Here is a 567,877-nt window from a genome sequence, read left to right on the forward strand (position 1 = left end):
CCTTTTTTCTTCTTGCTTCCCCTCCAGTGAGATCTGGCTTAGGTGATAAAAGCCTTTCTCTATCCGGCATTTTTTCAGCAGGCTGGAGAATGACTTTCTGGAGATAACTTGCCTTAGTCTCAGGTGCCCATACACTAGTTAGCTTTAGACCGGACGCTTGTCCACACAACACATCCCGACTCCCCCATATACATGAATGTGGTTATATGTGTGGGGGAGATGGCCCCATACACAGCACATGGTCGGCTGCTCCAGCAAAAATCCTTGGGTTTGACCTACCTTCCTGTAATATATATGGGGGGCCATTAGTTGGATGTTTGCAGGACCCCTCTTTGTCCGACAGCTTCCCTCCCCCACACATAGCAAGCAGTGTACAGACAAGCTCCCTTCCCGCACATACAGCATATATAGCATATAAAAAAAAAACCTAGAAGTCTGAACTGAAACATAAATTGATGTGCATGCAAAATGTTAATGCATGTTCACACAAGGCCACTAGACAAAGAAAAACCAAAGACAAGCAAAATACCCAAGTAACTAGAAGTAAATGGGTAAATCGCACAGTGCAAAAATAATAAATAATGAAGGGTATTTAGTTAACATAATTTTGATCAAAATAATGTAAAAGCTATCCCGCCACGTCATAGCAACCCTTATGGCACAGTCCTAACTCTAATATTAAAACCTTACCATTTGTCAAGTGACGTACATATGGATAAGGGCAGAGAGACTAACCCCCTAGTAGAAGCATAGACCTGAGGCAGAATAAACATTTCAGCTCAGACAAAGGGTGGCCACACCCTAATATGTACTAAAGCACACTGAACTACAAAGAAAAAACCTAGAAGTCTGAACTGAAACATAAATTGATGTGCATGCAAAATGTAAATGCATGTTCACACAAGGACACTAGACAAAGAAAAACCAAAGGCAAGCAAAATACCCAAGTAACAAGAAGTAAATGGGTAAATCGCAAAGTGCAAAAATAATAAATAATGAAGGGTATTTAGTAGTGAAGAGCGAGCACTAAAATGCTCGGATGCTCAACGCTCGGGCCGAGCTCGCCATGATACTCGGTTGCTCGACCTGAGCCACGAGCCCAATGTTAGTCTATGGGAGACCCGAGCATTTTCGCGGCGGCATCCCCGGCTGTCTTTTAAAAGCCTAACAAGTGCCCAAAACGATAGTGACAGTGCTCAAATGACATGGGGACAGCATGGGGATCGCCCCAGGAAGCATTTCTGACCCCCAGGTCACTTCTGTCAACAACGTGGTCAGAGGTATTAAGCCACTTTTAAGGGCTCACAATAAAACGTTCAAAAACTAAACTGAAACTGCTTTCCTGTGAAATATGTTAAGGAAGTTCCTTTCCAGGGTAAAGACTTGTGTATAAGGAAAAATAAATAACAAAAAAAAAAAAAATACTCCTCCACACCTTGGGCTATGTTCACAAGTAGCATTTTTAATGTGTTTTTGCACTTTTGTATTGCTTCAACCGTGACAAATGCATTCACCGGGAAATGTCATTTTAACATTTTACAACCTTATCTGGCCATGTGCTGTGTGACACATGCATACAGTGCTGAAAAGACATGGGGACAGCATGGGGAAGACCCCTGGAAGCATCTCTGACTCCCCGGTCACTGCCTAAAAGTGTGCCCATCAGAAGTCATCCTTGCAGCATCAGAAGATGCAGACTTGCAACTATCCCCGTGCAAGTTCTTGTCCCAGGGCAGGGTTCAATTGTACCTCCCCCATTCCTTGCAATGCAAGCGCAAATATGCAGCCAACCACCCACCCACCCCCAGGCTGCAATACCATACTGCTTGCTTGCACTTGAAATTGGGCCTTTTAGGCATGTGGAGGCGGAATCTGGCCACCATGTCATGGCAGCGTTGGCGGCCTGGTATCCATACTCAGTCCCCAGCCGCCCGGCGGCGGGGTGTCCACACTCGGTCCCCAACCGCCAGGGGGCGGCCGGGTGTCCATACTCGGTCGCCAGCCACCTGGGGGCAGCCGGGTGTCCATAAACGGTCCCCAGCCGCCCCTATTTCTCCTTGGAACATCCACCCACACACTTTTCTTAGCCTGGCCTGCTTTAGGGCAGCATTGGACGAGCCCACCAGAGAACCAGACTCCTCCGGTGGGCCCTGGCTTCTCCATCAGGGGAGTTGAGAGTGCCAAGGTGAGGACCATGATGATGATACAAGTTAGCATCTGCTTTGTTTTGTTGGAATGCAAGCGCATGTATGTAGTAGCGGCAAGGCCTGAGGTGGTCAGCGTTTTGGCGCATATCCTACCTCCTCCGAGGATTGCTGGATGTTTTCCTGCTACTATCCCAGTTCTATGACTCCCGTTAAAACAAAGCTTCAGGTGATGAATTATGGATGAGGTGGTGGCAAAGGAGAGCAGGAGGAACAGGGACCATTCACATCAATATCAGGCCAGTCAACCACATATGTCTTGTAGGATATGTTTCTGTAACAAAAGGAGCGGTTTGGCTACACAGTTATAGGGCATACAGTGAGTGCAATGCCTACCAAAAATTTCGAGGCACTCCAATGTACCTTGGAAATGACATGGAGGTCAGAGGGCCTTAACTAAACAGTTTTTTCCATTTATAGCAACTGGGTCTCCTGTACACTGTTGGCCTAAACAGTGAATGGAAGGCTTTCCAAAAATTATGAGGAACTGCAATGCCCCTTGAAACAGACGTGGATTACAGCGTACTAAAAACCTTCTACCCACTATTGGGGAGTGGGTCTCCCTTAGTATTCGCCTTTGCATTGAAAAGCAAAAGCTGACTAAAATTAGGAGGAAATGCAATGTCCGTTGGAAGAGTTGTGGAGGTTAGAGGTAATTAAAAACAACATTTCAATGCCCCTAGGAAGAGCTGTGGAGTTCAGAGTGGCTTAAGAAGACTGTTTTAATGTCCCTTTGAAGAGACATGGAGGTCACAGTAGCTTAACAAGATGGTTTTAATGCCCCTCGGAAAAGACGTGGAGGTCCCAGTAGCTTAACCAGACGGTTTGAATGCCCCTCGGAAGAGGGGCTTTTAATGCCCCTTCCAAGAGCCATACAGTACAGCATAGTACAAACATTATTCCCATTATTGGGGAGTGTGTATCCCATAGTCATTGCTTATGTCTTCCAAGCAAAAGCTGCCAAAAATTGGGACGGAGGAACTTGCAATGCCCCTTACAAGAGCCATGCAGTACAGCATATTCCAAACATTATTCCCATTATTGGGGAGTGGGTCTCCCATAGTCTTTGCTTATGCCTTCCAAGCAAAAGCTGCCAAAAATTAGGACGAAGGAGCTTGCAATGCCCCTTACAAGAGCCATGCAGTACAGCATATTACAAACATTATTCCCATTATTGGGGAGTGGGTCTCCCATAGTATTTGCTTATGCCTTCCAAGAAAAAGCTGCCAAAAATTAAGAGGAACTGCAATGCCCGTTCGAAGAGTCGTGGAGGTTAGAGTTAATTAAAAACAACATATCAATGCCCCTTGGAAGAGCAGTGGAGTTCAGAGTGGTTTAACAAGACGCTATTAATGCCCCTCAAAAGAGATGTGGAGGTCCCAGTAGCTTAACAAGACGGTTTTAATACCCCTTGGAAAAGTGGTGGAGGTCCCAGTAGCTTAACAAGACGGTTTTAATACCCCTCGGAAAAGTGGTGGAGGTCACAGTAGCTTAAGAAGACGCTTTTAATGCCCCTCAGAAGAAACGTGGAGATCCCAGTAGCTTAACAAGACGGTTTTAATGCCCCTTGGAAAAGTGGTGGAGGTCGCAGTAGCTTAACAAGACGCTATTAATGCCCCTCAGAAGAGACGTGGAGGTCCCAGCAGCTTAACAAGATGGTTTGAATGCCCCTTGGAAGAGACGTGGAGGTCACAGTAGCTTAACAAGACGCTATTAATGCCCCTCAGAAGAGACGTGGAGGTTCCAGCAGCTTAACATGACGGTTTTAATGCTCCTCAGAAAAGTGGTGGAGGTCCCAGTAGCTTAACAAGACTGTTTGAATGCCCCTTGGAAGAGACGTGGAGGTCCCAGTAGCTTAACTGGCCGGTTTAAATGCCCCTTGGAAAAGTGGTGGAGGTCACAGTAGCTTAACAAAACGCTATTAATGCCCCTCAGAAGAGACGTGGAGGTCTCAGTAGCTTAACAAGACGGTTTTAATGCTCCTCAGAAAAGTGGTGGAGGTCCCAGTAGCTTAACAAGACGGTTTTAATGCCCCTTGGAAAAGTGGTGGAGGTCGCAGTAGCTTAACAAGACGGTTTGAATGCCCCTTGGAAGAGACGTGGAGGTCCCAGTAGCTTAACAAGACGGATTTAATGCTCCTCAGAAAAGTGGTGGAGGTCCCAGTAGCTTAACAAGACGGTTTGAATGCCCCTTGGAAGAGACGTGGAGGTCCCAGTAGCTTAACAAGACGGATTTAATGCTCCTCAGAAAAGTGGTGGAGGTCCCAGTAGCTTAACAAGACGGTTTTAATGCCCCTTGGAAAAGTGGTGGAGGTCGCAGTAGCTTAACAAGACGGTTTGAATGCCCCTTGGAAGAGACGTGGAGGTCCCTGTAGCTTAACAAGACGGTTTGAATGCCCCTTGGAAGAGACGTGGAGGTCCCAGTAGCTTAACAAGACTGTTTTAATGCCCCTCGGAAAAGTGGTGGAGGTCACAGTAGCTTAACAAGACGCTTTTAATGCCCCTCGGAAGAGACGTGGAGTTCCAAGTAGCTTAACAAGACGGTATGAATGCCCCTTGGAAGAGACGTGGAGGTCCCAGTAGCTTAACAAGACGGTTTGAATGCCCCTTGGAAGAGACGTGGAGGTCCCAGTAGCTTAACAAGACAGTTTTAATGCCCCTCGGAAAAGTTGTGGAGGTCACAGTAGCTTAACAAGATGCTTTTAATGCCTCTCAGAAGAGACGTGGAGGTCCCAGTAGCTTAACAAGATGGTTTGAATGCCCCTTGGAAGAGAAGTGGAGGTCCCAGTAGCTTAACAAGACGGTTTTAATGCTTCTCGGAAAAGTGGTGGAGGTCCAAGTAGCTTAAAAAGACGCTTTTACTGCCCCTCGAAAAAGTGGCGGAGGTCGCAGTAGCTTAACAAGACGGTTTGAATGTCCCTTGGTAGAGACGTGGAGGTCCCAGTAGCTTAACAAGACAGTTTGAATGCCCCTTGGAAGAGACGTGGAGGTCCCAGTAGCTTAACAAGACGGTTTTAATGCCCCTCGGAAAAGTGGTGGAGGTCACAGTAGCTTAACAAGTCGCTTTTAATGCCCCTCAGAAGAGAAGTGGAGATCCCAGTAGCTTAACAAGACGGTTTGAATGCCCCTTGGAAGAGACGTGGAGGTCACAGTAGCTTAACAAGACGGTTAGAATGCCCCTTGGAAGAGACGTGGAGGTCACAGTAGCTTAACAAGATGGTTTTAATGCCCCTCGGAAAAGTGGTGGAGGTCCCAGTAGCTTAACAAGACGCTTTGAATGCCCCTTGGAAGAGACGTGGAGGTCCCAGTAGCTTAACAAGACGGATTTAATGCTCCTCAGAAAAGTGGTGGAGGTCCCAGTAGCTTAACAAGACGGTTTGAATGCCCCTTGGAAGAGACGTGGAGGTCCCAGTAGCTTAACAAGACGGATTTAATGCTCCTCAGAAAAGTGGTGGAGGTCCCAGTAGCTTAACAAGACGGTTTTAATGCCCCTTGGAAAAGTGGTGGAGGTCGCAGTAGCTTAACAAGACGGTTTGAATGCCCCTTGGAAGAGACGTGGAGGTCCCTGTAGCTTAACAAGACGGTTTGAATGCCCCTTGGAAGAGACGTGGAGGTCCCAGTAGCTTAACAAGACTGTTTTAATGCCCCTCGGAAAAGTGGTGGAGGTCACAGTAGCTTAACAAGACGCTTTTAATGCCCCTCGGAAGAGACGTGGAGGTCCAAGTAGCTTAACAAGACGGTATGAATGCCCCTTGGAAGAGACGTGGAGGTCCCAGTAGCTTAACAAGACGGTTTGAATGCCCCTTGGAAGAGACGTGGAGGTCCCAGTAGCTTAACAAGACAGTTTTAATGCCCCTCGGAAAAGTTGTGGAGGTCACAGTAGCTTAACAAGATGCTTTTAATGCCTCTCAGAAGAGACGTGGAGGTCCCAGTAGCTTAACAAGATGGTTTGAATGCCCCTTGGAAGAGAAGTGGAGGTCCCAGTAGCTTAACAAGACGGTTTTAATGCTTCTCGGAAAAGTGGTGGAGGTCCAAGTAGCTTAAAAAGACGCTTTTACTGCCCCTCGAAAAAGTGGCGGAGGTCGCAGTAGCTTAACAAGACGGTTTGAATGTCCCTTGGTAGAGACGTGGAGGTCCCAGTAGCTTAACAAGACAGTTTGAATGCCCCTTGGAAGAGACGTGGAGGTCCCAGTAGCTTAACAAGACGGTTTTAATGCCCCTCGGAAAAGTGGTGGAGGTCACAGTAGCTTAACAAGTCGCTTTTAATGCCCCTCAGAAGAGAAGTGGAGATCCCAGTAGCTTAACAAGACGGTTTGAATGCCCCTTGGAAGAGACGTGGAGGTCACAGTAGCTTAACAAGACGGTTAGAATGCCCCTTGGAAGAGACGTGGAGGTCACAGTAGCTTAACAAGATGGTTTTAATGCCCCTCGGAAAAGTGGTGGAGGTCCCAGTAGCTTACCAAGACGCTTTGAATGCCCCTTGGAAGAGACGTGGAGGTCACAGTAGCTTAACAAGATGGTTTTAATGCTCCTCGGAAAAGTGGTGGAGGTCCCAGTAGCTTAACAAGATGCTTTTAATGCCCCTCGGAAAAGTGGAGGTCCCAGTAGCTTAACAAGACGGTTTTAATGCCCCTTGGAAAAGTGGTGGAGGTCGCAGTAGCTTAACAAGACTGTTTGAATGCCCCTTGGAAAAGTGGTGCAGGTCCCAGTAGCTTAACAAGATGGTTTGAATGCCCCTTGGAAGAGACGTGGAGGTACCAGTAGCTTAAAAAGACGGTTTTAATGCCCCTCGGAAAAGTGGTGGAGGTCCCATTAGCTTAACAAGACGCTTTTAATGCCTCTCAGAAGAGACGTGGAGGTCCCAGTAGCTTAACAAGACGGTTTGAATGCTCCTTGGAAGAGACGTGGAGGTCCCAGTAGCTTAACAAGACGGTTTTAATGCTTCTCGGAAAAGTGGTGGAGGTCCCAGTAGCTTAATAAGACGCTTTTAATGCCCCTCGAAAAAGTGGTGGAGGTCGCAGTAGCTTACCAAGACGGTTTGAATGCCCCTTGGAAGAGACGTGGAGGTCCCAGTAGCTTAACAAGACAGTTTGAATGCCCCTTGGAAGAGACGTGGAGGTCCCACTAGCTTAACAAGACGTTTTTAATGCCCCTCGGAAAAGTGGTGGACGTACCAGTAGCTTAATAAGACGCTTTTAATGCCCCTCAGAAAAGTGGTGGAGGTCCCAGTAGCTTAACAAGACGGTTTGAATGCCCCTTGGAAGAGATGTGGAAGTCCCAGTAGATTAACAAGACGGTTTTAATGCTCCTCGGAAAAGTGGTGGAGGTCGCAGTAGCTTAACAAGACGCTTTTAATGCCCCTTACAAGAGCCATACAGTACAGCATTTTAAAAATATTATTCCCATTATTGGGGAGTGGGTCTCCCACAGTCTTTGCTTATGCCTTCCAAGCAAAAGCTGACAAAAATAAGGACGGAGGAACTTTCAATAATGGCAACACGGACCACGGTCACCCTAGTGGTATAGTGGTGGTGGAGGCTGAGGATAAGGAGAAGAACATAAAACAGCCGAAATGAGGAAGCGTATACCCATGTGTGGGTGTGAAGCGGTGCATGTGAATACACCTTCCGAAATAACACAGTGGATTTGACTTTATGTTACTCTGCTGTCATTTGGTGGTGATGAGAAGTCTGGCCCAATCCAGCTACTGTTCATTTTGATAAGGGTCAGCTTGTCAGCATTGTCAGTTGACAGGCGAGTGCGCTTATCAGTTATAATTACCCCAGCAGCACTAAAAACACGCTCTAATAACACGCTAGCGGCAGGGCAGGCCAGGACCTCCAAGGCGTACAGAGCGATTTCATTCCAAGTGTCCAGCTTGGATACCCAATAATTAAAAGGCACAGAGGAATCACGGAGGACGCTGGTACGGTCGGCAAGGTACTCCCTCACCATCTTTTGAAACTTTCCACTGCTTGTGAGAGTACCCCGCGCCTCAGGGCCTGTAAGCTGGGCAGGTCTCAGAAAACTGTCCCAGAATGTTGACAGTGTTCCCCTGCCTCTGCTGGATTGGAGTTGCCTCTCTCTCGCTTGTACGCCTTGGTTGGTCAACGAACTGTGACCTCTGCCGCTAGCGTGTTCAGATGGGAATTTTTTTTTAACAGTTCTGCAGCAAGGGCCTTCTGGTACTGCCCCATTTTCGTAGACCTCTCCACCTCAGGAATAAGAGAGTGAAAGTTCTCCTTGTAGCGGGGGTCTAAAAGTGTCACCAACCAGTAATGACTGTCACCCAACATTTTGACAACGCGAGGGTCACGGTTAAGGCAGAGTAACATAAAGTCAGCCATGCGTGCCAGACTGGTAACGGGCAAGACTTCCGTGTCCTCACCAAGATGACGACTTACCATGCTCTCCTCCTCCTCCTCCTCCCCCCCCCCCCTGTCCTCAGGCCACCCACGCTGAACTGACAGTATGACAGTTGTACAGGTACTACCGTCTACAGCGCATGATACAAGCTCCTGTTCTTCCTCCTCCTCCTCTCCCTCATTGTCCCCCAATGCACGTTGGGATGAGATGAGGCTGGGCTGTGTGTAATCGACCGCTACGGCTTCTTGATCCATTTCATCATACTCTGGCTGCAATGCCTCCTCTTTAATTCTCTGCAGAGAGCATTGCAAAAGAAAGACAAGTGGAATGCTGACGCTAATGATGGCGTCATCGCCACTCACCATCTTGGTGGACTCCTCAAAGTTTGTCAAGATGGTACATACAGTACAGACCAAAAGTTTGGACACACCTTCTCATTTAAAGATTTTTCTGTATTTTCATGACTATGAAAATTGTACATTCACACTGAAGGCATCAAAACTATGAATTAACACATGTGGAATTATATACTTAACAAAAAAGTGTGAAACAACTGAAAATATGTCTTATATTCTAGGTTCTTCAAAGTAGCCACCTTTTGCTTTGATGACTGCTTTGCACTCTTGAGAGACTGCCATAAAGACTGAGAGGAGGGGGCATCTTTGCATGCAGTATGGACAGGGGATTGCCATGCACACACAACAGGTGACACCCGCTGACACTGGTCATGGACCCTGGGGTTCGCCCCACAAAGTCGGGTGCTTTGCTGCCATGTGCTTGATCATGCTGGTGGTGGTCAGGCTGGTAGTTTTGTCACCCCTGCTGATGCTGGCATGGCAGGTGGTACAAATGGCCTTTTTGGGGATATCAGCAGAGTCTTTAAAAAAATTCCAGACTCTGGAAGACCTACAGGTTGTACTGGCAACGTCCCTCGTGTTGGTGTTACGGGGAACTGTTGCCGGCCTTCTGTGTGCGGCCACCACACTGCTTTTTTCTGCCTGTTGGGGTACTCTGCCTCCCTCACCCTGTCTGCTGCTGGCCTCGCTCTGCATGTCCTCCTGCCACATTGGGTCAGTTACTAGATCATCCACCACCTCCTCCTCTTCCACTTGCGCACCACGATCCTCCTCCTCACTTCCTGGCAATTGTGTCTCGTCATCGTCAACCTCTTGTGACAAATTGCCAGCGTTGACTTCCTCTGGCCGTGGCTGTTCAAATATTTGGGCATCTCTACATGGGATCTCCTCTTCCACCACTTCAAGCGGAGCAGGCGAGGGGCACAAATCTGGAAATGGACCAGTGAACAGCTCTTCAGAGTGTCCAAGTGTGGGATCAGTTGCTGTCTGACGACACTCGGCATGGTGGGAGGGAGGAGCATCAGGGTGAGGAGGAGTATGCGGTCGAGACTCATGGCTACTAAGAGTTGACCGTGTGGAAGACAGACCGGAGGTGGTGGTGCCCAGGTAACTGGAAGTATTATCTGCTATCCAATTAATAACCTGTTCACACTGATCTGGTGTTGTTCTGTGCTTCCCTAGTAATTCGGTCAAGAAGTGGGAGCGAGAAGATATGGCTGTTGGTTGTGGCACATTTTCACCTTGGCCACGGCCCCGTCCTCTGCATGCACCATCACCAGAACGTCCACTTCCATGTCCCTTGCCACGCGCCTTGCCCATTGTAAAGTAAGTAAAATAGCTTACACTCGCACCATCAATGGAAAAAGGGTAATAAAGTAGATTAGAACCGTGGAAGAGGAAAACCACAGTTCTATTTCTCTGGCCTACACCCGACTCTTTTAAACAATCTGAACAATCAGGGAGAAACTATTACTGTTTTTCTTTACGGAAAAAATACCAAAAGGTGAATAATAGAGATTTTTTACCGTGGAATGGCAAAACCACAGTTATTGTTTACTGGGGTATACCAGAAAATTTTAAATAGATATATTTGTGTCTGAACAATCAGGAGACAGTACTGTTTTTCTTTACAGCAAAAAATGCAAAAAAGCAGGATAATACAGAGATTTGACCCGTGGAACTGCAAAACCACACTTGTATTTCTCGGGCCTACACCAGACTATTTTCAACAGATATATTTGTGTCTGAACAATCAGGAGACACTACTACTGTTTTTCTTTGCGGCAAAAAATGCCAAAAGCAGGATAATAGAGATTTTTTACCGTGGAACAGCAAAACCACAGTTATAATTTACTGGTGTATACCAGACTATTTTCAACAGATATATTTGTGTCTGAACAATCAGGAGACACTATTAGTTTTTTTTTTACGGTGACACATATTACGATAACTTGCACCCATAGTGCAAAAAAAACAAAAACCCTAAAAAAACACAATGGGTTCAACCGTACTCAAATTGTTAACTAGGAGCAATGATTAGTGTGAATAATATAATATTTTGATTGGAGATGATCCAACCTCTGGTTCCACCACTGATCCTGAGAATGAAGGAATGGGGAACCTATCAGCTTTTATTTTTCCTGCACAGCTGTGCTCCCAACCACCCACAGTGCAAAAAAAAAACCTAAAAAAACAATAGGTATAACCGTACTCAAATTGATAATTGGGAGCAGCGATTAGTGTGAAGGATATAATATTGTGATAGGCGATGTTCCATCCACTGATTCTGAGAAAGAAGGAATGGGGAACCTATCAGCTTTTTTTCCTGCACAGCTGTGCTCCCACCCATTGCGCAAAAATACCCTAAAAAAATGCACGTACTCAAATTGTTAATTGGGAGCAATGATGAGTGTGAAGGGATATAATATCTTGATTGGCGATGGTCCGACCTGTGGTTCCGCCACCGATCCCAAGAATGAAGGAATTGAGAACCTGTAAGCTTTTTTTTTCCTGCACAGCTGTGCTCCCAACCACCCACCCATAGTGCAAAAAATAAAAAAAACAATAGATCCAACTGTACTCAAATTGTTAAATTGGGAATGTGAAAAAAATAATGCATCCACTTCTTTCTAAATTAGGCTGTCAGACCCCCAAGAATGACATCCTAGTAATATGCCATGACTTATACCTCTTTAAATGTATGCAAAGGATAAACCTGGATATCCAGGTATACGTTCTATTGATTGATTTCTATAAGGGCCTATTTACACATGTAAATGTGTATCTGCTACGGACATGAATGATCGGCTGCAGCCCTTCCCCTTGGCCAGTCAATGGATCCGCAAATCACAACAAGTAATTCAAGGAAATGGAAAAGTAACAAAAAAAAATTCTAGTAATATTGCATAGCGTACCGGTGATTGCGCTATTTAACTTGCCATCAGTGATTGACAGCATATAAATGGTTAAACAGCAGTGATTGACGCTTCGCTCTGGCCGCTGCTGTTACAGCAAGATGTCAGCTGTGTAGGATGGGGGCTCTGCTCCTGAGCCCACCCGAAACAGCAATCCAATGGACGGTTTCACACACCACATTATCCAGTGGTGTTTAATTTGCTTTCCTATTTAGGAAACAAAACCGTTTTAATAACGTTTTCCTTCTCTGGTATCTAGGAGCCATTTCAGCTATTTGTAAAGGGAATCTGTCAGCAGGTTTTTCTTGGCTATTCTGAGAGCAGCATGATGGGGTGAGCGCCACACTAGGAGTAGGACCACCGAGCCCAGAGCTATTGCAAGACGTGCAGACAATATATACCAGGTATGAATGAATCCAATACAACATTATTGTTACTTGGGAATTAACCTACTTGGATATAATACATCCCTTGATATGTATATACCAAAAGGTCATTATCTTGGGAATGCCTATATTGGCTTTTATTATTTAGGATTATATCCTTTTACTATGTGACCTAGGATATACTATCAGTATGCATTAGCACAATTGGAGCTACTACTATTTAGCCCTGGTGTCTCTGCAATTCAAATATTTACATTATACCTCCTCACTATTATATGGTATTACTATATATATGTGTGTGTGCTCTTTTCTTTGCCGCCATGTACCCAAATTGTTATAATAAAGGTCTTTTTTAACACATTGACCCCTTGTCGGATGTACTATATATTGGTTGTTGTTGAGAGCAGCATGATGTAGAGACAAAGACCCTGATTCTAGGGACGTCTCACTTACAGGGCTGCTTGTTGTAGTTTTGATAAAAATCACACTTTTATTAGCAGAAGATTATCACTAGAGGACTAGTAAACCTGCAGCCAGGTAGTCCAACCACGCCCCCCACCACTGATTGGCAGTTTAAATACAGTGTACACAGAAAGCTGCCAATCAGAGGTGTGGGTGGGGTTATTATACAGAGCTCAGCATTCAGAGATCTGCATGAGAAAAAAACCCCTGCAATTTTATCAAAATAACACCAAGCAGCCCAGTAAGTGATACATCGTTGGAATCAGGGCCTCGGATTATGCTGCTCTCAAATGGGATAGCAAAAACCTGCTGACATATTCCATTTAAAGGGGCAGCTGCTACTAAATCCAGACATGGTGCAAAATGTAAATTCTGCTGCAGATTTACTGCTGTAGATTTTTAATTCCTAAAAATCCCTGTAGATTCAGAGGATCTCAACCTTTTCAATGCAAATTATTTTCAAGACTTATTCACAGATATTATGAAATATTACAGTAGAAATAAATAAAAAAAAAAGCACAATACCTAAACCCCTTCCTTGGGAAAAATATACGGCAAGTATAAGAAAGACAAAAATTTATTCTGGAGTCATATTGAAGTCTAAATAGAATTGTAACCATACAATGTAAACAGCAGCAAATGTAAGTAGGATCCACTGGATCTATATAAGAGGAACGCTTTCCAAAGCTGATCTTCTGAGCCCACCGCTATGCTGGCTGGACCGGCATTGTGATCGTCAGCACCTGGAATATACGTCACGTTTTACTGCAGCTCATAGAACCAAATGATAAGACGCAGAGCAGTGTGAGGCTTATGACTCGCTATACACAAAATATACGACATGTTTGATGAATGGCATAAAGGAAAGCCGATGCATTCAGATGTCTCTGGGCAACTATATGTTGTGATAGATAAGTTCCTGTCAGGATGAGGGGCAGCATCCTATCTGCTCACTCATCATGACAGGTTTACAACATGTTGAGTCATGGACGTGATCAGTCAGTCAATCAATGACAGATGCACGTTCTTGATTCCGACAGGTAGGTCAGAGATGTCCGTCTCAATCAGTTTACCTTCACCCATCTAGGATGGATGGCTGCTGACATCGTTGGCCATTATGTCCATATGCAATTATTATCCCCTAATTGTGATGTACAGTACAAATTTATATTGTGGTACCGTGTTAGCCAGAAAATTTGATGGAAATAATTTTATGCCCAAAAATGGCAAAAGTATTCTCGGAGTGATACCTTTATTGGCTAACCAGAAAAAAATATATATATATGCAAACTTACAGAGCACACAGGCTCCTTCTTCAGGCAGGATTACAAATGTTATGAATTCATGTGTAATATTGCCTGATTGAAGGAGCCTCTGTGCTCTGAAAGCTTGCATATATATATTTTTTTTCTGGTTAGCCAATAAAGGTATCACTCCGAGAATACTTTTGCCATTTTTGGGCATAAAAGTATTCACATAGAATTATTCACTAATTAAAACAATTTATTTTTGCTAAATAAATGTATACATTTTTTAAAATTTTATTTTATACATTTTCTCAGAGAACCTCTTTAAGAAGGAGATTTCAGAATGGGCTAGAAGACATGTCCAGCTTTGCTTAATTGTCTCACCTTACTGTCCTTGTTGAACTGAGCTCCACTTTGTTCTTGGATGATATTGTAAGGAATGAAGACGTCTAGATGATACAAATCGGGACGTCTGACTATTCTGTCTTCACCCAAGTCCAACAGAAGAGATCTAGCAGAAGACTGTAAAGAGAAGACCAGCGTGGTAACAACGCTTATGTCGCTGAATGCTTCTGTACGGGAAAGAAAGTTGTAACCAACAAGTGCACAAAAATCTAAACTTTTATCTTGATACGTGGCCAACTAGAAGTTACTGTGTAGCTCCACACGTCTCATACATTAAATCTGACACGTGGAGGAACTGCTCACAGAAAATGCTGAAAAATATTTTTTAGGATTCACACTGCATTAAAAGGGGTTGTCCACCACTTTAATACTAATGGAATATCCTTAGGATAAGTCATCAATATTAAAGTGCCAGGCAACCCCTTTAAGTGAGGCATAATGAATGGTACCAGAATTTCACATAATGTAGCCTTCATTAGGCAGAAGGCCCACTCGGTTATATGAAGAAATCTGGGGTCCCCAAAAGCAAACCCCGTAATCACCAGATTCCCGTGTGGTGACTACTTAATCTGCTTTTTGGGAAGACCAGAACTGACCCCTATATTTAACCAAGTGGGTCCCCTTAAGCTACATTATCCTGTCTGATGAAGGCTACATTAGCTGAAACATTCTTAATCTTCATTATGCCTCATTTAACGCAATGTGAATCATGGACATGAGAAAAATCAAATTAAAAAATAAATACATTTAAAGCATTTTCTGTGCGATTCCTCCAAATGTCGCATTAATATAGAAAAAATAAAGAGCGGCGTGTTCTACACTATTGCAACAAGCCTCTTTCATCATTTCTATCATCATTATAACATCATTTATATGCACCAGCACCATGGAATCAATGGCACTATATAATTAAATAATAATAATAATATATACATCTTCCCACCAGCTTGTTTTCCCTCTATCTCCTCTCTGGATCTATGAAGCCAGAACTGTCAAAGAAGAGGTGATGGTGGAGATGGAGGGGAAACAAGCAGGGCGGAAGGCTTATATAAATGACTGGTCCCGCCGTGAAGCACTGGGCGTCTGTGCTTGGTTTGAACAGTCGTTCTCTGCTGACAGAGTCGTTTACAGAGATCTTCTTTCCCATTCCAACAGCTTGCAAACAACCCACCATGGTATGAAAAAAAAAATTATATCATCATCATCCAGTAAATGTGTCACAGCTGCCAGCAATTGGCTACTGTGGACACATCAAAGCTGTGATGATAAAAGTTGGCAGAGGAGGACCGGTAGCACGAGGTTGGCACAGACTTTTAATAAGGGAAGACTTTTGGAAATCACATGAAATGCAAAAAGGTCACAATCCTAGACCACATCTGAGGGTCTCACCACTTTAGGTAAAGAGATTTCAGCCACCAGAAAACTTGGGTGTCCTACAGGAGGTTCCGCCACAATCATGTAATCTGGTTTCACGGGTGAACTGATAAAAAAAGGAAGGCAGCAGTATATTGCAAGGGTACACCATCAATTTATGATCTGTTGGGGTCAATCTCTAATATAATAAAGGGGCACTGATGCTGGTAATGAGGAACAGCCCCTTTCACAGTCATTCCCTGCACATTGGCATCATGGCCTCCACTGTGCAGCGGAACGACAGCATAGATCCAGCAAAGTGAATGGGCTTAGCTGCAGTTCTCCTGCACAGTGAAAATCTGGGTAGCTGCCCCACACCAGCATATTCTTTAAAAAGGGCAGCGGGGTTACTTCCAGGTTGCAGCCCCCTTATTCTTGGAGTCCAAGAAGTTGGATATCCTATATCTTTTGTAAGATGGGATTCTAAAAAAAGTAAATGCATGCATTAAACCTCAAAGTAACCCAAACCTTTCAACTTCTGAGATGAGGGACTTGCTTGGAGTTAGCTGGGAGGGTCTGTAGGAAAAAAATAAAGACCATAAAGGCATAATAGTTAAAACAAAAAAAAAAACAATGTCCACATTGTTCTTGCACCATAACAAGCCATTCTGCAACTTCCCCCATCTGTTGGGTTTAACCCATCACCACGAGGAGTGGCGCTCCCCCATCTGTTGGGTGTAACCCATCACCATGAGGAGTGGCGCTCCCCCATCTGTTGGGTGTAACCCATCACCATGAGGAGTGGCGCTGCCGCTTCTGTTGGGTATAACCCATCACCATGAGGAGTGGCGCTCCCCCATCTGTTGGGTGTAACCTATCACCATGAGGCGTGGCGCTGCCCCATCTGTTGGGTATAACCTATCACCAGGAGGAGTGGCGCTCTTCATACTTTGTGTACCTAGAGGAAATGTGGTATTATAAGACATCCAATCAATTGAATGGCCGACCATGTACTGCATGGATGAGCGAGGAACATCAGAGAAGAAGCCGCCGATGCTCAACAGCAGCCTACTCTGTCGTCTTTTACAGACTGTATGCCATAGACTTGTACCTTAGAGTTGGGACTTACCCCATTATGTTCATTTCCTGAATCATCGGTTTTGATTTGGTTCTGATATTCTGTTCAAAAATGGATCCCAGGAACTTACGATTTTTCGGCATTTTCCACTCTGAAGGGAAACCATAGATGATTAACAGGGTCGGACTGGAACTGAAACTCAGCTCTGGCATGTGAGAGCACGCAGGCCTGCCCGACGCGCGTTAAATTTGAAATATTTTCTTGAATGATTTGGGTATATGTCACAATAAAAATTGCTGCAAACTGCACTTTATCATCGATAGACAAAAACTGACATAATGTAAAATATAAACTTCCCTCCAGGAAAATGTTAATTTCTTTCAACTGGAGGGACGGACATATTTGTAATATAGAGCTCCATGTTCCCAAAAACGCTATGTTTGATAGTACCAGGAAAAGCAGGAAAAGTGAATCCTTGCAGATTTGAAGCAGTTTCATGTCTATTCTTTCAGTATTTTTGCAGCGTTTCTAAAGAACGGGACAAAAAAAATCTTAAAAAAAGGAATATCAAGGGGATTTTCCTGCCGAGCGACAGGTTTTTTGTGCAGAAATGTTCTTCCCTTTCTTTTTTGTTTATATTTTGTGTTATACACTAGTGGCCAAAATTGAGGCAACACCTTAAGTTTTTCACCATCACCAATATTTAATGGAGGTTTTCACTGACCTACTTACTTGTACACACGCCCTCTTCTGCGATATGTATTCTATGTTGGTTTATAGTGACCTGGGTGTGGGTTGTAAGACAGATATTGTGCGATTAAAATGCGGTTTTTATATTTTAAAGCCAGTTTGTCATCAGAAGGTAAGCAATTACATGTTTTCGTTCTCAAAGTGTGTAAGCGGTTTCAAGAGACTGGTTCGATAAAGAATAAACCAGGTAGAGAAAGGAAGAAGGCTACAACTCCTCAGACTGATAGAAGAATTGTTAGAATCGCCCTAAATAACAGGGAATAAACGGCTGTTAACATCAAGGAGCTTGTCAACACCGGAGTGACAGTGTCCGATCGGACGGTTCGACGATGACTGGTAAATGCGGGGTTAAGAGCCAGAATACCAGGTAAAAAGCCATTTTTGAAAACCTCACAGCGTCAGAAACGTCTGCAGGGGCCAAAGAACATTGTAAATGGACCATTGAACAATGGAGAAATGTTATATGGAGCGATGAGACAAGCATATCCATCTTTGGCAGCGACGGTGTCCGCTACGTTCGACGACGACCTGGAGAGGACTGGTTGCCAGAGGGTACAGTACCCACCATGAAGCCTCCTCTGAGTGTTATGGTAGGGGGCTGCGTGTCCAGAGATGCAGGTGGTCGGCTGCAGGTAATTGAAGGAACAGTTAATGCTGAAAAGTACATCAAGGAAGTCCTTCAGCCTAAACTCATTCCTTCGGCACATGATGTATTTGGTGAAGGGACACCGTTTATTTTAAGATGGAGCCCCATGCCATACAGCTAAAAAATGGCTCTCTTGGTTCAAGGACAAAAATGTCCAGCTATTGAATTGGCCAGGAAACAGCCCAGATCTCAATCCTATTGAGAATCTCTGGGCTCGGCTCAAAAGAGCGGTGTCAAAACAGCGGGCTTCACACAAGCAGGAACTCACTGCAGCCATCATCAAATCATGGCTTCATATCATCACACCATCTGATTTACACAAACTGGTAGATAGCATGCCAAGTAGATGCCAGGCAGTCATCAAGGCCGAGGGCTGTCCAACTGAGTATTAACATTTAGTGTTAGATATGAAAACAGGACAAATCAATGGCTTTTCTCCCACAGTCATCTGAGTGACAATAGTGTCCAATTTGTTGACAAATGAACAAATTTCCTGCTAATATTGTGTTTCTATATGAGATTTTATTTCTACTTAAAAACGTTACTGTGAAATCAAAAACATTCATGAAATTAGTATTTGTATTGGCAAAATGCTAAAAATTCATAAATCTTGGGGGTGTTGCCTCAATTTTGGCCACTAGTGTATAGAGTTCCTCAGTATATTTATATGTTGTCCCCCATCACCTTTTTCATCTCTCCTTACAAGTATGCCTTGTATCTTAACTAAAACATGGTAGTAAGTAGCATATGAAACCCTTTTATAATGGGTAGTGTAGAATCGCTGCATATTTCAGGGTTATGCGCTCCTGGGGACTCATTAGTGCTGCCCTCCTCAGGCGAAACCTGGTTGTGACCTTGTATAATATGGGGCTAGCCGGTCTCACCTACCAGTTTGGGTCACAAACCCTTTTTCGTTTGCTTTGATGTTTTACTCATTGTTTATTACGTTTACACCCCAAATCTCTCCTAATCCTGGAGATCAAACCTATGAAAGCAATTTATGAATGATCGTAACACCTCTATGAAGGGTAATTATCACATCCTTCATAAATATACATTTATATGTATAAATACATATGTGGTCAATGCATAGTACTGGCACATGACTTATCACTTTCCAGGACCTTACAAAGCACCAGGAACATTCATAACAAGCGGAGGAGAAGCGATTCTGGCAACTTAATAGGAAAGGATTCTTTACAGTTAGAGCAGTCAGACTGTGGAATGCCAACCACAAGATATAGTAATGGCAGATAGTATAACAGCATTTATAGAAGGGCTGGATACTTTTTTAACAAAACATGACATTGTGGGTTATAAATAATCTAGTAATAGAAAATGTATAACTTTGGAGATAGACCAAGGACATTAAAGTTAAAACTTTTTCAACCTATGTAACTATACAAGTATGCAGAATGCACATTAGGAAAATGCTTGAAATGCAATTCCCTATAATATTATTTTACAAGTAATTTCCTCTTAATTTTCCGCTTTGTAAAGTGCTAGTTATAAGCCCAATCTATGGATCTAAAAAGTGCAAAACACTCCTGAAACACTTGTACGTATGTTCTATAATCTTTATTTCTTATGGTGCCTAAGGGAAGCCGTAATGATAAGACTCCTGCTTGGTAACAAGTGCAGTTATTTGCCTCCATAATGAAAGTGAATTACCAATGATGAAAGGGTTAATACTTGGACCCTGCATCAGTAATAGCCCTTGTAGTAACCATGACAACTATTGTGAGGGCATAAACAAGTGTCATAAAGAAGATTCCATAAAAGAATGCCGTGCTGCCATGATCAGCGCCATTACTGATGATGCGCCTGAGGACCTTGAGCTTGACCACCCCACGTAATGTGCCAATGTTGGTGTAATTTGGAGGTTCTAGCAGGGAAAGGGGTTGTCTTCTTAGACACCCCGGGGGGAAGGGAAGGTAACAGAGGGGGGGTCCCCAAAACAGGATCCCCTTCTGTTACTATGTACAAAGAGCTGCTCTTCTTTGGGAGTTCATGGATGGATCGTTGACTTTAATGGGTGATAAATTGGGAGGGGGAGGGGATACGCATCCTATTAGGGGTTATCCATAATGAGCAACCCCTGTAACCAAGTACCCAACATCTTGAGAGACAGAGCTGGATCTGTAAGGGAGAAGTGGTAGATCCACCTGGGAAATCAGATCAACTAAATTCGTTCCAGCAATAAATGTGGTGACAGATATCGCAGCCAGATCTCTCCCACATCCAGTTTATCACATTAATAGTCTATATTTGTTATGTCGTTCTCTGTAAATATGTAGAAATTCTAAAACTCCGTCATATATCGGCACTAACTCTCTAAGCCCAAGGGAAGGGCAGCCCTCCAGCCATGGTTCCCTAGAGGTTTCCTCCACAGGGGGTTTTCCTCTCCTGAGCGCTGGAGGGTGACTCTTCGTGAGTCGAGGGTTGTGCCATTTTCGGTGTCATGTAAATTTAAATAAAGTTGAGAACGTTTGACACCTAATTGCAATGATTTGTGTATTTATTTTGTATGTGTCTGATTCATTTTGTTTGGGAGTCGGGGTCCATCACACATCACTGAGTCATACGTCTGAACATCTGCCGCCAGAAATTTTGCTCCAGGGGTTGCCCCTGCTCTGGGGAGTTTGATGGAGCAGAGAAGACAAGAATTACAGAACTCATCCTCAGAATAAGGACTTCTATTACAGTACTACAAGCAGCTTCCTCGCCTCATTCACACAGTGAGTATTTTGGGCACTAATTTACATCAGTATTTGTAAGCTGAAAACCAGAGGGGAACAAACACAGTGAAAAATAGTAACTGAAACACTTTCACCTCTTCTGTTTTGGATCCACTCCTGGCGTCTGCTAACAAATACTGATGCAAAATATCGCCATGGAAGTTCCCTAAATTCTTACTGACTGATTTGACTGTTTGAGTAGCAGTCAAGCAACAGAGGTTGCAAGCGTTAAAGGAGTTTTCTGGTATCAAAAACCCCTGTCCCCCTTGCCATTTTTCTCTATCCTGAACCTGTGCTTCCTGCCCTGATCTCAGACTGTCTGACCTAGTCCTTGTCTTCGCTCTCCTGAGTCTGGTACCCTGGTACCTCCGGAATGCTGCTGCAGTCCCGGGAACTGCACTGAAGTGGTACCTGGTGTCTACCGGCGGCCCAGTCTATCCTCACCACCAGAGGTTCTAGTGGAGACCCAGTAGACACCTAGTCACAACCCTCCCGTGGGGCAGTGGGTGCATATCCACCAGGGTTACACCCACATAGCAAATGTGGTACCAATATTCAAGAAGGGGATAACATCTGAGCCTGGAATTTATAGGTTGGTAAGTTTAACTTGTACTGTGGGCAACAACTTTGAGGGTTTTCTAAGAGATACTAACCTGGAGCACCTCAATAAGAATAACCTAAACATATGATTATGAGGGATCTGTCCTGCAAACTAATCTGAAAAGATTCTATGGGGAGGTAAGTTCAGGTTGGACCAGGGAAACTTAGTGGATGTTGTCTATCTGGACTTTTCAAAGGCATTTGATACGGTGCCATACAACAGGTTGGTACATAAAAATGTTCAATATATTATATGGTAAACTTGCTCCACGAAAGAACAAGTCCTTGTGTGGTCGATGGAAAAATCAAGGAAAATATCAGTGATGCGGTCGTTACCTCTTGACAGCTCCATTTCGTACTTGTTCTCTAGTCCCTCCATGGCCACGGTGATAAAAAATTCCCTGAAAAGCTCATTATTCTAATAAAAAAAATATAAAGTAAGGAGCTGACACAAAGGAGAGCAGACAGCTCGTATGTCGGAATAAGCAATTACAGTTACCGTAATTTTCTCAAAGACGGTGCCATTAATCACTATGTCGTACGCCGTGCAGCTGCCTCCACCTGTAGGACAAAGTGCACCAGGACTTAGATACTTTGCGGTGCCGACTCAATCCATTGACCTTAGTAGGGCTGCTATGAATAAGTGGTATAAGTTCTTAAAGGGGAATCCAAGTAGTGGACAATCCCTCTAAGTCCCAAATCTAAACCAAAAAAGTTCAAAAGTCAACAACAAGATGTCAAACTTTATTCCGCAGACTGGAAGTGGACCTACCAGAACCTGTGGAGATGGCACCTTTGACCATTGAGGATTAGTAAGTTGTAATACTTGCTATTTTAACCCCTTTAAGGATATCTCTGGACTATCCCTTTAAAAAGAGAAGCGCTGTATTAAAAAAAACGTACTATTATCAACTTCAACGTGGGGCTCTCCAAGGCTCATGGGGACTCGATAGCCGGAGGGATCATCAGATTCCAGGATGCTGACTAACTCCTCCTCCGTCAGGTCTGGGGCCGCTGGGATCTGGTTCGACTTGCAGATGTTAATAAAGATTTTGGTATTTTTGGATGTGCGAGTTTTAATGCAGAAACCTAACACAGAAACAAAAACAAAAAGTGAACAAAAACACAATAAAATCGGCAAAAGCCAAGCAGCATTTACATGTAATCAACTGCATAAGAAATTATGTGACCCCCCACGTTGGTTGCATCATGTGACCGTTGCAGTCAATAAGACCCCACTGCCCCACTGTGGTATCTGTCACATAATATGCACAAAGTAATCTGGATAATAATCAGAGGATGCCCATCTCACCCGGCTGGGGTCTGATCTCTCTGCGTTCTGGTAAGTTCGGTATTCTGCTCTGTATCTCCTGTTTGGCCTGAAATGAGGCAACAAGTGAGAATCAGTGAGTAACATGAACAGTGTTAGAACCTTGCTCTTAGGTTTTTTCCTTTGCTGGTCACATGACCTTGTTGGCCTATTTAATCCTGCTCCGCCCTTCTGGCTTTGCTGGACTTCATTGTATAACTACTTTCTAGCTAGCCTGTGCTCTGTATCTAACTCTGTTAGTTTGCTTGGTCTTCGGACCTCTATGTTCTATATATTTTGTTTGTTCGTCTGTCTGCTACTATTTCTCTTAGGAGGTGTCCCATTTTCCTCCCAGTCCTTAGTACTTGTAGGGATTCCTTCCCCACATCTATAGGTCTCCGTACAGACTAGCTTAGGACTTTAGCAGGTCTGATCGCAGGATCAGGTTCCCTGTTACATCGTAGGGATTCAGCTGAGTTCTATCGTAGGGACAGATCTCCTCTCTTTCCTTAGCTCTGGTAGCAGAACATAACAGTAAGTCCAGCCTGCAAATTCTCTAAGGAAAGATTTTTCTGTTCCATCATGGTGTCGGTTCAGGATTTGGCTCATCGCCAGCAGGGACTCTCTCTGGAGGTGGCCGAGCTCCGTCAGCACGTGAGTAACTGTCCTGGAGCACATTTCTTGGAGCCTAAGGTATGTTTGCCGGATTTATTTTTTGGTGAACACCGAGAATTTTTTTCATTTAAAAATGCTTGCTTATTGTATTTTCGTTTGAGACCCAAGTCCTCTGGGGATGAATCCCAGCGCATAGGGTTCATAATGTCACTTTTGCGCAAAGAGCCTCAGGAGTGGGCCTTTTCTTTGCAACCTAGTGATAAATGCTTCAGATCAGTGGATAGTTTTTTTTCTGCTTTGGGACTATTATATGATGATCCTGACCGTGTCGCATCAGCTGAGACTGAGTTGAGACGTTTGAAACAGGGATCAGGTAATGTGGAAAAATATTGTACTCATTTCCGTCGTTGGTCTACTCAAACAGGGTGGAACGATTCTGCTCTGAAAAGTCTATTTCTTGCTGGGCTTAATGAAAGGGTTAAAGACCTGCTAATTGCTTATCCTACACCTGAAGATTTGCAACAGGCTATGCAATTAGCTATACGGGTGGATAGGAGACTGCGTGCAAGGGTTAATGAGAGCAAATCCTCTGCTATGTCAGTTTCTGGTTATGAGAATGTGTGTACTAACAGTGGTGAACCGATGGAGATTGGATCGGTGGCACCTCGCTCTCAAGAAAAAGACCGTAGATTTTCTGAAGGCTTGTGTTTCTATTGCGGAAAATCTGGTCATTTGATTAAAGGCTGTGAGCTTCGTATGAAGAAAGAAAAAAAAATGGTCAGTCATGCCCGTATTGCCTGTTTAAATTCCAAGGGTGTATTTTTAGCTGCTTCCACGATTGCTCAGGAAAAATTAATGGAATTTCGGGTGTTTGTTGATTGTGGGTCTACTCTGAATGTAATTGATGGGGGATTCTTGGAAAGACTCAATTTAAAACCCGAACCTTTATCATCCCCCATTGCTGTGGTTTCTGTGGATGGTTCCCCTTTGAAGAATATTACTCTCAAGGTCTGTGAATTTCCTCTCACTATTAATGGTGTTCACCATGAGAAATTGGATTTGGTAGTTTTGAATAACTTACCTTCTCCAGTAATATTGGGATTGCCCTGGTTAAAATTTCACAATCCTGTACTGGATTGGTCTACCAGTGAAATTAAATCCTGGAGCCATAAATGTTATGACAAGTGTTGTAACGGGCGTATTGCAGCTTTGGATAGGGGAGAATTGCCTGTTTCTATTCAGGATTTTTGGAGAGTTTTTTCTGAGAAGGAATCGCAGGTTTTGCCTCCCCATAGAGACTATGATTGTTCTATTGAATTTGTCCCTGGAGCGACTCTTCCTAAAAGTCGTTTATTTAACCTTACTATTCCTGAGAGGAAGGCTTTGGAGGAATACATACAGACAAGTTTGGCCGCCGGTCACATTAGGCCCTCTAAGTCTCCTGTGGCGGTTGGATTTTTTTTTGTAAAAAAAAAGGACGGCGGTTTACGTCCTTGTCTGGATTTTCGTGAGAATAACAAAATTACTGTACGCAATCCTTACCCACTGCCATTGATTCCTGATCTGTTTAACCAGTTAATGGGGGCCAAGTGGTTCTCTAAAATTGACCTTAAGGGGGCATACAATCTGTTGCGCATGAAGGAGGGTGACGAATGGAAGACTGCTTTTAACACTCCTGTGGGTCATTTTGAGAATCTGGTTATGCCTTTTGGTCTTACTAATGCTCCTGCATTTTTCCAGAATCTTATCAATGACATCCTTAGACCTTTGATCGGCAAAAATGTGGTTGTGTATTTGGATGACATTCTGATTTATTCGCGGATCTGGAGTCTCATTGGCGGAGCGTACGTGAGGTATTACAGTTATTAATGGACAATTCGCTTTTTGCTAAGCTGGAGAAATGTGAGTTCGCTGTACAGAGAATTAGTTTTTTGGGTTACATTATCTCCAGCGAAGGTTTTGAGATGGACCCGGTTAAAGTTCAAGCTGTACAGGAATGGCCTAGGCCTATTGGTTTGAAATCGATACAGAGGTTTTTAGGTTTCGCCAATTATTACAGAAAATTCATAAAAATTTTTTCTAGTATTGTCAAACCTCTGACCGATCTCACCAGGAAAGGTGCTGATGCGGTTCAGTGGTCTTCTGAGGCCATTGAAGCTTTTGTGTATCTCAAGGAGAGGTTCACCTCTGCTCCCATCCTTATGCAGCCTGATGTGACTAAGCCGTTTTTGGTTGAGGTTGATGCTTCCTCTGTGGGGGTTGGCGCAGTATTGTCTCAGGATAACGGGGATGGATTACATCCCTGTGCCTTTTTTTCAAAAAATTTTTCGGAGACTGAACTGAATTACGATATTGGTAATCGGGAATTATTGGGTATTAATCTCGCATTTGAACACTGGCGCCACTTCTTGGAAGGTGCGGAATTTCCCGTTCAGGTTCTTACGGATCATAAAAATCTGATATATCTTGATGCTGCCAAGCGCCTGAATGCCCGTCAGGCTAGGTGGGCACTGTTTTTCTTGCGGTTTAATTTCTCAGTTACTTACATCCCTGGTACTAAGAATGTTAAGGCGGATGCCTTGTCTCACAGTTTTTCTCCCATAGTCGGTGCTGAGAAAGAGGAGAACATTTTACAAGAAGGTGTTGTGATAGCTGCTTTGGACTCCGTTTTGGAAGATGAGATTCTTAAAGCACAGGAGAATGCCCCATCTAACACTCCTCATGGGAGGTTGTTTGTGCCTGGGACCTTTAGGAGAGATTTGTTTGTTGAGTGTCACGAATCTCGGTTGGCAGGTCATCCCGGAATCTCTGAGACCAAGAGACTGGTGGGTCGCAGTTTTTGGTGGCCTGGATGGCAGAAGGAAGTCATTAAGTGGGTGCGTCAATGTACTATATGTGCTAGATCTAAGTCCTCACATACTCCTGCTGCGGGGTTGCTTTGTCCTTTGGAGGTTCCCAGTGCTCCTTGGACACATTTGGCTATGGACTTTATAACTGACCTTCCCCCCTCTGAGGGTTTTACTGTCTCTGGGTGGTCGTGGACCGATTTAGCAAGATGTGTCACTTGGTTCCCTTCGTCAAACTGCCCTGCGCTAAAACTCTCGCTAAGGCCTTTGTCAAGGAAATTGTCAGACTTCATGGCGTTCCTACTGACATTGTTTCTGATAGGGGTCCTCAGTTCGTGGCTCGTTTTTGGCGTGCCTTTTGTGACAGGTTGGGAGTTCATTTGTCGTTCTCGTCCGGATATCATCCTGAATCTAATGGCCAGACAGAAAGGAAAAACCAGGATGTTGAGCAGTTCTTGCGTTGTTTTGTGGCAGACAATCAAGAGGGGTGGTCTGAGTTTCTGCCACTTGCTGAATTTGCTCTGAACAATCATACATCTTCTTCTGCTGGTTGTTCGCCTTTTTTTTGTTGTTCTGGGAGACATCCGTCGTTTGGGTCGTTCTCCAAGTTGGGATCTGCCGTGCCTGAGGAGGAGAATTTTTCCGGTGATTTGGAGAGAGTTTGGACGGATGTGCGTGGTAATCTTCAGGAGGCCAACAGAAAATCTAAAGACTACTTTGATAAGAAACGACAGGAGGTTTTGTTCGCTGTTGGTGACATGGTTTGGTTGTCCTCTAGGAATCTGCGGTTGAGGATTCCTTCTAAGAAATTGGGTCCCAAGTTTGTAGGGCCCTTTAAGGTGCTTCAGGTTGTCAACCAATCTGCTGTTAGGTTGGAGGTTCCTACCTCCTGGAGAATTAATCCGGTATTTCATGTCTCTCTGTTAAAAAAAGCTGTTGTGTCGGATGGTGACGCCTCTGCCTCTGTTCCTCCGGTGGTGGAGGACGGGGAATATGAAATTTCTCACATCCTTAACTCTAGACGGTATAGAGGTAGTTTGCAGTATCTTGTGGCCTGGAAAGGTTTCGGACCCGAGGATAACTCTTGGGTGAGGTCAGATGATGTTTCCGCGTCCATACTTATCAGAGCGTTTCACAGGAGATTTCCTGATAAGCCTGGTCCTAGGGGATCCGGAGGATCCTCTTAGAAGGGGGGGTACTGTTAGAACCTTGCTCTTAGGTTTTTTCCTTTGCTGGTCACATGACCTTGTTGGCCTATTTAATCCTGCTCCGCCCTTCTGGCTTTGCTGGACTTCATTGTATAACTACTTTCTAGCTAGCCTGTGCTCTGTATCTAACTCTGTTAGTTTGCTTGGTCTTCGGACCTCTATGTTCTATATATTTTGTTTGTTCGTCTGTCTGCTACTATTTCTGTTAGGAGGTGTCGCATTTTCCTCCCAGTCCTTAGTACTTGTAGGGATTCCTTCCCCACATCTATAGGTCTCCGTACAGACTAGCTTAGGACTTTAGCAGGTCTGATCGCAGGATCAGGTTCCCTGTTACATTGTAGGGATTCAGCTGAGTTCTATTGTAGGGACAGATCTCCTCTCTTTCCTTAGCTCTGGTAGCAGAACATAACAAACAGGATGGTTCTGCAAACTGATTTTTCCTGCACCAAAATAGTACAACTGTGAGGGGTCTAAAGCCAACAATACACATTAGGTAAATGTTGGAGACTGCCGCGCCCCCGGCAGCTGACGGAGGAGACATTCACCCGGTGATTGCTGGCCTCTCCAATTCATCTTTCGTACCTTCATCAGCATCTGTTCATACAGCGCTTCCTCCATGTTTGTGTTAATTTCTGCAGACAGCAGCGACTTGTCAGACGCCATTTTTTCGGTCAAAGACAGAAGCTCAGGGATCTTGTTTTATAAGAGAAAACCTGAAAAATGAAAATATGTATTAATCTTCTCCACAGGCAACGACAGGGGGAGAGTGCGGGAGCCTGACAGCCGACGACAAGAGGGGGTGCGGGAGCCTGACAGCCCTTGACACGAGAGGGTGCGGGAGCCTGGCAGCCCACGACAAGAGGGGGTGCGGGAGCCTGACAGCCCACGACACGAGGGGGTGCGGGAGCCTGACAGCCCACGACACGAGGGGGTGCGGGAGCCTGACAGCCCACGACACGACGGGGGGCGGGAGCCTGACAGCCCTCGACGCGAGGGGGTGCGGGAGCCTGGCAGCCCACGACACGAGGGGGTGCGGGAGCCTGGCAGCCCACGACACAAGAGGGTGCGGGAGCCTGGCAGCCCACGACACGAGGGGGTGCGGGAGCCAGACAGCCCTCGACACGAGGGGATGCGGGAGCCTGGCAGCCCATGACACGAGGGGGTGCGGGAGCCTGACAGCCCATGACACGAGGGGATTCGGGAGCCCGACAGCCCACGACACGAGGGGGTGCGGGAGCCCGACAGCCCACGACACGAGGGGTGCGGGAGCCCCGACAGCCCATGACACAAGGGGGTGCGGGAGCCTGACAGCCCACCACATGAAGGGGTGCGGGAGCCTGACAGCCCACGACACGAGGGGGTGCGGGAGCCTGGCAGCCCACTACACGAGGGGGTGCGGGAGCCTGGCAGCCCACGACACGAGGGGGTGCGGGAGCCTGACAGCCCACGACATGAAGGGGTGCGGGAGCCTGACAGCCCACGACACGAAGGGGTGCGAGACCCTGACAGCCCACGAAACGAGGGGGTGCGAGACCCTGACAGCCCACGAAACGAGGGGGTGCGAGACCCTGACAGCCCACGAAACGAGGGGGTGCGGGAGCCTGGCAGCTCACGACACGAGGGGGTGTGGGAGCCTGACAGCCCACGACATGAGGGGGTGCGAGACCCTGACAATATTGGGAGTGGGATTCTGCACACCTACAGCTAGCTACTTATTGTCCTGAATGTAGTAATCACCTTGGCACATTCCCATCTTCTTACCTGTAGTGCAGACACCAAACACCACTACTCTGACTGCAATCACCCAGCTACAGCGTCACCACGCCTCAGCAGCAGCGGAGCGTCTAGATTGGAGTTGATTTCTTGAGGGGGAGGAGTGATTTCATGGAACCATGACGTCACCAGAAGGGGCGGGGCCTTCTCAGTCCAGTCAGTGGACACTATTCCACCTGCAGCTGCAGCAGTGCGCACATTGTGCCGGGACAGGAGGACTGGTGATGAGGAGCTCGTGTTCAGCGTTGTGCTGTGAGGACTGAGGCGGGGAGAACACAATATTAATTATAATAATTTTTTTTAGGCCGTGTGCCCACTATGCGTTTTTTAAGCGTTTCCGCGGTGGCAATTCCGCTGCAGAAACGCTTAAAAACGCTTGGTAGAAGGTCTGCCATGTTCCCCAATGATAATCCGCATGTGCTTTGCACATGCTGTGTAAATTTCTGCTGCGGAATATCATTGCGGAAAAATCCGCTGCACTACCAATTATTTTGCGGAAGCACGGCGCTTTCGCCGCCATTGACTTGCATTAGAACACATGGAATCCGCATCACTGGATCTGTACATGCAGAATCCATGCGCTTCAATGTGCGGATGGTACCCGGGTTTGGAGAAGAGGAGACTGTCCTCCGGACCCGGGTACCATAGAACCTGTAAAAAAAGAATAAAATAAAAAATAAATATTATACTTACCTTCTGATGGCCCCCGGTGTCTTTATCCGATGCGTCCTGGCTTGCCAGCAGCTCGCGATGGTCTGAAAAGGACCTGCCGTGACGTCATTTAGTCATGTGACGGGTCACGCGACCGCTGACGTCGGCAGGCCATCAGAAGGTAATTATATATTTATTTTTTACCATTCTTTTATGGTCACACTATATAAATCCATGCCGGTTGCATGTATTTATATAGTGTGACCAAGCTGTCAAGCACTTTCCAAGTGATGCTAAAATCGCTTGTCAACCCGCATGCGGAAATGCAAGTGAAGAACGCTTCACATCAGCAAGTCCCAGGCAGGAAAAAAGCATGTACAATCCGCATGTACAATCCACATGCGTTTTTTCTGCCAGGGAGACGCGGAAACGCTCAAAAAAAATCCGGAGCATTTCTGCATCGTGGGCACATAGCCTTACATTAATTGTATGACTCAATATTGAGCACACGTAACCATCTATACACAGCTGCAGGCCGCACGTAGCCATCTATACACAGCAGGAGGCCGCACGTAGCCATCTATACACAGCGGGAGGCCGCACGTAGCCATCTATACACAGCGGGAGGCCGCACGTAGCCATCTATACACAGCGGGAGGCCGCACGTAGCCATCTATACACAGCGGGAGGCCGCACGTAGCCATCTATACACAGCGGGAGGCCGCACGTAGCCATCTATACACAGCGGGAGGCCGCACGTAGCCATCTATACACAGCGGGAGGCCGCACGTAGCCATCTATACACAGCGGGAGGCCGCACGTAGCCATCTATACACAGCGGGAGGCCGCACGTAGCCATCTATACACAGCGGGAGGCCGCACGGCGCCATCTATACACAGCGGGAGGCCACACGGCGCCACCTATACACAGCGGGAGGCCCACAGCGCCCCCCCCAGAGAGAGCAGGAGGCCACACGGCGCAATCTATACACAGCGGGAGGCCGCACAACGCCCCCCCCACAGAGACAGCAGGAGGCGCCATCTATACTCAGCAGGAGGCCGCACGGCGCCCCCGACCCCAAAGACAGCAGGAGGCCGCACGGCGCCATCTATACTCAGCAGGAGGCCGCACGGCGTCACCTATACACAGCGGGAGGCCGCACGGCGCCACCTATACACAGCGGGAGGCCGCACGGCGCCACCTATACACAGCGGGAGGCAGTAGGGCGCCACCTATACACAGCGGGAGGCCGCACGGCGCCACCTATACACAGCGGGAGGCGCCACCTATACACAGCGGGAGGCCGCACGGCGCCACCTATGCACAGCGGGCGGCGCCACCTATACACAGCGGGAGGCCGCACGGCGCCACCTATACACAGCGGGAGGCCCCACGGCGCCACCTATAAACAGCGGAAGGCCGCACGATGCCATCTATACACAGGGGGCCGCACGGCGCCATCTGTACACAGCGGGAGGCTGCACGGCGCCATATATACACAGCGGGAGGCTGCACGGCGCCCCCCCCCAGAGACAGCAGTAGGCCGCACGGCGCCATCTATACACAGCGGGAGGCCGCACGGCGCCCCACCCAGAGACAGCAGGGGGCCGCACGGCGCCATCTATACACAGCGGGAGGCCGCACGGCGCCCCCCCAGAGACAGCAGGAGGCCGCACGGCGCCATCTATACTCAGCAGGAGGCCGCATGCAGTCACGCACACACAAACATATATATACACGCATAAACACATTTGAAACACAAAAATACATATAAACAGACATCACACAATGACATCTGCCTGCACACACACACACATACATATACATACACACACACACACTCACCATCCCCCGACTCGGCTCCAGCTCTTTTCCGGTGCAGCACTGCAGGCCGGGTGCGCACTGCGTGACGTCACAGCTAGGAGACACGGCCGCGCACAGGGCCGTGTCTCCTAGCAGTGACGCGGCCGGGCCAGCACAGGGAAGTTAACTGCTGCAGTGCTGGCCCGGCCGAAGAAGAAGCAGCGGCTGTGTGCCGCTGCTGGGGGAGCGATCCTTGGGCCCCCCCCCCACTGTCTGCCGGTATGTGCCGTGGCGCCGCACATATAATGAGGACAATCTGGCCATAGACACCCCGGAGCCCCGGGCCCCCTGGAGGTTCGGGGCCCCGGGCGGTAGCCCAGATCGTCCTCATTATAATCCGCCTATGCTTATATACATGTAACACTCACTACCCCCTATTCCTGTGTATTGCTGTAATATATAACCTATACTCGTTATCCATCATTATAAATTAAGAAGATTTTCCACTTTATCCGATATATCCACACTCAATCAGTAGATTAGATGTCTGCTGAAGAGGCAATACACATGAACGTCTCCACATCATCCTCCCCGACTGTATCTATATGTGCCCCGTGACCCCCGATCAAGTGTCTCCATCACGTGCTCGCAGCATCACAGGTCACATAGTTTCCTCGTAGCGTTGGTGCGCGTTGTGTATCGCGCCACGCCTCCTCAGCACCCATTGGTTGGTGGAGACATACCTCCATCCTGATTGGCTATAGTTGGCCGTTTAACTCTTAGCTCTTTCCGAATGATGCCACCCCCTGACGAAGACAAGAAGCCGAAACATACATCGGGTGGACGCCAATCAGGAGTGGGATCTGCATCTGTTATAGCATGAGTACAATGCACATGTGGTCACCTTTTTTAAAAACGCTTAAAGTGGATACAAATACATATCTGTCAACAGCACATATGCCCAAGTCAGTGCACTACTCTCTACAGCAGAGGTCCCCAACCGCCGGTCCGCGGACCAGGACCGGGCCGTTGGGGTTTTTCAGCCGGTCCGCAGCGCCGCTGACAGTTGTAGAGGATCAGCAGAGAGAAAGCCAGCACGTGATCAGTAGCCTATAAGAAAAGAGGAGGAGGGACTGGCAGTGAATAGATAATTAGCCATGCGGCCCTACTCCCAGAATGTGCTCAGGCAGGAGCAGGGACAAGCAGGTCATGTGTGTCCAGCGCTCCTTCCCCTCCTGCTAGCTGCGAGTTGGAGGGGGAGGGGCTCTGGATGCTAATGGGCAGCTAGATATGACGTCAGGTGTCCCACCCTTATGACTCCTGTAGCTGTGTTCTGGTGTCGTGCGGCCCAGCAGCAGATTTTCTGGTTAAAGTGAAAAAAGCAAATAACAGTGAAAATTCATAGCAGCAGTGGCTGTGTCCAGTAGCAGCAGTAGTGGTCATCATCATCAGATGGGACCTAGATGGGATCGTCTTGTTGCAGGAAAACAAGCCCAGTGCTCCCACTGATCCAGGGAAACAAGCCTGGTGCTCCCACTCATTCTGAACCTATGGTAAGTTGAATCACATTCTCATTATAAATGTCATAATTATATGATAAGTATGCACTAAGCTCCACCCCTCCATAACCCCACCCACATATGACCAAAGCCCCGCCCCCACCCCCACCGGGCCATTGAAAACTGGTCTTGCTTAAAGCGGGTCCCTGGTGCAAAAAAGTTTGCCGACCACTGCTCTACAGGATTCACACCGACCTCCAAATAATAAGGGACCAGCCCTTGTATATATACATACACAGGTGCATCTCACTAAAATAGAATATCATCAAAAAGTTACTTTATTTCAGTTCTTCAATATAAAAAAAGTGAAACTCGTATAGCCATAATCATCAGCATTAACAGAAATAAACAATAACTGTTTGATTATATTCTAATTTAGTGAGAAACACCTGTATTTGTTCACATATGAGATATATAATTTATGTAGATTTATTCTTTGGAGGCACTTGCACTTTATGTAAAGTTTATGATAATTAAACAATCATATGTACAGATATATCTAGCTAATGATATGTATATATATTTTTATATACTGGATTAATTTGTGGCTTGATTCTCTGTATTATCCCTTTGCTGTTCTAATCATGATCCATTCCCACTGGTGTTAATTGTAATTCCTGTCTCGACGTCCCCTTTGCGTATAGTTTTTAATTCCCCCCTTCTTTTGCATTTCCTCCTCTTCCACCTGGTTATCAATATAATAATTATGTGCATCACCCACATGCCTGGACTCTTCTGGTCGGTGTCTCCTTTCTGCTATACACTAGAGTGGTATACTATGTGCACAGATACATGGAGTGCCATATACTTCTCAGGAGGTGCGCAGCGTCCACCTCCTCACCGCACAGGCCCACAAGCTCCTCTCCGGCAGGAAGAAGATGCATTCAGGCGGCTCCTACCACTGCAGCAGACGGCAGTGCACAAGTATACAGGGTGCAGTGTGGATGTGTCTGCACCACTGGGATGTGGCCGACCTGCATGTATACATATGCCCCTCTGCAGGGGGGACTGGCCCACCGGAGGATCGGGAAAACCCCCGGGTCCCGATGGCCCCGTCCCCTACCCCCCTGGGCCCTGTACAGAGAACAGATGCGCCCCCACCCCCCGGTTCGCAGCACTGCCGATATGATTAGTGATGGGCCCTCTGCCTCCTCTGCGCAGCGCGACACTGCCGGCGCGTGCGCAGGAGGTCAGTCTCAGTGTGATGACGTCATTGCCCTGGGACTGCTTCCTGTGCGCGCTGTGGAGTACGGACCCTGCGTCGCTCCAGGCAGCGGCTGCAGCTCATCTCGACGAGTCAGTATGAAACGGGGAGGGAGGAAGGGATAGGGGGGAGGAAGGGATAGGGGGGAGGGGTGACTGGGAGGACCCCTGGCCGGGGCTGGCAGTAAATACTACTGGGCAATGGGCATGATTATCATCATGCCCATTGCCCAGCATGTCCTGCTGCCAGCCTCTGGTTACTGGTACTGGTACTATGCCCAGCAGCATGTACTATTACCAGGGGCTGGCAGGACATAGTGGGTGGGCCTGATAGTACCAAGGAGGCTGGCAGGACATACTAGGCATGAATCATGCCCAGCATGTCCTGCCAGCCACTGGTGGTACCATCATGCATGCCCATTGCCCAGCCACTGGTGGTGTGGTACTATCATGCTACTACTAACACCAGTGGCTGGCTGGCAGGACATGCCATGTGAGCTTGAATGCTAATACCACAGAGGCTGGCAGTACATACTGGGCAATGGGCATGATAGTACCACCAGTAGACTGACTAGGCGGTCTCCAGGGCTCCGTCTCCCCTTCTTGCTGCTGTTAGGCTGGGTTATCATTGCGTTTATGCTGTGCGTTACAACGCATCCGTTGTAAATCAGCGCAGACGCAATGTACCGTAGACTTGCATAGCAAAAATAGGCATGTGTTTGAAAGTATGCATTATTTGCAACGCACAGGAAAACATGGTCGGCGGCTGGAGGCCAGCTGAGCACTTCTCTGACAACTGTGCTCCAGTGTCATTCTGTGCCTGCTCATCTCTGTCAGCAGGCATATTTGTCTAATGGCAAAGATGTAGCAGAGCTGGAGACAGAAGATCCGTGGATTACGTCAGAGCAAGGGTTTTGTTTTTAATTAAAGATGGAGTCCCTACATGTGTTTTGTGTTTTATTTTTATTAAAAAAAAAATTCTGTGTTGTGTTTTTTTCTGTTTACTGGAAATTCATGGTGGCCATGTCTAGTTTGGCGTGACTCCATGAATTTCAGGCTTAGTTCCAGCTGATAATACAAAGCTGGTATTAACCCCATTATTACCCAGCGTGCCACCCCCCACCAGGGTCATTGGAAGAGCCGGATAAAGTGCCTGGAAATGGTGCTACGATGAATGCGCCAATTCCAGGGGTGGCTGCGGGCTGCCATTTTCAGCGTGGGGGGCCCAGAATGCTTGGGCCTTACCATGCTGAGAATCGCAGCCCCCAGCCCCCCCGATCAAGATATGGCGGGAGCCCACGCATTTTTTTTTTTTAATTATTTTTTTAAATAATTTAAAAAAAACATTGGGCTTTCCTGACTTTTGATCGCCAGTCAAGGTAAAACCAGGCAGATAAAGCAGACAGCTACGGGCTGCCACCTCTATCTGCGCTGAGAATCAAAATTTCTGCAGAGCGCTATGTCATTTTTGTTTTATTATTTATTTATTTTCACACTTCTATATGTGTGACAGTCCCAACAGCTAATCACAGACGCTGACACAGAGAATGGGCGTCTGTGACTGGCTGGGGGCTGGGATTCGCAGCATGGTAAGGCCCATGCGTTCTTGGCCCTCCACGCTGAAAATCGCAGCCCACAGCCACCCCTGAAAATGGCGCATTCATCATGGCACCATTTCCAGGTGCTTTACCCGGCTCTTCCAGCGGCCCTGGTGGTGAGTGGCAACCTGGGTAATAATAGGGTTAGTACCAGGCCATCTTTGCCTTATCAGCTGGTACTAAGCCCGAAATTCATGGTTTCACGCCAAATTAGACATAGCCACCATCAATTTCTAGTAAACAGAAAAAAAAAAGACAGAATTTTTTTTTTTTATTATTAAAAATAAAACACATTTAGGGACTCCATCTTTAATAAAGAAAAATCCTCACTCCCAACGGAATCCATAGGTCTTCTGTCTTCATCTCTCTTAGATCTTTGCCATCAGACAAATATGTCTGCTGACAGATGAGCAGGCACAGAATGACACTGGAGCACTGTTACTGTGTAGTGCAGTGCTATGTTTCTTTTTTTGTCATTTCATGCAGTGTAGAAATCTTGGGAAAAGTGTGGATTGTGCTCTGGAAGTGATCAGTTATAGCTAACTAGGTTATTTTCTGCAGAGATAAGTCCTGTATAGAAGATATGATATATCGGTCTGTAGTTAAAGAACTTCACCTAGAGACATCACTGGTGAGTATGTGTATTACCTATACACACACACACTGACACTATATACAGAGCTCCTGTGCATAATGTCACTGGTGATCACTGTATTACCTGTACACTGACACTATATACAGAGCTCCTGTGTATAATGTCACTAGTGATCCCTGTATTTCCTATACACACACACACTGACACTATATACAGAGCTGTGCATAATGTCACTGGTGATCCCTGTATTACCTGTACACTGACACCATACACAGAGCTCCTGTGTATAATGTCACTGGTGATCACTATATTACCTGTACACTGACACTATATACAGAGCTCCTGTGTATAATGTCACTGGTGATCACTATATTACCTGTACACTGACACTATATACAGAGCTCCTGTGCATAATGTCACTGGTGATCACTATATTACCTGTACACTGACACTATATACAGAGCTCCTATGCATAATGTCACTGGTGATCACTATATTACCTGTACACTGACACTATATACAGAGCTCCTATGCATAATGTCACTGGTGATCACTATATTACCTGTACACTGACACTATATACAGAGCTCCTGTGTATAATGTCACTGGTGATCCCTGTATTTCCTGTACACTGACACTATATACAGAGCTCCTATGTATAATGTCACTGGTGATCACTATATTACCTATACACTATATACAGAGCTCCTGTGTATAATGTCACTGGTGATCACTGTATTACCTATACGCTATATACACAGCTCCTGTGTATAATGTCACTGGTGATCACTGTATTACCTGTACACTGACACTATATACAGAGCTCCTGTGTATAATGTCACTGATGATCACTGTATTACCTCTACACTGACACTATACACAGAGCTCCTGTGTATAATGTCACTGATAATCTCTACATTATCTGTACACTGACTCTATATACAGAGCTTTTTTACATTTTCATTTTCAGTCACTATCTGGTGCCATGATGTGCCATGGTCATGGCGTGGCGGTATTTGTCCCTTGTATGTGGTATTATTCAGACAGTCACTATGTTGTGCTAATATGTGGTCTTATCATGGTGTGGCAGTATATATACCTTGTACTTGGTAGTATTTGATCACTATGGTGGTATGTGTTCTGGTCATGGTGTGGCGGTATTTCTCTCTTCTATATGGTATTATTAGTCTAGGTATAGTGGATTGTTGTCAGTCATTTGTTTTTTCGGATATTAAGAATGGGAACATTCTTTATTTGCAATACATATTAAATACTTGGATGTTTAACCTCTCCCTGTGTTGTGACTACTACACAGCAGCAGAGATTTATTGGTTAATAAAGTTGATTCATTTTGAAAGAGTTTGTGGACTTATGTTATTCCTATATACGGTAACTGCATGGTGCTGGTGGGCCCCAAGATTGATTTTTTCCTGGTGGGCCCCAGGTACTCCAGTCCGGCGCTGGTCCCAGACAGTTACCTCCTCATCTGTCCTGCTGCCGGCTGGGAGTCCTGTACAGTGCAGCATGTAGTGTGATGTGAATGCCACACTATGGAGATGCTGCTCCTACTACTGCCAAGTGAGGATCTCACCTCGCCAGTATGGTGCCCTCAGGAGCTCCCACAGGGCATCACAGGCCTTAGTATGAAGCAATACCACAAGTCTTCTAGTATTGCTTCATACTAAGGCCTGTGATGCCCTGTGAGAGCTCCCTGAGGGCACCATACTGGGGAGGTGAGAGCCTCACCTCATGGGGCCCCATGATCTCTATGTACGATCCCTGACTGGGCCCCATGATCTCTATGTACGATCCCTGACTGGGCCCCATGATCTCTATGTACGCCGCTGACTCGGCCCCATGATCTCTATGTACGCCGCTGACTGGGCCCCATGATCTCTTTGTACGCCGCTGACTGGGCCCCATGATCTCTATGTACACCGCTGACTGGGCCCCATGATCTCTATGTATGCCGCTGACTGGGCCCCATGATCTCTATGTACTCCGCTGACTGGGCCCCATGATCTCTATGTACGCCGCTGAGGGGGTCCATGATCTCTATGTACACCCCTAACCTGATTGGCCCCATGATCTCTATGTACGCCGCTGACTGGGCCCCATGATCTCTATGTACGCCGCTGACTGGGCCCCATGATCTCTATGTACGCCGCTGACTGGGCCCCATGATCTCTATGTACACCCCTAGCCTGATTGGCCCCATGATTTCTGTATACGCCCCTGACTGAGCCACATGATTTCTATGTACGATCCCTGACTGGGCCCCATAATCTCTGATCTCTCATGATGTTTTTTTTTTATTAAAGATGGAGTCCCTAAATGTATTTTGTGTTTTATTTTTACTGTGTAGTGCGGCACTATGTTGCATTTTGTCATTTCATGCAGTGTAGAAATCTTGGGAAAAGTGTGGCTTGTGCTCTCGAAGTGATCAGTTATAGCTAACTATGTTATTTTCTGCAGAGATAAGTCCTGCATAGAAGATGTGATATATCGGTCTGCAGATAAAGAACTTCACCTAGAGACATTACTGGTGAGTATGTGTATTACCTATACACACACACTGACACTATATACAGAGCTCCTGTGCATAATGTCACTGGTGATCACTGTATTACCTGTACACTATATACAGAGCTCCTGTGTATAATATCAATGGTGATCATTGCATTACCTGTACACTGACACTATATACAGCGCTTCTGTGTATAATGTCACTGGTGATGACTGTATAACCTGTACACTATATACAGAGCTCCTGTGCATAATGTCACTGGTGATCACTGTATAACCTGTACACTGACCCAATATACTGAGCTTTTTTACATTTTTATTATTTTAGCATTATTTGTCACTATGTGGTGGCATTATGTGCTTTGGTCATGACATGACGATATTTGTCCCTTCTATGTGGTATTATTCAGTCACTATGTGGTGGTAATATGTGGTCTCATAGTGTGTCAGTATTTATACCTTGTATCTGGTAGCATTTGATCACTATGTGGTGATATTATGTGCTTTGGTCATGGTGTGGCGGTATTTGTGCCTTGTATGTGGCATTATTTGGGCACTATGTGGTGGTAATATGTGATCTGGTCACGGTGTGGTGGTATTTCTGCCTTCTATCTGGTAATATTGGTCTTGGTAGAGTGGATTGTGGTTGGTCATTTGTTTTATCTGATATCAATAAGGGGAAACCTCTTTATTTCCAATAGATATTAAATACTTGGATGTTTAACCCCTCCCTGCCCTGTGACTATTACACAGCAGCAGAGATGCAGTTATGGAGGTTCACCAGAGAAAGCCAGTTGGCATTTGGTGAGATTTTCACCTCTGTATTTATAAGACAAAACCAGGAGTGGGTGAGAAATGCATAAAACATGACCTCGGATTGCTCCACTCCTGGTTTTGTCTTACAAATACTGAGGTAAAAATCTCACCAAATACTCAAAGTGCCACAATCTTCTGACAGTGCGGATTCCACCAATAAATAAGTGATCCCCTTCCCAACCTGTGCATCGCTGATAACTTGTTTTCACCAATAAAAACCCTTTAATGCAAATACAGTAATTGTACATCGCAGTTCTGGTGAGCGCACAGTGATGGGCAGGAGCCGCCAATATAATGGGTATAACGGCTAACAGGTATTTGCAAATAGCTGAAGGGTGGGTGGGCCCGGGTGGGCCTCTGGAGTCAATGTCCCTGGTGGGCCCCAGACACCCCAGTCCGGCTCTGCCCCCGACCCAGCCCGCCCCTGATTTGTCACGCACGGACCCGAAGCGACTGTGCACTGCGATACACACATCCTGTTGAAATTTCTGCTGGCGTTTACAAGCCCCAACCCCCCCTGGGCCCGGTCGCAGTGACTGCCACTGCGACCGCGGACATTACGCCCCTGGCTACGTGAATCATATGTCCCATTTTGGTGCTCCTCACCATTTGCATGGCACAGTCATGCATGCTTCTCTATCACCATAGCATGCTGCAAACAATCAGGATGGCTTCTGCTACATCTCTATATAAAAAGATAGTACATCTGTATTTCTATGATACGTAGAGTGGATGGAAATCATACATCTTGCTAATATTTATTATATTACATTCATCTGATGCTCTGTAGTAACAATGTAAATTAAATTGGCGACTTAGTGCAGTTCTATTACTATTAGTAAATGTGGCACCTTGTGTTCCACAGAATATCTGAATATTACCTGAATATTTAATCTCAGCTAATGTTCATTTATCTCTTAAATATCATTGGTCAGATGCTGATCACATGACCAGTGGTGGTGCATGCATGATGATTCCATATGAAGTGCACTGAGTGACAGTTGGAAGTGACAGTTGGAATTGACCAACAACAGTGGAGGAGATGTCGGCTAACTCTAAGCAAAGCAATAATATGGATATAAAAGAGGAGGAGATTGTGGTGAGCAGAGAAAGAGTGAAGACACGAAGACCTTCCCATGACACATCTGATGATGAGAGGAAGTCTTCAGTCAACAGGACAAAACCACCAGTCCAGAAGAAAGAAGAAGTAGAGGAGAACGTGGTGAGGAGAGAAGGAGCGAAGAGACTAAGACCTTCCCATGACACATCTGATGATGAGAGGAAGTCTTCAGTCAACAGGACAAAACAACCAGTCCAGAAGAAAGAAGAAGTGGAAGAAAAGGAGAAGGTAGAAAGTCAGAAGATGGGAGCCAAGAAGAGAGGAGCCATCTTCATCTTATCAGGGGACAAAAAGGAGAAGAAAAGAAGAAGGATTACATTAGGACAGAAACCCATGGATCTAAAGCAGAAGGCTGAAGAAGCTGAAGGAAGCAGCGGTGTTCGGCCAACCAGCTCCAAAAGCACAGTCTCTGATACCATCAAGAGGAGATTATTATTCCATCAAGTGCTTGGCCGGGGATGCTATGGAACGGTCCTGCTGGCGGAAGATTCATCTACCCGCAAACATTTTGCTGTTAAGATCATCGGCAAAAGAGCCCTGCTTGCTGACGGTGATGAGCGTGTGATGGTGGAGCGACGGGTTTTACAGCTGGCATCTGGGAGCCCCTTCCTTGTCCACGCAGACTTTGCATTCCAGACCAAGGTACAGTATTGATTGCTCGATATTAGGAAATGTCACACGTACCACACACTGCTCTGCCTCATGGACCCCACTGATATCATCTTACATTTCAATATAGCATGTCCCAAGGTAACCGCAGACAATAAGATGAATGTGATGACTATACACATGGGATATTGTGGCCCCTACTGTAATCAATAACATTTATGGCGGGGCTTGGTACATTGGGAATCATTTATTAAAACAGCCTTTTTGCTTATCCCAGCCAATCACAGAACAGCTTTGACTTTTCCAGGTCAGTTAAAACAACCTTAGCTGAGCTCTAATTGGTTAGGATGGGCAACTAGTTTTCTAGTGAGCAGATTTATTAATGAGGCCCAATGTACCCCGCTCTATAAATGATTGAAAATATTAGATGTCATCATAGAGGTCAATGAACTGTAGAAAATCACTTGCCCGGTCCTCATGTTTCTAATTGGGTGACTGGTAATATTTGTATCATTTGCAGCATTAGCTGGGCATTATCTTGTTCGTAGGCATCATCGCCATGTAGTAGTCTCTAGCTCATTTCTTTGACACTGTAGAATTTTACATATTATTATCTTGTATAGACATGGGATTTCACAATAGATTAAATGTATTTGTTATTTTTTGTTACTTCCTGGATGACATTGTATTTTGTGTATACCATGTGGGGGACCCTGTGTACACTATATGTCAGGGCTATTGACTTTTGTGCACTTTATATACAATTTGAAAATGAGTTAATATTTTTGTATACAAGTATTATCTGTATCTTAAAGGTTTTGTTAATTAATGTTGGGACATTTTTATGCACGTGCATCTACTTGTTTTTCATTGCCATGTTTTCTATGTATAAATATACTGGAATAAAGTACAAAATCCACTGTCTTGGAGTGAAATTTCTTCTAACCTCACCAGCTAATGAAAAAGATGGTATCATATTGACCACGGGCGAGGTGGGCCAGAGGGGCACATGCCCTCCAAGCCGGTGGCCAAGCAGCTGCTTCTTTACAGACTGCAGGGCGGCCCTGTATCTTTCATTGTGTACATGTGCCAGCTGGGCATCTGCAGCCCAGAACAGCCGGCACAGGCCACGTTCTTATGCCTGCCGGAGAGAAGCTTCAGCCGCTGAGCAGTACGAGAGGGCAGACATCTTTGATTCTTGTAAGGCCACGACCCCACTATCAGTATTTGGTCAGTATTCGGTCAGTATTTTTTCACAGGAGTTGGAGACAAAACCAGGAGTTGGTGATAAATGCAGAATTGGTGACTTGTTTCTATTATACCTTTTCTCTGATTGTTACTGACCTGGGTTTGGCTCCCACTCCTGAGAAAATATACTGACCAAATACTGATAGTGGGGCCGTGGCCTTAGCCTGAGCTCCGGATAGTGGTCAGGACAGGAGATTTATACTTTTTGTAGAGTGTGGAAGTGGCAGGACGCTGCTCACCTCCTGACAAGTCCAGGGCCAGATCCTGAATGTTATCTATGGTCGCTCTGCTGAGGATCAGAAAGATTTATTGTAGCAGATGGACCCTTCAAGCAGGTTGGGGTCGTGCTGTCAGTGTGAGATCATCGGCTCTCGATCTGTATGAATGTTCAAATCACATCGGACCTGAGATCGAGACACTTCAGACCTTACTATACAGACCCCTGCCCCAGACTGATCCTGCACCAGCTACAGGGCCAGAGCCGGCATAACCACCCATTGCACCAGGGCAAGTGCCAGGGCCCTGGGCAAGAGGGGGGGGGCCCACTCACAGTTGGGGACACTGGAACGCTATTGGGCCTGTGAGTTGGGGGGGCCGGGAAACCCCCCCCCCCCCCGTGTTTTACGGTGTTTGAAATACTCACCTCTCCTCATACCCTGCTGGCCGCAGGTCCAGTCTCCTCTGCGTCTTCTGACTCTGTGACGGTCTCAGTGTTGAAGAGACAGGACCTGTAGCCAGCAGGGTATGAGGAGAGGTGAGTATTTTATTTATTTTTTTATGGATCGAGCCCATTCTCTATGGAGCATTATATGGGACCCATTCTCTATGGAGCATTATATGGGGCCTATTCTCTATGGAGCATTATATGGGGCCCATTCTCTATGGTGCATTATATGGGGCCCATTCTCTATGGAGCATTATATGGGGCCCATTATTCTGTATGGCATATTTCATGACGCCCATTGTTCTGCATGGAGTAATATATGGGGTCAATTATGGTGTAATGAGCATTATATGGGGTTCATTATTCTGTATAGAGCATTATATGGGGCCTATTATTCTGTATGGAACATTATATGGGGTCCATTATTCAGTATGGAGCCCATTCTGTATAGAGGACTATGTGGTGCCCATAATACTGTATGGAGTACTATGTAGTGCCCATAATACTGTATGGAGTACTATGTAGTGCCCATAATACTGTACGGAGGACTATAATGTACAGTCTAAAATGAAAACTTTTGAATCCCCCCATGACACGCCCCATGCACTGTGAGGATTCGCCGGTTTCTGAGCTATTATAGAATTTACAATAGATATCACTCATGTAATGTAAGAAGTACCGAATTTTTCGGACTATAAGATGCACCGGACCATAAGACGCACCTAGGTTTTAAAGGAGGAAAATAAAAACATTTAAGCCAAAAATGTGTTCATGATGCACTTTTAAGGGGGAGGGGGTCTTCTGCTGACACTGGTATAGGGGTAATGTCCCCCAATTCTGACAATATCCCCCATCCTGGTATATATGCCCCCCCCCCTTCCTTTTATACGTGGTCCCCATCCCCATCCTGGTATGCATGGCACCCCTCATCCCTATCCCGGTATGCATGGCACCCCTCATCCCTATCCCGGTATGCATGGCACCCCTCATCCCTATCCCGGAATGCATGGCAACCCTCATCCCTATCCCGGTATGCATGGCACCCCTCATCCCTATCCCGGTATGCATGGCACCCCTCATCCCTATCCCGGTATGCATGGCACCCCTCATCCCTGTCCTGGTATGTATGGCACCTCTAATCCCCATCATGCTGCACATTGCCCCCTCAGCCTTACCCTGGTATGTATGGCCCCCTCAGCCTTACCCTGGTATGTATGGCCCCCTCAGCCTTACCCTGGTATGTATGGCCCCCTCAGCCTTACCCTGGTATGTATGGCCCCTCAGCGTTACCCTGGTATGTATGGCCCCCTCATCCTTATCCTGGTATGCATGGTCCCCCTAATCCTTATCCTGGTATGCATGGTGCCCCTAATCCTTATCCTGGTATGCATGGTCCCCCTAATCCCCATCATGCTGCACATAAAAAAAAACACTGATACTCACCTTTCTTCTTTCCTCCAGCGCTGCGTCCTGTCTGCCCGCACTGATCTCTCCATGTGAGCCGCGCATGATATGACTGCCATGCGTGGCTCACAAGGAGAGATCAGCTGCCAGAAGTCACTGCTCCCCATGCCGGGACTGTGTGCGCGGGGAGCAGTGACTTCACTCTCCTTCATAGCCGGCACACACCGTAGCTAACATTTTGGAGGGAAAAAAGTGCGTCTTATAGTCCGAAAAATAAGGTAAGTGAAATCTTTGGCATTGTACTATATCTATATTTCTCCGCCTTATCTGTGCATCATGAATTGTGGTATGTGTTAAAGGGGCCACTGAGACTCTTTTGAGCCTATGAAAACCTGGAGCCGGCCCTGTACAGGACATCACAGATTATATCTATACTGCCATCTATACAATGTGATGTCTGGTAGTCGGTGCAGGATCAGTCCAGGGCATATATGATCTAATGTCAGTGCACATTAAAGTACACACTGTACATTGCTGACATACTGTGACTACAGACATCAGATCTTATACAGTATATATATTGCTGTATGTATATACATATATATGACTGTAGATACCACCAAAATGGAACAATAGGTGCTTATTGATGCTAAAATAAATATTGCAAAAATTAAAAGACAATTCTACAGAGTATAACATTGGAGGACCCCAAGTCACCAACTCATGAGTATCACATATATAGAGACATTAGTGAATATATATATATATACTAGATGGTGGCCCGATTCAAACGCATCGGGTATTCTAGAATATGAATGCGGTACACCGGGCGCAATCAGCACAGCGGTTTTAAATTTGGCGCCAATATCGCTGATTGGCCGCGACCAATCAGCGAATTGTATTAGTGAGGACCGGGGAGCGGCGCTGCGGGAGATGACCGGCTGCTCGCAGCAGAAGTATCCCGACCGGCGGCGCCGCTCCCCGGTCCTCCCTTCACACTTACCGTCGGGAGATCAGCAGTCCTAGCCGCTGATCTCCCGACGGTAGCCGCATGGAGGTCAGCGGCGCTGCCGGTCATATCCCGGCTGCATCGCCGCTGACCTCCGTGCAGCAGATGAGCCGCTAACGGCCGCCATCCGCGTCGCGGACCAATCAGCGACGCGGGATTTTCTGGACAGACAGACAGACAGGTTGACGGGATAAGACAATTATATATATTAGATATATGCCTATAACATGGTTGCCAAAAAAAAATCCTAATGATTGCACGCATATGTAGCACAATGTGCATGTTAATCTATATAGTTGACAATAACCAAGGGGAAATGTAAGTGTCTTTAGAACTACTAAGAAGATAGCTTCTTACACTCACAAGCCCAAGTGAGTACACATATATAGTATATAATATTAAACTCTGTAAAGAATCTCCTATAAAATAATACATTCAAAATGGAGGAGCAGTAGTTACAAGGCAACTTAAATGTCCAAGTGAGTAAATGTGGGATGTGGTCCTATGTGCACCAATGTACCTTTCGTCCTTGCTTCATCAGGGGCCCCCAAAACATCCATTTTGGATGTTTTATTTTATAGGAGATTCCTTATAGAGCTTAATATTATATACTATATATGTGTACCCACTTGGGCTTGTGAGTCTATTGTGGTATAGCGACAAGCTCGGCTGTATGCGTAGGTAAAACACAAGATACTGTCTCTTTAAATTCTCAGGTTAGTTTATTTAGCAGTCATAAACTACCCTTGAGTCCATAAATAAAAACACAGCCCATTCAGCTAAAGAGACAAAACTAAATGCAAAACTTTCAGAACTTTCAGCAGAGTCCTTATCTCGGCCAAGGTCTGGCCACTCACAATTAGCTACACACAGGTTCATCACAGCATGTGCTAGCTCCTTCCTAGAACAAAGTTTCCCCAGGTACTGAACACACCTGAGTGTCAGGGCTGACTATTTAAAGCCCAGACACTCCCCTGATTGGAAGGATGGTGGATAACGTTCCTCCCTACACTTTCGTTATCCACTGAAAACATTCCCTTGTAAATATCGTTCTATTAACTCTCTCTGCACCTACTTGTGCATGAGAACTTGCATGTTTTCACATCACTGAGTCTAAGAGTCTCAGCGACACATACCTCCCTTCTGACACACTACCAGAGACTTTGTCACACTATGAAGATATCCTTTTAGTAGTTCTTCAGACGCTTACATTTCCCCTTAGTTAATGTCAATTATATAGATTAACATTCACATTGTGCTACGTATCTGTGCAATCACTAGGATTTTTTATTTTTGGCAACCATGTTATAAATATATATATATATATATATATATATATATATATATATATATATACACACACACACACACACACACACACACACTAGCTATTGAACCTGTTCTACGCCCGGGTGGCGAGCATTTTTATTGGTATATGGTCTCCCATGCTGGTATGTGCTGCCCCCCATCCTGGTATTTGTGCTGCCCCCATCCTGTCCCCTCATCCCCAATCCGGGTATGCATGGCACCCCTCACCCCAATCCGGGTATGCATGGCACCCCCTCATCCCAATCCGGTATGCATGGCACCCCATCTCTCATCCTGGTATGTATGGCACTGCTCATTCGCCAATCCTGGTATGTATGGCACTCAATCCCTCTTCCTGATGTGCATGGCACCCCATCCCTCATCTTGGTATTTATGGTGCACCTCATCCCTATCCTGTTATGTATGTTACCCCTCATCCTGGTATGCATGGCAACCCATCCCTCATCCTGGTATGCATGGTACCCCTCATTCCTATTCTTGTATTTATGGTACCCCTCATCTTGGTATACATGGCACCCCTCATCCCAATCCGGGTATGTATGGTACCCCTCATCCCCCAATCCTGGTATGTATGGCCTCCTCATCCCCCATCCTGGTATGCATGGCTCTCTCATCCCCAATCCTGGTATGCATGACTCTCTCATCCCCAATCCTGGTATGTATGGCCTCCTCATCCCCCAATCCTGGTATGCATGGTCCCCTCATCCCCCAATCCTGGTATGCATGGTCCCCTCATCCCCCAATCCTGGTATGCATGGTCCCCTCATCCCCCAATCCTGGTATGCATGGTCCCCTCATCCCTGTCCCGGTATGCATGGCACCCCTCACCCCAATCCGGGTATGCATGGCACCCCCTCATCCCAATCCGGTATGCATGGCACCCCATCTCTCATCCTGGTATGTATGGCACTGCTCATTCGCCAATCCTGGTATGTATGGCACTCAATCCCTCTTCCTGATGTGCATGGCACCCCATCCCTCATCTTGGTATTTATGGTGCACCTCATCCCTATCCTGTTATGTATGTTACCCCTCATCCTGGTATGCATGGCAACCCATCCCTCATCCTGGTATGCATGGTACCCCTCATTCCTATTCTTGTATTTATGGTACCCCTCATCTTGGTATACATGGCACCCCTCATCCCAATCCGGGTATGTATGGTACCCCTCATCCCCCAATCCTGGTATGTATGGCCTCCTCATCCCCCATCCTGGTATGCATGGCTCTCTCATCCCCAATCCTGGTATGCATGACTCTCTCATCCCCAATCCTGGTATGTATGGCCTCCTCATCCCCCAATCCTGGTATGCATGGTCCCCTCATCCCCCAATCCTGGTATGCATGGTCCCCTCATCCCCCAATCCTGGTATGCATGGTACCCCTCATCCCTATTCTGGTATGCATGGAACCCCACTTTCCTATCCTGGTATGCATGGTACCCCTCACCCCCCCAATCCTGGTATGTATGGCACCACTCACCCCCCAATCCTGGTATGTATGGCACCCCTCACCCCCCAATCCTGGTTTTCATGGTTCAGTCACCCCCCAAGTCCTGGTATGTATGGCACCCCTCACCCCCCAATCCTGGTATGTATGGCACCCCTCACCCCCCAATCCTGGTATGTATGGCACCCCTCACCCCCCAATCCTGGTTTTCATGGTTCAGTCACCCCCCAAATCCTGGTATGCATTGTACCCCTCATCCCCCAATCCTGGTATGCATGGTCCCCTCACACCCCTTTCCTGGTATGTATGGTACCCCTCACACCCCTTTCCTGGTATGTATGGTACCCGTCACACCCCATTCCTGGTATGTATGGCACCCCTCATCCCTTTCACGGTGCACACATACAAAAAAATAAACACATACTCACCTTTCTTCCCTGTGCTCCAGTGCTACTGTATCCTGTTCTGCTGGGGGAGCAGTGCGGCGCCAGAGTACGCGCGTGACCATACCGTGCTGTTCAACGCCATTTTACTGAAGACACACTGCAAATATGTCTTCAGTAAAATGGCGCCGGATAGAGTTATGCACATGTGCCGATTCCAACACCTTCACTCCTGCCCTGGTCTCCGGCGAGAAGAGAAACGCCGCTGCAACGCTCCTCCCGGTCAGGTAAGTATGGCGCCGGAGATCGCGGTATGTGTTCAGTGTCTACGCATACCGCAATCTCTGGCGCCATACACTCCTCTTACCTGTAACGTAATAGGTTCTTCTGTCTAGAGCCAGACTGCGCAGGCATGTAGCACTTGCCAAGTCTTTAAAGGCTTCAGACAGAGGGAGACATGTAGCATTATATTATATATACAGTACAGACCAAAAGTTTATTTAAAGATTTTTCTGTATTTTCATGACTCTGAAAATTGTACATTCACACTGAAGGCATCAAAAGTATGAATTAACAAATGTGGAATTATATACTTAACAAAAAAGTGTGAAACAACTGAAAATATGTCTTATATTCTAGGTTCTTCAAAGTAGCCACCTTTTGCTTTGATGACTGCTTTGCACACTCTTGGCATTCTCTTGATGAGCTTCAAGAGGTACAGTAGTCACGGGAAATGGTCTTCTAACAATCTTGAAGGAGTTCCCAGAGATGCTTAGCACTTGTTGGCCCTTTTGCCTTCACTCTGCGGTCCAGCTCACCCCAAACCATCTCGATTGGGTTCAGGTCTGGTGACTGTGGAGGCCAGGTCATCTGGCGTAGCACCCCATCACTCTCCCTCTTGGTCAAATAGCCCTTACACAGCCTGGAGGTGTGTTTGGGGTCATTGTCCTGTTGAAAAATAAATGATGGTCCAACTAAACGCAAACCGGATGGAATAGCATGCCGCTGCAAGATGCTGTGGTAGCCATGCTGGTTCAGTATGCCTTAAATTTTGAATAAATCCCCAACAGTGTCACCAGCAAAGCACCCCCACACCATCACACCTCCTCCTCCATGCTTCACGGTGGGAACCAGGCATGTAGAGTCCATCCGTTCACCTTTTCTGCGTCGCACAAAGTCACAGTGGTTGGAACGAAAGATCTCAAATTTGGACTTATCAGTAGTGTTGAGCGATATCTTCCGATATCAGGAAATATCGTATCGGATTGGATCGGACCGATACCCAAAAAGTATCGGATATCGCCGATTCCGATACCGGAAACCAATGCAAGTCAATGGGACACAAATATCGGAATGAAAATAAACCCTTTCTTTCCTTGTAGGTTAATTCTACATGAAGTAAAACAACTAAGAATAATGTAGAATGTATTATGCGAAAAGCCGGCAATTCATCAGCGGCATACACCTTTACCCGACAATTTACAACAGAAAGAATAGAGCATCACACATAGATTAGATAGATAGAAACATGTCAGTCACATATATATGAAGTACAGTGACAGTGTTGATTACTGTACTTGTCATTTAGTGTTAAAATAAGGATTTATTTAAAAAAAAATTGGCGTGGGGTTCCCCTTAATTTTAGTCTCTAGCGGAGGTTAAGCAGACAGCTGGGGCAGATGTTTGAAGCCTGGGAAGGGGGTAATACCCACGGAGCTTCCCAGGCTACTAATATCAGCCCCCAGCTGAATACCTAGCCTTTACTAGCTATTAAAATGGGGGACCCCCCCAAAAAAATGACGTGGGGTCCCCCCTAATTTAATAGCTAGCAAAGGCTAGGCAGACAGATGGGGGCTGATATTAATAGCCCAGGAAGGGTGCCATGAATATTGGCCCCCTCCCAGGCTAGAAACACCAGCCGTCAGCCGCCCCAGAAATGGCGCATCCATAGGATGCGCCAACTCTGGCACTTAGCCTCGCTCTTTCCACTGCCCTGTAGCGGTGGCAGTGGGGTAATAGGTTTGGGGTTGATGTCAGCTTATAATGCCAGCTGACATCAAGCCCAGGTTAATAATGGAGAGGCGTCTATAAGACACCCCCATTACTAACCCCATAGTCAAAGTTAAAAAAAAAAACACAAACACCCAGAATAAACTCCTTTAATTGAAATAAACACACAATTCTTTATTGTTCTAAATTAAACTCTACTTACCATCACGCCCATTCCAGCTGAAGCCAACGATCTCCTGCAATAAAAGAAAAATAATAAACCAACATCATCCTTACCTTTCCATGGTTCCCACGACAGCTTCAGCTCTGCTACATCGAGATGACAGGCTGGACCGCAGTAGAACGCTGCCATCCAGCCTGTCATCCCGCGGACACTGAGAAGCGCAGGCATACTTGCGCTCCTCAGTGTCTCTCTGTGACGGCATCCAGATGAGCCGAGGTCATGTCCAATGAACTCAGCTCACCTCATGCACGTCACTGACAGCGTGGGAGAATTCTCCTGCACTCAGCGCTTCAGCGTGAGAATTTTCCCACGCTGTCAGTGACGTTCATGAGGTGAGCTGAGTTCATTGGACATGACCTCACCTCATTCACGTCACTGACAGCGTGGGAAAATTCTCACGCTGAAGCGCTGAGTGCAGGAGAATTTTCCCACGCTGTCAGTGACGTGCATGAGGTGAGCCGAGTTCATTGGACATGACCTCGGCTCATCTTTATGCCGTCACAGAGAGACACTGAGGAGCGCAAGCATGCCTGCGCTTCTCAGTGTCCGCGGGATGACAGGCTGGATGGCAGCGTTCTGCTGCGGTCCAGCCTGTCATCTCGATGTAGCAGAGCTGAAGCTGTCGTGGGAACCATGGAAAGGTAAGGATGAGGTTGCTTTATTATTTTTCTTTTATTGCAGGAGATCGTTGGCTTCAGCTGGAATGGGCGTGATGGTAAGTATAGTTTAATTTAGAACAATAAAGAATTGTGTGTTTATTTCAATTAAAGGACTTTTTTCTGGGTGTTGTGTTTTTTTTAAATACTTTACTAGAAATTCATGGTGGTCATGTCTAATATTGGCGTGACCCCATGAATTTCGGGCTTAGGGCCAGCTGATAATGCCAAGCTGGCCCTAACCCCTTTATTACCCAGTGAGCCACCGCACCAGGGCCCTGGATGAGTTGGGTACAGCGCCAGAAGATGGCGCTTCTATGCCCCCCCCCCCCCTGGTGCAAATTGCAGTCCGCAGCCACCCCGGAAAATGGCGCGTTCATAGAAGCTGGATGCTGTACCTGGCTGGCATACAAAAATATGGCAAATAAATAATAACTTAGGGACTGCATCTTTATTAACTCCTCAAATGTCATTTAGTGTTAAAATAAAGGATTTATTTAAAATAAAATTGGCGTGGGGTTCCCCATAATTTTAGGCTCTAGCGGAAGTTAAGCAGACGGCTGGGGCAGATGTTTGAAGCCTGGGAAGTGGGTAATACCCACGGAGCTTCCCAGAATACTAATATCAGCCCCCAGCTGAATACCTAGCCTTTACTAGCTATTAAAATGGGGGACCCCCTATTTAATAGCTAGCAAAGGCTAGGCAGACAGCTGGGGGCTGATATTAATAGCCCAGGAAGGGTGCCATGAATATTGGCCCCCTCCCAGGCTAGAAACACCAACCGTCAGCCGCCCCAGAAATGGCACATCCATAGGATGCGCCAATTCTGGCACTTAGCCTCGCTCTTCCACGCTGCCCTGGTGCGGTGGCAGGGGGTAATAGGGTTGGGGTTCATGTCACCGCCAGCTGCCATGAAGCCCAGGTTAGTAATGATGGGCGTCTATAAGACACCCCCATTACTAACCTACAAAGTGTTAAAAAGAAAAAACACACTACACCCAGAAAAAAATAATTTATTTGAAATAAAACACACAATTTTATTTAATTCTTAGTTTACTAAAAAAAAATAGTTACCTGTCCACGTTCCTGCGCTGATCTCCCATGCACAGCTGTCACATCTGGAGATGGTGACAGCTGTGCATGGCTGCTGTAAGCTCACACTGCCGGGAACACGTCCGCTCCCGGCAGCGGGAGCCACTGACTGAGGTCACCGGAGTGCATTCAGGCAGCGCAGCTTCGGAGACCTCCTTTACGGCAGTGCTGTACCGTGGGAATTTCTCACGATACAGCAGGGCCGTAAAGCAGCTAACCGGAGCAGCGCTGCCTGAACTCCGGCGAACCCGCTTATGCAATGACGGGGCTGCTTTACGGCCCCATCATTCTAGCAGCGGCAGCGGTTCAGAGCGGTCACATTCTATGTGGCTGCTCTGAACTGGAGACACTCGTGGACTACTACGGAGGGGTAAGGATAAGGTTGTGGTTTATTATTTTATATTTTATTACAGGAGATCGCTGGCTTCGGGGAATTAGGTGTCTAGGTGAGTATAGGTGTAGTTTTTTTATTTTTTACTTTATTTTAGGTGCCGATCGGCGGGGACAGGTAATGTATAAACTAATTTATTGTAGGTAACCACTGGCCACCAATGACATGTATTTAACAGTTATTGGGGACACAGTAGGGCAATTTAAATAGCAGGATCAGGCTGATGGGAACTACTGCTCCCATCGAGCTGATCCTGCTGGCACGAGTGGACGGGGAACAGACATAGGCTGATGGGAGTAGTAGTGTCACATCGGCCTATGTCTGCCTGCACGCACACACCCGCAGACATCGCACAGACACCGCACACACCCGCAGACATCGCACAGACACCGCACACACCCGCAGACATCGCACAGACGCCGCACACACTCGCAGACATCGCACAGACACCGCACACACTCGCAGACCTCGCACAGACACCGAAGGCATCGCACAGACACCGCACACACCCGCACACATCGCACAGACACCGCACACACCCGCAGACATCGCAGACACCCGCACACATCGCACAGACACCCCGCACACACTCGCAGACATCGCACAGACACCGCACACACTCGCAGACATCGCACAGACACCGCAGACATCGCACAGACACCGCACACACCCGCAGACATCGCACAGACACCGCACACACCCGCAGACATCGCACAGACACCGCACACACTCGCAGACATCGCACAGACACCGCAGACATCGCACAGACACCGCGCACACCCGCACACATCGCACAGACACCGCACACACCCGCAGACATCGCACAGACACCCCGCACACACTCGCAGACACACGCACAGACACCCACACACACCAATCATGACGGGCTGATCGTCTGGGAGGTGAGGCTGACCTGTGCGACCGTGGGAAAGTTCATGTGAGTTCATGCAATGCAGTCAAGCATGAACTCACATGAACCCTCTGAGGGCAGCGGCTACTTCAAATGAACAGCTGATCAGCATCACCTGATACCTCAGCTGTTCATTTGAAATAACCGGCGGGAAAGCGCAGCACAGAACGGGAAAGCCGGCGGTGAAGTCTTTTCACTGCCGACTTCCCCGCCCGGGTCCTTCGCTCCCCGCTCCTTGGTGCTGCGCTCCCCGCCCGGTCCTAACTTACGATCGGGATGGGAGGTGGCGAGGGGAGCAGAGGATCGGGTGGGAGGCTGCAGGGAAGCAGTATGGGGCTGTGTGATTGTTTAAAAGCCGGCGGCTTTTTACCGCCCGCCGGCTTTTAAACGATCAGGAGAATTCTCCCACGCTGGGATGGCATTCTGATGACAGGCTGGATCTCAGCTGAGCGCTGCCATCCAGCTTGTCGTCCTTCAGAGACACTGCAGAGCGCAGGCATTATGGGAACTTCCGATTCCGGTATTCGATATTGTAACAGTATCGGAATTGAGTATCGGAATTCCGATACCGCGAATATCGGCTGATACCCGATATTACAGTATCGGAATGCTCAACACTAGTGATGAAAAAAAATGTGAACATTTGTAAATAAAAAACCATTGGGTTTGTGCGTCCATTTTCTAAGACCTGCAAATGTTTTATTCTTTTTTTTGTGAGGTGGGGAGATGTTTTGATCACATTTTATTGCCTTTTGTTAGGAAAGTGTGTCGGCCAAAAACACACTTAATTGAATATTTTGATAATAATATAATTATTTTTTTTTATACTTAATAAAGGAAAAGGGTTGATTCAAATTATTATAAGTTTTTATTTGGTTTTATTTTTAACACTTTTTTATATATGTTTACTTTATTTTTTCAGTCCTCTTATGGAATTTAAAGGGTTTTCCCACAAACAAAGTACATTTTAACTAATAGATCTTGGAGTAAAAATAAGTTCTACAATTGGATGTGTTAAAAACATGTTCCTGTGCTGAGATAATCTTATAAATGTGCCCCTGGTTTGTACTGTGTAATGGATGTGTCTGACCTTACAGGGCCATGGTCTGATCATACCACAGCTCCTGGGCAGGGGAGGACACAAAAGAGTATACAGACATTACAACACGGGATCACAGCTGATTCTTTTTGTGAGGTAAAACATTTTGCTGTCTGTTTTTAAGCAATATTTTTCCTGAAAGAAATAATCCTTTGTGATCCTGTCTGTATCCTCTTTTGCTTCCTCCTGCCCAGGAGCTGTGGTATGATCAGACCATTGTCCAGCACGGTCAGACACGGCCATTACACAGTACACAGCAGGGGCACATTTATAAGATTATCTCAGCACAGGAACATTTCTTTTTACACTCATCCTAGTAGTTCTCATAGTCAGCTGCCATGATAACCCATCCGCAGCCAGTGATCAGTGTAACAGCAGCGATCAGAACAATCTCTGATGGCTGCGGTTACAGATGCCGGCTGTGTACAGGCATCTCCCTGTAGAACCGCGAGCAAAACGCCTGTGGGTGGAGGTCACACAGCCCTACCCTGCTCATGCCATACTGCCTCTGGATTTGGCTCATCCCATCTTTATTTCTTCATTATATCCTGATATTTATTCTTATGTTGGCCAATGACTTTTGCACTATGTACATTATTACGGCCATATATTCAAGTTATGTGTCACAAGAATTATATGAGATTTTTCCTATTTGTTATATTAGATGTACTGTTTTTCTCTTTGATGTTATTCTGGTATTTACATATATATATCTGCACATGCACTTTATGTATTTAATATATCGATGGTGTTAATTTACTTGTATTCATGTATTTACTGGATGAAATCCAATATATGTGCATCCTAGGGAGAACCACTATTCAATACATAGGCTGTGTCTCTACACCCCACGTGTGTTTTAATGTATAGTTGTCAATTACATGTTTTTTAACGTATTTTTCATGTCTGATCACTGATTTATCCAAATAAAGAATTTACTCCATTATGTCTGCTGTATTATTTAATCCTTACTGGATTGTTGTAGGTCATTTCATACTTGAATTGTGGTCCAGTGGACCTTAATGATTCTACACATCTATTTTTTTCCTGAATGTGCAGCTATACCCCATTCATTGTCGGTGTTATGTGTACAGGCATCTGCCCAGTATGATGCGGGCTCAGCTCCTGAACCTGCTCCATACATAGAGACCTGACATTGGAGGAGCTATTACATCATATGTCGGCAAACGCTTTTCTGCCTCCTTTATAAGTTAGCAGTGGGAGAGCATGATAAAAAGGCTTACCTACCCCCCGAGACCGACTTTAGCTCTTAGGCCACGGCCCCACTATCAGTATTTGGTCAGTATTCAGTCAGTATTTTTTCTCAGGAGTGGGAGCCAAGACCAGGAGTGGGTGATAAATGCAGAGTTGGTGACTTGTTTCTATTATACCTTTCTTCTGATTGTTCCTCACCTGGTTTTGGCTTTGGGGTGACAGCTAATATTTTAACAATAGTAGGGGTAACATTAGGCCTTATTCAGAAATACTGTCTGTTATTAAAATTGGCTTTGTTATCAATAGTAATAAAACCTCAATTTTTTTATTTTTTTTATTATATTTTTAAAAAGCAGATTTATCAGCCATCACCCCAAGATTCCCCTGATTCTTTAGGTCATGGTGCTCTTTGGATGACAGCTAATATGTCTAGAGTTTACAGTAGGATGCACTGGTCCATGTTTATAGACGTCACAATGATTTAGTAACGTGCGGCATTGTACTCATTACACTGAGCTCTGACTTCTTGGGATGGGTAACAAGGACATTTTTGTGGTAAATGAGGCCCAATATACCCCTTAGGGTATGTGCACACGATGCAGAAATGAAGCAGAAAATTTCTGCATCTCCCTGGCAGAAAAAACGCATGCCGATTGTGCATGCGTTTTTCCTGCAGAATACATGCGGATCCACATGCAGATTGACATGCGTTTCCGCATGCAGATTGACAAGCGCTTTCCAGGCGATTTTAGCATCACTTGGAAAGTGCTTGACAACTAGGTCACACCAGAGGTCCCCAACCGCCGGTCCGCGGACCAGGACCGGGCCGTTGGGGTTTTTCAGCCGGTCCGCGGGGAGAGGGGGCCCCTCCAGCCTCCAGCAGGGCCGCCATCAGGGCATGACTGCCCTGACTCCAGTATGGGGCCCGGCCGGTAGGAGCCCCCTCGGAGCCCCCCTCTTGTGCGTCTCTCTCCTCATGGGGCCCCCGGCCGCATGCTAAGCGCCGGGTCCGGGACATCTTAGCGCTGCGCTGCTGCGGCAGCACCTTCATGATTCCCCTGACTTCCGGTCATGTGACGGCGCCGTCACATGGCCGGAAGTCAGGAGAACCTGGTGTCAGCGATTTGGACGAGCGCCAGGATTCTGCAGGGATCGCATGGGGGTAAGTATAACAAGTTTTATTTTTTTTTAAATACAATTAACTAGGAGTGGGGGGAATGGGAGATGCACATGGGGGGAGGGGAGAGATGAGAGATGCACATGGGGGGAGGGGAGAGATGAGAGATGCACATGGGGAGGGGAGAGATGAGAGATCCACATGGGGGGGAGGGGAGAGATGAGAGATGCACATGGGGGAGGGGAGAGATGAGAGATCCACATGGGGGGAGGGGAGAGATGAGAGATGCACATGGGGGGAGGGGAGAGATGAGAGATGCACATGGGGGGAGGGGAGAGATGAGAGATGCACATGGGGGGAGGGGAGAGATGAGAGATGCACATGGGAGGGAGGGGAGAGATGAGAGATGCACATGGGAGGGAGGGGAGAGATGAGAGATGCACATGGGAGGGAGGGGAGAGATGAGAGATGCACGGGGGGGTGAGAGATGCACGGGGGGGATGAGAGATGCACGGGGGGGATGAGAGATGCACGGGGGGGATGAGAGATGCACGGGGGGTGGATGAGAGATGCACGGGGGGTGGATGAGAGATGCACGGGGGGGTGAGAGATGCACGGGGGGGTGAGAGATGCACGGGGGGGATGAGAGATGCACGGGGGGTGGATGAGAGATGCACGGGGGGTGGATGAGAGATGCACGGGGGGTGGATGAGAGATGCACGGGGGGGTGAGAGATGCACGGGGGGTGGATGAGAGATGCACGGGTGGATGAGAGATGCACGGGGGGGTGAGAGATGCACGGGGGGGATGAGAGATGCACGGGGGGGATGAGAGATGCACGGGAGGGGGATGAGAGATGCACGGAGGGGGATGAGAGATGCACGGAGGGGGATGAGAGATGCACGGGGGTGAGCTGCACATGGGGGGGTGAGAGATGCACATGGGGGGGTTATGTTTACATAACTTTGTTGCCTTATGAAGGGCGGGGGGGGGCCCCCAAAAATTTCTTGCACAGGGGCCCACTACAGTCTGTGTCCGCCCCTGGGATGAAGTAAATGCAGCTGAACAGCAGCTGTCAGGACAGCTGCCCTGTCCTGCTGCAGGGCGTGATGGGGCCTCAGTGATGCGGCTCCTGGCACAGCACATTATGTGGGGCTCCTGGCATAGCTCCTGGCGGGGACCTGGTCTACACTATATGATAAGTATGCACTAAACTCCAAATCCCTCCATTACCCCGCCCCCATATGACCAAAGCCCCGCCCACCCCACCCCCTCCTTGCTGGGCCATGGAAAAATGATCTTGCTTCAAGCCGGTCCCTGGTGCAAAAAAGGTTGGGGACCACTGCACTAAAATACCAACTCCCAGGGCCACCATCAGCAAATGTATAAGTATCAGAATAATGGACCAAAGGGCCTATGACCGCTTACCCTAAATTGTAGTATCCCAAGGACCCTCAGACCGGTGGCTAGGGTGGTTTAGCTTTTTCCCAGGGAAACCACTAATATTAGTATGATTTACAGTATGGGGTAAATTATCACATGAATGTAAGCATCAAATCCATTTAGTAGCCCTTGGACATTGAAGACCATCTCTGAGACCAGCACAGTTGTAATATGTGATATGTCTGTTTACATGTATTTTTCTGTATGTCTTCAAATATGTTTATGTCTGTATGTGTCTTTGTATATGTCTGTATATGTTTGTGTGCGCACATTTCTGCGACCCGTATATGTGCAAGTCTGCATGTGTATACGTGACTCCGTGTGCGTATATGCGTGACTGCATGTGCATGACCGTGTGTGTATGACCATGTGTGCGCATGCCTGCTGGTGTCTGACTGTGTGCATGACCGCGTGAGTGTATGTGACTGCGTGTGTGTGACTGCTTGTGTAAAAGACTGCATGTGTGTACAAGACTACGTGTGTGCGTGACTGAGTGTTGACTGAATGTTTGTGTATTTGCAAGACTGCATGCATATGTGCGTGACTGCGTATGTGTGTGTATGTGCGTAACTGCATGTGTGTGTATGTGCATGACTGCGCGTGTGTGTATGTGTGTGACTGCATGTGTGTATGTGCGTGACTGCGTGTGTGTGTATGTGTGTGACTGCGTATGTGTGTGTATGTGCGTGAGTGCATGTGTGTGTAAGTGCGTGACTGCATGTGTGTGTATGTGTGTGACTGCATGTGTGTATGTGCGTGACTGCGTGTGTGTGTGTATGTGTGTGACTGCGTATGTGTGTGTATGTGCGTGAGTGCATGTGTGTGTAAGTGCGTGACTGCATGTGTGTGTATGTGTGTGACTGCATGTGTGTATGTGCGTGACTGCGTGTGTGTGTATGTGTGTGACTGCGTATGTGTGTGTATGTGCGTGAGTGCATGTGTGTGTATGTGTGTGACTGCGCGTGTGTGTATGTGTGTGACTGCATGTGTGTATGTGCGTGACTGCGTGTGTGTGTATGTGTGTGACTGCGTATGTGTGTGTATGTGCGTGACTGCATGTGTGTGTATGTGCATGACTGCATGTGTGTGTATGTGTGTGACTGCATGTGTGTATGTGCGTGACTGCGTGTGTGTGTATGTGTGTGACTGCGTATGTGTGTGTATGTGCGTGAGTGCATGTGTGTGTATGTGTGTGACTGCGCGTGTGTGTATGTGTGTGACTGCATGTGTGTATGTGCGTGACTGCGTGTGTGTGTATGTGTGTGACTGCGTATGTGTGTGTATGTGCGTGACTGCATGTGTGTGTATGTGTGTGACTGCATGTGTGTATGTGCGTGACTGCATGCGTGTGTATGTGCGTGACTGCATGTGTGTGTATGTGCGTGACTGCATGTGTGTGTATGTGCGTGACTGCATGTGTGTATGTGCGTGACTGCATGCGTGTGTATGTGCGTGACTGCATGTGTGTGTATGTGCGTGACTGCGCGTGTGTGTATGTGTATGACCGTGTGTGTGTTTGTGCATGACTGCCTGTGTTTGTGAGTGAGTGTGTGTGTCTACATGTGCGTGTGGACCAGTGTACAAAAAACTGATGTATATCTGAGGATTAGTAATAACTAGCTAACAAATTTATCCATTTAAAAATTTAAAATGTATTCAATTTAGATTAATAGCAAAGAGCTATGCAGGGGCTCATACTGTATCTAGGAGGCTATGCAGGGGCTCATACTGTATCTAGGAGGCTATGCAGGGGCTCATACTGTATCTAGGAGGCTATGTGGGGTCTCATACTGTATCTAGGAGGCTATGTGGGGTCTCATACTGTATCTAGGAGGCTATGTGGGGTCTCATACTGTATCTAGGAGGCTATGTGGGGTCTCATACTATATCTAGGAGGCTATGCAGGGGCTCATACTGTATCTAGGAGGCTATGTGGGGTCTCATACTATATCTAGGAGGCTATGCAGGGGCTCATACTGTATCTAGGAGGCTATGTGGGGTCTCATACTATATCTAGGAGGCTATGCAGGGGCTCATACTGTATCTAGGAGGCTATGCAGGGGTGTCATACTGTATCTAGGAGGCTATGTGGGGTCTCACACTATATCTAGGAGGCTATGCAGGGGCTCATACTGTATCTAGGAGGCTATGTGGGGTCTCATACTGTATCTAGGAGGCTATGTGGGGTCTCATACTGTATCTAGGAGGCTATGTGGGGTCTCATATTGTATCTTGGGAGCTATGCACGGGGCTCATACTGTATCTAGGAGGCTATGTGGGGTCTCATACTGTATCTAGGAGGCTATGTGGGGTCTCATACTGTATCTTGGGAGCTATGCACGGGGCTCATACTGTATCTAGGAGGCTATGTGGGGTCTCATACTGTATCTAGGAGGCTATGCAGGGGCTCATACTATATCTAGGAGGCTATGCGGGGGCTCATACTGTATCTTGGGAGCTATGCACGGTGCTCATGCTGTATCTAGGATCTAGGAGGCTATGCGGGGTCTCATACTGTATCTTGGGAGCTATGCACGGTGCTCATACTGTATCTAGGAGGCTATGCAGGGGCTCATACTGTATCTAGGAGGCTATGCGGGGGCTCATACTGTATCTTGGGAGCGATGCACGGTGCTCATGCTGTATCTAGGATCTAGGAGGCTATGCGGGGGCTCATACTGTATCTAGGAGGCTATGCGGGGTCTCATACTGTATCTAGGAGGCTATGTGGGGTCTCATACTGTATCTTGGGAGCTATGCACGGGGCTCATACTGTATCTATGGAGCTATGCGGGGGCTCATACTGTATCTACTGTATCTAGGGAGCTATGCGAGGGTTCATACTGTATCTACTGTGTCTAGGGAGCTATGCGAGGGTTCATACTGTATCTACTGTATCTAGGGAGCTATGCGAGGGTTCATACTGTATCTAGAGAGCTATATGGAGGCTCATACTGTATATGGGAGGCTATATGGAGGCTCATACTGTATATAGGAGGCTATATGGAGGCTCATACTGTATCTAAGGCGCTATCTGGGGGCTCACACTGTATATAAGGAGGTATGTGGGGCTCTTACTGTATGTAGGGGGCTATGTGGTGGCTCATACTGTATGTAGGGGGTGATGTGGGAGGGCTCATACTGTATATAGGGGGATGTCAGCATACTTAATTGTGCTCAATATTAAGTTATTATTTATTATTAAATATTATATTATAAAAATAATTATAATTAATATGTTAATATTAATATTGAGCAGAATTAATTTCAGCCTATTGGTTTGGTCTCCACAACAATCATGGTCTCTCATGTGGCCCCTTGGGAAAATTAATCTCCCACCCCTGCTCTATTTTATATAGCGCCATTTTATGTATGGTGCTGTACATAAGGGTAAACTTTGCGCTGCGCGCTGTGTGCACCGCTGTCTTTGTCCATCTACAGATGTGTACAAGCGCACCTATGTGTTACTTTTCTTGGTCATGCCCTCAGCACTCTCTTAAAGGAGTTATTTGAAGAGCCCCACGTGAATGGCGCAGCAGTGCGCATCATCAACCACAGCTCCATTTATCTTTTCACAGTTCCGTTTCTCTGGATCATGGTGGTCCCAGTGGTTAGGTGCGCAGTGATCAGAAAGTCATCCCCTATCCATAAGAAGGGGGATAACTTCCAAACTTGGGATAACCCATTTAAACAGGATTTCAAAATGTATTTTTATTTGCCCATAGGAATGTAGAAAATTATAAACCAATAATGACTCTACCTAACTGTAATACAGCCTCTCCAACAATAGGACCGAGGAAATGGCACTGTGCAGTCTATATGTATACAGAATAATCCAAATACTGAAAATTACACTCCGCATACAGGACAGGAGAAGTGGTACTGTGCAGTCTATATACAGTCTATATACAGTATATACACAGAATAATACAGATACTGAGAATTAAAACCAGTATACAAGACGGGAGAAGTAGTACTGTGCAGTGTATATATATACAGATTAATACAGATACTGAGAATATTGCAGTCAATTTATATACACAGAATAATACAGATACTGAGATTTACATCAGTATACAGGGCAGGAGAAGTGGTACTGTGCAGTGTATATATACAGAATAATAAAGATACTGAGATTTACATCAGTATACAGGACAGGAGAAATGGTACTGTGCAGTCTATATACAGTATATACACAGAATAATACAGATACTGAGAATTAAAACCAGTATACAAGACGGGAGAAGTAGTACTGTGCAGTGTATATATACAGATTAATACAGATACTGAGAATATTGCAGTCAATTTATATACACAGAATAATACAGATACTGAGATTTACAGCAGTATACAGGGCAGGAGAAGTGGTACTGTGCAGTGTATATATACAGAATAATAAAGATACTGAGAATTACACCCAGTATACAGGGCAGGAGAAGTGGTACTGTGCAGTGTATATACAGTCTATATACAGTATATACACAGAATAATACAGATACTGAGATTTACATCAGTATACAGGGCAGGAGAAGTGGTACTGTGCAGTGTATATATACAGAATAATAAAGATACTGAGAATTACACCCAGTATACAGGGCAGGAGAAGTGGTACTGTGCAGTGTAAATATGCAGAATAATACAGATACTGAGACTTAGGCCACAGCCTCACTATCAGTATTTGGTCAGTATTCGGTCAGTATTATTTCCGCAGTATCTGTATTATTCTGTATATACAGTATACACTGCACAGTACCACTTCTGTCTCTATGCTGGTTGCAATTGTCAGTATTTGTATTATTCTGTATATATACAGTACACTGCAAAGTACCACTTCTCATGTCCTATATATACTGTGTGTAAGGCCACGGCCCCACTATCAGTATTTGGTCAGTATTTTTTCTTAGGAATGGGAGCCAAAACCAGGTGAGGAACAATCAGAGAAAAGGTATAATAGAAACAAGTCACCAATTCTGGATTTATCACAAACTCCTGGTTTTGTCTCCAACTCCTGAGAAAAAATACTGACCGAATACTGACCAAATACTGATAGTGGGGCCGTGGCCATAGGGAGAATTATACACAGCGTACATAGCTCCAAAATATATGCTACAAACATCTAAATATAAATATATATATATATATATATACCCACACAAACACTGGGACCATTGTATATACATGTAGTAAATATTATAGTATATATATTATAGTATGAACTATGGAGCTGTGTATATAGTTATTTAGTGTGGTGCTGTGCCTGAGTACATAACTTTTAGTGGGAAGTCCACACCATATACAGAGCTCCACACTATATACTGGGTTATAAAACATGGTATGGAGCTGTGTGTATACTATATAGTGTAGAGATGTGCCTTTTATATAAAATGTGCAGCCCACAATATATGCTATACGCACATATTATATTCACATCACATCTACACTATATATTACACACAGCACCTCACTACATGCTATATACACGGGTCCACACTATATACAGTACTTAATTATGCTGTTTACATCAGATAGTATAATCTGGGGCCGATGCATATACATTACATAGGATACACTGGGGATGATATATATACATTACATAGGATACAATGGGGCCGATGTATATACTTCTGAGGGGATGTGCTGTGGGCGATCTATATACATCACAAAGGATACGCTGGGGCCGATGTATATACATCAGATGGGATATGCTGGGAACGATGTATATACATCACATGGGATACACTGGGGCTGATGTATGTACGGATTATAATGAGGGCAATTTGGGCTACTGCCCGGGGCCCGAGGCTTCAGGGGAACCCATGGCCAGATTGCCCTCATTATAATGTTTTGTGCGAAGGCAGGGGTAGGTTTGGCAGGGGGACCGCACTGTACCTTTTAGACGCCGGCCACATCACAGGGAGGCAGACACGCACCCTGCGCTCTGTGTGCTGCTTCTCCAGGACTGACATCACACAGCAGCACCAGGAGCTTCTTTATCCTGCGGGAGAGGAGCTGGTGGATCAGGTCAGTGAATGGCGGTAAATATGAGGTCTGGAGAGGATGTCTGGAGTGAGGAGCGGGCTGCAGGACGCTGCTCCCCTCCTGATGAGTTTGCATAAGATTCCATAGTGTCAGTTCAGCGGCCGCTCTGATAGGGCTCTGTATAAGTTATTGCAGGACTTTCATCGTTGCTGCAGATCAGGTTACTCAGGGTCATCGGCTCCAGCATCACCAGATCTGCAGGAAAATTCAGAGTCCTGTAATAAATCCCACTGAGCCCCAGCAGAGCGACCACAGACATTGCATAGAGGATCCTGCACTGACTGATCAACCCTGAACCTGCAGGACATCACATACTGTACTGATCCATATATGATATGTGAGGTCCTGTAGGCAGGTGTGATCAGTACAGTGTATATCCCTGTACAAAATGTCACATCCAGTAAACAGATTAGTGTATATTATACTGTGGTACAGACATCAGATGGGATATAACAATGTGTATAGTATAACATCTAATGTCTGTATCACAGTATATTATACTAGCTATTGAACCCGTTTTACACCCGGGTCACAAGCATTTTTAGTGGTACATTTCTGGCGCCATTTTTTTTAAGACACTGTGTCTGCGAATTCTCATAAACAGTATCTTCAATAAAATGGCGCTGGATAGCGTGGTAAGCGCATGCACTGACTCCGGCACCATTTCATTGAAGTAATGTGCTACAAAATTAAAGGGTTCCTTTCATCGGAAATAACGCTATTAACCTGCGTTCAGGTAAACAGCGTTTTTATACTGCCCAGTAGCTGAATGCAGTGGGGAGAAAATGATCTTTATTCTCCTCGCCAGCATTCGGTTTCAGTCATGAGGGCAGTGCCGGTTCTGTCACCACTCTGAGTATACAGAGCGTCCTCTGCAACCGAGCCCCCGGCCCTGACTGACACTGACTCTACATTGAGACCGGCTGTCAGTCAGGGCCAGGATTACAGGGGTTGCTCTGTATACTGAAAGTAAAGACTGAACCGGCGCCGGGCCAGACCCCATTACTAAAACCAAATGCTCCCCCATCCTGGTATATGCTCCCTGCCCATCCTGGTATATGCTCCCTCCCCATCCTTATCCCCCATCCTGGTATATGTTCCCCCATCTTGCCTGCTCTGATGTTCTTCCATCCATACAAAAAAAAAACAACACTCCTACTCGCCTTTTCCCCTCTCGCTTGCAGCGCATCCTCGAACACCGGCAAGGCTGGAGGAGTGTGGCGCCAGAGTTCGCACCTGCGCATGCATGAACCACAACGCCACACTCCTCCAACCTCGCCGGACATCAAGGTATGTGTCCTAATGGCGCCGAAGATGGCAGTATGAAATCAGCGTTTACGCACCCCGTGATCTCCGTCATTACAATCCTTTATCCTCGTCCTCCTCCCTGTCACCTGTAACATCTGATGTGTTCTTCTGTCTCCGGCCAGACTGTGCAGGCGCATTGCGTGCACAGTCTATAGAGGCTTCGGACAGACGGACACATCCCTGATTATATTATAGATAGTCATGTATTCTCATATAGACTCTACAGGGCCGTACCTAGGGGAAGAGGAGGGGCATGTGACCTGGGTACAGCCATCAGGGGGGTGCCTTCGGGCCACCTCATGCGGTGGTCAGAGGTGTCTCCCAGGCAGCTGCAATTTGCCGCCCCCAGAGTGGGAGTCGACCATTCTCTGAGCTTGCTGTGGAACCGACAGTCGATCAGAGAAGGGAGCTATGTGCGGGCTCATACTGTATATAGGGAGCTATGTGCGGGCTCATACTGTATATAGGGAGCTATGTGCGGGCTCATACTGTATATAGGGAGCTATGTGCGGGCTCATACTGTATATAGGGAGCTATGTGCGGGCTCATACTGTATATAGGGAGCTATGTGCGGGCTCATACTTTATATAGGGAGCTATGTGCGGGCTCATACTGTATATAGGGGCTATGTGCGGGCTCATACTGTATATAGGGGCTATGTGCAGACTCATTTTGTATCTAAATAACTATGTAGGGGCTCATACTGTATGTAGGTGGCAGTGTGTGGGCTCATACTGTATGTACAGGGCTATGCGGGGGCTCATACTTTATGTAGGGGGGTGTGTGAAGGCTCATACTATATGTACAGGGCTCTGCGGGGGCTCATACTGTATCTAGGGAGCTATGTGCGGGCTCATACTGTATATAGGGAGCTATGTGCGGGCTCATACTGTATCTAGGCCGCTATGTGCGGGCTCATACTGTATATAGGGAGCTATGTGCGGGCTCATACTGTATATAGGGAGCTATGTGCGGGCTCATATTGTATATAAGGAGCTATGTGCGGGCTCATACTGTATATAGGGGCTATGTGCAGACTCATTTTGTATCTAAATAACTATGTAGGGGCTCATACTGTATGTAGGTGGCAGTGTGTGGGCTCATACTGTATGTACAGGGCTATGTGGGGGCTCATACTGTATGTAGGGGGCTGTGTGGGGGCTCATACTATATGTACAGGGCTCTGCAGGGGCTCATACTGTATCTAGGGAGCTATGCGGGGCTCATACTGTATATAGGAGGCTATGCGGGGGCTCATACTGTATATAGAGGGGCTATGCGGGGGCTCATACTGTATCTAGGGAGCTATGCGGGCGCTCATACTGTATCTAGGGAGCTATGCGGGGGCTCATACTGTATATAGAGGGATGTCAGCATACTTAATTCTGCTCAATATTAAGTCATACAATTAATATAATTTTTTTTATTATTAATATGGAGCAGAATTAATTTCAGCCTATTGGATCGGCCTCCATAACAGTCACGATCTCTCATGTGGCCCCTCCGGAAAATTAATCTGCCACCCTGATCTACTATATATAGTGCTATGTTATGGAAATTTTTTTTCCTCATTCTCTGTCTATAGATGTGATCAGAACATCTGTGTGTTGATCACATGACCAATCACATGATCTATCAAAGGGGATCATGTGACATGTCACGTGATACATCCGGTACCTGGGGGGGGGGGGGGGCACACCTTTTAAACTGCCCGGGGCCCTGGCTACTCTTAATCCACCCCTGTGTATATACATCATATAGAATACTTTGGGGACAATGTATATACATCACATAGGATACGTTGGGGACGATGTATATACATCACATGGGATACACTGGGGCCGATGTATATATAGGTGCATCTCACTAAATTATAATATCATCAAGAAGTTAATTTATTTCAGTTCTTCAATACAAAAAGTGAAACTCATATATTATATAGAGTCATTAATATAATTGTCTTATACCATCTGTCTGTCTGTCTGTCCTTCTGTCCAGGAAATCCCGCGTCACTGATTGGTCCGGCGCGGCCAATCAGCGATGCTGCATTTCAGAAAAAGATGGCGGCCGTTAGCGGCTCATCTGCCGCACGGAGGTCAGCGGCGATGCAGCCGGGAGATGCAGCCGGCTGCTCGCAGCATAAGTCCCCCGACCAGAGGCGCCGCTGACCTCCATGCGGCTACCGTCGGGAGATCAGCGGCTACGGCCGCTTATCTCCCGACGGCAAGTGTGACACCCCCCCTCCCCTCTCCTCTCCTCCCCTCTCCCCTCTCCTCTCCTCCCCTCCCCCCTCCTCTCCCCTCTCCCCCCCTCCCCTCCCCCCGCTTGCTCAGGGCCCCGGCATCCAGCGCCATACTTACCCCTCCCTGTGCCTCCGCAGCAGCTCCTGTGTCTTCCACTGCCGCTCTGTGACGTCTCAGGTCAGAGGGCTCGGTGACGTCTTTACACTGCACTCTCTCCTGAGCAGTCACAGCGCGCAGCGGGAAGATGCCGGCTACGCTGGAGTCCGGAGCAGCAGCTGACAATTGAGGTCAGTATTGGATTTTTTTTTTATTGTATGGGGGCATAGCGCATTAAATGGTGGGGTGGGGGTGTGTGACATCGTGGAGGGGCCATTATAAGCGAGGGGGGGTGTGACATCCTGCATGGGCCACTATGGGGGGGATGTGACATCCTGCATGGGGTATTATATAGGGGGGATGTGACTTCCTGCATGGGGCATTATAAGGGAGGGGGGGATGTGACATCCTGCATGGGGCACTATGGGGGGATGTGACTTCCTCCATGGGGCATTATATAGAGGGGATGTCACTTCCTGCATGGTGCATTATAAAGGAGGGGGGATGTGACTTCCTCCATGGGGCATTATAAGGGGGGTGGTGACATCCTGCATGGGGCATTTATATGGTGGGGGGGAGTGACATCCTGCATGGGGCATTATAAGGGTGGGGGGGATGTGACATCCTGCATGGGGCACTATGGAGGGGATGTGACTTCCTGCATGGGGCATTATATAGGGGGGATGTCACTTCCTGCATGGGGTATTATATAGGGGGGATGTGACTTCCTGCATGGGGCATTCTATAGGAGGGATGTGACTTCCTGCATGGGGCATTATAAGGGAAGGGGGGATGTGACATCCTGCATGGGGCATTATACAGGGGGTGATGTGACATCCTGCATGGGGCATTATAAGGGAGGGGGGATGTGACATCCTGCATGGGGCATTATCCTGCATGGGCCATTATATGGGGGGTGATGTGACATCCTGCATGGGGCATTATAAGGGAGGGGGGATGTGACATCCTGCATGGGGCATTATAAAGGAGGGGGGGATGTGACATCCTGCATGGGGCATTATATGGGGTGGAGTGACATCCTGCATGGGCCATTATAAGGGAGGGGGGGTGACATCCTGCATGGGGCATTATAAGGGAGGGGGCGATGTGACATCCTGCATGGGGCATTATATGGGGGAGGGGGAAGTGACAACCTGCATGGGGCATTATAAGGCAGGTGGATGCTCCCTGGTCCTCACTAACACGGTTCGCTGATTGGTCGCAGCCACCGGCCGCGACCAATCAGATATTTCAGCGTCAAATTTAAACACTGCTCTGTTGATTGCTCGCGGCCGCCCGCGGCGACCAATCTGCGATTGTGGCGCCAAATTTAAACACGGTCTCCGGCCAATTGGCGGCAGATTTAAAATAAGTACGCCACCGTCGGGAGACATATTCTAGAATACCCGATGCGTTAGAATCGGGCCACCATCTAGTATATTATATAGAGTCATTACAAACAGAGTGATCTATTTCACGTGTTTATTTCTCTTAATGATGATGATTATGGCTTACAGCCAATGAAAACACAAAAGCCATTATCTCAGTGAATTAAAATAATTAACAAAAAACACATGCAAAGGCTTCCTAAGCATTTAAAAGGTCCCTTAGTCTGTTTCAGAAGGCTCCACAATCATAGGGAAGACTGCTGACATGACAGATGTCCAGAAGGCAGTCATTGACACACTCCACAAGGTCCCAGAGTTCCAATTTTCATTTGGAAATCAAGGTCCCCGAGTCTGGAGGAAGAGTGGAGAGGTCACAATCCAAGCTGCTTGCGGTCTAGTGTGAAGTCTCCACAATCGGTGATGGTTTGGGGAGCCATGTCATCTGCTGGTGGAGGTCCACTGTGTTTTATCAAGACCAAAGTCAGCGCAGCCGTCTACCAGGACATTTTAGAGCACTTCATGCTTCCCTCTGCCGACAAGCTTTTTGGAGATGGAAATTTCATTCTCCAGCAGGACTTGACACTAGTGTTGAGCGAGTATGTTCTATTAACCCTTTCGCCGACTATGCTCGGGCCGAGCTCCGAGTAGTTACAGCTGCTCGGTGATAAGGTTAAATCGCTCCTGTGTGCATGATTTGCAACTGTTTGACAGCTTTATTACATGTGAGGAATGTCTATTTCTTACACATTCCTCACATGTAATAAAGCAGTCAAACAGTTGCAAATCATGCACACGGGAGCGATTTAACCTCATCACCGAGCAGCTGTAAACACTCGGAGCTCGGCCCGAGCATACTCGGTCAGAACATACTCGCTCAACCCTACTTGGCACCTGTCCACACTGCCAAAAATACCAATACCTGGTTTAAAAACAACAGTATCACTGTGCTTGATTGGCCAGAGAATCTATCGGGTATTGTCAAGAGGAAGATGAGAGACACCAGACCCAACAATGCAGACGAGCTGAAGGCTGCTATCAAAGCAACCTGGGCTTCCATAACACCTCAGCAGGGCCACAGGCTGATCGCCTCCATGCCACATTGCCGCATTGATGCAGTAATTGATGCAAAAGGAGCCCCGACCAAGTATTGAGGGCATTTAAAGAACATACATTTCAGTCGGACAACATTTCGGATTTTAAAAACATTTTTCAAGCTGTTGTTGCTGTAAAGTATTCTAATTTACTGAGATAATGACTTTTGTTCATTGGCTGTAAGCTATAATCATCAACATTAACAGAAATAAACACTTGAAATAGATCACTCTGTCTGTAATGACTCTATATAATATATGAGTTTCACTTTTTGCATTGAAGAACTGAAATAAATTAACTTTTTGATGACATTCTAATTTAGTGAGATGCACCTGTACATCATATAGGATGCTGGGGCTGATCAGTATACATAATATAAGATACACTGGGGCTGATGTACATACGTCATGTAGGATACACTGGTGATGATGTACATACATTACATAGGATATGCTGGAGACTATGTATATACATCATATAGGATACTCTTGTGCCAGTGTATATGCATCATATAGGATACCTTGGGAGCGATGTACATAGATCATATAGGATACGCTGGGGCCGATATATATACATCATATAGAATACACTGGGGCTGTGTCATGGTGTGACTGTGGGATAGCAAGTGTGCTCCTATTCTGACCCTCAGGCTAGGGGTCCCTAGCTATTTCTGTTCCCAGGATTACTCCTGAATGTGGAGATGCCCGAGCCTCGTTCCTTACTATGCTCCTAAGCAGCACTAGTTTGTACAGTGTATGGGGGGAAAACAAAACAAGATAGGACAGAACTGAAGCACAGTCACACAACACGCTCTCAGGGAAATACACAAAGGAATATAAAGTCTAAAACCCGAGAGGCAACAAAGTAATATAAAGACACCTAGGGAAAAAGGAAAGGGTTACCAAACAACGCTTGCAACAACTTTAGCAATAACCACTAAACCAGTATGTGTTCACCTTTCCAGAACAGGATAGAGAAAAACGATACTGGCATTGCCAGCAAAGCACAGCCGGCTTAAATGGAGAAACAGCAGACACGACTGGTTCTCCTCTAGCATGTGATCAAAGGCAGTCAACAACCTCAGCCCAGCAAAGACTAACTTTTGCTCACCTGCCAAGGAGCTGCAGCTCTAAGAGTCGATGCCCTAGTCACCCTGCACTGACCATAGCTATCAATGGAGTTACAAGGAGCAGTATATGAATCTGTGGAATCCACAGACTTGGACGCCGCCATCACAGTTTGTGATGTTAGAGAAAACCTCCTTGTGACATGCTGATGTACAAACATCATATAGGATACACTAGGGCTGATGTATATATAGTACATCTTAAAGGATATACGGGTGCTAATGTAGAGTATATACATCATATAGGATACACTGGGGCTGATGTATATACATCGTATAGGATACACTAGGGCTGATGTATATATATCATATAAGAGATACAGGTGCTAATGTACAGTATATACATCGTATAGGATACACTGGGGCTGATGTATATACATCATATAGGATATACAGGTGCTGATGTATATATATCATATAAGAGATACAGGTGCTAATGTACAGTATATACATTGTATAGGATACACTGAGGCTGATGTATATACATCATATAGGATATACAGGTGCTGATGTACAGTATGTACATCACATAGGATACACTGGGGCTGATGTATACACATCATATACTGTAGGATACACTAGGGCTGATGTACATACATTACATGGCCTCTGCTTGTTAACTCATCCATAGCCTGGAGATGAATCAGTGTAGCATGCAGCCCTCCCAGAGCTTGAAGATGAGCCTGCAGGAAAGTAAGGAGCCGGCGCGCAGAGAGCGGTAGCCCCTTCTACCAAGAACATCCTGATAACACTATCTGGCACTAGGCCTGGCAAAGAGTACGCCACTGCGGTGTACTGAACGCTGTGCGTGTGCGTCGTGCATGGGCGCGCATGGGCGGGTACACACGACATGGACATGAAAAAATATTAAAAGGCCAGCAGCTGCAAAACCACGGCTGATGGCCACAATGTAGGTGAGGGCTGCAGCCCAGTGAGCATGTGCCTGTTGGGCTTGTAGTAGTGGCATGGTTCTAGAGGTCAATATATCTTTGAACATAAGTATGAGATATGCAACCAGTACCATTTTAATGGAAACTCTCGTGTGTATATATATATATATATATATATATATATATATATATATATATATATAGACAGTGTCGGACTGGGGTGTCTGGGGCCCACAGGAGGAATTGATCCTCAGGGCCCACCCTACAGCTATATGTAAATAAAAAATAACTAGGATGTACAATTACGGTAGTTTGCAGTAAAGGGGTTCTTTGGTTAAAACAAGTTATCACCGATCCAAGGGCTCCACGGGATAGGTGATAACTGACTGATCGTTTGGGTCCGAACATTGGAAACCGCACCGATCAGAAGAATGGGGAAGTTTTATCCCTGTCAGGACACTTATTCCCATTTTAAAATGCAGCGGCAGGTGGGACGTCTGACTGCAGCTCCCTTCATTCTCTTTGGGGTTTCCAGAAAAAAAACAAGAACAGTCACTGAGGGAATGAATGGATCAGTGGTCAAGTCGCACATGAGCTCCAGTCTAATGGGGATAAAAGCTCCACATTCTACCAATTTGTGCAGGTCCCAGCATTCAGACCCCCACTAATCAATAACTTATCACTTATCCTGTGGAGAGGTGATTACTTGTTTTCATCGGAGAACCCCTGTAAGTGCATCTTGTTCCAAGTATTTAATAAATCACTAAAGGAAACAAAGTATCTTCTCCTTATTAATATCAGAGAGAACAGATGACTGCCATACACAACACAATCCACTGTACCAACACAAACAGTACCACATACAAGGGAGAAATATTGCCACACAATGACTGGACTACATATTACCACCATATAGTAACCGAATAATACTACATACAAGGGAGAAATATCAGCACACCATGACCAGACCACATATTACCACCACATAGTGACCGAATAATACCACATACAAGGGAGAAATACCACTAAACCATGACCAGACCACATATTACCACCACATAGTGACCGAATAATACTACATACAAGGTAGAAATATCACCACACCTTGACCAGACCAGATATTACCACCCCATAGTGACCGAATATTACTACATACAAGGGAGAAATACCACCATGCCATGACCAGACCAGATATTAACAGCAAATAGCGTCCAAATAATTCCCCATCATTTCTCTCTCCTACCTCCATAATTGCTCTTCCCCATCCCAATCATTGCTCTCCCCCACCTTCTCCAACATTGTCATATCTCCCCCACCTTCTCCATCATTGCCATATCTCCCCCCACCACCTCCATCATCATTGCCATATCTCCCCCCACCACCTCCATCATTGCCATATCTCCCCCCACCTGCTCCGTCATCATTGCCATATCTCCCCCCACCACCTCCATCATTGCCATATCCCCCCACCACCTCCATCATCATTGCCATATCTCCCCCCACCACCTCCATCATTGCCATATCTCCCCCACCTGCTCCGTCATCATTGCCATATCTCCCCCACCTGCTCTGTCATCATTGCCATATCTCCCCCAACCTGCTCCGTCATCATTGCCATATCTCCCCCCACCTACTCCATCATCATTGCCATTTCTCCCCCCACCTGCTCCATCATCATTGCCATATCTCCCCCACCTCCTCTATCACTAATGCCATGTCATATCTCCCCTTACCTCCTCCATCATCATGCCATGCATATCTCCCCCCACCTCCCCCATTGCCATGCCATATATCCCCCACCATGTCATATTTCCCCCCACCTCCTCAATCACCATTGCTCTCCCTCAAAAAACCAAAAACTTATCTCTCAGCGCGCTCCCCCGCAGCACTGTCCTCTGCTTCCTGCCCGGCATCTTTCTCCCTGACAGGCCCATGCTGTATGATGACGTCATCAAGCAGCGCGAGCCTGTGTGAGGGAGGAAACGCCGGGCAGAAAGCAGAGGTGAGGACGGATCCCTGCAGCTACGCTGCCATTTTCCTCCTGTCAGCAGTGGAGCTGGAGGGATCGCTCCTTGCCTGCCGCACAGGATGAGGGCAATCTGCCCATGGGACCAAGAAGCAGGCCAGATTGCCTTCATCAGCCGCACTGCAAGGGCCCCCTTGACCCTCTAGGCCCTTGCAGTGCGGAGCACCGGTGGCCATGTTAACCAGGGGCACCCGTGTGTCCTGCTCGGGGGCCCGCTGAGGACCCGGGCCCACCGGAGAATTCTCCGGTGTCCCGGTGCCCCAGTCCGACCCTGTATATAGACACACTTACACATTGGTGTGTACATACAGTACATGTGCATGTGTGTGAGTATATACAGTATGTGTATATGTGTATAGTGGTGTTGCTTGAAGTTTATAGGCCCTGTAAGGCAGCGCTAGTCATCATGCTGGGGGACACTCGCTGCATCGGGTCAATTAAAGCACACCAGCCACGTTTTCCAGTATTTCACAATCCAGCAGTTTATTACACTTCACTACTGCTTATCACCGAGTCCAACTCAGTGGCTCGCCGACATACACATATAATGTCCAGGAGCCTTTCAAGTGGCAGACAGGCCCACTTGGCTCCAGTTACAGCCATCAGCAAAGTCACTTATATCAGCGTCCATATAATGCAGTGCTTTACCTTTGCCCGGTTTTAGCTGCTTCAGTCAGATTTGTTCTGCCACCACTGTGGCTTTACGGCTTCCCAGATGGGGGTCTCCAGCCCTCGTTCCTTCAAAGGCTACTGGTATGTTTTCTCACCTAACATCCAGCCTCTGCCTTCCAGGACTCTTGCCTTCCAAGCCTCTGGCCCTCCAAGGCTACTGGTATCGCTTACACGTAAGGATCCAGCCTCTGCCTTTCAGGCTTCACTAGGCCTCACTAAGCCTCTCCAGGCTAACGGTGTCCCACACACGGGAACAGCCCTCACGCCTTTCACACCTGTCTCAAATCTACCAGGGTTTATATATCCTCTAGTGCACACACAGGACCTGTGCTGATGTCACAGTCATGTGATCAGACCTTCTGTATGCACAGGACCTGTGCGATGTCACAGTCATGTGATCAGTCACCTCGGGAGGTACATGGTCGGCCAAAACACACCCTGGACCATTACAGTAATGCCGCAAGCCGCTGCATTACAGCCCCAATGAAAAATTTCCAACATGGCCCCCAACCATTACAGATCTTTAATAGTACTGGTGTTCTCTTATGGGCCAAAAGGATATTTTGGCCCCATAGGCTCCAGGGCTAAGTGCGACTGCAACACATGTACCTACTATAGTTATGTCTCTATGTTTGTATCTGGACAATCAGACAGGCATTTACCATGTAGCCTATAGTTATTCTGTCCTATTGTGTAGTAGATGTGTAGGTACTGTAATAATCTGGCAATTCACCTATATCTCTGCTCTGTACAACAGCTGCATTTGCTCCTTGGTCTGGAATACGTGAGCTGCGGGGACTTTTACAGCTACTTACTGATGAAGGGGCAGCTTGACATCCCCAGTGCAAGGTAAAGTTTTATTTTTATGTAATTATACACGAATAGAAATATACAGTATATATAAACAGCAGTTCTGTCATCAGTATTGATTGCTCTTTGATGCCAATATGGATTAGACTAAAGCAATATATTAGTCATCAGAACCTGGACAGAATCCTGACCGTCCACTTTATTACACTATGGATAGGGCAGGATTTCTTGTATTTCTGTAGACAGTCACTAATTTCTTGTCTCTCTGTCAGATTCTATGCCGCTGAACTCGTCTGTGGAATCCAACATCTCCACTCAAAGGGCGTCATCCACAGAGACCTCAAGCCCGAGAACATCTTGGTGGCTGAAACGGGCCATATTAAGATCACAGATTTCGGTCTCTCAATTGACAACATGCATGGAGACCGAACAGCCACTGGATACGCTGGAACTGCCGGTTACATGGCTCCTGAGGTGAGAAGAACAAGGATTTTCTCTTTTTTTCATACTATAATTGTATGTCTGCCTGGATCACACACATAATCCAACAAATGTTCATTACAGTAAATGGGACATTCTGACATTGACATCTGGCATGCCATACACATTAGATAGGCAGCTTGGCTCAGCTGAGTGTACATGCGTTCTGAATGGGAGGGGGGAGTATGACCATGCCAGACACAAAGGATCGGGCACTGAAATTCAGCATTCAGTGTTTGAGCTGAATTGGGATGTCTCCATACACATTAGATGATCTCTCCGGAATCTGTGAGTCCGGCCACAATACATGATCATGCTATATGTTTTGCCAGCATTAGAGACCCAAAGAGTTACAAGTCAGCCAACAAAGGTTCTGGAGCTCAGAAGAGCAGCATGGCTCCTTTCAGTCATTAGTGTGGTAATCATAATATTCAAGTGATGCCACAACCAGAGGAATCATCCACTCTCACTATATTACATAGTCTTACAATTATTATGCTGAGAACTTTGTTACACTGAAGATATGGAACTTTTTGACCAACTCTTTATCTATTTTCTTCTTCTTCATGTAGATTTTGGCTGGGAAGGAGTATAACGCCGGAGTAGACTGGTATTCTTTTGGTGTCATCTTAAAAGAAATGGTTACCGATGAGTGCGCCTACCATCAGACACTCAACGATAAATCCTCCGGCATCAGGAACATCATTAAACAAGTCAGTTGTCTTAACAGTCATTAGTACTATGATGTATACAATGTTATAGTTGTAGAGATGAGCAAACCTTTTGAAATTCAAATTAACCAGCTTGTTCCAATTTTTTCCCAAAAATGTTAAAATCGCAAGTACTCAACATAAATGGGTAAACTTGTGGTAACCGTTCTTTACTGCTGTGCTGTCACATACTATCTGTGCAGTCTTTTACTGTTTTATGTCTTTCTCTCTCAATCTCTACTGCTAAGCTGTGATGTGCTCTCCCTATCCAGATTCACCACAAAATGACTCCTACATTCATTGCTTTGGCTTTCATACAGGCTATGATAGTCCCTCCTGATTGTGCTATAACATGTGATGTGACACCTTAAAGCATTATGGTGAAGCCTGGACGGCTTACATCAGAGGTCCCATAAGTCTTCTCTGGCTGATGTAATTTTTAGTAATACTGTATGAAAATTGGCTGCAATTATTTTAGGTGATTCCTAAGAAGCAAATCACAAATTGTTGAAATTCACCGGGTTCAGCAGATTCACAAAAATTCAACACAAATTCAGTTTGCATCAAGTGGATTTGCTCATCTCTGCATAGTAGTCCTCATTTTCTCTCCAGTTTACATTCATGGATTTTGGTTTTATCTTTATTAGCTCCTTCAGAAAGATCCTGCCAGTCGCTTAGGAGCCAACGGTAACATCAGAAAGCACAGGTTTTTTCAGCGTATCGACTGGGTCTCTGTGGAAGCCCTGAAACTGCCTCCACCATACGTCCCTGTGGTAAGTATATGAGCAGATATGGTTTCTTAGTATTAAAATCTTTGTGTCTATTCTTTTACTAGTTTTCAATCAACACAACTTGTTTTTAACGGAGACTCTGATATAAAGTCATAATTTTAATGTTATAATTCCTTTTTTCCTTTATAGCCATCTGAGCCTCCCCGTCGTCATAAACCATTCCATCTGGAGAAACTAGAAGCAGCAGAGGCCACAGCACCTATATCAACAAAGGACCAGGCATTGTTTGAGGGATTTTCATTTGTCAACTTGGAAACCCTTGAGCAGACCCCAGCTCTATAGTCATCAGAGCGAGCGGCCCACCTGAGCCTCCGGAAGACTGAAAATCAGAAGACTGGACATCACTGGAACAAACGCTGCAAGAATGAAGGTGACCATGGAGACGTCGAGGGACCCCGAATGAAGACACAGAGAATGACGGAGCCAGCAGATCCACCTATGGGCTGGCGGTAAGAATAAGCGCCATAATATCTGCGCTTTATTCCAATCATAGGCATGTGCCAAACATTTTTCACTGACCGGTAATAGGATTTCCTCCTGCTCATTTTAGCTCCAATTTTTGGTGCTGTCTTGGGCAACGATGAAATACTGAGGTGCGTGATGGCCGGCTATTAAGGGGTGGCAGGAGGCCGGATTTTTTTTTTTTTTAACAACATCTTGCACTTGCCTATGATAAATCTACCATTACCGGCAGTTGGATTTCCTCATACTTATGACAGTGTTGTCATAGGAGTGGGGAAAAAGGTGAGAGATGGCCGGCTATTAAGGGGTGGCAGGAGGCCGGATTTTTTTTTTTTTTTTTTAAATAGGGAAAATTTGGCCTATGGAGAACACAAGAGCTTACAGCTAGTGGACCTGCACATCCTCCAGATGTAAGTGTAAAATGAGAGCCGCAGTCTTAAAAAGTACATTTCATTAAGACCCTGAGGATGGCAGAGCCGGCAGATCCACCTATGAGCTGGGGGTAAGAATGGAGGACTATTTCATCAAAGTCCCGTGAAGACACCCATGCCAATGTCATTCCAGTCCATGCCAGGGGTACCCATTCCAGAAGCCATTGAGCCTTCTCATGGAACATCTATATAGTTAAACAAAGCAAAAAAACATGCAAAGCTTTTTAATGCAACTAAAACCTCTTACATTTTTCTTACATCTGTAAATAACAACAGAATGAAGTGGGTTAAAAGTGTATTTTGAATATTCCCATTTTTTAAGGCACCTAAACAGGAAAGGGTTCTTTACAGTCAGAGCAGTGGGACTGTGGAATTCCCTACCACAATAAGCAGTGATGGCAGACACTATAACAGCTTTCAAAAAAGGGGCTGGATGATTTCCTCGATACACATAACATTGAGGGTTACAGTTAAATTAGACAAAATGTTACACCTATAGAAGTACATTTAATACCATAATAGTAATTACATAATTAGTATCATAATTAGGTTTGATCTTTGATCCAGGGTTCCAGGACTGATCGCCTATTTTCGGGGTCAAGAAGGGATTTTTCCCCTGTGACACAAATTGGCTGAAGGTGTCCTGGGGTTTTTGCCTTCTTCTGGATCAACAATGTAGGCATAGGGTAGTATTAGTAGTGATAGGAAAGTTAGAATAATACTGTAATAAGATAGCAGGATGTTAATAATAGTAACGATATCAAATAGTCACATTTATAAAAATAAAAACAAATTAATTAATAACTGCAGTAGTACAATAAGTAGTGTAATATTAAATATATAACTAGTAATAACATAATTAGGTTTGATCCAGGGTTCTAGGACTGATCGCCTTTTCTCGGGGTCAAGAAGGAATTTTTCCCTGTGATGCAAATTGGCTGAATGTGTCCTGGGGTTTTTGCCTTCTTCTGGATCAACAGATTTAGGCATAGGGATTCTGGTAATACCATTATTAGAATCACAAGAGTAATACAAAATATAAAATTAATTTAAAAAATGAAATTATAAATGGGTACATTCTTAATTGTTATAGTGCAGCAATAATAAAAAAGGTAATAATAATATTAATAATAATAATAATAATAATAATAATACATTTGTGAGGCCTAGTGCCAGTTAGTTAGTAAGTTAGTGTAGTGTTAGTGTACGGAGTACAATTGGGGGAGGAAAGTTGAACTTGATAGACCGAGGTCTTTCTTCAACCAATGTTACAATGTTACTAATATCTGCGCTTTATTCCAATCATAGGCATGTGCCAAATATTTTTCACTGACCGGTAATAGGATTTCCTCCTGCTCATTTTAGCTCCAGTTTTTGGTGCTGTCTTGGGCAATGATGAAATACTGAGGTGCGTGATGGCCGGCTATGAAGGGGTGGAGGAGGTTGGATTTTTTTTTTAACAACATCTTGCACTTGCCTATGATAAATCTACCATTACCGGCAGTTGGATTTCCTCATACTTATGACAGTGTTGTCATAGGAGTGGGGAAAAAGGTGCGTGATGGCCGGCTATTAAGGGGTGGCAGGAGGCCGGATTTTTTTTTTTTAACAACATCTTGCACTTGCCTATGATAAATCTACCATTACCGGCAGTTGGATTTCCTCATACTTATGACAGTGTTGTCATAGGAGTGGGGAAAAAGGTGAGAGATGGCCGGCTATTAAGGGGTGGCAGGAGGCCGGATTTTTTTTTTTTTTTTTTAATAGGGAAAATTTGTCCTATGGAGAACACAAGAGCTTACAGCTAGTGGACTTGCACATCCTCCAGATGTAAGTGTAAAATGAGAGCCGCAGTCCTAAAAAGTACATTTTGTTAAGACCCTGAGGATGGCAGAGCCGGCAGATCCACCTATGAGCTGGGGGTAAGAATGGAGGACTATTTCATCAAAGTCCTGTGAAGACACCCATGCCAATGTCATTCCAGTCCATGCCAGGGGTACCCATTCCAGAAGCCATTGAGCCTTCTCATGGAACATCTATATAGTTAAACAAAACAAAAAAACCTGCAAAGCTTTTTAATATAAGAAAAATGTAAGAGTTTTTAGTTGTATCTGTAAATAACAACATAATGAAGTGGGTTAAACGTGTAATTTGAATATTTCCATTTTTTAAGGCACCTAAACAGGAAAGGGTTTTTTACAGTCAGAGCAGTCAGACTGTGGAATGCCGACCACAAGAGGTAGTGATGGCAGACACTATAACAGCTTTCAAAAAAGGGGCTGGACGATTTCCTCGATACACATAACATTGAGGGTTACAGTTAAATTAGACAAAATGTTACACCTATAGTAGTACATGTAGTACGGTAATAGTACGGTAATTACATAATTAGAATCATAATTAGGTTTGATCCAGGGTTCCAGGACTGATCGCCTATTTTCGGGGTCAAGAAGGAATTTTTCCCCGTGACACAAATTGGCTGAAGGTGTCCTGGGGTTTTTGCCTTCTTCTGGATCAACAATGTAGGCATAGGGTAGTATTAGTAGTGATAGGAAAGTTAGAATAATACTGTAATAAGATAGCAGGATGTTAATAATAGTAACAATATCAAATAGTCACATTTATAAAAATAAAAACAAATTAATTAATAACTGCAGTAGTACAATAAGTAGTGTAATATTAAATATATAACTAGTAATAACATAATTAGGTTTGATCCAGGGTTCTAGGACTGATCGCCTTTTCTCGGGGTCAATAAGGAATTTTTCCCCGTGATGCAAATTGGCGTTAGGTGTCCTGGGGTTTTTGCCTTCTTCTGGATCAACAGATTTAGGCATAGGGATTCTAGTAATACCATTATTAGAATCACAAGAGTAATACAAAATATAAAACTAATTAAAAAATTAAATGATAAACGGGTACATTCTTAATTGTTATAGTGCAGCAATGATAAAAATGGTAATAATAATAATAATAATAATAATAATAATACATTTGTGAGGTCTAGTGCCAGTTAGTTAGTAAGTTAGTGTAGTGTTAGTGTACGGAGTACCAGTGGGGGAGGAAAGTTGAACTTGATGGACCGAGGTCTTTCTTCAACCTACGTTACAATGTTACTAATATCTGCTCTTTATTCCAATCATAGGCATGTGCCAAATATTTTTCACTGACCGGTAATAGGATTTCCTCCTGCTCATTTTAGCTCCAATTTTTGGTGCTGTCTTGGGCAATGATGAAATACTGAGGTGCGTGATGGCCGGCTATTAAGGGGTGGAGGAGGTTGGATTTTTTTTTTTAAACAACATCTTGCACTTGCCTATGATAAATCTACCATTACCGGCAGTTGGATTTCCTCATACTTATGACAGTGTTGTCATAGGAGTGGGGAAAAAGGTGAGAGATGGCCGGCTATTAAGGGGTGGCAGGAGGCCGGATTTTTTTTTTTTTTTCTAAATAGGGAAAATTTGTCCTATGGAGAACACAAGAGCTTACAGCTAGTGGACTTGCACATCCTCCAGATGTAAGTGTAAAATGAGAGCCGCAGTCTTAAAAAGTACATTTCATTAAGACCCTGAGGATGACAGAGCGGGCAGATCCACCTATGAGCTGCATGTAAGTATAGGCGCCATAATGTCTGCCCTTATGTTACAGGGTGGTGTTCCGTATATTAATTATTAATGTCAGGCTTGACTATTAATAATCGGTATCCGGCTAATACCTCACCTGTTACTACTCTGATTCCTTTGCTATATGTGATACTAACGGCGACTAACTGAGACGAAACCGTGTATCAATAAAATACATTTATTACACACAAGTCTACAGTTAATATACTACCAATTTCCACAGTACACAATAATATTAACAATAGCACACAATACGGATATACAATTAACCCCACCAATAACCTAATTATACTTCCCACCCACTTGCCTAAAAGCATACAAACATTAATTACAAACCACCCGCCTATCACCCACTATCCCTACAGCAATCAAGGGGTTTATGAGGCTATGTGCCCACGATGCAGAAATGCTGCAGATTTTTTACGCTTCTCCCTGCAGGAAAAACGAATGCGTTTTTTTCATGTGTTTTTCCAGCCAGGTAGAAGCGTTTGTCGAGCGTTTTTTTGCAGCATTTCTGCATGCGGGTTATCAAGCGCTTTTCCAAGCGATTTTAGCATCACTTGGAAAAGTTCTTGACAACTTGGTCCCACTATATAAATCCATGCAACCGGCATGGATTTTATATAGTGTGAACAAGTTAGTTAAAAAAAGAATAAGAATGGTAAAAAATAAAAAAATAATTTCATACTCACCTTCCGATGTCCTCCCGATGTTCTCTCCGATGGGTCTGGTGTCTTAGGCGGCTCGCGGTGGTGTGAAGGACCTGCGGTGACGTCATTGAGTCATGTGACAGGTCACATGACTCAATGACATCATGGCAGGTCCTTCACAACACCGAGACCCATAGAGAAGACCAGACGGAGGGGAGAAAACCCCGGGAGGACATCGGAAGGTAAGTATAATCTTTATTTTTTATTTGAAATTCTTTTTTAACAGGTACTATGGTACCTGGGTCTGGATGAGTCTCCTCTCATCCACACCCGGGTACCATCTGCACATAGAAACGCATAATATCCGTGTATACAAATGTACTGACACGGATATTATGTGTTTCAATGCAAGTCAATGGCAACAATTGATGCGTATTTTTCCGCAATGATAATCCGCAGCGGAAATTTCCGCAGCATGTGCACAGCACATGAGGTTTGTCATTGGGGACCATGGAGCACGTATTATCAAGCGTTTTTTAAGCATTTTCGCTGCAGAAATTCCGCAGCAAAAACGCTTGAAAAACGCATAGTGGTCATGCAGCCTAATAGTGCGATACTTAGCCCAATAGCTGTCGTCAGGCTGATTCTGGGCTGCTTGGCACTTGGTGTGGCTATGAGAAAAGTAGAGGAAAGTGACACAAGGAGAGAGGGCACTTGAGCTGAGTACTTCTAGAGCACAAGGGGACTGAGGGGATGCTGCTGTCAGACAGCAGTCAGAGAGCAGCTGAGGGAGGATGGGACAGAGGAGCTGCACAGAGAGGCTATAGGCTGAGAGGTAGAAAGCTGAGGGGCTGAGGAGGATAGCTGCTGTGAGCAGGGGTGTGGGTAAGGAGAAGAGGTAGGAAGATGAGGGGCTGAGGAGGACAGCTGCAGTGAGCAGGGCTGTGGGCAAGGAGAAGAGGTAGGAAGCTGAGGGGCTGAGGAGGACAGCTGCGGTGAGCTGGGCTGTGGGCAAGTAGAAGAGGTAGGAAGCTGAGGGGCTGAGGAGGACAGCTGCGATGAGCTGGGCAGTGGGCAAAGAGAAGAGGTAGGAAGCTGAGGGGCTGAGGAGGACAGCTGCGGTGAGCAGGGGTGTGGGCAAGGAGAAGAGGTAGGAAGCTGAGGGGCTGAGGAGGACAGCTGCGGTGAGCAGGGCTGTGGGCAAGGAGAAGAGGTCGGAAGCTGAGTGGCTGAGGAGGACAGTTGCGGTGAGCAGGGGTGTGGGCAAGGAGAAGAGGTAGGAAGCTGAGGGGCTGAGGAGGACAGCTGCGGTGAGCAGGGCTGTGGGCAAGAAGAAGAGGTAGGAAGCTGAGGGGCTGAGGAGGACAGCTGCGGTGAGCAGGGCTGTGGGCAAGGGGAAGGGGTAGGAAGCTGAAGGGCTGAGGAGGACAGCTGCGGTGAGCAGGGGTGTGGGCAAGGAGAAGAGGTAGGAAGCTGAGGGGCTGAGGAGAACAGCTACGGTGAGCAGGGCTGTGGGCAAGGAGAAGAGGTAGAAAGCTGAGGGGCTGAGGAAGACAGCTGCGGTGAGCAGGGCTGTGGGCAAGGGGAAGGAGTAGGAAGCTGAGGGGCTGAGGAGGACAGCTGCGGTGAGCAGGGGTGTGGGCAAGGAGAAGAGGTAGGTAGCTGAGGGGCTGAGGAGGACAGCTGCGGTGAGCAGGGGTGTGGGCAAGGAGAAGAGGTAAGAAGCTGAGGGGCTGAGGAGGACAGCTGCGGTGAGCAGGGGTGTGGTCAAGGAGAAGAGGTAGGAAGCTGAGGGGCTGAGGAGGACAGCTACAGTGAGCAGGGCTGTGGGCAAGGAGAAGAGGTAGGAAGCTGAGGGGCTGAGGAAGACAGCTGCGGTGAGCAGGGCTTTGGGCAAGGGGAAGAAGTAGGAAGCTGAGGGGCTGAGGAGGACAGCTGCGGTGAGCAGGGGTGTTGGCAAGGCGAAGAGGTAGGCAGCTGAGGGGCTGAGGAGGACAGCTGCAGTGAGCAGGGGTGTTGGCAAGGCAAAGAGGTAGGAAGCTGAGGGGCTGAGGAGGACAACTGCGGTGACCAGGGCTGTGGGCAAGGAGAAGAGGTAGGAAGCTGAGGGGCTGAGGAGGACAGTTTCTATGAGCAGGGGTGTGGGCAAGTAGAAGAGGTAGGAAGCTGAGGGGCTGAGGAGGACAGCTGCGGTGAGCAGGGCTGTGGGCAAAGAGAAGAGGTAGGAAGCTGAGGGGCTGAGGAGGACAGCTGCGGTGAGCATGGCTGTGGGCAAGGAGAAGAGGTAGGAAGCTGAAGGGCTGAGGAGGACAGTTGCGGTGAGCAGGGGTGTGGGCAAGGAGAAGAGGTAGGAAGCTGAGGGGCTGAGGAGGACAGCTACGGTGAGCAGGGCTGTGGGCAAGGAGAAGAGGTAGGAAGCTGAGGGGCTGAGGAAGACAGCTGCGGTGAGCAGGGCTTTGGGCAAGGGGAAGAAGTAGGAAGCTGAGGGGCTGAGGAGGACAGCTGCGGTGAGCAGGTCTGTGGGCAAGGGGAAGGAATAGGAAGCTGAGGGGCTGAGGAGGACAGCTGCGGTGAGCAGGGCTGTGGGCAAGGAGAAGAGGTAGGAAGCTGAGGGGCTGAGGAGGACAGCTGCGGTGAGCATGGCTTTGGGCAAGGAGAAGAGGTAGGAAGCTGAGGGGCTGAGGAGGACAGTTGCGGTGAGCAGGGGTGTGGGCAAGGAGAAGAGGTAGGAAGCTGAGGGGCTGAGGAGGACAGCTGCGGTGAGCAGGTCTGTGGGCAAGGGGAAGGAATAGGAAGCAGAGGGGCTGAGGAGGACAGCTGCGGTGAGCAGGGCTGTGGGCAAGGAGAAGAGGTAGGAAGCTGAGGGGCTGAGGAGGACAGCTGCGGTGAGCAGGTCTGTGGGCAAGGGGAAGGAATCGGAAGCTGTGGGGCTGAGGAGGACAGCTGCGGTGAGCAGGGGTGTGGGCAAGGAGAAGAGGTAGGTAGCTGAGGGGCTGAGGAGGACAGCTGCGGTGAGCAGGGGTGTGGGCAAGGAGAAGAGGTAGGTAGCTGAGGGGCTGAGGAGGACAGCTGCGGTGAGCAGGGGTGTGGGCAAGGCGAAGAAGTAGGAAGCTGAGGGGCTGAGGAGGACAGCTGCGGTGAGCCGGGGTGTGGGCAAGGAGAAGAGGTAGGAAGCTGAGGGGCTGAGGAGGACAGCTGCTGTGATCAGGGCTGTGGGCAAGGAGAAGAGGTAGGAAGCTGAGGGGCTGAGGAGGACAGCTGCGGTGAGCAGGGCTGTGGGCAGGGAGAAGAGGTAGGAAGCTGAGGGGCTGAGGAGTATATCTGCAGTGAGCAGGGCTGTGGGCAATGGACTTAGTCTAAGGCATGATTAAAGTAGTTTTATAAAAAAAATTTTTTGCTAAAATATGAAAACAGTAAGCTCCTTTTCAGCTCCTGTTTAAAAATGCCAGAGCATATCTCAAAAGTATTAATTAGATACCATAGTACATGAGCTCTTGACTGGCAGTGAAACTGTGAATCCAACATTTTATTATATGGAGGTAACCAATTCTGGTTTTCCAAAGTTAGAAAAAGTTGTTACAGGGGACGGTTCATGGAGTTTTTGCATCTTTTAAAAGGGCTCTCACAAACACTCTTGGCGCTAGCCACTTAGCTTAGCTTTGATGAACCGGGTCCACAGACTCTTCAGCTGGACATCACCACCAGCCCCAGCCTCACTAATATGCTTGGATGCATGCACCACACTTGCGTCAACAGTGCCATCCACAGTGTAAGAGTGGTGACGCCTGATGAAAGAGGTTGCAGTTGGGGCAGTTTCAGACCAGAATGTAACATTTTTATATCAGTGACCTTTGCAGCATTTTGGTTCTCCACTAGTGGAATTACCGGTGCCATACAAATGGCACCTTTAAAAACACAATCCAGGGCAATATACAGAACGGACTGACCCAGGCGTTTTGTTATGAAATGGTTACTGCTGTTCTCCTTCATCAGATTCAAGAGGCAGCAGACCTAGGTGATCACAATTTTTTGATATGTTGAAAGTGTAAACTGTTAGGCTATGTGCCCACGATGCAGAAATGAAGCAGAAAGTTTCTGCAGCATTTCTGCATCTCCCTGCAGAAAAAACGCATGCAGATTGTGCATGCGTTTTTCCTGCAGAATACATGCGGAATACATGCGGATGCACATGCGTACCCACATGCGTTAACGCATGTGTTTCCGCATGCGGACTGACAAGCACTTTCCAGGCGATAGCATCACTTGGAAAGTGCTTGACAACTAGGTCACACTGTATAAATCCATGCAAACGGCATGGATTTATACAGTGTGACCTTAAAAAATAAAAAAAATAAAGCTATACTTACCCCCGATCCCCCGCCGCGTGTGCTGCCGCGCTCGTCCTGGCTTCTTCCGGGTTGCCGGCACATCGCGAGACAGCCTGCGGTCACATGACCGCGACGCCATCTCAGGTCCTGGAAGGAGAAGCGCTGCCGGCATGTAGAGAGAAGCCGCCGGACAGGTGAGTATAAACTTTATTTTTTATTTTATTCTTTTTTTTACAGGTACAATGGTACCCAGGTCTGGATGAGAGCCTTCTCTCCTCCAGAACTCGGTACCATCCGCACATTGAGACGCATGTTATCCGCTTGTACAAATGTACAGACGGGGATATTATGCGTCTCAATGCAAGTCAATGGCTGCGCTTCCGCAAAATTAATGAACATGCTGCGGATTTATTTGCGCTGCAGAAACGCTGCGGAAAAATCCGCAGCATGTGCATTGACATTGCGGAATGCCATTGGGGACCATGGGGTGCGGATTACCATGCGTTTTTGATGCGTTTCCACTGCGGAAATTCCGCAGCATAAACGCATGAAAAACGCATCGTGTGCACGCAGCCTTATACACACCTTCTAAATAAGAACACCATCCCAGCTGTAAAACATCAGGGTGGCAGCATCATGTTGTAGGGTTGTTTTGCTGCAGGAGGGACTGGTGCACTTCACAAAATAAATGGCATCATGAGAAAAGAAGACACAGGCGTGTCTCTGATTAACTCAGATGTTGCCAAAAAAATCAGAATCTTCCAAACACATGACATCATCATATGGGCAATCCAGAATTGTTTAAAGGCATTGTAATCTTAGTATATGTAAACTTTTGACTTTGTAGTAAGTAATAAAAATGCCTTTAAACATTCTCTCTCTCTCATTATTCTGACATTTGGCAAATATTAAAAATTTTGGTAATCCTAATTGATCTAAAACGGGAAACGTTTATTCTGATTTCATGTCAGATATTGAGAAAAACATGCAGATGTGTCTTTTTATATAGTGTACTGTATGGAAACTTCTGGTTTCAACTGTATCTGCAAAGCCAAGTTGTCAATTTATTAGGTCTCTAAGAGACACCCATATCTAGGGACAGTCTCCTTCTACTAAGAAAACACTGATTTGGGTGGTCATATCATTTGACATTGATCATTAGCCAGAGGCACCACAGTCGCCACAGTCTTGGTTAAGCAATCTCATCCATTCATAGAAATCACTGATGCGAATGACAAATATATTGTAATTTGCCTGATCTGACACAAAGTTTTTTTATAGGGGTTTACATCCCAAACCACACTCCTCCACTGCAATTAATGACATAATAAATGTGTTGATGTGTTGCCAATTACCAACTAGTTCCTTTCTACCGACTAGTATCATCTAATGATTATCTTCTTTTTAAATGAGATGAACATAACCTGTGACCTGGAGAACCAAATGCACCCCACAATGCTATTCTGTGTGTCACCCAAAACATCTGGTCACCGATATACAGTGCCTTGAAAAAGTATTCATACCCAGTGAACCTGTGACGCCCAGCTGCGCTTGGTATCACAGATCCTAGAAGAGTGCATTGATGGATTCCTCCACAAGAGGCCCCCATAAACATTCACACATCTCCACCTTCCACCTCAGACCAGCAGGGGGAGCCCGTTAGGGATATAAATAGGGAAGGTGGAGCCATGCAGTTCAGTTCCTCTGGAGAATTCAGCTAGTACACATCTGAATACAGAGTCGAGCTCAGTCAGTCTGTTGAGAGAGTTTCTGCAGTAAGAGAATCCTGAGAGAGGTCAGTCTGCAGTGGAGCACAGTCCAGACTCAGTTGTAGCTCAGAATAGTGAGCTTTAGGTGTGCCGGCACCATAAGATCGGTGAAGCGCGGCAAGCTGCCGTTAGTGTGAGTAGCCTAGTGAGGGCCCGAGTAGGCCGAAGGCGAGTGGAGAGTAGTGTTGAGCCACCCCCGTAGTGTTCGCCGAACTGTTCGTCGAACTGTTCGTCGAACACCTTCGAACACCGTTAAAACCAATGGCAGGCAAACAAAAACACATAGAAAACACCTTCAAAGGTGTCCAAAAGCTGACAAACTGCTCAGAAGACACAACTAACACATGGAAAAGTGACAAGTACATATAGTCATGCGAAAAGAAAAGAGGTGGAGGAGTAAAAGGAGGGGGAGACACAGATATAGGCATGTCATGCCCTTCTAAAATCCAAAAAGTGAGAAGCCGACACGTTCAGTCCGCTCCTGCCCGTGCCACCTCCGCGTCGCCGGGTTTGTGCCAGAGCCGCGGTGAACCCTGACGGCCAGCCCCCCTCTCCCAATACTGGTGCCTGTCCGCTGGTGGGTCGAGCGAGCCCCCCTGTGGTGGAGGCAGCTCTAAGCTTTTTAATTTAAATTGTCTCTCTAATTTGAATGAATACACTTTAAATCCATTTACAAGGATCTATTGGAGGGCAAGTCTCATGCCAGCAGCCGCGTAATTCCAGCTCCAGTAGCGTCCACTAAAGCTGCTGCAGTTAAAAAGCTTTTATAAGGATCGAGCTCGGCTGTCCACCGCAAGGCATCCTACTGCCAGTCCCAGCCCCTATGCCTTGGGGTGCCTCCTGATGCTCTTCACTGAGTATCCCGTGGTCCAGAAGCATTTCCTTTGAAAAAATTAAGTGTCCAAACTACAGGTGGTGTAGCTTGCTTAACAGCCGGGATAATCCGCTGACTAGCAGACACTGCTACTAGGCACAAAGTATTTCCTGGGCTAGATGCAGTTAAAAATTTGTAATTAGATACTCTCGTTGGATGCTGAGAAAGCATTCCATAGAGTCTCCTGGCACGCCATATATGATTCTCTTAAAAAGCTTGGGGCAGGGGTCTAGGGGACCCTTTTATAGCCAAAATCACGGCCCTGTATCGCAGTACGTCACCTAGGCTGAAGATAAATGGAACTGTAGCACCCTGAGGGCTCGGTTGCTACAGAGGTATTGCACCTCACCCAGAGGTGTGATATCTCACTCTCAGGTAAGGATGTAGTGTGGATCAGGACCCGACACCTGCATGCATTACACCACATTGCCGTGGGGCAGGGCGACCAATATGCCTCTGAGATGGGCACGACAGTCCCTGTCCCTGGCTGGAGTGGGGGGAGGGAACACTGAGGAAGGGGAACCCTGTAGTGCAGGAGCAGGGAGGAAGCAGTTCCTAGGTGCATTGAGAAGGGAGTATAAAAGGTGGGCACCATCTTAGTTCAGTGCAGAGAAGTCTGAGCAGAAGTGGCAGGGAGCAGGGGCTCTGCATGAGCTCTGCTCCGGAGGCGGGCCTAGTAACAGAGGCCCAGGCCTGGAAGAGGGAGAAGGAAGGAAGAGGAGCGGAGAAGGCTCCAGGAACGAGGAACGAAGGGATCCCAGGGGTGCGGACGGGCGAGTCGCCACCGCACGCCCGAATCCACCTGCGTGGAGGGGTCAGGCCAAAGGGGGAGACCGGTCCCCGAAACTAGTGGAGGCAGGAAACGACCCTCAGCTAGAAACAGGAGGCTGTGACATTTTATGTGGTGCAGCCCCTCGCTACACCCGCTAGGAAGGCACCACATAGGGTCAGGGAAACTGGCGCCAAGTTTACCAAGAGGAGGCCCGAGGCAGCCGGACAGAAGGGTTGGTAAGAAAGGCCAGACAAAGGACACACAAAGGGGGTCCTGTGAAGCGCTCCAAAGTTATCTGGGAGTTGTCTGAGCCCCTCACCTGGTGAGCACAGTACGACGTGGGCAGCCGTTACCTGCAGACGTGGTCTGGATAATAAGAACTGTGAGTAAAGGCCCTGGACTGCATCACTGACTCCGTGTCGTTACTGCTGCTGCCCTGCACCATCACCCCCATCCTCCGCATACACTGCCCTGAGGCTATACTTCTCCCGTGGGGAGTTATGCTACGCTCTGCTGCACCCACAACACCAGCCTCAGCGGTCTGCCCTGGAGCGGCGGTTCACTCTGACCGCAATCCACGGGTGGCGTAGTCGGACATTTAAACATCAAAACCACATAAATAGTTCCGCCACTGGTTTGACCGCCCTGAGCCACGGAACCGGGTCGCCTCCACGGAGACTACAACCACCAGCATCCACCAAAAAGGGTCCGGCTCCGGGTGTCCCAAGGCCCAGGGGGTGCGTCAGAACATTTTCATCACCTTTCACAATCACCAATGGGACAAGGCAGGGATGTTCTCTGTCCCCTCTCTTATACATCCTAGTGACGGAGCACCTGCTCTCATCAATTCGCCATAACCCCAATATTAGGTGGATTGAGGTGGGAGGCACCGAGTACAAGTGCTCTCTATTTGCTGATGATGTCCTAGTATATATCACTCAATCACATATATCCATCCATGCTGTTATGGCTGAAATAGATCACTTTGTTAAATGGTCACATTTTAAAATCAATGCAGCGAAGTCTGAGGCCCTCGATGTCTCCCTCCCCAAATCCATATAGGATTCCATCCAGTCCAACTTTCCCTTTGCCTGGCCCTCACAGGGTATCAAATACTTAGGAATTCCTATTCATAGAGACCTCTCCCATCTATGTTATCTTAATTTTGGGCCCTTTATTGAACAACTCCATACAGACCACGGTTGGCAAGTTAGAACTGTAAGATTCACTACGTGAACCACTGGTGTTTTGTGGAAAAGCACATGTACACTGTGTTCCAAATTATTATGCAAAAAGTGTTTAGGAGTGATAAGGGAAGAATTTGTTTGTTTGTCAGTTAAACTCATTGATGGTGATGTGTGTCAGGGCTCTTTATATCACTGTAAGCAATTGCAGACACCTGTGCTAATTAGTTTGGCAGGTGTGTCCAATGAAAGGCAAGACTACTTAAGAAGGCTGTCTCACATTATTAAGCAGCCTACATTTTCTGCCAAAATGGGAAAGAAAAAGGATGTGTCGGCTGCTGAGAAGCAACAAATTGTGGAGTGTTTAGGTCAAGGCATGACTACAATCAACATTGTGCGATGATCAGGATGAAGTGTCTTGGCAATCAAGAAGTATGTAGCTGATTCACAGTACACACGTGTGCGTGCTGATAAGGGCAAATTGAGGACTCTTTCCTACAGGCAATTACGTCAGGTTGAAAGAGCAGCGGCAAAAAAGCCTTGTCATAGCAGCAGACAAGTTTTTGAAGCTGCTGGTGCCTCCAACGTCCCCCGAACAACAAGATGCAGGGTCCTTCAGAGGTTTGCAGCTGTGCATACGCCATCCTGTCGACCTCCTCTATCCACTTCACACAAGCAGAAACGGCTCCAGTGGGCCAAACATTACATGAAGACTGATTTCAAAACTGTTTTGTTCACGGATGAGTGCCGTGCAGCGCTCGATGGTCCAGATGGATGGAGTGAAGGATGGCTGGTTGATGGACACCCCACGCAAACACGGCTACAGCGCCAACAAGGAGGAGGTGGAGTAATGTTTTGGGCTGGAATCATGGGGAGAGAGATTGTCGGCCCCTTTAGGATCCCTGAAGGCGCTAAAGATGAACTCCATAATGTATGTGGATTTTCTCAAACAGTACTTCCTGCCATGGTTCAAGAAGAAGAACCGTGTATTTCACAGCAAGATCATTTTTTTGCATGATAATGCACCATCTCATGCTGCACATAAAACATCTGCATCTCTGGCTGATATGGGCATAAAAGGGGACAAACTCATGGTGTGACCCCCATGCTCCCCTGACCTCTACCCCATTCAGAACCTTTGGAGCATCATTAAAAGGAGTGTCTATGATGGCGGGATGGCAGTTCACATCTAAGCAACAGCTCTGGGAGGGTATTCTGTCCTCATGCAAAACAATTGAAGCAGAAACCATCCAAAACCTGACAAATTCAATGGCCGAGAGAGTTCAGAAGCTCCTTTCGAACAAGGGGTCCTATGTGAAAATGTAACATCACCTAGAATAAAGTTTTGAGTTGAAAACTGTTTGATTTCAGTTTCTAACAACCTGCTAATGCTTATAATTTCAAAAATGACCATTTTTTTGGTCTTTATTAAAATGAAAAGGTTGATCGAAAAGTTTGGGGGATCTAAGAGTGTGGCAACCCAGTAGTCATGATTACTTTGAATTCTGACAATATGAGGGTCATGCTGCAGATAGTGCAGCAAGAAGGCACTTATGTGTCTTGCGCATCTCGGAGCCCCAAAATTATTTTCCGGGCTAGATGCAGCTAAAAATTATTATTAATTTTAAATCTGGTGAAGCTTTAGTATAGATGGCCTAATAGGATCAGTGCTGCACACTGCTACAAAGCCCAAATTATTTTCCAGTCAAGATACAGATAAACATGATTAGTAATTTTAAATCTGGTGGAGCTTATTATAGATGGCCTAATAGAATCAGTGCTGCACACTGCTACAAAGCCCAAATTATTTTCCAGCCAAGATACAGATAAACATGATTAGTAATTTGAAAGCTTAAAACGGTTGGTAGGGTGATTTTAACCACTCATCAAGCTTTTACTCTCCCCAGGATGACACAGGGGTAGAAAAGTCGTTTCGGATCCATGATTTGTTCATCTTTATGAACGTGAGTCTGTCTACATTATCAGTGGAGAGCCGCGTGCGCTTATCTGTCAGCACACGACCAGCAGCGCTGAACACACGTTCAGACAGAACGCTGGCTGCGGGGCATGACAAGATCTCCAAGGCGTAAGTGGCTAGCTCCGGCCATTTATCCAGATTGAAAGCCCAAAAAGAGCAAGGGTCCAGTGACACAGTCATGGCTTCAATGTTTACTTGGAGATACTCCTGTACCATCGTCTCTAGGCGTTGACTATGTGTCAGACTTCTTGTCTCCTATGGCCTTGCAAAGGATGGGCTAAAAAATAATTTCTGCAAATTTACTTTTGTACCGAGGATCTAACAGTGTGGCAACCCAGTAGTCAGGATTATTTCTAATTCTCACAATTCGAGAGTCATGTTGCAGGTAGTGCAGCAAGAAGGCACTCATGTGTGTTGCGCATCCAGGAGCACCAAGTCCCTGTTGTGTTGGTGGCGAGGTAACAATCATGCTTCCTTCCTCTGTCCTCTCCCCCCAACCTCGCACAACAGAAATGTGATCAAGGTCTCCCTCATCTGATGAGTCTTCCATCAGTTCGTCCTCCACTTCTTCCTGGGCTCCTGCACCTTCCTCACTAGTTTGGCTGCTACCATGCGCCCTGGTAAAACCATCTCCCCCACCCTCACATGCCTGCCGCCTTGGTGCTGCCGGCCGTCTGGACCTTGCAGATGTTAGCCCTTCCGCATACAACTCCTCCTCTACTTCCTCCACCTCCTCTTGTGCCACCACCTGACTCCGAATTCTGTTTAACATGTGCTCCAGCATGTAAATCACCGGAATAGTCATGCTGATAATGGCATCGTCAGCACTAAACATCTTCGTCGCCATTTCAAAACTGTGCAGAAGGGTGCATAGGTCCCTGATCTGAGACCACTCCTCCAGCGTGATTTGCCCCACCTCTGGATCTCGTTGACCCAGGCTATACGTCAGAACGTATTGCACCAGGGCTTGTCGGTGCTGCCACAGTCGCTGCAACATGTGCAGAGTTGAATTCCACCGGGTAGGCACATCGCATTTTAGCCAGTGAAGTGGCAGGCCCAACGACTTCTGTAGAGATGTAAGTCGCTGAGCTGCGGGATGCGAACGGCGGAAGTGAGCACACAGCGACCGTGCCCTCTGCAGAAGGCCATCTAGTCTGGGATAGTGGGCTAAAAATTGCTGGACAACCAGGTTCAACACGTGAGCCATACAAGGCACGTGTGTGACATTGCCCCGGCGAAGGGCCGCACCCAGGTTTGCAGCATTGTCGCACACGGCCTTCCCTGGTTTCAGGTCCAGTGGAGACAACCATTCATGAAATTGGTTCTACAGAGCTGACCACAACTCCTCAGCTGTGTGACTCACATTTCCCAGACATTTCAATGTAAAAACCGCCTGATGACGTTGAGCCCTACTGCCAGCATAGTAAGGAGGTGTGCAGGATCCCTTCTGCGCAGTTAGAAAGCTTGTGGCATGACCAGACAGGCTTTGGGTGCAGGTGGAAGACCGAGAGGAGGTTGAGGAGGCAGAAGCAGTGGAGGAACTTTGACATAAAGAGGATTGACGCACAACTCGTGGGGACGGCAAGACTTGGACAGCAGCCCCTTGTCCTGCTGTCACCATAGTTACCCAGTGCCCAGTCAGCGACATGTAACGCCCCTGTCCATGCCTACTCGTCCAAGTGTCTGTGGTGAAATGCACCCTGTCACACACAGAGTTTCTCAAAGAAGCGGTGATGTTGTGTGCGACATGCTGGTGGAGCGCAGGCACACCTTTCTTTGAGAAGTAGTGCCGACTGGGCATCTGGTACTGGGGCACTGCGACGGACATAAGGTCTCGAAAATCCTCTGTGTCCACCAGGCGGAAAGGCAGCATTTCTGTAGCCAAGAGCTTGCAGATGGTGAAATTCAACCTCTTAGCTTTCTCATGGCTAGGAGGAAATGGTCTTTTACTTGTCCACATCTGAGGGACCGAGGGCTGGCTATTGTGCTTGGACGGGGTTGATAAGGGTGTCCCCGGCAAACTGCCGGTCTGTGAGGAAGATGCAGGCGGACATGTTAGGTTGCCTTGATCCAAAGGTGGTGCTATCGATGTCGGACAGCGCTCAACACCAGCTGGTGTTACCACCTCCAAAGAAAATGATGACCTGCCAATCACGCTGGCTGTTGCGGGTAAAGAGGTGGCAGGTCTGCGCCCCAAAACAGGTGTGACTGCTGTCCCCCCAGTCACAGAGGATGAAGAGGCCGCGGATGCACAAGATATGGCAGACGGTGGTTGGCCCGGCCGGCTAGGCCGCATTGTAGCACACTGAGCTTCCCACTGCAACTTATGCTTCATGTCCATGTGCCGGTTCATGCATGAAGTACTCAAACTATGTATTTTTTGGCCTCTACTTAGCTTTTGCTGACAAATGTTACAGATAACACGAGTTGGGTCATCTTTATCGATCTGAAAAAATGCCCAGGCTATGCAAGGCTTAGCACCCATGCGACCTGAAGAGCCACCACGACTTGTGGTGAGAGGCAGAGTTGTGTTTGAGGATGCAGTTGTTGACGTGCTTCCAGTACTACGTCTCTGTCCAGGAAGGCGCAACCTGACCTCGTCGTCACTAGCATCTTCCTCCACCTCCTCTGCTGACCTCATCTCTTGGCTGACTGTGGGTTGACAGTAAGTGGGATCTCCAACCTCATCATCATCACCCTGTGCGTTATCACACCCGTCGTCCTCAGAGCCAACCTGTTCCTGCCCTGACAAAAAACTAAAGTTGTCGCTCCAATCAGGTATTTGAGTCTCATCATCGTCTTCCTCATTGTCTCCACCAACAGGAGTTACAGTTTGGGAATGAGGGTCTACATTATGGTCAGAACCTTCTGCGTCTGGTCCTGGATCCGACTCATAAAGATTCTGGGCATCAGTGCAGATCATTTCCTCGTCTGGATTCACAGAAGCGCTGGAGTCGACCTCTGATTCCCAGGCTATAGTATGAGTAAACAGCTCTGCAGACTCAACCATCTGTTCTACCTCATACTCAGACGGGCAGCTGGAGATTTGGGAGCTGTGAGGAAGCAAGTGCGATTGGGGTGACACCTTTGAGGACTGGAGTATTTGTGATGTTGAAGTTGATGTGGAGGAGAGCCCACTTAAAGGAGCACTTGATATCCGTTGAAGCACCTGCTGTTTTTGTGCCTCATCTGGAATTTGTAGCGATTGGCGTGGCCGTAAGAAAGGGATCTTCTCGCATTGTCCGCTAAAAGAAGTAGACATTTTAGTTTGGCTGGAAGATGGTCTTTCTTCTGCAGATGTTACTGTTGCTTTAACACCTACCCCACGGACACAACCTTTTTTCCCCTTCCCAACACGCCTATTCCCCTTTCCACCAGCAGCAGGCCTTTTTCCACTCATTTTGGTGGTTAACTAATTCACAACTCTGGAGTTGTTTGCACAAAAAAACAATGGATGGGAACCGAGCAGAGCTGAGTGGCCAAACTGTGGTATTAGGCCAAAACTATTGGCTGGGTTAGATGCAGAAAAAAATTATATTCAATTTGCAACCTGATGGAGGTCAGTATAGATGGACTAATAGAACAAGTCCCACACACAGCTAGAAGCCCAAATATTTTTTCAGAGGTAGATGCAGAAAATTTTTTTATTCAGTTTGCAACCTGATGGAGGTCTGTATAGATGGATTAATAGAACAAGTCCCACACACAGCTACAAGCCCAATATTTTTTCAGAGGTAGATGCAGAAAAAAATATATTCAGTTTGCAACCTAATGGAGGTCAGTATAGATGGACTAATAGAGAAAGTCCCACACACTGCTAGAAGGCCAAATATTTTTTCAGAGCTAGATGCAGACAAAAAATTATTTTAAATTTGCAACCTGATGGAGGTCAGTATAGGTGGACTAATAGAACAAGTCCCACACACTGCTAGAAGGCCAAATATTTTTTCAGAGCTAGATGCAGAAAAAAATTATATTCAGTTTGCAACCTGATGGAGATCTGTATAGATGGATTAATAGAACAAGTCCCACACACAGCTAGAAGCCCAAATATTTTTTCAGAGGTAGATGCAGATAAAAATTATTTTTAATTTGCAACCTGATGGAGGTCAGTATAGATGGACTAATAGAGAAAGTCCCACACACTGCTAGAAGGCCAAATATTTTTTCAGAGCTAGATGCAGATAAAAATTATTTTTAATTTGCAACCTGATGGAGGTCAGTATAGATGGACTAATAGAGAAAGTCCCACACACTGCTAGAAGGCCAAATATTTTTTCAGAGCTAGATGCAGATAAAAATTATATTCAATTTGCAACCTGATGGAGGTTAGTATAGATGGACTAATAGAACAAGTCCCACACACAGCTAGAAGCCCAAATATTTTTTCAGAGGTACTGTAGATGCAGATAAAAATTATTTTTAATTTGCAACCTGATGGAGGTCAGTATAGATGGACTAATACAACAAGTCCCACACACAGCTAGAAGCCCAATATTTTTTCAGAGGTAGATGCAGAAAAAAATATATTCAGTTTGCAACCTGATGGAGGTCAGTATAGATGGATTAATAGAACAAGTCCCACACACAGCTAGAAGCCCAATATTTTTTCAGAGGTAGATGCAGATAAAAATTATTTTTAATTTGCAACCTGATGGAGGTCAGTATAGATGGACTAATAGAGAAAGTCCCACACACTGCTAGAAGGCCAAATATTTTTTCAGAGCTAGATGCAGATAAAAATTATTTTTAATTTGCAACCTGATGGAGGTCAGTATAGATGGACTAATAGAAAAAGTCCCACACACTGCTAGAAGGCCAAATATTTTTTCAGAGCTAGATGCAGATAAAAATTATATTCAATTTGCAACCTGATGGAGGTCAGTATAGATGGACTAATAGAACAAGTCCCACACACAGCTAGAAGCCCAAATATTTTTTCAGAGGTACTGTAGATGCAGATAAAAATTATTTTTAATTTGCAACCTGATGGAGGTCAGTATAGATGGACTAATACAACAAGTCCCACACACAGCTAGAAGCCCAATATTTTTTCAGAGGTAGATGCAGAAAAAAATATATTCAGTTTGCAACCTGATGGAGGTCAGTATAGATGGAGTAATGGAACAAGTCCCACACACAGCTAGAAGCCCAAATATTTTTTCAGAGGTAGATGCAGATAAAAATTATTTTTAATTTGCAACCTGATGGAGGTCAGTATAGATGGACTAATAGAGAAAGTCCCACACACTGCTAGAAGGCCAAATATTTTTTCAGAGCTAGATGCAGATAAAAATTATATTCAATTTGCAACCTGATGGAGGTCAGTATAGATGGACTAATAGAGAAAGTCCCACACACTGCTAGAAGGCCAAATATTTTTTCAGAGCTAGATGCAGATAAAAATTATATTCAATTTGCAACCTGATGGAGGTCAGTATAGATGGACTAATAGAACAAGTCCCACACACTGCTAGAAGCCCAAATATTTTTTCAGAGGTACTGTAGATGCAGATAAAAATTATTTTTAATTTGCAACCTGATGGAGGTCAGTATAGATGGACTAATACAACAAGTCCCACACACAGCTAGAAGCCCAATATTTTTTCAGAGGTAGATGCAGAAAAAAATATATTCAGTTTGCAACCTGATGGAGGTCTGTATAGATGGATTAATAGAACAAGTCCCACACACAGCTAGAAGCCCAATATTTTTTCAGAGGTAGATGCAGAAAAAAATATATTCAGTTTGCAACCTGATGGAGGTCAGTATAGATGGACTAATACAACAAGTCCCACACACAGCTAGAAGCCCAATATTTTTTCAGAGGTAGATGCAGAAAAAAATATATTCAGTTTGCAACCTGATGGAGGTCTGTATAGATGGATTAATAGAACAAGTCCCACACACAGCTAGAAGCCCAATATTTTTTCAGAGGTAGATGCAGAAAAAAATATATTCAGTTTGCAACCTGATGGAGGTCAGTATAGATGGACTAATACAACAAGTCCCACACACAGCTAGAAGCCCAATATTTTTTCAGAGGTAGATGCAGAAAAAAATATATTCAGTTTGCAACCTGATGGAGTTCTGTATAGATGGATTAATAGAACAAGTCCCACACACAGCTAGAAGCCCAATATTTTTTCAGAGGTAGATGCAGAAAAAAATATATTCAGTTTGCAACCTGTTGGAGGTCAGTATAGATGGACTAATACAACAAGTCCCACACACAGCTAGAAGCCCAATATTTTTTCAGAGCTAGATGCAGAAAAAAATTATATTCAATTTGCAACCTGATGGAGGTCAGTATAGATGGACTAATAGAATGATGCTATGCCCAAAAGATTTTACTTCACTAGGTGCAGTAAAAAAATTGGTATTCTATACACAGGTGGTATATCTTGCAACACAGATAGGCTACTCCACTGACTAACACACTCTGCAATAGGCCAAAAAGGATTAGCTTTGCTAGATTCAGCCAAATGCTGTGAAAAAAACTTGCACAGCACTGGCACAGACCTGCCTGGCAAAAACTGATAGGAACTGATGTAACCTAGTCCTGAAAAGGACTCCAATTACAATTAGTCTTTACTCCCACAATCTATCTATTTAAGAGCACAGACCTGCCTGATAAAAGTCGTAGGAAATGCTGTAACCTAGTGCTTAAAAGGACTGCAATCACAACTATTCCCTACTCCCAAGCTATCTGTAGATTTGTGCGAAAATTGGCTTGAAATTAACAAGGTATAGCGCACACAGCAACAGCGGTGCCGTCTAACATGCAGCTGCAGCAGTTAGAAAATGGTGGCGACGGGGAAAATGGCTTGGTCTTATAGGGCAAGGACATGTGACATACACTGCCAATGACACATGCCCTTGCTTGTGTGAAAAAAAGCACTTCGCTCCGTGTGTGCGCTGCTGATAGGCTGACAGATTGCACCTCCCCACTGTAAATGCGGGAAAGAGAAAAAAAAATGGAGATCTTCATTGTTCCTGCAGAGATCCATCCCCTGCCCCTCCCCCCACCCCGCTGTGCACTCAAACTGCGTATTAACATTAATTTTCATCATTACTGAGAAAAAATCCAGTTATGATTTTGGTGCACGAACAGTTATCGAACATAACCTCGAACAGCCGAATTTTTCTCAAATTGTTCGTGTTCGCCGAACGGCTCGAACACCGCCCAAAACAGCTCGAATTTGAGATTGGCGAACAGTTCGAGTAGAACAACGCTCATCTCTAGTGGAGAGTTAGTACATAGGGGGCAGAGGAGCTTACCTAGCTCACTCCGAATAATTTACCGGACACCGGGTCCGAAGCTTGCCGGGATCTCTACTACCCAGTAAGGTATAACCGGAATCCCTGGAGAACTACAAGTCCCAGGATTGCTAAAGTGCTGATACGTAACAGAGCCAGGAGACTCATAGGCCCCGCAAGCTGAAGAGCGTGTACCCCGAGAAAAGGTCCTACCACAAGGTCAGCCAGCGCAGGGCAGAGACCAAGTTAGGCCTAGCTCCAGGCAGGTCAAAAACTTACTACGCAGAGGCAAGAAACAGTAGGCCCTACACCTGCTCATTGGGGAGGATCCTGATATGCACCCTTCACCCTACAGTGCTCCGGGATGTGCCTGATTTTCCATCAGTAAAAGGTACTGAAGTGACTATCGTGTCCGTCCCCATTCTTGCTCTGACCCGGCTGGGTCTCGCCTGTCCTGCATCCCCCTCTCCGTACGCTGCCCTGAGGCCAAGCTCCACCTGTGGGGAGCTATACCATCGAGCTGCCTTATCACCGGCGTCAGTGGGCTGCCGCAGCACTGGTGATTCTCACCAGAAACCACAGGTGGCGTCACAAACTTTTTAAAATAAACAAATATCCACCCTTTTAAAGAGTGACCCCGGGGTACGGGCCCGGGAGCCGACCACCGCGACATCACCAAGGCGAGGCAAAGGCCCGGGTACCGACTCATCCCCATCCCCTGGGCTAGTCAAACCTTTCCACATTTTTTCATATTTCAACCACAAACTTAAATGTATTTGATTGGGATTATATGTGATATACCAACATAAAATAGCAAGTATTTATGAAGTGTAAAGGAAATGACACATGGTTTTCTAATTATTTTAAAAATATAAATCTGAAAATTGTGATGAACATTTGTGGCGCCCCCAAGGGATGGGGACTCGGCGCCCGGGCCTTGCTGTTAGTTTTGGGGGATGCCGTGGTGGCCGGCTCCTGGGGCCGTACCCTGGGGTCACTCTTAAAAAAAGCAAGGAATTGGGGGAAAGGTGTATGGGAAAAGGGGAAAGTTCGTGACGCCACCTGTGGTGTCTGGTGAGACTCACCAGCGCTGCTACAGTCCTCTGAGGCCGGTGGTCGGGCAGCTTAGTTGGTTCTGCTCCCCACAGGTGAAGCGGGGCCTCAGGGCAGCGTAGGAGAAGGGATGCAGGACAGAGGGGACCCAGCCGGGTCAAAGGAAGAATAGGCACACACACGACAGTTCACTTCAGTACCTTTACTTGTGTTTTCAGGCACGATCCGGGGTACTGTAGGGTGAAGGGTGCATTTCAGGACTCTCCCCAGTGAGCGGGTGTGGGGCCTCCTGTTTCTTGCCTTTTCCTAGTAAGTTTATGACCTGCCTGAAGCTAGGCCTAACTTGGTCTCTGTCTTGCACCTGCTGACCTGGTGGTAGGGCCTTCTGTTGGAGTTCACACTCCCTGGTTTCTTGGGCCTCAGTGACTCCTGACCCTGGTATTACGGTCAGTTTTTGGTATTCCTGGGACATGTAGTTCGCCAGGGATCCCAGTTTCTGCTGGTCCTAGAGATCCTTGCAGACACGGACCCGGTGTCCGGTAAATGCTTGTGGGGTGAGCTGGTTAAGCTCCTCTGCCCCCTATGTAGCTCGCTTACTCCACTTGCCTTCGGCCTGCTCGGGGCCCTCACTAGGCTTCACACTGGCAGTAGGCCTCGCTACTCTTCACCGCTCTTATGGCGTCGGCACGCCTTGGGCTCACTACCTGAGCTCAATGAGTCTGGACTATGCTCCACTGCAGGATGGCTACTGCAGGAGCTCCTCTCAACAGGCTTCCTTCTACAGACTGGATCCTCACAGACTGGAACTAGCTCTGTCCCGGAGGAAACTGTTCTCCAGACTGACTGCCTAGCTCCACCTTCCCTTTTTATATCCCTAATGGCTCCCTCTGGTGGTCTGAGGTGGAAGGTGGAGGTGTGTGTATGCTATGAGGGTCTCTTGTGGAGGAATCTGTTCATGCACCCCTCTAGGATCTGTGGCACCAATGCACAGCAGGGCGCCACATTCCCCCCTAGCAAAGCTCAGTACTCCCGGACTGAAGTACTTTTTATAACAACAATAATAACAATCTTCCCTTTATAGGAGGCACTTGCTTGAACGTTACCTAATAAACATTATAAATAATAAATAGACATATGTACAATAAGCAACCTCAGAATTCAAGTCTCTTTTGGTGAGGTTCCCTGACAGGATGTCCATCTCACAGGGCATAGTATTTGATAGCTTGAGGGACCTGTCCCAAACCCTCAACGTAGGCCCTGGGGTGGCTGCAGGGCATGGCGATCCTGAGTTGGACCTCCGTTAGTGTCACTCCAGACAGGTTTTTCTTCTGAGGTCACATAAAGGGGCACTCCAGGGAGTGCAATTATTTACAAGAATCAGTTTTTGGGCTGCACATACTCCTCAGCCACTAAGTTCTGTATGTACCCTTACGGGTAACTAAAGGCAACAAGGAAAAGTGTCCATTTCACTTAAATTGTCCATTATAAAGCAAAACACAAGTTAAAAAATACATACATGAAAATACACAACATAATACCCCAGGGGCACTATTTACTCTGTCAGAGGTTCCTTCTTTACTCTCTGTATCTGACAGGGGTCTGACCTCGTGTGCTACGTGTCGACCTACGTGGTACTGGGATGCATGAGGCACTAGTATTTGCACTACCTCCCATTCTGTCAGTTCTAAGTGCTGGGGAACTGCAGGGTTGCCTTAACCTCTCTAAGACACTGGCAAGTATACCATTGGCTGGGCCTTCTTGCTCTGCTCCAACCGGGGATTCTTCTTGAGCAGGCTCTTCTGAAACCAGGGGAGGAGTCCTGAGGAGATAATTTGCATATTCCCACTGCATTTTGGGGTAAGTGAAGAGTCTCCGCGAGCTCAAAGAACACTGGATTTTGGCTGTTGGAGCTGAAAAGAGGACATCGGTAAACCAGGGGAGGAGTCCTGAGGAGATAATTTGCATATTCCCACTGCATTTTGGGGTAAGTGAAGAGTCTCCGCGAGCTCAAAGAACACTGGATTTTGGCTGTTGGAGCTGAAAAGAGGACATCGGTAAACCAGGGGAGGAGTCCTGAGGAGATAATTTGCATATTCCCACTGCATTTTGGGGTAAGTGAAGAGTCTCCGCGAGCTCAAAGAACACTGGATTTTGGCTGTTGGAGCTGAAAAGAGGACATCGGTAAACCAGGGGAGGAGTCCTGAGGAGATAATTTGCATATTCCCACTGCATTTTGGGGTAAGTGAAGAGTCTCCGTGAGCTCAAAGAACACTGGATTTTGGCTGTTGGAGCTGAAAAGAGGACATCGGTAAACCGCGCGCCGGTTTTCAGAACATTAACAATAAGAACATGGAAGAGTCCAGGAGCCATTTGGTGAGCTGCATATCCTGCTACATGTTCACAGACTTGCCAGTGGAAAAGCAAAACTTCACATGCCAGAAATGCAAGCTTGTGTCCCTGTTGGAGGAAAAGTTGCGAAATCTAGAAGAGAGGTTAACTACCTTGAAAATCATTAAGGAAGGTGAAGAGTTCTTAGACAGAGCAGAATTATCTCTTCATGATTCAGAAAGAGAAGAAATTCGAACTGCACCTGACGAAACAGAGGAATGGAAGCATGTGACCCACAGAAGCAGGAGGATCGAGAGGCAGTCAGCACCCATACTGCTCAGGAACCAGTACCAGGCTCTCACGCAGGAGAACCATGAAGAAATACAGCAAAATAAGACTTTGCCAGCAATGAATAACCTTGTAAGCCCTCAGAATCCTCCTGGATGGAGAAAGAAGAATGTTGTGAAGAAAAAACGGAGAGTGGTGGTCATGGGGGATTCCCTGTTAAGAGGAACAGAGGCCGCTATCTGCAGACCAGACATAACCTCAAGAGAAATGTGCTGTCTTCCAGGAGCAAAAATTAAAGATGTGTCTGACAGGATATCAAGACTCTTCAGACCTACAGATCACTACCCATTCCTGCTAATACATGTGGGGACAAATGACACCGCAGGAAAAGACCTGGAAACCATCTGCAGTGACTTTGAAGACTTAGGCAAGAAAGTGAAAGAATTGGGAGCGCAGGTGGTCTTCTCATCCATCCTCCCAGTGGATGGCCATGGAACAATGAGGTGGAATAAGATTCTACAGGTGAACAACTGGCTACGTCGATGGTGCCGTCAACAAGGATTTGGATTTCTGGATCACGGAATGAATTACCTATACGATGGACTACTTGCTAGAGATGGGGTGCACCTTACGAAGACTGGAAAACATGTATTTGGAAGTCGCCTTGCTACACTCATCAGAAGAGCTTTAAACTAGAACAATGTGGGAAGGGAAGCAAAAGGCCAGAAAAAGCCATACAGCTGACAAATACTATTGAGATCTCTGCTACTGGAAGTGGAAAAGAAGAACAAAGACAAAAAAATCTAAATAATAAAAATATGGGAGGAAGAGAAACCAATCACAAACTAAAATGTTTTTATACAGATGCACAAAGCATGGGCAACAAACAAGGAGAATTGGAACTACTAATGCAGGAAAAGGAATATGATGTCATTGGAATCACTGAAACTTGGTGGGACGATACACATGATTGGAATAAAAGGCTAAAAGGATACAACTTATTTGCAAGAAACAGACTTGATAAACGAGGAGGAGGTGTTGCATTGTATGTTAGAAAAGCGTATATCTGCACAGAGATTGAAGCTTCAGAGACTGGGAGTTCTGTGGAAACTGTTTGGGTAAGAATACAAGGAGAGAACAACGGAAAGGACACCATTGTAGGCATTTACTACAGGCCACCTGGGCAAGCTGAAGATATGGATGAACTCTTTATGTATCAAATGACCAAGTTCTCCAAAAAATATGACGTAGTGGTCATGGGAGATTTCAACTATCCAGACATTTGTTGGGAATCTCTCTCAAGTAAAACTAACAGGTCAAGCAAATTCTTATCCTCTCTTGCTGACAACTTTATCTTCCAAAAGGTAGGGGAGAAAACAAGGGGATCTGTTACTTTGGATCTAATCCTTATAAACAGGGAGGAAATGGTTGAGGAGGTAAAGGTGGCTGGGACCCTAGGAGGCAGCGATCATGCTATTATAGAATTTTGGATAACTAGAGGAGGAAGACATGTGAAGACTCAAACTTCAAGGTTAGATTTTAGAAAGGCAGATTTTAAGAGACTCAGAAAGAGAATAGGAGGGATCCAATGGCTGGATGTCCTTAAGGACAAAAATGTCCAGGAAGGATGGGAAATTTTTAAAAATGAGATTCTCAAAGCACAATCGTTAACAATCCCGAAAAGTAGGAAGAATGGGAAGCATTTAAGGAAACCAGGATGGATGAACACAGAACTTAAACACATGCTAAAAAGAAAGAAAGAAATGTTTATTAAATGGAAAGAGGGAGGCATATCTAAAGAAGATTATAATGCAGTCTGCAGATCCTGCAGGGCACGTATCAGGTTAGCTAAAGCTGACAATGAATTAAGGCTTGCAAGAGAAGTCAAAAGCAATAAAAAAGGATTTTGGGGGTATGTCAAAAGTAAAAGAAAAGTCAAAGATGCTATAGGATTTTTACAGGATGAAAATGGAGAAATGGTAAGAGAGGATGTTGAGAAGGTCGAACTTTTTAATTCCTATTTTGCATCTGTTTTCTCTCAGAAAGAAAATGTAACATCAACTGATCTTCACTGTCCTTTTAAAGGAATAGAGGAATCCAAGTTATCTGTAAACAGAAAGATTGTGAGGGAATATTTAGCTAACATAAATGAGTTCAAGTCTCCAGGTCCAGATGAATTACACCCCAGAGTACTGAAGGAGATCGTAGAAGAAATTTTAGAACCACTCTCCATAATCTTTGAAAATTCTTGGAGAACAGGAGAAGTCCCAGAAGACTGGAGAAGAGCAAATGTTGTTCCTATCTTCAAAAAGGGGAAGAAGGTGGACCCAGGGAACTATAGGCCGGTGAGTCTGACTTCTATACCAGGAAAGATCTTTGAACAAATTATTAAACAACATGTATGTAAGTACATGGATAAGAATGAAGTGATTAATCAGAGTCAGCATGGGTTTGTAACTAACAAGTCATGTCAGACTAACTTAATTTCCTTCTATGACAGAATCACTGACTGGGTGGATCAGGGAAATGCTGTAGATATGGTATATCTTGACTTCAGCAAAGCATTTGACAAAGTATCTCACACCATCCTTATTGAAAAAATGACCAAGTATGCAATGGACCAGGCAACTGTTAGGTGGATTCATAACTGGCTTAGTGATCGGACTCAAAGGGTGGTTGTAAATGGCTTCACATCCAGCTGGATGAATGTCTCAAGTGGGGTACCACAGGGCTCCGTCCTGGGACCTGTATTGTTCAACATCTTTATCAATGATTTAGATGAAGGAATTGAGGGTAAACTGATTAAATTTGCTGATGACACAAAGCTAGGAGGGATAGCTAATACTAGAGAAGAGAGAGAGGATTCAAAAAGACCTAAATAAACTGGAGCAGTGGGCAGCAACCAACAGAATGGTTTTTAACAGGGAAAAATGCAAAGTACTACATCTGGGCAATAAAAATGAAAAAAGCATATACAGAATGGGAGGAATAGAGCTAAGCAACAGTACATGTGAAAAAGACTTAGGTATACTAATAGATCATAGACTGAACATGAGTCAACAGTGTGATGCAGCAGCAAAAAAGGCAAATACAATTCTGGGATGTATTAACTAGATCACGTGAAGTCATTATCAGTCTTTACTCCTCTTTGGTCAGACCTCATCTGGAATACTGTGTACAGTTTTGGGCACCACATTTTAAAAAAGACATAGACAAACTGGAGCAAGTTCAGAGAAGAGCGACCAGAATGGTGACTGGTCTGCAAACCATGTCCTATGAGGAACGTTTGCAGGATTTGGGAATGTTTAGCTTGCAAAAAAGAAGACTGAGAGGAGACTTAATAGCTGTCTACAAATATGTCAAGGGCTGTCACATTGTAGAAGGATCATCTTTATTCTCATTTGCACAAGGAAAGACTAGAAGCAATGGGATGAAACTAAATGGGAGGAGACACAGATTAGATATTAGAAAAAACTTTTTGACAGTTAGGGTGATTAATGAGTGGAACAGGCTGCCACGAGAGGTGGTGAGTTCCCCTTCAATGGACGTCTTCAAACAGAGGCTGGACAGACATCTGTCTGAGATGATCTAGTGAATCCTGCTTTGAGCAGGGGGTTGGACCAGATGACCCAGGAGGTCCCTTCCAACTCTACCATTCTATGATTCTATGAAGCACTTACAGGCTCTACTTGCTGTGGAGGGTCTTCTGCCTGTTGAAAGAAGTGGATCACAGGTATTATTACTGCTCCTCCTAGTTGAGGCCAATCTGCCGGGAAATCTCCTAAGTCAGTATGGAGTACTGCTTCTTTAGGCTCCTCCAGTACGGTGAGAGGCACTTCTTCTTGGGGCTTTAGCAGGTCTGGACATAACTTCAGATGGTCTCTAGATAGCATTGCAGTCGTTCTTCCTCCGTTCTTAGTAATTAGACAGGTTTTCCTGTTACCAAATCTTGAATTTAACACAGTGTAGGGTTCTCTCTCCCACTGGTCATCAAGTTTGTGGTTTCTCCTTTTTCTTTTTAACACCACTTCTCCTGGTGTGAAGGGTTCTGCGGGCGCACTTTTATTGTAGTTTGCTTCCTGCTTGTCCCTCACATGAGTGAGACTGTCTTCGACACAGGCCTGTACTCTTCTGTACTGCTCCTGTCTTGTCGTGTCCCAGTCCTCAGTGGACATATCTGCTTCTGGTTCCACTACACCTAGCTCCAGGTCCATGGGCAACTTCCTGGGTCTGGCTCGCATGAGATATGCTGGAGTACAATTGGTGGAACTCACAGGTATGTGGTTGTACAGATCTACCAGGTCAAGTAGTACGTCTGGCCACTGATTTCTCTCCTCTAGTGGTAAGGTCTTCAGCAGGTCGATGACGATGTTATTCATCTTTTCACAGAGACCGTTGGTTTGGGGGTGGTACGGTGTGGTCTGGATCTTTTTACACCCGTACAGATGGCAGAACTCCTTGAACAATTCAGCCGCGAAGGCTGGGCCTTGATCCATCAGGACCTGCTCCGGGTTTCCATGGGGCCTGCAGAAGTACGCCTGAAACGTCTTCGCCGCAGTTTCTGCCGTTAGATCCTTGACGGGGGCGACCACCAGGAACCGAGAGTAGTGATCCACCATGGTCAGGGCATAGGAATATCCTGACCTGCTGGGTGACAGCTTGACATGATCCATGGCCACGATCTCCAAAGGTCGAGTTGTCTTGATGGGTTGCAGGGGTGCCTTCTGGCTGCTGTAGTCATTTCTTCTGAGGCTACAGGGTACACAATTCCAGCACCACCTCTCAATGGAACTGCGCATTCCTACCCAATAAAACCAACACTTCAGCAGGGTTTCTAGCTTCTTCCAGCCAAAGTGCCTCTCCTGATCGTGGTAGGCTTCCAACACAATCTGGATATCTGTCTTGGGCACTACAATCTGCCATACCATCTCAAGGGTTTCAGGGTTGACGTACCTCTGGCACAGCTTCTCTCTATAGATGAACAGCCGGTGATGCGCCCCCTGGGCCGTGGGGTACCCGGAGCCTGTAGATGCTGGGGGTTGTAGTCACCGTGGCGGTGACCCGGTTCGTGACCCAGGTGGTCAATCTAAGGGTAGTTTATGTATATCTGTTATGTATAGTCCGACTAAGCCACCTGTGGAATGCGGTTATTGGGAACCGCCACTGCGAAGCAGTCCGCTGAAGCTGGTGGTATGTGCAGCAAGGTGATGTAACTCCCCACAGGAAGAGTGGAGCTTCAGGGCAGCGTGTATTGATGATGGTGGTGGTAGTGCAAGGTATCAGTAATGACAACATGGAGTCTTTGCAGTGCAGTCCCTGGGTCTTTACTGTTGGCAATTATATGGGCCCCAACGGGAGTACCGGCTAGTGATGAGGGCCTGATCAGTCTGGGAACAATCCTAGAGTCCTCCTGGCCAGGTGAAGTTGTAGGCCTGCCGTTCTGACTATACTTTTTGGGCTATCCCGCTTATAGTCGTGTTGTAGCCCACGTCCCTGAGTGTAACGTGCTGCACTCACCCGTATGGCTGGCGACTCGGGCCTTGTGTATTCCTCTCTCCTCTGTGGCGGTAAGGGTCCTTTCGTGTGGCTGAGCCTCCGGGCTTCTGTTGGGCCAGGAAACCTGCAATCTCCTGCCCTGCGGTATCTGCTGCTGGGTATGCAATGCCCACAGCCTCAGACTCCGGCGTCCGGTCCTCTGTGGATACTATCCAGGACGAGCTAACTCCAACTCCAGTCCCTGGCTCTTTACTCCTTCGTGTCCTACTTGACTCCACACACTGAACTCTAGACTCAGACTCCCTAACCCCGCCTCCAGATCCAGTTATAAAGGGCAGGATCCTCCCCAATCTGGTCTGGGGCAGGAGGTGTTGCATGTAATGTGTTCCTGCCCAGGAAACTCCTGCTTTGCTCCCAGACATGGTATTACTACCACTGTGGCAACCAGACCCTCTGGGGTGCCACATTCCCCCCTAGTAAATTTCAATACTCTGGGAATGAGCATATTTTGCAAAAATATAACAGATAACAATAAACAATAGAAATAACAATACATGAACATATTTACAGGCATTACAGTCCTTATAGGTCACGGTATCATCCGTAACCAGGTGTCCATTTCACCCAAACAAGGTACAGTTGTAGAATGGGGGACCTGTCCAAAACAAACCCCAAAGTTGACTTTGGGCGTGGCTGCAAGGCTTAGGCAGTCCAGTTGGACCACAAGTGGGACCACTCCAGACAGATTTTTGTTCCGCGGTCTGTTGCAAGGGGGGCACTTTATAGGTGCAACTATTTACAGGGCAAGTTTTTGGTTACTCACTGTCCATAACCTGAAAGTCTTTGAACCCTGTCGGGTAACTGGAAAAACATAATCAGTACACACATATGAAACATTTCAACATTTGCAATACTACAGTTATGGGTTACATCTAAATCCTCCAGCGAGCAGGGATTTGACCTCTGGTGCTTCTGGTAGATCTACGTAACACACTGTCTATCTGTGTTCTACCTTGGTCCCCTGTATTTACCCCTGGTGTGGTGGGTTCAATGTTCACCACACTACAGGTGTTTGGAGGTGTCTCTGGTAGGTTGGGCAGCTCCGCATGGATCCTTTGGCTTACTGTGGGTACGACAGGTTCGCTACTAGCAGAGGGTAGATTCTCCTGGTCTGCCGATGAGGAATCTTCTGTTTCTGGGGCCAATGGTTCTTCCAACTCTACTGGGACTTCTACAGCTCCCTGAGGGGCTGGTTGGATAAATGTAAGGACTGGCACAACAATGGCATTATTCACTTGCGTCCATGACCGGGAAAATTCTCCGAGTACTGTGCTGACCATTTCTTCCACTTCCTCTGCGGGTTGAGGGATACCTTGGCCTTCTTCAGCATGCTGTAGTTGCTCAGGACATTTCTTCAGGTGGTCTCTGGAAACTGTCGTTTCTCCTCCATCCTTACTTATGAGGTACACCTTGGTGTTATCATGACTTGATGGTAGAATGGTATACGGCTCTTTTTCCCTCTGGTCATCCAATTTATGGAGCTGCCATTTTCTCTTTAGGACTTGCTTTCCAGGTGACAAGGGGGCAGCTGGTGCATGTTGATTGTAAGTCCTCTCTTGCCTTTCTCTTGCTTGGGACAGACTTCTTTCAACACTTTCCTGTACCTTACGGTATTGTAGTTTCCGCTCAGTATCTCAATCCGCATCTGGTGAGGTGTCCTCTGGTGTCAGAACTCCCATATCCAGATCGATGGGCAGCTTACCAGGTCTTGCTCTCATCAGGTAAGCAGGTGTGCAGTTGGTGGAATTCACTGGAATGTGATTGTAGAGATCCACCAGGTCTGGCAACTTTTCTGGCCACAGGCTGCGTTCCTCCAGGGGCAACGTCTTCAGTAGGTCTATCACCACCTGATTCATCTTTTCACACATCTCGTTGGTCTGGGAATGATAAGGCGTTGTACGGATCTTCTTGCAGCCGTACAGGTTGCAGAATTCCTGGAATACTTCTGCTTTGAAGGCCGGACCTTGGTCAGTTAGCACACGTTCTGGGTAACCATGCGGGCGGCAGAAGTGCTGTTGGAAAGCTCTGGCTGCTGTCTGAGCCGTTTGGTCCTTGACTCTCACTACTACCAGGAACCGGGAGTAGTGGTCTACGATGGTGAAAGCGTAGACTTAGCCTGACCTGCTCGGGGATAGCTTCACATGGTCCAGGGCTACCAGTTCGAGTTGCTGCTTGGTGATGATGGGCTGCAGGGGAGCCCTCTGGCTGTCACGGTCTTTTCTTCTCAGGTTGCATGGTCCGCATTCTCGACGCCACCTCTCGACTGCTTTCCTCATGCCAACCCAATAGAACCGTTCACGTAGCATGACTTCCAGCTTCTTCCATCCAAAATGTCCCGCTCCATCGTGGTACGCTTCCAGGACCATAGACGCATCTCGCCTCGGGACTACCACCTGCCAGACCAGCTCAGGTGTCCGGGAGTTGACAGTTCTTCGACACAGCTTCCCTTCATAGATGAACAGCTTGCTCTTTTCTTTCCACAGCTGTTTGGTCTCTTCTGGAGCATCTGAATCAGGGTATGAGTCAGCTTGTGTCGGCAACTCTTTGACTAGGAAAACAGCCGGGTCACTGTCTTGTGTTTCTGCCCATCCATGGTGGGGCAATGGATTGAATGTGGCTTCTCTGTTGGATGAACACCTGTTCTTCACACAATGGGAGCACTGCTTTTTCCCATGGCGGTGGAACGCGGGGATTTCTATCTCATCCAGCTCCTCTGGGTCTTCTCCCTCGTCTGGCAAGTTAGGAATTCTGGACAGCGCATCTGCGTTTGCATTCTTGTGCCCAGCCCGGTACTTGATGGAGAATTCGTAATTAGACAGTCGGACCATCCATCTTTGTTCCAGGGCACCAAGTTTTGCAGTGTCCAGGTGTGTCAGCGGGTTATTATCCGTGTACACAGTGAATTTGGAAGAGGCGAGATAATGTTTGAAGCTCTCAGTCACAGCCCAGACGATGGCAAGAAACTCCAACTTGAAGGAGCTGTAGTTCTCTGGGTTTCTTTCTGTGGGCCGGAGCTTCCTGCTGGCGTAGGCGATCACCCTTTCTCTGCCTTGCTGGATCTGGGACAGCACCGCTCCTAGTCCCACGTTGCTCGCGTCCGTGTGAAGGATGAAGGGTTGGCCATAATCAGGGTAGGCCAGGACCTCGTCTCCTGTTAGGGTCATCTTCAACCTGGTGAAGGACTCATCTTCCAGCTTGCCCCATTTGAATGGTGGTTTCTGGTTCTTGGCCTTCCTGGACTGGCCTATCAGGAGGTCCTGCATGGGTGCCGCCATCTTGATGAAGCCTGGTATAAACCTTCGGTAGTAGCCTACCAACCCGAGGAACTGCCGCACTTCTTTGATGGTGGAAGGTCTCGGCCAGTCCTTGATTACGGTGATCTTATCGGGGTCTGGTGCTACACCGTCAGCGCTTACCACATGTCCTAAGTACTGTACTTTGGGCTTCAGCAGGTGGCATTTAGACGGCTTCACCTTCAGGCCAAAGCCAGCCAGGGCTTCAAACACTTCCGCCAGGTGCTTCAGATGATCCTCATATGTCTTGGAGTATACTATGACATCATCCAGGTACAGCAGGACTGTCTCGAAATTCTTATGCCCTAGACCCCACTCCATCAACCGCTGGAAGGTTCCTGGGGTGTTGCAGAGCCCGAATGGCATGTAGGTGAACTCGCTGAGGCCCATCGGGGTGGTGAATGCGGTCTTCTCCTTATCCGCCTCTGCTACAGGAACCTGCCTATACCCACTAGTAAGATCCAAAGTAGAGAAATAATTAGCAGATTTTAACGCAGCTAGTGACTCCTCTATCCTGGGTAGCGGGTATGCATCTTTATGTGTTATGCGGTTAATTTGCCTCTACTCTACACACATTCTCATTGTGCCATCCTTTTTCTTTACAAGAACTAATGGAGCTGCCCAGGGGCTACAACTGTCTCTTATTACCCCAGCCTCCTTCATCTCTCGCAACATCCCTTTGGCATTTTGGTAGTGTGCTGGCGGTACAGTCCGGTACCTTTCTTTAATGGGTGGATTGTCTCCCGTGGGGATATGGTGTTGAACCCCCTTTACCTGCCCAAAGTCGAGTGGGTGTTTACTGAAGACCCTTTCATACTCTTGCACCACCCGGTATACTCCTTGTTTTTGGTGTTGAGGGGTGGAGTCAGTGCCCACATGCAGCTTCTGACACCAGTCCTCCATCTGTCCCTCGGAACCATTACCCTCTGCCTGGTTGGATGGAGGTAAGGGTTCCACTGTTTTTATAGCATTTTGCTTGACGGTAATTAGCTTGGCTAGGGTGGCATACCGGGGCAAGTGAACTTCTTTTTCCCCAATGTTCAGGATGCGGACTGGCACTCTCCCATGGCGGACATCAACCACTCCCCTGGCTGTCAAAATGGTGGGCCTACTGTCAGAGTAGACGGGCTCTACCAGGGCCTGGTAATCTCTACCCCGGAGACCTATTGCTGCCCGGCACCATATCAGCATTTCACTTCTTGGGGGCATGGCAATAGGGAATGGGTCACTCATCCTGACACTGCCAATTTCACCACCAGACAGTTCTACCTGTTGTCTTTTCATCAGGGCTCTGATCTCTCTTTGTAGAACCCGCTGCTGGCTGGAACTGGCGGTCTCCGCAACCTGCTGTAACAAGACAATTATTTTTGCAAGACAATTTTCAATGACATTAGTGCCTAAGGTTATCATGGGATGACTTTCTCGGCGATCAATGTCGACAATAATCAGTCCTTGTGCTGGCAGTTTGACTTTGCCAACCTTTATGGTCACTTCTTTGTACCCCACCTGAGGTACGGGTAGACCATTGCTAGCATAAATACTCAAATGTTCGTCTGGACGGAGGGTAATGTCCGAATCAGGCCAGAACCATTTGAAAAGAATGTAGGGGATGGTGGTCACCTGGGACCCAGTGTCCAGCAACACGCTCATTGGAAAGCCGTCCAGCACGATAGGTAGGACTGGTCGTCCACCCACATATTTGTCTAGCCAGCTTGATGGGCCTGGTGGTCTTACACCTGGGGGTTGGCCCTCTGCCCCAGATTTTGCTCGTTTAAATGACAGTACCTTGCATAATGTCCTGGCTGGTTGCAGCGACGGGAGATGGGTTGTCTGTCCTGGTCGTAGAGGTCGCTGTTCCTCTCTCTGGATGGTGGAATCCTCTTCTCTCGGCGCCAAGGGACGTCCTCCGGACTGGAAGCCAGCTGGATCTTTCCTTTGGGATACACCTGCAAGGCCTGCACAATTTGGGTTAGCGTAGCTACACTTTTAGTTAACTCTTGGACCTGATGGTGCAGGTCTGTAGACGGGGCATTGTCCAGAGTCTGTGCATCAGCTCCTACAGGCTCAGGGGAAAAGGGTGCCACCTCCTGGTGGTAGGTGATAGCCGGGCGCCGGTGAGCTGTAGCGCCCCCTTGTGCTGGTTCCTGTAGCACCCGGATGGCCCTGTCTTTAAATTGAGCAAAGTCCAAGTCAGGGTTTTGCAGAGCCATTATGCGCAGCTGGGTGCGGTGGACGCTGGACAGTAAACCCTCAATAAAATTGCTCAGTTAACAGCCTGTTTTCATCACGCACACTGTCAGGGTCTACTTGTTTGATGGCCCTCAGTGCCTCCTGCAGGTTTAAAGCATAGTCCCGTACACTGTCCTGTGCCCGTTGTTTGCACCCATAAAACTTCATCTTTATCTCTGCCGTAGTACGGGTGTCAAAAGTGTCCTTTTGGTGGGCCAGTATCTCTTTTACAGTCCCTTTTTCTCTTGCTGACCAGGATTTTACTTCTCTCTGGGCTGCACCAATCAACTGGCCTACGAGGATGCTCACTTTCTGCTCCTCGGACAGGGGGTATACTTTAAATAAACTGCTTAGTCTCTCCTTGAAGTCACTCAGGGTGTGCGACTCTCCTGAGTACTGGGGCAACCACGCCGCCCCCGGTATATATGGCATGGAGAATGGCATTACCGCGGCAGCGGCCGCGCCGGTGGTTGAAGTTCCCTCCATATCGGGCGTCTTCCTACCCCCTAGTGAACCGTGGCCTACCTTCCTTCTCTTTTCTTCCGTAGGCCGCAGTTCCGCAGGCGATGGTCTCTGTCGAGGACCTGGCGTCGCATGCGTCTGACGTCAGCGTTCACTGTGGCTCCTTCCAGGACCTGGCGCTGCGTCCGTGTGTGGGGCAGGGCTTTAGACTTCGTGTGTTTCCAGCGATCACGCCCCTCTTCTTCTCGCGCGGCGACTCGAAAATGGCGGACAATGGCGGGAAAACGGCAACAAATGGCGGGAAATCTTCACCACGGTATTCGACACAGTCTGTGAAGGCGCGCAGTACCCGGTGGTAGTGGGCATGAGATCCTGCCGACTACGCCAAAGTTGACACGCCCCCTGGGCCATGGGGTACCCGGAACCGGGCCTGTAGATGCTGGGGATTGTAGTCACCGTGGCGATGACCCGGTCCGTGACCCAGGTGGTCAATCTAAGGGTAGTTTATCTATATCTGTTATGTATAGTCCGACTACACCACCTGTGGAATGCGGTTATTGGGAACCGCTGCTGTGGAGCAGTCCGCTGAAGCTGGTGGTATGTGCAGCAAGGTGATGTAACTCCCCACAGGAAGAGTGGAGCTTCAGGGCAGCGTGTATGGATGATGGTGGTGGTAGTGCAAGGTATCAGTAATGACAACACGGAGTCTTTGCAGTGCAGTCCCAGGGTCTTTACTGCTGGCAATTATATGGGCCCCAACGGGAGTACCGGCTAGTGATGAGGGCCTGATCAGTCTGGGAAGAATCCTAGAGTCCTCCTGGCCAGGTGAAGTTGTAGGCCTGCGCTCACCCGTATGGCTGGTGACTCGGACCTTGTGTATTCCTCGCTCCTCTGTGGCGGTACGGGTCTTTTCGTGTGGCTGAGCCTCCGGGCTTCTGTCGGGCCAGGAGACCTGCAATCTCCTGCCTTGCAGTATCTGCTGTTGGATATGCAATCCACACAGCCTCAGACTCCGGCGTCCGGTCCTCTGTGGATATACACCAAAGACAACTGCTTAACAGACAAAGCCATACACCAAAGACAACTGCTTAACAGACAGTGCCATACACCAAAGACAACTGCTTAACAGACAAAGCCATACACCAAAGACAACTGCTTAACAGGCAAAGCCATACACCAAAGACAACTGCTTAACAGACAACGCCATACACCAAAGACAACTGCTTAACAGACAATGCCAAACACCAAAGACAACTGCTTAACAGACAGTGCCATAAGCCAAATACAGCTGCTTAACAGACAATACCATACAGCAAAGACAACTGCTTAACAGACAATGCCATACACCAAAGACAACTGCTTAACAGACAATGCCATACACCAAAGACAACTGCTTAACAGACAATTCCATACACCAAAGACAACTGCTTAACAGACAATGCCATACACCAAAGACAACTGCTTAACAGACAATTCCATACACCAAAGACAACTGCTTAACAGACAATGCCATACACCAAAGACAACTGGTTAACAGGCAATGCCATACACCAAAGACAACTGCTTAACAGACAATGCCATACACCAAAGACAACTGCTTAACAGACAATGCCATACACCAAAGACAACTGCTTAACAGGCAATGCCATACACCAAAGACAACTGCTTAACAGGCAATGCCATACACCAAAGACAACTGCTTAACAGGCAATGCCATGCACCAAAGACAACTGCTTAACAGACAATGCCATACACTAAAGACAACTGCTTAACAGACAATGCCATACACCAAAGACAACTGCTTAACAGACAATGCCATATACCAAAGACTACTGCTTAACAGACAATGCCATACACCAAAGACAACTGCTTAACAGGCAATGCCATACACCAAAGACAACTGCTTAACAGGCAATGCCATGCACCAAAGACAACTGCTTAACAGACAATGCCATACACTAAAGACAACTGCTTAACAGACAATGCCATACACCAAAGACAACTGCTTAACAGACAATGCCATACACCAAAGACAACTGCTTAACAGGCAATGCCATACACCAAAGACAACTGCTTAACAGACAATGCCATACAACAAAGACAACTGCTTAACAGACAATGCCATACACCAAAGACAACTGCTTAACAGGCAATGTCATACACCAAAGACAACTGCTTAACAGGCAATGTCATACACCAAAGACAACTGCTTAACAGACAAGGCCATACACCAAAGACAACTGCTTAACAGGCAATGCCATACACCAAAGACAACTGCTTAACAGACAATGCCAAACACCAAAGACAACTGCTTAACAGACACTGCCATAAGTCAAAGACATCTGCTTAACAGACAATGCCATACACCAAAGACATCTGCTTAACAGACAATGCCATACAGCAAAGACTACTGCATAACAGACAATGCCATACACTAAAGACAACTGCTTAACAGGCAATGCCATACACCAAAGACAACTGCTTAACATACAATTCCATACACTAAAGACAACTGCTTAACAGACAATGCCATACACCAAAGACAACTGCTTAACAGGCAATGCCATACACCAAAGAAAACTGCTTAACAGACAATGCCATACACCAAAGAAAACTGCTTAACAGACAATGCCAAACACCAAAGACAACTGCTTAACAGACACTGCCATAAGCCAAAGACAACTGCTTAACAGACAATACCATACAGCAAAGACTACTGCATAACAGACAATGCCATACACTAAAGACAACTGCTTAACAGGCAATGCCATACACCAAAGACAACTGCTTAACAGACAATTCCATACACCAAAGACAACTGCTTAACAGACAATGCCATACACCAAAGACAACTGCTTAACAGGCAATGCCATACACCAAAGACAACTGCTTAACAGGCAATGCCATACACCAAAGACAACTGCTTAACAGACAATGCCATACACCAAAGACAACTGCTTAACAGGCAATGCCATACACCAAAAACAACTGCTTAACAGGCAATGCCATACACCAAAGACAACTGCTTAGCAGACAATTCCATACACCAAAGAAAACTGCTTCACAGACAAAGCCATACACCAAAGACAACTGCTTAACAGGCAATGCCATACACCAAAGACAACTGCTTAACAGACAATGCCATACACTAAAGACAACTGCTTAACAGGCAATGCCATACATCAAAGACAACTGCTTAACAGACAATGCCATACACCAAAGACAACTGCTTAACAGACAATGCCGTACACCAAAGACAACTGCATAAAAGACAACGCCATACACCAAAGACAACTGCTTAACAGACAATGCCATACACCAAAGACAACTGCTTAACAGGCAATGCCATACACCAAAGACAACTGCTTAACAGGCAATGCCATACACCAAAGACTACTGCTTAACAGACAATGCCATACACCAAAGACAACTGTTTAACAGACAATGCCATACACCAAAGACAACTGCTTAACAGACACTGCCATACACCAAAGACAACTGCTTATCAGGCAATGCCATACACCAAAGACAACTGCTTAACAGACAGTGCCATATACCAAAGACAACTGCTTAACAGGCAATGTCATACACCAAAGACAACTGCTTAACAGGCAATGGCATACACCAAAGACAACTGCTTAACAGGCAATGCCATACACCAAAGACAACTGCTTAACAGACAATGCCATACACCAAAGAAAACTGCTTAACAGACAATGCCATACACCAAAGAAAACTGCTTAACAGACAATGCAATACACCAAAGACAACTGCTTAAATGACAAAGCCATACACCAAAGACAACTGCTTAACAGGTAATGCCATACACCAAAGACAACTGTTTAACAGGCAAAGCCATACACCAAAGACAACTGATTAACAGGCAATGCCATACACTAAACACAACTGCTTATCAGGCAACGCAATACACCAAAGACATCTGCTTAACAGACACTACCAGACATGAAACAACTGCTTAACAGGCAATGCCATACACCAAAGACAACTGCTTAACAGTCAATGCCATACACTAAAGACAACTGCTTAACCGACAATGCCATACACCAAAGACAACTGCTAAACAGACAACGCCAAACACCAAAGACAACTGCTTAACAGACAATGCCATACACCAAAGACAACTGCTTAACAGGCAATGCCATACACCAAAGACAATTGCTTATCAGGCAACGCCATATACCAAAGACAACTGCTTAACAGACACTACCAGTCACCAAACAACTGCTTAACAGGCAATGCCATACACCAAAGACAACTGCTTAACAGACACAGCCATACACCAAAGACAACTGCTTAACAGACAATGCCATACACCAAAGACAACTGCATAACAGGCAATGCCATACACCAAAGACTACTGCTTAACAGACAATGCCATACACCAAAGACAACTGCTTAACAGACAATGCCATACACCAAAGACAACTGCTTAACAGACAATGCCATACACCAAAGACAACTGCATAACAGACAATGCCATACTCTAAAGACAACTGCTTAACCGACAATGCCATACACCAAAGACAACTGCTTAATAGACAAAGCCATACACCAAAGACAACTGCTTAACAGACAATGCCATACAGCAAAGACAACTGCTTAACAGGCAATGCCATACACCAAAGACAACTGCTTAACAGGCAATGACATACACCAAAGACAACTGCTTAACAGACAATGCCATACACCAAAGACAACTGCTTAACAGACAATGCCATACACCAAAGACAACTGCTTAACAGACAATGCCATACACCAAAGACAACTGCTTAACAGGCAATGCCATACACCAAAGAAAACTGCTTAACAGGCAAAGGCATACACCAAAGACAACTGCTTAACAGGCAATGCCATACACCAAAGACAACTGCTTAACAGGCAATGCCATACACCAAAGACAACTGCTTAACAGACAATGCCATACACCAGAGAAAAATGCTTAACAGACAATGCCATACACCAAAGAAAACTGCTTAACAGACAATGCAATACACCAAAGACAACTGCTTAACAGACAAAGCCATACACCAAAGACAACTGCTTAACAGGCAATGCCATACACCAAAGACAAATGCTTAACAGGCAATGCCATACACCAAAGACAACTTCTTAACAGGCAATGCCTTACACCAAAGATAACTGCTTAACAGGCAATGCCATACACCAAAGACAACTGCTTAGCAGACAATGCCATACACCAAAGACAACTGCTTAACAGACAACGCCTTACACCAAAGACAACTGCTTATCAGACAATGCCATACACCAAAGACAACTGCTTAACAGGCAATGCTATACACCGAAGACAACTGCTTAACAGGCAATGCCATACACCAAAGACAACTGCTTAACAGGCAATGCCATACAAGAAAGACAACTGCTTAACAGACAATGCCATACACCACAGACAACTGCTTAACAGACAATGCCATACACCAAAGACAACTGCTTAACTGGCAATTCCTTACACCAAAGAGAACTGCTTAACAGACAATGCCATACACCAAAGACAACTGCTTAACAGGCAATGCCATACACCAAAGACAACTGCTTAACAGGCAATGCCATACACCAAAGACAACTGCTTAACAGACAATGCCATACACCAAAGACAACAGCTTAACAGACAAAGCCATACACCAAAGACAACTGCTTAACAGGCAATGCCATACACCAAAGAAAACTGCTTAACAGACAACGCCATACACCAAAGACAACTGCTTAACAGACAATGCCATACACCAAAGACAACTGCTTAACAGACAACTCCATACACCAAAGACAACTGCTTAACAGGCAACACCATACACCAAAGACAGCTGCTTAACAGACAATGCCATACACCAAAGACAACTGCTTAACAGGCAATGCCATACACTAAAGACAACTGCATAACAGACAATGCCATACACCAAACTCAACTGCCTAATAGACACTGCCATACACCAAAGACAACTGCTTAAAAGGCAATGCCATACACCAAAGACAGCTGCTTAACAGACAATGCCATACACCAAAGAAAACTGCTTAACAGACAATGCCATACACCAAAGACAACTGCTTATCAGACAATGCCATACACCAAAGACAACTGCTTAACAAGCAATTCCATACACCAAAGACAACTGCTTAACAGACACTGCCATACACCAAAGACAACTGCTTAACAGGCAATGCCATACACCAAAGACAACTGCTTAACAGACAATGCCATACACCAAAGACAACTGCTTAACAGACAGTGCCATACAAAAAGACAACTGCTTAACAGACAATGCCATACACCAAAGACAACTGCTTAACAGACAATGCCATACACCAAAGACAACTGCTTAACAGGCAATGCCATACACCAAAGACAACTGCTTAACAGACAACGCCATACACCAAAGACAACTGCTTAACAGGCAATGCCATACACCAAAGACAACTGCTTAACAGACAATGCCATACACCAAAGACAACTGCTTAACAGACAATGCCATACACCAAAGACAACTGCATAACAGACAATGCCATACTCTAAAGACAACTGCTTAACAGACAACGCCATACACCAAAGAAAACTGCTTAACCGACAATGCCATACACCAAAGACAACTGCTTAATAGACAATGCCATACAGCAAAGACAACTGCTTAACAGGCAATGCCATACACCAAAGACAACTGCTTAACAGGCAATGACATACACCAAAGACAACTGCTTAACAGACAATGCCATACACCAAAGACAACTGCTTAACAGACACTGCCATACACCAAAGACAACTGCTTAACAGGCAATGCCATACACCAAAGACAACTGCTTAACAGGCAAAGGCATACACCAAAGACAACTGCTTAACAGGCAATGCCATACACCAAAGACAACTGCTTAACAGACAATGCCATACACCAGAGAAAAATGCTTAACAGACAATGCCATACACCAAAGAAAACTGCTTAACAGACAATGCAATACACCAAAGACAACTGCTTAACACACAAAGCCATACACCAAAGACAACTGCTTAACAGACAATGCCATACACCAAAGACAACTGCTTAACAGGCAATGCCATACACCAAAGACAAATGCTTAACAGGCAATGCCATACACCAAAGACAAATGCTTAACAGGCAATGCCATACACCAAAGACAACTTCTTAACAGGCAATGCCTTACACCAAAGATAACTGCTTAACAGGCAATGCCATACACCAAAGACAACTGCTTAACAGACAATGCCATACACCAAAGACAACTGCTTAACAGACAACGCCTTACACCAAAGACAACTGCTTATCAGACAATGCCATACACCAAAGACAACTGCTTAACAGGCAATGCTATACACCGAAGACAACTGCTTAACAGGCAATGCCATACACCAAAGACAACTGCTTAACAGACAATGCCATACAAGAAAGACAACTGCTTAACAGACAATGCCATACACCACAGACAACTGCTTAACAGACAATGCCATACACCAAAGACAACTGCTTAACAGGCAATTCCTTACACCAAAGAGAACTGCTTAACAGACAATGCCATACACCAAAGACAACTGCTTAACAGGCAATGCCATACACCAAAGACAACTGCTTAACAGGCAATGCCATACACCAAAGACAACTGCTTAACAGACAATGCCATACACCAAAGACAACAGCTTAACAGACAAAGCCATACACCAAAGACAACTGCTTAACAGGCAATGCCATACACCAAAGAAAACTGCTTAACAGACAACGCCATACACCAAAGACAACTGCTTAACAGACAATGCCATACACCAAAGACAACTGCTTAACAGACAACTCCATACACCAAAGACAACTGCTTAACAGGCAACACCATACACCAAAGACAGCTGCTTAACAGACAATGCCATACACCAAAGACAACTGCTTAACAGGCAATGCCATACACTAAAGACAATTGCATAACAGACAATGCCATACACCAAACACAACTGCCTAATAGACACTGCCATACACCAAAGACAACTGCTTAAAAGGCAATGCCATACACCAAAGACAGCTGCTTAACAGACAATGCCATACACCAAAGAAAACTGCTTAAAAGACAATGCCATACACCAAAGACAACTGCTTATCAGACAATGAAATACACCGAAGACAACTGCTTAACAATGCCATACACCAAAGACAACTGCTTAACAGGCAATGCCATACACCTAAGACAACTGCTTAACAAGCAAATCCATACACCAAAGACAACTGCTTAACAGACACTGCCATACACCAAAGACAACTGCTTAACGGGCAATGCCATACACCAAAGACAACTGCTTAACAGACAATGCCATACACCAAAGACAACTGCTTAACAGACAGTGCCATACAAAAAGACAACTGCTTAACAGACAATGCCATACACCAAAGACAACTGCTTAACAGACAATGCCATACACCAAAGACAACTGCTTAACAGGCAATGCCATACACCAAAGACAACTGCTTAACAGACAACGCCATACACCAAAGACAACTGCTTAACAGGCAATGCCATACACCAAAGACAACTGCTTAACAGACAATGCCATACACCAAAGACAACTGCTTAACAGACAATGCTATACACCACAGACAACTGCTTAACAAACTATGCCATACACCAGGGGTGGGCAATTAATTTTCCCAAGGGGCCACATGAGAAACTGGCACTGCTTTTGAGGGCCGAACCAGTCGGCTGAACTTAAAGGGGTGGTCCGAAACCAAAGGTGAATTTCATACTAAACATTTATCTAAATAATGTAATTTTCTAATCTCCTTTTTTTATATACTTCAATTGAAAATTCCCTAATATACCCTCTCCAGTCTTACTTCCAGTCTTTTTTTTTTAACCTCCAATGGCATTTTGTTTGGAATACTCACACAGGACGTCATAAGGTGGTAGAAGCTGTGGTCACTTCCGCAGCTTCTGCCCCCTCCATGAAATGAAGTGGCATCAATTATGTCTGTTTCAGAGGTTGGGCTAGTCCCTGCTCTACTGATAATGCATCGGTTATAAATTATGACCTATGGACAGTATGAGCTCCCGGCACTATATTCCTTTGAATGAACAGTGACAGTGCACTCCCTTGCTGGCTCTAAAGAGAAGTGATGAGCCAGCAAGAGAGTGCGCTGTCAGTGGAAATTGTAAGGACACCACGCAGCAAGCAGGGACTAACCCAGACTCCGAAACAGAGGTCACTGATGGTGCTTCGTTTAAATGTGAGGAAAGCAGCATCAGTGATCGCATCCTTTTCCCCTTGATGACGTCCCATGTGAGTATCCCAAAATGCACTGGAATTCTCAACAAAACATCATTGGATGAGAAAAAACAAACAAGAAGTTAGAGTAGAGAGGAAACGGTAGGGAATTTTTAATTGAACTGTACTAGATAAGTGATTGGATTGAATTAAATAGACATTTAGTATGAAATTTACCTTCTGTTTTAGGCCGCCCCTTTAATTCTGCTCAATATTAATTTTATCGCTTTATAAAAAGAAGGTGATTATATGATTACGTTTACACGAGCGATGTCATGATTGTCATCCAGAAAGGCAGACTATTTTTATCATCTGTATTGTGATCCATTTTTATATATCAGAAGTGAATAAAATGTACAAAAACAAATACAGTTTCCTATGATTGTAATCGAAATGTATCTGTAAAAATCAGATGCCATACAGATGATTAGTATGTAATTCAATTTTTTTTTTGCAAACTCTGACTTCAATAAGTGAGTGTTATCCGATACACAGAAGAAACTGGTGTGTGCTGTGATCTTTTTCACACGGATACTTGGTCTGTGTTAGGCCACGGCCCCACTATCAGTATTCAGTCAGTATTTTTTCTCAGGAGTGGGTGATAAATGCAGAACTGGTGACTTGTTTCTATTATATCTTCTATTATTCTCTGATTGTTCCTCACCTGGTTTTGGCTCCCACTCCTGAGAAAAAAATTCTGCCAAATACTGATAGTGGGGCCGTGGACTTAAACTGTAATCTGAATAGCTCAATTGCAAAGCATTGCTACTAGTCCTGTCCGTGTGAAGTCAGGTTTATTTTATTTTTTTCACGAAAAGCACTAGGACCGAAAATACCGTTGTGTGAACACACCCTGATAATACTTGCTACAATAAAGTTTATCATAGCAAGCATTGGCAATTGATCAATCAATACATAAATTGGGAGCATGTGGAAAAAAAAAGTTGTTTGCCCACCCCTGTTCCACATGCATAGATCCACATCACATGTGGGGCAGGAGGTAACAGGCAGGTGGGGGGGATCTTTATTAAAGTCTATGGCTGTGATAAGTCACAGATCACAGCAGGGAGCATTGTGAGGAGCTTAACACTTACCTCACCTGCACAGGACATAGAACACAGCGCAATAACTCAAAAACTCAGTGTAAAGGGTGAGGTAAGGGTTAACCCTCACTCAAAGGTGGAGAGGCAGCAGAGTATGTGGGGTGCAGTTTGGGGAGCACATAGAATATCCCAGGTGAGGAGGGGCACTTCACTGTTGGAGTCATTCACTAGGAATGCAAATGTTCTCTCCGATCAGTCTGAGCTGCCAGGGGAAGACTCAGTAAGCTGCAGATAATTAGCTGCTCTCACTGAGTGTAAACTGCGGTCTGAGAAAGGAGGCAGTGCTGTGCTGTGAACTGATCAGCACAGTAGACACAATGGCAGCTCCTAGCTGTTATTTTACACCATGGGGCTCAACTTAGATGTCACTTGCCCACTATGTGCAGCAGATGGGTGTAGTAGTCCAAGTTTCCCTCTTCTTGAACACTCCTGACCTGAAGACATTACAGTAGCTCTGCTCTGCAAGCAAGGAACTGAGCATCCCCACATCCACCAATGAGAAGATGGCATCCACAGGGGGGCGGAGCTACAATCAGAATGCTGAGTCTGAGTAAGATAATAGCTCAGGCTTTCTCCTGCGTCTGGCTGACTGTGTCAGCGGGCCACACAGAAGCGGTCAAAGGGCCGGATGTGGCCCGCGGGCCGCAGTTTGCCCAGGTCTGCCATACACCAAAGACAACTGCTTAACAGACAATGCCATACACCAAAGACAACTGCTTAACAGACAATGCCATACACCAAAGACAACTGCTTAACAGACAATGCCATACACAAAACACAACTGCTTAACAGACAACGCCGTACACCAAAGACAACTGCTTAACAGGCAATGCCATCCACCAAAGACAACTGCTTAACAGGCAATGCCATACACAAAAGACAACTGCTTAACAGACAATGCCATACACCAAAGACAACTGCTTAACAGACAACGCCTTACACCAAAGAGAACTGCTTAACAGACAATGCCATACACCAAAGACAACTGCTTAACAGGCAATGCCATACACCAAAGAAAACTGCTTAACAGACAATGCCATACACCAAAGACAACTGCTTAACAGACAACGCCTTACACCAAAGAGAACTGCTTAACAGACAATGCCATACACCAAAGACAACTGCTTAACAGGCAATGCCATACACCAAAGACAACTGCTTAACAGACAATGCCATACACCAAAGACAACTGCTTAACAGACAATGCCATACACCAAAGACAACTGCTTAACAGACAATGCCATACACCAAAGACAACTGCTTAACAGACAATGCCATACACCAAAGACAACTGCTTAACAGACAACGCCGTACACCAAAGACAACTGCTTAACAGGCTATGCCATACACCAAAGACAACTGCTTAACAGACAATGCCTTACACCAAAGACAACTGCTTAACAGACACTGCCATACACCAAAGACAACTGCTTAACAGACAACGCCATGCACCAAAGACAACTGCTTAACAGGCAATGCCATACACAAAAGACAACTGCTTAACAGACAATGCCATACACAAAAGACAACTGCTTAACAGACAACGCCGTACACCAAAGACAACTGCTTAACAGGCAATGCCATACACCAAAGACAACTGCTTAACAGGCAATGCCATACACAAAAGACAACTGCTTAACAGACAATGCCATACACCAAAGACAACTGCTTAACAGACAACGCCTTACACCAAAGAGAACTGCTTAACAGACAATGCCATACACCAAAGACAACTGCTTAACAGGCAATGCCATACACCAAAGAAAACTGCTTAACAGACAATGCCATACACCAAAGACAACTGCTTAACAGACAACGCCTTACACCAAAGAGAACTGCTTAACAGACAATGCCATACACCAAAGACAACTGCTTAACAGGCAATGCCATACACCAAAGACAACTGCTTAACAGACAACGCCATGCACCAAAGACAACTGCTTAACAGGCAATGCCATACACAAAAGACAACTGCTTAACAGACAATGCCATACACAAAAGACAACTGCTTAACAGACAACGCCGTACACCAAAGACAACTGCTTAACAGGCAATGCCATACACCAAAGACAACTGCTTAACAGGCAATGCCATACACAAAAGACAACTGCTTAACAGACAATGCAATACACCAAAGACAACTGCTTAACAGACAACGCCTTACACCAAAGAGAACTGCTTAACAGACAATGCCATACACCAAAGACAACTGCTTAACAGGCAATGCCATACACCAAAGAAAACTGCTTAACAGACAATGCCATACACCAAAGACAACTGCTTAACAGACAACGCCTTACACCAAAGAGAACTGCTTAACAGACAATGCCATACACCAAAGACAACTGCTTAACAGGCAATGCCATACACCAAAGACAACTGCTTAACAGACAAAGCCACACAACAAAGACAACTGCTTAACAGGCAATGCCATACACCAAAGAAAACTGCTTAACAGACAACGCCATACACAAAAGACAACTGCTTAACAGACAATGCCATACACCAAATACAACTGCTTAACAGACAACGCCACACACCTAAGACAACTGCTTAACAGGCAACGCCTTACACCAAAGACAACTGCTTAACAGGCAATGCCATACACCAAAGACAACTGCTTAACAGGCAATGCCATACACCAAAGACAACTGCATAATAGACACTGCCATACACCAAAGACAACTGCTTAAAAGGCAATGCCATACACCAAAGACAACTGCTTAACAGACAATGCCATACACCAAAGACAACTGCTTATCAGACCCTGAAATACACCAAAGACAACTGCTTAACAGACAATGCCATACACCAAAGACAACTGCTTAACAGACAATGCCATACACCAAAGACAACTGCTTAACAGGCAATGCCATACACCAAAGACAACTGCTTAACAGACACTGCCATACTCCAAAGACAACTGCTTAACAGGCAATGCCATACACCAAAGACAACTGCTTAACAGACAATGCCATACACCAAAGACAACTGCTTAACAGACAATGCCATACACCAAAGACAACTGCTTAAAAGGCAATGCCATACACCAAAGACAACTGCTTAACAGACACTGCCATACACCAAAGACAACTGCTTAACAGACAATGCCATACACCAAAGACAACTGCTTAACAGGCAATGCCATACACCAAAGACAACTGCTTAACAGACAACGCCATACACCAAAGACAACTGCTTAACTGGCAATGCCATACACCAAAGACAACTGCTTAACAGACAACCCCATACACCAAAGACAACTGCTTAACAGGCAACGCCATACACCAAAGACAACTGCTTAACAGACAATGCCGTACACCAAAGACTACTGCTTAACAGGCAATGCCATACACTAAAGACAACTGCTTAACAGACAATGCCATACACCAAAGAAAACTGCATAACAGACAATGCCATACACCAAAGACAACTGCTTAACAGACAATGCCATACACCAAAGACAACTGCTTAACAGGCAATGCCATACACCAAAGACAACTGATTAACAGGCAATGCCATACACCAAAGACAACTGATTAACAGACACTGCCATACACCAAAGACAACTGCTTAACAGACAATGCCATACACCAAAGACAACTGCTTAACAGACAATGCCATACACCAAAGACAACTGCTTAACAGGCAATGCCATACACCAAAGACAACTGATTAACAGACACTGCCATACACCAAAGACAACTGCTTAACAGACAATGCCATACACCAAAGACAACTGCTTAACAGACAACGCCATACACCAAAGACAACTGCTTAACTGGCAATGCCATACACCAAAGACAACTGCTTAACAGACAACCCCATACACCAAAGACAACTGCTTAACAGGCAACGCCATACACCAAAGACAACTGCTTAACAGGCAATGCCATACACCAAAGACTACTGCTTAACAGGCAATGCCATACACTAAAGACAACTGCTTAACAGGCAATGCCATACACCAAAGAAAACTGCTTAACAGACAATGCCATACACCAAAGACAACTGCCTAATAGACACTGCCATACACCAAAGACAACTGCTTAAAAGGCAATGCCATACACCAAAGACAACTGCTTAACAGACAATGCCATACACCAAAGAAAACTGCTTAACAGACAATGCCATACACCAAAGACAACTTCTTAACAGACACTGCCATACACCAAAGACTACTACTTAACAGACACTGCCATACACCAAAGACAACTGCTTAACAGAGAATGCCATACACCAAAGACAACTGCTTAACAGGCAATGCCATACACCAAAGACAACTGCTTAACAGACACTGCCATACACCAAAGACAACTGCTTAACAGGCAATGCCATACACCAAAGACAGCTGCTTAACAGACAACGCCATACACCAAAGACAACTGCTTAACAGAAAATGCCAAACACCAAAGACAACTGCTTAACAGACACTGCCATACACCAAAGACAACTGCTTAACAGGCAATACCATACACCAAAGACAACTGCTTAACAGACAACGCCATACACCAAAGACAACTGCTTAACAGGCAACGCCATACACCAAAGACAACTGCTTAACAGGCAATGTCATACACCAAAGACAACTGCTTAACAGGCAATGCCATGCACCAAAGACAACTGCTTAACAGGCAATGTCATACACCAAAGACAACTGCTTAACAGGCAATGCCATACACCAAAGACAACTGCTTAACAGACACTACCTGACACCAAAGACTACTGCTTAACAGGCAATGCCATACACCAAAGACAACTGCTTAACAGGCAATGCGATACAACAAACACAACTGCTTAACAAAAAAAGCCATTTACCAAAGACAACTGCTTAACAGGCAATGCCATACACCAAAGACTACTGCTTAACAGACAACACCATACACCAAAGACAAATGCATAACAGGCAATGCCATACACCAAAGACAACTGCTTAACAGGCAATGCCATACACTAAAGACAACTGCTTAACAGACAGTGCCATACACCAAAGACAACTGCTTAACAGACAATGCCATACACCAAAGACAACTGCTTAACAGGCAATGCCATACACCAAAGACAACTGCTTAACAGACAATGCCATACACCAAAGACAACTGCTTAACAGACAATGCCATACACCAAAGACAACTGCTTAACAGACAATGCCATACACCAAAGACAACTGCTTAACAGACAATGCCATACACCAAAGACAACTGCTTAACAGGCAATGCCATACACCAAAGACAACTGTTTAACAGACAATGCCATACACCAAAGGCAACTGCTTAACATGCAATGCCATACACCAAAGACAACTCCTTAACATGCAATGCCATGCACCAAAGACAACTGCTTAACAGACAATGCCATGCACCAAAGGCAACTGATTAACAGACAATGCCATACACCAAAGACAACTGCTTAACAGACAATGCCATACACCAAAGACAACTGCTTAACAGACAATGCCATACACCAAAGACAACTGCTTAACAGGCAATGCCATACACCAAAGACAATTGCTTAACAGACAAAGCCATACACCAAAGACAACTGCTTAACAGACAATGCCATACACCAAAGACAACTGCTTAACAGACACTACCATACACCAAGGACAACTGCTTAACAGACAATGCCATGCACCAAAGACAACTGCTTAACAGACAATGCCATACACCAAAGACAACTGATTAACAGGCAATGCCATACACCAAAGACAACTGCTTAACAGACAATGCCATACACCAAAGACAACTGCTTAACAGGCAATGCCATACACCAAAGACAACTGCTTAACAGACAATGCCATACACCAAAGACAACTGCTTAACAGGCAATGCCATACACCAAAGACAACTGCTTAACAGACAATGCCATGCACCAAAGACAACTGCTTAACAGACAATGCCATACACCAAGGACAACTGCTTAACAGACAATGCCATACACCAAAGACAACTGCTTAACAGGCAATGCCATACACCAAAGACAACAGCTTAACAGACACTGCCATACACTAAAGACAATTGCTTAACAGACAATGCCATACACCAAAGACAACTGCATAACAGACAAAGCCATACACCAAAGACAACTGCTTAACAGGCAATGCCATACACCACAGACAACTGCTTAACGGACAATGCCATACACCAAAGACAACTGCTTAACAGGCAATGCCAAACACCAAAGACAACTGCTTAACAGACAATGCCATACACCAAAGACAACTGCTGAACGGACAATGCCATACACCAAAGACAACTGCTTAACAGGCAATGCCATACACCAATGACAACTGCTTAACACCCAATGCCATACACCAAAGACAACTGCTTTACAGGCAATGCCATACACCAAAGACAACTGCTTAACAGACAATGCCATATACCAAAGACAACTGCTTAACAGATAACGCCATACACCAAAGACAACTGCTTAACAGGCAATGCCATACACCAAAGACAACTGCTTAACAGACAATGCCATACACCAAAGACAACTGCTTAACAGACAATGCCATACACCAAAGACAACTGCTTAACAGGCAATGCCATACACTAAAGATAACTGCTTAACAGACAATGCCATACACCAAAGACAACTGCTTAACAGGTAATGCCACACACCAAAGACAACTGCTTAGCAGGCAATGCCATACACCAAAGACAACTGCTTAACAGACAATGCCATGCACCAAAGACAACTGCATAACAGACAATGCCATACACCAAGGACAACTGCTTAACAGACAATGCCATACACCAAAGACAACTGCTTAAAAGACAATGCCATACACCAAAGACAACTGCTTAACAGAAAATGCCATACACCAAAGACAACTGCTTAACAGGCAATGCCATACACCAAAGACAACTGCTTAACAGGCAATGCCATACAACAAAGACAACTGCTTAACAGACAATGCCATACACCAAAGACAACTGCTTAACAGACAATGCCATACACCAAAGACAACTGCTTAACAGACAATGCCATACACCACAGACAACTGCTTAACAGACAATGCCATACACCACAGACAACTGCTTAACAGACAATGCCATACACCAAAGACAACTGCTTAACAGACAATGCCATACACCACAGACAACTGCTTAACAGACTATGCCATACACCAAAGACAACTGCTTAACAGAAAATGCCATACCCGAAAGACAACTGCTTAACAGACAATGCCATACGCCAAAGACAACTGCTTAACAGACAATGCCATACACCAAAGACAACTGCGTAATAGACACTGCCAAACACCAAAGACAACTGCTTAAAAGGCAATGCCATACACCAAAGTCAACTGCTTATCAGACACTGAAATGCACCAAAGACAACTGCTTAACAGACAATGCCATACACCAAAGACAACTGCTTAACAGACAGTGCCATACACCAAAGACAACTGCTTAACAGGCAATGCCATACACCAAAGACAACTGCTTAACAGATAATGCCATACACTAAGGACAACTGCTTAACAAGCAATGCCATACACCAAAGACAGCTGCTTAACAGACAGTGCCATACACCAAAGACAACTGCTTAACAGACAATGCCATACACCAAAGACAACTGCTTAACAGACAATGCCATACACCAAAGACAACTGCTTAACAGACAGTGCCATACACCAAAGACAACTGCTTAACAGACAATGCCATACACCAAAGACAACTGCTTAACAGGCAATGTCATACACCAAAGACAACTGCTTAACAGACAATGCCATACACCAAAGACTACTACTTAACAGGCAATGCCATACACCAAAGGCAACTGCTTTACAGGCAATGCCATACACCAAATACAACTGCTTAACAGGCAGTTCCATACACTAAAGACAACTTCTTGACAGGCTATGCCATACACCAAAGACAACTGCTTAACAGACAATGCCATACACCAAAGAAAACTGCTTAACAGGCAACACCATAAACCAAAGACAACTGCTTAACAGACACTGCCATACACCAAAGACAACTGCTTAACAGGCAACGCCATACACCAAAGACAACTGCTTAGCAGACAATGCCATGCACCAAAGACAACTGCTTAACAGACAATGCCATACACCAAAGACAACTGCTTAACAGGCAATGCCATACACCAAAGACAAATGCTTAACAGGCAATGCCATACACTAAAGACAACTGCTTAACAGACAATGCCATACACCAAAGACAACTGTGTAACAGACTTTGCCATACACTAAAGACAACTGCTTAAGAGGCAATGCCATACACCAAAGATAACTGCTTAACAGGCAATGCCATACACTAAAGACAACTGCTTAACAGGGAATGCCATACACCAAAGAAAACTGTTTAACAATCAACGCCGTACACCAAAGACCACTGCTTAACATACACTGCCATAGACTAAAGACAAGTTCTTAACAGACAATGCCATACACCAAAGACAACTGCTTAACAGGCAATGCAATACACCAAAGACAACTGCTTAACAGGCAATGCCATACACTAAAGACAACTTCTCAACAGACAGTGCTATACACCAAATACAACTGCTTAACAGACAATGCCATACACCAAATACAACTGCTTAACAGGCAATGCCATACACTAAAGACAACTGCTTGACAGGCAATGCCATACACCAAAGACAACTGCATAACAGACACTGCCATACACCAAAGACAACTGCTTAACAGACAATGCCATACACCAAAGACAACTGCTTAACAGACAATGCCATACACCAAAGAAACTGCTTAACAGGCAACACCATACACCAAAGACAACTGCTAAACAGGCAATGCCATACACCAAAGACAACTGCTTAACAGACAATGCCATACACCAAAGACAACTGCTTAACAGGTAATGCCACACACCAAAGACAACTGCTTAGCAGGCAATGCCATACACCAAAGACAACTGCTTAACAGACAATGCCATACACCAAGGACAACTGCTTAACAGACAATGCCATACACCAAAGACAACTGCTTAAAAGACAATGCCATACACCAAAGACAACTCCTTAAAAGACAATGCCATACACCAAAGACAACTGCTTAACAGACAATGCCATACACCAAAGACAACTGCTTAACAGGCAATGCCATACACCAAAGACAACTGCTTAACAGGCAATGCCATACAACAAAGACAACTGCTTAACAGACAATGCTATACACCACAGACAACTGCTTAACAGACTATGCCATACACCAAAGACAACTGCTTAACAGAAAATGCCATACCCCAAAGACAACTGCTTAACAGACAATGCCATACACCAAAGACAACTGCGTAATAGACACTGCCAAACACCGAAGACAACTGCTTAAAAGGCAATGCCATACACCAAAGTCAACTGCTTATCAGACACTGAAATACACCAAAGACAACTGCTTAACAGACAATGCCATACACCAAAGACAACTGCTTAACAGACAGTGCCATACACCAAAGACAACTGCTTAACAGGCAATGCCATACACCAAAGACAACTGCTTAACAGATAATGCCATACACTAAGGACAACTGCTTAACAAGCAATGCCATACACCAAAGACAGCTGCTTAACAGACAGTGCCATACACCAAAGACAAGTGCTTAACAGACAATGCAATACACCAAAGACAACTGCTTAACAGGCAATGCCATACACCAAAGACAACTGCTTAACAGATAATGCCATACACTAAGGACAACTGCTTAACAAGCAATGCCATACACCAAAGACAGCTGCTTAACAGACAGTGCCATACACCAAAGACAACTGCTTAACAGACAATGCAATACACCAAAGACAACTGCTTAACAGACAATGCCATACACCAAAGACAACTGCTTAACAGACAGTGCCATACACCAAAGACAACTGCTTAACAGACAATGCCATACACCAAAGACAACTGCTTAACAGGCAATGCCATACACCAAAGACAACTGCTTAACAGGCAATGCCATACACCAAAGACAACTGCTTAACAGACAGTGCCATACACCAAAGACAACTGCTTAACAGACAATGCCATACACCAAAGACAACTGCTTAACAGACAATGCAATACACCAAAGACAACTGCTTAACAGACAATGCCATACACCAAAGACAACTGCTTAACAGACAGTGCCATACACCAAACACAACTGCTTAACAGGCAATGCCATACACCAAAGACAACTGCTTAACAGGCAATGCCATACACCAAAGACAACTGCTTAACAGGCAATGCCATACACCAAAGACAACTGCTTAACAGACAGTGCCATACACCAAAGACAACTGCTTAACAGACAATGCCATACACCAAAGACAACTGCTTAACAGACAATGCCATACACCAAAGACTACTACTTAACAGGCAATGCCATACACCAAAGGCAACTGCTTTACAGGCAATGCCATACACCAAATACAACTGCTTAACAGGCAGTTCCATACACTAAAGACAACTTCTTGACAGGCAATGCCATACACCAAAGACAACTGCTTAACAGACAATGCCATACACCAAAGAAAACTGCTTAACAGGCAACACCATAAACCAAAGACAACTGCTTAACAGACACTGCCATACACCAAAGACAACTGCTTAACAGGCAACGCCATACACCAAAGACAACTGCTTAGCAGACAATGCCATACACCAAAGACAACTGCTTAACAGACAATGCCATACACCAAAGACAACTGCTTAACAGGCAATGCCATACACCAAAGACAAATGCTTAACAGGCAATGCCATACACTAAAGACAACTGCTTAACAGATAATGCCATACACCAAAGACAACTGTGTAACAGACTTTGCCATACACTAAAGACAACTGCTTAACAGACAATGCCATACACCAACGACAACTTCTTAACAGGCAATGCCATACACCAAAGACAACTGCTTAACAGTCAATGCCATACACCAAAGACAACTGCTTAACAGGCAATGCCATACACCAAAGACAACTGCTTGACAGGCAATGCCATACACCAAAGACAACTGCTTAACAGACAATGCCATACACCAAAGAAAACTGCTTAACAGGCAACACCATACACCAAAGATAACTGCTTAACAGGCAATGCTATACACCAAAGACAACTGCTTAACAGACAATGCCAAACACCAAAGACAACTGCTTAACAGACACAGCCTTACACCAAAGACAACTGTTTAACAGGCAATATCATACACCAAAGACAACTGGTTAACAGACAATGCCATACACCAAAGACAACTGCTTAACAGACAACGCCTTACACCAAAGACAACTGCTTAACAGGCAATGTCATACACCGAAGACAACTGCTTAACAGGCAATGCAATACACCAAAGACACAACTGCTTAACAGAAAAAGCCATATACCAAAGACAACTGCTTAACAGGCAATGCCATACACCAAAGACAACTGCTTAACAGACAATGCCATACACCAAAGACAACTGCTTAACAGACAATGCCATACACCAAAGACAACTGCTTAACAGACAGTGCCATACACCAAAGACAACTGCTTAACAGACAATGCCATACACCAAAGACAACTGCTTAACAGGCAATGTCATACACCAAAGACAACTGCTTAACAGACAATGCCATACACCAAAGACTACTACTTAACAGGCAATGCCATACACCAAAGGCAACTGCTTTACAGGCAATGCCATACACCAAATACAACTGCTTAACAGGCAGTTCCATACACTAAAGACAACTTCTTGACAGGCTATGCCATACACCAAAGACAACTGCTTAACAGACAATGCCATACACCAAAGAAAACTGCTTAACAGGCAACACCATAAACCAAAGACAACTGCTTAACAGACACTGCCATACACCAAAGACAACTGCTTAACAGGCAACGCCATACACCAAAGACAACTGCTTAGCAGACAATGCCATGCACCAAAGACAACTGCTTAACAGACAATGCCATACACCAAAGACAACTGCTTAACAGGCAATGCCATACACCAAAGACAAATGCTTAACAGGCAATGCCATACACTAAAGACAACTGCTTAACAGACAATGCCATACACCAAAGACAACTGTGTAACAGACTTTGCCATACACTAAAGACAACTGCTTAAGAGGCAATGCCATACACCAAAGATAACTGCTTAACAGGCAATGCCATACACTAAAGACAACTGCTTAACAGGGAATGCCATACACCAAAGAAAACTGTTTAACAATCAACGCCGTACACCAAAGACCACTGCTTAACATACACTGCCATAGACTAAAGACAAGTTCTTAACAGACAATGCCATACACCAAAGACAACTGCTTAACAGGCAATGCAATACACCAAAGACAACTGCTTAACAGGCAATGCCATACACTAAAGACAACTTCTCAACAGACAGTGCTATACACCAAATACAACTGCTTAACAGACAATGCCATACACCAAATACAACTGCTTAACAGGCAATGCCATACACTAAAGACAACTGCTTGACAGGCAATGCCATACACCAAAGACAACTGCATAACAGACACTGCCATACACCAAAGACAACTGCTTAACAGACAATGCCATACACCAAAGACAACTGCTTAACAGACAATGCCATACACCAAAGAAACTGCTTAACAGGCAACACCATACACCAAAGACAACTGCTAAACAGGCAATGCCATACACCAAAGACAACTGCTTAACAGACAATGCCATACACCAAAGACAACTGCTTAACAGGTAATGCCACACACCAAAGACAACTGCTTAGCAGGCAATGCCATACACCAAAGACAACTGCTTAACAGACAATGCCATACACCAAGGACAACTGCTTAACAGACAATGCCATACACCAAAGACAACTGCTTAAAAGACAATGCCATACACCAAAGACAACTCCTTAAAAGACAATGCCATACACCAAAGACAACTGCTTAACAGACAATGCCATACACCAAAGACAACTGCTTAACAGGCAATGCCATACACCAAAGACAACTGCTTAACAGGCAATGCCATACAACAAAGACAACTGCTTAACAGACAATGCTATACACCACAGACAACTGCTTAACAGACTATGCCATACACCAAAGACAACTGCTTAACAGAAAATGCCATACCCCAAAGACAACTGCTTAACAGACAATGCCATACACCAAAGACAACTGCGTAATAGACACTGCCAAACACCGAAGACAACTGCTTAAAAGGCAATGCCATACACCAAAGTCAACTGCTTATCAGACACTGAAATACACCAAAGACAACTGCTTAACAGACAATGCCATACACCAAAGACAACTGCTTAACAGACAGTGCCATACACCAAAGACAACTGCTTAACAGGCAATGCCATACACCAAAGACAACTGCTTAACAGATAATGCCATACACTAAGGACAACTGCTTAACAAGCAATGCCATACACCAAAGACAGCTGCTTAACAGACAGTGCCATACACCAAAGACAAGTGCTTAACAGACAATGCAATACACCAAAGACAACTGCTTAACAGGCAATGCCATACACCAAAGACAACTGCTTAACAGATAATGCCATACACTAAGGACAACTGCTTAACAAGCAATGCCATACACCAAAGACAGCTGCTTAACAGACAGTGCCATACACCAAAGACAACTGCTTAACAGACAATGCAATACACCAAAGACAACTGCTTAACAGACAATGCCATACACCAAAGACAACTGCTTAACAGACAGTGCCATACACCAAAGACAACTGCTTAACAGACAATGCCATACACCAAAGACAACTGCTTAACAGGCAATGCCATACACCAAAGACAACTGCTTAACAGGCAATGCCATACACCAAAGACAACTGCTTAACAGACAGTGCCATACACCAAAGACAACTGCTTAACAGACAATGCCATACACCAAAGACAACTGCTTAACAGACAATGCAATACACCAAAGACAACTGCTTAACAGACAATGCCATACACCAAAGACAACTGCTTAACAGACAGTGCCATACACCAAACACAACTGCTTAACAGGCAATGCCATACACCAAAGACAACTGCTTAACAGGCAATGCCATACACCAAAGACAACTGCTTAACAGGCAATGCCATACACCAAAGACAACTGCTTAACAGACAGTGCCATACACCAAAGACAACTGCTTAACAGACAATGCCATACACCAAAGACAACTGCTTAACAGACAATGCCATACACCAAAGACTACTACTTAACAGGCAATGCCATACACCAAAGGCAACTGCTTTACAGGCAATGCCATACACCAAATACAACTGCTTAACAGGCAGTTCCATACACTAAAGACAACTTCTTGACAGGCAATGCCATACACCAAAGACAACTGCTTAACAGACAATGCCATACACCAAAGAAAACTGCTTAACAGGCAACACCATAAACCAAAGACAACTGCTTAACAGACACTGCCATACACCAAAGACAACTGCTTAACAGGCAACGCCATACACCAAAGACAACTGCTTAGCAGACAATGCCATACACCAAAGACAACTGCTTAACAGACAATGCCATACACCAAAGACAACTGCTTAACAGGCAATGCCATACACCAAAGACAAATGCTTAACAGGCAATGCCATACACTAAAGACAACTGCTTAACAGATAATGCCATACACCAAAGACAACTGTGTAACAGACTTTGCCATACACTAAAGACAACTGCTTAACAGACAATGCCATACACCAACGACAACTTCTTAACAGGCAATGCCATACACCAAAGACAACTGCTTAACAGTCAATGCCATACACCAAAGACAACTGCTTAACAGGCAATGCCATACACCAAAGACAACTGCTTGACAGGCAATGCCATACACCAAAGACAACTGCTTAACAGACAATGCCATACACCAAAGAAAACTGCTTAACAGGCAACACCATACACCAAAGATAACTGCTTAACAGGCAATGCTATACACCAAAGACAACTGCTTAACAGACAATGCCAAACACCAAAGACAACTGCTTAACAGACACAGCCTTACACCAAAGACAACTGTTTAACAGGCAATATCATACACCAAAGACAACTGGTTAACAGACAATGCCATACACCAAAGACAACTGCTTAACAGACAACGCCTTACACCAAAGACAACTGCTTAACAGGCAATGTCATACACCGAAGACAACTGCTTAACAGGCAATGCAATACACCAAAGACACAACTGCTTAACAGAAAAAGCCATATACCAAAGACAACTGCTTAACAGGCAATGCCATACACCAAAGACAACTGCTTAACAGACAACGCCATACACCAAAGACAACTGCTTAACAGACACTGCCATACACCAAAGACAACTGCTTAACAGACAATGCCATACACCAAAGACAACTGCTTAACAGGCAGTGCCATACACTAAAGACAGCTGCTTAACAGACAATGCCATACACCAAAGATAACTGCTTAACAGACAACGCCTTACACCAAAGACAACTGCTTAACAGGCAATGTCATACAGCAAAGCCAACTGCTTAAGAGGCAATGCCATACACCAAAGACAACTGCTTAACAGACAATGCCATACACCAAAGACAACTGCTTAACAGGCAATGCAATACACCAAAGACAACTGCTTAACAGGCAATGCTATACACCAAAGACAACTGCTTAACAGGCAATGCTATACACCGAAGACAACTGCTTAACAGACACTACCAGACACCAAAGACTACTACTTAACAGGCAATGCCATACACCAAAGACAACTGCTTAACAGGCAATGTCATACACCAAAGACAACTGCTTAACAGACAATGCCAAACACCAAAGACAACTGCTTAACAGACAATGCCATACACCAAAGACAACTGCTTAACAGACAACGCCTTACACCAAAGACAACTGTTTAACAGGCATTGTCATACACCGAAGACATCTGCTTAACAGGCAATGCAATACACCAAAGACAACTGCTTAACAGAAAAAGCCATATACCAAAGACAACTGCTTAACAGACACTACCAGACACCAAAGACTACTACTTAACAGGCAATGCCATACACCAAAGGCAACTGCTTTACAGGCAATGCCATACACCAAATACAACTGCTTAACAGGCAGTGCCATACACTAAAGACAACTTCTTGACAGGCTATGCCATACACCAAAGACAACTGCTTAACCGACAATGCCATACACCAAAGAAAACTGCTTAACAGGCAACACCATAAACCAAAGACAACTGCTTAACAGACACTGCCATACACCAAAGACAACTGCTTAACAGGCAACGCCATACACCAAAGACAACTGCTTAGCAGACAATGCCATACACCAAAGACAACTGCTTAACAGACAATGCCATACACCAAAGACAACTGCTTAACAGTGTTAGGATCATTCAGCCATGGAGGGTCCTTGTTGGAGTCGGGGTATCCCCGTAACAAGAAATACACAGACACGTAGTGTATAATCAAGTACTGGGAAGCCCCTGAGCGCGTCTCCCTCTATGGGTGCTGTCCCTTTATTTATAATAATAATCATTTTTTTTTTTTTTTTTTTTTTTTGTCAGACATGCGCAGTAAAATGCCTTTGTTTCACAGGCAGCGAAATGATGATTCATAACAGTGGAATGTTGATAAGAAAGTTTCATAAACAAAAAGTGATAATTAGTAGAAGGTTGCTGAGACAGCTAAAACAAGTTACAATCTAGTTTCTGGGCGTCAGTCCAAATGTCCAGATAAGGGAAGAATAACTTCATCTGTGTCTTACATCGTAGTCTTGCGTGAAGTACAACTCCCATCATCCTCTCAGTCCCCCCTTTGATTCTTCCTTATGGACTTTTGGTAGAAAACCTGGTCCGGGAGTTCTTTTCTTTCATATTCTTGAGTCCGTGTTACAAAGCTTATTTATGCATATTAAAATAATTTTTAATCCTATTTTAAACACTACATATATGACTACTATAATTAGCACAATCTGTAATATACCTTGCAGAATTCCAGCCACCCAACCTCCAATACCCTTAAACCAGTTCTTTGGGTTGAGAAAGGAGAAGGTGTCTGACCACCAGCTATCTTTATTTTGGTCATTGTGTCTGTCATATTCGTCCCACATCTGCATCAACATTGGATACACAAAGAAAGTGCTGAATATTTTATTAGGAATTCCCATTTGGACCACATGTGGCCTACCTGAAGGTCTAGGCGAGTTGTCGGCTGCTCTTTTGTATAGTGTGTGTTTAGGTACTGCTTGCATATCTACCTGCTGATTCTGAACTATAAATGTGGCCGGTGTTAAGCGTCCTAGAGTACATGTACCTTTTATTCCTACTGGGAGCCATTTGTATGCTCCATTTCCACAAATCCAGAAGGTTCCTTCAGGCAGATCCCATATTGCAGAGTGTTGGAGCACCAACCTATGTACCAAATCTAAAAATTTAGATACATTCTGAAGTATACACCAAGGGGGTTTTTGACCTAATGGACTACAGTATCCTGCATCTGGATTTTCACAAGTCGGTGTACCTGGGTCATATGCACTTGACTCATTACATAATATATTACCTGGTATCTTTGAACATGTATCATTGTTTCCATCGGGGAATAATTGTGAATATTTCCAACCATTATTGTGTATGTATTTTTCTACTATATCAGGTTTAAAAGGTTGAGAAGAAGATACTGTGCTACTAAAACTGAGTTGTATATTTTCTGTAGGAATTAACCCTAAGTCTGTTAGTCCCGTCTTATTTCTAGGAACCCATACACCTCCTTTAAACGCTAAATATTGTAAGTTGTTTATTTTTCCGGTCATATTACCTTGCCACCAGGGAAATCCCACCCACCCCACAACTGGGATGGCAACAGTGGTGTTCCATAATCTAGAATTAACGGTTTGGTTATTTGCTAATTTGTCTGAGCAATTAGTCCATGTAAACACTTCCTCAGGGGTCATGGGTACGGCCAGGAAGGGTATGCTCGTGGCTGATATTGGAGAATGCGTACAAATCCAACAGTCTGCTATTTTCTGTCCGCCATCGAGCAACCCGTTTACCAATGTCTCATGATGTTTTATAAATTTATTATCTGTAGGTTTTGGGGAACTTAGTTTATCCCACAGGTCTCCCTGATCTATCGTTATAGCTAACACAAGTACAATCACCACTATTTCTTTTTGCAATGGCTTGCATGTACCCATGCTGATTTTCCTTCCAATTTTACTGCAGTTGGAGTTGTCAATAACACCTGATATGGACCCTCAAATCTGGGTTCTAGCGTTCTTCTGTTATGTCTTTTTACGTAGACTTCGTCTCCTGGTTGCAGCTTGTGCGTTCCCTCAATGGAATCTGGATCTGGAATGGAAGAGAACACTAAAGAGTGTATTTTAGACACATGCTTACATAAATTTTGTACATAAGCAGTTAAGCTTTCAGTTTCTAACATTAAAGTCTGTGGGAAATACAATCCTGTATTGGCAACTCTACCAAACAATATTTCATGGGGGGTGAGTTTGCTCTTTCCCTGGGGGGTGTTTCTGACTGAATACAATGCTATTGGGAGACACTCAGTCCATGGTTTCTGTGTTTCTGCCATGGCTTTCTGTATTTTTAACTTAAGTGTTCCATTCATTCTCTCAACCTTACCAGAACTCTGTGGGTGGTAAGGGGTGTGTAGTTCACTTTTTATACACAACATTTTCATTACATTCTGAAAGATCTCTCCAGTAAAATGTGTACCTCTATCCGACTCGATCACTTCTGGGATACCATAACGGGGTACCAGTTCATGTGCTATTTTTACTGCAGTGACTTTAGCCGTGGCTGTATGAACTGGATAAGCCTCTGGCCACCCCGAAAACATGTCCACACATACCAGTACATACTCATAGTGTCCATGCTTAGGCATCTGGATGTAATCGATCTGAAGTCTCTGGAACGGATATAGTGGTCTTACATGGTGCTTCTGGGGGGTCTTAACAGTCTGTCCTGGATTGTGGGCTAAACAGATTTCACAAGAACCACATTTTGCTCGAGCTACCTGGCCGAACCCTGGGGCTAACCACTTCTGTCTGACCCTCTGTATCATACCGTTTGCAGACACATGTGTAGGTCCGTGGGCTTCACTGACCACAACAGGGTACCACGCTCGGGGGAGACAAAGCTCATCTCCTTTTTTCCATAGTCCTTCTTTTTCTTCTGCCCCCTGTTTCTGCCACTCTTCTTTTTCTTCTCTACTCACCTGTTGGTGGGCTTCTTTGAGCCGTGTAATTAAGTCAAATTCTGATACTGCACTAATAGTGTGGTCAGTTGTCAGAGGTTTTACTGCAGCTCGCTTAGCAGCCTTGTCGGCTCGGTCATTACCCCTAGCTATCTCGGTGTCGAGTCTTACATGTGCAGGTACTTTTATTACTGCTACTTGTTTGGTTGAGGCAGCTGATTCTAGGATTTGTCTAATCATTTGTCCATGTTTTACTGGTTGACCTGAAGCTGTCATGTAACCTCTAGCTCTCCATATACATCCAAAATCATGTACAATACCATATGCATATCAGTAAAAATATTAGCGGTTTTTTCTTTTGCTAACTGTAATGCTCGTATTAGAGCTAATAGTTCAGCTTCCTGGGCTGAACAGCTGGCCTGCATTGGCTCAGCTTCAATAACATCATGATCTGATACAATGGCATAACCTGTGTGAAAGTTACCAGTTTCATCTGCATACCTACTACCATCTATATACATATGTAGGTCTGGATTGTCAAGAGGGGTGTCCTGTACATTAGGTAGCCCTTGTGTTTCTTGTTCTATACACTGTAAGCAATCATGTATTATATTGTCTTGTTCGTGGTATTGTAAAAAATTTTCATCTTCGTCTTCCTGACCTCCTTCCACTCCCCCCTTTGTCTCTAGTGGTAACAGAGTGGCTAAATTTAGAGACAATATGCGGCGAAAAGTGAGGTTTGGTGGCATTAGTAAGGAGCATTGTAATCTAAGATGTCTAGCCATTGAAATGTGTTTTGGCAATACCTGATTCAGTATGCCATGTACATCATGTGTAGTTTGTACTATTAGGGCATGGTCTAGTACTATTTCTGAGGCTTTTTCTACCAAAAGAGAGACAGCTGCTACTACTCTGACACATGATGGTGCAGCTTTGGTAACATTATCTAATTGAGCAGAATAGTATGCGACAGGTCTTTGTTTATTTTCATGTTTCTGTGTTAGTACTCCTGTAGCATGATTAGACATTTCCGCAGCCATTAATTGGAATGGTTTGGCGTAGTCTGGGATTCCCAAGGCCGGGGCTGACATGAGACCTTTCTTGAGGTCTTGAAAGGCTATGAGCGCTGATTCAGTTAACTGAAAAGGCTCGATTTTTAAACAATCATATAGAGGTTGCATAAGCTGACTAGCATGTATAACCCATTGTCTGCAGTGTGATACTATTCCCAAAAATGCTCTTAATGTTTTGTAGTTCTTGGGAGGAACAAGATCTCTAATGATTTTTAGTCTGTCGGCGGTGAGGTGCCGAATACCTTGTGAAATGCAGTGACCTAGAAATACTACCGTAGTCATACAAAGTTGTACTTTTTTCTTGTTAACTTTATAGCCCATGTCTGCTAGAAATATTAACAACCTTATTGTGTTGCTGTTTGCGGACTCTTGAGCAGGGGCACATAACAATAGGTCATCAACATATTGAAGAATTACAACCTCATCCGTAGGTTTGAAATTTTGAAGAACTGATCTCATAGCTTCTGAGTACAAGGTAGGTGAATGTATCATACCCTGTGGTAATCTTGTCCATGCTAATTGTCTATTCTTAAATGTAAATGCAAACAGTTTGTAACAGTCTGGGTGTAATGGTACTGAAAAAAATGCATTTGATAAGTCTATGACAGAAAATACTCGTGCTGTTGCTGGGATCTGTGATAGCAACGTGTGTGGATTTGGCACAACAGGAGTAATAGGTTCCAAAATTTTATTTATCTCTCTTAAATCATGTACCATCCGGTACCTAGCAGCTGACCCCTCAGTAGATTTCTTTTTTACGGGGTACAACGGTGTGTTGGCTGGTGACTTTACTTCTATCAGTACTCCAGTTTTTAGATAATCTTTTATCTGTTCTCCTATGGCGTGTTCTTGTTGGGCACTAATAGGATACTGTCTCAATTGGGGTAGTGTCACACCTGGAACAGGAGTGACTTTTACTGGAGCTATTGGCATTAGTCCTACATCGGTGTCATGTTGTGCCCATAATTTTTCTGGTACCTCAGAAAGATCTAAAATAATTTGGGTAGGGGCAGGATCTTTCTCATCCTCTAAGGCTTGGACTTTTACAATGTTTTCTAGAGACTCTTGGTCATCAGGCACCAAAATTTGGACTCTACCATCCTCCAAAAATTGGATATTCATTTCTGTCTGCTTTAATAGGTCTGTACCTAGAAGACAAGTAGGTGCCCCTTTGACAAAAAGAAATTTAGATAAAAATATTTTAGATCCTATCTTTGTTTCAAGGGGAATACTATATGGGAGTGGCCTGATTCCTCCATCATACCCTTCGGTATAGGTTACATCATCTGATAAACAATCAGCATTTGGTAAGGCGTCTTCATTGAGGACGGAGGAAGTTGCTCCGGTATCTATTAGAAAAGGGCATTGTTTTCCTGCTACTTTTACCTGAATTATTGGGCGCCTTCCAGTCAAAGTGGTTTGCATCACGTCTAGTCACTCGCTTGCTGCAGGAGCAGAAGCCTGTACTGTCTTTTCTTGTGATTCTCTTGGGACATAGGTACCATCTTCTATATCCCTGGCTTTTTTCCTGCATTCTCTAATCCAATGTCCTGGTTTCTTACAGTAGTGACATGGATTAGTTTTCTTATCCAAATTCCCTTTGTCATAGGTCTGATTTGATCTGTTGTTTTTATTGACCAGACTATTATTTGCTGCTACTCTGATGGGTTTGGATGCTGCCTCACGCATATCCATTTCTATCCCTAATAGTTTTTGTCTGACTATCTGGGGATCATCTAGGGTTCTCCAATCAGGAGTTGCAGCCTTGAACTTTTCCCTAAGTTTTGGGTTAAGATTCTCTATAAAAGTTTTTGTCATCAGTCGAATGACTCCTTCATTGGTAAGGTCCATTCCCTCGTCTCTGTAACTGTTTTCTACCGCTAAGTAGTATTCATCTACAGGCTGTCCTGACTTCTGGGAGACAGTTCCTGAAGTCCCTCTCATTCGTTGTTTAGTTCTCATAAACTCCATAAGTCTGATCATAAAATTCTGTCCTGACAGTGCGGTATTTGGATCCTCACCATCTACTGGTTGAGGTCTATGAGGTTCTATAACTGTCATCAATTCCTGATACAACCCTGGTGTCATTTTCATTCTACATAATTCTGTTCCATCTGACCATGTTCCATTATGGGTGTGTATTATCTGCTGTATGTACGTAGCAAATCTTAGTGGGCATTGTATTGGATCTGGTGCATTCTGAAGTAGGGACATTCCCTCAGCGGGGGTCCATGGAAAATATTGTCTAGTCTGATGGTATCTAGTTACTCTACGCGGTGGATTGCCACCATCTTCTTCTCTGTATGGTCGACTGAGGATACGCACTGGTGCCAACATATCATGTGGTCGTGGTGCTCCACATCCTGCACATGTGTCTCTCCAGTCTGGATTCTGGAGTCCACAGTTTGTACATGTCCATCCACCCGGACCCCGAAGATCAGGATACGGTGTGGGTTCTGACCTGGGCTGATATGGTGATGCCAATGGGTTCATTTGTTTACTGTTTTCTGTTTGTACAATGGGACCCTGTCTGACTGGAGTTCTCCATAATCCATTGTCTTTATTAAAAGTCCAATGGTCTGTCTCTGCTGTTTTTGATAGTTCGACCATGGCCTCTACTTGTTCCTGCCATCCTTTGTCTCTTATCACTCCTGCTTTTCTAACCCGAATGTCCTCCCATAGTTTCCTGTTAAACCTGTCATGCCTTGCTACCTGAAAAGTTTTGCAAACTTTCCCTAAATTCTTAGTTGCTTCTACACCACACCTTTCTTTCACGATCGTATAGACATCTTGTTCATCATTTGTGGTCTTAGTCTGTTTGTTGCCCATTTTTCCTGACTATTCATACCTTAGGAGGCTTTTTGGGTTAGATAAAATATATTCTATATTTTACCTTTCCTCGTTACCTATTCTGTCCTAAGGAGCCAGTATCTGAAACGGTTTCTCTGGACCGTTTTGTCTGAAGTGTAGAGTAATTCTAACACACATATATATGGCAACAAGGGCAAGACCAACAATACATAAAATGAACCATACAGTCTCCATTATATATCGTGTCCCTGGAGTATTATCATTACTTCCATGGGCTCATTCTGTCAATCTCTTATCCGTCAAAAAGGAGGACAAAGGTTCGGGAGTTAAGCGTGAGCGAAGGTTTCCCCGAAAGGACACAACCTTATGACTCAGTTAGGCAATCTCCGTAATACTTATGTCATCTACCTTAGTGCGGCTTATGAGGCTATTCCCGACATCCACATCTCTTTCATACCATCCGTTTCATAACCTTCTCTGACCTCTCCTTCGGCAGATCCTACAGTATATACATGAATGACCCGAGCTATAGGTATCCTTCTCTACTAGTTCCTCAATCCCAACACAAGATATGCATGAAATTTACGGACTATCGCAGAGCAGATGTAAGAGAACTAACAGTGTCTCTTACCTGGCCAGGTTTGTCATCTGCTGTTCCGATGTCCCAATCTCAGCGGTTACTCGTGCCGGTCGATGAACTTGAAGGAATACGCAGACCTCGGGTCCCTGTTTCGGGCGCCAGGAATTGTTAGGATCATTCAGCCATGGAGGGTCCTTGTTGGAGTCGGGGTATCCCCGTAACAAGAAATACACAGACACGTAGTGTATAATCAAGTACTGGGAAGCCCCTGAGCGCGTCTCCCTCTATGGGTGCTGTCCCTTTATTTATAATAATAATCATTTTTTTTTTTTTTTTGTCAGACATGCGCAGTAAAATGCCTTTGTTTCACAAGCAGTGAAGTGATGATTCATAACAGTGGAATGTTGATAAGAAAGTTTCATAAACAGAAAAGTGATAATTAGTAGAAGGTTGCTGAGACAGCTAAAACAAGTTACAATCTAGTTTCTGGGCGTCAGTCCAAATGTCCAGATAGGGGAAGAATAACTTCATCTGTGTCTTACATCGTAGTCTTGGGTGTAGAATAACTCCTATCATCCTCTCAGCGGTCTCTGTGAGCTTCTCAGCGACATTCAGCCAGCCAGGTATCCTGCCTGCAGTAGATGGAATGTGGCAATGGAACGCTGGCTGCGCGTGTCATAATAGGCTCTGAGCCTTTATATACCTGTGCACAGCAGCAGCCACCTTCAGTCTGCTGCTGGACAGCCAGCAGCAGCAGCAGCAGGAGAGGTATGTAATCAGGAGCCCTCCTGCTAAGGGTAGACAGCTGCTCGTTCCACCCCACCCCCTGCCTTAATTGGTTCTCCTCCCTTCCAACGGTGTTGAGGCGGGTGGGAACAGCAGGGGGTGAAGGTGCTGTGTTTAAAGAGGTGGAGTTATGCAGATCTAAAACGCGTGGATTGCAGCAGCAGCAAGCCGAAAAGTGCAGGCATGTAAGGGATCTAGAGGTTGACAACATGTCTTCTTAACGGGAGTCCAGGAGCTCATCTCCACAAATGGACTTTTCAGGATCCTTGGGTGGCTCCGTAGTTTGAAACCAATTCTGGTTATCGCTTCTCGGCCTTTTGGCTAAGATCAAGTGTAGTATCTGTTCTTATCAGTTTAATATCTGATACGTCCCCTATCTGGGGACCATATATTAAATGGATTTTTAGAACAGGGAGATGGAAAAAGAGCTTGCTCTGTCCACTCCACGCATTGACCTGGTATTGCAGTATCTCCAGGACCGGTGCACCCCTTCTTTAATGCAGTTTCTAAAATCAGAAAGAATTGAATTCAATGTTTTTTGTTCATTTTGCTTGTTTGTCGGATTTTGGGATGGACTCTTTGGCTTTGCTTTTCTTCTCCTCATTGGATTTTTCATGTTCAAAGTTGCAGAAGCCAGATTACAAGCTCATTTTGGTTCAACTTCAGCAACTGTGCATTGCATTGCCATGTAATGTGATGCAATGCTATATTTCTAGCTCTCCCTTTTTACTTCCTTTTGGATAAACAGACATATTAGGCAAGCATTTTGGAGCTTTCACCTAAATAACTACAGGTGGTGAGATAAGCTGCACAATATAATTGACCTTTCAGTATATTGTTGCACACACACCATCTATTTAGCAAATGCCCTTGTTATCAACAGCAGCCTTTTAAACTCACCTGAGCTAACAGGTATGTGCACTGGTTACTCTGCTGCGCTTAAAATTTCTTTTTTGGTTTGCTACAATGCCTTTTCTGAAACGTTGTCTCCTTCTGCTGGAACACTGACTTCTTTCATTTAATGCCTGCAGACTATAAAAGAGAACCCAACCCAAAAAGTTTGGTTGATTAGTCTGTGGCATTCTGTTAAACTGTTGCTTATGGCGGTCTCTGTGAGCTTCTCAGCGACATTCAGCCAGCCAGGTATCCTGCCTGCAGTAGATGGAATGTGGCAATGGAACGCTGGCTGCGCGTGTCATAATAGGCTCTGAGCCTTTATATACCTGTGCACAGCAGCAGCCACCTTCAGTCTGCTGCTGGACAGCCAGCAGCAGCAGCAGCAGGAGAGGTATGTAATCAGGAGCCCTCCTGCTAAGGGTAGACAGCTGCTCGTTCCACCCCACCCCCCGCCTTAATTGGTTCTCCTCCCTTCCAACGGTGTTGAGGCGGGTGGGAACAGCAGGGGGTGAAGGTGCTGTGTTTAAAGAGGTGGAGTTATGCAGATCTAAAACGCGTGGATTGCAGCAGCAGCAAGCCGAAAAGTGCAGGCATGTAAGGGATCTAGAGGTTGACAACATGTCTTCTTAACGGGAGTCCAGGAGCTCATCTCCACAAATGGACTTTTCAGGATCCTTGGGTGGCTCCGTAGTTTGAAACCAATTCTGGTTATCGCTTCTCGGCCTTTTGGCTAAGATCAAGCGTAGTATCTGTTCTTATAAGAACACAAGAGCTACGATCTACACTTGACGAGAGCGATCGAACTCGGAAGGAGAAGAGCTTCGGAGCCCAGCTGACATCGGAGAAGGAAGGCGGATATCGGTGGGAGGAAGAAGCTCTAAAGAATCCAGAAGAAGACGAAGACTCGGAGAAGAATCGGGCTGTCCTGTGGAATCTTCGAGGAAGAAAATCATCGAGACAAAGACCTTTCGGGGAATTTGTCCAGAACACGACGGGAGAAGAATCTGCATAGCTCCACCCATTCCGGGAAAAGTTCCAGATCCAGCTCCAAGAAGTAACTGCAGGAGGAAAGCCATGGCAAGCGCTGCGAGGAAGGCCGAAAAGAAGAGCCTGGAGCAGGGGACAGCCAGGAGGGCCCAGCCAGGAGCCGATTCTGACCCCAAGGACTCTGCCTCCACGACTGGCCAGCAGAAGGGACCCCAGAAGCCCCGCCACGAAGCTCCAGCCCTGGAGCCATGGATGCGGCAGACGGTGGCCCTGAAGCTGAAGGAAGTGGATGGGAGGGTGCCGGACATGTCCTCGGACGTGTTCTGCCAGAAGATGCTGCTGGATCGAGGCTTCTCCAGGTCGGACACCCTCAGCATCCAGACCTTCTTGACGGGGATCTTCTTCGTCACCTTCGCCACTGTGAACACCTGCAGGAGGTTCTGGGAAATGGTAAGCGCAAAAGGACCAGATAATTCTTTCTCTGCCTTTACAGGTAGCTGCCCTATCCAGAGGGACGAAAGGAGGATCACGGTCTCCATGCGCAACCCGCACACCCCAGGCCAAGACATCTGTACCTTCCTGAGACGCTTCTGTTTGGTTGTGAAGGAACCTTCTCACATCCTGAATGGACTCGGCTTCTGGACAGGTAAGTGGTCGGTGACCGTTAGACTTCACAGGGACCTGGCGTACTCAGACGGACTTCGGCACCTGCCCCCGACATTCTCCCTGGGCAACTCCTACGGCCTCATCTATTACCCGGACATGCCGCGGAACTGCAGGAGATGCGGCAAGAACGGCCACGAGATGAAGGACTGCAAGGAGGATGCCTGCAGGATTTGTCGAGTGACGGGACACAGCTCGAAGGACTGCCCGAAGAAGACGTCCTGCAACCTGTGTGGGCTGGCGGCTCATCTGTACAAGGATTGCCCCAAGCGTGAGAGATCCTGGGCATCGGTGGTTGCGACGACCCCAGCTACGGAGGACAAGGCCCCGATGACCAGGCCTGTGAAGGTCAAGGACGCGACGACCAAGGCCCCAGCGGCCAAGGCCGAGACGACCAAGGCCAAAGCGGTCAAGGAGTCGGTGGCCAAAGCCCCAGCGACGGTCCCAGCAGCTCCGAAGCAGAAGAAAAAGTCAAAGGAGGGTAAGAGTTCTGTCACCCCTCTCTCGATCCCTCCCCCTGCCACCCCCGTCCAATCCCCCCCCACCCCGGCCACCCCTGCTGAGGATTCCACTTCCTCTTCCTCCTTCCCCTACTCCTCAGCAGGTGTCCTTTCCCCTGCCCCGGCAGCCACTCTCCCTCCCCAGACCATGGTAGCGGTGGAATTAACCTTTCCTCCACCCGCCGCTATCTATTCCGAGGAGGATTTTCCCCTTCTTGTCTCCCCAGTTCCAACCCGGCGAAAGAGGAAGGTGGAGGACAGCCCTGCTACTGAATCCTCCAAAAAGAAGATTCTGGATTTCGTAGGCGAAAAGGAGGATACCCTCCCTGAGCCAGAAGAGATGGAGCACATGGTTGAGACCCTGGTGGCCGAGCCAGAAGAGGAGGAACTGGTGGTCGCCGAGATCGAGGCCGCGCTGCTTGACCAGATGGAGGAAGAGGGCCTGCTGGTGATCCCGTCACCAGCAGTCAACACCGACGAGGGACCACCCGACCGGAGTGGTAACTAAGGTGTATTGCCTGCGCTAACTTTTTCTTTTTTCCCTACATGATGGCTAATATTAACTTATTTTCCATTAATGTCAGGAGCATCAAGGACAAGTTCAGACGTCAGACTATTTATGCCTTCCTTACTTCCCAGTTGTGTGATGTTTATATGTTGCAGGAATGTTCCCTTCCCTCCTCTAGGTCCTTCAAACATCTGGCCAGGGAGTGGTCCCACGGTCCATCCTACTGGTCCGGTGGGGGTGACTGCAAGTCTGCGGGGGTCGCAATTCTGATCAGGGGGGGCGCATTCACGCTTGAGTCCGTCCAGGAGCTCATCTGCGGCAGGGCTCTTGTTGTAGATGGCAACTGGGCGGGAGAACCTGTCAGGTTCATCAACGTGTATGCGTCCCCACTGAAGAATGAGCGTTTGGAGCTTTTCCAGACCCTGCGGCTTCAGCTTGCCACCACCAGGACCTTAGTGATGGCCGGGGATTTCAACTGCCCCATCGAGGAGGATGGTCGTAGTTCTGGCACATCTGCCAAGTTGGACATCACGTCCAAGCTGCTCATCGAGATGGTAACCGAGGCCTCTCTTCAGGACGTGGTGGGCTCCATGGGGAGAGGCTCCACGAACTATTCGTGGAGCCGACCCGATGGCTCACTCCGCTCCAGGATTGACTTTGTGTTCACCTCTCGGGCAGTCAGGCAGAGTAGGCACTCGATGGTCTCCTGCTTCTTCTCCGACCACAGAGCCATTCACTTACAAGGTGTCCTCGGCGACGGTTTTCCGTCCGGCCCCGGCTCCTGGAAGCTGAATTGTGCTCTGCTGGCTCAGGATGAAGTCGTGGAGGAGCTGAGAGCAGCCTACGCAATGTGGCAGTCCTACAAGGGTAGCTTCCAAACAGTCTCTGATTGGTGGGAATATGTTAAACTTGAGTTTCGCTGTTTCTTTCAGGCCAAGGGTCGACAACAGGCGTGTGAGAAGAGGAGGGACTTCAGAGGGCTGCAGCGCGAGCTGCGGTCGCTGCAGGACCTTCTTAACTGCGGCTGGGACGTGAGGGAGGAGCTGGAGGAGACCAAGAAGAGCCTGAAAAGGCACTTTGAGGAGGAGTCCAAGCGAATCGTCTTCCGTTCCAAAGTGGAGAATCTGGAGAAGGGTGAGAAATGTAACTCATTCTTTTTCAGGAAACTTCATGCCGGTCACACGCCCCTGAACGAGCTGCGAGACGAGAGCGGAAACATGCGACGTGGGAAGGAGGACGTGATGAGGGTCGTCAGCGACTTCTACAGCGAACTCTACTCCCACAAGACTACCGACCCCGACGCTGCTGATAAGTTCCTGTCAGGTATCACTAACCATCTTGATCCTGCAGGCACGGCAGCCTTGGACAAACCTCTGATGGTGGGCGAATTGCTCTCTGCCGCTAAATCCTTTAGGACCGGCAGGACCCCGGGCAGTGATGGTCTTCCAGCGGAGCTCTATGTAGCGCTGGGAGACCTCATCTGTCCGGACCTGTTGGACCTGTACGAGGAGATGGTGGTGGAGGGTAGAATGCCTCCATCTTTGAGGGAAGGAATGGTCACGATCCTGTACAAGCGGAAGGGAGAGAGGTGCGACCTGAGGAATTGGCGTCCCATCACTCTGCTCAACGTGGACTACAAGATCCTGGCCAAGACGATGGCGACACGACTTAAGACGGTCATCGGACGGATCATCCACCCGGACCAGACCTGCGGCATCCCTGGACGTCGCATCGCAGACAGCCTCGCTCTCGTGCGGGACACGGTCGAGTACATCAAGGTCCGCCGCGCACACGCGGCCCTGGTCTCCTTGGATCAGGAGAAGGCCTTCGACCGGGTTTCCCACGAGATCATGGGCCGAGCTCTGCACCGGTTAGGTTTGGGTAACATGTTTTGTTCGTATGTCCGTCTGATGTATTTTGATATCCACAGCTCGGTGTTGGTGAACGGCTGGAAGACTGACCCCTTCCCTGTCCTCTCTGGGGTCAGACAAGGCTGCCCTCTATCACCTCTTCTTTTTGTTTGTGTTATAGAACTCTTCGCAGAGGCTATCCGGCAGAATGGAGAGATCAGAGGGATCACCGCACCGGGTCCGGGACGACACGAGGTCAAGTGCTCGCTCTACATGGACGACGTCACCGTCTTCTGCGCTGATCGTGGTTCAGTCGACGCCCTCGTCCAGACGTGTGAGAGGTTCGGCCGGGCTTCAGGGGCCAAAGTCAACTGCAGGAAGTCGGAAGCCATGCTCTTCGGGGATTGGCAGCCGGCCTCCTCTGCCCCCTTCCCCTTCAACATTCAACCGGATTTCCTCAAGGTGCTGGGAGTCTGGTTCGGGAAGGAAGGAGCGGCCCTCAAGTCCTGGCAAGAACGCTTGGCCAAGGTGAAGCAACGGATCGGACTCTGGAGCCTCAGACACCTCACTTGTGAGGGTAAGGCACTCGTCCTGCGTAATGAGGTCCTGCCCGTCTTGCAGTACACGGCGCAGGCCTGGCCCCCACACGTCACTGTGTGCAGGGCCATTACCAAGACAGTGTTTCACTTTGTCTGGGGATCCAAGATGGACAGAGTCAGGCGGGCCGTCATGTACAAGGAGCCTTGCAAGGGTGGGAAGGGCGTTCCAGATATCCCCACCCTCCTGCGATCCTCTTTTGTGTGTGATTGTGTCCACCGGACTTTGCAAGTCAAGAATGGCTCCGCGGGCAGGTCCATGTCTCGCTTCTTCCTGCTTCCTCTTTGGAGGCGACTCGGCTGGGACAAGTGGGACAGCTCCTTCCCCTACAACTGGACGACGCCATGGTTCTACGGAGACGTCGTTCGATTTGTGGGGGAGCATCAACTGGAGGGACTCAAGCCCGACTTGTGGAAGCCCAAAACTATCCACAAGCTAATCAGAGCCAAGGATGACGTGGAGAACATCACAGGACTTCACCAGGACACGCTGGAGACTGTGTGGACAAATGTGTCGTCTGACAGGCTGACCAACGGGCACAAGGACTTGTCGTGGATGGCGATTCAGGGCGGACTGCCCGTCCGGTCATTCATGCATGCCCGGAACCTGTGTAAGACCCGGTACTGCCCAAGGTGCCCCTTCGTGGAGGAAACATCTTTGCACACTTTTTGGGACTGCGGATTTGCACAGCGCCTATTGACTGCACTTGAGGACGACCTGAGGAACTCTGTCCCCAGGGCGAGCCTATCGCACCATTCTGTGCTTTACGGACTCTTCCCTGGGGTTCATACCGTCGGAGCCATCCAGGAGGCTTGGCGCCTTATGAACTGCTTCAAGGATGCCGTTTGGGTCGCCAGGAACCGGCTCATCTTGAGGAGGGAGAGGATGTCCATCCAGGACTGCCGCAGGCTGATCCACAGCCTGCTCAGAGACTATTCCATCATGGACGGTCCGGAGGACGAGGACGAGGACTAAACCCCTCCTCCCCCTCTCCCCTTATGTGTCTTGTCTTTCAATAAAGCTTCGGGCCTGTGATTTTCCCCTCCCCATCCCCTTTTTCCCAATCCCCATCCCTTATCACGGTTCGTCGTACTGTATTGATTGACATGCTTTTTCTTTCAGATTGAGTGTTTTGTGTAGCATAGGGGTGTGATGTGTCTAGTTAGTGCGTCGTATCCTCATGCTATGTAAATATGATGTAGAATTCTGTGTGTACTGGGCTGCGGCACTGTACACTGTCTGTTAACTTATTTTTTGTGCTAATAAAAGATATATTCAATCAAAAAATCTGTTCTTATCAGTTTAATATCTGATACGTCCCCTATCTGGGGACCATATATTAAATGGATTTTTAGAACAGGGAGATGGAAAAAGAGCTTGCTCTGTCCACTCCACGCATTGACCTGGTATTGCAGTATCTCCAGGACCGGTGCACCCCTTCTTTAATGCAGTTTCTAAAATCAGAAAGAATTGAATTCAATGTTTTTTGTTCATTTTGCTTGTTTGTCGGATTTTGGGATGGACTCTTTGGCTTTGCTTTTCTTCTCCTCATTGGATTTTTCATGTTCAAAGTTGCAGAAGCCAGATTACAAGCTCATTTTGGTTCAACTTCAGCAACTGTGCATTGCATTGCCATGTAATGTGATGCAATGCTATCTTTCTAGCTCTCCCTTTTTACTTCCTTTTGGATAAACAGACATATTAGGCAAGCATTTTGGAGCTTTCACCTAAATAACTACAGGTGGTGAGATAAGCTGCACAATATAATTGACCTTTCAGTATATTGTTGCACACACACCATCTATTTAGCAAATGCCCTTGTTATCAACAGCAGCCTTTTAAACTCACCTGAGCTAACAGGTATGTGCGCTGGTTACTCTGCTGCGCTTAAAATTTCTTTTTTGGTTTGCTACAATGCCTTTTCTGAAACGTTGTCTCCTTCTGCTGGAACACTGACTTCTTTCATTTAATGCCTGCAGACTATAAAAGAGAACCCAACCCAAAAAGTTTGGTTGATTAGTCTGTGGCATTCTGTTAAACTGTTGCTTATGGCGGTCTCTGTGAGCTTCTCAGCGACATTCAGCCAGCCAGGTATCCTGCCTGCAGTAGATGGAATGTGGCAATGGAACGCTGGCTGCGCGTGTCATAATAGGCTCTGAGCCTTTATATACCTGTGCACAGCAGCAGCCACCTTCAGTCTGCTGCTGGACAGCCAGCAGCAGCAGCAGCAGGAGAGGTATGTAATCAGGAGCCCTCCTGCTAAGGGTAGACAGCTGCTCGTTCCACCCCACCCCCCGCCTTAATTGGTTCTCCTCCCTTCCAACGGTGTTGAGGCGGGTGGGAACAGCAGGGGGTGAAGGTGCTGTGTTTAAAGAGGTGGAGTTATGCAGATCTAAAACGCGTGGATTGCAGCAGCAGCAAGCCGAAAAGTGCAGGCATGTAAGGGATCTAGAGGTTGACAACATGTCTTCTTAACGGGAGTCCAGGAGCTCATCTCCACAAATGGACTTTTCAGGATCCTTGGGTGGCTCCGTAGTTTGAAACCAATTCTGGTTATCGCTTCTCGGCCTTTTGGCTAAGATCAAGTGTAGTATCTGTTCTTATCAGTTTAATATCTGATACGTCCCCTATCTGGGGACCATATATTAAATGGATTTTTAGAACAGGGAGATGGAAAAAGAGCTTGCTCTGTCCACTCCACGCATTGGCCTGGTATTGCAGTATCTCCAGGACCGGTGCACCCCTTCTTTAATGCAGTTTCTAAAATCAGAAAGAATTGAATTCAATGTTTTTTGTTCATTTTGCTTGTTTGTCGGATTTTGGGATGGACTCTTTGGCTTTGCTTTTCTTCTCCTCATTGGAGTTTTCATGTTCAAAGTTGCAGAAGCCAGATTACAAGCTCATTTTGGTTCAACTTCAGCAACTGTGCATTGCATTGCCATGTAATGTGATGCAATGCTATCTTTCTAGCTCTCCCTTTTTACTTCCTTTTGGATAAACAGACATATTAGGCAAGCATTTTGGAGCTTTCACCTAAATAACTACAGGTGGTGAGATAAGCTGCACAATATAATTGACCTTTCAGTATATTGTTGCACACACACCATCTATTTAGCAAATGCCCTTGTTATCAACAGCAGCCTTTTAAACTCACCTGAGCTAACAGGTATGTGCGCTGGTTACTCTGCTGCGCTTAAAATTTCTTTTTTGGTTTGCTACAATGCCTTTTCTGAAACGTTGTCTCCTTCTGCTGGAACACTGACTTCTTTCATTTAATGCCTGCAGACTATAAAAGAGAACCCAACCCAAAAAGTTTGGTTGATTAGTCTGTGGCATTCTGTTAAACTGTTGCTTATGGCGGTCTCTGTGAGCTTCTCAGCGACATTCAGCCAGCCAGGTATCCTGCCTGCAGTAGATGGAATGTGGCAATGGAACGCTGGCTGCGCGTGTCATAATAGGCTCTGAGCCTTTATATACCTGTGCACAGCAGCAGCCACCTTCAGTCTGCTGCTGGACAGCCAGCAGCAGCAGCAGCAGGAGAGGTATGTAATCAGGAGCCCTCCTGCTAAGGGTAGACAGCTGCTCGTTCCACCCCACCCCCCGCCTTAATTGGTTCTCCTCCCTTCCAACGGTGTTGAGGCGGGTGGGAACAGCAGGGGGTGAAGGTGCTGTGTTTAAAGAGGTGGAGTTATGCAGATCTAAAACGCGTGGATTGCAGCAGCAGCAAGCCGAAAAGTGCAGGCATGTAAGGGATCTAGAGGTTGACAACATGTCTTCTTAACGGGAGTCCAGGAGCTCATCTCCACAAATGGACTTTTCAGGATCCTTGGGTGGCTCCGTAGTTTGAAACCAATTCTGGTTATCGCTTCTCGGCCTTTTGGCTAAGATCAAGTGCTTTATTGCAGGAGATTGTGGTTGAAGGGCACTCGGGTACCCCTCTCCTTGGCCTGGCAGGATCGTCCACTTTGGTGGACTTAACCTGCTTGCTGCTATTAGGGAGAGGGCTTAGTCCCAGGGTAACGAGTTGCGATCCCCCAGCTTCCAGGTGTTTTTCGCTGCAAGAACACTGGGAGCGCAGATTGCAAGCGGCTGCAATTTGCAACCTTGTTGCGTTTTTCCATGGAGGTTGACCCTAACCTCGTGCCTCTTTATGCAAGGCTAAAAAACTCTATCCGAGTTCACTTCACGGCGGGTGGCTCGGATATGAGGAAATTAGGGTATGTAGTCCAGGACGTGCTCAGGAACCTTCTTGGCGTACAAAGGAATGAAATTCTCTCCATCCAGGATTATCCCAGAAGAGGTGACTATGACATCACATTCACCGGAGAAGGTATTTTTAGAGATGTACTAGAAAAGTTAAAAAAAGTTGAAAATAGTCCTGTTTTGAAAGGGATACACATTGTTGAGCACGTCCTGGATGAGGTAAGACTGGTTATTGTAAAAATATTTTCGCCCTTTGTTTCTGCTCCAGAAGTAATGTCATTTCTAGCAATTTATTTTAAAAGTGTTAAATGTATTGGGAAGATATTAAACGAATATAACATATGGACATCTAAGTGGAAATTCCTTGTAAAGTGTACAAGAGATCCAAATACACCAGGTGGTATACGGCTCCCCCCTGCCCGTTTCAAAATTGGGCAAACAAATGGGGATTTCTTCTTTTCTGGGATGCCAGTATATTGCAGAAATTGTGGGCGCTATGGTCATTCAAAAGAAAACTGTCATGTATCATGTAGAAATTGTGCTAGTGAAGAACATGAGACAAAAGAATGCCCTAAGGAAAAGAAATGCAGTTTTTGCCAGACTCCAGGTCACTTTTATTTTTCTTGCCCTCACAGATTTCGGGAAGATGAGCAAAAGGGGAAGTCCAAGACGTCCGACCAAGGACCAAAAGATCAGACCACCCCTCAGGAGGAGGAACAACAACCTGGAGCCTCTGGAGACAATAAGGGCGTACCAAATAGTGAAGTGTCTCCAGAGTCTATGACAGGTAAAATACCAAATCCCAAAACCTGGCTGCAGGACCTGCGGGAGTCCAAAAGGAGGGCTGAGAAGGAGCAGAAGGGCACTACTGGTAAGGTCAAAAGGGACCGGCAAAAGGCCGACACAGAAGCCCATGCCCAGTCTGGGTCTCCTAGTGCTGAGGGCGCTGAGTGGATAAAGGTGGGTCCTAAGAAAAAGAAAAAGGGTGGTTCGGAGGAGGCAGCAGGAGGTGAACAGATGGACACTTCTCCAGAAGGGGACGTGGACGCTGGACCCTCAGGGGTTTCGGTCTCCGCTGCTACAGGTGGGGACCGGGATCTTGCTGCCTCTGAAGAGTCAGAGGCTCTGCCTTGTGCGCAACCTCCTCCTATAGGACGACCTTCTACAGGTCAAACAGGGGCGGCGGAACCCCTCGGGGACCCACCTGATGAGGAACCGCATGGCCAGCCAATGGAGACCCAGCGGGTTCTGCCAGCCAGCCCTCCGAGCTATGCCAGTGTAGCGTCGGGTTTATATAAATGTGGTAATCTTTCCTCCTCCACGGAGACTCTCGTGACGATACTATCAGATGAGGAGGGAGGCGCAAGCCCAGTGGTCTGATCAGGTTCATCGGACAGGTAAATCCGTTGCTCTTAGTTACCTAAGTAAAATTTCTACATTTTCTAATGATGGCTGAACTCAAAGGTATTTCCCTCAACGTGAGAGGCATAAAATCTAACACGAGAAGATCTGCTCTTTTTAATTTTTTTACGTGTTTTACTGCATCTGTATTTTTTCTGCAAGAATGTAATATCCCACATGAAATGTCATATCAAAAATATAAAGATGAGTGGAAGTGTGGGCCATCTGTCTGGTCCGGATCGAATGCTGCAGGATCAGCGGGTGTAGCCATACTTTTTAAAGGGAACGTTTTAATTGATTTTATTCAGGAAATTTTACCAGGTCGTATTTTATTAGTGAAAGCTTTTATTGATGGTATTAGATGGCAGTTTTTAAATTTTTATGGATCCCCAGAGAAAAATGAAAGAGCCGAAATGCTTGATCTTTTACCATTATTTATTAATAACTCTGAACCTTTTATCTTAGCAGGGGATTTTAATTGTGTTTTAAAAGGTGAAAACCGGCGCTCCAGCTCTGTAAGCAGGAACTACGATAAAACCTCAGGTATGCTACAAGATATAGTCAAAGATGCTAAATTGATAGACATATATAAAGAGTGTCATAGTGACAGCCCAGAGGACGCCGGTTTCACTTGGAGCAATGCTAATTGTAGCTCTAGGATTGATTTTATTTTTGGTTCAGATAAAACAATACCTGCCAAATGTGAAGTTTTAACTAATATATTTTCAGACCATAAACTTTTATCCTTTACCATAAAAGTAAATGACAACAAAAAATGTGGTAAGAAAAGCTGGAAAATGAACGTATCCCTTTTAACCGACCCGCAGATTTTATCAGATTTTATTGAGTTTTATAGGAAATGTAGAAAAGGGAAAAAAACAAATGAGACTATGAGTGTATGGTGGGATAGAATGAAAGTAAAAATAAAAGACTTTTTTATTAAAAAGAGTATATGTAGAGCCAAAGAAAAATATGAAGAATATAGAATTTTAAATACCCACCTACAAACATTATTTAAGCTCAGAGACAATGGGATAGATGTACAACTTGATATTTCAAACTTAAAAGAAGAGATTTCAAAATGGCTAGAACAAAAAGGAAAAGAGATAATTTTTCGTTCTAGAGTACAACATATAGAAGAAAATGAAAAGTGTTCCAGATATTTTTTTAGGAAAAATAAAAAAGAAAAAGTGATAATTGACCATATAGATGGTGAGAATAATATAAAAAATATGCTGGGTAAAGTTGAGGTTTTTTTTTCTAATCTTTTTAATGGAAAAAATATAGATAATAAATTAATGGATGATTCGCTGCAAGGACTAACAGCTGTTTTAGATCCCGCATCCCACGAGTTTTTATCCCCTTTTGGAACAAGAAGTGTTAAAAACTATTAAAAGTTTTAAAACTGGAAAGGTCCCTGGTCCTGATGGCATCCCAATAGAATTTTATGTATGTTTTTATGATATTTTAAAAGATGATTTGTTTTATTTGTTTACTGAGGTTTTTAATAATAAGGTTTTATTAAATTCCTGGAAGAAAGGTGAAGTCTCCCTCCTATACAAAAAAGGCGATAAATCAAAATTAGAAAACTGGAGACCAATAACACTTTTAAATTGTGACTATAAAATAATGGCTAAAATTTGTGCAAATCGTCTAAAAGAAGTCATCAGCAAAGTTATTCATTCTAATCAAGTGTGTGGGGTGCCGGGGCGCAGTATATGGGACAATCTGAATTTAGTGAAAGACTGTATTGAGGATGTGAAAGACAGAAAGGGGAAAATGGCGATTTTATCTATTGATTTTGAAAAAGCATTTGACCGTGTCTCACACTTTTATCTTTTTAAAGTTTTAGAGAAAATGGGCATACCAGAAGGGTTTTTACTATCGCTTAAAGCATTTTACAAGGATTGTACAAGTAAGATTTTAGTGAATGGTTTTAAGACACAAGAGGTATTTTTACGGTCAGGGGTGAAACAGGGATGCCCTCTGTCCCCCCTACTGTTTATCTGTGCACTGGAACCAATGTTATGTGCAATACGCCAAAATAAACAGATATGCGGTGTCCCTCTGCCTGGAAGCGGTGGTTTGGAGGCCAAGGTTGTAGGCTACATGGATGACGTGGCGGTCTTGTGTACAGATGCACCATCACTTACGGCCACTCTCCATCAAGTGCAATCCTTTTGTCTAGCTTCTGGTTTTAAAATCAATTTTAATAAGTGTAACATTTTAAGTGTTGGGGGGATGATTTTACGTGATGTACCAATTAATGTCTCCGAATCCATTTCCATTTTAGGTATATCATTCACTGAAAATAATGATGGTTATAATAGTTGGGAAACAGTTACACAGAAAGTAAATACGAAAATATGTATGTGGAACATGAGGAGACTTACAATGGAGGGTAAAGTATTGGTTTTAAAGATGGTGATTTTACCTCTTTTATTGTATCTTAGCATGGTTTTCCCCCCGCCTGTTAATGTTTTAAAAAAGATAACCAAAACCTGTTTTACCTTCTTTTGGAACTCAAAAATGGAAAAGCTGAAAAGAGAAATCGTGATGAAATCAAAAGTAAAAGGTGGTAAAGATTTTCCAGATTTTAATAGGTTTCTTTTAATCCATCTGTTCGTTTACTGTTTTAATGCCCTTTTTAAGAATCACTATTGGTCCTTTTTTATGCGTTTTAATACAGGATTTTTTATGAGAAAGTTTGGATGGTATGAAGTTAATATATCTGTGCCCCATGCTTTTAATTTGTCGACGCATTATGAGATTTTAAGGAAAATAGTGTCCGATTTTAATTTAGGGACTAAGAAAATAGAGGAATTAAGAAATAGTAAGAAACTAATTAAAGAAATACGTAAAAGTGAGGAAATATGTAATGTTGACAGATATGATGATGACAAATCTATGTCTATCTGGAAAATGATTAACGTTTTTTATCTTTTTAATGAACAGAGAGATCTGGCTTGGAGTTGCATGCACCGCTGTCTTCCTTGCCGGGCATTCCAATACAGAAGAGGATTTGTGAGGTCTGCCATCTGCCCAAGAACCGGATGCCAAGACGAGGAAACGGTGGAACATCTATTATGGACATGTAATTTTGCAAAGGATTTCTGGAGAAGACTGCTCCCCCTACTGGAAAGGGTGGCAGACCTCAAGGACTTTACATATAAAACTGTGCTATACGGACTTATGGAATGCCCCACAATGGACCAGTACACAATGGCTTGGAAGACAGTGAACTGCGCCAAGTCATCTCTCTGGAAAGCGCGCAACATTGCTATTTTTAAACAAGATGTTTTATCAGTGAATGATGTTTTAAGTTTATGTTTATGTGAAATGTATACTTATTATTTAATTGACAAAAAGAAGAATGTACATATTTCCAAAAAATGGCTTGTTGACCAATGGAACCTAATTATTTAAAATCTTTGTATTTTTTTGTTTTGTAAATTTCATTTGTCTTTTAACGTTTGGTATTTGTTTAATTATGCTTGTAATTTGTTAAAGTTTTAATAAACGGTTTTATCCCTCTGCAGGGGATAGCCAAATTAAAAAAAAAAAATCTGTTCTTATCAGTTTAATATCTGATACGTCCCCTATCTGGGGACCATATATTAAATGGATTTTTAGAACAGGGAGATGGAAAAAGAGCTTGCTCTGTCCACTCCACGCATTGACCTGGTATTGCAGTATCTCCAGGACCGGTGCACCCCTTCTTTAATGCAGTTTCTAAAATCAGAAAGAATTGAATTCAATGTTTTTTGTTCATTTTGCTTGTTTGTCGGATTTTGGGATGGACTCTTTGGCTTTGCTTTTCTTCTCCTCATTGGATTTTTCATGTTCAAAGTTGCAGAAGCCAGATTACAAGCTCATTTTGGTTCAACTTCAGCAACTGTGCATTGCATTGCCATGTAATGTGATGCAATGCTATCTTTCTAGCTCTCCCTTTTTACTTCCTTTTGGATAAACAGACATATTAGGCAAGCATTTTGGAGCTTTCACCTAAATAACTACAGGTGGTGAGATAAGCTGCACAATATAATTGACCTTTCAGTATATTGTTGCACACACACCATCTATTTAGCAAATGCCCTTGTTATCAACAGCAGCCTTTTAAACTCACCTGAGCTAACAGGTATGTGCGCTGGTTACTCTGCTGCGCTTAAAATTTCTTTTTTGGTTTGCTACAATGCCTTTTCTGAAACGTTGTCTCCTTCTGCTGGAACACTGACTTCTTTCATTTAATGCCTGCAGACTATAAAAGAGAACCCAACCCAAAAAGTTTGGTTGATTAGTCTGTGGCATTCTGTTAAACTGTTGCTTATGGCGGTCTCTGTGAGCTTCTCAGCGACATTCAGCCAGCCAGGTATCCTGCCTGCAGTAGATGGAATGTGGCAATGGAACGCTGGCTGCGCGTGTCATAATAGGCTCTGAGCCTTTATATACCTGTGCACAGCAGCAGCCACCTTCAGTCTGCTGCTGGACAGCCAGCAGCAGCAGCAGCAGGAGAGGTATGTAATCAGGAGCCCTCCTGCTAAGGGTAGACAGCTGCTCGTTCCACCCCACCCCCCGCCTTAATTGGTTCTCCTCCCTTCCAACGGTGTTGAGGCGGGTGGGAACAGCAGGGGGTGAAGGTGCTGTGTTTAAAGAGGTGGAGTTATGCAGATCTAAAACGCATGGATTGCAGCAGCAGCAAGCCGAAAAGTGCAGGCATGTAAGGGATCTAGAGGTTGACAACATGTCTTCTTAACGGGAGTCCAGGAGCTCATCTCCACAAATGGACTTTTCAGGATCCTTGGGTGGCTCCGTAGTTTGAAATCAATTCTGGTTATCGCTTCTCGGCCTTTTGGCTAAGATCAAGTGTAGTATCTTTCGAAAAGGCGGTTTTGGATGTTGGCCGCCCTAGTAGATTGATACATTATGCACACTGGGGTTTAGGCGCTTGTTAGTACGCCAGGTGGCTAATATAGTCATATGGTGGAAAGCATGGCCCCCCAGGATCGACGCCATTGGGCCGGGGAAGATCGAAAGCCCGAAGTGTGAAGTGCCCCAGGAGTGGTGACCCTGGGGTGCCTTAACTCACTGGGATTGGGAACCCCACTTGAGTTTATGGCACATTTGCACAAGCACTTCAAATTTTCTTTCTTCGCACACACCCTTATTCCGGGCCTTCTGGCCTTAGGATGGGGAATTTTTCAATTCCCGGTCGAAGGTCCGGGCAGTATTATACTGTGAAACCTTCACTATTTATTTAATTTCTTTGTCACTGTGTGTCCACTTATTCACGTGTGTCACGTCCTACTAGGATTTTGTCGGGATGCGGTTCCCTTACGGGTTCCTCTCTTGGCAGGTCTAGGGGGGGAGTGTGTGGCCATCAGGTTCCGCTCCCCCCTGAACCCCCCTGGCTCTCCTCTTTCGGGAGGAGAGCGTTGTTGGCTCCTCTCTTCCGGGAGGGGAGCACAGTCTTTGGCTCCCAGTGCCTTGCTCGGGTGAGAACTCGGGCAGGTGCTGGGGGTAAGATTGGGTCGCCTCTGGCTTCGGCTGGAGGTGGCTTTTTGTCCCTGTTCCTCGCTGTGGCCTTTTGGCTCGGAGGGACGGGGAATGGTTTGGGGGACCCTTCTCCTTTTGGAGAGGGTTTCAAGAAGACCAGCATCCTAGTGCACTTTTTTTGTGGCACTTGTCACTTTTTTAAGCGCACTCGGGTTTTGTACACGATTTCGGGCTTTCAAAAAAAAAAATCTGTTCTTATCAGTTTAATATCTGATACGTCCCCTATCTGGGGACCATATATTAAATGGATTTTTAGAACAGGGAGATGGAAAAAGAGCTTGCTCTGTCCACTCCACGCATTGACCTGGTATTGCAGTATCTCCAGGACCGGTGCACCCCTTCTTTAATGCAGTTTCTAAAATCAGAAAGAATTGAATTCAATGTTTTTTGTTCATTTTGCTTGTTTGTCGGATTTTGGGATGGACTCTTTGGCTTTGCTTTTCTTCTCCTCATTGGATTTTTCATGTTCAAAGTTGCAGAAGCCAGATTACAAGCTCATTTTGGTTCAACTTCAGCAACTGTGCATTGCATTGCCATGTAATGTGATGCAATGCTATCTTTCTAGCTCTCCCTTTTTACTTCCTTTTGGATAAACAGACATATTAGGCAAGCATTTTGGAGCTTTCACCTAAATAACTACAGGTGGTGAGATAAGCTGCACAATATAATTGACCTTTCAGTATATTGTTGCACACACACCATCTATTTAGCAAATGCCCTTGTTATCAACAGCAGCCTTTTAAACTCACCTGAGCTAACAGGTATGTGCGCTGGTTACTCTGCTGCGCTTAAAATTTCTTTTTTGGTTTGCTACAATGCCTTTTCTGAAACGTTGTCTCCTTCTGCTGGAACACTGACTTCTTTCATTTAATGCCTGCAGACTATAAAAGAGAACCCAACCCAAAAAGTTTGGTTGATTAGTCTGTGGCATTCTGTTAAACTGTTGCTTATGGCGGTCTCTGTGAGCTTCTCAGCGACATTCAGCCAGCCAGGTATCCTGCCTGCAGTAGATGGAATGTGGCAATGGAACGCTGGCTGCGCGTGTCATAATAGGCTCGGAGCCTTTATATACCTGTGCACAGCAGCAGCCACCTTCAGTCTGCTGCTGGACAGCCAGCAGCAGCAGCAGCAGGAGAGGTATGTAATCAGGAGCCCTCCTGCTAAGGGTAGACAGCTGCTCGTTCCACCCCACCCCCCGCCTTAATTGGTTCTCCTCCCTTCCAACGGTGTTGAGGCGGGTGGGAACAGCAGGGGGTGAAGGTGCTGTGTTTAAAGAGGTGGAGTTATGCAGATCTAAAACGCGTGGATTGCAGCAGCAGCAAGCCGAAAAGTGCAGGCATGTAAGGGATCTAGAGGTTGACAACATGTCTTCTTAACGGGAGTCCAGGAGCTCATCTCCACAAATGGACTTTTCAGGATCCTTGGGTGGCTCCGTAGTTTGAAACCAATTCTGGTTATCGCTTCTCGGCCTTTTGGCTAAGATCAAGTGTAGTATCTGTTCTTATCAGTTTAATATCTGATACGTCCCCTATCTGGGGACCATATATTAAATGGATTTTTAGAACAGGGAGATGGAAAAAGAGCTTGCTCTGTCCACTCCACGCATTGACCTGGTATTGCAGTATCTCCAGGACCGGTGCACCCCTTCTTTAATGCAGTTTCTAAAATCAGAAAGAATTGAATTCAATGTTTTTTGTTCATTTTGCTTGTTTGTCGGATTTTGGGATGGACTCTTTGGCTTTGCTTTTCTTCTCCTCATTGGATTTTTCATGTTCAAATTTGCAGAAGCCAGATTACAAGCTCATTTTGGTTCAACTTCAGCAACTGTGCATTGCATTGCCATGTAATGTGATGCAATGCTATCTTTCTAGCTCTCCCTTTTTACTTCCTTTTGGATAAACAGACATATTAGGCAAGCATTTTGGAGCTTTCACCTAAATAACTACAGGTGGTGAGATAAGCTGCACAATATAATTGACCTTTCAGTATATTGTTGCACACACACCATCTATTTAGCAAATGCCCTTGTTATCAACAGCAGCCTTTTAAACTCACCTGAGCTAACAGGTATGTGCGCTGGTTACTCTGCTGCGCTTAAAATTTCTTTTTTGGTTTGCTACAATGCCTTTTCTGAAACGTTGTCTCCTTCTGCTGGAACACTGACTTCTTTCATTTAATGCCTGCAGACTATAAAAGAGAACCCAACCCAAAAAGTTTGGTTGATTAGTCTGTGGCATTCTGTTAAACTGTTGCTTATGGCGGTCTTTGTGAGCTTCTCAGCGACATTCAGCCAGCCAGGTATCCTGCCTGCAGTAGATGGAATGTGGCAATGGAACGCTGGCTGCGCGTGTCATAATAGGCTCTGAGCCTTTATATACCTGTGCACAGCAGCAGCCACCTTCAGTCTGCTGCTGGACAGCCAGCAGCAGCAGCAGCAGGAGAGGTATGTAATCAGGAGCCCTCCTGCTAAGGGTAGACAGCTGCTCGTTCCACCCCACCCCCCGCCTTAATTGGTTCTCCTCCCTTCCAACGGTGTTGAGGCGGGTGGGAACAGCAGGGGGTGAAGGTGCTGTGTTTAAAGAGGTGGAGTTATGCAGATCTAAAACGCGTGGATTGCAGCAGCAGCAAGCCGAAAAGTGCAGGCATGTAAGGGATCTAGAGGTTGACAACATGTTTTCTTAACGGGAGTCCAGGAGCTCATCTCCACAAATGGACTTTTCAGGATCCTTGGGTGGCTCCGTAGTTTGAAACCAATTCTGGTTATCGCTTCTCGGCCTTTTGGCTAAGATCAAGTGTAGTATCTGTTCTTATCAGTTTAATATCTGATACGTCCCCTATCTGGGGACCATATATTAAATGGATTTTTAGAACAGGGAGATGGAAAAAGAGCTTGCTCTGTCCACTCCACGCATTGACCTGGTATTGCAGTATCTCCAGGACCGGTGCACCCCTTCTTTAATGCAGTTTCTAAAATCAGAAAGAATTGAATTCAATGTTTTTTGTTCATTTTGCTTGTTTGTCGGATTTTGGGATGGACTCTTTGGCTTTGCTTTTCTTCTCCTCATTGGATTTTTCATGTTCAAAGTTGCAGAAGCCAGATTACAAGCTCATTTTGGTTCAACTTCAGCAACTGTGCATTGCATTGCCATGTAATGTGATGCAATGCTATCTTTCTAGCTCTCCCTTTTTACTTCCTTTTGGATAAACAGACATATTAGGCAAGCATTTTGGAGCTTTCACCTAAATAACTACAGGTGGTGAGATAAGCTGCACAATATAATTGACCTTTCAGTATATTGTTGCACACACACCATCTATGTAGCAAATGCCCTTGTTAACAACAGCAGCCTTTTAAACTCACCTGAGCTAACAGGTATGTGCGCTGGTTACTCTGCTGTGCTTAAAATTTCTTTTTTGGTTTGCTACAATGCCTTTTCTGAAACGTTGTCTCCTTCTGCTGGAACACTGACTTCTTTCATTTAATGCCTGCAGACTATAAAAGAGAACCCAACCCAAAAAGTTTGGTTGATTAGTCTGTGGCATTCTGTTAAACTGTTGCTTATGGCGGTCTCTGTGAGCTTCTCAGCGACATTCAGCCAGCCAGGTATCCTGCCTGCAGTAGATGGAATGTGGCAATGGAACGCTGGCTGCGCGTGTCATAATAGGCTCTGAGCCTTTATATACCTGTGCACAGCAGCAGCCACCTTCAGTCTGCTGCTGGACAGCCAGCAGCAGCAGCAGCAGGAGAGGTATGTAATCAGGAGCCCTCCTGCTAAGGGTAGACAGCTGCTCGTTCCACCCCACCCCCCGCCTTAATTGGTTCTCCTCCCTTCCAACGGTGTTGAGGCGGGTGGGAACAGCAGGGGGTGAAGGTGCTGTGTTTAAAGAGGTGGAGTTATGCAGATCTAAAACGCGTGGATTGCAGCAGCAGCAAGCCGAAAAGTGCAGGCATGTAAGGGATCTAGAGGTTGACAACATGTCTTCTTAACGGGAGTCCAGGAGCTCATCTCCACAAATGGACTTTTCAGGATCCTTGGGTGGCTCCGTAGTTTGAAACCAATTCTAGTTATCGCTTCTCGGCCTTTTGGCTAAGATCAAGTGTAGTATCTGTTCTTATCAGTTTAATATCTGATACGTCCCCTATCTGGGGACCATATATTAAATGGATTTTTAGAACAGGGAGATGGAAAAAGAGCTTGCTCTGTCCACTCCACGCATTGACCTGGTATTGCAGTATCTCCAGGACCGGTGCACCCCTTCTTTAATGCAGTTTCTAAAATCAGAAAGAATTGAATTCAATGTTTTTTGTTCATTTTGCTTGTTTGTCGGATTTTGGGATGGACTCTTTGGCTTTGCTTTTCTTCTCCTCATTGGATTTTTCATGTTCAAATTTGCAGAAGCCAGATTACAAGCTCATTTTGGTTCAACTTCAGCAACTGTGCATTGCATTGCCATGTAATGTGATGCAATGCTATCTTTCTAGCTCTCCCTTTTTACTTCCTTTTGGATAAACAGACATATTAGGCAAGCATTTTGGAGCTTTCACCTAAATAACTACAAGTGGTGAGATAAGCTGCACAATATAATTGACCTTTCAGTATATTGTTGCACACACACCATCTATTTAGCAAATGCCCTTGTTATCAACAGCAGCCTTTTAAACTCACCTGAGCTAACAGGTATGTGCGCTGGTTACTCTGCTGCGCTTAAAATTTCTTTTTTGGTTTGCTACAATGCCTTTTCTGAAACGTTGTCTCCTTCTGCTGGAACACTGACTTCTTTCATTTAATGCCTGCAGACTATAAAAGAGAACCCAACCCAAAAAGTTTGGTTGATTAGTCTGTGGCATTCTGTTAAACTGTTGCTTATGGCGGTCTTTGTGAGCTTCTCAGCGACATTCAGCCAGCCAGGTATCCTGCCTGCAGTAGATGGAATGTGGCAATGGAACGCTGGCTGCGCGTGTCATAATAGGCTCTGAGCCTTTATATACCTGTGCACAGCAGCAGCCACCTTCAGTCTGCTGCTGGACAGCCAGCAGCAGCAGCAGCAGGAGAGGTATGTAATCAGGAGCCCTCCTGCTAAGGGTAGACAGCTGCTCGTTCCACCCCACCCCCCGCCTTAATTGGTTCTCCTCCCTTCCAACGGTGTTGAGGCGGGTGGGAACAGCAGGGGGTGAAGGTGCTGTGTTTAAAGAGGTGGAGTTATGCAGATCTAAAACGCGTGGATTGCAGCAGCAGCAAGCCGAAAAGTGCAGGCATGTAAGGGATCTAGAGGTTGACAACATGTTTTCTTAACGGGAGTCCAGGAGCTCATCTCCACAAATGGACTTTTCAGGATCCTTGGGTGGCTCCGTAGTTTGAAACCAATTCTGGTTATCGCTTCTCGGCCTTTTGGCTAAGATCAAGTGTAGTATCTGTTCTTATCAGTTTAATATCTGATACGTCCCCTATCTGGGGACCATATATTAAATGGATTTTTAGAACAGGGAGATGGAAAAAGAGCTTGCTCTGTCCACTCCACGCATTGACCTGGTATTGCAGTATCTCCAGGACCGGTGCACCCCTTCTTTAATGCAGTTTCTAAAATCAGAAAGAATTGAATTCAATGTTTTTTGTTCATTTTGCTTGTTTGTCGGATTTTGGGATGGACTCTTTGGCTTTGCTTTTCTTCTCCTCATTGGATTTTTCATGTTCAAAGTTGCAGAAGCCAGATTACAAGCTCATTTTGGTTCAACTTCAGCAACTGTGCATTGCATTGCCATGTAATGTGATGCAATGCTATCTTTCTAGCTCTCCCTTTTTACTTCCTTTTGGATAAACAGACATATTAGGCAAGCATTTTGGAGCTTTCACCTAAATAACTACAGGTGGTGAGATAAGCTGCACAATATAATTGACCTTTCAGTATATTGTTGCACACACACCATCTATGTAGCAAATGCCCTTGTTAACAACAGCAGCCTTTTAAACTCACCTGAGCTAACAGGTATGTGCGCTGGTTACTCTGCTGTGCTTAAAATTTCTTTTTTGGTTTGCTACAATGCCTTTTCTGAAACGTTGTCTCCTTCTGCTGGAACACTGACTTCTTTCATTTAATGCCTGCAGACTATAAAAGAGAACCCAACCCAAAAAGTTTGGTTGATTAGTCTGTGGCATTCTGTTAAACTGTTGCTTATGGCGGTCTCTGTGAGCTTCTCAGCGACATTCAGCCAGCCAGGTATCCTGCCTGCAGTAGATGGAATGTGGCAATGGAACGCTGGCTGCGCGTGTCATAATAGGCTCTGAGCCTTTATATACCTGTGCACAGCAGCAGCCACCTTCAGTCTGCTGCTGGACAGCCAGCAGCAGCAGCAGCAGGAGAGGTATGTAATCAGGAGCCCTCCTGCTAAGGGTAGACAGCTGCTCGTTCCACCCCACCCCCCGCCTTAATTGGTTCTCCTCCCTTCCAACGGTGTTGAGGCGGGTGGGAACAGCAGGGGGTGAAGGTGCTGTGTTTAAAGAGGTGGAGTTATGCAGATCTAAAACGCGTGGATTGCAGCAGCAGCAAGCCGAAAAGTGCAGGCATGTAAGGGATCTAGAGGTTGACAACATGTCTTCTTAACGGGAGTCCAGGAGCTCATCTCCACAAATGGACTTTTCAGGATCCTTGGGTGGCTCCGTAGTTTGAAACCAATTCTAGTTATCGCTTCTCGGCCTTTTGGCTAAGATCAAGTGTAGTATCTGTTCTTATCAGTTTAATATCTGATACGTCCCCTATCTGGGGACCATATATTAAATGGATTTTTAGAACAGGGAGATGGAAAAAGAGCTTGCTCTGTCCACTCCACGCATTGACCTGGTATTGCAGTATCTCCAGGACCGGTGCACCCCTTCTTTAATGCAGTTTCTAAAATCAGAAAGAATTGAATTCAATGTTTTTTGTTCATTTTGCTTGTTTGTCGGATTTTGGGATGGACTCTTTGGCTTTGCTTTTCTTCTCCTCATTGGATTTTTCATGTTCAAAGTTGCAGAAGCCAGATTACAAGCTCATTTTGGTTCAACTTCAGCAACTGTGCATTGCATTGCCATGTAATGTGATGCAATGCTATCTTTCTAGCTCTCCCTTTTTACTTCCTTTTGGATAAACAGACATATTAGGCAAGCATTTTGGAGCTTTCACCTAAATAACTACAGGTGGTGAGATAAGCTGCACAATATAATTGACCATTCAGTATATTGTTGCACACACACCATCTATTTAGCAAATGCCCTTGTTATCAACAGCAGCCTTTTAAACTCACCTGAGCTAACAGGTATGTGCGCTGGTTACTCTGCTGCGCTTAAAATTTCTTTTTTGGTTTGCTACAATGCCTTTTCTGAAACGTTGTCTCCTTCTGCTGGAACACTGACTTCTTTCATTTAATGCCTGCAGACTATAAAAGAGAACCCAACCCAAAAAGTTTGGTTGATTAGTCTGTGGCATTCTGTTAAACTGTTGCTTATGGCGGTCTCTGTGAGCTTCTCAGCGACATTCAGCCAGCCAGGTATCCTGCCTGCAGTAGATGGAATGTGGCAATGGAACGCTGGCTGCGCGTGTCATAATAGGCTCTGAGCCTTTATATACCTGTGCACAGCAGCAGCCACCTTCAGTCTGCTGCTGGACAGCCAGCAGCAGCAGCAGCAGGAGAGGTATGTAATCAGGAGCCCTCCTGCTAAGGGTAGACAGCTGCTCGTTCCACCCCACCCCCCGCCTTAATTGGTTCTCCTCCCTTCCAACGGTGTTGAGGCGGGTGGGAACAGCAGGGGGTGAAGGTGCTGTGTTTAAAGAGGTGGAGTTATGCAGATCTAAAACGCGTGGATTGCAGCAGCAGCAAGCCGAAAAGTGCAGGCATGTAAGGGATCTAGAGGTTGACAACATGTCTTCTTAACGGGAGTCCAGGAGCTCATCTCCACAAATGGACTTTTCAGGATCCTTGGGTGGCTCCGTAGTTTGAAACCAATTCTGGTTATCGCTTCTCGGCCTTTTGGCTAAGATCAAGTGTAGTATCTGTTCTTATCAGTTTAATATCTGATACGTCCCCTATCTGGGGACCATATATTAAATGGATTTTTAGAACAGGGAGATGGAAAAAGAGCTTGCTCTGTCCACTCCACGCATTGACCTGGTATTGCAGTATCTCCAGGACCGGTGCACCCCTTCTTTAATGCAGTTTCTAAAATCAGAAAGAATTGAATTCAATGTTTTTTGTTCATTTTGCTTGTTTGTCGGATTTTGGGATGGACTCTTTGGCTTTGCTTTTCTTCTCCTCATTGGATTTTTCATGTTCAAAGTTGCAGAAGCCAGATTACAAGCTCATTTTGGTTCAACTTCAGCAACTGTGCATTGCATTGCCATGTAATGTGATGCAATGCTATCTTTCTAGCTCTCCCTTTTTACTTCCTTTTGGATAAACAGACATATTAGGCAAGCATTTTGGAGCTTTCACCTAAATAACTACAGGTGGTGAGATAAGCTGCACAATATAATTGACCTTTCAGTATATTGTTGCACACACACCATCTATTTAGCAAATGCCCTTGTTATCAACAGCAGCCTTTTAAACTCACCTGAGCTAACAGGTATGTGCGCTGGTTACTCTGCTGCGCTTAAAATTTCTTTTTTGGTTTGCTACAATGCCTTTTCTGAAACGTTGTCTCCTTCTGCTGGAACACTGACTTCTTTCATTTAATGCCTGCAGACTATAAAAGAGAACCCAACCCAAAAAGTTTGGTTGATTAGTCTGTGGCATTCTGTTAAACTGTTGCTTATGGCGGTCTCTGTGAGCTTCTCAGCGACATTCAGCCAGCCAGGTATCCTGCCTGCAGTAGATGGAATGTGGCAATGGAACGCTGGCTGCGCGTGTCATAATAGGCTCTGAGCCTTTATATACCTGTGCACAGCAGCAGCCACCTTCAGTCTGCTGCTGGACAGCCAGCAGCAGCAGCAGCAGGAGAGGTATGTAATCAGGAGCCCTCCTGCTAAGGGTAGACAGCTGCTCGTTCCACCCCACCCCCCGCCTTAATTGGTTCTCCTCCCTTCCAACGGTGTTGAGGCGGGTGGGAACAGCAGGGGGTGAAGGTGCTGTGTTTAAAGAGGTGGAGTTATGCAGATCTAAAAAGCGTGGATTGCAGCAGCAGCAAGCCGAAAAGTGCAGGCATGTAAGGGATCTAGAGGTTGACAACATGTCTTCTTAACGGGAGTCCAGGAGCTCATCTCCACAAATGGACTTTTCAGGATCCTTGGGTGGCTCCGTAGTTTGAAACCAATTCTGGTTATCGCTTCTCGGCCTTTTGGCTAAGATCAAGTGTAGTATCTGTTCTTATCAGTTTAATATCTGATACGTCCCCTATCTGGGGACCATATATTAAATGGATTTTTAGAACAGGGAGATGGAAAAAGAGCTTGCTCTGTCCACTCCACGCATTGACCTGGTATTGCAGTATCTCCAGGACCGGTGCACCCCTTCTTTAATGCAGTTTCTAAAATCAGAAAGAATTGAATTCAATGTTTTTTGTTCATTTTGCTTGTTTGTCGGATTTTGGGATGGACTCTTTGGCTTTGCTTTTCTTCTCCTCATTGGATTTTTCATGTTCAAAGTTGCAGAAGCCAGATTACAAGCTCATTTTGGTTCAACTTCAGCAACTGTGCATTGCATTGCCATGTAATGTGATGCAATGCTATCTTTCTAGCTCTCCCTTTTTACTTCCTTTTGGATAAACAGACATATTAGGCAAGCATTTTGGAGCTTTCACCTAAATAACTACAGGTGGTGAGATAAGCTGCACAATATAATTGACCTTTCAGTATATTGTTGCACACACACCATCTATTTAGCAAATGCCCTTGTTATCAACAGCAGCCTTTTAAACTCACCTGAGCTAACAGGTATGTGCGCTGGTTACTCTGCTGCGCTTAAAATTTCTTTTTTGGTTTGCTACAATGCCTTTTCTGAAACGTTGTCTCCTTCTGCTGGAACACTGACTTCTTTCATTTAATGCCTGCAGACTATAAAAGAGAACCCAACCCAAAAAGTTTGGTTGATTAGTCTGTGGCATTCTGTTAAACTGTTGCTTATGGCGGTCTCTGTGAGCTTCTCAGCGACATTCAGCCAGCCAGGTATCCTGCCTGCAGTAGATGGAATGTGGCAATGGAACGCTGGCTGCGCGTGTCATAATAGGCTCTGAGCCTTTATATACCTGTGCACAGCAGCAGCCACCTTCAGTCTGCTGCTGGACAGCCAGCAGCAGCAGCAGCAGGAGAGGTATGTAATCAGGAGCCCTCCTGCTAAGGGTAGACAGCTGCTCGTTCCACCCCACCCCCCGCCTTAATTGGTTCTCCTCCCTTCCAACGGTGTTGAGGCGGGTGGGAACAGCAGGGGGTGAAGGTGCTGTGTTTAATGAGGTGGAGTTATGCAGATCTAAAACGCGTGGATTGCAGCAGCAGCAAGCCGAAAAGTGCAGGCATGTAAGGGATCTAGAGGTTGACAACATGTCTTCTTAACGGGAGTCCAGGAGCTCATCTCCACAAATGGACTTTTCAGGATCCTTGGGTGGCTCTGTAGTTTGAAACCAATTCTGGTTATCGCTTCTCGGCCTTTTGGCTAAGATCAAGTGTAGTATCTGTTCTTATCAGTTTAATATCTGATACGTCCCCTATCTGGGGACCATATATTAAATGGATTTTTAGAACAGGGAGATGGAAAAAGAGCTTGCTCTGTCCACTCCACGCATTGACCTGGTATTGCAGTATCTCCAGGACCGGTGCACCCCTTCTTTAATGCAGTTTCTAAAATCAGAAAGAATTGAATTCAATGTTTTTTGTTCATTTTGCTTGTTTGTCGGATTTTGGGATGGACTCTTTGGCTTTGCTTTTCTTCTCCTCATTGGATTTTTCATGTTCAAAGTTGCAGAAGCCAGATTACAAGCTCATTTTGGTTCAACTTCAGCAACTGTGCATTGCATTGCCATGTAATGTGATGCAATGCTATCTTTCTAGCTCTCCCTTTTTACTTCCTTTTGGATAAACAGACATATTAGGCAAGCATTTTGGAGCTTTCACCTAAATAACTACAGGTGGTGAGATAAGCTGCACAATATAATTGACCTTTCAGTATATTGTTGCACACACACCATCTATTTAGCAAATGCCCTTGTTATCAACAGCAGCCTTTTAAACTCACCTGAGCTAACAGGTATGTGCGCTGGTTACTCTGCTGCGCTTAAAATTTCTTTTTTGGTTTGCTACAATGCCTTTTCTGAAACGTTGTCTCCTTCTGCTGGAACACTGACTTCTTTCATTTAATGCCTGCAGACTATAAAAGAGAACCCAACCCAAAAAGTTTGGTTGATTAGTCTGTGGCATTCTGTTAAACTGTTGCTTATGGCGGTCTCTGTGAGCTTCTCAGCGACATTCAGCCAGCCAGGTATCCTGCCTGCAGTAGATGGAATGTGGCAATGGAACGCTGGCTGCGCGTGTCATAATAGGCTCTGAGCCTTTATATACCTGTGCACAGCAGCAGCCACCTTCAGTCTGCTGCTGGACAGCCAGCAGCAGCAGCAGCAGGAGAGGTATGTAATCAGGAGCCCTCCTGCTAAGGGTAGACAGCTGCTCGTTCCACCCCACCCCCCGCCTTAATTGGTTCTCCTCCCTTCCAACGGTGTTGAGGCGGGTGGGAACAGCAGGGGGTGAAGGTGCTGTGTTTAAAGAGGTGGAGTTATGCAGATCTAAAACGCGTGGATTGCAGCAGCAGCAAGCCGAAAAGTGCAGGCATGTAAGGGATCTAGAGGTTGACAACATGTCTTCTTAACGGGAGTCCAGGAGCTCATCTCCACAAATGGACTTTTCAGGATCCTTGGGTGGCTCCGTAGTTTGAAACCAATTCTGGTTATCGCTTCTCGGCCTTTTGGCTAAGATCAAGTGTAGTATCTGTTCTTATCAGTTTAATATCTGATACGTCCCCTATCTGGGGACCATATATTAAATGGATTTTTAGAACAGGGAGATGGAAAAAGAGCTTGCTCTGTCCACTCCACGCATTGACCTGGTATTGCAGTATCTCCAGGACCGGTGCACCCCTTCTTTAATGCAGTTTCTAAAATCAGAAAGAATTGAATTCAATGTTTTTTGTTCATTTTGCTTGTTTGTCGGATTTTGGGATGGACTCTTTGGCTTTGCTTTTCTTCTCCTCATTGGATTTTTCATGTTCAAAGTTGCAGAAGCCAGATTACAAGCTCATTTTGGTTCAACTTCAGCAACTGTGCATTGCATTGCCATGTAATGTGATGCAATGCTATCTTTCTAGCTCTCCCTTTTTACTTCCTTTTGGATAAACAGACATATTAGGCAAGCATTTTGGAGCTTTCACCTAAATAACTACAGGTGGTGAGATAAGCTGCACAATATAATTGACCTTTCAGTATATTGTTGCACACACACCATCTATTTAGCAAATGCCCTTGTTATCAACAGCAGCCTTTTAAACTCACCTGAGCTAACAGGTATGTGCGCTGGTTACTCTGCTGCGCTTAAAATTTCTTTTTTGGTTTGCTACAATGCCTTTTCTGAAACGTTGTCTCCTTCTGCTGGAACACTGACTTCTTTCATTTAATGCCTGCAGACTATAAAAGAGAACCCAACCCAAAAAGTTTGGTTGATTAGTCTGTGGCATTCTGTTAAACTGTTGCTTATGGCGGTCTCTGTGAGCTTCTCAGCGACATTCAGCCAGCCAGGTATCCTGCCTGCAGTAGATGGAATGTGGCAATGGAACGCTGGCTGCGCGTGTCATAATAGGCTCTGAGCCTTTATATACCTGTGCACAGCAGCAGCCACCTTCAGTCTGCTGCTGGACAGCCAGCAGCAGCAGCAGCAGGAGAGGTATGTAATCAGGAGCCCTCCTGCTAAGGGTAGACAGCTGCTCGTTCCACCCCACCCCCCGCCTTAATTGGTTCTCCTCCCTTCCAACGGTGTTGAGGCGGGTGGGAACAGCAGGGGGTGAAGGTGCTGTGTTTAAAGAGGTGGAGTTATGCAGATCTAAAACGCGTGGATTGCAGCAGCAGCAAGCCGAAAAGTGCAGGCATGTAAGGGATCTAGAGGTTGACAACATGTCTTCTTAACGGGAGTCCAGGAGCTCATCTCCACAAATGGACTTTTCAGGATCCTTGGGTGGCTCCGTAGTTTGAAACCAATTCTGGTTATCGCTTCTCGGCCTTTTGGCTAAGATCAAGTGTAGTATCTGTTCTTATCAGTTTAATATCTGATACGTCCCCTATCTGGGGACCATATATTAAATGGATTTTTAGAACAGGGAGATGGAAAAAGAGCTTGCTCTGTCCACTCCACGCATTGACCTGGTATTGCAGTATCTCCAGGACCGGTGCACCCCTTCTTTAATGCAGTTTCTAAAATCAGAAAGAATTGAATTCAATGTTTTTTGTTCATTTTGCTTGTTTGTCGGATTTTGGGATGGACTCTTTGGCTTTGCTTTTCTTCTCCTCATTGGATTTTTCATGTTCAAAGTTGCAGAAGCCAGATTACAAGCTCATTTTGGTTCAACTTCAGCAACTGTGCATTGCATTGCCATGTAATGTGATGCAATGCTATCTTTCTAGCTCTCCCTTTTTACTTCCTTTTGGATAAACAGACATATTAGGCAAGCATTTTGGAGCTTTCACCTAAATAACTACAGGTGGTGAGATAAGCTGCACAATATAATTGACCTTTCAGTATATTGTTGCACACACACCATCTATTTAGCAAATGCCCTTGTTATCAACAGCAGCCTTTTAAACTCACCTGAGCTAACAGGTATGTGCGCTGGTTACTCTGCTGCGCTTAAAATTTCTTTTTTGGTTTGCTACAATGCCTTTTCTGAAACGTTGTCTCCTTCTGCTGGAACACTGACTTCTTTCATTTAATGCCTGCAGACTATAAAAGAGAACCCAACCCAAAAAGTTTGGTTGATTAGTCTGTGGCATTCTGTTAAACTGTTGCTTATGGCGGTCTCTGTGAGCTTCTCAGCGACATTCAGCCAGCCAGGTATCCTGCCTGCAGTAGATGGAATGTGGCAATGGAACGCTGGCTGCGCGTGTCATAATAGGCTCTGAGCCTTTATATACCTGTGCACAGCAGCAGCCACCTTCAGTCTGCTGCTGGACAGCCAGCAGCAGCAGCAGCAGGAGAGGTATGTAATCAGGAGCCCTCCTGCTAAGGGTAGACAGCTGCTCGTTCCACCCCACCCCCCGCCTTAATTGGTTCTCCTCCCTTCCAACGGTGTTGAGGCGGGTGGGAACAGCAGGGGGTGAAGGTGCTGTGTTTAAAGAGGTGGAGTTATGCAGATCTAAAACGCGTGGATTGCAGCAGCAGCAAGCCGAAAAGTGCAGGCATGTAAGGGATCTAGAGGTTGACAACATGTCTTCTTAACGGGAGTCCAGGAGCTCATCTCCACAAATGGACTTTTCAGGATCCTTGGGTGGCTCCGTAGTTTGAAACCAATTCTGGTTATCGCTTCTCGGCCTTTTGGCTAAGATCAAGTGTAGTATCTGTTCTTATCAGTTTAATATCTGATACGTCCCCTATCTGGGGACCATATATTAAATGGATTTTTAGAACAGGGAGATGGGAAAAGAGCTTGCTCTGTCCACTCCACGCATTGACCTGGTATTGCAGTATCTCCAGGACCGGTGCACCCCTTCTTTAATGCAGTTTCTAAAATCAGAAAGAATTGAATTCAATGTTTTTTGTTCATTTTGCTTGTTTGTCGGATTTTGGGATGGACTCTTTGGCTTTGCTTTTCTTCTCCTCATTGGATTTTTCATGTTCAAAGTTGCAGAAGCCAGATTACAAGCTCATTTTGGTTCAACTTCAGCAACTGTGCATTGCATTGCCATGTAATGTGATGCAATGCTATCTTTCTAGCTCTCCCTTTTTACTTCCTTTTGGATAAACAGACATATTAGGCAAGCATTTTGGAGCTTTCACCTAAATAACTACAGGTGGTGAGATAAGCTGCACAATATAATTGACCTTTCAGTATATTTTTGCACACACACCATCTATTTAGCAAATGCCCTTGTTATCAACAGCAGCCTTTTAAACTCACTTGAGCTAACAGGTATGTGCGCTGGTTACTCTGCTGCGCTTAAAATTTCTTTTTTGGTTTGCTACAATGCCTTTTCTGAAACGTTGTCTCCTTCTGCTGGAACACTGACTTCTTTCATTTAATGCCTGCAGACTATAAAAGAGAACCCAACCCAAAAAGTTTGGTTGATTAGTCTGTGGCATTCTGTTAAACTGTTGCTTATGGCGGTCTCTGTGAGCTTCTCAGCGACATTCAGCCAGCCAGGTATCCTGCCTGCAGTAGATGGAATGTGGCAATGGAACGCTGGCTGCGCGTGTCATAATAGGCTCTGAGCCTTTATATACCTGTGCACAGCAGCAGCCACCTTCAGTCTGCTGCTGGACAGCCAGCAGCAGCAGCAGCAGGAGAGGTATGTAATCAGGAGCCCTCCTGCTAAGGGTAGACAGCTGCTCGTTCCACCCCACCCCCCGCCTTAATTGGTTCTCCTCCCTTCCAACGGTGTTGAGGCGGGTGGGAACAGCAGGGGGTGAAGGTGCTGTGTTTAAAGAGGTGGAGTTATGCAGATCTAAAACGCGTGGATTGCAGCAGCAGCAAGCCGAAAAGTGCAGGCATGTAAGGGATCTAGAGGTTGACAACATGTCTTCTTAACGGGAGTCCAGGAGCTCATCTCCACAAATGGACTTTTCAGGATCCTTGGGTGGCTCCGTAGTTTGAAACCAATTCTGGTTATCGCTTCTCGGCCTTTTGGCTAAGATCAAGTGTAGTATCTGTTCTTATCAGTTTAATATCTGATACGTCCCCTATCTGGGGACCATATATTAAATGGATTTTTAGAACAGGGAGATGGAAAAAGAGCTTGCTCTGTCCACTCCACGCATTGACCTGGTATTGCAGTATCTCCAGGACCGGTGCACCCCTTCTTTAATGCAGTTTCTAAAATCAGAAAGAATTGAATTCAATGTTTTTTGTTCATTTTGCTTGTTTGTCGGATTTTGGGATGGACTCTTTGGCTTTGCTTTTCTTCTCCTCATTGGATTTTTCATGTTCAAAGTTGCAGAAGCCAGATTACAAGCTCATTTTGGTTCAACTTCAGCAACTGTGCATTGCATTGCCATGTAATGTGATGCAATGCTATCTTTCTAGCTCTCCCTTTTTACTTCCTTTTGGATAAACAGACATATTAGGCAAGCATTTTGGAGCTTTCACCTAAATAACTACAGGTGGTGAGATAAGCTGCACAATATAATTGACCTTTCAGTATATTGTTGCACACACACCATCTATTTAGCAAATGCCCTTGTTATCAACAGCAGCCTTTTAAACTCACCTGAGCTAACAGGTATGTGCGCTGGTTACTCTGCTGCGCTTAAAATTTCTTTTTTGGTTTGCTACAATGCCTTTTCTGAAACGTTGTCTCCTTCTGCTGGAACACTGACTTCTTTCATTTAATGCCTGCAGACTATAAAAGAGAACCCAACCCAAAAAGTTTGGTTGATTAGTCTGTGGCATTCTGTTAAACTGTTGCTTATGGCGGTCTCTGTGAGCTTCTCAGCGACATTCAGCCAGCCAGGTATCCTGCCTGCAGTAGATGGAATGTGGCAATGGAACGCTGGCTGCGCGTGTCATAATAGGCTCTGAGCCTTTATATACCTGTGCACAGCAGCAGCCACCTTCAGTCTGCTGCTGGACAGCCAGCAGCAGCAGCAGCAGGAGAGGTATGTAATCAGGAGCCCTCCTGCTAAGGGTAGACAGCTGCTCGTTCCACCCCACCCCCCGCCTTAATTGGTTCTCCTCCCTTCCAACGGTGTTGAGGCGGGTGGGAACAGCAGGGGGTGAAGGTGCTGTGTTTAAAGAGGTGGAGTTATGCAGATCTAAAACGCGTGGATTGCAGCAGCAGCAAGCCGAAAAGTGCAGGCATGTAAGGGATCTAGAGGTTGACAACATGTCTTCTTAACGGGAGTCCAGGAGCTCATCTCCACAAATGGACTTTTCAGGATCCTTGGGTGGCTCCGTAGTTTGAAACCAATTCTGGTTATCGCTTCTCGGCCTTTTGGCTAAGATCAAGTGTAGTATCTGTTCTTATCAGTTTAATATCTGATACGTCCCCTATCTGGGGACCATATATTAAATGGATTTTTAGAACAGGGAGATGGAAAAAGAGCTTGCTCTGTCCACTCCACGCATTGACCTGGTATTGCAGTATCTCCAGGACCGGTGCACCCCTTCTTTAATGCAGTTTCTAAAATCAGAAAGAATTGAATTCAATGTTTTTTGTTCATTTTGCTTGTTTGTCGGATTTTGGGATGGACTCTTTGGCTTTGCTTTTCTTCTCCTCATTGGATTTTTCATGTTCAAAGTTGCAGAAGCCAGATTACAAGCTCATTTTGGTTCAACTTCAGCAACTGTGCATTGCATTGCCATGTAATGTGATGCAATGCTATCTTTCTAGCTCTCCCTTTTTACTTCCTTTTGGATAAACAGACATATTAGGCAAGCATTTTGGAGCTTTCACCTAAATAACTACAGGTGGTGAGATAAGCTGCACAATATAATTGACCTTTCAGTATATTGTTGCACACACACCATCTATTTAGCAAATGCCCTTGTTATCAACAGCAGCCTTTTAAACTCACCTGAGCTAACAGGTATGTGCGCTGGTTACTCTGCTGCGCTTAAAATTTCTTTTTTGGTTTGCTACAATGCCTTTTCTGAAACGTTGTCTCCTTCTGCTGGAACACTGACTTCTTTCATTTAATGCCTGCAGACTATAAAAGAGAACCCAACCCAAAAAGTTTGGTTGATTAGTCTGTGGCATTCTGTTAAACTGTTGCTTATGGCGGTCTCTGTGAGCTTCTCAGCGACATTCAGCCAGCCAGGTATCCTGCCTGCAGTAGATGGAATGTGGCAATGGAACGCTGGCTGCGCGTGTCATAATAGGCTCTGAGCCTTTATATACCTGTGCACAGCAACAGCCACCTTCAGTCTGCTGCTGGACAGCCAGCAGCAGCAGCAGCAGGAGAGGTATGTAATCAGGAGCCCTCCTGCTAAGGGTAGACAGCTGCTCGTTCCACCCCACCCACCGCCTTAATTGGTTCTCCTCCCTTCCAACGGTGTTGAGGCGGGTGGGAACAGCAGGGGGTGAAGGTGCTGTGTTTAAAGAGGTGGAGTTATGCAGATCTAAAACGCGTGGATTGCAGCAGCAGCAAGCCGAAAAGTGCAGGCATGTAAGGGATCTAGAGGTTGACAACATGTCTTCTTAACGGGAGTCCAGGAGCTCATCTCCACAAATGGACTTTTCAGGATCCTTGGGTGGCTCCGTAGTTTGAAACCAATTCTGGTTATCGCTTCTCGGCCTTTTGGCTAAGATCAGGTGTAGTATATTTCGAAAAGGCGGTTTTGGATGTTGGCCGCCCTAGTAGATTGATACATTATGCACACTGGGGTTTAGGCGCTTGTTAGTATGCCAGGTGGCTAATATAGTCATCTGGTGGAAAGCATGGCCCCCCAGGATCGACGCCATTGGGCCGGGGAAGATCGAAAGCCCGAAGTGTGAAGTGCCCCAGGAGTGGTGACCCTGGGGTGCCTTAACTCACTGGGATTGGGAACCCCACTTGAGTTTATGGCACATTTGCACAAGCACTTCAAATTTTCTTTCTTCGCACACACCCTTATTCCGGGCCTTCTGGCCTTAGGATGGGGAATTTTTCAATTCCCGGTCGAAGGTCCGGGCAGTATTATACTGTGAAACCTTCACTATTTATTTAATTTCTTTGTCACTGTGTGTCCACTTATTCACGTGTGTCACGTCCTACTAGGACTTTGTCGGGATGCGGTTCCCTTACGGGTTCCTCTCTTGGCAGGTCTAGGGGGGGAGTGTGTGGCCATCAGGTTCCGCTCCCCCCTGAACCCCCCCTGACTCTCCTCTTTTGGGAGGAGAGCTTTGTTGGCTCCCCTCTTCCGGGAGGGGAGCACAGTCTTTGGCTCCCAGTGCCTTGCTCGGGTGAGAACTCGGGCAGGTGCTGGGGGTAAGATTGGGTCGCCTCTGGCTTCGGCTGGAGGTGGCTTTTTGTCCCTGTTCCTCGCTGTGGCCTTTTGGCTCGGAGGGACGGGGAATGGTTTGGGGGACCCTTCTCCTTTTGGAGAGGGTTTCAAGAAGACCAGCATCCTAGTGCACTTTTTTTGTGGCACTTGTCACTTTTTTAAGCGCACTCGGGTTCTGTACACGAATTCGGGCTTTCGATAAAAAAAAAAAATCTGTTCTTATCAGTTTAATATCTGATACGTCCCCTATCTGGGGACCATATATTAAATGGATTTTTAGAACAGGGAGATGGAAAAAGAGCTTGCTCTGTCCACTCCACGCATTGACCTGGTATTGCAGTATCTCCAGGACCGGTGCACCCCTTCTTTAATGCAGTTTCTAAAATCAGAAAGAATTGAATTCAATGTTTTTTGTTCATTTTGCTTGTTTGTCGGATTTTGGGATGGACTCTTTGGCTTTGCTTTTCTTCTCCTCATTGGATTTTTCATGTTCAAAGTTGCAGAAGCCAGATTACAAGCTCATTTTGGTTCAACTTCAGCAACTGTGCATTGCATTGCCATGTAATGTGATGCAATGCTATCTTTCTAGCTCTCCCTTTTTACTTCCTTTTGGATAAACAGACATATTAGGCAAGCATTTTGGAGCTTTCACCTAAATAACTACAGGTGGTGAGATAAGCTGCACAATATAATTGACCTTTCAGTATATTGTTGCACACACACCATCTATTTAGCAAATGCCCTTGTTATCAACAGCAGCCTTTTAAACTCACCTGAGCTAACAGGTATGTGCGCTGGTTACTCTGCTGCGCTTAAAATTTCTTTTTTGGTTTGCTACAATGCCTTTTCTGAAACGTTGTCTCCTTCTGCTGGAACACTGACTTCTTTCATTTAATGCCTGCAGACTATAAAAGAGAACCCAACCCAAAAAGTTTGGTTGATTAGTCTGTGGCATTCTGTTAAACTGTTGCTTATGGCGGTCTCTGTGAGCTTCTCAGCGACATTCAGCCAGCCAGGTATCCTGCCTGCAGTAGATGGAATGTGGCAATGGAACGCTGGCTGCGCGTGTCATAATAGGCTCTGAGCCTTTATATACCTGTGCACAGCAGCAGCCACCTTCAGTCTGCTGCTGGACAGCCAGCAGCAGCAGCAGCAGGAGAGGTATGTAATCAGGAGCCCTCCTGCTAAGGGTAGACAGCTGCTCGTTCCACCCCACCCCCCACCTTAATTGGTTCTCCTCCCTTCCAACGGTGTTGAGGCGGGTGGGAACAGCAGGGGGTGAAGGTGCTGTGTTTAAAGAGGTGGAGTTATGCAGATCTAAAACGCGTGGATTGCAGCAGCAGCAAGCCGAAAAGTGCAGGCATGTAAGGGATCTAGAGGTTGACAACATGTCTTCTTAACGGGAGTCCAGGAGCTCATCTCCACAAATGGACTTTTCAGGATCCTTGGGTGGCTCCGTAGTTTGAAACCAATTCTGGTTATCGCTTCTCGGCCTTTTGGCTAAGATCAAGTGTAGTATCTGTTCTTATCAGTTTAATATCTGATACGTCCCCTATCTGGGGACCATATATTAAATGGATTTTTAGAACAGGGAGATGGAAAAAGAGCTTGCTCTGTCCACTCCACGCATTGACCTGGTATTGCAGTATCTCCAGGACCGGTGCACCCCATCTGTTCTTATCAGTTTAATATCTGATACGTCCCCTATCTGGGGACCATATATTAAATGGATTTTTAGAACAGGGAGATGGAAAAAGAGCTTGCTCTGTCCACTCCACGCACTGACCTGGTATTGCAGTATCTCCAGGACCGGTGCACCCCTTCTTTAATGCAGTTTCTAAAATCAGAAAGAATTGAATTCAATGTTTTTTGTTCATTTTGCTTGTTTGTCGGATTTTGGGATGGACTCTTTGGCTTTGCTTTTCTTCTCCTCATTGGATTTTTCATGTTCAAAGTTGCAGAAGCCAGATTACAAGCTCATTTTGGTTCAACTTCAGCAACTGTGCATTGCATTGCCATGTAATGTGATGCAATGCTATCTTTCTAGCTCTCCCTTTTTACTTCCTTTTGGATAAACAGACATATTAGGCAAGCATTTTGGAGCTTTCACCTAAATAACTACAGGTGGTGAGATAAGCTGCACAATATAATTGACCTTTCAGTATATTGTTGCACACACACCATCTATTTAGCAAATGCCCTTGTTATCAACAGCAGCCTTTTAAACTCACCTGAGCTAACAGGTATGTGCGCTGGTTACTCTGCTGCGCTTAAAATTTCTTTTTTGGTTTGCTACAATGCCTTTTCTGAAACGTTGTCTCCTTCTGCTGGAACACTGACTTCTTTCATTTAATGCCTGCAGACTATAAAAGAGAACCCAACCCAAAAAGTTTGGTTGATTAGTCTGTGGCATTCTGTTAAACTGTTGCTTATGGCGGTCTCTGTGAGCTTCTCAGCGACATTCAGCCAGCCAGGTATCCTGCCTGCAGTAGATGGAATGTGGCAATGGAACGCTGGCTGCGCGTGTCATAATAGGCTCTGAGCCTTTATATACCTGTGCACAGCAGCAGCCACCTTCAGTCTGCTGCTGGACAGCCAGCAGCAGCAGCAGCAGGAGAGGTATGTAATCAGGAGCCCTCCTGCTAAGGGTAGACAGCTGCTCGTTCCACCCCACCCCCCACCTTAATTGGTTCTCCTCCCTTCCAACGGTGTTGAGGCGGGTGGGAACAGCAGGGGGTGAAGGTGCTGTGTTTAAAGAGGTGGAGTTATGCAGATCTAAAACGCGTGGATTGCAGCAGCAGCAAGCCGAAAAGTGCAGGCATGTAAGGGATCTAGAGGTTGACAACATGTCTTCTTAACGGGAGTCCAGGAGCTCATCTCCACAAATGGACTTTTCAGGATCCTTGGGTGGCTCCGTAGTTTGAAACCAATTCTGGTTATCGCTTCTCGGCCTTTTGGCTAAGATCAAGTGTAGTATCTGTTCTTATCAGTTTAATATCTGATACGTCCCCTATCTGGGGACCATATATTAAATGGATTTTTAGAACAGGGAGATGGAAAAAGAGCTTGCTCTGTCCACTCCACGCATTGACCTGGTATTGCAGTATCTCCAGGACCGGTGCACCCCATCTGTTCTTATCAGTTTAATATCTGATACGTCCCCTATCTGGGGACCATATATTAAATGGATTTTTAGAACAGGGAGATGGAAAAAGAGCTTGCTCTGTCCACTCCACGCACTGACCTGGTATTGCAGTATCTCCAGGACCGGTGCACCCCTTCTTTAATGCAGTTTCTAAAATCAGAAAGAATTGAATTCAATGTTTTTTGTTCATTTTGCTTGTTTGTCGGATTTTGGGATGGACTCTTTGGCTTTGCTTTTCTTCTCCTCATTGGATTTTTCATGTTCAAAGTTGCAGAAGCCAGATTACAAGCTCATTTTGGTTCAACTTCAGCAACTGTGCATTGCATTGCCATGTAATGTGATGCAATGCTATCTTTCTAGCTCTCCCTTTTTACTTCCTTTTGGATAAACAGACATATTAGGCAAGCATTTTGGAGCTTTCACCTAAATAACTACAGGTGGTGAGATAAGCTGCACAATATAATTGACCTTTCAGTATATTGTTGCACACACACCATCTATTTAGCAAATGCCCTTGTTATCAACAGCAGCCTTTTAAACTCACCTGAGCTAACAGGTATGTGCGCTGGTTACTCTGCTGCGCTTAAAATTTCTTTTTTGGTTTGCTACAATGCCTTTTCTGAAACGTTGTCTCCTTCTGCTGGAACACTGACTTCTTTCATTTAATGCCTGCAGACTATAAAAGAGAACCCAACCCAAAAAGTTTGGTTGATTAGTCTGTGGCATTCTGTTAAACTGTTGCTTATGGCGGTCTCTGTGAGCTTCTCAGCGACATTCAGCCAGCCAGGTATCCTGCCTGCAGTAGATGGAATGTGGCAATGGAACGCTGGCTGCGCGTGTCATAATAGGCTCTGAGCCTTTATATACCTGTGCACAGCAGCAGCCACCTTCAGTCTGCTGCTGGACAGCCAGCAGCAGCAGCAGCAGGAGAGGTATGTAATCAGGAGCCCTCCTGCTAAGGGTAGACAGCTGCTCGTTCCACCCCACCCCCCGCCTTAATTGGTTCTCCTCCCTTCCAACGGTGTTGAGGCGGGTGGGAACAGCAGGGGGTGAAGGTGCTGTGTTTAAAGAGGTGGAGTTATGCAGATCTAAAACGCGTGGATTGCAGCAGCAGCAAGCCGAAAAGTGCAGGCATGTAAGGGATCTAGAGGTTGACAACATGTCTTCTTAACGGGAGTCCAGGAGCTCATCTCCACAAATGGACTTTTCAGGATCCTTGGGTGGCTCCGTAGTTTGAAACCAATTCTGGTTATCGCTTCTCGGCCTTTTGGCTAAGATCAAGTGTAGTATCTGTTCTTATCAGTTTAATATCTGATACGTCCCCTATCTGGGGACCATATATTAAATGGATTTTTAGAACAGGGAGATGGAAAAAGAGCTTGCTCTGTCCACTCCACGCATTGACCTGGTATTGCAGTATCTCCAGGACCAGTGCACCCCTTCTTTAATGCAGTTTCTAAAATCAGAAAGAATTGAATTCAATGTTTTTTGTTCATTTTGCTTGTTTGTCGGATTTTGGGATGGACTCTTTGGCTTTGCTTTTCTTCTCCTCATTGGATTTTTCATGTTCAAAGTTGCAGAAGCCAGATTACAAGCTCATTTTGGTTCAACTTCAGCAACTGTGCATTGCATTGCCATGTAATGTGATGCAATGCTATCTTTCTAGCTCTCCCTTTTTACTTCCTTTTGGATAAACAGACATATTAGGCAAGCATTTTGGAGCTTTCACCTAAATAACTACAGGTGGTGAGATAAGCTGCACAATATAATTGACCTTTCAGTATATTGTTGCACACACACCATCTATTTAGCAAATGCCCTTGTTATCAACAGCAGCCTTTTAAACTCACCTGAGCTAACAGGTATGTGCGCTGGTTACTCTGCTGCGCTTAAAATTTCTTTTTTGGTTTGCTACAATGCCTTTTCTGAAACGTTGTCTCCTTCTGCTGGAACACTGACTTCTTTCATTTAATGCCTGCAGACTATAAAAGAGAACCCAACCCAAAAAGTTTGGTTGATTAGTCTGTGGCATTCTGTTAAACTGTTGCTTATGGTGGTCTCTGTGAGCTTCTCAGCGACATTCAGCCAGCCAGGTATCCTGCCTGCAGTAGATGGAATGTGGCAATGGAACGCTGGCTGCGCGTGTCATAATAGGCTCTGAGCCTTTATATACCTGTGCACAGCAGCAGCCACCTTCAGTCTGCTGCTGGACAGCCAGCAGCAGCAGCAGCAGGAGAGGTATGTAATCAGGAGCCCTCCTGCTAAGGGTAGACAGCTGCTCGTTCCACCCCACCCCCCGCCTTAATTGGTTCTCCTCCCTTCCAACGGTGTTGAGGCGGGTGGGAACAGCAGGGGGTGAAGGTGCTGTGTTTAAAGAGGTGGAGTTATGCAGATCTAAAAAGCGTGGATTGCAGCAGCAGCAAGCCGAAAAGTGCAGGCATGTAAGGGATCTAGAGGTTGACAACATGTCTTCTTAACGGGAGTCCAGGAGCTCATCTCCACAAATGGACTTTTCAGGATCCTTGGGTGGCTCCGTAGTTTGAAACCAATTCTGGTTATCGCTTCTCGGCCTTTTGGCTAAGATCAAGTGTAGTATCTGTTCTTATCAGTTTAATATCTGATACGTCCCCTATCTGGGGACCATATATTAAATGGATTTTTAGAACAGGGAGATGGAAAAAGAGCTTGCTCTGTCCACTCCACGCATTGACCTGGTATTGCAGTATCTCCAGGACCGGTGCACCCCTTCTTTAATGCAGTTTCTAAAATCAGAAAGAATTGAATTCAATGTTTTTTGTTCATTTTGCTTGTTTGTCGGATTTTGGGATGGACTCTTTGGCTTTGCTTTTCTTCTCCTCATTGGATTTTTCATGTTCAAAGTTGCAGAAGCCAGATTACAAGCTCATTTTGGTTCAACTTCAGCAACTGTGCATTGCATTGCCATGTAATGTGATGCAATGCTATCTTTCTAGCTCTCCCTTTTTACTTCCTTTTGGATAAACAGACATATTAGGCAAGCATTTTGGAGCTTTCACCTAAATAACTACAGGTGGTGAGATAAGCTGCACAATATAATTGACCTTTCAGTATATTGTTGCACACACACCATCTATTTAGCAAATGCCCTTGTTATCAACAGCAGCCTTTTAAACTCACCTGAGCTAACAGGTATGTGCGCTGGTTACTCTGCTGCGCTTAAAATTTCTTTTTTGGTTTGCTACAATGCCTTTTCTGAAACGTTGTCTCCTTCTGCTGGAACACTGACTTCTTTCATTTAATGCCTGCAGACTATAAAAGAGAACCCAACCCAAAAAGTTTGGTTGATTAGTCTGTGGCATTCTGTTAAACTGTTGCTTATGGCGGTCTCTGTGAGCTTCTCAGCGACATTCAGCCAGCCAGGTATCCTGCCTGCAGTAGATGGAATGTGGCAATGGAACGCTGGCTGCGCGTGTCATAATAGGCTCTGAGCCTTTATATACCTGTGCACAGCAGCAGCCACCTTCAGTCTGCTGCTGGACAGCCAGCAGCAGCAGCAGCAGGAGAGGTATGTAATCAGGAGCCCTCCTGCTAAGGGTAGACAGCTGCTCGTTCCACCCCACCCCCCGCCTTAATTGGTTCTCCTCCCTTCCAACGGTGTTGAGGCGGGTGGGAACAGCAGGGGGTGAAGGTGCTGTGTTTAATGAGGTGGAGTTATGCAGATCTAAAACGCGTGGATTGCAGCAGCAGCAAGCCGAAAAGTGCAGGCATGTAAGGGATCTAGAGGTTGACAACATGTCTTCTTAACGGGAGTCCAGGGGCTCATCTCCACAAATGGACTTTTCAGGATCCTTGGGTGGCTCTGTAGTTTGAAACCAATTCTGGTTATCGCTTCTCGGCCTTTTGGCTAAGATCAAGTGTAGTATCTTTCGAAAAGGCGGTTTTGGATGTTGGCCGCCCTAGTAGATTGATACATTATGCACACTGGGGTTTAGGCGCTTGTTAGTACGCCAGGTGGCTAATATAGTCATCTGGTGGAAAGCATGGCCCCCCAGGATCGACGCCATTGGGCCGGGGAAGATCGAAAGCCCGAAGTGTGAAGTGCCCCAGGAGTGGTGACCCTGGGGTGCCTTAACTCACTGGGATTGGGAACCCCACTTGAGTTTATGGCACATTTGCACAAGCACTTCAAATTTTCTTTCTTCGCACACACCCTTATTCCGGGCCTTCTGGCCTTAGGATGGGGAATTTTTCAATTCCCGGTCGAAGGTCCGGGCAGTATTATACTGTGAATCCTTCACTATTTATTTAATTTCTTTGTCACTGTGTGTCCACTTATTCACGTGTGTCACGTCCTACTAGGATTTTGTCGGGATGCGGTTCCCTTACGGGTTCCTCTCTTGGCAGGTCTAGGGGGGGAGTGTGTGGCCATCAGGTTCCGCTCCCCCCTGAACCCCCCTGGCTCTCCTCTTTCAGGAGGAGAGCGTTGTTGGCTCCCCTCTTCCGGGAGGGGAGCACAGTCTTTGGCTCCCAGTGCCTTGCTCGGGTGAGAACTCGGGCAGGTGCTGGGGGTAAGATTGGGTCGCCTCTGGCTCCGGCTGGAGGTGGCTATTTGTCCCTGTTCCTCGCTGTGGCCTTCTGGCTCGGAGAGACGGGGAATGGTTTGGGGGACCCTTCTCCTTTTGGAGAGGGTTTCAAGAAGACCAGCATCCTAGTGCACTTTTTTTGTGGCACTTGTCACTTTTTTTAAGCGCACTCGGGTTTTGTACACGAATTCGGGCTTTCAAAAAATCTGTTCTTATCAGTTTAATATCTGATACGTCCCCTATCTGGGGACCATATATTAAATGGATTTTTAGAACAGGGAGATGGAAAAAGAGCTTGCTCTGTCCACTCCACGCATTGACCTGGTATTGCAGTATCTCCAGGACCGGTGCACCCCTTCTTTAATGCAGTTTCTAAAATCAGAAAGAATTGAATTCAATGTTTTTTGTTCATTTTGCTTGTTTGTCGGATTTTGGGATGGACTCTTTGGCTTTGCTTTTCTTCTCCTCATTGGATTTTTCATGTTCAAAGTTGCAGAAGCCAGATTACAAGCTCATTTTGGTTCAACTTCAGCAACTGTGCATTGCATTGCCATGTAATGTGATGCAATGCTATCTTTCTAGCTCTCCCTTTTTACTTCCTTTTGGATAAACAGACATATTAGGCAAGCATTTTGGAGCTTTCACCTAAATAACTACAGGTGGTGAGATAAGCTGCACAATATAATTGACCTTTCAGTATATTGTTGCACACACACCATCTATTTAGCAAATGCCCTTGTTATCAACAGCAGCCTTTTAAACTCACCTGAGCTAACAGGTATGTGCGCTGGTTACTCTGCTGCGCTTAAAATTTCTTTTTTGGTTTGCTACAATGCCTTTTCTGAAACGTTGTCTCCTTCTGCTGGAACACTGACTTCTTTCATTTAATGCCTGCAGACTATAAAAGAGAACCCAACCCAAAAAGTTTGGTTGATTAGTCTGTGGCATTCTGTTAAACTGTTGCTTATGGCGGTCTCTGTGAGCTTCTCAGCGACATTCAGCCAGCCAGGTATCCTGCCTGCAGTAGATGGAATGTGGCAATGGAACGCTGGCTGCGCGTGTCATAATAGGCTCTGAGCCTTTATATACCTGTGCACAGCAGCAGCCACCTTCAGTCTGCTGCTGGACAGCCAGCAGCAGCAGCAGCAGGAGAGGTATGTAATCAGGAGCCCTCCTGCTAAGGGTAGACAGCTGCTCGTTCCACCCCACCCCCCGCCTTAATTGGTTCTCCTCCCTTCCAACGGTGTTGAGGCGGGTGGGAACAGCAGGGGGTGAAGGTGCTGTGTTTAAAGAGGTGGAGTTATGCAGATCTAAAACGCGTGGATTGCAGCAGCAGCAAGCCGAAAAGTGCAGGCATGTAAGGGATCTAGAGGTTGACAACATGTCTTCTTAACGGGAGTCCAGGAGCTCATCTCCACAAATGGACTTTTCAGGATCCTTGGGTGGCTCCGTAGTTTGAAACCAATTCTGGTTATCGCTTCTCGGCCTTTTGGCTAAGATCAAGTGTAGTATCTGTTCTTATCAGTTTAATATCTGATACGTCCCCTATCTGGGGCCATATATTAAATGGATTTTTAGAACAGGGAGATGGAAAAAGAGCTTGCTCTGTCCACTCCACGCATTGACCTGGTATTGCAGTATCTCCAGGACCGGTGCACCCCTTCTTTAATGCAGTTTCTAAAATCAGAAAGAATTGAATTCAATGTTTTTTGTTCATTTTGCTTGTTTGTCGGATTTTGGGATGGACTCTTTGGCTTTGCTTTTCTTCTCCTCATTGGATTTTTCATGTTCAAAGTTGCAGAAGCCAGATTACAAGCTCATTTTGGTTCAACTTCAGCAACTGTGCATTGCATTGCCATGTAATGTGATGCAATGCTATCTTTCTAGCTCTCCCTTTTTACTTCCTTTTGGATAAACAGACATATTAGGCAAGCATTTTGGAGCTTTCACCTAAATAACTACAGGTGGTGAGATAAGCTGCACAATATAATTGACCTTTCAGTATATTTTTGCACACACACCATCTATTTAGCAAATGCCCTTGTTATCAACAGCAGCCTTTTAAACTCACCTGAGCTAACAGGTATGTGCGCTGGTTACTCTGCTGCGCTTAAAATTTCTTTTTTGGTTTGCTACAATGCCTTTTCTGAAACGTTGTCTCCTTCTGCTGGAACACTGACTTCTTTCATTTAATGCCTGCAGACTATAAAAGAGAACCCAACCCAAAAAGTTTGGTTGATTAGTCTGTGGCATTCTGTTAAACTGTTGCTTATGGCGGTCTCTGTGAGCTTCTCAGCGACATTCAGCCAGCCAGGTATCCTGCCTGCAGTAGATGGAATGTGGCAATGGAACGCTGGCTGCGCGTGTCATAATAGGCTCTGAGCCTTTATATACCTGTGCACAGCAGCAGCCACCTTCAGTCTGCTGCTGGACAGCCAGCAGCAGCAGCAGCAGGAGAGGTATGTAATCAGGAGCCCTCCTGCTAAGGGTAGACAGCTGCTCGTTCCACCCCACCCCCCGCCTTAATTGGTTCTCCTCCCTTCCAACGGTGTTGAGGCGGGTGGGAACAGCAGGGGGTGAAGGTGCTGTGTTTAAAGAGGTGGAGTTATGCAGATCTAAAACGCGTGGATTGCAGCAGCAGCAAGCCGAAAAGTGCAGGCATGTAAGGGATCTAGAGGTTGACAACATGTCTTCTTAACGGGAGTCCAGGAGCTCATCTCCACAAATGGACTTTTCAGGATCCTTGGGTGGCTCCGTAGTTTGAAACCAATTCTGGTTATCGCTTCTCGGCCTTTTGGCTAAGATCAAGTGTAGTATCTGTTCTTATCAGTTTAATATCTGATACGTCCCCTATCTGGGGCCATATATTAAATGGATTTTTAGAACAGGGAGATGGAAAAAGAGCTTGCTCTGTCCACTCCACGCATTGACCTGGTATTGCAGTATCTCCAGGACCGGTGCACCCCTTCTTTAATGCAGTTTCTAAAATCAGAAAGAATTGAATTCAATGTTTTTTGTTCATTTTGCTTGTTTGTCGGATTTTGGGATGGACTCTTTGGCTTTGCTTTTCTTCTCCTCATTGGATTTTTCATGTTCAAAGTTGCAGAAGCCAGATTACAAGCTCATTTTGGTTCAACTTCAGCAACTGTGCATTGCATTGCCATGTAATGTGATGCAATGCTATCTTTCTAGCTCTCCCTTTTTACTTCCTTTTGGATAAACAGACATATTAGGCAAGCATTTTGGAGCTTTCACCTAAATAACTACAGGTGGTGAGATAAGCTGCACAATATAATTGACCTTTCAGTATATTTTTGCACACACACCATCTATTTAGCAAATGCCCTTGTTATCAACAGCAGCCTTTTAAACTCACCTGAGCTAACAGGTATGTGCGCTGGTTACTCTGCTGCGCTTAAAATTTCTTTTTTGGTTTGCTACAATGCCTTTTCTGAAACGTTGTCTCCTTCTGCTGGAACACTGACTTCTTTCATTTAATGCCTGCAGACTATAAAAGAGAACCCAACCCAAAAAGTTTGGTTGATTAGTCTGTGGCATTCTGTTAAACTGTTGCTTATGGCGGTCTCTGTGAGCTTCTCAGCGACATTCAGCCAGCCAGGTATCCTGCCTGCAGTAGATGGAATGTGGCAATGGAACGCTGGCTGCGCGTGTCATAATAGGCTCTGAGCCTTTATATACCTGTGCACAGCAGCAGCCACCTTCAGTCTGCTGCTGGACAGCCAGCAGCAGCAGCAGCAGGAGAGGTATGTAATCAGGAGCCCTCCTGCTAAGGGTAGACAGCTGCTCGTTCCACCCCACCCCCCGCCTTAATTGGTTCTTCTCCCTTCCAACGGTGTTGAGGCGGGTGGGAACAGCAGGGGGTGAAGGTGCTGTGTTTAAAGAGGTGGAGTTATGCAGATCTAAAACGCGTGGATTGCAGCAGCAGCAAGCCGAAAAGTGCAGGCATGTAAGGGATCTAGAGGTTGACAACATGTCTTCTTAACGGGAGTCCAGGAGCTCATCTCCACAAATGGACTTTTCAGGATCCTTGGGTGGCTCCGTAGTTTGAAACCAATTCTGGTTATCGCTTCTCGGCCTTTTGGCTAAGATCAAGTGTAGTATCTTTCGAAAAGGCGGTTTTGGATGTTGGCCGCCCTAGTAGATTGATACATTATGCACACTGGGGTTTAGGCGCTTGTTAGTACGCCAGGTGGCTAATATAGTCATCTGGTGGAAAGCATGGCCCCCCAGGATCGACGCCATTGGGCCGGGAAAGATCGAAAGCCCGAAGTGTGAAGTGCCCCAGGAGTGGTGACCCTGGGGTGCCTTAACTCACTGGGATTGGGAACCCCACTTGAGTTTATGGCACATTTGCACAAGCACTTCAAATTTTCTTTCTTCGCACACACCCTTATTCCGGGCCTTCTGGCCTTAGGATGGGCAATTTTTCAATTCCCGGTCGAAGGTCCGGGCAGTATTATACTGTGAAACCTTCACTATTTATTTAATTTCTTTGTCACTGTGTGTCCACTTATTCACGTGTGTCACGTCCTACTAGGATTTTGTCGGGATGCGGTTCCCTTATGGGTTCCTCTCTTGGCAGGTCTAGGGGGGGAGTGTGTGGCCATCAGGTTCCGCTCCCCCCTGAACCCCCCTGGCTCTCCTCTTTCGGGAGGAGAGCGTTGTTGGCTCCCCTCTTCCGGGAGGGGAGCACAGTCTTTGGCTCCCAGTGCCTTGCTCGGGTGAGAACTCGGGCAGGTGCTGGGGGTAAGATTGGGTCGCCTCTGGCTTCGGCTGGAGGTGGCTTTTTGTCCCTGTTCCTCGCTGTGGCCTTTTGGCTCGGAGGGACGGGGAATGGTTTGGGGGACCCTTCTCCTTTTGGAGAGGGTTTCAAGAAGACCAGCATCCTAGTGCACTTTTTATGTGGCACTTGTCACTTTTTTAAGCGCACTCGGGTTTTGTACACGAATTCGGGCTTTCGAAAAAAAAAAAAAAAAAAAAAATCTGTTCTTATCAGTTTAATATCTGATACGTCCCCTATCTGGGGACCATATATTAAATGGATTTTCAGAACAGGGAGATGGAAAAAGAGCTTGCTCTGTCCACTCCACGCATTGACCTGGTATTGCAGTATCTCCAGGACCGGTGCACCCCTTCTTTAATGCAGTTTCTAAAATCAGAAAGAATTGAATTCAATGTTTTTTGTTCATTTTGCTTGTTTGTCGGATTTTGGGATGGACTCTTTGGCTTTGCTTTTCTTCTCCTCATTGGATTTTTCATGTTCAAAGTTGCAGAAGCCAGATTACAAGCTCATTTTGGTTCAACTTCAGCAACTGTGCATTGCATTGCCATGTAATGTGATGCAATGCTATCTTTCTAGCTCTCCCTTTTTACTTCCTTTTGGATAAACAGACATATTAGGCAAGCATTTTGGAGCTTTCACCTAAATAACTACAGGTGGTGAGATAAGCTGCACAATATAATTGACCTTTCAGTATATTGTTGCACACACACCATCTATTTAGCAAATGCCCTTGTTATCAACAGCAGCCTTTTAAACTCACCTGAGCTAACAGGTATGTGCGCTGGTTACTCTGCTGCGCTTAAAATTTCTTTTTTGGTTTGCTACAATGCCTTTTCTGAAACGTTGTCTCCTTCTGCTGGAACACTGACTTCTTTCATTTAATGCCTGCAGACTATAAAAGAGAACCCAACCCAAAAAGTTTGGTTGATTAGTCTGTGGCATTCTGTTAAACTGTTGCTTATGGCGGTCTCTGTGAGCTTCTCAGCGACATTCAGCCAGCCAGGTATCCTGCCTGCAGTAGATGGAATGTGGCAATGGAACGCTGGCTGCGCGTGTCATAATAAGCTCTGAGCCTTTATATACCTGTGCACAGCAGCAGCCACCTTCAGTCTGCTGCTGGACAGCCAGCAGCAGCAGCAGCAGGAGAGGTATGTAATCAGGAGCCCTCCTGCTAAGGGTAGACAGCTGCTCGTTCCACCCCACCCCCCGCCTTAATTGGTTCTCCTCCCTTCCAACGGTGTTGAGGCGGGTGGGAACAGCAGGGGGTGAAGGTGCTGTGTTTAAAGAGGTGGAGTTATGCAGATCTAAAACGCGTGGATTGCAGCAGCAGCAAGCCGAAAAGTGCAGGCATGTAAGGGATCTAGAGGTTGACAACATGTCTTCTTAACGGGAGTCCAGGAGCTCATCTCCACAAATGGACTTTTCAGGATCCTTGGGTGGCTCCGTAGTTTGAAACCAATTCTGGTTATCGCTTCTCGGCCTTTTGGCTAAGATCAAGTGTAGTATCTGTTCTTTTAAGAACACAAGAGCTACGATCTACACTTGACGAGAGCGATCGAACTAGGAAGGAGAAGAGCTTCGGAGCCCAGCTGACATCAGAGAACGAAGGCGGATATCGGTGGGAGGAAGAAGCTCTAAAGAATCCAGAAGAAGACGAAGACTCGGAGAAGAATCGGGCTGTCCTGTGGAATCTTCGAGGAAGAAAATCATCGAGACAAAGACCTTTCGGGGAATTTGTCCAGAACACGACGGGAGAAGAATCTGCATAGCTCCACCCATTCCGGGAAGAGTTCCAGATCCAGCTCCAAGAAGTAACTGCAGGAGGAAAGCCATGGCAAGCGCTGCGAGGAAGGCCGAAAAGAAGAGCCTGGAGCTGGGGACAGCCAGGAGGGCCCAGCCAGGAGCCGATTCTGACCCCAAGGACTCTGCCTCCACGACTGGCCAGCAGAAGGGACCCCAGAAGCCCCGCCACGAAGCTCCAGCCCTGGAGCCATGGATGCGGCAGACGGTGGCCCTGAAGCTGAAGGAAGTGGATGGGAGGGTGCCGGACATGTCCTCGGACGTGTTCTGCCAGAAGATGCTGCTGGATCGAGGCTTCTCCAGGTCGGACACCCTCAGCATCCAGACCTTCTTGACGGGGATCTTCTTCGTCACCTTCGCCACTGTGAACACCTGCAGGAGGTTCTGGGAAATGGTAAGCGCAAAAGGACCGGATAATTCTTTCTCTGCCTTTACAGGTAGCTGCCCTATCCAGAGGGATGAAAGGAGGATCACGGTCTCCATGCGCAACCCGCACACCCCAGGCCAAGACATCTGTACCTTCCTGAGACGCTTCTGTTTGGTTGTGAAGGAACCCTCTCACATCCTGAATGGACTCGGCTTCTGGACAGGTAAGTGGTCGGTGACCGTTAGACTTCACAGGGACCTGGCGTACTCAGACGGACTTCGGCACCTGCCCCCGACATTCTCCCTGGGCAACTCCTACGGCCTCATCTATTACCCGGACATGCCGCGGAACTGCAGGAGATGCGGCAAGAACGGCCACGAGATGAAGGACTGCAAGGAGGATGCCTGCAGGATTTGTCGAGTGACGGGACACAGCTCGAAGGACTGCCCGAAGAAGACGTCCTGCAACCTGTGTGGGCTGGCGGCTCATCTGTACAAGGATTGCCCCAGGCGTGAGAGATCCTGGGCATCGGTGGTTGCGACGACCCCAGCTACGGAGGACAAGGCCCCGACGACCAGGCCTGTGAAGGTCAAGGACGCGACGACCAAGGCCCCAGCGGCCAAGGCCGAGACGACCAAGGCCAAAGCGGTCAAGGAGTCGGTGGCCAAAGCCCCAGCGACGGTCCCAGCAGCTCCGAAGCAGAAGAAAAAGTCAAAGGAGGGTAAGAGTTCTGTCACCCCTCTCTCGATCCCTCCCCCTGCCACCCCCGTCCAATCCCCCCCCACCCCGGCCACCCCTGCTGAGGATTCCACTTCCTCTTCCTCCTTCCCCTACTCCTCAGCAGGTGTCCTTTCCCCTGCCCCGGCAGCCACTCTCCCTCCCCAGACCATGGTAGCGGTGGAATTAACCTTTCCTCCACCCGCCGCTATCTATTCCGAGGAGGATTTTCCCCTTCTTGTCTCCCCAGTTCCAACCCGGGGAAAGAGGAAGGTGGAGGACAGCCCTGCTACTGAATCCTCCAAAAAGAAGATTCTGGATTTCGTAGGCGAAAAGGAGGATACCCTCCCTGAGCCAGAAGAGATGGAGCACATGGTTGAGACCCTGGTGGCCGAGCCAGAAGAGGAGGAACTGGTGGTCGCCGAGATTGAGGCCGCGCTGCTTGACCAGATGGAGGAAGAGGGCCTGCTGGTGATCCCGTCACCAGCAGTCAACACCGACGAGGGACCACCCGACCGGAGTGGTAACTAAGGTGTATTGCCTGCGCTAACTTTTTCTTTTTTCCCTACATGATGGCTAATATTAACTTATTTTCCATTAATGTCAGGAGCATCAAGGACAAGTTCAGACGTCAGACTATTTATGCCTTCCTTACTTCCCAGTTGTGTGATGTTTATATGTTGCAGGAATGTTCCCTTCCCTCCTCTAGGTCCTTCAAACATCTGGCCAGGGAGTGGTCCCACGGTCCATCCTACTGGTCCGGTGGGGGTGACTGCAAGTCTGCGGGGGTCGCAATTCTGATCAGGGGGGGCGCATTCACGCTTGAGTCCGTCCAGGAGCTCATCTGCGGCAGGGCTCTTGTTGTAGATGGCAACTGGGCGGGAGAACCTGTCAGGTTCATCAACGTGTATGCGTCCCCACTGAAGAATGAGCGTTTGGAGCTTTTCCAGACCCTGCGGCTTCAGCTTGCCACCACCAGGACCTTAGTGATGGCCGGGGATTTCAACTGCCCCATCGAGGAGGACGGTCGTAGTTCTGGCACATCTGCCAAGTTGGACATCACGTCCAAGCTGCTCATCGAGATGGTAACCGAGGCCTCTCTTCAGGACGTGGTGGGCTCCATGGGGAGAGGCTCCACGAACTATTCGTGGAGCCGACCCGATGGCTCACTCCGCTCCAGGATTGACTTTGTGTTCACCTCTCGGGCAGTCAGGCAGAGTAGGCACTCGATGGTCTCCTGCTTCTTCTCCGACCACAGAGCCATTCACTTACAAGGTGTCCTCGGTGACGGTTTTCCGTCCGGCCCCGGCTCCTGGAAGCTGAATTGTGCTCTGCTGGCTCAGGATGAAGTCGTGGAGGAGCTGAGAGCAGCCTACGCAATGTGGCAGTCCTACAAGGGTAGCTTCCAAACAGTCTCTGATTGGTGGGAATATGTTAAACTTGAGTTTCGCTGTTTCTTTCAGGCCAAGGGTCGACAACAGGAGTGTGAGAAGAGGAGGGACTTCAGAGGGCTGCAGCGCGAGCTGCGGTCGCTGCAGGACCTTCTTCACTGCGGCTGGGACATGAGGGAGGAGCTGGAGGAGACCAAGAAGAGCCTGAAAAGGCACTTTGAGGAGGAGTCCAAGCGAATCATCTTCCGTTCCAAAGTGGAGAATCTGGAGAAGGGTGAGAAATGTAACTCATTCTTTTTCAGGAAACTTCATGCCGGTCACACGCCCCTGAACGAGCTGCGAGACGAGAGCGGAAACATGCGACGTGGGAAGGAGGACGTGATGAGGGTCGTCAGCGACTTCTACAGCGAACTCTACTCCCACAAGACTACCGACCCCGACGCTGCTGATAAGTTCCTGTCAGGTATCACTAACCATCTTGATCCTGCAGGCACGACAGCCTTGGACAAACCTCTGATGGTGGGCGAATTGCTCTCTGCCGCTAAATCCTTTAGGACCGGCAGGACCCCGGGCAGTGATGGTCTTCCAGCGGAGCTCTATGTAGCGCTGGGAGACCTCATCTGTCCGGACCTGTTGGACCTGTACGAGGAGATGGTGGTGGAGGGTAGAATGCCTCCATCTTTGAGGGAAGGAATGGTCACGATCCTGTACAAGCGGAAGGGAGAGAGGTGCGACCTGAGGAATTGGCGTCCCATCACTCTTCTCAACGTGGACTACAAGATCCTGGCCAAGACGATGGCGACACGACTTAAGACGGTCATCGGACGGATCATCCACCCGGACCAGACCTGCGGCATCCCTGGACGTCGCATCGCAGACAGCCTCGCTCTCGTGCGGGACACGGTCGAGTACATCAAGGTCCGCCGCGCACACGCGGCCCTGGTCTCCTTGGATCAGGAGAAGGCCTTCGACCGGGTTTCCCACGAGTTCATGGGCCGAGCTCTGCACCGGTTAGGTTTGGGTAACATGTTTTGTTCGTATGTCCGTCTGATGTATTTTGATATCCACAGCTCGGTGTTGGTGAACGGCTGGAAGACTGACCCCTTCCCTGTCCTCTCTGGGGTCAGACAAGGCTGCCCTCTATCACCTCTTCTTTTTGTTTGTGTTATAGAACTCTTCGCAGAGGCTATCCGGCAGAATGGAGAGATCAGAGGGATCACCGCACCGGGTCCGGGACGACACGAGGTCAAGTGCTCGCTCTACATGGACGACGTCACCGTCTTCTGCGCTGATCGTGGTTCAGTCGACGCCCTCGTCCAGACGTGTGAGAGGTTCGGCCGGGCTTCAGGGGCCAAAGTCAACTGCAGGAAGTCGGAAGCCATGCTCTTCGGGGATTGGCAGCCGGCCTCCTCCGCCCCCTTCCCCTTCAACATTCAACCGGATTTCCTCAAGGTGCTGGGAGTCTGGTTCGGGAAGGAAGGAGCGGCCCTCAAGTCCTGGCAAGAACGCTTGGCCAAGGTGAAGCAACGGATCGGACTCTGGAGCCTCAGACACCTCACTTGTGAGGGTAAGGCACTCGTCCTGCGTAATGAGGTCCTGCCCGTCTTGCAGTACACGGCGCAGGCCTGGCCCCCACACGTCACTGTGTGCAGGGCCATTACCAGGACAGTGTTTCACTTTGTCTGGGGATCCAAGATGGACAGAGTCAGGCGGGCCGTCATGTACAAGGAGCCTCGCAAGGGTGGGAAGGGCGTTCCAGATATCCCCACCCTCCTGCGATCCTCTTTTGTGTGTGATTGTGTCCGCCAGACTTTGCAAGTCAAGAATGGCTCCGCGGGCAGGTCCATGTCTCGCTTCTTCCTGCTTCCTCTTTGGAGGCGACTCGGCTGGGACAAGTGGGACAGCTCCTTCCCCTACAACTGGACGACGCCATGGTTCTACGGAGACGTCGTTCGATTTGTGGGGGAGCATCAACTGGAGGGACTCAAGCCCGACTTGTGGAAGCCCAAAACTATCCACAAGCTAATCAGAGCCAAGGATGACGTGTAGAACATCACAGGACTTCACCAGGACACGCTGGAGACTGTGTGGACAAATGTGTCGTCTGACAGGCTGACCAACGGGCACAAGGACTTGTCGTGGATGGCGATTCAGGGCGGACTGCCCGTCCGGTCATTCATGCATGCCCGGAACCTGTGCAAGACCCGGTACTGCCCAAGGTGCCCCTTCGTGGAGGAAACATCTTTGCACACTTTTTGGGACTGCGGATTTGCACAGCGCCTATTGACTGCACTTGAGGACGACCTGAGGAACTCTGTCCCCAGGGCGAGCCTATCGCACCATTCTGTGCTTTACGGACTCTTCCCTGGGGTTCATACCGTCGGAGCCATCCAGGAGGCTTGGCGCCTTATGAACTGCTTCAAGGATGCCGTTTGGGTCGCCAGGAACCGGCTCATCTTGAGGAGGGAGAGGATGTCCATCCAGGACTGCCGCAGGCTGATCCACAGCCTGCTCAGAGACTATTCCATCATGGACGGTCCGGAGGACGAGGACGAGGACTAAACCCCTCCTCCCCCTCTCCCCTTATGTGTCTTGTCTTTCAATAAAGCTTCGGGCCTGTGATTTTCCCCTCCCCATCCCTTATCACGGTTCGTCGTACTGTATTAATTGACATGCTTTTTCTTTCAGATTGAGTGTTTTGTGTAGCATAGGGGTGTGATGTGTCTAGTTAGTGCGTCGTATCCTCATGCTATGTAAATATGATGTAGAATTCTGTGTGTACTGGGCTGCGGCACTGTACACTGTCTGTTAACTTATTTTTTGTGCTAATAAAAGATATATTCAATCAAAAAAATCTGTTCTTATCAGTTTAATATCTGATACGTCCCCTATCTGGGGACCATATATTAAATGGATTTTTAGAACAGGGAGATGGAAAAAGAGCTTGCTCTGTCCACTCCACGCATTGACCTGGTATTGCAGTATCTCCAGGACCGGTGCACCCCTTCTTTAATGCAGTTTCTAAAATCAGAAAGAATTGAATTCAATGTTTTTTGTTCATTTTGCTTGTTTGTCGGATTTTGGGATGGACTCTTTGGCTTTGCTTTTCTTCTCCTCATTGGATTTTTCATGTTCAAAGTTGCAGAAGCCAGATTACAAGCTCATTTTGGTTCAACTTCAGCAACTGTGCATTGCATTGCCATGTAATGTGATGCAATGCTATCTTTCTAGCTCTCCCTTTTTACTTCCTTTTGGATAAACAGACATATTAGGCAAGCATTTTGGAGCTTTCACCTAAATAACTACAGGTGGTGAGATAAGCTGCACAATATAATTGACCTTTCAGTATATTGTTGCACACACACCATCTATTTAGCAAATGCCCTTGTTATCAACAGCAGCCTTTTAAACTCACCTGAGCTAACAGGTATGTGCGCTGGTTACTCTGCTGCGCTTAAAATTTCTTTTTTGGTTTGCTACAATGCCTTTTCTGAAACGTTGTCTCCTTCTGCTGGAACACTGACTTCTTTCATTTAATGCCTGCAGACTATAAAAGAGAACCCAACCCAAAAAGTTTGGTTGATTAGTCTGTGGCATTCTGTTAAACTGTTGCTTATGGCGGTCTCTGTGAGCTTCTCAGCGACATTCAGCCAGCCAGGTATCCTGCCTGCAGTAGATGGAATGTGGCAATGGAACGCTGGCTGCGCGTGTCATAATAGGCTCTGAGCCTTTATATACCTGTGCACAGCAGCAGCCACCTTCAGTCTGCTGCTGGACAGCCAGTAGCAGCAGCAGCAGGAGAGGTATGTAATCAGGAGCCCTCCTGCTAAGGGTAGACAGCTGCTCGTTCCACCCCACCCCCCGCCTTAATTGGTTCTCCTCCCTTCCAACGGTGTTGAGGCGGGTGGGAACAGCAGGGGGTGAAGGTGCTGTGTTTAAAGAGGTGGAGTTATGCAGATCTAAAACGCGTGGATTGCAGCAGCAGCAAGCCGAAAAGTGCAGGCATGTAAGGGATCTAGAGGTTGACAACATGTCTTCTTAACGGGAGTCCAGGAGCTCATCTCCACAAATGGACTTTTCAGGATCCTTGGGTGGCTCCGTAGTTTGAAACCAATTCTGGTTATCGCTTCTCGGCCTTTTGGCTAAGATCAAGTGTAGTATCTGTTCTTATCAGTTTAATATCTGATACGTCCCCTATCTGGGGACCATATATTAAATGGATTTTTAGAACAGGGAGATGGAAAAAGAGCTTGCTCTGTCCACTCCACGCATTGACCTGGTATTGCAGTATCTCCAGGACCGGTGCACCCCTTCTTTAATGCAGTTTCTAAAATCAGAAAGAATTGAATTCAATGTTTTTTGTTCATTTTGCTTGTTTGTCGGATTTTGGGATGGACTCTTTGGCTTTGCTTTTCTTCTCCTCATTGGATTTTTCATGTTCAAAGTTGCAGAAGCCAGATTACAAGCTCATTTTGGTTCAACTTCAGCAACTGTGCATTGCATTGCCATGTAATGTGATGCAATGCTATCTTTCTAGCTCTCCCTTTTTACTTCCTTTTGGATAAACAGACATATTAGGCAAGCATTTTGGAGCTTTCACCTAAATAACTACAGGTGGTGAGATAAGCTGCACAATATAATTGACCTTTCAGTATATTGTTGCACACACACCATCTATTTAGCAAATGCCCTTGTTATCAACAGCAGCCTTTTAAACTCACCTGAGCTAACAGGTATGTGCGCTGGTTACTCTGCTGCGCTTAAAATTTCTTTTTTGGTTTGCTACAATGCCTTTTCTGAAACGTTGTCTCCTTCTGCTGGAACACTGACTTCTTTCATTTAATGCCTGCAGACTATAAAAGAGAACCCAACCCAAAAAGTTTGGTTGATTAGTCTGTGGCATTCTGTTAAACTGTTGCTTATGGCGGTCTCTGTGAGCTTCTCAGCGACATTCAGCCAGCCAGGTATCCTGCCTGCAGTAGATGGAATGTGGCAATGGAACGCTGGCTGCGCGTGTCATAATAGGCTCTGAGCCTTTATATACCTGTGCACAGCAGCAGCCACCTTCAGTCTGCTGCTGGACAGCCAGCAGCAGCAGCAGCAGGAGAGGTATGTAATCAGGAGCCCTCCTGCTAAGGGTAGACAGCTGCTCGTTCCACCCCACCCCCCGCCTTAATTGGTTCTCCTCCCTTCCAACGGTGTTGAGGCGGGTGGGAACAGCAGGGGGTGAAGGTGCTGTGTTTAAAGAGGTGGAGTTATGCAGATCTAAAACGCGTGGATTGCAGCAGCAGCAAGCCGAAAAGTGCAGGCATGTAAGGGATCTAGAGGTTGACAACATGTCTTCTTAACGGGAGTCCAGGAGCTCATCTCCACAAATGGACTTTTCAGGATCCTTGGGTGGCTCCGTAGTTTGAAACCAATTCTGGTTATCGCTTCTCGGCCTTTTGGCTAAGATCAAGTGTAGTATCTTTTGAAAAGGCAGTTTTGTCCTTGGGCTGCCCTAGTAAATTGATGCATATTACACACTGGTTTGGTGCACTTGTTAGTACGCCAGGTGGCTCATAGAGTTATCTGATGGAAAACATGGCCCTCCAGGATCGAAGTCACTAGGCTGGGTAAGTGTGAGGGCTTTGGAGCAATGTGCCCCAGGAGTAGGCGCCCTGGTGGGAGTCCAAGCTTACTGGGACTGGGAACCCCAGAAAGACTTTGCTTCGTAGCACGCCGCACCTTTGCCAATCATACTTTCTGAGCAACCCCCCCTATTCCTGGCCTCCGGGCTAGGAAGGGGAATTTTTATAAAGCCGGTCGGAGGTCCGGTCAGCTTTGGGCTGAGAAACCAACACAGACTCCAGCTCCACTAGGGTGGCAGCCTAGATGGAAGCTGGGAGCACGAAAACGGCTCTTCTCCGGCTTCGGCTAGGGAGAGCATCGGAGATCCCTGACCCTCGCTGTGGCCTTCTGGCTCGGAGGAATGGGGATGGTTTATTGGGGACCCTCTCCTCCGGGAAGGGTCCACATGAATCCTCGCCTCGTGCGCTGTTTTGGTGTGACTTCGGTCACATTTTTCAGTGCCTTGGATGCAGCTTCAATCAAAAAAAATCTGTTCTTATCAGTTTAATATCTGATACGTCCCCTATCTGGGGACCATATATTAAATGGATTTTTAGAACAGGGAGATGGAAAAAGAGCTTGCTCTGTCCACTCCACGCATTGACCTGGTATTGCAGTATCTCCAGGACCGGTGCACCCCTTCTTTAATGCAGTTTCTAAAATCAGAAAGAATTGAATTCAATGTTTTTTGTTCATTTTGCTTGTTTGTCGGATTTTGGGATGGACTCTTTGGCTTTGCTTTTCTTCTCCTCATTGGATTTTTCATGTTCAAAGTTGCAGAAGCCAGATTACAAGCTCATTTTGGTTCAACTTCAGCAACTGTGCATTGCATTGCCATGTAATGTGATGCAATGCTATCTTTCTAGCTCTCCCTTTTTACTTCCTTTTGGATAAACAGACATATTAGGCAAGCATTTTGGAGCTTTCACCTAAATAACTACAGGTGGTGAGATAAGCTGCACAATATAATTGACCTTTCAGTATATTGTTGCACACACACCATCTATTTAGCAAATGCCCTTGTTATCAACAGCAGCCTTTTAAACTCACCTGAGCTAACAGGTATGTGCGCTGGTTACTCTGCTGCGCTTAAAATTTCTTTTTTGGTTTGCTACAATGCCTTTTCTGAAACGTTGTCTCCTTCTGCTGGAACACTGACTTCTTTCATTTAATGCCTGCAGACTATAAAAGAGAACCCAACCCAAAAAGTTTGGTTGATTAGTCTGTGGCATTCTGTTAAACTGTTGCTTATGGCGGTCTCTGTGAGCTTCTCAGCGACATTCAGCCAGCCAGGTATCCTGCCTGCAGTAGATGGAATGTGGCAATGGAACGCTGGCTGCGCGTGTCATAATAGGCTCTGAGCCTTTATATACCTGTGCACAGCAGCAGCCACCTTCAGTCTGCTGCTGGACAGCCAGCAGCAGCAGCAGCAGGAGAGGTATGTAATCAGGAGCCCTCCTGCTAAGGGTAGACAGCTGCTCGTTCCACCCCACCCCCCGCCTTAATTGGTTCTCCTCCCTTCCAACGGTGTTGAGGCGGGTGGGAACAGCAGGGGGTGAAGGTGCTGTGTTTAAAGAGGTGGAGTTATGCAGATCTAAAACGCGTGGATTGCAGCAGCAGCAAGCCGAAAAGTGCAGGCATGTAAGGGATCTAGAGGTTGACAACATGTCTTCTTAACGGGAGTCCAGGAGCTCATCTCCACAAATGGACTTTTCAGGATCCTTGGGTGGCTCTGTAGTTTGAAACCAATTCTGGTTATCGCTTCTCGGCCTTTTGGCTAAGATCAAGTGTAGTATCTGTTCTTATCAGTTTAATATCTGATACGTCCCCTATCTGGGGACCATATATTAAATGGATTTTTAGAACAGGGAGATGGAAAAAGAGCTTGCTCTGTCCACTCCACGCATTGACCTGGTATTGCAGTATCTCCAGGACCGGTGCACCCCTTCTTTAATGCAGTTTCTAAAATCAGAAAGAATTGAATTCAATGTTTTTTGTTCATTTTGCTTGTTTGTCGGATTTTGGGATGGACTCTTTGGCTTTGCTTTTCTTCTCCTCATTGGATTTTTCATGTTCAAAGTTGCAGAAGCCAGATTACAAGCTCATTTTGGTTCAACTTCAGCAACTGTGCATTGCATTGCCATGTAATGTGATGCAATGCTATCTTTCTAGCTCTCCCTTTTTACTTCCTTTTGGATAAACAGACATATTAGGCAAGCATTTTGGAGCTTTCACCTAAATAACTACAGGTGGTGAGATAAGCTGCACAATATAATTGACCTTTCAGTATATTGTTGCACACACACCATCTATTTAGCAAATGCCCTTGTTATCAACAGCAGCCTTTTAAACTCACCTGAGCTAACAGGTATGTGCGCTGGTTACTCTGCTGCGCTTAAAATTTCTATTTTGGTTTGCTACAATGCCTTTTCTGAAACGTTGTCTCCTTCTGCTGGAACACTGACTTCTTTCATTTAATGCCTGCAGACTATAAAAGAGAACCCAACCCAAAAAGTTTGGTTGATTAGTCTGTGGCATTCTGTTAAACTGTTGCTTATGGCGGTCTCTGTGAGCTTCTCAGCGACATTCAGCCAGCCAGGTATCCTGCCTGCAGTAGATGGAATGTGGCAATGGAACGCTGGCTGCGCGTGTCATAATAGGCTCTGAGCCTTTATATACCTGTGCACAGCAGCAGCCACCTTCAGTCTGCTGCTGGACAGCCAGCAGCAGCAGCAGCAGGAGAGGTATGTAATCAGGAGCCCTCCTGCTAAGGGTAGACAGCTGCTCGTTCCACCCCACTCCCCGCCTTAATTGGTTCTCCTCCCTTCCAACGGTGTTGAGGCGGGTGGGAACAGCAGGGGGTGAAGGTGCTGTGTTTAAAGAGGTGGAGTTATGCAGATCTAAAATGCGTGGATTGCAGCAGCAGCAAGCCGAAAAGTGCAGGCATGTAAGGGATCTAGAGGTTGACAACATGTCTTCTTAACGGGAGTCCAGGAGCTCATCTCCACAAATGGACTTTTCAGGATCCTTGGGTGGCTCCGTAGTTTGAAACCAATTCTGGTTATCGCTTCTCGGCCTTTTGGCTAAGATCAAGTGTAGTATCTGTTCTTATCAGTTTAATATCTGATACGTCCCCTATCTGGGGACCATATATTAAATGGATTTTTAGAACAGGGAGATGGAAAAAGAGCTTGCTCTGTCCACTCCATGCATTGACCTGGTATTGCAGTATCTCCAGGACCGGTGCACCCCTTCTTTAATGCAGTTTCTAAAATCAGAAAGAATTGAATTCAATGTTTTTTGTTCATTTTGCTTGTTTGTCGGATTTTGGGATGGACTCTTTGGCTTTGCTTTTCTTCTCCTCATTGGATTTTTCATGTTCAAAGTTGCAGAAGCCAGATTACAAGCTCATTTTGGTTCAACTTCAGCAACTGTGCATTGCATTGCCATGTAATGTGATGCAATGCTATCTTTCTAGCTCTCCCTTTTTACTTCCTTTTGGATAAACAGACATATTAGGCAAGCATTTTGGAGCTTTCACCTAAATAACTACAGGTGGTGAGATAAGCTGCACAATATAATTGACCTTTCAGTATATTGTTGCACACACACCATCTATTTAGCAAATGCCCTTGTTATCAACAGCAGCCTTTTAAACTCACCTGAGCTAACAGGTATGTGCGCTGGTTACTCTGCTGCGCTTAAAATTTCTTTTTTGGTTTGCTACAATGCCTTTTCTGAAACGTTGTCTCCTTCTGCTGGAACACTGACTTCTTTCATTTAATGCCTGCAGACTATAAAAGAGAACCCAACCCAAAAAGTTTGGTTGATTAGTCTGTGGCATTCTGTTAAACTGTTGCTTATGGCGGTCTCTGTGAGCTTCTCAGCGACATTCAGCCAGCCAGGTATCCTGCCTGCAGTAGATGGAATGTGGCAATGGAACGCTGGCTGCGCGTGTCATAATAGGCTCTGAGCCTTTATATACCTGTGCACAGCAGCAGCCACCTTCAGTCTGCTGCTGGACAGCCAGCAGCAGCAGCAGCAGGAGAGGTATGTAATCAGGAGCCCTCCTGCTAAGGGTAGACAGCTGCTCGTTCCACCCCACCCCCCGCCTTAATTGGTTCTCCTCCCTTCCAACGGTGTTGAGGCGGGTGGGAACAGCAGGGGGTGAAGGTGCTGTGTTTAAAGAGGTGGAGTTATGCAGATCTAAAACGCGTGGATTGCAGCAGCAGCAAGCCGAAAAGTGCAGGCATGTAAGGGATCTAGAGGTTGACAACATGTCTTCTTAACGGGAGTCCAGGAGCTCATCTCCACAAATGGACTTTTCAGGATCCTTGGGTGGCTCCGTAGTTTGAAACCAATTCTGGTTATCGCTTCTCGGCCTTTTGGCTAAGATCAAGTGTAGTATCTGTTCTTATCAGTTTAATATCTGATACGTCCCCTATCTGGGGACCATATATTAAATGGATTTTTAGAACAGGGAGATGGAAAAAGAGCTTGCTCTGTCCACTCCACGCATTGACCTGGTATTGCAGTATCTCCAGGACCGGTGCACCCCTTCTTTAATGCAGTTTCTAAAATCAGAAAGAATTGAATTCAATGTTTTTTGTTCATTTTGCTTGTTTGTCGGATTTTGGGATGGACTCTTTGGCTTTGCTTTTCTTCTCCTCATTGGATTTTTCATGTTCAAAGTTGCAGAAGCCAGATTACAAGCTCATTTTGGTTCAACTTCAGCAACTGTGCATTGCATTGCCATGTAATGTGATGCAATGCTATCTTTCTAGCTCTCCCTTTTTACTTCCTTTTGGATAAACAGACATATTAGGCAAGCATTTTGGAGCTTTCACCTAAATAACTACAGGTGGTGAGATAAGCTGCACAATATAATTGACCTTTCAGTATATTGTTGCACACACACCATCTATTTAGCAAATGCCCTTGTTATCAACAGCAGCCTTTTAAACTCACCTGAGCTAACAGGTATGTGCGCTGGTTACTCTGCTGCGCTTAAAATTTCTTTTTTGGTTTGCTACAATGCCTTTTCTGAAACGTTGTCTCCTTCTGCTGGAACACTGACTTCTTTCATTTAATGCCTGCAGACTATAAAAGAGAACCCAACCCAAAAAGTTTGGTTGATTAGTCTGTGGCATTCTGTTAAACTGTTGCTTATGGCGGTCTCTGTGAGCTTCTCAGCGACATTCAGCCAGCCAGGTATCCTGCCTGCAGTAGATGGAATGTGGCAATGGAACGCTGGCTGCGCGTGTCATAATAGGCTCTGAGCCTTTATATACCTGTGCACAGCAGCAGCCACCTTCAGTCTGCTGCTGGACAGCCAGCAGCAGCAGCAGCAGGAGAGGTATGTAATCAGGAGCCCTCCTGCTAAGGGTAGACAGCTGCTCGTTCCACCCCACCCCCCGCCTTAATTGGTTCTCCTCCCTTCCAACGGTGTTGAGGCGGGTGGGAACAGCAGGGGGTGAAGGTGCTGTGTTTAAAGAGGTGGAGTTATGCAGATCTAAAACGCGTGGATTGCAGCAGCAGCAAGCCGAAAAGTGCAGGCATGTAAGGGATCTAGAGGTTGACAACATGTCTTCTTAACGGGAGTCCAGGAGCTCATCTCCACAAATGGACTTTTCAGGATCCTTGGGTGGCTCCGTAGTTTGAAACCAATTCTGGTTATCGCTTCTCGGCCTTTTGGCTCAGATCTGTAATGGGTCTAGTCATTTGGCTCTCTGTGCGTTAACTCTTGGCCCTGTGGCATCGCCATTTTATGGCTTAAGCCACTTGCTGCTATAAGGAGTTGGCCAGTAGACACGACTAGCGATAATGGGACGCATTCGATACGCTGGGCCCGGTGAGGCTCGAGTGAAGTTTGGAATCCAGATTGATGTGGAAGAAGGCAAAGAAGGAATCTTTACCCTCAGCTTCGTGGTGAAGGAGATTTTGTTTGGACTCCTTGAAGTGAAGAAGGAAGAAATCTTGTGCCTCCAGCAATTCAAAAGCAAGTATAATCTTGTATTTACTTCTATGGCTGTTTGCAACAATTTCTATGATTGTTTGAAAAAGAATCTGGACAATCAATATTTGGATGGGCTGACTTTTGTCATCTTGTATTGCTCCAAAGAGGTACCTCTGACTGTTTTCATGTACAACCCACATGTGGACTTGGCTTTGATTTATGCCTTTCTAAATAGGCACTGCTATATTACCAAGGTGGCAGTAAAAGTCATGAATGAGGAGGAACTATGGACCGGTAAATATCGTTTCATGGTCAAGTTCCGGGAAAGTCCTGATGAACCAGGGGGTATACATTATCCTCCATCAAATTTTTCCATTGGGAGTGAGCGGGGTTACCTGTTCTTCCCCAATGCGCCCAGGTTTTGTCGTCATTGTAGGAGGTATGGCCATACTCAGGAAGCATGCGACATCAGACAGATTATTTGCAGGAAGTGCAATGAGGTGGGTCATTCTTCCAATAATTGCAAAAATGAAATAGTCTGAAACCTCTGTGGAGAGAAGGGGCATGCCTTCAGAGACTGTATATTCCATCCTGGTTCATATGCGGGGGCAGCGGGAAGGGGAAGGAGAAGAAATGAATCTCCTGCACCCACAGCTACAACTCCGACTGCTCCAACTCCGACTGCTCCGATATCTACTCTGGCTTTCCTGGATGAGGAGGAGGCTCGGGTTGCTTTTCCAGAACTGGTTCGTGTGAATGTAAGAGGAAATATGGAGCTGGCACCTGAGCCACCGGTGCAGAGGGCCGCGTCTGTGGCTTCAGATGTCAGTGAGTCTGAGACGATAACTGATGATCGTATAGGCATGGAAGTGGCCCCGGTGGAGGATCTGGAGGCTGAAATTCCAGACATGATGGTTACATTGCAGGGGGAAGAGGAGTCTGATCTGACCAGAACACCGCATGTGGCCTGGAGCGATGTCGTTTCTGACCTTGAGGAGGAGGGAGGTCAGGGGGACTTTGACCCCCAGCGGCGGGATTATAGTTCAGATGAAGATGGAGGCGCTTCAGTGAAGAAAAAGAAGAAAACTGAACCATCCTTTTCCCCTTTAAGTGATTGCAGTGTGAGTCCAGCCCGGGTGTACCCTACTGCATCCGATCCCCAAGATGTGTCTTTTTTGGGGGAAGGCACAAACTACGATATCTGCACGTCCAGCGTCCTACCCCCAGAAGGGTTAGGATGATGTACAGGTGGGCATGTTGTCGTGACCTGCCACATCAAATTAATAGATGGGTGCCCAAGTTGCTCTCAGCATCTTGTCGCTAAATGTTCGGCTGATTAAATCTGAGTCGAGAAAAGTGGCAATTTTGGACTACTTGAGCAACTTGGATGCGGACGTATACTGTGTCCAGGAGTGTGGGATCTCCGATCCCTTAAGTGAAAATGCATGGCCTTTAGGTCAAAGTGTGTGGTCTGGTTCTGTATGTAATAAAAATTGTGGGGTAGGTGTTTTGGTGAAGGGTTATAGTGTTAAGATAGAAAGTTACATGGTGGTGGAGGCGGGGAGGTGTGTAATATGTGAGTTAAATTGTAGGGGGTGGAGGGTTAGGGTGGTAAATATGTATGCACCAATAGATAAAGGGGAGAGGCTGGAAATTTTCGAGAAATTATGTTTTTTTTATCTGGCAAAATGCCAATAATTTTTGTTGGAGATTTCAATTGTGTGACGGAGGGGGATAAGATGGATGTTACAGGTAAAAGACTCAAGAGTCTTGTGGCGGATTTTTCCTTACAGGATGCTGCGGAAGTTTTTTTAGGTAATCCACCTCCTGCGACCTATAAGGCCGACAGGGGAGGCATAGAGTCTAGAATAGACCGTATCTTCTTTTCTTCACAAAATGTTATTTGTAGGAATTTCCAGCAGGAAGATGTTCCCTTCTCTGACCATGTGTGTTTGAGGGCACGTCTAGAAGGTAAGATTTCCTTTGTATATGGTGGTGGCGTGTGGAAACTTAATGTGCGTTTGCTGGAAGATAATAGGATCATGTGTGATTTTAGGCGAATGTATGTTAGGTGGAGGGATAAAAAAAGTGATTTCAGGAATGTGCTTGAGTGGTGGGACTGGATGAAGAGTGAGATTGGTTTTTTCTTTAGAAAAAGGGGCAGGAGGAAAGCAGCAATGAATAGAGTAAAATTTAATGATTTAAGCTCTAGACTGGAGTGGCTGAGGAAGTTAAGGATGATTGGAGTGGATGTGGATGTTTTGATGTGTCAAGTGAAAAAAGAGATTAAGAAATATATTGAGGGTAAAGGGAAAGAAATTATTTACCGTTCTAAGATTGAACATTTGGAGAAAAATGAGAAATGCACAAGGTTTTTTTTCAAAAAAGTTTTTGGGAAGAAAGTAGATATGGATGAGGTGGTGAATGGTGATGGGGTGTGTGTGAGTGGGAAGGATGTGATGCAGGAGGTGGTGTTGTTTTATAAGGAGTTGTATGGGGAAAAATGGGTTGATGATAGGATGTTGACTGATGCTTTGGGGTGTTTAGAAGGTTGTTTGGGTGAGGATGAACGTGAAATATTGGATGATGTAATTGTGTTGGATGAAGTTAAAAAAGTGGTGATGTCTGCGAGTAAGAATAAAACACCTGGGAAGGATGGACTGCCCGTGGAGTTATATGTTAAGGAATGGGACACGATGGGAAATGACTTATTGGAGGTGTGCCAGTATATGTTCACGGAGAATATGTTGAGTGAATCTATGAGAGATGGGGTGGTGGTTTTGGTTCATAAGAAAGGTGATAAAAAGGATTTGGGGAATTGGAGGCCAATCACCCTTTTGAATGCAGACTATAAGGTGTTTAGTAAATTGTTGGCTAGCCGGATGCGGGAAGTGATTGGCGGTGTGGTGGATGAAGATCAAGTGTGTGCAGTGCCTGGGAGAAGTATGACTGAAAATTTGGTGTTGTTGCGTGATGTGATTGGGGATTGTATGAGTCGTAAGCAGAAATGTTTGTTGTTTTCGGTTGATTTTGAAAAAGCTTTTGACCGTGTGTCACATAGCTTTATGTTTAAGGTTTTGTCTAAGATGGGTTATTCCAGGAATTTTGTAAACTGTGTTAGGAGTTTGTATTGTAATGTTTCAAGTGAATTTTTGGTGAATGGGTGGTTGAGTGAGAAAGTGAGAATTAAATCAGGAGTGCGTCAGGGGTGCCCTATGTCCCCTTTTTTGTTTATTAGTGTGATTGAAGTGTTGATGTGTATGGTTAGGAAGGATAAGGTTATGAGAGGTGTGATGATTCCTGGGAGTAATGGAAAGGATGTGAGAATTCTAGGTTACATGGATGATGTAGTGATTGTGAGTGGGAATATGGCTGCGATGAGTAGGGCAAGGTTGATATTAAGTTTGTTTTGTAGTGTCTCAGCTTTTAAGGTCAATTGGACTAAGAGTTCCTTTAAATGTTTTGGTGAGAGGAATGTATGGATGAATGGTGTGAGGTGTGAGGATGGTGCAATAAAGGTGCTTGGGATTAAGTTTAATGATGATTTGAAAGGAAATGAGAGTTGGGAAGATTGTGGGGTGAGAGTGGTGCGCAAGTTGAATTTTTGGCGAATGAGAGAATTAACTCTGACTGGGAAAGTTCTGATTATTAAGGCGGTTATTTTGCCTATTTTGTTGTTTGTTGCGAATGTATATCCTGCTGCTTTTAAGAAAATTAGGAAAACTGAGAAATTCATCTTTAATTTTCTTTGGGGAAGTCGCATGGAGAAATTGAAACGGGAATATGTCTATAAGTTATGTGTAAATGGTGGTTTGGATTTTCCAAATATTGATTTCTTTTTAGGGATTAGTTACGTGAAAATGGTGGTGGTGGTTCTAGGGAAAAGTAATAAGTGTGCTTATATGATGAAGTATTCGGCTGGATGGATGCTTTATGGCTTAAAGTGGGTCAAAAGGGATGCTAGAGTGCCTGTTGCTTTTAAGTGTCCTGTATGGTATGGTTGTGTTGAGAAATTTGTAAGGAAGTATGATTTGTTGTCCGTTAACATGAGTGATTTTAGGCAAAAGAAGAAAGTCATTAGGATGGTGCGTGAGCGTGAGGTGGTATGTAATATCAATGGGTTGAGAGGGGAGGAAGTAACCGAGATGTGGAGAAAATTAAGTATAGATGGTGTGACTAACAGACAGAGAGATATCGCTTGGATGATATTGCATGACATTTTGCCTGTTAGAGATGTGCAAAAGAAGAGGGATTTAGTTAAATCTGAGGTATGCCCGAAGGATGGATGTGGTTTGAGAGAGCATGTTAGACATATGGTATGGGATTGTGATTTTGCATATGATGTATGGAAGGGTATAGGGGGACTTTGCAAGGAATTGGTGGGTGTAAAGTATGTTAATTGAAAACTTGCTATGTTTGGGATGGGTGCATGTAGTAGAATTAAGGATAGGATTTTATGGTTGTTGGTGGTGTGTGTAATTGAAAGTTTGTGGGATGCGAGGAATTTGTTAGTTTTTAAAAGGAAGAAAATGTCAGTTAATGAATGTTTGAGATTGATTCTGTCACGTATGTATGTAATATACCTCTGGGATCAGGAACGTGGAAGTATTATAGATGCTGAAGGGATCTGGAAGTTTAAAAAGTGGAGGTTTTTGGTAAAGTTTAATTAGTAGTGTATAATGTACCTGATGATAAGGTTTGGTTTTATTTTTGATTATATACCAAGTGTGATGAAAGGCTAAGTGTCAATGAAAGGCTTTTGTAAGTCAATTTGATTGAGCTTATGCTCCGGCCTATCTGATTTGGTTAAAAAGAAAAAAAAAAAAAAAAGAAAAAAAAAAAAAAAAAAATCTGTTCTTATCAGTTTAATATCTGATACGTCCCCTATCTGGGGACCATATATTAAATGGATTTTTAGAACAGGGAGATGGAAAAAGAGCTTGCTCTGTCCACTCCACGCATTGACCTGGTATTGCAGTATCTCCAGGACCGGTGCACCCCTTCTTTAATGCAGTTTCTAAAATCAGAAAGAATTGAATTCAATGTTTTTTGTTCATTTTGCTTGTTTGTCGGATTTTGGGATGGACTCTTTGGCTTTGCTTTTCTTCTCCTCATTGGATTTTTCATGTTCAAAGTTGCAGAAGCCAGATTACAAGCTCATTTTGGTTCAACTTCAGCAACTGTGCATTGCATTGCCATGTAATGTGATGCAATGCTATCTTTCTAGCTCTCCCTTTTTACTTCCTTTTGGATAAACAGACATATTAGGCAAGCATTTTGGAGCTTTCACCTAAATAACTACAGGTGGTGAGATAAGCTGCACAATATAATTGACCTTTCAGTATATTGTTGCACACACACCATCTATTTAGCAAATGCCCTTGTTATCAACAGCAGCCTTTTAAACTCACCTGAGCTAACAGGTATGTGCGCTGGTTACTCTGCTGCGCTTAAAATTTCTTTTTTGGTTTGCTACAATGCCTTTTCTGAAACGTTGTCTCCTTCTGCTGGAACACTGACTTCTTTCATTTAATGCCTGCAGACTATAAAAGAGAACCCAACCCAAAAAGTTTGGTTGATTAGTCTGTGGCATTCTGTTAAACTGTTGCTTATGGCGGTCTCTGTGAGCTTCTCAGCGACATTCAGCCAGCCAGGTATCCTGCCTGCAGTAGATGGAATGTGGCAATGGAACGCTGGCTGCGCGTGTCATAATAGGCTCTGAGCCTTTATATACCTGTGCACAGCAGCAGCCACCTTCAGTCTGCTGCTGGACAGCCAGCAGCAGCAGCAGCAGGAGAGGTATGTAATCAGGAGCCCTCCTGCTAAGGGTAGACAGCTGCTCGTTCCACCCCACCCCCCGCCTTAATTGGTTCTCCTCCCTTCCAACGGTGTTGAGGCGGGTGGGAACAGCAGGGGGTGAAGGTGCTGTGTTTAAAGAGGTGGAGTTATGCAGATCTAAAACGCGTGGATTGCAGCAGCAGCAAGCCGAAAAGTGCAGGCATGTAAGGGATCTAGAGGTTGACAACATGTCTTCTTAACGGGAGTCCAGGAGCTCATCTCCACAAATGGACTTTTCAGGATCCTTGGGTGGCTCCGTAGTTTGAAACCAATTCTGGTTATCGCTTCTCGGCCTTTTGGCTAAGATCAAGTGTAGTATCTGTTCTTATCAGTTTAATATCTGATACGTCCCCTATCTGGGGACCATATATTAAATGGATTTTTAGAACAGGGAGATGGAAAAAGAGCTTGCTCTGTCCACTCCACGCATTGACCTGGTATTGCAGTATCTCCAGGACCGGTGCACCCCTTCTTTAATGCAGTTTCTAAAATCAGAAAGAATTGAATTCAATGTTTTTTGTTCATTTTGCTTGTTTGTCGGATTTTGGGATGGACTCTTTGGCTTTGCTTTTCTTCTCCTCATTGGATTTTTCATGTTCAAAGTTGCAGAAGCCAGATTACAAGCTCATTTTGGTTCAACTTCAGCAACTGTGCATTGCATTGCCATGTAATGTGATGCAATGCTATCTTTCTAGCTCTCCCTTTTTACTTCCTTTTGGATAAACAGACATATTAGGCAAGCATTTTGGAGCTTTCACCTAAATAACTACAGGTGGTGAGATAAGCTGCACAATATAATTGACCTTTCAGTATATTGTTGCACACACACCATCTATTTAGCAAATGCCCTTGTTATCAACAGCAGCCTTTTAAACTCACCTGAGCTAACAGGTATGTGCGCTGGTTACTCTGCTGCGCTTAAAATTTCTTTTTTGGTTTGCTACAATGCCTTTTCTGAAACGTTGTCTCCTTCTGCTGGAACACTGACTTCTTTCATTTAATGCCTGCAGACTATAAAAGAGAACCCAACCCAAAAAGTTTGGTTGATTAGTCTGTGGCATTCTGTTAAACTGTTGCTTATGGCGGTCTCTGTGAGCTTCTCAGCGACATTCAGCCAGCCAGGTATCCTGCCTGCAGTAGATGGAATGTGGCAATGGAACGCTGGCTGCGCGTGTCATAATAGGCTCTGAGCCTTTATATACCTGTGCACAGCAGCAGCCACCTTCAGTCTGCTGCTGGACAGCCAGCAGCAGCAGCAGCAGCAGGAGAGGTATGTAATCAGGAGCCCTCCTGCTAAGGGTAGACAGCTGCTCGTTCCACCCCACCCCCCGCCTTAATTGGTTCTCCTCCCTTCCAACGGTGTTGAGGCGGGTGGGAACAGCAGGGGGTGAAGGTGCTGTGTTTAAAGAGGTGGAGTTATGCAGATCTAAAACGCGTGGATTGCAGCAGCAGCAAGCCGAAAAGTGCAGGCATGTAAGGGATCTAGAGGTTGACAACATGTCTTCTTAACGGGAGTCCAGGAGCTCATCTCCACAAATGGACTTTTCAGGATCCTTGGGTGGCTCCGTAGTTTGAAACCAATTCTGGTTATCGCTTCTCGGCCTTTTGGCTAAGATCAAGTGTAGTATCTGTTCTTATCAGTTTAATATCTGATACGTCCCCTATCTGGGGACCATATATTAAATGGATTTTTAGAACAGGGAGATGGAAAAAGAGCTTGCTCTGTCCACTCCACGCATTGACCTGGTATTGCAGTATCTCCAGGACCGGTGCACCCCTTCTTTAATGCAGTTTCTAAAATCAGAAAGAATTGAATTCAATGTTTTTTGTTCATTTTGCTTGTTTGTCGGATTTTGGGATGGACTCTTTGGCTTTGCTTTTCTTCTCCTCATTGGATTTTTCATGTTCAAAGTTGCAGAAGCCAGATTACAAGCTCATTTTGGTTCAACTTCAGCAACTGTGCATTGCATTGCCATGTAATGTGATGCAATGCTATCTTTCTAGCTCTCCCTTTTTACTTCCTTTTGGATAAACAGACATATTAGGCAAGCATTTTGGAGCTTTCACCTAAATAACTACAGGTGGTGAGATAAGCTGCACAATATAATTGACCTTTCAGTATATTGTTGCACACACACCATCTATTTAGCAAATGCCCTTGTTATCAACAGCAGCCTTTTAAACTCACCTGAGCTAACAGGTATGTGCGCTGGTTACTCTGCTGCGCTTAAAATTTCTTTTTTGGTTTGCTACAATGCCTTTTCTGAAACGTTGTCTCCTTCTGCTGGAACACTGACTTCTTTCATTTAATGCCTGCAGACTATAAAAGAGAACCCAACCCAAAAAGTTTGGTTGATTAGTCTGTGGCATTCTGTTAAACTGTTGCTTATGGCGGTCTCTGTGAGCTTCTCAGCGACATTCAGCCAGCCAGGTATCCTGCCTGCAGTAGATGGAATGTGGCAATGGAACGCTGGCTGCGCGTGTCATAATAGGCTCTGAGCCTTTATATACCTGTGCACAGCAGCAGCCACCTTCAGTCTGCTGCTGGACAGCCAGCAGCAGCAGCAGCAGCAGGAGAGGTATGTAATCAGGAGCCCTCCTGCTAAGGGTAGACAGCTGCTCGTTCCACCCCACCCCCCGCCTTAATTGGTTCTCCTCCCTTCCAACGGTGTTGAGGCGGGTGGGAACAGCAGGGGGTGAAGGTGCTGTGTTTAAAGAGGTGGAGTTATGCAGATCTAAAACGCGTGGATTGCAGCAGCAGCAAGCCGAAAAGTGCAGGCATGTAAGGGATCTAGAGGTTGACAACATGTCTTCTTAACGGGAGTCCAGGAGCTCATCTCCACAAATGGACTTTTCAGGATCCTTGGGTGGCTCCGTAGTTTGAAACCAATTCTGGTTATCGCTTCTCGGCCTTTTGGCTAAGATCAAGTGTAGTATCTGTTCTTATCAGTTTAATATCTGATACGTCCCCTATCTGGGGACCATATATTAAATGGATTTTTAGAACAGGGAGATGGAAAAAGAGCTTGCTCTGTCCACTCCACGCATTGACCTGGTATTGCAGTATCTCCAGGACCGGTGCACCCCTTCTTTAATGCAGTTTCTAAAATCAGAAAGAATTGAATTCAATGTTTTTTGTTCATTTTGCTTGTTTGTCGGATTTTGGGATGGACTCTTTGGCTTTGCTTTTCTTCTCCTCATTGGATTTTTCATGTTCAAAGTTGCAGAAGCCAGATTACAAGCTCATTTTGGTTCAACTTCAGCAACTGTGCATTGCATTGCCATGTAATGTGATGCAATGCTATCTTTCTAGCTCTCCCTTTTTACTTCCTTTTGGATAAACAGACATATTAGGCAAGCATTTTGGAGCTTTCACCTAAATAACTACAGGTGGTGAGATAAGCTGCACAATATAATTGACCTTTCAGTATATTGTTGCACACACACCATCTATTTAGCAAATGCCCTTGTTATCAACAGCAGCCTTTTAAACTCACCTGAGCTAACAGGTATGTGCGCTGGTTACTCTGCTGCGCTTAAAATTTCTTTTTTGGTTTGCTACAATGCCTTTTCTGAAACGTTGTCTCCTTCTGCTGGAACACTGACTTCTTTCATTTAATGCCTGCAGACTATAAAAGAGAACCCAACCCAAAAAGTTTGGTTGATTAGTCTGTGGCATTCTGTTAAACTGTTGCTTATGGCGGTCTCTGTGAGCTTCTCAGCGACATTCAGCCAGCCAGGTATCCTGCCTGCAGTAGATGGAATGTGGCAATGGAACGCTGGCTGCGCGTGTCATAATAGGCTCTGAGCCTTTATATACCTGTGCACAGCAGCAGCCACCTTCAGTCTGCTGCTGGACAGCCAGCAGCAGCAGCAGCAGGAGAGGTATGTAATCAGGAGCCCTCCTGCTAAGGGTAGACAGCTGCTCGTTCCACCCCACCCCCCGCCTTAATTGGTTCTCCTCCCTTCCAACGGTGTTGAGGCGGGTGGGAACAGCAGGGGGTGAAGGTGCTGTGTTTAAAGAGGTGGAGTTATGCAGATCTAAAACGCGTGGATTGCAGCAGCAGCAAGCCGAAAAGTGCAGGCATGTAAGGGATCAAGAGGTTGACAACATGTCTTCTTAACGGGAGTCCAGGAGCTCATCTCCACAAATGGACTTTTCAGGATCCTTGGGTGGCTCCGTAGTTTGAAACCAATTCTGGTTATCGCTTCTCGGCCTTTTGGCTAAGATCAAGTGTAGTATCTGTTCTTATCAGTTTAATATCTGATACGTCCCCTATCTGGGGACCATATATTAAATGGATTTTTAGAACAGGGAGATGGAAAAAGAGCTTGCTCTGTCCACTCCACGCATTGACCTGGTATTGCAGTATCTCCAGGACCGGTGCACCCCTTCTTTAATGCAGTTTCTAAAATCAGAAAGAATTGAATTCAATGTTTTTTGTTCATTTTGCTTGTTTGTCGGATTTTGGGATGGACTCTTTGGCTTTGCTTTTCTTCTCCTCATTGGATTTTTCATGTTCAAAGTTGCAGAAGCCAGATTACAAGCTCATTTTGGTTCAACTTCAGCAACTGTGCATTGCATTGCCATGTAATGTGATGCAATGCTATCTTTCTAGCTCTCCCTTTTTACTTCCTTTTGGATAAACAGACATATTAGGCAAGCATTTTGGAGCTTTCACCTAAATAACTACAGGTGGTGAGATAAGCTGCACAATATAATTGACCTTTCAGTATATTGTTGCACACACACCATCTATTTAGCAAATGCCCTTGTTATCAACAGCAGCCTTTTAAACTCACCTGAGCTAACAGGTATGTGCGCTGGTTACTCTGCTGCGCTTAAAATTTCTTTTTTGGTTTGCTACAATGCCTTTTCTGAAACGTTGTCTCCTTCTGCTGGAACACTGACTTCTTTCATTTAATGCCTGCAGACTATAAAAGAGAACCCAACCCAAAAAGTTTGGTTGATTAGTCTGTGGCATTCTGTTAAACTGTTGCTTATGGCGGTCTCTGTGAGCTTCTCAGCGACATTCAGCCAGCCAGGTATCCTGCCTGCAGTAGATGGAATGTGGCAATGGAACGCTGGCTGCGCGTGTCATAATAGGCTCTGAGCCTTTATATACCTGTGCACAGCAGCAGCCACCTTCAGTCTGCTGCTGGACAGCCAGCAGCAGCAGCAGCAGGAGAGGTATGTAATCAGGAGCCCTCCTGCTAAGGGTAGACAGCTGCTCGTTCCACCCCACCCCCCGCCTTAATTGGTTCTCCTCCCTTCCAACGGTGTTGAGGCGGGTGGGAACAGCAGGGGGTGAAGGTGCTGTGTTTAAAGAGGTGGAGTTATGCAGATCTAAAACGCGTGGATTGCAGCAGCAGCAAGCCGAAAAGTGCAGGCATGTAAGGGATCTAGAGGTTGACAACATGTCTTCTTAACGGGAGTCCAGGAGCTCATCTCCACAAATGGACTTTTCAGGATCCTTGGGTGGCTCCGTAGTTTGAAACCAATTCTGGTTATCGCTTCTCGGCCTTTTGGCTAAGATCAAGTGTAGTATCTGTTCTTATCAGTTTAATATCTGATACGTCCCCTATCTGGGGACCATATATTAAATGGATTTTTAGAACAGGGAGATGGAAAAAGAGCTTGCTCTGTCCACTCCACGCATTGACCTGGTATTGCAGTATCTCCAGGACCGGTGCACCCCTTCTTTAATGCAGTTTCTAAAATCAGAAAGAATTGAATTCAATGTTTTTTGTTCATTTTGCTTGTTTGTCGGATTTTGGGATGGACTCTTTGGCTTTGCTTTTCTTCTCCTCATTGGATTTTTCATGTTCAAAGTTGCAGAAGCCAGATTACAAGCTCATTTTGGTTCAACTTCAGCAACTGTGCATTGCATTGCCATGTAATGTGATGCAATGCTATCTTTCTAGCTCTCCCTTTTTACTTCCTTTTGGATAAACAGACATATTAGGCAAGCATTTTGGAGCTTTCACCTAAATAACTACAGGTGGTGAGATAAGCTGCACAATTTAATTGAACTTTCAGTATATTGTTGCACACACACCATCTATTTAGCAAATGCCCTTGTTATCAACAGCAGCCTTTTAAACTCACCTGAGCTAACAGGTATGTGCGCTGGTTACTCTGCTGCGCTTAAAATTTCTTTTTTGGTTTGCTACAATGCCTTTTCTGAAACGTTGTCTCCTTCTGCTGGAACACTGACTTCTTTCATTTAATGCCTGCAGACTATAAAAGAGAACCCAACCCAAAAAGTTTGGTTGATTAGTCTGTGGCATTCTGTTAAACTGTTGCTTATGGCGGTCTCTGTGAGCTTCTCAGCGACATTCAGCCAGCCAGGTATCCTGCCTGCAGTAGATGGAATGTGGCAATGGAACGCTGGCTGCGCGTGTCATAATAGGCTCTGAGCCTTTATATACCTGTGCACAGCAGCAGCCACCTTCAGTCTGCTGCTGGACAGCCAGCAGCAGCAGCAGCAGGAGAGGTATGTAATCAGGAGCCCTCCTGCTAAGGGTAGACAGCTGCTCGTTCCACCCCACCCCCCGCCTTAATTGGTTCTCCTCCCTTCCAACGGTGTTGAGGCGGGTGGGAACAGCAGGGGGTGAAGGTGCTGTGTTTAAAGAGGTGGAGTTATGCAGATCTAAAACGCGTGGATTGCAGCAGCAGCAAGCCGAAAAGTGCAGGCATGTAAGGGATCTAGAGGTTGACAACATGTCTTCTTAACGGGAGTCCAGGAGCTCATCTCCACAAATGGACTTTTCAGGATCCTTGGGTGGCTCCGTAGTTTGAAACCAATTCTGGTTATCGCTTCTCGGCCTTTTGGCACGATCTGTAGTGGGTTGTGACATTGGGCTGAAGGTTACTGTGGTGGCAGAACCGATTCTTGGCCTTTGGAGATATCCAGTGCTGCTTTTGGGAATCGGTGCTAAAGCTGCAGTGCCTTTTCTTTACGGAGGACGGTGTGTTGGAGGGAGGACGAACTTCGTGGAGGCTGCGATCCGTGTGTGATATTTTCCTTGGTATCTGGAAAAGAAGAGGAAAATCATGGAGACAAGGAGAAACCCTGGAGGAAGGAAGGAGAATCAAGCAAGCAACCCGAATGATTATTTCTCGGAGGAGCATCCGCTGAAGGACACCATCAGGTTCGTGGTTGCTCCTGACCACCGGCAGGTGAAAGATTCTCAATTTATTTTCAATGTTAATTGTAAGCTCTTGAAGATCGACAAGGAGCATCTTTTTTGCTTTCAATCTTTTTTTTCTCGAGGACTTTATGATGTTACGCTTAATAAAGCCTCGCAGTGTGAAAGTGCCTACGCTCTTTATGAAGTAAATAAAGAGAAGGTAGAGCTGGAGGGGGTGAAAGTAATCCCCTCTTTTCAGTTTTCAATGAAAGTACTGACGATTCATTTGTTTAGTCCATTTATTACAGACTCTGAGGTTGAAAGTTACCTATCAATGTATTGTGACAAAATCATCCCTAAGAGACGCGGGGAAACACAGTTTGGAGTGTGGAACGGGAAACGTGTGTATGTGGTATCATTTAGGAAGAACCCGAATGAGGAGGGGGGCGTGTCCAGACCTCCGCCGCAGGTTTATATCAACCATAGCCGCGGTTATTTATTCTTCCCAGGGATGCCACACTACTGCCGTGTGTGTAAAAAATATGGACATCTGGATGCAGAATGTAACAAGTGTTTTAGTTGCATGGGTACTCCTCACCAGATGGATGAGTGCCCTAAAAATAAGAAAAAGGATGTAGAGGAGATGGACACATCGCCTGAAGAACAGCAACAAGAAGCTAAAGACGATGTGGAAGCAGGCATTGCTGCTGAAGAGGAAAAAGGGGAAGAGGAGAAAGAAAGGAGTGAGAAGGAGGAGACAGAAAGAAAGAGAAAAGAGGAAGAGGAGGGACGGGCAATGAAGGAGAAGAAGAAGGAGGAACGGGTTAAAAAATCACAAGAAGAAGAGGAAAGGAAGTTGGAAGAAAGGAAGAGAAAGAAGGAAGAGGAAAAACAGAAGAGGATAGAGGACATAGAAAAAAGGGCCATGGAGATAAAGAAACAGATGGAAAGGAAAAAGAGAGAAGAGCAGAAGAAAGAAGATAAGAAGAAAGAAGATAAGAATGAAAAGAAGAAGATAGAAGAACAGAAGAAAGAAGATCAGAAGAGAGAAGAGAAGAGTCAAATGTTGCAAGAAATTTCTCCACTAAGTAAAGGGAGTAGTTGTGGAGGGGAAAGTGATATTCCAGAAGTAGTGGAGTCCACTCCTACTAATTCCCTGTCGCAGAGCTTACCTTGCGCGCAGGTACAAATGGACTGCACAGAAAAATCTCTAAAAAGAAGTGTGGATAGAAGTGATAATGAAGGAATACCATGTGGTGGGAAAGTAAAGGCATTAGAAGCAACAAGTCTGCTGGGGAGTGTGTCATCTTCGGATGTATCAGATCTGGAGGTAGACCCATCTTCTCCGGCAGTAGAGAATGAGGGCGGAGGGAAGAGCCCTGCACTAAATGTTAGAAGATGATCCGCTCAATGTCCCTGAATGTTCAGGGGTTTAACGACCTATATAAGAGAACTGCTTTATATGATTTTTTAAATAATGAAAATATTGATTTTATCTTTCTACAAGAATGTAATTTGACAAAAAAAATAAGCTATGAATATTTACAGGGTATATGGAAGGGTAACTTATGCTTTTCTGGTGGGAACGAGTCAAAAAGTGATGGTGTGGGGTTTTTATGCTCTAAAGATTGGGAGATTGTAAATTATGAAGAGATATACCCTGGGAGGATTTTAAGAATTGATGTGCAGAAAAATGGGAAGAAAGTGAGGTGTTTTAATGTGTATGCAAATGCAGAAAAAGCCTTGAGATTACATTTGTTTGAACTGTTGCAGCTGTTTTTACCTGGAGTAGATCCATTAGTTTTAGGTGGGGATTTTAATTGTCATTTAAAAAATGTAAAAGATGGGTCAGCTTCATGTCTTAGAAATATTTTAGCAGCTTTTAATCTTAAAGATACATGGGCATTAGATGGACAAAAAAAGGAGCATGAAGTCACTTGGGTGGGGAGAGGTGTTTCATCCAGAATAGATTATATTTTTATATCTCAAGCCCTAACATGCTCAGGTTTTAAAACGCATTCAACACCTTTTTCAGATCATAAAATAATAGAATGTAGTTTTAAAATAGAATCAGATGTGGATAAAAGACCGTCACACTGGAAATTTAATGTATCCCTACTACAAGACGAGGTGGTTATGGAAGGTTTTAAAAAGCTGTATGAAAAACTGAAGCTAAAAAAAACGTTTTTTAAATCTATTTTTAATTGGTGGGATTTTGTCAAGAAGGAGGTAAAAATATTTTTTATTAAAGAAGGAAAGAAGAAAGCTGCTGCAAAACGTATTTTTTATAATGATCTTAATGCTAAACTGCAATGTTTTTTTCACCTCGAAAATAACGGATGTGATCTGCAGGAGGCGATCCGAACAACAAAAGAAAAGATCCAAAACTGCCTGAAAGAAAAAGGTAAAGAAATTATTTTTAATTCCCGAGTAAAAGTTTTAGACGAGGATGAAAAATGCACAAAATTCTTTTTTAAAAAAATATGTGACAAGAAGGATTATATGAAGGTTTTGGAAGGAGAAACAAGTTTGGAGGGGAAGAAGATGAAAGCAAAAGAATTTTATGATGATTTATTTTCTGTTAAAAACACGGATGTGTCTCTAAAAAAACATTTTTTAGAAGGACTGGAAAAAAATTTTAATGCGGAAGATAAATCTTTTTTAATAGGGAATTTTACTAAAGAGGAAGTTTTTAATACAATTAATACGCTACAAAATAACAAAACGCCGGGAGCAGATGGACTACCTGTTGAATTTTACAAGTGTTTATGGGAGATCATGGGTGAGGATTTTTATGAAGTAATTTTAGAAGCAGAAGCATCTTTTAGTGTCCCAGAGTCGTGGTGGGAGGGTCTTATTGTTTTATTATTTAAGAAAGGAAATAAAGAACTGATTAAAAATTGGAGACCAATAACCCTTTTAAATACGGACTGTAAGGTATATGCAAAGTTACTAGCAAATAGATTAAAAAAGGTAATCGGCTCAGTAATAGAAGTGGATCAGACGTGTGCAGTGCCAAATCGGAGAATCAGCGACTCATTGATTTTAATCAGGGATGTTTTATGGGATGTTTTAGACAGAAAACAAAAGCTTGCTCTAATTACTTTGGATTTTGAAAAAGCGTACGATAGAGTTGCCCATGATTTTTTATTTGCAGTTTTAGAGAAAATGGGATGCCCGGATGTTTTTAGCAAACGTATTAAATCTCTTTACAAATCATGTTTTAGCAAAATATCTATTAATGGTTTTTTATCTGATAATGTAAAAATAAACTGTGGCGTTAAACAGGGGTGTCCCTTATCCCCTATTCTTTTTATTTGTGCAATTGAACCACTTTTAGCAGCTTTTAGGAGAGATAAGGTAATCAATGGTTTTTTTATTCCCGGGAGTTGCAATGAACAAGTTAAAGTGGTGGCATATATGGATGATGTGACGGTTTTAGTTAAAGACACTAGAAGCATGAACAGAGCCATAAGAACAGTGGATTGGTTTGGGGGCGCATCGGGTTTTAAAATTAACATGGAAAAATCTGGTATTTTAACTGTTGGTGATTTTATTGTAGATTCTGAGTGTAAATTAACAAGAATGAATGAAGTAAAAATTTTAGGTATTTATTTCTCAGAGTCAGGTGGTAATGTAAGAAATTGGGAGTCTCTGCTGGAAAGAGTTAAGAAAAAGATTACTTTCTGGCAGTTGAGAGATCTTACCCTGGAAGGAAAAATTTTAATTATTAGACAGGTTTTACTCCCAATGTTTTTATATGTCTCAACAGTTTTTATCCCCCAAAATAATATCATGAAGAGAGTTATTAAGGTATGTTTTAATTTTTTATGGAGATCCAAGATGGAAAGAGTAAAGAGAGAGGAGATATATAAATCAAAGAAAAAAGGTGGGAAAGGTTTTCCGGATATTAGGTCCTTTTTATATGCAAAGTATGTAGCGAACTGTGTATGCACTTTATTAGGACCAGGCTCTAAGCTAAAGTTGTTTTCTATATATAATTTAGGTTTCTATATTAGAAATTATAAATGGTTGGAGATGTCTCTAAATAGGCCTTATAGGTTTTTACCTCCAGGAAATTATATTGTTTTAGAAAAAATTTTAAGAGATTTTAAACTTAAGATGGTCGAAATAAATGTTCTTAAATGCCATAAAAAAATCCTAAAAATCCTGGAAGAGAGAATAGGTATCAGTCCTGTGGAACATTTTTCATTCAAAATTGTGGAAAGAATCTGGATGAATGTAAATTATAGTGTGTTATCTAATGAACACAGGGATTTACTCTGGTGTATAGTAAAAGACTGCCTGCCAACCCGTGAGTTCCAACACAGGCGTGGGTTGGTAAGATCTGAAGTGTGCCCAAGATCCAGGTGTGGGAATAGTGAAACACCCATGCACATCTTCTGGAATTGTAATTTTGCACAGACAATATGGAGGAAAGTGTGCAATATAGTGAGAGCTGTGAGTACTGTTAATTTTTTGGATTTTAACAGAGTATTTTTTGGGATGGGGATAAGAGAGGAGGATTTTAAAATTGTATGGATTATTATTGCATGTGTGAAGGCGGCATTGTGGAAAGCAAGGAACATTTTAGTGTTTAAACATAAGGAAGTAACAGTCGACCAGTGTATTAAATTATGTCTAAGTTATTTGTACATGTATTTCTGGAGGGACAAAATGACGCTTGGCAAGGTGAAAGCAAATGAGAAATGGAAACAATGTAAATGGAATGAACTTACCTTGTAAGATTTGATTTTTTGAAAACCTGTGGAAAAACAAAAAAAGAAGAACAAAAACAAACAAAAAAAAATAGCCAAAACTATATAATTTTTAAAAAAAAAAAAAAAAGAGGGAAAAAATAAATAAATATATATATATAAAAGAAAAAGGAAAATAAAAGATTTGGAGAAGTATTAAAATTGGTAGAATGCACGATGATGGATTTGAGTCTTCTTATCTTTTTGTTGATTCCAAGACTTTGTAATCTGAGTGTAAAAAAAAAAAAAAAAAAAAAAAAAAAAAAAATCTGTTCTTATCAGTTTAATATCTGATACGTCCCCTATCTGGGGACCATATATTAAATGGATTTTTAGAACAGGGAGATGGAAAAAGAGCTTGCTCTGTCCACTCCACGCATTGACCTGGTATTGCAGTATCTCCAGGACCGGTGCACCCCTTCTTTAATGCAGTTTCTAAAATCAGAAAGAATTGAATTCAATGTTTTTTGTTCATTTTGCTTGTTTGTCGGATTTTGGGATGGACTCTTTGGCTTTGCTTTTCTTCTCCTCATTGGATTTTTCATGTTCAAAGTTGCAGAAGCCAGATTACAAGCTCATTTTGGTTCAACTTCAGCAACTGTGCATTGCATTGCCATGTAATGTGATGCAATGCTATCTTTCTAGCTCTCCCTTTTTACTTCCTTTTGGATAAACAGACATATTAGGCAAGCATTTTGGAGCTTTCACCTAAATAACTACAGGTGGTGAGATAAGCTGCACAATATAATTGACCTTTCAGTATATTGTTGCACACACACCATCTATTTAGCAAATGCCCTTGTTATCAACAGCAGCCTTTTAAACTCACCTGAGCTAACAGGTATGTGCGCTGGTTACTCTGCTGCGCTTAAAATTTCTTTTTTGGTTTGCTACAATGCCTTTTCTGAAACGTTGTCTCCTTCTGCTGGAACACTGACTTCTTTCATTTAATGCCTGCAGACTATAAAAGAGAACCCAACCCAAAAAGTTTGGTTGATTAGTCTGTGGCATTCTGTTAAACTGTTGCTTATGGCGGTCTCTGTGAGCTTCTCAGCGACATTCAGCCAGCCAGGTATCCTGCCTGCAGTAGATGGAATGTGGCAATGGAACGCTGGCTGCGCGTGTCATAATAGGCTCTGAGCCTTTATATACCTGTGCACAGCAGCAGCCACCTTCAGTCTGCTGCTGGACAGCCAGCAGCAGCAGCAGCAGCAGGAGAGGTATGTAATCAGGAGCCCTCCTGCTAAGGGTAGACAGCTGCTCGTTCCACCCCACCCCCCGCCTTAATTGGTTCTCCTCCCTTCCAACGGTGTTGAGGCGGGTGGGAACAGCAGGGGGTGAAGGTGCTGTGTTTAAAGAGGTGGAGTTATGCAGATCTAAAATGCGTGGATTGCAGCAGCAGCAAGCCGAAAAGTGCAGGCATGTAAGGGATCTAGAGGTTGACAACATGTCTTCTTAACGGGAGTCCAGGAGCTCATCTCCACAAATGGACTTTTCAGGATCCTTGGGTGGCTCCGTAGTTTGAAACCAATTCTGGTTATCGCTTCTCGGCCTTTTGGCTAAGATCAAGTGTAGTATCTTTCGAAAAGGCGGTTTTGGATGTTGGCCGCCCTAGTAGATTGATACATTATGCACACTGGGGTTTAGGCGCTTGTTAGTACGCCAGGTGGCTAATATAGTCATCTGGTGGAAAGCATGGCCCCCCAGGATCGACGCCATTGGGCCGGGGAAGATCGAAAGCCCGAAGTGTGAAGTGCCCCAGGAGTGGTGACCCTGGGGTGCCTTAACTCACTGGGATTGGGAACCCCACTTGAGTTTATGGCACATTTGCACAAGCACTTCAAATTTTCTTTCTTTGCACACACCCTTATTCCGGGCCTTCTGGCCTTAGGATGGGGAATTTTTCAATTCCCGGTCGAAGGTCCGGGCAGTATTATACTGTGAAACCTTCACTATTTATTTAATTTCTTTGTCACTGTGTGTCCACTTATTCACGTGTGTCACGTCCTACTAGGATTTTGTCGGGATGCGGTTCCCTTACGGGTTCCTCTCTTGGCAGGTCTAGGGGGGGAGTGTGTGGCCATCAGGTTCCGCTCCCCCCTGAACCCCCCTGGCTCTCCTCTTTCGGGAGGAGAGCGTTGTTGGCTCCCCTCTTCCGGGAGGGGAGCACAGTCTTTGGCTCCCAGTGCCTTGCTCGGGTGAGAACTCGGGCAGGTGCTGGGGGTAAGATTGGGTCGCCTCTGGCTTCGGCTGGAGGTGGCTTTTTGTCCCTGTTCCTCGCTGTGGCCTTTTGGCTCGGAGGGACGGGGAATGGTTTGGGGGACCCTTCTCCTTTTGGAGAGGGTTTCAAGAAGACCAGCATCCTAGTGCACTTTTTTTGTGGCACTTGTCACTTTTTTAAGCGCACTCGGGTTTTGTACACGAATTCGGGCTTTCGATAAAAAAAAAAATCTGTTCTTATCAGTTTAATATCTGATACGTCCCCTATCTGGGGACCATATATTAAATGGATTTTTAGAACAGGGAGATGGAAAAAGAGCTTGCTCTGTCCACTCCACGCATTGACCTGGTATTGCAGTATCTCCAGGACCGGTGCACCCCTTCTTTAATGCAGTTTCTAAAATCAGAAAGAATTGAATTCAATGTTTTTTGTTCATTTTGCTTGTTTGTCGGATTTTGGGATGGACTCTTTGGCTTTGCTTTTCTTCTCCTCATTGGATTTTTCATGTTCAAAGTTGCAGAAGCCAGATTACAAGCTCATTTTGGTTCAACTTCAGCAACTGTGCATTGCATTGCCATGTAATGTGATGCAATGCTATCTTTCTAGCTCTCCCTTTTTACTTCCTTTTGGATAAACAGACATATTAGGCAAGCATTTTGGAGCTTTCACCTAAATAACTACAGGTGGTGAGATAAGCTGCACAATATAATTGACCTTTCAGTATATTGTTGCACACACACCATCTATTTAGCAAATGCCCTTGTTATCAACAGCAGCCTTTTAAACTCACCTGAGCTAACAGGTATGTGCGCTGGTTACTCTGCTGCGCTTAAAATTTCTTTTTTGGTTTGCTACAATGCCTTTTCTGAAACGTTGTCTCCTTCTGCTGGAACACTGACTTCTTTCATTTAATGCCTGCAGACTATAAAAGAGAACCCAACCCAAAAAGTTTGGTTGATTAGTCTGTGGCATTCTGTTAAACTGTTGCTTATGGCGGTCTCTGTGAGCTTCTCAGCGACATTCAGCCAGCCAGGTATCCTGCCTGCAGTAGATGGAATGTGGCAATGGAACGCTGGCTGCGCGTGTCATAATAGGCTCTGAGCCTTTATATACCTGTGCACAGCAGCAGCCACCTTCAGTCTGCTGCTGGACAGCCAGCAGCAGCAGCAGCAGGAGAGGTATGTAATCAGGAGCCCTCCTGCTAAGGGTACACAGCTGCTCGTTCCACCCCACCCCCCGCCTTAATTGGTTCTCCTCCCTTCCACCGGTGTTGAGGCGGGTGGGAACAGCAGGGGGTGAAGGTGCTGTGTTTAAAGAGGTGGAGTTATGCAGATCTAAAACGCGTGGATTGCAGCAGCAGCAAGCCGAAAAGTGCAGGCATGTAAGGGATCTAGAGGTTGACAACATGTCTTCTTAACGGGAGTCCAGGAGCTCATCTCCACAAATGGACTTTTCAGGATCCTTGGGTGGCTCCGTAGTTTGAAACCAATTCTGGTTATCGCTTCTCGGCCTTTTGGCTAAGATCAAGTGTAGTATCTGTTCTTATCAGTTTAATATCTGATACGTCCCCTATCTGGGGACCATATATTAAATGGATTTTTAGAACAGGGAGATGGAAAAAGAGCTTGCTCTGTCCACTCCACGCATTGACCTGGTATTGCAGTATCTCCAGGACCGGTGCACCCCTTCTTTAATGCAGTTTCTAAAATCAGAAAGAATTGAATTCAATGTTTTTTGTTCATTTTGCTTGTTTGTCGGATTTTGGGATGGACTCTTTGGCTTTGCTTTTCTTCTCCTCATTGGATTTTTCATGTTCAAAGTTGCAGAAGCCAGATTACAAGCTCATTTTGGTTCAACTTCAGCAACTGTGCATTGCATTGCCATGTAATGTGATGCAATGCTATCTTTCTAGCTCTCCCTTTTTACTTCCTTTTGGATAAACAGACATATTAGGCAAGCATTTTGGAGCTTTCACCTAAATAACTACAGGTGGTGAGATAAGCTGCACAATATAATTGACCTTTCAGTATATTGTTGCACACACACCATCTATTTAGCAAATGCCCTTGTTATCAACAGCAGCCTTTTAAACTCACCTGAGCTAACAGGTATGTGCGCTGGTTACTCTGCTGCGCTTAATATTTCTTTTTTGGTTTGCTACAATGCCTTTTCTGAAACGTTGTCTCCTTCTGCTGGAACACTGACTTCTTTCATTTAATGCCTGCAGACTATAAAAGAGAACCCAACCCAAAAAGTTTGGTTGATTAGTCTGTGGCATTCTGTTAAACTGTTGCTTATGGCGGTCTCTGTGAGCTTCTCAGCGACATTCAGCCAGCCAGGTATCCTGCCTGCAGTAGATGGAATGTGGCAATGGAACGCTGGCTGCGCGTGTCATAATAGGCTCTGAGCCTTTATATACCTGTGCACAGCAGCAGCCACCTTCAGTCTGCTGCTGGACAGCCAGCAGCAGCAGCAGCAGGAGAGGTATGTAATCAGGAGCCCTCCTGCTAAGGGTAGACAGCTGCTCGTTCCACCCCACCCCCCGCCTTAATTGGTTCTCCTCCCTTCCAACGGTGTTGAGGCGGGTGGGAACAGCAGGGGGTGAAGGTGCTGTGTTTAAAGAGGTGGAGTTATGCAGATCTAAAACGCGTGGATTGCAGCAGCAGCAAGCCGAAAAGTGCAGGCATGTAAGGGATCTAGAGGTTGACAACATGTCTTCTTAACGGGAGTCCAGGAGCTCATCTCCACAAATGGACTTTTCAGGATCCTTGGGTGGCTCCGTAGTTTGAAACCAATTCTGGTTATCGCTTCTCGGCCTTTTGGCTAAGATCAAGTGTAGTATCTGTTCTTATCAGTTTAATATCTGATACGTCCCCTATCTGGGGACCATATATTAAATGGATTTTTAGAACAGGGAGATGGAAAAAGAGCTTGCTCTGTCCACTCCACGCATTGACCTGGTATTGCAGTATCTCCAGGACCGGTGCACCCCTTCTTTAATGCAGTTTCTAAAATCAGAAAGAATTGAATTCAATGTTTTTTGTTCATTTTGCTTGTTTGTCGGATTTTGGGATGGACTCTTTGGCTTTGCTTTTCTTCTCCTCATTGGATTTTTCATGTTCAAAGTTGCAGAAGCCAGATTACAAGCTCATTTTGGTTCAACTTCAGCAACTGTGCATTGCATTGCCATGTAATGTGATGCAATGCTATCTTTCTAGCTCTCCCTTTTTACTTCCTTTTGGATAAACAGACATATTAGGCAAGCATTTTGGAGCTTTCACCTAAATAACTACAGGTGGTGAGATAAGCTGCACAATATAATTGACCTTTCAGTATATTGTTGCACACACACCATCTATTTAGCAAATGCCCTTGTTATCAACAGCAGCCTTTTAAACTCACCTGAGCTAACAGGTATGTGCGCTGGTTACTCTGCTGCGCTTAAAATTTCTTTTTTGGTTTGCTACAATGCCTTTTCTGAAACGTTGTCTCCTTCTGCTGGAACACTGACTTCTTTCATTTAATGCCTGCAGACTATAAAAGAGAACCCAACCCAAAAAGTTTGGTTGATTAGTCTGTGGCATTCTGTTAAACTGTTGCTTATGGCGGTCTCTGTGAGCTTCTCAGCGACATTCAGCCAGCCAGGTATCCTGCCTGCAGTAGATGGAATGTGGCAATGGAACGCTGGCTGCGCGTGTCATAATAGGCTCTGAGCCTTTATATACCTGTGCACAGCAGCAGCCACCTTCAGTCTGCTGCTGGACAGCCAGCAGCAGCAGCAGCAGGAGAGGTATGTAATCAGGAGCCCTCCTGCTAAGGGTAGACAGCTGCTCGTTCCACCCCACCCCCCGCCTTAATTGGTTCTCCTCCCTTCCAACGGTGTTGAGGCGGGTGGGAACAGCAGGGGGTGAAGGTGCTGTGTTTAAAGAGGTGGAGTTATGCAGATCTAAAACGCGTGGATTGCAGCAGCAGCAAGCCGAAAAGTGCAGGCATGTAAGGGATCTAGAGGTTGACAACATGTCTTCTTAACGGGAGTCCAGGAGCTCATCTCCACAAATGGACTTTTCAGGATCCTTGGGTGGCTCCGTAGTTTGAAACCAATTCTGGTTATCGCTTCTCGGCCTTTTGGCTAAGATCAAGTGTAGTATCTGTTCTTATCAGTTTAATATCTGATACGTCCCCTATCTGGGGACCATATATTAAATGGATTTTTAGAACAGGGAGATGGAAAAAGAGCTTGCTCTGTCCACTCCACGCATTGACCTGGTATTGCAGTATCTCCAGGACCGGTGCACCCCTTCTTTAATGCAGTTTCTAAAATCAGAAAGAATTGAATTCAATGTTTTTTGTTCATTTTGCTTGTTTGTCGGATTTTGGGATGGACTCTTTGGCTTTGCTTTTCTTCTCCTCATTGGATTTTTCATGTTCAAAGTTGCAGAAGCCAGATTACAAGCTCATTTTGGTTCAACTTCAGCAACTGTGCATTGCATTGCCATGTAATGTGATGCAATGCTATCTTTCTAGCTCTCCCTTTTTACTTCCTTTTGGATAAACAGACATATTAGGCAAGCATTTTGGAGCTTTCACCTAAATAACTACAGGTGGTGAGATAAGCTGCACAATATAATTGACCTTTCAGTATATTGTTGCACACACACCATCTATTTAGCAAATGCCCTTCTTATCAACAGCAGCCTTTTAAACTCACCTGAGCTAACAGGTATGTGCGCTGGTTACTCTGCTGCGCTTAAAATTTCTTTTTTGGTTTGCTACAATGCCTTTTCTGAAACGTTGTCTCCTTCTGCTGGAACACTGACTTCTTTCATTTAATGCCTGCAGACTATAAAAGAGAACCCAACCCAAAAAGTTTGGTTGATTAGTCTGTGGCATTCTGTTAAACTGTTGCTTATGGCGGTCTCTGTGAGCTTCTCAGCGACATTCAGCCAGCCAGGTATCCTGCCTGCAGTAGATGGAATGTGGCAATGGAACGCTGGCTGCGCGTGTCATAATAGGCTCTGAGCCTTTATATACCTGTGCACAGCAGCAGCCACCTTCAGTCTGCTGCTGGACAGCCAGCAGCAGCAGCAGCAGCAGGAGAGGTATGTAATCAGGAGCCCTCCTGCTAAGGGTAGACAGCTGCTCGTTCCACCCCACCCCCCGCCTTAATTGGTTCTCCTCCCTTCCAATGGTGTTGAGGCGGGTGGGAACAGCAGGGGGTGAAGGTGCTGTGTTTAAAGAGGTGGAGTTATGCAGATCTAAAACGCGTGGATTGCAGCAGCAGCAAGCCGAAAAGTGCAGGCATGTAAGGGATCTAGAGGTTGACAACATGTCTTCTTAACGGGAGTCCAGGAGCTCATCTCCACAAATGGACTTTTCAGGATCCTTGGGTGGCTCCGTAGTTTGAAACCAATTCTGGTTATCGCTTCTCGGCCTTTTGGCTAAGATCAAGTGTAGTATCTGTTCTTATCAGTTTAATATCTGATACGTCCCCTATCTGGGGACCATATATTAAATGGATTTTTAGAACAGGGAGATGGAAAAAGAGCTTGCTCTGTCCACTCCACGCATTGACCTGGTATTGCAGTATCTCCAGGACCGGTGCACCCCTTCTTTAATGCAGTTTCTAAAATCAGAAAGAATTGAATTCAATGTTTTTTGTTCATTTTGCTTGTTTGTCGGATTTTGGGATGGACTCTTTGGCTTTGCTTTTCTTCTCCTCATTGGATTTTTCATGTTCAAAGTTGCAGAAGCCAGATTACAAGCTCATTTTGGTTCAACTTCAGCAACTGTGCATTGCATTGCCATGTAATGTGATGCAATGCTATCTTTCTAGCTCTCCCTTTTTACTTCCTTTTGGATAAACAGACATATTAGGCAAGCATTTTGGAGCTTTCACCTAAATAACTACAGGTGGTGAGATAAGCTGCACAATATAATTGACCTTTCAGTATATTGTTGCACACACACCATCTATTTAGCAAATGCCCTTGTTATCAACAGCAGCCTTTTAAACTCACCTGAGCTAACAGGTATGTGCGCTGGTTACTCTGCTGCGCTTAAAATTTCTTTTTTGGTTTGCTACAATGCCTTTTCTGAAACGTTGTCTCCTTCTGCTGGAACACTGACTTCTTTCATTTAATGCCTGCAGACTATAAAAGAGAACCCAACCCAAAAAGTTTGGTTGATTAGTCTGTGGCATTCTGTTAAACTGTTGCTTATGGCGGTCTCTGTGAGCTTCTCAGCGACATTCAGCCAGCCAGGTATCCTGCCTGCAGTAGATGGAATGTGGCAATGGAACGCTGGCTGCGCGTGTCATAATAGGCTCTGAGCCTTTATATACCTGTGCACAGCAGCAGCCACCTTCAGTCTGCTGCTGGACAGCCAGCAGCAGCAGCAGCAGGAGAGGTATGTAATCAGGAGCCCTCCTGCTAAGGGTAGACAGCTGCTCGTTCCACCCCACCCCCCGCCTTAATTGGTTCTCCTCCCTTCCAACGGTGTTGAGGCGGGTGGGAACAGCAGGGGGTGAAGGTGCTGTGTTTAAAGAGGTGGAGTTATGCAGATCTAAAACGCGTGGATTGCAGCAGCAGCAAGCCGAAAAGTGCAGGCATGTAAGGGATCTAGAGGTTGACAACATGTCTTCTTAACGGGAGTCCAGGAGCTCATCTCCACAAATGGACTTTTCAGGATCCTTGGGTGGCTCCGTAGTTTGAAACCAATTCTGGTTATCGCTTCTCGGCCTTTTGGCTAAGATCAAGTGTAGTATCTGTTCTTATCAGTTTAATATCTGATACGTCCCCTATCTGGGGACCATATATTAAATGGATTTTTAGAACAGGGAGATGGAAAAAGAGCTTGCTCTGTCCACTCCACGCATTGACCTGGTATTGCAGTATCTCCAGGACCGGTGCACCCCTTCTTTAATGCAGTTTCTAAAATCAGAAAGAATTGAATTCAATGTTTTTTGTTCATTTTGCTTGTTTGTCGGATTTTGGGATGGACTCTTTGGCTTTGCTTTTCTTCTCCTCATTGGATTTTTCATGTTCAAAGTTGCAGAAGCCAGATTACAAGCTCATTTTGGTTCAACTTCAGCAACTGTGCATTGCATTGCCATGTAATGTGATGCAATGCTATCTTTCTAGCTCTCCCTTTTTACTTCCTTTTGGATAAACAGACATATTAGGCAAGCATTTTGGAGCTTTCACCTAAATAACTACAGGTGGTGAGATAAGCTGCACAATATAATTGACCTTTCAGTATATTGTTGCACACACACCATCTATTTAGCAAATGCCCTTGTTATCAACAGCAGCCTTTTAAACTCACCTGAGCTAACAGGTATGTGCGCTGGTTACTCTGCTGCGCTTAAAATTTCTTTTTTGGTTTGCTACAATGCCTTTTCTGAAACGTTGTCTCCTTCTGCTGGAACACTGACTTCTTTCATTTAATGCCTGCAGACTATAAAAGAGAACCCAACCCAAAAAGTTTGGTTGATTAGTCTGTGGCATTCTGTTAAACTGTTGCTTATGGCGGTCTCTGTGAGCTTCTCAGCGACATTCAGCCAGCCAGGTATCCTGCCTGCAGTAGATGGAATGTGGCAATGGAACGCTGGCTGCGCGTGTCATAATAGGCTCTGAGCCTTTATATACCTGTGCACAGCAGCAGCCACCTTCAGTCTGCTGCTGGACAGCCAGCAGCAGCAGCAGCAGGAGAGGTATGTAATCAGGAGCCCTCCTGCTAAGGGTAGACAGCTGCTCGTTCCACCCCACCCCCCGCCTTAATTGGTTCTCCTCCCTTCCAACGGTGTTGAGGCGGGTGGGAACAGCAGGGGGTGAAGGTGCTGTGTTTAAAGAGGTGGAGTTATGCAGATCTAAAACGCGTGGATTGCAGCAGCATCAAGCCGAAAAGTGCAGGCATGTAAGGGATCTAGAGGTTGACAACATGTGTTCTTAACGGGAGTCCAGGAGCTCATCTCCACAAATGGACTTTTCAGGATCCTTGGGTGGCTCCGTAGTTTGAAACCAATTCTGGTTATCGCTTCTCGGCCTTTTGGCTAAGATCAAGTGTAGTATCTGTTCTTATCAGTTTAATATCTGATACGTCCCCTATCTGGGGACCATATATTAAATGGATTTTTAGAACAGGGAGATGGAAAAAGAGCTTGCTCTGTCCACTCCACGCATTGACCTGGTATTGCAGTATCTCCAGGACCGGTGCACCCCTTCTTTAATGCAGTTTCTAAAATCAGAAAGAATTGAATTCAATGTTTTTTGTTCATTTTGCTTGTTTGTCGGATTTTGGGATGGACTCTTTGGCTTTGCTTTTCTTCTCCTCATTGGATTTTTCATGTTCAAAGTTGCAGAAGCCAGATTACAAGCTCATTTTGGTTCAACTTCAGCAACTGTGCATTGCATTGCCATGTAATGTGATGCAATGCTATCTTTCTAGCTCTCCCTTTTTACTTCCTTTTGGATAAACAGACATATTAGGCAAGCATTTTGGAGCTTTCACCTAAATAACTACAGGTGGTGAGATAAGCTGCACAATATAATTGACCTTTCAGTATATTGTTGCACACACACCAGCTATTTAGCAAATGCCCTTGTTATCAACAGCAGCCTTTTAAACTCACCTGGGATAACAGGTATGTGCGCTGGTTACTCTGCTGCGCTTAAAATTTCTTTTTTGGTTTGCTACAATGCCTTTTCTGAAACGTTGTCTCCTTCTGCTGGAACACTGACTTCTTTCATTTAATGCCTGCAGACTATAAAAGAGAACCCAACCCAAAAAGTTTGGTTGATTAGTCTGTGGCATTCTGTTAAACTGTTGCTTATGGCGGTCTCTGTGAGCTTCTCAGCGACATTCAGCCAGCCAGGTATCCTGCCTGCAGTAGATGGAATGTGGCAATGGAACGCTGGCTGCGCGTGTCATAATAGGCTCTGAGCCTTTATATACCTGTGCACAGCAGCAGCCACCTTCAGTCTGCTGCTGGACAGCCAGCAGCAGCAGCAGCAGGAGAGGTATGTAATCAGGAGCCCTCCTGCTAAGGGTAGACAGCTGCTCGTTCCACCCCACCCCCCGCCTTAATTGGTTCTCCTCCCTTCCAACGGTGTTGAGGCGGGTGGGAACAGCAGGGGGTGAAGGTGCTGTGTTTAAAGAGGTGGAGTTATGCAGATCTAAAACGCGTGGATTGCAGCAGCAGCAAGCCGAAAAGTGCAGGCATGTAAGGGATCTAGAGGTTGACAACATGTCTTCTTAACGGGAGTCCAGGAGCTCATCTCCACAAATGGACTTTTCAGGATCCTTGGGTGGCTCCGTAGTTTGAAACCAATTCTGGTTATCGCTTCTCGGCCTTTTGGCTAAGATCAAGTGTAGTATCTGTTCTTATCAGTTTAATATCTGATACGTCCCCTATCTGGGGACCATATATTAAATGGATTTTTAGAACAGGGAGATGGAAAAAGAGCTTGCTCTGTCCACTCCACGCATTGACCTGGTATTGCAGTATCTCCAGGACCGGTGCACCCCTTCTTTAATGCAGTTTCTAAAATCAGAAAGAATTAAATTCAATGTTTTTTGTTCATTTTGCTTGTTTGTCGGATTTTGGGATGGACTCTTTGGCTTTGCTTTTCTTCTCCTCATTGGATTTTTCATGTTCAAAGTTGCAGAAGCCAGATTACAAGCTCATTTTGGTTCAACTTCAGCAACTGTGCATTGCATTGCCATGTAATGTGATGCAATGCTATCTTTCTAGCTCTCCCTTTTTACTTCCTTTTGGATAAACAGACATATTAGGCAAGCATTTTGGAGATTTCACCTAAATAACTACAGGTGGTGAGATAAGCTGCACAATATAATTGACCTTTCAGTATATTGTTGCACACACACCATCTATTTAGCAAATGCCCTTGTTATCAACAGCAGCCTTTTAAACTCACCTGAGCTAACAGGTATGTGCGCTGGTTACTCTGCTGCGCTTAAAATTTCTTTTTTGGTTTGCTACAATGCCTTTTCTGAAACGTTGTCTCCTTCTGCTGGAACACTGACTTCTTTCATTTAATGCCTGCAGACTATAAAAGAGAACCCAACCCAAAAAGTTTGGTTGATTAGTCTGTGGCATTCTGTTAAACTGTTGCTTATGGCGGTCTCTGTGAGCTTCTCAGCGACATTCAGCCAGCCAGGTATCCTGCCTGCAGTAGATGGAATGTGGCAATGGAACGCTGGCTGCGCGTGTCATAATAGGCTCTGAGCCTTTATATACCTGTGCACAGCAGCAGCCACCTTCAGTCTGCTGCTGGACAGCCAGCAGCAGCAGCAGCAGGAGAGGTATGTAATCAGGAGCCCTCCTGCTAAGGGTAGACAGCTGCTCGTTCCACCCCACCCCCCGCCTTAATTGGCTCTCCTCCCTTCCAACGGTGTTGAGGCGGGTGGGAACAGCAGGGGGTGAAGGTGCTGTGTTTAAAGAGGTGGAGTTATGCAGATCTAAAACGCGTGGATTGCAGCAGCAGCAAGCCGAAAAGTGCAGGCATGTAAGGGATCTAGAGGTTGACAACATGTCTTCTTAACGGGAGTCCAGGAGCTCATCTCCACAAATGGACTTTTCAGGATCCTTGGGTGGCTCCGTAGTTTGAAACCAATTCTGGTTATCGCTTCTCGGCCTTTTGGCTAAGATCAAGTGTAGTATCTGTTCTTATCAGTTTAATATCTGATACGTCCCCTATCTGGGGACCATATATTAAATGGATTTTTAGAACAGGGAGATGGAAAAAGAGCTTGCTCTGTCCACTCCACGCATTGACCTGGTATTGCAGTATCTCCAGGACCGGTGCACCCCTTCTTTAATGCAGTTTCTAAAATCAGAAAGAATTGAATTCAATGTTTTTTGTTCATTTTGCTTGTTTGTCGGATTTTGGGATGGACTCTTTGGCTTTGCTTTTCTTCTCCTCATTGGATTTTTCATGTTCAAAGTTGCAGAAGCCAGATTACAAGCTCATTTTGGTTCAACTTCAGCAACTGTGCATTGCATTGCCATGTAATGTGATGCAATGCTATCTTTCTAGCTCTCCCTTTTTACTTCCTTTTGGATAAACAGACATATTAGGCAAGCATTTTGGAGCTTTCACCTAAATAACTACAGGTGGTGAGATAAGCTGCACAATATAATTGACCTTTCAGTATATTGTTGCACACACACCATCTATTTAGCAAATGCCCTTGTTATCAACAGCAGCCTTTTAAACTCACCTGAGCTAACAGGTATGTGCGCTGGTTACTCTGCTGCGCTTAAAATTTCTTTTTTGGTTTGCTACAATGCCTTTTCTGAAACGTTGTCTCCTTCTGCTGGAACACTGACTTCTTTCATTTAATGCCTGCAGACTATAAAAGAGAACCCAACCCAAAAAGTTTGGTTGATTAGTCTGTGGCATTCTGTTAAACTGTTGCTTATGGCGGTCTCTGTGAGCTTCTCAGCGACATTCAGCCAGCCAGGTATCCTGCCTGCAGTAGATGGAATGTGGCAATGGAACGCTGGCTGCGCGTGTCATAATAGGCTCTGAGCCTTTATATACCTGTGCACAGCAGCAGCCACCTTCAGTCTGCTGCTGGACAGCCAGCAGCAGCAGCAGCAGGAGAGGTATGTAATCAGGAGCCCTCCTGCTAAGGGTAGACAGCTGCTCGTTCCACCCCACCCCCCGCCTTAATTGGTTCTCCTCCCTTCCAACGGTGTTGAGGCGGGTGGGAACAGCAGGGGGTGAAGGTGCTGTGTTTAAAGAGGTGGAGTTATGCAGATCTAAAACGCGTGGATTGCAGCAGCAGCAAGCCGAAAAGTGCAGGCATGTAAGGGATCTAGAGGTTGACAACATGTCTTCTTAACGGGAGTCCAGGAGCTCATCTCCACAAATGGACTTTTCAGGATCCTTGGGTGGCTCCGTAGTTTGAAACCAATTCTGGTTATCGCTTCTCGGCCTTTTGGCTAAGATCAAGTGTAGTATCTGTTCTTATCAGTTTAATATCTGATACGTCCCCTATCTGGGGACCATATATTAAATGGATTTTTAGAACAGGGAGATGGAAAAAGAGCTTGCTCTGTCCACTCCACGCATTGACCTGGTATTGCAGTATCTCCAGGACCGGTGCACCCCTTCTTTAATGCAGTTTCTAAAATCAGAAAGAATTGAATTCAATGTTTTTTGTTCATTTTGCTTGTTTGTCGGATTTTGGGATGGACTCTTTGGCTTTGCTTTTCTTCTCCTCATTGGATTTTTCATGTTCAAAGTTGCAGAAGCCAGATTACAAGCTCATTTTGGTTCAACTTCAGCAACTGTGCATTGCATTGCCATGTAATGTGATGCAATGCTATCTTTCTAGCTCTCCCTTTTTACTTCTTTTTGGATAAACAGACATATTAGGCAAGCATTTTGGAGCTTTCACCTAAATAACTACAGGTGGTGAGATAAGCTGCACAATATAATTGACCTTTCAGTATATTGTTGCACACACACCATCTATTTAGCAAATGCCCTTGTTATCAACAGCAGCCTTTTAAACTCACCTGAGCTAACAGGTATGTGCGCTGGTTACTCTGCTGCGCTTAAAATTTCTTTTTTGGTTTGCTACAATGCCTTTTCTGAAACGTTGTCTCCTTCTGCTGGAACACTGACTTCTTTCATTTAATGCCTGCAGACTATAAAAGAGAACCCAACCCAAAAAGTTTGGTTGATTAGTCTGTGGCATTCTGTTAAACTGTTGCTTATGGCGGTCTCTGTGAGCTTCTCAGCGACATTCAGCCAGCCAGGTATCCTGCCTGCAGTAGATGGAATGTGGCAATGGAACGCTGGCTGCGCGTGTCATAATAGGCTCTGAGCCTTTATATACCTGTGCACAGCAGCAGCCACCTTCAGTCTGCTGCTGGACAGCCAGCAGCAGCAGCAGCAGGAGAGGTATGTAATCAGGAGCCCTCCTGCTAAGGGTAGACAGCTGCTCGTTCCACCCCACCCCCCGCCTTAATTGGTTCTCCTCCCTTCCAACGGTGTTGAGGCGGGTGGGAACAGCAGGGGGTGAAGGTGCTGTGTTTAAAGAGGTGGAGTTATGCAGATCTAAAACGCGTGGATTGCAGCAGCAGCAAGCCGAAAAGTGCAGGCATGTAAGGGATCTAGAGGTTGACAACATGTCTTCTTAACGGGAGTCCAGGAGCTCATCTCCACAAATGGACTTTTCAGGATCCTTGGGTGGCTCCGTAGTTTGAAACCAATTCTGGTTATCGCTTCTCGGCCTTTTGGCTAAGATCAAGTGTAGTATCTGTTCTTATCAGTTTAATATCTGATACGTCCCCTATCTGGGGACCATATATTAAATGGATTTTTAGAACAGGGAGATGGAAAAAGAGCTTGCTCTGTCCACTCCACGCATTGACCTGGTATTGCAGTATCTCCAGGACCGGTGCACCCCTTCTTTAATGCAGTTTCTAAAATCAGAAAGAATTGAATTCAATGTTTTTTGTTCATTTTGCTTGTTTGTCGGATTTTGGGATGGACTCTTTGGCTTTGCTTTTCTTCTCCTCATTGGATTTTTCATGTTCAAAGTTGCAGAAGCCAGATTACAAGCTCATTTTGGTTCAACTTCAGCAACTGTGCATTGCATTGCCATGTAATGTGATGCAATGCTATCTTTCTAGCTCTCCCTTTTTACTTCCTTTTGGATAAACAGACATATTAGGCAAGCATTTTGGAGCTTTCACCTAAATAACTACAGGTGGTGAGATAAGCTGCACAATATAATTGACCTTTCAGTATATTGTTGCACACACACCATCTATTTAGCAAATGCCCTTGTTATCAACAGCAGCCTTTTAAACTCACCTGAGCTAACAGGTATGTGCGCTGGTTACTCTGCTGCGCTTAAAATTTCTTTTTTGGTTTGCTACAATGCCTTTTCTGAAACGTTGTCTCCTTCTGCTGGAACACTGACTTCTTTCATTTAATGCCTGCAGACTATAAAAGAGAACCCAACCCAAAAAGTTTGGTTGATTAGTCTGTGGCATTCTGTTAAACTGTTGCTTATGGCGGTCTCTGTGAGCTTCTCAGCGACATTCAGCCAGCCAGGTATCCTGCCTGCAGTAGATGGAATGTGGCAATGGAACGCTGGCTGCGCGTGTCATAATAGGCTCTGAGCCTTTATATACCTGTGCACAGCAGCAGCCACCTTCAGTCTGCTGCTGGACAGCCAGCAGCAGCAGCAGCAGGAGAGGTATGTAATCAGGAGCCCTCCTGCTAAGGGTAGACAGCTGCTCGTTCCACCCCACCCCCCGCCTTAATTGGTTCTCCTCCCTTCCAACGGTGTTGAGGCGGGTGGGAACAGCAGGGGGTGAAGGTGCTGTGTTTAAAGAGGTGGAGTTATGCAGATCTAAAACGCGTGGATTGCAGCAGCAGCAAGCCGAAAAGTGCAGGCATGTAAGGGATCTAGAGGTTGACAACATGTCTTCTTAACGGGAGTCCAGGAGCTCATCTCCACAAATGGACTTTTCAGGATCCTTGGGTGGCTCCGTAGTTTGAAACCAATTCTGGTTATCGCTTCTCGGCCTTTTGGCTAAGATCAAGTGTAGTATCTGTTCTTATCAGTTTAATATCTGATACGTCCCCTATCTGGGGACCATATATTAAATGGATTTTTAGAACAGGGAGATGGAAAAAGAGCTTGCTCTGTCCACTCCACGCATTGACCTGGTATTGCAGTATCTCCAGGACCGGTGCACCCCTTCTTTAATGCAGTTTCTAAAATCAGAAAGAATTGAATTCAATGTTTTTTGTTCATTTTGCTTGTTTGTCGGATTTTGGGATGGACTCTTTGGCTTTGCTTTTCTTCTCCTCATTGGATTTTTCATGTTCAAAGTTGCAGAAGCCAGATTACAAGCTCATTTTGGTTCAACTTCAGCAACTGTGCATTGCATTGCCATGTAATGTGATGCAATGCTATCTTTCTAGCTCTCCCTTTTTACTTCCTTTTGGATAAACAGACATATTAGGCAAGCATTTTGGAGCTTTCACCTAAATAACTACAGGTGGTGAGATAAGCTGCACAATATAATTGACCTTTCAGTATATTGTTGCACACACACCATCTATTTAGCAAATGCCCTTGTTATCAACAGCAGCCTTTTAAACTCACCTGAGCTAACAGGTATGTGCGCTGGTTACTCTGCTGCGCTTAAAATTTCTTTTTTGGTTTGCTACAATGCCTTTTCTGAAACGTTGTCTCCTTCTGCTGGAACACTGACTTCTTTCATTTAATGCCTGCAGACTATAAAAGAGAACCCAACCCAAAAAGTTTGGTTGATTAGTCTGTGGCATTCTGTTAAACTGTTGCTTATGGCGGTCTCTGTGAGCTTCTCAGCGACATTCAGCCAGCCAGGTATCCTGCCTGCAGTAGATGGAATGTGGCAATGGAACGCTGGCTGCGCGTGTCATAATAGGCTCTGAGCCTTTATATACCTGTGCACAGCAGCAGCCACCTTCAGTCTGCTGCTGGACAGCCAGCAGCAGCAGCAGCAGGAGAGGTATGTAATCAGGAGCCCTCCTGCTAAGGGTAGACAGCTGCTCGTTCCACCCCACCCCCCGCCTTAATTGGTTCTCCTCCCTTCCAACGGTGTTGAGGCGGGTGGGAACAGCAGGGGGTGAAGGTGCTGTGTTTAAAGAGGTGGAGTTATGCAGATCTAAAACGCGTGGATTGCAGCAGCAGCAAGCCGAAAAGTGCAGGCATGTAAGGGATCTAGAGGTTGACAACATGTCTTCTTAACGGGAGTCCAGAAGCTCATCTCCACAAATGGACTTTTCAGGATCCTTGGGTGGCTCCGTAGTTTGAAACCAATTCTGGTTATCGCTTCTCGGCCTTTTGGCTAAGATCAAGTGTAGTATCTGTTCTTATCAGTTTAATATCTGATACGTCCCCTATCTGGGGACCATATATTACATGGATTTTTAGAACAGGGAGATGGAAAAAGAGCTTGCTCTGTCCACTCCACGCATTGACCTGGTATTGCAGTATCTCCAGGACCGGTGCACCCCTTCTTTAATGCAGTTTCTAAAATCAGAAAGAATTGAATTCAATGTTTTTTGTTCATTTTGCTTGTTTGTCGGATTTTGGGATGGACTCTTTGGCTTTGCTTTTCTTCTCCTCATTGGATTTTTCATGTTCAAAGTTGCAGAAGCCAGATTACAAGCTCATTTTGGTTCAACTTCAGCAACTGTGCATTGCATTGCCATGTAATGTGATGCAATGCTATCTTTCTAGCTCTCCCTTTTTACTTCCTTTTGGATAAACAGACATATTAGGCAAGCATTTTGGAGCTTTCACCTAAATAACTACAGGTGGTGAGATAAGCTGCACAATATAATTGACCTTTCAGTATATTGTTGCACACACACCATCTATTTAGCAAATGCCCTTGTTATCAACAGCAGCCTTTTAAACTCACCTGAGCTAACAGGTATGTGCGCTGGTTACTCTGCTGCGCTTAAAATTTCTTTTTTGGTTTGCTACAATGCCTTTTCTGAAACGTTGTCTCCTTCTGCTGGAACACTGACTTCTTTCATTTAATGCCTGCAGACTATAAAAGAGAACCCAACCCAAAAAGTTTGGTTGATTAGTCTGTGGCATTCTGTTAAACTGTTGCTTATGGCGGTCTCTGTGAGCTTCTCAGCGACATTCAGCCAGCCAGGTATCCTGCCTGCAGTAGATGGAATGTGGCAATGGAACGTTGGCTGCGCGTGTCATAATAGGCTCTGAGCCTTTATATACCTGTGCACAGCAGCAGCCACCTTCAGTCTGCTGCTGGACAGCCAGCAGCAGCAGCAGCAGGAGAGGTATGTAATCAGGAGCCCTCCTGCTAAGGGTAGACAGCTGCTCGTTCCACCCCACCCCCCGCCTTAATTGGTTCTCCTCCCTTCCAACGGTGTTGAGGCGGGTGGGAACAGCAGGGGGTGAAGGTGCTGTGTTTAAAGAGGTGGAGTTATGCAGATCTAAAACGCGTGGATTGCAGCAGCAGCAAGCCAAAAAGTGCAGGCATGTAAGGGATCTAGAGGTTGACAACATGTCTTCTTAACGGGAGTCCAGGAGCTCATCTCCACAAATGGACTTTTCAGGATCCTTGGGTGGCTCCGTAGTTTGAAACCAATTCTGGTTATCGCTTCTCGGCCTTTTGGCTAAGATCAAGTGTAGTATCTGTTCTTATCAGTTTAATATCTGATACGTCCCCTATCTGGGGACCATATATTAAATGGATTTTTAGAACAGGGAGATGGAAAAAGAGCTTGCTCTGTCCACTCCACTCATTGACCTGGTATTGCAGTATCTCCAGGACCGGTGCACCCCTTCTTTAATGCAGTTTCTAAAATCAGAAAGAATTGAATTCAATGTTTTTTGTTCATTTTGCTTGTTTGTCGGATTTTGGGATGGACTCTTTGGCTTTGCTTTTCTTCTCCTCATTGGATTTTTCATGTTCAAAGTTGCAGAAGCCAGATTACAAGCTCATTTTGGTTCAACTTCAGCAACTGTGCATTGCATTGCCATGTAATGTGATGCAATGCTATCTTTCTAGCTCTCCCTTTTTACTTCCTTTTGGATAAACAGACATATTAGGCAAGCATTTTGGAGCTTTCACCTAAATAACTACAGGTGGTGAGATAAGCTGCACAATATAATTGACCTTTCAGTATATTGTTGCACACACACCATCTATTTAGCAAATGCCCTTGTTATCAACAGCAGCCTTTTAAACTCACCTGAGCTAACAGGTATGTGCGCTGGTTACTCTGCTGCGCTTAAAATTTCTTTTTTGGTTTGCTACAATGCCTTTTCTGAAACGTTGTCTCCTTCTGCTGGAACACTGACTTCTTTCATTTAATGCCTGCAGACTATAAAAGAGAACCCAACCCAAAAAGTTTGGTTGATTAGTCTGTGGCATTCTGTTAAACTGTTGCTTATGGCGGTCTCTGTGAGCTTCTCAGCGACATTCAGCCAGCCAGGTATCCTGCCTGCAGTAGATGGAATGTGGCAATGGAACGCTGGCTGCGCGTGTCATAATAGGCTCTGAGCCTTTATATACCTGTGCACAGCAGCAGCCACCTTCAGTCTGCTGCTGGACAGCCAGCAGCAGCAGCAGCAGGAGAGGTATGTAATCAGGAGCCCTCCTGCTAAGGGTAGACAGCTGCTCGTTCCACCCCACCCCCCGCCTTAATTGGTTCTCCTCCCTTCCAACGGTGTTGAGGCGGGTGGGAACAGCAGGGGGTGAAGGTGCTGTGTTTAAAGAGGTGGAGTTATGCAGATCTAAAACGCGTGGATTGCAGCAGCAGCAAGCCGAAAAGTGCAGGCATGTAAGGGATCTAGAGGTTGACAACATGTCTTCTTAACGGGAGTCCAGGAGCTCATCTCCACAAATGGACTTTTCAGGATCCTTGGGTGGCTCCGTAGTTTGAAACCAATTCTGGTTATCGCTTCTCGGCCTTTTGGCTAAGATCAAGTGTAGTATCTGTTCTTATCAGTTTAATATCTGATACGTCCCCTATCTGGGGACCATATATTAAATGGATTTTTAGAACAGGGAGATGGAAAAAGAGCTTGCTCTGTCCACTCCACGCATTGACCTGGTATTGCAGTATCTCCAGGACCGGTGCACCCCTTCTTTAATGCAGTTTCTAAAATCAGAAAGAATTGAATTCAATGTTTTTTGTTCATTTTGCTTGTTTGTCGGATTTTGGGATGGACTCTTTGGCTTTGCTTTTCTTCTCCTCATTGGATTTTTCATGTTCAAAGTTGCAGAAGCCAGATTACAAGCTCATTTTGGTTCAACTTCAGCAACTGTGCATTGCATTGCCATGTAATGTGATGCAATGCTATCTTTCTAGCTCTCCCTTTTTACTTCCTTTTGGATAAACAGACATATTAGGCAAGCATTTTGGAGCTTTCACCTAAATAACTACAGGTGGTGAGATAAGCTGCACAATATAATTGACCTTTCAGTATATTGTTGCACACACACCATCTATTTAGCAAATGCCCTTGTTATCAACAGCAGCCTTTTAAACTCACCTGAGCTAACAGGTATGTGCGCTGGTTACTCTGCTGCGCTTAAAATTTCTTTTTTGGTTTGCTACAATGCCTTTTCTGAAACGTTGTCTCCTTCTGCTGGAACACTGACTTCTTTCATTTAATGCCTGCAGACTATAAAAGAGAACCCAACCCAAAAAGTTTGGTTGATTAGTCTGTGGCATTCTGTTAAACTGTTGCTTATGGCGGTCTCTGTGAGCTTCTCAGCGACATTCAGCCAGCCAGGTATCCTGCCTGCAGTAGATGGAATGTGGCAATGGAACGCTGGCTGCGCGTGTCATAATAGGCTCTGAGCCTTTATATACCTGTGCACAGCAGCAGCCACCTTCAGTCTGCTGCTGGACAGCCAGCAGCAGCAGCAGCAGGAGAGGTATGTAATCAGGAGCCCTCCTGCTAAGGGTAGACAGCTGCTCGTTCCACCCCACCCCCCGCCTTAATTGGTTCTCCTCCCTTCCAACGGTGTTGAGGCGGGTGGGAACAGCAGGGGGTGAAGGTGCTGTGTTTAAAGAGGTGGAGTTATGCAGATCTAAAACGCGTGGATTGCAGCAGCAGCAAGCCGAAAAGTGCAGGCATGTAAGGGATCTAGAGGTTGACAACATGTCTTCTTAACGGGAGTCCAGGAGCTCATCTCCACAAATGGACTTTTCAGGATCCTTGGGTGGCTCCGTAGTTTGAAACCAATTCTGGTTATCGCTTCTCGGCCTTTTGGCTAAGATCAAGTGTAGTATCTGTTCTTATCAGTTTAATATCTGATACGTCCCCTATCTGGGGACCATATATTAAATGGATTTTTAGAACAGGGAGATGGAAAAAGAGCTTGCTCTGTCCACTCCACGCATTGACCTGGTATTGCAGTATCTCCAGGACCGGTGCACGCCTTCTTTAATGCAGTTTCTAAAATCAGAAAGAATTGAATTCAATGTTTTTTGTTCATTTTGCTTGTTTGTCGGATTTTGGGATGGACTCTTTGGCTTTGCTTTTCTTCTCCTCATTGGATTTTTCATGTTCAAAGTTGCAGAAGCCAGATTACAAGCTCATTTTGGTTCAACTTCAGCAACTGTGCATTGCATTGCCATGTAATGTGATGCAATGCTATCTTTCTAGCTCTCCCTTTTTACTTCCTTTTGGATAAACAGACATATTAGGCAAGCATTTTGGAGCTTTCACCTAAATAACTACAGGTGGTGAGATAAGCTGCACAATATAATTGACCTTTCAGTATATTGTTGCACACACACCATCTATTTAGCAAATGCCCTTGTTATCAACAGCAGCCTTTTAAACTCACCTGAGCTAACAGGTATGTGCGCTGGTTACTCTGCTGCGCTTAAAATTTCTTTTTTGGTTTGCTACAATGCCTTTTCTGAAACGTTGTCTCCTTCTGCTGGAACACTGACTTCTTTCATTTAATGCCTGCAGACTATAAAAGAGAACCCAACCCAAAAAGTTTGGTTGATTAGTCTGTGGCATTCTGTTAAACTGTTGCTTATGGCGGTCTCTGTGAGCTTCTCAGCGACATTCAGCCAGCCAGGTATCCTGCCTGCAGTAGATGGAATGTGGCAATGGAACGCTGGCTGCGCGTGTCATAATAGGCTCTGAGCCTTTATATACCTGTGCACAGCAGCAGCCACCTTCAGTCTGCTGCTGGACAGCCAGCAGCAGCAGCAGCAGGAGAGGTATGTAATCAGGAGCCCTCCTGCTAAGGGTAGACAGCTGCTCGTTCCACCCCACCCCCCGCCTTAATTGGTTCTCCTCCCTTCCAACGGTGTTGAGGCGGGTGGGAACAGCAGGGGGTGAAGGTGCTGTGTTTAAAGAGGTGGAGTTATGCAGATCTAAAACGCGTGGATTGCAGCAGCAGCAAGCCGAAAAGTGCAGGCATGTAAGGGATCTAGAGGTTGACAACATGTCTTCTTAACGGGAGTCCAGGAGCTCATCTCCACAAATGGACTTTTCAGGATCCTTGGGTGGCTCCGTAGTTTGAAACCAATTCTGGTTATCGCTTCTCGGCCTTTTGGCTAAGATCAAGTGTAGTATCTGTTCTTATCAGTTTAATATCTGATACGTCCCCTATCTGGGGACCATATATTAAATGGATTTTTAGAACAGGGAGATGGAAAAAGAGCTTGCTATGTCCACTCCACGCATTGACCTGGTATTGCAGTATCTCCAGGACCGGTGCACCCCTTCTTTAATGCAGTTTCTAAAATCAGAAAGAATTGAATTCAATGTTTTTTGTTCATTTTGCTTGTTTGTCGGATTTTGGGATGGACTCTTTGGCTTTGCTTTTCTTCTCCTCATTGGATTTTTCATGTTCAAAGTTGCAGAAGCCAGATTACAAGCTCATTTTGGTTCAACTTCAGCAACTGTGCATTGCATTGCCATGTAATGTGATGCAATGCTATCTTTCTAGCTCTCCCTTTTTACTTCCTTTTGGATAAACAGACATATTAGGCAAGCATTTTGGAGCTTTCACCTAAATAACTACAGGTGGTGAGATAAGCTGCACAATATAATTGACCTTTCAGTATATTGTTGCACACACACCATCTATTTAGCAAATGCCCTTGTTATCAACAGCAGCCTTTTAAACTCACCTGAGCTAACAGGTATGTGTGCTGGTTACTCTGCTGCGCTTAAAATTTCTTTTTTGGTTTGCTACAATGCCTTTTCTGAAACGTTGTCTTCTTCTGCTGGAACACTGACTTCTTTCATTTAATGCCTGCAGACTATAAAAGAGAACCCAACCCAAAAAGTTTGGTTGATTAGTCTGTGGCATTCTGTTAAACTGTTGCTTATGGCGGTCTCTGTGAGCTTCTCAGCGACATTCAGCCAGCCAGGTATCCTGCCTGCAGTAGATGGAATGTGGCAATGGAACGCTGGCTGCGCGTGTCATAATAGGCTCTGAGCCTTTATATACCTGTGCACAGCAGCAGCCACCTTCAGTCTGCTGCTGGACAGCCAGCAGCAGCAGCAGCAGGAGAGGTATGTAATCAGGAGCCCTCCTGCTAAGGGTAGACAGCTGCTCGTTCCACCCCACCCCCCGCCTTAATTGGTTCTCCTCCCTTCCAACGGTGTTGAGGCGGGTGGGAACAGCAGGGGGTGAAGGTGCTGTGTTTAAAGAGGTGGAGTTATGCAGATCTAAAACGCGTGGATTGCAGCAGCAGCAAGCCGAAAAGTGCAGGCATGTAAGGGATCTAGAGGTTGACAACATGTCTTCTTAACGGGAGTCCAGGAGCTCATCTCCACAAATGGACTTTTCAGGATCCTTGGGTGGCTCCGTAGTTTGAAACCAATTCTGGTTATCGCTTCTCGGCCTTTTGGCTAAGATCAAGTGCAGTGATCTAGCGGCTGCTGCCTTGGTCTTGGCTGAGAGGTGCTCGGGGTACCCGGCTCCTTGGCCTGGGGGGATCGCTCTGTTTTTCAGCAGGGCTTCACCTCCCTGCTGCTATTAGGGAGTCGGATTAGTCCCCGGGCAACGGGAGGCGATCATCTACCTGGCACTTCGGTGTTGAAGGTTTCTATTGAGAAGAGGAGAACCTGTTTGTGAAGAAGATGTCTGCAGCATCACATGAAGGAGAGGAAGATCATGTGCCTGAATTCGCTAAGGTGCAGAATTCTATTCGTTTGGTTGTTCAGGAGAACTTTCGAGATCAAAAGGATTTTAGGTATGTGATGAGTCAAGTTCTTGTGGATCTTTTTGGTTTGAAGACAGAAGAAGTGTTGGCGATAATGGACTACCCCAGGAGGGGTGTTTATGATATAGTTTTTGTTGACAAAGTTTTTTTTGAAGGATATCTAAGGAAAATGACTGCAAGCCAGGATAAAAGAATGGAGGGGATAAGTGTAATGCCACACTTCCCCGTTAGAGATAAATGGATCATTGTTAAAATGTACTCTCCATTGGTGGACGAAGAGGATGTTCTTACATTTTTGGAGTTTTTTTGCTTGTCAGTAACACCAAAAGGGAAGATTTATAATGAATTTGGTTTTTGGACTTCGAAGTGGAAATTTTTGGTCCGTTTCAAAGAAGATGAGCAGGGGACTGTGTTGCTTCCCCCAGCTAGGTTTAAGTTGGGTAATATAAATGGTGATATTTTTTTCAGTGGTATACCCACTTTTTGTCGAGTTTGTCGTCAATACGGGCATGGAAAGGAAAATTGTTCGGGTGGTGTATGTGGTTTTTGCAAAAAAGGTGATCATGAGTCAAAGGATTGTAAAGATCGGAGGAAGTGCAACTTGTGTCAGGAAGATACGCATGTTTTTAAGAATTGCCCAAAGAGGAAAAGAAATAAAGAGAAGGAGGTAGTGGTTAAAAAGGTTTTGGTAGAGAGAAAGGAGGAAAGTGTAGAAAAGGTGTTGGTGGTAAAGGGAAAAGAAAGCAAACCTGTAGGAGTGCAGAGGGAGATGGAGAAAACAAGAGTAGATTGGGGGGATAGGGTAGAGAGTGAAATGGGAGGTGTAAGTCAGGGAACTGGCCGTGGTAAGGTTAAAAAGCAACAAAAGAGAAAGGAACAGGAAGTGGAGGTGGCAATGGAAGAAAATATAGTTGTTTTTCAACAACCTATGTTTATAAAGAATGCAGAATATTTTAACCGGTTGTACCGTAAGTTGTATGATGAGAAACGTTTGGACTATCTTATAGAGCATGTTAGGAAAGAACTAATAAGAGATAAAAATGTTTTTTGTGTGAAATATAGAATACCAGATGGTGTATCGAAACAAGTTTTTTCAGCATCAAGGGTTGAAGATTTGTCCCTTAAGGTTCTGAGTTGGGTTGGGGTTCATGCTTTTGATAATGGTTACAAGTATTTTACTTGATGTTATTACTGTTGTTAATACAGTTATAATTTAATTTTTATTTTTTTGGTATCCATTCAGGTTCTGAAACATTTCTTTCTTTGTAAGTATTGTTGTATTTTTGTAATTTTTTTTTCTGACATTAAAAGTACCAAAACCTGATGATGATTTAAGTTGGAGTCCACGTCTTGTCTCCCTTTGGGGAGAAGAGGACTGTGGAGTGGACTTTAATTTTAACCTGAATAGGTTTTAAAAAAAAAAAAAAAAAAATCTGTTCTTATCAGTTTAATATCTGATACGTCCCCTATCTGGGGACCATATATTAAATGGATTTTTAGAACAGGGAGATGGAAAAAGAGCTTGCTCTGTCCACTCCACGCATTGACCTGGTATTGCAGTATCTCCAGGACCGGTGCACCCCTTCTTTAATGCAGTTTCTAAAATCAGAAAGAATTGAATTCAATGTTTTTTGTTCATTTTGCTTGTTTGTCGGATTTTGGGATGGACTCTTTGGCTTTGCTTTTCTTCTCCTCATTGGATTTTTCATGTTCAAAGTTGCAGAAGCCAGATTACAAGCTCATTTTGGTTCAACTTCAGCAACTGTGCATTGCATTGCCATGTAATGTGATGCAATGCTATCTTTCTAGCTCTCCCTTTTTACTTCCTTTTGGATAAACAGACATATTAGGCAAGCATTTTGGAGCTTTCACCTAAATAACTACAGGTGGTGAGATAAGCTGCACAATATAATTGACCTTTCAGTATATTGTTGCACACACACCATCTATTTAGCAAATGCCCTTGTTATCAACAGCAGCCTTTTAAACTCACCTGAGCTAACAGGTATGTGCGCTGGTTACTCTGCTGCGCTTAAAATTTCTTTTTTGGTTTGCTACAATGCCTTTTCTGAAACGTTGTCTCCTTCTGCTGGAACACTGACTTCTTTCATTTAATGCCTGCAGACTATAAAAGAGAACCCAACCCAAAAAGTTTGGTTGATTAGTCTGTGGCATTCTGTTAAACTGTTGCTTATGGCGGTCTCTGTGAGCTTCTCAGCGACATTCAGCCAGCCAGGTATCCTGCCTGCAGTAGATGGAATGTGGCAATGGAACGCTGGCTGCGCGTGTCATAATAGGCTCTGAGCCTTTATATACCTGTGCACAGCAGCAGCCACCTTCAGTCTGCTGCTGGACAGCCAGCAGCAGCAGCAGCAGGAGAGGTATGTAATCAGGAGCCCTCCTGCTAAGGGTAGACAGCTGCTCGTTCCACCCCACCCCCCGCCTTAATTGGTTCTCCTCCCTTCCAACGGTGTTGAGGCGGGTGGGAACAGCAGGGGGTGAAGGTGCTGTGTTTAAAGAGGTGGAGTTATGCAGATCTAAAACGCGTGGATTGCAGCAGCAGCAAGCCGAAAAGTGCAGGCATGTAAGGGATCTAGAGGTTGACAACATGTCTTCTTAACGGGAGTCCAGGAGCTCATCTCCACAAATGGACTTTTCAGGATCCTTGGGTGGCTCCGTAGTTTGAAACCAATTCTGGTTATCGCTTCTCGGCCTTTTGGCTAAGATCAAGTGTAGTATCTGTTCTTATCAGTTTAATATCTTATACGTCCCCTATCTGGGGACCATATATTAAATGGATTTTTAGAACAGGGAGATGGAAAAAGAGCTTGCTCTGTCCACTCCACGCATTGACCTGGTATTGCAGTATCTCCAGGACCGGTGCACCCCTTCTTTAATGCAGTTTCTAAAATCAGAAAGAATTGAATTCAATGTTTTTTGTTCATTTTGCTTGTTTGTCGGATTTTGGGATGGACTCTTTGGCTTTGCTTTTCTTCTCCTCATTGGATTTTTCATGTTCAAAGTTGCAGAAGCCAGATTACAAGCTCATTTTGGTTCAACTTCAGCAACTGTGCATTGCATTGCCATGTAATGTGATGCAATGCTATCTTTCTAGCTCTCCCTTTTTACTTCCTTTTGGATAAACAGACATATTAGGCAAGCATTTTGGAGCTTTCACCTAAATAACTACAGGTGATGAGATAAGCTGCACAATATAATTGACCTTTCAGTATATTGTTGCACACACACCATCTATTTAGCAAATGCCCTTGTAATCAACAGCAGCCTTTTAAACTCACCTGAGCTAACAGGTATGTGCGCTGGTTACTCTGCTGCGCTTAAAATTTCTTTTTTGGTTTGCTACAATGCCTTTTCTGAAACGTTGTCTCCTTCTGCTGGAACACTGACTTCTTTCATTTAATGCCTGCAGACTATAAAAGAGAACCCAACCCAAAAAGTTTGGTTGATTAGTCTGTGGCATTCTGTTAAACTGTTGCTTATGGCGGTCTCTGTGAGCTTCTCAGCGACATTCAGCCAGCCAGGTATCCTGCCTGCAGTAGATGGAATGTGGCAATGGAACGCTGGCTGCGCGTGTCATAATAGGCTCTGAGCCTTTATATACCTGTGCACAGCAGCAGCCACCTTCAGTCTGCTGCTGGACAGCCAGCAGCAGCAGCAGCAGGAGAGGTATGTAATCAGGAGCCCTCCTGCTAAGGGTAGACAGCTGCTCGTTCCACCCCACCCCCCGCCTTAATTGGTTCTCCTCCCTTCCAACGGTGTTGAGGCGGGTGGGAACAGCAGGGGGTGAAGGTGCTGTGTTTAAAGAGGTGGAGTTATGCAGATCTAAAACGCGTGGATTGCAGCAGCAGCAAGCCGAAAAGTGCAGGCATGTAAGGGATCTAGAGGTTGACAACATGTCTTCTTAACGGGAGTCCAGGAGCTCATCTCCACAAATGGACTTTTCAGGATCCTTGGGTGGCTCCGTAGTTTGAAACCAATTCTGGTTATCGCTTCTCGGCCTTTTGGCTAAGATCAAGTGCAGTGATCTAGCGGCTGCTGCCTTGGTCTTGGCTGAGAGGTGCTCGGGGTACCCGGCTCCTTGGCCTGGGGGGATCGCTCTGTTTTTCAGCAGGGCTTCACCTCCCTGCTGCTATTAGGGAGTCGGATTAGTCCCCGGGCAACGGGAGGCGATCATCTACCTGGCACTTCGGTGTTGAAGGTTTCTATTGAGAAGAGGAGAACCTGTTTGTGAAGAAGATGTCTGCAGCATCACATGAAGGAGAGGAAGATCATGTGCCTGAATTCGCTAAGGTGCAGAATTCTATTCGTTTGGTTGTTCAGGAGAACTTTCGAGATCAAAAGGATTTTAGGTATGTGATGAGTCAAGTTCTTGTGGATCTTTTTGGTTCGAAGACAGAAGAAGTGTTGGCGATAATGGACTACCCCAGGAGGGGTGTTTATGATATAGTTTTTGTTGACAAAGTTTTTTTTGAAGGATATCTAAGGAAAATGACTGCAAGCCAGGATAAAAGAATGGAGGGGATAAGTGTAATGCCACACTTCCCCGTTAGAGATAAATGGATCATTGTTAAAATGTACTCTCCATTGGTGGACGAAGAGGATGTTCTTACATTTTTGGAGTTTTTTTGTTTGTCAGTAACACCAAAAGGGAAGATTTATAATGAATTTGGTTTTTGGACTTCGAAGTGGAAATTTTTGGTCCGTTTCAAAGAGGATGAGCAGGGGACTGTGTTGCTTCCCCCAGCTAGGTTTAAGTTGGGTAATATAAATGGTGATATTTTTTTCAGTGGTATACCCACTTTTTGTCGAGTTTGTCGTCAATACGGGCATGGAAAGGAAAATTGTTCGGGTGGTGTATGTGGTTTTTGCAAAAAAGGTGATCATGAGTCAAAGGATTGTAAAGATCGGAGGAAGTGCAACTTGTGTCAGGAAGATACGCATGTTTTTAAGAATTGCCCAAAGAGGAAAAGAAATAAAGAGAAGGAGGTAGTGGTTAAAAAGGTTTTGGTAGAGAGAAAGGAGGAAAGTGTAGAAAAGGTGTTGGTGGTAAAGGGAAAAGAAAGCAAACCTGTAGGAGTGCAGAGGGAGATGGAGAAAACAAGAGTAGATTGGGGGGATAGGGTAGAGAGTGAAATGGGAGGTGTAAGTCAGGGAACTGGCCGTGGTAAGGTTAAAAAGCAAGAAAAGAGAAAGGAACAGGAAGTGGAGGTGGCAATGGAAGAAAATATAGTTGTTTTTCAACAACCTATGTTTATAAAGAATGCAGAATATTTTAACCGGTTGTACCGTAAGTTGTATGATGAGAAACGTTTGGACTATCTTATAGAGAATGTTAGGAAAGAACTAATAAGAGATAAAAATGTTTTTTGTGTGAAATATAGAATACCAGATGGTGTATCGAAACAAGTTTTTTCAGCATCAAGTGTTGAAGATTTGTCCCTTAAGGTTCTGAGTTGGGTTGGGGTTCATGCTTTTGATAATGGTTACAAGTATTTTACTTGATGTTATTACTGTTGTTAATACAGTTATAATTTAATTTTTATTTTTTTGGTATCCATTCAGGTTCTGAAACATTTCTTTCTTTGTAAGTATTGTTGTATTTTTGTAATTTTTTTTTCTGACATTAAAAGTACCAAAACCTGATGATGATTTAAGTTGGAGTCCACGTCTTGTCTCCCTTTGGGGAGAAGAGGACTGTGGAGTGGACTTTAATTTTAACCTGAATAGGTTTTAAAAAAAAAAAAAAAAAAATCTGTTCTTATCAGTTTAATATCTGATACGTCCCCTATCTGGGGACCATATATTAAATGGATTTTTAGAACAGGGAGATGGAAAAAGAGCTTGCTCTGTCCACTCCACGCATTGACCTGGTATTGCAGTATCTCCAGGACCGGTGCACCCCTTCTTTAATGCAGTTTCTAAAATCAGAAAGAATTGAATTCAATGTTTTTTGTTCATTTTGCTTGTTTGTCGGATTTTGGGATGGACTCTTTGGCTTTGCTTTTCTTCTCCTCATTGGATTTTTCATGTTCAAAGTTGCAGAAGCCAGATTACAAGCTCATTTTGGTTCAACTTCAGCAACCGTGCATTGCATTGCCATGTAATGTGATGCAATGCTATCTTTCTAGCTCTCCCTTTTTACTTCCTTTTGGATAAACAGACATATTAGGCAAGCATTTTGGAGCTTTCACCTAAATAACTACAGGTGGTGAGATAAGCTGCACAATATAATTGACCTTTCAGTATATTGTTGCACACACACCATCTATTTAGCAAATGCCCTTGTTATCAACAGCAGCCTTTTAAACTCACCTGAGCTAACAGGTATGTGCGCTGGTTACTCTGCTGCGCTTAAAATTTCTTTTTTGGTTTGCTACAATGCCTTTTCTGAAACGTTGTCTCCTTCTGCTGGAACACTGACTTCTTTCATTTAATGCCTGCAGACTATAAAAGAGAACCCAACCCAAAAAGTTTGGTTGATTAGTCTGTGGCATTCTGTTAAACTGTTGCTTATGGCGGTCTCTGTGAGCTTCTCAGCGACATTCAGCCAGCCAGGTATCCTGCCTGCAGTAGATGGAATGTGGCAATGGAACGCTGGCTGCGCGTGTCATAATAGGCTCTGAGCCTTTATATACCTGTGCACAGCAGCAGCCACCTTCAGTCTGCTGCTGGACAGCCAGCAGCAGCAGCAGCAGGAGAGGTATGTAATCAGGAGCCCTCCTGCTAAGGGTAGACAGCTGCTCGTTCCACCCCACCCCCCGCCTTAATTGGTTCTCCTCCCTTCCAACGGTGTTGAGGCGGGTGGGAACAGCAGGGGGTGAAGGTGCTGTGTTTAAAGAGGTGGAGTTATGCAGATCTAAAACGCGTGGATTGCAGCAGCAGCAAGCCGAAAAGTGCAGGCATGTAAGGGATCTAGAGGTTGACAACATGTCTTCTTAACGGGAGTCCAGGAGCTCATCTCCACAAATGGACTTTTCAGGATCCTTGGGTGGCTCCGTAGTTTGAAACCAATTCTGGTTATCGCTTCTCGGCCTTTTGGCTAAGATCAAGTGTAGTATCTTTCGAAAAGGCGGTTTTGGATGTTGGCCGCCCTAGTAGATTGATACATTATGCACACTGGGGTTTAGGCGCTTGTTAGTACGCCAGGTGGCTAATATAGTCATCTGGTGGAAAGCATGGCCCCCCAGGATCGACGCCATTGGGCCGGGGAAGATCGAAAGCCCGAAGTGTGAAGTGCCCCAGGAGTGGTGACCCTGGGGTGCCTTAACTCACTGGGATTGGGAACCCCACTTGAGTTTATGGCACATTTGCACTAGCACTTCAATATTTCTTTCTTCACACACACCCTTATTCCGGGCCTTCTGGCCTTAGGATGGGGAATTTTTCAATTCCCGGTCGAAGGTCCGGGCAGTATTATACTGTGAAACCTTCACGATTTATTTAATTTTTTTTTTTGTCACTGTGTGTCCACTTTTTCACGTGTGTCCACGTCCTTACTAGGATTTTGTCGGGATGCGGTTCCCTTACGGGTTCCTCTCTTGGCAGGTCTAGGGGGGGAGTGTGTGGCCATCAGGTTCCGCTCCCCCCTGAACCCCCCTGGCTCTCCTCTTTCGGGAGGAGAGCGTTGTTGGCTCCCCTCTTCCGGGAGGGGAGCACAGTCTTTGGCTCCCAGTGCCTTGCTCGGGTGAGAACTCGGGCAGGTATTGGGGGTAAGATTGGGTCGCCTCTGGCTCCGGCTGGAGGTGGCTATTTGTCCCTGTTCCTCGCTGTGGCCTTCTGGCTCGGAGGGACGGGGAATGATTTGGGGGACCCTTCTCCTTTTGGAGAGGGTTTCAAGAAGACCAGCATCCTAGTGCACTTTTTTTGTGGCACTTGTCACTTTTTTAAGCGCACTCGGGTTTTGTACACGAATTCGGGCTTTCGAAAAAAAAAAATCTGTTCTTATCAGTTTAATATCTGATACGTCCCCTATCTGGGGACCATATATTAAATGGATTTTTAGAACAGGGAGATGGAAAAAGAGCTTGCTCTGTCCACTCCACGCATTGACCTGGTATTGCAGTATCTCCAGGACCGGTGCACCCCTTCTTTAATGCAGTTTCTAAAATCAGAAAGAATTGAATTCAATGTTTTTTGTTCATTTTGCTTGTTTGTCGGATTTTGGGATGGACTCTTTGGCTTTGCTTTTCTTCTCCTCATTGGATTTTTCATGTTCAAAGTTGCAGAAGCCAGATTACAAGCTCATTTTGGTTCAACTTCAGCAACTGTGCATTGCATTGCCATGTAATGTGATGCAATGCTATCTTTCTAGCTCTCCCTTTTTACTTCCTTTTGGATAAACAGACATATTAGGCAAGCATTTTGGAGCTTTCACCTAAATAACTACAGGTGGTGAGATAAGCTGCACAATATAATTGACCTTTCAGTATATTGTTGCACACACACCATCTATTTAGCAAATGCCCTTGTTATCAACAGCAGCCTTTCAAACTCACCTGAGCTAACAGGTATGTGCGCTGGTTACTCTGCTGCGCTTAAAATTTCTTTTTTGGTTTGCTACAATGCCTTTTCTGAAACGTTGTCTCCTTCTGCTGGAACACTGACTTCTTTCATTTAATGCCTGCAGACTATAAAAGAGAACCCAACCCAAAAAGTTTGGTTGATTAGTCTGTGGCATTCTGTTAAACTGTTGCTTATGGCGGTCTCTGTGAGCTTCTCAGCGACATTCAGCCAGCCAGGTATCCTGCCTGCAGTAGATGGAATGTGGCAATGGAACGCTGGCTGCGCGTGTCATAATAGGCTCTGAGCCTTTATATACCTGTGCACAGCAGCAGCCACCTTCAGTCTGCTGCTGGACAGCCAGCAGCAGCAGCAGCAGGAGAGGTATGTAATCAGGAGCCCTCCTGCTAAGGGTAGACAGCTGCTCGTTCCACCCCACCCCCCGCCTTAATTGGTTCTCCTCCCTTCCAACGGTGTTGAGGCGGGTGGGAACAGCAGGGGGTGAAGGTGCTGTGTTTAAAGAGGTGGAGTTATGCAGATCTAAAACGCGTGGATTGCAGCAGCAGCAAGCCGAAAAGTGCAGGCATGTAAGGGATCTAAAGGTTGACAACATGTCTTCTTAACGGGAGTCCAGGAGCTCATCTCCACAAATGGACTTTTCAGGATCCTTGGGTGGCTCCGTAGTTTGAAACCAATTCTGGTTATCGCTTCTCGGCCTTTTGGCTAAGATCAAGTGCAGTGATCTAGCGGCTGCTGCCTTGGTCTTGGCTGAGAGGTGCTCGGGGTACCCGGCTCCTTGGCCTGGGGGGATCGCTCTGTTTTTCAGCAGGGCTTCACCTCCCTGCTGCTATTAGGGAGTCGGATTAGTCCCCGGGCAACGGGAGGCGATCATCTACCTGGCACTTCGGTGTTGAAGGTTTCTATTGAGAAGAGGAGAACCTGTTTGTGAAGAAGATGTCTGCAGCATCACATGAAGGAGAGGAAGATCATGTGCCTGAATTCGCTAAGGTGCAGAATTCTATTCGTTTGGTTGTTCAGGAGAACTTTCGAGATCAAAAGGATTTTAGGTATGTGATGAGTCAAGTTCTTGTGGATCTTTTTGGTTTGAAGACAGAAGAAGTGTTGGCGATAATGGACTACCCCAGGAGGGGTGTTTATGATATAGTTTTTGTTGACAAAGTTTTTTTTGAAGGATATCTAAGGAAAATGACTGCAAGCCAGGATAAAAGAATGGAGGGGATAAGTGTAATGCCACACTTCCCCGTTAGAGATAAATGGATCATTGTTAAAATGTACTCTCCATTGGTGGACGAAGAGGATGTTCTTACATTTTTGGAGTTTTTTTGTTTGTCAGTAACACCAAAAGGGAAGATTTATAATGAATTTGGTTTTTGGACTTCGAAGTGGAAATTTTTGGTCCGTTTCAAAGAAGATGAGCAGGGGACTGTGTTGCTTCCCCCAGCTAGGTTTAAGTTGGGTAATATAAATGGTGATATTTTTTTCAGTGGTATACCCACTTTTTGTCGAGTTTGTCGTCAATACGGGCATGGAAAGGAAAATTGTTCGGGTGGTGTATGTGGTTTTTGCAAAAAAGGTGATCATGAGTCAAAGGATTGTAAAGATCGGAGGAAGTGCAACTTGTGTCAGGAAGATACGCATGTTTTTAAGAATTGCCCAAAGAGGAAAAGAAATAAAGAGAAGGAGGTAGTGGTTAAAAAGGTTTTGGTAGAGAGAAAGGAGGAAAGTGTAGAAAAGGTGTTGGTGGTAAAGGGAAAAGAAAGCAAACCTGTAGGAGTGCAGAGGGAGATGGAGAAAACAAGAGTAGATTGGGGGGATAGGGTAGAGAGTGAAATGGGAGGTGTAAGTCAGGGAACTGGCCGTGGTAAGGTTAAAAAGCAAGAAAAGAGAAAGGAACAGGAAGTGGAGGTGGCAATGGAAGAAAATATAGTTGTTTTTCAACAACCTATGTTTATAAAGAATGCAGAATATTTTAACCGGTTGTACCGTAAGTTGTATGATGAGAAACGTTTGGACTATCTTATAGAGAATGTTAGGAAAGAACTAATAAGAGATAAAAATGTTTTTTGTGTGAAATATAGAATACCAGATGGTGTATCGAAACAAGTTTTTTCAGCATCAAGGGTTGAAGATTTGTCCCTTAAGGTTCTGAGTTGGGTTGGGGTTCATGCTTTTGATAATGGTTACAAGTATTTTACTTGATGTTATTACTGTTGTTAATACAGTTATAATTTAATTTTTATTTTTTTGGTATCCATTCAGGTTCTGAAACATTTCTTTCTTTGTAAGTATTGTTGTATTTTTGTAATTTTTTTTTCTGACATTAAAAGTACCAAAACCTGATGATGATTTAAGTTGGAGTCCACGTCTTGTCTCCCTTTGGGGAGAAGAGGACTGTGGAGTGGACTTTAATTTTAACCTGAATAGGTTTTAAAAAAAAAAAAAAAAAAATCTGTTCTTATCAGTTTAATATCTGATACGTCCCCTATCTGGGGACCATATATTAAATGGATTTTTAGAACAGGGAGATGGAAAAAGAGCTTGCTCTGTCCACTCCACGCATTGACCTGGTATTGCAGTATCTCCAGGACCGGTGCACCCCTTCTTTAATGCAGTTTCTAAAATCAGAAAGAATTGAATTCAATGTTTTTTGTTCATTTTGCTTGTTTGTCGGATTTTGGGATGGACTCTTTGGCTTTGCTTTTCTTCTCCTCATTGGATTTTTCATGTTCAAAGTTGCAGAAGCCAGATTACAAGCTCATTTTGGTTCAACTTCAGCAACTGTGCATTGCATTGCCATGTAATGTGATGCAATGCTATCTTTCTAGCTCTCCCTTTTTACTTCCTTTTGGATAAACAGACATATTAGGCAAGCATTTTGGAGCTTTCACCTAAATAACTACAGGTGGTGAGATAAGCTGCACAATATAATTGACCTTTCAGTATATTGTTGCACACACACCATCTATTTAGCAAATGCCCTTGTTATCAACAGCAGCCTTTTAAACTCACCTGAGCTAACAGGTATGTGCGCTGGTTACTCTGCTGCGCTTAAAATTTCTTTTTTGGTTTGCTACAATGCCTTTTCTGAAACGTTGTCTCCTTCTGCTGGAACACTGACTTCTTTCATTTAATGCCTGCAGACTATAAAAGAGAACCCAACCCAAAAAGTTTGGTTGATTAGTCTGTGGCATTCTGTTAAACTGTTGCTTATGGCGGTCTCTGTGAGCTTCTCAGCGACATTCAGCCAGCCAGGTATCCTGCCTGCAGTAGATGGAATGTGGCAATGGAACGCTGGCTGCGCGTGTCATAATAGGCTCTGAGCCTTTATATACCTGTGCACAGCAGCAGCCACCTTCAGTCTGCTGCTGGACAGCCAGCAGCAGCAGCAGCAGGAGAGGTATGTAATCAGGAGCCCTCCTGCTAAGGGTAGACAGCTGCTCGTTCCACCCCACCCCCCGCCTTAATTGGTTCTCCTCCCTTCCAACGGTGTTGAGGCGGGTGGGAACAGCAGGGGGTGAAGGTGCTGTGTTTAAAGAGGTGGAGTTATGCAGATCTAAAACGCGTGGATTGCAGCAGCAGCAAGCCGAAAAGTGCAGGCATGTAAGGGATCTAGAGGTTGACAACATGTCTTCTTAACGGGAGTCCAGGAGCTCATCTCCACAAATGGACTTTTCAGGATCCTTGGGTGGCTCCGTAGTTTGAAACCAATTCTGGTTATCGCTTCTCGGCCTTTTGGCTAAGATCAAGTGTAGTATCTGTTCTTATCAGTTTAATATCTGATACGTCCCCTATCTGGGGACCATATATTAAATGGATTTTTAGAACAGGGAGATGGAAAAAGAGCTTGCTCTGTCCACTCCACGCATTGACCTGGTATTGCAGTATCTCCAGGACCGGTGCACCCCTTCTTTAATGCAGTTTCTAAAATCAGAAAGAATTGAATTCAATGTTTTTTGTTCATTTTGCTTGTTTGTCGGATTTTGGGATGGACTCTTTGGCTTTGCTTTTCTTCTCCTCATTGGATTTTTCATGTTCAAAGTTGCAGAAGCCAGATTACAAGCTCATTTTGGTTCAACTTCAGCAACTGTGCATTGCATTGCCATGTAATGTGATGCAATGCTATCTTTCTAGCTCTCCCTTTTTACTTCCTTTTGGATAAACAGACATATTAGGCAAGCATTTTGGAGCTTTCACCTAAATAACTACAGGTGGTGAGATAAGCTGCACAATATAATTGACCTTTCAGTATATTGTTGCACACACACCATCTATTTAGCAAATGCCCTTGTTATCAACAGCAGCCTTTTAAACTCACCTGAGCTAACAGGTATGTGCGCTGGTTACTCTGCTGCGCTTAAAATTTCTTTTTTGGTTTGCTACAATGCCTTTTCTGAAACGTTGTCTCCTTCTGCTGGAACACTGACTTCTTTCATTTAATGCCTGCAGACTATAAAAGAGAACCCAACCCAAAAAGTTTGGTTGATTAGTCTGTGGCATTCTGTTAAACTGTTGCTTATGGCGGTCTCTGTGAGCTTCTCAGCGACATTCAGCCAGCCAGGTATCCTGCCTGCAGTAGATGGAATGTGGCAATGGAACGCTGGCTGCGCGTGTCATAATAGGCTCTGAGCCTTTATATACCTGTGCACAGCAGCAGCCACCTTCAGTCTGCTGCTGGACAGCCAGCAGCAGCAGCAGCAGCAGGAGAGGTATGTAATCAGGAGCCCTCCTGCTAAGGGTAGACAGCTGCTCGTTCCACCCCACCCCCCGCCTTAATTGGTTCTCCTCCCTTCCAACGGTGTTGAGGCGGGTGGGAACAGCAGGGGGTGAAGGTGCTGTGTTTAAAGAGGTGGAGTTATGCAGATCTAAAACGCGTGGATTGCAGCAGCAGCAAGCCGAAAAGTGCAGGCATGTAAGGGATCTAGAGGTTGACAACATGTCTTCTTAACGGGAGTCCAGGAGCTCATCTCCACAAATGGACTTTTCAGGATCCTTGGGTGGCTCCGTAGTTTGAAACCAATTCTGGTTATCGCTTCTCGGCCTTTTGGCTAAGATCAAGTGTAGTATCTGTTCTTATCAGTTTAATATCTGATACGTCCCCTATCTGGGGACCATATATTAAATGGATTTTTAGAACAGGGAGATGGAAAAAGAGCTTGCTCTGTCCACTCCACGCATTGACCTGGTATTGCAGTATCTCCAGGACCGGTGCACCCCTTCTTTAATGCAGTTTCTAAAATCAGAAAGAATTGAATTCAATGTTTTTTGTTCATTTTGCTTGTTTGTCGGATTTTGGGATGGACTCTTTGGCTTTGCTTTTCTTCTCCTCATTGGATTTTTCATGTTCAAAGTTGCAGAAGCCAGATTACAAGCTCATTTTGGTTCAACTTCAGCAACTGTGCATTGCATTGCCATGTAATGTGATGCAATGCTATCTTTCTAGCTCTCCCTTTTTACTTCCTTTTGGATAAACAGACATATTAGGCAAGCATTTTGGAGCTTTCACCTAAATAACTACAGGTGGTGAGATAAGCTGCACAATATAATTGACCTTTCAGTATATTGTTGCACACACACCATCTATTTAGCAAATGCCCTTGTTATCAACAGCAGCCTTTTAAACTCACCTGAGCTAACAGGTATGTGCGCTGGTTACTCTGCTGCGCTTAAAATTTCTTTTTTGGTTTGCTACAATGCCTTTTCTGAAACGTTGTCTCCTTCTGCTGGAACACTGACTTCTTTCATTTAATGCCTGCAGACTATAAAAGAGAACCCAACCCAAAAAGTTTGGTTGATTAGTCTGTGGCATTCTGTTAAACTGTTGCTTATGGCGGTCTCTGTGAGCTTCTCAGCGACATTCAGCCAGCCAGGTATCCTGCCTGCAGTAGATGGAATGTGGCAATGGAACGCTGGCTGCGCGTGTCATAATAGGCTCTGAGCCTTTATATACCTGTGCACAGCAGCAGCCACCTTCAGTCTGCTGCTGGACAGCCAGCAGCAGCAGCAGCAGGAGAGGTATGTAATCAGGAGCCCTCCTGCTAAGGGTAGACAGCTGCTCGTTCCACCCCACCCCCCGCCTTAATTGGTTCTCCTCCCTTCCAACGGTGTTGAGGCGGGTGGGAACAGCAGGGGGTGAAGGTGCTGTGTTTAAAGAGGTGGAGTTATGCAGATCTAAAACGCGTGGATTGCAGCAGCAGCAAGCCGAAAAGTGCAGGCATGTAAGGGATCTAGAGGTTGACAACATGTCTTCTTAACGGGAGTCCAGGAGCTCATCTCCACAAATGGACTTTTCAGGATCCTTGGGTGGCTCCGTAGTTTGAAACCAATTCTGGTTATCGCTTCTCGGCCTTTTGGCTAAGATCAAGTGTAGTATCTTTCGAAAAGGCGGTTTTGGATGTTGGCCGCCCTAGTAGATTGATACATTATGCACACTGGGGTTTAGGCGCTTGTTAGTACGCCAGGTGGCTAATATAGTCATCTGGTGGAAAGCATGGCCCCCCAGGATCGACGCCATTGGGCCGGGGAAGATCGAAAGCCCGAAGTGTGAAGTGCCCCAGGAGTGGTGACCCTGGGGTGCCTTAACTCACTGGGATTGGGAACCCCACTTGAGTTTATGGCACATTTGCACTAGCACTTCAATATTTCTTTCTTCACACACACCCTTATTCCGGGCCTTCTGGCCTTAGGATGGGGAATTTTTCAATTCCCGGTCGAAGGTCCGGGCAGTATTATACTGTGAAACCTTCACGATTTATTTAATTTTTTTTTTTGTCACTGTGTGTCCACTTTTTCACGTGTGTCCACGTCCTTACTAGGATTTTGTCGGGATGCGGTTCCCTTACGGGTTCCTCTCTTGGCAGGTCTAGGGGGGGAGTGTGTGGCCATCAGGTTCCGCTCCCCCCTGAACCCCCCTGGCTCTCCTCTTTCGGGAGGAGAGCGTTGTTGGCTCCCCTCTTCCGGGAGGGGAGCACAGTCTTTGGCTCCCAGTGCCTTGCTCGGGTGAGAACTCGGGCAGGTATTGGGGGTAAGATTGGGTCGCCTCTGGCTCCGGCTGGAGGTGGCTATTTGTCCCTGTTCCTCGCTGTGGCCTTCTGGCTCGGAGGGACGGGGAATGATTTGGGGGACCCTTCTCCTTTTGGAGAGGGTTTCAAGAAGACCAGCATCCTAGTGCACTTTTTTTGTGGCACTTGTCACTTTTTTAAGCGCACTCGGGTTTTGTACACGAATTCGGGCTTTCGAAAAAAAAAAATCTGTTCTTATCAGTTTAATATCTGATACGTCCCCTATCTGGGGACCATATATTAAATGGATTTTTAGAACAGGGAGATGGAAAAAGAGCTTGCTCTGTCCACTCCACGCATTGACCTGGTATTGCAGTATCTCCAGGACCGGTGCACCCCTTCTTTAATGCAGTTTCTAAAATCAGAAAGAATTGAATTCAATGTTTTTTGTTCATTTTGCTTGTTTGTCGGATTTTGGGATGGACTCTTTGGCTTTGCTTTTCTTCTCCTCATTGGATTTTTCATGTTCAAAGTTGCAGAAGCCAGATTACAAGCTCATTTTGGTTCAACTTCAGCAACTGTGCATTGCATTGCCATGTAATGTGATGCAATGCTATCTTTCTAGCTCTCCCTTTTTACTTCCTTTTGGATAAACAGACATATTAGGCAAGCATTTTGGAGCTTTCACCTAAATAACTACAGGTGGTGAGATAAGCTGCACAATATAATTGACCTTTCAGTATATTGTTGCACACACACCATCTATTTAGCAAATGCCCTTGTTATCAACAGCAGCCTTTCAAACTCACCTGAGCTAACAGGTATGTGCGCTGGTTACTCTGCTGCGCTTAAAATTTCTTTTTTGGTTTGCTACAATGCCTTTTCTGAAACGTTGTCTCCTTCTGCTGGAACACTGACTTCTTTCATTTAATGCCTGCAGACTATAAAAGAGAACCCAACCCAAAAAGTTTGGTTGATTAGTCTGTGGCATTCTGTTAAACTGTTGCTTATGGCGGTCTCTGTGAGCTTCTCAGCGACATTCAGCCAGCCAGGTATCCTGCCTGCAGTAGATGGAATGTGGCAATGGAACGCTGGCTGCGCGTGTCATAATAGGCTCTGAGCCTTTATATACCTGTGCACAGCAGCAGCCACCTTCAGTCTGCTGCTGGACAGCCAGCAGCAGCAGCAGCAGGAGAGGTATGTAATCAGGAGCCCTCCTGCTAAGGGTAGACAGCTGCTCGTTCCACCCCACCCCCCGCCTTAATTGGTTCTCCTCCCTTCCAACGGTGTTGAGGCGGGTGGGAACAGCAGGGGGTGAAGGTGCTGTGTTTAAAGAGGTGGAGTTATGCAGATCTAAAACGCGTGGATTGCAGCAGCAGCAAGCCGAAAAGTGCAGGCATGTAAGGGATCTAAAGGTTGACAACATGTCTTCTTAACGGGAGTCCAGGAGCTCATCTCCACAAATGGACTTTTCAGGATCCTTGGGTGGCTCCGTAGTTTGAAACCAATTCTGGTTATCGCTTCTCGGCCTTTTGGCTAAGATCAAGTGCAGTGATCTAGCGGCTGCTGCCTTGGTCTTGGCTGAGAGGTGCTCGGGGTACCCGGCTCCTTGGCCTGGGGGGATCGCTCTGTTTTTCAGCAGGGCTTCACCTCCCTGCTGCTATTAGGGAGTCGGATTAGTCCCCGGGCAACGGGAGGCGATCATCTACCTGGCACTTCGGTGTTGAAGGTTTCTATTGAGAAGAGGAGAACCTGTTTGTGAAGAAGATGTCTGCAGCATCACATGAAGGAGAGGAAGATCATGTGCCTGAATTCGCTAAGGTGCAGAATTCTATTCGTTTGGTTGTTCAGGAGAACTTTCGAGATCAAAAGGATTTTAGGTATGTGATGAGTCAAGTTCTTGTGGATCTTTTTGGTTTGAAGACAGAAGAAGTGTTGGCGATAATGGACTACCCCAGGAGGGGTGTTTATGATATAGTTTTTGTTGACAAAGTTTTTTTTGAAGGATATCTAAGGAAAATGACTGCAAGCCAGGATAAAAGAATGGAGGGGATAAGTGTAATGCCACACTTCCCCGTTAGAGATAAATGGATCATTGTTAAAATGTACTCTCCATTGGTGGACGAAGAGGATGTTCTTACATTTTTGGAGTTTTTTTGTTTGTCAGTAACACCAAAAGGGAAGATTTATAATGAATTTGGTTTTTGGACTTCGAAGTGGAAATTTTTGGTCCGTTTCAAAGAAGATGAGCAGGGGACTGTGTTGCTTCCCCCAGCTAGGTTTAAGTTGGGTAATATAAATGGTGATATTTTTTTCAGTGGTATACCCACTTTTTGTCGAGTTTGTCGTCAATACGGGCATGGAAAGGAAAATTGTTCGGGTGGTGTATGTGGTTTTTGCAAAAAAGGTGATCATGAGTCAAAGGATTGTAAAGATCGGAGGAAGTGCAACTTGTGTCAGGAAGATACGCATGTTTTTAAGAATTGCCCAAAGAGGAAAAGAAATAAAGAGAAGGAGGTAGTGGTTAAAAAGGTTTTGGTAGAGAGAAAGGAGGAAAGTGTAGAAAAGGTGTTGGTGGTAAAGGGAAAAGAAAGCAAACCTGTAGGAGTGCAGAGGGAGATGGAGAAAACAAGAGTAGATTGGGGGGATAGGGTAGAGAGTGAAATGGGAGGTGTAAGTCAGGGAACTGGCCGTGGTAAGGTTAAAAAGCAAGAAAAGAGAAAGGAACAGGAAGTGGAGGTGGCAATGGAAGAAAATATAGTTGTTTTTCAACAACCTATGTTTATAAAGAATGCAGAATATTTTAACCGGTTGTACCGTAAGTTGTATGATGAGAAACGTTTGGACTATCTTATAGAGAATGTTAGGAAAGAACTAATAAGAGATAAAAATGTTTTTTGTGTGAAATATAGAATACCAGATGGTGTATCGAAACAAGTTTTTTCAGCATCAAGGGTTGAAGATTTGTCCCTTAAGGTTCTGAGTTGGGTTGGGGTTCATGCTTTTGATAATGGTTACAAGTATTTTACTTGATGTTATTACTGTTGTTAATACAGTTATAATTTAATTTTTATTTTTTTGGTATCCATTCAGGTTCTGAAACATTTCTTTCTTTGTAAGTATTGTTGTATTTTTGTAATTTTTTTTTCTGACATTAAAAGTACCAAAACCTGATGATGATTTAAGTTGGAGTCCACGTCTTGTCTCCCTTTGGGGAGAAGAGGACTGTGGAGTGGACTTTAATTTTAACCTGAATAGGTTTTAAAAAAAAAAAAAAAAAAATCTGTTCTTATCAGTTTAATATCTGATACGTCCCCTATCTGGGGACCATATATTAAATGGATTTTTAGAACAGGGAGATGGAAAAAGAGCTTGCTCTGTCCACTCCACGCATTGACCTGGTATTGCAGTATCTCCAGGACCGGTGCACCCCTTCTTTAATGCAGTTTCTAAAATCAGAAAGAATTGAATTCAATGTTTTTTGTTCATTTTGCTTGTTTGTCGGATTTTGGGATGGACTCTTTGGCTTTGCTTTTCTTCTCCTCATTGGATTTTTCATGTTCAAAGTTGCAGAAGCCAGATTACAAGCTCATTTTGGTTCAACTTCAGCAACTGTGCATTGCATTGCCATGTAATGTGATGCAATGCTATCTTTCTAGCTCTCCCTTTTTACTTCCTTTTGGATAAACAGACATATTAGGCAAGCATTTTGGAGCTTTCACCTAAATAACTACAGGTGGTGAGATAAGCTGCACAATATAATTGACCTTTCAGTATATTGTTGCACACACACCATCTATTTAGCAAATGCCCTTGTTATCAACAGCAGCCTTTTAAACTCACCTGAGCTAACAGGTATGTGCGCTGGTTACTCTGCTGCGCTTAAAATTTCTTTTTTGGTTTGCTACAATGCCTTTTCTGAAACGTTGTCTCCTTCTGCTGGAACACTGACTTCTTTCATTTAATGCCTGCAGACTATAAAAGAGAACCCAACCCAAAAAGTTTGGTTGATTAGTCTGTGGCATTCTGTTAAACTGTTGCTTATGGCGGTCTCTGTGAGCTTCTCAGCGACATTCAGCCAGCCAGGTATCCTGCCTGCAGTAGATGGAATGTGGCAATGGAACGCTGGCTGCGCGTGTCATAATAGGCTCTGAGCCTTTATATACCTGTGCACAGCAGCAGCCACCTTCAGTCTGCTGCTGGACAGCCAGCAGCAGCAGCAGCAGGAGAGGTATGTAATCAGGAGCCCTCCTGCTAAGGGTAGACAGCTGCTCGTTCCACCCCACCCCCCGCCTTAATTGGTTCTCCTCCCTTCCAACGGTGTTGAGGCGGGTGGGAACAGCAGGGGGTGAAGGTGCTGTGTTTAAAGAGGTGGAGTTATGCAGATCTAAAATGCGTGGATTGCAGCAGCAGCAAGCCGAAAAGTGCAGGCATGTAAGGGATCTAGAGGTTGACAACATGTCTTCTTAACGGGAGTCCAGGAGCTCATCTCCACAAATGGACTTTTCAGGATCCTTGGGTGGCTCCGTAGTTTGAAACCAATTCTGGTTATCGCTTCTCGGCCTTTTGGCTAAGATCAAGTGTAGTATCTGTTCTTATCAGTTTAATATCTGATACGTCCCCTATCTGGGGACCATATATTAAATGGATTTTTAGAACAGGGAGATGGAAAAAGAGCTTGCTCTGTCCACTCCACGCATTGACCTGGTATTGCAGTATCTCCAGGACCGGTGCACCCCTTCTTTAATGCAGTTTCTAAAATCAGAAAGAATTGAATTCAATGTTTTTTGTTCATTTTGCTTGTTTGTCGGATTTTGGGATGGACTCTTTGGCTTTGCTTTTCTTCTCCTCATTGGATTTTTCATGTTCAAAGTTGCAGAAGCCAGATTACAAGCTCATTTTGGTTCAACTTCAGCAACTGTGCATTGCATTGCCATGTAATGTGATGCAATGCTATCTTTCTAGCTCTCCCTTTTTACTTCCTTTTGGATAAACAGACATATTAGGCAAGCATTTTGGAGCTTTCACCTAAATAACTACAGGTGGTGAGATAAGCTGCACAATATAATTGACCTTTCAGTATATTGTTGCACACACACCATCTATTTAGCAAATGCCCTTGTTATCAACAGCAGCCTTTTAAACTCACCTGAGCTAACAGGTATGTGCGCTGGTTACTCTGCTGCGCTTAAAATTTCTTTTTTGGTTTGCTACAATGCCTTTTCTGAAACGTTGTCTCCTTCTGCTGGAACACTGACTTCTTTCATTTAATGCCTGCAGACTATAAAAGAGAACCCAACCCAAAAAGTTTGGTTGATTAGTCTGTGGCATTCTGTTAAACTGTTGCTTATGGCGGTCTCTGTGAGCTTCTCAGCGACATTCAGCCAGCCAGGTATCCTGCCTGCAGTAGATGGAATGTGGCAATGGAACGCTGGCTGCGCGTGTCATAATAGGCTCTGAGCCTTTATATACCTGTGCACAGCAGCAGCCACCTTCAGTCTGCTGCTGGACAGCCAGCAGCAGCAGCAGCAGCAGGAGAGGTATGTAATCAGGAGCCCTCCTGCTAAGGGTAGACAGCTGCTCGTTCCACCCCACCCCCCGCCTTAATTGGTTCTCCTCCCTTCCAACGGTGTTGAGGCGGGTGGGAACAGCAGGGGGTGAAGGTGCTGTGTTTAAAGAGGTGGAGTTATGCAGATCTAAAACGCGTGGATTGCAGCAGCAGCAAGCCGAAAAGTGCAGGCATGTAAGGGATCTAGAGGTTGACAACATGTCTTCTTAACGGGAGTCCAGGAGCTCATCTCCACAAATGGACTTTTCAGGATCCTTGGGTGGCTCCGTAGTTTGAAACCAATTCTGGTTATCGCTTCTCGGCCTTTTGGCTAAGATCAAGTGTAGTATCTGTTCTTATCAGTTTAATATCTGATACGTCCCCTATCTGGGGACCATATATTAAATGGATTTTTAGAACAGGGAGATGGAAAAAGAGCTTGCTCTGTCCACTCCACGCATTGACCTGGTATTGCAGTATCTCCAGGACCGGTGCACCCCTTCTTTAATGCAGTTTCTAAAATCAGAAAGAATTGAATTCAATGTTTTTTGTTCATTTTGCTTGTTTGTCGGATTTTGGGATGGACTCTTTGGCTTTGCTTTTCTTCTCCTCATTGGATTTTTCATGTTCAAAGTTGCAGAAGCCAGATTACAAGCTCATTTTGGTTCAACTTCAGCAACTGTGCATTGCATTGCCATGTAATGTGATGCAATGCTATCTTTCTAGCTCTCCCTTTTTACTTCCTTTTGGATAAACAGACATATTAGGCAAGCATTTTGGAGCTTTCACCTAAATAACTACAGGTGGTGAGATAAGCTGCACAATATAATTGACCTTTCAGTATATTGTTGCACACACACCATCTATTTAGCAAATGCCCTTGTTATCAACAGCAGCCTTTTAAACTCACCTGAGCTAACAGGTATGTGCGCTGGTTACTCTGCTGCGCTTAAAATTTCTTTTTTGGTTTGCTACAATGCCTTTTCTGAAACGTTGTCTCCTTCTGCTGGAACACTGACTTCTTTCATTTAATGCCTGCAGACTATAAAAGAGAACCCAACCCAAAAAGTTTGGTTGATTAGTCTGTGGCATTCTGTTAAACTGTTGCTTATGGCGGTCTCTGTGAGCTTCTCAGCGACATTCAGCCAGCCAGGTATCCTGCCTGCAGTAGATGGAATGTGGCAATGGAACGCTGGCTGCGCGTGTCATAATAGGCTCTGAGCCTTTATATACCTGTGCACAGCAGCAGCCACCTTCAGTCTGCTGCTGGACAGCCAGCAGCAGCAGCAGCAGCAGGAGAGGTATGTAATCAGGAGCCCTCCTGCTAAGGGTAGACAGCTGCTCGTTCCACCCCACCCCCCGCCTTAATTGGTTCTCCTCCCTTCCAACGGTGTTGAGGCGGGTGGGAACAGCAGGGGGTGAAGGTGCTGTGTTTAAAGAGGTGGAGTTATGCAGATCTAAAACGCGTGGATTGCAGCAGCAGCAAGCCGAAAAGTGCAGGCATGTAAGGGATCTAGAGGTTGACAACATGTCTTCTTAACGGGAGTCCAGGAGCTCATCTCCACAAATGGACTTTTCAGGATCCTTGGGTGGCTCCGTAGTTTGAAACCAATTCTGGTTATCGCTTCTCGGCCTTTTGGCTAAGATCAAGTGTAGTATCTGTTCTTATCAGTTTAATATCTGATACGTCCCCTATCTGGGGACCATATATTAAATGGATTTTTAGAACAGGGAGATGGAAAAAGAGCTTGCTCTGTCCACTCCACGCATTGACCTGGTATTGCAGTATCTCCAGGACCGGTGCACCCCTTCTTTAATGCAGTTTCTAAAATCAGAAAGAATTGAATTCAATGTTTTTTGTTCATTTTGCTTGTTTGTCGGATTTTGGGATGGACTCTTTGGCTTTGCTTTTCTTCTCCTCATTGGATTTTTCATGTTCAAAGTTGCAGAAGCCAGATTACAAGCTCATTTTGGTTCAACTTCAGCAACTGTGCATTGCATTGCCATGTAATGTGATGCAATGCTATCTTTCTAGCTCTCCCTTTTTACTTCCTTTTGGATAAACAGACATATTAGGCAAGCATTTTGGAGCTTTCACCTAAATAACTACAGGTGGTGAGATAAGCTGCACAATATAATTGACCTTTCAGTATATTGTTGCACACACACCATCTATTTAGCAAATGCCCTTGTTATCAACAGCAGCCTTTTAAACTCACCTGAGCTAACAGGTATGTGCGCTGGTTACTCTGCTGCGCTTAAAATTTCTTTTTTGGTTTGCTACAATGCCTTTTCTGAAACGTTGTCTCCTTCTGCTGGAACACTGACTTCTTTCATTTAATGCCTGCAGACTATAAAAGAGAACCCAACCCAAAAAGTTTGGTTGATTAGTCTGTGGCATTCTGTTAAACTGTTGCTTATGGCGGTCTCTGTGAGCTTCTCAGCGACATTCAGCCAGCCAGGTATCCTGCCTGCAGTAGATGGAATGTGGCAATGGAACGCTGGCTGCGCGTGTCATAATAGGCTCTGAGCCTTTATATACCTGTGCACAGCAGCAGCCACCTTCAGTCTGCTGCTGGACAGCCAGCAGCAGCAGCAGCAGGAGAGGTATGTAATCAGGAGCCCTCCTGCTAAGGGTAGACAGCTGCTCGTTCCACCCCACCCCCCGCCTTAATTGGTTCTCCTCCCTTCCAACGGTGTTGAGGCGGGTGGGAACAGCAGGGGGTGAAGGTGCTGTGTTTAAAGAGGTGGAGTTATGCAGATCTAAAACGCGTGGATTGCAGCAGCAGCAAGCCGAAAAGTGCAGGCATGTAAGGGATCTAGAGGTTGACAACATGTCTTCTTAACGGGAGTCCAGGAGCTCATCTCCACAAATGGACTTTTCAGGATCCTTGGGTGGCTCCGTAGTTTGAAACCAATTCTGGTTATCGCTTCTCGGCCTTTTGGCTAAGATCAAGTGTAGTATCTGTTCTTATCAGTTTAATATCTGATACGTCCCCTATCTGGGGACCATATATTAAATGGATTTTTAGAACAGGGAGATGGAAAAAGAGCTTGCTCTGTCCACTCCACGCATTGACCTGGTATTGCAGTATCTCCAGGACCGGTGCACCCCTTCTTTAATGCAGTTTCTAAAATCAGAAAGAATTGAATTCAATGTTTTTTGTTCATTTTGCTTGTTTGTCGGATTTTGGGATGGACTCTTTGGCTTTGCTTTTCTTCTCCTCATTGGATTTTTCATGTTCAAAGTTGCAGAAGCCAGATTACAAGCTCATTTTGGTTCAACTTCAGCAACTGTGCATTGCATTGCCATGTAATGTGATGCAATGCTATCTTTCTAGCTCTCCCTTTTTACTTCCTTTTGGATAAACAGACATATTAGGCAAGCATTTTGGAGCTTTCACCTAAATAACTACAGGTGGTGAGATAAGCTGCACAATATAATTGACCTTTCAGTATATTGTTGCACACACACCATCTATTTAGCAAATGCCCTTGTTATCAACAGCAGCCTTTTAAACTCACCTGAGCTAACAGGTATGTGCGCTGGTTACTCTGCTGCGCTTAAAATTTCTTTTTTGGTTTGCTACAATGCCTTTTCTGAAACGTTGTCTCCTTCTGCTGGAACACTGACTTCTTTCATTTAATGCCTGCAGACTATAAAAGAGAACCCAACCCAAAAAGTTTGGTTGATTAGTCTGTGGCATTCTGTTAAACTGTTGCTTATGGCGGTCTCTGTGAGCTTCTCAGCGACATTCAGCCAGCCAGGTATCCTGCCTGCAGTAGATGGAATGTGGCAATGGAACGCTGGCTGCGCGTGTCATAATAGGCTCTGAGCCTTTATATACCTGTGCACAGCAGCAGCCACCTTCAGTCTGCTGCTGGACAGCCAGCAGCAGCAGCAGCAGCAGGAGAGGTATGTAATCAGGAGCCCTCCTGCTAAGGGTAGACAGCTGCTCGTTCCACCCCACCCCCCGCCTTAATTGGTTCTCCTCCCTTCCAACGGTGTTGAGGCGGGTGGGAACAGCAGGGGGTGAAGGTGCTGTGTTTAAAGAGGTGGAGTTATGCAGATCTAAAACGCGTGGATTGCAGCAGCAGCAAGCCGAAAAGTGCAGGCATGTAAGGGATCTAGAGGTTGACAACATGTCTTCTTAACGGGAGTCCAGGAGCTCATCTCCACAAATGGACTTTTCAGGATCCTTGGGTGGCTCCGTAGTTTGAAACCAATTCTGGTTATCGCTTCTCGGCCTTTTGGCTAAGATCAAGTGTAGTATCTGTTCTTATCAGTTTAATATCTGATACGTCCCCTATCTGGGGACCATATATTAAATGGATTTTTAGAACAGGGAGATGGAAAAAGAGCTTGCTCTGTCCACTCCACGCATTGACCTGGTATTGCAGTATCTCCAGGACCGGTGCACCCCTTCTTTAATGCAGTTTCTAAAATCAGAAAGAATTGAATTCAATGTTTTTTGTTCATTTTGCTTGTTTGTCGGATTTTGGGATGGACTCTTTGGCTTTGCTTTTCTTCTCCTCATTGGATTTTTCATGTTCAAAGTTGCAGAAGCCAGATTACAAGCTCATTTTGGTTCAACTTCAGCAACTGTGCATTGCATTGCCATGTAATGTGATGCAATGCTATCTTTCTAGCTCTCCCTTTTTACTTCCTTTTGGATAAACAGACATATTAGGCAAGCATTTTGGAGCTTTCACCTAAATAACTACAGGTGGTGAGATAAGCTGCACAATATAATTGACCTTTCAGTATATTGTTGCACACACACCATCTATTTAGCAAATGCCCTTGTTATCAACAGCAGCCTTTTAAACTCACCTGAGCTAACAGGTATGTGCGCTGGTTACTCTGCTGCGCTTAAAATTTCTTTTTTGGTTTGCTACAATGCCTTTTCTGAAACGTTGTCTCCTTCTGCTGGAACACTGACTTCTTTCATTTAATGCCTGCAGACTATAAAAGAGAACCCAACCCAAAAAGTTTGGTTGATTAGTCTGTGGCATTCTGTTAAACTGTTGCTTATGGCGGTCTCTGTGAGCTTCTCAGCGACATTCAGCCAGCCAGGTATCCTGCCTGCAGTAGATGGAATGTGGCAATGGAACGCTGGCTGCGCGTGTCATAATAGGCTCTGAGCCTTTATATACCTGTGCACAGCAGCAGCCACCTTCAGTCTGCTGCTGGACAGCCAGCAGCAGCAGCAGCAGCAGGAGAGGTATGTAATCAGGAGCCCTCCTGCTAAGGGTAGACAGCTGCTCGTTCCACCCCACCCCCCGCCTTAATTGGTTCTCCTCCCTTCCAACGGTGTTGAGGCGGGTGGGAACAGCAGGGGGTGAAGGTGCTGTGTTTAAAGAGGTGGAGTTATGCAGATCTAAAACGCGTGGATTGCAGCAGCAGCAAGCCGAAAAGTGCAGGCATGTAAGGGATCTAGAGGTTGACAACATGTCTTCTTAACGGGAGTCCAGGAGCTCATCTCCACAAATGGACTTTTCAGGATCCTTGGGTGGCTCCGTAGTTTGAAACCAATTCTGGTTATCGCTTCTCGGCCTTTTGGCTAAGATCAAGTGTAGTATCTGTTCTTATCAGTTTAATATCTGATACGTCCCCTATCTGGGGACCATATATTAAATGGATTTTTAGAACAGGGAGATGGAAAAAGAGCTTGCTCTGTCCACTCCACGCATTGACCTGGTATTGCAGTATCTCCAGGACCGGTGCACCCCTTCTTTAATGCAGTTTCTAAAATCAGAAAGAATTGAATTCAATGTTTTTTGTTCATTTTGCTTGTTTGTCGGATTTTGGGATGGACTCTTTGGCTTTGCTTTTCTTCTCCTCATTGGATTTTTCATGTTCAAAGTTGCAGAAGCCAGATTACAAGCTCATTTTGGTTCAACTTCAGCAACTGTGCATTGCATTGCCATGTAATGTGATGCAATGCTATCTTTCTAGCTCTCCCTTTTTACTTCCTTTTGGATAAACAGACATATTAGGCAAGCATTTTGGAGCTTTCACCTAAATAACTACAGGTGGTGAGATAAGCTGCACAATATAATTGACCTTTCAGTATATTGTTGCACACACACCATCTATTTAGCAAATGCCCTTGTTATCAACAGCAGCCTTTTAAACTCACCTGAGCTAACAGGTATGTGCGCTGGTTACTCTGCTGCGCTTAAAATTTCTTTTTTGGTTTGCTACAATGCCTTTTCTGAAACGTTGTCTCCTTCTGCTGGAACACTGACTTCTTTCATTTAATGCCTGCAGACTATAAAAGAGAACCCAACCCAAAAAGTTTGGTTGATTAGTCTGTGGCATTCTGTTAAACTGTTGCTTATGGCGGTCTCTGTGAGCTTCTCAGCGACATTCAGCCAGCCAGGTATCCTGCCTGCAGTAGATGGAATGTGGCAATGGAACGCTGGCTGCGCGTGTCATAATAGGCTCTGAGCCTTTATATACCTGTGCACAGCAGCAGCCACCTTCAGTCTGCTGCTGGACAGCCAGCAGCAGCAGCAGCAGCAGGAGAGGTATGTAATCAGGAGCCCTCCTGCTAAGGGTAGACAGCTGCTCGTTCCACCCCACCCCCCGCCTTAATTGGTTCTCCTCCCTTCCAACGGTGTTGAGGCGGGTGGGAACAGCAGGGGGTGAAGGTGCTGTGTTTAAAGAGGTGGAGTTATGCAGATCTAAAACGCGTGGATTGCAGCAGCAGCAAGCCGAAAAGTGCAGGCATGTAAGGGATCTAGAGGTTGACAACATGTCTTCTTAACGGGAGTCCAGGAGCTCATCTCCACAAATGGACTTTTCAGGATCCTTGGGTGGCTCCGTAGTTTGAAACCAATTCTGGTTATCGCTTCTCGGCCTTTTGGCTAAGATCAAGTGTAGTATCTTTTGAAAAGGCGGTTTTGGATGTTGGCCGCCCTAGTAGATTGATACATTATGCACACTGGGGTTTAGGCGCTTGTTAGTACGCCAGGTGGCTAATATAGTCATCTGGTGGAAAGCATGGCCCCCCAGGATCGACGCCATTGGGCCGGGGAAGATCGAAAGCCCGAAGTGTGAAGTGCCCCAGGAGTGGTGACCCTGGGGTGCCTTAACTCACTGGGATTGGGAACCCCACTTGAGTTTATGGCACATTTGCACAAGCACTTCAAATTTTCTTTCTTCGCACACACCCTTATTCCGGGCCTTCTGGCCTTAGGATGGGGAATTTTTCAATTCCCGGTCGAAGGTCCGGGCAGTATTATACTGTGAAACCTTCACTATTAATTTAATTTCTTTGTCACTGTGTGTCCACTTATTCACGTGTGTCACGTCCTACTAGGATTTTGTCGGGATGCGGTTCCCTTACGGGTTCCTCTCTTGGCAGGTCTAGGGGGGGAGTGTGTGGCCATCAGGTTCCTCTCCCCCCTGAACCCCCCTGGCTCTCCTCTTTCGGGAGGAGAGCGTTGTTGGCTCCCCTCTTCCGGGAGGAGAGCACAGTCTTTGGCTCCCAGTGCCTTGCTCGGGTGAGAACTCGGGCAGGTGCTGGGGGTAAGATTGGGTCGCCTCTGGCTTCGGCTGGAGGTGGCTTTTTGTCCCTGTTCCTCGCTGTGGCCTTTTGGCTCGGAGGGACGGGGAATGGTTTGGGGGACCCTTCTCCTTTTGGAGAGGGTTTCAAGAAGACCAGCATCCTAGTGCACTTTTTTTGTGGCACTTGTCACTTTTTTAAGCGCACTCGGGTTTTGTACACGAATTCGGGCTTTCAAAAAAAAAAAAAAAAAAAAAAAAAAATCTGTTCTTATCAGTTTAATATCTGATACGTCCCCTATCTGGGGACCATATATTAAATGGATTTTTAGAACAGGGAGATGGAAAAAGAGCTTGCTCTGTCCACTCCACGCATTGACCTGGTATTGCAGTATCTCCAGGACCGGTGCACCCCTTCTTTAATGCAGTTTCTAAAATCAGAAAGAATTGAATTCAATGTTTTTTGTTCATTTTGCTTGTTTGTCGGATTTTGGGATGGACTCTTTGGCTTTGCTTTTCTTCTCCTCATTGGATTTTTCATGTTCAAAGTTGCAGAAGCCAGATTACAAGCTCATTTTGGTTCAACTTCAGCAACTGTGCATTGCATTGCCATGTAATGTGATGCAATGCTATCTTTCTAGCTCTCCCTTTTTACTTCCTTTTGGATAAACAGACATATTAGGCAAGCATTTTGGAGCTTTCACCTAAATAACTACAGGTGGTGAGATAAGCTGCACAATATAATTGACCTTTCAGTATATTGTTGCACACACACCATCTATTTAGCAAATGCCCTTGTTATCAACAGCAGCCTTTTAAACTCACCTGAGCTAACAGGTATGTGCGCTGGTTACTCTGCTGCGCTTAAAATTTCTTTTTTGGTTTGCTACAATGCCTTTTCTGAAACGTTGTCTCCTTCTGCTGGAACACTGACTTCTTTCATTTAATGCCTGCAGACTATAAAAGAGAACCCAACCCAAAAAGTTTGGTTGATTAGTCTGTGGCATTCTGTTAAACTGTTGCTTATGGCGGTCTCTGTGAGCTTCTCAGCGACATTCAGCCAGCCAGGTATCCTGCCTGCAGTAGATGGAATGTGGCAATGGAACGCTGGCTGCGCGTGTCATAATAGGCTCTGAGCCTTTATATACCTGTGCACAGCAGCAGCCACCTTCAGTCTGCTGCTGGACAGCCAGCAGCAGCAGCAGCAGGAGAGGTATGTAATCAGGAGCCCTCCTGCTAAGGGTAGACAGCTGCTCGTTCCACCCCACCCCCCGCCTTAATTGGTTCTCCTCCCTTCCAACGGTGTTGAGGCGGGTGGGAACAGCAGGGGGTGAAGGTGCTGTGTTTAAAGAGGTGGAGTTATGCAGATCTAAAACGCGTGGATTGCAGCAGCAGCAAGCCGAAAAGTGCAGGCATGTAAGGGATCTAGAGGTTGACAACATGTCTTCTTAACGGGAGTCCAGGAGCTCATCTCCACAAATGGACTTTTCAGGATCCTTGGGTGGCTCCGTAGTTTGAAACCAATTCTGGTTATCGCTTCTCGGCCTTTTGGCTCAGACCTAGTGTTTGGACAAGAGGTTCCTTGTGTACTAGCCCTCGGCCTTCCAGCATCGCCACTTCGGTGGCTTAAGCTGGATGCTGCTATAGGGGGAGAGTGAGGAGGAAACGAGAAGGCGATTCCTGAAGCGACCATGGGTGTCAAGCTTCGTTTTGCTGGGACCGGGGATCCCCGGGTCAAGAATGCTTTCCGTATCGAGGTCTCTGAGGAGAAGAAGGACCATTTCTCGTTGTCATACCTGGTCAACGCCATTTTCTATGAAATCCTGAAGATCCAGAAGTCGGAGATCATCTGTTTGCAGGAGTTCAGAAGGGAGCATAGGTACGTCTTGGTGCTTTCTTCTATGGCGGCTTGCCAAAACCTTTTCAAAACTCTTCAAGTCCTTTCAGAGCACCCTCAGCTGGATGGACTTATCTTCACTGTACTCTACTCTAAGGGGGATATCCCGGTGGTAATATTCATGCACAACCCCTTTATCTCCCGGGATGATATCACTGCATTCCTGAGAAGACACTGCATTTTTGTGCAATTCTCCCATAAAATCTTAAATGGAGAAGGGCTGTGGACTGGGAAGTATAAATACTTTGTGAGGTTTGGGATAGACCCTCATGGTCCTGGAGGTATTCACTATCCTCCCCTGAACTTTACAATTGGAAGAGACTCTGGATATCTGTTTTTTCCCGAGGCGCCATTGTTCTGCAGGAGATGCAACATGTTCGGGCATATCCAGGATTTCTGCAAGCAATTGCCAAACTGTAGAAAGTGCAACAAGTACGGTCATCTGGCGAAGGATTGTTCCAACCCGGTGGTATGTGATGCCTGCGGGGAGGAAGGACATATGATTCGGGATTGTAAGGCTAAAGTCAAGCCTAGGTCCTTCTCCGAAGTGACCAAAGGTAAGCCTACTGTCCCTGCTGTTACCCCACAGGTGACTACTGCAGAGATCAATGCTGAGACGGAGCCCCCTGAGGTTGAAGATCTGGTGGGTGAGGCCCAGAACCTGTTGGACCCTCCGGCCCCTGCTGGGCCAGGTATGGAGATCTCCGAGTTGGATGTGGACCTCCCTCATCAGTCCGAAATATGTGGTGAGGGTGACATGGATGTGTCTCTAGCTCGAACCCCTGCATTGTCCTGGGGTGCTACAGACGAAGAGGTGGCCAGGGATGGTGGCCAAGGAGACTTTACTTCTGGGAGGTCTTTTGATGATGATGATACTCCTGAACTGGCCAATAAAAAACCCAGACGAGAGTACTCACCTGCCAGCGGAGGGTGCGACAGTCCTGCAAGTGACCGCATTTACCCGCAGGATGTCTTCTCCCCTGATGCTCCTTACCTTGGCATCCCTGAGAGCATCAACACCTTTGGGGTGCTTTCCCAGTCTGATGATAATGGATGAGTATGGTGTGATCAACATTGAGTCATGTATTTCTTTTCATTAATTAATGTCTTGCCAATCTGGTTGGGATGTAGTGTCCCTAAATGTAAGGCAGATCAGATCTAAAATCAAAAGAACAACTGTTCTGGACTACCTGAAACATTTAGGTGCTGATGTTTTTTGCCTTCAGGAGTGTGGGATTCAGGATGCTCCTTGTGACAAAGACTGGCCTTACGGACAGCATATCTGGTCAGGGTCTAATCATAATAAAAATGATGGGGTGGGGATATTAGTTGGGAATAAAGAAATCTCTATTGATAGTTATATTGTGGTGGAGGTGGGCCGATGTTTAATTGCATTTTTGAGTTATAGAGGGTGGCGGGTCAGAATTATTAATTTATATTGCCCTACAGGGAAGGAAGAGCGGCTTGCTCTTCTTGAAAAATTAAGTTTTTTTCTTCCAGGGAAATCTCCCACTATTTTTGTTGGGGACGTTAATTGTGTCACAGAAGGAAAGTGTGACATAACAGGAAAGAAATTGTCCCATTTAATTTGTGATTTTTCCTTTTTAGATGCAGCAGTTGTTGTTCTTGGCATGCCACCACCGCCGACATACCATGCTGACCGTGGTGAGATTCATTCCAGAATTGATTTAATGTTATTTTCTAAAAATATGGTATGTTTGGATTTTTCTCAACAAAAGGTACCTTTTTCGGACCATGAATGTTTGAGAGGCGTGTTTTGTGCGAATGGTGACCAAGTGTATGGCGGTGGGGTATGGAAGTTGAATGCAAGGCTGTTAGAGGATGATGAGGTGATGAATGAGTTTAATGTAAAGTATGAAAGATGGAGAATGCGTAAGAAGGATTTTGTGTGTGTTCTTGACTGGTGGGACTGGGTGAAAGTGCAATTTAAAACTTTCTTCAAAAAGTGGGGCTATAGAAAAGCTGCCAGATATAGGAATAGGTTTAATGACCTTAATAGACGGATTGACTGGTTGAGAAAGTGTGTTGCAAGTGGTTTGGAGATGTCTGATCAACTTACTGAGGCTAAGAATGAATTGAAGCGTGTGTTGGATGAGAAAGGAAAGGAAATTATATATCGTACTAAAATTGAGCACCTGGAGAAAAATGAGAAGTGTACGAGGTTCTTTTTTAAAAAAATGAATGGTAGGAAGACTGATATGAATGAAGTTGTGAATGAAAGTGGAACCAACTGTATGGGTGAGGATGTGCTGAAAGAAGTGAATAGGTTTTATAGCAAGTTGTATGATGAGAAATGGATTGACTCTGGGCTTGTGTCATATGTTCTGAATGGTGTGGAGAAAAAACTTGATTCTGAGGAGCGTGATCTATTGTGTGAGGATGTAGTTCTGGATGAAGTGAAGAATGTGGTGTGGAGTGCTAAAAAGAGTAAGACTCCTGGGAAAGATGGTATACCTGTAGAGTTGTATGTGAAAGCATGGGAAGTTTTGGGAACAGATTTGACTGAGGTATGTAAGTATATGTGGGTGAATGGTAGGTTGTGTGAATCAATGAAAGAAGGAGTGGTTGTGCTTGTGTATAAAAAGGGTGAGAGGAAACGTTTGGAAAACTGGAGACCAATAACACTGCTGAATTCGGATTATAAGGTCTACAGTAAGTTACTGGCAAATCGTATGCGTGAAGTGATTGGTAGTGTTGTGGAGGAGGACCAAGTATGTGCAGTGCCTGGAAGAAGTATGAGTGATAACTTGTTATTGTTGAGAGATATGATTGGGGATTGCAAGGATGGAAAGCAGAAATGTATGACTTTAGCTATTGATTTTGAGAAGGCGTTTGACAGGGTTTCGCATGTGTTTTTGTTTAAAGTACTGGAAAGAATGGGGTTTCCTAGAGAATTTGTGAATTGTGTAAAATCATTGTATGATTGTGTGTCAAGTGAGTTCTTGGTTAATGGGTGGCTGTGTGACAAAGTGAAGATTAGGTCAGGAGTAAGGCAGGGGTGTCCTATGTCCCCCGTCTTATTTGTATGTGTAATAGAACCATTGTTATGTTTGATTAGACGGGATAAAATGATGAGAGGTTTGTTGGTGCCTGGTAGTGGTGGTAAGCATGTGAAAGTGTTAGGTTATATGGATGATGTTGTGGTTGTGAGTGAAAGTATGGCTTCTTTGAGTAGAATTAAATTGCTTTTGGATTTTTTTGTTGGTGCGTCTGGTTTTAGGGTAAATTGGAATAAATGTAGTTTTAAATGTTTTGGAGATAGTAGTATTCGTATGGATGGTGTAAAGTGTGAAGAGGGTGCAATCAAGATTTTGGGCGTATTATTTAATGATGACTTAAAAGGGAATGAAAGTTGGGAAGAGTGTGGTATGCGGGTTGAACGTAAATTGAATTTTTGGCGAATGAGAGAATTGACTCTGCGTGGTAAGGTGTTAATTATCAAAGCAGTGATTCTCCCTATCCTGCTTTATGTGGCGACTGTTTTTCCTTCTCCTTACAGGAAAATTAAGAGAATAGAGAAGTTGGTATTCACATTCCTGTGGTGTAGTAAGATGGAGAAGTTGAAGCGGGAGAGCCTTTTTAAGGCTTGTCAGCATGGTGGGCTGGCCTTTCCCAATATTGAAGTTTTTTTAGGCCTTAATTATATTAAGACTGTGGTTATTTTGCTGGGTAAAGGCAATAAAGGTGCTTTTATGGCTAATTATTCTGCTGGATGGATGTTGTATGGGTTATGCTGGAGGAAGAGAGATGCGAGTGTGCCTGTGGCCTTTAAGTGTCCTGTTTGGTATGAGGTGATTGAGAAATTTGTGAGAAAGCATGATTTGTTGAGTGTGGGAATGAATGATTTTAGAATGACCAAGAATGTGGTGAAAAGAATGAGTGCAAATGAGGTAGAGTGTAATATTGTTGGGCTGAGAGGGAATGAGGTTTCAGATGCATGGAAGAAGTTAGATACGTATGGGATGTCAAACAAACAGAAGGATGTGGTGTGGATGACTTTACATAATATTTTACCTGTGAGAGAAGTGCAGAAGAAAAGAGAGTTGATAAGAACAGATGTGTGTCCGAGAGTGGGATGTGGTGGTTGTGAGACTGTCAGGCATGTTATGTGGGATTGTGAGTACGCGTACAGTGTGTGGAAGTGTGTAGGTGGATTGTGTAAGGGTTTAGCAGGCGTGAATTTTGTGGATTGGCGTGTGGCGATGTTTGGAATTGGTGCGTGTAGTCGGTCTAAAGATAGAATTTTATGGTTGATAATGGCTTGTGTGATGGAGAGTTTGTGGGATGCAAGGAACCTTGGACTTTTCAAAAGGAAATCTTTATCAGTGAATGAATGTGTTAGACTTATTCTTTCAAGACTATACCTGATATATAAGTTGGACAGCAGAGGCGGTGGTGGCACAGATGCCGAAGGGATTTGGAAATTTAAAAAGTGGCATTACCTTATCAAATACCAGTGATTTTTTTCTTTGTGATTCCTTGAAGTTTCTGCATTTGTGTTACGTAAAGGATGTTCCCTTGTGATTATATTTTGTCTTATACTACTGCTAAATAAATAGAACCATGATGATGAGAAGTTTTAAGTAGCAAATTTTGGAGAAATTCATACTGTTTGCTAAAAAACTAAACTGAATGGTTTAAAAAAAAAAAAAAAAAAAAAAAAAAAAAAAAAATCTGTTCTTATCAGTTTAATATCTGATACGTCCCCTATCTGGGGACCATATATTAAATGGATTTTTAGAACAGGGAGATGGAAAAAGAGCTTGCTCTGTCCACTCCACGCATTGACCTGGTATTGCAGTATCTCCAGGACCGGTGCACCCCTTCTTTAATGCAGTTTCTAAAATCAGAAAGAATTGAATTCAATGTTTTTTGTTCATTTTGCTTGTTTGTCGGATTTTGGGATGGACTCTTTGGCTTTGCTTTTCTTCTCCTCATTGGATTTTTCATGTTCAAAGTTGCAGAAGCCAGATTACAAGCTCATTTTGGTTCAACTTCAGCAACTGTGCATTGCATTGCCATGTAATGTGATGCAATGCTATCTTTCTAGCTCTCCCTTTTTACTTCCTGTTGGATAAACAGACATATTAGGCAAGCATTTTGGAGCTTTCACCTAAATAACTACAGGTGGTGAGATAAGCTGCACAATATAATTGACCTTTCAGTATATTGTTGCACACACACCATCTATTTAGCAAATGCCCTTGTTATCAACAGCAGCCTTTTAAACTCACCTGAGCTAACAGGTATGTGCGCTGGTTACTCTGCTGCGCTTAAAATTTCTTTTTTGGTTTGCTACAATGCCTTTTCTGAAACGTTGTCTCCTTCTGCTGGAACACTGACTTCTTTCATTTAATGCCTGCAGACTATAAAAGAGAACCCAACCCAAAAAGTTTGGTTGATTAGTCTGTGGCATTCTGTTAAACTGTTGCTTATGGCGGTCTCTGTGAGCTTCTCAGCGACATTCAGCCAGCCAGGTATCCTGCCTGCAGTAGATGGAAATCATTCACCTTCCTTGAAAATCATTAAGGAAGGTGAAGAGTTCTTAGACAGAGCAGAATTATCTCTTCATGATTCAGAAAGAGAAGAAATTCGAACTGCACCTGACGAAACAGAGGAATGGAAGCATGTGACCCACAGAAGCAGGAGGATCGAGAGGCAGTCAGCACCCATACTGCTCAGGAACCAGTACCAGGCTCTCACACAGGAGAACCATGAAGAAATACAGCAAGATAAGACTTTGCCAGCAATGAATGACCTTGTAAGCCCTCAGAATCCTCCTGGATGGAGAAAGAAGAATGTTGTGAAGAAAAAACGGAGAGTGGTGGTCATGGGGGATTCCCTGTTAAGAGGAACAGAGGCCGCTATCTGCAGACCAGACATAACCTCAAGAGAAATGTGCTGTCTTCCAGGAGCAAAAATTAAAGATGTGTCTGACAGGATATCAAGACTCTTCAGACCTACAGATCACTACCCATTCCTGCTAATACATGTGGGGACAAATGACACCGCAAGAAAGGACCTGGCAACCATCTGCAGTGACTTTGAAGACTTAGGCAAGAAAGTGAAAGAATTGGGAGCGCAGGTGGTCTTCTCATCCATCCTCCCAGTGGATGGCCATGGAACAATGAGGTGGAATAAGATTCTACAGGTGAACAACTGGCTACGTCGATGGTGCCGTCAACAAGGATTTGGATTTCTGGATCACGGAATGAATTACCTATACGATGGACTACTTGCTAGAGATGGGGTGCACCTTACGAAGACTGGAAAACATGTATTTGGAAGTCGCCTTGCTACACTCATCAGAAGAGCTTTAAACTAGAACAATGTGGGAAGGGAAGCAAAAGGCCAGAAAAAGCCATACAGCTGACAAATACTATTGAGATCTCTGCTACTGGAAGTGGAAAAGAAGAACAAAGACAAAAAAATCTAAATAATAAAAATATGGGAGGAAGAGAAACCAATCACAAACTAAAATGTTTTTATACAAATGCACAAAGCATGGGCAACAAACAAGGAGAATTGGAACTACTAATGCAGGAAAAGGAATATGATGTCATTGGAATCACTGAAACTTGGTGGGACGATACACATGATTGGAATAAAAGGCTAAAAGGATACAACTTATTTGCAAGAAACAGACTTGATAAACGAGGAGGAGGTGTTGCATTGTATGTTAGAAAAGCGTATATCTGCACAGAGATTGAAGCTTCAGAGACTGGGAGTTCTGTGGAAACTGTTTGGGTAAGAATACAAGGAGAGAACAACGGAAAGGACACCATTGTAGGCATTTACTACAGGCCACCTGGGCAAGCTGAAGATATGGATGAACTCTTTATGTATCAAATGACCAAGTTCTCCAAAAAATATGACGTAGTGGTCATGGGAGATTTCAACTATCCAGACATTTGTTGGGAATCTCTCTCAAGTAAAACTAACAGGTCAAGCAAATTCTTATCCTCTCTTGCTGACAACTTTATCTTCCAAAAGGTAGGGGAGAAAACAAGGGGATCTGCTACTTTGGATCTAATCCTTATAAACAGGGAGGAAATGGTTGAGGAGGTAAAGGTGGCTGGGACCCTAGGAGGCAGCGATCATGCTATTATAGAATTTTGGATAACTAGAGGAGGAAGACATGTGAAGACTCAAACTTCAAGGTTAGATTTTAGAAAGGCAGATTTTAAGAGACTCAGAAAGAGAATAGGAGGGATCCAATGGCTGGATGTCCTTAAGGACAAAAATGTCCAGGAAGGATGGGAAATTTTTAAAAATGAGATTCTCAAAGCACAATCGTTAACAATCCCGAAAAGTAGGAAGAATGGGAAGCATTTAAGGAAACCAGGATGGATGAACACAGAACTTAAACACATGCTAAAAAGAAAGAAAGAAATGTTTATTAAATGGAAAGAGGGAGGCATATCTAAAGAAGATTATAATGCAGTCTGCAGATCCTGCAGGGCACGTATCAGGTTAGCTAAAGCGGACAATGAATTAAGGCTTGCAAGAGATGTCAAAAGCAATAAAAAAGGATTTTGGGGGTATGTCAAAAGTAAAAGAAAAGTCAAAGATGCTATAGGATTTTTACAGGATGAAAATGGAGAAATGGTAAGAGAGGATGTTGAGAAGGCCGAACTTTTTAATTCCTATTTTGCATCTGTTTTCTCTCAGAAAGAAAATGTAACATCAACTGATCTTCACTGTCCTTTTAAAGGAATAGAGGAATCCAAGTTATCAGTAAACAGAAAGATTGTGAGGGAATATTTAGCTAACATAAATGAGTTCAAGTCTCCAGGTCCAGATGAATTACACCCCAGAGTACTGAAGGAGATTGTAGAAGAAATTTTAGAACCACTCTCCATAATCTTTGAAAATTCTTGGAGAACAGGAGAAGTCCCAGAAGACTGGAGAAGAGCAAATGTTGTTCCTATCTTCAAAAAGGGGAAGAAGGTGGACCCAGGGAACTATAGGCCGGTGAGTCTGACTTCTATACCAGGAAAGATCTTTGAACAAATTATTAAACAACATGTATGTAAGTACATGGATAAGAATGAAGTGATTAACCAGAGTCAGCATGGGTTTGTAACTAACAAGTCATGTCAGACTAACTTAATTTCCTTCTATGACAGAATCACTGACTGGGTGGATCAGGGAAATGCTGTAGATATAGTATATCTTGACTTCAGCAAAGCATTTGACAAAGTATCTCACATCATCCTTATTGAAAAAATGACCAAGTATGCAATGGACCAGGCAACTGTTAGGTGGATTCATAACTGGCTTAGTGATCGGACTCAAAGGGTGGTTGTAAATGGCTTCACATCCAGCTGGATGAATGTCTCAAGTGGGGTACCACAGGGCTCCGTCCTGGGACCTGTATTGTTCAACATCTTTATCAATGATTTAGATGAAGGAATTGAGGGTAAACTGATTAAATTTGCTGATGACACAAAGCTAGGAGGAATAGCTAATACTAGAGAAGAGAGAGAGAGGATTCAAAAAGACCTAAATAAACTGGAGCAGTGGGCAGCAACCAACAGAATGGTTTTTAACCGGGAAAAATGCAAAGTACTACATCTGGGCAATAAAAATGAAAAAAGCATATACAGAATGGGAGGAATAGAGCTAAGCAACAGTACATGTGAAAAAGACTTAGGTATACTAATAGATCATAGACTGAACATGAGTCAACAGTGTGATGCAGCAGCAAAAAAGGCAAATACAATTCTGGGATGTATTAACAGAAGCATACAGTCTAGATCACGTGAAGTCATTATCGGTCTTTACTCCTCTTTGGTCAGACCTCATCTGGAATACTGTGTACAGTTTTGGGCACCACATTTTAAAAAAGACATCGACAAACTGGAGCAAGTTCAGAGAAGAGCGACCAGAATGGTGACTGGTCTGCAAACCATGTCCTATGAGGAACGGTTGCAGGATTTGGGAATGTTTAGCTTGCAAAAAAGAAGACTGAGAGGAGACTTAATAGCTGTCTACAAATATGTCAAGGGCTGTCACATTGTAGAAGGATCATCTTTATTCTCATTTGCACAAGGAAATACTAGAAGCAATGGGATGAATCTAAATGGGAGGAGACACAGATTAGATATTAGAAAAAACTTTTTGACAGTTAGGGTGATTAATGAGTGGAACAGGCTGCCACGAGAGGTGGTGAGTTCCCCTTCAATGGACGTCTTCAAACAGAGGCTGGACAGACATCTGTCTGAGATGATCTAGTGAATCCTGCTTTGAGCAGGGGGTTGGACCAGATGACCCAGGAGGTCCCTTCCAACTCTACCATTCTATGATTCTATGATTCTATGATTCTATGATTCTATGAATGTGGCAATGGAACGCTGGCTGCGCGTGTCATAATAGGCTCTGAGCCTTTATATACCTGTGCACAGCAGCAGCCACCTTCAGTCTGCTGCTGGACAGCCAGCAGCAGCAGCAGCAGGAGAGGTATGTAATCAGGAGCCCTCCTGCTAAGGGTAGACAGCTGCTCATTCCACCCCACCCCCCGCCTTAATTGGTTCTCCTCCCTTCCAACGGTGTTGAGGCGGGTGGGAACAGCAGGGGGTGAAGGTGCTGTGTTTAAAGAGGTGGAGTTATGCAGATCTAAAACGCGTGGATTGCAGCAGCAGCAAGCCGAAAAGTGCAGGCATGTAAGGGATCTAGAGGTTGACAACATGTCTTCTTAACGGGAGTCCAGGAGCTCATCTCCACAAATGGACTTTTCAGGATCCTTGGGTGGCTCCGTAGTTTGAAACCAATTCTGGTTATCGCTTCTCGGCCTTTTGGCTAAGATCAAGTGTAGTATCTGTTCTTATCAGTTTAATATCTGATACGTCCCCTATCTGGGGACCATATATTAAATGGATTTTTAGAACAGGGAGATGGAAAAAGAGCTTGCTCTGTCCACTCCACGCATTGACCTGGTATTGCAGTATCTCCAGGACCGGTGCACCCCTTCTTTAATGCAGTTTCTAAAATCAGAAAGAATTGAATTCAATGTTTTTTGTTCATTTTGCTTGTTTGTCGGATTTTGGGATGGACTCTTTGGCTTTGCTTTTCTTCTCCTCATTGGATTTTTCATGTTCAAAGTTGCAGAAGCCAGATTACAAGCTCATTTTGGTTCAACTTCAGCAACTGTGCATTGCATTGCCATGTAATGTGATGCAATGCTATCTTTCTAGCTCTCCCTTTTTACTTCCTGTTGGATAAACAGACATATTAGGCAAGCATTTTGGAGCTTTCACCTAAATAACTACAGGTGGTGAGATAAGCTGCACAATATAATTGACCTTTCAGTATATTGTTGCACACACACCATCTATTTAGCAAATGCCCTTGTTATCAACAGCAGCCTTTTAAACTCACCTGAGCTAACAGGTATGTGCGCTGGTTACTCTGCTGCGCTTAAAATTTCTTTTTTGGTTTGCTACAATGCCTTTTCTGAAACGTTGTCTCCTTCTGCTGGAACACTGACTTCTTTCATTTAATGCCTGCAGACTATAAAAGAGAACCCAACCCAAAAAGTTTGGTTGATTAGTCTGTGGCATTCTGTTAAACTGTTGCTTATGGCGGTCTCTGTGAGCTTCTCAGCGACATTCAGCCAGCCAGGTATCCTGCCTGCAGTAGATGGAATGTGGCAATGGAACGCTGGCTGCGCGTGTCATAATAGGCTCTGAGCCTTTATATACCTGTGCACAGCAGCAGCCACCTTCAGTCTGCTGCTGGACAGCCAGCAGCAGCAGCAGCAGGAGAGGTATGTAATCAGGAGCCCTCCTGCTAAGGGTAGACAGCTGCTCGTTCCACCCCACCCCCCGCCTTAATTGGTTCTCCTCCCTTCCAACGGTGTTGAGGCGGGTGGGAACAGCAGGGGGTGAAGGTGCTGTGTTTAAAGAGGTGGAGTTATGCAGATCTAAAACGCGTGGATTGCAGCAGCAGCAAGCCGAAAAGTGCAGGCATGTAAGGGATCTAGAGGTTGACAACATGTCTTCTTAACGGGAGTCCAGGAGCTCATCTCCACAAATGGACTTTTCAGGATCCTTGGGTGGCTCCGTAGTTTGAAACCAATTCTGGTTATCGCTTCTCGGCCTTTTGGCTAAGATCAAGTGTAGTATCTGTTCTTATCAGTTTAATATCTGATACGTCCCCTATCTGGGGACCATATATTAAATGGATTTTTAGAACAGGGAGATGGAAAAAGAGCTTGCTCTGTCCACTCCACGCATTGACCTGGTATTGCAGTATCTCCAGGACCGGTGCACCCCTTCTTTAATGCAGTTTCTAAAATCAGAAAGAATTGAATTCAATGTTTTTTGTTCATTTTGCTTGTTTGTCGGATTTTGGGATGGACTCTTTGGCTTTGCTTTTCTTCTCCTCATTGGATTTTTCATGTTCAAAGTTGCAGAAGCCAGATTACAAGCTCATTTTGGTTCAACTTCAGATACTGTGCATTGCATTGCCATGTAATGTGATGCAATGCTATCTTTCTAGCTCTCCCTTTTTACTTCCTTTTGGATAAACAGACATATTAGGCAAGCATTTTGGAGCTTTCACCTAAATAACTACAGGTGGTGAGATAAGCTGCACAATATAATTGACCTTTCAGTATATTGTTGCACACACACCATCTATTTAGCAAATGCCCTTGTTATCAACAGCAGCCTTTTAAACTCACCTGAGCTAACAGGTATGTGCGCTGGTTACTCTGCTGCGCTTAAAATTTCTTTTTTGGTTTGCTACAATGCCTTTTCTGAAACGTTGTCTCCTTCTGCTGGAACACTGACTTCTTTCATTTAATGCCTGCAGACTATAAAAGAGAACCCAACCCAAAAAGTTTGGTTGATTAGTCTGTGGCATTCTGTTAAACTGTTGCTTATGGCGGTCTCTGTGAGCTTCTCAGCGACATTCAGCCAGCCAGGTATCCTGCCTGCAGTAGATGGAATGTGGCAATGGAACGCTGGCTGCGCGTGTCATAATAGGCTCTGAGCCTTTATATACCTGTGCACAGCAGCAGCCACCTTCAGTCTGCTGCTGGACAGCCAGCAGCAGCAGCAGCAGGAGAGGTATGTAATCAGGAGCCCTCCTGCTAAGGGTAGACAGCTGCTCGTTCCACCCCACCCCCCGCCTTAATTGGTTCTCCTCCCTTCCAACGGTGTTGAGGCGGGTGGGAACAGCAGGGGGTGAAGGTGCTGTGTTTAAAGAGGTGGAGTTATGCAGATCTAAAACGCGTGGATTGCAGCAGCAGCAAGCCGAAAAGTGCAGGCATGTAAGGGATCTAGAGGTTGACAACATGTCTTCTTAACGGGAGTCCAGGAGCTCATCTCCACAAATGGACTTTTCAGGATCCTTGGGTGGCTCCGTAGTTTGAAACCAATTCTGGTTATCGCTTCTCGGCCTTTTGGCTAAGATCAAGTGTAGTATCTGTTCTTATCAGTTTAATATCTGATACGTCCCCTATCTGGGGACCATATATTAAATGGATTTTTAGAACAGGGAGATGGAAAAAGAGCTTGCTCTGTCCACTCCACGCATTGACCTGGTATTGCAGTATCTCCAGGACCGGTGCACCCCTTCTTTAATGCAGTTTCTAAAATCAGAAAGAATTGAATTCAATGTTTTTTGTTCATTTTGCTTGTTTGTCGGATTTTGGGATGGACTCTTTGGCTTTGCTTTTCTTCTCCTCAATGGATTTTTCATGTTCAAAGTTGCAGAAGCCAGATTACAAGCTCATTTTGGTTCAACTTCAGCAACTGTGCATTGCATTGCCATGTAATGTGATGCAATGCTATCTTTCTAGCTCTCCCTTTTTACTTCCTTTTGGATAAACAGACATATTAGGCAAGCATTTTGGAGCTTTCACCTAAATAACTACAGGTGGTGAGATAAGCTGCACAATATAATTGACCTTTCAGTATATTGTTGCACACACACCATCTATTTAGCAAATGCCCTTGTTATCAACAGCAGCCTTTTAAACTCACCTGAGCTAACAGGTATGTGCGCTGGTTACTCTGCTGCGCTTAAAATTTCTTTTTTGGTTTGCTACAATGCCTTTTCTGAAACGTTGTCTCCTTCTGCTGGAACACTGACTTCTTTCATTTAATGCCTGCAGACTATAAAAGAGAACCCAACCCAAAAAGTTTGGTTGATTAGTCTGTGGCATTCTGTTAAACTGTTGCTTATGGCGGTCTCTGTGAGCTTCTCAGCGACATTCAGCCAGCCAGGTATCCTGCCTGCAGTAGATGGAATGTGGCAATGGAACGCTGGCTGCGCGTGTCATAATAGGCTCTGAGCCTTTATATACCTGTGCACAGCAGCAGCCACCTTCAGTCTGCTGCTGGACAGCCAGCAGCAGCAGCAGCAGGAGAGGTATGTAATCAGGAGCCCTCCTGCTAAGGGTAGACAGCTGCTCGTTCCACCCCACCCCCCGCCTTAATTGGTTCTCCTCCCTTCCAACGGTGTTGAGGCGGGTGGGAACAGCAGGGGGTGAAGGTGCTGTGTTTAAAGAGGTGGAGTTATGCAGATCTAAAACGCGTGGATTGCAGCAGCAGCAAGCCGAAAAGTGCAGGCATGTAAGGGATCTAGAGGTTGACAACATGTCTTCTTAACGGGAGTCCAGGAGCTCATCTCCACAAATGGACTTTTCAGGATCCTTGGGTGGCTCCGTAGTTTGAAACCAATTCTGGTTATCGCTTCTCGGCCTTTTGGCTAAGATCAAGTGTAGTATCTGTTCTTATCAGTTTAATATCTGATACGTCCCCTATCTGGGGACCATATATTAAATGGATTTTTAGAACAGGGAGATGGAAAAAGAGCTTGCTCTGTCCACTCCACGCATTGACCTGGTATTGCAGTATCTCCAGGACCGGTGCACCCCTTCTTTAATGCAGTTTCTAAAATCAGAAAGAATTGAATTCAATGTTTTTTGTTCATTTTGCTTGTTTGTCGGATTTTGGGATGGACTCTTTGGCTTTGCTTTTCTTCTCCTCATTGGATTTTTCATGTTCAAAGTTGCAGAAGCCAGATTACAAGCTCATTTTGGTTCAACTTCAGCAACTGTGCATTGCATTGCCATGTAATGTGATGCAATGCTATCTTTCTAGCTCTCCCTTTTTACTTCCTTTTGGATAAACAGACATATTAGGCAAGCATTTTGGAGCTTTCACCTAAATAACTACAGGTGGTGAGATAAGCTGCACAATATAATTGACCTTTCAGTATATTGTTGCACACACACCATCTATTTAGCAAATGCCCTTGTTATCAACAGCAGCCTTTTAAACTCACCTGAGCTAACAGGTATGTGCGCTGGTTACTCTGCTGCGCTTAAAATTTCTTTTTTGGTTTGCTACAATGCCTTTTCTGAAACGTTGTCTCCTTCTGCTGGAACACTGACTTCTTTCATTTAATGCCTGCAGACTATAAAAGAGAACCCAACCCAAAAAGTTTGGTTGATTAGTCTGTGGCATTCTGTTAAACTGTTGCTTATGGCGGTCTCTGTGAGCTTCTCAGCGACATTCAGCCAGCCAGGTATCCTGCCTGCAGTAGATGGAATGTGGCAATGGAACGCTGGCTGCGCGTGTCATAATAGGCTCTGAGCCTTTATATACCTGTGCACAGCAGCAGCCACCTTCAGTCTGCTGCTGGACAGCCAGCAGCAGCAGCAGCAGGAGAGGTATGTAATCAGGAGCCCTCCTGCTAAGGGTAGACAGCTGCTCGTTCCACCCCACCCCCCGCCTTAATTGGTTCTCCTCCCTTCCAACGGTGTTGAGGCGGGTGGGAACAGCAGGGGGTGAAGGTGCTGTGTTTAAAGAGGTGGAGTTATGCAGATCTAAAACGCGTGGATTGCAGCAGCAGCAAGCCGAAAAGTGCAGGCATGTAAGGGATCTAGAGGTTGACAACATGTCTTCTTAACGGGAGTCCAGGAGCTCATCTCCACAAATGGACTTTTCAGGATCCTTGGGTGGCTCCGTAGTTTGAAACCAATTCTGGTTATCGCTTCTCGGCCTTTTGGCTAAGATCAAGTGTAGTATCTGTTCTTATCAGTTTAATATCTGATACGTCCCCTATCTGGGGACCATATATTAAATGGATTTTTAGAACAGGGAGATGGAAAAAGAGCTTGCTCTGTCCACTCCACGCATTGACCTGGTATTGCAATATCTCCAGGACCGGTGCACCCCTTCTTTAATGCAGTTTCTAAAATCAGAAAGAATTTAATTCAATGTTTTTTGTTCATTTTGCTTGTTTGTCGGATTTTGGGATGGACTCTTTGGCTTTGCTTTTCTTCTCCTCATTGGATTTTTCATGTTCAAAGTTGCAGAAGCCAGATTACAAGCTCATTTTGGTTCAACTTCAGCAACTGTGCATTGCATTGCCATGTAATGTGATGCAATGCTATCTTTCTAGCTCTCCCTTTTTACTTCCTTTTGGATAAACAGACATATTAGGCAAGCATTTTGGAGCTTTCACCTAAATAACTACAGGTGGTGAGATAAGCTGCACAATATAATTGACCTTTCAGTATATTGTTGCACACACACCATCTATTTAGCAAATGCCCTTGTTATCAACAGCAGCCTTTTAAACTCACCTGAGCTAACAGGTATGTGCGCTGGTTACTCTGCTGCGCTTAAAATTTCTTTTTTGGTTTGCTACAATGCCTTTTCTGAAACGTTGTCTCCTTCTGCTGGAACACTGACTTCTTTCATTTAATGCCTGCAGACTATAAAAGAGAACCCAACCCAAAAAGTTTGGTTGATTAGTCTGTGGCATTCTGTTAAACTGTTGCTTATGGCGGTCTCTGTGAGCTTCTCAGCGACATTCAGCCAGCCAGGTATCCTGCCTGCAGTAGATGGAATGTGGCAATGGAACGCTGGCTGCGCGTGTCATAATAGGCTCTGAGCCTTTATATACCTGTGCACAGCAGCAGCCACCTTCAGTCTGCTGCTGGACAGCCAGCAGCAGCAGCAGCAGGAGAGGTATGTAATCAGGAGCCCTCCTGCTAAGGGTAGACAGCTGCTCGTTCCACCCCACCCCCCGCCTTAATTGGTTCTCCTCCCTTCCAACGGTGTTGAGGCGGGTGGGAACAGCAGGGGGTGAAGGTGCTGTGTTTAAAGAGGTGGAGTTATGCAGATCTAAAACGCGTGGATTGCAGCAGCAGCAAGCCGAAAAGTGCAGGCATGTAAGGGATCTAGAGGTTGACAACATGTCTTCTTAACGGGAGTCCAGGAGCTCATCTCCACAAATGGACTTTTCAGGATCCTTGGGTGGCTCCGTAGTTTGAAACCAATTCTGGTTATCGCTTCTCGGCCTTTTGGCTTCGATCTTACAGCTTGTCTGTTTGGTTGTTGTCTATCTGGGTGCTTCCGGTACCCTCTCTCTCGGCCTGGGGGGATCGTTCCTCTTCGGAGGGACTTCACCCCCCTGCTGCTATAGGGAGAGAGGCTTAGTCCGGGAGCAACGGGAAGTGATCCCCTAAAAAGGCATATGCCTTTTTTTTCTTTCCGTAGTTGGCGTACTTTTTTTGGAAGAGATGCCGGCTGTGCTGTCATATGCATCGGGTGAACCCCGGATGAGAAATACAGTGCGAATTGACGTTTTGGAGAAGTTTCGCTGTGAGAAAAACATCCAGTATGTTTGCAACATCATCCTTCTTGGACTTCTGGGATTTAGTAGAGAGGACATCTTCTGCTTCCAGGACAACGAATCGAAAGGTACCTACACCATCACTTTTAGGAGTCAAGGGTGCTGCCAACAACTGGTCCAGAAAGTGAACGAAAATAGCCACATGGACGAAATGGAAGGTTTGATTTTTTCCTTATTATTTGTTTATGAAGAAGTCCAGATTGTGGTTCACTTCCCTAACCCTTTTGTGGAAGTGCTGGATATTTTGACTTTCTTGCGTCGCTATTGCGATGACGTGTCCTTTTTAGGAAAAATTAAAAATGCAGTTAATTTTTGGTGTGGGAAGCGGAGGTTCCTGGCACGATTAAAGAAGGATCCAACGGGAGTCGGAGGAACACAGCACCCTCCCTCCACCTTCACAATCGGGAAGAGCCGAGGATACCTCTTCTATCAAGGTATGCCCTTGTATTGTAGGAATTGTGGCACAATGGGGCATACCCAAGACGCTTGCCAGGAGAGGAGGGCTGCCCGTTGTAATAATTGCAGCCAGTATGGACACTTGACGAAAGACTGTCCTCACAAGAAACAGTGTAATCTGTGCGGGGAGGATGGACATGTATTCCGGAGTTGCCCCCAGAGAACCAAGGTACGGACATATGCAGAGGCAACTGGGGGTCCCTGGCGAAGACAATCTCTAGCTCGCCCCTCAGTGTCCGTCGGGGAGGATCCCCTTGACAGGACTGAGCTAAGCTCTACTGGCCCCTCTGTAGTGGAGGTGGCAAAGAAGAAGCCCCCGCAAAAAGGGGACTATGGGCGGTCCGTCCAGGGACCGGAGCAGGGATGCTCTTCTGTTCGGGAGGGTGTCTCTGTGTCGATGGCCCCTGAAGATGTGTGTGTTTCTGGTGTGCTGGAGCAGGGTGCCCCCAGTATGTTGGCACTGGTGGGCCCTGCTGCGAAGGCCCCAGATGCTATTCAAGTGTCGAGCCAGCAGGACGCAGTGTGTTTTTCCCTAGGTGACGACCTCGAGAAGAGAGACCATGAGGCAGTAGTGGGAGAAGATTGCACTAGTGACCTACCTGAACCCAGCGGGAAAAAGATGCGTGCGGATGTCTGTCCGGATTCACCGGATGTTTCCTTGGGTGTCGGTGATTTGTGGCTGCAGGGAGCAGGAGCTGGATACCCGGTCACTGCCTCGGATCCAATGAACATTTCCTTTTCCCCGGAGTCAGGGATCTTGGAGGCACTGTTGGATCATAGTCCTGAACAGGTCAAGATGATTCTGGATGACTCCCTCCCACCTTGACTTTAATGCCGTCCATAAAATGCCTCTCACTGAATGTGAGATCTTTAAAGAGCCCTGTTCGCAGGGCTGCTCTTTTTCAATATTTAGAGACTTTAGACTTTGATGTGTGTTTATTGCAGGAATGTGGACTACAACACTCAATTAATTATGACGAGCTTAAAAAGGATTGGAAGTCGGGACCGTCAGTGTGGTCCGGCTCAAATGTGAATAGGTCTGCTGGAGTGGGTTTGCTCTGTCGTGGTAATAACATCGTGTTTTCCTCTGTTACAGAGATTACACCAGGCAGGGCAATGTTAGTACATTTGCATATTAATAATTTTAGTTTTCGCATAATTAATGTGTATGCTCCTCCCGACAAGCAAGAGCGCATCCAATTGTTTGAAATTTTGCCTGTATTTTGTGTTGGGTCTTCTCCCCTCCTGATAGGTGGGGATTTCAACTGCCTTAGTGTCGGCGAACAACGAGTAGGAGGGGACCCTCTCCGTAAGTTGGATAAGTCATGTTTTCTGCTAAAAAATTTTCAAACTGATTTTAAGCTATGCGATGCCTGGAGGTCTCTTTCACCGACGGACCCTGGATTTACATGGTCCGGTCGGGGAGTGGCCTCTAGGATCGATTTTATGTTTTTATCTGTGGATTTTAAGCCGGTGATGTTTGATCTAATGTCTAATTTATTTTCCGATCACAAAATGTTAAAATTACAGTTAGAATACCAAGGAGAGCAGAGAATAAACAAAGGACTGTGGCGTTTGGGGACACATCTGCTGGAGGATCCTCAGATAAGGTCGGATTTTTGTACAGCCTACCAGGAATGGAGACAACATAGGCCTCCTTATATAAAAATGTTGTCTTGGTGGGAAAAGATTAAAAATAAAATTAGGCTTTTTTTTATCACGGCAGGGAGGAAGAAATCAAGACAGAAAAAACAATTTTTCTCAAATCTAAATACTAGGCTGCAGACACTTTATAAATTTAAAGAGATTGGGTTGGAGGTGGAGGAAGACATTGTCAGCCTAAAAGCAGAAATACATACACTTTTGGAGCAGAAGGGGAGAGAGGTTATTTTTAATTCAAAGGTAAAGCAGTTAGAAGAAGATGAAAAATGTACACGCTTCTTTTTTAAAAAAGCAATGGAGAGGAAAGATGCGATTACTTGTTTAGGTGAAGAATCCACTATACAGGGCATGAAGAACGTGGCTTTTGATTTTTACCGACTCCTTTTTAGTGAGAAAAGTGTGGATGATTCCTTTTTACAAGATGCTCTTAATGTCCTAGATTTTAAGTTGAATCAGTCAGATCAGGAGTTTTTAATACGGGATTTTAGCTTAGAGGAACTTTTTAACATTTTTAAAAGTTTTTCAAAGGGCAAAGCTCCGGGAGCAGACGGTCTCCCCGTCGAATTTTATCTGACTTTCTGGGATATTTTAAAGGATGATCTTTTAGCACTTTTTAAGGAGGTTTTTAAGTGTAAACGGTTGCCCAAGGGATGGAGGAGGGGAATAGTGTCCTTGATCTTTAAAAAGAAAGGGGCTCGTGAGGACCTTGCAAATTGGAGGCCTATCACCCTCCTCAACATGGATTATAAAGTATTAGCCAAATTTATTGCATGCCGGCTTAAAATGATAATTGATAAGTTGATACAACCAGAACAAGTTTGTGGTGTACCGGGAAGGAGTATTGCGGAGGTGTTAAATGTCATAAGAGATGCAATATGGTATACTAGGGATCGTGGTCAGAATTTAGCCCTGTTGGCGCTGGACTTTGAGAAGGCGTTCGACAGGGTATCGCACAAGTATCTTTTTAGTGTTTTAAAGAAGATGGCGATCCCGGATTTTATCATGTCTCTAATTAAGATTTTGTATAAAGATTCATATTGTCAAATCTCTGTTAATGGCTTCTTAACAGGTGAAATACCGCTGGAATCCGGAGTGAAGCAGGGCTGCCCTTTGTCCCCGATCCTGTTTATTTGTGCTATGGAGCCTTTATTATGCCAAATTAGGAAAGATAAAGTGATCCGTGGGGTCCCTGTTCCGGGTGGAGGGGGGGCCCAAATTAAAGTCTTCGGGTATATGGACGATGTTACTGCCATCTGCACGGATCCTGCTTCCCTCCGGAGGGTGGTGAGGTGTACCAGTTTTTTTAGTCAGGCTTCAGGTTTTAAGTTGAATTTTAATAAAACTGAGTGTTTGACAATTGGTTCCTGGGATACAGTGGACCTACCAGCAGTCAAAATGAAGTGTGATAAAGTTAAAATTTTGGGCATTACTTTTAATAAAGAAAATGACGGGGTTGTGAGTTGGGGGGAGGTCCAGGAGAAAATGGTGAAGAAACTATCCTTTTGGAATTTGCGTAGTTTGTCAATCGAAGGGAAAGTTCTAATTATTAAGTCTGTATTATTGCCAATGATGTTATATGTTGCAATTGTGTACCCTCCCTCCGACTTAATGCTCAAAAAGCTGACTCGCTGCATGTTTATATTTATTTGGGGCTCGAAGATGGAAAAAGTAAAACGCACAGAAATGTATAAAAGGCATCAAAATGGTGGAAAGGATGTCCCGGATTTGAGCATGTTTTTGTATATAAATTTCTTCTGTTTCTGTTTTAAGCTTCTTAATTCTAACAGTGTTTTTAGTCTGTTTTTAAAATATACTTGTGGTTATGTTTTTAAGAGATGGCTACGGCCATCCTTATCTTCGCCTGTTTTATTATGTCCCCCAAAGCATCTTATCATCTTAGAGAAAGTATGTAGAAATTATAAATTAAGAGACTTGGATACTGATATTCTTCAAGACCGAAGGAAATTGATAACTCATCTGAGAAGGGAAGAAAGAGTATCTGAAGTAATCAACTTTTCCTGGAGCAGATCCAAGCGAGTCTGGAGGAATGTGTTTGGAAAGTTTCTCGCAAATATTCATAAAGACCTTGCCTGGATGTCCGTCCACCAGTGCCTCCCAACTAGAGACTTTCAGCACAGGAGAGGCCTGGCGGCGCGGGCAAAATGTCCTAGAGACTCGTGTGGAAGTGATGAGACGGTTTTACATCTGTTTTGGAACTGTTTTTATGCGCAAGAACTTTGGCGGAGACTGGGGGTGCTTTTGAAATGGGTTTGTGGTCTGAAAGACTTTTGTCACGAATATGTTTTATACGGACTTTTTAATTGCCCAACTTTACATCAAACCAAAATATGCTGGTGTATAATAAATTGTGCAAAAAGTGCTATGTGGAAAGTGAGGAATATTTTGTTGTTCAAACGTGACTGTATTTCCATCAATGATTGTATTAGAATGGTTTTTAGCGAAATGTATATTTATTATTTGAAAGATGTCAAAGATGTGGGTAAACACGAAGCGAATAGAAGATGGTGTTTTTACATGTGGAATACTATTTTGTACTAATAATATCTGTGGAAAGAGCTCTATTAACGCTGTAAATAAGAATAATGTGTTTTTGTACTTTTTTATATCTGAATAAATTTATGTTGAAACCTTATCTGTTCTTATCAGTTTAATATCTGATACGTCCCCTATCTGGGGACCATATATTAAATGGATTTTTAGAACAGGGAGATGGAAAAAGAGCTTGCTCTGTCCACTCCACGCATTGACCTGGTATTGCAGTATCTCCAGGACCGGTGCACCCCTTCTTTAATGCAGTTTCTAAAATCAGAAAGAATTGAATTCAATGTTTTTTGTTCATTTTGCTTGTTTGTCGGATTTTGGGATGGACTCTTTGGCTTTGCTTTTCTTCTCCTCATTGGATTTTTCATGTTCAAAGTTGCAGAAGCCAGATTACAAGCTCATTTTGGTTCAACTTCAGCAACTGTGCATTGCATTGCCATGTAATGTGATGCAATGCTATCTTTCTAGCTCTCCCTTTTTACTTCCTTTTGGATAAACAGACATATTAGGCAAGCATTTTGGAGCTTTCACCTAAATAACTACAGGTGGTGAGATAAGCTGCACAATATAATTGACCTTTCAGTATATTGTTGCACACACACCATCTATTTAGCAAATGCCCTTGTTATCAACAGCAGCCTTTTAAACTCACCTGAGCTAACAGGTATGTGCGCTGGTTACTCTGCTGCGCTTAAAATTTCTTTTTTGGTTTGCTACAATGCCTTTTCTGAAACGTTGTCTCCTTCTGCTGGAACACTGACTTCTTTCATTTAATGCCTGCAGACTATAAAAGAGAACCCAACCCAAAAAGTTTGGTTGATTAGTCTGTGGCATTCTGTTAAACTGTTGCTTATGGCGGTCTCTGTGAGCTTCTCAGCGACATTCAGCCAGCCAGGTATCCTGCCTGCAGTAGATGGAATGTGGCAATGGAACGCTGGCTGCGCGTGTCATAATAGGCTCTGAGCCTTTATATACCTGTGCACAGCAGCAGCCACCTTCAGTCTGCTGCTGGACAGCCAGCAGCAGCAGCAGCAGGAGAGGTATGTAATCAGGAGCCCTCCTGCTAAGGGTAGACAGCTGCTCGTTCCACCCCACCCCCCGCCTTAATTGGTTCTCCTCCCTTCCAACGGTGTTGAGGCGGGTGGGAACAGCAGGGGGTGAAGGTGCTGTGTTTAAAGAGGTGGAGTTATGCAGATCTAAAACGCGTGGATTGCAGCAGCAGCAAGCCGAAAAGTGCAGGCATGTAAGGGATCTAGAGGTTGACAACATGTCTTCTTAACGGGAGTCCAGGAGCTCATCTCCACAAATGGACTTTTCAGGATCCTTGGGTGGCTCCGTAGTTTGAAACCAATTCTGGTTATCGCTTCTCGGCCTTTTGGCTAAGATCAAGTGTAGTATCTGTTCTTATCAGTTTAATATCTGATACGTCCCCTATCTGGGGACCATATATTAAATGGATTTTTAGAACAGGGAGATGGAAAAAGAGCTTGCTCTGTCCACTCCACGCATTGACCTGGTATTGCAGTATCTCCAGGACCGGTGCACCCCTTCTTTAATGCAGTTTCTAAAATCAGAAAGAATTGAATTCAATGTTTTTTGTTCATTTTGCTTGTTTGTCGGATTTTGGGATGGACTCTTTGGCTTTGCTTTTCTTCTCCTCAATGGATTTTTCATGTTCAAAGTTGCAGAAGCCAGATTACAAGCTCATTTTGGTTCAACTTCAGCAACTGTGCATTGCATTGCCATGTAATGTGATGCAATGCTATCTTTCTAGCTCTCCCTTTTTACTTCCTTTTGGATAAACAGACATATTAGGCAAGCATTTTGGAGCTTTCACCTAAATAACTACAGGTGGTGAGATAAGCTGCACAATATAATTGACCTTTCAGTATATTGTTGCACACACACCATCTATTTAGCAAATGCCCTTGTTATCAACAGCAGCCTTTTAAACTCACCTGAGCTAACAGGTATGTGCGCTGGTTACTCTGCTGCGCTTAAAATTTCTTTTTTGGTTTGCTACAATGCCTTTTCTGAAACGTTGTCTCCTTCTGCTGGAACACTGACTTCTTTCATTTAATGCCTGCAGACTATAAAAGAGAACCCAACCCAAAAAGTTTGGTTGATTAGTCTGTGGCATTCTGTTAAACTGTTGCTTATGGCGGTCTCTGTGAGCTTCTCAGCGACATTCAGCCAGCCAGGTATCCTGCCTGCAGTAGATGGAATGTGGCAATGGAACGCTGGCTGCGCGTGTCATAATAGGCTCTGAGCCTTTATATACCTGTGCACAGCAGCAGCCACCTTCAGTCTGCTGCTGGACAGCCAGCAGCAGCAGCAGCAGGAGAGGTATGTAATCAGGAGCCCTCCTGCTAAGGGTAGACAGCTGCTCGTTCCACCCCACCCCCCGCCTTAATTGGTTCTCCTCCCTTCCAACGGTGTTGAGGCGGGTGGGAACAGCAGGGGGTGAAGGTGCTGTGTTTAAAGAGGTGGAGTTATGCAGATCTAAAACGCGTGGATTGCAGCAGCAGCAAGCCGAAAAGTGCAGGCATGTAAGGGATCTAGAGGTTGACAACATGTCTTCTTAACGGGAGTCCAGGAGCTCATCTCCACAAATGGACTTTTCAGGATCCTTGGGTGGCTCCGTAGTTTGAAACCAATTCTGGTTATCGCTTCTCGGCCTTTTGGCTTCGATCTTACAGCTTGTCTGTTTGGTTGTTGTCTATCTGGGTGCTTCCGGTACCCTCTCTCTCGGCCTGGGGGGATCGTTCCTCTTCGGAGGGACTTCACCCCCCTGCTGCTATAGGGAGAGAGGCTTAGTCCGGGAGCAACGGGAAGTGATCCCCTAAAAAGGCATATGCCTTTTTTTTCTTTCCGTAGTTGGCGTACTTTTTTTGGAAGAGATGCCGGCTGTGCTGTCATATGCATCGGGTGAACCCCGGATGAGAAATACAGTGCGAATTGACGTTTTGGAGAAGTTTCGCTGTGAGAAAAACATCCAGTATGTTTGCAACATCATCCTTCTTGGACTTCTGGGATTTAGTAGAGAGGACATCTTCTGCTTCCAGGACAACGAATCGAAAGGTACCTACACCATCACTTTTAGGAGTCAAGGGTGCTGCCAACAACTGGTCCAGAAAGTGAACGAAAATAGCCACATGGACGAAATGGAAGGTTTGATTTTTTCCTTATTATTTGTTTATGAAGAAGTCCAGATTGTGGTTCACTTCCCTAACCCTTTTGTGGAAGTGCTGGATATTTTGACTTTCTTGCGTCGCTATTGCGATGACGTGTCCTTTTTAGGAAAAATTAAAAATGCAGTTAATTTTTGGTGTGGGAAGCGGAGGTTCCTGGCACGATTAAAGAAGGATCCAACGGGAGTCGGAGGAACACAGCACCCTCCCTCCACCTTCACAATCGGGAAGAGCCGAGGATACCTCTTCTATCAAGGTATGCCCTTGTATTGTAGGAATTGTGGCACAATGGGGCATACCCAAGACGCTTGCCAGGAGAGGAGGGCTGCCCGTTGTAATAATTGCAGCCAGTATGGACACTTGACGAAAGACTGTCCTCACAAGAAACAGTGTAATCTGTGCGGGGAGGATGGACATGTATTCCGGAGTTGCCCCCAGAGAACCAAGGTACGGACATATGCAGAGGCAACTGGGGGTCCCTGGCGAAGACAATCTCTAGCTCGCCCCTCAGTGTCCGTCGGGGAGGATCCCCTTGACAGGACTGAGCTAAGCTCTACTGGCCCCTCTGTAGTGGAGGTGGCAAAGAAGAAGCCCCCGCAAAAAGGGGACTATGGGCGGTCCGTCCAGGGACCGGAGCAGGGATGCTCTTCTGTTCGGGAGGGTGTCTCTGTGTCGATGGCCCCTGAAGATGTGTGTGTTTCTGGTGTGCTGGAGCAGGGTGCCCCCAGTATGTTGGCACTGGTGGGCCCTGCTGCGAAGGCCCCAGATGCTATTCAAGTGTCGAGCCAGCAGGACGCAGTGTGTTTTTCCCTAGGTGACGACCTCGAGAAGAGAGACCATGAGGCAGTAGTGGGAGAAGATTGCACTAGTGACCTACCTGAACCCAGCGGGAAAAAGATGCGTGCGGATGTCTGTCCGGATTCACCGGATGTTTCCTTGGGTGTCGGTGATTTGTGGCTGCAGGGAGCAGGAGCTGGATACCCGGTCACTGCCTCGGATCCAATGAACATTTCCTTTTCCCCGGAGTCAGGGATCTTGGAGGCACTGTTGGATCATAGTCCTGAACAGGTCAAGATGATTCTGGATGACTCCCTCCCACCTTGACTTTAATGCCGTCCATAAAATGCCTCTCACTGAATGTGAGATCTTTAAAGAGCCCTGTTCGCAGGGCTGCTCTTTTTCAATATTTAGAGACTTTAGACTTTGATGTGTGTTTATTGCAGGAATGTGGACTACAACACTCAATTAATTATGACGAGCTTAAAAAGGATTGGAAGTCGGGACCGTCAGTGTGGTCCGGCTCAAATGTGAATAGGTCTGCTGGAGTGGGTTTGCTCTGTCGTGGTAATAACATCGTGTTTTCCTCTGTTACAGAGATTACACCAGGCAGGGCAATGTTAGTACATTTGCATATTAATAATTTTAGTTTTCGCATAATTAATGTGTATGCTCCTCCCGACAAGCAAGAGCGCATCCAATTGTTTGAAATTTTGCCTGTATTTTGTGTTGGGTCTTCTCCCCTCCTGATAGGTGGGGATTTCAACTGCCTTAGTGTCGGCGAACAACGAGTAGGAGGGGACCCTCTCCGTAAGTTGGATAAGTCATGTTTTCTGCTAAAAAATTTTCAAACTGATTTTAAGCTATGCGATGCCTGGAGGTCTCTTTCACCGACGGACCCTGGATTTACATGGTCCGGTCGGGGAGTGGCCTCTAGGATCGATTTTATGTTTTTATCTGTGGATTTTAAGCCGGTGATGTTTGATCTAATGTCTAATTTATTTTCCGATCACAAAATGTTAAAATTACAGTTAGAATACCAAGGAGAGCAGAGAATAAACAAAGGACTGTGGCGTTTGGGGACACATCTGCTGGAGGATCCTCAGATAAGGTCGGATTTTTGTACAGCCTACCAGGAATGGAGACAACATAGGCCTCCTTATATAAAAATGTTGTCTTGGTGGGAAAAGATTAAAAATAAAATTAGGCTTTTTTTTATCACGGCAGGGAGGAAGAAATCAAGACAGAAAAAACAATTTTTCTCAAATCTAAATACTAGGCTGCAGACACTTTATAAATTTAAAGAGATTGGGTTGGAGGTGGAGGAAGACATTGTCAGCCTAAAAGCAGAAATACATACACTTTTGGAGCAGAAGGGGAGAGAGGTTATTTTTAATTCAAAGGTAAAGCAGTTAGAAGAAGATGAAAAATGTACACGCTTCTTTTTTAAAAAAGCAATGGAGAGGAAAGATGCGATTACTTGTTTAGGTGAAGAATCCACTATACAGGGCATGAAGAACGTGGCTTTTGATTTTTACCGACTCCTTTTTAGTGAGAAAAGTGTGGATGATTCCTTTTTACAAGATGCTCTTAATGTCCTAGATTTTAAGTTGAATCAGTCAGATCAGGAGTTTTTAATACGGGATTTTAGCTTAGAGGAACTTTTTAACATTTTTAAAAGTTTTTCAAAGGGCAAAGCTCCGGGAGCAGACGGTCTCCCCGTCGAATTTTATCTGACTTTCTGGGATATTTTAAAGGATGATCTTTTAGCACTTTTTAAGGAGGTTTTTAAGTGTAAACGGTTGCCCAAGGGATGGAGGAGGGGAATAGTGTCCTTGATCTTTAAAAAGAAAGGGGCTCGTGAGGACCTTGCAAATTGGAGGCCTATCACCCTCCTCAACATGGATTATAAAGTATTAGCCAAATTTATTGCATGCCGGCTTAAAATGATAATTGATAAGTTGATACAACCAGAACAAGTTTGTGGTGTACCGGGAAGGAGTATTGCGGAGGTGTTAAATGTCATAAGAGATGCAATATGGTATACTAGGGATCGTGGTCAGAATTTAGCCCTGTTGGCGCTGGACTTTGAGAAGGCGTTCGACAGGGTATCGCACAAGTATCTTTTTAGTGTTTTAAAGAAGATGGCGATCCCGGATTTTATCATGTCTCTAATTAAGATTTTGTATAAAGATTCATATTGTCAAATCTCTGTTAATGGCTTCTTAACAGGTGAAATACCGCTGGAATCCGGAGTGAAGCAGGGCTGCCCTTTGTCCCCGATCCTGTTTATTTGTGCTATGGAGCCTTTATTATGCCAAATTAGGAAAGATAAAGTGATCCGTGGGGTCCCTGTTCCGGGTGGAGGGGGGGCCCAAATTAAAGTCTTCGGGTATATGGACGATGTTACTGCCATCTGCACGGATCCTGCTTCCCTCCGGAGGGTGGTGAGGTGTACCAGTTTTTTTAGTCAGGCTTCAGGTTTTAAGTTGAATTTTAATAAAACTGAGTGTTTGACAATTGGTTCCTGGGATACAGTGGACCTACCAGCAGTCAAAATGAAGTGTGATAAAGTTAAAATTTTGGGCATTACTTTTAATAAAGAAAATGACGGGGTTGTGAGTTGGGGGGAGGTCCAGGAGAAAATGGTGAAGAAACTATCCTTTTGGAATTTGCGTAGTTTGTCAATCGAAGGGAAAGTTCTAATTATTAAGTCTGTATTATTGCCAATGATGTTATATGTTGCAATTGTGTACCCTCCCTCCGACTTAATGCTCAAAAAGCTGACTCGCTGCATGTTTATATTTATTTGGGGCTCGAAGATGGAAAAAGTAAAACGCACAGAAATGTATAAAAGGCATCAAAATGGTGGAAAGGATGTCCCGGATTTGAGCATGTTTTTGTATATAAATTTCTTCTGTTTCTGTTTTAAGCTTCTTAATTCTAACAGTGTTTTTAGTCTGTTTTTAAAATATACTTGTGGTTATGTTTTTAAGAGATGGCTACGGCCATCCTTATCTTCGCCTGTTTTATTATGTCCCCCAAAGCATCTTATCATCTTAGAGAAAGTATGTAGAAATTATAAATTAAGAGACTTGGATACTGATATTCTTCAAGACCGAAGGAAATTGATAACTCATCTGAGAAGGGAAGAAAGAGTATCTGAAGTAATCAACTTTTCCTGGAGCAGATCCAAGCGAGTCTGGAGGAATGTGTTTGGAAAGTTTCTCGCAAATATTCATAAAGACCTTGCCTGGATGTCCGTCCACCAGTGCCTCCCAACTAGAGACTTTCAGCACAGGAGAGGCCTGGCGGCGCCGGCAAAATGTCCTAGAGACTCGTGTGGAAGTGATGAGACGGTTTTACATCTGTTTTGGAACTGTTTTTATGCGCAAGAACTTTGGCGGAGACTGGGGGTGCTTTTGAAATGGGTTTGTGGTCTGAAAGACTTTTGTCACGAATATGTTTTATACGGACTTTTTAATTGCCCAACTTTACATCAAACCAAAATATGCTGGTGTATAATAAATTGTGCAAAAAGTGCTATGTGGAAAGTGAGGAATATTTTGTTGTTCAGACGTGACTGTATTTCCATCAATGATTGTATTAGAATGGTTTTTAGCGAAATGTATATTTATTATTTGAAAGATGTCAAAGATGTGGGTAAACACGAAGCGAATAGAAGATGGTGTTTTTACATGTGGAATACTATTTTGTACTAATAATATCTGTGGAAAGAGCTCTATTAACGCTGTAAATAAGAATAATGTGTTTTTGTACTTTTTTATATCTGAATAAATTTATGTTGAAACCTTATCTGTTCTTATCAGTTTAATATCTGATACGTCCCCTATCTGGGGACCATATATTAAATGGATTTTTAGAACAGGGAGATGGAAAAAGAGCTTGCTCTGTCCACTCCACGCATTGACCTGGTATTGCAGTATCTCCAGGACCGGTGCACCCCTTCTTTAATGCAGTTTCTAAAATCAGAAAGAATTGAATTCAATGTTTTTTGTTCATTTTGCTTGTTTGTCGGATTTTGGGATGGACTCTTTGGCTTTGCTTTTCTTCTCCTCATTGGATTTTTCATGTTCAAAGTTGCAGAAGCCAGATTACAAGCTCATTTTGGTTCAACTTCAGCAACTGTGCATTGCATTGCCATGTAATGTGATGCAATGCTATCTTTCTAGCTCTCCCTTTTTACTTCCTTTTGGATAAACAGACATATTAGGCAAGCATTTTGGAGCTTTCACCTAAATAACTACAGGTGGTGAGATAAGCTGCACAATATAATTGACCTTTCAGTATATTGTTGCACACACACCATCTATTTAGCAAATGCCCTTGTTATCAACAGCAGCCTTTTAAACTCACCTGAGCTAACAGGTATGTGCGCTGGTTACTCTGCTGCGCTTAAAATTTCTTTTTTGGTTTGCTACAATGCCTTTTCTGAAACGTTGTCTCCTTCTGCTGGAACACTGACTTCTTTCATTTAATGCCTGCAGACTATAAAAGAGAACCCAACCCAAAAAGTTTGGTTGATTAGTCTGTGGCATTCTGTTAAACTGTTGCTTATGGCGGTCTCTGTGAGCTTCTCAGCGACATTCAGCCAGCCAGGTATCCTGCCTGCAGTAGATGGAATGTGGCAATGGAACGCTGGCTGCGCGTGTCATAATAGGCTCTGAGCCTTTATATACCTGTGCACAGCAGCAGCCACCTTCAGTCTGCTGCTGGACAGCCAGCAGCAGCAGCAGCAGGAGAGGTATGTAATCAGGAGCCCTCCTGCTAAGGGTAGACAGCTGCTCGTTCCACCCCACCCCCCGCCTTAATTGGTTCTCCTCCCTTCCAACGGTGTTGAGGCGGGTGGGAACAGCAGGGGGTGAAGGTGCTGTGTTTAAAGAGGTGGAGTTATGCAGATCTAAAACGCGTGGATTGCAGCAGCAGCAAGCCGAAAAGTGCAGGCATGTAAGGGATCTAGAGGTTGACAACATGTCTTCTTAACGGGAGTCCAGGAGCTCATCTCCACAAATGGACTTTTCAGGATCCTTGGGTGGCTCCGTAGTTTGAAACCAATTCTGGTTATCGCTTCTCGGCCTTTTGGCTAAGATCAAGTGTAGTATCTGTTCTTATCAGTTTAATATCTGATACGTCCCCTATCTGGGGACCATATATTAAATGGATTTTTAGAACAGGGAGATGGAAAAAGAGCTTGCTCTGTCCACTCCACGCATTGACCTGGTATTGCAGTATCTCCAGGACCGGTGCACCCCTTCTTTAATGCAGTTTCTAAAATCAGAAAGAATTGAATTCAATGTTTTTTGTTCATTTTGCTTGTTTGTCGGATTTTGGGATGGACTCTTTGGCTTTGCTTTTCTTCTCCTCATTGGATTTTTCATGTTCAAAGTTGCAGAAGCCAGATTACAAGCTCATTTTGGTTCAACTTCAGCAACTGTGCATTGCATTGCCATGTAATGTGATGCAATGCTATCTTTCTAGCTCTCCCTTTTTACTTCCTTTTGGATAAACAGACATATTAGGCAAGCATTTTGGAGCTTTCACCTAAATAACTACAGGTGGTGAGATAAGCTGCACAATATAATTGACCTTTCAGTATATTGTTGCACACACACCATCTATTTAGCAAATGCCCTTGTTATCAAGAGCAGCCTTTTAAACTCACCTGAGCTAACAGGTATGTGCGCTGGTTACTCTGCTGCGCTTAAAATTTCTTTTTTGGTTTGCTACAATGCCTTTTCTGAAACGTTGTCTCCTTCTGCTGGAACACTGACTTCTTTCATTTAATGCCTGCAGACTATAAAAGAGAACCCAACCCAAAAAGTTTGGTTGATTAGTCTGTGGCATTCTGTTAAACTGTTGCTTATGGCGGTCTCTGTGAGCTTCTCAGCGACATTCAGCCAGCCAGGTATCCTGCCTGCAGTAGATGGAATGTGGCAATGGAACGCTGGCTGCGCGTGTCATAATAGGCTCTGAGCCTTTATTTACCTGTGCACAGCAGCAGCCACCTTCAGTCTGCTGCTGGACAGCCAGCAGCAGCAGCAGCAGGAGAGGTATGTAATCAGGAGCCCTCCTGCTAAGGGTAGACAGCTGCTCGTTCCACCCCACCCCCCGCCTTAATTGGTTCTCCTCCCTTCCAACGGTGTTGAGGCGGGTGGGAACAGCAGGGGGTGAAGGTGCTGTGTTTAAAGAGGTGAAGTTATGCAGATCTAAAACGCGTGGATTGCAGCAGCAGCAAGCCGAAAAGTGCAGGCATGTAAGGGATCTAGAGGTTGACAACATGTCTTCTTAACGGGAGTCCAGGAGCTCATCTCCACAAATGGACTTTTCAGGATCCTTGGGTGGCTCCGTAGTTTGAAACCAATTCTGGTTATCGCTTCTCGGCCTTTTGGCTAAGATCAAGTGTAGTATCTGTTCTTATCAGTTTAATATCTGATACGTCCCCTATCTGGGGACCATATATTAAATGGATTTTTAGAACAGGGAGATGGAAAAAGAGCTTGCTCTGTCCACTCCACGCATTGACCTGGTATTGCAGTATCTCCAGGACCGGTGCACCCCTTCTTTAATGCAGTTTCTAAAATCAGAAAGAATTGAATTCAATGTTTTTTGTTCATTTTGCTTGTTTGTCGGATTTTGGGATGGACTCTTTGGCTTTGCTTTTCTTCTCCTCATTGGATTTTTCATGTTCAAAGTTGCAGAAGCCAGATTACAAGCTCATTTTGGTTCAACTTCAGCAACTGTGCATTGCATTGCCATGTAATGTGATGCAATGCTATCTTTCTAGCTCTCCCTTTTTACTTCCTTTTGGATAAACAGACATATTAGGCAAGCATTTTGGAGCTTTCACCTAAATAACTACAGGTGGTGAGATAAGCTGCACAATATAATTGACCTTTCAGTATATTGTTGCACACACACCATCTATTTAGCAAATGCCCTTGTTATCAACAGCAGCCTTTTAAACTCACCTGAGCTAACAGGTATGTGCGCTGGTTACTCTGCTGCGCTTAAAATTTCTTTTTTGGTTTGCTACAATGCCTTTTCTGAAACGTTGTCTCCTTCTGCTGGAACACTGACTTCTTTCATTTAATGCCTGCAGACTATAAAAGAGAACCCAACCCAAAAAGTTTGGTTGATTAGTCTGTGGCATTCTGTTAAACTGTTGCTTATGGCGGTCTCTGTGAGCTTCTCAGCGACATTCAGCCAGCCAGGTATCCTGCCTGCAGTAGATGGAATGTGGCAATGGAACGCTGGCTGCGCGTGTCATAATAGGCTCTGAGCCTTTATATACCTGTGCACAGCAGCAGCCACCTTCAGTCTGCTGCTGGACAGCCAGCAGCAGCAGCAGCAGGAGAGGTATGTAATCAGGAGCCCTCCTGCTAAGGGTAGACAGCTGCTCGTTCCACCCCACCCCCCGCCTTAATTGGTTCTCCTCCCTTCCAACGGTGTTGAGGCGGGTGGGAACAGCAGGGGGTGAAGGTGCTGTGTTTAAAGAGGTGGAGTTATGCAGATCTAAAACGCGTGGATTGCAGCAGCAGCAAGCCGAAAAGTGCAGGCATGTAAGGGATCTAGAGGTTGACAACATGTCTTCTTAACGGGAGTCCAGGAGCTCATCTCCACAAATGGACTTTTCAGGATCCTTGGGTGGCTCCGTAGTTTGAAACCAATTCTGGTTATCGCTTCTCGGCCTTTTGGCTAAGATCAAGTGTAGTATCTGTTCTTATCAGTTTAATATCTGATACGTCCCCTATCTGGGGACCATATATTAAATGGATTTTTAGAACAGGGAGATGGAAAAAGAGCTTGCTCTGTCCACTCCACGCATTGACCTGGTATTGCAGTATCTCCAGGACCGGTGCACCCCTTCTTTAATGCAGTTTCTAAAATCAGAAAGAATTGAATTCAATGTTTTTTGTTCATTTTGCTTGTTTGTCGGATTTTGGGATGGACTCTTTGGCTTTGCTTTTCTTCTCCTCATTGGATTTTTCATGTTCAAAGTTGCAGAAGCCAGATTACAAGCTCATTTTGGTTCAACTTCAGCAACTGTGCATTGCATTGCCATGTAATGTGATGCAATGCAATCTTTCTAGCTCTCCCTTTTTACTTCCTTTTGGATAAACAGACATATTAGGCAAGCATTTTGGAGCTTTCACCTAAATAACTACAGGTGGTGAGATAAGCTGCACAATATAATTGACCTTTCAGTATATTGTTGCACACACACCATCTATTTAGCAAATGCCCTTGTTATCAACAGCAGCCTTTTAAACTCACCTGAGCTAACAGGTATGTGCGCTGGTTACTCTGCTGCGCTTAAAATTTCTTTTTTGGTTTGCTACAATGCCTTTTCTGAAACGTTGTCTCCTTCTGCTGGAACACTGACTTCTTTCATTTAATGCCTGCAGACTATAAAAGAGAACCCAGCCCAAAAAGTTTGGTTGATTAGTCTGTGGCATTCTGTTAAACTGTTGCTTATGGCGGTCTCTGTGAGCTTCTCAGCGACATTCAGCCAGCCAGGTATCCTGCCTGCAGTAGATGGAATGTGGCAATGGAACGCTGGCTGCGCGTGTCATAATAGGCTCTGAGCCTTTATATACCTGTGCACAGCAGCAGCCACCTTCAGTCTGCTGCTGGACAGCCAGCAGCAGCAGCAGCAGGAGAGGTATGTAATCAGGAGCCCTCCTGCTAAGGGTAGACAGCTGCTCGTTCCACCCCACCCCCCGCCTTAATTGGTTCTCCTCCCTTCCAACGGTGTTGAGGCGGGTGGGAACAGCAGGGGGTGAAGGTGCTGTGTTTAAAGAGGTGGAGTTATGCAGATCTAAAACGCGTGGATTGCAGCAGCAGCAAGCCGAAAAGTGCAGGCATGTAAGGGATCTAGAGGTTGACAACATGTCTTCTTAACGGGAGTCCAGGAGCTCATCTCCACAAATGGACTTTTCAGGATCCTTGGGTGGCTCCGTAGTTTGAAACCAATTCTGGTTATCGCTTCTCGGCCTTTTGGCTAAGATCAAGTGTAGTATCTGTTCTTATCAGTTTAATATCTGATACGTCCCCTATCTGGGGACCATATATTAAATGGATTTTTAGAACAGGGAGATGGAAAAAGAGCTTGCTCTGTCCACTCCACGCATTGACCTGGTATTGCAGTATCTCCAGGACCGGTGCACCCCTTCTTTAATGCAGTTTCTAAAATCAGAAAGAATTGAATTCAATGTTTTTTGTTCATTTTGCTTGTTTGTCGGATTTTGGGATGGACTCTTTGGCTTTGCTTTTCTTCTCCTCATTGGATTTTTCATGTTCAAAGTTGCAGAAGCCAGATTACAAGCTCATTTTGGTTCAACTTCAGCAACTGTGCATTGCATTGCCATGTAATGTGATGCAATGCTATCTTTCTAGCTCTCCCTTTTTACTTCCTTTTGGATAAACAGACATATTAGGCAAGCATTTTGGAGCTTTCACCTAAATAACTACAGGTGGTGAGATAAGCTGCACAATATAATTGACCTTTCAGTATATTGTTGCACACACACCATCTATTTAGCAAATGCCCTTGTTATCAACAGCAGCCTTTTAAACTCACCTGAGCTAACAGGTATGTGCGCTGGTTACTCTGCTGCGCTTAAAATTTCTTTTTTGGTTTGCTACAATGCCTTTTCTGAAACGTTGTCTCCTTCTGCTGGAACACTGACTTCTTTCATTTAATGCCTGCAGACTATAAAAGAGAACCCAACCCAAAAAGTTTGGTTGATTAGTCTGTGGCATTCTGTTAAACTGTTGCTTATGGCGGTCTCTGTGAGCTTCTCAGCGACATTCAGCCAGCCAGGTATCCTGCCTGCAGTAGATGGAATGTGGCAATGGAACGCTGGCTGCGCGTGTCATAATAGGCTCTGAGCCTTTATATACCTGTGCACAGCAGCAGCCACCTTCAGTCTGCTGCTGGACAGCCAGCAGCAGCAGCAGCAGGAGAGGTATGTAATCAGGAGCCCTCCTGCTAAGGGTAGACAGCTGCTCGTTCCACCCCACCCCCCGCCTTAATTGGTTCTCCTCCCTTCCAACGGTGTTGAGGCGGGTGGGAACAGCAGGGGGTGAAGGTGCTGTGTTTAAAGAGGTGGAGTTATGCAGATCTAAAACGCGTGGATTGCAGCAGCAGCAAGCCGAAAAGTGCAGGCATGTAAGGGATCTAGAGGTTGACAACATGTCTTCTTAACGGGAGTCCAGGAGCTCATCTCCACAAATGGACTTTTCAGGATCCTTGGGTGGCTCCGTAGTTTGAAACCAATTCTGGTTATCGCTTCTCGGCCTTTTGGCTAAGATCAAGTGTAGTATCTTTCGAAAAGGCGGTTTTGGATGTTGGCCGCCCTAGTAGATTGATACATTATGCACACTGGGGTTTAGGCGCTTGTTAGTACGCCAGGTGGCTAATATAGTCATCTGGTGGAAAGCATGGCCCCCCAGGATCGACGCCATTGGGCCGGGGAAGATCGAAAGCCCGAAGTGTGAAGTGCCCCAGGAGTGGTGACCCTGGGGTGCCTTAACTCACTGGGATTGGGAACCCCACTTGAGTTTATGGCACATTTGCACAAGCACTTCAAATTTTCTTTCTTCGCACACACCCTTATTCCGGGCCTTTTGGCCTTAGGATGGGGAATTTTTCAATTCCCGGTCGAAGGTCCGGGCAGTATTATACTGTGAAACCTTCACTATTAATTTAATTTCTTTGTCACTGTGTGTCCACTTATTCACGTGTGTCACGTCCTACTAGGATTTTGTCGGGATGCGGTTCCCTTACGGGTTCCTCTCTTGGCAGGTCTAGGGGGGGAGTGTGTGGCCATCAGGTTCCGCTCCCCCCTGAACCCCCCTGGCTCTCCTCTTTCGGGAGGAGAGCGTTGTTGGCTCCCCTCTTCCGGGAGGAGAGCACAGTCTTTGGCTCCCAGTGCCTTGCTCGGGTGAGAACTCGGGCAGGTGCTGGGGGTAAGATTGGGTCGCCTCTGGCTTCGGCTGGAGGTGGCTTTTTGTCCCTGTTCCTCGCTGTGGCCTTTTGGCTCGGAGGGACGGGGAATGGTTTGGGGGACCCTTCTCCTTTTGGAGAGGGTTTCAAGAAGACCAGCATCCTAGTGCACTTTTTTTGTGGCACTTGTCACTTTTTTAAGCGCACTCGGGTTTTGTACACGAATTCGGGCTTTCGATAAAAAAAAAAAAATCTGTTCTTATCAGTTTAATATCTGATACGTCCCCTATCTGGGGACCATATATTAAATGGATTTTTAGAACAGGGAGATGGAAAAAGAGCTTGCTCTGTCCACTCCACGCATTGACCTGGTATTGCAGTATCTCCAGGACCGGTGCACCCCTTCTTTAATGCAGTTTCTAAAATCAGAAAGAATTGAATTCAATGTTTTTTGTTCATTTTGCTTGTTTGTCGGATTTTGGGATGGACTCTTTGGCTTTGCTTTTCTTCTCCTCATTGGATTTTTCATGTTCAAAGTTGCAGAAGCCAGATTACAAGCTCATTTTGGTTCAACTTCAGCAACTGTGCATTGCATTGCCATGTAATGTGATGCAATGCTATCTTTCTAGCTCTCCCTTTTTACTTCCTTTTGGATAAACAGACATATTAGGCAAGCATTTTGGAGCTTTCACCTAAATAACTACAGGTGGTGAGATAAGCTGCACAATATAATTGACCTTTCAGTATATTGTTGCACACACACCATCTATTTAGCAAATGCCCTTGTTATCAACAGCAGCCTTTTAAACTCACCTGAGCTAACAGGTATGTGCGCTGGTTACTCTGCTGCGCTTAAAATTTCTTTTTTGGTTTGCTACAATGCCTTTTCTGAAACGTTGTCTCCTTCTGCTGGAACACTGACTTCTTTCATTTAATGCCTGCAGACTATAAAAGAGAACCCAACCCAAAAAGTTTGGTTGATTAGTCTGTGGCATTCTGTTAAACTGTTGCTTATGGCGGTCTCTGTGAGCTTCTCAGCGACATTCAGCCAGCCAGGTATCCTGCCTGCAGTAGATGGAATGTGGCAATGGAACGCTGGCTGCGCGTGTCATAATAGGCTCTGAGCCTTTATATACCTGTGCACAGCAGCAGCCACCTTCAGTCTGCTGCTGGACAGCCAGCAGCAGCAGCAGCAGGAGAGGTATGTAATCAGGAGCCCTCCTGCTAAGGGTAGACAGCTGCTCGTTCCACCCCACCCCCCGCCTTAATTGGTTCTCCTCCCTTCCAATGGTGTTGAGGCGGGTGGGAACAGCAGGGGGTGAAGGTGCTGTGTTTAAAGAGGTGGAGTTATGCAGATCTAAAACGCGTGGATTGCAGCAGCAGCAAGCCGAAAAGTGCAGGCATGTAAGGGATCTAGAGGTTGACAACATGTCTTCTTAACGGGAGTCCAGGAGCTCATCTCCACAAATGGACTTTTCAGGATCCTTGGGTGGCTCCGTAGTTTGAAACCAATTCTGGTTATCGCTTCTCGGCCTTTTGGCTAAGATCAAGTGTAGTATCTTTTGAAAAGGCGGTTTTGGATGTTGGCCGCCCTAGTAGATTGATACATTATGCACACTGGGGTTTAGGCGCTTGTTAGTACGCCAGGTGGCTAATATAGTCATCTGGTGGAAAGCATGGCCCCCCAGGATCGACGCCATTGGGCCGGGGAAGATCGAAAGCCCGAAGTGTGAAGTGCCCCAGGAATGGTGACCCTGGGGTGCCTTAACTCACTGGGATTGGGAACCCCACTTAAGTTTATGGCACATTTGCACAAGCACTTCAAATTTTCTTTCTTCGCACACACCCTTATTCCGGGCCTTCTGGCCTTAGGATGGGGAATTTTTCAATTCCCGGTTGAAGGTCCGGGCAGTATTATACTGTGAAACCTTCACTATTTATTTAATTTCTTTGTCACTGTGTGTCCACTTATTCACGTGTGTCACGTCCTACTAGGATTTTGTCGGGATGCGGTTCCCTTACGGGTTCCTCTCTTGGCAGGTCTAGGGGGGGAGTGTGTGGCCATCAGGTTCCGCTCCCCCCTGAACCCCCCTGGCTCTCCTCTTTCGGGAGGAGAGCGTTGTTGGCTCCCCTCTTCCGGGAGGGGAGCACAGTCTTTGGCTCCCAGTGCCTTGCTCGGGTGAGAACTCGGGCAGGTGCTGGGGGTAAGATTGGGTCGCCTCTGGCTTCGGCTGGAGGTGGCTTTTTGTCCCTGTTCCTCGCTGTGGCCTTTTGGCTCGGAGGGACGGGGAATGGTTTGGGGGACCCTTCTCCTTTTGGAGAGGGTTTCAAGAAGACCAGCATCCTAGTGCACTTTTTTTGTGGCACTTGTCACTTTTTTAAGCGCACTCGGGTTTTGTACACAAATTCGGGCTTTCGATAAAAAAAAAAAAATCTGTTCTTATCAGTTTAATATCTGATACGTCCCCTATCTGGGGACCATATATTAAATGGATTTTTAGAACAGGGAGATGGAAAAAGAGCTTGCTCTGTCCACTCCACGCATTGACCTGGTATTGCAGTATCTCCAGGACCGGTGCACCCCTTCTTTAATGCAGTTTCTAAAATCAGAAAGAATTGAATTCAATGTTTTTTGTTCATTTTGCTTGTTTGTCGGATTTTGGGATGGACTCTTTGGCTTTGCTTTTCTTCTCCTCATTGGATTTTTCATGTTCAAAGTTGCAGAAGCCAGATTACAAGCTCATTTTGGTTCAACTTCAGCAACTGTGCATTGCATTGCCATGTAATGTGATGCAATGCTATCTTTCTAGCTCTCCCTTTTTACTTCCTTTTGGATAAACAGACATATTAGGCAAGCATTTTGGAGCTTTCACCTAAATAACTACAGGTGGTGAGATAAGCTGCACAATATAATTGACCTTTCAGTATATTGTTGCACACACACCATCTATTTAGCAAATGCCCTTGTTATCAACAGCAGCCTTTTAAACTCACCTGAGCTAACAGGTATGTGCGCTGGTTACTCTGCTGCGCTTAAAATTTCTTTTTTGGTTTGCTACAATGCCTTTTCTGAAACGTTGTCTCCTTCTGCTGGAACACTGACTTCTTTCATTTAATGCCTGCAGACTATAAAAGAGAACCCAACCCAAAAAGTTTGGTTGATTAGTCTGTGGCATTCTGTTAAACTGTTGCTTATGGCGGTCTCTGTGAGCTTCTCAGCGACATTCAGCCAGCCAGGTATCCTGCCTGCAGTAGATGGAATGTGGCAATGGAACGCTGGCTGCGCGTGTCATAATAGGCTCTGAGCCTTTATATACCTGTGCACAGCAGCAGCCACCTTCAGTCTGCTGCTGGACAGCCAGCAGCAGCAGCAGCAGGAGAGGTATGTAATCAGGAGCCCTCCTGCTAAGGGTAGACAGCTGCTCGTTCCACCCCACCCCCCGCCTTAATTGGTTCTCCTCCCTTCCAACGGTGTTGAGGCGGGTGGGAACAGCAGGGGGTGAAGGTGCTGTGTTTAAAGAGGTGGAGTTATGCAGATCTAAAACGCATGGATTGCAGCAGCAGCAAGCCGAAAAGTGCAGGCATGTAAGGGATCTAGAGGTTGACAACATGTCTTCTTAACGGGAGTCCAGGAGCTCATCTCCACAAATGGACTTTTCAGGATCCTTGGGTGGCTCCGTAGTTTGAAACCAATTCTGGTTATCGCTTCTCGGCCTTTTGGCTAAGATCAAGTGTAGTATCTTTTGAAAAGGCGGTTTTGGATGTTGGCCGCCCTAGTAGATTGATACATTATGCACACTGGGGTTTAGGCGCTTGTTAGTACGCCAGGTGGCTAATATAGTCATCTGGTGGAAAGCATGGCCCCCCAGGATCGACGCCATTGGGCCGGGGAAGATCGAAAGCCCGAAGTGTGAAGTGCCCCAGGAATGGTGACCCTGGGGTGCCTTAACTCACTGGGATTGGGAACCCCACTTGAGTTTATGGCACATTTGCACAAGCACTTCAAATTTTCTTTCTTCGCACACACCCTTATTCCGGGCCTTCTGGCCTTAGGATGGGGAATTTTTCAATTCCCGGTTGAAGGTCCGGGCAGTATTATACTGTGAAACCTGCACTATTTATTTAATTTCTTTGTCACTGTGTGTCCACTTATTCACGTGTGTCACGTCCTACTAGGATTTTGTCGGGATGCGGTTCCCTTACGGGTTCCTCTCTTGGCAGGTCTAGGGGGGGAGTGTGTGGCCATCAGGTTCCGCTCCCCCCTGAACCCCCCTGGCTCTCCTCTTTCGGGAGGAGAGCGTTGTTGGCTCCCCTCTTCCGGGAGGGGAGCACAGTCTTTGGCTCCCAGTGCCTTGCTCGGGTGAGAACTCGGGCAGGTGCTGGGGGTAAGATTGGGTCGCCTCTGGCTTCGGCTGGAGGTGGCTTTTTGTCCCTGTTCCTCGCTGTGGCCTTTTGGCTCGGAGGGACGGGGAATGGTTTGGGGGACCCTTCTCCTTTTGGAGAGGGTTTCAAGAAGACCAGCATCCTAGTGCACTTTTTTTGTGGCACTTGTCACTTTTTTAAGCGCACTCGGGTTTTGTACACGAATTCGGGCTTTCGATAAAAAAAAAAAAATCTGTTCTTATCAGTTTAATATCTGATACGTCCCCTATCTGGGGACCATATATTAAATGGATTTTTAGAACAGGGAGATGGAAAAAGAGCTTGCTCTGTCCACTCCACGCATTGACCTGGTATTGCAGTATCTCCAGGACCGGTGCACCCCTTCTTTAATGCAGTTTCTAAAATCAGAAAGAATTGAATTCAATGTTTTTTGTTCATTTTGCTTGTTTGTCGGATTTTGGGATGGACTCTTTGGCTTTGCTTTTCTTCTCCTCATTGGATTTTTCATGTTCAAAGTTGCAGAAGCCAGATTACAAGCTCATTTTGGTTCAACTTCAGCAACTGTGCATTGCATTGCCATGTAATGTGATGCAATGCTATCTTTCTAGCTCTCCCTTTTTACTTCCTTTTGGATAAACAGACATATTAGGCAAGCATTTTGGAGCTTTCACCTAAATAACTACAGGTGGTGAGATAAGCTGCACAATATAATTGACCTTTCAGTATATTGTTGCACACACACCATCTATTTAGCAAATGCCCTTGTTATCAACAGCAGCCTTTTAAACTCACCTGAGCTAACAGGTATGTGCGCTGGTTACTCTGCTGCGCTTAAAATTTCTTTTTTGGTTTGCTACAATGCCTTTTCTGAAACGTTGTCTCCTTCTGCTGGAACACTGACTTCTTTCATTTAATGCCTGCAGACTATAAAAGAGAACCCAACCCAAAAAGTTTGGTTGATTAGTCTGTGGCATTCTGTTAAACTGTTGCTTATGGCGGTCTCTGTGAGCTTCTCAGCGACATTCAGCCAGCCAGGTATCCTGCCTGCAGTAGATGGAATGTGGCAATGGAACGCTGGCTGCGCGTGTCATAATAGGCTCTGAGCCTTTATATACCTGTGCACAGCAGCAGCCACCTTCAGTCTGCTGCTGGACAGCCAGCAGCAGCAGCAGCAGGAGAGGTATGTAATCAGGAGCCCTCCTGCTAAGGGTAGACAGCTGCTCGTTCCACCCCACCCCCCGCCTTAATTGGTTCTCCTCCCTTCCAACGGTGTTGAGGCGGGTGGGAACAGCAGGGGGTGAAGGTGCTGTGTTTAAAGAGGTGGAGTTATGCAGATCTAAAACGCGTGGATTGCAGCAGCAGCAAGCCGAAAAGTGCAGGCATGTAAGGGATCTAGAGGTTGACAACATGTCTTCTTAACGGGAGTCCAGGAGCTCATCTCCACAAATGGACTTTTCAGGATCCTTGGGTGGCTCCGTAGTTTGAAACCAATTCTGGTTATCGCTTCTCGGCCTTTTGGCTAAGATCAAGTGTAGTATCTGTTCTTATCAGTTTAATATCTGATACGTCCCCTATCTGGGGACCATATATTAAATGGATTTTTAGAACAGGGAGATGGAAAAAGAGCTTGCTCTGTCCACTCCACGCATTGACCTGGTATTGCAGTATCTCCAGGACCGGTGCACCCCTTCTTTAATGCAGTTTCTAAAATCAGAAAGAATTGAATTCAATGTTTTTTGTTCATTTTGCTTGTTTGTCGGATTTTGGGATGGACTCTTTGGCTTTGCTTTTCTTCTCCTCATTGGATTTTTCATGTTCAAAGTTGCAGAAGCCAGATTACAAGCTCATTTTGGTTCAACTTCAGCAACTGTGCATTGCATTGCCATGTAATGTGATGCAATGCTATCTTTCTAGCTCTCCCTTTTTACTTCCTTTTGGATAAACAGACATATTAGGCAAGCATTTTGGAGCTTTCACCTAAATAACTACAGGTGGTGAGATAAGCTGCACAATATAATTGACCTTTCAGTATATTGTTGCACACACACCATCTATTTAGCAAATGTCCTTGTTATCAACAGCAGCCTTTTAAACTCACCTGAGCTAACAGGTATGTGCGCTGGTTACTCTGCTGCGCTTAAAATTTCTTTTTTGGTTTGCTACAATGCCTTTTCTGAAACGTTGTCTCCTTCTGCTGGAACACTGACTTCTTTCATTTAATGCCTGCAGACTATAAAAGAGAACCCAACCCAAAAAGTTTGGTTGATTAGTCTGTGGCATTCTGTTAAACTGTTGCTTATGGCGGTCTCTGTGAGCTTCTCAGCGACATTCAGCCAGCCAGGTATCCTGCCTGCAGTAGATGGAATGTGGCAATGGAACGCTGGCTGCGCGTGTCATAATAGGCTCTGAGCCTTTATATACCTGTGCACAGCAGCAGCCACCTTCAGTCTGCTGCTGGACAGCCAGCAGCAGCAGCAGCAGGAGAGGTATGTAATCAGGAGCCCTCCTGCTAAGGGTAGACAGCTGCTCGTTCCACCCCACCCCCCGCCTTAATTGGTTCTCCTCCCTTCCAACGGTGTTGAGGCGGGTGGGAACAGCAGGGGGTGAAGGTGCTGTGTTTAAAGAGGTGGAGTTATGCAGATCTAAAACGCGTGGATTGCAGCAGCAGCAAGCCGAAAAGTGCAGGCATGTAAGGGATCTAGAGGTTGACAACATGTCTTCTTAACGGGAGTCCAGGAGCTCATCTCCACAAATGGACTTTTCAGGATCCTTGGGTGGCTCCGTAGTTTGAAACCAATTCTGGTTATCGCTTCTCGGCCTTTTGGCTAAGATCAAGTGTAGTATCTTTTGAAAAGGCGGTTTTGGATGTTGGCCGCCCTAGTAGATTGATACATTATGCACACTGGGGTTTAGGCGCTTGTTAGTACGCCAGGTGGCTAATATAGTCATCTGGTGGAAAGCATGGCCCCCCAGGATCGACGCCATTGGGCCGGGGAAGATCGAAAGCCCGAAGTGTGAAGTGCCCCAGGAATGGTGACCCTGGGGTGCCTTAACTCACTGGGATTGGGAACCCCACTTGAGTTTATGGCACATTTGCACAAGCACTTCAAATTTTCTTTCTTCGCACACACCCTTATTCCGGGCCTTCTGGCCTTAGGATGGGGAATTTTTCAATTCCCGGTTGAAGGTCCGGGCAGTATTATACTGTGAAACCTGCACTATTTATTTAATTTCTTTGTCACTGTGTGTCCACTTATTCACGTGTGTCACGTCCTACTAGGATTTTGTCGGGATGCGGTTCCCTTACGGGTTCCTCTCTTGGCAGGTCTAGGGGGGGAGTGTGTGGCCATCAGGTTCCGCTCCCCCCTGAACCCCCCTGGCTCTCCTCTTTCGGGAGGAGAGCGTTGTTGGCTCCCCTCTTCCGGGAGGGGAGCACAGTCTTTGGCTCCCAGTGCCTTGCTCGGGTGAGAACTCGGGCAGGTGCTGGGGGTAAGATTGGGTCGCCTCTGGCTTCGGCTGGAGGTGGCTTTTTGTCCCTGTTCCTAGCTGTGGCCTTTTGGCTCGGAGGGACGGGGAATGGTTTGGGGGACCCTTCTCCTTTTGGAGAGGGTTTCAAGAAGACCAGCATCCTAGTGCACTTTTTTTGTGGCACTTGTCACTTTTTTAAGCGCACTCGGGTTTTGTACACGAATTCGGGCTTTCGATAAAAAAAAAAAAATCTGTTCTTATCAGTTTAATATCTGATACGTCCCCTATCTGGGGACCATATATTAAATGGATTTTTAGAACAGGGAGATGGAAAAAGAGCTTGCTCTGTCCACTCCACGCATTGACCTGGTATTGCAGTATCTCCAGGACCGGTGCACCCCTTCTTTAATGCAGTTTCTAAAATCAGAAAGAATTGAATTCAATGTTTTTTGTTCATTTTGCTTGTTTGTCGGATTTTGGGATGGACTCTTTGGCTTTGCTTTTCTTCTCCTCATTGGATTTTTCATGTTCAAAGTTGCAGAAGCCAGATTACAAGCTCATTTTGGTTCAACTTCAGCAACTGTGCATTGCATTGCCATGTAATGTGATGCAATGCTATCTTTCTAGCTCTCCCTTTTTACTTCCTTTTGGATAAACAGACATATTAGGCAAGCATTTTGGAGCTTTCACCTAAATAACTACAGGTGGTGAGATAAGCTGCACAATATAATTGACCTTTCAGTATATTGTTGCACACACACCATCTATTTAGCAAATGCCCTTGTTATCAACAGCAGCCTTTTAAACTCACCTGAGCTAACAGGTATGTGCGCTGGTTACTCTGCTGCGCTTAAAATTTCTTTTTTGGTTTGCTACAATGCCTTTTCTGAAACGTTGTCTCCTTCTGCTGGAACACTGACTTCTTTCATTTAATGCCTGCAGACTATAAAAGAGAACCCAACCCAAAAAGTTTGGTTGATTAGTCTGTGGCATTCTGTTAAACTGTTGCTTATGGCGGTCTCTGTGAGCTTCTCAGCGACATTCAGCCAGCCAGGTATCCTGCCTGCAGTAGATGGAATGTGGCAATGGAACGCTGGCTGCGCGTGTCATAATAGGCTCTGAGCCTTTATATACCTGTGCACAGCAGCAGCCACCTTCAGTCTGCTGCTGGACAGCCAGCAGCAGCAGCAGCAGGAGAGGTATGTAATCAGGAGCCCTCCTGCTAAGGGTAGACAGCTGCTCGTTCCACCCCACCCCCCGCCTTAATTGGTTCTCCTCCCTTCCAACGGTGTTGAGGCGGGTGGGAACAGCAGGGGGTGAAGGTGCTGTGTTTAAAGAGGTGGAGTTATGCAGATCTAAAACGCGTGGATTGCAGCAGCAGCAAGCCGAAAAGTGCAGGCATGTAAGGGATCTAGAGGTTGACAACATGTCTTCTTAACGGGAGTCCAGGAGCTCATCTCCACAAATGGACTTTTCAGGATCCTTGGGTGGCTCCGTAGTTTGAAACCAATTCTGGTTATCGCTTCTCGGCCTTTTGGCTAAGATCAAGTGTAGTATCTGTTCTTATCAGTTTAATATCTGATACGTCCCCTATCTGGGGACCATATATTAAATGGATTTTTAGAACAGGGAGATGGAAAAAGAGCTTGCTCTGTCCACTCCACGCATTGACCTGGTATTGCAGTATCTCCAGGACCGGTGCACCCCTTCTTTAATGCAGTTTCTAAAATCAGAAAGAATTGAATTCAATGTTTTTTGTTCATTTTGCTTGTTTGTCGGATTTTGGGATGGACTCTTTGGCTTTGCTTTTCTTCTCCTCATTGGATTTTTCATGTTCAAAGTTGCAGAAGCCAGATTACAAGCTCATTTTGGTTCAACTTCAGCAACTGTGCATTGCATTGCCATGTAATGTGATGCAATGCTATCTTTCTAGCTCTCCCTTTTTACTTCCTTTTGGATAAACAGACATATTAGGCAAGCATTTTGGAGCTTTCACCTAAATAACTACAGGTGGTGAGATAAGCTGCACAATATAATTGACCTTTCAGTATATTGTTGCACACACACCATCTATTTAGCAAATGCCCTTGTTATCAACAGCAGCCTTTTAAACTCACCTGAGCTAACAGGTATGTGCGCTGGTTACTCTGCTGCGCTTAAAATTTCTTTTTTGGTTTGCTACAATGCCTTTTCTGAAACGTTGTCTCCTTCTGCTGGAACACTGACTTCTTTCATTTAATGCCTGCAGACTATAAAAGAGAACCCAACCCAAAAAGTTTGGTTGATTAGTCTGTGGCATTCTGTTAAACTGTTGCTTATGGCGGTCTCTGTGAGCTTCTCAGCGACATTCAGCCAGCCAGGTATCCTGCCTGCAGTAGATGGAATGTGGCAATGGAACGCTGGCTGCGCGTGTCATAATAGGCTCTGAGCCTTTATATACCTGTGCACAGCAGCAGCCACCTTCAGTCTGCTGCTGGACAGCCAGCAGCAGCAGCAGCAGGAGAGGTATGTAATCAGGAGCCCTCCTGCTAAGGGTAGACAGCTGCTCGTTCCACCCCACCCCCCGCCTTAATTGGTTCTCCTCCCTTCCAACGGTGTTGAGGCGGGTGGGAACAGCAGGGGGTGAAGGTGCTGTGTTTAAAGAGGTGGAGTTATGCAGATCTAAAACGCGTGGATTGCAGCAGCAGCAAGCCGAAAAGTGCAGGCATGTAAGGGATCTAGAGGTTGACAACATGTCTTCTTAACGGGAGTCCAGGAGCTCATCTCCACAAATGGACTTTTCAGGATCCTTGGGTGGCTCCGTAGTTTGAAACCAATTCTGGTTATCGCTTCTCGGCCTTTTGGCTAAGATCAAGTGTAGTATCTGTTCTTTTAAGAACACAAGAGCTACGATCTACACTTGACGAGAGCGATCGAACTCGGAAGGAGAAGAGCTTCGGAGCCCAGCTGACATCGGAGAACGAAGGCGGATATCGGTGGGAGGAAGAAGCTCTAAAGAATCCAGAAGAAGACGAAGACTCGGAGAAGAATCGGGCTGTCCTGTGGAATCTTCGAGGAAGAAAATCATCGAGACAAAGACCTTTCAGGGAATTTGTCCAGAACACGACGGGAGAAGAATCTGCATAGCTCCACCCATTCCGGGAAGAGTTCCAGATCCAGCTCCAAGAAGTAACTGCAGGAGGAAAGCCATGGCAAGCGCTGCGAGGAAGGCCGAAAAGAAGAGCCTGGAGCTGGGGACAGCCAGGAGGGCCCAGCCAGGAGCCGATTCTGACCCCAAGGACTCTGCCTCCACGACTGGCCAGCAGAAGGGACCCCAGAAGCCCCGCCACGAAGCTCCAGCCCTGGAGCCATGGATGCGGCAGACGGTGGCCCTGAAGCTGAAGGAAGTGGATGGGAGGGTGCCGGACATGTCCTCGGACGTGTTCTGCCCGAAGATGCTGCTGGATCGAGGCTTCTCCAGGTCGGACACCCTCAGCATCCAGACCTTCTTGACGGGGATCTTCTTCGTCACCTTCGCCACTGTGAACACCTGCAGGAGGTTCTGGGAAATGGTAAGCGCAAAAGGACCGGATAATTCTTTCTCTGCCTTTACAGGTAGCTGCCCTATCCAGAGGGATGAAAGGAGGATCACGGTCTCCATGCGCAACCCGCACACCCCAGGCCAAGACATCTGTACCTTCCTGAGACGCTTCTGTTTGGTTGTGAAGGAACCCTCTCACATCCTGAATGGACTCGGCTTCTGGACAGGTAAGTGGTCGGTGACCGTTAGACTTCACAGGGACCTGGCGTACTCAGACGGACTTCGGCACCTGCCCCCGACATTCTCCCTGGGCAACTCCTACGGCCTCATCTATTACCCGGACATGCCGCGGAACTGCAGGAGATGCGGCAAGAACGGCCACGAGATGAAGGACTGCAAGGAGGATGCCTGCAGGATTTGTCGAGTGACGGGACACAGCTCGAAGGACTGCCCGAAGAAGACGTCCTGCAACCTGTGTGGGCTGGCGGCTCATCTGTACAAGGATTGCCCCAGGCGTGAGAGATCCTGGGCATCGGTGGTTGCGACGACCCCAGCTACGGAGGACAAGGCCCCGACGACCAGGCCTGTGAAGGTCAAGGACGCGACGACCAAGGCCCCAGCGGCCAAGGCCGAGACGACCAAGGCCAAAGCGGTCAAGGAGTCGGTGGCCAAAGCCCCAACGACGGTCCCAGCAGCTCCGAAGCAGAAGAAAAAGTCAAAGGAGGGTAAGAGTTCTGTCACCCCTCTCTCGATCCCTCCCCCTGCCACCCCCGTCCAATCCCCCCCCACCCCGGCCACCCCTGCTGAGGATTCCACTTCCTCTTCCTCCTTCCCCTACTCCTCAGCAGGTGTCCTTTCCCCTGCCCCGGCAGCCACTCTCCCTCCCCAGACCATGGTAGCGGTGGAATTAACCTTTCCTCCACCCGCCGCTATCTATTCCGAGGAGGATTTTCCCCTTCTTGTCTCCCCAGTTCCAACCCGGGGAAAGAGGAAGGTGGAGGACAGCCCTGCTACTGAATCCTCCAAAAAGAAGATTCTGGATTTCGTAGGCGAAAAGGAGGATACCCTCCCTGAGCCAGAAGAGATGGAGCACATGGTTGAGACCCTGGTGGCCGAGCCAGAAGAGGAGGAACTGGTGGTCGCCGAGATCGAGGCCGCGCTGCTTGACCAGATGGAGGAAGAGGGCCTGCTGGTGATCCCGTCACCAGCAGTCAACACCGACGAGGGACCACCCGACCGGAGTGGTAACTAAGGTGTATTGCCTGCGCTAACTTTTTCTTTTTTCCCTACATGATGGCTAATATTAACTTATTTTCCATTAATGTCAGGAGCATCAAGGACAAGTTCAGACGTCAGACTATTTATGCCTTCCTTACTTCCCAGTTGTGTGATGTTTATATGTTGCAGGAATGTTCCCTTCCCTCCTCTAGGTCCTTCAAACATCTGGCCAGGGAGTGGTCCCACGGTCCATCCTACTGGTCCGGTGGGGGTGACTGCAAGTCTGCGGGGGTCGCAATTCTGATCAGGGGGGGCGCATTCACGCTTGAGTCCGTCCAGGAGCTCATCTGCGGCAGGGCTCTTGTTGTAGATGGCAACTGGGCGGGAGAACCTGTCAGGTTCATCAACGTGTATGCGTCCCCACTGAAGAATGAGCGTTTGGAGCTTTTCCAGACCCTGCGGCTTCAGCTTGCCACCACCAGGACCTTAGTGATGGCCGGGGATTTCAACTGCCCCATCGAGGAGGACGGTCGTAGTTCTGGCACATCTGCCAAGTTGGACATCACGTCCAAGCTGCTCATCGAGATGGTAACCGAGGCCTCTCTTCAGGACGTGGTGGGCTCCATGGGGAGAGGCTCCACGAACTATTCGTGGAGCCGACCCGATGGCTCACTCCGCTCCAGGATTGACTTTGTGTTCACCTCTCGGGCAGTCAGGCAGAGTAGGCACTCGATGGTCTCCTGCTTCTTCTCCGACCACAGAGCCATTCACTTACAAGGTGTCCTCGGCGACGGTTTTCCGTCCGGCCCCGGCTCCTGGAAGCTGAATTGTGCTCTGCTGGCTCAGGATGAAGTCGTGGAGGAGCTGAGAGCAGCCTACGCAATGTGGCAGTCCTACAAGGGTAGCTTCCAAACAGTCTCTGATTGGTGGGAATATGTTAAACTTGAGTTTCGCTGTTTCTTTCAGGCCAAGGGTCGACAACAGGCGTGTGAGAAGAGGAGGGACTTCAGAGGGCTGCAGCGCGAGCTGCGGTCGCTGCAGGACCTTCTTCACTGCGGCTGGGACGTGAGGGAGGAGCTGGAGGAGACCAAGAAGAGCCTGAAAAGGCACTTTGAGGAGGAGTCCAAGCGAATCATCTTCCGTTCCAAAGTGGAGAATCTGGAGAAGGGTGAGAAATGTAACTCATTCTTTTTCAGGAAACTTCATGCCGGTCACACGCCCCTGAACGAGCTGCGAGACGAGAGCGTAAACATGCGACGTGGGAAGGAGGACGTGATGAGGGTCGTCAGCGACTTCTACAGCGAACTCTACTCCCACAAGACTACCGACCCCGACGCTGCTGATAAGTTCCTGTCAGGTATCACTAACCATCTTGATCCTGCAGGCACGGCAGCCTTGGACAAACCTCTGATGGTGGGCGAATTGCTCTCTGCCGCTAAATCCTTTAGGACCGGCAGGACCCCGGGCAGTGATGGTCTTCCAGCGGAGCTCTATGTAGCGCTGGGAGACCTCATCTGTCCGGACCTGTTGGACCTGTACGAGGAGATGGTGGTGGAGGGTAGAATGCCTCCATCTTTGAGGGAAGGAATGGTCACGATCCTGTACAAGCGGAAGGGAGAGAGGTGCGACCTGAGGAATTGGCGTCCCATCACTCTGCTCAACGTGGACTACAAGATCCTGGCCAAGACGATGGCGACACGACTTAAGACGGTCATCGGACGGATCATCCACCCGGACCAGACCTGCGGCATCCCTGGACGTCGCATCGCAGACAGCCTCGCTCTCGTGCGGGACACGGTCGAGTACATCAAGGTCCGCCGCGCACACGCGGCCCTGGTCTCCTTGGATCAGGAGAAGGCCTTCGACCGGGTTTCCCACGAGTTCATGGGCCGAGCTCTGCACCAGTTAGGTTTGGGTAACATGTTTTGTTCGTATGTCCGTCTGATGTATTTTGATATCCACAGCTCGGTGTTGGTGAACGGCTGGAAGACTGACCCCTTCCCTGTCCTCTCTGGGGTCAGACAAGGCTGCCCTCTATCACCTCTTCTTTTTGTTTGTGTTATAGAACTCTTCGCAGAGGCTATCCGGCAGAATGGAGAGATCAGAGGGATCACCGCACCGGGTCCGGGACGACACGAGGTCAAGTGCTCGCTCTACATGGACGACGTCACCGTCTTCTGCGCTGATCGTGGTTCAGTCGACGCCCTCATCCAGACGTGTGAGAGGTTCGGCCGGGCTTCAGGGGCCAAAGTCAACTGCAGGAAGTCGGAAGCCATGCTCTTCGGGGATTGGCAGCCGGCCTCCTCCGCCCCCTTCCCCTTCAACATTCAACCGGATTTCCTCAAGGTGCTGGGAGTCTGGTTCGGGAAGGAAGGAGCGGCCCTCAAGTCCTGGCAAGAACGCTTGGCCAAGGTGAAGCAACGGATCGGACTCTGGAGCCTCAGACACCTCACTTGTGAGGGTAAGGCACTCATCCTGCGTAATGAGGTCCTGCCCGTCTTGCAGTACACGGCGCAGGCCTGGCCCCCACACGTCACTGTGTGCAGGGCCATTACCAGGACAGTGTTTCACTTTGTCTGGGGATCCAAGATGGACAGAGTCAGGCGGGCCGTCATGTACAAGGAGCCTCGCAAGGGTGGGAAGGGCGTTCCAGATATCCCCACCCTCCTGCGATCCTCTTTTGTGTGTGATTGTGTCCGCCGGACTTTGCAAGTCAAGAATGGCTCCGCGGGCAGGTCCATGTCTCGCTTCTTCCTGCTTCCTCTTTGGAGGCGACTCGGCTGGGACAAGTGGGACAGCTCCTTCCCCTACAACTGGACGACGCCATGGTTCTACGGAGACGTCGTTCGATTTGTGGGGGAGCATCAACTGGAGGGACTCAAGCCCGACTTGTGGAAGCCCAAAACTATCCACAAGCTAATCAGAGCCAAGGATGACGTGGAGAACATCACAGGACTTCACCAGGACACGCTGGAGACTGTGTGGACAAATGTGTCGTCTGACAGGCTGACCAACGGGCACAAGGACTTGTCGTGGATGGCGATTCAGGGCGGACTGCCCGTCCGGTCATTCATGCATGCCCGGAACCTGTGCAAGACCCAGTACTGCCCAAGGTGCCCCTTCGTGGAGGAAACATCTTTGAACACTTTTTGGGACTGCGGATTTGCACAGCGCCTATTGACTGCACTTGAGGACGACCTGAGGAACTCTGTCCCCAGGGCGAGCCTATCGCACCATTCTGTGCTTTACGGACTCTTCCCTGGGGTTCATACCGTCGGAGCCATCCAGGAGGCTTGGCGCCTTATGAACTGCTTCAAGGATGCCGTTTGGGTCGCCAGGAACCGGCTCATCTTGAGGAGGGAGAGGATGTCCATCCAGGACTGCCGCAGGCTGATCCACAGCCTGCTCAGAGACTATTCCATCATGGACGGTCCGGAGGACGAGGACGAGGACTAAACCCCTCCTCCCCCTCTCCCCTTATGTGTCTTGTCTTTCAATAAAGCTTCGGGCCTGTGATTTTCCCCTCCCCATCCCCTTTTTCCCAATCCCCATCCCTTATCACGGTTCGTCGTACTGTATTGATTGACATGCTTTTTCTTTCAGATTGAGTGTTTTGTGTAGCATAGGGGTGTGATGTGTCTAGTTAGTGCGTCGTATCCTCATGCTATGTAAATATGATGTAGAATTCTGTGTGTACTGGGCTGCGGCACTGTACACTGTCTGTTAACTTATTTTTTGTGCTAATAAAAGATATATTCAATCAAAAAATCTGTTCTTATCAGTTTAATATCTGATACGTCCCCTATCTGGGGACCATATATTAAATGGATTTTTAGAACAGGGAGATGGAAAAAGAGCTTGCTCTGTCCACTCCACGCATTGACCTGGTATTGCAGTATCTCCAGGACCGGTGCACCCCTTCTTTAATGCAGTTTCTAAAATCAGAAAGAATTGAATTCAATGTTTTTTGTTCATTTTGCTTGTTTGTCGGATTTTGGGATGGACTCTTTGGCTTTGCTTTTCTTCTCCTCATTGGATTTTTCATGTTCAAAGTTGCAGAAGCCAGATTACAAGCTCATTTTGGTTCAACTTCAGCAACTGTGCATTGCATTGCCATGTAATGTGATGCAATGCTATCTTTCTAGCTCTCCCTTTTTACTTCCTTTTGGATAAACAGACATATTAGGCAAGCATTTTGGAGCTTTCACCTAAATAACTACAGGTGGTGAGATAAGCTGCACAATATAATTGACCTTTCAGTATATTGTTGCACACACACCATCTATTTAGCAAATGCCCTTGTTATCAACAGCAGCCTTTTAAACTCACCTGAGCTAACAGGTATGTGCGCTGGTTACTCTGCTGCGCTTAAAATTTCTTTTTTGGTTTGCTACAATGCCTTTTCTGAAACGTTGTCTCCTTCTGCTGGAACACTGACTTCTTTCATTTAATGCCTGCAGACTATAAAAGAGAACCCAACCCAAAAAGTTTGGTTGATTAGTCTGTGGCATTCTGTTAAACTGTTGCTTATGGCGGTCTCTGTGAGCTTCTCAGCGACATTCAGCCAGCCAGGTATCCTGCCTGCAGTAGATGGAATGTGGCAATGGAACGCTGGCTGCGCGTGTCATAATAGGCTCTGAGCCTTTATATACCTGTGCACAGCAGCAGCCACCTTCAGTCTGCTGCTGGACAGCCAGCAGCAGCAGCAGCAGGAGAGGTATGTAATCAGGAGCCCTCCTGCTAAGGGTAGACAGCTGCTCGTTCCACCCCACCCCCCGCCTTAATTGGTTCTCCTCCCTTCCAACGGTGTTGAGGCGGGTGGGAACAGCAGGGGGTGAAGGTGCTGTGTTTAAAGAGGTGGAGTTATGCAGATCTAAAACGCGTGGATTGCAGCAGCAGCAAGCCGAAAAGTGCAGGCATGTAAGGGATCTAGAGGTTGACAACATGTCTTCTTAACGGGAGTCCAGGAGCTCATCTCCACAAATGGACTTTTCAGGATCCTTGGGTGGCTCCGTAGTTTGAAACCAATTCTGGTTATCGCTTCTCGGCCTTTTGGCTAAGATCAAGTGTAGTATCTGTTCTTATCAGTTTAATATCTGATACGTCCCCTATCTGGGGACCATATATTAAATGGATTTTTAGAACAGGGAGATGGAAAAAGAGCTTGCTCTGTCCACTCCACGCATTGACCTGGTATTGCAGTATCTCCAGGACCGGTGCACCCCTTCTTTAATGCAGTTTCTAAAATCAGAAAGAATTGAATTCAATGTTTTTTGTTCATTTTGCTTGTTTGTCGGATTTTGGGATGGACTCTTTGGCTTTGCTTTTCTTCTCCTCATTGGATTTTTCATGTTCAAAGTTGCAGAAGCCAGATTACAAGCTCATTTTGGTTCAACTTCAGCAACTGTGCATTGCATTGCCATGTAATGTGATGCAATGCTATCTTTCTAGCTCTCACTTTTTACTTCCTTTTGGATAAACAGACATATTAGGCAAGCATTTTGGAGCTTTCACCTAAATAACTACAGGTGGTGAGATAAGTTGCACAATATAATTGACCTTTCAGTATATTGTTGCACACACACCATCTATTTAGCAAATGCCCTTGTTATCAACAGCAGCCTTTTAAACTCACCTGAGCTAACAGGTATGTGCGCTGGTTACTCTGCTGCGCTTAAAATTTCTTTTTTGGTTTGCTACAATGCCTTTTCTGAAACGTTGTCTCCTTCTGCTGGAACACTGACTTCTTTCATTTAATGCCTGCAGACTATAAAAGAGAACCCAACCCAAAAAGTTTGGTTGATTAGTCTGTGGCATTCTGTTAAACTGTTGCTTATGGCGGTCTCTGTGAGCTTCTCAGCGACATTCAGCCAGCCAGGTATCCTGCCTGCAGTAGATGGAATGTGGCAATGGAACGCTGGCTGCGCGTGTCATAATAGGCTCTGAGCCTTTATATACCTGTGCACAGCAGCAGCCACCTTCAGTCTGCTGCTGGACAGCCAGCAGCAGCAGCAGCAGGAGAGGTATGTAATCAGGAGCCCTCCTGCTAAGGGTAGACAGCTGCTCGTTCCACCCCACCCCCCGCCTTAATTGGTTCTCCTCCCTTCCAACGGTGTTGAGGCGGGTGGGAACAGCAGGGGGTGAAGGTGCTGTGTTTAAAGAGGTGGAGTTATGCAGATCTAAAACGCGTGGATTGCAGCAGCAGCAAGCCGAAAAGTGCAGGCATGTAAGGGATCTAGAGGTTGACAACATGTCTTCTTAACGGGAGTCCAGGAGCTCATCTCCACAAATGGACTTTTCAGGATCCTTGGGTGGCTCCGTAGTTTGAAACCAATTCTGGTTATCGCTTCTCGGCCTTTTGGCTAAGATCAAGTGTAGTATCTGTTCTTATCAGTTTAATATCTTATACGTCCCCTATCTGGGGACCATATATTAAATGGATTTTTAGAACAGGGAGATGGAAAAAGAGCTTGCTCTGTCCACTCCACGCATTGACCTGGTATTGCAGTATCTCCAGGACCGGTGCACCCCTTCTTTAATGCAGTTTCTAAAATCAGAAAGAATTGAATTCAATGTTTTTTGTTCATTTTGCTTGTTTGTCGGATTTTGGGATGGACTCTTTGGCTTTGCTTTTCTTCTCCTCATTGGATTTTTCATGTTCAAAGTTGCAGAAGCCAGATTACAAGCTCATTTTGGTTCAACTTCAGCAACTGTGCATTGCATTGCCATGTAATGTGATGCAATGCTATCTTTCTAGCTCTCCCTTTTTACTTCCTTTTGGATAAACAGACATATTAGGCAAGCATTTTGGAGCTTTCACCTAAATAACTACAGGTGATGAGATAAGCTGCACAATATAATTGACCTTTCAGTATATTGTTGCACACACACCATCTATTTAGCAAATGCCCTTGTAATCAACAGCAGCCTTTTAAACTCACCTGAGCTAACAGGTATGTGCGCTGGTTACTCTGCTGCGCTTAAAATTTCTTTTTTGGTTTGCTACAATGCCTTTTCTGAAACGTTGTCTCCTTCTGCTGGAACACTGACTTCTTTCATTTAATGCCTGCAGACTATAAAAGAGAACCCAACCCAAAAAGTTTGGTTGATTAGTCTGTGGCATTCTGTTAAACTGTTGCTTATGGCGGTCTCTGTGAGCTTCTCAGCGACATTCAGCCAGCCAGGTATCCTGCCTGCAGTAGATGGAATGTGGCAATGGAACGCTGGCTGCGCGTGTCATAATAGGCTCTGAGCCTTTATATACCTGTGCACAGCAGCAGCCACCTTCAGTCTGCTGCTGGACAGCCAGCAGCAGCAGCAGCAGGAGAGGTATGTAATCAGGAGCCCTCCTGCTAAGGGTAGACAGCTGCTCGTTCCACCCCACCCCCCGCCTTAATTGGTTCTCCTCCCTTCCAACGGTGTTGAGGCGGGTGGGAACAGCAGGGGGTGAAGGTGCTGTGTTTAAAGAGGTGGAGTTATGCAGATCTAAAACGCGTGGATTGCAGCAGCAGCAAGCCGAAAAGTGCAGGCATGTAAGGGATCTAGAGGTTGACAACATGTCTTCTTAACGGGAGTCCAGGAGCTCATCTCCACAAATGGACTTTTCAGGATCCTTGGGTGGCTCCGTAGTTTGAAACCAATTCTGGTTATCGCTTCTCGGCCTTTTGGCTAAGATCAAGTGTAGTATCTGTTCTTATCAGTTTAATATCTTATACGTCCCCTATCTGGGGACCATATATTAAATGGATTTTTAGAACAGGGAGATGGAAAAAGAGCTTGCTCTGTCCACTCCACGCATTGACCTGGTATTGCAGTATCTCCAGGACCGGTGCACCCCTTCTTTAATGCAGTTTCTAAAATCAGAAAGAATTGAATTCAATGTTTTTTGTTCATTTTGCTTGTTTGTCGGATTTTGGGATGGACTCTTTGGCTTTGCTTTTCTTCTCCTCATTGGATTTTTCATGTTCAAAGTTGCAGAAGCCAGATTACAAGCTCATTTTGGTTCAACTTCAGCAACTGTGCATTGCATTGCCATGTAATGTGATGCAATGCTATCTTTCTAGCTCTCCCTTTTTACTTCCTTTTGGATAAACAGACATATTAGGCAAGCATTTTGGAGCTTTCACCTAAATAACTACAGGTGATGAGATAAGCTGCACAATATAATTGACCTTTCAGTATATTGTTGCACACACACCATCTATTTAGCAAATGCCCTTGTAATCAACAGCAGCCTTTTAAACTCACCTGAGCTAACAGGTATGTGCGCTGGTTACTCTGCTGCGCTTAAAATTTCTTTTTTGGTTTGCTACAATGCCTTTTCTGAAACGTTGTCTCCTTCTGCTGGAACACTGACTTCTTTCATTTAATGCCTGCAGACTATAAAAGAGAACCCAACCCAAAAAGTTTGGTTGATTAGTCTGTGGCATTCTGTTAAACTGTTGCTTATGGCGGTCTCTGTGAGCTTCTCAGCGACATTCAGCCAGCCAGGTATCCTGCCTGCAGTAGATGGAATGTGGCAATGGAACGCTGGCTGCGCGTGTCATAATAGGCTCTGAGCCTTTATATACCTGTGCACAGCAGCAGCCACCTTCAGTCTGCTGCTGGACAGCCAGCAGCAGCAGCAGCAGGAGAGGTATGTAATCAGGAGCCCTCCTGCTAAGGGTAGACAGCTGCTCGTTCCACCCCACCCCCCGCCTTAATTGGTTCTCCTCCCTTCCAACGGTGTTGAGGCGGGTGGGAACAGCAGGGGGTGAAGGTGCTGTGTTTAAAGAGGTGGAGTTATGCAGATCTAAAACGCGTGGATTGCAGCAGCAGCAAGCCGAAAAGTGCAGGCATGTAAGGGATCTAGAGGTTGACAACATGTCTTCTTAACGGGAGTCCAGGAGCTCATCTCCACAAATGGACTTTTCAGGATCCTTGGGTGGCTCCGTAGTTTGAAACCAATTCTGGTTATCGCTTCTCGGCCTTTTGGCTAAGATCAAGTGTAGTATCTGTTCTTATCAGTTTAATATCTGATACGTCCCCTATCTGGGGACCATATATTAAATGGATTTTTAGAACAGGGAGATGGAAAAAGAGCTTGCTCTGTCCACTCCACGCATTGACCTGGTATTGCAGTATCTCCAGGACCGGTGCACCCCTTCTTTAATGCAGTTTCTAAAATCAGAAAGAATTGAATTCAATGTTTTTTGTTCATTTTGCTTGTTTGTCGGATTTTGGGATGGACTCTTTGGCTTTGCTTTTCTTCTCCTCATTGGATTTTTCATGTTCAAAGTTGCAGAAGCCAGATTACAAGCTCATTTTGGTTCAACTTCAGCAACTGTGCATTGCATTGCCATGTAATGTGATGCAATGCTATCTTTCTAGCTCTCCCTTTTTACTTCCTTTTGGATAAACAGACATATTAGGCAAGCATTTTGGAGCTTTCACCTAAATAACTACAGGTGGTGAGATAAGCTGCACAATATAATTGACCTTTCAGTATATTGTTGCACACACACCATCTATTTAGCAAATGCCCTTGTTATCAACAGCAGCCTTTTAAACTCACCTGAGCTAACAGGTATGTGCGCTGGTTACTCTGCTGCGCTTAAAATTTCTTTTTTGGTTTGCTACAATGCCTTTTCTGAAACGTTGTCTCCTTCTGCTGGAACACTGACTTCTTTCATTTAATGCCTGCAGACTATAAAAGAGAACCCAACCCAAAAAGTTTGGTTGATTAGTCTGTGGCATTCTGTTAAACTGTTGCTTATGGCGGTCTCTGTGAGCTTCTCAGCGACATTCAGCCAGCCAGGTATCCTGCCTGCAGTAGATGGAATGTGGCAATGGAACGCTGGCTGCGCGTGTCATAATAGGCTCTGAGCCTTTATATACCTGTGCACAGCAGCAGCCACCTTCAGTCTGCTGCTGGACAGCCAGCAGCAGCAGCAGCAGGAGAGGTATGTAATCAGGAGCCCTCCTGCTAAGGGTAGACAGCTGCTCGTTCCACCCCACCCCCCGCCTTAATTGGTTCTCCTCCTTTCCAACGGTGTTGAGGCGGGTGGGAACAGCAGGGGGTGAAGGTGCTGTGTTTAAAGAGGTGGAGTTATGCAGATCTAAAACGCGTGGATTGCAGCAGCAGCAAGCCGAAAAGTGCAGGCATGTAAGGGATCTAGAGGTTGACAACATGTCTTCTTAACGGGAGTCCAGGAGCTCATCTCCACAAATGGACTTTTCAGGATCCTTGGGTGGCTCCGTAGTTTGAAACCAATTCTGGTTATCGCTTCTCGGCCTTTTGGCTAAGATCAAGTGTAGTATCTGTTCTTATCAGTTTAATATCTGATACGTCCCCTATCTGGGGACCATATATTAAATGGATTTTTAGAACAGGGAGATGGAAAAAGAGCTTGCTCTGTCCACTCCACGCATTGACCTGGTATTGCAGTATCTCCAGGACCGGTGCACCCCTTCTTTAATGCAGTTTCTAAAATCAGAAAGAATTGAATTCAATGTTTTTTGTTCATTTTGCTTGTTTGTCGGATTTTGGGATGGACTCTTTGGCTTTGCTTTTCTTCTCCTCATTGGATTTTTCATGTTCAAAGTTGCAGAAGCCAGATTACAAGCTCATTTTGGTTCAACTTCAGCAACTGTGCATTGCATTGCCATGTAATGTGATGCAATGCTATCTTTCTAGCTCTCCCTTTTTACTTCCTTTTGGATAAACAGACATATTAGGCAAGCATTTTGGAGCTTTCACCTAAATAACTACAGGTGGTGAGATAAGCTGCACAATATAATTGACCTTTCAGTATATTGTTGCACACACACCATCTATTTAGCAAATGCCCTTGTTATCAACAGCAGCCTTTTAAACTCACCTGAGCTAACAGGTATGTGCGCTGGTTACTCTGCTGCGCTTAAAATTTCTTTTTTGGTTTGCTACAATGCCTTTTCTGAAACGTTGTCTCCTTCTGCTGGAACACTGACTTCTTTCATTTAATGCCTGCAGACTATAAAAGAGAACCCAACCCAAAAAGTTTGGTTGATTAGTCTGTGGCATTCTGTTAAACTGTTGCTTATGGCGGTCTCTGTGAGCTTCTCAGCGACATTCAGCCAGCCAGGTATCCTGCCTGCAGTAGATGGAATGTGGCAATGGAACGCTGGCTGCGCGTGTCATAATAGGCTCTGAGCCTTTATATACCTGTGCACAGCAGCAGCCACCTTCAGTCTGCTGCTGGACAGCCAGCAGCAGCAGCAGCAGGAGAGGTATGTAATCAGGAGCCCTCCTGCTAAGGGTAGACAGCTGCTCGTTCCACCCCACCCCCCGCCTTAATTGGTTCTCCTCCCTTCCAACGGTGTTGAGGCGGGTGGGAACAGCAGGGGGTGAAGGTGCTGTGTTTAAAGAGGTGGAGTTATGCAGATCTAAAACGCGTGGATTGCAGCAGCAGCAAGCCGAAAAGTGCAGGCATGTAAGGGATCTAGAGGTTGACAACATATCTTCTTAACGGGAGTCCAGGAGCTCATCTCCACAAATGGACTTTTCAGGATCCTTGGGTGGCTCCGTAGTTTGAAACCAATTCTGGTTATCGCTTCTCGGCCTTTTGGCTAAGATCAAGTGTAGTATCTGTTCTTATCAGTTTAATATCTGATACGTCCCCTATCTGGGGACCATATATTAAATGGATTTTTAGAACAGGGAGATGGAAAAAGAGCTTGCTCTGTCCACTCCACGCATTGACCTGGTATTGCAGTATCTCCAGGACCGGTGCACCCCTTCTTTAATGCAGTTTCTAAAATCAGAAAGAATTGAATTCAATGTTTTTTGTTCATTTTGCTTGTTTGTCGGATTTTGGGATGGACTCTTTGGCTTTGCTTTTCTTCTCCTCATTGGATTTTTCATGTTCAAAGTTGCAGAAGCCAGATTACAAGCTCATTTTGGTTCAACTTCAGCAACTGTGCATTGCATTGCCATGTAATGTGATGCAATGCTATCTTTCTAGCTCTCCCTTTTTACTTCCTTTTGGATAAACAGACATATTAGGCAAGCATTTTGGAGCTTTCACCTAAATAACTACAGGTGGTGAGATAAGCTGCACAATATAATTGACCTTTCAGTATATTGTTGCACACACACCATCTATTTAGCAAATGCCCTTGTTATCAACAGCAGCCTTTTAAACTCACCTGAGCTAACAGGTATGTGCGCTGGTTACTCTGCTGCGCTTAAAATTTCTTTTTTGGTTTGCTTCAATGCCTTTTCTGAAACGTTGTCTCCTTCTGCTGGAACACTGACTTCTTTCATTTAATGCCTGCAGACTATAAAAGAGAACCCAACCCAAAAAGTTTGGTTGATTAGTCTGTGGCATTCTGTTAAACTGTTGCTTATGGCGGTCTCTGTGAGCTTCTCAGCGACATTCAGCCAGCCAGGTATCCTGCCTGCAGTAGATGGAATGTGGCAATGGAACGCTGGCTGCGCGTGTCATAATAGGCTCTGAGCCTTTATATACCTGTGCACAGCAGCAGCCACCTTCAGTCTGCTGCTGGACAGCCAGCAGCAGCAGCAGCAGGAGAGGTATGTAATCAGGAGCCCTCCTGCTAAGGGTAGACAGCTGCTCGTTCCACCCCACCCCCCGCCTTAATTGGTTCTCCTCCCTTCCAACGGTGTTGAGGCGGGTGGGAACAGCAGTGTCACACTGTCACAGAATACTGGAGGTAGGGGGCCTAAGCTGACCCTAAGCTGGGACCCTGACTAACCCCTCAACCTGGAGGTACTGTTAAAGGTACAGAGGTCCAGGCCGCCAGCGTAACCCCTACCTCCTGAGGATCCCTGCACCTAAGTAATCTAGTCCTGAGAAGGACCCCGATCACAACAATAGGGAACCAGAAATAATATGCCCACACACAGTATTTAGACGAACGAGACAGTACAAGGGAAAAACCAAAACCACCTTGCATACAACTTCTACACAACTACAACAGAGGGAACACCAACGGGAAAGGAGATAAATGATAAAGCGAGGAAAGGGAAAAAACACTTCCAAATACACTTATCTCAGCAACTCCAAACACCACGATCCGCTCTGTAAGTCTGAATGAAAAGCTTTCACCGACACCTCCCAAACAGACCTGCAGGAATATAAAGGAGTCTCACTAAAGAAGCATTGATTGCAGCTGGGCGAGACTGGACCTCAGCTAGCCCAGAGAGAGAGAGAATTAACTCCTACACTGCCGAGAAAACACAAAGCACCAACAAGTCAGCTGCGAGAAGTCAGGCTGTGTACTCGTGACGATCTTCGTGGCAACACACCCGTGACAGTACCCCCCCTTCTACGAGGGGCCTCCGGACCCTCAGGGCCAGGTTTATCCGGGTGAGTCGAGTGGAAGGCCCGAACTAATCGGTCTGCGTTAATATCCGATGCAGGAACCCACATCCTCTCCTCAGGACCATACCCCTTCCAATGAACCAAGTACTGAAGGGACCGGCGATTAAAGCGTGAATCAATGACCCTCGATACCTGGAACTCCAAGTTACCATTGACAACCACAGGAGGGGGAGGTAAAGGTGACGGTACCACCGGCGCCACATACCTCTTAAGCAATGATCTGTGAAACACGTTGTGAATTTTAAACGTAGGGGGGAGGTCAAGACGGAATGCCACCGGATTAATAACAGAACTGATTCTGTACGGCCCGATGAACCTGGGACCCAGTTTCCAGGAGGGAACCTTAAGTTTAATATTCCTGGTAGACAACCATACCTGATCGTTCACACTTAGGTCCGGACCAGACACTCTCCTCCTATCAGCCATACGTTTGTATCGGTTCCCCATAGTATTCAGATTCTTCAGCACCCCTCTCCATACTGAAGCGAGAGATGAGGAAAATCGTTCCTCCTCCGGAACCCCCGAAGAGCCCCCCCTACTGAAAGTACAAAACTGGGGGTGAAAACCATATGCCCCAAAAAACGGGGACTTACCAGTGGACTCGCTCCGCCTATTATTGAGAGCAAACTCTGCCAGAGGTAGGAAAGAAGCCCAGTCCTCCTGGTTCTCTGACACAAAACACCGAAGATATGTCTCCAAGCTCTGGTTCATACGTTCCGTCTGACCATTGGTCTGAGGATGAAAAGCCGACGAGAATGACAAATGCATCCCCCGCCGAGCACAAAACGCCTTCCAGAACTTGGACACAAACTGAGACCCCCGATCAGACACCACCTCGGAGGGTACCCCGTGAAGCCTCACAATCTCCCCAATGAACACCTGCGCAAGAGTTTTAGCATTAGGGAGAGCCGGAAGAGCGATAAAATGTGCCATCTTGCTGAACCTGTCCACTACAACGAGTATGACCGTTTTACCCGAAGACGGAGGGAGGTCCGTAATAAAGTCCATAGACAGATGAGTCCAAGGACGCTCCGGGATCTTCAAAGGTAAGAGGGCCCCAGACGGACGGGTATGTGAGGTCTTAGAGCGCGCACAAACCCCACAGGACGCGACAAAAGTTACCACCTCTTTATGTAAGTTAGGCCACCAAAACCGACGCGAGAGGAGATCCACAGTTGCTTTACTCCCCGGGTGTCCTGCAAAAACTGAGTTATGGTGTGCCTCGATCACCTTTTGTCGCAACTGATCTGGAACGAACAGTCTCCCCGAAGGTCCAACAGGGGCGTCCCCCTGAGCCTCCAATATCTCCTCCTCCAGCTCAGAGCATACTGCCGAAACCACCACCCCCTCCTGAAGAATAGGAATCGGGTCGTCCGTATTCCCGGCCCCAGGGAAACTGCGAGATAAGGCATCCGCCTTTACATTTTTAGACCCAGGACGATATGTAACGACGAAATTAAACCTGGTAAAAAACAATGACCACCTAGCTTGTCTGGGATTCAGACGTTTAGCGGACTCCAGATATAGCAGGTTCTTGTGATCGGTGATGACGGTGACCGGATGAACTGCCCCCTCCAAAAAATGGCGCCACTCCTCAAAAGCTAACTTAATGGCCAAGAGTTCCCTATTGCCGACATCGTAATTCCTCTCAGCGGACGACAACTTTTTAGAGAAAAAGGCGCACGGATGCCACTTACCAGGGGACGAACCCTGTGACAATACTGCTCCCACCCCTACCTCGGAAGCGTCTACCTCTACAAAGAATGGCTGAGACGCATCAGGTTGAATGAGTATGGGTGCCGAGGCAAAACATTTTTTCAAGGAGGAGAATGCTTGACAAGCCTTGTCAGACCACCTAGAAAAATCCGTCCCCTTTTTAGTCATGTCTGTGAGAGGCTTAACCATGGACGAGAAATTACGAATGAACTTCCGGTAATAGTTAGCAAACCCCAGGAAACGTTGTAGTGCCTTAAGATTCTCCGGCCGATCCCACTCAAGAACTGCCCGCACTTTCCCAGGGTCCATACGAAAACCGGACGCTGAAACCAGGAAGCCTAAAAACTGGAGTTCCTGTACGGCGAACACACACTTTTCCCACTTGGCATACAGTTTATTATCCCGCAAGATCTGTAACACCTGTCTAACGTGCTCCTGATGAGACACCAGATCCGGCGAGTAAATTAAGATATCATCCAGATATATGACAACAAACTGTCCCACCAGGTGGCGAAAAATATCATTAACAAAGTGTTGAAACACCGCCGGGGCATTAGTCAGACCGAATGGCATGACAAGGTTCTCATAATGCCCCTCCGGAGTGTTAAAAGCCGTCTTCCACTCATCCCCCTCCTTCATCCTAATCAGATTGTACGCCCCCCTGAGATCCAACTTAGAGAACCATTTGGCGCCCACGATCTGATTAAAGAGATCGGGAATAAGTGGGAGCGGATACGGATCTCGGACCGTAATCCGATTAAGTTCACGGAAATCCAGGCAAGGGCGTAGGCCTCCATCTTTCTTCTTAACAAAGAAGAACCCCGCGGCCACCGGTGAAGATGAAGGTCTAATATGCCCCTTAGCCAGACTTTCAGAAATATAATCCTTCATGGCCTGCCTCTCAGGACCAGAAAGGTTATACAACCTAGCTTTAGGTAACTTGGCCTCAGGGAGCAGTTTTACAGAACAGTCATACTCGCGATGAGGAGGTAGTTCCTGACACCCATTCTCCGAGAATACATCCTCAAAGTCCGCCAGAAATGGAGGTAAGACCCAAGGAGTAACCGCACCGATGACCGTGTTCATGCAGTTTTTATTACAGAATTTACTCCATTGGCTTATCTCTCTGGTTTGCCAATTAATAACCGGGTTATGCTTAGCTAACCAAGGAAGGCCCAACACTATAGGAGTGGGAAGACCCTCCAACACGTAGCAAGACAACAGTTCTTTATGTATTGCCCCCACTTGAAGTTTTACACCATGCACAGCTTGCAAAAAACTTCCCTGACCGAGAGGCCTGGCATCGATCGAGAATATGGGGATGGGTTTAGCCAACTCACTCAATCGCATACCTTGAACCCGGGCAAACCGAGCATCAACCAGATTAGCCCCGGCCCCACTATCCAGAAGAACAGATATCCTCTCAGTTCTCGTACCCACCACCACCTCCGCCGGTACGAGAAACTGAGACGAACCTAGGGACGAAATACCTACTCCCAGATTGCCGTCCACCACACAACCTGGGATCAACAGTTTTTTCGACGACTCTTTACTCTGCAAGGGACGGGATGGACACCCCCCAATAAAATGTCCCTTTTTCCCGCAGAGGAAACACCTTCCTGTCTTATGGCACACCACCGGTCCCCTTCCCCGAAATGATGTCCCTCCTAATTGCATAGGCTCCTCCGGACTGACCAGGGGAACCACCATATGAGGGGACCTTGTAGGAGGTGGAGACATTACAGGGGGTAGAGTTATCCCGCACCTCTCCCGAAGCCGTCTGTCAACACGAATAGCAAGGGCCATAGCGGCTTCCAGTGACGCGGGAGAGTCATACTGTGCCAACACATCCTGTAATTTGTCGGATAAACCATGACAAAACTGGCTCCTAAGAGCCGGGTCATTCCACTGGGTGTCCGTGGCCCACCTACGGAACTCCGAACAGAATTCCTCCGCCGGACGATCTCCCTGCTGAATCCTACGTAACTTAGACTCAGCAAGGGAGATCCGATCTGGGTCATCATATACGAGTCCCAGAGCAGCGAAAAACCTATCCACTGACTGGAGAACCGGGGAGCTTGGGGGAAAAGAGAACGCCCAAGATTGAGGGTCCCCTTGTAGGAGCGAGATGACAATTCCCACCCTTTGTTCTTCACTGCCCGATGACCGAGGCCGCAGCCGAAAGTACAATTTGCATGCCTCCCGGAAAGCAAAAAACTTGTCCCGCCCCCCAGTGAACTTGTCAGGGAGAGCTACTTTAGGTTCTGGTCCGGCTTGCTCCAGAGGATGCAAAACCTTGGACTTAACGTCCGCCAGCCCCATGGACAAACTCTGCAACTGCCGAGCTAGACCGGCTACTGGATCCATGGTAGCTGGAGAAAACTAAGTTGGTCGGTGAAAATGTCACACTGTCACAGAATACTGGAGGTAGGGGGCCTAAGCTGACCCTAAGCTGGGACCCTGACTAACCCCTCAACCTGGAGGTACTGTTAAAGGTACAGAGGTCCAGGCCGCCAGCGTAACCCCTACCTCCTGAGGATCCCTGCACCTAAGTAATCTAGTCCTGAGAAGGACCCCGATCACAACAATAGGGAACCAGAAATAATATGCCCACACACAGTATTTAGACGAACGAGACAGTACAAGGGAAAAACCAAAACCACCTTGCATACAACTTCTACACAACTACAACAGAGGGAACACCAACGGGAAAGGAGATAAATGATAAAGCGAGGAAAGGGAAAAAACACTTCCAAATACACTTATCTCAGCAACTCCAAACACCACGATCCGCTCTGTAAGTCTGAATGAAAAGCTTTCACCGACACCTCCCAAACAGACCTGCAGGAATATAAAGGAGTCTCACTAAAGAAGCATTGATTGCAGCTGGGCGAGACTGGACCTCAGCTAGCCCAGAGAGAGAGAGAATTAACTCCTACACTGCCGAGAAAACACAAAGCACCAACAAGTCAGCTGCGAGAAGTCAGGCTGTGTACTCGTGACGATCTTCGTGGCAACACACCCGTGACAAGCAGGGGGTGAAGGTGCTGTGTTTAAAGAGGTGGAGTTATGCAGATCTAAAACGCGTGGATTGCAGCAGCAGCAAGCCGAAAAGTGCAGGCATGTAAGGGATCTAGAGGTTGACAACATGTCTTCTTAACGGGAGTCCAGGAGCTCATCTCCACAAATGGACTTTTCAGGATCCTTGGGTGGCTCCGTAGTTTGAAACCAATTCTGGTTATCTCTTCTCGGCCTTTTGGCTAAGATCAAGTGTAGTATCTTTCGAAAAGGCGGTTTTGGATGTTGGCCGCCCTAGTAGATTGATACATTATGCACACTGGGGTTTAGGCGCTTGTTAGTACGCCAGGTGGCTAATATAGTCATCTGGTGGAAAGCATGGCCCCCCAGGATCGACGCCATTGGGCCGGGGAAGATCGAAAGCCCGAAGTGTGAAGTGCCCCAGGAGTGGTGACCCTGGGGTGCCTTAACTCACTGGGATTGGGAACCCCACTTGAGTTTATGGCACATTTGCACAAGCACTTCAAATTTTCTTTCTTCGCACACACCCTTATTCCGGGCCTTCTGGCCTTAGGATGGGGAATTTTTCAATTCCCGGTCGAAGGTCCGGGCAGTATTATACTGTGAAACCTTCACTATTTATTTAATTTCTTTGTCACTGTGTGTCCACTTATTCACGTGTGTCACGTCCTACTAGGATTTTGTCGGGATGCGGTTCCCTTACGGGTTCCTCTCTTGGCAGGTCTAGGGGGGGAGTGTGTGGCCATCAGGTTCCGCTCCCCCCTGAACCCCCCTGGCTCTCCTCTTTCGGGAGGAGAGCGTTGTTGGCTCCCCTCTTCCGGGAGGGGAGCACAGTCTTTGGCTCCCAGTGCCTTGCTCGGGTGAGAACTCGGGCAGGTGCTGGGGGTAAGATTGGGTCGCCTCTGGCTTCGGCTGGAGGTGGCTTTTTGTCCCTGTTCCTCGCTGTGGCCTTTTGGCTCGGAGGGACGGGGAATGGTTTGGGGGACCCTTCTCCTTTTGGAGAGGGTTTCAAGAAGACCAGCATCCTAGTGCACTTTTTTTGTGGCACTTGTCACTTTTTTAAGCGCACTCGGGTTTTGTACACGAATTCGGGCTTTCAAAAAAAAAAAAAAAAAAAAAAAAATCTGTTCTTATCAGTTTAATATCTGATACGTCCCCTATCTGGGGAACATATATTAAATGGATTTTTAGAACAGGGAGATGGAAAAAGAGCTTGCTCTGTCCACTCCACGCATTGACCTGGTATTGCAGTATCTCCAGGACCGGTGCACCCCTTCTTTAATGCAGTTTCTAAAATCAGAAAGAATTGAATTCAATGTTTTTTGTTCATTTTGCTTGTTTGTCGGATTTTGGGATGGACTCTTTGGCTTTGCTTTTCTTCTCCTCATTGGATTTTTCATGTTCAAAGTTGCAGAAGCCAGATTACAAGCTCATTTTGGTTCAACTTCAGCAACTGTGCATTGCATTGCCATGTAATGTGATGCAATGCTATCTTTCTAGCTCTCCCTTTTTACTTCCTTTTGGATAAACAGACATATTAGGCAAGCATTTTGGAGCTTTCACCTAAATAACTACAGGTGGTGAGATAAGCTGCACAATATAATTGACCTTTCAGTATATTGTTGCACACACACCATCTATTTAGCAAATGCCCTTGTTATCAACAGCAGCCTTTTAAACTCACCTGAGCTAACAGGTATGTGCGCTGGTTACTCTGCTGCGCTTAAAATTTCTTTTTTGGTTTGCTACAATGCCTTTTCTGAAACGTTGTCTCCTTCTGCTGGAACACTGACTTCTTTCATTTAATGCCCGCAGACTATAAAAGAGAACCCAACCCAAAAAGTTTGGTTGATTAGTCTGTGGCATTCTGTTAAACTGTTGCTTATGGCGGTCTCTGTGAGCTTCTCAGCGACATTCAGCCAGCCAGGTATCCTGCCTGCAGTAGATGGAATGTGGCAATGGAACGCTGGCTGCGCGTGTCATAATAGGCTCTGAGCCTTTATATACCTGTGCACAGCAGCAGCCACCTTCAGTCTGCTGCTGGACAGCCAGCAGCAGCAGCAGCAGGAGAGGTATGTAATCAGGAGCCCTCCTGCTAAGGGTAGACAGCTGCTCGTTCCACCCCACCCCCCGCCTTAATTGGTTCTCCTCCCTTCCAACGGTGTTGAGGCGGGTGGGAACAGCAGGGGGTGAAGGTGCTGTGTTTAAAGAGGTGGAGTTATGCAGATCTAAAACGCGTGGATTGCAGCAGCAGCAAGCCGAAAAGTGCAGGCATGTAAGGGATCTAGAGGTTGACAACATGTCTTCTTAACGGGAGTCCAGGAGCTCATCTCCACAAATGGACTTTTCAGGATCCTTGGGTGGCTCCGTAGTTTGAAACCAATTCTGGTTATCGCTTCTCGGCCTTTTGGCTAAGATCAAGTGTAGTATCTTTCGAAAAGGCGGTTTTGGATGTTGGCCGCCCTAGTAGATTGATACATTATGCACACTGGGGTTTAGGCGCTTGTTAGTACGCCAGGTGGCTAATATAGTCATCTGGTGGAAAGCATGGCCCCCCAGGATCGACGCCATTGGGCCGGGGAAGATCGAAAGCCCGAAGTGTGAAGTGCCCCAGGAGTGGTGACCCTGGGGTGCCTTAACTCACTGGGATTGGGAACCCCACTTGAGTTTATGGCACATTTGCACAAGCACTTCAAATTTTCTTTCTTCGCACACACCCTTATTCCGGGCCTTCTGGCCTTAGGATGGGGAATTTTTCAATTCCCGGTCGAAGGTCCGGGCAGTATTATACTGTGAAACCTTCACTATTTATTTAATTTCTTTGTCACTGTGTGTCCACTTATTCACGTGTGTCACGTCCTACTAGGATTTTGTCGGGATGCGGTTCCCTTACGGGTTCCTCTCTTGGCAGGTCTAGGGGGGGAGTGTGTGGCCATCAGGTTCCGCTCCCCCCTGAACCCCCCTGGCTCTCCTCTTTCGGGAGGAGAGCGTTGTTGGCTCCCCTCTTCCGGGAGGGGAGCACAGTCTTTGGCTCCCAGTGCCTTGCTCGGGTGAGAACTCGGGCAGGTGCTGGGGGTAAGATTGGGTCGCCTCTGGCTTCGGCTGGAGGTGGCTTTTTGTCCCTGTTCCTCGCTGTGGCCTTTTGGCTCGGAGGGACGGGGAATGGTTTGGGGGACCCTTCTACTTTTGGAGAGGGTTTCAAGAAGACCAGCATCCTAGTGCACTTTTTTTGTGGCACTTGTCACTTTTTTAAGCGCACTCGGGTTTTGTACACGAATTCGGGCTTTCGAAAAAAAAAAAAAAAAAATCTGTTCTTATCAGTTTAATATCTGATACGTCCCCTATCTGGGGACCATATATTAAATGGATTTTTAGAACAGGGAGATGGAAAAAGAGCTTGCTCTGTCCACTCCACGCATTGACCTGGTATTGCAGTATCTCCAGGACCGTTGCACCCCTTCTTTAATGCAGTTTCTAAAATCAGAAAGAATTGAATTCAATGTTTTTTGTTCATTTTGCTTGTTTGTCGGATTTTGGGATGGACTCTTTGGCTTTGCTTTTCTTCTCCTCATTGGATTTTTCATGTTCAAAGTTGCAGAAGCCAGATTACAAGCTCATTTTGGTTCAACTTCAGCAACTGTGCATTGCATTGCCATGTAATGTGATGCAATGCTATCTTTCTAGCTCTCCCTTTTTACTTCCTTTTGGATAAACAGACATATTAGGCAAGCATTTTGGAGCTTTCACCTAAATAACTACAGGTGGTGAGATAAGCTGCACAATATAATTGACCTTTCAGTATATTGTTGCACACACACCATCTATTTAGCAAATGCCCTTGTTATCAACAGCAGCCTTTTAAACTCACCTGAGCTAACAGGTATGTGCGCTGGTTACTCTGCTGCGCTTAAAATTTCTTTTTTGGTTTGCTACAATGCCTTTTCTGAAACGTTGTCTCCTTCTGCTGGAACACTGACTTCTTTCATTTAATGCCTGCAGACTATAAAAGAGAACCCAACCCAAAAAGTTTGGTTGATTAGTCTGTGGCATTCTGTTAAACTGTTGCTTATGGCGGTCTCTGTGAGCTTCTCAGCGACATTCAGCCAGCCAGGTATCCTGCCTGCAGTAGATGGAATGTGGCAATGGAACGCTGGCTGCGCGTGTCATAATAGGCTCTGAGCCTTTATATACCTGTGCACAGCAGCAGCCACCTTCAGTCTGCTGCTGGACAGCCAGCAGCAGCAGCAGCAGGAGAGGTATGTAATCAGGAGCCCTCCTGCTAAGGGTAGACAGCTGCTCGTTCCACCCCACCCCCCGCCTTAATTGGTTCTCCTCCCTTCCAACGGTGTTGAGGCTGGTGGGAACAGCAGGGGGTGAAGGTGCTGTGTTTAAAGAGGTGGAGTTATGCAGATCTAAAACGCGTGGATTGCAGCAGCAGCAAGCCGAAAAGTGCAGGCATGTAAGGGATCTAGAGGTTGACAACATGTCTTCTTAACGGGAGTCCAGGAGCTCATCTCCACAAATGGACTTTTCAGGATCATTGGGTGGCTCCGTAGTTTGAAACCAATTCTGGTTATCGCTTCTCGGCCTTTTGGCTAAGATCAAGTGTAGTATCTGTTCTTATCAGTTTAATATCTGATACGTCCCCTATCTGGGGACCATATATTAAATGGATTTTTAGAACAGGGAGATGGAAAAAGAGCTTGCTCTGTCCACTCCACGCATTGACCTGGTATTGCAGTATCTCCAGGACCGGTGCACCCCTTCTTTAATGCAGTTTCTAAAATCAGAAAGAATTGAATTCAATGTTTTTGGTTCATTTTGCTTGTTTGTCGGATTTTGGGATGGACTCTTTGGCTTTGCTTTTCTTCTCCTCATTGGATTTTTCATGTTCAAAGTTGCAGAAGCCAGATTACAAGCTCATTTTGGTTCAACTTCAGCAACTGTGCATTGCATTGCCATGTAATGTGATGCAATGCTATCTTTCTAGCTCTCCCTTTTTACTTCCTTTTGGATAAACAGACATATTAGGCAAGCATTTTGGAGCTTTCACCTAAATAACTACAGGTGGTGAGATAAGCTGCACAATATAATTGACCTTTCAGTATATTGTTGCACACACACCATCTATTTAGCAAATGCCCTTGTTATCAACAGCAGCCTTTCAAACTCACCTGAGCTAACAGGTATGTGCGCTGGTTACTCTGCTGCGCTTAAAATTTCTTTTTTGGTTTGCTACAATGCCTTTTCTGAAACGTTGTCTCCTTCTGCTGGAACACTGACTTCTTTCATTTAATGCCTGCAGACTATAAAAGAGAACCCAACCCAAAAAGTTTGGTTGATTAGTCTGTGGCATTCTGTTAAACTGTTGCTTATGGCGGTCTCTGTGAGCTTCTCAGCGACATTCAGCCAGCCAGGTATCCTGCCTGCAGTAGATGGAATGTGGCAATGGAACGCTGGCTGCGCGTGTCATAATAGGCTCTGAGCCTTTATATACCTGTGCACAGCAGCAGCCACCTTCAGTCTGCTGCTGGACAGCCAGCAGCAGCAGCAGCAGGAGAGGTATGTAATCAGGAGCCCTCCTGCTAAGGGTAGACAGCTGCTCGTTCCACCCCACCCCCCGCCTTAATTGGTTCTCCTCCCTTCCAACGGTGTTGAGGCGGGTGGGAACAGCAGGGGGTGAAGGTGCTGTGTTTAAAGAGGTGGAGTTATGCAGATCTAAAACGCGTGGATTGCAGCAGCAGCAAGCCGAAAAGTGCAGGCATGTAAGGGATCTAGAGGTTGACAACATGTGTTCTTAACGGGAGTCCAGGAGCTCATCTCCACAAATGGACTTTTCAGGATCCTTGGGTGGCTCCGTAGTTTGAAACCAATTCTGGTTATCGCTTCTCGGCCTTTTGGCTAAGATCAAGTGTAGTATCTGTTCTTATCAGTTTAATATCTGATACGTCCCCTATCTGGGGACCATATATTAAATGGATTTTTAGAACAGGGAGATGGAAAAAGAGCTTGCTCTGTCCACTCCACGCATTGACCTGGTATTGCAGTATCTCCAGGACCGGTGCACCCCTTCTTTAATGCAGTTTCTAAAATCAGAAAGAATTGAATTCAATGTTTTTTGTTCATTTTGCTTGTTTGTCGGATTTTGGGATGGACTCTTTGGCTTTGCTTTTCTTCTCCTCATTGGATTTTTCATGTTCAAAGTTGCAGAAGCCAGATTACAAGCTCATTTTGGTTCAACTTCAGCAACTGTGCATTGCATTGCCATGTAATGTGATGCAATGCTATCTTTCTAGCTCTCCCTTTTTACTTCCTTTTGGATAAACAGACATATTAGGCAAGCATTTTGGAGCTTTCACCTAAATAACTACAGGTGGTGAGATAAGCTGCACAATATAATTGACCTTTCAGTATATTGTTGCACACACACCATCTATTTAGCAAATGCCCTTGTTATCAACAGCAGCCTTTTAAACTCACCTGAGCTAACAGGTATGTGCGCTGGTTACTCTGCTGCGCTTAAAATTTCTTTTTTGGTTTGCTACAATGCCTTTTCTGAAACGTTGTCTCCTTCTGCTGGAACACTGACTTCTTTCATTTAATGCCTGCAGACTATAAAAGAGAACCCAACCCAAAAAGTTTGGTTGATTAGTCTGTGGCATTCTGTTAAACTGTTGCTTATGGCGGTCTCTGTGAGCTTCTCAGCGACATTCAGCCAGCCAGGTATCCTGCCTGCAGTAGATGGAATGTGGCAATGGAACGCTGGCTGCGCGTGTCATAATAGGCTCTGAGCCTTTATATACCTGTGCACAGCAGCAGCCACCTTCAGTCTGCTGCTGGACAGCCAGCAGCAGCAGCAGCAGGAGAGGTATGTAATCAGGAGCCCTCCTGCTAAGGGTAGACAGCTGCTCGTTCCACCCCACCCCCCGCCTTAATTGGTTCTCCTCCCTTCCAACGTTGTTGAGGCGGGTGGGAACAGCAGGGGGTGAAGGTGCTGTGTTTAAAGAGGTGGAGTTATGCAGATCTAAAACGCGTGGATTGCAGCAGCAGCAAGCCGAAAAGTGCAGGCATGTAAGGGATCTAGAGGTTGACAACATGTCTTCTTAACGGGAGTCCAGGAGCTCATCTCCACAAATGGACTTTTCAGGATCCTTGGGTGGCTCCGTAGTTTGAAACCAATTCTGGTTATCGCTTCTCGGCCTTTTGGCTAAGATCAAGTGTAGTATCTGTTCTTTTAAGAACACAAGAGCTACGATCTACACTTGACGAGAGCGATCGAACTCGGAAGGAGAAGAGCTTCGGAGCCCAGCTGACATCAGAGAACGAAGGCGGATATCGGTGGGAGGAAGAAGCTCTAAAGAATCCAGAAGAAGACGAAGACTCGGAGAAGAATCGGGCTGTCCTGTGGAATCTTCGAGGAAGAAAATCATCGAGACAAAGACCTTTCGGGGAATTTGTCCAGAACACGACGGGAGAAGAATCTGCATAGCTCCACCCATTCCGGGAAGAGTTCCAGATCCAGCTCCAAGAAGTAACTGCAGGAGGAAAGCCATGGCAAGCGCTGCGAGGAAGGCCGAAAAGAAGAGCCTGGAGCTGGGGACAGCCAGGAGGGCCCAGCCAGGAGCCGATTCTGACCCCAAGGACTCTGCCTCCACGACTGGCCAGCAGAAGGGACCCCAGAAGCCCCGCCACGAAGCTCCAGCCCTGGAGCCATGGATGCGGCAGACGGTGGCCCTGAAGCTGAAGGAAGTGGATGGGAGGGTGCCGGACATGTCCTCGGACGTGTTCTGCCAGAAGATGCTGCTGGATCGAGGCTTCTCCAGGTCGGACACCCTCAGCATCCAGACCTTCTTGACGGGGATCTTCTTCGTCACCTTCGCCACTGTGAACACCTGCAGGAGGTTCTGGGAAATGGTAAGCGCAAAAGGACCGGATAATTCTTTCTCTGCCTTTACAGGTAGCTGCCCTATCCAGAGGGATGAAAGGAGGATCACGGTCTCCATGCGCAACCCGCACACCCCAGGCCAAGACATCTGTACCTTCCTGAGACGCTTCTGTTTGGTTGTGAAGGAACCCTCTCACATCCTGAATGGACTCGGCTTCTGGACAGGTAAGTGGTCGGTGACCGTTAGACTTCACAGGGACCTGGCGTACTCAGACGGACTTCGGCACCTGCCCCCGACATTCTCCCTGGGCAACTCCTACGGCCTCATCTATTACCCGGACATGCCGCGGAACTGCAGGAGATGCGGCAAGAACGGCCACGAGATGAAGGACTGCAAGGAGGATGCCTGCAGGATTTGTCGAGTGACGGGACACAGCTCGAAGGACTGCCCGAAGAAGACGTCCTGCAACCTGTGTGGGCTGGCGGCTCATCTGTACAAGGATTGCCCCAGGCGTGAGAGATCCTGGGCATCGGTGGTTGCGACGACCCCAGCTACGGAGGACAAGGCCCCGACGACCAGGCCTGTGAAGGTCAAGGACGCGACGACCAAGGCCCCAGCGGCCAAGGCCGAGACGACCAAGGCCAAAGCGGTCAAGGAGTCGGTGGCCAAAGCCCCAACGACGGTCCCAGCAGCTCCGAAGCAGAAGAAAAAGTCAAAGGAGGGTAAGAGTTCTGTCACCCCTCTCTCGATCCCTCCCCCTGCCACTCCCGTCCAATCCCCCCCACCCCGGCCACCCCTGCTGAGGATTCCACTTCCTCTTCCTCCTTCCCCTACTCCTCAGCAGGTGTCCTTTCCCCTGCCCCGGCAGCCACTCTCCCTCCCCAGACCATGGTAGCGGTGGAATTAACCTTTCCTCCACCCGCCGCTATCTATTCCGAGGAGGATTTTCCCCTTCTTGTCTCCCCAGTTCCAACCCGGGGAAAGAGGAAGGTGGAGGACAGCCCTGCTACTGAATCCTCCAAAAAGAAGATTCTGGATTTCGTAGGCGAAAAGGAGGATACCCTCCCTGAGCCAGAAGAGATGGAGCACATGGTTGAGACCCTGGTGGCCGAGCCAGAAGAGGAGGAACTGGTGGTCGCCGAGATTGAGGCCGCGCTGCTTGACCAGATGGAGGAAGAGGGCCTGCTGGTGATCCCGTCACCAGCAGTCAACACCGACGAGGGACCACCCGACCGGAGTGGTAACTAAGGTGTATTGCCTGCGCTAACTTTTTCTTTTTTCCCTACATGATGGCTAATATTAACTTATTTTCCATTAATGTCAGGAGCATCAAGGACAAGTTCAGACGTCAGACTATTTATGCCTTCCTTACTTCCCAGTTGTGTGATGTTTATATGTTGCAGGAATGTTCCCTTCCCTCCTCTAGGTCCTTCAAACATCTGGCCAGGGAGTGGTCCCACGGTCCATCCTACTGGTCCGGTGGGGGTGACTGCAAGTCTGCGGGGGTCGCAATTCTGATCAGGGGGGGCGCATTCACGCTTGAGTCCGTCCAGGAGCTCATCTGCGGCAGGGCTCTTGTTGTAGATGGCAACTGGGCGGGAGAACCTGTCAGGTTCATCAACGTGTATGCGTCCCCACTGAAGAATGAGCGTTTGGAGCTTTTCCAGACCCTGCGGCTTCAGCTTGCCACCACCAGGACCTTAGTGATGGCCGGGGATTTCAACTGCCCCATCGAGGAGGACGGTCGTAGTTCTGGCACATCTGCCAAGTTGGACATCACGTCCAAGCTGCTCATCGAGATGGTAACCGAGGCCTCTCTTCAGGACGTGGTGGGCTCCATGGGGAGAGGCTCCACGAACTATTCGTGGAGCCGACCCGATGGCTCACTCCGCTCCAGGATTGACTTTGTGTTCACCTCTCGGGCAGTCAGGCAGAGTAGGCACTCGATGGTCTCCTGCTTCTTCTCCGACCACAGAGCCATTCACTTACAAGGTGTCCTCGGCGACGGTTTTCCGTCCGGCCCCGGCTCCTGGAAGCTGAATTGTGCTCTGCTGGCTCAGGATGAAGTCGTGGAGGAGCTGAGAGCAGCCTACGCAATGTGGCAGTCCTACAAGGGTAGCTTCCAAACAGTCTCTGATTGGTGGGAATATGTTAAACTTGAGTTTCGCTGTTTCTTTCAGGCCAAGGGTCGACAACAGGAGTGTGAGAAGAGGAGGGACTTCAGAGTGCTGCAGCGCGAGCTGCGGTCGCTGCAGGACCTTCTTCACTGCGGCTGGGACGTGAGGGAGGAGCTGGAGGAGACCAAGAAGAGCCTGAAAAGGCACTTTGAGGAGGAGTCCAAGCGAATCATCTTCCGTTCCAAAGTGGAGAATCTGGAGAAGGGTGAGAAATGTAACTCATTCTTTTTCAGGAAACTTCATGCCGGTCACACGCCCCTGAACGAGCTGCGAGACGAGAGCGTAAACATGCGACGTGGGAAGGAGGACGTGATGAGGGTCGTCAGCGACTTCTACAGCGAACTCTACTCCCACAAGACTACCGACCCCGACGCTGCTGATAAGTTCCTGTCAGGTATCACTAACCATCTTGATCCTGCAGGCACGGCAGCCTTGGACAAACCTCTGATGGTGGGCGAATTGCTCTCTGCCGCTAAATCCTTTAGTACCGGCAGGACCCCGGGCAGTGATGGTCTTCCAGCGGAGCTCTATGTAGCGCTGGGAGACCTCATCTGTCCGGACCTGTTGGACCTGTACGAGGAGATGGTGGTGGAGGGTAGAATGCCTCCATCTTTGAGGGAAGGAATGGTCACGATCCTGTACAAGCGGAAGGGAGAGAGGTGCGACCTGAGGAATTGGCGTCCCATCACTCTGCTCAACGTGGACTACAAGATCCTGGCCAAGACGATGGCGACACGACTTAAGACGGTCATCGGACGGATCATCCACCCGGACCAGACCTGCGGCATCCCTGGACGTCGCATCGCAGACAGCCTCGCTCTCGTGCGGGACACGGTCGAGTACATCAAGGTCCGCCGCGCACACGCGGCCCTGGTCTCCTTGGATCAGGAGAAGGCCTTCGACCGGGTTTCCCACGAGTTCATGGGCCGAGCTCTGCACCGGTTAGGTTTGGGTAACATGTTTTGTTCGTATGTCCGTCTGATGTATTTTGATATCCACAGCTCGGTGTTGGTGAACGGCTGGAAGACTGACCCCTTCCCTGTCCTCTCTGGGGTCAGACAAGGCTGCCCTCTATCACCTCTTCTTTTTGTTTGTGTTATAGAACTCTTCGCAGAGGCTATCCGGCAGAATGGAGAGATCAGAGGGATCACCGCACCGGGTCCGGGACGACACGAGGTCAAGTGCTCGCTCTACATGGACGACGTCACCGTCTTCTGCGCTGATCGTGGTTCAGTCGACGCCCTCGTCCAGACGTGTGAGAGGTTCGGCCGGGCTTCAGGGGCCAAAGTCAACTGCAGGAAGTCGGAAGCCATGCTCTTCGGGGATTGGCAGCCGGCCTCCTCCGCCCCCTTCCCCTTCAACATTCAACCGGATTTCCTCAAGGTGCTGGGAGTCTGGTTCGGGAAGGAAGGAGCGGCCCTCAAGTCCTGGCAAGAACGCTTGGCCAAGGTGAAGCAACGGATCGGACTCTGGAGCCTCAGACACCTCACTTGTGAGGGTAAGGCACTCGTCCTGCGTAATGAGGTCCTGCCCGTCTTGCAGTACACGGCGCAGGCCTGGCCCCCACACGTCACTGTGTGCAGGGCCATTACCAGGACAGTGTTTCACTTTGTCTGGGGATCCAAGATGGACAGAGTCAGGCGGGCCGTCATGTACAAGGAGCCTCGCAAGGGTGGGAAGGGCGTTCCAGATATCCCCACCCTCCTGCGATCCTCTTTTGTGTGTGATTGTGTCCGCCGGACTTTGCAGGTCAAGAATGGCTCCGCGGGCAGGTCCATGTCTCGCTTCTTCCTGCTTCCTCTTTGGAGGCGACTCGGCTGGGACAAGTGGGACAGCTCCTTCCCCTACAACTGGACGACGCCATGGTTCTACGGAGACGTCGTTCGATTTGTGGGGGAGCATCAACTGGAGGGACTCAAGCCCGACTTGTGGAAGCCCAAAACTATCCACAGCTAATCAGAGCCAAGGATGACGTGGAGAACATCACAGGACTTCACCAGGACACGCTGGAGACTGTGTGGACAAATGTGTCGTCTGACAGGCTGACCAACGGGCACAAGGACTTGTCGTGGATGGCGATTCAGGGCGGACTGCCCGTCCGGTCATTCATGCATGCCCGGAACCTGTGCAAGACCCGGTACTGCCCAAGGTGCCCCTTCGTGGAGGAAACATCTTTGCACACATTTTGGGACTGCGGATTTGCACAGCGCCTATTGACTGCACTTGAGGATGACCTGAGGAACTCTGTCCCCAGGGCGAGCCTATCGCACCATTCTGTGCTTTACGGACTCTTCCCTGGGGTTCATACCGTCGGAGCCATCCAGGAGGCTTGGCGCCTTATGAACTGCTTCAAGGATGCCGTTTGGGTCGCCAGGAACCGGCTCATCTTGAGGAGGGAGAGGATGTCCATCCAGGACTGCCGCAGGCTGATCCACAGCCTGCTCAGAGACTATTCCATCATGGACGGTCCGGAGGACGAGGACGAGGACTAAACCCCTCCTCCCCCTCTCCCCTTATGTGTCTTGTCTTTCAATAAAGCTTCGGGCCTGTGATTTTCCCCTCCCCATCCCCTTTTTCCCAATCCCCATCCCTTATCACGGTTCGTCGTACTGTATTGATTGACATGCTTTTTCTTTCAGATTGAGTGTTTTGTGTAGCATAGGGGTGTGATGTGTCTAGTTAGTGCGTCGTATCCTCATGCTATGTAAATATGATGTAGAATTCTGTGTGTACTGGGCTGCGGCACTGTACACTGTCTGTTAACTTATTTTTTGTGCTAATAAAAGATATATTCAATCAAAAAAATCTGTTCTTATCAGTTTAATATCTGATACGTCCCCTATCTGGGGACCATATATTAAATGGATTTTTAGAACAGGGAGATGGAAAAAGAGCTTGCTCTGTCCACTCCACGCATTGACCTGGTATTGCAGTATCTCCAGGACCGGTGCACCCCTTCTTTAATGCAGTTTCTAAAATCAGAAAGAATTGAATTCAATGTTTTTTGTTCATTTTGCTTGTTTGTCGGATTTTGGGATGGACTCTTTGGCTTTGCTTTTCTTCTCCTCATTGGATTTTTCATGTTCAAAGTTGCAGAAGCCAGATTACAAGCTCATTTTGGTTCAACTTCAGCAACTGTGCATTGCATTGCCATGTAATGTGATGCAATGCTATCTTTCTAGCTCTCCCTTTTTACTTCCTTTTGGATAAACAGACATATTAGGCAAGCATTTTGGAGCTTTCACCTAAATAACTACAGGTGGTGAGATAAGCTGCACAATATAATTGACCTTTCAGTATATTGTTGCACACACACCATCTATTTAGCAAATGCCCTTGTTATCAACAGCAGCCTTTTAAACTCACCTGAGCTAACAGGTATGTGCGCTGGTTACTCTGCTGCGCTTAAAATTTCTTTTTTGGTTTGCTACAATGCCTTTTCTGAAACGTTGTCTCCTTCTGCTGGAACACTGACTTCTTTCATTTAATGCCTGCAGACTATAAAAGAGAACCCAACCCAAAAAGTTTGGTTGATTAGTCTGTGGCATTCTGTTAAACTGTTGCTTATGGCGGTCTCTGTGAGCTTCTCAGCGACATTCAGCCAGCCAGGTATCCTGCCTGCAGTAGATGGAATGTGGCAATGGAACGCTGGCTGCGCGTGTCATAATAGGCTCTGAGCCTTTATATACCTGTGCACAGCAGCAGCCACCTTCAGTCTGCTGCTGGACAGCCAGCAGCAGCAGCAGCAGGAGAGGTATGTAATCAGGAGCCCTCCTGCTAAGGGTAGACAGCTGCTCGTTCCACCCCACCCCCCGCCTTAATTGGTTCTCCTCCCTTCCAACGGTGTTGAGGCGGGTGGGAACAGCAGGGGGTGAAGGTGCTGTGTTTAAAGAGGTGGAGTTATGCAGATCTAAAACGCGTGGATTGCAGCAGCAGCAAGCCGAAAAGTGCAGGCATGTAAGGGATCTAGAGGTTGACAACATGTCTTCTTAACGGGAGTCCAGGAGCTCATCTCCACAAATGGACTTTTCAGGATCCTTGGGTGGCTCCGTAGTTTGAAACCAATTCTGGTTATCGCTTCTCGGCCTTTTGGCTAAGATCAAGTGTAGTATCTTTCGAAAAGGCGGTTTTGGATGTTGGCCGCCCTAGTAGATTGATACATTATGCACACTGGGGTTTAGGCGCTTGTTAGTACGCCAGGTGGCTAATATAGTCATCTGGTGGAAAGCATGGCCCCCCAGGATCGACGCCATTGGGCCGGGGAAGATTGAAAGCCCGAAGTGTGAAGTGCCCCAGGAGTGGTGACCCTGGGGTGCCTTAACTCACTGGGATTGGGAACCCCACTTGAGTTTATGGCACATTTGCACTAGCACTTCAATATTTCTTTCTTCACACACACCCTTATTCCGGGCCTTCTGGCCTTAGGATGGGGAATTTTTCAATTCCCGGTTGAAGGTCCGGGCAGTATTATACTGTGAAACCTTCACTATTTATTTAATTTTTTTTTGTCACTGTGTGTCCACTTTTTCACGTGTGTCCACGTCCTTACTAGGATTTTGTCGGGATGCGGTTCCCTTACGGGTTCCTCTCTTGGCAGGTCTAGGGGGGGAGTGTGTGGCCATCAGGTTCCGCTCCCCCCTGAACCCCACTGGCTCTCCTCTTTCGGGAGGAGAGCGTTGTTGGCTCCCCTCTTCCGGGAGGGGAGCACAGTCTTTGGCTCCCAGTGCCTTGCTCGGGTGAGAACTCGGGCAGGTATTGGGGGTAAGATTGGGTCGCCTCTGGCTCCGGCTGGAGGTGGCTATTTGTCCCTGTTCCTCGCTGTGGCCTTCTGGCTCGGAGGGACGGGGAATGGTTTGGGGGACCCTTCTCCTTTTGGAGAGGGTTTCAAGAAGACCAGCATCCTAGTGCACTTTTTTTTGTGGCACTTGTCACTTTTTTAAGCGCACTCGGGTTTTGTACACGAATTCGGGCTTTCGATAAAAAAAAAATCTGTTCTTATCAGTTTAATATCTGATACGTCCCCTATCTGGGGACCATATATTAAATGGATTTTTAGAACAGGGAGATGGAAAAAGAGCTTGCTCTGTCCACTCCACGCATTGACCTGGTATTGCAGTATCTCCAGGACCGGTCTACCCCTTCTTTAATGCAGTTTCTAAAATCAGAAAGAATTGAATTCAATATTTTTTGTTCATTTTGCTTGTTTGTCGGATTTTGGGATGGACTCTTTGGCTTTGCTTTTCTTCTCCTCATTGGATTTTTCATGTTCAAAGTTGCAGAAGCCAGATTACAAGCTCATTTTGGTTCAACTTCAGCAACTGTGCATTGCATTGCCATGTAATGTGATGCAATGCTATCTTTCTAGCTCTCCCTTTTTACTTCCTTTTGGATAAACAGACATATTAGGCAAGCATTTTGGAGCTTTCACCTAAATAACTACAGGTGGTGAGATAAGCTGCACAATATAATTGACCTTTCAGTATATTGTTGCACACACACCATCTATTTAGCAAATGCCCTTGTTATCAACAGCAGCCTTTTAAACTCACCTGAGCTAACAGGTATGTGCGCTGGTTACTCTGCTGCGCTTAAAATTTCTTTTTTGGTTTGCTACAATGCCTTTTCTGAAACGTTGTATCCTTCTGCTGGAACACTGACTTCTTTCATTTAATGCCTGCAGACTATAAAAGAGAACCCAACCCAAAAAGTTTGGTTGATTAGTCTGTGGCATTCTGTTAAACTGTTGCTTATGGCGGTCTCTGTGAGCTTCTCAGCGACATTCAGCTAGCCAGGTATCCTGCCTGCAGTAGATGGAATGTGGCAATGGAACGCTGGCTGCGCGTGTCATAATAGGCTCTGAGCCTTTATATACCTGTGCACAGCAGCAGCCACCTTCAGTCTGCTGCTGGACAGCCAGCAGCAGCAGCAGCAGGAGAGGTATGTAATCAGGAGCCCTCCTGCTAAGGGTAGACAGCTGCTCGTTCCACCCCACCCCCCGCCTTAATTGGTTCTCCTCCCTTCCAACGTTGTTGAGGCGGGTGGGAACAGCAGGGGGTGAAGGTGCTGTGTTTAAAGAGGTGGAGTTATGCAGATCTAAAACGCGTGGATTGCAGCAGCAGCAAGCCGAAAAGTGCAGGCATGTAAGGGATCTAGAGGTTGACAACATGTCTTCTTAACGGGAGTCCAGGAGCTCATCTCCACAAATGGACTTTTCAGGATCCTTGGGTGGCTCCGTAGTTTGAAACCAATTCTGGTTATCGCTTCTTGGCCTTTTGGCTAAGATCAAGTGTAGTATCTGTTCTTATCAGTTTAATATCTGATACGTCCCCTATCTGGGGACCATATATTAAATGGATTTTTAGAACAGGGAGATGGAAAAAGAGCTTGCTCTGTCCACTCCACGCATTGACCTGGTATTGCAGTATCTCCAGGACCGGTGCACCCCTTCTTTAATGCAGTTTCTAAAATCAGAAAGAATTGAATTCAATGTTTTTTGTTCATTTTGCTTGTTTGTCGGATTTTGGGATGGACTCTTTGGCTTTGCTTTTCTTCTCCTCATTGGATTTTTCATGTTCAAAGTTGCAGAAGCCAGATTACAAGCTCATTTTGGTTCAACTTCAGCAACTGTGCATTGCATTGCCATGTAATGTGATGCAATGCTATCTTTCTAGCTCTCCCTTTTTACTTCCTTTTGGATAAACAGACATATTAGGCAAGCATTTTGGAGCTTTCACCTAAATAACTACAGGTGGTGAGATAAGCTGCACAATATAATTGACCTTTCAGTATATTGTTGCACACACACCATCTATTTAGCAAATGCCCTTGTTATCAACAGCAGCCTTTTAAACTCACCTGAGCTAACAGGTATGTGCGCTGGTTACTCTGCTGCGCTTAAAATTTCTTTTTTGGTTTGCTACAATGCCTTTTCTGAAACGTTGTCTCCTTCTGCTGGAACACTGACTTCTTTCATTTAATGCCTGCAGACTATAAAAGAGAACCCAACCCAAAAAGTTTGGTTGATTAGTCTGTGGCATTCTGTTAAACTGTTGCTTATGGCGGTCTCTGTGAGCTTCTCAGCGACATTCAGCCAGCCAGGTATCCTGCCTGCAGTAGATGGAATGTGGCAATGGAACGCTGGCTGCGCGTGTCATAATAGGCTCTGAGCCTTTATATACCTGTGCACAGCAGCAGCCACCTTCAGTCTGCTGCTGGACAGCCAGCAGCAGCAGCAGGAGAGGTATGTAATCAGGAGCCCTCCTGCTAAGGGTAGACAGCTGCTCGTTCCACCCCACCCCCCGCCTTAATTGGTTCTCCTCCCTTCCAACGGTGTTGAGGCGGGTGGGAACAGCAGGGGGTGAAGGTGCTGTGTTTAAAGAGGTGGAGTTATGCAGATCTAAAACGCGTGGATTGCAGCAGCAGCAAGCCGAAAAGTGCAGGCATGTAAGGGATCTAGAGGTTGACAACATGTCTTCTTAACGGGAGTCCAGGAGCTCATCTCCACAAATGGACTTTTCAGGATCCTTGGGTGGCTCCGTAGTTTGAAACCAATTCTGGTTATCGCTTCTCGGCCTTTTGGCTAAGATCAAGTGTAGTATCTGTTCTTATCAGTTTAATATCTGATACGTCCCCTATCTGGGGACCATATATTAAATGGATTTTTAGAACAGGGAGATGGAAAAAGAGCTTGCTCTGTCCACTCCACGCATTGACCTGGTATTGCAGTATCTCCAGGACCGGTGCACCCCTTCTTTAATGCAGTTTCTAAAATCAGAAAGAATTGAATTCAATGTTTTTTGTTCATTTTGCTTGTTTGTCGGATTTTGGGATGGACTCTTTGGCTTTGCTTTTCTTCTCCTCATTGGATTTTTCATGTTCAAAGTTGCAGAAGCCAGATTACAAGCTCATTTTGGTTCAACTTCAGCAACTGTGCATTGCATTGCCATGTAATGTGATGCAATGCTATCTTTCTAGCTCTCCCTTTTTACTTCCTTTTGGATAAACAGACATATTAGGCAAGCATTTTTGGAGCTTTCACCTAAATAACTACAGGTGGTGAGATAAGCTGCACAATATAATTGACCTTTCAGTATATTGTTGCACACACACCATCTATTTAGCAAATGCCCTTGTTATCAACAGCAGCCTTTTAAACTCACCTGAGCTAACAGGTATGTGCGCTGGTTACTCTGCTGCGCTTAAAATTTCTTTTTTGGTTTGCTACAATGCCTTTTCTGAAACGTTGTCTCCTTCTGCTGGAACACTGACTTCTTTCATTTAATGCCTGCAGACTATAAAAGAGAACCCAACCCAAAAAGTTTGGTTGATTAGTCTGTGGCATTCTGTTAAACTGTTGCTTATGGCGGTCTCTGTGAGCTTCTCAGCGACATTCAGCCAGCCAGGTATCCTGCCTGCAGTAGATGGAATGTGGCAATGGAACGCTGGCTGCGCGTGTCATAATAGGCTCTGAGCCTTTATATACCTGTGCACAGCAGCAGCCACCTTCAGTCTGCTGCTGGACAGCCAGCAGCAGCAGCAGCAGGAGAGGTATGTAATCAGGAGCCCTCCTGCTAAGGGTAGACAGCTGCTCGTTCCACCCCACCCCCCGCCTTAATTGGTTCTCCTCCCTTCCAACGGTGTTGAGGCGGGTGGGAACAGCAGGGGGTGAAGGTGCTGTGTTTAAAGAGGTGGAGTTATGCAGATCTAAAACGCGTGGATTGCAGCAGCAGCAAGCCGAAAAGTGCAGGCATGTAAGGGATCTAGAGGTTGACAACATGTCTTCTTAACGGGAGTCCAGGAGCTCATCTCCACAAATGGACTTTTCAGGATCCTTGGGTGGCTCCGTAGTTTGAAACCAATTCTGGTTATCGCTTCTCGGCCTTTTGGCTAAGATCAAGTGTAGTATCTGTTCTTATCAGTTTAATATCTGATACATCCCCTATCTGGGGACCATATATTAAATGGATTTTTAGAACAGGGAGATGGAAAAAGAGCTTGCTCTGTCCACTCCACGCATTGACCTGGTATTGCAGTATCTCCAGGACCGGTGCACCCCTTCTTTAATGCAGTTTCTAAAATCAGAAAGAATTGAATTCAATGTTTTTTGTTCATTTTGCTTGTTTGTCGGATTTTGGGATGGACTCTTTGGCTTTGCTTTTCTTCTCCTCATTGGATTTTTCATGTTCAAAGTTGCAGAAGCCAGATTACAAGCTCATTTTGGTTCAACTTCAGCAACTGTGCATTGCATTGCCATGTAATGTGATGCAATGCTATCTTTCTAGCTCTCCCTTTTTACTTCCTTTTGGATAAACAGACATATTAGGCAAGCATTTTTGGAGCTTTCACCTAAATAACTACAGGTGGTGAGATAAGCTGCACAATATAATTGACCTTTCAGTATATTGTTGCACACACACCATCTATTTAGCAAATGCCCTTGTTATCAACAGCAGCCTTTTAAACTCACCTGAGCTAACAGGTATGTGCGCTGGTTACTCTGCTGCGCTTAAAATTTCTTTTTTGGTTTGCTACAATGCCTTTTCTGAAACGTTGTCTCCTTCTGCTGGAACACTGACTTCTTTCATTTAATGCCTGCAGACTATAAAAGAGAACCCAACCCAAAAAGTTTGGTTGATTAGTCTGTGGCATTCTGTTAAACTGTTGCTTATGGCGGTCTCTGTGAGCTTCTCAGCGACATTCAGCCAGCCAGGTATCCTGCCTGCAGTAGATGGAATGTGGCAATGGAACGCTGGCTGCGCGTGTCATAATAGGCTCTGAGCCTTTATATACCTGTGCACAGCAGCAGCCACCTTCAGTCTGCTGCTGGACAGCCAGCAGCAGCAGCAGCAGGAGAGGTATGTAATCAGGAGCCCTCCTGCTAAGGGTAGACAGCTGCTCGTTCCACCCCACCCCCCGCCTTAATTGGTTCTCCTCCCTTCCAACGGTGTTGAGGCGGGTGGGAACAGCAGGGGGTGAAGGTGCTGTGTTTAAAGAGGTGGAGTTATGCAGATCTAAAACGCGTGGATTGCAGCAGCAGCAAGCCGAAAAGTGCAGGCATGTAAGGGATCTAGAGGTTGACAACATGTCTTCTTAACGGGAGTCCAGGAGCTCATCTCCACAAATGGACTTTTCAGGATCCTTGGGTGGCTCCGTAGTTTGAAACCAATTCTGGTTATCGCTTCTCGGCCTTTTGGCTAAGATCAAGTGTAGTATCTGTTCTTATCAGTTTAATATCTGATACATCCCCTATCTGGGGACCATATATTAAATGGATTTTTAGAACAGGGAGATGGAAAAAGAGCTTGCTCTGTCCACTCCACGCATTGACCTGGTATTGCAGTATCTCCAGGACCGGTGCACCCCTTCTTTAATGCAGTTTCTAAAATCAGAAAGAATTGAATTCAATGTTTTTTGTTCATTTTGCTTGTTTGTCGGATTTTGGGATGGACTCTTTGGCTTTGCTTTTCTTCTCCTCATTGGATTTTTCATGTTCAAAGTTGCAGAAGCCAGATTACAAGCTCATTTTGGTTCAACTTCAGCAACTGTGCATTGCATTGCCATGTAATGTGATGCAATGCTATCTTTCTAGCTCTCCCTTTTTACTTCCTTTTTGATAAACAGACATATTAGGCAAGCATTTTGGAGCTTTCACCTAAATAACTACAGGTGGTGAGATAAGCTGCACAATATAATTGACCTTTCAGTATATTGTTGCACACACACCATCTATTTAGCAAATGCCCTTGTTATCAACAGCAGCCTTTTAAACTCACCTGAGCTAACAGGTATGTGCGCTGGTTACTCTGCTGCGCTTAAAATTTCTTTTTTGGTTTGCTACAATGCCTTTTCTGAAACGTTGTCTCCTTCTGCTGGAACACTGACTTCTTTCATTTAATGCCTGCAGACTATAAAAGAGAACCCAACCCAAAAAGTTTGGTTGATTAGTCTGTGGCATTCTGTTAAACTGTTGCTTATGGCGGTCTCTGTGAGCTTCTCAGCGACATTCAGCCAGCCAGGTATCCTGCCTGCAGTAGATGGAATGTGGCAATGGAACGCTGGCTGCGCGTGTCATAATAGGCTCTGAGCCTTTATATACCTGTGCACAGCAGCAGCCACCTTCAGTCTGCTGCTGGACAGCCAGCAGCAGCAGCAGCAGGAGAGGTATGTAATCAGGAGCCCTCCTGCTAAGGGTAGACAGCTGCTCGTTCCACCCCACCCCCCGCCTTAATTGGTTCTCCTCCCTTCCAACGGTGTTGAGGCGGGTGGGAACAGCAGGGGGTGAAGGTGCTGTGTTTAAAGAGGTGGAGTTATGCAGATCTAAAACGCGTGGATTGCAGCAGCAGCAAGCCGAAAAGTGCAGGCATGTAAGGGATCTAGAGGTTGACAACATGTCTTCTTAACGGGAGTCCAGGAGCTCATCTCCACAAATGGACTTTTCAGGATCCTTGGGTGGCTCCGTAGTTTGAAACCAATTCTGGTTATCGCTTCTCGGCCTTTTGGCTAAGATCGAGTGTAGTATCTGCTCTTATCAGTTTAATATCTGATACGTCCCCTATCTGGGGACCATATATTAAATGGATTTTTTGAACAGGGAGATGGAAAAAGAGCTTGCTCTGTCCACTCCACGCATTGACCTGGTATTGCAGTATCTCCAGGACCGGTGCACCCCTTCTTTAATGCAGTTTCTAAAATCAGAAAGAATTGAATTCAATGTTTTTTGTTCATTTTGCTTGTTTGTCGGATTTTGGGATGGACTCTTTGGCTTTGCTTTTCTTCTCCTCATTGGATTTTTCATGTTCAAAGTTGCAGAAGCCAGATTACAAGCTCATTTTGGTTCAACTTCAGCAACTGTGCATTGCATTGCCATGTAATGTGATGCAATGCTATCTTTCTAGCTCTCCCTTTTTACTTCCTTTTGGATAAACAGACATATTAGGCAAGCATTTTGGAGCTTTCACCTAAATAACTACAGGTGGTGAGATAAGCTGCACAATATAATTGACCTTTCAGTATATTGTTGCACACACACCATCTATTTAGCAAATGCCCTTGTTATCAACAGCAGCCTTTTAAACTCACCTGAGCTAACAGGTATGTGCGCTGGTTACTCTGCTGCGCTTAAAATTTCTTTTTTGGTTTGCTACAATGCCTTTTCTGAAACGTTGTCTCCTTCTGCTGGAACACTGACTTCTTTCATTTAATGCCTGCAGACTATAAAAGAGAACCCAACCCAAAAAGTTTGGTTGATTAGTCTGTGGCATTCTGTTAAACTGTTGCTTATGGCGGTCTCTGTGAGCTTCTCAGCGACATTCAGCCAGCCAGGTATCCTGCCTGCAGTACATGGAATGTCGCAATGGAACGCTGGCTGCGCGTGTCATAATAGGCTCTGAGCCTTTATATACCTGTGCACAGCAGCAGCCACCTTCAGTCTGCTGCTGGACAGCCAGCAGCAGCAGCAGCAGGAGAGGTATGTAATCAGGAGCCCTCCTGCTAAGGGTAGACAGCTGCTCGTTCCACCCCACCCCCCGCCTTAATTGGTTCTCCTCCCTTCCAACGGTGTTGAGGCGGGTGGGAACAGCAGGGGGTGAAGGTGCTGTGTTTAAAGAGGTGGAGTTATGCAGATCTAAAACGCGTGGATTGCAGCAGCAGCAAGCCGAAAAGTGCAGGCATGTAAGGGATCTAGAGGTTGACAACATGTCTTCTTAACGGGAGTCCAGGAGCTCATCTCCACAAATGGACTTTTCAGGATCCTTGGGTGGCTCCGTAGTTTGAAACCAATTCTGGTTATCGCTTCTCGGCCTTTTGGCTCAGATCTGTAATGGGTCTAGTCATTTGGCTGTCTGTGCGTTAACTCTTGGCCCTGTGGCATCGCCATTTTATGGCTTAAGCCACTTGCTGCTATAAGGAGTTGGCCAGTAGACACGACTAGCGATAATGGGACGCATTCGATACGCTGGGCCCGGTGAGGCTCGAGTGAAGTTTGGAATCCAGATTGATGTGGAAGAAGGTAAAGAAGGAATCTTTACCCTCAGCTTCGTGGTGAAGGAGATTTTGTTTGGACTCCTTGAAGTGAAGAAGGAAGAAATCTTGTGCCTCCAGCAATTCAAAAGCAAGTATAATCTTGTATTTACTTCTATGGCTGTTTGCAACAATTTCTATGATTGTTTGAAAAAGAATCTGGACAATCAATATTTGGATGGGCTGACTTTTGTCATCTTGTATTGCTCCAAAGAGGTACCTCTGACTGTTTTCATGTACAACCCACATGTGGACTTGGCTTTGATTTATGCCTTTCTAAATAGGCACTGCTATATTACCAAGGTGGCAGTAAAAGTCATGAATGAGGAGGAACTATGGACCGGTAAATATCGTTTCATGGTCAAGTTCCGGGAAAGTCCTGATGAACCAGGGGGTATACATTATCCTCCATCAAATTTTTCCATTGGGAGTGAGCGGGGTTACCTGTTCTTCCCCAATGCGCCCAGGTTTTGTCGTCATTGTAGGAGGTATGGCCATACTCAGGAAGCATGCGACATCAGACAGATTATTTGCAGGAAGTGCAATGAGGTGGGTCATTCTTCCAATAATTGCAAAAATGAAATAGTCTGTAACCTCTGCGGAGAGAAGGGGCATGCCTTCAGAGACTGTATATTCCATCCTGGTTCATATGCGGGGGCAGCGGGAAGGGGAAGGAGAAGAAATGAATCTCCTGCACCCACAGCTACAACTCCGACTGCTCCAACTCCGACTGCTCCGATATCTACTCTGGCTTTCCTGGATGAGGAGGAGGCTCGGGTTGCTTTTCCAGAACTGGTTCGTGTGAATGTAAGAGGAAATATGGAGCTGGCACCTGAGCCACCGGTGCAGAGGGCCGCGTCTGTGGCTTCAGATGTCAGTGAGTCTGAGACGATAACTGATGATCGTATAGGCATGGAAGTGGCCCCGGTGGAGGATCTGGAGGCTGAAATTCCAGACATGATGGTTACATTGCAGGGGGAAGAGGAGTCTGATCTGACCAGAACACCGCATGTGGCCTGGAGCGATGTCGTTTCTGACCTTGAGGAGGAGGGAGGTCAGGGGGACTTTGACCCCCAGCGGCGGGATTATAGTTCAGATGAAGATGGAGGCGCTTCAGTGAAGAAAAAGAAGAAAACTGAGCCATCCTTTTCCCCTTTAAGTGACTGCAGTGTGAGTCCAGCCCGGGTGTACCCTACTGCATCCGATCCCCAAGATGTGTCTTTTTTGGGGGAAGGCACAAACTACGATATCTGCACGTCCAGCGTCCTACCCCCAGAAGGGTTAGGATGATGTACAGGTGGGCATGTTGTCGTGACCTGCCACATCAAATTAATAGATGGGTGCCCAAGTTGCTCTCAGCATCTTGTCGCTAAATGTTCGGCTGATTAAATCTGAGTCGAGAAGAGTGGCAATTTTGGACTTCTTGAGCAACTTGGATGCGGACGTATACTGTGTCCAGGAGTGTGGGATCTCCGATCCCTTAAGTGAAAATGCATGGCCTTTAGGTCAAAGTGTGTGGTCTGGTTCTGTATGTAATAAAAATTGTGGGGTAGGTGTTTTGGTGAAGGGTTATAGTGTTAAGATAGAAAGTTACATGGTGGTGGAGGCGGGGAGGTGTGTAATATGTGAGTTAAATTGTAGGGAGTGGAGGGTTAGGGTGGTAAATATGTATGCACCAATAGATAAAGGGGAGAGGCTGGAAATTTTTGAGAAATTATGTTTTTTTTATCTGGCAAAATGCCAATAATTTTTGTTGGAGATTTCAATTGTGTGACGGAGGGGGATAAGATGGATGTTACAGGTAAAAGACTCAAGAGTCTTGTGGCGGATTTTTCCTTACAGGATGCTGCGGAAGTTTTTTTAGGTAATCCACCTCCTGCGACCTATAAAGCCGACAGGGGAGGCATAGAGTCTAGAATAGACCGTATCTTCTTTTCTTCACAAAATGTTATTTGTAGGAATTTCCAGCAGGAAGATGTTCCCTTCTCTGACCATGTGTGTTTGAGGGCACGTCTAGAAGGTAAGATTTCCTTTGTTTATGGTGGTGGCGTGTGGAAACTTAATGTGCGTTTGCTGGAAGATAATAGGATCATGCGTGATTTTAGGCGAATGTATGTTAGGTGGAGGGATAAAAAAAGTGATTTCAGGAATGTGCTTGAGTGGTGGGACTGGATGAAGAGTGAGATTGTTTTTTTCTTTAGAAAAAGGGGCAGGAGGAAAGCAGCAATGAATAGAGCAAAATTTAATGATTTAAGCTCTAGACTGGAGTGGCTGAGGATGTTAAGGATGATTGGAGTGGATGTGGATGTTTTGATGTGTCAAGTGAAAGAAGAGATTAAGAAATATATTGAGGGTAAAGGGAAAGAAATTATTTACCGTTCTAAGATTGAACATTTGGAGAAAAATGAGAAATGCACAAGGTTTTTTTTCAAAAAAGTTTTTGGGAAGAAAGTAGATATGGATGAGGTGGTGAATGGTGATGGGGTGTGTGTGAGTGGGAAGGATGTGATGCAGGAGGTGGTGTTGTTTTATAAGGAGTTGTATGGGGAAAAATGGGTTGATGATAGGATGTTGACTGATGCTTTGGGGTGTTTAGAAGGTTGTTTGGGTGAGGATGAACGTGAAATATTGGATGATGTAATTGTGTTGGATGAAGTTAAAAAAGTGGTGATGTCTGCGAGTAAGAATAAAACACCTGGGAAGGATGGACTGCCCGTGGAGTTATATGTTAAGGAATGGGACACGATGGGAAATGACTTATTGGAGGTGTGCCAGTATATGTTCACGGAGAATATGTTGAGTGAATCTATGAGAGATGGGGTGGTGGTTTTGGTTCATAAGAAAGGTGATAAAAAGGATTTGGGGAATTGGAGGCCAATCACCCTTTTGAATGCAGACTATAAGGTGTTTAGTAAATTGTTGGCTAGCCGGATGCGGGAAGTGATTGGCGGTGTGGTGGATGAAGACCAAGTGTGTGCAGTGCCTGGGAGAAGTATGACTGAAAATTTGGTGTTGTTGCGTGATGTGATTGGGGATTGTATGAGTCGTAAGCAGAAATGTTTGTTGTTTTCGGTTGATTTTGAAAAAGCTTTTGACCGTGTGTCACATAGCTTTATGTTTAAGGTTTTGTCTAAGATGGGTTATTCCAGGAATTTTGTAAACTGTGTTAGGAGTTTGTATTGTAATGTTTCAAGTGAATTTTTGGTGAATGGGTGGTTGAGTGAGAAAGTGAGAATTAAATCAGGAGTGCGTCAGGGGTGCCCTATGTCCCCTTTTTTGTTTATTAGTGTGATTGAAGTGTTGATGTGTATGGTTAGGAAGGATAAGGTTATGAGAGGTGTGATGATTCCTGGGAGTAATGGAAAGGATGTGAGAATTCTAGGTTACATGGATGATGTAGTGATTGTGAGTGGGAATATGGCTGCGATGAGTAGGGCAAGGTTGATATTAAGTTTGTTTTGTAGTGTCTCAGCTTTTAAGGTCAATTGGACTAAGAGTTCCTTTAAATGTTTTGGTGAGAGGAATGTACGGATGGATGGTGTGAGGTGTGAGGATGGTGCAATAAAGGTGCTTGGGATTAAGTTTAATGATGATTTGAAAGGAAATGAGAGTTGGGAAGATTGTGGGGTGAGAGTGGTGCGCAAGTTGATTTTTTGGCGAATGAGAGAATTAACTCTGACTGGGAAAGTTCTGATTATTAAGGCGGTTATTTTGCCTATTTTGTTGTTTGTTGCGAATGTATATCCTGCTGCTTTTAAGAAAATTAGGAAAACTGAGAAATTCATCTTTAATTTTCTTTGGGGAAGTCGCATGGAGAAATTGAAACGGGAATATGTCTATAAGTTATGTGTAAATGGTGGTTTGGATTTTCCAAATATTGATTTCTTTTTAGGGATTAGTTACGTGAAAATGGTGGTGGTGGTTCTAGGGAAAAGTAATAAGTGTGCTTATATGATGAAGTATTCGGCTGGATGGATGCTTTATGGCTTAAAGTGGGTCAAAAGGGATGCTAGAGTGCCTGTTGCTTTTAAGTGTCCTGTATGGTATGGTTGTGTTGAGAAATTTGTAAGGAAGTATGATTTGTTGTCCGTTAACATGAGTGATTTTAGGCAAAAGAAGAAAGTCATTAGGATGGTGCGTGAGCGTGAGGTGGTATGTAATATCAATGGGTTGAGAGGGGAGGAAGTAACCGAGATGTGGAGAAAATTAAGTATAGATGGTGTGACTAACAGACAGAGAGATATCGCTTGGATGATATTGCATGACATTTTGCCTGTTAGAGATGTGCAAAAGAAGAGGGATTTAGTTAAATCTGAGGTATGCCCGAGGGATGGATGTGGTTTGAGAGAGCATGTTAGACATATGGTATGGGATTGTGATTTTGCATATGATGTATGGAAGGGTATAGGGGGACTTTGCAAGGAATTGGTGGGTGTAAAGTATGTTAATTGGAAACTTGCTATGTTTGGGATGGGTGCATGTAGTAGAATTAAGGATAGGATTTTATGGTTGTTGGTGGTGTGTGTAATTGAAAGTTTGTGGGATGCGAGGAATTTGTTAGTTTTTAAAAGGAAGAAAATGTCAGTTAATGAATGTTTGAGATTGATTCTGTCACGTATGTATGTAATATACCTCTGGGATCAGGAACGTGGAAGTATTATAGATGCTGAAGGGATCTGGAAGTTTAAAAAGTGGAGGTTTTTGGTAAAGTTTAATTAGCAGTGTATAATGTACCTGATGATAAGGTTTGGTTTTATTTTTGATTATATACCAAGTGTGATGAAAGGCTAAGTGTCAATGAAAGGCTTTTGTAAGTCGATTTGATTGAGCTTATGCTCCGGCCTATCTGATTTGGTTAAAAAAAAAAAAAAAAAAAAAAAAAATCTGTTCTTATCAGTTTAATATCTGATACGTCCCCTATCTGGGGACCATATATTAAATGGATTTTTAGAACAGGGAGATGGAAAAAGAGCTTGCTCTGTCCACTCCACGCATTGACCTGGTATTGCAGTATCTCCAGGACCGGTGCACCCCTTCTTTAATGCAGTTTCTAAAATCAGAAAGAATTGAATTCAATGTTTTTTGTTCATTTTGCTTGTTTGTCGGATTTTGGGATGGACTCTTTGGCTTTGCTTTTCTTCTCCTCATTGGATTTTTCATGTTCAAAGTTGCAGAAGCCAGATTACAAGCTCATTTTGGTTCAACTTCAGCAACTGTGCATTGCATTGCCATGTAATGTGATGCAATGCTATCTTTCTAGCTCTCCCTTTTTACTTCCTTTTGGATAAACAGACATATTAGGCAAGCATTTTGGAGCTTTCACCTAAATAACTACAGGTGGTGAGATAAGCTGCACAATATAATTGACCTTTCAGTATATTGTTGCACACACACCATCTATTTAGCAAATGCCCTTGTTATCAACAGCAGCCTTTTAAACTCACCTGAGCTAACAGGTATGTGCGCTGGTTACTCTGCTGCGCTTAAAATTTCTTTTTTGGTTTGCTACAATGCCTTTTCTGAAACGTTGTCTCCTTCTGCTGGAACACTGACTTCTTTCATTTAATGCCTGCAGACTATAAAAGAGAACCCAACCCAAAAAGTTTGGTTGATTAGTCTGTGGCATTCTGTTAAACTGTTGCTTATGGCGGTCTCTGTGAGCTTCTCAGCGACATTCAGCCAGCCAGGTATCCTGCCTGCAGTAGATGGAATGTGGCAATGGAACGCTGGCTGCGCGTGTCATAATAGGCTCTGAGCCTTTATATACCTGTGCACAGCAGCAGCCACCTTCAGTCTGCTGCTGGACAGCCAGCAGCAGCAGCAGCAGGAGAGGTATGTAATCAGGAGCCCTCCTGCTAAGGGTAGACAGCTGCTCGTTCCACCCCACCCCCCGCCTTAATTGGTTCTCCTCCCTTCCAACGGTGTTGAGGCGGGTGGGAACAGCAGGGGGTGAAGGTGCTGTGTTTAAAGAGGTGGAGTTATGCAGATCTAAAACGCGTGGATTGCAGCAGCAGCAAGCCGAAAAGTGCAGGCATGTAAGGGATCTAGAGGTTGACAACATGTCTTCTTAACGGGAGTCCAGGAGCTCATCTCCACAAATGGACTTTTCAGGATCCTTGGGTGGCTCCGTAGTTTGAAACCAATTCTGGTTATCGCTTCTCGCCTTTTGGCTAAGATCAAGTGTAGTATCTGTTCTTATCAGTTTAATATCTGATACGTCCCCTATCTGGGGACCATATATTAAATGGATTTTTAGAACAGGGAGATGGAAAAAGAGCTTGCTCTGTCCACTCCACGCATTGACCTGGTATTGCAGTATCTCCAGGACCGGTGCACCCCTTCTTTAATGCAGTTTCTAAAATCAGAAAGAATTGAATTCAATGTTTTTTGTTCATTTTGCTTGTTTGTCGGATTTTGGGATGGACTCTTTGGCTTTGCTTTTCTTCTCCTCATTGGATTTTTCATGTTCAAAGTTGCAGAAGCCAGATTACAAGCTCATTTTGGTTCAACTTCAGCAACTGTGCATTGCATTGCCATGTAATGTGATGCAATGCTATCTTTCTAGCTCTCCCTTTTTACTTCCTTTTGGATAAACAGACATATTAGGCAAGCATTTTGGAGCTTTCACCTAAATAACTACAGGTGGTGAGATAAGCTGCACAATATAATTGACCTTTCAGTATATTGTTGCACACACACCATCTATTTAGCAAATGCCCTTGTTATCAACAGCAGCCTTTTAAACTCACCTGAGCTAACAGGTATGTGCGCTGGTTACTCTGCTGCGCTTAAAATTTCTTTTTTGGTTTGCTACAATGCCTTTTCTGAAACGTTGTCTCCTTCTGCTGGAACACTGACTTCTTTCATTTAATGCCTGCAGACTATAAAAGAGAAGCCAACCCAAAAAGTTTGGTTGATTAGTCTGTGGCATTCTGTTAAACTGTTGCTTATGGCGGTCTCTGTGAGCTTCTCAGCGACATTCAGCCAGCCAGGTATCCTGCCTGCAGTAGATGGAATGTGGCAATGGAACGCTGGCTGCGTGTGTCATAATAGGCTCTGAGCCTTTATATACCTGTGCACAGCAGCAGCCACCTTCAGTCTGCTGCTGGACAGCCAGCAGCAGCAGCAGCAGGAGAGGTATGTAATCAGGAGCCCTCCTGCTAAGGGTAGACAGCTGCTCGTTCCACCCCACCCCCCGCCTTAATTGGTTCTCCTCCCTTCCAACGGTGTTGAGGCGGGTGGGAACAGCAGGGGGTGAAGGTGCTGTGTTTAAAGAGGTGGAGTTATGCAGATCTAAAACGCGTGGATTGCAGCAGCAGCAAGCCGAAAAGTGCAGGCATGTAAGGGATCTAGAGGTTGACAACATGTCTTCTTAACGGGAGTCCAGGAGCTCATCTCCACAAATGGACTTTTCAGGATCCTTGGGTGGCTCCGTAGTTTGAAACCAATTCTGGTTATCGCTTCTCGGCCTTTTGGCTAAGATCAAGTGTAGTATCTGTTCTTATCAGTTTAATATCTGATACGTCCCCTATCTGGGGACCATATATTAAATGGATTTTTAGAACAGGGAGATGGAAAAAGAGCTTGCTCTGTCCACTCCACGCATTGACCTGGTATTGCAGTATCTCCAGGACCGGTGCACCCCTTCTTTAATGCAGTTTCTAAAATCAGAAAGAATTGAATTCAATGTTTTTTGTTCATTTTGCTTGTTTGTCGGATTTTGGGATGGACTCTTTGGCTTTGCTTTTCTTCTCCTCATTGGATTTTTCATGTTCAAAGTTGCAGAAGCCAGATTACAAGCTCATTTTGGTTCAACTTCAGCAACTGTGCATTGCATTGCCATGTAATGTGATGCAATGCTATCTTTCTAGCTCTCCCTTTTTACTTCCTTTTTGATAAACAGACATATTAGGCAAGCATTTTGGAGCTTTCACCTAAATAACTACAGGTGGTGAGATAAGCTGCACAATATAATTGACCTTTCAGTATATTGTTGCACACACACCATCTATTTAGCAAATGCCCTTGTTATCAACAGCAGCCTTTTAAACTCACCTGAGCTAACAGGTATGTGCGCTGGTTACTCTGCTGCGCTTAAAATTTCTTTTTTGGTTTGCTACAATGCCTTTTCTGAAACGTTGTCTCCTTCTGCTGGAACACTGACTTCTTTCATTTAATGCCTGCAGACTATAAAAGAGAACCCAACCCAAAAAGTTTGGTTGATTAGTCTGTGGCATTCTGTTAAACTGTTGCTTATGGCGGTCTCTGTGAGCTTCTCAGCGACATTCAGCCAGCCAGGTATCCTGCCTGCAGTAGATGGAATGTGGCAATGGAACGCTGGCTGCGCGTGTCATAATAGGCTCTGAGCCTTTATATACCTGTGCACAGCAGCAGCCACCTTCAGTCTGCTGCTGGACAGCCAGCAGCAGCAGCAGCAGGAGAGGTATGTAATCAGGAGCCCTCCTGCTAAGGGTAGACAGCTGCTCGTTCCACCCCACCCCCCGCCTTAATTGGTTCTCCTCCCTTCCAACGGTGTTGAGGCGGGTGGGAACAGCAGGGGGTGAAGGTGCTGTGTTTAAAGAGGTGGAGTTATGCAGATCTAAAACGCGTGGATTGCAGCAGCAGCAAGCCGAAAAGTGCAGGCATGTAAGGGATCTAGAGGTTGACAACATGTCTTCTTAACGGGAGTCCAGGAGCTCATCTCCACAAATGGACTTTTCAGGATCCTTGGGTGGCTCCGTAGTTTGAAACCAATTCTGGTTATCGCTTCTCGGCCTTTTGGCTAAGATCAAGTGTAGTATCTTTCGAAAAGGCGGTTTTGGATGTTGGCCGCCCTAGTAGATTGATACATTATGCACACTGGGGTTTAGGCGCTTGTTAGTACGCCAGGTGGCTAATATAGTCATCTGGTGGAAAGCATGGCCCCCCAGGATCGACGCCATTGGGCCGGGGAAGATCGAAAGCCCGAAGTGTGAAGTGCCCCAGGAGTGGTGACCCTGGGGTGCCTTAACTCACTGGGATTGGGAACCCCACTTGAGTTTATGGCACATTTGCACAAGCACTTCAAATTTTCTTTCTTCGCACACACCCTTATTCCGGGCCGTCTGGCCTTAGGATGGGGAATTTTTCAATTCCCGGTCGAAGGTCCGGGCAGTATTATACTGTGAAACCTTCACTATTTATTTAATTTCTTTGTCACTGTGTGTCCACTTATTCACGTGTGTCACGTCCTACTAGGATTTTGTCGGGATGCGGTTCCCTTACGGGTTCCTCTCTTGGCAGGTCTAGGGGGGGAGTGTGTGGCCATCAGGTTCCGCTCCCCCCTGAAACCCCCTGGCTCTCCTCTTTCGGGAGGAGAGCGTTGTTGGCTCCCCTCTTCCGGGAGGGGAGCACAGTCTTTGGCTCCCAGTGCCTTGCTCGGGTGAGAACTCCGGCAGGTGCTGGGGGTAAGATTGGGTCGCCTCTGGCTTCGGCTGGAGGTGGCTTTTTGTCCCTGTTCCTCGCTGTGGCCTTTTGGCTCGGAGGGACGGGGAATGGTTTGGGGGACCCTTCTCCTTTTGGAGAGGGTTTCAAGAAGACCAGCATCCTAGTGCACTTTTTTTGTGGCACTTTTCACTTTTTTAAGCGCACTCGGGTTTTGTACACGAATTCGGGCAAGAAAAAAAAAAAAAAAAAAAAATCTGTTCTTATCAGTTTAATATCTGATACGTCCCCTATCTGGGGACCATATATTAAATGGATTTTTAGAACAGGGAGATGGAAAAAGAGCTTGCTCTGTCCACTCCACGCATTGACCTGGTATTGCAGTATCTCCAGGACCGGTGCACCCCTTCTTTAATGCAGTTTCTAAAATCAGAAAGAATTGAATTCAATGTTTTTTGTTCATTTTGCTTGTTTGTCGGATTTTGGGATGGACTCTTTGGCTTTGCTTTTCTTCTCCTCATTGGATTTTTCATGTTCAAAGTTGCAGAAGCCAGATTACAAGCTCATTTTGGTTCAACTTCAGCAACTGTGCATTGCATTGCCATGTAATGTGATGCAATGCTATCTTTCTAGCTCTCCCTTTTTACTTCCTTTTGGATAAACAGACATATTAGGCAAGCATTTTGGAGCTTTCACCTAAATAACTACAGGTGGTGAGATAAGCTGACAATATAATTGACCTTTCAGTATATTGTTGCACACACACCATCTATTTAGCAAATGCCCTTGTTATCAACAGCAGCCTTTTAAACTCACCTGAGCTAACAGGTATGTGCGCTGGTTACTCTCCTGTGCTTAAAATTTCTTTTTTGGTTTGCTACAATGCCTTTTCTGAAACGTTGTCTCCTTCTGCTGGAACACTGACTTCTTTCATTTAATGCCTGCAGACTATAAAAGAGAGCCCAACCCAAAAAGTTTGGTTGATTAGTCTGTGGCATTCTGTTAAACTGTTGCTTATGGCGGTCTCTGTGAGCTTCTCAGCGACATTCAGCCAGCCAGGTATCCTGCCTGCAGTAGATGGAATGTGGCAATGGAACGCTGGCTGCGCGTGTCATAATAGGCTCTGAGCCTTTATATACCTGTGCACAGCAGCAGCCACCTTCAGTCTGCTGCTGGACAGCCAGCAGCAGCAGCAGCAGGAGAGGTATGTAATCAGGAGCCCTCCTGCTAAGGGTAGACAGCTGCTCGTTCCACCCCACCCCCCGCCTTAATTGGTTCTCCTCCCTTCCAACGGTGTTGAGGCGGGTGGGAACAGCAGGGGGTGAAGGTGCTGTGTTTAAAGAGGTGGAGTTATGCAGATCTAAAACGCGTGGATTGCAGCAGCAGCAAGCCGAAAAGTGCAGGCATGTAAGGGATCTAGAGGTTGACAACATGTCTTCTTAACGGGAGTCCAGGAGCTCATCTCCACAAATGGACTTTTCAGGATCCTTGGGTGGCTCCGTAGTTTGAAACCAATTCTGGTTATCGCTTCTCGGCCTTTTGGCTAAGATCAAGTGTAGTATCTTTCGAAAAGGCGGTTTTGGATGTTGGCCGCCCTAGTAGATTGATACATTATGCACACTGGGGTTTAGGCGCTTGTTAGTACGCCAGGTGGCTAATATAGTCATCTGGTGGAAAGCATGGCCCCCCAGGATCGACGCCATTGGGCCGGGGAAGATCGAAAGCCCGAAGTGTGAAGTGCCCCAGGAGTGGTGACCCTGGGGTGCCTTAACTCACTGGGATTGGGAACCCCACTTGAGTTTATGGCACATTTGCACAAGCACTTCAAATTTTCTTTCTTCGCACACACCCTTATTCCGGGCCGTCTGGCCTTAGGATGGGGAATTTTTCAATTCCCGGTCGAAGGTCCGGGCAGTATTATACTGTGAAACCTTCACTATTTATTTAATTTCTTTGTCACTGTGTGTCCACTTATTCACGTGTGTCACGTCCTACTAGGATTTTGTCGGGATGCGGTTCCCTTACGGGTTCCTCTCTTGGCAGGTCTAGGGGGGGAGTGTGTGGCCATCAGGTTCCGCTCCCCCCTGAAACCCCCTGGCTCTCCTCTTTCGGGAGGAGAGCGTTGTTGGCTCCCCTCTTCCGGGAGGGGAGCACAGTCTTTGGCTCCCAGTGCCTTGCTCGGGTGAGAACTCGGGCAGGTGCTGGGGGTAAGATTGGGTCGCCTCTGGCTTCGGCTGGAGGTGGCTTTTTGTCCCTGTTCCTCGCTGTGGCCTTTTGGCTCGGAGGGACGGGGAATGGTTTGGGGGACCCTTCTCCTTTTGGAGAGGGTTTCAAGAAGACCAGCATCCTAGTGCACTTTTTTTGTGGCACTTGTCACTTTTTTAAGCGCACTCGGGTTTTGTACACGAATTCGGGCAAGAAAAAAAAAAAAAAAAAAAAATCTGTTCTTATCAGTTTAATATCTGATACGTCCCCTATCTGGGGACCATATATTAAATGGATTTTTAGAACAGGGAGATGGAAAAAGAGCTTGCTCTGTCCACTCCACGCATTGACCTGGTATTGCAGTATCTCCAGGACCGGTGCACCCCTTCTTTAATGCAGTTTCTAAAATCAGAAAGAATTGAATTCAATGTTTTTTGTTCATTTTGCTTGTTTGTCGGATTTTGGGATGGACTCTTTGGCTTTGCTTTTCTTCTCCTCATTGGATTTTTCATGTTCAAAGTTGCAGAAGCCAGATTACAAGCTCATTTTGGTTCAACTTCAGCAACTGTGCATTGCATTGCCATGTAATGTGATGCAATGCTATCTTTCTAGCTCTCCCTTTTTACTTCCTTTTGGATAAACAGACATATTAGGCAAGCATTTTGGAGCTTTCACCTAAATAACTACAGGTGGTGAGATAAGCTGCACAATATAATTGACCTTTCAGTATATTGTTGCACACACACCATCTATTTAGCAAATGCCCTTGTTATCAACAGCAGCCTTTTAAACTCACCTGAGCTAACAGGTATGTGCGCTGGTTACTCTGCTGCGCTTAAAATTTCTTTTTTGGTTTGCTACAATGCCTTTTCTGAAACGTTGTCTCCTTCTGCTGGAACACTGACTTCTTTCATTTAATGCCTGCAGACTATAAAAGAGAACCCAACCCAAAAAGTTTGGTTGATTAGTCTGTGGCATTCTGTTAAACTGTTGCTTATGGCGGTCTCTGTGAGCTTCTCAGCGACATTCAGCCAGCCAGGTATCCTGCCTGCAGTAGATGGAATGTGGCAATGGAACGCTGGCTGCGCGTGTCATAATAGGCTCTGAGCCTTTATATACCTGTGCACAGCAGCAGCCACCTTCAGTCTGCTGCTGGACAGCCAGCAGCAGCAGCAGCAGCAGGAGAGGTATGTAATCAGGAGCCCTCCTGCTAAGGGTAGACAGCTGCTCGTTCCACCCCACCCCCCGCCTTAATTGGTTCTCCTCCCTTCCAACGGTGTTGAGGCGGGTGGGAACAGCAGGGGGTGAAGGTGCTGTGTTTAAAGAGGTGGAGTTATGCAGATCTAAAACGCGTGGATTGCAGCAGCAGCAAGCCGAAAAGTGCAGGCATGTAAGGGATCTAGAGGTTGACAACATGTCTTCTTAACGGGAGTCCAGGAGCTCATCTCCACAAATGGACTTTTCAGGATCCTTGGGTGGCTCCGTAGTTTGAAACCAATTCTGGTTATCGCTTCTCGGCCTTTTGGCTAAGATCAAGTGTAGTATCTGTTCTTATCAGTTTAATATCTGATACGTCCCCTATCTGGGGACCATATATTAAATGGATTTTTAGAACAGGGAGATGGAAAAAGAGCTTGCTCTGTCCACTCCACGCATTGACCTGGTATTGCAGTATCTCCAGGACCGGTGCACCCCTTCTTTAATGCAGTTTCTAAAATCAGAAAGAATTGAATTCAATGTTTTTTGTTCATTTTGCTTGTTTGTCGGATTTTGGGATGGACTCTTTGGCTTTGCTTTTCTTCTCCTCATTGGATTTTTCATGTTCAAAGTTGCAGAAGCCAGATTACAAGCTCATTTTGGTTCAACTTCAGCAACTGTGCATTGCATTGCCATGTAATGTGATGCAATGCTATCTTTCTAGCTCTCCCTTTTTACTTCCTTTTGGATAAACAGACATATTAGGCAAGCATTTTGGAGCTTTCACCTAAATAACTACAGGTGGTGAGATAAGCTGCACAATATAATTGACCTTTCAGTTTATTGTTGCACACACACCATCTATTTAGCAAATGCCCTTGTTATCAACAGCAGCCTTTTAAACTCACCTGAGCTAACAGGTATGTGCACTGGTTACTCTGCTGCGCTTAAAATTTCTTTTTTGGTTTGCTACAATGCCTTTTCTGAAACGTTGTCTCCTTCTGCTGGAACACTGACTTCTTTCATTTAATGCCTGCAGACTATAAAAGAGAACCCAACCCAAAAAGTTTGGTTGATTAGTCTGTGGCATTCTGTTAAACTGTTGCTTATGGCGGTCTCTGTGAGCTTCTCAGCGACATTCAGCCAGCCAGGTATCCTGCCTGCAGTAGATGGAATGTGGCAATGGAACGCTGGCTGCGCGTGTCATAATAGGCTCTGAGCCTTTATATACCTGTGCACAGCAGCAGCCACCTTCAGTCTGCTGCTGGACAGCCAGCAGCAGCAGCAGCAGGAGAGGTATGTAATCAGGAGCCCTCCTGCTAAGGGTAGACAGCTGCTCGTTCCACCCCACCCCCCGCCTTAATTGGTTCTCCTCCCTTCCAACGGTGTTGAGGCGGGTGGGAACAGCAGGGGGTGAAGGTGCTGTGTTTAAAGAGGTGGAGTTATGCAGATCTAAAACGCGTGGATTGCAGCAGCAGCAAGCCGAAAAGTGCAGGCATGTAAGGGATCTAGAGGTTGACAACATGTCTTCTTAACGGGAGTCCAGGAGCTCATCTCCACAAATGGACTTTTCAGGATCCTTGGGTGGCTCCGTAGTTTGAAACCAATTCTGGTTATCGCTTCTCGGCCTTTTGGCTAAGATCAAGTGTAGTATCTGTTCTTATCAGTTTAATATCTGATACGTCCCCTATCTGGGGACCATATATTAAATGGATTTTTAGAACAGGGAGATGGAAAAAGAGCTTGCTCTGTCCACTCCACGCATTGACCTGGTATTGCAGTATCTCCAGGACCGGTGCACCCCTTCTTTAATGCAGTTTCTAAAATCAGAAAGAATTGAATTCAATGTTTTTTGTTCATTTTGCTTGTTTGTCGGATTTTGGGATGGACTCTTTGGCTTTGCTTTTCTTCTCCTCATTGGATTTTTCATGTTCAAAGTTGCAGAAGCCAGATTACAAGCTCATTTTGGTTCAACTTCAGCAACTGTGCATTGCATTGCCATGTAATGTGATGCAATGCTATCTTTCTAGCTCTCCCTTTTTACTTCCTTTTGGATAAACAGACATATTAGGCAAGCATTTTGGAGCTTTCACCTAAATAACTACAGGTGGTGAGATAAGCTGCACAATATAATTGACCTTTCAGTATATTGTTGCACACACACCATCTATTTAGCAAATGCCCTTGTTATCAACAGCAGCCTTTTAAACTCACCTGAGCTAACAGGTATGTGCGCTGGTTACTCTGCTGCGCTTAAAATTTCTTTTTTGGTTTGCTACAATGCCTTTTCTGAAACGTTGTCTCCTTCTGCTGGAACACTGACTTCTTTCATTTAATGCCTGCAGACTATAAAAGAGAACCCAACCCAAAAAGTTTGGTTGATTAGTCTGTGGCATTCTGTTAAACTGTTGCTTATGGCGGTCTCTGTGAGCTTCTCAGCGACATTCAGCCAGCCAGGTATCCTGCCTGCAGTAGATGGAATGTGGCAATGGAACGCTGGCTGCGCGTGTCATAATAGGCTCTGAGCCTTTATATACCTGTGCACAGCAGCAGCCACCTTCAGTCTGCTGCTGGACAGCCAGTAGCAGCAGCAGCAGGAGAGGTATGTAATCAGGAGCCCTCCTGCTAAGGGTAGACAGCTGCTCGTTCCACCCCACCCCCCGCCTTAATTGGTTCTCCTCCCTTCCAACGGTGTTGAGGCGGGTGGGAACAGCAGGGGGTGAAGGTGCTGTGTTTAAAGAGGTGGAGTTATGCAGATCTAAAACGCGTGGATTGCAGCAGCAGCAAGCCGAAAAGTGCAGGCATGTAAGGGATCTAGAGGTTGACAACATGTCTTCTTAACGGGAGTCCAGGAGCTCATCTCCACAAATGGACTTTTCAGGATCCTTGGGTGGCTCCGTAGTTTGAAACCAATTCTGGTTATCGCTTCTCGGCCTTTTGGCTAAGATCAAGTGTAGTATCTGTTCTTATCAGTTTAATATCTGATACGTCCCCTATCTGGGGACCATATATTAAATGGATTTTTAGAACAGGGAGATGGAAAAAGAGCTTGCTCTGTCCACTCCACGCATTGACCTGGTATTGCAGTATCTCCAGGACCGGTGCACCCCTTCTTTAATGCAGTTTCTAAAATCAGAAAGAATTGAATTCAATGTTTTTTGTTCATTTTGCTTGTTTGTCGGATTTTGGGATGGACTCTTTGGCTTTGCTTTTCTTCTCCTCATTGGATTTTTCATGTTCAAAGTTGCAGAAGCCAGATTACAAGCTCATTTTGGTTCAACTTCAGCAACTGTGCATTGCATTGCCATGTAATGTGATGCAATGCTATCTTTCTAGCTCTCCCTTTTTACTTCCTTTTGGATAAACAGACATATTAGGCAAGCATTTTGGAGCTTTCACCTAAATAACTACAGGTGGTGAGATAAGCTGCACAATATAATTGACCTTTCAGTATATTGTTGCACACACACCATCTATTTAGCAAATGCCCTTGTTATCAACAGCAGCCTTTTAAACTCACCTGAGCTAACAGGTATGTGCGCTGGTTACTCTGCTGCGCTTAAAATTTCTTTTTTGGTTTGCTACAATGCCTTTTCTGAAACGTTGTCTCCTTCTGCTGGAACACTGACTTCTTTCATTTAATGCCTGCAGACTATAAAAGAGAACCCAACCCAAAAAGTTTGGTTGATTAGTCTGTGGCATTCTGTTAAACTGTTGCTTATGGCGGTCTCTGTGAGCTTCTCAGCGACATTCAGCCAGCCAGGTATCCTGCCTGCAGTAGATGGAATGTGGCAATGGAACGCTGGCTGCGCGTGTCATAATAGGCTCTGAGCCTTTATATACCTGTGCACAGCAGCAGCCACCTTCAGTCTGCTGCTGGACAGCCAGCAGCAGCAGCAGCAGGAGAGGTATGTAATCAGGAGCCCTCCTGCTAAGGGTAGACAGCTGCTCGTTCCACCCCACCCCCCGCCTTAATTGGTTCTCCTCCCTTCCAACGGTGTTGAGGCGGGTGGGAACAGCAGGGGGTGAAGGTGCTGTGTTTAAAGAGGTGGAGTTATGCAGATCTAAAACGCGTGGATTGCAGCAGCAGCAAGCCGAAAAGTGCAGGCATGTAAGGGATCTAGAGGTTGACAACATGTCTTCTTAACGGGAGTCCAGGAGCTCATCTCCACAAATGGACTTTTCAGGATCCTTGGGTGGCTCCGTAGTTTGAAACCAATTCTGGTTATCGCTTCTCGGCCTTTTGGCTAAGATCAAGTGTAGTATCTTTCGAAAAGGCGGTTTTGGATGTTGGCCGCCCTAGTAGATTGATACATTATGCACACTGGGGTTTAGGCGCTTGTTAGTACGCCAGGTGGCTAATATAGTCATCTGGTGGAAAGCATGGCCCCCCAGGATCGACGCCATTGGGCCGGGGAAGATCGAAAGCCCGAAGTGTGAAGTGCCCCAGGAGTGGTGACCCTGGGGTGCCTTAACTCACTGGGATTGGGAACCCCACTTGAGTTTATGGCACATTTGCACTAGCACTTCAATATTTCTTTCTTCACACACACCCTTATTCCGGGCCTTCTGGCCTTAGGATGGGGAATTTTTCAATTCCCGGTCGAAGGTCCGGGCAGTATTATACTGTGAAACCTTCACTATTTATTTAATTTTTTTTTGTCACTGTGTGTCCACTTTTTCACGTGTGTCCACGTCCTTACTAGGATTTTGTCGGGATGCGGTTCCCTTACGGGTTCCTCTCTTGGCAGGTCTAGGGGGGGAGTGTGTGGCCATCAGGTTCCGCTCCCCCCTGAACCCCACTGGCTCTCCTCTTTCGGGAGGAGAGCGTTGTTGGCTCCCCTCTTCCGGGAGGGGAGCACAGTCTTTGGCTCCCAGTGCCTTGCTCGGGTGAGAAATCGGGCAGGTATTGGGGGTAAGATTGGGTCGCCTCTGGCTCCGGCTGGAGGTGGCTATTTGTCCCTGTTCCTCGCTGTGGCCTTCTGGCTCGGAGGGACGGGGAATGGTTTGGGGGACCCTTCTCCTTTTGGAGAGGGTTTCAAGAAGACCAGCATCCTAGTGCACTTTTTTTTGTGGCACTTGTCACTTTTTTAAGCGCACTCGGGTTTTGTACACGAATTCGGGCTTTCGATAAAAAAAAAAAAAAAAAAATCTGTTCTTATCAGTTTAATATCTGATACGTCCCCTATCTGGGGACCATATATTAAATGGATTTTTAGAACAGGGAGATGGAAAAAGAGCTTGCTCTGTCCACTCCACGCATTGACCTGGTATTGCAGTATCTCCAGGACCGGTGCACCCCTTCTTTAATGCAGTTTCTAAAATCAGAAAGAATTGAATTCAATGTTTTTTGTTCATTTTGCTTGTTTGTCGGATTTTGGGATGGACTCTTTGGCTTTGCTTTTCTTCTCCTCATTGGATTTTTCATGTTCAAAGTTGCAGAAGCCAGATTACAAGCTCATTTTGGTTCAACTTCAGCAACTGTGCATTGCATTGCCATGTAATGTGATGCAATGCTATCTTTCTAGCTCTCCCTTTTTACTTCCTTTTGGATAAACAGACATATTAGGCAAGCATTTTGGAGCTTTCACCTAAATAACTACAGGTGGTGAGATAAGCTGCACAATATAATTGACCTTTCAGTATATTGTTGCACACACACCATCTATTTAGCAAATGCCCTTGTTATCAACAGCAGCCTTTTAAACTTACCTGAGCTAACAGGTATGTGCGCTGGTTACTCTGCTGCGCTTAAAATTTCTTTTTTGGTTTGCTACAATGCCTTTTCTGAAACGTTGTCTCCTTCTGCTGGAACACTGACTTCTTTCATTTAATGCCTGCAGACTATAAAAGAGAACCCAACCCAAAAAGTTTGGTTGATTAGTCTGTGGCATTCTGTTAAACTGTTGCTTATGGCGGTCTCTGTGAGCTTCTCAGCGACATTCAGCCAGCCAGGTATCCTGCCTGCAGTAGATGGAATGTGGCAATGGAACGCTGGCTGCGCGTGTCATAATAGGCTCTGAGCCTTTATATACCTGTGCACAGCAGCAGCCACCTTCAGTCTGCTGCTGGACAGCCAGCAGCAGCAGCAGCAGGAGAGGTATGTAATCAGGAGCCCTCCTGCTAAGGGTAGACAGCTGCTCGTTCCACCCCACCCCCCGCCTTAATTGGTTCTCCTCCCTTCCAACGGTGTTGAGGCGGGTGGGAACAGCAGGGGGTGAAGGTGCTGTGTTTAAAGAGGTGGAGTTATGCAGATCTAAAACGCGTGGATTGCAGCAGCAGCAAGCCGAAAAGTGCAGGCATGTAAGGGATCTAGAGGTTGACAACATGTCTTCTTAACGGGAGTCCAGGAGCTCATCTCCACAAATGGACTTTTCAGGATCCTTGGGTGGCTCCGTAGTTTGAAACCAATTCTGGTTATCGCTTCTCGGCCTTTTGGCTAAGATCAAGTGTAGTATCTGTTCTTATCAGTTTAATATCTGATACGTCCCCTATCTGGGGACCATATATTAAATGGATTTTTAGAACAGGGAGATGGAAAAAGAGCTTGCTCTGTACACTCCACGCATTGACCTGGTATTGCAGTATCTCCAGGACCGGTGCACCCCTTCTTTAATGCAGTTTCTAAAATCAGAAAGAATTGAATTCAATGTTTTTTGTTCATTTTGCTTGTTTGTCGGATTTTGGGATGGACTCTTTGGCTTTGCTTTTCTTCTCCTCATTGGATTTTTCATGTTCAAAGTTGCAGAAGCCAGATTACAAGCTCATTTTGGTTCAACTTCAGCAACTGTGCATTGCATTGCCATGTAATGTGATGCAATGCTATCTTTCTAGCTCTCCCTTTTTACTTCCTTTTGGATAAACAGACATATTAGGCAAGCATTTTGGAGCTTTCACCTAAATAACTACAGGTGGTGAGATAAGCTGCACAATATAATTGACCTTTCAGTATATTGTTGCACACACACCATCTATTTAGCAAATGCCCTTGTTATCAACAGCAGCCTTTTAAACTCACCTGAGCTAACAGGTATGTGCGCTGGTTACTCTGCTGCGCTTAAAATTTCTTTTTTGGTTTGCTACAATGCCTTTTCTGAAACGTTGTCTCCTTCTGCTGGAACACTGACTTCTTTCATTTAATGCCTGCAGACTATAAAAGAGAACCCAACCCAAAAAGTTTGGGTGATTAGTCTGTGGCATTCTGTTAAACTGTTGCTTATGGCGGTCTCTGTGAGCTTCTCAGCGACATTCAGCCAGCCAGGTATCCTGCCTGCAGTAGATGGAATGTGGCAATGGAACGCTGGCTGCGCGTGTCATAATAGGCTCTGAGCCTTTATATACCTGTGCACAGCAGCAGCCACCTTCAGTCTGCTGCTGGACAGCCAGCAGCAGCAGCAGCAGGAGAGGTATGTAATCAGGAGCCCTCCTGCTAAGGGTAGACAGCTGCTCGTTCCACCCCACCCCCCGCCTTAATTGGTTCTCCTCCCTTCCAACGGTGTTGAGGCGGGTGGGAACAGCAGGGGGTGAAGGTGCTGTGTTTAAAGAGGTGGAGTTATGCAGATCTAAAACGCGTGGATTGCAGCAGCAGCAAGCCGAAAAGTGCAGGCATGTAAGGGATCTAGAGGTTGACAACATGTCTTCTTAACGGGAGTCCAGGAGCTCATCTCCACAAATGGACTTTTCAGGATCCTTGGGTGGCTCCGTAGTTTGAAACCAATTCTGGTTATCGCTTCTCGGCCTTTTGGCTAAGATCAAGTGTAGTATCTGTTCTTATCTGCTGGCTCAGGATGAAGTCGTGGAGGAGCTGAGAGCAGCCTACGCAATGTGGCAGTCCTACAAGGGTAGCTTCCAAACAGTCTCTGATTGGTGGGAATATGTTAAACTTGAGTTTCGCTGTTTCTTTCAGGCCAAGGGTCGACAACAGGAGTGTGAGAAGAGGAGGGACTTCAGAGGGCTGCAGCGCGAGCTGTGGTCGCTGCAGGACCTTCTTCACTGCGGCTGGGACGTGAGGGAGGAGCTGGAGGAGACCAAGAAGAGCCTGAAAAGGCACTTTGAGGAGGAGTCCAAGCGAATCATCTTCCGTTCCAAAGTGGAGAATCTGGAGAAGGGTGAGAAATGTAACTCATTCTTTTTCAGGAAACTTCATGCCGGTCACACGCCCCTGAACGAGCTGCGAGACGAGAGCGGAAACATGCGACGTGGGAAGGAGGACGTGATGAGGGTCGTCAGCGACTTCTACAGCGAACTCTACTCCCACAAGACTACCGACCCCGACGCTGCTGATAAGTTCCTGTCAGGTATCACTAACCATCTTGATCCTGCAGGCACGGCAGCCTTGGACAAACCTCTGATGGTGGGCGAATTGCTCTCTGCCGCTAAATCCTTTAGGACCGGCAGGACCCCGGGCAGTGATGGTCTTCCAGCGGAGCTCTATGTAGCGCTGGGAGACCTCATCTGTCCGGACCTGTTGGACCTGTACGAGGAGATGGTGGTGGAGGGTAGAATGCCTCCATCTTTGAGGGAAGGAATGGTCACGATCCTGTACAAGCGGAAGGGAGAGAGGTGCGACCTGAGGAATTGGCGTCCCATCACTCTGCTCAACGTGGACTACAAGATCCTGGCCAAGACGATGGCGACACGACTTAAGACGGTCATCGGACGGATCATCCACCCGGACCAGACCTGCGGCATCCCTGCACGTCGCATCGCAGACAGCCTCGCTCTCGTGCGGGACACGGTCGAGTACATCAAGGTCCGCCGCGCACACGCGGCCCTGGTCTCCTTGGATCAGGAGAAGGCCTTCGACCGGGTTTCCCACGAGTTCATGGGCCGAGCTCTGCACCGGTTAGGTTTGGGTAACATGTTTTGTTCGTATGTCCGTCTGATGTATTTTGATATCCACAGCTCGGTGTTGGTGAACGGCTGGAAGACTGACCCCTTCCCTGTCCTCTCTGGGGTCAGACAAGGCTGCCCTCTATCACCTCTTCTTTTTGTTTGTGTTATAGAACTCTTCGCAGAGGCTATCCGGCAGAATGGAGAGATCAGAGGGATCACCGCACCGGGTCCGGGACGACACGAGGTCAAGTGCTCGCTCTACATGGACGACGTCACCGTCTTCTGCGCTGATCGTGGTTCAGTCGACGCCCTCGTCCAGACGTGTGAGAGGTTCGGCCGGGCTTCAGGGGCCAAAGTCAACTGCAGGAAGTCGGAAGCCATGCTCTTCGGGGATTGGCAGCCGGCCTCCTCCGCCCCCTTCCCCTTCAACATTCAACCGGATTTCCTCAAGGTGCTGGGAGTCTGGTTCGGGAAGGAAGGAGCGGCCCTCAAGTCCTGGCAAGAACGCTTGGCCAAGGTGAAGCAACGGATCGGACTCTGGAGCCTCAGACACCTCACTTGTGAGGGTAAGGCACTCGTCCTGCGTAATGAGGTCCTGCCCGTCTTGCAGTACACGGCGCAGGCCTGGCCCCCACACGTCACTGTGTGCAGGGCCATTACCAGGACAGTGTTTCACTTTGTCTGGTGATCCAAGATGGACAGAGTCAGGCGGGCCGTCATGTACAAGGAGCCTCGCAAGGGTGGGAAGGGCGTTCCAGATATCCCCACCCTCCTGCGATCCTCTTTTGTGTGTGATTGTGTCCGCCGGACTTTGCAAGTCAAGAATGGCTCCGCGGGCAGGTCCATGTCTCGCTTCTTCCTGCTTCCTCTTTGGAGGCGACTCGGCTGGGACAAGTGGGACAGCTCCTTCCCCTACAACTGGACGACGCCATGGTTCTACGGAGACGTCGTTCGATTTGTGGGGGAGCATCAACTGGAGGGACTCAAGCCCGACTTGTGGAAGCCCAAAACTATCCACAAGCTAATCAGAGCCAAGGATGACGTGGAGAACATCACAGGACTTCACCAGGACACGCTGGAGACTGTGTGGACAAATGTGTCGTCTGACAGGCTGACCAACGGGCACAAGGACTTGTCGTGGATGGCGATTCAGGGCGGACTGCCCGTCCGGTCATTCATGCATGCCCGGAACCTGTGCAAGACCCGGTACTGCCCAAGGTGCCCCTTCGTGGAGGAAACATCTTTGCACACTTTTTGGGACTGCGGATTTGCACAGCGCCTATTGACTGCACTTGAGGACGACCTGAGGAACTCTGTCCCCAGGGCGAGCCTATCGCACCATTCTGTGCTTTACGGACTCTTCCCTGGGGTTCATACCGTCGGAGCCATCCAGGAGGCTTGGCGCCTTATGAACTGCTTCAAGGATGCCGTTTGGGTCGCCAGGAACCGGCTCATCTTGAGGAGGGAGAGGATGTCCATCCAGGACTGCCGCAGGCTGATCCACAGCCTGCTCAGAGACTATTCCATCATGGACGGTCCGGAGGACGAGGACGAGGACTAAACCCCTCCTCCCCCTCTCCCCTTATGTGTCTTGTCTTTCAATAAAGCTTCGGGCCTGTGATTTTCCCCTCCCCATCCCCTTTTTCCCAATCCCCATCCCTTATCACGGTTCGTCGTACTGTATTAATTGACATGCTTTTTCTTTCAGATTGAGTGTTTTGTGTAGCATAGGGGTGTGATGTGTCTAGTTAGTGCGTCGTATCCTCATGCTATGTAAATATGATGTAGAATTCTGTGTGTACTGGGCTGCGGCACTGTACACTGTCTGTTAACTTATTTTTTGTGCTAATAAAAGATATATTCAATCAAAAAAATCTGTTCTTATCAGTTTAATATCTGATACGTCCCCTATCTGGGGACCATATATTAAATGGATTTTTAGAACAGGGAGATGGAAAAAGAGCTTGCTCTGTCCACTCCACGCATTGACCTGGTATTGCAGTATCTCCAGGACCGGTGCACCCCTTCTTTAATGCAGTTTCTAAAATCAGAAAGAATTGAATTCAATGTTTTTTGTTCATTTTGCTTGTTTGTCGGATTTTGGGATGGACTCTTTGGCTTTGCTTTTCTTCTCCTCATTGGATTTTTCATGTTCAAAGTTGCAGAAACCAGATTACAAGCTCATTTTGGTTCAACTTCAGCAACTGTGCATTGCATTGCCATGTAATGTGATGCAATGCTATCTTTCTAGCTCTCCCTTTTTACTTCCTTTTGGATAAACAGACATATTAGGCAAGCATTTTGGAGCTTTCACCTAAATAACTACAGGTGGTGAGATAAGCTGCACAATATAATTGACCTTTCAGTATATTGTTGCACACACACCATCTATTTAGCAAATGCCCTTGTTATCAACAGCAGCCTTTTAAACTCACCTGAGCTAACAGGTATGTGCGCTGGTTACTCTGCTGCGCTTAAAATTTCTTTTTTGGTTTGCTACAATGCCTTTTCTGAAACGTTGTCTCCTTCTGCTGGAACACTGACTTCTTTCATTTAATGCCTGCAGACTATAAAAGAGAACCCAACCCAAAAAGTTTGGTTGATTAGTCTGTGGCATTCTGTTAAACTGTTGCTTATGGCGGTCTCTGTGAGCTTCTCAGCGACATTCAGCCAGCCAGGTATCCTGCCTGCAGTAGATGGAATGTGGCAATGGAACGCTGGCTGCGCGTGTCATAATAGGCTCTGAGCCTTTATATACCTGTGCACAGCAGCAGCCACCTTCAGTCTGCTGCTGGACAGCCAGCAGCAGCAGCAGCAGGAGAGGTATGTAATCAGGAGCCCTCCTGCTAAGGGTAGACAGCTGCTCGTTCCACCCCACCCCCCGCCTTAATTGGTTCTCCTCCCTTCCAACGGTGTTGAGGCGGGTGGGAACAGCAGGGGGTGAAGGTGCTGTGTTTAAAGAGGTGGAGTTATGCAGATCTAAAACGCGTGGATTGCAGCAGCAGCAAGCCGAAAAGTGCAGGCATGTAAGGGATCTAGAGGTTGACAACATGTCTTCTTAACGGGAGTCCAGGAGCTCATCTCCACAAATGGACTTTTCAGGATCCTTGGGTGGCTCCGTAGTTTGAAACCAATTCTGGTTATCGCTTCTCGGCCTTTTGGCACGATCTATCAGGTTTACCTGTGTGGTCTTGCCTGTGAGGTGCTCTTGGTACCCTTTCTCTCGGCCTGGGGGGATCGTTCCTTTTCGGAGGGACTTAACCCCCCTGCTGCTATTGGGAGGAAGGATTAGTCCGGGAGCAACGGGAAGGGATCCCATGAAGGCTTGCGCCTTTCAGAGAGAAGAGTCGGTACGTTCCTGAGTGAAGGATGCCGGCAACGCTCACATATTCATCGGGTGATGCCCGGATGCGGAACACCGTGAGGATTGAAGTTGGAGCAGGATCGAGGACGGAGAAGAATTTGTATTACATCTGCCATAGGATTCTGCTTGGAGTTCTGGAGTTTCGGCGGGAAGACATATTCTGCTTCCAGGACAATGAGTACAAGGGGACTTACACCATCACCTTCAAGAGCCAGGGATGCTGTCACCAACTCGTACAAAAGGTAAATGAGAAAAACTACTTGGATGAATTGGATGGACTAACCTTTTGTCTCTTGTATGCCTATGACGAGATCCCTATCGTGGTGCATTTCCCGAACCCCTTTGTGGAAGCTGCAGACATCTCGACCTACCTTATCCGTTATTGTGACGATCTGAGATACCTGGGCACTGTGAAGAACGCGGTAGGCTTCTGGTGCGGCAAGAGGAGGTACATGGCCCGTCTAAAGAGGGACCCAAGCGGAGTGGGAGGAATGCTACACCCTCCCTCAACATTTGTGATCGGTAAGAGCAGAGGCTACTTATTTTACCCTGGAATGCCGGTATGTTGCAGGAACTGTGGACAAATGGGTCATACCCAAACGTCCTGCACGGGCAGGAAAGTAGACCGCTGCAATAATTGCAGCTGTTACGGACATTTAATGAAGGACTGTCCCGTTGGGAGGAAATGCAATCTTTGTGGTGAGGCGGGGCACATGTTCCGAGGATGCCCCAACAGGACCAGGACCAGGACCTACGCAGAAGCTGCATCTTCTGCAGCTGAGCCGATGCGCCCGCCGGTCTTCACTGGCGGGCCGGCGTCGGAGGGCGGTTCGAAGGGCGAGAAGGCTGGGATGGAGCAGGGAGCCGGAGGCCCCTCTGGGGCGGCCCCTGCATCGAAGTCCCTTAACGATGGGCGGACCTCGCATGGACCGGAGCGGAGGGGTCCTCCTTCTGGGAGGGTATCCTCCGTGTCGATGGTTCCCGATACCGATCCTGTTGGGCTGGAGGGTGGTGCCCCTGTGCGGTTGGCTACAGGGGACCACGCAGCGATGGCCTCAGGATCTTCCAGGGCGATTAGCCAGCCAGATGAGGGGGCTTTGCTTCTAGGTGGCGAACATCAGGGAATCGGTGTTGGTGATCTTATCCTGATGGACCAGTCTCTCCCGCTGGAGGAGGTGGAGGAAGAGGAGGACTGTACCAGTGACCTGGTGGAGTCTGCCCCGAAAAAGAGACGGAATGTCGAAGCCCCAGCGTCTCCTGGAATGTGGCTGGGAACCGTGACCTACGAGGGGGCAACCGCCGGCTCACAGAATATCGAGTCGTTTGGGTCCTCTAGCCCGGATGTCCTGGAGCAATTTGACATACAGGGCTTTGAGTCAGGTGTCCTCATGGAAGATCCACCACCCTGACCTATGAATGCCGACATTAAGACTTGTCTCACTGAATGTGAGGTCATTAAAGAGCCCAGTTCGTAGGGCTGCTCTATTCAAGTATTTAGAAACCGCTGACTTTGACATTTGTTTATTACAGGAATGCGGGATACAACATGCACTAAATTATAATGACATCAAGACAGATTGGAGACTGGGGCCCTCCATCTGGTCTGGCTCCAATGACAACAAGTCAGCGGGGGTGGGCTTCCTCTGTCGTGGGAGAAATATTACTGTAAATGCTGTCACAGAAATAGTACCAGGCAGAGTGGTTTTAGTGCATTTTAAATTTAATGGTTTTACCCTACGTGTAATGAATATTTATGCTCCCCCTGATAAGCAAGAGAGAATTAATTTATTTGGGATATTGCCATTGTACTGTACTGGGTCATCTCCCCTGATCGTAGGGGGTGATTTTAATTGTCTTTGTGCTAGTGAACAACGAGCGGGGGGTGACCCTTTACGCAAATTGGATAAGTCATGTCATCTATTGAAAGATTTTATAACTGATTTTAAATTATGCGATGCGTGGAGGTCACTCCTGCCGACGGACCCTGGTTATACGTGGTCCGGAAGAGGGGTGTCCTCCAGGATCGATTTTATTTTCCTATCAGATGATTTTAACCCTGTAAAATGTGTTTTAACATCAAATATATTTTCTGACCATAAGGGCTTGGAGGTGCACCTAGAATACCGGGATGAACAGAGGGTCAACAGGGGCCTCTGGCGTCTAAGTACTTACCTGCTGGAGGACCCTCTGATTCGACAAGACTTTGGTAAAGCCTATCAAGCCTGGCGGCGACAAAAACCTTCTGATGCCCCTATGGTAACCTGGTGGGAAAATTTGAAAAAAAAAGTCAGAATGTTTTTTATAAAAGCAGGGAGACGTAAAGCTAGAGAGAAAAAAAGATGTTTTAGTGATCTTAACACCAAACTACAAACACTTTTTAAATTCAAAGAGCTAGGGGTGGAGGTGGGAGATGATATTGCTAGCCTAAAAACTGAAATCCAGAACTGCATAGACACAAAGGGGAAAGAGATTATTTTTAACTCTAGAGTGCAGCACTTGGAGGAGGGGGAGAAGTGCTCTCGCTTCTTCTTCAAAAAAGTCATGGATAAAAGAGAAGTGATCACAAATCTAGAGGGTGAAACATCTATGCAGGGAATGTTGAATGCTACTTTTAACTTTTATAAGCATCTTTTTAGTAAAAAGTGTATAGATGAGTCCTTTTTATCTGATGCTCTTAATGATCTCGATTTTAAGTTAAATTTTACAGACCAGGAGTTTTTAGAACGCGATATTGTTTTAGAGGAATTATTTTATGTTTTTAAAAGTTTCTCTAAGGGCAAAGCACCTGGGTGTGATGGACTACCTGTAGAGTTTTATCTTACTTTTTGGGACATTTTAAAAGAGGACCTTTTTATGCTTTTTAAAGAAGTTTTTATTTCTGAACAGTTGCCATTTTCGTGGAGGAGAGGAGTGGTGTCTTTGATATATAAAAAAGGTGATCGCAGTGCTCTAGCGAATTGGAGACCCATAACTCTCCTAAACGTTGATTACAAGGTACTTGCTAAGGTGGTTGCAAACCGGCTCAGGAATGTCATTGCCAAACTAATCCAGCCTGAGCAGGTTTGTAGTGTACCAGGCAGAAGTATTTCAGAGGTTTTAAACGTATTAAGGGATGTAATTTGGTATTCCAGAGACCGGGGTCAAAATGTAGCCCTTTTAGCCCTAGATTTTGAAAAAGCTTTCGATAGAGTCTCTCATAGATTTCTTTTTAGAGTTTTAAAAAGAATGGGTATCCCTAATATGCTTTTAAATTGTATTAAGATTTTATATAAAAATTGTTTTAGTCAAATTTCTCTTAATGGCTTTTTAACAGATGGAGTTCCCCTTGAGTCCGGAGTGAAGCAGGGATGCCCCTTGTCGCCCATCCTGTTCATCTGCGCCATGGAGCCCCTGCTGAGCGCAATAAGAAAAGACAAAGTGATTAGAGGGGTTCCTGTTCCTGGCGGAGGTGGCAGTGATGTGAGAGTCTTTGGCTACATGGATGACGTGACGGTTGTGTGCGTGGACCCTGCTTCCCTCCGGAGGGCGGTGTTGCGCATTGATTTTTTTTCCCAGGCATCCGGTTTTAAACTTAATTTAAATAAATCTGAATGTCTGACTTTGGGATCCTGGGACACCGCCCAACTCCCGCAGCTCACTATAAAACGAGACAATGTAAAAATTCTTGGAGTTGTTTTTAACGAGGAGAATGTGGGAACTCAAAGCTGGGAGAATGTCATAGAAAAAATGTCAAAGAAAATATCATTTTGGGGTTTGAGGTCCCTAACAATGGAGGGGAAAATTTTAATTATAAAATCAGTGTTGTTACCCCTCATACTGTATATAGCGATGGTGTACCCCCCCTCTGATGTTTTAATTAAAAAAATGACTAGGATGATCTTTATGTTTTTATGGAACTCCAAAATGGAAAAATTAAGGCGAGAAATAATGAGGAAGAATAAAATGAACGGCGGAAGGGATGTCCCCGATTTACATATTTATTTGTATTTAAATTATTTCTGCTTTTGTTTCAAACATTTTAATGGTAATAGTGCGCTAAGTTATTTTTTAAAATATACTTGTGGGATGATTTTTAAAAGATGGTTTAAGTTGTCGTTGAATTCCCCTGTTTTACTATGCCCCCCCAAACACCAAGCAATCTTAGAAAAGACTGTTCGATTTTATAGCCTTGGTGATTTTAATATGGACATTTTTAAAGACCGCAAGAAGCTTTTATCTTTTCTGAGGAGGAATGAAGATGTGACCCCCATAGTAAATTTCTCAGAAGAGAGATCGAAGCAAGTTTGGAAGAATGTCTTCGGGAAATTCTTAGCAAATGGACATAAGGATATCGCATGGATGGTGGTCCACCAGTGCCTCCCCACCAGAGAGTTTCAACACAGGAGAGGCCTGGTGGCCAGAGCAAAATGCCCCAGAGACTCATGTGTTAATGACGAAACCACCTTGCACCTTATGTGGAATTGCCCATTTGCACAGGAACTTTGGCACAAAGTTGGGATTCTTTTAAAATGGACTTGCGGTTTAAGAGATTTTAACCATGAATATGTTTTATATGGCCTTTTTAAATGTCCGACCCCTCAACAGTATTGTATATGTTGGTGTATGATTAACTGTTTTAAAGACGCCCTTTGGAAGGCACGCAATATTTTACTTTTTAAACGTGATGCTATTTCTGTGAAGGATTGTCTTAAAATTGCTTTTAGCCAGTTGTATATTTATTACTTGAGGGATGTCAAATGTATTGGGAGAAGGGATGCCAATCGTATATGGGGTTTTTATGGGTGGAATTCTGTGTTTTAATAATGTACTGTTTGTGTTGTTGTTTTTGATTGTAAACCATCTTTTACGCACTTAATAAAATATGTTGAAACCTGATCTGTTCTTATCAGTTTAATATCTGATACGTCCCCTATCTGGGGACCATATATTAAATGGATTTTTAGAACAGGGAGATGGAAAAAGAGCTTGCTCTGTCCACTCCACGCATTGACCTGGTATTGCAGTATCTCCAGGACCGGTGCACCCCTTCTTTAATGCAGTTTCTAAAATCAGAAAGAATTGAATTCAATGTTTTTTGTTCATTTTGCTTGTTTGTCGGATTTTGGGATGGACTCTTTGGCTTTGCTTTTCTTCTCCTCAATGGATTTTTCATGTTCAAAGTTGCAGAAGCCAGATTACAAGCTCATTTTGGTTCAACTTCAGCAACTGTGCATTGCATTGCCATGTAATGTGATGCAATGCTATCTTTCTAGCTCTCCCTTTTTACTTCCTTTTGGATAAACAGACATATTAGGCAAGCATTTTGGAGCTTTCACCTAAATAACTACAGGTGGTGAGATAAGCTGCACAATATAATTGACCTTTCAGTATATTGTTGCACACACACCATCTATTTAGCAAATGCCCTTGTTATCAACAGCAGCCTTTTAAACTCACCTGAGCTAACAGGTATGTGCGCTGGTTACTCTGCTGCGCTTAAAATTTCTTTTTTGGTTTGCTACAATGCCTTTTCTGAAACGTTGTCTCCTTCTGCTGGAACACTGACTTCTTTCATTTAATGCCTGCAGACTATAAAAGAGAACCCAACCCAAAAAGTTTGGTTGATTAGTCTGTGGCATTCTGTTAAACTGTTGCTTATGGCGGTCTCTGTGAGCTTCTCAGCGACATTCAGCCAGCCAGGTATCCTGCCTGCAGTAGATGGAATGTGGCAATGGAACGCTGGCTGCGCGTGTCATAATAGGCTCTGAGCCTTTATATACCTGTGCACAGCAGCAGCCACCTTCAGTCTGCTGCTGGACAGCCAGCAGCAGCAGCAGCAGGAGAGGTATGTAATCAGGAGCCCTCCTGCTAAGGGTAGACAGCTGCTCGTTCCACCCCACCCCCCGCCTTAATTGGTTCTCCTCCCTTCCAACGGTGTTGAGGCGGGTGGGAACAGCAGGGGGTGAAGGTGCTGTGTTTAAAGAGGTGGAGTTATGCAGATCTAAAACGCGTGGATTGCAGCAGCAGCAAGCCGAAAAGTGCAGGCATGTAAGGGATCTAGAGGTTGACAACATGTCTTCTTAAAGGGAGTCCAGGAGCTCATCTCCACAAATGGACTTTTCAGGATCCTTGGGTGGCTCCGTAGTTTGAAACCAATTCTGGTTATCGCTTCTCGGCCTTTTGGCTAAGATCAAGTGTAGTATCTGTTCTTATCAGTTTAATATCTGATACGTCCCCTATCTGGGGACCATATATTAAATGGATTTTTAGAACAGGGAGATGGAAAAAGAGCTTGCTCTGTCCACTCCACGCATTGACCTGGTATTGCAGTATCTCCAGGACCGGTGCACCCCTTCTTTAATGCAGTTTCTAAAATCAGAAAGAATTGAATTCAATGTTTTTTGTTCATTTTGCTTGTTTGTCGGATTTTGGGATGGACTCTTTGGCTTTGCTTTTCTTCTCCTCATTGGATTTTTCATGTTCAAAGTTTCAGAAGCCAGATTACAAGCTCATTTTGGTTCAACTTCAGCAACTGTGCATTGCATTGCCATGTAATGTGATGCAATGCTATCTTTCTAGCTCTCCCTTTTTACTTCCTTTTGGATAAACAGACATATTAGGCAAGCATTTTGGAGCTTTCACCTAAATAACTACAGGTGGTGAGATAAGCTGCACAATATAATTGACCTTTCAGTATATTGTTGCACACACACCATCTATTTAGCAAATGCCCTTGTTATCAACAGCAGCCTTTTAAACTCACCTGAGCTAACAGGTATGTGCGCTGGTTACTCTGCTGCGCTTAAAATTTCTTTTTTGGTTTGCTACAATGCCTTTTCTGAAACGTTGTCTCCTTCTGCTGGAACACTGACTTCTTTCATTTAATGCCTGCAGACTATAAAAGAGAACCCAACCCAAAAAGTTTGGTTGATTAGTCTGTGGCATTCTGTTAAACTGTTGCTTATGGCAGTCTCTGTGAGCTTCTCAGCGACATTCAGCCAGCCAGGTATCCTGCCTGCAGTAGATGGAATGTGGCAATGGAACGCTGGCTGCGCGTGTCATAATAGGCTCTGAGCCTTTATATACCTGTGCACAGCAGCAGCCACCTTCAGTCTGCTGCTGGACAGCCAGCAGCAGCAGCAGCAGGAGAGGTATGTAATCAGGAGCCCTCCTGCTAAGGGTAGACAGCTGCTCGTTCCACCCCACCCCCCGCCTTAATTGGTTCTCCTCCCTTCCAACGGTGTTGAGGCGGGTGGGAACAGCAGGGGGTGAAGGTGCTGTGTTTAAAGAGGTGGAGTTATGCAGATCTAAAACGCGTGGATTGCAGCAGCAGCAAGCCGAAAAGTGCAGGCATGTAAGGGATCTAGAGGTTGACAACATGTCTTCTTAACGGGAGTCCAGGAGCTCATCTCCACAAATGGACTTTTCAGGATCCTTGGGTGGCTCCGTAGTTTGAAACCAATTCTGGTTATCGCTTCTCGGCCTTTTGGCTAAGATCAAGTGTAGTATCTGTTCTTATCAGTTTAATATCTGATACGTCCCCTATCTGGGGACCAAATATTAAATGGATTTTTAGAACAGGGAGATGGAAAAAGAGCTTGCTCTGTCCACTCCACGCATTGACCTGGTATTGCAGTATCTCCAGGACCGGTGCACCCCTTCTTTAATGCAGTTTCTAAAATCAGAAAGAATTGAATTCAATGTTTTTTGTTCATTTTGCTTGTTTGTCGGATTTTGGGATGGACTCTTTGGCTTTGCTTTTCTTCTCCTCATTGGATTTTTCATGTTCAAAGTTGCAGAAGCCAGATTACAAGCTCATTTTGGTTCAACTTCAGCAACTGTGCATTGCATTGCCATGTAATGTGATGCAATGCTATCTTTCTAGCTCTCCCTTTTTACTTCCTTTTGGATAAACAGACATATTAGGCAAGCATTTTGGAGCTTTCACCTAAATAACTACAGGTGGTGAGATAAGCTGCACAATATAATTGACCTTTCAGTATATTGTTGCACACACACCATCTATTTAGCAAATGCCCTTGTTATCAACAGCAGCCTTTTAAACTCACCTGAGCTAACAGGTATGTGCGCTGGTTACTCTGCTGCGCTTAAAATTTCTTTTTTGGTTTGCTACAATGCCTTTTCTGAAACGTTGTCTCCTTCTGCTGGAACACTGACTTCTTTCATTTAATGCCTGCAGACTATAAAAGAGAACCCAACCCAAAAAGTTTGGTTGATTAGTCTGTGGCATTCTGTTAAACTGTTGCTTATGGCGGTCTCTGTGAGCTTCTCAGCGACATTCAGCCAGCCAGGTATCCTGCCTGCAGTAGATGGAATGTGGCAATGGAACGCTGGCTGCGCGTGTCATAATAGGCTCTGAGCCTTTATATACCTGTGCACAGCAGCAGCCACCTTCAGTCTGCTGCTGGACAGCCAGCAGCAGCAGCAGCAGGAGAGGTATGTAATCAGGAGCCCTCCTGCTAAGGGTAGACAGCTGCTCGTTCCACCCCACCCCCCGCCTTAATTGGTTCTCCTCCCTTCCAACGGTGTTGAGGCGGGTGGGAACAGCAGGGGGTGAAGGTGCTGTGTTTAAAGAGGTGGAGTTATGCAGATCTAAAACGCGTGGATTGCAGCAGCAGCAAGCCGAAAAGTGCAGGCATGTAAGGGATCTAGAGGTTGACAACATGTCTTCTTAACGGGAGTCCAGGAGCTCATCTCCACAAATGGACTTTTCAGGATCCTTGGGTGGCTCCGTAGTTTGAAACCAATTCTGGTTATCGCTTCTCGGCCTTTTGGCTAAGATCAAGTGTAGTATCTGTTCTTATCAGTTTAATATCTGATACGTCCCCTATCTGGGGACCATATATTAAATGGATTTTTAGAACAGGGAGATGGAAAAAGAGCTTGCTCTGTCCACTCCACGCATTGACCTGGTATTGCAGTATCTCCAGGACCGGTGCACCCCTTCTTTAATGCAGTTTCTAAAATCAGAAAGAATTGAATTCAATGTTTTTTGTTCATTTTGCTTGTTTGTCGGATTTTGGGATGGACTCTTTGGCTTTGCTTTTCTTCTCCTCATTGGATTTTTCATGTTCAAAGTTGCAGAAGCCAGATTACAAGCTCATTTTGGTTCAACTTCAGCAACTGTGCATTGCATTGCCATGTAATGTGATGCAATGCTATCTTTCTAGCTCTCCCTTTTTACTTCCTTTTGGATAAACAGACATATTAGGCAAGCATTTTGGAGCTTTCACCTAAATAACTACAGGTGGTGAGATAAGCTGCACAATATAATTGACCTTTCAGTATATTGTTGCACACACACCATCTATTTAGCAAATGCCCTTGTTATCAACAGCAGCCTTTTAAACTCACCTGAGCTAACAGGTATGTGCGCTGGTTACTCTGCTGCGCTTAAAATTTCTTTTTTGGTTTGCTACAATGCCTTTTCTGAAACGTTGTCTCCTTCTGCTGGAACACTGACTTCTTTCATTTAATGCCTGCAGACTATAAAAGAGAACCCAACCCAAAAAGTTTGGTTGATTAGTCTGTGGCATTCTGTTAAACTGTTGCTTATGGCGGTCTCTGTGAGCTTCTCAGCGACATTCAGCCAGCCAGGTATCCTGCCTGCAGTAGATGGAATGTGGCAATGGAACGCTGGCTGCGCGTGTCATAATAGGCTCTGAGCCTTTATATACCTGTGCACAGCAGCAGCCACCTTCAGTCTGCTGCTGGACAGCCAGCAGCAGCAGCAGCAGGAGAGGTATGTAATCAGGAGCCCTCCTGCTAAGGGTAGACAGCTGCTCGTTCCACCCCACCCCCCGCCTTAATTGGTTCTCCTCCCTTCCAACGGTGTTGAGGCGGGTGGGAACAGCAGGGGGTGAAGGTGCTGTGTTTAAAGAGGTGGAGTTATGCAGATCTAAAACGCGTGGATTGCAGCAGCAGCAAGCCGAAAAGTGCAGGCATGTAAGGGATCTAGAGGTTGACAACATGTCTTCTTAACGGGAGTCCAGGAGCTCATCTCCACAAATGGACTTTTCAGGATCCTTGGGTGGCTCCGTAGTTTGAAACCAATTCTGGTTATCGCTTCTCGGCCTTTTGGCTAAGATCAAGTGTAGTATCTTTTGAAAAGGCAGTTTTGTCCTTGGGCTGCCCTAGTAAATTGATGCATATTACACACTGGTTTGGTGCACTTGTTAGTACGCCAGGTGGCTCATAGAGTTATCTGATGGAAAACATGGCCCTCCAGGATCGAAGTCACTAGGCTGGGTAAGTGTGAGGGCTTTGGAGCAATGTGCCCCAGGAGTAGGCGCCCTGGTGGGAGTCCAAGCTTACTGGGACTGGGAACCCCAGAAAGACTTGGCTTCGTAGCACGCCGCACCTTTGCCAATCATACTTTCTGAGCAACCCCCCCTATTCCTGGCCTCCGGGCTAGGAAGGGGAATTTTTATAAACCCGGTCGGAGGTCCGGTCAGCTTTGGGCTGAGAAACCAACACAGGCTCCAGCTCCACAAGGGTGGCAGCCTAGATGGAAGCTGGGAGCACGAAAACGGCTCTTCTCCGGCTTCGGCTAGGGAGAGCATCGGAGATCCCTGACCCTCGCTGTGGCCTTCTGGCTCGGAGGGATGGGGATGGTTTATTGGGGACCCTCTCCTCCGGGAAGGGTCCACATGAATCCTCGCCTCGTGCGCTGTTTTGGTGTGACTTCGGTCACATTTTTCAGTGCCTTGGATGCAGCTTCAATCAAAATCTGTTCTTATCAGTTTAATATCTGATACGTCCCCTATCTGGGGACCATATATTAAATGGATTTTTAGAACAGGGAGATGGAAAAAGAGCTTGCTCTGTCCACTCCACGCATTGACCTGGTATTGCAGTATCTCCAGGACCGGTGCACCCCTTCTTTAATGCAGTTTCTAAAATCAGAAAGAATTGAATTCAATGTTTTTTGTTCATTTTGCTTGTTTGTCGGATTTTGGGATGGACTCTTTGGCTTTGCTTTTCTTCTCCTCATTGGATTTTTCATGTTCAAAGTTGCAGAAGCCAGATTACAAGCTCATTTTGGTTCAACTTCAGCAACTGTGCATTGCATTGCCATGTAATGTGATGCAATGCTATCTTTCTAGCTCTCCCTTTTTACTTCCTTTTGGATAAACAGACATATTAGGCAAGCATTTTGGAGCTTTCACCTAAATAACTACAGGTGGTGAGATAAGCTGCACAATATAATTGACCTTTCAGTATATTGTTGCACACACACCATCTATTTAGCAAATGCCCTTGTTATCAACAGCAGCCTTTTAAACTCACCTGAGCTAACAGGTATGTGCGCTGGTTACTCTGCTGCGCTTAAAATTTCTTTTTTGGTTTGCTACAATGCCTTTTCTGAAACGTTGTCTCCTTCTGCTGGAACACTGACTTCTTTCATTTAATGCCTGCAGACTATAAAAGAGAAGCCAACCCAAAAAGTTTGGTTGATTAGTCTGTGGCATTCTGTTAAACTGTTGCTTATGGCGGTCTCTGTGAGCTTCTCAGCGACATTCAGCCAGCCAGGTATCCTGCCTGCAGTAGATGGAATGTGGCAATGGAACGCTGGCTGCGTGTGTCATAATAGGCTCTGAGCCTTTATATACCTGTGCACAGCAGCAGCCACCTTCAGTCTGCTGCTGGACAGCCAGCAGCAGCAGCAGCAGGAGAGGTATGTAATCAGGAGCCCTCCTGCTAAGGGTAGACAGCTGCTCGTTCCACCCCACCCCCCGCCTTAATTGGTTCTCCTCCCTTCCAACGGTGTTGAGGCGGGTGGGAACAGCAGGGGGTGAAGGTGCTGTGTTTAAAGAGGTGGAGTTATGCAGATCTAAAACGCGTGGATTGCAGCAGCAGCAAGCCGAAAAGTGCAGGCATGTAAGGGATCTAGAGGTTGACAACATGTCTTCTTAACGGGAGTCCAGGAGCTCATCTCCACAAATGGACTTTTCAGGATCCTTGGGTGGCTCCGTAGTTTGAAACCAATTCTGGTTATCGCTTCTCAGCCTTTTGGCTAAGATCAAGTGTAGTATCTGTTCTTATCAGTTTAATATCTGATACGTCCCCTATCTGGGGACCATATATTAAATGGATTTTTAGAACAGGGAGATGGAAAAAGAGCTTGCTCTGTCCACTCCACGCATTGACCTGGTATTGCAGTATCTCCAGGACCGGTGCACCCCTTCTTTAATGCAGTTTCTAAAATCAGAAAGAATTGAATTCAATGTTTTTTGTTCATTTTGCTTGTTTGTCGGATTTTGGGATGGACTTTTTGGCTTTGCTTTTCTTCTCCTCATTGGATTTTTCATGTTCAAAGTTGCAGAAGCCAGATTACAAGCTCATTTTGGTTCAACTTCAGCAACTGTGCATTGCATTGCCATGTAATGTGATGCAATGCTATCTTTCTAGCTCTCCCTTTTTACTTCCTTTTGGATAAACAGACATATTAGGCAAGCATTTTGGAGCTTTCACCTAAATAACTACAGGTGGTGAGATAAGCTGCACAATATAATTGACCTTTCAGTATATTGTTGCACACACACCATCTATTTAGCAAATGCCCTTGTTATCAACAGCAGCCTTTTAAACTCACCTGAGCTAACAGGTATGTGCGCTGGTTACTCTGCTGCGCTTAAAATTTCTTTTTTGGTTTGCTACAATGCCTTTTCTGAAACGTTGTCTCCTTCTGCTGGAACACTGACTTCTTTCATTTAATGCCTGCAGACTATAAAAGAGAACCCAACCCAAAAAGTTTGGTTGATTAGTCTGTGGCATTCTGTTAAACTGTTGCTTATGGCGGTCTCTGTGAGCTTCTCAGCGACATTCAGCCAGCCAGGTATCCTGCCTGCAGTAGATGGAATGTGGCAATGGAACGCTGGCTGCGCGTGTCATAATAGGCTCTGAGCCTTTATATACCTGTGCACAGCAGCAGCCACCTTCAGTCTGCTGCTGGACAGCCAGCAGCAGCAGCAGCAGGAGAGGTATGTAATCAGGAGCCCTCCTGCTAAGGGTAGACAGCTGCTCGTTCCACCCCACCCCCCGCCTTAATTGGTTCTCCTCCCTTCCAACGGTGTTGAGGCGGGTGGGAACAGCAGGGGGTGAAGGTGCTGTGTTTAAAGAGGTGGAGTTATGCAGATCTAAAACGCGTGGATTGCAGCAGCAGCAAGCCGAAAAGTGCAGGCATGTAAGGGATCTAGAGGTTGACAACATGTCTTCTTAACGGGAGTCCAGGAGCTCATCTCCACAAATGGACTTTTCAGGATCCTTGGGTGGCTCCGTAGTTTGAAACCAATTCTGGTTATCGCTTCTCGGCCTTTTGGCTAAGATCAAGTGTAGTATCTGTTCTTATCAGTTTAATATCTGATACGTCCCCTATCTGGGGACCATATATTAAATGATTGATGTATGATTGTTCAGAGCAAATTCGGCAAGTGGCAGAAACTCAGACCACCCCTCTTGATTGTCTGCCACAAAACAACGCAAGATCTGCTCAACATCCTGGTTTTTCCTTTCTGTCTGGCCATTAGATTCAGGATGATATCCGGACGAAAACGACAAATGAATTCCCAACCTGTCACAAAAGGCACGCCAAAAACGAGCCACGAACTGAGGACCCCTATCAGAAACAATGTCAGTAGGAACGCCATGAAGTCTGACAATTTCCTTGACAAAGGCCTTAGCGAGAGTTTTAGCGCAGGGCAGTTTGATGAAGGGAACCAAGTGACACATCTTGCTAAAACGGTCCACGACCACCCAGATGACAGTAAAACCCTCAGAGGGGGGAAGGTCAGTTATAAAGTCCATAGCCAAATGTGTCCAAGGAGCACTGGGGACCTCCAAAGGACAAAGTAACCCCGCAGCAGGAGTATGTGAGGACTTAGATCTAGCACATATAGTACATTGGCGCACCCACTTAATGACTTCCTTCTGCCATCCAGGCCACCAAAAACTGCGACCCACCAGTCTCTTGGTCTCAGAGATTCCGGGATGACCTGCCAACCGAGATTCGTGACACTCAAAAAACAAATCTCTCCTAAAGGTCCCAGGCACAAACAACCTCCCATGAGGAGTGTTAGATGGGGCATTCTCCTGAGCTTTAAGAATCTCATCTTCCAAAACGGAGTCTAAAGCAGCTATCACAACACCTTCTTGTAAAATGTTTTCCTCTTTCTCAGCACCGACTATGGGAGAAAAACTGCGAGACAAGGCATCCGCCTTAACATTCTTAGTACCAGGGATGTAAGTAACGGAGAAATTAAACCGCGAGAAAAACAGTGCCCACCTAGCCTGACGGGCATTCAGGCGCTTGGCAGCATCAAGATATATCAGATTTTTATGATCCGTAAGAACCTGAACGGGAAATTCCGCACCTTCCAAGAAGTGGCGCCAGTGTTCAAATGCGAGTTTAATAGCCAATAATTCCCGATTACCAATATCGTAATTCAATTCAGTCTCCGAAAATTTTTTTTGAAAAAAAGGCACAGGGATGTAATCCATCCCCGTTATCCTGAGACAATACTGCGCCAACCCCCACAGAGGAAGCATCAACCTCAACCAAAAACGGCCTAGTAACATCAGGCTGCATAAGGATGGGAGCAGAGGTGAACCTCTCCTTGAGATACACAAAAGCTTCAATGGCCTCAGAAGACCACTGAACCGCATCAGCACCTTTCCTGGTGAGATCAGTCAGAGGTTTGACAATACTAGAAAAATTTTTTATGAATTTTCTATAGTAATTGGCGAAACCCAAAAACCTCTGTATCGATTTCAAACCAATAGGCCTAGGCCATTCCTGCACAGCCTGAACCTTAACCGGATCCATCTCAAAACCTTTGCTGGAGATAATGTAGCCCAAAAAACTAATTCTCTGTACAGCGAACTCACATTTCTCCAGCTTAGCAAAAAGCGAATTGTCCATTAATAACTGTAATACCTCACGCACGCTCCGCCAATGAGACTCCAGATCTGGCGAATAAATCAAAATGTCATCCAAATACACAACCACATTTTTACCGATCAAAGGTCTAAGGATGTCATTAATCAGATTCTGAAAAAATGCAGGAGCATTAGTAAGACCAAAAGGCATAACCAGATTCTCAAAATGACCCACAGGAGTGTTAAAAGCAGTCTTCCATTCATCACCCTCCTTCATGCGCAACAGATTGTATGCCCCCTTAAGGTCAATTTTAGAGAACCACTTGGCCCCCAATAACTGGTTAAACAGATCAGGAATCAATGGCAGTGGGTAAGGATTGCGTACCGTAATTTTGTTAATCTCACGAAAATCCAGACAAGGACGTAAACCGCCGTCCTTTTTTTTTACAAAAAAAAATCCAACCGCCACAGGAGACTTAGAGGGCCTAATGTGACCGGCGGCCAAACTTGTCTGTATGTATTCCTCCAAAGCCTTCCTCTCAGGAATAGTAAGGTTAAATAAACGACTTTTAGGAAGAATCGCTCCAGGGACAAATTCAATAGAACAATCATAGTCTCTATGGGGAGGCAAAACCTGCGATTCTTTCTCAGAAAAAACTCTCCAAAAATCCTGAATAGGAACAGGCAATTCTCCCCTATCCAAAGCTGCAATACGCCCGTTACAACACTTGTCATAACATTTATGGCTCCAGGATTTAATTTCACTGGTAGACCAATCCAGTACAGGATTGTGAAATTTTAACCAGGGCAAACCCAATATTACTGGAGAAGGCAAGTTATTCAACACTACCAAATCCAATTTCTCATGGTGAACACCATTAATAGTGAGAGGAAATTCACAGACCTTGAGAGTAATATTCTTCAAAGGGGAGCCATCCACAGAAACCACAGCAATGGGGGATGATAAAGGTTCAGGTTTTAAATTGAGTTTTTCCACGAATCCCCCATCAATTACATTCAGTGTAGACCCGCAATCAACAAACACCCGAAATTCCATTAATTTTTCCTGAGCAATCGTGGAAGCAGCTAAAAATATACCCTTGGAATTTAAACAGGCAATACGGGCGTGACTGACCATTTTTTTTTCTTTCTTCATACGAAGCTCACAGCCTTTAATCAAATGACCAGATTTTCCGCAATAGAAACACAAGCCTTCCGAAAAACGACGGTCTTTTTCTTGAGAGCGAGGTGCCACCGATCCAATCTCCATCGGTTCACCACTGTTAGTACACACATTATCATAACCAGAAACTGACATAGCAGAGGATTTGCTCTCATTAACCCTAGCACGCAGTCTTCTATCCACCCGTATAGCTAATTGCATAGCCTGTTGCAAATCCTCAGGTGTAGGATAAGCAATTAGCAGGTCTTTAACCCTTTCACTGAGCCCAGCAAGAAATAGACTTTTCAGAGCAGAATCGTTCCACCCTGTTTGAGTGGACCAACGACGAAAATGAGTACAATATTTTTCCACATTACCTGATCCTTGTTTTAAACGTCTCAACTCAGTCTCAGCTGATGCCACACGGTCAGGATCATCATATAATAATCCTAAAGCAGAAAAAAAACTATCCACTGATCTGAAGCATGTATCACTAGGTTGCAAAGAAAAGGCCCACTCCTGAGGCTCTTTGCGCAAAAGTGACATTATGAACCCTACGCGCTGGGATTCATCCCCAGAGGACTTGGGTCTCAAACGAAAATACAATAAGCAAGCATTTTTAAATGAAAAAAATTCTCGATGTTCACCAAAAAATAAATCCGGCAAACATACCTTAGGCTCCAAGAAATATGCTCCAGGACAGTTACTCACGTGCTGACGGAGTTCGGCCACTTCCAGAGAGAGTCCCTGCAGGTGTTTAGCCAAATCCTGAACCGACACCATGATGGAACAAAAAAAAAAAATCTTTCCTTAGAGAATTTGCAGGCTGGACTTACTGTTATGTTCTGCTACCAAAGCTAAGGAAAGAGAGGAGATCTGTCCCTACTATAGGACTCAGCTGAATCCCTACGATGTAACAGGGAACCTGATCCTGCGATCAGACCTGCTAAAGTCCTAATCTAGTCTGTACGGAGACCTATAGATGTGGGGAGGGAATCCCTACAAGTACTAAGGACTGGGAGGAATATGGGACACCTCCTAACAGAAATAGTAGCAGACAGACGAACAAACAAAATAGATAGAACATAGAGGTCCGTAGACCAAGCAAACTAACAGAGCTAGATACAGAGCACAGGCTAGCTAGAAAGTAGATATACAATGAAGTCCAGCAAAGCCAGAAGGGCGGAGCAGGATTAAATAGGCCAACAAGGTCATGTGACCAGCAAAGGAAAAAAAACCTAACAGCAAGGTTCTAACACTATCACCAGGTCAGCAGGTGCAAAGAGAGACAGTAACCAAGCTAGGCCTAGCTTCAGGCAGGTCAGAAGCTTAGAGAATAAAGCAACGGATCAGGAGGCCCTATACTCGCTCACTGGGGAGAGTCCAAAAGTGTGCCCTTCACCTGGAGTACCCTGGACCGTGCCTGCAACATCACCAGTAAAGGTACTGAAGCTTACCCCCTTGTGAGTGTCCGTCTTTCCTCCGAGACTGTCCTGCCGTCTCTCCCCTGCACCACCATCCATTACACCCCACGCTGCCCTGGAGCAAGCTCTACCTGTGGAGAGCCACACCATCCCTGCTGCCGTAACACCAGCTCCAGAGGACTGCTCCGCAGCGGCGGCTCCCTCTAGCCGCAATCCACAGGTGGCGTCACGAACACTTTCACAAATCCCCTATATCTCCCCCTTTGACTGACCGCCCTGGGTCACGGACCGGGCCAGCTACCATGATATACCCCAGCAACCAGAGGCCCGGCTGCCGAGTACCCCACGGCCCTGGGGGCGCGTCAGAACAAAGGGTAGTTATTAATGGAACACACTTAGACTGGGTCTCAGTTAACAGTGGGGTACCACAGGAGTAAGTATTGGGCCAGATTCTTTTTAACATATTTATTAATGACCTTGTAGGGGGCATACAGAGTAGTATTTCAATATTTGCAGATGACACTAAACTCTGCAGGGTAATCAATACAGAGGAGGACAATTTTATATTACAGGAGGATCTATGTAAATTAGAAGCTTGGGCTGATAAATGGCAATTGAGCTTCAATGGGGATAAATGTAAGGTAATGCACTTGGGCAGAGGAAATAAAATGTATAATCATATGCTTAATTGTAAAACACTGGGCAAAACTGTAACTGAAAAAGAACTGGGTGTATTGGTGGACGACAAGCTCACGTTTGGTGGCCAGTGTCAGGCATCTGCTGCAAAGGCAAATAAAATAATGGGATGTATTAAAAGAGGCCTAGATGCTCATGAGGAGAACATAATTTTACCTCTATACAAGTCATTAGTGCGACCACACTTAGAATACTATGTACAGTTCTGGTCTCTGGTGAATAAGAAAGACATAGAGCGGGTGTAGAGAAGAGCGACCAAGGTTATTAGAGGACTGGGGGGTCTGCAATACCAAGACAGGTTATTACACTCGGGGTTATTTACTTTGGAAAAACAAAGGCTTAGGGGTGATCTTATTACTATGTACAAGCATATGAGGGGACAGTACAAAGACCTGTCTACTGATCCTTTTACTCTGAGGCCTGAGACAAGGGGACAAGGGGGCATCTTCTACGTCTGGAGGAAAGAAGGTTTAATCATAATCACAGACAGGGATTTTTTACTGTAAGAGCAGTGAGACTATGGAACTCTCTGCCGCATGATATTGTAATGAGTGATTCACTACTAAAATTTAAGAAGGGCATGGACGTCTTTCTTGAAAAATATAGTATTACAGGTTATATATACTAGATTCCTTGATAGGGCGTTGATCCAGGGAACTAGTCTGATTGTCATATGGAGTCAGGAAGGAATTTTTTTCCCCAATGTGGAGCTTAGTGTTTGCCACATGTGTTTTTTTGCCTTCCTCTGGATCAACATGTTAGGTTATGGGTTGAACTAGATGGACTTAGTCTTCCTTCAACCTTAAAAACTATGTTACTATGTACAGTACAGACAAAAAGTTAAAAAGATTTTTCTGTATGTTCATGACTATGAAAATTGTACATTCACACTGATGGCATCAAAACTATGAATTAACACATGTGGAATTATATACTTAACAAAAAAGTGTGAAACAACTGAAAATATGTCTTATATTCTAGGTTCTTCAAAGTAGCCACCTTTTGCTTTGATGACTGCTTTGCACACTCTTGGCATTCTCTTGATGAGCTTCAAGAGGTAGTCACCGGAAATGGTTTTCACTTCACAGGTGTGCCCTGTCAGGTTTAATAAGTGGGATTTCTTGCCTTATAAATGGGGTTGGGACCATCAGTTGTGTTGTGCAGAAGTCAGGTGGATACACAGCTGATAGTCCTACTGAATAAACTGTTAAAATTTGTATTATGGCAAGAAAAAAGCAGCTAAGTAAAGAAAAACGAGTGGCCATCATTACTTTAAGAAATGAAGGTCAGTCAGTCCGAAAAATTGGGCAAACTTTGAAAGTGTCCCCAAGTGCAGTTGCAAAAACCATCAAGCGCAACAAAGAAACTGGCTCACATGAGGACCGCCCCAGGAAAGGAAGACCAAGAGTCACCTCTGCTTCTGAGAATAACTTTATCCGAGTCACCAGCCTCAGAAATCGCAGGTTAACAGCAGCTCAGATTAGAGACCAGGTCAATGCCACACAGAGTTCTAGCAGCAGACACATCTCTACAACAACTGTTAAAAGGAGACTTTGTGCAGTAGGACTTCATGGTAAAATAGCTGCTAGGAAACCACTGCTAAGGACAGGCAACAAGCAGAAGAGACTTGTTTGGGCTAAAGAATGCAAGGAATGGACATTCGACCAGTGGAATCTGTGCTTTGGTCTGATGAATCCAAATTTGAGATCTTTGGTTCCAACCACCGTGTCTTTGTGCGACGCAGAAAAGGTGAACGGATGGACTCTACATGCCTGGTTCCCACCATGAAGCATGGAGGAGGAGGTGTGATGGTGTGGGGGTGCTTTGCTGGTGACACTGTTGGGGATTTATTCAAAATTGAAGGCATACTGAACCAGCATGGCAACCACCACATCTTGCAGCGGCATCCTATTCCATCCGGTTTGCGTTTATTTGGACCATCATTTATTTTTCAACAGGACAATGACCCCAAACACACCTCCAGGCTCTGTAAGGGCTATTTGACCAAGAAGGAGAGTGTTGGGGTGCTACGCCAGATGACCTGGCCTCCACAGTCACCAGACCTGAACCCAATCGAGATGGTTTGGGGTGAGCTGGACCGCAGAGTGAAGGCAAAAGGGCCAACAAGTGCTAAGCATCTCTGGGAAGTCCTTCAAGATTGTTGGAAGACCATTTCCGGTGACTACCTCTTGAAGCTCATCAAGAGAATGCCAAGAGTGTGCAAAGCAGTCATCAAAGCAAAAGGTGGCTACTTTGAAGAACCTAGAATATAAGACATATTTTCAGTTGTTTCACGCATTTTTGCTAAGTATATAATTCCACATGTGTTAATTCATAGTTTTGATGCCTTCAGTGTGAATGTACAATTTTCATAGTCATGAAAATACAGAAAAATCTTGAAATGAGAAGGTGTGTCCAAACTTTTGGTCTGTACTGTAACTATGTATGGAATAATGGAGGACTCACTACTAGATATTGTGGTGTCTCTGCACAAACCACTTAGTGTAACTCCAGTCAAAGTACCTGTATCCCTGGCCTTACTAATGACTCGCTGTCAGGGTATGTGCACATGGCGTCTTTTAGACCTCAGTATATCTGCATTTTTCTTGTAGGAAAACGTTTGAATAAAGCTCTGATGGTGTTTTACCTGAAGTGTCTTTTGCGATGTCTTTGTGTTAGTTTTTTTGCAGCGGCTTCACTGCGAAATCAGTCTATATATAAAATAGTAGCAGCTTCCAAGCGGAAGCTTCTAGAAGAAAAGACCAATCACTTCTTTTAGCCACTTCATAACTTTTGAAGCCAAAAGCAGTTAAAAGAAGTGACAACAGACGGATCATATGCACAGCAAGTCCTTTTGACTTTTCAGTACATATGTTCATTCTTTTTGACGTTTGTACAACTTTTATTTTAGAATAGACATTTATCATCAATCCACCTGCTCTGTGCACAATGTTATGGAGTTCCCAGTATGCATACCATGCAAATAAGGTGAAAGCCACAGAATCAATATAATTGGTATAACATTCTTTAATGTGTATACATATATATATATATATATATATATATATATATATATATATATATTATGAACAAGGTCATGTGACCTAAACGTTGGCCCATTGCACACAGACGTTTGCTGATGATTGTTGTAATAAACTTCTAACTTTCGGCTTATATTGGAGAGCCTGGTTTCCTCTCTATCTACTTTCCAGAGCATCTTCAAAATCTCCTCACAGAAAAGAGAGAAGGGGGTTCATCCGAAAATCGTCATGTGCAGGAGCAGTTTCTTCTTCAGAGTCTCAATAATATCACAGAAAGAAGACCGCTATTTCATTGATCCTCATCTGAGAACTCAGTACTGGTACGATGTTTCCCAAAGCTGATGGTAAACTAAAGAAAAGACAGAACAGAAGTAAAGGTGAATTATTTTTTTTAGCATTTGAAATGAATGCAGATGTAATCTATATGTTCTCTCTTACCTGGGCTGACGTACAAGATGGACTCTTCTAGTGTCACTGCCAAACTCTTAACTTCTTCCATGAAGATTTAAGATGTTCCACTGAATTTTAGAAGGAAGCAGTGTTTGCGACACAGGGGGCACCGAAGGTTGGAGTTGAGCCAGGTAGAGATGCAACCCTGATGGAAACAATGATTGCATGGTAGCACTGTGACTTCCTCTCCGGTCTCATAATCCGTCATGCAGATGACACACGACTCCTCCTGAGATGTTACAGTTCTTGTTGGGAGGTTCCTAATTTGCTGAGCTCGCCAAGTCTGCTGCCTTTCCTGCAGATTATATTGTGCAGGTGGTGATGGTGGCCGCATCTGTGGCGGAGGCGTCATCACTCCCATTCCCTGCTGCTGAAAGATGATGTTGAACAGACGGTTTGCCTGCAGTAATTGTACAGGAGATCCACTTGCAGCTGGAGACTCCCTGAGTCTGCGGCTGGGCAGAACGGGAAATGGCCGTCTGAATTCAAACTCAGTGACGGTGTCTGAGGATCCACTGTCATCCCTTCTGCTCTCTGATGTTTCTCTGGAGGGCTCTGCAGGGACTGGTCTAAGTGGAGAGCGGCTTCTTTCCCTGCTCTCTTGTCCTCTTTGCCGGAGAGGAGTTCTGGCTTCTCTGCCTCTCGCAGTGACAGCAGTGGCGTCTGTTCTGTGTCCACCAGTAGTAATTAGTCTTCTCTGATCCCTTTGAGAAGATCTCAATTGATGGACAATCATAGCCTGACCTATAAAGAAATAAAATGTACTATAAATATGCAAAAGTTTATAAAAAACACTTTTGAACCAAAGAGAAATAACCTGCTGTTGCTTTGGGGTTTAGGGAGAGGAGCAAAAATTAATTAATGTTTGGGCTAAATAAACCTGCTCAGTGGATCCCCTCTCTACAGACATCACAGAGCAGGGGTGGAACCAGATTGCGACTAACTCATCCCCCAAGGACTATGAATGGGAAGGTGGAGGATGCACTGAGTGTACTGAAACCGCTTACCCCAGGGAAATCTCCTCCCAGAAAAGATCCTATAAGGTGGGAAAATTCTCTCACTTACCCTGATTTTCTGGTCGGCTCATCCAAGTCTCGTTGTCAGCAATAAGCTGATGCAGCTCCCTGGAAGTCATGGTTCAGTTTCCCGGGGCTGAGATGGTAGAGTGATAGAAAATGAGAACTAAGTTCTCTGCTGGCACGGATGTTATGGTGCCAAAATATCAATAAGAAGCTGTAGAAGTAAAGCACTAGATGTATGAAACAAACTAGCTCGCACTTCCAAAACCAAGGTAGAGTCTCAGCGAAAACTTCAACTCTGAAAATGGCGCTGATGTCACCGAGTGCATAGATTGTATAACCTCACAGCATTCTATGTCACTGTGACATCACATGTGAGACCAACAACGCGCTGTCATGACGGCCGACTGTCCAATCTGTTATATACATATTATAAAATGTTATATTATTATATATTATAATACACATTGTTAAAAAATATATATTATTACTAACCATCTAACACTCTTAAGGTGTGTATATGTGTCTAAAGCATAGGATATATATATATACATCTTATGAATATCAGATGCCTTGGAATAATAATCCTATACTCACCTTTCAGACCCCCAGTACTGCTGCTGTCAGTGTCCCCGCCGACCTCCGGGCTTCTCTTTCCCGCAGGGGCCATTGTGTGACCACTGCAGCTAATCAGTTAATACATATTTCCCATTCATATGTTTCATGTTGATGTAAATTAAACACTTTTAGAAAAGAAAACAGATAAATAAGATTTTCAGAATACGGCATGTACTAAGGTGGATACTCATGGTATGATATGCAGAGAGAGGAATACTGGGAGGACACAGAACATGTTAGTCCACCTGCTTAACCCTCAGGATAATTCTTATCAGGTCATATAGGGGTGTACATAGAAATCCACAGACCCCATAGCAAAGATCTGAAATGGGACCTCTTATTGGCCCCTGGCTGCCATTAAGCAACCCAGTGATGGTCACAGAGACCCCCTGTCTAGCTGCTTAGATACCATAGTTGCTGGTCACTATGGAAGCTAAGGGGTTAAACTGATGTAATCAGAGCTAGCTTGAATTGCAGCAATTACGATTGGCTGTCTGCTGTGTAAAACAGCCGGCACCCACTGGATATGGAGTGGGCTGAGCATGTGAGTTTGCCCCTTATAAACCATCATAACTTATGCTGTATATATACGATATAAGCAGGGGATGGGGCTATTCGGCACTAGGCTCCTCCTGTTCATGGGCTCCATAGCGGTCATGTGGCCTGCCAAAATTGGGTGTATGCTACTGAGGTCATACATATAATATGGAAAAAAATATCATACAAGGTAAATAATTGAAATTCATATCAGAAATAGTCCAGTTCTTTAGTGCCCATTCACATTAAAGGAAAATCATCTGAATTGACTGAATTTTGTGGGACAGGCCCATTATCCTCCCATGGAAAGCACATGCATGCTCGACTGAATCAGGCATACATGAGTATAGGAGCAGAGAGGGAGAGAAGAGAGGAAGGGAGAAGACGGTGATTGGTGAGTATCTTAATCTGCCTCCATCACATAGATATTTAGGATGGATTAGGGAATCGTTAGCTTGGAGCGCTTCTTTCTCCAATAAGTTTTATTGATTTTTATAAACAAAGAAAAATATACAAACAATGAACAGAGAACGCAAAAGCGTAGGCAAATTATAGATGAAAGTTACCATAACATTGAGTGATGAAAATATCCAGCATGTGAAAAAGTGGAAATAATAGGAGGGGTATAGATGCGGAGAAGGTTGGGACTGCTTGCCTCCCATGTAGACAGATTTTGATAAGGCATATGGGGCTCTATTACCCTAATCGAGATCTCAAGTAGGGGAATGACACCTTTGCTCTCACCCAGGTTCACCTGTCATGGCAGGTGTTGGTGTAACACAGAGGGAAAAGAGAAAGGGAGCCCAGACACTAGGGAAAGGGGGAAGTGGAGACCTCATAGTCTGGTCTAGCGTCACCCTGTCTCAACTACCGTCCCTATAATGCCTCTTCAGCAATCGCCGCACGCGTGCCTTGCCCTACTTTCCCTGGCGTATGGCTATGGCTAGGGATGGAAGGAGATGAGCATTAGTGAACCTCCAGTAAACACTATAGACAACAAGGGAAGACAAAACAGGGGGAAATTGCTTAGCTTTAGATGACTCCAAATATGCCCACGGCCTCAAACTCCAGAGAGGACAAAGAACTGCTCCTGCTAAGCCTCACAAGTAGAAATGAATATAGCCAGCGACTCCCTCTCAGACACACCAGGTATATATACACCCAGGCCAGAGAGATAATTAGCAAGAGAGAGGTAGCCGCTCAGTTGTAAAGACAGCCTCTTATTTAAGAAGCTGTCTGCAATGCCAAACGTAGAGATCTCCTGCAACCCACTGCAGGGCGACAGTCTGTCACCTCTGACACACTCGTGACATCACCAGAGGGAAACAGTTGATAACATAATTGGGAGAATAGGGGAACAGGAGGTAGGATTGATGTACTCAGACTGAAGAGTCCACCTGGCGAAACCAAATTTAGCAAAAACATTTTCAAACTGCATCCATCTGTGAGATTAATTTGATAAGTATTGGATTACTGCTATGCAAGAGCTAGGTGTGAGAACCTGTCTAGTTCAGATTTATGCAAAAAAACACTGCACAGCTGTTTAAAGTGGTGCACAGATTTATGTGAATGATAAAAATGGTAGAAATGTTTCTTAAAGGGAACTGTCACCCCCTGCGAGATTTCAGACCTCTAATATGGGCATACAATCTATTCATACCTGTATGGCCCATAGTAGAGTTCTGAATGCAGAGAAATGTAGTATTATAAAATCTGTTTTCACATGCTTGACGTCCCCCGGAAGGGAAGAAATCCCTGCCTATATCTTTAGTTAGCCCAGAAATCCCCGCCTATCTGCTTATTTAGCATGTTCCCCCATCCCCTGCGCGTCACAGGGCCCTGTGACGTGCACCGGTGTAACTCATTTCCCGTGCATGCGCAATGCGAATCTCACATCAGGAGCATTTTGTTTCTCCCGGCCCCGTTTGTCTCTGCACTATTCCATAGTGTTCTAAATATGGACACACAGACCAAATACTGATGTCACACTGATCCAAAATGCTGATGACACTGGAACTATTATTGTCCACTTAAACGTTTAAACATGGACTTGTGAATGAAAAATATCAGATAATATAGCTGAGAGTTTCTCATTAATCATATACCAAGAGATCTGTCCTTTTCACTTCCTAGAAATCAGGTACTGGTTTTCTCCAGGCTAAGGCATCTGTGTTGGTTAGTGATGAGCGAGCATACTCGCAAGTACTCGGTACTCGCCTGAGCATCTCAGTACTCGAGATGCTCGAAGCTCGCCGAGTACTTCCGGGATGCTCGGGCGGATGCTGGGGTCTCCTCCCTGCATGTTTGGCGCTCTTTAGAGTGCCATTCAACATGCAGGAATTGTCTGTCACACACTGTAATGCTGCAGCCATGTTAGTTGTGGCATTACATTGATTGGCTGGCCGCACAGCATCATCAGGTCTATACCAGACCTAGCGCCGCCGTGCTCATCAGTCTACTCTGCAATCAGATAGTGTAGGGAGAGGTGCTGCTGAGCTAGGGAGAGATTTGGCTGTTTATTAGTTAGTGTAGGTATTCCACAAGATTCTCTACACATATTCATCTGAACTAACAGTCCTTCTGAGGACTAATCCAGCTGCAGAGATACCAGTGCTAGGCAGGCAGGCAGGGTATATAGCAGACTGCAGTCCATATAGCAAGAGGATCCATTTCAGTTCTGTCTGCTGGTGCTTTTACAGATATTATATTTGTAGAAATAGCCCCACGTATCAGGGGCCAGGAATATTTTCTTTTTATCTTTATCTGATTGTTTGCTTAAGGCTGTGTGCCCACGATGCGTTTATTAAGTGTTTCCGCAGGGCAAAAATGCTGCAGAAATGCTTAAAAAACGCATGGTAGAAGGCCTGCCATGTTGCCTAATGATAATTTGCATGTGCTTTGCACATGCTGCGGAAATTTCAGCTGCGGATTATCATTGCGGAAAAAAACGCAGCACTACCAATTATTTTGCGGAAGCTCTGCATTTTCGCTGCCATTGACTTGCATTGGAACACTTGGATTCCGCATCACTGGATCTGTACATGCGGAATCCAAGCGTTTCAATGTGCGGATGGTACCCGGGTCTGGATGAGAGGAGACTCTCCTCCGGACCCGGGTACCATACAAACTGTAAAAAAAAAGAATAAAATAAAAAATAAATATGATGCTTACCTTCTGATGGCCCCCGGTGTGCTTGTCTTCGCTTGCCGGCAGATAGCGGTGGACGGAAGGACCTGCGCTGACGTCATTTAGTCATGTGACGGCAGGTCCTTCAGTGTACCGCGAGCTGCCGACAAGCCAGGACGGAGCGAATAAAGACTGCGCGGGCCATCAGAAGGTAAGCATATATTTATTTTTTAATTTTTTACCATTCTTTAAGGTCACACTATATAAATCCATGACGTTTGCCTGGATTTATATAGTGTGACCAAGTTGTCAAGCACTTTCCAAGTGATGCTAAAATCGCTTGGAAAGCGCTTGTCTACCCGCATGCGGAAATGCATGTGAAGAACGCTTCACATCCGGTTGTCCCTGGCAGGAAAAACGCATGCACAATCCGCATGCTTTTTTTCTGCCAGGGAGATGCAGAAATGCTCAGGAAAAAATCCAGAGCATTTCTGTATCATGGGCACATAGCCTAAAAACCATGCCAGAGAACACAGTTTTTCTTCGCCATTTGCTTGTTGGAACTGCATAATACAGCCAGGTCCTTTCCATATTACAGCGCTAAAAATCCATCTATTGAAAACTGTGGTTTGCCCGTCACACGGATCACATATAATTGCCCTCAACAAAGCAGTTACTGGGAAAGTCCACCTAACCACGGACACGTGGACAAGTGCTTGTGGGCAGGGACGATACATCTCTCTGACGGCACACTGGGTTAACATAGTGGAAGTCGGGACCCAGTCGGACCTTGGGACGGAACACATCCTGCCGATTCTGAGGATTGCGGGCCCTAGGTCAATCGGGGTTGCCCCCACAGTCTACAGCTCCTGCACCTCATCTTCCTCAGCCTCCTCCTCCTCTTCAGCCTCCATCTCCGAAATGACCACATCAGTCACAAGCTGGAAGCACTGCAGCACTGCCTCAGCCAAGCGGCAACAGGCTGTGCTGAAGCTAATATGCTTAGGTGACAAACCGCACAATGCTGAAGAGTTGTGGACAGCTCTGAAAGAACAGGCAGATCTGTGGCTGACACCGCTGAACCTACAGCCAGGCATGGTCGTGTGTAACAATGGCAGGAACCTGGTGGCGGCTCTGAGGCGAGGCGAGCTCACACATATACCATGCCTCGCCCATGTGCTTAACCTCGTGGTTCAGCGGTTTCTCAAAACCTACCCGGAGTTGCCTCATCTGCTTGTCAAAGTACCCCGCCTGTGTGCCCATTTTAGAAAGTGAGCTACAGCTTCCGCCGCCCTAGCCGCGCTTCAGCATCATTTGCTGGTGTGTGATGTCCCCACGCATTGGAATTTTACACTGCAGATGTTGGGAAGGATTTGTGAGCAGAAGGGGGCAGTTGTTGACTACCACCATCAACAAGGCCATCGGTATTCAGTTCAGACTCCACACATAAGAAATCAGGAGTGGACATGGATGTCAGACATATGTACCATCCTCCAAAACTTTGAGGACACCTCCAAGATGGTGAGTGGTGATGATGCCATAATAAGCGTCACAATTCCGCTTCTCTGTCTTCTGAAACGCTCACTGCTAACAATCAAAGAGGATGCATTGCAGGAGGAGCTCGATGAGATGGAGCAAGAAACCATACAGAGTGATTCCTCACAGCCCAGCCTCATTTCATCCCAACGTGGATTGGGTGACAATGAGGAAGAGGAGGAGGAGGAGGAAGAACAGGAGCTAGTTTCATGCACTATAGACGGTACTACCTGCACAAATTTCATACCGTATGTTCATCATGGATGGCCTGAGAACAGGGAGGAGGAGGAGGAGAGAATGGTCAGTTGTCCTCTTGGTGAGGACACGGAAGTCTTGCCTGTTAGCAGCCTGGCACGCATGGCTGAGTTTATGTTACGCTGCCTTTCCCGTGACCCTTGCGTTCTCAAAATTTTGGGAGACAGTCATTACTGGTTGATGACACTTCTAGACCCACGCTACAAGGAGATCTTTCTATCTCTTATTCCTGAGGCGGACAGGTCTACAAAGATGGGGCAGTACCAAAAAGCCCTTGTTACGGAACTATTAAAAAAATTCCCATCTGAAAACGCTGGTGGCAGAGGTCACAGTTCGTTGGACAACCAAGGAGTACAGGAAAGAGGGACACAAATCCAATCCAGCAGAGGCAGGGGAACACTGTCAAACTTCTGGGAGAGTTTTCTCAGCCCCTCCCATCGCACAGGCCCTGAGGCACGGGGTACTCTCACAAGGAGTGCAAAGTTTGGGAAGATGCTGAGGGAGTACCTTTCCGACCATACCAACATCCTCCGTGATTCCTCTGTGCCTTATAATTATTGGGTATCCAAGCTGGAGACGTGGAATGAACTGTCTCTCTACACCTTGGAGGTCCTGGCCTGCCCTGCCGCTAGCGTTTTGTCAGGGCTGGATTGGGCCAGACTTCTCAATACCACTGAATGATAGCAGTGTAACATAAACTCAAATCCAGTTTCTTTTTTGTGAAGTGTATTCCCATGCACCTTTTGACACCCAGACATGGGTATATGCTTCCTGATTTTGGCTATTTGCTCTTGTCCTCCTCCTTCTCCTCATCCTCATCCTCCACCACCATATCACCAGGGTGACATGGTCTGTGATGCAACACCCACATATTTTTTTTAAAGGGTGTTTATGATGCTAGTAAAAAAAATGTTTTATACAGTATGTTCATGTATACCCCCAGGGGTAAATGTTTGTCAGCCCATACACTTAGTGCATGGGCGTTACAAGTATAGGAGACCCGCTCCTTTCTAATGGTAAACATTTTTTTATGAGGTCCTCCTCCACGTCTTTTCCAAGGTGCATTGGAATGCCTCCCAATTTTTGGCAACACTATGGGAGACCCACTTCCCAATAATGGGAACATTTTTTCATGAGGTCCTCTACGTCTCTTCCAAGGGGCTTTGGAGTGCCTCCCAAATTTTGGCAGGCCTTGCATTCACTACATAGGCCAACTCTATGGGAGACCCACTTCCCAATAATGGGAACATTTTTTCATGAGGCCCTCTACGTCTTTTCCAAGGGGCATTGGAGTGCCTCCAAATTTTTGGCAGCCCTTGCATTCACTACATAGGCCAACACTATGGGAGTCCCACTTACTAATAATGGGAACATTGTTTTCAGTAAGCCCTCTGACCTCCACGTCTCTTCCAAGGGGCATTGGAGTGCCTCCAGATTTTTGGCATCCCTTGCATTCACTTCATAGGCAAACACAATGGGAGACCCACTTCCTAATAATGGGACCATTTTTTTTACGGAGGCCCTCCTCTACGTCTCTTCCAAGGGGCATTGGAGTAGGTCCAAATTTTTGGTAGCCCTTGCATTTACTGCATATGCAACAACAGTATAGGAGACCCACTCTTTAGTAATGGAAACAACAAAGCATAGCCAGCCGCTGGCTCTTTAAGAATAGTAAAGACCGCCTGATGGCCCTATAAAAATAGGCTTTGAGACTTTCAGAGTCCCTCCTTCATAAATGAAACATGATGTGTCTGATCATGTCTCACACACCACATGGCCAGATAAGGTTGTAAAATGTTAAAATGACATTTCCTGGTGAATGCATTTGTCACGGTTGAAAGCAATGCAAAAGTGCAAAAATGCATCAAAAACGCTACGTGTGAACATAGCCCAAGCTGTGGAGGAGTATTTTTGTTTTTGGTTATGTATTTTGCCTTATATACAAGTCATTACCCTGGAAAGGATGTTCCTTTACATATTTCTCAGGAAAATCCATTTTGGTTTCATTTTTGTATGTTTTATTGTGAGTCCGTAAAAGTGGCGTAATACCTCTGACAACATTGTTCACAGCAGTGACCTGGGAGTCAGAAATGCTTCCAGGGGTCTTCCCCATGCTGTTCCCATGTCATTTGAGCACTGTTCCCATTGATTTGGGCAATTTTTAAGCCCTGTGCAGACTGCCGGGGGGAGCCACCTGAATAATGATCGAGTTTCCCATAGACTTACATTGGGCTCGTTGCTCGGGTCGAGCACCTGAGTATTCCACTGTGCTCGACCCGAGCAACGAGCACCCGAGCATTTTAGTGCTTGCCCATCACTAGTGTTGATGTGTTGATGGACATGGGGGACATGGGAGACATAACTGGACTACTATCTAAGGTGTATAGGCACAAGGCAGTTTAGGAGTTAAGGTTAAAGATGTTACAAGATATTACATGAAATGTTACATTTTTTGCTGATCACTAATGGTTCACATAAACCTAAAATCTTCAGTCTTAACTTTTTCTTAAGACATTATTGTAAAGTCTATGAGAAGATATGATGGGTTCAAAGAACTTCTGGAATTTTAACAAATGCAGAAGACAATTTTTGAGATGGGGATGGATAAATAAATAACATATCACCAATTATAAGAAGAGATCCTACTTTTTGGGGGTCGTGTTTTACTATAATCAATTGTCTATTCCATCTGGAATGGAAGTTGTGCCTTGATTTTGTCAGAGATAATCTGGGGAGGCAAAACCATGGGGGGTCACACAAACCTCCACTTTTGGTACCCTGACTGCTGTTAGGTGCTGTGATGAAATCCTTGGAGCCATTGTCAGACAATACACCGGTGCAGTTGTCCTGGGTTTCTCCTGGTACAAGACAATATCCATCCTCATGTGATCAGACTGTGGAGACAGTTTCTGGATGAGGAAGACATTTATGCCTTTGACTGGCCCTCATGTTTCCCAGAGCTGAATCCTTTTGAGATCCGGTGGTTTGTTCTGTATCAGGCATCCAACAAAGTCAAGTAACATTACAAACTATGCAGGAGCTCACCAATGCCCTGATAACCCAGTATACCGCCCATTGTCTCATCAGGAGCATGCCCAGACATTGTCAGGAGTGCTACAGACACGTGGGGTCATACTTTTATTTTTCACGTCACTGTAAATACTTCTATACCATCCTTTGTTATTATTCTGTACGTCAAAAGATATCATAAGCAGAGAATGGGAAGATAAACAGCAAAACAAATAATTATTAAAACAAATCCAATGGAAATATTTATTTTTTATTTATTTAATTTTTAGTTCTTCAAACTCGAATTGTCTTCTTTCTTTTCTCACTTTATGCAGAGAAGTTTTGCTACAAGAAGCAGACGTTCCACGGGTAAGTCCTTACTGATACAACGCTGTTACAATGCCTTATACCAATGTTCCCAGCCGGCAGCTCTCTGCTGGCGTCAGAACTGCAACTCCTAGAATGGCATAAATAGCCATAGATTGGGCAAAACTGGCCGACACATCCACTGGTAAAGCTCCAGAATAGTAATTTACAGGACTGACCGGAATGAAACAAGGATACTGATAGATGATGATGAATGGGTGAAGCTGCAGAAGAGACGATGTAGGACGGGGCGTTGCTTTGCCCGCTGTCAAGTTCTTCAAAAGTTGAACCATTTCGTCTCCAGATATGTTACTCCAGTTCCTGTAGTCCTTGACTGGGGTAACACTTCTGAAGGGGCACACGTACACGCACACCACTCATCAGATATGCCAAGTTCATTAAGTGTTGTGCGCCTCTTAATGAAAAGCATTCATGAATAAGATTTGCCGATTTCTTTAAGACTGGGGCCTGAAAAAGCACTCACAAAATGATTAAAATCATTTTCCTAGTCATTTCTATGGATAGAATATTTATGCACCTAAAGTGGCATAATTCTTGATGAATTTGCCCGTCAGGCTTCCACAAGCACAGTAGTGCCTTAGTTTTGCAACTTTTGGTGGATCCAGCCAGGAGTGGAGTAAAAATGCTAAAATTCGCAACATTTTTGTGCTACTTTGAATTGCGACCAAAATTTTGCAACGTTTCAAAGTGTTGAACACTAGAAAACTGTTGAAAACAACTTGATGAGTCGGGCCCTATATCTCCAGCAGTGGCAGTAAATAAATGGAGCAATGAATGGAGTAATGAAGCTTGTGCAAAACTATATCCCTCCATTCAAATGGAACAGAAAAAAACACAGAGGCGCTCTATGTGTGAACCAGCTTGGAGGTCCAGAAATCCAGCGTTCTGGAATTGCTCACCTGGGATACTTGTGCTAACCATGTGTGAAGCCCAGCTGTGCTTGGTATCACAAATCCTAGAAGGGTGTATTGATGGATTCCTCCTCAAGAGGCCCCCATAACCATTCACACATCTCCACCTTCCACCTCAGACCACGAGAGGGAGCCCGTTAGCGATATAAAAGGGAAGGTGGAGCTAGGCAGCAGTTAGTTGGAGTCAGAGTCTAGTTCAGTCTGGTTTAGCCGTGAGTCCAGTACAGCCTGAGAGGAGTTACCTCAGAGGACAAAAGCCTGTTCCAGCTCCTGCAATTGCTAGCCTGCAGTGGAGCTTATCCAGATCAAGACTCCATGTAGCTCAGAGAGGTGAGCTTCAGGTGTGCCAGCGCCATAAGATCGGTGAAGCGCGGCAAGCTGCCATTAGTGTGAGTAGCCTAGAGAGGGCCCGAGTAGGCCGAAAGAGAGTAGAGAGTTAGTTCATAGGGGGCAGAGGAGCTTAACTAGCTCACCCCGAAGAAGCAGTTACCGGACACCGGGTCCGAAGCTTACCGGGATCTCCATGACCCAGTAAGATAAACCGGAATCCCTGGAGAACTACAAGTCCCATGCTGATTCGTACCAGAGCCAGGAGACCCATAGGCCCCGTAGGTCGGGAGCGTGCACTCCAAGAGAAGGCCCTACCACAAGGACAGCCAGCGCAGGACAGAGACAAAGTTAGGCCTTGCTCCAGGCAGGTCAGAAACTTACTACGCAGAGTCAAGAAGCAGGAGGCCCAAAACCCGCTCATTGGGGAGGATCCGGACATACACCCTTCACCCTACAGTGCTCCGGGGAGTGCCTGAATTTCCATCAGTAAAAGGTACTGAAGTGACTATTGTGTCTGTCCCTGTTCTTGCTCCGACTCGGCTGAGTCTCCTTGTCCTGCATACCCCGTCCGTACCCTGCCCTGAGGCCTAGCTCCACCTGTGGGGAGCCATACCATCCAGCTGCCTTATCACTGGCCTCAGTGGACTGCGCAGCGCTGGTGAATATCATCAGAAACCATAGGTGGCGTCACGAACTTTTATAAACTTGATATCTATCAACGCCTTTTTAAAGAGAGACCCCAGAATACGGGCCCGGAAGCCGACCACCGCGACCTCCTTAAGGCTAAAGGCCCGGGTAACCGAGTCTTCCCCCATCCCCTGGGCTAGTCACATGCACAACACTGCATGAAATGTGAACTGAAAACACTCAAAGCTGCGGCACCGACCTCCTGTCCCAATTGCCAGAGAAGGAAGCAAAGGATAATCCAGGAAGGAGGAAGAAATGCAGTTTCTCCAGGCGCTGCCACAAAGGATGACGAGCCAGATGGTAAGTAAGATTTTTCTATTGTTTTGTAATGGTAACAAGACTACACATTTCTGGGATGATTCAATTCAAATGGGACACTCTAGAGCCCCATGTTTTAAACTGTGGAGGTCCCAGTGTGGGATACCCAGTGGTCAGCAAGTATTTACTTTTTCGGTCGAAAGGTGATAACTTGCAACCTTTGTAGCATATCTTTAAATGATTATTCTCATTTCTTCTTCAGAAGCGCGCTGCTCCCCTGTCTTCCTACTTCCTGCTCGGCAGGGCAAAGTGCGCTCCGGACTGACTGACATTTTGGAGAAGCATCATAGATGCGCAATTGGCCCAAACTTAGTTCCCATGCCGCTATATGAAGCATCGGAGGATCACAGAAGTACTCAAGCTGGTTGGATTCACTCACCTGGCCAACTTCAGAGCAGCACTTGTAAGCTCTACAGCAAAGAGCTTGTAACTGTTGCGCTTCTCGCCTTGGAGAATGACCACCGAAATGAAATGGAAAAGACAGAAAATCATCTTTCCAGGTAATGCACTAATGTATGTTTTTCTTTATATTAAGCCATGTTTCCACATATTCAATATAATAAAATCTCATTCTCCCTCTATGAATGTTCATGTGCAGGAAAAAAACTGAGTAAAACTCTCTTCTTTATTAATTCCGGCATCTTTTTGACTTGCTACATATGAAAATAGTAGAAGATAAATATATAAGACTAATGCAGAAGACGGCAGTCCAATGGGAACAGATATTGTGCCTTTATAGAAACAAATGTGCGGCCTTTGCAGTTGTCACCAAATTGATGCAATGTACCCTTATTCATAAAACAAAGATGTCTCTGCCGGGTTCTCAAAATACTATTTATTGATTTATATAGCTCTGTTTCTAACAATCCAAGCAATACAATAACTGCAAATATACAGCGAGTGAAATAAGTATTGAACGTTTCACCAATGTTCTACATAAATATGTTTTGAATGGTGCTATTGACATGAAATTCTCACCAGATTTCAGTAAAAACCCATCCAATCCACACAGGCAAAGAAATGAAACCATAAATGTCCATAAATGAAATCATGTGTAATAATGAAGATGACACAGGGAAAAAGTATTGAACAAGCTTCCTGAAATGTATTTAATACTTCATACAAAAGCCTTTGGTGGTGATGACAGCTTTAAGACGCCTCCCGTATGGAGAAACTAGTCGCATGCATTGCTCAGGAGTGATTTTGGCCAATTCTTCTACACAAGCACTCTTCAAATCCTGAAGGTTCGGTGGGCTCCTTCTATGAATTTTGAACTTTAGTTCCTTCTATAAATTATGCAATTTTTACCAAATGTGGCAATACACCATATGTGGTTGTACACTAGAGTTTGAGCACACGGCAGGGATCGGATGAGTAGAAGCGCCACTTGGGTTTTAGAATGCAGATTCTGTTTGAATAGATTGAGGGTGCCATTAGCCGAGCCCCTGAGGTGTAAGATCAGCAGAAACCCCCACAAGTGACCCCATATTGGAAACTTTACTGCTTAAGGAATTCATCAAGGGGTGTAGTGAGTATTTTGAACCTACAGATGCCTCACAGAATATTATAACATTGGAATGTGGAAATTTCACATTTTAGTTGTTAAAATGTAATTTTTTTTTATTAGCTACAAATGTGTCAGTTACATGAGGGTTAGTAGGTGAAACTGGACCCCAAAAGTTATTCTGCAATTTCTCCCGAATATGGTGATGCTCTATATGTTGTCAGAAACTACTGTTTAGCCTCACGTCATGGCTGAGAAGGAAGGAGCGCTATTTGGATTTGAACCACAGATTTTGCTAGAACAATTTTCGGGAAACATTTGCAGAGCTGTTAAGGTGCCAGAACAGCAGAAAACCTCCAAAAGAGACCCCATTGCAGAATTTGGACCTCTCAATGAATTCATCTACGGCTCAAGTGACTATTTTGTAACATCCACGCCATAGTTTTTTGGGGGGAGAATTGCAACTATGCCAGCTCAGTGCCCACACATTGTGCCCAGTTGGTGTTTCTGGGGAAAACCCGTAAAATGTTAAGTGCGCTCTTCCAGCTACAATAATGCCAAAAATGTAGCCTCTTACTGTAGTTTAGGCACAGTGGGGCTCAGAAGGAGGCGGTATTTGGGAGCGTATATTTCACTGTATTTTATTTGAGGGGTGGGAGCCATGTTGCTTTTCCAGAGTCTTTCTTCTACCAGTAACATGGGAACCCTCTACATTTCCAGTGACAGATGGCAGATCTGAGTGGGGGCTGGTTTTGTGCAGGAAAAGTTAGGGTTTTTTTGGTAACATTTTGGAGTACAAAATATTTTTTGATCACTTTCAGTATGGTGGGATCACATTCTTGTGTTCTACGCTGAGCATTTATAACACGGTTTCTGAGTAAATCTCACAAAAATGCGATTCAAACGAAATCCCCAGAGGAACCATCCATCATAATGAGGCAGATGGAGACACTTTGGACTCTGTTTGCCGTCTATTCCGGTGGTATCCATCTTTTTTGGCGTGCACAAAACTGTGGTCGCCCACACTTGTGCGCTAAAAAGATGCATAAAATAATGTGACACCACTGTAACAGACACCAGAGTCCAAAGTGCCTCCATCTGCCTCTTTATAGTGAGTGGTTCCATTGGGAGTTTTGTCTGAATCGTGTTTTGTCTGAATCGCGTTTTCTCTGATTTACATAGAAACTCCAATGTAAGCGCTCAACAGAGAGCGCAGGATAAATGTGAATCGAGCCATATTCCAATTTTTGGGATGTAGAATGAACAAATAGACAGTAGTACAAGAACAGTTTTTATTTTTATTTTTGCGCTGCTCATTGTGCGGTATAAATTAATCTACGGGTCAGTGCAATTACAGCGATACCAGATTTATATAGTTTTTTATGTTTTGCTGCTGTCACGCAGTAAAAATGATTGTTTATAAAAAAAATAGTTTTTTTTTGTCGCCATATTGTGAGAGCTATAAATTCTTTATCTTTTGACGAACAGAGCTGTATGAGGGCTTATTTTTCACAACGAGTTGAAGATTTTTTTGGTACCATTTTGGTTTACATAACAATTTTTGATTGCTTTTTACTAAGATTTTTCAGACACAGAATGAATAAAAAACAGCAATTCAGCTATTGTTTTTATACTGTACATTCTTTTGCACCGTTCACCATGCGGTAAAAGTGATAAGACTGATTTATTCTTCTGGCCTGTATGACTGTATGATTACAGTGATATCATATTCATATGACCCCCTGATTCATTTGCTGTTTTGGGGTAACTTTGTTTCTTCTATTTTCCCTTGTCCATCTCTTCTTAAGGGTATTATATAGACCTGTTTACCTATCAAAATATATTTGTTTAATTCACCTTATGGACATCTATGGCATACAGTATATGTTCCATATGCATTTCATGTCCCTTTTGATCAGGGATATTCACTGAGTATACATATTTTTGTACGGTTTGTACCTTTCTCTACGTGACCCCAGGTGTTCATGTCACTTATATTGATTGTCTATCATTATTGCTGGGGGATATTTTTAGCACACTTTTTATTGCTATATTTTTTAATAATTTGTGGAATATTTATTATCCCCCATACATTTTTTGGTACACCAGTGCACTTATTTTGCACGTATTCATTGTTAGTGCTTATGGCATTTATGTTCAATATTATTGCTATTATTATTGTAACAGGTTAACCCTTTTTATTATTCACTTTTTTATGTATCTCTTAGTACACTAGTGCACTCGCTCCGCACTTATTCACCCACAGTGCTTATGGTATTATGTCTAACATCATTGCTGTCATTAGTAATAGGTTATTTAATCCATCCTCTCTCTTGTAGCTTCTAATTCCATCTGACTTATATACCAGGTGCAAGCGTTTATTAGGATTACTATGTATTATGTATTACGTTTTCCACCTCCTTTACACACGATGTGATATGAGTCCTGTCCAATAGCGATCCGGGCTCCCCCATCTTTTGTACACCTAGCGGTATTTGCTAGCCGCACACTTTACTTACTTCCTTTCCTTGGGCTTGTGCGCATGCGCATTCATGGCACTCAGTGTCTTCCGGCCTTGCGCACTCGGAACAGTGTGCATGCCGCGTATGCGTTCCAAGCGCACAATCCTGAAGTCACCTTTTACATCTATGAGTTACTGAGGAATGCTTCATGTGCCGCCTTCCACCCATGGCAATAATTGGATATAAGGCTAAAAACTTTGATTAATGGCTGTATATATAAGGAACACTGTCCCCTCCCTAGTTAACGCCCCTTGGAAGATGCACTGGCGAAACAGCGTTGTCGGGGGTGCATACACATGTAGATCTGACTACTAACAGTAAGTTCTAAGTGACAACTCCTTTCAAATCAGTACTACCGGGATTCAAAGCCTCCAAGCATTGCACTGTGCACTTTACGACGGGCTAGTCCCTATAATCTGTGTTTTATTTGATTCATGTTTACTGTTTTATGCCAATAGACTTCTCCATGGAAAACCTTGATTTATTAGGCTTCTTTTCTCCAGCACAATGCACCTTAGACGTGGGGTTATATATCTGCGTGGTTTAATTAGTGATCACATGGAGTCATAGCTTATTTTCAAATAGCATTAGGCTCTTCTATATGTGGATTGGTTAACGGTTTCCCTTCCCTGCTATGTTTATATGTTGTTTTATTGATTTTAGCATTATCAAATTAATAGAATAGAGTGTGTTCTTAAACCACTGGTAAAGATTACACCCAGCTACATTCAGGACACAACAGACCTACTGAATAAACTAGCAGCAATAGGTCCTCTACCAGAAGGAACCATCCTGGCCACCATGGATGAGGAATCTTTGTATTCTAACATCCCACATCAGGATGGATTAAATGCCTGCAAAATCTTCATAGAAAATACAGGAATTATTGCTGATTCTGTGGTCAAACTTACAGAATTCATCCTCACCCACAATTACATTGAATTTGATAACAACATATATCTACAGGAAACTGGTACAGCGATGGGAAGTAAAATGGATCCACAGTACGCAAATCTTTTCATGGCCAAGCTTGAAAGTGACTTTTTGTCCTCATGCCCCATCAGGCCTCTGGCCTACTATCGTTTCATTGACGATATTTTAATCATCTGGACGGGGTCTGAGCAACAGCTGAAGACGTTCCATGAACACTTTAATCGATTTCATCCCACCATCAACCTAACACTCAACTACTCCTGTACTGAAATTAACTTTTTGGACACCATCATCAAGCTACAGAACAATGAAATAGAGACATCCTTGTACAGGAAACCAATCGACCGTCCTACATACCTTAAATTGTTTACAGACAAGCCGTCAGATACAATCGGATATGTTCCAACCCTATGGATAGAGACAAACACCTTCTTGGTCTCAGACCTTTTGAATCAGGGCCACCATCCAAGAACAATTGAGAACCAGATTACAAGAGCCACCAGAATACCAAGGAATCACCTCCTACATTACAAATCCAAACAAGAAAGCAACCGGGTGCCTCTAGTAGTCATCAACAATTCAAATCTGGAGGCGCTAAGTAGAGCTACACGGAAACTACAACCCTTACTACAAAAAGATGCCCGATTACAATCCATATTTCCAGACCCCCCACTTCTGTGTTTCAGGCAGCCCCCAAATCTAAGAAGCATCATTGTCAGAAGCTTTCTGTCATCTCCTCCAGCTACAGGTACCTTTCCTTGCAACCAGAAAAAATGTAAAACCTGTCCGTTTATAATGACCACAGACAAGATGATGATACCCAACTCACATCAGGACTATAAGATCCCAGGTACGTTCAGCTGTATCACATCTAACGTAGTGTACTTAATTATATGTACCAAATGTCCAGCTGGGGGTCTTTATGTAGGGGAGACAGGGCAAAAACTTAGGACAAGAATGAATCATCATCGCCACACAATAAAAGAAAAAAGAATAGATCTACCTGTAGCCAAGCATTTTTGTTCCCCTGATCATAGCATAAAAGACATGAAATTACTGGTATTAAAAGGTCATTTCAAATCTCAAAGAGAAAGAAGAATCTCAGAATATAAACTAATGGTGACCTTTAACACTTTCAGAGCAGGAATGAATGTGTCGCATGGATTTATGTCATTTTACATCAACTAAGGAATGTGCCCCTCAGACTTGTGAGGCCATCATAACACTAGACCTAGTCACAGGACAATAAAACCTTCACACTCCTTATCTATTAACTGCTAAAATATTTATAGCCAGAACTGTTTATTTCTCCCATAATAACTCTGCTTTCCGTCACCTGTTGCATCTATTGCATTATTTCTGTGTCTTATTGTGAATAAATATGTGACTCTTCAGATTTTGTGGTATACTAGCCTGATGAAGAGACCTGAGTAGTCTCAAAAGCTTGCAATTTGTTACTATCTTTTCAGTTAGCCATTAAAAGGAATCAACCACTGAGGACTCTCAAATCAAAGCATTATCAAATACATTTCTGATGTTTCATTTCTGCGCATATTTCTATTCTGTGTCTATAATTTGATTTTAATATTGCAGCTGTGGGATTATATTTATTGTTGAAGTGGTATGCAGTGACTTACCTGGGACACTTGTGTTAATTGCTATATTCTAACTGAGACAAAACCGTGTATGAATAAAGGATATTTATTACACACAAGTCTACAGTTCATATACTACTAATCACCACACTAACACAGTGCACACTAATAACAATAGCAGACAGTACTAATATACGATTAATTCCCAATTACCTAATTATACTTCCCACCCACTTGAGCTAAAAACATACATAGATTAATACTTATATCCCACCCGTCTATCACTACACTATCCCTATGGAGAAAAAGGGGTTACAAGCAGTGATCAGTAGACACTCAGCCAGATATCCTCATCATGGTGTCCATCGAGTTTTACCTGAAGTGGCTTTTGTGATGTCTTTGTGTTAGTTTTTTGCTGCGTTTTCACTGCGAAATCAGTTTATATATAAAATAGTGGCGACTTCCAAGCAGAAGCTTCTAGAAGAAAAGACCAATCGCTTCTTTTAGCCTCTTCATAGATTTTGAAGCCTGAAGCAGTTAAAAGAAGTGACAACAGACGGATCATATGCACAGCAAGTCCTTTTGACATTTCAGTACATATGTTCATTCTTTTTGACGTTTGTACAACTTTTTTTTTTTAGAATAGACATTTATCATCAATCCACCTGCTCTGAGCACAATGTTATGGAGTTCCCAGTATGCATACCATGCAAATAAGGTGAAAGACACAGAATCAATATAATTGGTATAACATTTTTTAATGTATATACATATATATATTATGAACAAGGTCATGTGACCTAAACGTTGGCCCATTGCACACAGACGTTTGCTGATGATTGTTGTAATAAACTTCTAACTTTCGGCTTATATTGGAGAGCCTGGTTTCCTCTCTATCTACTTTCCAGAGCGTCCTCAAAATCCCCTCACAGAAAAGAGAGAAGGGGGTTCATCCGAAAATCGTCATGTGCAGGAGCAGTTTCTTCTTCAGCGTCTCAATAATATCACAGAAAGAAGACCGCTATTTCATTGATCCTCATCTGAGAACTCAGTACTGGTACGATGTTTCCCAAAGCTGATGGTAAACTAAAGAAAAGACAGAACAGAAGTAAAGGTGAATTATTTTTTTTACCAACTGAAATGAATGCAGATGTAATCTATATGTTCTCTCTTACCTGGGCTGACGTACAAGATGGACTCTTCTAGTGTCACTGCCAAACTCTTAACTTCTTCCTTGAACATTTAAGATGTTCCACTGAATTTTAGAAGGAAGCAGTGTTTGCGACACAGGGGGCACCGAAGGTTGGAGTTGAGCCAGGCAGAGATGCAACCCTGATGGAAACAATGATTGCATGGTAGCACTGTGACTTCCTCTCCGGTCTCATAATCCGTCATGCAGATGACACACGACTCCTCCTGAGATGTTACAGTTCTTGTTGGGAGGTTCCTAATTTGCTGAGCTCGCCAAGTCTGCTGCCTTTCCTGGAGATTATATTGTGCAGGTGGTGATGGTGGCCGCATCTGTGGCGGAGGCGTCATCACTCCCATTCTCTGCTGCTGAAAGATGATGTTGAACAGACGGTTTGCCTGCAGTAATTGTACAGGAGATCCACTTGCAGCTGGAGACTCCCTGAGTCTGCGGCTGGGCAGAACGGGAAATGGCCGTCTGAATTCAAACTCAGTGGCGGTGTCTGAGGATCCACTGTCATCCCTTCTGCTCTCTGATGTTTCTCTGGAGGGCTCTGCAGGGACTGGTCTAAGCGGAGAGCGGCTTCTTTCCCTGCTCTCTTGTCCTCTTTGCCGGAGAGGAGTTCTGGCTTCTCTGCCTCTCGCAGTGACAGCAGTGGCGTCTGTTCTGTGTCCACCAGTAGTAATTAGTCTTCTCTGATCCCTTTGAGAAGATCTCAATTGATGGACAATCATAGCCTGACCTATAAAGAAATAAAATGTACTATAAATATGCAAAAGTTTATAAAAATACACTTTCGAGCCAAACGGAGTGAACCTGCTGTTGCTTTGGAGTTTAGGGAGAGGAGAAAAAATTGATTAATGTTTGGGCTAAATAAACCTGCTCAGTGGATCCCCTCTCTACAGACATCACAGAGCAGGGGTGGAACCAGACTGCGACTAACACAGCCCCCAAGGACTATGAATGGGAAGGTGGAGGATGCACTGAGTGCACTGAAACCGCTTACCCCAGGGAAATCTCCTCCCAGAAAAGATCCTATAAGGTGGGAATATTCTCTCACTTACCCTGATTTTCTGGTCGGCTCATCCAAGTCTCGTTGTCAGCAATAAGCTGATGCAGCTCCCTGGAAGTCATGGTTCAGTTTCCCGGGGCTGAGATGGTAGAGTGATAGAAAATGAGAACTAAGTTCTCTGATGGCACGGATGTTATGGTGCCAAAATATCAATAAGAAGCTGTAGAAGTAAAGCACTAGATGTATGAAACAAACTAGCTCGCACTTCCAAAACCACGGTAGAGTCTCAGCGAAAACTTCAACTCTGAAAATGGCGCTGATGTCACCGAGTGCATAGATTGTATAACCTCACAGCATTCTATGTCACTGTGACATCACATGTGAGACCAACAACGCGCTGTCATGATGGCCGACTGTCCAATCTGTTGTATACATATTATAAAATGTTATATTATTATATATTATAATACACATTGTAAAAAAAATATTATATTATATTATTATTAACCATCTAACACTCTTAAGGTGTGTATATGTGTCTAAAGCATAGGAGATATATATATACATCTTATGAATATCAGATGCCTTGGAATAATAATCTCATACTTACCTTTCAGACCCCCAGAACTGCTGCTGTCAGTGTCCCCGCCGACCTCCTGGCTTCTCCTTCTCGCAGTGGCCATTGGGTGACCACTGCAGCTAATCAGTTAATAGAAATTTTCCATACTTATGTTTCATGTTGATGTAAAATAAACACTTTTAGAAAAGAAAACAGATACCGTATATTCCGGCGTATAAGACGACCTGGTGTATAAGACGACCACCCTACTTTCCTGTTAAAATATAGAGTTTAGGATATATTCATCGTATAAGACTACCCCTTTTCCAACGCATACCAAACACCGGTAAAAATTAAAAAAAAACAGATTTGAATTTAACATGGTCCTTTTTTAATTTAAATTCTTATGACATGCAGGTATATAGCAGGAAAACTGTCACTCATAAACATATTAAAATAGGGGGGACCCCACGTCATTTTTTGGGGGGGTCCCCCATTCTAATAGCTAGTAAAGGCTAGGTATTCAGCTGGGGGCTGATATTAGTAGCCTGGGAAGCTCCGTGGGTATTACCCTCTTCCCAGACTTCAAACATCTGCCCCAGCCGTCTGCTTAACCTCCGCTAGAGACTATAATGATGGTGGATCCCACGCCAATTTTCTTTTTAAAAAATCCTTTATTTTAACACTAAATGACAATTGAGGGGTTAATAAAGATGCAGTCCCTAAATTATTAATTTTGTAATTAATTTTTCCCAAAAATGTTGACGTGGGGCTTCGCCATATTTTTGTGTCCAGCCAGGTACAGCAGGCAGGAACGGGCTGCACCCAACCACCAGCTGCCTATTTGTACCTGGCCGGACACAACAATATAGGGAAGCCCTTTTTTTTTTAATTATTTCATGAAATAATTTAAAAAAAAAATACGTGGGGCTTCGCCCTATTTTTGTGTCCAGCCAGGTACAACTAGGCAGCTGGGGGCTGGAATCTGCAGCGCAGGGAGACCCAAGCTTTCTGGGCCCCCCCCCCGCTGCAAATTGCAGTCCGCAGACACCCCGGAAAATGGCGCGTTCATAGAAGCGCCATCTTCTGGCGCTGTACCCAACTCATCCAGGGCCCTGGTGCGGTGGCTCACTGGGTAACCTAAAGGGGTTAGGGCCAGCTTGGCATTATCAGCTGGCCCTAAGCCCGAAATTCATGGGGTCACGCCAATATTAGACATGACCACCATGAATTTCTAGTAAAGTAATTAAAAAAAACACAACACCCAGAATAAAGTCCTTTAATTGAAATAAAGACACAATTTTTTAATGTTCTAAATTAAACCATACTTACCATCACGCCCATTCCAGCTGAAGCCAACGATCTCCTACAATAAAAGTAAAATAATAAAGCAACATCATCCTTACCTCTCCATGGTTCCCAGGACCGGTCCAGCTCTGCTACATTCACATGACAGGCTGGACCGCAGCAGAACGCTGCCATCCATCCTGTCATCCCGCAGACACTGAGAAGCGCAGGCATGCTTGTGCTCCTCAGTGTCTGACTGTGACGGCATCCAGATGAGCCGAGATCATGTCCAATGAACTCGGCTCACCTCATGCACGTCACTGACAGCGTGGGAAAATTCTCCTGCTTCCCGCATGCGCAGTAGAAGTTTCCCACGCTGTCAGTGACGGACGTCCAGGAGGTGAGCTGAGTTCATTGTCGGCTCATCTGGATGCCGTCACAGTCAGACACTGAGGAGCACAAGCATGCCTGCGCTTCTCAGTGTCTGCGGGATGACAGGCTGGATGGCAGCGTTCTGCTGCGGTCCAGTCTGTCATCTCGATGTAGCAGAGCTGGACCCGTCCTGGGAACCATGGAGAGGTAAGGATGAGGTTGGTTTATTATTTTTCTTTTATTGCAGGAGATCGTTGGCTTCAGCTGGAATGGGCGTGATGGTAAGTATGGTTTAATTTAGAACAATTGTGTCTTTATTTCAATTAAAGGAGTTTATTCTGGGTGTTTGTGTTTTTTTTAACTTTGACTATGGGGTTAGTAATGGGGGTGTCTTATAGACGCCTCTCCATTACTAACCTGGGCTTGATGTCAGCTGGCATTATAAGCTGACATCAACCCCAGCCCTATTACCCCCTGCCACCGCTACAGGGCAGCGTGGAAGAGCGAGGCTAAGTGCCAGAATTGGCGCATCCTATGAATGCGCCATTTCTGGGGCGGCTGACGGCTGGTGTTTCTAGCCTGGGAGGGGGCCAATATTCATGGCTCCCTTCCTGGGCTATTAATATCAGCCTCCAGCTGTCTGCCTAGCGTTTGCTAGCTATTAAAATAGGGGGGACCCCACGTCATTTTTTTGGCATCCCCCATTTTAATAGCTAGTAAAGGCTAGGTATTCAGCTGGGGGCTGATATTAGTAGCCTGGGAAGCTCCGTGGGTATTATCCCCTTCCCAGGCTTCAAACATCTGCCCCAGCTGTCTGCTTAACCTCCGCTAGAGACTAAAATTAAGGGGAACCCCACGCCAATTTTTTTTTAAATAAATCCTTATTTTAACACTAAATGACAAGTACAGTAATCAACACTGTCACTGTACTTCATATATATGTGACTGACATGTTTCTATCTATCTAATCTATGTGTGAAGCTCTATTCTTTCTATTCTAAATTGTCGGGTGCCGGCTTATGCCGCTGCTGAATTGCCGGCTTTTCATATATTGTCACAGAAGCGATGCGAACTTCCCAGCTCCGGACACAGCGCAGCGCTTCTGTGACAAGTGAAAGCTGTCGGCACAGAAGCCCTGCGCTGTGTCCGGAGCTGGGAATACGCAGCGATGTGTCCGTTTCAGCACAGAAGCGCTGACTATCTGGACCTACCGCCGCCGTATTTTAACTCCCTCCACCTTATATTAACTCCGACATGGCAGGGATACGGCCAGGGCAGCTTATTAACACCCCCAGAGTATCCCCGCATGTCAATTTCTGAAAGTTCAAAAGCATTACCGGCGTATAAGACGACCCCAGACTAGACAGAAGATTTTTCAGTCTTCAAAAGTCGTCTTATACGCCGGAATATACGGTAAATAAGATTTTCAGAATACGGCATGTACTAAGGTGGATACTCATGGTATGATATGCAGAGAGAGGAATACTGGGAGGGCACAGAACATGTTAGTCCACCTGCTTAACCCTCAGGATAATTCTTATCAGGTCATAGAGGGGTGTACATAGAAATCCACAGACCCCATAGCAAAGATTCGAAATGGGACCTCTTATTGGCCCCTGGCTGCCATTAAGCAACCCAGTGGTGGTCACAGAGACCCCCTGTCTAGCTGCTTAGGTACCATAATTGCTGGTCACTATGGAAGCTAAGGGGTTAAACAGCTGCAATCAGAGCTAGCTTGAATTGCAGCAATTACGAGTGGCTGTCTGCTGTGTAAAACAGCCAGCACCCACTGGGTATGGAGTGGGCTCAGCTTGTGAGTCTACTCCTTATAAGCCATCATAACTTATAATGTACATATACGATATAAGCATTCGGCACTAGGCTCCTCCTGTTCATGGGCCCCATAGCGTTCATGTGGTCCAGCTCTTTAGTGCCCATTCACATTAAAGGAAAATCATCTGAATTGACTGAATTTTGTGGGACAGGCCCATTATCCTCCCATGGAAAGCACATGCATGCTCGGCTGAATCAGGCATACATGAGTATAGGAGCAGTGAGGGAGAGAAGAGAGGAAGGGAGAAGACGGTGATTGGTGAGTATCTTAATCTGCCTCCATCACATAGATATTTAGGATGGATTAGGGAAACGTTAGCTTGGAGCGCTTCTTTCTCCAATAAGTTTTATTGATTGTTATAAACAAAGAAAAATATACAAACAATGAACAGAAAACGCAAAAGTGTAGACAAATTATAGATGAAAGTTACCATAACATTGAGTGATGAAAACATCCAGCATGTGAAAAAGTGGAAATAATAGGAGGGGGAGAGATGCGGAGAAGATGGGGATAGGACATTACTGCATAATAATAGGGACCACTGGGGGGAGGGGACCACAGGGACCAGTCCTGATGAACCATGACTATTGAATGGATATTGGTAGTGAGAACACTTTCATGGTGAAAATGGGAATTCAGTATCTTATAGAAGGTTTACAAAACTTTTTCAGACGTATCCTCAATAAGGAGGTAATGGTGGAAGGGTGAAAGAGGGGATGTGTGTTGATAATAGAAGGCCAATAAGATGTGTCTGATCTGCAAGTATTGATAGAAAGATCCACGTTGGCGCTATTACTTTTTAATAATTGTGTCTAACTAAAGAAACAATAAATCCTTGCTAATATCTGCCAAGTCCTCAGACTGCTTACCTCCCATGTAGACAGAATTGATAAGGGATATGGGGCTCTAATTCTCTAATTGAGATCTCACATAGAGGACACATTTCCCAGGTTCTCCAAAGGGAAACAGTAGATAACATAATTGGGAGTATAGGGGAATAGGAGGTAGGTTTGATGTATTCAGACTGAAGAGTCCGCCTGGTGAAACCAAATTTAGCGAAAAAGTTTTCAAACTGCATCCATCTGTGAGATTCAATTTGATAAGGATTGGATTATTGCTAGGCAAGAAAGGGCTAGGTGTGAGAACCTGTCCAGTTCAGATTCATGTGAATGATAAAGATGGTAGAAATGTTTCTTAATAATCATGGGAGAAGCAGATAGTATAATCCCCAAGTATGGAATGACTTCTTCCGACCACCTAAATAGGAAAAGCGATTCAAGTTTCAATTTATTATGAGCCTGAACATTGATAGGGAGAATTAAAGGGGTTGTCCAGTACTTTATATTACCCCCGCAATGTATCCCCCCCGGGGCGCCTAAGGATATTTGTAATTACGTTACACTGCAGATACTGCCTGTGAGCGGCGCTATCACTGGCTGCTCACAGGCATCACGTGACCCCCGGCTGTAGCTGACTCTGACATCCGCTGACGTCATGACAAGTGCTGGCAGCAGCCGGGGGTCTCTGTCTTCTGCGTTCCACGGTGGATGCCAGGCTGTGGGCGGGGTTACTCCCCCGCGTCACACCCGGCATCCACCGCGCTCTGCCTCTCCCCATTCATTGGGAAAGCGCGCGTTGGATGCTGGGTGTGATGCGGGGGGTAACCCAGCCCACAACCCAGCAGCCTCCGTGGGGACCTCAGCGCTAAGTCACGCCTCATTTGTCGTGACGCCATCATAGGGTCACGTGATGCTTGTGAGCGGCCAAGGATAGCCCCGCTCACAGGCAGAAACAGCAACGTAAGGTCTTTACAAAAATCCTTAGGGGCCCCGGGGGGATACATTTGGGGGGTAATATAAAGTACTGGACAACTTTTTTAAGGCCTTGTGGAATTTTTTTTCTTTTAAACTGTAAATTTTTGTTAAAGTTTCAAAAGATAAATGATGCAATAGTATTTAAAAAAAAATTCATACAAATGTTTGACTTATAAAATATAGAGATGGAAATAGTGAGGAAAGCAATAAGGAGGAAGAAAGAGGGGAAGGAAGAGATAGGTGCCGGAGAGGGAGTCAGATCATATACAAGAGGTAGGATTTGTTAAAGTAGAGGTGGTGTGGAAAATGGAGTGTGGTTGCCATAGTGTGCCCAATGTGACGATGTTGTCTCAAATTTGCAATAAGTTTATTGTCAAATCTCATCGGACATTTATTCACATTAGTGTACACCCCTATAAGACTATAGATTAATAAGGAAAAGAGGAGAGGAGGGGAATAAAGTTTGTGAATAAATTGTAACTTTTATTGTTTTGTATAAAATATGATTATATATTAAAGTATCATACACCCAGATAAGGGTATATTTTTGATCACTGCTGTATAAATGTTATGGTATACCGTATTTTTCGGACCATAAGACTCACTTTCCCCCCCCAAATTTGGGAGGAAAATGGGGGGTGCGTCTTATGGTCCGAACACAACTTACCGGTGGTGGTGGAGCGGGATCGCAGGGTAGCGTCAGTAGAAGAGGTGAGGCGGGCTGGTATTTGGCTGGGGGCTGGGCCTGGCCGGGTACCGGGGCTGGTGTATTTCTGTGAGCGAAGTTTGCAGAGCAGAGTGAGCGGCTTCCGGTGGCCGCGGCCATGTTCCTGAAGCTGTGCTCTACAGGAAAATGGCCACACCCCAGGTACCAGGCCACCAGCACCCTGGCCCCCAGCACCAGGCACCAGCATCAGGCCCCCAGCAACCCAGATACCAGGGCACCAGACCCCCAGGTACCAGGGAACCAAGCCCCCAGCGCCAGGCCCCCAGCCACCAGGTACCAGCATGCCTCCACCTCCGCCGGCTTCCTGAACGACCCTGCCTTCTGTGACCCCAGCTCCACCGCCCCCCCCAAGTAAGATACCTATTCAGACTATAAGATGGACCCCCATCTTCTAAAAAATTTTTTTTTTCCTATTTTCCACCCTAAAATTTGGGGTGCGTCTTATGGCCCGGTGCGTCTTACAGTCCGAAAAATACGGTAAATAAAACAGCTGTGACCCAATAAAGTCACGGTTGTTGTGACAAGATGTAAATAAATAAATCAATGTAAATTGTCATTTGTACATTGGCAAAATTGGCAATCTTGTGTTGATCACATGCGGAAAGGTCACCATATAATTTTTAAGGTTTATTGCCATTTATTTTATAAAATGAAATGTCAGCAAAAGATTATAGAAAAGCGATGACGGCATGAAGAGATATTTCTATATCTGTGGAGTAGATACAGTTATATGAAAAAGTTTGGGCACCCCTATTAATCTTAAGCTTAATGTTTTATAAAAATTGGTGTTTTTGCAACAGCTATTTCAGTTTGATATATGTAATAACTGTTGGACACAGTAATGTTTCTGCCTTGAAATGAGGTTTATTGTACTAACAGAAAATGTGCAATCTGCATTCAAACAAAATTTGACAGGTGCATAAGTATGGGCTCCTCACCAGAAAAGTGACATTAATATTTAGTAGATCCTCCTTTTGCAAAAATAACAGCCTCTAGTCGCTTCCTGTAACTTTAAATGAGTTCCTGGATCCTGGATGAAGGTATTTTTCACCATTCCTCTTTACAAAACAATTCAGGTTCAGTAAAGTTTGATGGTCGCCGAGCATGGACAGCCCTCTTCAAATGATCCCACAGATGTTCAATGATATTCAGGTCTGGGGACTGGGATGGCCATTCCAGAACATTGTAATTGTTCCTCTGCATGAATGCATGAGTAGATTTAGAGCAGTGTTTTGGATCATTGTCTTGCTGAAAGATCCATCCCCTGCGTGTCTTCAACTTTATCACTGATTCTTGAACATTATTGTCAAGAATCTGCTGATACTGAGTGGAATCCATGCGTCCCTCAACTTTAACAAGATTCCCGGTGCCGGCATTGGCCACACAGCCCCAAAGCATGATGGAACCTCCACCAAATTTTACTGTGGGTAGCAAGTGTTTTTCTTGGAATGCTGTGTTTTTTTGCCGCCATGCATAACGCCTTTTTGTATGACCAAACAACTCAATCTTGGTTTCATCAGTCCACAGGACCTTCTTCCAAAAAGAAATTGGCTTCTCCAAATGTGCTTTTGCATACCTCAGCCGACTCTGTTTGTGGCGTGCTTGCAGAAACGGCTTCTTTCGCATCACTCTCCCATACAGCTTCTCCTTGTGCAAAGCGCGTTGTATAGTTGACCGATGCACAGTGACACCATCTGCAGCAAGTTGATGCTGCAGCTCTCTGGAGGTGGTCTGAGGATTGTCCTTGACTGATCTCACCATTCTTCTTCTCTGCCTTTCTGATGTTTTTCTTGGCCTGCCACTTCTGGCCTTAACAAGAACTGTCCCTGTGTTCTTCTATTTCCTTACTATGTTCCTCACAGTGGAAACTGACAGGTTAAATCTCTGAGACAGCTTTTTGTATCCTTCCCCTGAACAACTATGTTGAATAATCTTTGTTTTCAGATCATTTGACAGTTGTTTTGAGGAGCCCATGATGCCACTCTTCAGAGGAGATTCAAACAGGAGAACAACTTGCAAGTGGCCACTTTAAGTAGCTTTTCTCATGATTGCATACACCTGGCTATGAAGTTCAAAGCTCAATGAGGTTACAAAACCAAAAAAAGTGCTTTAGTAAGTCAGTAAAAAGTAGGTAGGAGTATTTAAAACAAGAAAATGATAAGGGTGCCCATACTTATGCACCTGTCAAATTTTGTTTGAATCCAGATTGCACATTTTCTGTTAGTACAATAAACCTCATTTCAAGGCAGAAACATTACTGTGTCCAACAGTTATTACATATATCAAACTGAAATAGCTGTTGCAAAAACACCAATTTTAAGAAAACATTAAGCTTAAGATTAATAGGGGTGCCCAAACTTTTTCATATAACTGTAATTAAGTCATCAGCTAACATGTTTTAAAGTTACCAACGCTAAGACCAGAAATGTCTGAATTGGAACGAATGGACTCTGGCAGGTGCTCCATAATTAACGCAAAAATTATTGGGGTTGACCTGGCTGGTTCCATTCGAGCTTTTCAAGTTGGATGATAAGGAACTGGAAGAAAGAACCATGGCGTTGGGGTTGGAATATAGGGACGTTATAAATGATTTGATAAAGCCAGTCAAACCAAATTTGATGAGTACTTTGTCTAAGTAGCCCAGTAAACCGTATCAAAGGCCTTTTCGGCATTAGGGATAGGAATACTGCCTTTATCATGGGGGTCTGCTGCATCCTGTTAGTGCATTGGTATTCTGACCTGGTGTTGGTAAGGCTGTTTCTTTTTCTGTGATGGAACTTGATGTAACCATTTAGTGAACAATTTAGAAAAAAATATTCAGATCCCAGTTTAGAAAGGCTATTGGCCTAAAGTTCCCAGGGGTGACTAGAGGGTTACCTGGTTTCTCTGATGCTGCTAGTAGAGGTAGCTTTTCCTCTGCAGCATCGAAAGAGTGCACGGAGGCTGGAGCTGGTGTAATCCAGTAATATGGCCAGCTTCAGAGCAGCGCTCACAAGCTCTATAGCAAATCTTGCCTAGGTGGCCAGTACTTTGGGCAATGAGCTGTAAACTATAGAATTAAAAATCCCAATAATAAAGTTGCATGTTTGAATAAGTACTTTACAATTTTATGAGGGAGTCCCGTTAAATAGAGAAGTGGGTTGCTTCTTGGTATGACCGGACAATACTCATTAGTTAAAAGATGGCTCAACCCGCAAATTATATCTATTATATTGGGGGACTCCTGGCTTTAACGTAACAGGCTAAGTCAGGGGATAAAAGGATCAGATGGTTGGAATATAATTGCCCAATACTTTAGTTCTGTGGGAAGATAACCCGCGGCCACATGATTCTGCAAGGACTTACTCTACTCAAGTCATGAAGAGCACAGGAACTCACGGCCTAGCCAAATGTTCCTGCTTTTGGGGGAGTCAGGATCAGTGTGTTAAGCCAACAGATATCTAAGGTGCATGGCCAGATTACCGTAGGTTTTGGAAGGAGTCAGTAATATCGGGGATTGTTAAGCTTTAAGTATAGATAGAATTCCTCCTTAATGACCGCTGTATAATAATTTAACTGTTGCCTCTTTATGGTAGCGCATTAGAAAAATATGTGCTGCAAAAGGATCGCACACAGGCTGCTATTAACAGCGCTGGGCATAAAGCCCAATAGAATTGGTCTCCGATCAGTTAACCCCGTAGATGACTATGTGTGGGCTAATAGTTTGCCTGTCAGTGTAAAGTATTCTGAAGCATTATAGAAGCGATGAAATGATCACCTCCCATTTGCACGACATTAAGCTACAAGCTAGACGACCAGCTATGGATGGTCCATTGAACTCACTACGCCGCTCTTAAAGGCTATCTTGATGCAGAGCAAAACTGCACTAGAGGCTGGAATGGAGACCTATTCTCTTCAACAATGAGTCTCGCTTTTGTCGTAGACACAATGATAGCTGTAAATTTGTCTGGAAACCATGTGGGTGATGGCATGAAGATGTCCTACTGTCACGAGTGTGTCAGGGTTGACTAACAGTCTTGCGGTGTCCAACGGTAGAAGGTTGCTGCGTTTGGCTTTACTAACGTCTCCATGATCTTTTTACTATACCTTTCTCTTTAGGACCCAGCAGTGACCCTCACCTTGCTTGGGGATTATACCTTTCCCTTTAGGACCCTGCTTTATCCTCACCTTTCTGCTGTTAGTCAGCATTTCCTTTTTGTTTCCTCAAATACACTCAGATTCTCAGAGTGTTGCTGGTGATAGCATGTTATACCTATTCAGGCTTTGGATTCTAGTGGTTGACTAGAATTACCTTGGAGTTTCTTCGTGGATTGTTGCCATGCTTTCTCCTGTGTCATCTTAGAGCTAAGTGTATTCCCCTGTGAGTATCCCCTGTGTGTTCTTTAGTCTTTAGTGGGGCCGACTTAGTGCTCATCCCTCCCGCTCCCTTCCTAGGGCCTAGCCTTAGGGTCTGCTAGGGCTAGGTATCCTGCTCGGCGAACCTATTTAGGGTCGATAGGGCAGTTAGGGTTTGTCATTAGTTCTGTTTAGGGGTCTCCACTCTCCCCTTCCCTAGATTTAGGGCTTCTTTCCCTTTCCCGTCATTATACGCTGGGTTCTCCCCATTCCCAGCGTGACACCTATTACCGGGAATATGGTGTGCGGTGGGATAATGTATGATAGGTGGACCATTCTAGACTTCACTCCAGGTGCACTAACATTTCATCATTATATCGATTTGGTGGTGGAACCAGTGCTACGACCATTTCTCCAAAGTGTGCAAGTGGCCGATTTTCAACACAACAATGCGAGGCCATATATTGCTCAAGCTATTGGAAGCAGCCTGCCTGGCCTCAACATGCTATAATGGCCTGCAGCATTTCCAGACTTGTTTCCCATCGAACACATCTGGGATATAATTCTCAGCAGTTGCAATAAGAGCTGTCAGTAGTCGATCCTACAATTTCCATAATTCCATAACTTTTCCTTCTTGATGTTGCATTTTCAGTTTTGAGAAGTGCAACAGTGAGTATTTATAAGTGTGTATGTAGTATATAGTGTAGACAATAGTGTGTATTTATAAGTGTGTATGTAGTATATAGTGTGTACATATAAGTGTGTATGTAGTATATAGTGTACACAATAGTGTGTACATATAAGTGTGTATGTAGTATATAGTGTACACAATAGTGTGTACATATAAGTGTGTATGTAGTATATAGTGTACACAATAGTGTGTACATATAAGTGTGTATGTAGTATATAGTGTACACAATAGTGAGTATATATGTGCGTATGTGGTATATAGTGTACACAATAGTGTGTACATATAAGTGTGTATGTAGTATATAGTGTACACAATGGTGTGTGTGTATATAAGTGTGTATGCAGTATATTGTGTAGACAATAGTGTGTGTATATAAGTGTGTATGCAGTATATTGTGTAGACAATAGTGTGTGTATATAAGTGTGCATGTAATATATATTGTTCATAATAGTGTGTACAGTCATAAAAAGTAAACATAAGTCCGTCAAGATCAATATAACCTAAGACGTTGATCCAGCGGAAGACGAAAACCCCAAGAGGCAGATGCTAATTGCCCCATATTATGGAGAAAATTCCTTCCTGACTCAACATACGGCAATCAGTCTTGTCGAAAGGATTTGAGAATGACACAAATGTAGCTTTCCACAAAGTGCTGTTTCAGTGAGGTTTTTTTTTTATTTTTTAGTCAGATGTTTCAATTATCAGCATTTCATAAGTTTTTATTTTTTATTGACAAAAACATCAAGTTTATGCGAAGACTCAATAGTTACAGTGTTGTTCCTTATTTTTCAAAACTTCTGTCCTTCACCCTGGCAGCTGGATAAAAGCTTGTGGGCCAAATCCTGACTGATGGCCCATTCTTGTCTAATCAGTGCTCAGAGTTTATCACATTTTCTGTGTTTTTGTTTGTCCTCACGCTTTTTGAGTATTCACCACAGGTTTTCAATGAGATTGAGATCTGGGGTGTTTCCTAGCCATGGACCCAAAATTGTACTGTTTTGTTCACCAAACCTCTTAGTTATCACTTTGGCCTTGTGACATGGTCTCCATCATGCTGGAAAAATGGTTGTTCACCAAATTGCTCTTGGGTTATTGGGAGAAATTGCTCTTGGAGGATGTTTAGATCCCATTCTTTATTTATAGCAGTGTTCTCAGGCAAAATTGTGAGTAATCCACTCCCTTAGGTGAAAGGCAATTCCACACATGAATGGTCTCAGGATGTTTTTCAATTGGCATAACACAGAACGTATGGTAACATTCAACCCCTTTTCTTCACCAAACAATCATTCTTCTGGATGTCCCAAACAGTCTGAAGGGGACTTCATCAAAGAAAATAACTTTACTCCAGTCTTATGTAGTGCAATTCCTGTACTTCCTGCAGAATGTCAGTCATGCTGGATGTTTTTTTTTTACACAGTGGATTCTTTGCTGCCCTTATTGACACCAGGCCTACCTCTAAAATGCTTCACTTCACTGTATGTATAGAAGCACTGACAGCTGCCTGCTACCTTTCCTGAGCAAGCTCTGCACCAGTGTTAAACCAATCCCATAGCTGAATCCTCTTTAGGAAAGAGTCCTGGCACTTGCTGGAAAATTTTCAATGCCGTGAAGCCTTTCTCTCAGCTGAGGAACCTCTGTCCTTGAAGTTTTTGACGAATGTTCTTGATAAGTGATTGATTTTCAGTTTTGAGAAGTGCAACAGTGAGTATTTATAAGTGTGTATGTAGTATATAGTGTAGACAATAGTGTGTATTTATAAGTGTGTATGTAGTATATAGTGTAGACAATAGTGTGTACATATAAGTGTGTATGTAGTATATAATTTTACGATCAGCATGTCCTTGCCTGTAAAGCCGTTCTAATACAAAGGAATGATGACTGCACCTATTTCCTTGGAGGTAACCATGTTTTACAGAAAAAGACAATGATTTCAAGCACCAGCACAATGTGTTGCGGCTGTCTAACAGCCATGAGACATGCAGCCGCGGAGACGCAAACATATTTGACGAGCACGCCGAGAATACTTGGTTAGTTCTCGAGACGTTCGCGCATCTCTAGTCGCTATAGTTGTGTTTGTCTGTTGAGAATTATATCTATTGATAACTTAGTTTTAAGCATTTCTTCTTTGATTGTCTTTCATGCATTATTATATACCATGTATGGAATTATGGAGGACTTACTACTAGATGTATTGGAGTATTGTGGGATCTCTTCACAAACCACTTAGTGCAACTAAGTCCCAGGCCTTACTAATAACTCACTGTCAGGGTATGTGCACATGGCAACTTTTAGACATCGGCGTATCTGCATAGTTTAAGCTGTAGGAAAATACTTGAGGAAAACTCTGATGTTTTACCTGAAACGTCTTTTGTGACATCACAAAATACATTAAAAACATATACAGAAGTGTTCAAAATAATAGCAGTCCAATATGACTAACCAGATTAATCACTGTTTTTGATATAAATTATATTACCACATGTCAAACAATTTACCAGTTGGTGCAGTAGATTCTAAGAAAACCACTAGACTCCGCATTCATGATCTGTGTGTTTTTGAGTCTGTGTATTTGAATAATTAATTGAAAGGGGGTTTGTTCAAAATAATAGCAGTGTTGGAGTTCAATTAGTGAGGTCAATCATTCTGTGAAGAAACAGGTGTGAATCAGATGGCCCTTATTTAAGGATGAAGCCAGCACATGTTGTACATGCATTTCTCCTTGAAAGCCTGAGAAATATGGGTCGTTCGAGACATTGTTCAGAAGAACAGTGTGCTTTGATTAAAAAGTTGATTGGAAAGGGTAAAACTTATAAAGAAGTACAGACAATGATCGGCTGCTCAGCTAAAATGCTTTAAAATGGAAAACAAAACCAGAGAGACGTGGAAGAAAACGGAAGACTACTATTCAAATGGATTAAAGAATAGCCAGAATGGCAAAGGTTCAGCCAATGATCAGCTCCAGGATGATCAAAAACAGTCTCAAGTTACCTGAGAGTACTGTGACAGTTAGAAGATGCCTGTGTGAAGCTAATCTCTTAGCAAGTAGTCCCCGCAAAGTTCCACTGTTAAAAAAAAGACATGTACTGAAGCTGGTACAATTTGCCAAAGAACACATCAACTGGCCTAAAGTGAAACACTTTGTGGACTGCTGAATGTAAAATTGTTCTTTTTGGGTCCAAGGGCCGCAGACAGTTCGTTAGACGACCCCCAAACTCGGCATTCAAGCCACAGTACAATCAGAAGACACTGAAACATGGTGGTGCAAGCATCATGATATGGGCACGTTTCTCTTTCTATGGTGTCAGACCTACAGTACAGACCAAAAGTTTGGACACACCTTCTCATTTAAATATTTTTCTGTATTTTCATGACTAAGAAAAATTGTACATTCACACTGAAGGTATCAAAACTATGAATTAACACATGTGGAATTATATACTTAACAAAAAAGTGTGAAACAACTGATAATATGTCTTATATTATAGGTTCTTCAAAGTAGCCACTTTTTGCTTTGATGACAGTTTTGCACACTCTTGGCATTCTCTTGATGAGCTTCAAGAGGTAGTCACCGGAAATGGTCTTCCAACAATCTTGAAGGCGTTCCCAGAGATGCTTAGCACTTGTTGGCCCTTTTGCCTTCACTCTGCGGTCCAGCTCACCAAAAACTATCTCGATTGGGTTCAGGTCTGGTGACTGTGGAGGCCAGGTCATCTGGCGTAGCACCCCATCACTCTCCTTCTTTATCAAATAGCCCTTACACAGCCTGGAGATGTGTTTGGGGTCATTTTCCTGTTGAAAAATAAGTGATTTTCCAACAAAACGCAAACCGGATGGAATAGCATGTCGCTGCAAGATGGCTGTGGTAGCCATGCTGGTTCAGTATGCCTTAAATTTTGAATAAATCCCCAACAGTGTCACCAGCAAAGCACCCCCACACCATCACACCTCCTCCTCCATGTTTCACGGTGGGAACCAGGCATGTAGAGTCCATCCGTTCACCTTTTCTGCGTCGCACAAAGACACGGTGGTTTTAACCAAAGATCTCAAATTTGGACTCATCAGACCAAAGCACAGATTTCCACTGGTCTAATGTCTATTCCTTGTGTTCTTTAGCCCAAACAAGTCTCTTCTACTTCTTGCCTGTCCTTAGCAGTGGTTTCCTAGCAGCTATTTTACCATGAAGGCCTGCTGCACAAATTCTCCTCTTAACAGTTGTTGAAGAGATGTGTCTGCTGCTTGAATTCTGTGTGGCATTGACCTGGTCTCTAATCTGAGCTGCTGTTAACCTGCGATTTCTGAGGCTGGTGACTTGGATAAACTTATCCTAAGAAGCAGAGGTGACTCTTGGTCTTCCTTTCCTGGGGCGGTCCTCATGTGAGCCAGTTTCTTTGTAGTGCTTGATGGTTTTTGCAACTGCACTTGGGGACACTTTCAAAGTTTTCCCAATTTTTTGGACTGACTGACCTTCATTTCTTAAAGTAATGATGGCCACTCGTCTTTCTTTACTTAGAATTTGTATTATGGCAAGAAAAATGCACCTAACAGTCTATTCAGTAGGACTATCAGCTGTGCATCCACCAGACTTCTGCACAACACAACTGATGGTCCCAACCCCATTCATAAGGCAAGAAATCCCACTTATTAAACCTGACAGGGCACACCTGTTTTACCGCATAACAGGGATCATGGACCAGTTGGCATATATTAAAATTAATGATGAGCGAGCATGCTCGCTACTGCTCAGTACTCACCCGAGCATCTCACTGCTCGAGATGTCGGAGCTCGCCCAGTATTTCTGTGGTTGCACGGCAGGAGCTCGGGTCCCCTCCCTGCATGTTTGGCGCTCTTTAGAGAGCCAATGAACATGCAGGGATTGTCTGCCACACACTGTAATGCTGGTCATGTTGGTTGTGGCATTACATTGATTGGCTGGCTGCACAGCGTCATCAAGTCTATATCAGACCTGCTCGTCACAGTCTACTCCGGAATCAGGCAGTGTAGGGAAAGGTGCTGCTGAGCTAGGGAGAGATTTGCTTGTTTCTTAGTTAGTGTAGGTATACCACCATATATTATACACATATCCATCTCAACTAACAGTCCTTCTGAGGACTAATCCAGCTGCATAGATTTCAGTGCTGGGCAGGCAGACAGTGTATGTGGCAGACTGCAGTGCATATAGCAAGAGAGTCCATTCCAGTTCTGTCTGCTGCTGGTGCTTTTACAGATATTTCTAGAAATAGTCCCAGGTATCAGGAGCCAGGAATATTTTTTTTTTTATCTTAATCCTGATTATTTGTTTAAAAAGCAATCCAGAGAACACCGTTTTTCTGCTCCATTTGCCTGTTGGCACTGCAGAATACAGCCAGATCCTTTCCAAATTACAGAGCTAAAAATCCATCTATTTAAAACTGTAGTTTGTCCGTCACACAGATCACATATAAGTGCGCTCAAAATTCTGCCATTTCTGGCCTCCATTTAAATTTTGTTGCAGTGTGTTAGCGAAGTTATTGACACCAGTTCGCTGTTAAAAATAGTTACCTACAGGCCAGCTATTTAAAACTATGGTTTTCCGTCACACGTATCATATATGACTGCAGATCAATTCCAGCCATTTGTAGTGAACGTGGAAAATATTGTCCTCCATTTAAAATGTGCAAGGCGCATGGCAAGGGACAGGGAAGTGGACGTGATGGTGATGATGGTGCATGCAGAGGACGAGGCCGTGGGCTAGCTGAAATTGTGCCACAACAAACACCCACATCTTCTCGCTCGACATTCCTGTCCCAATTAATAGGGGACCGCAGAACACCACTATTGAACACAGAGCAGTGTGAAAAGGTTATTGATTGGATAGCAGATAATGCTTCCAGTCACTTAGCCACCACCACCACCCTGTCTTCCACACGGTCAAGTCTCAGTAGAGGTGAGTCTGGACTGCATATTCCTTACCCTGATCCTCTTCCTCCCACCATGCCGAATGCCCAGAGACAACTGATCCCACACTTGGACACTCCAAAGAGCTGTTCACTTTTCCATTTATAGATTTGGGCCTCTCGCCTGGTCCACTTGAAGTGGGGCAAAAGGAGATCGCATGTAGCGATGCCCAAATATTTGAGCAGCCACGGTCACACGAAAGCGGGGGTGGGAAGAAAGAGGAGGACCAGGGTGCGGAAGCGGAAGACGAGGTGGTGGATGATATAGTAACTGACCCAACGTGGTCGGGGGACATACAGAGTGAGGACAGCAGCACACAGGGGGAGGGAGGCACAACAGGAGGAGGGAGGCACACAGCAGGGGAAGGGAGCACACAGGGGGAGGGAGGCACAACAGGCAGGAAGAAGCAGTGTGGTGGCCGCAGACAGAAGGGGGGCAACCATTCTCCGTAACACCAACACGACGGAAGTTGCCAGTACAGCTGTTAGGTCTTCCCGAGTCTGGTTGTTTTTTAAAGACTCTGCCGATAACCCCATAAAGGCCATTTGCACCACCTGCCAGGCCAGCATCAGCAGGGGGAGCAAAACTACCAGTCTGACCACCACCATCATGATCAGGCAAACGGCAGCAAAGCACCCGACTTTGTGGGCTGAACCCCAGGGTCCAGGAACAGTGTCTGTGGGTCGCACCACTGCTTCTTCCACTTTTGTGCATGCAAGCCAATCCCCTGACCAATGCACATGCGAAGATGCCTCCTGCCCTGCACCTGTCGTTGCACTCTCAACTAGCACCATCAGCAAGCATGTCCAAGTCCTTGTCCCAGCGCAGTGTTCAGTTGTCCCTACCCTAGTCCTTGGAACGCAAACGCAAATACACAGTCATTGCCCCACAGGCCACACTACTAAATTCTCACATTTCGCGACAGCTTGCGCTCGAAATGTTGCCTTTTCGGCTCGTGGAGATGGAAACATTCTGCAACCTGATGGCGGCGGCCGTCCCTCGGTACTCGGTCCCCAGCCGCCACTATTTCTCCCGGTGTGCCGTCACCGCATTACACAAGCACGTGTCCCACAACATTAGCCGTGGCCTCAACAATGCAGTTACTGGGAAAGTCCACCTAACCACGGACATGTGGACAAGTGCTTGTGGACAGGGATGGTACATCTCACTGACGACACACTGGGTTAACATAGTGGAAGCCGGGAACCAGTCGGACTTTGGGATGGAACACATCCTCCTGACGCCAAGGATTGTGGGCCCTAGGTCAATGAGGGTTGCCCCCACAGTCTACCGTTCCTGCACCTCATCCTCCTCCTCTTCAGCCTCCATCTCCGAAATGACCACATCAGTCAGAAGCTGGGAGCACTGCAGCACTGCCACAGCCAAGCGGCAACAGGCTGTGCTGAAGCTAATATCCTTAGGTGACAAACCGCACAATGCTGAAGAGTTATGGACAGCTCTGAAATAGCAAGCAGATCTGTGGCTGACACCGCTGAACCTACAGCCATGCATGGTCATGTGTGACAATGGCTGGAACCTGGTGGCGGCTCTGAGGTGAGGCGAGCTCACACACGTACCATGCCTGGCCCATGTGCTTAACCTCGTGGTTCAGGGGTTTCTCAAAACCTACTCTGAGCTGCCGGATCTGCTTGTTAAAGTACGCCACCTGTGTACCCATTTTAGAAAGTCACCTACAGCTTCCTCCGCCCTTGCTGTGTTTCAGCAGAGTTTGCAGCTTCCGGCTCACCGAATGGTGTGTGATGTCCCCACGCATTGGAACTCTACATTGCAGATGTTGGGAAGGATCTGTGAGCAGATGAGGAAAGTTGTTGACTACCAGCATCAACAAGGCCATCGGTATTCAGTTCAGACTCCACACATAAGACCTCAGGAGTGGACATGGATGTCAGACATATGTACCATCCTCCAAAACTTTGAGGACTCCACCAAGATGGTGAGCGACGATGACGCCATAATTAGCATCATCATCCCGCTTCTCTGTCTTCTGAAACGCTCTGCTCACAATCAAAGAGGATGCATTGCAGGCGGAGCATGATGAGATGGAACAAGGAACCATACAGGGTGATTACACACAGCTCAGCCTCATCTCATCCCAACGTGGATTGGGTGACAATGAGGAAGAGGAGGAGGAAGAACAGGAGCTAGTGTCATGCGCTATAGACAGTACTACATGCACAAATGTCATACTGTCTATTCAGCATGGATGGCCTAAAGACAGGGAGGAGGAGAGCATGGTCACTCGTCCTCTTGGTGAGGACATGGAAGTCTTGCCTGTTAGCAGTCTGGCATGCATGGCTGAGTTTATGTTACGCTGCCTTTCCCGTGAACCTCACGTTCTCAAAATTTTGGGCGATAGTCATTACTGGTTGGTGACACTTCTAGACCCACGCTACAAGGAGAACTTTCTATCTCGAAGCGGACAGGTCTACTAAAATGGGGCAGTACCAGAAGGCCCTCTATGCGGAATTATTAAAAAAATTTCCATCTAAAAATGCTGGCGGCAGAGGTCACAGTTCGATGGACAACCAAGGAGTACAGGTGAGAGAGACATAACTCCAATCCAGCAGAGGCAGGGGAACATTGTCAAAGTTCTGGGAGAGTTTTCTCAGACCCTCCCATCTTACAGGCCCTGAGGCGTGGGTTACTCTCACAAGGAGCGCAAAGTTTGGGAAGATGCTGAGGGAGTACCTTGCCGACCGTACCAACATCCTCCATGATTCCTCTGTGCCTTAGAATTATAGGGTATCCAAGCTGGACAAGTGGCATGAACGGGCTGTCTACGCCTTGGAGGTCCTGGCCTGCCCTGCTGCTAGCGTTTTGTCAGAGCGGGCTTTTAGTGGAATTATAACTGATAAGCGCATCCGCCTGTCAACTGAAAATGCTGACAGGCTGACTCTTATAAAAATGAACAAGGGCTGGATTGGGCCAGACTTCTCAACACCACCGAATGATAGCAGCATAACATAAACTCAAATCCAGTGGTTTTTTTTGGAAGGTCTATTCCCATGCACCTCTTCACACCCACACATGGGTATACGCTTACTGATTTTGTCTATTTGCTCTTGTCCTCCTCCTTCTTCTCATCCTCCATCACCATATCATTCACCACCATATCTACCATATCACCTCCTCTACGTGTCTTGCAAAGGGCATTGGAGTTCCCCCAAATTTTTGGCAGCTTTTGCATTCACTGCATAGGCCAACACTATGGAAGTGCCACTTCCTAATAATGGGAACATTTTTTCATGAGGCCCTCTACGTCTCTTCCAAGGGGCATTGGAGTGCCTCCAAATTTTTGGCAGCCGTTGTCCTTACTGCATACCCTATAACTGTATAGCACAACCGCTCCTTTGTAATGGGAACATGTCCTTACTGTGGCCCTGCTCTATGTGTCTTTAAATTGGTAGTGGGGATTTTCCTAAATTTTGTCAGGCCTTCCAGTCACAGCATCGGCATTACCACTACAGGAGACCTGCTCCTTTATAATGGGAACATTTTTTTTTACTGAGACCCTCCTCTATGTCTCTTCAAAGGGGTATTGGGTTACGTGCGTACAAATGTTTGGCAGCCCTTGCGGTCACTGCATACGCAATAATAGTATAGGAGACCCACTCGTTAATAATGGGAACAACAAAGCATAGCCGGCTGATGGCTCTCTAACAAAAGCGAGGACCGACTGCTGGCCCTTTAAGAATAGTAAGGACCGCCTGTTTCCCCTATAAAAATAGGCTTTGTGACTTTCAGAGTCCCTCCATCATAAATGAAACAGGATGTGTCTGATGATGTGTCACACACCACATGGCCAGTTAAGGTTGTAAAATGTTAAAATGACATTTCCCAGTGAATGCATTTGTCTTGGTTGAAAGCAAAAGTGCAAAAACGCATCAAAAACGCTATGTGTGAACATAGCCCAAGGTGTGGAGAAGCATTTTTGTTTTTGGTTATTTATTTTGCCTTATATTCAAGTCTTTACCCTGCAAAGGATGTTCTTTAACATTTTCCCCAGTAAAATCAATTTTGGTTTCGTTTTTGTATGTTTTATTGTGAGTCCATAAAAGTGGCATAATACTCTGACAACATTGTTCACAGCAGTGACCTGGGAGTCAGAAATGCTTCCAGGGGTCTTCTCCATGCTGTTCCCATGTCATTTGAGCACTGTTCCCATTGATTTCTACAATTTCTAGTCCCTCTGCAGACCGCCGGGGGGGCCACTGGAAAAATGCTTGAGTTTCCCATAGACTTACATTGGGCTCGTTGCTCGGGTCGAGCACATGAGCATTCCAATTTGCTCGACCCGACGAATGAGCACCCGAGAATTTTAGTGCTCGACCATCACTAATTAAAATGTTTGAAGAGATCATGTTGCCTTACGCTGAAGAGGATATGGTCTTGAAATGGATGTTTCAACAAGACAAAGACCCTAAACACACCAGTAAACGAGCAAAATCTTGGTTCCAGTCCAACAAAATTGAGGTTATGGAGTGGCCAGCCCAATCCCCGGATCTTAATCTGATAGAACACTTGTGGGGAGACATCAAAAATGCCGTTTCTGAGGCAAAGCCAACAAATGCTGAAAAATTGTGGGATGTAGTCAAAGCATCCTGGGCTGCAATAACAGTTGACAGGTGCCGGAAGTTGGTTGATTCTAAGCAACATAGATGTGAAGCAGTTCTAAAAAACTGTGGGTATACAACTAAATATTAGGTTAGTGATTCACAGGAATGTTAAATCCTCAAAAAAAAAGAGTACATATTGTACGTATTGTGAGTTTGTAAAGACAAATGTAGACACTGCTATTTTTAGAACAGCCCAATGTTCATTTTTTGTTATTAAAAAGTACTGTAAATTAGTAAAGTACTGTATTTTTTGGACTATAAGACGCACTGGACCATAAGATGCACCTAGGTTTTAGAGGAGGAAAATAGAAAAAAAATGTAAGCAAAAAATGTGGTCATGATGCACTGTTATGTGGGAGGGGGTCTGCTGCTGACACTGGTACTGGGGTAATGTCCCCCACTTCTGTTAATATCCTCAATCATGGTATGACCCCTCCTTCCTGGTATACGTGGCCCTCATCCTCATCCTGGTATACATGGCCCTCATCCCCATCCTGGTATACGTGGCCCTCATCCCCATCTTGGTATGCATGGCCACCCAAGCCCCCATCCTGGTATGCATGGCACCCCTTGATCCCCCATCCTGGCATGCATGACACCTGTTGATCCCCCATCCTGGTATGCATGGCATTCCCTAATCCCACATCCTGGTATGCATGGCACCCCTTGATCCCCCACCCTGGTATGAATGGCGCCACTTGATCTCCCATCCTGGCATGCATGGCACCCCTTGATCCCCCATCCTGGTATGCATGGCACCCCTTGTTCCTGGTATGCGTGGCACAACCTTGATTCTGGTATGCTTGGCATCCCTTGATCCTGGTATGCATGGCACCCCTTGATCCTGGTATGCATGGCACCCCTTTATCCCCCATCCTGGTATACATGGCACCCCTTGATCCTGATATGCATGGCACCCATATTCCTGGTTGTTGGTATATGCAACAGTTGTGCACTTCTTTGTTTGTTTGAAGGAGGACTTTATGCTGATTTGACAGTAGATGGCGATGTTGTTTCCTTGTTTATTGTATTGTTAAAAAGAAAAATGTCTCTCTTGTATTTTGTGTAGGCAGATGAACAATTATATCATCTAGACACATTAAAGGAACAGATGCAGTTGTTTACACATGATCACAAGAATTGTATTCACATGTGGCATAGACGTCTAGGACACAGACATCCTGAAAGTATAATGGAGCTACAAAGGAAAGAATTGACAAAGGATTTATTGATATCTGACTGCTCAATTACCGTAAGATATGAATGTTGTATAAAATGAAAAGCCACAAGGATATCTATTCCTAAAGAAAGTGAAACGAAAAGTACAAGACCACTTGATTTGGTGCATACTAACATACAGTCATATGAAAAAGTTTGGGCACCCCTATTAATCTTAAGCTTAATGTTTTATAAAAATTGGTGTTTTTGCAACAGCTATTTCAGTTTGATATATGTAATAACTGTTGGACACAGTAATGTTTCTGCCTTGAAATGAGGTTTATTGTACTAACAGAAAATGTGCAATCTGCATTCAAACAAAATTTGAAAGGTGCATAAGTATGGGCACCCTTATCATTTTCTTGTTTTAAATACTCCTACCTACTTTTTACTGACTTACTAAAGCACTTTTTTTGGTTTTGTAACCACATGGAGCTTTGAACTTTATAGCCAGGTGTATGCAATCATGAGAAAAGCTACTTAAAGTGGCCACTTGCAAGTTGTTCTCCTGTTTGAATCTCCTCTGAAGAGTGGCATCATGTGCTCCTCAAAACAACTGTCAAATGATCTGAAAACAAAGATTATTCAACATAGTTGTTCAGGGGAAGCATACAAAAAGCTGTCTCAGAGATTTAACCTGTCAGTTTCCACTGTGAGGAACATAGTAAGGAAATGGAAGAACACAGGGACAGTTCTTGTTAAGGCCAGAAGTGGCAGGCCAAGAAAAACATCAGAAAGGCATAGAAGAAGAATGGTGAGATCAGTCAAGGACAATCCTCAGACCACCTCCAGAGAGCTGCAGCATCAACTTGCTGCAGATGGTGTCACTGTGCATCGGTCAACTATACAAGGCACTTTGCACAAGGAGAAGCTGTATGGGAGAGTGATGCGAAAGAAGCCGTTTCTGCAAGCACGCCACAAACAGAGTTGGCTGAGGTATGCAAAAGCACATTTGGAGAAGCCAATTTCTTTTTGGAAGAAGGTCCTGTGGACTGATGAAATCAAGATTGAGTTATTTGGTCATACAAAAAGGCGTTATGCATGGTGGCAAAAAAACACAGCATTCCAAGAAAAACACTTGCTACCCACAGTAAAATTTGGTGGAGGTTCCATTATGCTTTGGGGCTGTGTGGTCAATGCTGGCACTGGGAATCTTGTTAAAGTTGAGGGACGCATGGATTCCACTCAGTATCAGCAGATTCTTGACAATAGTGTTCAAGAATCAGTGATAAATATGAAATTACAAAGTGGATGGATCTTTCAGCAAGACAATGATCCAAAACACCGCTCCAAATCTACTCAGGCATTCATGCAGAGGAACAACTACAATGTTCTGGAATGGCCATCCCAGTCCCCAGACCTGAATATCATTGAACATCTGTGGGATCATTTGAAGAGGGCTGTCCATGCTCGACGACCATCAAACTTAACTGAACTGGAATTGTTTTGTAAAGAGGAATGGTCAAAAATACCTTCATCCAGGATCCAGGAACTCATTAAAAGCTACAGGAAGCGACTAGAGGCTGTTATTTTTGCAAAAGGAGGATCTACTAACTATTAATGTCACTTTTCTGGTGAGGTGCCCATACTTATGCACCTGTCAAATTTTGTTTGAATGCAGATTGCACATTTTCTGTTAGTACAATGAACCTCATTTCAAGGCAGAAACATTACTGTATCCAACAGTTATTACATATATCAAACTGAAATAGCTGTTGCAAAAACACCAATTTTTATAGAACATTAAGCTTAAGATTAATAGGGGTGCCCAAACTTTTTCATATGACTGTATGTGGACCCATAAAAGTGACTACATCAGGAGGCAATAGATATATGGTGACTTTTATAGATGACTACTCAAGATACACAGTCACATACTTGAGCAAGAACAAAAGCGAAGTTTTCAATAAACTAGTAGACTACGTGACAAAGTCGAAAAACGAATTTCAGAGGAAGCCAGTTGTCATTAGAAGTGATAATGGAGGTGAATTCACAGGACATCAAATAGAAAACTACTTAAGAAAAAATGGAGTAGCAGAAAGGAAAAACAGAACTCTGACTGAAATGATAAGGTGTATGCTGACAGATTCCAAACTATCAGAAAAATATTGGGGTGAAGCAGTAATGACAGCTACATTTCTACAGAACCAACTTTTCTAGAAAACTGAAAAAAAAAACATATGAACTGTGGCAAGGTATGAAACCAAGTGTAAATCATTTAAGAGTTTTTGGTTGTAAAGTTTTTGTATTCATTCCAACAGAAAAACGTTCCAAACTTCAAAATAGGTCCATGGAAGGAATATTTGTTATATATAGTGAAAATTGCGAAGGCTATAGAATCCGAGATGCCAAAACAGACAGAGTTATGGTGAGTAACAGTGTGACATTCATTGAGGATTTAAATGAAGACACTATGATTTCACTGTAAAGAAAAAATGAGCAAAATAGCATTGATATAGCTGAAGGAATATCCGATGAAAAAGAAGCTGAAATTAATAAAAAACAGAATACTGAAAGTGAAGAGAAACAACTACAAACAGAGATGTTCAATAAGAGAAAACAAAGGAAAACCATGATTACGCCTTTTATATAAGGCAAGTTCAAGTAAAATTTATGAGCCTACCTCTTGGTAAGACATATCTCGACTTCCTGAAGAAGAAGCCAATAAATGGATAGAGGTAACAGAAATAGAAATAAAATCCATGCATGACTCAAAAACATGGACACTAACAGAATTACCAGAAAGAAGTAAAGCTATAGGATGTAAATGGGTTTTTAAAGTAAAGTACCAAACAGATGGCACAGCTGAACGATATCGAGCAAGACTCGAAGCTAAAGGTTATTCTCAAAAATATGGAGAAGACTACGATGGAACATTTGCTCCAGTTGTCAAACATACTACAATAAGAACTTTGTTTGCAGTTGCAGCAATGAAACAAGTGGAACTGAAACATCTGGATGTAAAGACAGCATTTTTGAATGGAAGTTTAACAGAAGATATTTACATGAAACAACCTCCAGGATTCAAAGATGAAAGTAACCCAAACATGGTTTGCAAATCACAGAAAAGTGTATACGGTTTAAAACAAGCTGCTAAAGCATGGAATGATAAAATCATGGAGGTGCTCACAAATGAAAAATTTAAAAGAAGCAAAGCTGATCCTTGCCTGTACACAAAAAGACTAATGGACAGATGCATCTATGTACTCGTATATGTTGATGACATTTTAGTTTGTTTTGAAAAAAAAAGGGATAAAGAGGACATACTAAAAATCCTGAATCAACATTTCGAGATCAAAGACTTGGGAAATGTGAAACAGTACTTAGGAATACAGATAGAAAGAGAAGAAGATGGAAGTTTCCTACTTAATCAAAATCACATGATTCAAGACATAACCGAAACATTTGGATTGAAGGATGCGAAAACAGAAAAGTCTCCAATGGAAACTAATTATCTTAAAGAGATGAGTAGTGAGAAAAATGTGTTACCAAATAATGAAGAGTACAGAATGGCGATAGGAAAATTACTGTATCTAGCGACTGTTACAAGGCCAGACATTGCAGCAGCAGTAGGAATTCTGAGTAGAAAAGTGTCCAAGCCAAATAAAGCGTATTGGAATGCTGTGAAGAGAGTAATACGTTATTTGAAAGGAACCAGCAACGTTAAACTGAAACTGCCTACAAGTGATAAATGCATTTTAACTGGATACGTTGATGCAGATTGGGCTGGAGATCCAACTGACAGAAAATGTACCAGTGGCCATCTTTTCTTTCTCTCAGGTGGACCAATTAGTTGGACTAGTAAAAAACAATCAATAGTAACGCAGTCGACAACAGAAGTAGAATATGTTGCAGCTGAACATGCGAGTCAAGAAGTTCTATGGTTAAGACAATTGATAACAGACCTAGGACAAGCACAGTTGGATCCAACAAAAATAAGGACAATCAGGGATGTCTTGTTCTTGCTCAGATGGAAAGAGTTAACCCAAGAACCAAGCACATTGATGTGAAGTATCATTTCTTGAGGGACCATCAGGAACAAGGAATCCTGAAATTAGAATATTGTCCAACTGAAGATATGACAGTAGACATTTTCACAAAGGCATTGAATGCTGAAAAACATCAGAGACTAATGAAGAAATTGGGTTTGACTGAATAAGTCCTTACTGTTGAGAAAGGGTGTTGGTATATGCAACAGTTGTGGACTTCTTTGTGGGAAGGAGGACTTTATGCTGATCTGACAGTAGATGGCAATGTTGTGTACAGTTTCCTTGTTTACTGTATTGTAAAAAAGAAAAAAGTCTCTTTTGTATTTTCTGTTTTGCACTTACTTCCTGATGTAGTATTGAGTGACTGTGCGTTTTTCCTTTACCTCATGTTCTGAGAAGTAAAAGCTTGTGATCCCATGTAATCTGCTCTGTGAAGTTTCTACCACAACGGTGGGGATCCAGAACCTGTGCAACACTGGTATGCATGGAACCCCTTGATTCTGGTATGCTTAGCACCCCATGATACCTATCACGCTGCCCACAAAAAAAATAAACAATCATACTCACCTCCTCTCTCCTCCAGCGCTGCGCCCCACTCTGCTGCCGACACTCTCACTGTGTGAGCCGCGCATGGCGTCCCTACCATGCGCCTTCACACAGTGAGGTGCTGTGCCGCATATAGTCACTGCTCCCCACACCGGGACTGTGTGTGCGTGGGGAGCAGTGACCATTCACTCTCTTCAATAGCGTGCACACTGTAGCCACAGCGCTACTAAAGACCATGAATATTCACTACAACCCATGGGAGTGAGTTGTAGCGAATATTCATGGACTTTAATAGCGGGCAAACAGACCGCCGGCCGCAGCAGGAGCCGTGCTGCGGCTACAGTGTGCGCGCTATTAAGGAAAATGAATATTCATTACTTTCCACACCCATGGGCGTGGGGAGCAGGGAATGTTCATTTTCTTTAGCAGTGGGCACACCAGTACATATGCATATATGTTCGGACTATAAGATGCAACCCCCCACACTTTCCTCCAAAATTTTGGAGGAAAAAAAGTGCATCTTATAGTCTGAAAAATACGGTAGTTAAAATGTTATACATTTCTCTACATGTTTTGAATTAGGAAACATTGTGCAATGTTCCCAATGCATGGAAATAAAAATTACTGTAAAGATTTTGTACTTAACTCATGCTTTTGAACGCACTGCTATTATTTTGAACACTACTGTATAAAAAAATATATACAAAATAGTGGTGGCTTCCAAGCGGAAGCTGCTAGAAGAAAAGACCAATCACTTCTTTTAGCGACTTCACAGCTTTTAAAGCCAGTAGCAGTTAAAAGAAGTGACAAAAGACATATCATGCTGTAATCTTAATTACATCATCGCTCGTCACTACAGCTGCGTTCTCATGCTACTGGCAGTGTGTTCTGGCTGTCGTGCTGAGCGGTCACATTACTAATGTCATCTGGATGTAGCAGTCAGGGATCGTCGTGTAAATAAATAAAATAAAAAAATGGCGTGGTCTCTTCTATTCTTGATAACTAGCGCAGGTAAAGCTGACAGCTGCGGGCTAGAACAATAGAAAAATAGAGTGCTTCCACACCATTTTTTAAAATTATTTAAATAAATAAATTTAATAAACTGTGTGGGGTCCCACTTTTTGACAACCAGCCAAGCTAAACCAGACAGCTGAGGGCTGATATTCTCAGACTGGGAAGCAGCCATGGATATTAGCCCTCCCCAGCCTAAAAATAGCAGCCTGCAGCTGCCCCATTAGATGCGCCAATTCTGAAGCTTTGCCCGGCTCTTCCCACTTGCCATAGACGGTAGCAATTGGGGTAATAGTATTGGAGTTGATGTCAGCTTTGTAATGTCAGCTGACATCAAGCCAAATGGTTATTAATGGAGAGGTGTCTATCAGACGCTGCCATAACTAGACCCGTAAGTTTAAGTTAAAAAACACACACAGAGTAAAGTCCTTTATTTATTTATTTAGAAAGGATGGGATCAGCGAGCAATATAGGCCAGGATTTCTCCAGACATTGAAACAACAAGTTTGTTTGTCCATGGTACTGTGTGCTAAATCTAATACAATTGTTTGATAGTTATATTTGGTCTGGTGGAATACAGTGCTTCATGACGTAAAGTATGTCTTGCTCTATTAAAAGCTTTTTTGATGAAACAACGGCTGTATCCTCTATTTAGGAATCTAGATTTAAGCTCCAATGCATAACGTTCGAAGTCAGCCTTGTCTGAACAGATTCTACATAGATGCAGAATTTGGCCAATAGGAATGGACCGAACCATGGCTGGGAGATGTGAAGAAGAGGCATGCAAAAGTGCATTAACTGCCGTTGATTTACAAAATAAATCCGTTTGTAGGCAATTTTGATTATCTCTTTTAGTTTTCACATCCAGGAATTCAATGGAATTCCTATCATAATGGTACGTGAGATGGATTTCTACTTTCTTTACACCTTAGTATTCTCATATTTGTCATATCTTCACCATCAGTGTTCACTCTTGATGTTCACATTCTACTTGTTTATTTATTCACCCCTTGAATAAGCAATACATTATGTCAGGACTGCGAATATTTTTAATCACATTTTGGCCATTTTTGCCCTCTTTCAAGATGGTGTCTTTTGTCTCATGTGCCCCTTGTCTTCCTGCTTTATAACTCCACCCCAGCTGCTAATCAGTGCTAGAGTATTCTGCCTGTGACCTGTTCCTGGTGGTTTCCTAGTTTCCGGCTCTGCCCTGCAGACTTGTGTGGATCTTCTGTTACCTGCTCTCAGAGATTCTGCTGCATTCATTTGTTACCTGTAGTCCTTCTTCTCCTGGCTGCTCCTGCTGCTACCTCTGAGCCTCAGTCTTCACCTGCATTCTGCTAACAAGTAAGCTGGTTTCTGTTCTGACTCACCTGCATTAGATAGCTGCAGAGCACAGGACTGTGCTGCGCTATCAGGGACTTCCTACCCAGGCCTCCCTGGATTATCTAATATATATATTGTATGTACTTCCTTGCATGGACTTGATAAAGACTTCCTTGTTTTCTAGCATCCTCTAGTGTGAACTGTGCTTTACAGATTGCTTTGCTGATTGCATTTAGAGCACAGGACTGTGCTGCATTATCTGGGACTGCCTACCCAGGCCTCCCTGGATTACCTAATAAGTATTGTTTGGACTTCCTTGCATCTATATGTATACTTGTGTATGGACTTGATAAAGACTAACTTGTTTTCTAACATCCTCTAGTGTGAACTGCGCTTTACAAACTTCTCAGCTGATTGCATTTTCCCCTGAACATTTATGGACTTTTCGCCTGCACTTGTTTGAATCACCGTGTGTTTATAGTATACACTTTGACACCTATAAGCTGTGTTCTGATGTATCTTTGTTCCACGCAAAAAGACTCCTGTGGTATCCATTATAATTATTACAGGATACTCTAGCCTAAAATAAGGAGTCTGCTGGAACAATGTCTGCAGAAAGCAAATTAGAGCAGGTGTATTCCGTAATTAGATCTCTTCAGAAGGAGGTGGAAGGTCTGCAAAAGAAACTTGGAGGCATTGAATGTAATGAACAAGCATCTGGACAAACTTTACAGGACTTAAATACCCGAATGGCGGCCCAGGAAAAAAACTAGCGGGCTTGGACTCCCAGTACGGATGGGCTTTCCAGGACATTAGTACTCAAATGGCGGCACAAGTGACTTTACCTTCTGGGATACCGCCACCAGCTAGCCCACCTAAGTTGCCTCCGTTCAGATTTAATGGTGAACGTGACAAATTTCGTGGCTTTGTGAATTAGTGTATGCTATATTTTTGACCGCTTCCTTACTGATAGATCTTAGGTATTGTGTGTAATTATGCTGCTGACCTCACGAGCACTCGCCTGGGCGAATCCGATGATCGAGTCTCGTGATCCATGGTTAAATAATTTGGATGATTTCTTAGCCGCTATGGCATTAATGTTTGATGACCCTAACCGCCGTGCAACCGCTGAGTCTGCTTTACTATCTTTACGCCAGGGTAAACGTTCTGTTGTTGAATATGCTACTGAATTTAGGAGATTAGCGGTAGATACCAATTGGGACAGTTATGCACAATTACCTATTTTTAAGAGAGGTCTGTCTAGCATTGTAAAAGATGAATTGGCCTGCTCTGAGTCACCACAAGAGTTAGAAATGTTTATACAGCATTGTGTACGAATAGACATACGCCTTACTGAACGTAGGCAGGAGAAATTGGCTGTATTTAATCGTATGTATAACTTTTTCCTTCCTCCCAAAGAGCCTGCAGGTAAAACATCTCGGGAGGTAGAAGAAGCGCCCATGCAAATTGATTCTGTGCAGAGGCGTGAGAGTAATGAGCGCCGGGAGCACCGCCTGCGAGAGAGGCTATGTTTCTACTGCGGCCAATCTGACCACTTTCTAATCAACTGTCCAAAGATGCCTAACAAAGTGTTAGGAGCGGTAGGAGAGTATGATAACACTGATGATGAATCTGACATCTCTGAATGTAGCCTGCCATTAAATGCTGCATTCCATTCTCTCTCTATGACTACACCTCACAAGGAGTTGAAGGAAAAGAACTCTCACTGTTCACTCCCTATTAAGATCCTGTGTTCAGGGCAGTGGATTTCCAGTGCAGCTATGATTGACTCTGGTGCAGGGGGCAACTTTATGGACATTACATTTGCCCAAAAACATGGTATTGAGATACAGTGAAGAGCCTCTCCAATTACCATGGAAACAGTGGATGGGTCACCTTTAATCTCTGGGCCTGTGGATCAGGAGACTGTACCTCTTAAGATTTTGTTGGAGCCTAATCATCAGGAGCAACTTTCTTTCTTGTTAATTTCTTCTCCTCATTTCCCTGTGATTTTAGGCATCCCTTGGTTGCGTTCTCAGAACCCGACTATCAACTGGGAGACCAAGGAGATTATTTTTACGACTAGGAGCAACCCAGCGATAACTGAAGCTGTCCCTGAGTCCACCGATACAAAATCTACTGTACAGGTATTCACTTTACCTTCAGCGTATAAAGCATTCTCTGACATCTGTGACAAGAAGAAAGCAGATCAGCTTCCTCCACATAGGCATTATGACTGTCCCATTGAGCTGCTTCCTGGGTCGGCTATTCCTTTTAGCAACGTATATCTTTTGGCAGCACCTGAACTTCAAGCCTTGAAGGAGTATATTGATGAAAATCTAGCCAAAGGCTTTATACGTCCTTCTTCCTCACCAGCAGGGGCGCCTATATTTTTTGTAAAAAAGAAGGATGGGACCCTAAGACCCTGTATTGACTATCGGGAACTCAATAAGGTAACCATACGGAATCGTTATCCTTTGCCTTTGATTCCAGAATTATTGGAAAGAGTCCGCCATGCCAAGGTGTTCTCTAAACTAGATCTTCGTGGGGCTTATAATTTGGTGCGTATTCGTTCCGGTGATGAATGGAAGACAGCATTCAGATGCCGTTATGGACACTGAATATCTGGTGATGCCCTTCGGGCTTTGTAATGCCCCTGCGACATTTCAACATCTGGCTAATGACATTTTTAGAGATTTATTGGATCAGTTTGTGGTGATTTATTTGGACGATATTTTATTTTTTTCTGACTCTCTACAGGAACATGAAGAACATGTCAAAACTGTTTTGAAACGTTTGAAAGAGAATCATCTGTATATTAAGCCGGAGAAGTGTTAGTTCCATCGTTCTGAGATACAGTTTTTAGGTTATGTCATCTCTCCTCAGGGGCTGAACATGGAATCTGGTAAGATTCAGGCAATCCTTGACTGGCCAGTACCCAGGAACGTTAAAGAGGTCCAACGTTTTATTGGTTTTGCAAATTTCTATAGACATTTTATTATAAATTTTTCTGACATTGTCTGTCCCATTACTTCCTTGACAAAGAAGGAAAAGCCCTTTAAGTGGTCATCACAGGCTCAAGAGGCTTTTGATCGACTTAAGGCTTGTTTCACCTCAGCACCACTGTTGATCCACCCAGATCCAGCACTTCCTTTCATTGTGGAGGTGGATGCTTCTGATAATGCTTTAGGGGCCATTCTCTCCCAAAGAACTGAAGAGAAGAGTCTGCTACACCCTTGTGCTTTCTTTTCCCGTAGACTTACTTCAGCTGAGAAAAACTACGATGTGGGAGACAAGGAACTGCTAGCTATTATTGTAGCTTTCAAAGAATGGAGGCATCATCTACAAGGAGCCACACAACAGATCGTAGTGCTGACTGACCATCGCAATTTGGAGTTTCTCAGATCCGCTCGATGTCTTTCTCCTCGTCAGGCTCGTTGGAATCTATTTTTAAATCAATTTAATTTTGTTATTTCGTACCGTCCAGGTTCTCGTAATGGGAAGGCTGATGCTTTATCCGGATTCCATGCTGCGGATTCAGTACCTGGAGCCCCGTCCAAGACCATTCTATCCGATGCCAACTTCATCGGAGTTATCCACGATCAGGACTTGTGGAAGGAGTTCAAGGAGGCCTATGACGGTGATCTATTTCTGGCCAATCCACCTGTTGATATTAATCTTGTCCTTAAGGGTGGCATGTGGTTCAGGGATCGACGTATCTCCGTCCCTGAGGCCGTTCGTCTGCAGATCCTCAAGTTGGTCCATGACTCCAAGGTGGCTGGTCACAGGGGGGTACAGAAGAGACATGAGTTCCTAAGCCGATTTTTCTGGTGGCCGACTTGCTTGAAGGATACTAAGGACTATGTTCTCTCCTGCGAGGTATGTGCTCGTTATAAGACTCCTCGTATGTCACCTACGGGTCTTCTTCAACCATTACCTGTTCCGTCCCGCCCATGGGGCTCTATCTCAATGGACTTCATTGTGGAGCTGCCTACATCAGGTGGCATGAATACGATCCTGGTGGTAGTGGATCGCCTGACTAATGCCGCTCATTTTGTTCCTTGCCCCGGTCTTCCCTCAGCTAAGGATACAGTGAACTTGGTTATACAGAATGTTTTTTGGCTGCATGTGGTCCAGGATGAAATCATCTCTGACCGTGGAGTGCAGTTTACCTCAAGATTCTGGAAGGAGTTTTGCTCTGCACTCAATATTAATGTCTGTCTTTCTTCCGCTTATCACCCCCAGACGAACGGTCAAACAGAGCGTACCAACCAGACCTTGCAACAATATCTACGATGCTATGTCAGCCATCTTCAGGATGATTGGTTGGAGTTACTTCCATTAGCTGAATTCTCATATAACAATTCTCAGAGTGCCTCCACTAAGTTCACACCTTTCTTTGCCCATCTGGGTTACCATCCGAGTATCTTACCTAGGTCTCCGATTAATGCTCCGGTTCCAGCTGTAGAGGAGAGGCTGACTGCAATGAGGCAAAATCTGGAGGTTCTGAAGGAATCTTTGACCTCAGCTCAGGAATGTTACAAGAAATCGGCTGATAGATTCCGTAAACCGGCACCCATGTTCAAGGTAGGAGATTCCGTGTGCTTATCCACTAAAAATCTGAAGTTGAACATTCCTTCACAGAAACTTGGACAGAAATTCATCGGCCCTTTCAAGATCAACGGTATTGTGAGCTCTGTGGCCTGCCGTCTGAAGTTGCCTAGGACTATGAAGGTACGCCCAGTTTTCCATGTTTCTTTACTAAAGTCTATACCTCCTAATACCTTCCAGGGACGTGTTGTGCCACCTCCGCAGCCTGTGGTGATTGATGGGCAGGAACAATTTGTGGTGGAAGAGATTATTGATTCTAGGTTTCGCAGGAATCGGCTCCAATATCTGATAAGATGGCAGGGGTATCCCCCTGAAGAAGACTCTTGGGAACCTGTGGAAAACATCAATGCCCAACAGAAAATTACTCGTTTCCATCAGAGATTCCCTGAGAAACCAGGTCCAGGATCGTCCTGAGGCCGCTTCTAAGGAGGGAGTAATATCAGGACTGCGAATATTTTTAATTACATTTTGGCCATTTTTGCCCTCTTTCAAGATGGTGTCTTTTGTCTCATGTGTCCCTTGTCCTCCTGCTTTATAACTCCACCCCAGCCTCTAATCAGTGCTAGAGTATTCTGCCTGTGACCTGTTCCTGGTAGTTTCCTAGTTTCCTGCTCTGCCATGCAGACTTGTGTGGCTCTTCTGTTACCTGCTCTCAGAGATTCTGCTGCATTCAGTTGTTACCTGTATTCCTCCTTCTCCTGGCTGCTCCTGCTGCTACCTCTGAGCCTCAGTCTTCACCTGCATTCTGCTAACAAGTAAGCTGGTTTCTGTTCTGACTCACCTGCATTAGATAGTGCAGCACAGTCCCGTGCTCTGCAGCTATCAGGGACTTCCTACCCAGGCCTCCCTGGATTATCTAGTATATATATTGTATGGACTTCCTTGCATGGACTTGATAAAGACTTCCTTGTTTTCTAGCATCCTCTAGTGTGAACTGTGCTTTACAGATTGCTTTGCTGATTGCATTTAGAGCACGGGACTGTGCTGCATTATCTGGGACTTCCTACCCAGGCCTCCCTGGATTATCTAATATATATTGTTTGGACTTCCTTGCATCTATATATATATTCGGGTATGGACTTGATAAAGACTTCCTTGTTTTCTAACATCCTCTAGTGTGAACTGCGCTTTACAGACTGCTCTGCTGATTGCATTTTCCCCTGAGTGTTTATGGACTTTGAGTTTTCGTCTGCACTTGTTTGAATCACCGTGTGTTTATAATATACACTTTGACACCTATAAGCTGTGTTCTGTTGTATCTTTGTTCCACGCAAAAAGACTCCTGTGGTATCCATTATAATTATTACAGATGTCTTGCAGGGGGATGCAGCAGTGTTGAAATTTTCAAACTTTTGAAGCGTGATCATCGAACAATCAAGCGTTTCATGGCAAATAGCCAACAGGGTCGAAAGAAGCGTGTTGGCCAAAAAAGGCGCAAAATGACTGCCCATGAATTGAGGAAAATCAAGCGTGAAGCTGCCAAGATGCCATTCGCCACCAGCTTTGCCATATTTCAGAGCTGCAATGTTACTGGAGTATCAAAAAGCACAAGGTGTGCGATACTCAGGGACATGGCCAAGGTAAGGAAGGCTGAAAAATGACCACCTTTGAACAAGAAACATAAGATAAAACGTCAAGAATGGGCCAAGAAATATCTTAAGACTGATTTTTCAAAGGTTTTATGGACTGATGAAATGAGAGTGACTCTTGATGGGCCAGATGGATGGGCCAGAGGCTGGATCAGTAAAGGGAAGAGAGCTCCACTCCGACTCAGATGCCAGCAAGGTGGAGGTGGGGTACTGGTATGGGCTGGTATCATCAAAGATGAACTTTTGGGACCTTTTCGGGTTGAGGATGGAATGAAGCTCAACTCCCAGACCTACTGCCAGTTTCTGGAAGACAACTTCTTCAAGCAGTTGTACAGGAAGAAGTCGGTATCGTTCAAGAAAAACATGTTTTTCATGCAGGACAATGCTCCATCACATGCATCCAACTACTCCACAGCATGGCTAGCCAGTAAAGGTCTAAAAGAAGAAAAAATAATGACATGGCCCCCTTGTTCACCTGATCTGAACCCCATAGAGAACCTGTGGTCCATCATAAAATGTGAGATCTACAGGGAGGGAAAACAGTACACCTCTCGGAACAGTGTCTGGGAGGCTGTGGTAGCTGCTGCACGCAATGTTGATCGAAAATAGATCAAGCAACTGACAGAATCTATGGATGGAAGGCTGTTGAGTGTCATCATAAAGAAAGGTGGCTATATTGATCACTAATTTTTTTTGTTTTTGCATGTCAAAAATGTTTATTTCTAAATTTTGTGCACTGATATTGGTTTACCTGGTGAAAATAAACACTCCAACTTCCAAAAATATTAAGCTTGGATATTTATGAGTCTTTTGGGTTGATTGAGAAGATAGTTGTTGATAAATAATAAAAATAATCTTCTAAAATACAACTTGCCTAATAATTCAGAACACAGTGTAGTTTATATGTCTTTAGTCATCCTTTTTTCAGTTAATTAAATGTATTTCTTTTCCTTTTTTTCCGACATCGGTCACACGTTGATCTACAAACTTTTTGTACAAAAGTTTATGGGAATACTATTTCTGGATACAGAGTTGAAATATCTGTATGTCTCTAGATAATTGAAGCCACATCTTCTATACCGTTAATAATATGGAATGTAAAGAATATGCAAATTATACATTTGAAATACAGAACAGCAATAAAAGATTAAGATTTTTTTTCAAAAAAATAACAAAAAACAACTAAGATTTAAAAGGAAATACTACAAATCTCTTTACAATAGAGCTGGGCATTTTAAAAACCTCCCAGTGCAGTCACTCCGCAATAAAATCAAATTATATCTGCAGCAGAATAAATTACCCGCAGTCCCAGAGGAAGCACTATTACATTTAGAGAAAGACTTTTTGCTTGAAGAAGTCACTACAACCATGAAAGAATTAAAGCAAGGGAAAAGCCCTGGCCCAGATGGATATTCCACTGGTTTCTATAAACAGTTTTCTGAACTGATAAGCCCTCTATTCCTATCAGTATGTAACTTCATATCACTGGGAGGCTCTTTTCCATCTCAGGCCTGATCTGTCCACATCACAGCGCTCCCCAAACCTGGAAAAGATTTATCATCGTGCAGTAGTTATCGCCCCATTTCCCTGATAAACCTAGACATCAAAAATGTATGCAAAAATGATCGCAAAAAGATTGTGTCCTCTTCTCCCAAAACTGATAAATCAGGACCAGGTGAGATTCATCCCGGGACGTGAGGCGAGAGACAACACCATAAGGACTATTTTGTTGATAGATGGAGCGGGGGAAGGGGGGGATCCAATGTGTATCATGTCAATTGACACAGAAAAAGTGTTCGACAGGGTACACTGGGAACTCATATTTCAAGCTTGGACTGCGGGAGAATATGCTCCGTAGAATAACTGCACTATACACCTCTCCTATTGCTCAAGTTAAAGTTAATGGTTCCATTTCAAGCCCGTTCCCAATATGGAATGGCACGAGGCAAGGTTGCCCCCTTTCACCCCTCCTATACATACTAACCATGGAATACCTTGCAACTGCAATACGTGGTAACTCCTCGATCAAGTGAGTCAAGCTCCAATCGGAGGAAAATAAATTAGCATTATTTGCGTTTGATATCCTTTTATATATTACATCCCTGATCATAAGTATACCTAATATCATTTCGGAATTACACAAATTTGGCTCCCTAAGTAATTTTAAAATGAACCCCCACAAATCTGAGATAATGAACATATCATTGCAACCATCATTAGTGACCCAATTAGGTGCCGCCTTTCCCTTCAAATGGCACTCGAATTCGATTACCTATATAGGAATTAAAATAACCGCCAAAACATCCCAATTGTATGACGCTAACTTCAAGAATGCTTCATATAAAGCTGAGCTTGATCTAGAGGAATGGTACAAACTACAGCTATCTTGGTTTGGCAGGGTCAATTGCAATAAAAATGGACCTTCTACCATGCCTTCCAAACAATCCCACTGTATTTACCTGCTTCCTTTTTCTCCCGACTTAAGAAAGCGATTACCAGATTCATATGGTCTCATAACCGACCACACCTCTCTTACTTCCTACAAAGTAAATCCAAATTGGACTACCCAATTTCACTCTTTATAGCTCTGCCTCACTCGGAACCTGTGTACTAGATCTATCCATAATAAAAACAACAAAAAATAGGTTAACTTTGAAAAGTACCTCTCCTGTCGTGACCCGCAGGCGGTCCTGTCGTCTACAAGAGCTGTGGAGGAAAGAGGCGAGCCCCTCCCCTTCCTTAACAAAAATCTCACACTATTCTCCCGGTCCATTAACTCCAGTTTATGATAACCCATCATTCCCAGCAGGCATCAACAAAATAATCTTCTTAAACAAACATAAAAACTCACAACCTATTATTTATGATTACATAAATCAAACCGGAATAAGATCATTACAAGAAATTTTCTTCGTGAAGAACCTCCTGCAGGTTCCTGGTTTCATGAACAACTAAAAAGCTTCATTAACGCAATGGTAAAACAAACCAATGTCTTTAGACCACTTCCGCCTTTCGAAACACTTTGCGTAATAAAGAGCCCTCCAGATCACACCGTCTCTTTATTATATAAATCATACCAAGAAGGTCAAACAACCACACACGATTTTCCTTTGTTCTTCTCAAAATGGGAGAGTGAACTGGGAGGACCCCTATCATCCGAGGATCGATCGAAAATCCTCCTATTGACATTCAGGTCTTCGCTATGCTCAGTGTCACAGGAGAGGGGCTATAAGGTCCTATCACGGTGTTATAGATGTCCCTCTGCCATCCACTCTATGTTCCCCACAACTTCAGACTCCTGCTGGAGATGTTTGGAAGACAAAGGCTCGTACTTACATATATGGTGTGCATACCCACCTATTAAGAAATTGTGGGTGGCAATATTTTAACTCTACAACAAACTCTCTATACACAATATCCAACCCTCAATGGAGTTAGTCTTATCATCTTTAAGTGACATTTCAATATCTAGATTTAAGAAGGGACTGCTCAGACACTTTCTCATGGCTACCAGGAATCTGATCCCCCAGTACTGGAATCAAGAAAAATCACCACCACGTTCTGAATTCATATCTGAACTCAATAACATCTATAGAATGGAGCAATTGATAGGCTAAGTTGCCGGAAATTCTGACAAGATTTATAATACTTTGGCCCCCTGGATTGTGTTCAGGGAAACATCAGACTGGGTTGCCTGGTTAACAGAACACTAATTCATACCTCAAAAGGAGAATGCTCAACACCATTTTCCAGATATATTGAGCATCATAAATTGGTTACATCCTGGTCCAATCGACCTTGTCTTCTCACTGGGCTGAGGGCCCGGACTTGTCCAGAGGAGAGATCCAAAACCTAACTCCCTTCCCTTCTTCCCCCTCGCCAATGCTTTCTTACTCTCTCCCTTAACCCATTCCTTTTTACTCACACCTTTTCTTCTACATATCACTATACTTACATGATCATATTCTATTATGGAATATATTTGTTATCAATGATTAGAATGGTCTACAATCTTTAAGTGTTATCTAATTACAAATGGCATTCTCTAAACAAGCTATAAAATTGCTATATTGCGATACGCCATATTCTGCTTAATTCTCAAAGTTTGTATTTCTTGTAATGCATTATATTAATAAACCTGATTAACAAAAGATTTAAAATGAAAAATGAGAAAGTCCATATAAACATATAACATCTTACATATAAAGGGCGATGGTTTCACCATTTAGTCTAAGTGAAGCAAGAGTCACAATATTTTAGTATTAAAGATTACACTACTGATGTAACAGTTGGTAAGGTGATTTTGATATATCAACATTTAGACAAATGAAATAAGCTTTGTATCATGTATTTATAGAAATGTTATATAATAAGTTGATTTCTGGAGGTTTTATATTTTATTAACACGTGAAGGGATTGTAGAAGTAATAACTATAATGTGCATATACATGATCCAGTGAAATTATAGTCTATTGTAATTATGCTATTTTACTGTGCTGATTATATTATCTTGTAATTAGCCTCATTATGGTGTAATTTCCCTAATGTTACCTATATAAGCCCTTAAATGAACTCAACCCACATTATTGAAAAAAGCCCAGGAGGGGCTGAAACGTCTGATGACTTGTGTGTTGAGACCAGGGCCAGATCCAGGGTTTTGTGGGCCCCGGGCGAAAGAGTCTCAGTTGCCTCTTTAACACATACCACGATTCATGATGCACAGATACTGCAGAGACTTAGACACTGCACAAAAAATAAAGGGAACACTTAAACAACAGAATATAACTCCAAGTAAATCACACTTCTGTGAAATCAAACTGTCCACTTAGGAAGCAACACTGATTGACAATCAATTTCACATGCTGTTGTGCAAATGGAATAGACAATAGATGGAAATTATTGGCAATTATCAAGACACCCTCAATAAAGGAGTGGTTCAGCAGGTGTAACCACATTTCAGTACCAAAGCTTTCTGGCTGGTGTTTTTGTCACTTTTGAATGTTGGTTGTGCTTTCACACTCGTGGTAGCATGAGACGGACTTTACAACCCACAGAAGTTGCTCAGGTAGTGCAGCTCATCCAGCATGGCACATCAATGCGAGCTGTGGCAAGAAGGTTTGCTGTGTCTGTCAGCGTAGTGTCCAGAGGCTTCAGGGGCGCTACCAGGAGACAGGCCAGTACAACAGGAAATGTGGAGGGGGGCGTAGGAGGGCAACAACCCAGCAGCAGAACCGCTACCTCCGCCTTTGTGCAAGGAGGAACAGGAGGAGCACTGCCAGAGCCCTGCAAAATGACCTCCAGCAGGCCACAAATGTGCATGTGTCTGCACAAATAGTTAGAAAACGACTCCATGAGGATGGTATGAGGGCCCGACGTCCACAGATGGGGGTTGTGCTCACAGCCCAACACCGTGCAGGACGCTTGGCATTTGCCACAGAACACCAGGATTGGCAAAGTCGCTACTGGTGCCCTGTGCTCTTCACAGATGAAAGCAGGTTCACACTGAGCACATGTGACAGACGTGACACAGTCTGGAGACGCTGTGGAGAGTGATCTGCTGCCTGCAACATCCTACAGCATGAACGATTTGGCAGTGGGTCAGTAATGGTGTGGGGTGGCATTTCTTTGGAGGGCCGCACAGCCCTCCATGTGCTCGCCAGAGCTAGCCTGACTGCCTTTAGGTACCGAGATGAGATCCTCAGACCCCTTGTGAGACCATATGCTGGTGAGGTTGGCCCTGGGTTCCTTCTAATGCAGGACAATGCCAGACCTCATGTGGCTGGAGTGTGTCAGCAGTTTCTGCAAGATGAAGGCATTGAAGCTATGGACTGGCCCGCCTGTTCCCCAGACCTGAATCCGATTAAGCACATCTGGGACATCATGTCTCGCTCCATCCACCAACGTCACGTTGCACCACAGACTGTCCAGGAGTTGGTGGATGCTTTAGTCCAGGTCTGGGAGGAGATCCCACAGGAGACCACCTCATCAGGAGCATGCCCAGGCATTGTAGGGAGGTCATACAGGCACGTGGAGGCCACACACAATACTGAGCCTCATTTTGACTTGTTTTAAGGACATTACATCAAAGTTGGATCAGCCTGTAGTGTGTTTTTCCACTTTAATTTTGGGGGTGACTCCAAATCCAGGCCTCCATTGGTTAATAAATTTGATTTCCAATGATGATTTTTGTGTGATTTTGTTGTCAGCACATTCAACTTTGTACAGAACAAAGTATTCAATGAGAATATTTCATTCATTCAGATCTAGGATGTGTTATTTGAGTGTTCCCTTTATTTTTTTGAGCAGTGCATATATAGTACAATGCCAAAGATTTCACTTCTTACATTGCATGAGCGATATCTATTGTAAATTCGACAATAGCTCAGAAACCGGCGAATCCTCGCAGCGCACAGTGCAGACCGGACAGTATAGTCCTCCATACGGTATTATGGGCACCACCTATTCCTCCATACAGTATTATGGGCTCTACATAGTCATTCATACAGAATAATGGACCCCATAAAATGCTCCATGCAGGATACTGGCCCCCATAGAACGCTCCATACAGGATACTGGCCTCCATATAATGCCCCATGCAGGCTGTTCCCCAAACATAATGCCCCATGCAGGCTGTTTTCCCCAGATAATGCCCCATGCAGGCTGTTTTCCCCAGATAATGCCCCATGTAGGCTGTTTTCCCCAGATAATGCCCCATGCAGGCTCCCCCCCCCCCACAATACCCCATGCAGGCTGCCCCCCCCCACATAATGCCCCATGCAGGCTGTTTCCTCCCCCACATAATGCCCCATGGAGGCTGTCGACCCCACATAATGCCCCATGCTGGCTGTCTCCCCCATATAATGCTCCATGCCTCCATGCATAAAAAAAAAGAAAATCAAAAACTTACCTCACTTCTCCTCACCTGCTGCCACTGCTCTCATCGCGGCCTCTGCTCCCGACTCCTCAACCGTGTCGCCGTCTTCCCGCTCTGCGCTGTGACTGCTCAGGCGAGGACATGGTGGAAAGATGTCATTGCGCCCTCTGACGTGAGATGTCACAGTGCAGCAGCCGCGGAAGATACAGGACCTGCTGCGGAGGCACGGGGAGAGGTAAGTATTGTGCCAGAGCCCTGAGGAAGCGGGGGGGGGGGGGCTGGCACCGCTCATGGGTCCCATAGCATGGCGGGATTCCCAACAGCGAGTGAGCCCCCTGCCTGCTCAGGACCCCGGCTCTTGCCCGAGTGCTGACGCCGGGCCTGGTTGAGACAACAATAAACGGCTAATTATTTCACATGTGAGTGTCGGGATCCTACTTGGTCGAGTCTAGAAGGCTGACCAACCAGTAATCAGAGTTGGCCAAAATGCATACAACGTGAGGGTCACGAGAAAGGCAGTGGAATATAAACTCAACTATGTGTGCCAGACTGCCAACAGCCAAAACTTCCCTGTCACCACCAAGAGGACACCTGTCCATCTTCTCCACCTCGTCCTCCCTCTCCTCCTCCTCTTGAGGCCTTTCTTGCTGAACAAATGGGATGAAGGTGGTGTGGGTAGTACCATCTGTAGCACAGGAAACCAGCTTCTGTTCCTCCTCCTCCTCATTATGTATTTGTCCTTCAATCCTGGTATATATGTTCCCCCATCCTTGTATATATGTCCCTCCCATCCTGGTATATATGGCCCCCATCCTGGAATATATGGCCCCCCATCCTGGTATACATGTTCCCCATCCTAGTATATATGGCCCCATATGATGATATACATATTCCCCCCATCCTGATATATATATCCCCCCATCCTGGTATATATATCCCCCCATCCTGGTATGTACAGTACAGACCAAAAGTTTGGACACACCTTCTCATTTAAAGATTTTTCTGTATTTTCATGACTATGAAAATTGTACATTCACACTGAAGGCATCAAAACTATGAATTAACACATGTGGAATTATATACTTAACAAAAAAGTGTGAAACAACTGAAAATATGTCTTATATTCTAGATTCTTCAAAGTAGCCACCTTTTGCTTTGATGACTGCTTTGCACACTCTTGGCATTCTCTTGATGAGCTTCAAGAGGTAGTCACCAGAAATGGTCTTCCAACAATATTGAAGGAGTTCCCAGATATGGTCCAACTAAACGCAAACCGGATGGAATAGCATGCCGCTGCAAGATGCTGTGGTAGCCATGCTGGTTCAGTATGCCTTCAATTTTGAATAAATCCCCAACAGTGTCACCAGCAAAGCACCCCCACACCATCTCACCTCCTCCTCCATGCTTCACGGTGGGAACCAGGCATGGAGAGTCCATCCGTTCACCTTTTCTGCGTCGCACAAAGACACGGTGGTTGGAACCAAAGATCTCAAATTTGGACTCATCAGACCAAAGCACAGATTTCCACTGGTCTAATGTCCATTCCTTGTGTTCTTTAGCCCAAACAAGTCTCTTCTGTTTGTTGCCTGTCCTTAGCAGTGGTTTCCTAGCAGCTATTTTACCATGAAGACCTGCTACACAAAGTCTCCTCTTAACAGTTGTTGAAGAGATGTGTTTGCTGCTAGAACTCTGTGTGGCATTGACCTGGTCTCTAATCTGAGTTGCTGTGAACCTGCGATTTGTGAAGCTGGTGACTCGGATAAACTTATCCTCAGAAGCAGAGGTGACTCTTGGTCTTCCTTTCCTGGGGCGGTCCTCATGTGAGCCAGTTTCTTTGTAGCGCTTGATGGTTTTTGCAACTGCTCTTGGGGACACTTTCAAAGTTTTCCCAATTTTTCGGACTGACTGACCTTCATTTCTTAAAGTAATGATGGCCACTCGTTTTTCTTTACTTAGCTGCTTTTTTCTTGCCATAATACAAATTCTAACAGTTTATTCAGTAGGACTACCAGCTGTGTATCCACCAGACTTCTGCACAACACAACTGATGATCCCAACCCCATTTATAAGGCAAGAAATTCCACTTATTAAACCTGACAGGGCACACCTGTGACGTGAAAACCATTTCCGGTGACTACCTCGCAAGGACCTCCAAGGTAGTTTTCTCAGAAATACTACCAATCCCGCGAGCCACACAGGAGCGCCAACGGGAAGTTAGGGAGGTGAATAAGTGGCTAAAGAGTTGGTGCAAGGCAGAAGGGTTTGGGTTCATGGAGAACTGGGCCGACTTCGCGGTCGGCTACAGGCTCTACCGTAGGGACGGGCTGCACCTCAATGGGGAGGGTGCAGCGGTGCTGGGGAAGAAGATGGCTAATAGGTTGGAGGAGTTTTTAAACTAGAGACGGGGGTGGAAACCAAGGAAATAGGTGGGATGTGAGGCAAGCAAGGGGGAAGGGGAGAAGTGAATATAATGAGGGTGGAGAGGGGGGTGGGGATAGTACAGTTAGATCGTTAGAGAAGAATAGGATGCTAAAAATCCCCAAAGTTTTATCTTGCATGCTGACCAATGCAAGAAGCCTGACCAATAAGGCGGATGAGCTGCGGGCGCTTATATCGGAGGAGAGGTATGACATCGTAGGTATAACAGAGACTTGGCTAGACGATAGCTACGACTGGGCGGTAAATTTATTAGATTATAGTTTGTTTAGAAGGGACCGGAAACAGGGGAAAGGCGGAGGAGTCTGCTTATATGTAAAGTCATGTCTAAAACCCAGACTAAGGGAAGATATAGGAGAGGGAGAAGAGGGGGTCAAGTCCATGTGGGTAGAGATAGAGGGGGCAAAAAATAATAATAAAATATTACTGGGGGTCTGCTATAAGCCACCAAATATAACAGAGGAGAATGAGAATCTGCTATTAGGACAAATAGACAAAGTAGCAAAACATAATGAAGTGATTGTAATGGGGGATTTCAACTACCCGGATATTGACTGGGAAACAGAAACCTGTAGATCTCAGAAAGGAAAAAGATTCTTGACAAATATTAAGGATAATTATCTCTCTCAACTAGTGCAGGAACCAACGAGAGGGAAGGCCGTGTTGGACTTAATATTGACTAATAGGCCTGATAGAATAACTGAGGTACAGATAGGGGGGCACCTAGGTAATAGCGATCATAATATTATCGACTTCAAAATGCCCTTCAGTAGGGTTATCAATAAGGGAACAACAAAAACATTAAACTTTAGGAGGGCGAAGTTTGATCAGCTGATAGAAAACCTTCAACTTATTGACTGGGACAAAGTACTTAATCAATGGAATACGAATAGTAAATGGGAAACCTTCAAAAGAATTCTGAATACTCAGTGCGAGAGGTATATACCGTATGGGAATAAAAGGGCCAGAAATAAGAGGAAACCAATATGGTTGAACAAGAACGTAAAAGGGGCGTTAAATAGCAAAAAAGAGGCATTCAAGAGATTAAAACAGGAAAACAGTAAGGAGGCACTAATGTGTTACAAGGAAAAAACGAGAACCTGTAAAAAACAAATAAAAATAGCGAAGGAGGAAACAGAGAAACGTATTGCTAGGGAAAGTAGATCAAATCCCAAACTGTTCTTTACGTATATAAATAGTAAAAGGATTAAATCGGATAATATTGGACCGATAAAAAGTGAGGAAGGCAAAATCATAGAGAAAGATGAGGATAAAGCTAAGCTATTAAATAATTTTTTTTAGACAACTTTCACAAAGGAAATAGAACTAACAGGAGAAATGAGAAGTGACAAACTTAATCCTCCACTAAGTATGACAAATCTAACCCAAGCTGGGGTACAGAAACGCCTCAGTAACATTAAAATAAACAAATCACCAGGACCTGATGGCATACACCCACGGGTACTAAGGGAACTAAGTAATGTGATAGACAGACCGTTATATCTTATATTTAAGGACTCTGTTGAGACTGGGTCTGTGCCACTTGATTGGCGACAGGCGAATGTAGTGCCAATATTCAAAAAGGGAGCGAAAAGTGACGCCGGAAACTATCGGCTGGTGAGTCTGACGTCCGTTGTGGGGAAAATTTTTGAAAGCTTCATTAAAGAGGCAATTACGGAGCATCTTGATGCTAATAATCTTTTAATCCCGAACCAACATGGATTCATGAGGAATCGCTCCTGCCAAACAAACCTGATTGACTTCTACGAGGAGGTTAGCTCTCGAGTAGATCAGGGGGAACCAGTGGATGTCGTGTATCTCGACTTCTCAAAAGCATTCGATAGCGTGCCACATAATAGGTTGGTATACAAAATGAGAATGATGGGGCTGGTGGAAAATGTCTGCAAGTGGGTAGCTAACTGGCTAAAGGATAGAAGGCAGAGGGTGGTTATAAATGGAATATTCTCAGATTGGGTAAGCGTCACTAGTGGGGTACCACAGGGGTCTGTACTAGGCCCAATGTTATTTAATATCTTTATTAACGACATAGTCAACGGGATAAATAGTAAAATATCAATATTTGCAGATGACACAAAGTTATGTAAAACAATTAATACAAAAGAGGACAGTGCAGACCTACAGAGGGATTTGGATAAGCTGGGTAGGTGGAGCATTAAATGGCAAATGAGGTTTAACGAGGAGAAATGTAAGGTCATACATATGGGAAGGAAAAATGGAAGTCACCAGTACTCACTGAATGGGAAATCATTGGGGAATTCAGAGATGGAGAAGGACTTGGGCATCTTGATTGATAGCAAACTAAATTGGAGTGCCCAAAGTCAGGCGGCTGCTGTAAGGGCAAACAGGGTAATGGGATGTATCAGAAGAGGTATAGCTGCAAAGGATGAGAACATTGTTCTTCCACTGTACAAAGCACTGGTCAGACCACACTTGGAATACTGTGCTCAGTTATGGGCCCCAATATATAGAAAGGATATAAATGAGCTTGAAAAGGTACAAAGGAGGGCAACAAAATTAATAAAGGGAATGGAGGGACTGCAATACCCAGAGAGGTTGGCAAAACTAGGACTATTCAGCCTGGAAAAGAGAAGGTTGAGGGGGGACATAATAAATGTGTACAAATATGTTAGGGGACAGTATAGAGATCTTGACCGGGATTTGTTCAAAAGGAGGGATATTACGGTAACAAGAGGGCATTCACTAAGACTGGAAGAGAAAAGGTTTCAGCACCAGCATAGGAAGGGGTTCTTTACGGTAAGAGCAGTGAGAATATGGAATTCACTGAGTGAGGAGACGGTAATGTCAGATTCACTAAACCAGTTCAAGCGGGGACTGGATGCATTTCTAGATACCAGGCAGATTTCAGCATATACTTAAAAATAAAATAAAATAGTAGGTTGATACAGGGATTTATTCTGACTGCTGGTTTCAGAGTCGGGAGGGAATTTTTCCTCAGGTGAAGATTGGCTAAATCATTTGGGGTTTTTGCCCTCCTCTGGATCAACTTTAGCAATTACAGAACTAACAGGTCGAACTTGATGGACGCAAGTCTTTATTCGGCTTTACAAACTATGTTACTATGTTACTATGTTACATTGTCTAATTTGGAAAGAATTTTTTTTCAAATTTTGGTGGAAAATAAGTATTTGGTCAATTACATAAGTTCATGTCAATACTTTGTTATATATCCTTTGTTGGCAATGACAGAGGTAAATATTTTCTGTAAGTCTTCACAAGGTTGGCACACACTGTTGCTGGTATGTTGGCCCATTCCTCCATGCAGATCTCCTCTACAGCAGTTACGTTTTGGGGCGGTCGCTGGGCAGCACAGACTTTCAACTCCCTCCAAAGTTTTTCTATAGGGTTTACATCTGAAGACTGGTTAGGCCACTCCAGGACCATGAAAAGCTTCTTACGAAGCCACTCCTTCGTTGCCCTGGCAGTGTGCTTGGGATCATTGTCATGCTGAAAGACCCAGCCACGTTTCATCTTCAATGCCCTTGCTGATGGAAGGAGGTTTGTACTCAAAATCTCACGATACATGGCCCCATTCATTCTTTCATGTACACGGATCAGTCGTCCTGGTCCCTTGGCAGAGAAACAGCCCCAAAGCATGATGTTGCCACTCCCATGCTTCACAGTAGGTATGGTGTTCTTTGGATGCAACTCAGCATTCTTTCTCCACCAAACACGACGAGTTGTTTCTACCAGACAGTTCTACTTTGGTTTCATCTGACCATATGACATTCTCCCAATACTCTCCTGGATCATCCAAATGCTCTCCAGCAAACTTCAGACGGGCCCGCACATTTAATGGCTTAAGCAGGGGGACACATCTGGCACTGCAGGAGTCCCTGGCGGCGTAGTGTGTTACTGATGGTAGCCTGTATAACGTTGGTCACAGCTCTCTGCAGGTCATTCACTAAGTCCCCGCATGTGGTTCTGGGATTTTTGCTCACCGTTCTTGAGATCATTTTGACCCCATGGGGTGAGATCTTGTGTGGAGCCCCAGATCGAGGGAGATTATCAGTGGTCTTGAATGTCTTCCATTTTCTAATTATTGCTCCCACAGTTGATTTCTTCACACCAAGCTGCTTGCCTATTGCACATTCAGTCTTCCCAGCCTGGTGCAGGGCTACAATTTTGTTTCTGGTGTCCTTCGACAGCTCTTTGGTCTTCACCATAGTGGAGTTTGGAGTGTGACTGTTTGAGGTTGCGGACAGGCGTCTTTTATACTGATAACAAGTTCAAACAGGTGCCAGTACTAAATGTAATGAGTGGAGGACAGAGGAGCCAGTACTACAGGTAATGAGTGGAGGATAGAGGAGCCTCTTAAAGAAGAAGTTACAGGTCTGTGACAGCCAGAAATCTTGCTTGTTTGTAATTGACCAAATTCTCATTTTCCAACAAAATTTGAAAAAAATTCTTTCTAAATCAGACAATGTGATTTTCAGGATTTGTTTTCTCATTTTGTCTCTCATAGTTGAGGTCTACCTATGATGTCAATTAAAGGCGTCTCTCATCTTTTTAAGTGGGAAAACTTGCACAATTGATGGCTGACTAAATACTCCCCCCCCACTGTATATACACACATATATACAGTAATACAGCATATACATACACATATATATACTGTATATACACACACACATATATATAGCTACAGGGCCCCGCTGCGTCCTCTCTGTCTCTGTACAGATATAAGTGTAACACGTACTGGATCCAGCACAGGTGACAGTCTGCCATAGAGCTGACGTGCAGTACATACACTGTGTTATTGGGGGCGCTCACCTGTGCGGACCCCGCGCTCCGGCCGCTACTTCTCTGCTCATATAAGGTCTTTCTTTCTGCCATTAAACAATTCAGTTGTCATGGCAGCGGAGGCGGGGCATTGGTAGGGGGCGTGTCTGATATAGGGCAGATTGGGGCGGGGCTGTGATGCAGTGCTTGTCTCATCGCTGTAATTTCCTGCTGATGCCACCTGGTGGACAGCATTGGTCAGTACACGCTGAGAATGCTCACATGGTGGGGGAGGGAGAGCTTACATACAGGTGCATCTCACTAAATTAGAATATCATCAAAAAGTTACAGTATTTTTCGGACCATAAGACGCACTTTTTTCCCCCAAAATTTGGAAGGAAAATGGGGGGTGTGTCTTATGGTCCGAACGTTACTTTACCGGTGGTGGTGGAGCGGGGATCGCAGGGTCCTCCGGCGGCGGCAGAGGTGAGATGCGGCTGGAGCGGGGCCTGTACCTGTGCTGGAGTGGCTGGTGTCAGGTGGTGAACCAGAGGAGCTCGGGCCTGTGCTGGGCTGTGAGTGGCATTCGGAGGTGAGGCAGAGGAGCCGGGGCCTCTGCCGGGCTGTGAGCGGTGTCCAGCGGTGCGGCAGAGCAGCGTGTGCTACTTCCGGTGGCCGCGGCCATCTTCCTGAGACCGTGATCCACGGGAAAATGGCCACCTGAGCCGACGTATACGCCGGCGGGAGCTCTGGTGGCCATTTTCCTGTAGATCACGGCCTCAGGAAGATGGCCGCGGCCACCGGAAGCCGCACACGCTGCTCTACCGCACCGCCGGACACCGTTCACAGCCCGGCAGAGGCCCCAGCTTCTGTGCCTCACCGCCGGACGCCACTCACAGGTACAGGCCCCAGCAAGTGCACAGGCCCCAGGCAGGTGCACAAGCCCCAGCAGGTCCGCAGGCCCCAGCAGGTCCACAGGACCCAGCAGGTCCACAGGCCCAGGCAGGTGCACAGGCCCCAGGCAAGCCCCAGCAAGTACACAGGCCCCAGGCCCCAGCAAGTCCACAGGCCCCAGCAAGTCCACAGGCCCCAGCCAGACACCGGCATCTCACCTCTTCTGCTGCCACCGGGTTCCTGAGGCAGGGAACGGAGGGACCTGTGACACCCACCCCCTGGGCCAGACCTGTGAAGGACCCCCGGGCCGGTCGTTGCTAGGGGAGATGTCACAGTGGCGGTGACCAGGTCCGTGACCCAGGGCTTTCCATAAAAGGATATATTTACAGGGGAATTAAAGTGCTGATATACAGTTTGTGACGCCACCAGTGGTATGCGGCTAAAGGGAGCCGCCGCTGCGGAGCAGGTCCTCTGGAGCTGTTGTTAATGCAGCAGAGTTGGTTTAGCTCTCCACAGGTAGAGCTTAGCCCCAGGGCAGTGTAGATGTTGCTGTTATGGAAGTAGTGCTCGTGGTGCAGTGTAGTGCAGGGGGTGATGGTGTGTCACCCTGGCCTGGATGCCACAAAATGTATTAAAGCTGTGTCTGAGAGCAAGGGGGAGGTTCTCTAGTCAGGGGAACATTAGCATGCAATGCCTCCTGTCTCAGGCCAGTAGGGGGAGCTGGCTGCCCCTATAAAAGCTGGTACTGGGGGCAGGGTTAGAGAGAACTTGAAGGCCTGTCTCAGGACTGAGACTTGTCCCAGAGCAGAGCAGGGACAGAAAGTTGTATTGCACCTAAGAGGAAGTGTGGCAGGAGGAGAGCCACAAGCCAGAGACAAGAGGCGAAGTGAGCCTGTCTTGGCAGATAAAAGACTTACTTTACCAGACTTTGGTGTCTGAGGCTGGGAGGATTCTACATCCTCCAGCAGATAACTAGTTCGCAGGGGACTGTATATTCCTTGGCCTAAGAAGCCTGGAGGCCCTGCCACAACAGAAGGGACCAGCAGAGCCGTACAAGGCTGGGAGCAGAAAGGAACCCACGTCGCAGGCCATACAGGCGAGAATACACGGAAAGCTCGGAAACGTGGGCTGTTACCCTATAACGAGGAGATAGCCAGAAGGAGCGCAGAAAGCACGGTAGGCCTACACCCTCACCCTGACCAGGGCCAATTTCCCCGTTGCTCTCAGACATCCAGGTCCCCTCCTAGCCGGGACTGTTTAAGGGTCAGTTTACCTGTTTTAGTAAAGACCCTGGACTGCAACTTGTTGTCTGTGTGCTCCTTGCTCCTCCAGCACTATCGGCACCGGAACTCTCACTACCATCACTCCCACCATCCACCACACTGCCCTGGGGCCGCACTCTTCCCGTGGGGACCACACCATCCCAGCTGTATATATCATCAGCCCCAGCGGTCTGCCCTGCAGCGGTGGTTCCTTATGACCGCAAATCCACGGGTGGCGTAGTCGGACATAATCAATAGCACATAACGGACTACCACTGGCCTGACCACCCTGAGCCACGGAACCGGGTTGCCACTACTACCCCCATCGTTCCCTATTGCCCGGATCCGCGTGCCCCACGGCCCAGGGGGCGAGTCAGCTTTGGCGTAGTCGGCAGGATTGCAACCAACCCACCACAGACGGGTATTGCGTGCCTGAAAGAGACTTTGCACTTACCTGAAAAGAGGTTTCCCGCCATCCGGAGCCGATTCCCGCCATCAGACGCCATCTTGGACTGTTTCCCGCCGTCCGGAGTCGTTTCCCGCCATCAGACGCCATCTTGGACCGTTTCCCGCCATCTTCCCGCCATCCGCAGCTGCTTCCCGCCATCGGACACCATCTTCAGGACGCCGAGCAGGAAGAAGAGGGGCGTGGACGCCGAAAGCGTGCGAGACCTGAAGCTCCGCCCCACGCACCGACGCTGCGCAAGGTCCTGGAAGGGAGAGAGAGCGACGCTGACGTCATCAGGACGCGACGCAAGGTCCTCGTCCAGAGCAGCAGCAGCGGAGCCGCGGCCTACAGAAGAGGATCGTCGGAAGGTAGGCCACGCTTGACTAGGGGGGAGGAAGATGTCGGACACAGAGGCGCCCACTACCACCAACGCAGCTGCAGCAGCGGTGATGCCCTTTTCCCTGCCCTACATCCCTGGAGCGGCCTGGCTGCCCAAGTACTCAGGGGAGCCCCATGCCCTAACTGACTTTAAGGAAAGGCTGTACAGTTTGTTCCAAGTCTACCCCCTAACAGAGGAACAGAAGGTCAGCATACTAACAGGGCAGTTAACTGGCGCAGCCCAAAGGGAGGTAAAATCATGGCCCACTGAGGAGAAAAGGACTGTGAAGGGTATTCTGGCCCGGCTGCGGGGTACCTTTGACACACGTACCTCCGCTGAAATTAAAATGAGGTTCTATGGATGTAAGCAGCGGGCACAGGACAGCATCAGAGACTATGCCCTAAATTTGCAGGAAGCCTTGAGGGCTATTCAACAAACTGACCCTGGCAGTGTGCAGGAAACGGATAAGCTGCTAACAGAACAATTCATAGAAGGTCTGCTGTCTAGCGCCCACAGGGCCCAACTGCGCCTCATGTTCTTTCAGAACCCTGACCTGACCTTTGCCCAATTTAAGGACAGGGCCATAAGGGTGCTCCGTGAATCTGCAACCAGTGGTGCTATAAACCCCCGGCGCCCTGCTCTCACCTACCACCAGGAGGCGGCACCCTCCTCTATGGACCCCGTGGGGGCTGATGCACAGGCCCTGAACCAAGCCCCGTCGAAAGACCTGCACCACCAAGTCCAGGAGCTGACCAGTAGCGTCACGGCGTTGACCAGGACCATCCAGGCGTTGCAAGTGGACCCGTCAAGACCCATCGAGCTGGCTTCAAGTCCGGAGGATGTCCCGTGGCGTCGACAGAGGAGGATCCCGTCATTCCGAGGGAGGCCCATAGACCGCTACGCAGAGGATGGACAGCCCATTTGCCGTCGAGGCAACCAGCCCAGACACATTTCCAGGTACTGTAATTTAAACTGGTCCAACCTGGGGCAGAGGGCCAACCCCCAGGCATAAGATCACCAGGCCCTTATAATTGGCGTGATAAGTACATTGGGGGGCGCCCGGTTTTACCCGTGGTGCTGGACGGTATGCCCATGAGCGCCTTGCTGGATACTGGGTCACAAGTAACCACTATCCCTTATGTACTTTTTAAGCAGTATTGGACTGATGCTGATATCACACGGTATCCAGACAGTAACTTGAGCATCATCGCCAGTAATGGCTTACCCGTGCCGCAGATGGGGTTCAAGGAGATGACCATTAAAATTGGTAAAGTTGAATTGCCGGCACAGGGAGTGATTATTGTGGACATTGACCGTCGTGAAAGTCACCCTAAAATAACTGTGGGTACTAACGTGATTGAAAATTGTCTTTCAGAGGTAATTGTAATCTTACAACAGGTGGCGGTGAATGCTAGTTCCAGCCAACAGAGAGTCCTCAACAAGGAGATAAAAGCCCTGATGAGACGGCAGCAGGTAGAACTGTCTGGTGGTGACATCGGTAGCGTAAGACTGAGTGACCCATTCCCCATTTCCATGCCTCCCAAAAGTGAAATGATGATCTGGTGTCGGACTGCAATCGGGTTGAGAGGTAGAGACTACCAAGCCATGGTAGAACCCGTGTACTCAGACAGCAGGCCCACCATTTTGACAGCCCGGGGGGTGGTTGATGTCCATCATGGGAGGGTGCCCGTCCGCATCCTCAACATTGGGGAGAGGGAGGTACACTTACCCAGGTACGCTACACTCGCCAAGCTGTTTGTGGTCGAACACAAAGCTATCAGGGCCGTGGAACCCTTGCCTCCATCTCCTCAGGCGGAGGGTAATGGCTCCCAGAAACAAAAGGAGGACTGGTGCCAGAAACTCCATGTGGGTGCTGACTCCACTCCCCTGCACCAAAAACAAGGAGTCTACCGGGTGGTACAGGAGTACGAGAGAGTCTTTAGTAAGCACCCGCTAGACTTCGGCAGAGTAAAGGGGATAGAACACCACATCCCCACCGGGAGCCACCCACCAATAAAAGAGAGGCACAGACCTGTACCCCCTGCACATTATCAGAACGCAAAGGGCATGCTAAGAGAGATGAAAGAAGCTGGGGTTATTAGAGACAGCTGTAGCCCCTGGGCAGCCCCCTTGGTTCTGGTCAAAAAGCACCATGAGAATGTGCGTGGACTATAGACAAATCAACCGTATCACCCACAAAGACGCATATCCGCTGCCTAGAATAGAGGAGTCTTTAGCCGCACTAAAATCTGCTAACTTCTTTTCTACTTTGGACCTTACTAGCGGGTACTAGCAGGTTCCTGTGGCAGAGGCTGACAAGGAGAAGACCGCCTTCACCACCCCGATGGGACTGAGTGAGTTCAACTGTATGCCCTTCGGGCTCTGCAACGCACCAGGGACCTTCCAGCGGCTGATGGAATGCTGTCTAGGGCACCGAAACTTCGAGACGGTCCTCCTTTACCTGGACGACGTGATCGTCTATTCGAAGACCTACGAGGACCATCTCAAACACCTGGCTGAGGTGTTCGAAGCCCTGGCAGGCTATGGCCTGAAGGTGAAACCATCGAAGTGTCACCTGCTGAAACCAAAGGTCCAGTACCTAGGGCACGTGGTAAGCGCGGAAGGAGTGGACCCCGATCCTGACAAGGTCACGGCAATCAAGAGCTGGCCAAGCCCCTCGAACATCAAAGAGGTGAGACAGTTTCTCGGGTTGGTAGGCTACTACCGAAGATTCATCCCCGGGTTCACTAAGATGGCAGCTCCTATGCAGGACCTCCTGATCGGACAGTCTAAGTCCAGGAGCCAAAAGCCGCCCTTCAAGTGGGATAAACCGGAAGAGGAGTCCTTCCGCCAGCTAAAGATGGCCCTCACAGGGGACGAGATCCTGGCCTACCCTGATTATGGCCAGCCTTTCATTCTCCACACAGACGCCAGTAATGTAGGACTGGGAGCCGTACTGTCCCAAAACCAACAGGGCAGAGAACGGGTGATCGCATACGCCAGCCGGAAGCTGAGGCCCACTGAGAGGAACCCAGAGAATTACAGCTCCTTCAAGCTAGAATTCTTGGCGGTGGTGTGGGCCGTGACGGAACGCTTCAAGCATTACCTGGCCTCCGCAAAGTTCACCGTGTACACGGACAACAACCCGTTGACACACCTGGACAATGCAAGACTGGGTGCCCTGGAACAGCGGTGGATGGCCCGTCTCTCCAACTATGACTTCGTGATCAAGTACCGGGCAGGCAAAACCAATGCCAACGCGGACGCCCTATCAAGAATACCTCACTTACCTGAAGGTGACGAAGACCCAGAAGAGCTGGAGGAGGTAGAACTCCCCGCATTTCACCGGTATGGAGCCGCTCAATACTCCCACCGCGTGAAGGAGGAGGATCTAACAACCGTGATGATCAATCCCCTACCTCACCACAGCTGGGCTGAGACCCAAGATAGTGACCCTGCCATCCGCCTGGTGAAAGATCTGCTGACCCAGGAAGACGCCCGCATGGATCCGGATGCTTCAGAGGAAGCTAAGCAGCTATGGAAAGAGAAGAGCAAGCTGTTCCTCTACGAAGGCAAGTTGTGCAGAAGGATTGTCAACCACCGGATGCACAAGCTGACCTGGCAAGTCGTGGTCCCAAGGCGGGATGCAGCTATGGTCCTGGGGGCTTACCATGACAGAGCGGGGCACTTCGGTTGGAAGAAACTGGAGTTCCTGCTAAGAGGAAGATTCTTTTGGGTCGGCATGAGAGGAGCTGTAGAAAAATGGTGCAGAGACTGTGGCCCTTGTCACCTAAGGAGGAAGGACCGTGCCAGCCAGAAGACACCCTTGAGGCCCATCGTCACCACGCAGCCTCTTGAGCTGGTAGCTCTGGACCACGTCAAATTGGCTCCAAGCCGGTCAGGATACATCTATGCCCTGACAATCGTGGACCACTATTCCCGTTTTCTAGTGGTGGTCCTGGTGAAGGACTTGACAGCCCAAACAGCGGCCAGAGCCTTCCAGCAATACTTCTGCCGTCCACATGGGTATCCGGAGCAGGTCCTGACAGACCAGGGTCCAGCGTTCGAGGCTGAAATCTTCCAGGAGTTCTGCAACCTCTATGGCTGTAAGAAGATTCTGACAATGCCTTACCACCCCCAAACCAACGGGATGTGTGAGAAGATGAACAATATAGTCATTGATCTCCTGAAGACGTTGCCCCTGGAGGAATGCAGCCTGTGGCCAGAAAAACTGCCGGACCTAATAGACCTATACAACAATATCCCGGTGAATGCTACAAACTGCACCCCAGCTTACCTGATGCGAGCCAGACCAGGTAAGCTGCCCGTAGACCTGGAGATGGGAGTCCTAATACCAGAGGATACCTCCCCGGATGCGGACTGGGATACGGAAAGGCAACTGCAGTACAAGAAGGTACAGGAGAGTGTGGAGAAGACCCTGGCCCAGGTGAGAGAGAGGCAAGAAAAACTCTTCAATCAACACGCCCCTGCTGGTCCCCTAGAATCTGGTGAGCAAGTCCTAAAGCGAAAAAGAAGGCTACATAAGTTGGACGACCAGTGGGAAAGGGAACCCTACACCGTACTGCAGTCTGACCACGACAACCCAAAGGTGTGCGTAATCACCAAGGATGGAGGAGAAACCACTAGTGTCGTCTCCAGAGACCACCTCAAAAGGTGCCCCGAGCAACTCCGTAGTGCAGAAGAAGATCAGAGTGACCTTAAACCCGCAGAGGACAAGGAAGAAATGATCAGCACCATTCTCGGAGAGTTCCCTCAGTCCTGGACTCGCATAAATGATGCCATAGTGGTACCTGTCCTGCATTTCCTGCAACCGACTGCGAAACAACCTGCACCAGAGCCGGAAGGTGAAGAGGAGCAAGCGGTTCCAGAGGCAGAAGAGCCTGTACCAGCAGCCCAGGAGAGTCAACCCTCTGCTGACAGTGAGCCTGCCATGCCTGCGGTAAGCCAAAGGACCCGCAGACAGCTGCCTGCCCTACCTGTACACCCAGCTGGTAGCTGTACCCCTAACGCTAGTGGGGAAAGCCAGGTTGGTCCACCACCAGACAGTGGGCTACGTAGATCAACCAGGAGCTCAAAGGGGCAGATACCCGCTCGCTGGAGAATATAGAGCGCGCTAAGATTGTAAATAACCCTGTTGCCAAATGTTGAAATGTTTGCCAAGTTACATGCTTGTTTGGTAATTCTGTGTTTCAGTTTCTTGCAGTTACCGTAAGGACTCACAGGTTATGGACTTTTTATAATCAGGACCTTGTATGGACTGCATTCGGAGCCTACCCCAGGAATGAACTAAGACTGTGAAGGACTTGGGGTAGGACAGACCCCCACCTGGTTAAGGCTCCCCGTTGTGCTGGTGATATGGACACCCGGTCACAGGCCACACTGTGACCTTAAGAACTCAATTTGTGCGTCGTCTGTCTATTAATGTTTTATGGTTATGCATATTGTCTTTGTTTACTGTTTAGTCCCGGAGTACTAAATTTCACTAGGGGGGAATGTGTCACCCTGGCCACAAAATGTATTAAAGCTGTGTCTGAGAGCAAGGGGGAGGTTCTCTAGTCAGGGGAACATTAGCATGCAATGCCTCCTGTCTCAGGCCAGTAGGGGGAGCTGGCTGCCCCTATAAAAGCTGGTACTGGGGGCAGGGTTAGAGAGAACTTGAAGGCCTGTCTCAGGACTGAGACTTGTCCCAGAGCAGAGCAGGGACAGAAAGTTGTATTGCACCTAAGAGGAAGTGTGGCAGGAGGAGAGCCACAAGCCAGAGACAAGAGGCGAAGTGAGCCTGTCTTGGCAGATAAAAGACTTACTTTACCAGACTTTGGTGTCTGAGACTGGGAGGATTCTACATCCTCCAGCAGATAACCAGTTCGCAGGGGACTGTATATTCCTTGGCCTAAGAAGCCTGGAGGCCCTGCCACAACAGAAGGGACCAGCAGAGCCGTACAAGGCTGGGAGCAGAAAGGAACCCACGTCGCAGGCCATACAGGCGAGAATACACGGAAAGCTCGGAAACGTGGGCTGTTACCCTATAACGAGGAGATAGCCAGAAGGAGCGCAGAAAGCACGGTAGGCCTACACCCTCACCCTGACCAGGGCCAATTTCCCCGTTGCTCTCAGACATCCAGGTCCCCTCCTACCCGGGACTGTTTATGGGTCAGTTTACCTGTTTTAGTAAAGACCCTGGACTGCAACTTGTTGTCTGTGTGCTCCTTGCTCCTCCAGCACTATCGGCACCGGGACTCTCACTACCATCACTCCCACCATCCACCACACTGCCCTGGGGCAGCACTCTTCCCGTGGGGAGTCACACCATCCCAGCTGCATATATCATCAGCCCCAGCGGTCTGCCCTGCAGCGGCGGTTTCTAATGACCGCAAATCCACGGGTGGCGTAGTCGGACATAATCAATAGCACATAACGGACTACCACTGGCCTGACCACCCTGAGCCACGGAACCGGGTTGCCACTACTACCCCCATCGTTCCCTATTGCCCGGATCCGCGTGCCCCACGGCCCAGGGGGCGAGTCAGCATTGGCGTAGTCGGCAGGATTGCAAACAACCCGCCACAAACGGGTATTGCGTGCATGAAAGAGACTTTGCACTTACCTGAAAAGAGGTTTCCCGCCATCCGGAGCCGATTCCCGCCATCAGACGCCATCTTGGACTGTTTCCCGCCGTCCGGAGTCGTTTCCCGCCATCAGACGCCATCTTGGACCGTTTCCCGCCGTCTTCCCGCCATCCGCAGCTGCTTCCCGCCATCGGACGCCATCTTCAGGACGCCGAGCAGAAAGAAGAGGGGCGTGGACGCCGAAAGCGCGCGAGACCTGAAGCTCCGCCCCACGCACCGACGCTGCGCAAGGTCCTGGAAGGGAGAGAGAGCGACGCTGACGTCATCAGGACGCGACGCAAGGTCCTCGTCCAGAGCAGCAGCAGCGGAGCCGCGGCCTACAGAAGAGGATCGTCGGAAGGTAGGCCACGCTTGACTAGGGGGGAGGAAGATGTCGGACACAGAGGCGCCCACTACCACCAACGCAGCTGCAGCAGCGGTGATGCCCTTTTCCCTGCCCTACATCCCTGGAGCGGCCTGGCTGCCCAAGTACTCAGGGGAGCCCCATGCCCTAACCGACTTTAAGGAAAGGCTGTACAGTTTGTTCCAAGTCTACCCCCTAACAGAGGAACAGAAGGTCAGCATACTAACAGGGCAGTTAACTGGCGCAGCCCAAAGGGAGGTAAAATCATGGCCCACTGAGGAGAAAAGGACTGTGAAGGGTATTCTGGCCCGGCTGCGGGGTACCTTTGACACACGTACCTCCGCTGAAATTAAAATGAGGTTCTATGGATGTAAGCAGCGGGCACAGGACAGCATCAGAGACTATGCCCTAAATTTGCAGGAAACCTTGAGGGCTATTCAACAAACTGACCCTGGCAGTGTGCAGTAACGGATAAGCTGCTAACAGAACAATTCATAGAAGGTCTGCTGTCTAGCGCCCACAGGGCCCAACTGCGCCTCATGTTCTTTCAGAACCCTGACCTGACCTTTGCCCAATTTAAGGACAGGGCCATAAGGGTGCTCCGTGAATCTGCAACCAGTGGCGCTATAAACCCCCGGCGCCCTGCTCTCACCTACCACCAGGAGGCGGCGCCCTCCTCTATGGACCCCGTGGGGGCTGATGCACAGGCCCTGAACCAAGCCCCGTCGAAAGACCTGCACCACCAAGTCCAGGAGCTGACCAGGAGCGTCGCGGCGTTGACCAGGACTGTCCAGGCGTTGCAAGTGGACCCGTCAAGACCCATCGAGCTGGCTTCAAGTCCGGAGGATGTCCCGTGGCGTCGACAGAGGAGGATCCCGTCGTTCCGAGGGAGGCCCACAGACCGCTATGCAGAGGATGGACAGCCCATTTGCCGTCGATGCAACCAGCCCAGACACATTTCCAGGTACTGTAATTTAAACTGGTCCAACCTGGGGCAGAGGGCCAACCCCCAGGCATAAGATCACCAGGCCCTTATAATTGGCGTGATAAGTACGTTGGGGGGCGCCCGGTTTTACCCGTGGTGCTGGACGGTATCCCCATGAGCGCCTTGCTGGATACTGGGTCACAAGTAACCACTATCCCTTATGTACTTTTTAAGCAGTATTGGACTGATGCTGATATCACACGGTATCCAGACAGTAACTTGAGCATCATCGCCAGTAATGGCTTACCCGTGCCGCAGATGGGGTTCAAGGAGATGACCATTAAAATTGGTAAAGTTGAACTGCCGGCACAGGGAGTGATTATTGTGGACATTGACCGTCGTGAAAGTCACCCTAAAATAACTGTGGGTACTAACGTGATTGAAAATTGTCTTTCAGAGGTAATTGTAATCTTACAACAGGTGGCGGTGAATGCTAGTTTCAGCCAACAGAGAGTCCTCAACAAGGAGATAAAAGCCCTGATGAGACGGCAGCAGGTAGAACTGTCTGGTGGTGAGATCGGTAGCGTAAGACTGAGTGACCCATTCCCCATTTCCATGCCTCCCAAAAGTGAAATGATGATCTGGTGTCGGACTGCAATCGGGTTGAGAGGTAGAGACTACCAAGCCATGGTAGAACCCGTGTACTCAGACAGCAGGCCCACCATTTTGACAGCCCGGGGGGTGGTTGATGTCCGTCATGGGAGGGTGCCCGTCCGCATCCTCAACATTGGGGAGAGGGAGGTACACTTACCCAGGTACGCTACACTCGCCAAGCTGTTTGTGGTCGAACACAAAGCTATCAGGGCCATGGAACCCTTGCCTCCATCTCCTCAGGCGGAGGGTAATGGCTCCCAGAAACAAAAGGAGGACTGGTGCCAGAAACTCCATGTGGGTGCTGACTCCACTCCCCTGCACCAAAAACAAGGAGTCTACCGGGTGGTACAGGAGTATGAGAGAGTCTTTAGTAAGCACCCACTAGACTTCGGCAGAGTAAAGGGGATAGAACACCACATCCCCACCGGGAGCCACCCACCAATAAAAGAGAGGCACAGACCTGTACCCCCTGCACATTATCAGAACGCAAAGGGCATGCTAAGAGAGATGAAAGAAGCTGGGGTTATTAGAGACAGCTGTAGCCCCTGGGCAGCCCCCTTGGTTCTGGTCAAAAAGAAAGACGGCACCATGAGAATGTGCGTGGACTATAGACAAATCAACCGTATCACGCACAAAGACGCATATCCGCTGCCTAGAATAGAGGAGTCTTTAGCCACACTAAATTCTGCTAACTTCTTTTCTACTTTGGACCTTACTAGCGGGTACTGGCAGGTTCCTGTGGCAGAGGCTGACAAGGAGAAGACCGCCTTCACCACCCCGATGGGACTGAGTGAGTTCAACTGTATGCCCTTCGGGCTCTGCAACGCACCAGGGACCTTCCAGCGGCTGATGGAATGCTGTCTAGGGCACCGAAACTTCGAGACGGTCCTCCTTTACCTGGACGACGTGATCGTCTATTCGAAGACCTACGAGGACCATCTCAAACACCTGGCTGAGGTGTTCGAAGCCCTGGCAGGCTATGGCCTGAAGGTGAAACCATCGAAGTGTCACCTGCTGAAACCAAAGGTCCAGTACCTAGGGCACGTGGTAAGCGCGGAAGGAGTGGCCCCCGACCCTGACAAGGTCACGGCAATCAAGAGCTGGCCAAGCCCCTCGAACATCAAAGAGGTGAGACAGTTTCTCGGGTTGGTAGGCTACTACCGAAGATTCATCCCCGGGTTCACTAAGATGGCAGCTCCTATGCAGGACCTCCTGATCGGACAGTCTAAGTCCAGGAGCCAAAAGCCGCCCTTCAAGTGGGATAAACCGGAAGAGGAGTCCTTCCGCCAGCTAAAGATGGCCCTCACAGGGGACGAGATCCTGGCCTACCCTGATTATGGCCAGCCTTTCATTCTCCACACAGACGCCAGTAATGTAGGACTGGGAGCCGTACTGTCCCAAAACCAACAGGGCAGAGAACGGGTGATCGCATACGCCAGCCGGAAGCTGAGGCCCACCGAGAGGAACCCAGAGAATTACAGCTCCTTCAAGCTAGAATTCTTGGCGGTGGTGTGGGCCGTGACGGAACGCTTCAAGCATTACCTGGCCTCCGCAAAGTTCACCGTGTACACGGACAACAACCCGTTGACACACCTGGACAATGCAAGACTGGGTGCCCTGGAACAGCGGTGGATGGCCCGTCTCTCCAACTATGACTTCGTGATCAAGTACCGGGCAGGCAAAACCAATGCCAACGCGGATGCCCTATCAAGAATGCCTCACTTACCTGAAGGTGACGAAGACCCAGAAGAGCTGGAGGAGGTAGAACTCCCCGCGTTTCACCGGTATGGAGCTGCTCAATACTCCCACCGCGTGAAGGAGGAGGATCTAACAACCGTTATAATCAATCCCCTACCTCACCACAGCTGGGCTGAGACCCAAGATAGTGACCCTGCCATCCGCCTGGTGAAAGATCTGCTGACCCAGGAAGACGCCCGCATGGATCTGGATGCTCCAGAGGAAGCTAAGCAGCTATGGAAAGAGAAGAGCAAGCTGTTCCTCTACGAAGGCAAGTTGTGCAGAAGGATTGTCAACCACCGGACGCACAAGCTGACCTGGCAAGTCGTGGTCCCAAGGCGGGATGCAGCTATGGTCCTGGGGGCTTACCATGACAGAGCGGGGCACTTCGGTTGGAAGAAACTGGAGTTCCTGCTAAGAGGAAGATTCTTTTGGGTCGGCATGAGAGGAGCTGTAGAAAAATGGTGCAGAGACTGTGGCCCTTGTCACCTAAGGAGGAAGGACCGTGCCAGCCAGAAGACACCCTTGAGGCCCATCGTCACCACGCAGCCTCTTGAGCTGGTAGCTCTGGACCACGTCAAATTGGCTCCAAGCCGGTCAGGATACATCTATGCCCTGACAATCGTGGACCACTATTCCCGTTTTCTAGTGGTGGTCCCGGTGAAGGACTTGACAGCCCAAATAGCGGCCAGAGCCTTCCAGCAATACTTCTGCCGTCCACACGGGTATCCGGAGCAGGTCCTGACAGACCAGGGTCCAGCGTTCGAGGCTGAAATCTTCCAGGAGTTCTGCGACCTCTATGGCTGTAAGAAGATTCGGACAACGCCTTACCACCCCCAAACCAACGGGATGTGTGAGAAGATGAACAATATAGTCATTGATCTCCTGAAGACGTTGCCCCTGGAGGAACGCAGCCTGTGGCCAGAAAAACTGCCGGACCTAATAGACCTATACAACAATATCCCGGTGAATGCTACAAACTGCACCCCGGCTTACCTGATGCGAGCCTGACCAGGTAAGCTGCCCGTAGACCTGGAGATGGGAGTCCTAATACCAGAGGATACCTCCCCGGATGCGGACTGGGATACGGAAAGGCAACTGCAGTACAAGAAGGTACAGGAGAGTGTGGAGAAGAGCCTGGCCCAGGTGAGAGAGAGGCAAGAAAAACTCTTCAATCAACACGCCCCTGCTGGTCCCCTAGAACCTGGTGAGCAGGTCCTAAAGCGAAAAAGAAGGCTACATAAGTTGGACGACCAGTGGGAAAGGGAACCCTACACCGTACTGCAGTCTGACCACGACAACCCAAAGGTGTGCGTAATCACCAAGGACGGAGGAGAAACCACTAGTGTCGTCTCCAGAGACCACCTCAAAAGGTGCCCCGAGCAACTTCGTAGTGCAGAAGAAGATCAGAGTGACCTTGAACCCGCAGAGGACAAGGAAGAAATGATCAGCACCGTTCTCGGAGAGTTCCCTCAGTCCTGGACTCGCATAAATGATGCCATAGTGGTACCTGTCCTGCATTTCCTGCAACCGACTGTGAAACAACCTGCACCAGAGCCGGAAGGTGAACTGGAGCAAGCGGTTCCAGAGGCAGAAGAGCCTGCATCAGCAGCCCAGGAGAGTCAACCCTCTGCTGACAGTGAGCCTGCCATGCCTGCGGTAAGCCAAAGGACCCGCAGACAGCTGCCTGCCCTACCTGTACACCCAGCTGGTAGCTGTACCCCTAACGCTAGTGGGGAAAGCCAGGTTGGTCCACCACCAGACAGTGGGCTACGTAGATCAACCAGGAGCACAAAGGGGCAGATACCCGCTCGCTGGAGAATATAGAGCGCGCTAAGATTGTAAATAACCCTGTTGCCAAATGTTGAAATGTTTGCCAAGTTACATGCTTGTTTGCTAATTCTGTGTTTCAGTTTCTTGCAGTTACCGTAAGGACTCACAGGTTATGGACTTTTGATAATCAGGACCTTGTATGGACTGCATTCGGAGCCTACCCCAGGAATGAACTAAGACTGTGAAGGACTTGGGGTAGGACAGACCCCCACCTGGTTAAGGCTCCCCGTTGTGCTGGTGATATGGACACCCGGTCACAGGCCACACTGTGACCTTAAGAACTCAATTTGTGCGTCGTCTGTCTATTAATGTTTTATGGTTATGCATATTGTCTTTGTTTACTGTTTAGTCCCGGAGTACTAAATTTCACTAGGGGGGAATGTGTCACCCTGGCCACAAAATGTATTAAAGCTGTGTCTGAGAGCAAGGGGGAGGTTCTCTAGTCAGGGGAACATTAGCATGCAATGCCTCCTGTCTCAGGCCAGTAGGGGGAGCTGGCTGCCCCTATAAAAGCTGGTACTGGGGGCAGGGTTAGAGAGAACTTGAAGGCCTGTCTCAGGACTGAGACTTGTCCCAGAGCAGAGCAGGGACAGAAAGTTGTATTGCACCTAAGAGGAAGTGTGGCAGGAGGAGAGCCACAAGCCAGAGACAAGAGGCGAAGTGAGCCTGTCTTGGCAGATAAAAGACTTACTTTACCAGACTTTGGTGTCTGAGGCTGGGAGGATTCTACATCCTCCAGCAGATAACCAGTTCGCAGGGGACTGTATATTCCTTGGCCTAAGAAGCCTGGAGGCCCTGCCACAACAGAAGGGACCAGCAGAGCCGTACAAGGCTGGGAGCAGAAAGGAACCCACGTCGCAGGCCATACAGGCGAGAATACACGGAAAGCTCGGAAACGTGGGCTGTTACCCTATAACGAGGAGATAGCCAGAAGGAGCGCAGAAAGCACGGTAGGCCTACACCCTCACCCTGACCAGGGCCAATTTCCCCGTTGCTCTCAGACATCCAGGTCCCCTCCTAGCCGGGACTGTTTATGGGTCAGTTTACCTGTTTTAGTAAAGACGCTGGACTGCAACTTGTTGTCTGTGTGCTCCTTGCTCCTCCAGCACTATCGGCACCGGGACTCTCACTACCATCACTCCCACCATCCACCACACTGCCCTGGGGCCGCACTCTTCCCGTGGGGAGTCACACCATCCCAGCTACATATATCATTATCATCAGCCCCAGCGGTCTGCCCTGCAGCGGCGGTTCCTAATGACCGCAAATCCACGGGTGGCGTAGTCGGACATAATCAATAGCACATAACGGACTACCACTGGCCTGACCACCCTGAGCCATGGAACCGGGTTGCCACTACTACCCCCATCATTCCCTATTGCCCGGATCCGCGTGCCCCACGGCCCAGGGGGCGAGTCAATGGCGCAGCAGTAATAATTACCAGAGACAGTGGGGTGCAGTCTTCCGGATTTACTCACAGTTCTTACTTTGCTCCTCGTTACAACTGCAGATCATAACTTCCCACGTCGTGCTGCGTTCACCGGGCAGGGGCTCAGCCAACCCTCAGGTACCTCCGGAGTACATAACGGGACCCCATTCTGTGTGTTCCTTCTGGCCGTCTCCCTGCACCTCACAGCCAATGTCCCAATCCAGTGGCCGCTGGCCTTGTCGGGCGACGTGTTCTCTGTTCCCTGGGCCCTCTATGGCCACCTTCTCTCTTTGGGCTGCAGCACTTGAAATGCTACACCCTCCGGTTACCCAGCTGAATATTGTAATTCTCACTAGTTAGGGGCCGGTCCTCTCTGCGACCCGATCCCTCCACCGCCTGGTAGACTAGGGCGTACAGATGACCTCGAGCACTGCCGGTACCCCTGGGATCCTTTCTTCACTCCTGGAGCCTTCTCTCTGCTCCCGTTCCTTCCTCCTCTCCTTCTCCTGGGCCTCCTCACTAGGCCCACTCCGCCTGAGCAGAGCTCCTGCAGAGCTCCTGCTCCCAACTCTCTTCCTCTCACTTCTCCTCTGACTGGAACTGAACTCACTAGAATGTTCCACCCTCTCTTTTATATCACCTCTTACTGAGCTCCCCTGAACTTCTTCCTCCACCCACACCTACTATATGGTCCTCCCTACTTTGGTTCAGTCAGGGACAGGGCTCAGCAGAGGAGCAGCGCATCTTGCCTCTCCTGCTGGTCTGGAGTAGTGTAGTGTTGGATGCAGGTGTTAGGGTCCCGGGCAGCACTCTATCCTTACCTGAGAGTGAGATACCACACCTCTGGGTGAGATGCAGTACCTCTGTGGCGACTGAACCCGCAGGGGCACCACACCTACGATCCTGCTCCACCATCACCGCAACTCACAGCTGCTGGAGCACTGGCTTCATGTATCCAGGGTCCACAGCATTCCTCCACTTCCGCCGGGCCGGTTTTCTGAAGGACCCTGCTCCACCACCCCCAGGTAAGATACCTAATCAGACTATAAGACGGACCCCATCTTATAAAAAAAAAATTTCCTATTTTCCACCCCAAAATTTGGGGTGCGTCTTATAGTCTGAAAAATACGGTAATTTATTTTAGTTCTTCAATACAAAAAGTGAAGCTCATATATAGAGTCATTACAGACAGAGTGATCTATTTCAAGTATTTATTTCTGTTAATGTTGATGATTATGGCTTACAGCCAATGAAAACACAAAAGCCATTATCTCAGTAAAATAGAATACTTTATAACAACAGCTTGAAAAATGTTTTTAAAATCCGAAATGTTGGCCTACTGAAATGTATGTTCAGTAAATGCCCTCAATACTTTGTCAGGGCTCCTTTTGCATCAATTACTGCATCAATGCAGCGTGGCATGGAGGCGATCAGCCTGTGGCACTGCTGAGGTGTTATGGAAGCCCAGGTGGCTTTGATAGAAGCCTTCAGCTCGTCTGCATTGTTGGGTCCAGTGTCTCTCATCTTCCTCTTGACAATACTCCATAGATTCTCTATGGGGTTAAGGTCAGGCGAGTTTGATGGCCAATCAAGCACAGTGATACTATTGTTTGTAAACCAGGTATTGGTACTTTTGGCAGTGTGGACAGGTGCCAAGTCCTGCTGTAGAATGAAATTTCCAAAAAGCTTGTCGGCAGAGGGAGCATGAAGTGCTCTAAAATTTCCTGGTAGACGGCTGCACTGACTTTGGTCTTGATACAACACAGTGGACCTACACCAGCAGATGACATGGCTCCCCAAACCATCACTGATTATGGAAACTTCACACTAGACCTCAAGTAGCTTGGATTGTGGCCTCTCCACTCTTCCTCCAGACTCTGAGACCTTGATTTCCAAATGAAAATTGGGAGTCTGGGACCTTGTGGAGTGTGTTCATGACTGCCTTCTGGACATCTGTCAAGTCAGTAGTCTTACCCATGATTGTGGAGCCTACTGAAACAGACTAAGGAACCTTTTTAAATGCTTAGGAAGCCTTTGCATGTGTTTTTTGTTTATTATTTTAATTTACTGAGATAATGACTTTTGTGTTTTCATTGGCTGTAAGCCATAATCATCAACATTAACAGAAATAAACACTTGAAATAGATCACTCTGTCTGTAATGACTCTATATAATATATGAGTTTCAATTTTTGTATTGAAGAACTGAAATAAATTAACTTTTTGATGATATTCTAATTTAGTGAGATGCACCTGTATGTATATACATAGTCATAATGCAGCTAGGGGTGTGTTCACACAGTGTTTTTTTTAAACGTTTTTTTCCACATTATAAAACTCAGTGTTGTCAGGAAAAGCATTGCATGTATTTTTGATGTATGCCTCATACAAAATACATTTTTGAAGATTTTTTTTAATCTTCCATCCTATACTCGGGCACTGACTGTATATTGTTGTGGCCCCGGGACTTGCTTAGATCCGCTGGGTGGCATTGCCAGCTACATTGCAGTAAATGGGTGACCTGAAATCCCACATTTATCCTGTGACCAGTTAGGGACTGTTTTTTCTTAAAGAAGGGGCTCGTGTTATTATTCCCAGACAATCCATTAATGGAGTTTCCAGTAGTATAATAATGATGATTTATCCTGGGGATGGGTTATCAATATCAGATCGGTGGGGCTCCGACACGCGGCACCAGCTCTAACCTTCAGCTGATTGCAGCGCTCAAGTGTAAATAGTGTGAAGATTGAACATCACTGCTCCATTCACTGTACTGCGGGTCCTGCAGATCAGCTAATATTCATGTAATAGGAGCTGATCTGCAGCACCAGGGAGCGGCCACTACACAGTGAACAGATCAGTGATGTTCAGCTCCTCCACACTGTTTCCATCTGACCTCTGCCAAAGCTGCAAGCAGCTGATTGGTGGAGTTGCCGTGTGCTGGACCCCCACAAATCTGATATATTAATGACCTAACCAAGGGATAGGCCATCAATATGTTTGTCCTGGAAAATCTCTTTAAGGCCCACCTGCACATTCTATGTATATAATATATATATATGACAAAGAGTGGGAAGGGGTTAATCACAGGCTCATAAAACGGACAAACAACACAAATATTGGTTCTATCTTTTACACATTTGGGGTAGCCCTTAAGAGGGCCGTTGGGTCAAAGAGAGAGAGAGAGAAGAGAGAGGGGAGGGAGAGATACCGGGAGATACCAAGAGAGAGACCCAACCAGTGCAAGTCTAAGCCGGGCAGGCGGCAGCGGCTATTTATACCCACTGCTGATCTCTTATTGGTGGAAAATCTGGGTGTGGCTGCTATTTAAACCCACTGCTTATCTCTGATTGGTGGAAAATCTGGGTGTGGCTGCTCTCTGATTGGTGGAAAATCTGGGTATGGCTTCTCTGTGATTGGTCAGCATTATGACCTCACAGTGGCGATGACTCATACCTCCTGGGTGGTTCTTCTGGGCGGTTCTGTTTTCTGATTGGTGGAAATTCTAATCAGCATTATGACCTCACAGTGGCCGGGACTCATGTTTCATGGACTGTTCTATCTGGGTGACCTGAAGCATGCTGATCTCTGATTGGTGGAAATTCAAGTCATCTTCATGACATCACAATCAGCATGTTATTACTGCTGAGTGCTGAGATGTTCAGTTTTTTCCTAAATTTCCTACGTTTTGTCCTAATTTATTAACACATATATACCACTCATTCCTACAATCAAAGGATCAGGAAAACACTCTGAAATCAATATCCTACAATTTACCCCAACAGCAAAAAAACAACTATACACAAAATACCAAAAGATATATCAGATTATTAATGAGCAAATAAAAGACACTATCACATAAAAATAATTTTTAGAAAGGTGTAGAAAAAATGCTGTAACGTAAACGCTTCAAAAATAGAAATGTTAATGATTTATTTAATCAATTAACAAAATACAAGTGAATGAACAAACAAAAAATCTAGATCCAATTAATATTTGGTGTGACCAACTTTTGACTTTAAAACAGCATCAATTCTTCTAGGTACACCTGCGCAAAGTCAGGGATTTTGTAATAATACAGTCAGGTGTCTGGTCATACACCATGGCAAGACTGAGCAAGAATACACAAGGAAGTTATACTACATCAGCAAGGTCTCTAAGGCACAAATTTCAAAGCAGATTGAGGGTTCAAGATGTGTCATTCAAGCACTTATGAAGAAGCACAAGAAAATGTGCAACGTTGAGGTCAGTAGATGTGACTCGCCCCCTGGGCCGTGGGGTACTCTAGGTTGCGCTGTGCTGATGGGGGTAGTAGTGGCAACCCGGTCCCGTGCTCAGGGTGTCAAGCTGAAATGATGGCAGTCTCTTTCTATATATAGACATGTGAAAGTCCGACTACGCCACCCGTGGACAGCTGGGGCTGGTGTTGGTGAGCAGCACAGGAATGGTATAACTCCCCACGGGAGAAGTGTAGCCCCAGGGCAGTGTAGGTGGATGTTGGGGGTGATAGTTCCGGCCGCGATAGTTAGAATGCAGAATCCGCTTAAACAGTTCAGGGTCTTTATTGTAACAGGTGGTAGTGACCCAACAGCAGTACCGTCTAGAAGGGGGGCTTGGATGTCTGAGAACACTCGGGAAGCCCCTCTGGTCAGGGTGAGGGTGTAGGCCTACCGTACTCTCTATGCTCTTTCTGACTAGTTCCCCCTTTAGTGGTAAAATAGCCCATGTCCCTGAGCGTGCTGTGTATTCTCACCCGTATGGCTTGCAACTTGGGCTCCTTTTACCTCTGGCCTCTCTTGGCTTTGCTGGTCCCTTCTGTTGTGGCGGAGCCTCCGGGCTTTTTAGGCCAAAGGACATGAAATCCCTCACAGATTGGTTCTCTGCTGCTGGACTTAGAGTCTTTACAGCCTCGGACCCCAATGTCCGGTAGGTAGTTCTCTATCTGCCAGGACTGGCTCTCCGTGCTGTATGTCCCTGGCTCGTGGCTTCTCCACTGCCTCACGACCTCCTCAGCTACAGCTGAACTGTCCCTCCTTCTCTGGGACTAGTCTCACTCCTGAGCTAGGTTGTCCAGTTCTCTCTAACCCTGCCCCCAGTTCCAACTTTTATAGGGGCAGCCAGCTCCCCCTACTGGCCTGGGACAGGAGGTGCTGTATGCTAATTGTCCCTAACCAGGGAACCTCCCTCCTGCTCTCAGACACAGCCTTTATTATTTGAGGCATCCAGGCCTGGGGTGACACATTCCCCCCTCGTAAAAGTTTAGTACTCCGGGACTAAGCCTTTTTGGCCAAAAACAACCGGGTAACATATGCACGACCATAAACACAACATTAATACATGGCAACAAACAAAACACAATTGAGTTCTTTAGGTCACAGTGTGGTCTGTGACCGCGTGTACATATCACCAACAAAAGGAGAGGGTCACAGTATGATCTGTGACCGGGTGTCCATTTCACCAACACAAGGGGAGCCTTAACCAGGTAGGGGTCTGTCCTTGCCCCGAGTCCTTGACAGTCTTTATTCATTCCTTTGGTTAAGCTTCAAAAGGAGGCACTTTGTGCAATTATTTACAAGAAAGTCCCGGTTACTCAAAGTTCATAACCTGTTAGTCCATATAGTCAACTGAAAGAAACTGAAAAGACATAATTACTGGTCATGCAATTAGCTGTTTGAACATTTGACAATTATTTACAAGGGTTATTTACAGTTCTTTACACACCCTATATTTTCCAGCGAGCAGGTATCTGCCCCCTAGTGCTCCCGGTTGACCTGCGTAACCCACTGTCTGGTGGTGGTCTAACTTGGCTTTCCCCACTATCATTTAGGGTACAGCTACTAGCTGGGTTTACAGGCAGTTCAGGCAGCTGTCTGCGGGTCCTTTGGCTTACCGCAGGCATGGCAGGCTCACTGTCAGCAGAGGGTTGACTCTCCTGGGCTGCTGGCATGGGTTCTTCTGCCTCCAGGGCTGCTTGTTCCTCTGATTCTTCCTGCTCTCCTGTAGGTTCCTCCTGGGTTGGTTGAAGGAAGTGTAGGACGGGTACCACTATTGCGTCGTTTATCCGAGTCCAGGACCGGGGAAACTCTCCAAGAACTGTGCTGATCATTTCTTCCTTGTCCTCTGCGGGTTCAAGGTCATCTTGATCTTCTCCTGCACTCTGTAGTTGCTCGGGGCACCTTTTTAGGTGGTCTCTGGAGACGGTGCTAGTGGTTTCTCCTCCATCCTTGGTAATTACACATACCTTCGGGTTGTTGTGGTTGGACTGCAGTACTGTGTACGGGTCTCTTTCCCACTGGTCATCTAGCTTGTGAAGCCTTCTCTTCTGCTTCAGGACCTGCTCGCCAGGTTCCAGGGGACCAGCAGGGGTGTGTTGGTTAAAGAGCCTCTCTTGTTTTTCTCTCACTTGAGCCAGACTCCTCTCCACACTCTCCTGTACCTTCTTGTACTGTAGCCGCCGTTCCGTATCCCAGTCCGCGTCTGGGGAGGTGTCCTCGGGTGTCAGGACTCCCATCTCCAGGTCTACCAGCAGCTTACCTGGTCTTGCTCGCATCAGGTAAGCCGGGGTGCAATTTGTTGCATTCACCGGGATATGGTTGTATAAGTCGATCAGGTCTAGCAGCTTCTCCGGCCACAGGCTGCGTTCTTCCAGGGGCAACATCTTGAGGAGATCAATGACGATATTATTCATTTTCTCACACAACCCGTTGGTTTGCGGGTGGTAAGGCGTTGTCTGAATCTTCTTACAGCCGTAGAGGTTGCAGAACTCCTGGAAGATTTCCGCCTCGAACGCTGAACCTTGATCTGTCAAGACCTGTTCCGGATACCCGTGTGGACGGCAGAAGTGTTGCTGGAAGGCTCTGGCCGCTGTTTGGGCTGTCAAGTCTTTAACAGGAACCACCACCAGGAGCCGGGAATAGTGATCCACTATTGTCAGGTCATAGACGTAGCCCGACCGGCTTGGAGCCAATTTTACATGGTCCAGAGCTACCAGCTCAAGAGGCTGCCTGGTTATGATGGGCCTCAAGGGTGTCTTCTGGCTGGTATGGTCCTTCCTTCTGAGGTTACATGGGCCGCAGTCCCTGCACCACTTCTCTATGGCCCCTCTTCAGAAGAACCACTCTCTCAGTAGGAACTCCAGTTTCTTCCACCCGAAGTGTCCCGCTCTGTCATGGTAGGCCTCCAGGACCATTGCTGCATCTCGTCTTGGGACCACTACCTGCCAGGTCAGCTCGTGCATCCGGTGGTTGACAAGCCTTCTGCATAGCTTACCTTCGTAGAGGAATAGCCTGCTTTTCTCCTTCCATAACAGCTTGGCTTCCTCTGGAGCGTCCGGGCCAGGGCTAGCGTCTGCCTGGGTTAACATGTCTTTCACCAGGCGAGTTGCAGGGTCACTATCTTGCGTTTCAGCCCAGCCGTGGTGGGGTAAGGGGTTGAACATGACGGTGGTTAGGTCTTTGTCTCTTACCCGGTGAGAATACTGAGTGGCCCCATACCGGTGGAACGCAGGGAGCTCTACTTCCTCCAGCTCTTCCGAGTCTTCTTCTCCTTTGGGTAGGTGGGGCATTCTTGATAGGGTGTCTGCATTGGCGTTGGTTCTGCCTGCCCGGTATTTGATTGTGAAATCATAATTTGATAGCCGGGCCATCCACCGCTGATCTAGGGGACCAAGTCTAGCATTGTCCAGATGTGTCAACGGGTTGTTGTCCGTGTACACCGTGAACTTTGCAGAGGCCAGGTAATGTTTAAACCGTTCTGTTACGGCCCACACCACTGCCAAGAACTCTAGCTTGAAGGAGCTGTAATTCTCCGGGTTTCTTTCGGGGGGCCTCAGCTTCCGGCTGGCATACGCTATCACTCGTTCCCTGCCCTGTTGATTTTGGGACAGTACGGCTCCTAGCCCCACATTACTGGAGTCGGTGTGGAGGATAAAAGGCTGGCCATAATCAGGGTAGGCCAGAATTTCATCTCCCGTGAGGGCCATCTTCAGTTGGCGGAAAGAATCCTCTTCCAACCTGTCCCACTTGAAGGGTGGCTTGTGACTTCTGGATTTAGACTGACCTATCAGGAGGTCCTGCATTGGAGCTGCCATCTTAGTAAACCCAGGCATGAACCTTCGGTAGTAGCCTACCAACCCGAGGAATTGCCTCACTTCTTTGATGTTAGAGGGGCTTGGCCAGCTCTTGATTACTGTAACCTTGTCGGGGTCGGGGGCTACTCCCTCTGCACTCACCACGTGTCCTAGGTACTGTACCTTCGGTTTCAACAGGTGACACTTTGAGGGCTTTACCTTCAGGCCAAAGCCTGCCAGGGCTTCGAACACCTCTGCCAGGTATTTCAGATGGTCCTCGTAGGTCTTTGAATATACAATCACGTCGTCCAGGTAAAGTAGGACCGTCTCAAAGTTTCGGTGCCCAGACAGCATTCCATCAGCCTCTGGAAGGTCCCGGGTATGTTGAAGAGCCCGAATGGTATACAGTTGAATTCACTTAATCCCATCGGGGTGGTGAAGGCGGTCTTCTCCTTGTCAGCCTCTGCCACAGGAACCTGCCAGTACCCGCTAGTAAGGTCCAAAGTAGAGAATAAATTAGCTGATTTTAGTGCGGCCAAAGACTCCTCTATTCTAGGCAATGGGTATGCGTCTTTATGGGTGATACGATTGACTTTTCTATAGTCCACGCACATTCTCATGGTACTGTCTTTCTTTTTTACCAGGACCAAGGGGGCTGTCCAGGGGCTACAGCTGTCTCTAATGACCCCGGCTTCTTTCATTTCTCTCAGCATGCCTTTTGCATTCTGATAGTGTGCGGGGGGTACAGGTCTGTATCTCTCTTTTATTGGTGGGTGGCTCCCGTGGGGATGAGGTGTTCTACCCCTTTCACTCTGCCGAAGTCTAGCGGGTGCTTACTAAAGATTCTCTCGTACTCCTGAACCACCCGGTAGACTCCTTGTTTTTGGTGCAAGGGAGTGGAGTCAGCACCCACATGGAGTTTCTGGCACCAGTCCTCCTTGTGTTTTTGGGAGCCATTATCCTCTGCCTGGGGAGATGGAGGCAAGGGTTCCACGGCCCTGACAGCATTGTGTTCAACAGTAAACAATTTGGCTAGTGTAGCGTACCAGGGCAAGTGTACTTCCCTTTCCCCAATGTTTAAGATCCGGACGGGCACCCTTCCATGGCGGAGATCAACCACCCCCCGGGCTGTCAAAATGGTGGGTTTGCTGTCTGAGTACACGGGTTCTACCATGGCTTGGTAGTCTCTACCTCTCAACCCGATTGCAGTCCGACACCAGATCATCATTTCACTTTTGGGAGGCATGGAAATGGGTAACGGGTCACTCATCCTCACGCTACCGATCTCACCACCAGACAGTTCTACCTGTTGCCGTCTCATCAGGGCTCTTATCTCTTTCTGGAGGACCCTCTGTTGGCTGGAGCTCGCATTCATCGCCACCTGCTGCAAAATTACAATTACTTCTGAAAGACAATTTTCAATCACGTTAGTTCCCAAGGTTATTTTAGGGTGACTTTCTCGACGGTCAATGTCCTCAATAATCACTCCCTGTGCCGGTAGTTCAACCATACCAATCTTGATGGTCATCTCTCTGAACCCCACCTGCGGCACGGGTTGACCATTGCTGGCGATGATACTCAAGTCATCGTCTGGATAACGGGTTATATCAGTGTCACTCCAGTACCGCTTGAAAAGTACATAGGGGATGGTAGTCACTTGAGACCCGGTGTCCAGCAGTCCACTCATGGAGATACCGTCCAGCACTACGGGTAAAACCGGGCACCCCCCACGTACTTATCACGCCAATTAGACGGGCCTGGTGACCTTATGCCTGGGGGTTGGCCCTCTGCCCCAGGTCGGACCAGTTTAAAGTACAGTACCTGGCTATGTGTCCTGGCTGTTCGCAATGGTGGCAAATCGGCTGTCAATCCTCAGCATAGCGGTCTGTGGGCCTCCCTCTGAACGACGGGATCCTCCTCCGTCGACACCACGGGACATCCTCCGGACTGGAAGCCAGCTTGATTGGTCCTGACGGGTCCATCTGTAACGACTGTACGGTCCTGGTCAATGCAGCAACACTGTTAGTTCTTGGACCTGATGGTGCAGGTTTGCAGACGGGGATGGGTTTAGGGCCTGCGCATCAGCCCCCACAAGGTCTGCAGGGTAGGGCGCCTCCTCCTGGTGGTATGTAATGGCAAGACGCCGGGAAGCTACAGCGCCACCTGGTGTGGGTTCTCGGAGCACGTGGATGGCCCTTTCTTTAAACTGTGCAAAAGTCAAATCGGGGTTCTGTAGGGCCATGAGGCGCAGCTGGATTCTATGGGCGCTAGAGAGCAGACCTTCTATGAACTGGTCAGTCAATAGTTTATCTGTATCCTGCATGCTGCCAGGGTCAGCTTGTTTGATTGCTCCCACGGCTTCCTGTAAATTTAGGGCATAGTCTCTGATGCTGTCCTGTGTCCGCTGCTTACATCCGTAGAACCGCATTTTAATTTCAGCGGAGGTGCGGGTGTCAAAGGTACCCCGCAGCCGGGCCAAAATGTCCTTTACACCTTTACAGTCCTTCTCTCCTCAGCTGGCCATGATTTTACCTCCCTCTGGGAGGCACCAGTTAACTGCCCTGTCAGTATGCTGATTTTCTGTTCTTCTGTTAGAGGATAGACTTTAAACAAGCTATACAGCCTTTCCTTAAAGTCGCTTAAGGTATGTGACTTGTCGGCATACTGGGGCAGCCAGGCCGCTCCAGGGATATAGGGCATGGAAAACAGCATCACAGCTGCAGCGGCTACGCTGGTGGTAGAGGGTCCCTCCGCGTCCGACATCTTCCTCCCCCCTAGTTAACCGTGGCCTACCTTCTGTTGATCCTCTTCCGTAGGCCGCGGTTCCGCTAGCGCTGCTCTGGGTGAGGACCTTGCGTCGCGTCCTGGTGACGTCAACGTCGCTCTCTCTCCTTCCAGGACCTTGCACAGCGTCCGGACGAAGGGCGGGGCTTCAGGTCTCGCGCGGTTTTGGTGTCCACGCCCCTCTTCTTCCCGCGCGGCGTCCCGAAGATGGCGCCTTTTGGCGGGAAACAGCCCCGAATGGCGGGACACTCCGCTCAGGTAAGTATAAAGTCTTTTCAGACACGCATTACTCGTTTGTGGCGGGTTGGTCACAACCCTGCCGACTACGCCAAAAAGCTGACTCGCCCCCTGGGTCGTGGGGTACTCAAGACCGGGTCTCTAGGTTGCGCGGTGCTGATGGGGGTAGTAGTGGCAACCCGGTCCCGTGCTCAGGGTGTCAAGCTGAAATGATGGCAGTCTCTTTCTATATATAGACATGTGAAAGTCCGACTACGCCACCCGTGGATTGCGGTCAGGGATAACCGCCGCTGCAGGACACACCGCTGGGGCTGGTGTTGGTGAGCAGCACAGGAATGGTATAACTCCCCACGGGAGAAGTGTAGCCCCAGGGCAGTGTAGGTGGATGTTGGGGGTGATAGTTCCGGCCGCGATAGTCAGAATGCAGAATCCGCTTAAACAGTTCAGGGTCTTTATTGCAACAGGTGGTAATGACCCAACAGCAGTACCGGCTAGAAGGGGGGCCTGGATGTCTGAGAACACTCGGGAAGCCCCTCTGGTCAGGGTGAGGGTGTAGGCCTACCGTACTCTCTATGCTCTTTCTGACTAGTTCCCCATTTAGTGGTAAAATAGCCCACGTCCCTGAGCGTGCCGTGTATTCTCACCCGTATGGCTTGCAAATTGGGCTCCTTTTACCTCTGGCCTCTCTTGGCTTTGCTGGTCCCTTCTGATGTGGTGGAGCATCTGGGCTTTTTAGGCCAAAGGACATGAAATCCCTCGCGGATTGGTTCTCTGCTGCTGGACTTAGAGTCTTTACAGCCTTGGACTCCAATGTCCGGTAGGTATTTCTCTATCTGCCAGGACAGGCTCTCCGCGCCGTACGTCCCTGGCTCGTGGCTTCTCCACTGCCTCACAACCTCCTCAGCTACAGCTGAACTGTCCCTCCTTCTCTGGGACTAGTCTCACTCCTGAGCTAGGTCGTCCAGTTCTCTCTAACCCTGCCCCCAGTTCCAGCTTTTATAAGGGCAGCCAGCTCCCGCTACTGGCCTGGGACAGGAGGTGCTGTATGCTAATTGTCCATAACCAGGGAACCTCCCTCCTGCTCTCAGACACAGCCTTTATTATTTGTGGCATCCAGGCCTGTGGTGAAACAGATGCAGTGGTCGGCCAAGGAAACTTAGTGCAGCAGATGTATGACACATTATGGTTACTTTCCTTCAAAAGCGGAAGATGTCCAGCAGTGCCATCACCTCAGAACTGGCAGCAACCAGTGGGACTCAGCTTCACTCATCTACTGTTCAGAGAAGACTGACCAGAAGTGGTCTTCATAGCAGAATTGAGGCGAAAAAGCCATATCTTCCACATCAAAACAAGGCCAAGTGACTCAACTATGCATTAAAACAGAGGAACCAGGGTGTAGAAAATTGGCAGGATGTGCTCTGGATGGTTGAGTCAAAATATGAAAAATGTTGTTATTACAGAAGAGATTTTGTTCACTGAAGGGCTGGAGAGCAGTATAATAATGAGTGTCTGTGGGCAATAGTGATGCATAAGCACGGTGGAGGGTCCTGTAAGTTTGGGGCTGCATTTCAGCAAATGGAAGTGGGAATTGGGTCAGAATTATTGGTTCCGTCAATGCTGAGATATAGAGGCAGATACTTATCCATCATGCAATATCATCAGGGAGGTGTCTGATTGGATCCAAATGTTTTCTTCAGCAGAACAACAACCCCAAACGTACAGCCAATGTCATTAAGAATTATCTTCAATGTAAAGAACAAGGAGTCCTGGAAATGATCTGGTCCCACCCAGTGGAGTAACTAGAGTCTGATAGGCCCCAAAACGGCATGTTGGTCAGACGTATTGTCCCTTGTAGCGTTCTGGATCCTATAAAGGTATATGTTTTCTCTCCCTATGTAGTAATGTCCCCCTTCCTGGCTCCTTCTTGTAATAATCTACCACATGCTGGGCCTTATGCTATAACATTTTCCCCCACCTGTGCCCCTGTCTGGTAATGTCCCCATTCTGGCATCATTTCCTTCATTCTGGTTTAATGTCACCAACCTGGTATAGTGTCCCCATTCTGATATAATGTCCCCATTTTGGTATAATGTCTCTAACCTGGTATAAAATCCCCCATGCTGGTGTAATGCTCCCAATTCTGCTATAATGTCCCCAAAGCTGGTATAATGCCCCACATCCTGGTATAGTATCTCCAGTTCTGGCATAATGACCCCCATGCTGCTATAATATCCCCCATACGGGTATAATATCATCATTGTGATACAATGTCCCCCATCCTGGTATAACATCATCATTGTGATATAATGTCCCCATTCTGATACAGTGTCACCCATCCGGGTATGGTGTACCCCATTCTGGTATAGTGTCCCTTTTTCTGGTATAATGTCCCCAATTCTGGTATAATTTCCCCATTCTGATATAATGTCCCCATTCTGATTTAATGTCCCCCTTCCTGGTATACTGTCCCCATTCTGATATATTGTCCCCATTCTGATATAGTGTCCTTCATCTTGGTAAAATGTCCCCATACTAGTATAGTGTCCCCATTCTGGTATAATGTCTTCATCCTGGTATAATGCCCCCCATCCTGGTTTAATGACCATTTTACTGGTTTAATGTCCCTCGCCCTGGTTTAATGTTCCCCATCCTGGCACAATGCACTTCATTCTGTAACAGTGTCTCACATTCTGGCATAATGACCTAATTCTGATATAATGTCCCCATTCTGGTATAATGTACCCATTCTGGCGTAATGTCCCCCATCCTGGTATGGTATCTACTGAGCTGCCATCCTGGGGATGGGTTATCAATATCAGATCGGTGGGCCCCGACACGCGGCACTGGCTCTACCCATCAGTTGTTTGCAACGCTCAGATGTAAATAGTTTGAAGATCTGAACATCACTGCTCCATTCACTGTACTGTGGGTCCTGCAAGTCAGCTAATATTCATGCAATAGGAGATGATCTGCAGCACCAGGTAGCAGCCACTACACAGTGACCAGAGCTGTGATGTTCAGCTCCACAACAATGTTTACATCTGACCTCTGCCAGAGTTTCAAACAACTGAGTAGTGGAGGTGCCACGTACCGGACCCCCACAAATCTGATATTAATGAGCTAACCAGGGGATAGGCCATCAATATGTTTGTCCTGGAAATTCCCTTTAAGGCCCACCTGCACATACTACGTATATAATATATATATATGGCAAAGAGTGGGAAGGGGTTAATCACAGGCTCAGAAAACGGACAAACAACACAAATATTGGTTCTATCTTTTACACATTTGGGGTAGCCCTTAAGAGGGCCGCTGGATCAAAGAGAGAGAGAGAGAGAAGAGAGAGGGGAGGGAGAGATACCAGGAGATACCAAGAGAGAGAAAAAAAGAGAGACCCAACCAGTGCAATACTAAGCCGGGCAGGCGGCAGCGGCTATTTATACCCACTGCTGATCTCTGATTGGAGAAAAATCTGGGTGTGGCTGCTCTCTGATTGGTGGAAAATCTGGGTGTGGCTGCTCTGTGATTGGTCAGCATTATGACCTCACAGTGGCGATGACTCATACCTCCTGGGTGGTTCTTCTGGGCGGTTCTGTTTTCTGATTGGTGGAAATTCTAATCAGCATTATGACCTCACAGTGGCCGTGACTCATGTTTCATGGACTGTTCTATCTGGGTGACCTGAAACATGCTGATTTTGATTGGTGGAAATTCAAGTCATCTTCATGACATCACAATCAGCATGTTATTACTGCTGAGATGTTCAGCTTTTTCCTACATTTCCTACGTTTTGTCCTAATTTATTAGCACATATATACCACTCATTCCTACAATCAGAGGATCAGGAAACCACTCTGAAATCAATATCCTACAATTTACCCCAACAGCAAATAAACAACTATACACAAAATACCAAAAGATATATCAGATTATTAATGAGCAAATAAAAGACACTATCACATAAAAATAATTTTTAGAAAGGTGTAGAAAAAATGCTGTAAAGTAAGAACGCTTCAAAAATAGAAATGTTAATGATTTATTTAATCAATTAACAAAATACAAAGTGAATGAACAAACGAAAAATCTAGATCCAATCAATATTTGGTGTGACCAACTTTTGACTTTAAAACAGCATCAATTCTTCTAGGTACACCTGCGCAAAGTCAGGGATTTTGTAATAATACAGTCAGGTGTCTGGTCATACACCATGGCAAGACTGAGCAAGAATACACAAGGAAGTTATACTACATCAGCAAGGTCTCTAAGGCACAAATTTCAAAGCAGATTGAGGGTTCAAGATGTGTCATTCAAGCACTTATGAAGAAGCACAAGAAAATGTGCAACGTTGAGGTCAGTAGATGCAGTGGTCGGCCAAGGAAACTTAGTGCAGCTGATGTATGACACGTTATGGTTGCTTTCCTTCAAAAGCAGAAGATGTCCAGCAGTGCCATCAGCTCAGAACTGGCAGCAACCAGTGGGACTCAGCTTCACTCATCTACTGTTCAGAGAAGACTGGCCAGAAGTTCTCTTCATAGCAGAATTGTGGCGAAAAAGCCATATCTTCCACATCAAAACAAGGCCAAGTGACTCAACTATGCATTAAAACAGAGGAACCAGGGTGTAGAAAATTGGCAGGATGTGCTCTGGACGGTTGAGTCAAAATAAGAAATATGTTGTTATTACAGAAGAGATTTTGTTCACTGAAGGGCTGGAGAGCAGTACAATAATGAGTGTCTGTGGGCAATAGTGATGCATAAGCACGGTGGAGGGTCCTGTAAGTTTGGGGCTGCATTTCAGCAAATGGAAGTGGGAATTGGGTCAGAATTATTGGTTCCCTCAATGCTGAGATATAGAGGCAGATACTTATCCATCATGCAATATCATCAGGGAGGTGTCTGATTGGATCCAAATGTTTTCTTCAGCAGAACAACAACCCCAAACGTACAGCCAATGTCATTAAGAATTATCTTCAATGTAAAGAACAAGGTGTCCTGGAAATGATCTGGTCCCACCCAGTGGAGTAACTAGAGTCTGATAGGCCCCCACCTGCATGTTGGTCAGATGTATTGGCCCTTGTAGCATTGTGGATCCTATAAAGATATATGTGTTCTCTCCCTATGTAGTAATGTCCCCCATCCTGGCTCCTTCTTGTAATAATCTCCCACATGCTGGGCCTTATGCTATAACATTTTCCCCCACCTGTGCCCCTGTCTGGTAATGTCCCCATTCTGGCATCCTTTCTTTCATTCTGGTTTAATGTCCCCAACCTGGTATAGTGTCCCCATTCTGATATAATGTCCCCATTTTGGTATAATGTCTCTAACCTGGTATAATATCCCCCATGCTGGTGTAATGCTCCCAATTCTGCTATAATGTCCCCAAAGCTGGTATAATGCCCCACATCCTGGTATAGTATCTCCAGTTCTGGCATAATGACCCCCATGCTGCTATAATATCCCCCATACGGGTATAATATCATCATTGTGATATAATGTCCCGCATCCTGGTATAACATCATCATTGTGATATAATGTCCCCATTCTGATATAGTGTCACCCATCCGGGTATGGTGTACCCCATTCTGGTATAGTGTCCCTTATTCTGGTATAATGTCCCCAATTCTGGTATAATTTCCCCATTCTGATATAATGTCCCCATTCTGATTTAATGTCCCCCTTCCTGGTATATTGTCCCCATTCTGATATAATGTCCCCATTCTGATTTTATGTCCCCCTTCCTGGTATATTGTCCTCATTGTGATATATTGTCCCCATTCTGATATAGTGTCCTTCATCTTGGTAAAGTGTCCCCATACTAGTATAGTGTCCCCATTCTGGTATAATGTCCCCATCCTGGTATAATGCCCCCATCCTGGTTTAATGACCATCATACTGGTTTAATGTCCCTCGCCCTGGTTTAATGTCCCCCATCCTGGTACAATGCACTCCATTCTGTTACAGTGTCTCACATTCTGGCATAATGACCTAATTCTGATATAATGTCCCCATTCTGGTATAATGTACCCATTCTGGCATAATGTCCCCCATCCTGGTATGGTATCTACTGAGCTGCCATCCTAGGGATGGGTTATCAATATCAGATTGGTGGGCTCGGACACGCGGCACTGGCTCTACCCATCAGTTGTTTGCAATGCTCAGATGTAAATAGTTTGAAGATCTGAACATCACTGCTCCATTCACTGTACTGTGGGTCCTGCAAGTCAGCTAATATTCATGTAATAGGAGCTGATCTGCAGCACCAGGTAGCAGCCACTACACAGTGACCAGAGCTGTGATGTTCAGCTCCTCAACAATGTTTACATCTGACCTCTGACAGAGTTTCAAACAACTGAGTAGTGGAGGTGCCACGTGCCGGACCCCACAAATCTGATATTAATGAGCTAACCAGGGGATAGGCCATCAATAGGTTTGTCCTGGAAATTCTCTTTAAGGCCCACCTGCACATACTATGTATATAATATATCTATATGGCAAAGAGTGGGAAGGGGTTAATCACAGACTCATAAAACGGACAAACAACACAAATATTGGTTCTATCTTTTACACATTTGGGGTAGCCCTTAAGAGGGCCGTTGGGTCAAAGAGAGAGAGAAGAGAGAGGGGAGGGAGAGATACCGGGAGATACCAAGAGAGAGAGAAAAAGAGAGACCCAACCAGTGCAAGGCTAAGCCGGGCTATTTATACCCACTGCTGATCTCTGATTGGTGGAAAATCTGGGTGTGGCTGCTCTCTGATTGGTGGAAAATTTCGGTGTGGCTGCTCTGTGATTGGTGAGCATTATGACCTCACAGTGGCGATGACTCATACCTCCTGGGTGGTTCTTCTGGGCGGTTCTGTTTTCTGACTGGTGGAAATTCTAATCAGCATTATGACTTCACAGTGGCCGTGACTCATGTTTCATGGACTGTTCTATCTGGGTGACCTGAAACATGCTGATCTCTGATTGGTGAAAATTCAAGTCATCTTCATGACATCACAATCAGCATGTTATTACTGCTGAGATGTTCAGCTTTTTCCTACATTTCCTACGTTTTGTCCTAATTTATTAGCACATATATACCACTCATTCCTACAATCAAAGGATCAGGAAACCACTCTGAAATCAATATCCTACAATTTACCCCAACAACAAATAAACAACTATACACAAAATACCAAAAGATATATCAGATTATTAATGAGCAAATAAAAGACACTATCACATAAAAATAATTTTAGAAAGGTGTAGGAAAAATGATGTAAAGTAAGAACGCTTCAAAAATAGAAATGTTAATGATTTATTTAGCAAAATACAAAGTGAATGAACAAACGAAAAATCTAGATCCAATTAATATTTGGTGTGACCAACTTTTGACTTTAAAACAGCATCAATTATTCCAGGTACACCTGGCAAAGTCAGGGATTTTGTAATAATACAGTCAGGTGTCTGGTTATACACCATGGCAAGACTGAGCAAGAATACACAAGGAAGTTATACTACATCAGCAAGGTCTCTAAGGCACAAATTTCAAAGCAGATTGAGGGTTCAAGATGTGTCATTCAAGCACTTATGAAGAATTACAAGAAAATGTGCAACGTTGAGGTCAGTAGATGCAGTGGTCGGCCAAGGAAACTTATTGCAGCTGATGTATGACACGTTATGGTTACTTTCCTTCAAAAGCGGAAGATGTCCAGCAGTGCCATCAGCTCAGAACTGGCAGCAACCTGTGGGACTCAGCTTCACTCATCTACTTTTCAGAGAAGACTGGCCAGAAGTCGTCTTCATAGCAGAATTGTGGCGAAAAAGCCATATCTTCCACATCAAAACAAGGCCAAGTGACTCAACTATGCATTAAAACAGAGGAACCAGGGTGTAGAAAATTGGCAGGATGTCCTCTGGACGGTTGAGTCAAAATATGAAAAATGTTGTTATTACAGAAGAGATTTTGTTCACTGAAGGGCTGGAGAGCAGTACAATAATGAGTGTCTGTGGGCAATAGTGATGCATAAGCACGGTGGAGGGTCCTGTAAGTTTGGGGCTGCATTTCAGCAAATGGAAGTGGGAATTGGGTCAGAATTATTGGTTCCCTCAATGCTGAGATATAGAGGCAGATACTTATCCATCATGCAATATCATCAGGGAGGTGTCTGATTGGATCCAAATGTTTTCTTCAGCTGAACAACAACCCCAAACGCACAGCCAATGTCATTAAGAATTATCTTCAATGTAAAGAACAAGGAGTCCTGGAAATGATCTGGTCCCACCCAGTGGAGTAACTAGAGTCTGATAGGTCCCCACCTGCATGTTGGTCAGATGTATGGGCCCTTGTAGCGTTCTGGATCCTATAAAGATATATGTGTTCTTTCCCTATGTAGTAATGTCCCCCATCCTGGCTCCTTCTTGTAATAATCTCCCACATGCTGGGCCTTATGCTATAACATTTTCCCCCACCTGTGCCCCTGTCTGGTAATGTCCCCATTCTGGCATCATTTCCTTCATTCTGGTTTAATGTCCCCAACCTGGTATAGTGTCCCCATTCTGATATAATGTCCCCATTTTGGTATAATGTCTCTAACCTGGTATAATATCCCCCATGCTGGTGTAATGCTCCCAATTCTGCTATAATGTCCCCAAAGTTGGTATAATGCCCCACATCCTGGTATAGTATCTCCAGTTCTGGCATAATGACCCCCATGCTGCTATAATATCCCCCATACGGGTATAATATCATCATTGTGATATAATGTCCCCCATCCTGGTATAACATCATCATTGTGATATAATGTCCCCATTCTGATATAGTGTCACCCATCCGGATATGGTGTACCCCATTCTGGTATAGTGTCCCTTATTCTGGTATAATGTCCCCAATTCTGGTATAATTTCCCCATTCTGAAAAAATGTCCCAATTCTGATTTAATGTCCCCCTTCCTGGTATATTGTCCCCATTCTGATATATTGTCCCCATTCTGATATAGTGTCCTTCATCTTGGTAAAATGTCCCCATACTAGTATAGTGTCCCCATTCTGGTATAATGTCCCCATCCTGGTATAATGCCCTGTGGCACCCCAGGGGTCTGGTTGCCACAGTAATAGAAATATTATGTCTGAGAGCAAGTGGGAGGTTTCTCTGGTCAGGAGCCCTAAGCATGCAACACGGCCCACCCAGACCTGGGAGGGGAGGAATCTGCCCTTATAAACTGGGTCTGGGGCGGTATTAGTGAGTGAAGTCCCAGACAGAGACGCAGTCTGGTCTGGAGGACAGCAGACACAGGGAAAGGAAGACCTAGGAGCTCTGTAGGAACAGTAGCTGAATACCAGGGGCTGGAGCTGAGCAGAGTTCGCCCTGGTTGAAGACACTAATACCGGACACGGAGTCCGAGGCTGTGGGGACATCCAGGTCCAGCAGCAGAATCCAACCGGCAGGGGATTCCATGTCCTCTGGCAATAGAAACCCGAAGGCACGGTCACAAGCAAGGGACCAGCAACGCCATTGTGAAGCGGAGGCTAACAGAAGGCCCCAAGTCACCGGCCATACGCGTGAGCACCACACGGTATACTCAGGGACGTGGGCTACTTCTACCCGCATAGAGCAAGGTAGCCAGGAAAGAGTGCAGATAGTCGGGGAGGCCTACAACTCCACCTGGCCAGGGGAGATTCTGCTTGCTCACAGACTGACCAGGCCCCTAATGCTAACCAGTACTCCCGGGAGGGTCTGCTTTATACCACCAGTAAAGACCCTGAACTGCACCACACGTCTCTGTGTTTCATCGCCGCACCAGCACCATTACTACTGGTCCCACCATTACTACTGGACGCTCACACCATCACTCCCATCTTCCACACTAGCTGCCCTGAGGCAATAGTTCTCCCGTGAGGAGTTATTCCATACTCGGCTGCGCAAATTACATCAGCCTCAGCGGTCTGCAGCGCAGCGGCGGTCCCCACTGACCGCAATCCACGGGTGGCGTAGTCGGACATTGTTATTACCTAAGACTCCCAATGAATTGACCACCCTGGGCACAAACCGGGTCAACGCCACGGAGACTACAACCCCCAGCGATCCGGCTCCGGGTGTTCCCCTGCACAGCACAGGGCCAGGGGGCGCGTCAGCCCCCCATCCTGGTTTAATGACCATCATACTGGTTTAATGTCCCTCGCCCTGGTTTAATGTCCCCCATCCTGGTACAATGCACTCCATTCTGTTACATTGTCTCACATTCTGGCATAATGACCTAATTCTGATATAATGTCCCCATTCTGGTATAATGTACCCATTCTGGCATAATGTCCCCCATCCTGGTATGGTATCTACTGAGCTGCCATCCTGGGGATGGGTTATCAATATCAGATCGGTGGGCTCCGACACGCGGCACTGGCTCTACCCATCAGTTGTTTGGAACGCTCAGATGTAAATAGTGTGAAGATCTGAACATCACTGCTCCATTCACTGTACTGTGGGTCCTTCAATCAGCTAATATTCATATAATAGGAGCTGATCTGCAGCACCAGGTAGCAGCCACTACACAGTGACCAGAGCTGTGATGTTCAGCTCCTCAAAAATGTTTACATCTGACCTCTGCCAGAGTTTCAAACAACTGAGTAGTGGAGGTGCCACGTGCCGGACCCCCAAAAATCTGATATTAATGAGCTAACCAGGGGATAGGCCATCAATATGTTTGTCCTGGAAATTCCCTTTAAGGCCCACCTGCACATACTATGTATATTATATATATATATGGCAAAGAGTGGGAAGGGGTTAATCACAGGCTCATAAAATGGACAAACAACACAAATATTGGTTCTATCTTTTACACATTTGGGGTAGCCCTTAAGAGGGCAGCTGGGTCAAAGAGAGAGAGAGAGAGAGAAGAGAGAGGGGAGGGAGAGATACCGGGAGATACCAAGAGAGAGAAAAAAAGAGAGACCCAACCAGTGCAAGGCTAAGCCGGGCAGGCGGCAGCGGCTAATTATACCCACTGCTGATCTCTAATTGGTGGAAAATCTGGGTGTGGCTGCTCTCTGATTGGTGGAAAATCTGGGTGTGGCTGCTCTGTGATTGGTCAGCATTATGACCTCACAGTGGCGATGACTTATATCTCCTGGGTGGTTCTTCTGGGCGGTTCTGTTTTCTGACTGGTGGAAATTCTAATCAGCATTATGACCTCACAGTGGCCGTGAGTGATGTTTCATGGACTGTTCTATCTAGGTGACCTGAAACATGCTGATCTCTGATTGGTGGAAATTCAAGTCATCTTCATGACATCACAATCAGCATGTTATTACTGCTGAGATGTTCAGTTTTTTCCTACATTTCCTACGTTTTGTCCTAATTTATTAGCACATATATACCACTCATTCCTACAATCAAAGGATCAGGAAACCACTCTGAAATCAATATCCTACAATTTACCCCAACAGCAAATAAACAACTATACACAAAATACCAAAAGATATATCAGATTATTAATGAGCAAATAAAAGACACAATCACATAAAAATAATTTTTAGAAAGGTGTAGAAAAAATGCTGTAAAGTAAGAACGCTTCAAAAATAGAAATGTTAATGATTTATTTAATCAATTAACAAAATACAAAGTGAATGAACAAACGAAAAATCTAGATCCAATTAATATTTGGTGTGACCAACTTTTGACTTCAAAACAGCATCAATTCTTCTAGGTACACCTGCGCAAAGTCAGGGATTTTGTAATAATACAGTCAGGTGTCTGGTTATACACCATGGCAAGACTGAGCAAGAATACACAAGGAAGTTACACTACATCAGCAAGGTCTCTAAGGCACAAATTTCAAAGCAGATTGAGGGTTCAAGATGTGTTATTCAAGCACTTATGAAGAAGCACAAGAAAATGTGCAACGTTGAGGTCAGCAGATGCAGTGGTCGGCCAAGGAAACTTAGTGGAGCAGATGTATGGCACATTATGGTTACTTTCCTTCAAAAGCGGAAGATGTCCAGCAGTGCCATCAGCTCAGAACTGGCAGCAACCAGTGGGACTCAGCTTCACTCATCTACTGTTCAGAGAAGACTGGCCAGAAGTTGTCTTCATAGCAGAATTGTGGCGAAAAAGCCATATCTTCCACATCAAAACAAGGCCAAGTGACTCAACTATGCATTAAAACAGAGGAACCAGGGTGTAGAAAATTGGCAGGATGTGCTCTGGACGGTTGAGTCAAAATATGAAAAATGTTGTTATTACAGTAGAGATTTTGTTCACTGAAGGGCTGGAGAGCAGTACAATAATGAGTGTCTGTGGGCAATAGTGATGCATAAGCACGGTGGAGGGTCCTGTAAGTTTGGGGCTGCATTTCAGCAAATGGAAGTGGGAATTGGGTCAGAATTATTGGTTCCCTCAATGCTGAGATATAGAGGCAGATACTTATCCATCATGCAATATCATCAGGGAGGTGTCTGGTTGGATCCAAATGTTTTCTTCAGCAGAACAACAACCCCAAACGTACAGCCAATGTCATTAAGAATTATCTTCAATGTAAAGAACAAGGAGTCCTGGAAATGATCTGGTCCCACCCAGTGGAGTAACTAGAGTCTAATAGGCCCCCACCTGCATGTTGGTCAGATGTATGGGCCCTTGTAGCATTGTGGATCCTATAAAGATATATGTGTTCTCTCCCTATGTAGTAATGTCCCCCATCCTGGCTCCTTCTTGCAATAATCTCCCACATGCTGGGCCTTATGCTATAACATTTTCCCCCACGTGTGCCCCTGTCTGGTAATGTCCCCATTATGGCATCATTTCCTTCATTCTGGTTTAATGTCCCCATCCTGGTATAGTGTCCCCATTCTGATATAATGTCCCCATTTTGGTATAATGTCTCTAACCTGGTATAAAATCCCCCATGCTGGTGTAATGCTCCCAATTCTGCTATAATGTCCCCAAAGCTGGTATAATGCCCCACATCCTGGTATAGTATATCCAGTTCTGGCATAATGACCCCCATGCTGCTATAATATCCCCCATACAGGTATAATATCATCATTGTGATATAATGTCCCCCATCCTGGTATAACATCATCATTGTGATATAATGTCCCCATTCTGATATAGTGTCACCCATCCGGGTATGGTGTACCCCATTCTGGTATAGTGTCCCTTATTCTGGTATAATGTCCCCAATTCTGGTATAATTTCCCCATTCTGACATAAAGTCCCCATTCTGATTTAATGTCCCCCTTCCTGGTATATTGTCCCCATTCTGATATAGTGTCCTTCATCTTGGTAAAATGTCCCCATACTAGTATAGTGTCCGCATTCTGGTATAATGTCCCCATCCTGGTATAAAGCCCCCCCATCCTGGTTTAATGACCATTATACTGGTTTAATGTCCCTCGCCCTGGTTTAATGTCCCCCATCCTGGTACAATGCACTCCATTCTGTTACAGTGTCTCACATTCTGGCATAATGACCTAATTCTGATATAATGTCCCCATTCTGGTATAATGTACCCATTCCGGCATAATGTCCCCCATCCTGGTATGGTATCTACTGAGCTGCCATCCTTGGGATGGGTTATCAATATCAGATCGGTGGGCTCTGACACGCGGCACTGGCTCTACCCATCAGTTGTTTGCAATGCTCAGATGTAAATAGTTTGAAGATCTGAACATCACTGCTCCATTCACTGTACTGTGGGTCCTGCAAGTCAGCTAATATTCATGTAATAGGAGCTGATCTGCAGCACCAGGTAGCAGCCACTACACAGTGACCAGAGCTGTGATGTTCAGCTCCTCAACAATGTTTACATCTGACCTCTGCCAGAGTTTCAAACAACTGAGTAGTGGGGGTGCCACGTGCCGGACCCCCACAAATCTGATATTAATGAGCTAACCAGGGGATAGGCCATCAATATGTTTGTCCTGGAAATTCCCTTTAAGGCCCACCTGCACATACTATGTATATAATATATATATATGGCAAAGAGTGGGAAGGGGTTAATCACAGGCTCATAAAACGGACAAACAACACAAATATTGGTTCTATCTTTTACACATTTGGGATAGCCCGTCACAAGGCCGTTGGGTCAAAGAGAGAGAGAGAAGAGAGAGGGGAGGGACAGATATCGGGAGATACCAAGAGAGAGAGAAAAAGAGAGACCCAAGCAGTGCAAGGCTAAGCCGGGCAGGCGGCAGCGGCTATTTATACCCATCGCTGATCTCTGATTGGTGGAAAATCTGGGTGTGGCTGCTCTCTGATTGGTGGAAAATCTGGGTGTGGCTGCTCTGTGATTGGTCAGCATTATGACCTCACAGTGGCGATGACTCATACCTCCTGGGTGGTTCTGTTTTCTGACTGGTGGAAATTCTAATCAGCATTATGACCTCACAGTGGCCGTGACTCATGTTTCATGGACTGTTCTATCTGGGTGACCTGAAACATGCTGATCTCTGATTGGTGGAAATTCAAGTCATCTTCATGACATCACAATCAGCATGTTATTACTGCTGAGATGTTCATTTTTTTCCTAAATTTCCTACGTTTTGTCCTAATTTATTAGCACATATATACCACTCATTCCTACAATCAAAGGATCAGGAAATCACTCTGAAATCAATATCCTACAATTTACCCCAACAGCAAAAAAACAACTATACACAAAATACCAAAATATATATCAGATTATTAATGAGCAAATAAAAGACACTATCACATAAAAATAATTTTTAGAAAGGTGTAGAAAAAATGCTGTAAAGTAAGAACGCTTCAAAAATAGAAATGTTAATGATTTATTTAATCAATTAACAAAATACAAGTGAATGAACAAACGAAAAATCTAGATCCAATCAATATTTGGTGTGTCCAACTTTTCACTTCAAAACAGCATCAATTCTTCTAGGTACACCTGCGCAAAATCAGGGATTTTGTAATAATACAGTCAGGTGTCTGGTCATACACCATGGCAAGACTGAGCAAGAATACACAAGGAAGTTATACTACATCAGCAAGGTCTCTAAGGCACAAATTTCAAAGCAGATTGAGGGTTCAAGATGTGTCATTCAAGCACTTATGAAGAAGCACAAGAAAATGTGCAACGTTGAGGTCAGTAGATGCAGTGGTCGGCCAAGGAAACTTAGTGCAGCAGATGTATGACACATTATGGTTACTTTCCTTCAAAAGCGGAAGATGTCCAGCAGTGCCATCAGCTCAGAACTGGCAGGAACCAGTGGGACTCAGCTTCACTCATCTACTGTTCAGAGAGGACTGGCCAGAAGTGGTCTTCATAGCAGAATTGTGGCGAAAAAGCCATATCTTCCACATCAAAACAAGGCCAAGTGACTCAACTATGCATTAAAATAGAGGAACCAGGGTGTAGAAAATTGGCAGGATGTGCTCTGGACGGTTGAGTCAAAATATGAAAAATGTTGTTATTACAGAAGAGATTTTGTTCACTGAAGGGCTGGAGAGCAGTACAATAATGAGTGTCTGTGGGCAATAGTGATGCATAAGCACGGTGGAGGGTCCTGTAAGTTTGGGGCTGCATTTCAGCAAATGAAGGTGGAAATTGGGTCAGAATTATTGGTTCCCTCAATGCTGAGATATAGAGGTAGATACGTATCCATCATGCAATATCATCAGGAAGGTGTCTGATTGGATCCAAATGTTTTCTTCAGCAGAACAACAACCCCAAACGTACAGCCAATGTCATTAAGAATTATCTTCAATGTAAAGAACAAGGAGTCCTGGAAATTATCTGGTCCCACCCAGTGGAGTAACTAAAGTCTAATAGGCCCCCACCTGCATTTTGGTCAGATGTATGGGCCTGTAATGCAGCGACTTGCTGGCATTACGGTAATGGTCCAGGATGTGTTTTACCTGACCATGTACCTTCCCCCTCAGGTGACTGGTCACATGACTGTGACATAGCACAGGTCCTGCGCGCACAGAATGTCTGTCTGATCACATGACTGTGACATCAGCAAGGTCCTGTCAGTATGTGTGTGTGTGCATGGGATGCATATATAAACCCTGCTTGATGGGAGACAGGTGTGTTCTGTGAGAGAGGCGTAAGGCCTGTTCCCGTGTGTGTGGGACACCGACCGTGTGAGGCCTAGTGAGGCCGAGTGAAGCCTGGTGCCTGAAAGGCAGAGCATGGATCTGTAGCACCCCGAGGGCTCGGCTGCTACAGGGGTATTGCACCTCGACCCAGAGGTGTGGTATTCCACTCCCGGGTAAGGATGGAGTGTGGAACTGAGCTCAGAAAGCTGCATGCACTACACTCATCCCATTTCCGGGGGACAGAACTACGGTACTCCCACCAGTTAGATGTGCAGGTACGACAGCGTCTGTCCCTGGCTGGAGTGGGAGGGGGGGAGGAACATCCCAGTAGTGTAGGGGCAGATAGGGGAGGGGCTCTGGGCATAGAAGTAGGAGCCCATTGGGTGCTAGTCACCTGGGCTCACACATAGAGGGAGTATATATGGTGGGCACCATCTTAGGAACAGGGTCAGAGAGTCCAGGAGAAGCTGAGGGAGAGTTCAGCCAGAGAGGGCTGACAGGGAGCTGTGGCTCCGGCTGGGCCCAGCTCCAGGGCCAGGCCTGAAGCAGAGAGAAGGAGGAAGAAAGGCCCGGAGACATAAGACCAAGAGGGAACCCTGAGATCCCAGAATTAAGCCAGAAGGGTGAAGGGTTGGCAGAAGAGGGCACCGGATCCCAAGCTGGCGGAGGCAAAAGTAACCCTTAGCCAGGAACCGGAGGCCGTGGTCAAACTTTGCCACGACCCTCACCACATCCACCAGGAAGGTACACCAAGAGTAGGGTCAGGAAAGCCAGAGAAGGTTTTACCATAGAAGGCCCAAGGGAACCGGACAAAGGTGGATCCCTGGTGGGGACGGCCAGCAGAGAGAGAAAGAGAAGGGAGCTCAGGACCACGCTCCAGAACTGCCTGGGGGTTAGCCGAGTCCCACACCTGGTGAATGCAGCACAGCTCGGGTGGTCACTCAAGGCCAGAGTGACTGAAGGAACACCTGTGAGTAAAAACCCTGAAACTGCATCTCACGTCTCTGACTCTCCTTTCTGCACTATCACTACCTCCATCATCCGCACCAGCTGCCCTGAGGCCATACCCCTCCCGTTGGGGGTTATACCATCTATGCTGCACACATACTACCGGCCTCAGCGGACTGTTCTGCAGCGGCGGCCTTGTGACCGCAAATCAACGGGTGGCGTAGTCGACACTGAAACAACATCTACCAAGACTGCCAACCACTTAGTTTGACACCCTGGGCACGGACCGGGTCACCGCCACGAGGACTACTACCCCTGTCAGATCCGGCTCCGGGTAAGCCCCTGAACATGGCCCAGGGGGTGCGTCAGATCCTGTATGGATGCTGGTGGCCTTGGAAGGCAGAGGCTTGAGTAAGAGTCGTGAAAGGCAGAGCCTGGATCCTGTGTGGATGTCAGTGGCCTTTGAGGGAACGACGGCTGGAGACCCCTACCTGGGAAGCCGCAAAGCCACAGTGGTGGCGGAGTAATGGACTGAGACAGCTAAACCCGGCAAAGGTAATACCCTGTGTTATATGGACATTAATATGGACATTGCTATTTTATTACCTTGCTGAAGGCTGTTACTTGGGCCACTTGGGCCTGTCTGCTACTTGAGAGACTCCCGGATGTTAAGTGTGTAAACATGCCGGTGGCGGACTAAGATGGACTGTGTGAACTGTGGTTTATGAAGTGTAATAAACTGCAGCATTAAGAAATACCGGAAGGACATTGCTGGTGTGCTTTGATTTACCCGGTGCAGCGAGTATTCCCCATTATGATGACTAGTGCTGCCTTACATATGGTGGAGAATGCGGGCAACTGCAGCCCGGTTGCTAGCGGCAACGACAACCCGGTTGCTAGCGGCAACGACAGCCCGGTTGCTCAGGGCAACGGCACAGGACGAGTGTAGATTAAAGCATCTGGCTGCAACTCGGTGGGGTTGCGAAGATTGGCGTCGCACTCAAACCTGGTTTGCTGTGGCTCGGCGGGGCTCACGAAGTTTAAAGCATCTGGCTGCAACTCGGCGGGGTTGCGAAGGTTGTCATCGCACTCAAATCCAGTTTTGCTGTGGCTCGGCGGGGCCACGAAAATTTTTCCGGGGAGAGCGGTGTGTGAATAGTGTCCTGAGGAAATGCAGGAGCAGATAAAAATGGCTGTGAAAGGAGCAGCAACTGAGTCTGAAGCTATTGAGCGATTAGAGCGATTAAAGTGCCTGTTAAAACCGGAGCAGGTATTTGAGAAACGTCTACTGGACATGAAACTGGACATGGTGCAGGAACCACAGGAGCCGTGGGCACCTTATAGAATGGTGGCAGTGGACCATTCTATGTACTCTCCGGAGGCGCCAGTGTTGTCCCAGAATGCCCGGGGAGGTGGTAAGAGCTGTTGTGAACTAAGTCCTAGGACTATTGCTGATTTTTCTTGTAAAAATTCCCCTGCCGGTGTGGTTGTTATAAAAGAGGGCGGAGTCTAAAAAAGGGGCGGTTGTTCAAAACAGCGTGGAGGATAGAAAATAAAAAAAAATGACTGGTGGTGGGTTGGTACCTCCTAAAAATGACAATGTGACCGTTGATAACGGGGTAGCTCCAGTAGAAGGGGGTGACGTCAAAGTGGGAGGTGACCTGTTAGTCCACAACACCATGGGGAGTGACACAGACCCCGTAGCTGACGGTGACACTATGAAAGTAGAAGGAGAGGTCAGTCAGGAGGGGCTAGAAGAGGTGAGAAAGTCCCCATCTCGTAGACGGCGCAAGGGCCACAAAAAGGTTGCTCCTGTAGACTTGGCTGAAAATGAAAATAAAGAGAATGTAGTACTGTGTGCCTTTGCTTCAAGTGTGGATCCTCCATTAGAGGTAGAAGAGGAGGTGACGTTGCCAGTAGCAACCTCCAGTACGGTAGCGAGTCAGAAGGATCTGACAGCCCTGAAAGAGGAGGCGGCCAGTCGTGACCAAGAGCTGGAGCCTATCGGCCAGCAGGGTCAGAGTGACGTGCAGCAATTATGTGAAAACCTGGGGAACGTGTCCTCAGACCAGTTGATCCTGGAGTCTGAACAGCAGAAAATACACCAGCTTATGAGGAACTGGCAGCGAGACATGGAGCAAAGCCACGCGGAAATTAACCAGTGGAAGGAAATGTTCTATGCAATTAAGGAGGACCGCCGCAAAATCAAGGAAGAGGTTTTGCAGTTGAAGCTTGAGAAGGAGGCGCGGCAGGATGGTGTTTCTGGACGCGAACAAATCCTAGAACGACTGCGCAAACAGCTCAACCAGGAGCTGTGTGACTCCAAGAAGGAGTGTGGTGAACGCAGTAGGGAACTGCAACAGAGTAAGAGAGATTATGAGGATCTCCTCAAGGTGAAGAAAAAACTAGAGGAGGATAAGGCGGGTGCAGAGCAAGTGCGCCAAGTGGTTGAGACCACTCTGCAAGACACCCGTGAGGAGAATGATGATCTCCGGGGAAAGACCCTAGATCTGGAAGCTCAGGTGAAGGAGCTGCAGATGTCATGTGATACTCTCCAGAAGGCGGAGACGTACCTTAAGGAAACAGTCAGCAAAATGGAAGCTGAGCGAGAGAGGATGGAGGAGTCCATCGGAAAAGCCACAGACCAGGGCCAGGAGTTGACCGCTGGTGATGGGAGGTATGAAGCAGATACCTCCTCGGGTGATGTGGGCTCGGAGGGTTCGGTGGATGTCGAAGCCGAGATCAAGCAGCTCAAGGAGTTGCTACAAACCCAGTGGACGCAAGAGAAGCGTGAGAGACTGGCTATTGAGAGCCGAGTGGGCGCATTGGAGACGGAGAGGTCTGAGAGAGCTCTGCTGCTGGAAGAGCAGTTGAAGCAGGAAGAGCTTCAGAGAAGGGCCGCTGAGAGGCGAGTGGCGGAGCTAGAGGAAGAAGTTTCCGAGCTCAAAAGTCGCCTGACAAAGTATCACTCAGTGAACGAGGCCTTCTTGGAGAAGGAAAAGGGCGAACACGTTGCACTCAATCCCTTATACCATGAGAAGGTGGACCTGAGGAGAACTAAGAGAGTGTTAACCACAGATAAATATGAGATGGAAGTGGTCAAGACCGAAATTCGTGGAATTGTAGCTGTGAGTCAACTCAGGGAAAGCATACAGGGTGAAGAAGCTGGAGGTCAGTTGTCCCTGAAACCTGAGTTGGTTGACCGTCTGGAAACCACTGGTGAGACCGAAACGTCTCGGTACAAGTGCCTCGTAGATATACCCGAGGATTTGAGGGAAGAATGCACCAGTGAGTCCGTGCATGAGGAGTTTAAGAAGGCCGTGGGAGCCTGTAAGGTGTACTTGACCTCAGAAGCTAAACAGCTGGTGGTCCTGTCCACGACCGAAGTCACAATGAAGAGGGTGGCTATCCTAAGTGACATGCACTGGCGATGTATTCGCACAAAGCGGTTTCTCCGGTTGAAGACGGAACAAGCCGTTAGACAACTGGAGTTGATGAGGAAAGCTCACAGTATGCGTGAAGAGGTCATCCGGGTGCCTCATGTTCTGGTGAGGAAGCTCGTTGGGAGAAATGGTCGAGCCATGCAGGTGATGGTCAAGAAGTCTGGTGTGGTGAAAGTAAGCAGTCCACGTGATCGTCAGGACTGGATACCAGACGAAGACGGCAAGGTATCATTCTCCGCTGTAGGAACAGAAGAAAGCCTGGGATATATGCGCATGCTGTTGGAGTACCGAGTGACCTATCTGCAAGAGGTAGAACAGTTGAATCTCGCTAGACTGCGAGTGGATAGACAGCATCATCTGAGTAGCAGAAGATGGCAGCCGTCTAGAAATTATGAGACCAGGCAGAGAAAGGGCCCCCTAAATAACAGAACAGCTATAGCTGGAGTTAGGGACCTTTCAAGATGTCCTGAGAGTAGTGGGCGTGGGTTTAGAGATAGTGAGACCTCCAGTAACTCAGGTTTGAGCAGCCCATACAAACGACCCAATAGATGACGGGACATTACGGAGTCGAACCGGACCTTAGATACCAGGGCATGTGAGTCACACCACTGTATGACTGACCGCTGGGAGCGGGGGAGACCTGCAAAGGTTACGACTGACCGCTGGGAGCGAGGGAGGTCTGACAAGATTATGACTGACCGCTGGGAGCGGGGGAGACCTGACAAGGTTACAACTGACCGCTGGGAGCGGGGGAGTTCTGACAATGTTACGACCCGGAAAGGTGACCTGACGAAGTCAGTGACAGTGACAAATGGTAGGTCCCTAGGGAATGGGCTAATGTCATTGACTAATATTCCTGGGGCTGAACAGCGCAATTGACAAGTACATGGTCTCTGTATGAGCTGTGGGATAAGAGGTGATTGTGTACATTATGTGTTCAACCCCACAACTTTGAACAGAGGGGGGGATATGTAATGCGGCGACTTGCTGGTATTACGGTAATGGTCCAGGATGTGTTTTACCTGACCATGTACCTTCCCCCTCTGGTGACTGGTCACATGACTATGACATAGCACAGGTCCTGCGCGCACAGAATGTCTGTCTGATCACATGACTGTGACATCAGCAAGGTCCTGTCAGTATGTGTGTGTGTGTATGGGATGCATATATAAACCCTGCTTGATGGGATACAGGTGTGTTCTGTGAGAGAGGCGTAAGGCCTGTTCCCGTGTGTGTGGGACACCGACCGTGTGAGGCCTAGTGAGGCCGAGTGAAGCCTGGTGCCTGAAAGGCAGAGCCTGGATCCTGTGTGGATGCTAGTGGCCTTGGAAGGCAGAGGCTTGAGTAAGAGTCCTGAAAGGCAGAGCCTGGATCCTGTGTGGATGTCAGTGGCCTTTGAGGGAACGACGGCTGGAGACCCCTACCTGGGAAGCCGCAAAGCCACAGTGGTGGCGGAGTAATGGACTGAGACAGCTAAACCCGGCAAAGGTAATACCCTGTGTTATATGGACATTAATATGGACATTGCTATTTTATTACCTTGCTGAAGGCTGTTACTTGGGCCACTTGGGCCTGTCTGCTACTTGAGAGACTCCCGGATGTTAAGTGTGTAAACATGCCGGTGGCGGACTAAGATGGACTGTGTGAACTGTGGTTTATGAAGTGTAATAAACTGCAGCATTAAGAAATACTGGAAGGACATTGCTGGTGTGCTTTGATTTACCCGGTGCAGCGAGTATTCCCCATTATGATGACTAGTGCTGCCTTACAGGGCCTTGTAGCGTTCTGGATCCTATAAAGATATATGTCTTCTCTCCCTATGTAGTAATGTCCCCCATCCTGGCTCCTTCTTGTAATAATCTCCCACATACTGGGCCTTACGCTATAACATTTTCCCCCACCTGTGCCCCTGTAAGGTAATGTCCCCATTCTGGCATCATTTTCTTCATTCTGGTTTAATATCCCCATCCTGGTATATTGTCCCCATTCTGATATAATGTCCCTATTTTGGTATAATGTCTCGAACCTGGTATAATATCCCCCATGCTGGTGTAATGCTCCCAATTCTGCTATAATGTCCCCAAAGCTGGTATAATGCCCCACATCCTGGTACAGTATCTCCAGTTCTGGCATAATGTCCCCCATGCTGCTATAATATCCCCCATACTGGTATAATATCATCATTGTGATATAATGTCCCCCATCCTGGTATAACATCATCATTGTGATATACTGTCCCTATTCTGATACAGTGTCACCCATCCAGGTGTGGTGTACCCCATTCTGGTAAAGTGTCCCCAATTCTGGTATAATTTCCCCATTCTGATATAATGTCCACATTCTGATTTAATGTCCCCCTTCCTGGTATATTGTCCCCATTCTGATATACTGTTCCCATTCTGATATAGTGTCCTTCATCTTGGTAAAATGTCCCCATACTAGTATAGTGTCCCCATTCTGGTATAATGTCCCCATCCTGGTATATTGCCCCCCATCCTGATTTAATGACCATCATACTGGTTTAATGTCCCTCGCCCTGGTTTAATGTCCCCCATCCTGATACAATGCACTCCATTCTGTTACAGTGTCTCACATTCTGGCATAATGACCTAATTCTGATATAATGTCCCCATTCTGGTATAATGTACCCATTCTGGCATAATGTCCCCCATCCTGGTAGTGTATCTACTGAGCTGCCATCCTGGGGATGGGTTATCAATATCAGATCGGTGGGCTCCGACATGCGGCACTGGCTCTACCCATCAGTTGTTTGCAATGCTCAGATGTAAATAGTTTGAAGATCTGAACATCACTGCTCCATTCACTGTACTGTGGGTCCTGCAAGTCAGCTAATATTCATGTAATAGGAGCTGATCTGCAGCAGCAGGTAGCAGCCACTACACAGTGACCAGAGCTGTGATGTTCAGCTCCTCAACAACGTTTACATCTTACCTCTGCCAGAGTTTCAAACAACTCAGTAGTGGAGGTGCCACGTGCCGGACCCCCACAAATCTGATATTAATGAGCTAACCAGGGGATAGGCCATCAATATGTTTGTCCTGGAAATTCCCTTTAAGGCCCACCTGCTCATACTATGTATATAATATATATATATATATATATATATATATATATATATATATGGCAAAGAGTGGGAAGGCTTTAATCACAGGCTCATAAAATGGACAAACAACACAAATATTGGTTCTATCTTTTACACATTTGGGGTAGCCCTTAAGAGGGCTGTTGGGTCAAAGAGAGAGAGAGAGAGAAAAGAGAGAGGGGAGGGAGAGATACCAGGAGATACCAAGAGAGAGAAAAAAAGAGAGACCCAACCAGTGCAAGGCTAAGCCGGGCAGGCGGCAGCGGCTATTTATACCCACTGCTGATCTCTGATTGGTGGAAAATCTGGGTGTGGCTGCTCTCTGATTGGTGGAAAATCTGGGTGTGGCTGCTCTGTGATTGGTCAGCATTATGACCTCACAGTGGTGATGACTCATACCTCCTGGGTGGTTCTTCTGGGCGGTTCTGTTTTCTGACTGGTGGAAATTCTAATCAGCATTAAGACCTCACAGTGGCCGTGACTCATGTTTTATGGACTGTTCTATCTGGGTGACCTGAAACATGCTGATCTCTGATTGGTGGAAATTCAAGTCATCTTCATGACATCACAATCAGCATGTTATTACTGCTGAGATGTTCAGTTTTTTCCTAAATTTCCTACGTTTTGTCCAAATTTATTAGCACATATATACCACTCATTCCTACAATCAAAGGATCAGGAAACCACTCTGAAATCAATATCCTACAATTTACCCCAACAGCAAAAAAACAACTATACACAAAATACCAAAAGATATATCAGATTATTAATGAGCAAATTAAAGACACAATCACATAAAAATAATTTTTAGAAAGGTGTAGAAAAAATGCTGTAAAGTAAGAACGCTTCAAAAATAGAAATGTTAATGATTTATTTAATCAATTAACAAAATACAAGTGAATGAACAAACGAAAAATCTAGATCCAATCAATATTTGGTGTGACCAACTTTTCACTTTAAAACAGCATCAATTCTTCTAGGTACACCTGCGCAAAGTCAGGGATTTTGTAATAATACAGTCAGGTGTCTGGTCATACACCATGGCTAGACTGAGCAAGAATACACAAGGAAGTTATACTACATCAGCAAGGTCTCTAAGGCACAAATTTCAAAGCGGATTGAGGGTTCAAGATGTGTTATTCAAGCACTTATGAAGAAGCACAAGAAAATGTGCAACGTTGAGGTCAGTAGATGCAGTGGTCGGCCAAGGAAACTTAGTGCAGCAGATGTATGACACATTATGGTTACTTTCCTTCAAAAGCGGAAGATGTCCAGCAGTGCCATCAGCTCAGAACTGGCAGCAACCAGTGGGACTCAGCTTCACTCATCTACTTTTCAGAGAAGACTGGCCAGAAGTGATCTTCATAGCAGAATTGTGGCAAAAAAGCCATATCTTCCACATCAAAACAAGGTGAAGTGACTCAACCATGCATTAAAACAGAGGAACCAGGGTGTAGAAAATTGGCAGGATGTGCTCTGGACGGTTGAGTCAAAATGTGAAAAATGTTGTTATTACAGAAGAGATTTTGTTCACTGAAGGGCTGGAGAGCAGTACAATAATGAGTGTCTGTGGGCAATAGTGATGCATAAGCACGGTGGAGGGTCCTGTAAGTTTGGGGCTGCATTTCAGCAAATGGAGGTGGAAATTGGGTCAGAATTATTGGTTCCCTCAATGCTGAGATATAGAGGCAGATACTTATCCATCATGCAATATCATCAAGGAGGTGTCTGATTGGATCCAAATGTTTTCTTCAGCAGAACAACAACCCCAAACGTACAGCCAATGTCATTAAGAATTATCTTCAATGTAAAGAACAAGGAGTCCTGGAAATGATCAGGTCCCACCCAGTGGAGTAACTAGAGTCTGATAGGCCCCCACCTGCATGTTGGTCAGATGTATGGGCCCTTGTAGAGTTCTGGATCCTATAAAGGTATATGTTTTCTTTCCCTATGTAGTAATGTCCCCCATCCTGGCTCCTTCTTGTAATAATCTCCCACATGCTGAGCCTTGTGCTATAACATTTTCCCCCACCTGTGCCCCTGTCTGGTAATGTCCCCATTCTGGCATAATTTCCTTCATTCTGGTTTAATATCCCCATCCTGGTATATTGTCCCCATTCTGATATAATGTCCCTATTTTGGTATAATGTCTCGAACCTGGTATAATATCCCCCATGCTGGTGTAATGCTCCCAATTCTGCTATAATGTCCCCAAAGCTGGTATAATGCCCCACATCCTGGTACAGTATCTCCAGTTCTGGCATAATGTCCCCCATGCTGCTATAATATCCCCCATACTGGTATAATATCATCATTGTGATATAATGTCCCCCATCCTGGTATAACATCATCATTGTGATATACTGTCCCTATTCTGATACAGTGTCACCCATCCAGGTGTGGTGTACCCCATTCTGGTAAAGTGTCCCCAATTCTGGTATAATTTCCCCATTCTGATATAATGTCCACATTCTGATTTAATGTCCCCCTTCCTGGTATATTGTCCCCATTCTGATATACTGTTCCCATTCTGATATAGTGTCCTTCATCTTGGTAAAATGTCCCCATACTAGTATAGTGTCCCCATTCTGGTATAATGTCCCCATCCTGGTATATTGCCCCCCATCCTGATTTAATGACCATCATACTGGTTTAATGTCCCTCGCCCTGGTTTAATGTCCCCCATCCTGATACAATGCACTCCATTCTGTTACAGTGTCTCACATTCTGGCATAATGACCTAATTCTGATATAATGTCCCCATTCTGGTATAATGTACCCATTCTGGCATAATGTCCCCCATCCTGGTAGTGTATCTACTGAGCTGCCATCCTGGGGATGGGTTATCAATATCAGATCGGTGGGCTCCGACATGCGGCACTGGCTCTACCCATCAGTTGTTTGCAATGCTCAGATGTAAATAGTTTGAAGATCTGAACATCACTGCTCCATTCACTGTACTGTGGGTCCTGCAAGTCAGCTAATATTCATGTAATAGGAGCTGATCTGCAGCAGCAGGTAGCAGCCACTACACAGTGACCAGAGCTGTGATGTTCAGCTCCTCAACAACGTTTACATCTTACCTCTGCCAGAGTTTCAAACAACTCAGTAGTGGAGGTGCCACGTGCCGGACCCCCACAAATCTGATATTAATGAGCTAACCAGGGGATAGGCCATCAATATGTTTGTCCTGGAAATTCCCTTTAAGGCCCACCTGCTCATACTATGTATATAATATATATATATATATATATATATATATATATATATATATGGCAAAGAGTGGGAAGGCTTTAATCACAGGCTCATAAAATGGACAAACAACACAAATATTGGTTCTATCTTTTACACATTTGGGGTAGCCCTTAAGAGGGCTGTTGGGTCAAAGAGAGAGAGAGAGAGAAAAGAGAGAGGGGAGGGAGAGATACCAGGAGATACCAAGAGAGAGAAAAAAAGAGAGACCCAACCAGTGCAAGGCTAAGCCGGGCAGGCGGCAGCGGCTATTTATACCCACTGCTGATCTCTGATTGGTGGAAAATCTGGGTGTGGCTGCTCTCTGATTGGTGGAAAATCTGGGTGTGGCTGCTCTGTGATTGGTCAGCATTATGACCTCACAGTGGTGATGACTCATACCTCCTGGGTGGTTCTTCTGGGCGGTTCTGTTTTCTGACTGGTGGAAATTCTAATCAGCATTAAGACCTCACAGTGGCCGTGACTCATGTTTTATGGACTGTTCTATCTGGGTGACCTGAAACATGCTGATCTCTGATTGGTGGAAATTCAAGTCATCTTCATGACATCACAATCAGCATGTTATTACTGCTGAGATGTTCAGTTTTTTCCTAAATTTCCTACGTTTTGTCCAAATTTATTAGCACATATATACCACTCATTCCTACAATCAAAGGATCAGGAAACCACTCTGAAATCAATATCCTACAATTTACCCCAACAGCAAAAAAACAACTATACACAAAATACCAAAAGATATATCAGATTATTAATGAGCAAATTAAAGACACAATCACATAAAAATAATTTTTAGAAAGGTGTAGAAAAAATGCTGTAAAGTAAGAACGCTTCAAAAATAGAAATGTTAATGATTTATTTAATCAATTAACAAAATACAAGTGAATGAACAAACGAAAAATCTAGATCCAATCAATATTTGGTGTGACCAACTTTTCACTTTAAAACAGCATCAATTCTTCTAGGTACACCTGCGCAAAGTCAGGGATTTTGTAATAATACAGTCAGGTGTCTGGTCATACACCATGGCTAGACTGAGCAAGAATACACAAGGAAGTTATACTACATCAGCAAGGTCTCTAAGGCACAAATTTCAAAGCGGATTGAGGGTTCAAGATGTGTTATTCAAGCACTTATGAAGAAGCACAAGAAAATGTGCAACGTTGAGGTCAGTAGATGCAGTGGTCGGCCAAGGAAACTTAGTGCAGCAGATGTATGACACATTATGGTTACTTTCCTTCAAAAGCGGAAGATGTCCAGCAGTGCCATCAGCTCAGAACTGGCAGCAACCAGTGGGACTCAGCTTCACTCATCTACTTTTCAGAGAAGACTGGCCAGAAGTGATCTTCATAGCAGAATTGTGGCAAAAAAGCCATATCTTCCACATCAAAACAAGGTGAAGTGACTCAACCATGCATTAAAACAGAGGAACCAGGGTGTAGAAAATTGGCAGGATGTGCTCTGGACGGTTGAGTCAAAATGTGAAAAATGTTGTTATTACAGAAGAGATTTTGTTCACTGAAGGGCTGGAGAGCAGTACAATAATGAGTGTCTGTGGGCAATAGTGATGCATAAGCACGGTGGAGGGTCCTGTAAGTTTGGGGCTGCATTTCAGCAAATGGAGGTGGAAATTGGGTCAGAATTATTGGTTCCCTCAATGCTGAGATATAGAGGCAGATACTTATCCATCATGCAATATCATCAAGGAGGTGTCTGATTGGATCCAAATGTTTTCTTCAGCAGAACAACAACCCCAAACGTACAGCCAATGTCATTAAGAATTATCTTCAATGTAAAGAACAAGGAGTCCTGGAAATGATCAGGTCCCACCCAGTGGAGTAACTAGAGTCTGATAGGCCCCCACCTGCATGTTGGTCAGATGTATGGGCCCTTGTAGAGTTCTGGATCCTATAAAGGTATATGTTTTCTTTCCCTATGTAGTAATGTCCCCCATCCTGGCTCCTTCTTGTAATAATCTCCCACATGCTGAGCCTTGTGCTATAACATTTTCCCCCACCTGTGCCCCTGTCTGGTAATGTCCCCATTCTGGCATAATTTCCTTAATTCTGGTTTAATGTCCCCATCCTGGTATAGTGTCCCCATTCTGATATAATGTCCCCATTTTGGTATAATGTCTCTAACCTGGTATAATATCCCCCATGTTGGTGTAATGCTCCCAATTCTGCTATAATGTCCCCAAAGCTGGTATAATGCCCCACATCCTGGTATAGTATCTCCAGTTCTGGCATAATGTCCCCCATGCTGCTATAATATCCCCCATACTGGTATAATATCATCATTGTGATATAATGTCCCCCATCCTGGTATAACATCATCATTGTGATATGATGTCCCCATTCTGATATAGTGTCACCCATCCGGGTATGGTGTACCCCATTCTGGTATAGTGTCACTTATTCTGGTATAATGTCCCCAATTCTGGTATAATTTCCCCATTCTGATATAATGTCCCCATTCTGATTTAATGTTCGCCTTCCTGGTATATTGTCCCCATTCTGATATATTGTCACCATTCTGATATAGTGTCCTTCATCTTGGTAAAATGTCCCCATACTAGTATAGTGTCCCCATTCTGGTATAATGTCCCCATTCTGGTATAATGTCCCCATCCTGGTTTAATGACCATCATACTGGTTTAATGTCCCTCGCCCTGGTTTAATGTCCCCCATCCTGGTACAATGCACTCCATTCTGTTACAGTGTCTCACATTCTGGCATAATGACCTAATTCTGATATAATGTCCCCATTCTGGTATAATGTACCCATTCAGGCATAATGTCCCCCATCCTGGTATGGTATCTACTGAGCTGCCATCCTGGGGATGGGTTATCAATATCAGATCGGTGGGCTCTGACACGCGGCACTGGCTCTACCCATCAGTTGTTTGCAACGCTCAGATGTAAATAGTTTGAAGATCTGAACATCACTGCTCCATTCACTGTACTGTGGGTCCTGCAAGTCAACTAATATTCATGTAATAGGAGCTGATCTGCAGCACCAGGTAGCAGCCACTACACAGTGACCAGAGCTGTGATGTTCAGCTCCTCAACAATGTTTACATCTGACCTCTGCCAGAGTTTCAAACAACTGAGTAGTGGAGGTGCCACGTGCCAGACCCCAACAAATCTGATATTAATGAGCTAACCAGGGGATAGGCCATCAATAGGTTTGTCCTGGAAATTCCCTTTAAGGCCCACCTGCACATACTATGTATATAATATATATATATGGCAAAGAGTGGGAAGAGGTTAATCACAGGCTCATAAAACGGACAAACAACACAAATATTGGTTCTATCTTTTACACATTTGGGGTAGCCCTTAAGAGGGCCGTTGGGTCAAAGAGAGAGAGAGAGAGAAGAGAGAGAGGAGGGGGAGATACCAGGAGATACCAAGAGAGACAAAAAAATAGAGACCCAACTAGTGCAAGGCTAAGCCGGGCAGGCGGCAGCGGCTATTTATACCCACTGCTGATCTCTGATTGGTGGAAAATCTGGGTGTGGCTGCTCTCTGATTGGTGGAAAATCTGGGTGTGGCTCCTCTGTGATTGGTCAGCATTATGACCTCACAGTGGCGATGACTCATACCTCCTGGGTGGTTCTTCTGGGCGGTTCTGTTTTCTTATTGGTGGAAATTCTAATCAGCATTATGACCTCACAGTGGCCGTGATTCATGTTTCATGGACTGTTCTATCTGGGTGACCTGAAACATGCTGATCTCTGATTGGTGGAAATTCAAGTCATCTTCATGACATCACAATCAGCATGTTATTACTGCTGAGATGTTCAGTTTTTTCCTAAATTTCCTTCGTTTTGTCCTAATTTATTAGCACATATATACCACTCATTCCTACAATCAAAGGATCAGGAAACCACTCTGAAATCAATATCTTACAATTTATCCCAACAGCAAAAAAACAACTATACACAAACTACCAAAAGATATATCAGATTATTAATGAGCAAATTAAAGACACAATCATATAAAAATAATTTTTAGAAAGGTGTAGAAAAATGCTGTAAAGTAAGAACGCTTCAAAAATAGAAATGTTAATGATTTATTTAATCAATTAACAAAATACAAGTGAATGAACAAACGAAAAATCTAGATCCAATCAATATTTGGTGTGACCGACTTTTCACTTCAAAACAGCATCAATTCTTCTAGGTACACCTGCGCAAAATCAGGGATTTTGTAATAATACTGTCAGGTGTCTGGTCATACACCATGGCAAGACTGAGCAAGAATACACAAGGAAGTTATACTACATCAGCAAGGTCTCTAAGGCACAAATTTCAAAGCGGATTGAGGGTTCAAGATGTGTTATTCAAGCACTTATGAAGAAGCACAAGAAAATGTGCAACGTTGAGGTCAGTAGATGCAGTGGTCGGCCAAGGAAACTTAGTGCAGCAGATGTATGACACATTATGGTTACTTTCCTTCAAAAGCGGAAGATGTCCAGCAGTGCCATCAGCTCAGAACTGGCAGCAACCAGTGGGACTCAGCTTCACTCATCTACTGTTCAGAGAAGACTGGCCAGAAGTGGTCTTCATAGCAGAATTGTGGCAAAAAAGCCATATCTTCCACATCAAAACAAGGCCAAGTGACTCAACTATGCATTAAAATAGAGGAACCAGGGTGTAGAAAATTGGCAGGATGTGCTCTGTACGGTTGAGTCAAAATATGAAAAATGTTTTTATTACAGAAGAGATTTTGTTCACTGAAGGGCTGCAGAGCAGTAGAATAATGAGTGTCTGTGGGCAATAGTGATGCATAAGCACAGTGAAGGGTCCTGTAAGTTTGGGGCTGCATTTCAGCAAATGGAGGTGGAAATTGGGTCAGAATTATTGGTTCCCTCAATGCTGAGATATAGAGGCAGATACTTATCCATCATGCAATATCATCAGGGAGGTGTCGGATTGGATCCAAATGTTTTCTTCAGCAGAACAACAACCCCAAACGTACAGCCAATGTCATTAAGGATTATCTTCAATGTAAAGAACAAGGAGTCCTGGAAATGATCTGGTCCCACCTAGTGGAGTAACTAGAGTCTGATAGGCCCCCACCTGCATGTTGGTCAGATGTATGGGCCCTTGTAGCGTTCTGGATCCTATAAAGATATATGTGTTCTCTCTCTATGTAGTAATGTCCCCCATCCTTGCTCCTTCTTGTAATAATCTCCCACATGCTGGGCCTTGTGCTATAACATTTTCCCCCACCTATGCCCCGGTCTGGTAATGTCCCCATTCTGGCATCATTTCCTTCATTCTGGTTTAATGTCCCCATTCTGATATAATGTCCCCATTTTGGTATAATGTCTCTAACCTGGTATAATATCCCCCATGCTGGTGTAATGCTCCCAATTCTGCTATAATGTCCCCAAAGCTGGTATAATGCCCCACATCCTGGTATAGTATCTCCAGTTCTGGCATAATGACCCCCATGCTGCTATAATATCCCCCATACTGGTATAATATCATCATTGTGATATATTGTCCCCCCATCCTGGTATAACATCATCATTGTGATATAATGTCCCCATTCTGATATAGTGTCACCCATCCGGGTATGGTGTACCCCATTCTGGTATAGTGTTCCTTATTCTGGCATAATGTCCCCAATTCTGGTATAATTTCCCCATTCTGATATAATGTCCCCATTTTGATTTAATGTCCTCCTTCCTGGTATATTGTCCCCATTCTGATATATTGTCCCCATTCGGATATAGTGTCCTTCATCTTGGTAAAATGTCCCCATACTAGTATAGTGTCCCTATTCTGGTATAATGTCCCCATCCTGGTATAATGCCCCCCATCCTGGTTGAATGACCATCATACTGGTTTAAAGTCCCTCGCCCTGGTTTAATGTCCCCCATCCTGGTACAATGCACTCCATTCTGTTACAGTGTCTCACATTCTGGCATAATGACCTAATTCTGATATAATGTCCCCATTCTGGTATAATGTAATCATTCTGGCATAATGTCCCCCATCCTGGCATGGTATCTACTGAGCTGCCATCCTGGGAATGGGTTATCAATATCAGTATATTGGTATATTGGTATTTTGGTATATTGTCGATATTCTGATATTGTAACGGGTCTGGGAGGTGGAACCTCTGAGCTATTATACAAAGGGCCAGTCTTTGTAAGGAGGCAGGTAGCTCCCAGGGAAGGCGGGAAGGTAGACACGGCAGGTGACAAGAACAGTCTCAGGGTAGAAGGACAGAACGGACACGGCAAGTGATGGGAACAGTCTCTTGACAGGCGGGTGGTCACGGCAAGTGACAGCAGAACCTCCAGGTAGGCTAGAAGGCAGGTAACAGGTGAGCGCTCCCAGGTGAGCGGGCAAGAGTCTCTGGACAGGCAGGTGGTCACAGCAAGTGACGGCTGAGCCTCCAGGTAGGCTAGCAGGCAGGTAGCAGGTGGGCACTCCCAGGTGAGCGGGCAAGAGTCTCTGGACAGGCAGGTGGTCACAGCAAGTGACGGCTGAGCCTCCAGGTAGGCTAGCAGGCAGGTAGCAGGTGGGCGCTCCCAGGTGAGCGGGCAAGAGTCTCTGGACAGGCAGGTGGTCACAGCAAGTGACGGCTAAGCCTCCAGGTAGGCTAGCAGGCGGGAAGCAGGTGAGCGCTCCCAGGTGAGTGGGTAAGAGTCTCACGGCTGGCTGGCAGGTGGTCACGGCAAGTGACAGCAGAGCCTCCAGGTAGGCTAGCAGGCAAGTAGCAGGTGGGCGCTCCCAGGTGAGCGGGCAGACTGATCCATAGACAGACTGGCAGGTGCTGGTAGGCAGACTGTCGGACCGCAGGAATGCAAGCAGATAGACAGGTATCAGGCAGGAATCAAGCAGGAATCTGGCAGGTAACTGGCTGGTATCTGGTAAAGGGACCTGAGGGCTGAAGCAGAGTTGATAGGCTTTGCAGCAACATTGCTCGGGCACCTCCATTTTGGAGGAGGTGCCTTATATATGGTGAGATCCTCCGACCATTGGCCGGGAACTCCTTAGGACGGCGCGCGCGGCCCCTTTAAGAGAGGGGGAGCGCGCGCGCGCCCTAAGCACAGTGGCCGGGAAGCAGCGCACGCTGCCAGCAGAGCGGGAGGAAGACGCCGGGCACGGAGCAGAGAGGTGAGGGGAACGGCGTACCTGCCTAGCAGGAGGCAGGGATGCCGACGCTACAGTACCCCCCCCTTTAGGCCCCCCCTTTTTTAGGCCAGAGAGAAATTTATCAAGGATGAGAGGGGCATGGATGTTCTCCCGGGGCTCCCATGTTCTCTCCTCAGGACCAAACCCTTTCCAATCCACTAGAAAAAAGGTCTTTCCTCTTACCCTTTTGGTGGCTATAATGTTCTCTACCTCAAACTTGTCTTCAGCGGAAACAGGAGCAGGAGGCGTACCTGTCGACTTGGAAAAAGAGTTAAGTACCACGGGTTTGAGTAGAGATACATGGAAGGAGTTAGGGATCCGCAAGTTGGCCGGAAGTTTCAATTTATAGGCCACCGGGTTGATTTGCTTGATAACTTCCAGTGGGCCGATGAACCGAGGCCCTAACTTGTAAGAAGGAATCTTGAGCCGGACATATTTGGACGAGAGCCAGACTTTATCTCCAGGACGGAATTGCGGTGGATCCAGACGTCTTTTGTCAGCCTGTTTTTTCATCCGCTCGGAAGACTGAAGAAGTGCGAATCTGGTACTCTCCCAAATGGAGGAAAATTCGCTAACAAAAGATTCCGCAGCCGGGTTGTCCACCGAGGTGGAGACGGGAAACGGGATCCGAGGATGCTGACCGTAGACTCCAAAAAACGGAGATTTGGAGAAAGATTCGCTCTCGTGATTATTGTAGGAAAATTCGGCCCACGGTAAAAGATCCACCCAGTCGGAATGGTGAGCATTAATAAAGTGCCGGAGGTAACTGGTTAAATTTTGGTTGATCCGTTCTACTTGACCGTTGGACTGTGGGTGATAAGCAGAAGAAAAGTCCAAGGTGACTCCCAGCAATTTACACATGGCTCGCCAAAAGCGAGAGGTGAACTGAACCCCTCGGTCGGATACAATGTGGAGAGGAAGACCATGAAGACGGAAAATATGATGTATAAAGTCTTTAGCCAACTCGGATGCAAACGGGAGACCCGGCAGGGGAACGAAGTGAGCCATCTTAGAAAAGCGGTCAGCGACCACCCAAATGACCGTACAACCGGCAGAGACAGGGAGGTCCGTTATAAAGTCCATAGATATATGTTGCCACGGGGCAGCAGGTACAGGAAGAGGAAGGAGGCGGCCGGCTGGCAGGTGTCTCGGAACTTTGTTGCAGGCGCAGGACACACAGGCAGAAACAAAATCTATTACGTCCTTGTGCAGGGTAGGCCACCAGTAATGCCGGGTAATAAGCTGGAGGGTCTTCTTCTGACCAGCGTGGCTAGCTAGATTAGATGAGTGTCCCCAGTGTAGGACCTTCTCATGATCAGATACTGTTACGAACGTCTTTCCGGGTGGAAGACGATTTAGATTCACGGGGGCCACCTGCATTACTCTGGCGGGGTCGATGATGTGCTTAGGCTCCTCCTCAAGATCAGAGACCAAAAAGGATCGGGACAAGGCATCAGCTTTGATGTTTTTGTCTGCCGGGCGAAAATGAAGAATGAAATCAAAGCGGGCAAAGAACAAGGACCACCAGGCTTGGCGCGGGATAAGTCTCTGGGCGCTCTGGAGGTAAGCTAAGTTCTTGTGGTCCGTGTAAATAATTACCGGGTGAAGAGCCCCCTCGAGCAGGTAACGCCACTCCTCCAGTGCCAGCTTAATGGCCAATAATTCTCGGTCTCCTATGGAATAATTGCGCTCAGAAGAGGAGAAGAGTTTGGAGAAGAAGCCGCAGGTTACCATTCTTCCGGAAGACGACTTTTGGGTAAGTACCGCTCCGGCTCCGGAAGAGGAAGCGTCAACCTCTAGGAAGAATTGTTTGTTGCCGTCCGGGCGATGCAGCACAGAAGCGGAGGAGAAAGCTTGTTTTAAGGAAAGGAAGGCCTCCTCTGCTTCGGGCGGCCATTCTCTGGGATTAGTGCCGTTATGGGTGAGCACAGAGATAGGGGCAGTCCGGGAAGAGAAGTGCGGAATGAAGAGGCGGTAGTAGTTGACGAAGCCCAGGAACCGCTGAATAGCCTTCAACCCCTCTGGTCGGGGCCACTTCTGGATGGCAGACAGTTTCTCAGGATCCATTCGTAGGCCGGTCTGAGAGATTATGTAGCCCAGAAACGGAAGCGAGGTCTGCTCAAAGAGGCACTTCTCATATTTAGCGTAGAGGTGGTTCTGCCTGAGCCTGAGCAGGACCTGACGAACGTCCCTCCGGTGAGTGAGAAGATCCGGAGAGAAGACCAAGATGTCGTCCAGGTACACCACCACGCAGGAGTAGAGAAGGTCACGGAAAATGTCATTGACCAACTCTTGAAAGACGGCGGGAGCGTTACAGAGACCGAAGGGCATTACAAGGTATTCATAGTGGCCGTCCCGGGTGTTGAATGCCGTCTTCCATTCATCCCCCTGACGGATACGGACCAGATTATACGCCCCACGGAGGTCCAGTTTGGTGAAGATTCTAGTCCTCCTCAGACGGTCAAATAATTCAGGAATGAGCGGAAGGGGGTATTTATTTTTCACTGTGATCTGGTTAAGGCCTCTATAGTCTATACAGGGACGGAGTGAGCCGTCCTTCTTTTTGACGAAGAAGAAGCCTGCTCCCGCTGGGGAGGTAGATTTCCAGATAAATCCCCGGGCCAGATTCTCCTCAATATATTCAGACATGGACCGGGTCTCAGCAGCGGACAAAGGGTAAATACGCCTACGGGGAGGAGTAGCGCCGGGCATCAGGTCGATTGGGCAGTCGTATGGTCTATGAGGGGGTAATGTCTCTGCTTCTCTTTTATTAAAGACGTCTGCAAAAGACCAATAGGAAACCGGTAAGCCGGATAGATTGGCTGGGGTAGGAGAAGGACGAGCAGGATGAACGGGAACTAAACAAGTCTTATGGCAGTCCTGTCCCCAGCGAAGAACTTCTCCGGTCTGCCAATCAAGCACAGGTGCATGTCTCTGGAGCCAAGGTAGGCCTAGCAAGAGGGCGTGAGAGAGTCCAGGCAGAACATGGAAGAAGATGCTCTCAGAGTGCAGCATTCCCACCTGCAGAGTTATGGATTCGGTGATGAGTTGGATGGGATGTGGTAAGAGGCCCCCATCCACGGCGGCGACAGATAAGGGTACAGCCAGAGGTTTGGTGGGAATGCGGTATTTCTCTACCAGGGACTGAGAAATGAGATTTCCGGCAGCTCCAGAGTCAAGTTGAGCCAGTTCAAAATAACGGTTCTTCCCGCAGATGATAGAGACCGACAGCATCAGAGATGGAGAGGGTTTACTTTTGTCTAGGGCGACATCTCTGAGCGATCCTAGACACAGGCGTTTCCCGACCTCTCCGGGCAGGAACGGATCCGGTGCTCCTTACTGCCACAGTAGAAGCAGCTCCCCTCGGCACGGCGTAATTCTTGATGGGTCTTGACCATCTTGGTCTGGTCGACCTGCATAGGCTCGGGTGAGTGCGCCTGGGGAGTAACGGAGGAAGTGACGGGTCTCTGGAAGGTAGGGGCAAGGCGTGGAAACCTCCTCTCACGGGTGGCCTCTTTGGAGCGCTCCTGGAACCGGATGTCAATCCGGGTGGCAAGTGTAATTAAGTCGTCGAGAGTGGTAGGAATGTCCCGACCGGCGAGTTCATCTATAATACGGCCGGACAGACCCTCCCAGAAGACGGACACCAGGGCGTCGTTATCCCAGGCAAGCTCCGAAGCAAGGGTACGGAACCGTATGGCATATTGGCCCACGGTGAGACTTCCTTGGCGGAGGCGTAGCAGAACTGAGGCGGATGAGGTCTTCCGTCCTGGTTCGTCGAAGACTTTCCGGAAAGCCGTGAGAAAGGCTGGCAGGTTGGACACCAGGGGGTCTCCTCTCTCCCATAGAGGATTTAGCCAAGCCAGCGCCTCCCCCGTGAGATGGGACTACTTTGGCTCAGTCGGTGGAAAACTGGTGTGCCAACAGTTAGAAGTGCAGAGTGCACTGGTTAATGAAGCCCCGTGCCTGACCGGGATCTCCGCCAAAACGAGGCGGGGCGGAGAGGCGGGGACCGGGAAGAGATGCCATGGTATTGATGGGCAGCGACGCTGCCGGGGTAGGAGTCGTGCGACTGGAAGCAGGTCCCAAAGAGGTAGTCAGTGTGTCCAGGCGGGAGATAACACTACGCAGGTGGCTCAGGATGGACTCCTGTTGGGACCTCTGACTGGACAGTTCATGGCATAGGTCCGAGAGCGAGGGAGTTTGGGTGCCACCGGGTTCCATGGCCCAAGCAAACTGTAACGGGTCTGGGAGGTGGAACCTTTGAGCTATTATACAAAGGAGCAGTCTTTGTAAGGAGGCAGGTGGCTCCCAGGGAAGGCGGGAAGGTAGACACGGCAGGTGACAAGAACAGTCTCAGGGTAGAAGGACAGAACGGACACGGCAAGTGACGGGAACAGTCTCTTGACAGGCGGGTGGTCACGGCAAGTGACAGCAGAACCTCCAGGTAGGCTAGCAGGCAGGTAACAGGTGAGCGCTCCCAGGTGAGCAGGCAAGAGTCTCTGGACAGGCAGGTGGTCACAGCAAGTGACGGCTAAGCCTCCAGGTAGGCTAGCAGGCGGGTAGCAGGTGAGCGCTCCCAGGTGAGCGGGCAAGAGTCTCTGGACAGGCAGGTGGTCACAGCAAGTGACGGCTGAGCCTCCAGGTAGGCTAGCAGGCAGGTAGCAGGTGGGCGCTCCCAGGTGAGCGGGCAAGAGTCTCTGGACAGGCAGGTGGTCACAGCAAGTGACGGCTGAGCCTCCAGGTAGGCTAGCAGGCAGGTAGCAGGTGGGCGCTCCCAGGTGAGCGGGCAAGAGTCTCTGGACAGGCAGGTGGTCACAGCAAGTGACGGCTAAGCCTCCAGGTAGGCTAGCAGGCGGGAAGCAGGTGAGCGCTCCCAGGTGAGCGGGTAAGAGTCTCACGGCTGGCTGGCAGGTGGTCACGGCAAGTGACGGCAGAGCCTCCAGGTAGGCTAGCAGGCAGGGAGCAGGTGGGCGCTCCCAGATGAGCGGGCAGATTGATCCATAGACAGACTGGCAGGTGCTGGTAGGCAGACTGTCGGACCGCAGGAATGCAAGCAGATAGACAGGTATCAGGCAGGAATCAAGCAGGAATCTGGCAGGTAACTGGCTGGTATCTGGTAACGGGACCTGAGGGATGAAGCAGAGTTGATAGGCTTTGCAACAACATTGCTTGGGCACCTCCATTTTGGAGGAGGTGCCTTATATATTGTAACGGGTCTGGGAGGCGGAACCTCTGAGCAACTATACAAGGGGGCGGTCCTTGTAAGGAAGCGGGTGGCTCCCAGGGAAGACGGGCAGGTAGTCACGGCAAGTGACAGGGACAGTCTCTGGGTAGAAGGGCAGGTAGTCACGGCAAGTGACAGGGACAGTCTCTGGGTAGACTAGCAGACAGGTAGCAGGTGGACGCTCCCAGGTGAGCGGGCAAGAGTCTCTGGACGGGCAGGTGGTCACAGCAAGTGACGGCAGAGCCTCCAGGTAGGCTAGCAGGCAGGTAGCAGGTGAGCGCTCCCAGGTGAGCGGGAAAGAGTCTCTGGACAGGCAGGTGGTCACGGCAAGTGACGGCAGAGCCTCCAGGTAGGCTAGCAGGCAGGTAGCAGGTGAGCGCTAACAGGTGAGCGGGAAAGAGTCTCTGGACAGGCAGGTGGTCACGGCAAGTGACGGCAGAGCCTCCAGGTAGGCTAGCAGGCAGGTAGCAGGTGAGCGCTCCCAGGTGAGCGGGCAAGAGTCTCTGGACTGGCAGGTGGTCACGGCAAGTGACGGCAGAGCCTCCAGGTAGGCTAGCAGGCAGGTAGCAGGTGAGCGCTCCCAGGTGAGCGGGAAAGAGTCTCTGGACTGGCAGGTGGTCACGGCAAGTGACGGCAGAGCCTCCAGGTAGGCTAGCAGGCAGGTAGCAGGTGAGCGCTCCCAGGTGAGCGGGCAGGCTGGTCCATAGACAGACTGACAGGTGTCGGAAGGCAGACCGTCGGACCGCAGGCTTGCAAGCAGGTAAGCGGATATCAGGCAGGTATCAAGCAAGAATCTGGCAGGTGACTGGCAGGTAACTGTTAACGGGACCTGAGGGCTGAAGCAGAGTGAAGGCTTTGCAACAACATTGCTCAGGCACCTCCATTTTGGAGGAGGTACCTTATATATGGTGAGGTCCTCTGGCCATTGGCCGGGGACTCCTTAGGATGGCGCGTGCGGCCCCTTTAAGAGAGGGGGAGCGCGCGCGCGCCCTAAGCACAGTGGCCGGGAAGCAGCGCGCGCTGCCAGCAGAGCGGGAGGAGGACGCCGGGCACGGAGCGGAGAGGTGAGGGGAACAGCGTCCCTGCCTAGCAGGAGGCAGGGATGCCGACGCTACATATATGGTGAGATCCTCCGGCCATTGGACGGGGACTCCTTAGGACGGCGCGCGCGGCCCCTTTAAGAGAGGGGGAGCGCGCGCGCCCTAAGCACAGTGGCTGGGAAGCAGCGCACGCTGCCAGAAGAGCGGGAGGAAGACGCCGGGCACGGAGCGGAGAGGTGAGGGGAACGGCGTCCCTGCCTAGCAGGAGGCAGGGACGCCGACGCTACAGATATATTGTCCCCATTCTGATATAGTGTCCTTCATCTTGGTAAAATGTCCCCATACTAGTATAGTGTCCCCATTCTGGTATAATGTCCCCATCCTGGTATAATGCCCCCCATCCTGGTTTAATGACCATCATACTGGTTTAATGTCCCTCGCCCTGGTTTAATGTCCCCCATCCTGGTACAATGCACTCCATTCTGTTACAGTGTCTCACATTCTGGCATAACGACCTAATTCTGATATAATGTCCCCATTCTGGTATAATGTAACCATTCTGGCATAATGTCCCCCATCCTGGTATGGTATCTATTGAGCTGCCATCCTGGGGATGGGTTATCAATATCAGATCGGTGGGCTCCGACACGCGGCACTGGCTCTACCCATCAGTTGTTTGCAACGCTCAGATGTAAATAGTTTGACGATCTGAACATCACTGCTCCATTCACTGTACTGTGGGTCCTGCAAGTCAGCTACTATTCATGTAATAGGAGCTGATCTGCAGCACCAGGTAGCTGCCACTACACAGTGACCAGAGCTGTGATGTTCAGCTCCACAACAATGTTTACATCTGACCTCTGCCAGAGTTTCAAACAACTGAGTAGTGGGGGTGCCACGTGCCGGACCCCCACAAATCTAATATTAATGAGCTAACCAGGGGATAGGCCATAAATATGTTTGTCCTGGAAATTCCCTTTAAAAGGGATTGTGTAATCGTACAAAACTAGCAAAAATGTAAAGCGCC

General features: G+C 45.9%; 115 non-coding genes and 37 pseudogenes across 115 annotated transcripts; all 152 read left to right on the forward strand.

The window, feature by feature from the left end:
• Positions 1 to 152,692: 152,692 nt before the first annotated feature.
• Positions 152,693 to 152,883, forward strand: LOC141227960 (U2 spliceosomal RNA). Its single transcript, XR_012294892.1, has one exon. It is a non-coding gene; the product is annotated as a U2 spliceosomal RNA (small nuclear RNA).
• Positions 152,884 to 153,998: 1,115 nt separating this feature from the next.
• LOC141227941 (U2 spliceosomal RNA) lies at positions 153,999 to 154,076 on the forward strand (annotated as a pseudogene).
• A 5,564-nt stretch (positions 154,077 to 159,640) lies between these two features.
• Positions 159,641 to 159,833, forward strand: LOC141227894 (U2 spliceosomal RNA). Its single transcript, XR_012294862.1, has one exon. It is a non-coding gene; the product is annotated as a U2 spliceosomal RNA (small nuclear RNA).
• A 1,115-nt stretch (positions 159,834 to 160,948) lies between these two features.
• LOC141227869 (U2 spliceosomal RNA) lies at positions 160,949 to 161,139 on the forward strand. Its single transcript, XR_012294839.1, has one exon. It is a non-coding gene; the product is annotated as a U2 spliceosomal RNA (small nuclear RNA).
• Positions 161,140 to 167,524: 6,385 nt separating this feature from the next.
• On the forward strand, positions 167,525 to 167,715 carry LOC141227921 (U2 spliceosomal RNA). The gene has a single exon (XR_012294880.1). It is a non-coding gene; the product is annotated as a U2 spliceosomal RNA (small nuclear RNA).
• A 1,115-nt stretch (positions 167,716 to 168,830) lies between these two features.
• On the forward strand, positions 168,831 to 168,922 carry LOC141227949 (U2 spliceosomal RNA; annotated as a pseudogene).
• Positions 168,923 to 169,709: 787 nt separating this feature from the next.
• Positions 169,710 to 169,891, forward strand: LOC141227911 (U2 spliceosomal RNA). Its single transcript, XR_012294874.1, has one exon. It is a non-coding gene; the product is annotated as a U2 spliceosomal RNA (small nuclear RNA).
• Positions 169,892 to 171,006: 1,115 nt separating this feature from the next.
• Positions 171,007 to 171,197, forward strand: LOC141227975 (U2 spliceosomal RNA). Its single transcript, XR_012294903.1, has one exon. It is a non-coding gene; the product is annotated as a U2 spliceosomal RNA (small nuclear RNA).
• A 1,115-nt stretch (positions 171,198 to 172,312) lies between these two features.
• Positions 172,313 to 172,503, forward strand: LOC141227986 (U2 spliceosomal RNA). Its single transcript, XR_012294914.1, has one exon. It is a non-coding gene; the product is annotated as a U2 spliceosomal RNA (small nuclear RNA).
• Positions 172,504 to 173,618: 1,115 nt separating this feature from the next.
• On the forward strand, positions 173,619 to 173,809 carry LOC141227997 (U2 spliceosomal RNA). Its single transcript, XR_012294925.1, has one exon. It is a non-coding gene; the product is annotated as a U2 spliceosomal RNA (small nuclear RNA).
• Positions 173,810 to 174,924: 1,115 nt separating this feature from the next.
• On the forward strand, positions 174,925 to 175,115 carry LOC141227851 (U2 spliceosomal RNA). Its single transcript, XR_012294822.1, has one exon. It is a non-coding gene; the product is annotated as a U2 spliceosomal RNA (small nuclear RNA).
• A 1,115-nt stretch (positions 175,116 to 176,230) lies between these two features.
• On the forward strand, positions 176,231 to 176,421 carry LOC141227862 (U2 spliceosomal RNA). The gene has a single exon (XR_012294833.1). It is a non-coding gene; the product is annotated as a U2 spliceosomal RNA (small nuclear RNA).
• Positions 176,422 to 177,536: 1,115 nt separating this feature from the next.
• On the forward strand, positions 177,537 to 177,727 carry LOC141227874 (U2 spliceosomal RNA). The gene has a single exon (XR_012294844.1). It is a non-coding gene; the product is annotated as a U2 spliceosomal RNA (small nuclear RNA).
• Positions 177,728 to 178,842: 1,115 nt separating this feature from the next.
• Positions 178,843 to 179,033, forward strand: LOC141227886 (U2 spliceosomal RNA). The gene has a single exon (XR_012294855.1). It is a non-coding gene; the product is annotated as a U2 spliceosomal RNA (small nuclear RNA).
• A 1,115-nt stretch (positions 179,034 to 180,148) lies between these two features.
• On the forward strand, positions 180,149 to 180,339 carry LOC141227897 (U2 spliceosomal RNA). The gene has a single exon (XR_012294865.1). It is a non-coding gene; the product is annotated as a U2 spliceosomal RNA (small nuclear RNA).
• A 1,115-nt stretch (positions 180,340 to 181,454) lies between these two features.
• Positions 181,455 to 181,645, forward strand: LOC141227908 (U2 spliceosomal RNA). The gene has a single exon (XR_012294872.1). It is a non-coding gene; the product is annotated as a U2 spliceosomal RNA (small nuclear RNA).
• Positions 181,646 to 182,760: 1,115 nt separating this feature from the next.
• On the forward strand, positions 182,761 to 182,951 carry LOC141227919 (U2 spliceosomal RNA). The gene has a single exon (XR_012294879.1). It is a non-coding gene; the product is annotated as a U2 spliceosomal RNA (small nuclear RNA).
• A 1,115-nt stretch (positions 182,952 to 184,066) lies between these two features.
• LOC141227873 (U2 spliceosomal RNA) lies at positions 184,067 to 184,257 on the forward strand. Its single transcript, XR_012294843.1, has one exon. It is a non-coding gene; the product is annotated as a U2 spliceosomal RNA (small nuclear RNA).
• Positions 184,258 to 185,372: 1,115 nt separating this feature from the next.
• LOC141227932 (U2 spliceosomal RNA) lies at positions 185,373 to 185,563 on the forward strand. The gene has a single exon (XR_012294886.1). It is a non-coding gene; the product is annotated as a U2 spliceosomal RNA (small nuclear RNA).
• Positions 185,564 to 186,678: 1,115 nt separating this feature from the next.
• LOC141227943 (U2 spliceosomal RNA) lies at positions 186,679 to 186,869 on the forward strand. Its single transcript, XR_012294890.1, has one exon. It is a non-coding gene; the product is annotated as a U2 spliceosomal RNA (small nuclear RNA).
• Positions 186,870 to 188,866: 1,997 nt separating this feature from the next.
• On the forward strand, positions 188,867 to 189,050 carry LOC141227909 (U2 spliceosomal RNA). The gene has a single exon (XR_012294873.1). It is a non-coding gene; the product is annotated as a U2 spliceosomal RNA (small nuclear RNA).
• A 1,115-nt stretch (positions 189,051 to 190,165) lies between these two features.
• Positions 190,166 to 190,356, forward strand: LOC141227870 (U2 spliceosomal RNA). Its single transcript, XR_012294840.1, has one exon. It is a non-coding gene; the product is annotated as a U2 spliceosomal RNA (small nuclear RNA).
• Positions 190,357 to 191,623: 1,267 nt separating this feature from the next.
• On the forward strand, positions 191,624 to 191,814 carry LOC141227871 (U2 spliceosomal RNA). The gene has a single exon (XR_012294841.1). It is a non-coding gene; the product is annotated as a U2 spliceosomal RNA (small nuclear RNA).
• A 1,267-nt stretch (positions 191,815 to 193,081) lies between these two features.
• On the forward strand, positions 193,082 to 193,272 carry LOC141227845 (U2 spliceosomal RNA). Its single transcript, XR_012294816.1, has one exon. It is a non-coding gene; the product is annotated as a U2 spliceosomal RNA (small nuclear RNA).
• A 1,115-nt stretch (positions 193,273 to 194,387) lies between these two features.
• On the forward strand, positions 194,388 to 194,578 carry LOC141227954 (U2 spliceosomal RNA). The gene has a single exon (XR_012294891.1). It is a non-coding gene; the product is annotated as a U2 spliceosomal RNA (small nuclear RNA).
• Positions 194,579 to 195,693: 1,115 nt separating this feature from the next.
• Positions 195,694 to 195,785, forward strand: LOC141227950 (U2 spliceosomal RNA; annotated as a pseudogene).
• Positions 195,786 to 196,548: 763 nt separating this feature from the next.
• On the forward strand, positions 196,549 to 196,750 carry LOC141227923 (U2 spliceosomal RNA; annotated as a pseudogene).
• Positions 196,751 to 197,865: 1,115 nt separating this feature from the next.
• On the forward strand, positions 197,866 to 198,055 carry LOC141227888 (U2 spliceosomal RNA). Its single transcript, XR_012294857.1, has one exon. It is a non-coding gene; the product is annotated as a U2 spliceosomal RNA (small nuclear RNA).
• A 1,115-nt stretch (positions 198,056 to 199,170) lies between these two features.
• LOC141227889 (U2 spliceosomal RNA) lies at positions 199,171 to 199,360 on the forward strand. The gene has a single exon (XR_012294858.1). It is a non-coding gene; the product is annotated as a U2 spliceosomal RNA (small nuclear RNA).
• A 1,115-nt stretch (positions 199,361 to 200,475) lies between these two features.
• LOC141227951 (U2 spliceosomal RNA) lies at positions 200,476 to 200,567 on the forward strand (annotated as a pseudogene).
• A 794-nt stretch (positions 200,568 to 201,361) lies between these two features.
• LOC141227933 (U2 spliceosomal RNA) lies at positions 201,362 to 201,548 on the forward strand. The gene has a single exon (XR_012294887.1). It is a non-coding gene; the product is annotated as a U2 spliceosomal RNA (small nuclear RNA).
• Positions 201,549 to 202,663: 1,115 nt separating this feature from the next.
• On the forward strand, positions 202,664 to 202,741 carry LOC141227938 (U2 spliceosomal RNA; annotated as a pseudogene).
• Positions 202,742 to 208,284: 5,543 nt separating this feature from the next.
• Positions 208,285 to 208,478, forward strand: LOC141227896 (U2 spliceosomal RNA). The gene has a single exon (XR_012294864.1). It is a non-coding gene; the product is annotated as a U2 spliceosomal RNA (small nuclear RNA).
• Positions 208,479 to 209,593: 1,115 nt separating this feature from the next.
• On the forward strand, positions 209,594 to 209,784 carry LOC141227964 (U2 spliceosomal RNA). Its single transcript, XR_012294893.1, has one exon. It is a non-coding gene; the product is annotated as a U2 spliceosomal RNA (small nuclear RNA).
• A 1,115-nt stretch (positions 209,785 to 210,899) lies between these two features.
• LOC141227942 (U2 spliceosomal RNA) lies at positions 210,900 to 211,015 on the forward strand (annotated as a pseudogene).
• Positions 211,016 to 211,539: 524 nt separating this feature from the next.
• Positions 211,540 to 211,723, forward strand: LOC141227893 (U2 spliceosomal RNA). Its single transcript, XR_012294861.1, has one exon. It is a non-coding gene; the product is annotated as a U2 spliceosomal RNA (small nuclear RNA).
• A 1,115-nt stretch (positions 211,724 to 212,838) lies between these two features.
• LOC141227965 (U2 spliceosomal RNA) lies at positions 212,839 to 213,029 on the forward strand. The gene has a single exon (XR_012294894.1). It is a non-coding gene; the product is annotated as a U2 spliceosomal RNA (small nuclear RNA).
• A 1,115-nt stretch (positions 213,030 to 214,144) lies between these two features.
• Positions 214,145 to 214,335, forward strand: LOC141227872 (U2 spliceosomal RNA). Its single transcript, XR_012294842.1, has one exon. It is a non-coding gene; the product is annotated as a U2 spliceosomal RNA (small nuclear RNA).
• A 1,115-nt stretch (positions 214,336 to 215,450) lies between these two features.
• Positions 215,451 to 215,641, forward strand: LOC141227966 (U2 spliceosomal RNA). The gene has a single exon (XR_012294895.1). It is a non-coding gene; the product is annotated as a U2 spliceosomal RNA (small nuclear RNA).
• Positions 215,642 to 221,832: 6,191 nt separating this feature from the next.
• On the forward strand, positions 221,833 to 222,040 carry LOC141227929 (U2 spliceosomal RNA; annotated as a pseudogene).
• A 1,115-nt stretch (positions 222,041 to 223,155) lies between these two features.
• Positions 223,156 to 223,346, forward strand: LOC141227967 (U2 spliceosomal RNA). Its single transcript, XR_012294896.1, has one exon. It is a non-coding gene; the product is annotated as a U2 spliceosomal RNA (small nuclear RNA).
• Positions 223,347 to 224,464: 1,118 nt separating this feature from the next.
• On the forward strand, positions 224,465 to 224,655 carry LOC141227968 (U2 spliceosomal RNA). The gene has a single exon (XR_012294897.1). It is a non-coding gene; the product is annotated as a U2 spliceosomal RNA (small nuclear RNA).
• Positions 224,656 to 225,773: 1,118 nt separating this feature from the next.
• Positions 225,774 to 225,964, forward strand: LOC141227969 (U2 spliceosomal RNA). Its single transcript, XR_012294898.1, has one exon. It is a non-coding gene; the product is annotated as a U2 spliceosomal RNA (small nuclear RNA).
• A 1,115-nt stretch (positions 225,965 to 227,079) lies between these two features.
• LOC141227970 (U2 spliceosomal RNA) lies at positions 227,080 to 227,270 on the forward strand. The gene has a single exon (XR_012294899.1). It is a non-coding gene; the product is annotated as a U2 spliceosomal RNA (small nuclear RNA).
• A 1,115-nt stretch (positions 227,271 to 228,385) lies between these two features.
• Positions 228,386 to 228,576, forward strand: LOC141227971 (U2 spliceosomal RNA). The gene has a single exon (XR_012294900.1). It is a non-coding gene; the product is annotated as a U2 spliceosomal RNA (small nuclear RNA).
• Positions 228,577 to 234,962: 6,386 nt separating this feature from the next.
• LOC141227912 (U2 spliceosomal RNA) lies at positions 234,963 to 235,187 on the forward strand (annotated as a pseudogene).
• A 1,118-nt stretch (positions 235,188 to 236,305) lies between these two features.
• LOC141227952 (U2 spliceosomal RNA) lies at positions 236,306 to 236,397 on the forward strand (annotated as a pseudogene).
• A 789-nt stretch (positions 236,398 to 237,186) lies between these two features.
• On the forward strand, positions 237,187 to 237,369 carry LOC141227900 (U2 spliceosomal RNA). The gene has a single exon (XR_012294868.1). It is a non-coding gene; the product is annotated as a U2 spliceosomal RNA (small nuclear RNA).
• A 1,115-nt stretch (positions 237,370 to 238,484) lies between these two features.
• LOC141227972 (U2 spliceosomal RNA) lies at positions 238,485 to 238,675 on the forward strand. The gene has a single exon (XR_012294901.1). It is a non-coding gene; the product is annotated as a U2 spliceosomal RNA (small nuclear RNA).
• A 1,115-nt stretch (positions 238,676 to 239,790) lies between these two features.
• LOC141227973 (U2 spliceosomal RNA) lies at positions 239,791 to 239,981 on the forward strand. The gene has a single exon (XR_012294902.1). It is a non-coding gene; the product is annotated as a U2 spliceosomal RNA (small nuclear RNA).
• Positions 239,982 to 241,096: 1,115 nt separating this feature from the next.
• LOC141227976 (U2 spliceosomal RNA) lies at positions 241,097 to 241,287 on the forward strand. Its single transcript, XR_012294904.1, has one exon. It is a non-coding gene; the product is annotated as a U2 spliceosomal RNA (small nuclear RNA).
• A 1,118-nt stretch (positions 241,288 to 242,405) lies between these two features.
• On the forward strand, positions 242,406 to 242,596 carry LOC141227977 (U2 spliceosomal RNA). Its single transcript, XR_012294905.1, has one exon. It is a non-coding gene; the product is annotated as a U2 spliceosomal RNA (small nuclear RNA).
• Positions 242,597 to 243,711: 1,115 nt separating this feature from the next.
• Positions 243,712 to 243,902, forward strand: LOC141227978 (U2 spliceosomal RNA). The gene has a single exon (XR_012294906.1). It is a non-coding gene; the product is annotated as a U2 spliceosomal RNA (small nuclear RNA).
• Positions 243,903 to 245,017: 1,115 nt separating this feature from the next.
• On the forward strand, positions 245,018 to 245,208 carry LOC141227979 (U2 spliceosomal RNA). The gene has a single exon (XR_012294907.1). It is a non-coding gene; the product is annotated as a U2 spliceosomal RNA (small nuclear RNA).
• Positions 245,209 to 246,323: 1,115 nt separating this feature from the next.
• On the forward strand, positions 246,324 to 246,514 carry LOC141227980 (U2 spliceosomal RNA). The gene has a single exon (XR_012294908.1). It is a non-coding gene; the product is annotated as a U2 spliceosomal RNA (small nuclear RNA).
• A 1,115-nt stretch (positions 246,515 to 247,629) lies between these two features.
• LOC141227981 (U2 spliceosomal RNA) lies at positions 247,630 to 247,820 on the forward strand. Its single transcript, XR_012294909.1, has one exon. It is a non-coding gene; the product is annotated as a U2 spliceosomal RNA (small nuclear RNA).
• A 1,115-nt stretch (positions 247,821 to 248,935) lies between these two features.
• On the forward strand, positions 248,936 to 249,126 carry LOC141227982 (U2 spliceosomal RNA). Its single transcript, XR_012294910.1, has one exon. It is a non-coding gene; the product is annotated as a U2 spliceosomal RNA (small nuclear RNA).
• A 1,115-nt stretch (positions 249,127 to 250,241) lies between these two features.
• Positions 250,242 to 250,432, forward strand: LOC141227983 (U2 spliceosomal RNA). Its single transcript, XR_012294911.1, has one exon. It is a non-coding gene; the product is annotated as a U2 spliceosomal RNA (small nuclear RNA).
• A 1,115-nt stretch (positions 250,433 to 251,547) lies between these two features.
• On the forward strand, positions 251,548 to 251,738 carry LOC141227984 (U2 spliceosomal RNA). Its single transcript, XR_012294912.1, has one exon. It is a non-coding gene; the product is annotated as a U2 spliceosomal RNA (small nuclear RNA).
• A 1,115-nt stretch (positions 251,739 to 252,853) lies between these two features.
• On the forward strand, positions 252,854 to 253,044 carry LOC141227875 (U2 spliceosomal RNA). The gene has a single exon (XR_012294845.1). It is a non-coding gene; the product is annotated as a U2 spliceosomal RNA (small nuclear RNA).
• A 1,115-nt stretch (positions 253,045 to 254,159) lies between these two features.
• On the forward strand, positions 254,160 to 254,350 carry LOC141227882 (U2 spliceosomal RNA). Its single transcript, XR_012294851.1, has one exon. It is a non-coding gene; the product is annotated as a U2 spliceosomal RNA (small nuclear RNA).
• Positions 254,351 to 255,465: 1,115 nt separating this feature from the next.
• On the forward strand, positions 255,466 to 255,656 carry LOC141227985 (U2 spliceosomal RNA). Its single transcript, XR_012294913.1, has one exon. It is a non-coding gene; the product is annotated as a U2 spliceosomal RNA (small nuclear RNA).
• A 1,115-nt stretch (positions 255,657 to 256,771) lies between these two features.
• Positions 256,772 to 256,962, forward strand: LOC141227877 (U2 spliceosomal RNA). Its single transcript, XR_012294847.1, has one exon. It is a non-coding gene; the product is annotated as a U2 spliceosomal RNA (small nuclear RNA).
• A 1,115-nt stretch (positions 256,963 to 258,077) lies between these two features.
• LOC141227883 (U2 spliceosomal RNA) lies at positions 258,078 to 258,268 on the forward strand. The gene has a single exon (XR_012294852.1). It is a non-coding gene; the product is annotated as a U2 spliceosomal RNA (small nuclear RNA).
• Positions 258,269 to 261,121: 2,853 nt separating this feature from the next.
• On the forward strand, positions 261,122 to 261,302 carry LOC141227901 (U2 spliceosomal RNA; annotated as a pseudogene).
• A 1,115-nt stretch (positions 261,303 to 262,417) lies between these two features.
• LOC141227884 (U2 spliceosomal RNA) lies at positions 262,418 to 262,608 on the forward strand. Its single transcript, XR_012294853.1, has one exon. It is a non-coding gene; the product is annotated as a U2 spliceosomal RNA (small nuclear RNA).
• A 2,853-nt stretch (positions 262,609 to 265,461) lies between these two features.
• LOC141227902 (U2 spliceosomal RNA) lies at positions 265,462 to 265,642 on the forward strand (annotated as a pseudogene).
• A 1,115-nt stretch (positions 265,643 to 266,757) lies between these two features.
• Positions 266,758 to 266,849, forward strand: LOC141227953 (U2 spliceosomal RNA; annotated as a pseudogene).
• A 795-nt stretch (positions 266,850 to 267,644) lies between these two features.
• Positions 267,645 to 267,825, forward strand: LOC141227918 (U2 spliceosomal RNA; annotated as a pseudogene).
• A 2,853-nt stretch (positions 267,826 to 270,678) lies between these two features.
• On the forward strand, positions 270,679 to 270,859 carry LOC141227903 (U2 spliceosomal RNA; annotated as a pseudogene).
• Positions 270,860 to 271,974: 1,115 nt separating this feature from the next.
• LOC141227987 (U2 spliceosomal RNA) lies at positions 271,975 to 272,165 on the forward strand. Its single transcript, XR_012294915.1, has one exon. It is a non-coding gene; the product is annotated as a U2 spliceosomal RNA (small nuclear RNA).
• Positions 272,166 to 273,283: 1,118 nt separating this feature from the next.
• Positions 273,284 to 273,474, forward strand: LOC141227988 (U2 spliceosomal RNA). Its single transcript, XR_012294916.1, has one exon. It is a non-coding gene; the product is annotated as a U2 spliceosomal RNA (small nuclear RNA).
• Positions 273,475 to 274,589: 1,115 nt separating this feature from the next.
• LOC141227955 (U2 spliceosomal RNA) lies at positions 274,590 to 274,681 on the forward strand (annotated as a pseudogene).
• Positions 274,682 to 275,476: 795 nt separating this feature from the next.
• On the forward strand, positions 275,477 to 275,657 carry LOC141227920 (U2 spliceosomal RNA; annotated as a pseudogene).
• Positions 275,658 to 278,510: 2,853 nt separating this feature from the next.
• LOC141227904 (U2 spliceosomal RNA) lies at positions 278,511 to 278,691 on the forward strand (annotated as a pseudogene).
• Positions 278,692 to 279,806: 1,115 nt separating this feature from the next.
• LOC141227989 (U2 spliceosomal RNA) lies at positions 279,807 to 279,997 on the forward strand. The gene has a single exon (XR_012294917.1). It is a non-coding gene; the product is annotated as a U2 spliceosomal RNA (small nuclear RNA).
• Positions 279,998 to 281,115: 1,118 nt separating this feature from the next.
• Positions 281,116 to 281,306, forward strand: LOC141227990 (U2 spliceosomal RNA). Its single transcript, XR_012294918.1, has one exon. It is a non-coding gene; the product is annotated as a U2 spliceosomal RNA (small nuclear RNA).
• A 1,118-nt stretch (positions 281,307 to 282,424) lies between these two features.
• On the forward strand, positions 282,425 to 282,615 carry LOC141227991 (U2 spliceosomal RNA). The gene has a single exon (XR_012294919.1). It is a non-coding gene; the product is annotated as a U2 spliceosomal RNA (small nuclear RNA).
• A 1,115-nt stretch (positions 282,616 to 283,730) lies between these two features.
• On the forward strand, positions 283,731 to 283,921 carry LOC141227992 (U2 spliceosomal RNA). The gene has a single exon (XR_012294920.1). It is a non-coding gene; the product is annotated as a U2 spliceosomal RNA (small nuclear RNA).
• Positions 283,922 to 285,039: 1,118 nt separating this feature from the next.
• On the forward strand, positions 285,040 to 285,230 carry LOC141227993 (U2 spliceosomal RNA). The gene has a single exon (XR_012294921.1). It is a non-coding gene; the product is annotated as a U2 spliceosomal RNA (small nuclear RNA).
• Positions 285,231 to 286,348: 1,118 nt separating this feature from the next.
• On the forward strand, positions 286,349 to 286,539 carry LOC141227994 (U2 spliceosomal RNA). Its single transcript, XR_012294922.1, has one exon. It is a non-coding gene; the product is annotated as a U2 spliceosomal RNA (small nuclear RNA).
• Positions 286,540 to 287,657: 1,118 nt separating this feature from the next.
• On the forward strand, positions 287,658 to 287,749 carry LOC141227945 (U2 spliceosomal RNA; annotated as a pseudogene).
• Positions 287,750 to 288,543: 794 nt separating this feature from the next.
• Positions 288,544 to 288,734, forward strand: LOC141227930 (U2 spliceosomal RNA). Its single transcript, XR_012294884.1, has one exon. It is a non-coding gene; the product is annotated as a U2 spliceosomal RNA (small nuclear RNA).
• A 6,133-nt stretch (positions 288,735 to 294,867) lies between these two features.
• LOC141227927 (U2 spliceosomal RNA) lies at positions 294,868 to 295,061 on the forward strand. The gene has a single exon (XR_012294883.1). It is a non-coding gene; the product is annotated as a U2 spliceosomal RNA (small nuclear RNA).
• A 4,955-nt stretch (positions 295,062 to 300,016) lies between these two features.
• LOC141227995 (U2 spliceosomal RNA) lies at positions 300,017 to 300,207 on the forward strand. The gene has a single exon (XR_012294923.1). It is a non-coding gene; the product is annotated as a U2 spliceosomal RNA (small nuclear RNA).
• A 1,115-nt stretch (positions 300,208 to 301,322) lies between these two features.
• On the forward strand, positions 301,323 to 301,513 carry LOC141227996 (U2 spliceosomal RNA). Its single transcript, XR_012294924.1, has one exon. It is a non-coding gene; the product is annotated as a U2 spliceosomal RNA (small nuclear RNA).
• Positions 301,514 to 302,628: 1,115 nt separating this feature from the next.
• On the forward strand, positions 302,629 to 302,819 carry LOC141227998 (U2 spliceosomal RNA). The gene has a single exon (XR_012294926.1). It is a non-coding gene; the product is annotated as a U2 spliceosomal RNA (small nuclear RNA).
• A 1,115-nt stretch (positions 302,820 to 303,934) lies between these two features.
• On the forward strand, positions 303,935 to 304,125 carry LOC141227999 (U2 spliceosomal RNA). The gene has a single exon (XR_012294927.1). It is a non-coding gene; the product is annotated as a U2 spliceosomal RNA (small nuclear RNA).
• Positions 304,126 to 305,240: 1,115 nt separating this feature from the next.
• Positions 305,241 to 305,431, forward strand: LOC141227868 (U2 spliceosomal RNA). Its single transcript, XR_012294838.1, has one exon. It is a non-coding gene; the product is annotated as a U2 spliceosomal RNA (small nuclear RNA).
• A 6,204-nt stretch (positions 305,432 to 311,635) lies between these two features.
• On the forward strand, positions 311,636 to 311,818 carry LOC141227906 (U2 spliceosomal RNA). The gene has a single exon (XR_012294870.1). It is a non-coding gene; the product is annotated as a U2 spliceosomal RNA (small nuclear RNA).
• A 1,115-nt stretch (positions 311,819 to 312,933) lies between these two features.
• On the forward strand, positions 312,934 to 313,124 carry LOC141228000 (U2 spliceosomal RNA). Its single transcript, XR_012294928.1, has one exon. It is a non-coding gene; the product is annotated as a U2 spliceosomal RNA (small nuclear RNA).
• Positions 313,125 to 319,328: 6,204 nt separating this feature from the next.
• LOC141227907 (U2 spliceosomal RNA) lies at positions 319,329 to 319,511 on the forward strand. The gene has a single exon (XR_012294871.1). It is a non-coding gene; the product is annotated as a U2 spliceosomal RNA (small nuclear RNA).
• Positions 319,512 to 320,626: 1,115 nt separating this feature from the next.
• Positions 320,627 to 320,817, forward strand: LOC141228001 (U2 spliceosomal RNA). The gene has a single exon (XR_012294929.1). It is a non-coding gene; the product is annotated as a U2 spliceosomal RNA (small nuclear RNA).
• Positions 320,818 to 321,932: 1,115 nt separating this feature from the next.
• LOC141228002 (U2 spliceosomal RNA) lies at positions 321,933 to 322,123 on the forward strand. The gene has a single exon (XR_012294930.1). It is a non-coding gene; the product is annotated as a U2 spliceosomal RNA (small nuclear RNA).
• A 1,115-nt stretch (positions 322,124 to 323,238) lies between these two features.
• LOC141227846 (U2 spliceosomal RNA) lies at positions 323,239 to 323,429 on the forward strand. The gene has a single exon (XR_012294817.1). It is a non-coding gene; the product is annotated as a U2 spliceosomal RNA (small nuclear RNA).
• Positions 323,430 to 324,544: 1,115 nt separating this feature from the next.
• On the forward strand, positions 324,545 to 324,735 carry LOC141227847 (U2 spliceosomal RNA). The gene has a single exon (XR_012294818.1). It is a non-coding gene; the product is annotated as a U2 spliceosomal RNA (small nuclear RNA).
• A 1,115-nt stretch (positions 324,736 to 325,850) lies between these two features.
• LOC141227956 (U2 spliceosomal RNA) lies at positions 325,851 to 325,942 on the forward strand (annotated as a pseudogene).
• Positions 325,943 to 326,731: 789 nt separating this feature from the next.
• On the forward strand, positions 326,732 to 326,916 carry LOC141227913 (U2 spliceosomal RNA). The gene has a single exon (XR_012294875.1). It is a non-coding gene; the product is annotated as a U2 spliceosomal RNA (small nuclear RNA).
• Positions 326,917 to 328,031: 1,115 nt separating this feature from the next.
• On the forward strand, positions 328,032 to 328,123 carry LOC141227946 (U2 spliceosomal RNA; annotated as a pseudogene).
• Positions 328,124 to 328,912: 789 nt separating this feature from the next.
• On the forward strand, positions 328,913 to 329,097 carry LOC141227905 (U2 spliceosomal RNA). Its single transcript, XR_012294869.1, has one exon. It is a non-coding gene; the product is annotated as a U2 spliceosomal RNA (small nuclear RNA).
• Positions 329,098 to 330,212: 1,115 nt separating this feature from the next.
• Positions 330,213 to 330,304, forward strand: LOC141227947 (U2 spliceosomal RNA; annotated as a pseudogene).
• A 789-nt stretch (positions 330,305 to 331,093) lies between these two features.
• On the forward strand, positions 331,094 to 331,278 carry LOC141227914 (U2 spliceosomal RNA). The gene has a single exon (XR_012294876.1). It is a non-coding gene; the product is annotated as a U2 spliceosomal RNA (small nuclear RNA).
• Positions 331,279 to 332,393: 1,115 nt separating this feature from the next.
• LOC141227848 (U2 spliceosomal RNA) lies at positions 332,394 to 332,584 on the forward strand. The gene has a single exon (XR_012294819.1). It is a non-coding gene; the product is annotated as a U2 spliceosomal RNA (small nuclear RNA).
• A 1,115-nt stretch (positions 332,585 to 333,699) lies between these two features.
• On the forward strand, positions 333,700 to 333,791 carry LOC141227948 (U2 spliceosomal RNA; annotated as a pseudogene).
• Positions 333,792 to 334,580: 789 nt separating this feature from the next.
• On the forward strand, positions 334,581 to 334,765 carry LOC141227915 (U2 spliceosomal RNA). The gene has a single exon (XR_012294877.1). It is a non-coding gene; the product is annotated as a U2 spliceosomal RNA (small nuclear RNA).
• A 1,115-nt stretch (positions 334,766 to 335,880) lies between these two features.
• On the forward strand, positions 335,881 to 336,071 carry LOC141227849 (U2 spliceosomal RNA). Its single transcript, XR_012294820.1, has one exon. It is a non-coding gene; the product is annotated as a U2 spliceosomal RNA (small nuclear RNA).
• Positions 336,072 to 337,186: 1,115 nt separating this feature from the next.
• LOC141227937 (U2 spliceosomal RNA) lies at positions 337,187 to 337,264 on the forward strand (annotated as a pseudogene).
• Positions 337,265 to 342,828: 5,564 nt separating this feature from the next.
• LOC141227895 (U2 spliceosomal RNA) lies at positions 342,829 to 343,021 on the forward strand. The gene has a single exon (XR_012294863.1). It is a non-coding gene; the product is annotated as a U2 spliceosomal RNA (small nuclear RNA).
• A 1,115-nt stretch (positions 343,022 to 344,136) lies between these two features.
• LOC141227850 (U2 spliceosomal RNA) lies at positions 344,137 to 344,327 on the forward strand. Its single transcript, XR_012294821.1, has one exon. It is a non-coding gene; the product is annotated as a U2 spliceosomal RNA (small nuclear RNA).
• A 1,115-nt stretch (positions 344,328 to 345,442) lies between these two features.
• LOC141227885 (U2 spliceosomal RNA) lies at positions 345,443 to 345,633 on the forward strand. Its single transcript, XR_012294854.1, has one exon. It is a non-coding gene; the product is annotated as a U2 spliceosomal RNA (small nuclear RNA).
• A 1,115-nt stretch (positions 345,634 to 346,748) lies between these two features.
• Positions 346,749 to 346,939, forward strand: LOC141227887 (U2 spliceosomal RNA). Its single transcript, XR_012294856.1, has one exon. It is a non-coding gene; the product is annotated as a U2 spliceosomal RNA (small nuclear RNA).
• A 1,115-nt stretch (positions 346,940 to 348,054) lies between these two features.
• LOC141227852 (U2 spliceosomal RNA) lies at positions 348,055 to 348,245 on the forward strand. Its single transcript, XR_012294823.1, has one exon. It is a non-coding gene; the product is annotated as a U2 spliceosomal RNA (small nuclear RNA).
• A 1,115-nt stretch (positions 348,246 to 349,360) lies between these two features.
• Positions 349,361 to 349,551, forward strand: LOC141227853 (U2 spliceosomal RNA). Its single transcript, XR_012294824.1, has one exon. It is a non-coding gene; the product is annotated as a U2 spliceosomal RNA (small nuclear RNA).
• A 1,115-nt stretch (positions 349,552 to 350,666) lies between these two features.
• On the forward strand, positions 350,667 to 350,857 carry LOC141227854 (U2 spliceosomal RNA). Its single transcript, XR_012294825.1, has one exon. It is a non-coding gene; the product is annotated as a U2 spliceosomal RNA (small nuclear RNA).
• Positions 350,858 to 357,420: 6,563 nt separating this feature from the next.
• LOC141227963 (U2 spliceosomal RNA) lies at positions 357,421 to 357,512 on the forward strand (annotated as a pseudogene).
• A 794-nt stretch (positions 357,513 to 358,306) lies between these two features.
• LOC141227935 (U2 spliceosomal RNA) lies at positions 358,307 to 358,495 on the forward strand. The gene has a single exon (XR_012294889.1). It is a non-coding gene; the product is annotated as a U2 spliceosomal RNA (small nuclear RNA).
• A 1,115-nt stretch (positions 358,496 to 359,610) lies between these two features.
• On the forward strand, positions 359,611 to 359,702 carry LOC141227957 (U2 spliceosomal RNA; annotated as a pseudogene).
• A 794-nt stretch (positions 359,703 to 360,496) lies between these two features.
• Positions 360,497 to 360,679, forward strand: LOC141227934 (U2 spliceosomal RNA). Its single transcript, XR_012294888.1, has one exon. It is a non-coding gene; the product is annotated as a U2 spliceosomal RNA (small nuclear RNA).
• Positions 360,680 to 361,794: 1,115 nt separating this feature from the next.
• Positions 361,795 to 361,985, forward strand: LOC141227855 (U2 spliceosomal RNA). The gene has a single exon (XR_012294826.1). It is a non-coding gene; the product is annotated as a U2 spliceosomal RNA (small nuclear RNA).
• Positions 361,986 to 363,100: 1,115 nt separating this feature from the next.
• Positions 363,101 to 363,291, forward strand: LOC141227856 (U2 spliceosomal RNA). Its single transcript, XR_012294827.1, has one exon. It is a non-coding gene; the product is annotated as a U2 spliceosomal RNA (small nuclear RNA).
• A 1,115-nt stretch (positions 363,292 to 364,406) lies between these two features.
• LOC141227939 (U2 spliceosomal RNA) lies at positions 364,407 to 364,484 on the forward strand (annotated as a pseudogene).
• A 5,562-nt stretch (positions 364,485 to 370,046) lies between these two features.
• LOC141227898 (U2 spliceosomal RNA) lies at positions 370,047 to 370,240 on the forward strand. Its single transcript, XR_012294866.1, has one exon. It is a non-coding gene; the product is annotated as a U2 spliceosomal RNA (small nuclear RNA).
• A 1,115-nt stretch (positions 370,241 to 371,355) lies between these two features.
• Positions 371,356 to 371,447, forward strand: LOC141227958 (U2 spliceosomal RNA; annotated as a pseudogene).
• A 794-nt stretch (positions 371,448 to 372,241) lies between these two features.
• LOC141227931 (U2 spliceosomal RNA) lies at positions 372,242 to 372,423 on the forward strand. The gene has a single exon (XR_012294885.1). It is a non-coding gene; the product is annotated as a U2 spliceosomal RNA (small nuclear RNA).
• A 1,115-nt stretch (positions 372,424 to 373,538) lies between these two features.
• On the forward strand, positions 373,539 to 373,729 carry LOC141227867 (U2 spliceosomal RNA). The gene has a single exon (XR_012294837.1). It is a non-coding gene; the product is annotated as a U2 spliceosomal RNA (small nuclear RNA).
• Positions 373,730 to 374,841: 1,112 nt separating this feature from the next.
• Positions 374,842 to 375,032, forward strand: LOC141227857 (U2 spliceosomal RNA). Its single transcript, XR_012294828.1, has one exon. It is a non-coding gene; the product is annotated as a U2 spliceosomal RNA (small nuclear RNA).
• Positions 375,033 to 376,148: 1,116 nt separating this feature from the next.
• On the forward strand, positions 376,149 to 376,339 carry LOC141227879 (U2 spliceosomal RNA). The gene has a single exon (XR_012294849.1). It is a non-coding gene; the product is annotated as a U2 spliceosomal RNA (small nuclear RNA).
• A 1,116-nt stretch (positions 376,340 to 377,455) lies between these two features.
• Positions 377,456 to 377,646, forward strand: LOC141227880 (U2 spliceosomal RNA). Its single transcript, XR_012294850.1, has one exon. It is a non-coding gene; the product is annotated as a U2 spliceosomal RNA (small nuclear RNA).
• A 1,115-nt stretch (positions 377,647 to 378,761) lies between these two features.
• Positions 378,762 to 378,952, forward strand: LOC141227890 (U2 spliceosomal RNA). Its single transcript, XR_012294859.1, has one exon. It is a non-coding gene; the product is annotated as a U2 spliceosomal RNA (small nuclear RNA).
• A 6,191-nt stretch (positions 378,953 to 385,143) lies between these two features.
• On the forward strand, positions 385,144 to 385,335 carry LOC141227924 (U2 spliceosomal RNA). Its single transcript, XR_012294881.1, has one exon. It is a non-coding gene; the product is annotated as a U2 spliceosomal RNA (small nuclear RNA).
• A 1,115-nt stretch (positions 385,336 to 386,450) lies between these two features.
• LOC141227891 (U2 spliceosomal RNA) lies at positions 386,451 to 386,640 on the forward strand. Its single transcript, XR_012294860.1, has one exon. It is a non-coding gene; the product is annotated as a U2 spliceosomal RNA (small nuclear RNA).
• Positions 386,641 to 387,755: 1,115 nt separating this feature from the next.
• On the forward strand, positions 387,756 to 387,946 carry LOC141227858 (U2 spliceosomal RNA). The gene has a single exon (XR_012294829.1). It is a non-coding gene; the product is annotated as a U2 spliceosomal RNA (small nuclear RNA).
• A 1,115-nt stretch (positions 387,947 to 389,061) lies between these two features.
• Positions 389,062 to 389,153, forward strand: LOC141227959 (U2 spliceosomal RNA; annotated as a pseudogene).
• Positions 389,154 to 389,910: 757 nt separating this feature from the next.
• On the forward strand, positions 389,911 to 390,131 carry LOC141227910 (U2 spliceosomal RNA; annotated as a pseudogene).
• A 1,114-nt stretch (positions 390,132 to 391,245) lies between these two features.
• Positions 391,246 to 391,337, forward strand: LOC141227961 (U2 spliceosomal RNA; annotated as a pseudogene).
• Positions 391,338 to 392,094: 757 nt separating this feature from the next.
• Positions 392,095 to 392,315, forward strand: LOC141227916 (U2 spliceosomal RNA; annotated as a pseudogene).
• A 1,118-nt stretch (positions 392,316 to 393,433) lies between these two features.
• On the forward strand, positions 393,434 to 393,624 carry LOC141227859 (U2 spliceosomal RNA). The gene has a single exon (XR_012294830.1). It is a non-coding gene; the product is annotated as a U2 spliceosomal RNA (small nuclear RNA).
• Positions 393,625 to 394,739: 1,115 nt separating this feature from the next.
• LOC141227860 (U2 spliceosomal RNA) lies at positions 394,740 to 394,930 on the forward strand. The gene has a single exon (XR_012294831.1). It is a non-coding gene; the product is annotated as a U2 spliceosomal RNA (small nuclear RNA).
• A 1,115-nt stretch (positions 394,931 to 396,045) lies between these two features.
• Positions 396,046 to 396,236, forward strand: LOC141227861 (U2 spliceosomal RNA). The gene has a single exon (XR_012294832.1). It is a non-coding gene; the product is annotated as a U2 spliceosomal RNA (small nuclear RNA).
• A 1,115-nt stretch (positions 396,237 to 397,351) lies between these two features.
• On the forward strand, positions 397,352 to 397,443 carry LOC141227962 (U2 spliceosomal RNA; annotated as a pseudogene).
• Positions 397,444 to 398,242: 799 nt separating this feature from the next.
• LOC141227926 (U2 spliceosomal RNA) lies at positions 398,243 to 398,428 on the forward strand. Its single transcript, XR_012294882.1, has one exon. It is a non-coding gene; the product is annotated as a U2 spliceosomal RNA (small nuclear RNA).
• A 1,115-nt stretch (positions 398,429 to 399,543) lies between these two features.
• On the forward strand, positions 399,544 to 399,734 carry LOC141227878 (U2 spliceosomal RNA). The gene has a single exon (XR_012294848.1). It is a non-coding gene; the product is annotated as a U2 spliceosomal RNA (small nuclear RNA).
• A 1,115-nt stretch (positions 399,735 to 400,849) lies between these two features.
• Positions 400,850 to 401,027, forward strand: LOC141227936 (U2 spliceosomal RNA; annotated as a pseudogene).
• Positions 401,028 to 403,792: 2,765 nt separating this feature from the next.
• On the forward strand, positions 403,793 to 403,986 carry LOC141227899 (U2 spliceosomal RNA). Its single transcript, XR_012294867.1, has one exon. It is a non-coding gene; the product is annotated as a U2 spliceosomal RNA (small nuclear RNA).
• Positions 403,987 to 410,161: 6,175 nt separating this feature from the next.
• LOC141227917 (U2 spliceosomal RNA) lies at positions 410,162 to 410,351 on the forward strand. Its single transcript, XR_012294878.1, has one exon. It is a non-coding gene; the product is annotated as a U2 spliceosomal RNA (small nuclear RNA).
• A 1,115-nt stretch (positions 410,352 to 411,466) lies between these two features.
• On the forward strand, positions 411,467 to 411,657 carry LOC141227863 (U2 spliceosomal RNA). The gene has a single exon (XR_012294834.1). It is a non-coding gene; the product is annotated as a U2 spliceosomal RNA (small nuclear RNA).
• Positions 411,658 to 412,772: 1,115 nt separating this feature from the next.
• On the forward strand, positions 412,773 to 412,963 carry LOC141227866 (U2 spliceosomal RNA). Its single transcript, XR_012294836.1, has one exon. It is a non-coding gene; the product is annotated as a U2 spliceosomal RNA (small nuclear RNA).
• A 1,115-nt stretch (positions 412,964 to 414,078) lies between these two features.
• Positions 414,079 to 414,269, forward strand: LOC141227864 (U2 spliceosomal RNA). Its single transcript, XR_012294835.1, has one exon. It is a non-coding gene; the product is annotated as a U2 spliceosomal RNA (small nuclear RNA).
• A 1,115-nt stretch (positions 414,270 to 415,384) lies between these two features.
• LOC141227944 (U2 spliceosomal RNA) lies at positions 415,385 to 415,500 on the forward strand (annotated as a pseudogene).
• Positions 415,501 to 416,024: 524 nt separating this feature from the next.
• Positions 416,025 to 416,204, forward strand: LOC141227892 (U2 spliceosomal RNA; annotated as a pseudogene).
• A 1,115-nt stretch (positions 416,205 to 417,319) lies between these two features.
• LOC141227876 (U2 spliceosomal RNA) lies at positions 417,320 to 417,510 on the forward strand. Its single transcript, XR_012294846.1, has one exon. It is a non-coding gene; the product is annotated as a U2 spliceosomal RNA (small nuclear RNA).
• Positions 417,511 to 418,625: 1,115 nt separating this feature from the next.
• On the forward strand, positions 418,626 to 418,801 carry LOC141227925 (U2 spliceosomal RNA; annotated as a pseudogene).
• Positions 418,802 to 567,877: the final 149,076 nt, after the last annotated feature.

Source organism: Phyllobates terribilis, unplaced genomic scaffold (assembly GCF_046119375.1).
Source record: "Phyllobates terribilis strain yellow unplaced genomic scaffold, ASM4611937v1 Scaffold_434__1_contigs__length_1565206, whole genome shotgun sequence".
In the NCBI taxonomy this organism is placed as follows: domain Eukaryota; kingdom Metazoa; phylum Chordata; class Amphibia; order Anura; family Dendrobatidae; genus Phyllobates; species Phyllobates terribilis.